This window comes from Musa acuminata, chromosome BXJ1-10, assembly GCF_036884655.1.
Source record: "Musa acuminata AAA Group cultivar baxijiao chromosome BXJ1-10, Cavendish_Baxijiao_AAA, whole genome shotgun sequence".
Classification (NCBI taxonomy): domain Eukaryota; kingdom Viridiplantae; phylum Streptophyta; class Magnoliopsida; order Zingiberales; family Musaceae; genus Musa; species Musa acuminata.
In genome coordinates, this window is record NC_088336.1 from 21,075,257 (window position 1) to 21,639,335 (window position 564,079).

Below are 564,079 nucleotides of genomic sequence, written 5' to 3' on the forward strand. Positions count from 1 at the left end.
CTAGAAAATTCTTAAAATGGTTATTTGGATGTCCTATTTCTAAGCAATTTTATCTCATTGTAATGACTATACATAACCTATGTTTATAAGCTCAAAATGATCATAAAAGCTAACTAAACTATGCTACTAAACCAACTGCAAATCCTCTACATGTTGTCTAAAGTATAAACTAAACTAAAAGATATAAACACACATGAGCTTTATATCAAACAAACTAGTGGTGTGACTCCCATCTTCCTATGAGCATAGCTGAAGTTGGGTGGGAGCATTGCCACCCCATCTCAGATTCCTAAACCTCTTCCGACCCCAAGGTTGGACAAAAGCACCATGCCCACTATGAGCCAACGTTGGCAAGGAGATGAGTTGTTGCTAGTAAAAGTGGATGGGTCACCTCCCCTCTCTGCAAGGAGGGAGTCCTCATGAATGATTGACTCATCCCACCCCAGGAGAGTTAGTAGAAAGAACGTTGTTCGCAATAGCAACAACAAGAACAATAACAAGAGTAACAACAGTCATGATCACAATTCCCGTCGGAGGGATCGACAAGCCCCTCAACACCCCATATCATCCTAGCACCCTCAATCACAACCGCCATCTCCACCGAAGGGAATGTTATTTTGTGGAGACTTATGAGCAGACATGCAAATCATCAATTTTTTTTTTACACATGTTAATTGACATTTTATTCGGATTACAAAATAAACCTTAAATCCTACTTGTGGAATGATAGTATGGAGGATGGCCATACATTTTCTTGTATCAATTAAAATACATACATATATTTAAGAATGCTATTTGGTGTAGAGTTGTGAGTGGATCTTTTTTTAGGCACAAGATAATTAACATTTTATTTTGATTAGAAAAAGACCGTAGGTCATCATAGTATTTATGGAATGATAGAATGACGGATGAAAATATATTTTCTTACATTCATATATTTAAGAAGGCCATGTCGTGGTGATTTGTGAGTAGGTACACAAATCAAAAGTTCTTTTTAAGAACATGTTAATTGACATTTTTATTCAGACTAAAAAAAGACCGTAAGTCCTACTTGTATAATGATAGTATGGAGGGTGACCATAAGTTTTCTTGCATTAATTGACACAAGAACATATATTTAAGAATGCTATTTTGTGGAGACTTCTGTTTGGGTGAGCCAATCAAAGTCTTTTTTTAGGGACATGTAAATTAAAAAAAGATCTGAAGTCCTTAACTCGTACTTGTGGAATGATAGTATTACATTTTCTTGCATTAATTAAAATACATACGTATATTTAAGAATTCTACATTGTGGAGACTTAGTGGGTGCTCGCGCGACCCAAGGATTAATGGACATCTTTATTTTAGGGACATACTAATTGCTATTTCATTCAGATTAAAAAAAGACCTAAAGTCATGAAATTATAATACGGAGGAATCTCAGTTATAGGTGTGTGTTGTACTGCAGCTATCTTTATAAATACTCCCATCGCTTTCCACCGAGGAGGGCGTGCAATCGTAACTTATCTTCTTGGAAAGGAGTGCTTCCATATCGGTGTCTGCAAATGGTGAGAAGCTCAATTCGCCTTCATGCTTGAGTTCTTTCGACTGCATTTATTATACACAGCAGCAATATCATACGATAATGTCAATTATATTCGGTGGTGATGACGCATTAATGCACGCAAGCAGGCTAAAGTTGTCAAGGAGGGGCCGTGGGGTGCGAACGCAGGGAATGCGTTCGATACAGGTCGTGTTGACCGCTTTACCAAGGTCAAGATTTACCATGGAGATGTAATATACGGGTTGGAATTAACCTTCATCGTGGGTGGTAAACCCCAACCCCCCATGCTTATTGGAACCAAAAAGCGCGCATCCCAAGAGGTATACATTTTTTATTAACATCTATGAACTCGCATGTACATGTACAAATTTTCTTGTGTTTCAATGCATGTTAGAACAAAAGCACATCACTCTTCTAGGAAAACCATCTTATATCTAATTGCTATTTTTCTGAGAACAGATAAAGCACTAGAAGAGTTCCAAATTCTTATTCTTTTTCCTCTGGGTTTCATTTCTAACTCAGCCAATGATCGCTTGTAGATCACCCTCGATGAGGACGAACACTTCATTTCCATCTCGGGATACTTCAAACAAATGTTGGGAAACGACATTTTCATAACACAACTTACTCTTACCACCGATGAATCCAGAAACGTAAGTGCTGGCAATGAGACGGGCAATCCTTTCTCCCTCGCTTTAGAGGAGGGAGGTCGCATTGTGGGCTTCTGTGGACTTGTCGGTCAACCGACTGTCGCCGTGGGAGCCATTGCGGTGTACTGCTCCTTGGCTGATTCCTAGATATGGATGCACTAGTCCGTGTAGGGTTGCTGCTACACATATGCTATACTAAATAAGGAGCAGCAGTTGTCGTCATCATCGTTGTCTTTATTGTTGTTGTCCCCATCGTCATCCTTGTTGTTGTTGCCGTCGTCATTATCGTCGTTGATGTTCTTATCCTCAAAGTATTCTTAAATAAATTATAAACCACTTGTCGGTCTACTATGATATGTTTGGACTACAATCATCCAGTGTATTGTTATCCAATTCATCAAGTGAAATGGGAACAAGAAAGAGCAATAAAGAGAAGAAAGAATGTGCAGGTAACTAGAAGGAACATATAAAACTATGTACTCAAATTGTATATAAACCGTTTAAGTGAGATCTTGGTTGTCCAAATTGGGAGCTGATTTGGAATCAACCGAGCTCCCTTTCTAAAGTCAATACCAAGTCAAACTTTACGGACACCAAGTGAATCCACACCTTTTTGGCCAATTGGGCAGGTTGTGGCTCTCTATGAGCTGATCCGGCCTTGTGCGTTGTTGTAGCGCTCCATGAGCCGATTCGGCCTCGTGTGGGTTGTAGCGTTCACAGTGTCGATTCGACCTAGCACCTTGTTGTAACGCTCTTTGGGCCTATTTGGTCTTGTGCATTGCTGTAGCGCTCCATGTTATGGTTCGGCCTTGCATGGGTTGTATGGTCAATTTGGCCTTGTCGGGTGTCCATTGGAATATTGCCGAGAGATCATCGGAAGTTCGTCGGAAGATCGCCGAAAGCTCACTGGAAGAAACTAAACTAACCGGACTTGATTTGCTTAATTATATGTCTTAAGAATCACAGTTAGTATACAATTAAAGTTATATTTGGGAGGTAAACCCATCAATTCTGTTAGGGGCCAATTGGGCCTAAAGTTAGGCTGGTTTGGGTCGGATTCAAGGCCCACCCAGGTTGTTGGACCCAGTCTGGCGATGGCACCGCAGGATTGGGGCATTGGCACCTCCTGGGACACAGTCTCCCAGGAGGATTGGGCGATCGTATCGCCGGCAGTTATTACCTGCCAATGGTGGTATCGACTGTCAGGTGGTGGTAACGCCAGAGCTCGGTCTCCGAGCTTTGTTAGGCAGTAGTATCACCCAATAATGGTGGTGGTACCGTCAGTACCCCAGAAATCTGGGATGAGATAATTTTTTTCTCCGATTTTGAAGCCATTGGGGCCTAAAAATACCCCACCTTTTTTCTGCATGAAAGGGTAACAAAGTGCAATCGAAAGTGTGAAAATTCTAAGTGTTTGGGGTGTTAAAAGTTTTGCAAAAGTGAGAAGAGTCCTCTCCTCCCTCTCTTAGCTTTGTAACCCTCAAAGAAAGAGGAGTGAGGCTTGTAAGAGTTATCTCCTAAATCCGATAAAAGGAAAAAGAGCTGTAAAAGGTGGTTAGTCTTCGCCTATTGAAGGAAGGCCATTAGTGGACGCCGATGATCTTGACGGAAGAGGAATCGGAAGTGAATGTAGATCACAACGACCGAACCACTATAAATTATGATTTGCATTTCTATCTGTGCAATTTACATTACTGCAAACTTCCTTAACTTTCTCTTTACACTCTTACGAACGCTTTCAAGTTTAATATCTTTCCGAAACAGATTTAATCGAAACGAATATTTTTGGAAATCAATGATTTTTTTGCTATACTAATTCACCCCCCCCTTAGTGCCACTCTTAGATCCTAACGGGCCATACATTTTATTGCATTAATTAAAATACATACATATATTTCAAAATGCTATTTTGTGCGGACTTCTGATTGGATCTTTTTTTTATGGACATGATAATTGACATTTTTTTTAATTAGAAAATGACCTTACATTCTGATACAAGATTATGATATAAACAATATGGATTGACAAATATAGAATGATATAGAAGATCATGATTTAGGCAAATATAAAATGATAACTTTGTATTTTTTACATGTTATAATTCTCAATCAATCTATGATTCGAGAATCAAACACAGATTTAACTGTATAATTTGAATGTATGTTTTGAACACATGATTGATGGAAATCTCTCTCTCACTACCTATATAAATACACGTTACCTCAATGAATGAACATATAAAACTATGTACTCAAATACGCCCTATCACATATATTTAAAAATGCTATTTTGTGGAGACTTCTGAGTGGGTACACGAACCAAAAGTTTTATTTTAGGGACATATTAATCGATATTTTATTCATAGTAAAAAAAACCTTTAAGTCTTACTCGTGTAATGATAGTCGGGATGATGCCCATATTGTTTCTTGTATTAATTAAAATTAATACATCTATTTAGGAATGCTATTTTGTGGAGACTTGTCTGTGGCTGTGCGAATCAGTCTTTTTATTTAGGGACAAGTAAGTTAACATTTTATTCGTATTAAAAAAAGACCTTAAGTCCTACTTGTGGAATGATATTATAGAGGATGGCCATACTAAAATACATGCATATATTTAATAATGTTACTTTGTGGAGAAGGTAGTGGGTGCGCGCGTGACCGATTGATATTGGGAATTTTTGTTTTTAGGGACATGCTAATTTATATTATATTCACATTAAGAAAAGACCTATGTTCTACTTACGAAATTATAATACGGACGATGTTCATCATCAATCCCAGGAATAGTTGTGTTGTATTGCAGCGATCGAGGTGTACCCTCCAAGCCAACTTGTCTGTGAGTCTCCAAGCTATCATTATAAATACTCCCATTCCTTCGTTACGGGAGGAGGGCGTGCAATCCTAACATCTCTTCGTGCTTCCATGTCGGTGTCTGCAAATGGTGAGAAGCCCCATTCGAAAGAACTAAACATGAAAGCGAATTGAGCTTCTCACCATTTGCAGACACCGATATGGAAGCAGCAAGATATATATTCTGCTTTACTAAGGTCAAGATTTACCCAGGAGATGTAATCTACGGGTTGGAAATAAGCTTCGTGGTAAAACCCAACCCGCCCCTGATTATTAGAGACAAAAAGCGCACATCCATAGAGGTATATATATATTTTATTGACATATTTGAACTCCGATATACATGTACAAATCTTCTTGTGTTTCTATGCCTGTTAGAATAAACACACACAAACTCTTCTAGGAAAACCATCTTATCACTAATTAATATTTTCTGATCAAGAACAGATAAAGCATTGGAAGAATTTCGAATTCTTATTCTTTTTCCTCTGGGTTTCATTTCTAACTGAAGCAATGATCGTTTGTAGATTACCCTTAGGCCGAACACTTCGCTTCCATCACAGGATACTTCAAAACAATGTTGGGAACCGACATTTTCATACCATTTTTCTTTTGAAGTAGCTGAACTTAATTAACTATATCAGAAGATTAACACTCCTAGCATTGGAATGACTGAGACTCTCTAACTTACCTGATCAATCAATTGACAATCTCGTTTTCCCCAACAGTTCAACAAGACATTTCTAATGGACCTCAATAGATTATACACGTCAAAACAGTTCAACAGTGCTACAATATGAAGAAGAACATGTCTAATGGACACGAGACAGAATAGTTGTGCAACAAGACATTGATGAGTATTTGTGAATCTGATTCCATGTGTACTTGTTGGAATCCCTCCGAGAGAACATCAAAACTGTTATGGCTTCACAGTGCAGCACCTCCCCTTCTCCAAAATCTGTATTCGATAAAAAAAAAAAAATTAGATTAACCATCCTCATTTCGTAAAATAAAACCAGCACCCCCACTATGGTCTCCTCCACTGAACTATCACGATTTGGTTGAACTCCTAAAGAGGATGGGACCATCAATTCTTCTACATATTGCTATCAGATAATTTAACCCTGACATAAGCCAAGACTGATCCCACAATAATGTGAAAATTTTGTTTGAAATAGACAGCTTAGAGTTATTATACAGTACCTAATTATGCGCCCTTCAGATCCAATATAACCCAGGAGCAGTAACGACGACCACCCGTAAGCCCCAGCTCACCCCCCCAACTGTAATAATCCCTCAACAATCCATTCACCTGTACACCATATAGGAGCAGAAAGATCAAGGTACAGTTTTCGATCCAACAGCTACCAAAAGGATATAAAAGAATTGGCAAAAGAAAAAACAATGCTCAAGACCAAAAACTACGCGCCATCATTCCGCTTGGCCAACAAAGCCGCTCAGGTTAAAAAGGAGAAAAACATAGGAAGATTTCATGGATACAACAATCCCATTTAAATCAGGTCTCCAAGACCAAAAATCATCGCATTACGTAGGAAAAAGATCTACTTAGGAAATTCTCGATACTAAATCCTACCCAAAAACCAACCTAGCTTATCAACATCCAAAGTTCCATCCCAAATAAAATTTGTAATCACAAGAAAAGATTTAAATACAGAAATATTAACCAAATAGGCAAACATTTTAACGGGGCACGTAAAATCTAAGGATCATCCATAAGACGAATAGAAGAACAATTACCAATAAATTTCATAAAGACACCACGAAGATACTCATGTAAAAATAATTTCCAACACCAATTAGTATTAGCATGGGAATTAATGTTCCACAGGTCCACCAAACCATATTTAGCCCTAACCACCATAAACTTAAAGGCAGTCACAATCATTCAAGTATAGGAAAATACACTAACCCTACATGGTCAAATTCATCAAAGAAAAGTCCTTAATTCCTTAAACCCCCATCTTGCTTAGGAAGAATCACCTTGTCCCAAGCAATCAAATGAAAACCCTTAGACCTATAAGAGTTAGATCGTAGAAAATTCCTCACAGTTTGAGTGACCCAATTCAAAACTGCACTAGGCATCCACGTAACACTCAAAGAATGAAGCAGGATAGAGTTGACTCCTATGGGCAAAATGATGTTGCTGACATGATGGAGCCACAAGGTCGACTTGATGAAGCCACATGGCCAACACACCGATTCCTCATGGCCAGCACCTTAGTTCCACATGGTCGACACGATGGAGCCACGTGGCTGACCCCCCAACGCGACCTTAATGCCACGTGGCTAGACCCTGGGCCTCACGAAAGCCAACATGTTGGCAGTGAATGACCTCCACATGGTGAGCGTGTTGACACCCTGCAATTCCACATTTCCTGGACAACTGGTTGCCTCCACCATCCAATCTACACGTGTTCGGAAGCTACCCAATCCTAGACTTGGTGTGGGTCAGTGGCATTACACCCGAGATCGACGCCACATGTCTACATGAATAGTGTAACATCCAAGTGTAACGGTTTAGGGCAACCACTATAAAAAGGGCTCCATAGATATGTCGTGTCACGACATGGTAACAGATAATTTATTTGACTTGTTCGACTTATTCACTAACTTAAGCATCAGAAGAGCACTGTCGTGCAAGCCCCAATATAGTTTTGTAGGATATGGATGACCGATAAAGAACTACTTGGGACTAGCTCGAGAAAGAGACTAGATTAGATTCGAATCAGCTTCCACATTGGACAATGTGACCTAACAAGAACAGAGTTAATCAATGTGATGTGAACTGCCGATGACAATAAGGATCCATGCCAATGTCCTAAGTGATCCATAACAGGTTGAACCAACAATTTAAGCTCAGATTTAACAATACGCCTAGGAGAAATCAGAGTGCCCAAATACCTTTATAGGATCTCTTAAAGCAAAAAGGTGAGATATCACCCCTAAAACATTTATCATTAAGAAGAAAGGATAAGATCAACGAAATAAGAATACAAAAATGCAAAGAAATAGGGTCTCCCTACCGAATGCCTCAATTACCCCTAAATAATTGAGAGGGTAGCCCATTCAAGAAGCAAGCAAAGAATAAGGTAGATATACAAGTTTTGATCCAAGAAATAAACTTGCAGGATACTTGGCAAGCTTCATGGTAAGCCTTCTCTATCAATTTTAATCTTCATATATGGATTATGACCATTTGAATTATAAAGTGAATGTGCCACCTCCTAGGCCACTAGAATATTTTCATCAATATATCAACCAACTTAAATGCAAATTGCTCCCAAAAAATAAGGTAATCAAGATGTGGTTTAATCCATTTGGTCAACACTTTGGCGAGAATCCGATAGTTAACATTAAAAAGAGAAATTGACCTAAAATCCTTAATTTCATGGAAGTTTTTAGATTTTAGGATAAAAACCAAAAAGGTCTTGACCCAATCATTGGGAAGAATAGTGGTTTAAATAGGTGCTCCGGTGAGGAGAGGTGAGGCTCAAGTGACTCAAGTTTCAACTAGGAGATGCGCTTTAGTGAAGCGTCGCTTGGGCGCTCGTCTGTCCCCAATTGTCAGACGCCTCAGGTGAGGCCCATTTTAAATGAAGCAATCGAACTAGACATTTAAGTCTGGTTCAATTGAAAAATAACTAGTTAGTTTGATTGAACCAACTAACTACTTTCTATTACTGTACCCTCAAAACCCACCCCTTGCACTCTTGTGCAACCCCGAGCCATAAACCCTAGTGCAGCTTCTGCCTCCACCATCAATGCTTCCTCTACTACTACCTCCATCGCCGACACAAGACCAAGGCTTCCTCTGTCGCCAACGAACGGGTTCGGCGACCTAGCCTTCGTGCACAATTACTTCCGTCGTCTCTGGTCCCATGTGCAACTCCTTCCACTATCGAGGGAGAGTACCATAACTTCCTCCGCCACCGATGGACACCTCTGAAGCTTCCTCCGCCCACGACATCGCTATCCATAACTTCCTCCATTGCCGCTACTACGTCCACAACTTCCTCCGCCACCGCTACTATCATTTGAAGCTTCCTCCGCCACTGCTACTATCGTCTGCAACTTCCTCTATCACCATCATCGTCCGAAAGTTCCTCCATCACCACTGCCCTCTCCTTCCCCCACTTTTCACTATTGGTGACTCTTTTCTCTCTCTCTAACCACTGTTAACGGTTCTTTTTTTTTCCCTCTGACTATTGTTAACAGTAAATAATATATTGTTAATAATAGATTGTTAACAAATGTATAAATCAATCTTTATTTAGATTCATAATATACTATTTAGATTTTAACACTACTAATCTATATTTATTTAAAACTATTATTAGGGATTCAGGATTAATAGCAAATATATAAAGCAATTTAGAAGATTCTTCAAAAAATTCAAGAAATGATCCTGCTTGGAAATATAATTATCTAAGGGATCCTAAAGATTATAATGTAGTTACTTGCATCTTTTATGATAAGACTACTAGAGGTGAGGATTTTCATACAAAGTAGCATCAAGTAAGGAATTTCAAGAATGCATCAATCTGCAAGAAGTGTCCATCTCATGTAAAAGAAGAGTTATTGACATATATAACTGAAAAAAGATACAAAGGAATAAATCTTAAGAGATTTTCCCGGAAGATAATGTTGAACATATTAGAGATGATGATGAAGATTATCCTGAAAGTGTCAATACAAGTGGAAAAAGAGTATATAATAAAAAAGAAAAAAAAAATCATAGTTATTAAGAAAAAGGGACCGATAGACTTATATATGTATCAAGAATCACAGAAGCAACTAGGACAAGCAGGAGAAAAATTAAGACAAACAAATATAAGTGATGTTTGTGATAAGAAAAATAAGGGGGGATGAATAATTCAACACATTGCTCACTTCTTCTATCAGGCTGGCCTTCCTCTTAGTACTTATGGTTTATATAGGTTTAAGGAGATGATTAAAGCTATTAGAATATATGGTGAGGAATTAAAACCTCCAAGTTATCATGAGTTATGAGTTTCATTATTGAAAAGAGAATTGAATTATATAAATGACTTGTTAAATGACCACAAAGAATCATAGGTAAAGCATGATTGCTCTACTATGTCAGATGCTAAGATCGATAAGAGATATAGGAGTATAATTAATTTTATGATCAATTATTCTTTAGCAATCATGCTTATGAAGTCAAAAAATACATCTTTTATGAAACTTGGAGAAAAGATATATGAGTTGCTTGATAAGTTTGTGAAAGAAATTATTGAACGAAAAATCGTTTAAGTTATAACCGATAATGGAAGCAACTGTATGTAGCTGGTTAGATTTATCTTTTAAATTATTTAATTTTTTAATTACTCTATGTCTCCAATTTAAATGAAAGAACTATATGACTCCTAAGTCTTATTAATTCTATTATTATTCGTCGTAGGTGGTAGGGCATATTATGGATCATCCTATGGGGACCTGACCCCCACCACATCAGCCTGAGCATAAGACCACGAGAGGGAGACAGTGCCATGGTAGATGCGCCACCGATTATCCGAGTGACAATGATCATCTCCTCGCGCCATCTAGCGCCTCGCCAACCAGTCCCGCCGAAACAAGGACTGTTCCGGGAAACCCGGGACGACGTCGCATGGTGCCGTCCCACGTATCCCAAACAACAACCCCTAGGAATTACGATAAAAACCCCTCGCCAACATCTGACGAGGGGTATGAGAACATTAGCATACCACAGACTTGAGCTTTGGAGGGGCCCAAGTCAGGATCATACCCTATCCTGACCTAGGCCTGCGCGTAGGAATCCAGGTTCAACAAAGGCGAACGAGTTCGGGAAGAGGCACGTCCTCACCAAGTTCAACCTCGACCCGACCGACTGAGACCTTCGCCCTCAGGACAATCGTGGACGTCGGTAGTCGGACTAAGTCGTGTCAACCACGCAGTCACAGCTCGAGGTTCGCGGAACGAACATTTTGGGCTAGAAGGAGGGTCGTTGTCGTAGGAACATTTTGCAGACGACGAAGAAGCTTGCCTCACTGAAGAACCATCTGCGATCTACAACACCCACGGGCCCAGAGGGCAACCGCCAGCCACTCAGAGGGATGCGGGCGTCGTAACCTAGGCGCTAGATCGCTACTAGTGCCTATTCAACGACCCCCGGCTCTCCCCTCTTGGAGATACTATGGGACCCTTGGTCGTCTCGCCCGAGGCATTCCTCAGTCTCGCAAAACTAAGTGCAAACCTTGGCTAGAATGATGCAGATAATCGCCACACTTATTCCGCAGCTCCTACAGTTAGTGGCTCCTCTCCTGTCCCTACCCACTTTCACCTCACAGCCACCCAATATCCCTCCAACCAACCCGGTGGCACAAAACCCGACCCACAACGAAATTGAGGAGCGAGTCGGGGTGAGAGGCCTGAGAATGCCCCCCGACCGAAGCGCACCTACATCCCACCAAGTACCGCCGCCATATCCCGAGCCCGATACCCTATCATCGGACTCGGTGGATGACTCATTTAGAGTCCAGCTATCTACAATGAACTATCTCCTGGACGAGTTCCAGCGAGAGTTCCTTAAGTCCCGAGGCGAAACCGGAGAAACCAGCACGGGAAGATCCCCTTTCGCTCAAGAAATCCAGGATAAGCCTGTGCCGCTCAACTTCCGACTCCCAACACTGGAGACCTACAACGGTGGTTCCGACCCAACGGAAAACGTTGCCGCGTTCTGAGCTCAGATGGCTCTTTATGGCACCTCTGATGCCCTGATATGCCGGGCATTTCCCACTCCCTTAAGTGGGCCAGCGGGGACATGGTTCAGTCGACTGCAGCCATCCTCGATCTCGACCTTCGACCAGCTCGCAAGAGAATTCGAACAAAACTTCTTTGCCAGCATCCGACCCAAATCCTCCATGACCACGCTCCTCGCGTTGTCCCAAGGCGATGGTGAATCACTCTCTCAATTCATCGCCCGCTTCACCAACGAGATCCGAAGAGTCCCAGACGCTCACCCCTCCTTGGTCATACAGGCGTTTCTTATGGGTCTACGACCCTCAAGATTCTTCTGGTCTCCAATTGAGAGGCCCCCCATGGTACTCCCAAGATGCTCCAGGGCGCCAACCAGTACATTGCGGCAGAGATTTTGCTGGTTGGAAAGAAAGAAGACAACAAAAGGCCGCGAATGGAGCAAGGCCGAGGAACGATCTCGGGCCCACCTACGGTGCAACTTCGAAGGAGAATTGATCACCCCAAGATGCCACACCCGAGGCCCCCTCTTCCACCCTTAAACGCTTCTCACATTGAAATCTTTCTCCAAATAAGGGAGAAGGGACTCCTGCGAGAACCCAACCTAGTGAAAATTGCTTACAAAGATCGATCTAAATATTGTAGGTTTCACCAGACTATGGCCATGACACAGAAGAGTGTCGGAACCTTCGGAACCAGATTGAGGAGCTGATCCAGAGAGGACATCTTGGGCGCTACCTCAGAAAACCGAGAGAAGCATCTCCATGCCCCAGCAGCCCGATCGAGAAGCAGATCAACGTCATTATCGGCAGGCCGGCCTCCGAAGGCAACAGCGCCACAGCACGGAAGGACTATGCACGTAGCACGATGGAAAAACGATTGAGATCGGAGCTCGTGCCCCAGATCACCTTCGGAGCAGAAGAAGCTGAGTTCCCGAACCACGATGACGCCCTAGTGGTCTTGGTCCGTATCACCAACTCACAGGTAAAGAGAGTAATGGTCGACACCGGAAGCTCCACCGATATTCTATTCTTCGAAGTTTTCAAAAGGCTCGGCCTTGCGGAAGGAGATCTCTCCGCACTGGCATCATCGCTCACGAGATTCACATGGGATTCCGTCTCCCCACTCGGGACTACCTTGCTCCCCGTTACCATCGAAGAGGAACCAAGGACAAAGACGATAATGACCACCTTCATAGTGGTCAATTTGTCTTCTGCCTACAACGTCATCCTCGGTCGACCAACCCTCAACAGGCTGACCACCTACCACCACGCCCTGAAGTTCCTGACCTCCTCGTGGATCGAGGTGGTCCGAAGAGACCCGAAAGAATCCCAACAATATTATTTGACGACGGGATTCTTTTGAGGCTGAAAAGGCTACGATCTGCCCAACCTGCCTAGGACCCCCGCAACAACTTCAAAGCGCCAACACACCCGGAGCCAACGGAGCAACTGATCGAGGTACCCCTAAGAGAAGGCTGACCCAACAAGGTCGTTCAAGTTGGGACAACATTGCCAGAGGCAGACCAGATACAGCTTGTTAATTTCTTGAAGGAAAACGCCGACATATTCGCGTGGTGCTCGGAAGACATACCCGGGGTCGACCAGAAAGTCATGCATCACCACCTTAACATCCGCTCCGAGGCCAGTCCTATGAAGCAAAGGCCGAGAAATGGTGAAGGCATGGCGAAATAACGAAGCAAAGGACTAAATAGTGAAGCAAATTTTCTCAGCCTTTTCTTCATAATGATCCAAGGACGATCGTTATTATAAAAGTTAGTTTAGATTTGACAGCTAAATCTTTATTTAAGGTCAAATCTAACCTACTAAACTTTTAGTCTGTTTTTAGAGAGATTTTTATTAAGTAAGAATTTTCTAAACTTACCTAATTACTTGACCTTGACGCATCGCAGCTGATGGAAATTGAGACACACGAATCACCGCTTGTGTCAGCCACTAAGAAGGCTAAAACGATAGAAACAGAGCCCGCTAAGGCGATCATATTGTCTGGCACCACATCGTTGGGAACGCCCGCCCAAGCATCGACGAATGCCCGTGCACTTGCAGACTTACTATGCAGAGAGCAGACTCGTATCGCTTTGGATGTTAACACTATATATCTGAAAAGATAACAGGAACGCCATGAAATTGGATTACGACGTCACGTTGGAGTAAAACGCTTCGAACTTCTCCTTTTGGAGATTGATGTTGGTGTAAAACGCTAGCTTTAGCATTACAAATCAAATACAACACTCAAGCGATTTTGAAGAACACAGAGATTGCAATTGAGACTAGAGAAATTGTTCCCTACATCGTTGATATATGCATGTCAGCTTTATATTCAAAGCTGAGAAATATGCATAAATCATACGTTAAACATGCGTCACGATACAGTGCAGCACCTTGCTATACCAAGGATATTGAGTTGCTACTAACGTTCGCTTTGGCTATTTAAGAGTTTGGATCTTTTGAAACCCACAGCATGATGACAAATTTTGTCGTCGTACCTACGTAACCCAAAGGTAAAGAGAACAAAGGTCGGAGTGAATCTACCTTTCGTATGACCGAGTATCAATCGTATGTGCCCACTCTTAAAGAACTTGGAATACGGTGTAAATCAATAGATCCTCATCAATAAAGTGGTTAATCCTGGTGGACCTACAAATTAAAGAATGAGCATCACACCTCAGACTTAGCCTGTGTTTTTCGTAGCTCCATTCTTCTTCGGGTCCATGACATAGTGCCAGGAATCAACGACAATATGAGCCAGGTGGCATCTCTCTAAAACGGGTGCCGAAGTCGATCGCGTCTTTATGATGCAAGATGATATCTTTGCATTCCAAATTAGTCTCATCTTTAATCACGAGAAAAACGAAATGAAGTACAGCACTGAAATCAGAATAGTGATTTCAAACCTCAAACTAAAGAATGCGCATCACACCTCAAACTTAGCCCATGTTTTCCCACCATCGCACTATTTTAATTTCAGTGTTGTATTCCACAGCATTTTTCTCGTGACTAAAGACGAGACTACTTCGAAATGCAAAGATATCATCTTAGATCCTAAAGATGCGACCGACTTCAGCACCCGACTGAGAGAGATGCCACCTGGCTCACATGTCTGTTCATTCATGGCACTATCTCACGGACCCGAAGAAGAATAGAGCTACTAAAAACACAGGCTATGTTTGAGGTGTGATGCTCATTTTTTAGTTTGTAGGTCCGCCTGGCTGAACCACTCTTTTAACGAGGATCTTTTGATTTACACGGTATTCCAAGTTCTTTCAGAGTGAGCACATACGACTAATACTCGGTCGTACGAAAGGTAAATTCTTTCCAACCTTCGTTCAGTGTACCTTTAGAATACGTAAGTATGACGATAAATTTGTCATCATGCTGTGGGTTTCAAAAGATCCAAACTCTTGAATAGCCAAAATGAACGATAATGGCAGCTCAATATCTTTGGTATAACAAGGTGTTGCACTGTGTCGTGACACATGTTTAACGTATGATTTATGCATACTTCTCAGTTTTGAATAAAAGCTGGCATGCACATATCAACGATGTAGGAAATAATTTCTCTAGTCTCAATTGCAATCTCTGAGTTATTCAAAGTCGCTTGAGTGTTGTATATGATTTGTAATGCTAAAGCTAACACTTCAGTAAGACAGTGGCGAAATTCGCTAACATCAATATCCAAAAGGAGAAGTTCGAAGCGTTTTGCTCCAACATGATGTCATAATCCAATTTCATGGCGTTCATGTAATCTTTTCAGATATAGAGGGTTGACGTCTAAAGTAATACAAGTCTGCTCTCTGTATAATAAGTCTGCAGGTGCATGGGTATTCGTCGATACTTATGCGAGCATTCCCAACGCTGTGGTGTCGGACAATATGATCACCTTGGAAGGCTTCGTTTCTGTCATTTTAGCCTTCTTAGAGGCTGGCACAAGCAATGATTCGTGTGTCTCAGTTTCCCTCAGCTGCGATGCATGAAGGTCAAGAAATCAAGTATAGAAAATTCTTACTTAATAAAAATCTCTTTGAAAATAGATGAAAAGTGTAATAAGTTAGATATGACCTTAAATAAAGATTTAACTGTCAAATATAAACTAACATTTATGATAACGATCGTCCTTGGATTATTATGAAGCAAAGGCCGAGAAAATTTACTTCACCATTTCGTACTTTGTCACCATTTCGCTATGCCTTCACCATTTCTCGGCCATTCATAGGACGAGCCAACGTCGGATGGAGCGCACCCGCGAGAACTCTTAGGCCGCTGACCCATCAAACCAAATCCTTCTCTCAGCCTTGAGAGTTGGCCATCTGGTGCTGTAGGGGGCCCCCAGCTCCTCCTCCGCAAGGTCGGCCATATGGAGGGCTTGAAAAGGCTCCCCTTCGGAGCGAGCCTGGATGCGACACAATTCCCGCATCGACTTCGAGCGAACTGTCATTCTTTCTGAAGGACCTTCACTATGAGAGCTGGCACGCCCCCTCTCCTGTGTGCACACCGAACCCTCACCTTGGAGGCCGCCACCCGACTCACCCATACCCGGGGTCGCAACTCCACGGTTCGTCATGCCTTCCGTTACCTTCCGAGTGCCGACCTTGGCCTTCTTCTTCAGCCGACCTGCCTCCGGTTCCCTAGGCGACTTCGACCCTTACGCTAGTGTGCTCTTTTTCAAAGGAACCCCGGGGCTGGATCCTTCACGCTCCCGAGTCAGCTGCGCCACGACCGAAGGGCGTGGAATCCCCTAAAGAATCTGGAGGTTCACCATTTCTGTGAAATAAAGGTTCGATTAATAAGACATCAAAAGTAAAAAAAGCACTACGGGCATGAATCTGATCGTACACCTAGGGGTTGGGGCTTAGTCCTGCTTGAACCAGCCACTCCTCGGTCATTCCCCTGATGGCCCGAGAGGAGGACAGGATCTCTCTCAATCGCTCCATGCGCTCAGTCTCTTCATGTGAAAGAAATGGGGGAACGTTGTTAATGGCTCGGGAGGTCCATCCGACACAAAACCCCCACCCCCGACTACAACTCACAAAGAGATGACAGGTCTTCCACCCCTTGCACATGGGTGCCCCGCTAATCTTAAACCAACTTCGGGCGGTCAAGTAATACCCGCCTGGCCCCTTGCACAGGCGAAAGAAGGCTAAGAAAAGGGTTCAGGCAGGTTCAATCCTTGCTCACCAACACTCCCCGAGAAAAACCACTAAATAACGCCAGGAGTTCAACGCCATCTGGGATGGTGAGATCCCCCACCAACGGAGGCATTCTTCAATAATCGAGTGCAACGGGAAGCGTAGCCCCGCCTCTAGAGCATCCATGGTCAGCCCGAACCCGTTAAGAAACGAATCATAAGGACGCTGACTAGGACGCGAAGCGCGAAGTCCATAATTCTTTGGGATACTGTAACAATCCCGAATTAGACCTAAAAGGTTCTCGATCACCACCAAATTGAAATAATGCCACGACCTCATCACTTAAAGGGCCGCAAAGGCCTTCGAATCCGCAAGGGGGCGAGCCGCCCGACGAGGATCTGATCACCTCCACCCTAGAACTACCGGAACCCAAGTTACTGATCTCGGAAACCGACGGACCCAAAGAGGAGGAAGACGAGGAAGACAAAGACATCCCGACCACAAAATACAAAGCAAGGATCCGAGGCGTGAGCAGAAAAAACGACGATTGAACAATGCCACTGCATTCCACAAACAGGGGTTTATAAAGAAGAAACACACCACCACAAGCCGATGCTTGGACTCCCCGAGGCAAGAAGTAATGTCAGAGTCTAATTTGGCATAACTCCCCATATCCCCAGATACGTCGAATTCCCACCAAAAATCCATAAGCCGCCAAAAAATTCCCGCCAGAAACATGTAATGAAGCATGAACGAGTTAAGTAGCTTGGCCAACAGGATCGATCTTTGCCCGAGTCACGTAACTTGGCCAGCAGTCGCACGAGTAGTGTCTCATCCAATCAGTCTGTCAAGTGCCCGAGTTAAGTAGCTCGACTGGCAATCGCATGAGCAGCATCTCATCCAATCAATCCATCCAATGCCCGAGTTAAGTAGCTTGGCTAGCAATCGCACAAGCAACGTCTCATCCAATCAGTCCATCTAGTGACCGAGTTAAGTAGCTTGGCTCGCAATCGCACGAGCAACGTCTCATCCAATCAGTCCATCCAATGCTTGGGTCGAGTAGCTCGGTCAGCAGTCGCACGAGCAGTGTATTGTCCAATCAGCCCATCCAGTGCCCGGGTTAAGTAGCTCGACCACAGGATCAGTCTTTGCCCAAGTCACACAAGTCGACCAGTAGTCGCACGGGCAAAGCCTCATCCAACCAATCCCCCTAATGCCCAAGTCGAGTAGCTCGGCCAACAGAATCAACCTTTGCCCGAGTCACGCAACTCAGCTATCAATCGCACGAGTAGCGTCTCGTCCAATCAGTCAATCCAGTACCTGAGTTAAGTAGCTCGGCCAGCAAGAACAGCCTTTGCCCCAGTAACACAACTCGGCCAACAGTCGCACGGGCAACGCCTCATCCAACCAATCCCTCCAATGCCAAAGTCGAGTAGCTCAGCCAACCGAATCAGCCTTTGCCTGAGTCACACAACTCAGCTAGCAATCGCACAAGCAGTGTCTCGTCCAATCAATCCATCCAGTGCCCATGTTAAGTAGCTCGGCCAGCAAGATCAGCCTTTGCCCGAGTCACGCAACTCGGCCAATAGTCGCATGGGCAATGCTTCGTCCAACCAATCCCTCCAGTGCCCGAGTCAAGTAGCTCAACCAGCAGAGTCGGACAGGGAACTCATGAGCAATGCCTCGCCAAGTTGCTACTCGGCCACCGCTTTACTAAACCAACCGTGCCCTCAGCTCCTCAGGAGGACCCAGAGACACGACTTATTGGGGGGGAGAAGTGATAGGACATATTATGGATCATCCTATGGGGACCTGACCCTCGCCACATTAGCCCGAGCACAAGACCTCGGGAGGGAGACAATGCCACGGCAAATGCGTCGCTGGTTATCCGAGCGACAATGGTCATCTGCACGTGTCGTCTAGCATCGCGCCAACCAATCCTGCTGAAACAAGGATTGTTTTGGGAAACCCGGGACGATGCCGCATGGCGCCATCCCATGTATCCTGGATAGCAAACACCCGAAGGTACATTCGCCACTCTAGGGGTCGGTCGTACGACCGACCCTTAGGAGTTATGATAAAAACCCCTTGCCAGCATCTAACAGGGGGTATAAGAACATTAGCAGACCACTATCTCGAGCTTTGGAGAGGCCCAAGTCGGGATCATCGCCCATCCCTACCCAAGCCTGTGTGCAGGAATCCAAGTTCAACAAAGGCGGACGAGTTCGGGAAAAGGCGCGTCCTCACCAAGTTTAACTTCGACCCGACTAACTGAGACCTTCGCCCTTAGGACGATCCTGGACGTCGCCAGTCGAACAAAGCCTTGTCAACCACGCGATCACGACTCGAGGTTCACGGAACGAACAGTAGGTAAATAATTTGAAACAAAAATACAATACTTATATTGGACTCCATGTGTGACACATTACGTTGATTTAATGTTGGAAGATATTAAAAAGACTCCTAAAATCAAGAAGACGTTAGAAAGGACAATCTTTGTTGTTAGATTTCTCTAAAAACATACTAGAACTTTGAATATGATGAGAGAGAACTCACAGGCAATAAGGAATTGGTGAAATAATGATGTCAATCGATTTACTATATCCTTCTTCATATTAGAAAGAGTGCATTGTCAAAAACATAACCTGAGAAACATGATTACCTTGGAGAAATAAGTAACAAGCAAATGGGCAAAAGAAACAAAAAGTAAGAGGGCCGGTTATATCATCTTAATGTCATCGTTTTGGAAACTTGTAATTTACATATTAAAGGTAATGAATACTCTTGTTCGAGTCCTTCGATTGGCAGATAATGAAAAGAAACTTTCAATAAGATACATTCATGAGGTTATAGATAGAGCAAATGAGACAATTCAGAAGTCTTATGATGAAAATGAAAAAAAGTATAAGAAAATATTTATAATTATTGATGAAAGATGGAATTATCAACTTCATCATCCACTACATACAGTGGGATATTATTTAAACCTAAAATTCTTTTACAAAAACACCTCAATTAAGTTTAATACAGAAGTTGTAAATAAGTTATATCAGTACATTACAAGATTGGTTCAAAGCCTTGAGGTACAAGATAAGATCATACATAAATTGTCTTTATATAAAAATATCGATAAGATCATACAGGAATTCCAATGGCAATTCGATTTTGGACAACTACATCCTTAGGTATTAATAAATTTATACAATTAATTTTATACATAATATATTATTGTTAATAATAAAATAAATTTTATAACTGAATGGTGAAGTTTATTTGGAAATTTTACCTTAAACTTACAACAATTGATAATCAAAATTCTTAGTTTAACATATAGTGTTGCAGGTTGTAAACGAAACTAGAGTGCGTTTGAGCATGTAAGGATCATATATTATTTCAATTAATATACTTTTATATAGATATATTAATATAATTTTTAATTATATGACATGATAGATTCCTACAAAGATAAGAAATCAGTTAAAGCATAAACGATTACATGATCTTTTAAATATAAAGTATAATAAAAATTTAAAAGATCATCATGATTTACGAAATAACATTGATGCAATCTTATTAGAAGACATTGATGATTCAAATGAGTACTTTATGACGAAATGGGTGCGAACTTGCATAACACCGAAGACAAGCTTATATTTGAATATCACAGCTAGAAATGGGGAGATATGTTAGGAGACTCAGGTGTTAGTGAATTACAGACATATACAAGATAGATGACGAAGAAAAAAATGAGTATAAAAGCCTCAAGCTCATCTTTTACCATTGTCGAATAAGAGGAAATATATTTTAATAAAAATGGACAAGAGGAAGAGAAGGATGATGATATATTTAAGAATAACGATGTTGATTTTGATGATGATTGAATTTGATGTAAACTTTATTATTTTAAGTCTTTTCATATTTTTGTTATTAAAATATAAATAAGTTAATATCATATTTTTATTTATATAATCATATTTATCAATTAAATTATATATTTTTTATATTTTAAATTTCAGAGCCCCTCGCTTCGTTCAAACAAGCGCTTAGTGCCTCGGGCATTTTGGGACCTTGATGCCTTTGGCGCTTAGCACTTTTTAAATCACTAGGGAAGAAATGCATGATCATGAAAATACTAAAAGGCCTAAATTATAGAAGTAGAAATAATCTACTAGTAAAAATGATGTAACTCAACAATCAAGTTATTAGGCCCCGAACACTTATTTAACCCAAGAGAGACAAGGCCATCCCAAATCTCACTCCTGCTAGAAGGACCCACCAAGTGATTAACATGCATAGAAGATAACCCCATATTGTGGGTAAACAAGTTAATAAATAGGGAGAAATCAATACACCCATTAGCCTTCCAAAGATCATAATAAAGTGACAAATTTAATTCTAATGGTCATCAGATCAGTAATGATAGAGGAAGCAGACTGAATATGATGGATAAAGTTATTTCTTCTTCTAACGGACACAACAGAGTGATAATACTAAGTATTTGGATCACCCTCATTTATACATTTAGTTTTAGCCTGAGACCATCATTTCAAATTGAACTGTCTTAGGAGGGCAACATGATTATAAGGAAGACAGGTCAAGTGGATGCCATTAGGGTCACTCAAATTGCAGGTAACCTCCCTATTCTCTAGAATGGAAATCTCCTGTTGGGTACGCACAAGGGCATCCTCAACGCAAGACAATTCCTATTTCAGAAGGATAAAGGCCCTCTATGTCTACTGAAATTAGAGGAACACTCAATCATAGGGGATCTAGAGCAAGTCTTGGTGGGGATCCAAACATTTTGGATGATATCACTAATCTCTCTACACTCAACCCACAAATGGTGGAATTTGAACATTATCGACGAAAAATTATGTCGCTTAGACACACACAAGAATCGAGCAATGGTCAGAGCAAGCTCTGGGAAGGTGGCAAGCAATTGAGTTACCAAATAGATCCGACCACTGACGGTTAGCAAACGCACGATCAAGATGGACTAAAACACAGCACTGCCTTTACGATCGTTGCACCGTGTGAATTTGGGACCAATGAAACCCAAATCACATAATGCAGCGTACAATAAAAACTGGTTAAACTGCCTCACCGACGCAGAAAACGTAAAAGGGGTACCCCCAGTATGTCTTGAGCACAAGAAATACAATTATAGTCTCCACAAATTATCCATGGAAAATCATTTAGACCAATTGCACCAAGAGAATTCCACAGTAAGTTTCGATTTGTAATAGAAACTCAAGCATAAACACCAGTTAAAATCCACGGATGTGAATTCATAAATCTGACCGCAGCATTGAAGTAATGAGAATGGATCGAAAGCACCTGGGTCTTGACAAATGATGCGTTCCATAGCAGCGCGATGCCACCAGAGGCTCCCGCCGACGGAAACTCGGTAAAGCACCAAGAACGACCCAGTCTCCTTGCAACCCTCCTAATCACTGTCTCGTCCGAATGGGTTTCCTGCAAGAGCACCATGCAAACGCGATTACTACGAATGGAGTATTGAAGAAAATCTAACACAAGTTTTCTCTTATTTCCTCTACAATTCCAGCTGATAATGTTCGTATCGGAAATAGGGAGAGAAGAAACGCTAATGAGCAGAAACACTAATGAGAACCCACCCCATGAGAGGCCTTGGAGCCGCAACCCTGTCCTCTCTTGGGCTTTAGCAGTGAGATCATTGTGCTGACATTGGCCTTGGCCACCTCCTTACTCCCCCTCTTCCCCTGCACAGGAGCAGAAGGGATAGAATATACACCCTCCACCTCAACCGTCGGCGGTGGAGGAGTGAGATCATCAAATCCAATGACGATGCCGAGGCACCACGATGCTAGACGAGCCAACACAGGCGGTCACAACAGCCTGCCTCGGGCTCCCCATCAGCACCTGACGCTTCGCACCAGGCTGGGCTTGACTCAGCAACGGCATCTCCACGGGTTTGGGTACCACTGGAGCACGTAAGCTGAAGCAGACTCCAGTTGACAGCCTCGTGGCCTCCAGTTGACTCGGCATCTGTTCCAACGAGCCAGCTGGATCCGGGTGAAACCCCATCTGCCTTGGGTTCCCCCAATCGCTCCACCTGAGTAAAAAAACATCATTTGTCCTCGAGCCCCCTGCACAGTAATAACATCCAGGTTCCCCAGAAGACCATTACACCACGTGCGCCTCACGTGTGGAAGAAGGAACAGCCTCCGCCGCCACTGCCAATCCCCTTCCCAGCGCCGGCACAAATCTCTTCCTGGAACCACGCCGCTGGACCCTAATCCAAGGTACATAAACTTCACCCTCCACCGTCGGCCGAATATTCCCACTAGTGGATGATGCCAAAGTGGGCACCAGAAGGGTTCCCTCGTTTCCAAGGGCATCCAACCTCTGGACACCAGCACTCTGCCTCTCAACCAGCCTAGTAGAGCAATCCGACAGCTTGTGGCCAACACAACCACAACGAAAGTAGAGAAAGGCAAGTTATTATACGAGCAACCTCGAAATACCCGGTCTGGGCAGCACCGATCCACACTCGTTGATGGAGGGGAGAAGAAAGATCGATCTCCACACAGATTCTAACAGAGTGACCACGTTCCAATTTCAAAGACCGATCATCGATTTTAATTGGGCGACCCAAAGCCTTCGTAATGCCGGACAAACATTCGCGATTCCAATATTCAAGGGGTAAGTCGGGAAGTTGAATCCATACTGGGGAAGATCTCGGCATTTCTGTCATGGGATTGAAATCCGGACGCCAAGGGAAAACATGGAGAAACTGTCCCCGGAAGGACCAAGGTCCGGCGGTAATAACTCTAGGAACATCCACCTCGGAATGAAACCGAAATAGGAAAAAAAAATTCATTAGGCATGTCTAAGATCAACGAAGGAGCAGAAACAGTCCACGATCGATCTCCGAAAAAATCCTTCAAAACCGGAAGAGGAGGCGATCGAGCAAGAAATTTACCAACTAGGCTATAAATCCATGGCTTACGCCATTCAGTAATACTCTCTAAATCAAAAGCAGCAGCAACATCAGAGGATTGTTTAATCCGATATAAAACAAGAACAAGGAAACTCTTCCCTTTCTCGGCCGGCAAACAGATCCACCCAAGACATGATCCGTGGGCCAGAAGAAGTGGCACGGGAATCTTGAGGCCCTCCTTTAGAGCCATCATGCTCTTTCATTGGAGACGACGGACCCGGAACCACCGACCACGCATGATCGCCTACCTCGTTACCATTCGGCAGCATCATCCACCTGAGGAGCCGAAGGCTTCGAAGAGGTGCTCTCGCCTCAGAAACCGGGGCCTTCTCCAGTGATGCATTCCGAGCTTGCGGGGCTTTCAACGCAGAGTTAGTTCACAGAAGAGGGCACTTTCAAACTGGAAGTGGGTTTCAAGGGAAAAGTTGGTCTTGTGGAAGGAGAAGGACTCGAAGAGGAGGGCGGCAGCATTGAAGACGAAGACGAAGGAAACGACGTGGAAGACAGGGGGCACGTGAACTATAGGGAGGACGGTTTAGGGGAGGAAGACGAAGGGTTTCCCCCTACGCCAGAAGGAGAGGGATGCAGAGCGTCTCTCCAGAAAGAGGAGAGGGATACGTTTCATTATTACACAAGTTACTCTTCCGACCGATAAGAACCAAAGTGTACGTGCTGGCAAAGAGAGGGGTTCTCCCTTGCTGTAGAGGGACGTTAGATTGTGGGTTTATGGCTAATTACATATATTTCTGTAATTAATTATTTTTAATATCTTAATTTTTATATTAATTATATTTAAGTTTATTATTTTAATATTTTTTATTTTTTAAATTTTAATACTATAAAATTATTTTTTTTAATCCCATATAAGAATCTTGATTCCAATATAATTTTTTAAAATGTAAGAACTAAATAATAAAATAACTAATTATAAGAGATAATCTATAGTCGATAATCTGATTGTTATTGTTGAAGCCATTACAGTATACTCTCATTTCTAAATACCGATGTACATTAAGGAGCATAAGTTGTCATCCTAACCCTTATTATTGATATTATTGTCATCATCCTTATTATTATCATCATCATTATGATCATTGTTCTTATCCTCTAATATTCTTAAATAAATTATAAACTACTTGTAGATCTATTATAGTATTATAGTATGTTTGGACTAAAATCATCTAATGTATTATTTATCCGATTCAAATTAGTAAGAAAATGGAGAGTGTTTGGTGACTCAAGGAGAACTGGATTAGAGTTTATGTATATAAACAGGAGATTAAGTCATGAGCTTGTTAGGATTGGTAAATAGTTTTATATATTTTTGTAATCTATGGCCATGGAACAATGAATCTTAGCATCCATGGACTTTCTAAAAAAATAAAATATTAAAAACTAAAGGTTAACTATTTTATAAATATCTCATGTACCATTTTGATAAAGAGCAAGATGTAAAAAATTATTTTAGATGTATGGATTTTTCAATAGAAGGTCTCGAGATGATGATAAAAAGAAATTCTTCGAAATATATATGAGAGAATATATAAAGAAATTTGTGATTGATTTAAAGTTATTTATAATTGATTTCACATAGTGAAAGATTTGATTTTGATGGTGTATATAGATAGGAAGTATCAAACTATTTTAAACTTGCATCGACTTTATGGTATGTTGTTTGATTTTTTTTTATTGAAGTCTTCTCTTCCCTTAATAAGATCAACCCCATATTTTGATTGTTGATCTTTGAGATTTTCCTTTGATTTCAAAATCTTATCTTTCAAATAGAACTCACCCTATTATTTACCATCAGATTCTTTAGTTATTAATAATAAAAAAATCATATTTATTTTATTTCACATACATGGATATTATCAATATACATATATATCCTCCATGGTCATCGAGTTCATAAATTTTATTTTTAGTGGTCAATCACCTAATTTATATCTCAGTACACAAGCACTCTATTACAACAAAGATTTACATGCTCGTCAAAACTATATTTTAGTCTTCAAGCATAAACAATCTTCTTGATGAAGAGAAATCACATACATGAAATCTTTATCAATCAACGACCCACAATAAAGGATATATATCATCTACCTAATCTATTTTTTTTTTCTTTTCCTTTTCGTAGGGTGCATTTTCTCTTCTTCTATATTGATCCTTTTCTTGTATGAATTCATTGTCGATTTTTTATCCTCTCCCCGATTTTGTATCGTAGAACTCACAGAGTAACTGATATATAGTGGGTAGATGATATATGTCATAGTTAATACCAAATGCAACATCGAATAGTGGGTCTTAGGTTTGGCATTGACTAAACCTTAATGTCATAATGCCTTCTAAATCTTCCAAGCCACTATTCTACTATTTTAGAAAATGAAAAATGCTTTTCAACATTCAAGAAAAACATTAAGGTTATTTTCTCGAGACATATAGACGGGTATGCATCTATATCACATTAATTGATGTCTTAGTTGAGTATTTCTTAAAAAAGACCAACTAGTTATGAAAATATAAATTATTAAAAGACCAACATGGTGTTTATTTAGATTAAAAGAAATATCATGGGATTCATGAGTAACTAAAAGTTATTTGTCGTAAAAAAAATGCCAAACCAAATGTAATATCGAATACACCGAATAGAGTGGATCGTAAGCTAAGCATTGGCTAAACTTTAGAAATCATAATGTCATAATATGTTCTAAAATTTCTAAGCCACTATTCTATTTTTCTAAAAAGATTGTCTTTTGTACAGATAACTGCCATCTTGTGCACTATAAACTTTTTTCAACATTCTAGAAACACATCAATGTAATATTATCTTACCAAGACACGTGGATGGGTATGTGTCCATATCATGTTAGTTTTAGGTCTTGGTTTGGATTAAATAAAGAAAGACCTAGGGTTTTTCTTAAATACAGGCCAACTTGTTATGAAATTATAGATTGTTACACTAATTGGCATGATATTTTTTTATATTAAAAAAAAACCATGGGATTCATAGGTAACTAAAAGTTATTTGTGTTAGTAAATACCAAATCAAATGGAACATCCAATTTGGCAATTAGTGAATCTTAGGCTAAACATAGGCTAAATTTTAGAGACCATAATGTCACGATGTATTCTAAATCTTCCAAGCTACTATTCTATTTTTTTAAACAATAAAATCACATGTTATCTGTGCCCTATTTACTCGTTTTAGCATTTCAAGAAAACATAAATGTTATCTTATGGAGACATGTGGACGGGTATCACACCTATCTCTTAAAAAATACTCAAAAAAATTGCTTTCTATCTTTCTCATCTTGTTTCTTCCTTTCTTTTTTTTTTTTCTTCTCTATGTTCTTCCTCTTCCTTTTTAAATATTTTTTCTATCAAATTTCTCTAAGATGATATATTCTTTGAGAAAAAAAACACCTTAATAAAACGAATCCTACCAATTTAGTAACATAGCCATGTCATGAAATATTGTACTGAAGCCTTTTAAAATATCAATTAGACATTATAAATCAAAATCATCAACAAGGATGCACAGTGAAGGATATATATATATATATATATATATATATATATATATATATAACCTCCCTAATCTGTGAGGTTAATTTAATTCTATTTTCTAAGCTTGAATTGTCCCTTCTTCTATATCTATCTCTTTGTTGTATGGACTCTCTTTTTCTTCCTCCCTACTCGGTATCATACTATTCATGAGTGACTTCTACGTACAGCATTAGACCAAATACAACAAGTAGTGCCATAATGTTTTTGAAATCCTTCAACCCATCATCCTACGACAATAATTTTTGCTAAGAAGTGTGCCCATGTTATGGCAATTCCACCCAAAAGATAATGGATTAGGTCTACACTAAATAAGTACGAGTAACTTTTAATTTATTTTGAGCTTAAATGATGGATCCGATGATTTTTTTTTCTTTTTCTGATAATCATAGTCAACGAATAGAAATGTTAAATTAAAAATCCATACAAAATCATCAAGTAAGGAAAGAAAATAATATGAGGATAATTGTCATCTTGTACCCTATAAATTATATTTAAGATTAAAAATATGAATGTTATATTGTGGAGATATGCCAACGAGTGTCCGTTTGTCCTATCACATGAATTGACATGCTGTTTTAAAGAAGAAAGACTTCACTTTTCTTAAAGCTTAAAAAAAGACCGACATGTTGGTGTTTAGATTGAAATAAGGCCTCAATGATTGAAGATAAGATTTCCCAACTATACGAGGAAATCTCTCTATTCTGTTGAGGAAAATCCTCTATTCGAGAGGGAACACTCTTGCCTTTCTCCACTCTTGCCTTTGTCCAGCGACCAACGTCACTAAGAAAAGCGAAGCTTCGCCCTTGTCTTCGGCCAGCGACCAACATCGCTGCAATCATAATTTTAAGAGGCTCCACGGCCAATCCTCATCTTCCTCACCGTGGTAGCCTTCGTTGCCTTTGCTGATCTGCCAACAGTCGGTAGAACGAAGGGCGGACTTAAAGAGAATAAAGAGAATGCCTGTGCCCTCACAGCAATAGCAATCGCAACAACAGCAACGATCTGCTCTTGCCCTACTCACGAAGTCTCTCACTTGTAAACCATTCTTTGCATCGATCCAAGATTGGTATCCTTATCAGGAGCACGGGGGCATGATAGAAGATAAGATTTCCCAACTATACGAGGAAATCTCTCTATTCTGTTGAGGAAAATCCTCTATTCGAGAGGGAACATGTTAATGTATTAAAGCATTTTCATTTCTTCAATAAAGCTTCTTTACTTCTTCAATAAAGCTTCTTCAATAATTGTTATTATCTTCTATTCTTTTCATAATGGTATCAGAGCAGTGAGAAAAGTGAAGTTTCGCTCTTGCCTTTGTCCAGCGACCAACGTCACTAAGAAAAGCGAAGCTTCGTCCTTGTCTTTGGCCAGCGACCAACATCGCTGCAATCATAATTTTAAGAGGCTCCACGGCCAATCCTCATCTTCCTCACCGCGGTAGCCTTCGTTGTCTTTGCTGATCTGCCAACAGTCGGTAGAACGAAGGGCAAACTTAAAGAGAACAAAGAGAACGCCTGTGCCCTCACAGCAATAGCAATCGCAACAACAACAAGGAGCACAGGGGCATGATAGAAGATAAAGCTTCTTTACTTCTTTAATAAAGCTTCTTCAATAATTATTCTTATCTTCTATTCTTTTCTCGAGTCATACATATTGAGTGAACATATGCAGATTTTTTATCTTATCTATAGTCTCGAAGATGACATTAAATGTCGCGAGACTATATATATACCACCCTCTTATTTATCTGTACTCTCTCTCTCTCTCTAAGGATCTGTTTCATTATAACATTGATCATATTTCGTGTTCTTCATGGATGAAGGCAAGCACTTAGGGCGATGTGATTAAGGCGGAGCCGTAGGGTAACATTAATGAAGGGATTTGACCGTGGGCCATGAGGATCACTGACTACATTACTCGATTTAAGATTTACTATAGAGATACGATATGCGGCATGGACATAGCCTACCGTATTAATGGAACACGCCAAACCCTAAAAGAGAGAGGCATAGCAGCGAGTCCATTGAAGTATACATGTGCGGGAACTCCAATGTCCAATTATCTCCTACTTAAACTCTCCGGTCTTTCTACATACTGTCAAAGCAAACATGAGGTTATCATTTCATGAAACACAATAATAGCATACGATGAACTCCATATTATCATTTTCCCTATCGTATTTTAGTCAGATCTATGGCTTCTGTTCTAGTTTATTCTTCAGGTTAACGAATACTTCAACTCCATTTCAAGATATTATATCTTTAAGGATGATGTTACTGTCTTAACACAACTTATTCTTGGCACCAACAAAGAGACATATGTAACCGTGGGTAAAAAATGTGACACTTCTTTCTTATTTGAGAATATTAAAATTTTCAGCTTCTTTAGACCTGCGAGTGCAATCGGGGCTTACTATATTGTAGTTTGAATATTTGTAGTAAGTACTGTCTGTGTATTGCTACAAAGATGCTCTAGACATACCCGGGGTCGACCAGAAAGTCATGCATCACCACCTTAACATCCGCTCCGAGGCCAGTCCTATGAAGCAAAGGCCGAGAAATGGTGAAGGCATGGCGAAATAACGAAGCAAAGGACTAAATAGTGAAGCAAATTTTCTCAGCCTTTTCTTCATAATGATCCAAGGACGATCGTTATTATAAAAGTTAGTTTAGATTTGACAGCTAAATCTTTATTTAAGGTCAAATCTAACCTACTAAACTTTTAGTCTGTTTTTAGAGAGATTTTTATTAAGTAAGAATTTTCTAAACTTACCTAATTACTTGACCTTGACGCATCGCAGCTGATGGAAATTGAGACACACGAATCACCGCTTGTGTCAGCCACTAAGAAGGCTAAAACGATAGAAACAGAGCCCGCTAAGGCGATCATATTGTCTGGCACCACATCGTTGGGAACGCCCGCCCAAGCATCGACGAATGCCCGTGCACTTGCAGACTTACTATGCAGAGAGCAGACTCGTATCGCTTTGGATGTTAACACTATATATCTGAAAAGATAACAGGAACGCCATGAAATTGGATTACGACGTCACGTTGGAGTAAAACGCTTCGAACTTCTCCTTTTGGAGATTGATGTTGGTGTAAAACGCTAGCTTTAGCATTACAAATCAAATACAACACTCAAGCGATTTTGAAGAACACAGAGATTGCAATTGAGACTAGAGAAATTGTTCCCTACATCGTTGATATATGCATGTCAGCTTTATATTCAAAGCTGAGAAATATGCATAAATCATACGTTAAACATGCGTCACGATACAGTGCAGCACCTTGCTATACCAAGGATATTGAGTTGCTACTAACGTTCGCTTTGGCTATTTAAGAGTTTGGATCTTTTGAAACCCACAGCATGATGACAAATTTTGTCGTCGTACCTACGTAACCCAAAGGTAAAGAGAACAAAGGTCGGAGTGAATCTACCTTTCGTATGACCGAGTATCAATCGTATGTGCCCACTCTTAAAGAACTTGGAATACGGTGTAAATCAATAGATCCTCATCAATAAAGTGGTTAATCCTGGTGGACCTACAAATTAAAGAATGAGCATCACACCTCAGACTTAGCCTGTGTTTTTCGTAGCTCCATTCTTCTTCGGGTCCATGACATAGTGCCAGGAATCAACGACAATATGAGCCAGGTGGCATCTCTCTAAAACGGGTGCCGAAGTCGATCGCGTCTTTATGATGCAAGATGATATCTTTGCATTCCAAATTAGTCTCATCTTTAATCACGAGAAAAACGAAATGAAGTACAGCACTGAAATCAGAATAGTGATTTCAAACCTCAAACTAAAGAATGCGCATCACACCTCAAACTTAGCCCATGTTTTCCCACCATCGCACTATTTTAATTTCAGTGTTGTATTCCACAGCATTTTTCTCGTGACTAAAGACGAGACTACTTCGAAATGCAAAGATATCATCTTAGATCCTAAAGATGCGACCGACTTCAGCACCCGACTGAGAGAGATGCCACCTGGCTCACATGTCTGTTCATTCATGGCACTATCTCACGGACCCGAAGAAGAATAGAGCTACTAAAAACACAGGCTATGTTTGAGGTGTGATGCTCATTTTTTAGTTTGTAGGTCCGCCTGGCTGAACCACTCTTTTAACGAGGATCTTTTGATTTACACGGTATTCCAAGTTCTTTCAGAGTGAGCACATACGACTAATACTCGGTCGTACGAAAGGTAAATTCTTTCCAACCTTCGTTCAGTGTACCTTTAGAATACGTAAGTATGACGATAAATTTGTCATCATGCTGTGGGTTTCAAAAGATCCAAACTCTTGAATAGCCAAAATGAACGATAATGGCAGCTCAATATCTTTGGTATAACAAGGTGTTGCACTGTGTCGTGACACATGTTTAACGTATGATTTATGCATACTTCTCAGTTTTGAATAAAAGCTGGCATGCACATATCAACGATGTAGGAAATAATTTCTCTAGTCTCAATTGCAATCTCTGAGTTATTCAAAGTCGCTTGAGTGTTGTATATGATTTGTAATGCTAAAGCTAACACTTCAGTAAGACAGTGGCGAAATTCGCTAACATCAATATCCAAAAGGAGAAGTTCGAAGCGTTTTGCTCCAACATGATGTCATAATCCAATTTCATGGCGTTCATGTAATCTTTTCAGATATAGAGGGTTGACGTCTAAAGTAATACAAGTCTGCTCTCTGTATAATAAGTCTGCAGGTGCATGGGTATTCGTCGATACTTATGCGAGCATTCCCAACGCTGTGGTGTCGGACAATATGATCACCTTGGAAGGCTTCGTTTCTGTCATTTTAGCCTTCTTAGAGGCTGGCACAAGCAATGATTCGTGTGTCTCAGTTTCCCTCAGCTGCGATGCATGAAGGTCAAGAAATCAAGTATAGAAAATTCTTACTTAATAAAAATCTCTTTGAAAATAGATGAAAAGTGTAATAAGTTAGATATGACCTTAAATAAAGATTTAACTGTCAAATATAAACTAACATTTATGATAACGATCGTCCTTGGATTATTATGAAGCAAAGGCCGAGAAAATTTACTTCACCATTTTGTACTTTGTCACCATTTCGCTATGCCTTCACCATTTCTCGGCCATTCATAGGACGAGCCAACGTCGGATGGAGCGCACCCGCGAGAACTCTTAGGCCGCTGACCCATCAAACCAAATCCTTCTCTCAGCCTTGAGAGTTGGCCATCTGGTGCTGTAGGGGGCCCCCAGCTCCTCCTCCGCAAGGTCGGCCATATGGAGGGCTTGAAAAGGCTCCCCTTCGGAGCGAGCCTGGATGCGACACAATTCCCGCATCGACTTCGAGCGAACTGTCATTCTTTCTGAAGGACCTTCACTATGAGAGCTGGCACGCCCCCTCTCCTGTGTGCACACCGAACCCTCACCTTGGAGGCCGCCACCCGACTCACCCATACCCGGGGTCGCAACTCCACGGTTCGTCATGCCTTCCGTTACCTTCCGAGTGCCGACCTTGGCCTTCTTCTTCAGCCGACCTGCCTCCGGTTCCCTAGGCGACTTCGACCCTTACGCTAGTGTGCTCTTTTTCAAAGGAACCCCGGGGCTGGATCCTTCACGCTCCCGAGTCAGCTGCGCCACGACCGAAGGGCGTGGAATCCCCTAAAGAATCTGGAGGTTCACCATTTCTGTGAAATAAAGGTTCGATTAATAAGACATCAAAAGTAAAAAAAGCACTACGGGCATGAATCTGATCGTACACCTAGGGGTTGGGGCTTAGTCCTGCTTGAACCAGCCACTCCTCGGTCATTCCCCTGATGGCCCGAGAGGAGGACAGGATCTCTCTCAATCGCTCCATGCGCTCAGTCTCTTCATGTGAAAGAAATGGGGGAACGTTGTTAATGGCTCGGGAGGTCCATCCGACACAAAACCCCCACCCCCGACTACAACTCACAAAGAGATGACAGGTCTTCCACCCCTTGCACATGGGTGCCCCGCTAATCTTAAACCAACTTCGGGCGGTCAAGTAATACCCGCCTGGCCCCTTGCACAGGCGAAAGAAGGCTAAGAAAAGGGTTCAGGCAGGTTCAATCCTTGCTCACCAACACTCCCCGAGAAAAACCACTAAATAACGCCAGGAGTTCAACGCCATCTGGGATGGTGAGATCCCCCACCAACGGAGGCATTCTTCAATAATCGAGTGCAACGGGAAGCGTAGCCCCGCCTCTAGAGCATCCATGGTCAGCCCGAACCCGTTAAGAAACGAATCATAAGGACGCTGACTAGGACGCGAAGCGCGAAGTCCATAATTCTTTGGGATACTGTAACAATCCCGAATTAGACCTAAAAGGTTCTCGATCACCACCAAATTGAAATAATGCCACGACCTCATCACTTAAAGGGCCGCAAAGGCCTTCGAATCCGCAAGGGGGCGAGCCGCCCGACGAGGATCTGATCACCTCCACCCTAGAACTACCGGAACCCAAGTTACTGATCTCGGAAACCGACGGACCCAAAGAGGAGGAAGACGAGGAAGACAAAGACATCCCGACCACAAAATACAAAGCAAGGATCCGAGGCGTGAGCAGAAAAAACGACGATTGAACAATGCCACTGCATTCCACAGACAGGGGTTTATAAAGAAGAAACACACCACCACAAGCCGATGCTTGGACTCCCCGAGGCAAGAAGTAATGTCAGAGTCTAATTTGGCATAACTCCCCATATCCCCAGATACGTCGAATTCCCACCAAAAATCCATAAGCCGCCAAAAAATTCCCGCCAGAAACATGTAATGAAGCATGAACGAGTTAAGTAGCTTGGCCAACAGGATCGATCTTTGCCCGAGTCACGTAACTTGGCCAGCAGTCGCACGAGTAGTGTCTCATCCAATCAGTCTGTCAAGTGCCCGAGTTAAGTAGCTCGACTGGCAATCGCATGAGCAGCATCTCATCCAATCAATCCATCCAATGCCCGAGTTAAGTAGCTTGGCTAGCAATCGCACAAGCAACGTCTCATCCAATCAGTCCATCTAGTGACCGAGTTAAGTAGCTTGGCTCGCAATCGCACGAGCAACGTCTCATCCAATCAGTCCATCCAATGCTTGGGTCGAGTAGCTCGGTCAGCAGTCGCACGAGCAGTGTATTGTCCAATCAGCCCATCCAGTGCCCGGGTTAAGTAGCTCGACCACAGGATCAGTCTTTGCCCAAGTCACACAAGTCGACCAGTAGTCGCACGGGCAAAGCCTCATCCAACCAATCCCCCTAATGCCCAAGTCGAGTAGCTCGGCCAACAGAATCAACCTTTGCCCGAGTCACGCAACTCAGCTATCAATCGCACGAGTAGCGTCTCGTCCAATCAGTCAATCCAGTACCTGAGTTAAGTAGCTCGGCCAGCAAGAACAGCCTTTGCCCCAGTAACACAACTCGGCCAACAGTCGCACGGGCAACGCCTCATCCAACCAATCCCTCCAATGCCAAAGTCGAGTAGCTCAGCCAACCGAATCAGCCTTTGCCTGAGTCACACAACTCAGCTAGCAATCGCACAAGCAGTGTCTCGTCCAATCAATCCATCCAGTGCCCATGTTAAGTAGCTCGGCCAGCAAGATCAGCCTTTGCCCGAGTCACGCAACTCGGCCAATAGTCGCATGGGCAATGCTTCGTCCAACCAATCCCTCCAGTGCCCGAGTCAAGTAGCTCAACCAGCAGAGTCGGACAGGGAACTCATGAGCAATGCCTCGCCAAGTTGCTACTCGGCCACCGCTTTACTAAACCAACCGTGCCCTCAGCTCCTCACGAGGACCCAGAGACACGACTTATTGGGGGGGAGAAGTGATAGGACATATTATGGATCATCCTATGGGGACCTGACCCTCGCCACATTAGCCCGAGCACAAGACCTCGGGAGGGAGACAATGCCACGGCAAATGCGTCGCTGGTTATCCGAGCGACAATGGTCATCTGCACGTGTCGTCTGGCATCGCGCCAACCAATCCTGCTGAAACAAGGATTGTTTTGGGAAACCCGGGACGATGCCGCATGGCGCCATCCCATGTATCCTGGATAGCAAACACCCGAAGGTACATTCGCCACTCTAGGGGTCGGTCGTACGACCGACCCTTAGGAGTTATGATAAAAACCCCTTGCCAGCATCTAACAGGGGGTATAAGAACATTAGCAGACCACTATCTCGAGCTTTGGAGAGGCCCAAGTCGGGATCATCGCCCATCCCTACCCAAGCCTGTGTGCAGGAATCCAAGTTCAACAAAGGCGGACGAGTTCGGGAAAAGGCGCGTCCTCACCAAGTTTAACTTCGACCCGACTAACTGAGACCTTCGCCCTTAGGACGATCCTGGACGTCGCCAGTCGAACAAAGCCTTGTCAACCACGCGATCACGACTCGAGGTTCACGGAACGAACAGTAGGTAAATAATTTGAAACAAAAATACAATACTTATATTGGACTCCATGTGTGACACATTACGTTGATTTAATGTTGGAAGATATTAAAAAGACTCCTAAAATCAAGAAGACGTTAGAAAGGACAATCTTTGTTGTTAGATTTCTCTAAAAACATACTAGAACTTTGAATATGATGAGAGAGAACTCACAGGCAATAAGGAATTGGTGAAATAATGATGTCAATCGATTTACTATATCCTTCTTCATATTAGAAAGAGTGCATTGTCAAAAACATAACCTGAGAAACATGATTACCTTGGAGAAATAAGTAACAAGCAAATGGGCAAAAGAAACAAAAAGTAAGAGGGCCGGTTATATCATCTTAATGTCATCGTTTTGGAAACTTGTAATTTACATATTAAAGGTAATGAATACTCTTGTTCGAGTCCTTCGATTGGCAGATAATGAAAAGAAACTTTCAATAAGATACATTCATGAGGTTATAGATAGAGCAAATGAGACAATTCAGAAGTCTTATGATGAAAATGAAAAAAAGTATAAGAAAATATTTATAATTATTGATGAAAGATGGAATTATCAACTTCATCATCCACTACATACAGTGGGATATTATTTAAACCTAAAATTCTTTTACAAAAACACCTCAATTAAGTTTAATACAGAAGTTGTAAATAAGTTATATCAGTACATTACAAGATTGGTTCAAAGCCTTGAGGTACAAGATAAGATCATACATAAATTGTCTTTATATAAAAATATCGATAAGATCATACAGGAATTCCAATGGCAATTCGATTTTGGACAACTACATCCTTAGGTATTAATAAATTTATACAATTAATTTTATACATAATATATTATTGTTAATAATAAAATAAATTTTATAACTGAATGGTGAAGTTTATTTGGAAATTTTACCTTAAACTTACAACAATTGATAATCAAAATTCTTAGTTTAACATATAGTGTTGCAGGTTGTAAACGAAACTAGAGTGCGTTTGAGCATGTAAGGATCATATATTATTTCAATTAATATACTTTTATATAGATATATTAATATAATTTTTAATTATATGACATGATAGATTCCTACAAAGATAAGAAATCAGTTAAAGCATAAACGATTACATGATCTTTTAAATATAAAGTATAATAAAAATTTAAAAGATCATCATGATTTACGAAATAACATTGATGCAATCTTATTAGAAGACATTGATGATTCAAATGAGTACTTTATGACGAAATGGGTGCGAACTTGCATAACACCGAAGACAAGCTTATATTTGAATATCACAGCTAGAAATGGGGAGATATGTTAGGAGACTCAGGTGTTAGTGAATTACAGACATATACAAGATAGATGACGAAGAAAAAAATGAGTATAAAAGCCTCAAGCTCATCTTTTACCATTGTCGAATAAGAGGAAATATATTTTAATAAAAATGGACAAGAGGAAGAGAAGGATGATGATATATTTAAGAATAACGATGTTGATTTTGATGATGATTGAATTTGATGTAAACTTTATTATTTTAAGTCTTTTCATATTTTTGTTATTAAAATATAAATAAGTTAATATCATATTTTTATTTATATAATCATATTTATCAATTAAATTATATATTTTTTATATTTTAAATTTCAGAGCCCCTCGCTTCGTTCAAACAAGCGCTTAGTGCCTCGGGCATTTTGGGACCTTGATGCCTTTGGCGCTTAGCACTTTTTAAATCACTAGGGAAGAAATGCATGATCATGAAAATACTAAAAGGCCTAAATTATAGAAGTAGAAATAATCTACTAGTAAAAATGATGTAACTCAACAATCAAGTTATTAGGCCCCGAACACTTATTTAACCCAAGAGAGACAAGGCCATCCCAAATCTCACTCCTGCTAGAAGGACCCACCAAGTGATTAACATGCATAGAAGATAACCCCATATTGTGGGTAAACAAGTTAATAAATAGGGAGAAATCAATACACCCATTAGCCTTCCAAAGATCATAATAAAGTGACAAATTTAATTCTAATGGTCATCAGATCAGTAATGATAGAGGAAGCAGACTGAATATGATGGATAAAGTTATTTCTTCTTCTAACGGACACAACAGAGTGATAATACTAAGTATTTGGATCACCCTCATTTATACATTTAGTTTTAGCCTGAGACCATCATTTCAAATTGAACTGTCTTAGGAGGGCAACATGATTATAAGGAAGACAGGTCAAGTGGATGCCATTAGGGTCACTCAAATTGCAGGTAACCTCCCTATTCTCTAGAATGGAAATCTCCTGTTGGGTACGCACAAGGGCATCCTCAACGCAAGACAATTCCTATTTCAGAAGGATAAAGGCCCTCTATGTCTACTGAAATTAGAGGAACACTCAATCATAGGGGATCTAGAGCAAGTCTTGGTGGGGATCCAAACATTTTGGATGATATCACTAATCTCTCTACACTCAACCCACAAATGGTGGAATTTGAACATTATCGACGAAAAATTATGTCGCTTAGACACACACAAGAATCGAGCAATGGTCAGAGCAAGCTCTGGGAAGGTGGCAAGCAATTGAGTTACCAAATAGATCCGACCACTGACGGTTAGCAAACGCACGATCAAGATGGACTAAAACACAGCACTGCCTTTACGATCGTTGCACCGTGTGAATTTGGGACCAATGAAACCCAAATCACATAATGCAGCGTACAATAAAAACTGGTTAAACTGCCTCACCGACGCAGAAAACGTAAAAGGGGTACCCCCAGTATGTCTTGAGCACAAGAAATACAATTATAGTCTCCACAAATTATCCATGGAAAATCATTTAGACCAATTGCACCAAGAGAATTCCACAGTAAGTTTCGATTTGTAATAGAAACTCAAGCATAAACACCAGTTAAAATCCACGGATGTGAATTCATAAATCTGACCGCAGCATTGAAGTAATGAGAATGGATCGAAAGCACCTGGGTCTTGACAAATGATGCGTTCCATAGCAGCGCGATGCCACCAGAGGCTCCCGCCGACGGAAACTCGGTAAAGCACCAAGAACGACCCAGTCTCCTTGCAACCCTCCTAATCACTGTCTCGTCCGAATGGGTTTCCTGCAAGAGCACCATGCAAACGCGATTACTACGAATGGAGTATTGAAGAAAATCTAACACAAGTTTTCTCTTATTTCCTCTACAATTCCAGCTGATAATGTTCGTATCGGAAATAGGGAGAGAAGAAACGCTAATGAGCAGAAACACTAATGAGAACCCACCCCATGAGAGGCCTTGGAGCCGCAACCCTGTCCTCTCTTGGGCTTTAGCAGTGAGATCATTGTGCTGACATTGGCCTTGGCCACCTCCTTACTCCCCCTCTTCCCCTGCACAGGAGCAGAAGGGATAGAATATACACCCTCCACCTCAACCGTCGGCGGTGGAGGAGTGAGATCATCAAATCCAATGACGATGCCGAGGCACCACGATGCTAGACGAGCCAACACAGGCGGTCACAACAGCCTGCCTCGGGCTCCCCATCAGCACCTGACGCTTCGCACCAGGCTGGGCTTGACTCAGCAACGGCATCTCCACGGGTTTGGGTACCACTGGAGCACGTAAGCTGAAGCAGACTCCAGTTGACAGCCTCGTGGCCTCCAGTTGACTCGGCATCTGTTCCAACGAGCCAGCTGGATCCGGGTGAAACCCCATCTGCCTTGGGTTCCCCCAATCGCTCCACCTGAGTAAAAAAACATCATTTGTCCTCGAGCCCCCTGCACAGTAATAACATCCAGGTTCCCCAGAAGACCATTACACCACGTGCGCCTCACGTGTGGAAGAAGGAACAGCCTCCGCCGCCACTGCCAATCCCCTTCCCAGCGCCGGCACAAATCTCTTCCTGGAACCACGCCGCTGGACCCTAATCCAAGGTACATAAACTTCACCCTCCACCGTCGGCCGAATATTCCCACTAGTGGATGATGCCAAAGTGGGCACCAGAAGGGTTCCCTCGTTTCCAAGGGCATCCAACCTCTGGACACCAGCACTCTGCCTCTCAACCAGCCTAGTAGAGCAATCCGACAGCTTGTGGCCAACACAACCACAACGAAAGTAGAGAAAGGCAAGTTATTATACGAGCAACCTCGAAATACCCGGTCTGGGCAGCACCGATCCACACTCGTTGATGGAGGGGAGAAGAAAGATCGATCTCCACACAGATTCTAACAGAGTGACCACGTTCCAATTTCAAAGACCGATCATCGATTTTAATTGGGCGACCCAAAGCCTTCGTAATGCCGGACAAACATTCGCGATTCCAATATTCAAGGGGTAAGTCGGGAAGTTGAATCCATACTGGGGAAGATCTCGGCATTTCTGTCATGGGATTGAAATCCGGACGCCAAGGGAAAACATGGAGAAACTGTCCCCGGAAGGACCAAGGTCCGGCGGTAATAACTCTAGGAACATCCACCTCGGAATGAAACCGAAATAGGAAAAAAAAATTCATTAGGCATGTCTAAGATCAACGAAGGAGCAGAAACAGTCCACGATCGATCTCCGAAAAAATCCTTCAAAACCGGAAGAGGAGGCGATCGAGCAAGAAATTTACCAACTAGGCTATAAATCCATGGCTTACGCCATTCAGTAATACTCTCTAAATCAAAAGCAGCAGCAACATCAGAGGATTGTTTAATCCGATATAAAACAAGAACAAGGAAACTCTTCCCTTTCTCGGCCGGCAAACAGATCCACCCAAGACATGATCCGTGGGCCAGAAGAAGTGGCACGGGAATCTTGAGGCCCTCCTTTAGAGCCATCATGCTCTTTCATTGGAGACGACGGACCCGGAACCACCGACCACGCATGATCGCCTACCTCGTTACCATTCGGCAGCATCATCCACCTGAGGAGCCGAAGGCTTCGAAGAGGTGCTCTCGCCTCAGAAACCGGGGCCTTCTCCAGTGATGCATTCCGAGCTTGCGGGGCTTTCAACGCAGAGTTAGTTCACAGAAGAGGGCACTTTCAAACTGGAAGTGGGTTTCAAGGGAAAAGTTGGTCTTGTGGAAGGAGAAGGACTCGAAGAGGAGGGCGGCAGCATTGAAGACGAAGACGAAGGAAACGACGTGGAAGACAGGGGGCACGTGAACTATAGGGAGGACGGTTTAGGGGAGGAAGACGAAGGGTTTCCCCCTACGCCAGAAGGAGAGGGATGCAGAGCGTCTCTCCAGAAAGAGGAGAGGGATACGTTTCATTATTACACAAGTTACTCTTCCGACCGATAAGAACCAAAGTGTACGTGCTGGCAAAGAGAGGGGTTCTCCCTTGCTGTAGAGGGACGTTAGATTGTGGGTTTATGGCTAATTACATATATTTCTGTAATTAATTATTTTTAATATCTTAATTTTTATATTAATTATATTTAAGTTTATTATTTTAATATTTTTTATTTTTTAAATTTTAATACTATAAAATTATTTTTTTTAATCCCATATAAGAATCTTGATTCCAATATAATTTTTTAAAATGTAAGAACTAAATAATAAAATAACTAATTATAAGAGATAATCTATAGTCGATAATCTGATTGTTATTGTTGAAGCCATTACAGTATACTCTCATTTCTAAATACCGATGTACATTAAGGAGCATAAGTTGTCATCCTAACCCTTATTATTGATATTATTGTCATCATCCTTATTATTATCATCATCATTATGATCATTGTTCTTATCCTCTAATATTCTTAAATAAATTATAAACTACTTGTAGATCTATTATAGTATTATAGTATGTTTGGACTAAAATCATCTAATGTATTATTTATCCGATTCAAATTAGTAAGAAAATGGAGAGTGTTTGGTGACTCAAGGAGAACTGGATTAGAGTTTATGTATATAAACAGGAGATTAAGTCATGAGCTTGTTAGGATTGGTAAATAGTTTTATATATTTTTGTAATCTATGGCCATGGAACAATGAATCTTAGCATCCATGGACTTTCTAAAAAAATAAAATATTAAAAACTAAAGGTTAACTATTTTATAAATATCTCATGTACCATTTTGATAAAGAGCAAGATGTAAAAAATTATTTTAGATGTATGGATTTTTCAATAGAAGGTCTCGAGATGATGATAAAAAGAAATTCTTCGAAATATATATGAGAGAATATATAAAGAAATTTGTGATTGATTTAAAGTTATTTATAATTGATTTCACATAGTGAAAGATTTGATTTTGATGGTGTATATAGATAGGAAGTATCAAACTATTTTAAACTTGCATCGACTTTATGGTATGTTGTTTGATTTTTTTTTATTGAAGTCTTCTCTTCCCTTAATAAGATCAACCCCATATTTTGATTGTTGATCTTTGAGATTTTCCTTTGATTTCAAAATCTTATCTTTCAAATAGAACTCACCCTATTATTTACCATCAGATTCTTTAGTTATTAATAATAAAAAAATCATATTTATTTTATTTCACATACATGGATATTATCAATATACATATATATCCTCCATGGTCATCGAGTTCATAAATTTTATTTTTAGTGGTCAATCACCTAATTTATATCTCAGTACACAAGCACTCTATTACAACAAAGATTTACATGCTCGTCAAAACTATATTTTAGTCTTCAAGCATAAACAATCTTCTTGATGAAGAGAAATCACATACATGAAATCTTTATCAATCAACGACCCACAATAAAGGATATATATCATCTACCTAATCTATTTTTTTTTTCTTTTCCTTTTCGTAGGGTGCATTTTCTCTTCTTCTATATTGATCCTTTTCTTGTATGAATTCATTGTCGATTTTTTATCCTCTCCCCGATTTTGTATCGTAGAACTCACAGAGTAACTGATATATAGTGGGTAGATGATATATGTCATAGTTAATACCAAATGCAACATCGAATAGTGGGTCTTAGGTTTGGCATTGACTAAACCTTAATGTCATAATGCCTTCTAAATCTTCCAAGCCACTATTCTACTGTTTTAGAAAATGAAAAATGCTTTTCAACATTCAAGAAAAACATTAAGGTTATTTTCTCGAGACATATAGACGGGTATGCATCTATATCACATTAATTGATGTCTTAGTTGAGTATTTCTTAAAAAAGACCAACTAGTTATGAAAATATAAATTATTAAAAGACCAACATGGTGTTTATTTAGATTAAAAGAAATATCATGGGATTCATGAGTAACTAAAAGTTATTTGTCGTAAAAAAAATGCCAAACCAAATGTAATATCGAATACACCGAATAGAGTGGATCGTAAGCTAAGCATTGGCTAAACTTTAGAAATCATAATGTCATAATATGTTCTAAAATTTCTAAGCCACTATTCTATTTTTCTAAAAAGATTGTCTTTTGTACAGATAACTGCCATCTTGTGCACTATAAACTTTTTTCAACATTCTAGAAACACATCAATGTAATATTATCTTACCAAGACACGTGGATGGGTATGTGTCCATATCATGTTAGTTTTAGGTCTTGGTTTGGATTAAATAAAGAAAGACCTAGGGTTTTTCTTAAATACAGGCCAACTTGTTATGAAATTATAGATTGTTACACTAATTGGCATGATATTTTTTTATATTAAAAAAAAACCATGGGATTCATAGGTAACTAAAAGTTATTTGTGTTAGTAAATACCAAATCAAATGGAACATCCAATTTGGCAATTAGTGAATCTTAGGCTAAACATAGGCTAAATTTTAGAGACCATAATGTCACGATGTATTCTAAATCTTCCAAGCTACTATTCTATTTTTTTAAACAATAAAATCACATGTTATCTGTGCCCTATTTACTCGTTTTAGCATTTCAAGAAAACATAAATGTTATCTTATGGAGACATGTGGACGGGTATCACACCTATCTCTTAAAAAATACTAAAAAAAATTGCTTTCTATCTTTCTCATCTTGTTTCTTCCTTTCTTTTTTTTTTTTCTTCTCTATGTTCTTCCTCTTCCTTTTTAAATATTTTTTCTATCAAATTTCTCTAAGATGATATATTCTTTGAGAAAAAAAACACCTTAATAAAACGAATCCTACCAATTTAGTAACATAGCCATGTCATGAAATATTGTACTGAAGCCTTTTAAAATATCAATTAGACATTATAAATCAAAATCATCAACAAGGATGCACAGTGAAGGATATATATATATATATATATATATATATATATATATATAACCTCCCTAATCTGTGAGGTTAATTTAATTCTATTTTCTAAGCTTGAATTGTCCCTTCTTCTATATCTATCTCTTTGTTGTATGGACTCTCTTTTTCTTCCTCCCTACTCGGTATCATACTATTCATGAGTGACTTCTACGTACAGCATTAGACCAAATACAACAAGTAGTGCCATAATGTTTTTGAAATCCTTCAACCCATCATCCTACGACAATAATTTTTGCTAAGAAGTGTGCCCATGTTATGGCAATTCCACCCAAAAGATAATGGATTAGGTCTACACTAAATAAGTACGAGTAACTTTTAATTTATTTTGAGCTTAAATGATGGATCCGATGATTTTTTTTTCTTTTTCTGATAATCATAGTCAACGAATAGAAATGTTAAATTAAAAATCCATACAAAATCATCAAGTAAGGAAAGAAAATAATATGAGGATAATTGTCATCTTGTACCCTATAAATTATATTTAAGATTAAAAATATGAATGTTATATTGTGGAGATATGCCAACGAGTGTCCGTTTGTCCTATCACATGAATTGACATGCCGTTTTAAAGAAGAAAGACTTCACTTTTCTTAAAGCTTAAAAAAAGACCGACATGTTGGTGTTTAGATTGAAATAAGGCCTCAATGATTGAAGATAAGATTTCCCAACTATACGAGGAAATCTCTCTATTCTGTTGAGGAAAATCCTCTATTCGAGAGGGAACACTCTTGCCTTTGTCCAGCGACCAACGTCACTAAGAAAAGCGAAGCTTCGCCCTTGTCTTCGGCCAACGACCAACATCGCTGCAATCATAATTTTAAGAGGCTCCACGGCCAATCCTCATCTTCCTCACCGTGGTAGCCTTCGTTGCCTTTGCTGATCTGCCAACAGTCGGTAGAACGAAGGGCGGACTTAAAGAGAATAAAGAGAATGCCTGTGCCCTCACAGCAATAGCAATCGCAACAACAGCAACGATATGCTCTTGCCCTACTCACGAAGTCTCTCACTTGTAAACCATTCTTTGCATCGATCCAAGATTGGTATCCTTATCAGGAGCACGGGGGCATGATAGAAGATAAGATTTCCCAACTATACGAGGAAATCTCTCTATTCTGTTGAGGAAAATCCTCTATTCGAGAGGGAACATGTTAATGTATTAAAGCATTTTCATTTCTTCAATAAAGCTTCTTTACTTCTTCAATAAAGCTTCTTCAATAATTGTTATTATCTTCTATTCTTTTCATAATGGTATCAGAGCAGTGAGAAAAGTGAAGTTTCGCTCTTGCCTTTGTCCAGCGACCAACATCACTAAGAAAAGCGAAGCTTCGTCCTTGTCTTTGGCCAGCGACCAACATCGCTGCAATCATAATTTTAAGAGGCTCCACGGCCAATCCTCATCTTCCTCACCGCGGTAGCCTTCGTTGTCTTTGCTGATCTGCCAACAGTCGGTAGAACGAAGGGCAAACTTAAAGAGAACAAAGAGAACGCCTGTGCCCTCACAGCAATAGCAATCGCAACAACAACAAGGAGCACAGGGGCATGATAGAAGATAAAGCTTCTTTACTTCTTTAATAAAGCTTCTTCAATAATTATTCTTATCTTCTATTCTTTTCTCGAGTCATACATATTGAGTGAACATATGCAGATTTTTTATCTTATCTATAGTCTCGAAGATGACATTAAATGTCGCGAGACTATATATATACCACCCTCTTATTTATCTGTACTCTCTCTCTCTCTCTAAGGATCTGTTTCATTATAACATTGATCATATTTCGTGTTCTTCATGGATGAAGGCAAGCACTTAGGGCGATGTGATTAAGGCGGAGCCGTAGGGTAACATTAATGAAGGGATTTGACCGTGGGCCATGAGGATCACTGACTACATTACTCGATTTAAGATTTACTATAGAGATACGATATGCGGCATGGACATAGCCTACCGTATTAATGGAACACGCCAAACCCTAAAAGAGAGAGGCATAGCAGCGAGTCCATTGAAGTATACATGTGCGGAAACTCCAATGTCCAATTATCTCCTACTTAAACTCTCCGGTCTTTCTACATACTGTCAAAGCAAACATGAGGTTATCATTTCATGAAACACAATAATAGCATACGATGAACTCCATATTATCATTTTCCCTATCGTATTTTAGTCAGATCTATGGCTTCTGTTCTAGTTTATTCTTCAGGTTAACGAATACTTCAACTCCATTTCAAGATATTATATCTTTAAGGATGATGTTACTGTCTTAACACAACTTATTCTTGGCACCAACAAAGAGACATATGTAACCGTGGGTAAAAAATGTGACACTTCTTTCTTATTTGAGAATATTAAAATTTTCAGCTTCTTTAGACCTGCGAGTGCAATCGGGGCTTACTATATTGTAGTTTGAATATTTGTAGTAAGTACTGTCTGTGTATTGCTACAAAGATGCTCTAGACATTATTAAGTAGCAGCAGTTATCGTCATTGTTACCATTTCATCCTTCGTGCATCTATAAATGAATTATGAAATATTTAGATCATATGTGTTGTTGGATGCATTCCTATTCATTCAATCGAGTGAGACGTGGATCATCCTAAGCACGATGCGAAAAGGCTTGTCTTAATAGCATGATGCAACCATGTCACCTGTCCATCTATAGAGATATCGGACATGGATAACTTAGCAACATCGCACTAAGAGCTTATTTCCATCGAGTAAAACATAGTTTATGTACTCATTTTAACTTCTGTGTCGATGTATATAAACTAAAGATCAAGGGGTATACCTTTGCATCATCTCCAGAGAGGTGGGAGTATGATAATTAATGACAATAGGAGTTGCATGCCTCAGTATTCATCTTTAAATATTTTTTTCTAAAAAAAAAAAAAACTTTTATTAGCTTAAAATCTTATTACAACTAACATCGTGCTAGTCGAAAGAGGGTAGAGAGCCTAGGCCATCTTTGCTTCCAAAGACCTGTAACCTTATTATATCTAGCAAAATTAGTCACTCAGTTAGCATACTTAGTTTCTTCTCTTATTATATATGTAGAATAGAATATTTAGATAAATATCGCATTAAGTGTAGAACATCTCTAGTGATGTTGATCAACTTCCTTAGAGGTTTGGTTCTCTCTAATATCTTAACCACCAGTGCGGCATCCATCTCGATTGTCAGTTTAGTTTCATTCCAGTATAATACGTTGGATGTCTTCTTTGACAACCTTTAAGTTCATTGTAGTAACATCCTTCATTCTATACAAAGTTTTATCTTGCCAAGCAGACAAGTAGCCTCAGCATTTCTATGAAGAAACACAAGAGACCTTATTTAGATTCATATAAAATGAGCCATCCGTATTATGTTTAATCCAACTATCATTTGGAGAAGACCAACTTACTATGATTTGATAATTCCTCAAAGAAATCCCCTCTTTCCCAGCACAGGAGCAGAAGGGATAGAAGATTCACCCTCCACTTCAACCGTCGGCGGCGCAGGAGTGAGATCATCAGATCCAATCACGATGCTCCGCAGTACATGTTGCACCGACTCTCACGCTCCCCATCCAGAGGAGGAAAGGCAGCAGCGCCCTGTCGAGGATTAGGGATTTGCGATCCTACACAAGGGGAAATGGCCCATTCTTACGGAGGCACCAGAATGCTAGGCGAGCCAACACATGCGGGCCCAACAGGCCACCTCGGGCTCCCCATCAGCACCTGACGCTTCGCACATGGCTGGGCTTGACTCAGCAACGGCATCTGCACGGGTCTCGGTACCACAGTAGCAGGTAAAGCTGAAGAAGACTCCAGTTGACCGCCTCGTGGCCTCCAACTCAGGCTCGCGGGGGTGGGCCCGACTCGGCAGCTGGTTCAACGAGCCATAATATCATAATATCATATCACTCAATATCGAATTAAGTGTAGAAATTATCCTCGACTTTTAGATCATAGATCATGTCTATAACTACCTATGAATCATTTCTCAAAATGAAATCATTTCTCAAAATGGATACCAGAGGAGTTCCTGTTGGGCTGACAGCCCAAAGTGGGTTCAACCCATGATGGGCTTTATCAGCCCACAACCCACACCCCTTTGATCTAACCCTAGATCAATATAAGGGGGGTGTGGTGGCTGCATTTTATAACTCTAGAATGATATCTTGTGGAGATATGCCAGTGGGTGTGCATCTATCCTATCACATGAATTGACATCCTGTTTTGTATTAAAGAAGAAAGACTTAGACTTTTCTTAAGCTTAAAAAAAGATCGATATGTTGGTGTTTCACTAATGACGTGGTATTTAGATTGAAATAAGGCCTCGAGTCATACATATTGAGTGATCGTATGCAAAGATGACATTAAAGGGTACGAGACTATATATATACCACTCATTCCCCCTCGGAGAAGGGCATGGAATCATAACTAAGGCAAATGCGTGTATACGTATCGGTATTGCAAATGGTGTGAGGCTCATTTAATTTGTCTTTATGTATAATCTCTCTCTCTCTCTCTCTCTCTCTCTCTCTAAGGATCTGTTTCATTATAACGTTGATCATATTTCGTGTTCTTCATGGATGAAGGCAAGCACTTAGGGCGATGTGATTAAGGCGGAGCCGTAGGGTAACATTAATGAAGGGATTTGATCGTGGGCCACGAGGATCACTGACTACATTACTCGATTCAAGATTTACTATAGAGATACGATATGCGGCATGGACATAGCCTACCGTATTAATGGAACACGCCAAACCCTAAAAGAGAGAGGCATAGCAGCCGAGTCCATTGAAGTATACATGTGCGTGAACTCCAATGTCCAATTATCTCCTACTTAAACTCTCCAGTCTTTCTATATACACTGTCAAAGCAAACATGAGGTTATCATTTCATGAAACACAGTAATAGCATACGATGAACTCCATGTTATCATTTTTCCTATCGTATTCTAATCAGATCTATGACTTCTGTTCTAGTTTATTCTTCAGGTTGACGAGTACTTCAACTCTATTTTGTTAGTTTGGCAAGTCCCATAGTCCCACATCGGGAAAATCAGACTTGTTGTCTCGTCTTGGAACTATAAATAAGGGCCTGGGCTTTGAAGTCAGATGCACCACAAGTGGCACCACAAGAGGCACCACAAGAAAAACCTAAGTGTTTGCTTTGGTTTAAGTCCATACTCAGTTAAATAGTTTGGACTTATAGTTTGGTTTTTCTTGTTTAGTATTTTTGGGTGTTTTATGGCCTATGAACATCTTTCTAAGGCATTTGTAATTGTCCCTCTTTTGCAGTAGTAATTTGCTCCTCTTTCGTCCGTGGATGTAGGTCAAAGTCAATTGACCGAACCACGTATATCTGGTGTTCTGGTGTTCTTGTCTTGCTTTTATCCTTTTGTTTTATTGTCTTGTTGGGTTGTCAAAATTACCTTGTGGTAAATTTCCTGGGGTTAGCTCTAACAAACTGGTATCAGAGCCTGGTTCTGGGATCTTTTGGCAACGATGACAATAATAAAGATTGTTGTCGAGAAATTCGATAGAAATGTCAACTTCGGCTTGTGGCAACTCAAGATGGAGGCCATTCTGGTTCAAGACGGAGTTGATTTGGTACTATAGGGAGCCGAGAGCATTCCAGATGATATGTCAAAAGAAGAGCTTGCGGGTATGGATAAGAAGGCCCGATCAAGCATTATTCTAAATCTCTCTGACGAGGTTTTACGGGAGATAGCTACGGAGATTACGACTAAGAGCATGTGGGACAAGCTTAAAGCCTTGTACATGAGGAGGACAGTGGAGAATCGTCTCTACTTGAAGCAGAGTCTATATATGCTTCAGATGACTGAAGGTACATCTATACTCTCACATCTTGATAAGTTTGATTCTTTGGTTATGGATTTGGAGAATATAGATGCAAAAATTGATGATGAGGATAAGGCTTTGTTACTCTTGTGTTCTCTTCCCCAATCTTTTAAGCATTTCCGTGATACTTTGATTTATGGAAAAGAAACAGTTTTGTATCAAGAAATTAAATCTACACTGAAATCTAAGGAGCAGATAGACAGGAATATCACTGGGGAAAGTAGAGAGAATCAGGCTGAGGGTCTGGTTGTTAGGGGGAGAATGGATAAAAGAGAATTTGACAGTAGATCTAAATCTAGATCTAAATCCATACATAGAAATTTGGAATACAGATATTGTCATAAAATGGGGCACATTAAATCTGATTGCTTTAAATTGAAAAATAAATTAAAGCAAAAGGAAAAATTTGTTGAAAAAACTACTGAATCCGTTGAAGTTAGTGTAGCAACTGATGAGATTGTTGGAAATATTTTTTCTGCTATTGATGACAGGACGAGGTCTACAAATGAATAGATTTTAGATTCAGGTTGTTCTTATCACATGTGTCCCAATAGGGATTTGTTTTCTACATATGAATCTTGTAATGGTGGAATTGTTTTGATGGGCAATAATGCCGCATGTGATGTTGTTGGTAGAGGAACAATCCGAATTAAAATGCATGATGGTATTGTGAGGACGCTCACTAATGTTAGACATGTTCCTGATTTAAAAAAGAATCTCATCTCTTTAGGCACCCTAGAGGCCCTTGGGTGTAAATACACAGCTGAAGGTGGAGTTATGAAAGTTTCTAGAAGTTCTCTTATTGTTATGAAAGCTTGTAGGTCTGGTAGCTTGTATATTCTACAGGGAACTACTATCATAGGTTCGGTTGTAGTTTCGTCGTCATCATTGTCTGATTCTGACATCACCAAATTATGGCATATGCGTTTGGGTCATATGAGCGAAAAAGGTTTGAGCATATTGAGCAAAAGGGGTCTACTTTGCGGACAGAGTATTGGGCCACTTGATTTTTGTGAACACTGCATTTTTTGGAAAGCAGAAAAGAGTCAGCTTCACTTCTCCGGCAGTTCACAAAACGAAAGGTACTCTTGACTATATTCATTCAGACCTTTGGGGTCCAGCTCATGTTCAATCTAAGGGTGGTGCCGGGTATAGTTGACTTTCATTGACGATTATTCCAAGAAAGTTTGGGTTTATTTTCTGAAGCATAAAAATGATGTTTTTCTAACATTTAAATAATGGAAGGCTTTGATTGAGAAGCAAACAGGTAAACAGATTAAGCGGCTTCGAACAGATAATGGCATGGAATTTTGTGAAGGTGATTTTGAAGAATTCTGCAAAAATGAAGGAATCGTTCGGCATCGCACTGTTAGGATGATGCCTCAGCAAAATGGTATGGCCGAACGTATGAACAGAACACTCTTGGAGAGAGCGAGGTGTATGATCACAAATGCAGGGTTGACAAAGGACTTTTAGGCAGAGGCGATTAATATGGCCTGTTACGTTGTCAATCGTGCTCCTTCTGCAGCACTTGACTTTAAAACTCCGAAGGAAGTTTGGTCAGGTACTCATGCTGATTATTCTGGTTTAAAAATTTTTGGGTGTCCAGCATACATGCATGTAAATGAAGGAAATTTAGAGCCTCGGGCTAAAAAGTGCATTTTCCTTAGGTATGCTTCTAGGGTGAAAGGATACAGATTATGGTGTTCTGATCCCAAATCCCCAAAATTTATAATCAGTAGAGATGTTACTTTTGATGAATTATTTATGTTATCTTCCAAAGAGGATTCTACTAGTTATATAAATGATAGTGCACAGAAGCAGGTGGAGCTTGAGATTGGTAGTTCTGATTCTTTTAAGTCGAACTCTTCTACTCAAAGAATGCCAGTAGGTGGTCCCGAGTCTACTGACGCAGATGATCCAGAGGAAGAGCAATATTCCATAGCCAAGGATAGACCACGGAGAGAAATTCGACCACCACAAAGATATGCAAATTTGGTTGCATATGCTTTGTCTGTTGCAGAAGAGACAAGTGAAGTTGGTGAGCCTACTTCCTACTCAGATGCAGTTTCTTGTGATAATTCCGCTAAGTGGTTGATTGCAATGAATGAAGAAATTGAGTCTCTCCATCAGAATAGAACTTGGGATCTTGTGAAGCCGCCTTCGAGTAAAAAAATTGTTGGATGCAAATGGGATACCATGGCTGAGGGATAAGTCCTTGTTCAGAAAATTCATACGAAGGACAATCCAGTTGATATGTTTACGAAGCCTCTTCCGGTTTACAAGTTCAAGCAGTGCTTGGACTTGGTTGGTGTTCATTGTTGGTGATTGTCCGTTGGGGCTTTTATGAAGAAGGTGGAGCAAGTTTTGTTGGAACATGCCAAGGTGGAGATTTGTTAGTTTGGCAAGTCCCATAGTCCCACATCGGGAAAATCAGACTTGTTGTCTCGTCTTGGAACTATAAATAAGGGCCTGAGCTTTGAAGTCAGATGCACCACAAGTGGCACCAAAAGAGGCAACACAAGAAAAACCTAAGTGTTTGCTTTGGTTTAAGTCCATACTCAGTTAAATAGTTTGGACTTATAGTTTGATTTTTCTTGTTTAGTATTTTCGGGTGTTTTATGGCCTAGGAACATCTTCCTAAGGCATTTGTAATTGTCCCTCTTTTGCAGTAGTAATTTGCTCCTCTTTCGTCCGTGGATGTAAGTCAAAGTCAATTGACCGAACCACGTATATCTGGTGTTCTGGTGTTCTTGTCTCGCTTTTATCTTTTCGTTTTATTGTCTTGTTGGGTTGTCAAAATTACCTTGTGGTAAATTTCCTAGGGCTAGCTCTAACACATTTCAAGATATTATATCTTTAAGGATGATGTTACTGTCTTAACACAACTTAGTTTTGGCACCAACAACGAGACATGTAACCGTGGGCTAAAAAAGGTGACACTTGTTTCTTATTTGAGAATATTAAGATTTTCGGCTTCGATGGACCTGCGAGTGCAATCGGGGCTTACTATGTTGTAGTTTGAATATTTGTAGTAAGTACTGTCTGTGTATTACTACAAAGATGCTCTAGACATTATTAAGTAGCAGCAGTTGTTGTCATTGTTACCGTTTCATCCTTCATGTATCTATAAATGAATTATGAAATATTTAGATCATATGTGTTGTTGGATGCATTCCTATTCATTCAATCGAGTGAGAGGTAAAAATAAGAGCATGATTGCATTAAGAGCATGACGCCGAAAGGTTTGTCTTAAGAGCATGATGCAACCATGTCGTCTGTCCATTTATAGAGATATCGGACATGGATAACTGAGGAACACCATACTGAGAGCTTACGTAGTTTATGTACTCATTTTAACTTCTGTGTCGATGTATATAAACTAAGATCAAGGGGTATACGCATTATACGAGTTGCATGCCTCAGTATTCATCTTTAAAGATTTTTTTCTAAAAAAAAAAAAAACTTTTATTAGCTTAAAATCTTATTACAACTAACATCGTGCTGGTCGAAAGAGGGTAGAGAGCCTAGGCCATCTTTGCTTCCAAAGACCTGTAACCTTATTATATCTAGCAAAATTAGTCACTCAGTTAGCATACTTAGTTTCTTCTCTTATTATATATGTAGAATAGAATATTTAGATAAATATCGCATTAAGTGTATAACATCTCTAGTGATGTTGATCAACTTCCCTAGAGGTTTGGTTCTCTCTAATATCTTAACCACCAGTGCGGCATCCATCTCGATTGTCAGTTTAGTTTCATTCCAGTATAATACGTTGGATGTCTTCTTTGACAGCCTTTAAGTTCATTATAGTAACATCCTTCATTCTATACAAAGTTATATCTTGCCAAGCAGACAAGTAGCCTCAGCATTTCTATGAAGAAACACAACTCCACCTTCTTTAGATTCATATAAAATGAGCCATCCGTATTATGTTTAATCCATATCATTTGGAGAAGACCAACTTACTATGATTTGATAATTCCTCAAAGAAATCCCCTCTTTCCCAGCACAGGAGCAGAAGGGATAGAAGATTCACCCTCCACTTCAACCGTCGGCGGCGCAGGAGTGAGATCATCAGATCCAATCACGATGCTCCGCAGTACATGTTGCACCGACTCTCACGCTCCCCATCCAGAGGGAGGAAAGGCAGCAGCGCCCTGTCGAGGATTAGGGATTTGCGATCCTACACAAGGGGAAATGGGCCATTCTTACGGAGGCACCAGAATGCTAGGCGAGCCAACACATGCGAGCCCAACAGGCCACCTCGGGCTCCCCATCAGCACCTGACGCTTCGCACATGGCTGGGCTTGACTCAACAACGGCATCTGCACGGGTCTGGGTACCACAGTAGCAGGTAAAGCTGAAGAAGACTCCAGTTGACCGCCTCGTGGCCTCCAACTCAGGCTCGCGGGGGGTGGGCCCGACTCGGCAGCTGCTTCAACGAGCCATAATATCATAATATCATATCACTCAATATCGAATTAAGTGTAGAAATTATCCTCAACTTTTAGATCATAGATCATGTCTATAACTACCTATGAATCATTTCTCAAAATGGATACTAGAGGAGTTCCTGTTGGGCTGGCAGACCAAAGTGGGTTCAACCCATGGTGGGCTTTATCAGCCCACAACCCACACCTTTTGATCTAACCCTAGATCAATATAAGGGGGGTGTGGTGGCTGCGTTTTAGAAGCAGAAAAAGACTATAAAAAGGTAGCAACAAGGTAGATCTTGAGGGCCACAAGATTCCAAAGAGAAGAAGGAGAACAAGGCAGAAAAGGAAGAGAAAGAAAGGGAAGAAGACAAGGACAACGCAGAGAGACTGTTCTCAATCATCTAGCAGTGTTCTCATCTCAGGTTAGATCAAATCTACAGTAGACTCTTGCTGTGATTACTTGGGGAGATTTTAGATATTGTGGGCAGTGACGTGATCCTTGTATCCCAGTTATTCTCTTGTGGTTGTTGCTAGGGTTTTGGGCAAGAGATTGAGATTTGTATATTCATTATTCTCATAGTGGATTATCTCTAGTTTGCCCCGTGGTTTTTACCCTTCACATTGAAGGGGTTTTCCACGTATATCTTGGTGTTCTGTTTGATTGTGTTTCTATTTAATTCCGCTGCGTATTATGGTCTTCTAGTATTTGTTCATATACAAAGGTTATTCCTCTTTATATCCCCATCAACTGGTATCAGAGCGGAGTTTTGGTGATTTAATTTTTGTATTTGAACATGGAGGCCAGTAATATTTCTCGCATGATTAGTTTGAATGGAAATAATTGGATGATATGGAAACGAAGAATGAAAGATCTCTTGTATTGCAAAGATTTGTATGAACCTTTGCAAGGGGATAATGCAAAACCTACAACTATGACAGATGATGAGTGGAAGATGTTAGATCGAAAAACAATTGGGTTTATTAGACAGTGGCTTGATGATAGTGTCTTTCACCATGTTTCTATTGAAATTTCTGCATATTCTCTTTGGAAAAAATTGGAAAGTCTCTATGAAAGAAAAACAGCTGGCAACAAAGCTTTTTTGATCAGAAAACTTGTGAACCTGAAATATAGAGAGGGTGCTTTTATTGCTGAGCATTTGAATGAAATGCAGAGTATTACTAACCAGTTATCCTCTATGAAAATGTCTCTTGATGATGAGTTGCAGGGATTGTTACTTCTCAGTTCATTACCAGAAAGTTAGGAGACACTGGTGGTTTCCCTTAGTAATTCTGCGCCAGATGGTATTATCACTATGAGTCAAGTAACAAGCAGTTTGTTGAATGAGGAGTTGAGAAGAAAGAGTTCGGCAACATCTCAGAATGATTCACAAGCATTTATCTCAGAGAACAGAGGAAGGTCAAAGTCTAGAAGCAGTTCACGTATGGGTAGGAGCAAGTCAAGATCAAGAAAAGATATTGTTTGCTATAACTATAGTGAGAAAGGACATTACAAGAACCAATGTAAGCAACCTAAGAAGAATAAGAAAAAGGGAAAAGAAGTGGAGTCTACAGAGTCAAAGGATAATACTACAGCTATAGTGTAGGGTGGTGATTATTTAATTTTGTCTCCTTCTGATGATATTTTTTCTTGTGTGTGTCAGGATCTTGAGTGGGTGATTGACACAGGTGCTTCTTATCATGCTACACCACGGAGGGAGTTTTTTGCTACATACAGGTCTGGAAACTTTGGTGTTGTCAAGATGGGCAACTATGACACAGCAAACATCATTGGCTGCAAGTTGGTACTTAAGGATGTGAGGCATGTGATTGACTTGAGGTTGAATTTAATTTCAGTTGGAAGATTAGATGATGAAGACTATAAAAGCAGATTTCATAGAGGGCAATGGAAGCTCAGTAAGGGTTCTCTTGTTATAGCTAGTGGAAAGAAATGTCATACTTTGTACAGGTTGCAGGCTAAAGCTTATGGTGAATAGTTAAATGCTACAGAGAAAGACTTCAGTATGGAGTTGTGGCATAGGCGATTGGGACACATGAGCGAGAAGGGGCTGCAAGCTCTTTCCAAGAGAGAGGTATTACCAGATCTCAGAGGTATACATCTGAACCCTTGTATTGATTGTTTGGCTGGTAAACAACATAGAGTTTCATTTGCTAGTGCTACTTTGTCTAGAAAAATGCATGCCTTAGACCGTGTTTATACAAATGTATGTGGTCCTTTTGAGGATAAAAACTCCTAGTGGATCTGTTGATGTTCTTGGTATAAGTGGTGCACTTTATTTTGTCACTTTTATATATGATTTTTCCAGGAAAGTTTGGGCTTATGGTTTGAAGACCAAAGATCAGGTTATTAATGTCTTCAAAGAGTTTCATGCTAGGGTTGAAAGGGAGACAGAAAATAAATTGAAATGCATAAGATCAGATAATGGTGGTGAGTATACGGGATTGTTTAATAACTATTGCAGGTCACATGAGATCCAACATGAGATGACAGTTCCTGGTACACCTCAGCATAATGCAATTGCAGAGAGGATGAACCGCACCATCATGGAAAAGATCAAATGTATGCTTTCACAGGCCAAGCTACCCAAAAGGTTTTGGGATGAGGCTTTGAGGACTGCAGTTGATGTGATCAACTTATCACCATGTATAACCCTAGATGGTGATGTTGCAGAGCATGTATGGTCAGGGACAAATGTTTCCTACAGGCATTTGAGAGTATTTGGTTGTCGCGCATTTGCACATATTCCAGATAATGAGAGGTCCAAGCTGGATGGTAAGTCTAAAGAATGTATTTTTCTTGGTTACTCACATGATCAGTTTGGTTACAGGCTTTAGGATCCAGAAAAGCAGAATGTGTTCTGGAGCAGAGATGTGGTCTTCTTTGAGGATCAAACCTTTGAGGATTTGAAGAAGAAGACACCAGCCAAGACTTCTGCAGAAGGATTAGCAGATTGTGACCCAGTTATTCCTCCAGTATATCAGGGTGATGGGGGAGATGTGCAGGAAAATAGTGTAGAGCCTGATGTTGATTTACCTGCAGGACATGTTGAGCAAGAAGAAGTAGGAGAGCAAGTTCCAACAGAACCTCAGTTGAGAAGATCTTCTAGACAACGTCAGCCTTCCAGAAGATACTCTACAGATGAGTATATGATGCTTACTGATGCAGGTGAACCAGAGAGTTACCAAGAAACAGTTGAAAGTGAGCAGAAAGAGAAGTGGTTAGTTGCTATGCAGGAAGAGATGGATGCTCTTCAGAAGAATCACACTTATGATTTGGTGCTGTTACCAAATGGAATGAAGGCCTTAAAGAACAAGTGGGTTTTTAGGTTGAAGACTCAAGAATATTGTTCTCAACCAAAGTACAAAGCTAGATTGGTTGTGAAAGGCTTTGGTCAAAAGAAAGGTATTGACTTTGAAGAGATATTTTCTCCTGTTGTTAAAATGTCTTCTATTCGTGTTACTCTTGGTATTGCTGCTAGCCAGGACTTGGAGGTTGAGCAGTTAGATGTGAAGATAGCTTTCCTTCATGGTGATTTGGAGGAGAAAATTTATATGGAGCAACCAAGGTTCAAAGGTAAAGATAATTTTGTCTGCAAGTTGAAGAAGAGCTTGTATGGGCTAAAGCAAGCTCCAAGACAGTGGTACAGAAAGTTTGATTCATTTATGATAGAAAATGGATACAAAAGAACGACTTCAGATCATTGTGTATACATCAAATGGCTTGGTGAGGATTTTATTATTCTCTTACTTTATGTTGATGACATACTTATTCTTGGAAAAGATATGTCTAAAATTGACATGTTGAAGAAGGAATTGAGTGAGTCTTTTGCAATGAAGGACATGGGGCCGGCAAAGCAAATACTAGGCATGCATATTTCCCGTGACAGCAAAAACAAGAAGATTTGGTTGTCACAGGAGAAATACATCAAGAAGGTATTGGAAAGATTCAGTATGAGCAACGCAAAACCAGTTGGTTCTCCTCTTGCAAGTCACTTCAAGTTGTGCTCAGAACAGAGTCCGTCAAGTGATGAGGAGAAGGAGAAAATGCAAAAGGTTCCTTATGCTTTAGCAGTTGGAAGTTTAATGTATGCAATGGTATGTACGAGGCCAAACATCGCATATGCAGTGGGTGTTACTAGTAGATTTCTTGCAAATCCAAGCAAAGAGCACTGGGCAGCAGTGAAGTGGATTTTTAGATATCTCAGAGGGAGCTCTAAGGTTTGTTTAAGCTTTGGAGGTGGACCACATGTGTTGACAGGTTACACAGATGCAGATATGGCAAGAGATATAGATACGAGAAAGTCTACTTCAGGTTATGTACTTACTTTTGCAGGGGGAGCTGTGTCATGGCAATCCAGGTTACAAAGGTGTATTGCTCTCTCCACCACAGAAGCAGAATATATTGCTGCTACAGAGGTATGCAAAGAAATGTTATAGATGAAAGAATTCTTACAAGAATTGGGGCTGAAACAGGAAAATTATGTGGTGCATTATGACAGCCAGAGTGCCATCCATTTGTGTAAGAACCCAATGTTTCATTCCAAGTCAAAGCATATAGATGTTAGATACCACTGGATTCGAAATGTATTTGAAGAGAAGCAGTTGCAGCTTCAAAAAATTCATACAGATGACAACGGAGCAGACATGTTGATGAAGACCTTACCAAAAGAAAGATAAGAGATATGCCGACAGTTGGTCGGCATGGCTTCACATTGAGGAGTCATGGGACAGCCTCCCTTATGGGCTGAAAGGGGAGGTTGTTGGGCTGGCAGCCCAAAGTGGGTTCAGCCCATGGTGGGCTTTATCAGCCCACAACCCACACCCCTTTGACCTAACCCTAGATCAATATAAGGGGGGTGTGGTGGCTACGTTTTAGAAGCAGAAAAAGGCTATAAAAAGGCAGCAACGAGGTAGATCTTGAGGGCCACGAGATTCCAAAGAGAAGAAGGAGAACAAGGCAGAAAAGGAAGAGAAAGAAAGGGAAGAAGACAAGGACAACGCAGAGAGACTGTTCTCAATCATCTAATAGTGTTCTCATCTCAGGTTAGATCAAATCTACAGTAGACTCTTGCTGTGATTACTTGGGAAGATTTTAGATATTGTGGGCAGTGACGTGATCCTTGTATCCCAGTTATTCTCTTGTGGTTGTTGCTAGGGTTTTGGGCAAGAGATTGAGATTTGTATATTCATTATTCTCATAGTGGATTATCTCTAGTTTGCCCCATGGTTTTTACCCTTCACAAATTGAAGGGGTTTTTCACATATATCTTGGTGTTCTGTTTGATTGTGTTTCTATTTAATTCCGCTATGTATTATGGTCTTCTAGTATTTGTTCATATACAAAGGTTATTCCTCTTTATATCCCCATCAGTTCCCTCGTTTCAAGGGCATCCAACCTCTGGACACTAGCACTCTGCCTCTCAACTAGCCTAGTAGAGCAATCCGACAGCTTGTGGCCAGCACACCCACAATGAAAGTAGAGAAAGACAAGTGTTTTATACGAGCAACCTAGAAATACCCCATCTGGGTAGCACCGATCCACACTAGCTGATGGAGGGGAGAAGAAAGATCGATCTCCAAACAGATTCTAACAGAGTGACCACGTTCCAATTTCAAAGACCGATCATCGATTTTAATTGGGCGACCCAAAGCCTTCATAATACCGGACAAACATTCGCGATTCCAATATTCAAAGGGTAAGCCTGGAAGTTGGATCCGTACCGAGGAAGATCTCGGCATTTCTATCATGGGATTGAAATTCAGATGCCAAGGGAAACATGGAGAAACTGTCCCTGGAAGGATCAAGCCCGGGCGGCAATAACCTTAAGAACATCCAGCTCGGAATGAAACCGAAATAGGAAAAGAGATGGGCAATCCTTTCTCCCTTGCCTTAGTTGGAAGTTAGATTGTGTGTGGACTTGTAGGTCATCGTATTATTGTCATAGAAGTCGTTGCAATATAATGCTCGTTGTATGATGTCATTGCAATATAATGCGTGGGGAAAACGAGGCGACTGTCGCCTTTCCTTTTTTTTTTTTTGCACGGGAAAACCGAGCGACGTCGTCTTTCCCCCTTTCCCTTTACTTCATTTTTTTTTTCTTTCACGGGAAAACCAAAGTGACTTTGCTTTTCCTTTTTTTTCTTTTTTCCCATGGGTCCACGTCGCCTCTCCCTATCCCTTTTCTTTTATTTGCATGGGAAAACTGAGCGACGTCGCTTCGCCCTTTTTTTTACGCAGGGAAACCTAGGTGACATTTCCTTTCCCTTTTCTTTCTTTTTGAGCGAGGAAATCGAACGATGTCGTCTTTTCATTTTCTCCTTTTTTTTTTTTTACGCGTTGAAATCGAGTGACGTCGTCTTTTTCTTCTTCTTGTTTTTTACCTTTTTTTTTTGCAAGCAAACTGAAGCGACGTCGTCGAGCCCTTTCGTTTTTATTTTCGCGTGCAAACCAAGCGACATTGCCTTTCCCCATATATATATATATATATATATTGCACGAGGAAACCGAGTTACGTTGTCTTTCCCTTTTCTTTTCTTTTTTTTTTCATGGGGAAACCAAGGTAACTTGGCTGAGCCCTTTCTTCTTTTTTTAAGCAGGAAACCGAGGACATCGTTTTTCCTTTTTTTTTTTTTTTTCTATGTGAGAAAAAAGATTTTTTTTCTTTCTCATTTCCCTTTCTCCGTCTCCTCAACCATTTTGATAAACCATTCATCTTAATTCAAACACATATGATAAATAAGTCATTATAATAGGTCAAGCTACCCCTAACACTTGTTTTTTTTTTTTTTTTCAAAGGGTAAGTGATAAAGTCTGGATTTGATCCGATGACCCTACAATAAATTGTCAAGATTTTTATCAACTATGCTAGCTAACACTTTTAAAATATTAGATAAAGTTTTGAACACTAGATTAATATTTTAGGTGTTAGTACTTGTTACTCTATTCTTAATCTTTCCAAGATGATTTAGTTAGATACTACAATTTACCCCCTCATGTGGATGGTGTGCAACCAACATGGATCAGAGGATGGTTGATAGTTCATGTCCAACCAACATGTAATAGGTTTTCCTTGTCTATAATGATGTCATTGGAAAACCTTAACCACGTTCTTCCATTATAAAGACTCCACTTGTTCCTTAATAATACTGGCCCACTTCGATCGGTATTAGTCGGTTATCAATATTGATTTTGGGACAGCCATGACCTATCATTTTCGAGCTTCGGAGCGGCCATCAAATTGAGAGGTACCTAACGTGACCAACAGGACTGTGGATGTTGTGTTGTGGTTGACGGCACATGTCATCATCATCAATTTAAGATTCATGAAAGAACCCAACTCATTTTAAGATTAAACAAAGACCTGAAATCAATTGTAGTGGAGACACGTCAAAGGGAATGTTTGCTATTGACTTTTCTTTAGTAAAGATATAAAGATATCTAATGATTACAGATCAAGCTGTCTCGGCTGGTCGAAGACAAAAGAAGACACTAACCATATCAACCTTAATCGCAGCTAATAATGCATGGTGCCAAGTCACTGGGTGGGTAATTAGCGACCACGAGTCCTTTGCCCCAACTCAGTATGTTTTTTTCGCTATTTTTATTTAATTTAAGAAAGACGTATGTGATGTTATCTTGTGGAGATCGCTAATGCAACCGGTTATGCTGGCTGATGTCTTTTACATACTGAAGAAAGAAAGAGCTCAAGACAACAACAGGGATCTCATGCCATTCTAGCGGCGACGGGTCAATGAATACGTGTCCCAAGCTTCCTGCACATTAAAGAATAACATTAGCATATACTTGGTTGATATCATCATGAATCTCATGTAAGTTCCAACATTGCTCCGAGGTTGCACGGGTTGGACAAAAAGTAATTTTGTCGAATTGATCTTGCCCTGTCCGAGTCCACCTCCATCCTCTATATTAACAAAGAGTTGACGGGCCTCAACTTTGTGCCTCGAAGCAAGATGTCGTAATCTTTTCTCTTTTGTCCATTAGCTGTTGAGGCTAACTCTATTTTTCTTTTACAAACATGGATCTCTAAGGTAACAACCTTCAAGCAAATGCCATAATGAAACACAACATAGTGGTGTCACACCCATCTTCCCGTGCGTGTAAGTCGGGAGGGAGCATTGCAGTCTAGTCTTGGAAAGCCAGATCTCTTCCGGCCAATACGATGGAAACAAGCACCCCGCCCCCTCTGAGTCAATGTCAGCAAGGAGATGAGGTCCCACCACCAGCGGATGGGGCTCCTCCCATCTCGACCAGGAGGGCAGGCATCCTCGAGAAGGATCGACTCTTCCATCTCCAGGGTGAGTCGGCATGAAGAACACCGCTAGCAACAGCAATAACAACAATAGGAGCAACGAGAGTCACGGTCGCAATCCCCGTCGAGGGATCGGAGGCCCCTCGGCACCCCATGTCGCCCCACCACCCTCAGTCACAGTTGCAATCCCCACCAAAGGGAATGCTATTTTGTGGAGACTTGTGAGTGGGTACGCAAATGAAGCGTCTGCTTTTAGGGACATGTTAATCAAAGTTTTATTCTCATTAAAAAAAACCTTTAGTCAAACTTTTGGAATGATAGTATGGAGGATAATCATCCATTTTTTTGCATTAATTAAAATATATACATATATTTAAGAATGCTATTTTGTAAAGATTTGTGAAGGGGTAAGCAAACCAAAAGTTTTTTTTGACATTTTATTCAGATTAAAAAAAAGACCTCAAGTCCTACGTGTGTAATGATAGTACGGAGGATGATGATCACACAATTTCTTACATTAATTAAAACAAATATATATATATATATATATATATATATTTAAGAATGCTAGAGACTTGTGTGTGGGTACGCGAATCAAAATCCCTTTTTAGGGACACCTTAATTAACATTTTATTCCCATTTAAAAAAGACCTTAAGTCCTTCAGCCCTACTTGTGGTGATTGTATAGAGAGAGGATGGCCATATATTTTCTTGCATTAATTAAAATGCATACATATATTAATTTAAGAATGCTACTTTGTGGAGAATTTAGTGAGTGTGCGCTTGACCGATTTGATTAATGGACATCTTTTTCCAAGGGACATGCTAATTGATATATTATTCAGATTAAAAAAAGACCTTAGGTGTGAGTTGTATTGCAGCGATTGACGTGTACTCGACAAGTCAACTTGTCCGTGAGTCTCCAAGCCACCAAGTAACCCAGGGCTGTCATTATAAATACTCCCGTACCTTCCCACGGAGGAGGGCGTGCAATCGTAACACATCTTCTTGGAAAGGAGTGCTTCCATATCGGTGTCTGCAAATGGTGAGAAGCTCAATTCGCCTTCATGCTTGAGTTCTTTCGACTGCATATATTATATATACACAGCAGCAATATCATACGATAATGTCAATTATATTCGGTGGTGTTGACGCATTAATGCACGCAAGCAGGGTAAAGTTGTCAAGGAGGGGCCGTGGGGTGCGAACGCAGGGAATGCGTTCGATACAGGTCGTGTTGACCGCTTTACCAAGGTCAAGATTTACCATGGAGATGTAATATACGGGTTGGAATTAACCTTCGTCGTGGGTGGTAAAACCCAACCCCCCATGCTTATTGGAACCAAAAAGCGCGCATCCCAAGAGGTATACATTTTTTATTAACATCTATGAACTCGCATGTACATGTACAAATTTTCTTGTGTTTCAATGCATGTTAGAACAAAAGCACATCACTCTTCTAGGAAAACCATCTTATATCTAATTGCTATTTTCTGAGAACAGATAAAGCACTAGAAGAGTTCCAAATTCTTATTCTTTTTCCTCTGGGTTTCATTTCTAACTCAGCCAATGATCGCTTGTAGATCACCCTCGATGAGGACGAACACTTCATTTCCATCTCGGGATACTTCAAACCAATGTTGGGAGGCGACATTTTCATAACACAACTTACTCTTACCATCGATGAAAACAGAAACGTAAGTGCTGGCAAAGAGACGGGCAATCCTTTCTCCCTTGCTTTAGAGGAGGGAGGTCACATTGTGGGCTTCTGTGGACTTGTTGGTCAACTGACTGTCGCCGTGGGAGCCATTGCAGTGCACTGCTCCTTGGCTGATTCCTAGATATGGATGCACTTGTCCGTAAAGGGCTGCTGCTACTACACATATGCTATACTAAATAAGGAGCAGCAGTTGTCGTCATCATCGTTATCCTTATTGTTGTTGTCCCCATCGTCATCCTTACTGTTGTTGCCATCGTCACTGTCTGTCGATCGTTGATGTTCTTATCCTCTTAGTGTTCTTAAATAAATTATAAACTACTTGTGGGTTTACTATGATATGTTTGGACTAAAATCATCCAGTGTATTATTATCTGATTCATCAAGTGAAGAGGGAACGAGAAAGAGCAATAAAAAGAAGAAAGAATGTGCAGGTAACTAGACGAAATATATAAAACTATGTACTTAAATTATGTATAAACTGATAAGTCAGATTTTAGTTGTCCGAGCAGGAACTGATCCGACCTATCAGAGATCTCTTCTTCAAAGAAGAAAGAATCTACCAATATATCTTCTTCAAATCAGTCCCAAGTCAAACTTTATGGACGCCGAGTGTATCCAAAACCTTTTCGGTCGATTCGGCCTAGCATGGTGTCGTGGCTCTCTATGGGCTGATTCAGCCTCGTGCGTTGTTGCAGTGCTCCTTGCGCTGGTTCGGCGTTGTGCATTTTGTTGTGCTCTATGCGTCAATTCCGCTTAGCACCGTGTTGTAACGCCGTCCATCCTTTTTTGGTCAAGGCCTTCCCCTACTGCAACTTTTCGCTCACTCAGATGATGCTGAACGCCCTCCGTACATTTTGTTGCATTAATTAAAATTCATACGTATATTCAAGAATGCTAGCTATTATGTGGAGACTTGTAAGTGGATACACAATCAATGTCTTTATTTTTGTGCGGGGAAACCGAGGCGAGCCTTTCCCTTTTCTTTTTTTTCTTTACGCTCGGAAACGAAGGCGACGTCACCTTTCTCTTTCTTTTGTTTTTATTTTTTTGCAGGGGGAAATCGAGCGACGGTGACATCACTTTGTCCTTTCCCTTTCTCCTTCTCACGCACGCAGAGCCGTCGCATCTCCTTTTTCTTTTTCTTTTTTTACGCGGGGAAACCGAGGCGAGCCTTGTCCTTTTTCTTTTTTTCTTTGCGTGGGGAAATCGAGCGACGGTGACATCGCCTTTCCCTTTCTCCTTCTCATGCAGGCAGAGCCGTCGCCATTTTTACGTGGGGCAACCTCGGCGACGTCGTCTTTTTTTTTTTTTTTTTGTATGGAGGTGACATCGTTTTTTTTTTTTTTTCGATCCTACTTGTGGAATGAAAGTATAGTGGATGATCATACAATTCCTTAAATTAATTAAAATGCATGCATGTATTTAAGAATGCTAGTTTGTGGAGACTTGTGAGTGGGTACACGAACCAAAAGTTTTATTTTAGGGACATGTTAATCGATATTTTATTCAGAGTAAAAAATACCTTAAGTCCTACTTGCGTAGTGATAGTCTGGAGGATGCCCATATTGTTTCTTGTATTAATTAAAATTAAAACATATATTTAGGAATGCTATTTTGTGGAGACTTGTCTGTGGCTGTGCGAATCAGTCTTTTTATTTAGGGACAAGTAAGTTAACATTTTATTCGTATTAAAAAAATATCTTTAAGTCCTGGAATGATAGTATAGAGGATGGCCATACTAAAATACATGCATATATTTAATAATGTTACTTTGTGGAGAAGTTAGTGGGTGCGCGCGTGACCGATTGATAATGGGCATTTTTTTATTAGGGACATGCTAATTTATATTATATTCACATAAAGAAAAGACCTATGTTCTACTTATGAAATTATAATACGGACGATGTTCATCATCAATCCCAGGAATAGGTAGGTGTGTGTTGTATTGCAGCGATCGAGGTGTACTCGACAAGCCAACTTGTCTAATGAGTCTCCAAGCTATCATTATAAATACTCCCATTTCTTCCTCACGGGAGGAGGGCGTGCAATCCTAACATCTCTCTTTGCTTCCATGTCGGTGTCTGCAAATGGTGAGAAGCTCAAGTCGAAAGAACTAAACATGAAAGCGAATTGAGCTTCTCATCATTTGCAGACACCGATATGGAAGCAGCAAGATATATATTCTGCTTTACTAAGGTCAAGATTTACCCAGAAGATGTAATCTACGGGTTGGAAATAAGCGTCGTGGTAAAATCCAACCCGCCGCTGATTATTAGAGACAAAAAGCGCACATCCATAGAGGTATATATTTTATTGACATATTTGAACTCCGATATACATGTACAAATTTTCTCGTGTTTCTATGCCTGTTATAATAAACACACATCAACTCTTCTAGGAAAACCATCTTATCACTAATTAATATTTTCTGATCAAGAACAGATAAAGCATTGGAAGAATTTCGAATTCTTATTATTTTTCCACTGGGTTTCATCACTTCGCTTCCATCACAGGATACTTCAAAACAATGTTGGGAACCGACATTTTCATATCTTTTTCTTTTTAAGGAGCTGAAACTTAATTAACTATATCAGAAGATTAACACTCCTAGCATTGGAATGTATCAAAAAGTGCAGTCCAGAGGGTCAATCCCTTCAAAAAACAATATTGACAGACTCTCTAACATACCTGATCAATCAATTGACAATCTCATTTTCCCCAACAGTTCAACAAGACATTTCTAATGGACCTCAATAGATTATATACGTCAAAACAGTTCAACAGTGCTAAAATATGAAGAACAACATTTCTAATGGGCACGAGACAGAATAGTTGTGCCACAAGACTTTGATGAGTATTTGTGAATCTGATTCCATGTGTACTTGTTGGAATCCCCCCGAGAGAACACCAAAACTGTTATGGCTTCACAGTACAACACCTCCCCTTCTCCAAAATCTGTATTCGATAAAAATTGGATTAACCATCCTCATTTCGTAAAATAAAACCAGCACCCCCACTATGGTCTCCTCCACTGAACTATCACGATTTGGTTGAACTCCTAAAGAGGATGGGACCATCAATTCTTCTACATATTGCTATCAGATAATTTAACCCTGACATAAGCCAAGACTGATCCCACAATAATGTGAAAAAATTGTTTGAAATAGACAGCTTAGAGTTATTATACAGTACCTAATTATGCGCCCTTCAGATCCACCATAACCCAGGAGCAATAACGATGACCACACGTAAGCCCAGCTCACCCCCCCAATTGTAATCCCTCAACGATCCAACAGCTACCATAAGGATATAAAAGAATTGGCAAAAGAATAAACAATGCTCAAGACTAAAAACGACGCCATCATTCCGCTTGGCCAACAAAGCCGCTCAGGTTAAAGAGGAGAAAAGCATAGGAAGATTTCATGAATACAATCCCATTTAAATCAGGTCTCCAAGACCAGAAATCATCGCATGACATAGGAAAAAGATCTACTTAGCAAATTCTCGATACTAAATCCTCCCCAAAAACCAACCTAGCTTATCAACATACAAAGTTCCATCCCAAATAAAATTTGTAATCACAAGAGAAGAATTAAATACAGAAATATTAACCAAATAGGCAAACATTTTAATGGGGCACGTGAAATCCAAGGATCATCCATAAGACGAATAGAAGAACAATTACCAACAAATTTCATAAAGACAGCTCGAAGATACTCATGTAAAAATAATTTCCAACACCAATTAGTATTAGCATGGGAATTAATGATCCACAGGTCCACCAAACCATATTTAGCCCTAACCACCATAAACTTAAAGGCTGTCACAATCATTCAAGTATAGGAAAATACACTTACCCTACAAGGTCAAATTCATCAAAGACAAGTCCTTAATTCCTTAAATCCCCATCTTGCTTAGGAAGAATCACCTTGTCCCAAGCAATCAAATGAAAACCCTTAGACCTATAAGAGTTAGATCGTAGAAAATTCCTCACAGTTTGAGTGACCCAATTCAAAACTGCACTAGGCATCCACGTAACACTCAAAGAATGAAGCAGGATAGAGTTGACTCCTATGGGCAAAATGATGTTGCTGACATGATGGAGCCACATGGTCGACTTGATGAAGTCACATGGCCAAAACACCGATTCCTCATGGCCAGCACCTTAGTTCCACGAGGTCGACACGATGGAGCCACGTGGCTGATCCCCCAACGCGACCTCAATGCCACGTGGCTAGAACCTGGGCCTCACGAAAGCCAACATGTTGGCAGTTGGCAAGCGTGTTGACACCCCGCAATTCCACATTTCCTGGATAACTGGTTGCCCCCACCATCCAATCTACACATGTTCGGAAACTACCCAATCCTAGACTTGCTGTGGGTCCGCGACATTACACCCGAGATCGACGCCACATGTCTACATGAATAGTGTAACATCCAAGAGTAACAGTTTAGAGCAACCACTATAAAGAGGGCTCCACAGATATGTCACGACATGGTAACAAATAATTTATTTGACTTGTTCGACTTATTCACTAACTTGCATCAGAGGAGCACTGTCGTGCGAGCCCCAATATAGTTTTATAGGATTTGGATGACCGATAAAGAACTTCTTGGGACTAGCTCGAGAAAGAGACTAGGTTAGATTCGAATCGGCTTCCACGTTGGATAATGTGACCAAACAAGAACAGAGTTAATCAATGAGATGTGACCTGCCGATGACAATAAGGATCCATGCCAGTGTCCTAAGTGATCCATAACAGGTTCAACCAACAATTTAAGCTCATATTTAACAATACGCCAAGGAGAAATCAGAGTGCCCAAATTCCTTTATAGGATCTCTTAAAGCAAAAAGGTGAGATATCACCCCTAAAACATTTATCATTACGAAGAAAGGATAAGATCAACGAAATAAGAATACAAAAATGCAAAGAAATAGGGTCTCCCTACCAAATGCCTCAATTACCCCTAAATAATTGAGAGGGGTGCCCATTCAACAAGCAAGCAAAGAACAAGGTAGATATACATGTTTTGATCCAAGAAATAAACTTGTCAGGATACTTGGCAAGCTTCATGGTAAGCCTTCTCTAAATCAATTTTAATCTTCATATTTGGATTATAACCCTTTGAATTATAAAGTGAATGTGCCACCTCCTAGGCCACTAGAATATTATCATCAATATATCAACCAACTTAAATGCAAATTACTCCCAAAAAATAAGGTAATCAAGATGTGGTTTAATCCTATTGGTCAACACTTTGGTGAGAATCCGATAGTTAACATTAAAAAGAGAAATTGACCTAAAATCCTTAATTTCATGGGAGTTTTTAGATTTTAGGATAAAAACCAAAAAGGTCTTGACCCAATCATTGGGAAGAATAGTGGTTTAAATAGGTGCTCGGGTGAGGCGAGGTGAGGCTCGAGTGACTCAAGTTTCAACTAGGCGATGTGCTTCAATGAAGCGTCGCCTGGGCGCTCGTCTGACCCCAAGTGTCGGACGCCTCGAGTGAGGCCCATTTTAAACGAAGCAACCGAACTAGACATTTAAGTCTGGTTCAATTGAACAATAACTAGTTAGTTTGATTGAACCAACTAACTACTTTCTATTACTGTACCCTCAAAACCCACCCCTTGCACTCTTGTGTGACCCCGAGCCATAAACCCTAGTGCAGCTTCTGCCTCCACCATCAACGTTTCCTCTACTACTACCTTCATCGCCGACATAGGACCAAGGCTTCCTTTGTCACCAACGGACGGGTTCGACGACCTAGCCTTCGTGCACAGTTACTTTCGCTGTCTCTGGTCCCATGTGCAACTCCTTCCACCATCGAGGTTGAGTTCCATAACTTCCTCCGCCACCGATGGACACCTCTGAAGCTTCCTCTGCCCACGACATCGCTATCCACAACTTCCTTCGTTGCCGCTACTACATACACAACTTCCTCTGCCACTGCTGCTACCATTTGAAGCTTCCTCTGCCACTGCTACTATCATATGCAATTTCCTACATCACCATCATCATCCGAAAGTTCCTCCATCACCACTGCCCTCTCCTTCCCTCACTTTTCACTATTGGTGACTCATTTCTCTCTCTAATTACTGTTAATAGTTCTTTTTTTTCCCTTTGACTATTGTTAACAGTAAATAATATATTGTTAACAATAGATTGTTAACAAATGTATAAAGCAATCTTTATTTAGATTGATAATATACTATTTAGATTTTAACACTACTAATCTATATCTATTTAAAACTATTATTAGGGAATCAAGATTAATGGCAAATGTATAGAGCAATTTAGAAGATTCTTCAAATAATTCAAGAAAGGATCTTGCTTGGAAATATAATTATCTAAAAGATCCTAAAGATTATAATGTAGTTACTTGCATCTTTTGTGATAAGACTACTAGAGGTGATGATTTTCATACAAAGTAGCATCAAGTAAGGAATTTCAAGAATGCATCAATCTGTAAGAAGTGTCCATCTCATGTAAAAGAAGAGTTATTGACATATATGACTGAAAAAAGATACAAAGGAATAAATCTTAAGAGATTTTACCAGAAGATAATGTTAAACATATTAGAGATGATGATGAAGATTATTCTGAAAGTGTTAATACAAGTGGAAAAAGAGTATATAATAAAAAAAAATATATAGTTGTTAAGAAGGGTAAAAAGGGATCGATAGACTTATATATGTATCAAGAATCACAGAAGCAACAAGGACAAGCAGGAGCAAAATTAAGACAAACAAATATAAGTGATGTTTGTGATAAAGAAATAAGGGGGATGAATAATTCAACACATTGCTCGCTTCTTCTATCAGGCTGGCCTTCCTCTTAATACTTATCATTTAGATAGTTTTAAGAAGATAATTAAAGCTATTGGAATATATAGTGAGGAATTAAAACCGACAAGTTATCATGAGTTATGAGTTTCATTATTGAAAAGAGAGTTGAATTATAGAAATGACTCATTAAATGACCACAAAGAATTATAAGTAAAGCATGATTGCTCTATTATGTCAGATACTTAGACCGACAAGAGATATAGGAGTATAATTAATTTTATGATCAATTATTCTTTAGCAACCATGTTTATGAAGTCAAAAAATCTTCTGCTCCAGCTGCAATGCGCCTCCTGGCTCCCAGCTGCTCTCCGCTGCTGTTTTTGAGTAGTCGAACCTTTGATCCGCCATGCTGCTTCAACTCGCCAATGACTCTGACTCTGGTGTGGGGTTGGCTGAGTTGTGTTGATCCTTGTTGATTCCTGCGGATCTCCCAGATGAAGGAAAAAGACCATCCTTACTGCGCCAGTCTCTCAGAAATTTCACATGCTGCTTGAACTGGGTAGATGCTTGTTGGAGCTTTAATGAGCATCGTCTCACAAACTTCTGAAGCTTTGGGTCCTTCCTCCACAAAATCTGCTCATTGACTCTTCTTTCAGTTAGTTGTCACATCCAAGTAGGTTCGCATCACTTCCGCTTTCGATTGGCATTTCGTTGGGAAATGAAGCAGACAATCTACTCACAGTAGCACTGATCACCGTTGGTGAGGATTTGACAACTATTGTCTTCCATTATCTTCGAAGGGTCTTTGAACTTGTGCAGAGCTCCTCTGCTGGATAGATAAGAGAACTGGGGTACTCGGTTTCGCCCATTTTCTTAGGAGTTGAGAAGGCAAAGGTTGCTTGACTTCGCCCGCCTCCTCGAGGTTGTACTTCATGCATCGAGCTGTTTACTGGCCTTCGCCTGCTCTTTGCTCACACTTCTGAAGCACTTGAAGTGTTTGCACTCCTTGCGTTGAGTTAGTTACTGTGATTCACCTTCTCAAAGCCATTGAACTTCTGGAATGCAGGAAGTTGTCACCCCAACTTGGAGTAATTCTCTGATAGATGAGGTCGCCTCTGGGATTGTACCGTCTTCTCCATCAACCCTGCCGCCTACTCCACTGAGTAGCAAAAGTACAGCACCGCGTACTGCCTGCTTCGTTCCTTGGTCATGCACTCTTGCATTACCCGAAGTCCTTCACTTACGGCTATCTTGATGAGAAACTTGTTGACACCGGTCTTACGAAGTTTCTTGGCCTCTGCCCTTCAGCCTTGTCTCGGTACTTGGAGATTGCCTCTGCATGCTCCACCTCCTCGGCCCCTTTCACGACCAAGCGCTCTCCCTCCATGAGAGCAAGGGATCAATGACTTTGACGGAAGTCCCGCCTCTACGGTACCATGGCGCTGCCATGCCCATGGCCCTACTATCCGTCGCCTCGCATCTGAATCCCTTTTCTTCACGATCAGTAGAGATGTCTCCGTGGCACTCCTCTGAGTCCACCTCCATTCTAACCGATTGCTTGACTTTGGGTAGCTAAGTCCCTCTGGACTCGTCGTCGCTTCCTCGCCCCTTTCGACCCCCTGCTTCAACACCTCTGTGTTCTCCAAGCAGTCTGTTTGGTCGATGGAAAGACAGACTGCAACTCCCATGCATGGCCTCTGCCATCACATTGTGGGGTTTGCACCGATTCTGTTCTCCTTAGCTTCCTTGGTAGCAATGTTTGCTTACTCGACCTTGTCCTCTGACTTGTCGGGCTCCCTTAAGCGAATATGAGCTCTGGAGCAGTCCAACTCTCCAGCTACTTCGATCATACCTCTGCATGATCAAGTCCCTCCCATAGAACTCACTGGTACTTGCATTCGAACTTTTCCCTTGGTGGAACCCAGCCCCCATATGCTGATGACCAAGGTTTTCATCCGATGCAAAATTCGGTGCACGCCCGGAAGACCCGCCTCTACGGTACCATGGCCTTCACTCCTTGAATCCATAGCCCTTCTTGCCGTCGTGTTGTTCACCAAAGCGGAGCTCCCAGTAGCTCCCGATCATACCTCCATATGATCTCATCCCTCACGGGACAATGTCATGTGTGTCGCATTGCCACGAACTGTTCCACCACGATCCGCTGCACCATGTCGCCTCCTGGTGACATCTCCATTGCATTCTGATCCTTGTGGAATAAACTCGAATTGTGAACCCTCCATGTGTGGCCTCTGCCAATACATCGCAGGATCTCCTCCACCTTCGATTTTGTTCGCTCCTTTAGCAATCGACCTTCATCCACCCACTCTTGGGTCACACATAGATGAAGCACCGCTCTAGGACAGTCCGTCGCCTAGTAGCTCCCGAAGTCCACCGACTTCACTGTAATTTGTGCACCATTGCCTGGATCCTGGGCCTCTGCCCCTACCAGCACAATCTCCGCTGCACACCGCTTCCTTCATAGCAACTCGAATGGCAACACTGTGGCATATTCTTCAAGAGTACCCGCCTCTGCGTCCTCTTGCCCCGTGCTAAGGCCTTCTGAACCCAACTTCGCCTCCGCAAATTGAGTCGCCTTAGTTCCTCCATCAAACGCTTCTCCGAGATAAGGTGCATGTGCCCCGAAGCTCCCTTCGTCTTTGGCACCATGCAAGATGAGTCCGCTCCGTCAGAATGAAGGACCCATGGAACAACATGATCCTACTATTGCCCCTGCAAGAGTTCATGTCCTTGACCTCTGTCTAAGGAAAGCACTGTGCCTCTGCTCCATGTTCCAACTTCTCTGCTGGCTCCCTTCATGCGGCTTGGGAACTTCGCCAAGTTACACCCAAGTTGCTCCGCTCCTCGTTTTCGCATTGAGTCGATGGTGGTCCTCGCTCCCACCATTCCACGGGTCAGCCCTCCCTTGAGTCCGATCTCCACATCGACTCCAAGTGTGCCTTCATTTAAGTTGCTTCAGGTCGCTCCCCCACTTGATCTCGCAATGCATCCACCAATGCATTCCCTCGAGCGAGATCATGCGACGACTCCTCGCCGCTTGCTCAGCCCATCGAGCTTCGTGGAGTTGTTGTTTATTGAGGTACTCCTCCTCAACTTGTGAGGTCCGTCTCACATGATTCTCCCTCTGGAGAGCCGGGACTTACCCCTCCTGGATAACTGTCCCATTTGAGCAACATCTCTCTTCGTTTCGGAGACCACCATCCCCTTGGACTACTCCGATCTGCTGAACAAACTGTGCATTGTTCTGCCTCCTGCAAACGCACTTGCTAGATTGCGACTCCCCGTCAATACAGCCACCGCTGCACCCCTCAAGGCCTTGCAACATGCTGAACTCGTTGCACACTTCAGCCTCCTACGGACGTATCCTTCACATGCCGAAGAGAAAGTTTCAATGCTCCATGGCGCCGAGTCTCGGTCGCCTTGGGATGGCCACGAACATTCCATCATCCGCATACAAGCCCTTGCATGAGTACCAAATTCTTCGAGTTAGCAAATCCCCTCACCTCTGTGAGCTTTGCATAACTCTTTTGGTCATTGAGCAACTCATTCCACCTTGCATGGTCTCATTCTTGCCAAGCGCCTCGCTTGCCTAGAGCACCATCAAGTATAGTTGTCAACGTTGAGCCGTAGCTCAAACTCAGCCATCCCAACCTTTGTGCGCTCCAAATTCTTCCAAGCTTGCCTGTTCTCGTGGTGCCTCTTGCGCGAAGGGTTGGCCATTCCTCTGAATGCCAATCTCAGATGCCCGCTCCTCTGAGCGACTCCTTTTCCCTACATCTCCATGCCCGTTTTCCCCCAAACGGTCGTGCGTGTGCTGACTGCCCTCAACGCAGTCCCGCTAGGTCCCCCACGTTTGCATGCTAAGTGTTTCTACGAGTGCTTGTCCCGCTCTGATACCATATGACACGGACTTAGCTGGTTTTGCCTAAGTCGTGCGGCACCCTTGCATGTCCGTCCGCAAAGGTCAGCCTCCCCGAAGACTCCCATTGTCCCTTAGGACCAACAAAAGAGAGAACGAGCAAGAGAGAACGCCTCAATCGGGATCCACAAGCAAACATCTCCGAAAAACACTTCATAGACAATGCAAATTACAAACAGACTTTACAAGCTCTGAACAGTGGCACAACAAAGGGTAAAATGGTCCATTACAGACCGAAAAGCTCTCGCACGTGTCCACATGACACAACATTTATTTACATGCCTAAAGAGGCCACCAACCCAACTAAAATGGGACTATTAAGCCTTCGGCCGCCCCTTTACATTCTGTACAGGGCATGAACATGCCAACAGACACGGACAGATATAAGCATTACATCAAACACCTTGTTTAGAAGTTTGTCCGTGACAATCTGGCGCCTCGCCAACCAGTCCCGCCGAAACAAGGACTATTCCAAGAAACCCGAGATGGCGTCGCATGGCGCCGTCCCACGTATCCCGAATAACGACCCCCAGGAATTACGATAAAAACCCCTCGCCAACATCTGATGGGGGGTATGAGAACATTAGCATACCACTAACTCGAGCTTTGGAGGGGCCCAAGTCAGGATCATACCCTATCCCGACCCAGACTTGTGTGCAGGAATCCAGGTTCAGCAAAGGCGGACGAGTTCGGGAAGAGGCACGCCCTCACCAAGTTCAACCTCGACTCGACTGACGGAGACCTTCGCCCTCAGGACGATCCTAGACGTCGCCAGTCGGACCAAGTCATGTCAACCACGCGATCACAGCTTGAGGTTCGCGGAACAAACATTTTAGCGCTAGAAGGAGGGCCAATTTCGCAGGAATGTTTTGCTGACGATGAAGCTCGCCTCGCCAAAGAACCACCGGCGATCTACTACGCCCACAAGCCCGGAGGGCAGCCGCCAACCACTCAGTGGGATGCGAGCGTCGTAACCTAAGCGCCAGATCGTTACTGGCGCCTATTCAACGACCCCGGGCTCTCCCCCCTAGAGTTACTACGGGACCCTCGGTCGTCTCGCTCGAGGCATTCCTCGGTCTCACAAAGCAAGTGTAAACCTTGGCCGGAATGATGCAGATAATTGCCCCACTTATTCCGCAGCTCCTGCAGTTAGTGACTCCTCCCCCGTCCCTACCCGCTTTCACCTCGCAACCACCCAATATCCCTCCAACCAACCCGGTGGCACAAAACCCGACCCACAATGAAATCGTGGAGCGGGTCGAGGCAAGAGGTCTAAGAATGCCATCCGACTGAAGCGCGCCTATATCCCACCAAGTACCCCCGCCATATCCCGAGCCCGATACCTTGTCATTGGACTCGGCAAATGGCTCGTTTAGAGTCCAGCTATCTAAAATGAACTATCGCCGGGACGAGTTCCAGTGAGAGTTCCTCAAGTCCCGAGGCGAAATCAGAGAAAGCAACGCGGGAAGATCCCCTTTCGCTCAAGAAATCTAAGATAAGCCCGTGCCGCTCAACTTTCGACTCCTGGCACTGGAGACCTACGACGGTGGTTCCGTCCCAACGTAACACGTTGCCATGTTCCCAGCCCAGATGGCTCTCTATGGCACCTGTGATGCCCTGATGTGCAGGGTATTTCCCACTCACTTAAGTGGGCCAACGCGGACATGGTTCAGTTGACTGAGCCATCCTCGGTCTCGACCTTCGACCAGCTCATAAGAGAATTCGAACAAAACTTCTTTGCCAACATCCGACCCAAATCCTTCATGACCACGTTCCTCGTGTTGTCCCAGGGCGATGTCGAAACACTCTCTCAGTTCATCGCCCACTTCGCCAACGAGATCCGAAGAGTCCCAGACGCTCGCCCCTCCTTGGTCATACATGCGTTTCTAATGGGTCTACAACCCTCAAGATTCTTCTGGTCTCCAATTGAGAGGCCCCCCACAATAGTCCCCGAAATGCTCCAACGCGCCAACAAGTACATTGCGGACGAGACTTTGATGGCCGGAAAGCGGGAAGACAACAAAAGGCTGTGAATGAAGTAAGACTGAGGAACGATCTCGGGCCCACCTACGGTGCAACTTCGAAGGAGAACTGATCGCCCCGAGATGCCACACCTGAGGCCCCCTCTTCCACCCTTAAACGCTTCTCGCACTAAAATCTTTCTCCAGAAAAGGGAGAAGGGACTCTTGGGAGAACCCAACTCAGTGAAAATTACTCACAAAGATCGATCTAAATATTATAGGTTTCACCGAGACTACGGTCATGACAGAGAAGAGTGTTGCGACCTCTGGAACCAGATTGGGGAGCTTATCCAGAGAGGACATCTCGGGCGCTACCTCAAAAAACCGAGAGAAGCATCTCCACGCCCCAGAGGCCTGATCGAGAGCAGATCGACGTCATTATTGACAGGTAGGCCTTCGGAGGCAGCAACGTCACAGCGCGGAAGGCCTATGCACGCAGCACAATGGAAAAATTGTTGAGATCGGAGCCCGAGCCCCAGATCACCTTCGGAGCAGAAGAAGCTAAGTTCCAGAACCACGATGACGCCCTGGTGGTCTCGGTTCGTATCACCAATGCACGGGTAAAGAGGGTAATGGTCGACACCGGAAACTCCACTAATGTGCTTCGAAGGTTTCCAAAGGCCCGGCCTCGCGGAAGGAGATCTCTCCCCACTGGCATCATCGCTCACGAGATTCACGAGGGATTCCGTCTCCCCACTCGGGACTACCTTTCACCCTGTTACCATCGGAGAGGAACCAAGGACCAAGATGATAGTTGATTTGCCTTCTGCCTATAACGTTATCCTCGACCAACCAACCCTCAACGGGATGAAGGCAGTCATCTCCACCTAGCACCGTGCCCTGAAGTTCTCGACCTACTCGGGGGTCGGGGTGGTCCGAAGTGACCCGAAAGAATCCCGACAATGTTATCTGACGGTAGGATTCTTTCGGGGCCGAAAAGGCTGCGATATGCCCAACCTCCCTCGAACCCCCGCAACAACTTCAAAGCGCCAACACACCCGGAGCCAACGGAGCAACTGATCGAGGTACCCCTACGAGGAGGCTAACCCAACAAGGTCGTTCAAGTTGGGACGACATTGCTAGAGGTGGAACAAATACAGCTTGTCAATTTCTTGAATGAAAACGCCGACATATTCGCGTGGTGCCTAGAAGACATACCCGGGGTCAACCCGAAAGTCATGTAGCACCACCTTAACATCCACCCCGAGGCCCGTCCTATGAAGCAAAGGCCGAGAAATGGTGAAGACATGGTGAAATAACGAAGCAAAGAACGAAATGGTGAAGCAAATTTTCTCAGCCTTTGCTTCATAATGATCCAAGGACGATCGTTATCATAAAAGTTAGTTTAGATTTGACAGCTAAATCTTTATTTAAGGTAATATCTAACCTACTACACTTTTCGTCTGTTTTAAGAGAGATTTTCAATAAGTAAGAATTTTCTATACTTGCTTGATTTCTTGACCTTTATACATCGCAGCTGATGGAAACTGAGACATACGAATCACCGCTTGTGCCAGCCTCTAAGAAGGCTAAAACGACATAAACGAAGCCATCTAAGGCGATCGTATTGTCCGGCACCACAGCGTTAGGCACGCCCGCCCAAGCATCGACGAATGCCCATGCACCTGCAGACTTACTATGCAGAGAGCAGACTCGTATCGTTTTGGACGTTAACCCTCTATATTTGAAAAGATTGCAAGAATGCCATGAAATTAGATTTCGACGTCACGTTGGAGCAAAATGCTTCGAACTTCTCCTTTTGGAGATTGATGTTGGCGAATTTCGCTGTTGTCTTACTGAAGCACTAGCTTTAGCATTACAAGTCAGATACAACACTTAAGCGACTTTGAAGAACTCAAAGATTGCAATTAAGACTAGAAAAATTGTTCCCTACACCGTTGATATGTGCATGTCAGCTTTATATTCAAAGCTGAGAAGTATGCATAAATCATACGTTAAACATGCGTCACGATACAGTGCATCACCTTGTTATACCAAGGATATTGAGCTACCAATAATGTTCACTCTATTCAAGAGTTTGGATCTTTTGAAACACACAGCATGATAACAAATTTCGTCGTCGTACCTACGTATCCCAAAGGTATAGAGAACAAAGGTCAGAAGGAATCTACTTTTCGTATGACCGAGTATCAATCGTATGTGCCTACTCTTAAAGAACTTGGAATACGGTATAAATAAATAGATCCTCGTCAAAAGAGCGGTTCAGCCTGATGGACCTATAAACTAAAGAATGAGCATCACACCTCAGACTTAGCCTGTGTTTTCCGTAGCTCCATTCTTCTTCGGGTCCATGACATAGTGCCAGGAATGAACGGACATGCGAGCCAGGTGACATCTCTTTGTGACGGGTGCGGAAGTCGATCACGTCTTTGGGATGCAAGATGATATCTTTGCATTTCGAAGTAATCTCGTCTTTAGTCACGAGAAAAACGTTACAAAGTACAGCACTGAAATCAAAATAGTGATTTCACACCTCAAACTAAAGAATGAGCATCACACCTCAAACTTATACCATGTTTTTCCACCATCGCACTTTTGATTTCAGTGCTATACTTCGCAACGTTTTTCTCGTGACTAAATACGAGACTACTTAAGAATGCAAATATATCATCTTGCATCCCAAAGATGCGACTGACTTTAGCACCCGCCTTAGAGAGATGCCACCTGGCTCACATTTCCGTTCATTCTTGGCACTATGTTATGGACCCGAAGAAGAATGTAGCTATGGAAAACATAGGCTAAGTTTGAGGTGTGATGCTCTTTCTTTAGTTTTTAGGTCAACTAGGCTAAACCGCTCTTTTGACGAGTATCTATCTATTTACACGATATTCCAAGTTCTTTAAGAGTGGGCACATACGATTGATACTCGGTCATACGAATGATAGATTCCTTCTGACCTTTGTTCTCTATACATTTGGGATACGTAGATACGACGACAAAATTTGTTATCATGTTGTGTGTTTCAAAAGATTCAAACTCTTGAATAGAGCGAACATTATTGGCACCTCAATATCCTTGGTATAACAAGGTGCTGCACTGTATCGTGACACATGTTTAACGTATGATTTATGCATACTTCTCAACTTTGAATATAAAGCTAACATGCACATATCAACGGTGTAGGGAACAATTTTTCTTGTCTCAATTACAATCTCTGAGTTCTTCAAAGTCGTTTGAGTGTTGTATCTGACTTGTAATGCTAAAGCTAGCACTTCAGTAAGACAGTGACGAAATTCGCCAACATTAATCTTCAAAAGTAGAAGTTCGAAGCGTTTTGCTCCAACGTGACGTCGAAATCCAATTTCATGGCATTCCTGCAATCTTTTCAAATATAGAGGGTTAACGTCCAAAACGATACGAGTCTGCTCTCTATATAGTAAGTCTGTAGGTGCATGGGCATTCGTCGATGCTTGGGCGGGCGTGCCTAACGCTGTGGTGCCGGACAATACGATCGCCTTGGATGACTTCGTTTATGTCGTTTTAGCCTTCTTAGAGGTTGACACAAGCGGTGATTCGTATGTCTCAGTTTCCATCAGCTGCGATGTATAAAGGTCAAGAAATCAAGCAAGTATAAAAAATTCTTACTTATTGAAAATCTCTCTTAAAACAGACGAAAAGTGTAGTAGGTTAGATATTACTTTAAATAAAGATTTAGCTGTCAAATCTAAACTAACTTTTATGATAACGATCGTCCTTGGATCATTATGAAGCAAAGGCTGAGAAAATTTGCTTCACCATTTCGTTCTTTGCTTCACCATTTCTTGGCCTTTGCTTCATAGGACGGGCCAACGTCGAATGAAGCGCCCACTAGTGGATGATGCCAAAGTGGGCACCAGAAGGGTTCCCTCGTTTCCAAGGGCATCCAACCTCTGGACACCAGCACTCTGCCTCTCAACCAGCCTAGTAGAGCAATCCGACAGCTTGTGGCCAACACAACCACAACGAAAGTAGAGAAAGGAAAGTTATTATACGAGCAACCTAGAAATACCCGGTCTAGGCAGCACCGATCCACACTCGCTGATGGAGGGGAGAAGAAAGATCGATCTCCACACAGATTCTAACAGAGTGACCACGTTCCAATTTCAAAGACCGATCATCGATTTTAATTGGGCGACCCAAAGCCTTCGTAATGCCGGACAAACATTCGCGATTCCAATATTCAAGGGGTAAGTCGGGAAGTTGAATCCATACTGGGGAAGATCTCGGCATTTCTGTCATGGGATTGAAATCCGGACGCCAAGGGAAAACATGGAGAAACTGTCCCCGGAAGGACCAAGGTCCGGCGGTAATAACCCTAGGAACATCCACCTCGGAATGAAACCGAAATAGAAAAAAAAAAATCATTAGGCATGTCTAAGATCAACGAAGGAGCAGAAACAGTCCACGATCGATCTCCGAAAAAATCCTTCAAAACCGGAAGAGGAGGCGATCGAGCAAGAAATTTACCAACTAGGCTATAAATCCATGGCTTACGCCATTCAGTAATACTCTCTAAATCAAAAGCAGCAGCAACATCAGAGGATTGTTTAATCCGATATAAAACAGGAACAAGGAAACTCTTCCCTTTCTCGGCCGGCAAACAGAGCCACCCAAGACATGATCCGTGGGCCAGAAGAAGGGGCACGGGAATCTTGAGGCCCTACTTTAGAGCCATCACGCTCTTTCATTGGAGACGACGGACCCGGAACCTCCGACCACGCATGATCGCCTACCTCGTTACCATTCGGCAAAGCGGCAGCATCATCCACCTGAGGAGCCGAAGGCTTCGAAGAGGTGCTCTCGCCTCAGAAACCGGGGCCTTCTCCAGTGATGCATTCCGAGCTTGCGGGGCTTTCAACGCAGAGTTAGTTCACAGAAGAGGGCAGTTTCAAACTGGGAGTGGGTTTCAAGGGAAAAGTTGGTCTTGTGGAAGGAGAAGGCATCGAAGAGGAGGGCGGCAGCATTGAAGACGAAGACGAAGGAAACGACGTGGAAGACAGGAGGGGGCACGTGAACTATAGGGAGGAGGATTTAGGGGAGGAAGACGAAGGGTTTCCCCCTTCGCCAGAGGGAGAGGGATGCAGAGCGTCTGTCCAGAAAGAGGAGAGGGATACGTTTCATTATTACACAAGTTACTCTTCCGACCGATAAGAACCAAAGTGTACGTGCTGGCAAAGAGAGGGTTTCTCCCTTGCTGTAGAGGGACGTTAGATTGTGGGTTTATGGCTAATTACATATATTTTTTCTGTAATTAATTATTTTTAATATCTTAATTATTATATTAATTATTATTTTAATATTTTTTTTATTTTTAAAATTTTAATACTATAAAAATATTTTTTTAATCCTACATAGGAATCTTGATCCCAATATAATTTTTTTAAATATAGAAACTAAATATTAAAATAACTAATCATAAGAGATAATCTATAATTAACCCATGACTTTATGTGGATTTATAGGTCATCTGATTGTTATGGTTGAAGCCATTACAGTATACTCTTATTTCTAAATACCAATGTACTAGTTCGTAAAGATTCACTGCTATACATTAAGGAGCATAAGTTGTCATCCTAACCCTTATTATTGTTATCATCCTTATTATTATCATCATCATTATGATCATTGTTCTTATCCTCTAATATTCTTAAATAAATTATAAACTACTTATAGATCTATTATAATATTATAGTATGTTTGGACTAAAATCATCTAATGTATTATTTATCCAATTCATCAAATGACAAGAGAAGGAAAAAGAGCATTACAAAAAAGAAAGAAGGTGCACTTTCACTTGAAAAAAAGTTTTAACTTTTTTTATCTAAATCGTTGACAGAGGATTGACCATGATAAATAATTGATTATTGTACTTGATGCAAAAAAAAAAGGAAAGAAAAGTACTTACTATGCTTGTTGGATTTTTCTGTTTTTTCAAAATTGAAGTACTAACCACAACTCTTTTCATGAATCAATAAAGAACGACATAGCCTTATCGCTACCTAGTTCAGAAATAGGATCTCTCTCTCTTTCAAGTGCTTGTCGGTAAAGGATGATATAAAACATTGAGTCACATAATTGAGGTCAAACCTTGGTTTGGTTAAGTGAAGATGAGTCATGCCACCTAATAGAACGACGAGCATCGATGAAGATGTACAAACTACATCGTAACAAGAAAAGATTGGCCAAAAAATAATTTCAATTTAGTAAGAAATTGGAGAGTGTTTGATGACTCGAGGAGAACTGGATTAGAGTTTATGTATATAAACAAGAGATTAAGTCATGAGCTTGTTAGGATTGGTAAATAGTTTTGTATTTTTTTATAATCGATGGCCATGGAACAATGAATCTTAGCATCCATGGACTTTCTAAAAAAATAAAATATTAAAAACTAAAGGTTAACTATTTTATAAATATCTCATGTACCATTTTGATAAAGAGCAAGATGTAAAAAATTATTTTAGATGTATGGATTTTTCAATAGAAGGTCTCGAGATGATGATAAAAAGAAATTCTTCGAAATATATACGAGAGAATATATAAAGAAATTTGTGATTGATTTAAAGTTATTTATAATTGATTTCATATAGTGAAAGATTTGATTTTGATGGTGTATATAGATAGGAAGTATCAAACTATTTTAAACTTGCATCGACTTTATGGCATGTTATTTGATTTTTTTTATTGAAGTCTTCTCTTCCCTTAATAAGATCAGCCCCATATTTTGATTGTTGAACTTTGAGATTTTCCTTTGATTTCAAAATCTTATCTTTCAAATAGAACTCACCCTATTATTTACCATCTGATTCTTTAGTTATTAATAATAAAAAAATTCATATTTATTTTTATTTCACATACATGGATATTATCAATATACATATATATCCTCCATGGTCATTGAGTTCATAAATTTTATTTTTAGTGGTCAATCATCTAATTTATATCTTAGTACACAAGCACTCGTATTACAACAAAGATTTACATGCTCATCAAAACTATATTTTAGACTTCAAGCACAAACGATCTTCTTGATGGAGAGAAATCACATACATGAAATCTTTATCGATCAACGACCCACAATAAAGGATATATATCATCTACCTAATCTATTTATTTTTTTTTTCTTTTCCTTTTCGTAGGATGCATTTTCTCTTCTTCTATATTGATCCCTTTCTTGCATGAATTCATTGTCCATTTTTCATCCTCTCCCCGATTTTGTATCGTAGAACTCACGAATAACTGAAAGTTTATGTCATAGTTAATACCAAATGCAACATCGAATAGTGGGTCTTAGGCTTGGCATTGACTAAACCTTAACGTCATAATGCCTTCTAAATCTTCCAAGCCACTATTCTACTGTTTTAGAAAATGAAAAATGCTTTTCAACATTCAAGAAAAACATTAAGGTTATCTTCTCGAGACATATGGGCGGATATGCATCTATATCACATTAATTGATGTCTTAGTTGAGTATTTCTTAAAAAAGGCCAACTAGTTATGAAAATATAAATTATTACACTAATTGACATGGTATTTATTTAGATTAAAAAAATATCATGGGATTCATGAGTAACTAAAAGTTATTTGTCGTAAAAAATGCCAAACCAAATGTGATATCGAATACACCGAATAGAGTGGATCGTAAGCTAAGCATTGGCTAAACTTTAGAAATCATAATGTCATAATATGTTCTAAAATTTCTAAGCCACTATTCTATTTTTCTAAAAAGATTGTCTTTTGTACAGATAACTGCCATCTTGTGCATTATAAACTTTTTTCAACGTTCTAGAAACACATCAATGTAATGTTATCTTACCAAGACATGTGGATGGGTATGTGTCCATATCATGTTAGTTTTACGTCTTGGTTAGGATTAAATAAAGAAAGACCAACTTGTTATGAAATTATAGATTGTTACACTAATTGGCATGATATTTTTTTATATTAAAAAAAACCATGGGATTCATAGGTAACTAAAAGTTATTTGTGTTAGCAAATACCAAATCAAATGCCACATCCAATTTGGCAAGTAGTGAGTGAATCTTAGGCTAAGCATTGGCTAAATTTTGGAGACCATAATGTCATGCTGTATTCTAAATCTTCCAAGCTACTATTCTATTTTTTTAAACAATAAAATCACATGTTATCTCGTGCCATATTTACTCATTTGAGCATTTCAAAAAAACATCAATGTTATCTTATGGAGACATGTGGACGGGTATCGCCTATATCACATTAATTGAGGTCTTAATTTAGTTTAAATAAAGAAAAATTAATTTATTATGAAAACGTACATTGTTACACTAATTGACATTGTATTTATTTATATTTTAAAAGGCCTCAAGTCATGCTCACTACTTAATGTTATATATGCAAGTCCATTATTTATCAATAGTCTCTAAGAAAAGAAGAAAGGTAAAGAGGATGTCAATGATAATCTCTAAAGAAGGGAGCACATAAAAAAAAATCGATAGAATTCACTATAGGCGCTTCCATGGTGCCCTTACCACTTTGATAACTCATTCATCTTTAACCAAACACATACGATAAATAAGTCATTATAATACACTTATAAGTTCATCCATATAGGTCAAGCTATCCCTTAGCACTTGTTACGTTAAACTATAAAAGTTTTTATCATCAGTTAAGTTAGCTGACAATTGTAAAATATTAAAAAAGATTTTAAATCCTTAACCTTTAGTAAGATAATATGATCAGATACATTGCCACTGGATTAGTATTTGACAAGTGGATGAGTATGCGTCTGTATCACATTAATTAACAGATTCATAAGTAACTAAAAGTTATTTTTCTTAGTAAATATCAAACCAAATTCAACGTCCAATATGCCGGTCACAAATATTGTTCCTCATATCGTCAGAGATTAAAAAGAAGACCTGAAGCCAATTCTTTCGAGGACAGGTCAAAGGGTGCGTGGGTCATTCCTGAGGATGACATGACAGTGAGTGTGAGGACCTTCTTCACCAAATCTATCACCTCTTTTGATTCATCTGTCTTAATCTTACACCTATAAATATTTATTCAGTCAATACTTTTTTTAATTATTGACTGATATAATCAATTTTTTTCCACTTAATCAGATATCATATCAGAAATGGAAGATTAATATGTCTTAATTAAACTGATTAGAATTGATATATATTAGATTATACATAAATTCAACTCAATAGTCTAAGCTAGATATCAGATTAGGGATCAAATCCAATATATGTAATTCAATTCTTTTAATATATGAGTCTTTCTTAGTCCATATCTCTTCATCTCATCATATGAATATTTTTAATATTTATCCTCAGTAAAACATCATCCACGGATCATATTAACTTCTCAGTCACCTCTTCTAAACCAAAAGGCCGAGGTTCCAGCGTGCATCCCTTTCGAGGGAGGAGGGCATGCAGCAGTATCTTCGTCTCCATCAGCTTTCAGCTGTTCACTACGATGTTGATGTGTTACCGATTTTATTGATGATTCCGTCTGCCAACAAAAGGAGAAAGAGAGAGAGAGAGAGAGAGAGAGAGAAAAGAGGCAGCAACATTAGAAGAAGAGTTACGGAGACCATCAAAGATTACCCAAGAAATTACATACAAAAGTCAGTATGCACATCAACACGACGATTTGCATGATGATTGATGATTCCTGAACCCTCTCCTAGCTTATATATACTTATGTTTTGAGATTCAAAATATATGATCAAAAGTGTGGTTGGATTTTCGAAAGGAAAGTTTCCAATGAAATCCAGCGTAAATAGGAGATTTTTAGACTGACTGGATTAATCTAATTTTCTTAGGGGGTTGAAGTACAATTGTAAGATTTCGATTAGCCTTTTGATTTGGGAACTCAAGATAAGTTTCATTTAAGGTGCCAACGGTGATTATTGGATGATTTTGCTATCTCATGATAGTTTATGCAATCACACTATTGCTCTTTGAGCGATAACCTAATTTTCTTACTTTCCATTTCATTTCATTTTGTTAACGTGCGTTCAAAGAGCAATAGCGTTAACGTCGATCGTTTTGTTAACTCATAGATTACCATGATAACCTAATCCCTTTGAACTACATGAGCATAACTTAAGTTCCAACATCGCTCCGAGGATATTAATTGGCAAGTCCCACATAGTCCCACATTAGGAAAATCAAGCTTGATATCTCTTGTTTAAAATATAAATAAGGGTATAGGCTTTGAAGTCAGATGCACCAATTTGCTTCTCCTTCGTAAATTTGGTGTTCTTATCTCTTTTTATATTTCTACTTTATTGTTTTTATTGGGTTACCAAATAAATTCTTGGGGCCACTCTAATAATTTGGTATCAGAGCTTGGTTTCGGGATCTTTTGGCAACGATGACAATAACAAAGATCGTTGTTGAGAAATTCGATAGAAATGTCAAATTCGGCATGTGGCATGGTTTCGGGATCTTTTGGCAACGATGACAATAACAAAGATCGTTGTTGAGAAATTCGATAGAAATGTCAAATTCGGCATGTGGCAGCTCAAGATGGAGGCGTTCAAGATAGAGTTGATTTGGAACTACAGGGAGTTGAGAACATTCCAGATGGTACGACAAAGGAAGATCTTGTGGGTAGGGATAAAAAGGCCCGATCAAGCATTATTCTAAATCTCTTGAGGTTTTACAGGAGGTAGCTACGGAGACTACGACTAAGAGCATGTGGGACAAGCTTAAAGCCTTATATATGAAGACGTCTCTACTTGAAATAGAGTTTGTATATGCTTCGGATGACTGAAGGTACATCTATACTCTCACATATTGATAAATTTGATTCCTTGGTTATGAATTTGGAGAATATAGATGCAAAAATTGATGATGAGGATAAGACCCTGTTACTTTTGTGTTATTTTTCCTAATTTTTTAAGCATTTTCGTGATACTATGATTTATGAAAAAGAAATAATTTCATATCAGGAAATTAAATCTGTACTAAAATCTAAGGAGCAAATAGATAGGGATACCACTAGGGAAAGTAGAGGGAATCAGGCTGAGGGTCTGATTGTCAGGGGTAGAATGGATAAAAGAGAAATTGATAGTAGTAAATCTAAATCTAGACATAGAAATTTGAAATACAGATATTGTCATAAAATGGGGCACATTAAGATTGATTGCTTTAAATTAAAAAAATAAATTAAAGCAAAAGGAAAAAATTGTTGAGAAAACTACTGAGTCCGTTGAAGCTAGTGTAGTAGTTGATGAGAATGTTGGAAATATTTTCTTTGCTATTGATGACAGGACAAAGTCTAAAAATGAATAGATTTTAGATTCGGGTTTCTCTTATCACATATGTCCCAATAGAGATTTGTTTTCCATATATGAATCTTGTAATTGTGGAATTATTTTGATGGGCAATAATGTTGCATGTGATGTTGTTGGTAGAGGCACAATCCGAATTAAAATGCATGATGGTATTGTGAGGATGCTCACTAATGTTAGACATGTTTCTGATTTAAAAAAGAATCTCATCTCTTTAGGCACCCTAGAGGCTCTTGGGTATAAATACACAGTTGAAGGTGGAGTTATGAAAGTTTCTAGAAGTACCCTTGTTGTTATGAAAGCTTATAGGTTTGGTAGTTTATATATTTTGTAGGGAACTACTGTCACAGGCTCGGTTGCAGTCTCGTCATCATCATTGTCTGATTATGACATCACCAAATTATGGCATTTGCGTTTGGGTTATATGAGCGAAAAATGTTTGAGTATATTGAGCAAAAGCTTTGCGGACAGAGTATTGGGCCATTGGATTTCTGTGAACACTGCATTTTTGGAAAGCAGAAAAGAGTCAGCTTCAATTCTCCAGTAGTTCACAAAATGAAAGGTACTCTTGACTATATTCATTCAGACTTTTGGGGTTTAACTCGTGTTCAGTCTAAGGGTGGTGCCAGGTATATGTTGACTTTCATTGATGATTATTTCAGAAAAATTTAGGTTTATTTTTTGAAGCATAAAAATGATATTTTTCTAATCTTTAAACAACTGAAGGCTTTGATTGAGAAGCAAACAAGTAAACAGATTAAGCGGCTTCGAAAAGATAATGGCATGGCATTTTGTAAAGGTGATTTTGATGAATTTTACAAAAATGAAAGAATTATTTGGCATCGCACTGTTAGGATGATGCCTCAGCAAAATGGTGTGGCCGAACGTATAAACAGAACACTCTTAGATAGAGCAAGGTGTATGATCTCAAATGCAGGGTTGATAAAGGACTTTTGGGCAGAGGCGGTTAATATGGCCAGTTACGTTATCAACCGCGCTCCTTCTACAACACTTAATTTTAAAACTCCGGAGGAAGTTTGGTCAAGTACTCCTGCTGATTACTCTGATTTAAAAATTTTTGGGTGTCCAGCATACATGCATGTAAATGAAGGAAAATTAGAGCCTCGAGCTAAAATGTGCATTTTCCTTGGGTATGCTTCTAGGGTGAAAGGATACAGATTATGGTGTTCTGATCCCAAATCCCCAAAATTTGTAATAAGTAGATATGTTACTTTTGATGAATTATCTATGTTATCTTTTAAAAAGGAATCTACTAGTTGTACAAATGATAGTGCGCAGAAGCAGGTGGAGCTTGAGATTGGTAGTTCTAATTCTTTTCAGTCGAACTCTTCTACTCAAAGAATGTCAGTAGATAGTCTTGAGTCTACTGACGAAGTTGATCCAGAGGAAGAGCAATATTCTATGGCCAAGGATAGACCACATAGAGATATTCGACCACCACAAAGATATATAAATTTGGTTGCATATGCTTTGTTTATTGTAGAAGAAACAAGTGAAGTTGGTGAGCCTACTTCCTACTCAGATGCAGTTTCTTGTGATAATTCCGTTAAGTGGTTGATTGCGATAAATGAAGAAATTGAATCTCTCCATCAGAATAGAACTTGGGATCTTGTGAAGCCGCCTTCTGGTAAGAAAATTGTTGGATGGAAATGGGTCTTCAAAAGGAAGGAAAGTATTCCATGAGTTAAAAAATGCAAGGTACAAAGCACAATTGGATGCAAAGGGCTATAGTCAGGTACATGGTGTTGATTTTAATGACGTATTTTCACATGTTGTTAAGCATAGCTCTATTCGTGTTTTACTTGTTTTAGTTGCCATGTATGATTTAGAATTGGAGCAACTTGATGTCAAGACAGCTTTCTTACATGGTGAACTTGAAGAACAAATTTATATGGAGAAACCTCATGGATTTGAAATTGATGGTAAGGAAGACCATGTTTGCTTGTTAAAGAAATCATTGTATGGATTGAATTAGTCTCCAAGACAGTGGTATAAGAGGCTTGATTCTTTTATGTTGAGTCATGGTTACACGAGGAGTATGTATGATAGTTGTGTCTACTTCCGGAAGTTAACTGATGACTCTTTTGTGTATTTGTTGCTTTATGTTGATGACATGCTTATTGCAACTAAGAATTAGTCAGAAATTCACACTTTGAAAATGCAGCTGAGTAGCGAATTTGAAATGAAAGATTTAGGAGCAGCTAAGAAATTCTTGGTATGGAGATCAAAAGAGAACGAGAAGTTGGAAAATTATTTTTGACCTAGAAAAATTACATCGAGAAAGTCTTGGAGAGGTTTGGCATAAAAAATGCTAAGCCAGTGAGTACTCCTCTTGCTAGCCATTTTCGGCTATCTGCTGCTCGGTCACCACAGTCAGTTGAAGAGGAAGAATATATGGTAAAAGTTTCATATTCTAGAGCAATCGGCAATATTATGTATGCAATGGTTTGTACTCGTCCAAATATTTCACAAGCAGTCAGTGTGGTTAGCAGATATATATCTCGCCCAGGTAAAACACATTGGCAGGCTGTGAAGTGGATTCTCAAATACTTGCAAGGGACTTCAGATGCTTGTTTGGAGTTTAGAAAAAATCGTGACACTTTAGTTGGTTTCGTCGACTCTGATTATGCTACGGATCTTGATAAACGAAGATATTTGACAGGCTATGTTTTTTGTATTGACGGTTGTGTAGTTAGTTGGAAAGCTTCCTTACAACCTGTCGTGGCTTTATCTACTACAGAGGCAGAATATATGGCAGTGACAGAGGTGATCAAAGAAGTTTTATGGTTAAGAGATTTGTTCGGTAAATTATGTCTGCATCAAGGTGTTACTACAATTTACTGTGATAGTCAAAGCGCTATTCATTTGACTAAAGACCAGATGTATCATGAGAGGACGAAACACATCGATATGAAGTTTCATTTTATTCGGGATATCATTGCTGAGGGAAAGGTTCTTGTTCAGAAAATTCATACGAAGGACAATCCAGCTGATATGTTTACGAAACCTCTTCCGATTTATAAGTTCAAGCAGTGCTTAGACTTGGTTGGTGTTCATTGTTGGTGATTGCCCATTGGAGCTTTTGTGAAGAAAGTGGAGCAAGTATTGTTAGGACATGCCAAGGTGGAGATTTGTTAGTTTGGCTAGTCCCACATAGTCCCACATCAGGAAAATCAAGCTTGGTATCTCCTGTTTAAACTATAAATAAGGGCCTGAGCTTTGAAGTCAGATGCACCACAAGAAAAACCTAAGTGTTTGCTTTGGGTTTAAGTGTATACTCAGTTAAATAGTTTGAGCTTATAGTTTAAGTTTTTCTTGTTTAGTATTTTCGGGTGTTTTATTGCCTAGGAACATCTTCCTAAGGCATTTATAATTATCCCTCTTTTTATAGGCTCCTCCTTTATCCGTGGATGTAGGTCAATTGATCGAATCACGTAAATTTGATGTTCTTATATCTTTTTATATTTTTGCTTTGGGAAATTCTTGGGGCAAGCTCTAACACTCTGGACTTTAATTTTCTTTAAGATCTCCAAGGTAACATCCTTCAAGCAAATGCGCCGAGATCTCTTCCGGCCAATACGATGGAAACAAGCACCCCGCCCCCTCTGAGTCAACGTCAGCAACGAGATGAGGTCCCACCACCAGCGGATGGGCCTCCTCCCATCTCGACCAGGAGGGCGGGCATCCCCGAGAAGGACCGACTCTTCCATCTCCAGAGTGAGTCGGCATGAAGAACACCGCTAGCAACAGCAATAACAACAATAGGAGCAACAAGAGTCACGGTCGCAATCCCCGTCGAGGGATCGGAGGCCCCTCGGCACCCCATGTCGCCCCACCACCCTCAGTCACAGTTGCAATCCCGGGAATGCTATTTTGTGGAGACTTGTGAGTGGTACGCAAATGAAGCGTCTGCTTTTAGGGACATGTTAATCAAAGTTTTATTCTCATTAAAAAAAACCTTAAGTCAAACTTTTGGAATGATAGTATGGAGGATAATCATCCATTTTCTTGTATTAATTAAAATATATACATATATTTAAGAATGCTATTTTGTAAAGATTTGTGAGGGGGTATGCAAACCAAAAGTTTTTTTTGACATTTTATTCAGATTAAAAAAAAGACCTCAAGTCCTACATGTGTAATGATAGTTCGGAGGATGATCATACGATTTCTTACATTAATTAAAATAAATACATATATTTAAGAATGCCAGAGACTTGTGTGTGGGTACGCGAATCAAAGTCCCTTTTTAGGGACATGTTAATTAACATTTTATTCCCATTTAAAAAGGACCTTAAGTCCTTAAACCCTACTTGTGGTGATTGTATAGAGAGAGGATGGCCATATATTTTTTCTTGCATTAATTAAAATACATACATATATTAATTTAAGAATGCTATTTTGTGGAGAAGTTAGTGGGTGTGCGCTTGACCGATTGATTAATGGACATCTTTTTCCAAGGGACATGCTAATTGATATATTATTCAGATTAAAAAAAGTCGTTAGGTGTGTGTTGTATTGCAGCGATTGACGTGTACTCGACAAGTCAACTTGTCCGTGAGTCTCCAAGCCACCAAGCAACCCAGGGCTATCATTATAAATACACTCGTACCTTCCCACGGAGGAGGGCGTGCAATTGTAACACAGTTATCGACGCAATCGTAACACACTTATTTTCTTCTCTAAATATATATATATATAATAAAATATTCAAATAAATTTTGCATTAAGTGTAAAACATCACTAGATGTTTATCAACTTGCATGGAGGTTTGGTCTTTTTCTCTAAAATCGTAACCATCAGTGCAACATCCATCTTGATTATCAGTTTAGTTTAGTGATTCCCTCTAGTAAAGTACATTGGATGTTTTCTTTTACTATCTTAAATTTATTGTAGCAATATCTTTCATCCTATACCAAGTTATATCCTGCAACAAGCAGACAAGTAGCCTCAGTATTTCTATGAAGAAACCCAACTCTCCCTTTAGATTTATATACAAACGATTCATCAATATTATGTTTAATCCAACTATCATTAGGAGGAAGTCATCTTACTACGATTTCATAATTCCCTAATGAAATCCTCTCTTGCTCTAAGTTGGTGCCATTATTTAAAAACTAAACAATGCCTTTATATACTATTCATAGGAGAAGATTTTTCTTTCTTAAGAACCATAATATTATGGCCTTCCACATCAATAAAAAAGAATACAAATTTAAGGCTCTAAGGATCATAGCATCTTACTTGGTTAGATCATCTCCCTCCCTTAATCATTAACCAATATGTCATTAGTCTTTGTATCTAAATTTTGAAGTACAATTTTCATTAATAAATATCACACATATTACTAAAGATATCTTGGGAATCCCATCGGCAATCCCAAATCGATTAAAACTACGCAGTAGTAGACAGACATAAATTTTGATAGCAGATAAGATTTCCCCAACTATATGAGGAAATCTCTCTACTCTATTGGGGGAAATCCTCCCTCCTAATCTGTATAAATAGGAGAGGAACATATTAATACATTTAAGCTTCATTTTAAGCTTCTTCAATAATTCTTTTTGTCTTCTATTCTTTCCAACATGGTATCAGAGCAGGTGAGACGTGTACAACGCATGATGCCTTTGCTGCTACCCCAGCCGCTGATGTGACCACACCCGGCGTTGCCATTAAGTGGGACTATAACAATGAGGGCTTGTTTTGGTGTGACTAGCTACTCGCCTTCGGCAGTGGATCCCTCTCTAACCTCTGCCCGCTCCTTCCCTCTTCTCCTCCATGTGGCCTTCTTCTTCACTGGCACCGCCTGCACCAACCCTAGGCTCGGGTTATCCGCCACCGTAGCATCGTCTTCATCAGGCTGTGATCTGCATCAATTGCAACTCGCTGCCTCACTGTCAACTGTCGATCCTCAGCTCCTGCTAAGAGCAAATCGCTGCAGGTTTCTCCACCAAATCGTTGTAGCTTTCTCTTCTATCGTAGCTTTCTCTTCTATTGTAGCATTGCTGTAGCTACCTCCTTTGCTATAGCATTACTACTTCTCTGCTACAACTTTCTCCTCTACTGCACCTCTGCTGCAGCTTTCTCCTTTACTGTAATATCACTATAGCTTCTTCCTCTACTGCAGCTTCCACCTTTACTGTAGCTTTCTCCTTTGCTGCACCTCTGCCGTAGCTTTCTCCTCTACTGTAGTTACCTCTTTTGCTGCACCTATACTGTAGCTTTCTCCTCTATTGTAGCATCGCTGCAGCTTCCTCCTCTGCTGTAGCATCACTACAACATCGCTGCAGCTTCCTCCTCTGCTGCAGCTTCCTCTTCTATTGTAGCATTACTACAACATCGTTGCAGCTTCCTCCTCTGCTGTAGCTTCTTCCTCTGCTACAGCATTGCTATAACTTTCTCCATTACTATAGCTTTCTCCTCTGCTGTAGCTGTCGTCGTTGCCGTCATAGCCGTAGCAACAGCAACAACAGCAGCAGCAGCGATATGCTCTTGCCCTACTCACGAAGCCTCTCGCTCGTAAACTGTTTACTTTGCATCAATCCAAGATTGGTATCCTTGACAGGAGCACCATCTTGTGGGGGCATGATAGCAGATAAGATTTTCTCAACTATATGAGGAAATCTCTCTACTCTGTTGAGGAAAATGCTCCCTCATAATCTGTATAAATAGGAGAGGGATATGTTAATACATTTAAGCTTTTCAATAAAACTTCTTCAATAACCAATAGCGAGCTGGGAATATGAATTGATTATTTATTATTGACACCTCTAATATTATTTTGAACATACAACTATAAAGAATTGTTTTTAAATATAATTTTCAGTTATCTAAGGAATATGAATCATATTATTAAATGGCGAGGAGCCTGATCTCCTGACTTAATAATATTTTGGTTCACTCTAATGTGAACTATATCATTTATTTTTATCATCATTACTAAAGTTTAAGTTTTTTTCGAAGAAAAATAATATATAGACTCTAAATTAAAAATCCTAGCAGAAGCAAGTATTTAAATAAAGTATTAGGTGTCGTATCTAGGTAAAGAGAGTTACGCGCTCATGCGTATAAAATCTGGTATATTTTGAAGATGTTAAATGACGAATCGAGTAAATATTTTGACTCTTTATAACAAATATACCAAATCAAATCTCATCGTCGCCACTTACATTTGCAAAGAAAAAGAAAAAACATTGTGAAAATGACTGTATGAATGAGAAAGTATTGGTACAAGAGTTATGGGTTTGTATTTGAATACAAGTTACATTAGCTTGTAGTGGCCCTAGAGAACTCAAAATGAGATCCTTTATGCTCACACTACTCGTTCCCCAACTTTTCTTTTCTATAAAATCATGACATGCATTTTGGCTAATGACACGGTTCATAAACTTGAGAGGTACCTCAATTCAACGGATAAGTTATATATAAATTGAATGGACAAAATCTTGTCAAGGATGGTTCAAACTAAATTGTGATGGTTCGTTTAATGGAATAGACAGCGGTTTAGGATATGTTTTGCATGATTTGCTACCCGTATTATCATTATTGGTGATAGGTAAATATAATAAAAAGGTATTACGTCATATGAAGCATCCTGGTGATCCAGGAGGGTTTGAAAGCGGCTTCACGAAATGATGATATTTGGCGTATCATCATAAAATCGAATTTTGAATTCAACGTACAAATTCAATGCAACTTCATTGTACCATGGACACTTCACAGTCCGGTCACTGACATTAAATATTTGTTACATAATTTTGAGGGTTACAAGTTTATACATGTTCAAAGGAGCATAACCAGGTGGCTATTCGGTTGGCCAATCACTATGGAGTAATAAAATCTTCCTCATTTTAAAAGAAGGGAGTGACCCATGGAATATTTTGTGCTCGTTGATCGGATATCCGAGAATAAATAAGTATTAGACATTCTTAAAAATTATTAGTATTTTTTACTTTGGACAAAGAAAAGACTTACATTACTCACATCAAATCATCAGGCATATCACAAGAACGGCTTCCACGATGATATATTGTTCATATGTACGCGAAATGACATAGGAATGCAACCACCGATTGGATTCAACTATCATCATGTCGTCAATTAGCGTACAATAACCAGTGGACCCGTAACATATTTCTTGTTTTATTCAAAGAAACGCAACGACGAAGACGACGACAATTTCTGCCACTTATTTATCGCCACAACCGAGCAGATACATTGCAGCAGACTAAGACACAGACACCAAGGCGTGACGTGTGTTTAATTAGGTATAGTGCAGTAAACTCCGATTGCCTCGATGGCATCGATGGTAGAACCTTCACGTCCGAAGAAGCCTAGAATCTTACCCTCATCCTCTAGATTTAGGGAGAAATGACTACCGATCGTATTGCCGGCGCTCACAGAATTGCCCTTGTTGGTCTCAAGGGTAAGTTGTGTTATGAAAACGTCTGTCGTCCACATCGTCTTGAAATATCCAGAGATGAAAGTGAAGTATTCGTCCTCCTCTAGAGTAATCTATACAAGCAATCAAAGATGTAGTTAGACATAACCCACCAAAAAATAGTTAGGGAATTCGCTAGTATCCTAGGAATAATTAATTGTAACCTTTGATCAATAAATACTAAACGCATGTTTTCAGCTTTGACAGTACCTCATTGTACTGGGGTGCATCGCCTCCGACGTGGATGGTCTTCTTCTTGCCGTCGACGGTGAAGGTGAAGTCAAACGCGAATACGGCATCGTTGTAATGAATTTTGACGTTGCTAATGTGATCCGCCCGTCCCATATTCCAGGTTTTGCCGCCGTTGCCACCCCATGGTCCTTGCTGGAGCACGCCCGCCTGCAACCGCACCGGCCGCCAGCAACGAAACCACCACCAAATTAATACCATATATAGCGACAAAAGATGTATACACAGGCAGGCATGCAAGCATGGCCTGCCCCAAATTAACACACAAGAAAATCTATGAAGATGATAAGAAATGGAATCAAGCATCGCACCATTATCCGACTTGTATGAACTACTTCTGCGGAAGATATTAGTATGTATTGCAGGTATGGATGCGCTTGAAGACGAAGAGCAACGAGCGGGGGTACTTATAGCCCTGCAGCCCTGAGTTTGGATAAGTATTAGGAGGCAGTGGCCCTTTTGCTTCGATGCCTGCCAACAGATCTCGCGCGTAGGTAAGCAAACAAACGTGAGTTTCGTGCGCGAGAACTGATGGATACACACATTAATGCGCCTTCCCTCCCGCAGTACATCAAGACATATAATCTAAAATGAGATCCTTCCTTCTCCCATGCATGAAACGTGAAACATGTTGTGTAGCAAAGATTACGTCTTCTCCTATATGAAACGTGAAACATGCGGAAACAAGTTACGAGGACTGCGAAGAGAGCCGGTGCATCGTACAGACAACCTTATCTCTTTCCATCGCCTGAGAGGGCGACCTCGAACCTCCACATGCTGCGCATCTCGAGCCTCAAACCTCGACTTCTCCTTGCCGTTTTGCATATGGACATGGCACTTCCGCAAACAATTGAGACTCCGCGTCCCACAGATCGAGACGAGCAGATTATGTCATGCGAGGTAGGATTCGGTAACATGGTTGGATATACTAATTTTACATTACATGAGATATGCATGCATATCCGACCAACTTACTTTCTCACAGTACAGTTTGGATGGGAATTCAACTTCGAAACTTAATCTTCCAAGCTGACCATGTGGCGTCCTTACAATGCGGCGATTAAATATAGACCGAGCAATTTTCTATTTTCTATTTTTTATGAGACTTGTGATATAATAATCTAATGGTTGGTATTGACGGTGTATCCTATAAAAACATAGATGAACCCCTCAAGATATATATAATTTCTTAAAGAATAGATATTATTGTGTTATGTAACCAATAGCGAGCTGGGAAAAGCCTGTGTACGTACACGGGAGGAGCACAAATTCTTCATCTCATTAACGACTCTTTTTCAACATATTCATTTGAAAAATCATCATTTGTGGACACATTATGATCATCCTACTCCTATCCCGAAGAATTACCATATATGATGGGGAAGAAGTAAACTTATATCTGATAGTATATATGAGAGAGGCACACGTGGAATAACATCCTTGCTTCCTTATATCCTCAATCAATCTTTGATTTGAGGATAAATCACGAGTTTGCGTATCTGATTTCGTGATTTGAGCATTTGATCGACGGAAATCTCTTCCTCAATCACCTCAATGAATAAAATTCATCCCTTTCACAATATATTACCCAATTCTACATGGTATCAGAGTACCTGTTGTCTCGAGCAAAACATTGACCTTCCTCATTGTATGGCGACTGTAATCCCTCTTCTCTACTGATTTGCAACTACCGATTTTCTCTTCTGCTCGGCGATGCATCTCCTAAGCCGGATCTCTCACAATCTGTCGATTTCACTATTCTGTTTGCCAATTCTTCTCGGATCGCAAAATCTTGCTCGGTGACGTATTATATTTACTGTCATTGCTGTGACTTCGGTCGCCGAAGGCCACGCTCCCCTTGAACGATCCAACGTCTCCCCTCTATCTCTTCCATTCGACCCGTCGCCAACGACCCTATACTCTTCCTCGGATCTATTTGTAACATCCCATTAGTCCCACATCGGAAGTGGGCAATGTGTATGATTAGCTTATAAGGGCCTGATGAGTGTACTATGTTAACTCCCGCTTAAGCATTTTGGTCCGTGGTTGAAGGACCAAAATGGAGTTATTGGCCAATTAGCTTATCAAACTCGGGTCGTGACATTTGGTATCAGAGTAAGAAAGGGTTACCCGTGGATGGAGTCAGAGAACTCATCACGACGTGGAGCCACCTCACATCGGAAGTGGGCAATGTGTATGATTAGCTTATAAGGGCCTCCTCACATCGGAAGTGGGCAATGTGTATGATTAGCTTATAAGGGCCTGATGAGTGTACTATGTTAACACCCGCTTAAGCATTTTGGTCCGTGGTTGAAGGATCAAAATGGAGTTATTGGCCCGCTTAAGCATTTTGGTCCGTGGTTGAAGGACCAAAATGGAGTTATTGGCCAGTTAGCTTATCAGACTCGGGTCGTGACACTATTGCCGCTACTCATCGTAACTCGTCACTACTGCTGCTCCTCCTCCTTCGGCGACTATAATCCTCTGGTCATGACTAGACCTCCATTGAGTTCTTCAATAACGTCGAGAAGAAGTAGGTTGCACGGTAGGAGGCTGAGCGCTCCAAATTTCTTATTGCTCGTGCTAGTAGGAGAGACACGTTGCCATCACCCAACTCTCCTAGGACGTCAAGTTCACCAACGCTGACGAGAAGAAGCCGGTTTCATAGTAGGAGGTAAGGGCAGATTTGAGTGTTTCCATCATCGTCATATGCTTGGCTTGTCACATCAGCAACGACGAATCCGCAACCATTTGCTCCAATGCCCGCGACCTCCTCGCTCGATATTCGCTAAATTAGTTCATATGCTAAGCATGTCTTTTTCATCTACATCTGACGCTCCAATTATTGTTTCCTCAGGAAACAATAGTTCTCCTCAACATACAATACTTATATTCATCGATGCTGCAACTCTAATCCACTTCAAACTATTCCAAAGCAGCAATTATACATCTTGGCAAGCACAATTCTCTAATATTCTTTTTGGATATGAACTATTAGGCTACATCGACGGCTCTCTCAGTTATTCACCAGAAAAAATCTAAATACCTAGAGAACCCATCCCAATAACAGATCCTGATCAGTGGCTACGAAAAGAATGTCTTATTCTATAAGCAATTAAAGTCTCGATTACTAGCTTCATAGCACCACTAATATCTTTGTACAATACTATAGTAGAAGCATTGTCAAAGTTACAAACCACCCTCGTCAATCGCTCTCGCACTCTAATGCTAACTCTCGTATCGATTATGATGAAAACAACACAAGAGGGAAGTTTTATTATTGATTATATACAAGATAAAAAATTATTATAGATGACTTAGCTTTTATAAGTCATCCTCTAAGTGATGAAGAAGTTACTATTCATATTCTCAATGGCCTAGGAGACGAATATAAGAAACCGACATCAATAATTCATGTATGAGACTCATCGATGTCATTTAAAGAACTGTATGATAAGTTGATTGATCATTAATAATATTTGAAAAGAGAAAAGAGGATGACATGACCAACTATAATAGCTCAATTCAATCAAAAATCTAAAACAAAGAGCAATCAAAGCAATAATGACATCAACAAAGGATCGATCAAGATGTCTTATGGATACATGATAATACGTAGAGCCATCATCTTCTATTACACTATCAATCTTTCAATCATGGTGATAACTCTAATCCAAAAAGCTAAGGAAATAACTTATACTAAAACTATTAGCAACTTTGTCACCTTAACAATCAATCACTAGAAGGTCATCTGCTAGCTCTTTGACAAAATTGGACATACATAGGAAGTGATTATCGTCAAACAAGAGCCGTGGATTCCATCACGAAAGGCACAACAAGTAATGATAAGATATCAAAGTGGATTCGAGAACAATTCATTATTTATTGAAAGCAACACCGAATGACAAGGATAACAACGATGATGGCAAGAACCATAATAGTCATCGTTGCTTATTTATTACATCATTCCATAGATAGGAACAGGAGCCAGTGCCTGTGCAAACACTTAGTTAGGCAATGAGCAGTGAATCCCAATAGCGTCAATGGCTGTACCAGCTCGCCCAAAGAAGCCCAGAATCCTACTCCCCTCTTCTAAAGTAAGGGCGAAAGAAGTGCCAGTCTTGTTACCGACACTTATGGATGCACCCTTGTTAGTATCAAGAGTAAGCAACATCACAATTGCATGTCGCTGATAATTGGATAATGCATGAAAATATCCGGAGATAGAAGTGAAGTACTCGTCCTCCTCAAGGATGATCTGCAAAAAACGATCAAGGATTTAACGAGAAACAAACAATGGGAAAAAGAAAACTAATTGAAACACATCTAATATTGCAATGTATTTTCAAGAGAAATTGGTTTGACTACCAAACGTGTTGCTAGAAAACATTCAGCTGGTTGAACCAGTTTATATGGTTGGACAAAGACACGAAGTTGATGAGTGTGTATTTATATACACATAGATGTATAGATATACCTCCTTGGAAGCGCCGGTGGTGGTTCCACGTTTGTAGGTGTGGGAATTACCGTTAAGAATGTAGGTAATCTCCAACCCCACAATGTTATCTCCGTAATAGATTCGAAGTTTGGTAATGTGGTCGGCTTGTCCCATATCCCACGCATTCCCTCCGTTGCCACCCCATGGCCCCACCTTCACCATTCTCCCCTGCGTGCATCAGAATAAACACCACATGTCATCCATCCATCTATGTTGTAGTATACGAGCAAGTGTAGTTGAAGAAGTGAGAAAAGGGATGGAATTTTGAAGACTAACAACGCCACTCACCATATTAGCAGCAACTGAGAATAATGAATGGACGCGCACACTCCCTTGGCGGCAGAAGATGCTATTGCAGGACTTGGTGCTGGGAAGGGCATTGGATGAGGGTATTTATAGCCCACCAGTCTAGTTTGGATAAGTATGAGCTGATGTATACATACAGCAAGGAAGAATTGCACCCCCCACCACCACCGTCCTAAAATCTCACGGAAACGTGAAACATGCATATACCGTGCTCTTCCTTTTTTTTATTGCTTTCATGCAGTGCAATTAATTGTTTGATAGGAACGAGATGCGAGGACTTCCGACGCAGTCGGTGAGTAAATATGATAAACTTGAACACGGTGGCCGGATGGTTGAGCCCAACAGCACCACTATCTCCTTCCATTGCCTCAGACGACGAGCTCCATCTACATCTTGTCCTTGTGGATAACCTCCAATTATAAGGAAACATGGATTTGGTGGTCGGCCGCCACGTCTCCTTCCTTCAGATGAGAAAGGACGGGCTCCATTTTCCACCGCCTGCCCGCTTAGTGCTTAGAGCCTCTAACTTCTTCGTCTCGTACTTGTCATGACAGAAGCATGCCCATTATTGTCACCAAGGTGAGGTGTGGTTAGGAAAATTATCTATCAAGAAAATAACTTTGATTATTTCTTATTGACACCTCTAATATTATTTTGAACATACAAATCCTAATCGATAAAGAATTGTTTTTAAATATAATTTTCAGTTATCTAAGGAATATGAATTCTATTATTAAATGGCGAGGAGCCTGATCTCCTGACTTAATAATATTTTGGTTCACTCTAATGTGAACTATATCATTTATTTCTATCATCATTACTAAAGTTTAAGTTTTTTTCGAAGAAAAATAATATATAGACTCTAAAATAAAAATCAATCCTAGCAGAAGCAAGTATTGAAATAAAGTATTAGATGTCATAACTAGGTAAAGAGAGTTACGCGCTCATGCGTATAAAATCTGGTATATTTTGAAGATGTTAGATGACGAACCTAGTAAATATTTTGACTCTTTATAGCAAATATACCAAATCAAATCTCATCGTCGCCACTTACATTTGCAAAGAAAAAGAAAAAACATTGTGACAATGACTGTATGAATGAGAAAGTATTGGTACAAGAGTTATGGGTTTGTATTTGAATACAAGTTACATTAGCTTGTAGTGGCCCTAGAGAACTCAAAATGAGATCCTTTATGCTCACACTACTCAGTTCCCCAACTTTTCTTTTCCATAAAATCATGACATGCATTTTGGCTAATGACAGGGTTCATAAACTTGAGAGGTCTATTCAACGGATAAGTTATATATAAATTGAATGGACAAAATCTTGTCAAGGATGGTTCAAACTAAATTGTGATGGTCCGTTTAATGGAATAGATGGCGGTTTAGGATATGTTTTGCATGATTTGCTACCCGTATTATCTTTATTGGTGATAGGTAAATATAATAAAAAGGCATTACGTCATATGAAGCGTCGTGGTGATCCAGGAGGGTTCGAAAGCGGCTTCACGAAATGATGCTATTTGGCGTATCGTCATAAAATCGAATTTTGAATTCATCGTACAAATTCAATGCAACTTCATTGTACCATGGACACTTCACAGTCCGGTCACTGACATTAAATATTTGTTACATAATTTCGAGGACTACAAGTTTATACCCGTACATAAGGAGCATAACCGGGTGGCTATTCGGTTGGCCAATCACTCTGGAGGAATAAAATCTTCCTCATTTTAAAAGAAGGGAGTGACCCATGGAATATTTTATGCTCGTTGATTGGATATCCGAGAATAAATAAGTATTAGACATTCTTAAAAATTATTATTATATTTTACTTTGGACTAAAAAAAGACTTACATTACCCAAATCATATCACAAGAACGGTTTCCACGATGATATATTGTTCATATGTACGCGAAATGTCATAGGAATGCAACCACCGATTGGATTCAACTATCATCATATCGTCAATTAGCGTACAATAACCGGTGGACCCGTAACATATTTCTTGTTTTATTCAAAGAAACACAACGATTGCTGCCACTTATTTATCGCTGCAACCAAGCAGATACATTGCAGCAGACTAAGACACAGACACCAAGGCGTGACGTGTGTTTAATTAGGTATAGTGCAGTAAACTCCGATTGCCTCGATGGCATCGATGGTAGAACCTTCACGTCCGAAGAAGCCTAGAATCTTACCCTCATCCTCCAGATTTAGGGAGAAATGACTACCGATCGTATTGCCGGCGCTCACAGAATTGCCCTTGTTGGTCTCAAGGGTAAGTTGTGTTATGAAAACGTCTGTCGTCCACATCGTCTTGAAATATCCAGAGATGAAAGTGAAGTATTCGTCCTCCTCTAGAGTAATCTATACAAGCAATCAAAGATGTAGTTAGACATAACCCACCAAAAAATAGTTAGGGAATTCGCTAGTATCCTAGGAATAATTAATTGTAACCTTTGATCAATAAATACTAAACGCATGTTTTCAGCTTTGACAGTACCTCATTGTACTGGGGTGCATCGCCTCCGACGTGGATGGTCTTCTTCTTGCCGTCGACGGTGAAGGTGAAGTCAAACGCGAATACGGCATCGTTGTAATGAATTTTGACGTTGCTAATGTGATCCGCCTGTCCCATATTCCAGGTTTTGCCGCCGTTGCCACCCCATGGTCCTTGCTGGAGCACGCCCGCCTGCAACCGCACCGGCCGCCAGCAACGAAACCACCACCAAATTAATACCATATATAGCGACAAAAGATGTATATACAGGCAGGCATGCAAGCATGGCCTGCCCCAAATTAACACACAAGAAAATCTATGAAGATGATAAGAAATGGAATCAAGCATCGCACCATTATCCGACTTGTATGAACTACTTCTGCGGAAGATATTAGTATGTATTGCAGGTATGGATGCGCTTGAAGACGAAGAGCAACGAGCGGGGGTACTTATAGCCCTGCAGCCCTGAGTTTGGATAAGTATTAGGAGGCAGTGGCCCTTTTGCTTCGATGCCTGCCAACAGATCTCGCGCGTAGGTAAGCAAACAAACGTGAGTTTCGTGCGCGAGAACTGATGGATACACACATTAATGCGCCTTCCCTCCCGCAGTACATCAAGACATATAATCTAAAATGAGATCCTTCCTTCTCCCATGCATGAAACGTGAAACATGTTGTGTAGCAAAGATTACGTCTTCTCCTATATGAAACGTGAAACATGCGGAAACAAGTTACGAGGACTGCGAAGAGAGCCGGTGCATCGTACAGACAACCTTATCTCTTTCCATCGCCTGAGAGGGCGACCTCGAACCTCCACATGCTGCGCATCTCGAGCCTCAAACCTCGACTTCTCCTTGCCGTTTTGCATATGGACATGGCACTTCCGCAAACAATTGAGACTCCGCGTCCCACAGATCGAGACGAGCAGATTATGTCATGCGAGGTAGGATTCGGTAACATGGTTGGATATACTAATTTTACATTACATGAGATATGCATGCATATCCGACCAACTTACTTTCTCACAGTACAGTTTGGATGGGAATTCAACTTCGAAACTTAATCTTCCAAGCTGACCATGTGGCGTCCTTACAATGCGGCGATTAAATATAGACCGAGCAATTTTCTATTTTCTATTTTTTATGAGACTTGTGATATAATAATCTAATGGTTGGTATTGACGGTGTATCCTATAAAAACATAGATGAACCCCTCAAGATATATATAATTTCTTAAAGAATAGATATTATTGTGTTATGTAACCAATAGCGAGCTGGGAAAAGCCTGTGTACGTACACGGGAGGAGCACAAATTCTTCATCTCATTAACGACTCTTTTTCAACATATTCATTTGAAAAATCATCATTTGTGGACACATTATGATCATCCTACTCCTATCCCGAAGAATTACCATATATGATGGGGAAGAAGTAAACTTATATCTGATAGTATATATGAGAGAGGCACACGTGGAATAACATCCTTGCTTCCTTATATCCTCAATCAATCTTTGATTTGAGGATAAATCACGAGTTTGCGTATCTGATTTCGTGATTTGAGCATTTGATCGACGGAAATCTCTTCCTCAATCACCTCAATGAATAAAATTCATCCCTTTCACAATATATTACCCAATTCTACATGGTATCAGAGTACCTGTTGTCTCGAGCAAAACATTGACCTTCCTCATTGTATGGCGACTGTAATCCCTCTTCTCTACTGATTTGCAACTACCGATTTTCTCTTCTGCTCGGCGATGCATCTCCTAAGCCGGATCTCTCACAATCTGTCGATTTCACTATTCTGTTTGCCAATTCTTCTCGGATCGCAAAATCTTGCTCGGTGACGTATTATATTTACTGTCATTGCTGTGACTTCGGTCGCCGAAGGCCACGCTCCCCTTGAACGATCCAACGTCTCCCCTCTATCTCTTCCATTCGACCCGTCGCCAACGACCCTATACTCTTCCTCGGATCTATTTGTAACATCCCATTAGTCCCACATCGGAAGTGGGCAATGTGTATGATTAGCTTATAAGGGCCTGATGAGTGTACTATGTTAACTCCCGCTTAAGCATTTTGGTCCGTGGTTGAAGGACCAAAATGGAGTTATTGGCCAATTAGCTTATCAAACTCGGGTCGTGACATTTGGTATCAGAGTAAGAAAGGGTTACCCGTGGATGGAGTCAGAGAACTCATCACGACGTGGAGCCACCTCACATCGGAAGTGGGCAATGTGTATGATTAGCTTATAAGGGCCTCCTCACATCGGAAGTGGGCAATGTGTATGATTAGCTTATAAGGGCCTGATGAGTGTACTATGTTAACACCCGCTTAAGCATTTTGGTCCGTGGTTGAAGGATCAAAATGGAGTTATTGGCCCGCTTAAGCATTTTGGTCCGTGGTTGAAGGACCAAAATGGAGTTATTGGCCAGTTAGCTTATCAGACTCGGGTCGTGACACTATTGCCGCTACTCATCGTAACTCGTCACTACTGCTGCTCCTCCTCCTTCGGCGACTATAATCCTCTGGTCATGACTAGACCTCCATTGAGTTCTTCAATAACGTCGAGAAGAAGTAGGTTGCACGGTAGGAGGCTGAGCGCTCCAAATTTCTTATTGCTCGTGCTAGTAGGAGAGACACGTTGCCATCACCCAACTCTCCTAGGACGTCAAGTTCACCAACGCTGACGAGAAGAAGCCGGTTTCATAGTAGGAGGTAAGGGCAGATTTGAGTGTTTCCATCATCGTCATATGCTTGGCTTGTCACATCAGCAACGACGAATCCGCAACCATTTGCTCCAATGCCCGCGACCTCCTCGCTCGATATTCGCTAAATTAGTTCATATGCTAAGCATGTCTTTTTCATCTACATCTGACGCTCCAATTATTGTTTCCTCAGGAAACAATAGTTCTCCTCAACATACAATACTTATATTCATCGATGCTGCAACTCTAATCCACTTCAAACTATTCCAAAGCAGCAATTATACATCTTGGCAAGCACAATTCTCTAATATTCTTTTTGGATATGAACTATTAGGCTACATCGACGGCTCTCTCAGTTATTCACCAGAAAAAATCTAAATACCTAGAGAACCCATCCCAATAACAGATCCTGATCAGTGGCTACGAAAAGAATGTCTTATTCTATAAGCAATTAAAGTCTCGATTACTAGCTTCATAGCACCACTAATATCTTTGTACAATACTATAGTAGAAGCATTGTCAAAGTTACAAACCACCCTCGTCAATCGCTCTCGCACTCTAATGCTAACTCTCGTATCGATTATGATGAAAACAACACAAGAGGGAAGTTTTATTATTGATTATATACAAGATAAAAAATTATTATAGATGACTTAGCTTTTATAAGTCATCCTCTAAGTGATGAAGAAGTTACTATTCATATTCTCAATGGCCTAGGAGACGAATATAAGAAACCGACATCAATAATTCATGTATGAGACTCATCGATGTCATTTAAAGAACTGTATGATAAGTTGATTGATCATTAATAATATTTGAAAAGAGAAAAGAGGATGACATGACCAACTATAATAGCTCAATTCAATCAAAAATCTAAAACAAAGAGCAATCAAAGCAATAATGACATCAACAAAGGATCGATCAAGATGTCTTATGGATACATGATAATACGTAGAGCCATCATCTTCTATTACACTATCAATCTTTCAATCATGGTGATAACTCTAATCCAAAAAGCTAAGGAAATAACTTATACTAAAACTATTAGCAACTTTGTCACCTTAACAATCAATCACTAGAAGGTCATCTGCTAGCTCTTTGACAAAATTGGACATACATAGGAAGTGATTATCGTCAAACAAGAGCCGTGGATTCCATCACGAAAGGCACAACAAGTAATGATAAGATATCAAAGTGGATTCGAGAACAATTCATTATTTATTGAAAGCAACACCGAATGACAAGGATAACAACGATGATGGCAAGAACCATAATAGTCATCGTTGCTTATTTATTACATCATTCCATAGATAGGAACAGGAGCCAGTGCCTGTGCAAACACTTAGTTAGGCAATGAGCAGTGAATCCCAATAGCGTCAATGGCTGTACCAGCTCGCCCAAAGAAGCCCAGAATCCTACTCCCCTCTTCTAAAGTAAGGGCGAAAGAAGTGCCAGTCTTGTTACCGACACTTATGGATGCACCCTTGTTAGTATCAAGAGTAAGCAACATCACAATTGCATGTCGCTGATAATTGGATAATGCATGAAAATATCCGGAGATAGAAGTGAAGTACTCGTCCTCCTCAAGGATGATCTGCAAAAAACGATCAAGGATTTAACGAGAAACAAACAATGGGAAAAAGAAAACTAATTGAAACACATCTAATATTGCAATGTATTTTCAAGAGAAATTGGTTTGACTACCAAACGTGTTGCTAGAAAACATTCAGCTGGTTGAACCAGTTTATATGGTTGGACAAAGACACGAAGTTGATGAGTGTGTATTTATATACACATAGATGTATAGATATACCTCCTTGGAAGCGCCGGTGGTGGTTCCACGTTTGTAGGTGTGGGAATTACCGTTAAGAATGTAGGTAATCTCCAACCCCACAATGTTATCTCCGTAATAGATTCGAAGTTTGGTAATGTGGTCGGCTTGTCCCATATCCCACGCATTCCCTCCGTTGCCACCCCATGGCCCCACCTTCACCATTCTCCCCTGCGTGCATCAGAATAAACACCACATGTCATCCATCCATCTATGTTGTAGTATACGAGCAAGTGTAGTTGAAGAAGTGAGAAAAGGGATGGAATTTTGAAGACTAACAACGCCACTCACCATATTAGCAGCAACTGAGAATAATGAATGGACGCGCACACTCCCTTGGCGGCAGAAGATGCTATTGCAGGACTTGGTGCTGGGAAGGGCATTGGATGAGGGTATTTATAGCCCACCAGTCTAGTTTGGATAAGTATGAGCTGATGTATACATACAGCAAGGAAGAATTGCACCCCCCACCACCACCGTCCTAAAATCTCACGGAAACGTGAAACATGCATATACCGTGCTCTTCCTTTTTTTTATTGCTTTCATGCAGTGCAATTAATTGTTTGATAGGAACGAGATGCGAGGACTTCCGACGCAGTCGGTGAGTAAATATGATAAACTTGAACACGGTGGCCGGATGGTTGAGCCCAACAGCACCACTATCTCCTTCCATTGCCTCAGACGACGAGCTCCATCTACATCTTGTCCTTGTGGATAACCTCCAATTATAAGGAAACATGGATTTGGTGGTCGGCCGCCACGTCTCCTTCCTTCAGATGAGAAAGGACGGGCTCCATTTTCCACCGCCTGCCCGCTTAGTGCTTAGAGCCTCTAACTTCTTCGTCTCGTACTTGTCATGACAGAAGCATGCCCATTATTGTCACCAAGGTGAGGTGTGGTTAGGAAAATTATCTATCAAGAAAATAACTTTGATTATTTCTTATTGACACCTCTAATATTATTTTGAACATACAAATCCTAATCGATAAAGAATTGTTTTTAAATATAATTTTCAGTTATCTAAGGAATATGAATTCTATTATTAAATGGCGAGGAGCCTGATCTCCTGACTTAATAATATTTTGGTTCACTCTAATGTGAACTATATCATTTATTTCTATCATCATTACTAAAGTTTAAGTTTTTTTCGAAGAAAAATAATATATAGACTCTAAAATAAAAATCAATCCTAGCAGAAGCAAGTATTGAAATAAAGTATTAGATGTCATAACTAGGTAAAGAGAGTTACGCGCTCATGCGTATAAAATCTGGTATATTTTGAAGATGTTAGATGACGAACCTAGTAAATATTTTGACTCTTTATAGCAAATATACCAAATCAAATCTCATCGTCGCCACTTACATTTGCAAAGAAAAAGAAAAAACATTGTGACAATGACTGTATGAATGAGAAAGTATTGGTACAAGAGTTATGGGTTTGTATTTGAATACAAGTTACATTAGCTTGTAGTGGCCCTAGAGAACTCAAAATGAGATCCTTTATGCTCACACTACTCAGTTCCCCAACTTTTCTTTTCCATAAAATCATGACATGCATTTTGGCTAATGACAGGGTTCATAAACTTGAGAGGTCTATTCAACGGATAAGTTATATATAAATTGAATGGACAAAATCTTGTCAAGGATGGTTCAAACTAAATTGTGATGGTCCGTTTAATGGAATAGATGGCGGTTTAGGATATGTTTTGCATGATTTGCTACCCGTATTATCTTTATTGGTGATAGGTAAATATAATAAAAAGGCATTACGTCATATGAAGCGTCGTGGTGATCCAGGAGGGTTCGAAAGCGGCTTCACGAAATGATGCTATTTGGCGTATCGTCATAAAATCGAATTTTGAATTCATCGTACAAATTCAATGCAACTTCATTGTACCATGGACACTTCACAGTCCGGTCACTGACATTAAATATTTGTTACATAATTTCGAGGACTACAAGTTTATACCCGTACATAAGGAGCATAACCGGGTGGCTATTCGGTTGGCCAATCACTCTGGAGGAATAAAATCTTCCTCATTTTAAAAGAAGGGAGTGACCCATGGAATATTTTATGCTCGTTGATTGGATATCCGAGAATAAATAAGTATTAGACATTCTTAAAAATTATTATTATATTTTACTTTGGACTAAAAAAAGACTTACATTACCCAAATCATATCACAAGAACGGTTTCCACGATGATATATTGTTCATATGTACGCGAAATGTCATAGGAATGCAACCACCGATTGGATTCAACTATCATCATATCGTCAATTAGCGTACAATAACCGGTGGACCCGTAACATATTTCTTGTTTTATTCAAAGAAACACAACGATTGCTGCCACTTATTTATCGCTGCAACCAAGCAGATACATTGCAGCAGACTAAGACACAGACACCAAGGCGTGACGTGTGTTTAATTAGGTATAGTGCAGTAAACTCCGATTGCCTCGATGGCATCGATGGTAGAACCTTCACGTCCGAAGAAGCCTAGAATCTTACCCTCATCCTCCAGATTTAGGGAGAAATGACTACCGATCGTATTGCCGGCGCTCACAGAATTGCCCTTGTTGGTCTCAAGGGTAAGTTGTGTTATGAAAACGTCTGTCGTCCACATCGTCTTGAAATATCCAGAGATGAAAGTGAAGTATTCGTCCTCCTCTAGAGTAATCTATACAAGCAATCAAAGATGTAGTTAGACATAACCCACCAAAAAATAGTTAGGGAATTCGCTAGTATCCTAGGAATAATTAATTGTAACCTTTGATCAATAAATACTAAACGCATGTTTTCAGCTTTGACAGTACCTCATTGTACTGGGGTGCATCGCCTCCGACGTGGATGGTCTTCTTCTTGCCGTCGACGGTGAAGGTGAAGTCAAACGCGAATACGGCATCGTTGTAATGAATTTTGACGTTGCTAATGTGATCCGCCTGTCCCATATTCCAGGTTTTGCCGCCGTTGCCACCCCATGGTCCTTGCTGGAGCACGCCCGCCTGCAACCGCACCGGCCGCCAGCAACGAAACCACCACCAAATTAATACCATATATAGCGACAAAAGATGTATATACAGGCAGGCATGCAAGCATGGCCTGCCCCAAATTAACACACAAGAAAATCTATGAAGATGATAAGAAATGGAATCAAGCATCGCACCATTATCCGACTTGTATGAACTACTTCTGCGGAAGATATTAGTATGTATTGCAGGTATGGATGCGCTTGAAGACGAAGAGCAACGAGCGGGGGTACTTATAGCCCTGCAGCCCTGAGTTTGGATAAGTATTAGGAGGCAGTGGCCCTTTTGCTTCGATGCCTGCCAACAGATCTCGCGCGTAGGTAAGCAAACAAACGTGAGTTTCGTGCGCGAGAACTGATGGATACACACATTAATGCGCCTTCCCTCCCGCAGTACATCAAGACATATAATCTAAAATGAGATCCTTCCTTCTCCCATGCATGAAACGTGAAACATGTTGTGTAGCAAAGATTACGTCTTCTCCTATATGAAACGTGAAACATGCGGAAACAAGTTACGAGGACTGCGAAGAGAGCCGGTGCATCGTACAGACAACCTTATCTCTTTCCATCGCCTGAGAGGGCGACCTCGAACCTCCACATGCTGCGCATCTCGAGCCTCAAACCTCGACTTCTCCTTGCCGTTTTGCATATGGACATGGCACTTCCGCAAACAATTGAGACTCCGCGTCCCACAGATCGAGACGAGCAGATTATGTCATGCGAGGTAGGATTCGGTAACATGGTTGGATATACTAATTTTACATTACATGAGATATGCATGCATATCCGACCAACTTACTTTCTCACAGTACAGTTTGGATGGGAATTCAACTTCGAAACTTAATCTTCCAAGCTGACCATGTGGCGTCCTTACAATGCGGCGATTAAATATAGACCGAGCAATTTTCTATTTTCTATTTTTTATGAGACTTGTGATATAATAATCTAATGGTTGGTATTGACGGTGTATCCTATAAAAACATAGATGAACCCCTCAAGATATATATAATTTCTTAAAGAATAGATATTATTGTGTTATGTAACCAATAGCGAGCTGGGAAAAGCCTGTGTACGTACACGGGAGGAGCACAAATTCTTCATCTCATTAACGACTCTTTTTCAACATATTCATTTGAAAAATCATCATTTGTGGACACATTATGATCATCCTACTCCTATCCCGAAGAATTACCATATATGATGGGGAAGAAGTAAACTTATATCTGATAGTATATATGAGAGAGGCACACGTGGAATAACATCCTTGCTTCCTTATATCCTCAATCAATCTTTGATTTGAGGATAAATCACGAGTTTGCGTATCTGATTTCGTGATTTGAGCATTTGATCGACGGAAATCTCTTCCTCAATCACCTCAATGAATAAAATTCATCCCTTTCACAATATATTACCCAATTCTACATGGTATCAGAGTACCTGTTGTCTCGAGCAAAACATTGACCTTCCTCATTGTATGGCGACTGTAATCCCTCTTCTCTACTGATTTGCAACTACCGATTTTCTCTTCTGCTCGGCGATGCATCTCCTAAGCCGGATCTCTCACAATCTGTCGATTTCACTATTCTGTTTGCCAATTCTTCTCGGATCGCAAAATCTTGCTCGGTGACGTATTATATTTACTGTCATTGCTGTGACTTCGGTCGCCGAAGGCCACGCTCCCCTTGAACGATCCAACGTCTCCCCTCTATCTCTTCCATTCGACCCGTCGCCAACGACCCTATACTCTTCCTCGGATCTATTTGTAACATCCCATTAGTCCCACATCGGAAGTGGGCAATGTGTATGATTAGCTTATAAGGGCCTGATGAGTGTACTATGTTAACTCCCGCTTAAGCATTTTGGTCCGTGGTTGAAGGACCAAAATGGAGTTATTGGCCAATTAGCTTATCAAACTCGGGTCGTGACATTTGGTATCAGAGTAAGAAAGGGTTACCCGTGGATGGAGTCAGAGAACTCATCACGACGTGGAGCCACCTCACATCGGAAGTGGGCAATGTGTATGATTAGCTTATAAGGGCCTCCTCACATCGGAAGTGGGCAATGTGTATGATTAGCTTATAAGGGCCTGATGAGTGTACTATGTTAACACCCGCTTAAGCATTTTGGTCCGTGGTTGAAGGATCAAAATGGAGTTATTGGCCCGCTTAAGCATTTTGGTCCGTGGTTGAAGGACCAAAATGGAGTTATTGGCCAGTTAGCTTATCAGACTCGGGTCGTGACACTATTGCCGCTACTCATCGTAACTCGTCACTACTGCTGCTCCTCCTCCTTCGGCGACTATAATCCTCTGGTCATGACTAGACCTCCATTGAGTTCTTCAATAACGTCGAGAAGAAGTAGGTTGCACGGTAGGAGGCTGAGCGCTCCAAATTTCTTATTGCTCGTGCTAGTAGGAGAGACACGTTGCCATCACCCAACTCTCCTAGGACGTCAAGTTCACCAACGCTGACGAGAAGAAGCCGGTTTCATAGTAGGAGGTAAGGGCAGATTTGAGTGTTTCCATCATCGTCATATGCTTGGCTTGTCACATCAGCAACGACGAATCCGCAACCATTTGCTCCAATGCCCGCGACCTCCTCGCTCGATATTCGCTAAATTAGTTCATATGCTAAGCATGTCTTTTTCATCTACATCTGACGCTCCAATTATTGTTTCCTCAGGAAACAATAGTTCTCCTCAACATACAATACTTATATTCATCGATGCTGCAACTCTAATCCACTTCAAACTATTCCAAAGCAGCAATTATACATCTTGGCAAGCACAATTCTCTAATATTCTTTTTGGATATGAACTATTAGGCTACATCGACGGCTCTCTCAGTTATTCACCAGAAAAAATCTAAATACCTAGAGAACCCATCCCAATAACAGATCCTGATCAGTGGCTACGAAAAGAATGTCTTATTCTATAAGCAATTAAAGTCTCGATTACTAGCTTCATAGCACCACTAATATCTTTGTACAATACTATAGTAGAAGCATTGTCAAAGTTACAAACCACCCTCGTCAATCGCTCTCGCACTCTAATGCTAACTCTCGTATCGATTATGATGAAAACAACACAAGAGGGAAGTTTTATTATTGATTATATACAAGATAAAAAATTATTATAGATGACTTAGCTTTTATAAGTCATCCTCTAAGTGATGAAGAAGTTACTATTCATATTCTCAATGGCCTAGGAGACGAATATAAGAAACCGACATCAATAATTCATGTATGAGACTCATCGATGTCATTTAAAGAACTGTATGATAAGTTGATTGATCATTAATAATATTTGAAAAGAGAAAAGAGGATGACATGACCAACTATAATAGCTCAATTCAATCAAAAATCTAAAACAAAGAGCAATCAAAGCAATAATGACATCAACAAAGGATCGATCAAGATGTCTTATGGATACATGATAATACGTAGAGCCATCATCTTCTATTACACTATCAATCTTTCAATCATGGTGATAACTCTAATCCAAAAAGCTAAGGAAATAACTTATACTAAAACTATTAGCAACTTTGTCACCTTAACAATCAATCACTAGAAGGTCATCTGCTAGCTCTTTGACAAAATTGGACATACATAGGAAGTGATTATCGTCAAACAAGAGCCGTGGATTCCATCACGAAAGGCACAACAAGTAATGATAAGATATCAAAGTGGATTCGAGAACAATTCATTATTTATTGAAAGCAACACCGAATGACAAGGATAACAACGATGATGGCAAGAACCATAATAGTCATCGTTGCTTATTTATTACATCATTCCATAGATAGGAACAGGAGCCAGTGCCTGTGCAAACACTTAGTTAGGCAATGAGCAGTGAATCCCAATAGCGTCAATGGCTGTACCAGCTCGCCCAAAGAAGCCCAGAATCCTACTCCCCTCTTCTAAAGTAAGGGCGAAAGAAGTGCCCGTCTTGTTACCGACACTTATGGATGCACCCTTGTTAGTATCAAGAGTAAGCAACATCACAATTGCATGTCGCTGATAATTGGATAATGCATGAAAATATCCGGAGATAGAAGTGAAGTACTCGTCCTCCTCAAGGATGATCTGCAAAAAACGATCAAGGATTTAACGAGAAACAAACAATGGGAAAAAGAAAACTAATTGAAACACATCTAATATTGCAATGTATTTTCAAGAGAAATTGGTTTGACTACCAAACGTGTTGCTAGAAAACATTCAGCTGGTTGAACCAGTTTATATGGTTGGACAAAGACACGAAGTTGATGAGTGTGTATTTATATACACATAGATGTATAGATATACCTCCTTGGAAGCGCCGGTGGTGGTTCCACGTTTGTAGGTGTGGGAATTACCGTTAAGAATGTAGGTAATCTCCAACCCCACAATGTTATCTCCGTAATAGATTCGAAGTTTGGTAATGTGGTCGGCTTGTCCCATATCCCACGCATTCCCTCCGTTGCCACCCCATGGCCCCACCTTCACCATTCTCCCCTGCGTGCATCAGAATAAACACCACATGTCATCCATCCATCTATGTTGTAGTATACGAGCAAGTGTAGTTGAAGAAGTGAGAAAAGGGATGGAATTTTGAAGACTAACAACGCCACTCACCATATTAGCAGCAACTGAGAATAATGAATGGACGCGCACACTCCCTTGGCGGCAGAAGATGCTATTGCAGGACTTGGTGCTGGGAAGGGCATTGGATGAGGGTATTTATAGCCCACCAGTCTAGTTTGGATAAGTATGAGCTGATGTATACATACAGCAAGGAAGAATTGCACCCCCCACCACCACCGTCCTAAAATCTCACGGAAACGTGAAACATGCATATACCGTGCTCTTCCTTTTTTTTATTGCTTTCATGCAGTGCAATTAATTGTTTGATAGGAACGAGATGCGAGGACTTCCGACGCAGTCGGTGAGTAAATATGATAAACTTGAACACGGTGGCCGGATGGTTGAGCCCAACAGCACCACTATCTCCTTCCATTGCCTCAGACGACGAGCTCCATCTACATCTTGTCCTTGTGGATAACCTCCAATTATAAGGAAACATGGATTTGGTGGTCGGCCGCCACGTCTCCTTCCTTCAGATGAGAAAGGACGGGCTCCATTTTCCACCGCCTGCCCGCTTAGTGCTTAGAGCCTCTAACTTCTTCGTCTCGTACTTGTCATGACAGAAGCATGCCCATTATTGTCACCAAGGTGAGGTGTGGTTAGGAAAATTATCTATCAAGAAAATAACTTTGATTATTTCTTATTGACACCTCTAATATTATTTTGAACATACAAATCCTAATCGATAAAGAATTGTTTTTAAATATAATTTTCAGTTATCTAAGGAATATGAATCCTATTATTAAATGGCGAGGAGCCTGATCTCCTGACTTAATAATATTTTGGTTCACTCTAATGTGAACTATATCATTTATTTCTATCATCATTACTAAAGTTTAAGTTTTTTTCGAAGAAAAATAATATATAGACTCTAAAATAAAAATCAATCCTAGCAGAAGCAAGTATTGAAATAAAGTATTAGATGTCATAACTAGGTAAAGAGAGTTACGCGCTCATGCGTATAAAATCTGGTATATTTTGAAGATGTTAGATGACGAACCTAGTAAATATTTTGACTCTTTATAGCAAATATACCAAATCAAATCTCATCGTCGCCACTTACATTTGCAAAGAAAAAGAAAAAACATTGTGACAATGACTGTATGAATGAGAAAGTATTGGTACAAGAGTTATGGGTTTGTATTTGAATACAAGTTACATTAGCTTGTAGTGGCCCTAGAGAACTCAAAATGAGATCCTTTATGCTCACACTACTCAGTTCCCCAACTTTTCTTTTCCATAAAATCATGACATGCATTTTGGCTAATGACAGGGTTCATAAACTTGAGAGGTCTATTCAACGGATAAGTTATATATAAATTGAATGGACAAAATCTTGTCAAGGATGGTTCAAACTAAATTGTGATGGTCCGTTTAATGGAATAGATGGCGGTTTAGGATATGTTTTGCATGATTTGCTACCCGTATTATCTTTATTGGTGATAGGTAAATATAATAAAAAGGCATTACGTCATATGAAGCGTCGTGGTGATCCAGGAGGGTTCGAAAGCGGCTTCACGAAATGATGCTATTTGGCGTATCGTCATAAAATCGAATTTTGAATTCATCGTACAAATTCAATGCAACTTCATTGTACCATGGACACTTCACAGTCCGGTCACTGACATTAAATATTTGTTACATAATTTCGAGGACTACAAGTTTATACCCGTACATAAGGAGCATAACCGGGTGGCTATTCGGTTGGCCAATCACTCTGGAGGAATAAAATCTTCCTCATTTTAAAAGAAGGGAGTGACCCATGGAATATTTTATGCTCGTTGATTGGATATCCGAGAATAAATAAGTATTAGACATTCTTAAAAATTATTATTATATTTTACTTTGGACTAAAAAAAGACTTACATTACCCAAATCATATCACAAGAACGGTTTCCACGATGATATATTGTTCATATGTACGCGAAATGTCATAGGAATGCAACCACCGATTGGATTCAACTATCATCATATCGTCAATTAGCGTACAATAACCGGTGGACCCGTAACATATTTCTTGTTTTATTCAAAGAAACACAACGATTGCTGCCACTTATTTATCGCTGCAACCAAGCAGATACATTGCAGCAGACTAAGACACAGACACCAAGGCGTGACGTGTGTTTAATTAGGTATAGTGCAGTAAACTCCGATTGCCTCGATGGCATCGATGGTAGAACCTTCACGTCCGAAGAAGCCTAGAATCTTACCCTCATCCTCCAGATTTAGGGAGAAATGACTACCGATCGTATTGCCGGCGCTCACAGAATTGCCCTTGTTGGTCTCAAGGGTAAGTTGTGTTATGAAAACGTCTGTCGTCCACATCGTCTTGAAATATCCAGAGATGAAAGTGAAGTATTCGTCCTCCTCTAGAGTAATCTATACAAGCAATCAAAGATGTAGTTAGACATAACCCACCAAAAAATAGTTAGGGAATTCGCTAGTATCCTAGGAATAATTAATTGTAACCTTTGATCAATAAATACTAAACGCATGTTTTCAGCTTTGACAGTACCTCATTGTACTGGGGTGCATCGCCTCCGACGTGGATGGTCTTCTTCTTGCCGTCGACGGTGAAGGTGAAGTCAAACGCGAATACGGCATCGTTGTAATGAATTTTGACGTTGCTAATGTGATCCGCCTGTCCCATATTCCAGGTTTTGCCGCCGTTGCCACCCCATGGTCCTTGCTGGAGCACGCCCGCCTGCAACCGCACCGGCCGCCAGCAACGAAACCACCACCAAATTAATACCATATATAGCGACAAAAGATGTATATACAGGCAGGCATGCAAGCATGGCCTGCCCCAAATTAACACACAAGAAAATCTATGAAGATGATAAGAAATGGAATCAAGCATCGCACCATTATCCGACTTGTATGAACTACTTCTGCGGAAGATATTAGTATGTATTGCAGGTATGGATGCGCTTGAAGACGAAGAGCAACGAGCGGGGGTACTTATAGCCCTGCAGCCCTGAGTTTGGATAAGTATTAGGAGGCAGTGGCCCTTTTGCTTCGATGCCTGCCAACAGATCTCGCGCGTAGGTAAGCAAACAAACGTGAGTTTCGTGCGCGAGAACTGATGGATACACACATTAATGCGCCTTCCCTCCCGCAGTACATCAAGACATATAATCTAAAATGAGATCCTTCCTTCTCCCATGCATGAAACGTGAAACATGTTGTGTAGCAAAGATTACGTCTTCTCCTATATGAAACGTGAAACATGCGGAAACAAGTTACGAGGACTGCGAAGAGAGCCGGTGCATCGTACAGACAACCTTATCTCTTTCCATCGCCTGAGAGGGCGACCTCGAACCTCCACATGCTGCGCATCTCGAGCCTCAAACCTCGACTTCTCCTTGCCGTTTTGCATATGGACATGGCACTTCCGCAAACAATTGAGACTCCGCGTCCCACAGATCGAGACGAGCAGATTATGTCATGCGAGGTAGGATTCGGTAACATGGTTGGATATACTAATTTTACATTACATGAGATATGCATGCATATCCGACCAACTTACTTTCTCACAGTACAGTTTGGATGGGAATTCAACTTCGAAACTTAATCTTCCAAGCTGACCATGTGGCGTCCTTACAATGCGGCGATTAAATATAGACCGAGCAATTTTCTATTTTCTATTTTTTATGAGACTTGTGATATAATAATCTAATGGTTGGTATTGACGGTGTATCCTATAAAAACATAGATGAACCCCTCAAGATATATATAATTTCTTAAAGAATAGATATTATTGTGTTATGTAACCAATAGCGAGCTGGGAAAAGCCTGTGTACGTACACGGGAGGAGCACAAATTCTTCATCTCATTAACGACTCTTTTTCAACATATTCATTTGAAAAATCATCATTTGTGGACACATTATGATCATCCTACTCCTATCCCGAAGAATTACCATATATGATGGGGAAGAAGTAAACTTATATCTGATAGTATATATGAGAGAGGCACACGTGGAATAACATCCTTGCTTCCTTATATCCTCAATCAATCTTTGATTTGAGGATAAATCACGAGTTTGCGTATCTGATTTCGTGATTTGAGCATTTGATCGACGGAAATCTCTTCCTCAATCACCTCAATGAATAAAATTCATCCCTTTCACAATATATTACCCAATTCTACATGGTATCAGAGTACCTGTTGTCTCGAGCAAAACATTGACCTTCCTCATTGTATGGCGACTGTAATCCCTCTTCTCTACTGATTTGCAACTACCGATTTTCTCTTCTGCTCGGCGATGCATCTCCTAAGCCGGATCTCTCACAATCTGTCGATTTCACTATTCTGTTTGCCAATTCTTCTCGGATCGCAAAATCTTGCTCGGTGACGTATTATATTTACTGTCATTGCTGTGACTTCGGTCGCCGAAGGCCACGCTCCCCTTGAACGATCCAACGTCTCCCCTCTATCTCTTCCATTCGACCCGTCGCCAACGACCCTATACTCTTCCTCGGATCTATTTGTAACATCCCATTAGTCCCACATCGGAAGTGGGCAATGTGTATGATTAGCTTATAAGGGCCTGATGAGTGTACTATGTTAACTCCCGCTTAAGCATTTTGGTCCGTGGTTGAAGGACCAAAATGGAGTTATTGGCCAATTAGCTTATCAGACTCGGGTCGTGACATTTGGTATCAGAGTAAGAAAGGGTTACCCGTGGATGGAGTCAGAGAACTCATCACGACGTGGAGCCACCTCACATCGGAAGTGGGCAATGTGTATGATTAGCTTATAAGGGCCTGATGAGTGTACTATGTTAACACCCGCTTAAGCATTTTGGTCCGTGGTTGAAGGACCAAAATGGAGTTATTGGCCCGCTTAAGCATTTTGGTCCGTGGTTGAAGGACCAAAATGGAGTTATTGGCCAGTTAGCTTATCAGACTCGGGTCGTGACACTATTGCCGCTACTCATCGTAACTCGTCACTACTGCTGCTCCTCCTCCTTCGGCGACTATAATCCTCTGGTCATGACTAGACCTCCATTGAGTTCTTCAATAACGTCGAGAAGAAGTAGGTTGCACGGTAGGAGGCTGAGCGCTCCAAATTTCTTATTGCTCGTGCTAGTAGGAGAGACACGTTGCCATCACCCAACTCTCCTAGGACGTCAAGTTCACCAACGCTGACGAGAAGAAGCCGGTTTCATAGTAGGAGGTAAGGGCAGATTTGAGTGTTTCCATCATCGTCATATGCTTGGCTTGTCACATCAGCAACGACGAATCCGCAACCATTTGCTCCAATGCCCGCGACCTCCTCGCTCGATATTCGCTAAATTAGTTCATATGCTAAGCATGTCTTTTTCATCTACATCTGACGCTCCAATTATTGTTTCCTCAGGAAACAATAGTTCTCCTCAACATACAATACTTATATTCATCGATGCTGCAACTCTAATCCACTTCAAACTATTCCAAAGCAGCAATTATACATCTTGGCAAGCACAATTCTCTAATATTCTTTTTGGATATGAACTATTAGGCTACATCGACGGCTCTCTCAGTTATTCACCAGAAAAAATCTAAATACCTAGAGAACCCATCCCAATAACAGATCCTGATCAGTGGCTACGAAAAGAATGTCTTATTCTATAAGCAATTAAAGTCTCGATTACTAGCTTCATAGCACCACTAATATCTTTGTACAATACTACAGTAGAAGCATTGTCAAAGTTACAAACCACCCTCGTCAATCGCTCTCGCACTCTAATGCTAACTCTCGTATCGATTATGATGAAAACAACACAAGAGGGAAGTTTTATTATTGATTATATACAAGATATAAAAATTATTATAGATGACTTAGCTTTTATAAGTCATTCTCTAAGTGATGAAGAAGTTACTATTCATATTCTCAATGGCCTAGGAGACGAATATAAGAAACCGACATCAATAATTCATGTATGAGACTCATCGATGTCATTTAAAGAACTGTATGATAAGTTGATTGATCATTAATAATATTTGAAAAGAGAAAAGAGGATGACATGACCAACTATAATAGCTCAATTCAATCAAAAATCTAAAACAAAGAGCAATCAAAGCAATAATGACATCAACAAAGGATCGAACAAGATGTCTTATGGATACATGATAATACGTAGAGCCATCATCTTCTATTACACTATCAATCTTTCAATCATGGTGATAACTCTAATCCAAAAAGCTAAGGAAATAACTTATACTAAAACTATTAGCAACTTTGTCACCTTAACAATCAATCACTAGAAGGTCATCTGCTAGCTCTTTGACAAAATTGGACATACATAGGAAGTGATTATCGTCAAACAAGAGCCGTGGATTCCATCACGAAAGGCACAACAAGTAATGATAAGATATCAAAGTGGATTCGAGAACAATTCATTATTTATTGAAAGCAACACCGAATGACAAGGATAACAACGATGATGGCAAGAACCATAATAGTCATCGTTGCTTATTTATTACATCATTCCATAGATAGGAACAGGAGCCAGTGCCTGTGCAAACACTTAGTTAGGCAATGAGCAGTGAATCCCAATAGCGTCAATGGCTGTACCAGCTCGCCCAAAGAAGCCCAGAATCCTACTCCCCTCTTCTAAAGTAAGGGCGAAAGAAGTGCCCGTCTTGTTACCGACACTTATGGATGCACCCTTGTTAGTATCAAGAGTAAGCAACATCACAATTGCATGTCGCTGATAATTGGATAATGCATGAAAATATCCGGAGATAGAAGTGAAGTACTCGTCCTCCTCAAGGATGATCTGCAAAAAACGATCAAGGATTTAACGAGAAACAAACAATGGGAAAAAGAAAACTAATTGAAACACATCTAATATTGCAATGTATTTTCAAGAGAAATTGGTTTGACTACCAAACGTGTTGCTAGAAAACATTCAGCTGGTTGAACCAGTTTATATGGTTGGACAAAGACACGAAGTTGATGAGTGTGTATTTATATACACATAGATGTATAGATATACCTCCTTGGAAGCGCCGGTGGTGGTTCCACGTTTGTAGGTGTGGGAATTACCGTTAAGAATGTAGGTAATCTCCAACCCCACAATGTTATCTCCGTAATAGATTCGAAGTTTGGTAATGTGGTCGGCTTGTCCCATATCCCACGCATTCCCTCCGTTGCCACCCCATGGCCCCACCTTCACCATTCTCCCCTGCGTGCATCAGAATAAACACCACATGTCATCCATCCATCTATGTTGTAGTATACGAGCAAGTGTAGTTGAAGAAGTGAGAAAAGGGATGGAATTTTGAAGACTAACAACGCCACTCACCATATTAGCAGCAACTGAGAATAATGAATGGACGCGCACACTCCCTTGGCGGCAGAAGATGCTATTGCAGGACTTGGTGCTGGGAAGGGCATTGGATGAGGGTATTTATAGCCCACCAGTCTAGTTTGGATAAGTATGAGCTGATGTATACATACAGCAAGGAAGAATTGCACCCCCCACCACCACCGTCCTAAAATCTCACGGAAACGTGAAACATGCATATTCCGTGCTCTTCCTTTTTTTTATTGCTTTCATGCAGTGCAATTAATTGTTTGCTAGGAACGAGATGCGAGGACTTCCGACGCAGCCGGTGAGTAAATATGATAAACTTGAACACGGTGGCCGGATGGTTGAGCCCAACAGCACCACTATCTCCTTCCATTGCCTCAGACGACGAGCTCCATCTACATCTTGTCCTTGTGGATAACCTCCAATTATAAGGAAACATGGATTTGGTGGTCGGCCGCCACGTCTCCTTCCTTCAGATGAGAAAGGACGGGCTCCATTTTCCACCGCCTGCCTGCTTAGTGCTTAGAGCCTCTAACTTCTTCGTCTCGTACTTGTCATGACAGAAGCATGCCCATTATTGTCACCAAGGTGAGGTGTGGTTAGGAAAATTATCTATCAAGAAAATAACTTTGATTATTTCTTATTGACACCTCTAATATTATTTTGAACATACAAATCCTAATCGATAAAGAATTGTTTTTAAATATAATTTTCAGTTATCTAAGGAATATGAATCCTATTATTAAATGGCGAGGAGCCAGATCTCCTGACTTAATAATATGTTGGTTCACTCTAATGTGAACTATATCATTTATTTCTATCATCATTACTAAAGTTTAAGTTTTTATCGAAGAAAAATAATATATAGACTCTAAAATAAAAATCAATCCTAGCAGAAGCAAGTATTGAAATAAAGTATTAGATGTCATAACTAGGTAAAGAGAGTTACGCGCTCATGCGTATAAAATCTGGTATATTTTGAAGATGTTAGATGACGAACCTAGTAAATATTTTGACTCTTTATAGCAAATATACCAAATCAAATCTCATCGTCGCCACTTACATTTGCAAAGAAAAAGAAAAAACATTGTGACAATGACTGTATGAATGAGAAAGTATTGGTACAAGAGTTATGGGTTTGTATTTGAATACAAGTTACATTAGCTTGTAGTGGCCCTAGAGAACTCAAAATGAGATCCTTTATGCTCACACTACTCAGTTCCCCAACTTTTCTTTTCCATAAAATCATGACATGCATTTTGGCTAATGACAGGGTTCATAAACTTGAGAGGTCTATTCAACAGATAAGTAATATATAAATTGAATGGACAAAATCTTGTCAAGGATGGTTCAAACTAAATTGTAATGGAATAGATGGCGGTTTAGGATATGTTTTGCATGATTTGCTACCCGTATTATCTTTATTGGTGATAGGTAAATATAATAAAAAGGTATTACGTCATATGAAGCGTCGTGGTGATCCAGGAGGGTTTGAAAGCGACTTCACGAAATGATGCTATTTGGCGTATCGTCATAAAATCAAATTTTGAATTCGTAGTACAAATTCAATGCAACTTCATTGTACCATGGACACTTCACAGTCCGGTCACTGACATTAAATATTTGTTACATAATTTCGAGGACTACAAGTTTTTACATGTACAAAGGAGCAAAACAAGGTGGCTATTCGGTTGGCCAATCACTCTGGAGTAATAAAATCTTCCTCATTTTAAAAGAAAGGAGTGACCCATGGAATATTTTATGCTCGTTGATTGGATATCCGAGAATAAATAAGTATTAGACATTCTTAAAAATTATTATTATATTTTACTTTGGACTAAAAAAAGACTTACATTACCCAAATCATATCACAAGAACGGTTTCCACGATGATATATTGTTCATATGTACGCGAAATGTCATAGGAATGCAACCACCGATTGGATTCAACTATCATCATATCGTCAATTAGCGTACAATAACCGGTGGACCCGTAACATATTTCTTGTTTTATTCAAAGAAACACAACGATTGCTGCCACTTATTTATCGCTGCAACCAAGCAGATACATTGCAGCAGACTAAGACACAGACACCAAGGCGTGACGTGTGTTTAATTAGGTATAGTGCAGTAAACTCCGATTGCCTCGATGGCATCGATGGTAGAACCTTCACGTCCGAAGAAGCCTAGAATCTTACCCTCATCCTCCAGATTTAGGGAGAAATGACTACCGATCGTATTGCCGGCGCTCACAGAATTGCCCTTGTTGGTCTCAAGGGTAAGTTGTGTTATGAAAACGTCTGTCGTCCACATCGTCTTGAAATATCCAGAGATGAAAGTGAAGTATTCGTCCTCCTCTAGAGTAATCTATACAAGCAATCAAAGATGTAGTTAGACATAACCCACCAAAAAATAGTTAGGGAATTCGCTAGTATCCTAGGAATAATTAATTGTAACCTTTGATCAATAAATACTAAACGCATGTTTTCAGCTTTGACAGTACCTCATTGTACTGGGGTGCATCGCCTCCGACGTGGATGGTCTTCTTCTTGCCGTCGACGGTGAAGGTGAAGTCAAACGCGAATACGGCATCGTTGTAATGAATTTTGACGTTGCTAATGTGATCCGCCCGTCCCATATTCCAGGTTTTGCCGCCGTTGCCACCCCATGGTCCTTGCTGGAGCACGCCCGCCTGCAACCGCACCGGCCGCCAGCAACGAAACCACCACCAAATTAATACCATATATAGCGACAAAAGATGTATATACAGGCAGGCATGCAAGCATGGCCTGCCCCAAATTAACACACAAGAAAATCTATGAAGATGATAAGAAATGGAATCAAGCATCGCACCATTATCCGACTTGTATGAACTACTTCTGCGGAAGATATTAGTATGTATTGCAGGTATGGATGCGCTTGAAGAAGAAGAGCAACGAGTGGGGGTACTTATAGCCCTGCAGCCCTGAGTTTGGATAAGTATTAGGAGGCAGTGGCCCTTTTGCTTCGATGCCTGCCAACAGATCTCGCGCGTAGGTAAGCAAACAAACGTGAGTTTCGTGCGCGAGAACTGATGGATACACACATTAATGCGCCTTCCCTCCCGTAGTACATCAAGACACATAATCTAAAATGAGATCCTTCCTTCTCCCATGCATGAAACGTGAAACATGTTGTGTAGCAAAGATTACGTCTTCTCCTATATGAAACGTGAAACATGCGGAAACAAGTTACGAGGACTGCGAAGAGAGCCGGTGCATCGTACAGACAACCTTATCTCTTTCCATCGCCTGAGAGGGCGACCTCGAACCTCCACATGCTGCGCATCTCGAGCCTCAAACCTCGACTTCTCCTTGCCGTTTTGCATATGGACATGGCACCTCCGCAAACAATTGAGACTCCGCGTCCCACGGATCGAGACGAGCAGATTATGTCATGCGAGGTAGGATTCGGTAACATGGTTGGATATACTAATTTTACATTACATGAGATATGCATGCATATCCGACCAACTTACTTTCTCACAGTACAGTTTGGATGGGAATTCAACTTCGAAACTTAATCTTCCAAGCTGACCATGTGGCGTCCTTACAATGCGGCGATGAAATATAGATCGAGCAATTTTCTATTTTCTATTTTTTCTGAGACTTGCGATATAATAATTTAATGGTTGATATTGAAGGTGTATCCTATCAAAACATAGATGAACCCCTAAAGATATATATAATTTATTAAAAAATAGATATTAATGTGTTATGTAACCAATAGCGAGCTGGGAAAAGCCTGTGTACGTACACGGGAGGAGCACAAATTCTTCATCTCATTAACGACTCTTTTTCAACATATTCATTTGAAAAATCATCATTTGTGGACACATTATGATCATCCTACTCCTATCCCCAAGAATTACCATATATGATGGGGAAGAAGTAAACTTATATCTGATAGTATATATGAGAGAGGCACACGTGGAATAACATCCTTGTTTCCTTATATCCTCAATCAATCTTTGATTTGAGGATAAATCATGAATTTGCGTAACTGATCTGATTACGTGATTTGAGCATTTGATCGACGGAAATCTCTTTCTCAATCACCTCAATGAATAAAATTCATCCCTTTCACAATATATTACTCAATTCTACATGGTATCAGAGTACCTGTTGTCTCGAGCAAAACATTGACCTTCCTCATTGTCTGACGACTGTAATCCCTCTTCTCTACTGATTTGCCACTACCGATTTTCTCTTCTGCTCGGCGATCCATCTCCTAAGCCGGATCTCTCACAATCTGTCGATTTCACTATTCTGTTTGACAATTCTTCTCGGATCGCAAAATCTTGCTCGGTGACGTATTATATTTACTGTCATTGCTGCGACTTCGGTCGCCGAAGGCCATGCTCCCCTTGAACGATCCAACGTCTCCCCTCTATCTCTTCCATTCGACCCGTCGCCAGCGACCCTATACTCTTCCTCGGATCTATTTGTAACATCCCATTAGTCGCACATCGGAAGTGGGCAATGTGTATGATTAGCTTATAAGGGCATGATGAGTGTACTACGTTAACTCCCGCTTAAGCATTTTGGTCCGTGGTTGAAGGACCGAAATGGAGTTATTGGCCAGTTAGCTTATCAGACTCGGGTCGTGACATTTGGTATCAGAGTCGACCTAGCATTTGGGTAGGGTGAGAGGGCTCGAGTAGGAAAGGGCTACCCATGGATGGAGTCAGAGAACTCATCACGGTGTGGAGCCACCACTGAGTTAATCCTCATATGCCCTATGCTAGGGTTCGATCTGGGTTATGTCGGGCCTTGACGAGGACGTCAAGCTAATTGAGTTGGGGATATTGTAACATCCCATTAGTCCCACATCGGAAGTGGGCAATGTGTATGATTAGCTTATAAGGGCCTGATGAGTGTACTACGTTAACTCCCGCTTAAGCATTTTGGTCTGTGGTTGAAGGACCAAAATGGAGTTATTGGCCAGTTAGCTTATCAGACTCGGGTCGTGACACTATTGCCGCTACTCATCGTAACTCCTCACTACTGCTCCTCCTCCTCCTTCGGCGACTAAAATCCTCTGGTCATGACTAGACCTCCATTGAGTTCTTCAATAACGTCGAGAAGAAGTAGGTTGCATGGTAGGAGGCTGAGCGCTCCAAATTTCTTATTGCTCGTGCCAGTAGGAGAGACACGTCGCCATCACCCAACTCTCCTAGGACGTCAAGTTCGCCAACGCTGTCGAGAAGAAGCAGGTTGCATAGTAGGAGGTCGAGCGCTCCAAATCCCCCTCGATATTCGCAAAATTAATTCATATGTTAAGCATGTCTTTTTCATCTACATCTGACGCTCCAATTAATGTATCCTCAGGAAACAGTAGTTCTCCTCAACATACAATACTTATATTCATCAATGCTGCAACTCTAATCCACTTCAAGCTATTCAAAAGCTGCAATTATATATCTTGGCAAGCACAATTCTCTATTCTTCTTTTTGGATATGAACTATTAGGCTACATCGATGGCTCTCTCAGTTATTCACCAGAAAAAATCTAAATACCTAGAGAACCCATCCCAATAACAAATCATGATCCGTGGCTACGAAAAGAACGTCTTTTTCTATAAGCAATTCAAGCCTCAATCACTAGCTTCATAGCACCACTAATATCTTTGTACAATACTACAGTAGAAGCATTGTCAAAGTTACAAACCACCCTCGTCAATCGCTCTCGCATGTGCATGCTAACTCTTGTATCGATTATGATGAAAACAACACAAGAAGGAAGTATTATTATTGATTATATACAAGATATAAAAATTATTATAGATGACTTAGCTTTTATAAGTCATCCCCTAAGTGATGAAGAAGTTACTATTCATATTCTCAATGGCCTAGGGGACGAATATAAGAAACTGACATCAATAATTCATGTATCAGACTTACCGATGTCGTTTAAAGAACTGTATGACAAGTTGATTGATCATTAATAATATTTGAAAAGAGAAAAGAGGATGACATGACCAATTATCATAGCTCAATTCAATCAAAAATCTAAATCAAAGAGCAATCAAAGCAATAATGACATCAACAAAGGATCGAACAAGATGTCTTATGGATACATGATAATACGTAGAGCCATCATCTTCTATTACACTATCAATCTTTCAATCATGGTGATAACTCTAATCCAAATAGCTAAGGAAATAACTTATACTAAAACTATTAGCAACTTTGGCACCTTAACAATCAATCAATAGAAGGTCATCTGCTAGCTCTTTGACAAAATTGGACATACATAGGAAGTGATTATCGTCAAACAAGAGCCGTGGATTCCATCACGAAAGGCACAACAAGTAATGATAAGATATCAAAGTGGATTCGAGAACAATTCATTATTTATTGAAAGCAACACCGAATGACAAGGATAACAACGATGATGGCAAGAACCATAATAGTCATCGTTGCTTATTTATTACATCATTCCATAGATAGGAACAGGAGCCAGTGCCTGTGCAAACACTTAGTTAGGCAATGAGCAGTGAATCCCAATAGCGTCAATGGCTGTACCAGCTCGCCCAAAGAAGCCCAGAATCCTACTCCCCTCTTCTAAAGTAAGGGCGAAAGAAGTGCCCGTCTTGTTACCGACACTTATGGATGCACCCTTGTTAGTATCAAGAGTAAGCAACATCACAATTGCATGTCGCTGATAATTGGATAATGCATGAAAATATCCGGAGATAGAAGTGAAGTACTCGTCCTCCTCAAGGATGATCTGCAAAAAACGATCAAGGATTTAACGAGAAACAAACAATGGGAAAAAGAAAACTAATTGAAACGCATCTAATATTGCAATGTATTTTCAAGAGAAATTGGTTTGACTACCAAACGTGTTGCTAGAAAACATTCAGCTGGTTGAACCAGTTTATATGGTTGGACAAAGACACGAAGTTGATGAGTGTGTATTTATATACACATAGATGTATAGATATACCTCCTTGGAAGCGCCGGTGGTGGTTCCACGTTTGTAGGTGTGGGAATTACCGTTAAGAATGTAGGTAATCTCCAACCCCACAATGTTATCTCCGTAATAGATTCGAAGTTTGGTAATGTGGTCGGCTTGTCCCATATCCCACGCATTCCCTCCGTTGCCACCCCATGGCCCCACCTTCACCATTCTCCCCTGCGTGCATCAGAATAAACACCACATGTCATCCATCCATCCATCTATGTTGTAGTATACGAGCAAGTGTAGTTGAAGAACTCAGAAAAGGGATGGAATTTTGAAGACTAACAACGCCACTCACCATATTAGCAGCAACTGAGAATAATGAATGGACGCGCACACTCCCTTGGCGGCAGAAGATGCTATTGCAGGACTTGGTGCTGGGAAGGGCATTGGATGAGGGTATTTATAGCCCACCAGTCTAGTTTGGATAAGTATGAGCTGATGTATACATACAGCAAGGAAGAATTGCACCCCCCACCACCACCGTCCTAAAATCTCACGGAAACGTGAAACATGCATATTCCGTGCTCTTCCTTTTTTTTATTGCTTTCATGCAGTGCAATTAATTGTTTGCTAGGAACGAGATGCGAGGACTTCCGACGCAGCCGGTGAGTAAATATGATAAACTTGAACACGGTGGCCGGATGGTTGAGCCCAACAGCACCACTATCTCCTTCCATTGCCTCAGACGACGAGCTCCATCTACATCTTGTCCTTGTGGATAACCTCCAATTATAAGGAAACATGGATTTGGTGGTCGGCCGCCACGTCTCCTTCCTTCAGATGAGAAAGGACGGGCTCCATTTTCCACCGCCTGCCTGCTTAGTGCTTAGAGCCTCTAACTTCTTCGTCTCGTACTTGTCATGACAGAAGCATGCCCATTATTGTCACCAAGGTGAGGTGTGGTTAGGAAAATTATCTATCAAGAAAATAACTTTGATTATTTCTTATTGACACCTCTAATATTATTTTGAACATACAAATCCTAATCGATAAAGAATTGTTTTTAAATATAATTTTCAGTTATCTAAGGAATATGAATCCTATTATTAAATGGCGAGGAGCCAGATCTCCTGACTTAATAATATGTTGGTTCACTCTAATGTGAACTATATCATTTATTTCTATCATCATTACTAAAGTTTAAGTTTTTATCGAAGAAAAATAATATATAGACTCTAAAATAAAAATCAATCCTAGCAGAAGCAAGTATTGAAATAAAGTATTAGATGTCATAACTAGGTAAAGAGAGTTACGCGCTCATGCGTATAAAATCTGGTATATTTTGAAGATGTTAGATGACGAACCTAGTAAATATTTTGACTCTTTATAGCAAATATACCAAATCAAATCTCATCGTCGCCACTTACATTTGCAAAGAAAAAGAAAAAACATTGTGACAATGACTGTATGAATGAGAAAGTATTGGTACAAGAGTTATGGGTTTGTATTTGAATACAAGTTACATTAGCTTGTAGTGGCCCTAGAGAACTCAAAATGAGATCCTTTATGCTCACACTACTCAGTTCCCCAACTTTTCTTTTCCATAAAATCATGACATGCATTTTGGCTAATGACAGGGTTCATAAACTTGAGAGGTCTATTCAACAGATAAGTAATATATAAATTGAATGGACAAAATCTTGTCAAGGATGGTTCAAACTAAATTGTAATGGAATAGATGGCGGTTTAGGATATGTTTTGCATGATTTGCTACCCGTATTATCTTTATTGGTGATAGGTAAATATAATAAAAAGGTATTACGTCATATGAAGCGTCGTGGTGATCCAGGAGGGTTTGAAAGCGACTTCACGAAATGATGCTATTTGGCGTATCGTCATAAAATCAAATTTTGAATTCGTAGTACAAATTCAATGCAACTTCATTGTACCATGGACACTTCACAGTCCGGTCACTGACATTAAATATTTGTTACATAATTTCGAGGACTACAAGTTTTTACATGTACAAAGGAGCAAAACAAGGTGGCTATTCGGTTGGCCAATCACTCTGGAGTAATAAAATCTTCCTCATTTTAAAAGAAAGGAGTGACCCATGGAATATTTTATGCTCGTTGATTGGATATCCGAGAATAAATAAGTATTAGACATTCTTAAAAAATATTATTATATTTTACTTTGGACTAAAAAAAGACTTACATTACCCAAATCATATCACAAGAACGGCTTCCACGATGATATATTGTTCATATGTACGCGAAATGTCATAGGAATGCAACCACCGATTGGATTCAACTATCATCATATCGTCAATTAGCGTACAATAACCGGTGGACCCGTAACATATTTCTTGTTTTATTCAAAGAAACACAACGATTGCTGCCACTTATTTATCGCTGCAACCAAGCAGATACATTGCAGCAGACTAAGACACAGACACCAAGGCGTGACGTGTGTTTAATTAGGTATAGTGCAGTAAACTCCGAGTGCCTCGATGGCATCGATGGTAGAACCTTCACGTCCGAAGAAGCCTAGAATCTTACCCTCATCCTCTAGATTTAGGGAGAAATGACTATTGGGCTGATGGCCCATATTCAACCCATGTGGGCTTTATCAGCTCACAGCCCACACCCCCTTTTAACCTAACCCTAATTAAGATTAGGGGGGTGTGGTGACTGCGTTTTAGAGGCAGATTAAATATATAAAAAGGCAGCAACGAGGCAGATCTTTGCAGCGACGAGATTCCAAAGAGAAGAAGGAGAACAAGGCAGAAAAGAAAGAGAAAGAAAGGGAAGAAGACAAGGACAACGCAGAGAGACTGTTCAAAATCATCTAGCAGTGTTCTCATCTCAGGTTAGATCAAATCTACAGTAGACTCTTGCTGTGATTACTTGGGGAGGTTTTAGATATTGTGGGCAGTGACGTGATCCTTGTATCCCAGTTATTCTCTTGTGGTTGTTGCTAGGGTTTTGGGCAAGAGATTGAGATTTGTATATTCATTATTCTCATAGTGGATTATCTCTAGTTTGCCCCGTGATTTTTACCCTTCACATTGAAGGGGTTTTCCACGTATATCTTGATGTTCTGTTTGATTGTGTTTCCATTTTATTCCGCTGCGTATTTTGGTCTTCTAGTATTTGTTCTTATACAAAGGTTATTCCTGTTTATATCCTCATCAACTGGTATCAGAGCGGGGTTTTGGTGATTTAATTTTTTTTTTTTGTATTTGAACATGGAGGCCAGTAATATTTCTCGTATGATTAGTTTGAATGGAAATAATTGGATGATATGGAAACCAAGAATGGAAGATCTCTTGTATTGCAAAGATTTGTATGGACCTTTGCAAGGGGATAGTGCAAAACCTACAACTATGACAGATGATGAGTGGAAGAGGTTAGATCGAAAAACGATTGGGTTTATTAGACAGTGGCTTGATGATAGTGTCTTTCACCATGTTTCTACTGAAATTTCTGCATACTCTCTTTGGAAAAAATTGGAAAGTCTCTATGAAAGAAAAACAGCTAGCAACAAAGCTTTTTTGATCAGAAAACTTGTGAACCTAAAATATAGAGAGGGTGCTTCTATTGCTGAGCATTTGAATGAAATGCAGAGTATTACTAACCAGTTATCCTCTATGAAAATATCTCTTGATGATGAGTTGCAGGCATTGTTACTTCTCAGTTCATTACCAGAAAGTTGGGAGACACTGGTGGTTTCCCTTAGTAATTCTGCGCTAGATGGTATTGTCACTATGAGTCAAGTAACAAGTAGTTTGTTGAATGAGGAGTTGAGAAGAAAGAGTTCGGCAACATCTCAGAATGATTCACAGGCACTTATCTCAGAGAACAGAGGAAGGTCAAAGTCTAGAAGCAATTCACGTATGGGTAGGAGCAAGTCAAGATCAAGAAAAGATATTGTTTGCTATAACTGTGGTGAGAAAGGACATTACAAGAACCAATGTAAGCAACCTAAGAAGAACAAGAAAAAGGGAAAAGAAGTGGAGTCTACAGAGTCAAAGGATAATACTACAGCTACAGTGCATGGTGGTGATTATTTGATTTTGTCTCCTTCTGATGATATTTTTTCTTGTGTGTGTCAGGATCTTGAGTGGGTGATTGACACAGGTGCTTCTTATCATGCTACACCTCGGAAAGAGTTTTTTGCTACATACATGTCTGGAAACTTTGGTGTTGTCAAGATGGGCAACTATGGCATAGCAGACATCATTGGCATGGGTGATATCCATTTAAAGACCAACCTTGGCTGCAAGTTGGTACTTAAGGATGTGAGGCATGTGGTTGACTTGAGGCTGAATTTAATTTCAGTTGGAAGACTATATGATGAAGAGTATGAAAGCAGATTTCACAGAGGGCAATGGAAGCTCAGTAAGGGTTCTCTTGTTATAGCTAGTGGAAAGAAATGTCATACTTTGTACAGGTTGCAGGCTAAAGCTTATGGTGAGCAGTTAAATGCTACAGAGAAAGACTTCAGTATGGAGTTGTGGCATAGGCGATTGGGACGCATGAGCGAGAAGGGGCTGCAAGCTCTTTCCAAGAGAGAGGTATTACCAGATCTCAGAGGTATACATCTGAACCCTTGTATTGATTGTTTGGCTGGTAAACAACATAGAGTTTCATTTGCTAGTGCTGCTTTGTCTAGAAAAATGCATGCCTTAGACTGTGTTTATACAGATGTATGTGGTCCTTGTCGGCACTAAGAGGGGGGGGTGAATTAGTGCAGCGGATTAAAACTTCGATTTTAGAAAAATCTTTCGTATGATAAGAACGGAACTTGAAAGACTTAACTTGAAAGCGTATTTTTGAAGTTGCGCAGCAAAGGTAATAAGGAACTAAAGCATGTAAGAAGGTTTGCAGTAATGTAAACAGTAATAATGAAATGCAAACCAGAGATTACGCCGATTTTAGAGTGGTTCGGTCAAATGACCTACATCCACTTGCGAGGCCCCTCTTCGATGAGGCTCCCACCTTCCACTAGCAAATCTCTTGAAATGGAAGGGTAAATACCCCTCTTCCAACCTTTTACAAACAGCTCAACCTCTTACAAATTTTCAATAAGAAAGAAGGAGGAGAACTCTCTAGCAAATTAAAAACAAGACTTGCTAAGACTTTCTAAGACTTTTCTCTCAATCAAAATGTTTCTCAAAAGTTGTAATCTCAGCTGAGATTTGAGGGGTATTTATAGGCCTCAAGAGGATTCAAATTTGGGCTCCAAAATTTGAATTCTCTTTGGGTTCCCGATGCTGGCGGTGCCACCGCCCAGTGTTCGGGTGCTGGGAGGTGCAACCGCCCAGCCCAGGAGGTGTCACCGCCTAGCTCTCGGGTGCTGGGCGGTGCTACCGTCCAGCCAGGCGGTGCCACCGCCTGGCTCTTCGATTTCACTGGTTTGGCTTAATTTTAGCCCAAACCATATCTGACTTTGGGCCCAGTTGGCCCCTAACCAGGATATAGGATTATCTCTTAATCCTAATCCTAATTACAATTGAACTACATAACAAAAACACATCCTAAGCAAGCTTTCAACCGCGAACGTCGAGTCTTGTTTCGGCGAGCTTTCCAACGAACTTCTTCCGACGGACTCCTATCAAGCTCTCGATCTTGTGATGACTTTAACGAGTAGCCGAGCCTTCTTGGTGATCTCCGTGAACCTCCAACGATCTCTTCGGCGAACTTCCAAAAATTCCGATAGGTTCCCGATTTCTTCTCGGTTGGTTCCGGTAGCATCTCCGACGATTCTTCGGACTCTTAAACGTCCATCGATCTTGACTCTGGTATTCTTGCTTTGTGTTTTTTGGTTATCGTAGTTAATCCTACACACTTAACTCAATAATATGGATTAGATCAATTAACCCATCAATTGATTTCATCATCAAAATCCGAGATTCAACAGTCCTTTGAGGATAAAAACTCCTGGTGGATCTGTTGATGTTCTTGGTATAAGTGGTGCACTTTATTTTGTCACTTTTATAGATGATTTTTCCAGGAAAGTTTGGGCTTATGCTTTGAAGACCAAAGATCAGGTTATTAATGTCTTCAAAGAGTTTCATGCCATAGTTGAAAGGGAGACAGAAAGGAAATTGAAATGCATAAGATCAGATAATGGTGGTGAGTATACGGGATTGTTTAATGACTATTGCAGGTCACATGGGATCCAACATGAGATGACAGTTCTTGGTACACCTCAGCATAATGCAATTGCAGAGAGGATGAACCGCACCATCATGGAAAAGATCAGATGTATGCTTTCACAGGCTAAGCTACCCAAAAGGTTTTGGGATGAGGCTTTGAGGACTGCAGTTGATGTGATCAACTTATCACCATGTACAGCCCTAGATGGTGATGTTGCAGAGCATGTATGGTCAGAGAAAGATGTTTCCTATAGGCATTTGAGAGTATTTGGTTGTCGTGCATTTGCACATGTTCCAGATAATGAGAGGTCCAAGCTGGATGGTAAGTCTAAAGAATGTATTTTTCTTTGTTACTCACATGATCAGTTTGGTTACAGGCTTTGGGATCCAGAAAAGCAGAAGGTGTTCAAGAGCAAAGATGTGGTCTTCTTTGAGGATCAAATATTTGAAGATTTGAAGAAGAAGGCACCAGCCAAGACTTCTGTAGAAGGATTAGCAGATTGTGACATAGTTATTCCTCTAGTATATTAGGGTGATGGGGGAGATGTGCAGGAAAATAGTGTAGAGCCCGATGTTGATTTACCTGCAGGACATGTTGAGCAAGAAGAAGTAGGAGAGCAAGTTCCCGCAGAACCTCAGTTGAGAAGATCTTCTAGACAACGTCAACCTTCCAGAAGATACTCTACAGATGAGTATGTGATGCTTACTGATGCAGGTGAACCAGAGAGTTACTAGGAAGCAATTGAGAGTGAGCAGAAAGAGAAGTGGTTAGTTGCTATGCAGGAAGAGATGGATGCTCTTCAGAAGAACCACACTTATGATTTGGTGCTGCTACCAAATGGAATGAAGGCCTTGAAGAACAAGTGGGTTTTTAGGTTGAAGACTCAAGAATATTATTCTCAACTAAAGTACAAAGCTAGATTAGTTGTGAAAGGCTTTGGTCAAAAGAAAGGTATTGACTTTGAAGAGATATTTTCTCCTGTTGTTAAAATGTCTTCTATTCGTGTTGCTCTTGGTATTGCTGCTAGCCAGGACTTGGAGGTTGAGCAGTTAGATGTGAAGACAGCTTTCCTTCATGGTGATTTGGAGGAGGAAATTTATATGGAGCAACCAGAAGGCTTCAAAGTCAAAGGTAAAGATAATTTTGTCTGCAAGTTGAAGAAGAGCTTGTATGGGCTAAAGCAAGCTCCGAGACAGTGGTACAGAAAGTTTGATTCATTTATGACAGAAAATGGATACAAAAGAACGGCTTCAGATCATTGTGTGTAAATCAAATGGTTTGGTGAGGATTTTATTATTCTCTTACTTTATGTTGATGACATGCTTATTCTTGGGAAAGATATGTCTAAAATTTATAGGTTGAAGAAGGAACTGAGTGAGTCTTTTGCAATGAAGGACATGGGGCCAGCAAAGCAAATACTAGGCATGCAGATTTCTCATGACAGGAAAAACAAGAAGATTTGGTTGTCACAGGAGAAATACATCGAGAAGGTATTGGAAAGATTCAGTATGAGCAATGCTAAGCCAGTTGATTCTCCTCTTGCAGGTCACTTCAAGTTGTGCTCAGAACAGAGTCCGTCAAGTGATGAGGAGAAGGAGAAAATGCAAAAGGTTCCTTATGCTTCAGCAGTTGGAAGTTTAATGTATGCAATGGTATGTACGAGGCCGGACATCGCATATGCAGTGGGTGTTACTAGCAGATTTCTTGCAAATCCAGGCAAAGAGCACTGGGCAGCAGTGAAGTGGATTTTTAGATATCTCAGAGGGAGCTCTAAGGTTTGTTTAAGCTTTGGAGGTGGACCACCTGTGTTACCAGGTTACACAGATGCAGATATGGCAAGAGATATAGATACGAGGAAGTCTACTTCAGGTTATGTACTTACTTTTGCAGGGGGAGCTGTGTCATGGCAATCCAGGTTACAAAGGTGTATTGCTCTCTCCACCACAGAAGCAGAATATATTGCTGCTACAGAGGTATGCAAAGAAATGTTATGCATGAAAGAATTCTTACAAGAATTGAGGCTGAAACAGGAAAATTATGTGGTGCATTGTGACAGCCAGAGTGCCATCCATTTGTGTAAGAACCCAATGTTTCATTCCAAGTCAAAGCATATAGATGTCAGATACCACTGGATTTGAAATGTATTTGAAGAGAAGCAGTTGCAGCTTCAGAAAATTCATACAGATGACAACGGAGCAGACATGTTGACGAAGACCTTACCAAAAGAAAGACAGGAGATATGCCGACAGTTGGTCGGTATGGCTTCACATTGAGGAATCATGGGACAGCCTCCCTTATGGGCTGAAGGGGGAGGTTGTTGGGCTGATGGCCCATATTCAGCCCATGTGGGCTTTATCAGCCCACAGCCCACACCCCCTCTTAACCTAACCTTAATTAAGATTAGGGGGGTGTCGTGGTTGCGTTTTAGAGGCAGATTAAAGCTATAAAAAGGCAGCAACGAGGCAGATCTTTGGAGCGACGAGATTCCAAAGAGAAGAAGGAGAACAAGGCAGAAAAGGAAGAGAAAGAAAGGGAAGAAGACAAGGACAACGTAGAGAGACTGTTCACAATCATCTAGCAGTGTTCTCATCTCAGGTTAAGATCAAATCTACATTAGACTCTTGCTGTGATTACTTGGGGAGGTTTTAGATATTGTGGGCAGTGACGTGATCCTTGTATCCCAGTTATTCTCTTGTGGTTGTTGCTAGGGTTTTGGGCAAGAGATTGAGATTTGTATATTCATTATTCTCATAGTGGATTATCTCTAGTTTGCCCCGTGGTTTTTACCCTTCACATTGAAGGGGTTTTCCACGTATATCTTGATGTTCTGTTTGATTATGTTTCCATTTTATTCCGCTGCGTATTTTGGTCTTCTAGTATTTGTTCCTATACAAAAGTTATTCCTGTTTATATCCCCATCAATGACTACCAATCGTATTGTCGGCGCTCACAGAATTGCCCTTGTTGGTCTCAAGGGTAAGTTGTGTTATGAAAACGTCTGTCGTCCACATCGTCTTGAAATATCCAGAGATGAAAGTGAAGTATTCGTCCTCCTCTAGAGTAATCTATACAAGCAATCAAAGATGTAGTTAGACATAACCCACCAAAAAATAGTTAGGGAATTCGCTAGTATCCTAGGAATAATTAATTGTAACCTTTGATCAATAAATACTAAACGCATGTTTTCAGCTTTGACAGTACCTCATTGTACTGGGGTGCATCGCCTCCGACGTGGATGGTCTTCTTCTTGCCGTCGACGGTGAAGGTGAAGTCAAACGCGAATACGGCATCGTTGTAATGAATTTTGACGTTGCTAATGTGATCCGCCCGTCCCATATTCCAGGTTTTGCCGCCGTTGCCACCCCATGGTCCTTGCTGGAGCACGCCCGCCTGCAACCGCACCGGCCGCCAGCAACGAAACCACCACCAAATTAATACCATATATAGCGACAAAAGATGTATATACAGGCAGGCATGCAAGCATGGCCTGCCCCAAATTAACACACAAGAAAATCTATGAAGATGATAAGAAATGGAATCAAGCATCGCACCATTATCCGACTTGTATGAACTACTTCTGCGGAAGATATTAGTATGTATTGCAGGTATGGATGCGCTTGAAGAAGAAGAGCAACGAGTGGGGGTACTTATAGCCCTGCAGCCCTGAGTTTGGATAAGTATTAGGAGGCAGTGGCCCTTTTGCTTCGATGCCTGCCAACAGATCTCGCGCGTAGGTAAGCAAACAAACGTGAGTTTCGTGCGCGAGAACTGATGGATACACACATTAATGCGCCTTCCCTCCCGTAGTACATCAAGACACATAATCTAAAATGAGATCCTTCCTTCTCCCATGCATGAAACGTGAAACATGTTGTGTAGCAAAGATTACGTCTTCTCCTATATGAAACGTGAAACATGCGGAAACAAGTTACGAGGACTGCGAAGAGAGCCGGTGCATCGTACAGACAACCTTATCTCTTTCCATCGCCTGAGAGGGCGACCTCGAACCTCCACATGCTGCGCATCTCGAGCCTCAAACCTCGACTTCTCCTTGCCGTTTTGCATATGGACATGGCACCTCCGCAAACAATTGAGACTCCGCGTCCCACGGATCGAGACGAGCAGATTATGTCATGCGAGGTAGGATTCGGTAACATGGTTGGATATACTAATTTTACATTACATGAGATATGCATGCATATCCGACCAACTTACTTTCTCACAGTACAGTTTGGATGGGAATTCAACTTCGAAACTTAATCTTCCAAGCTGACCATGTGGCGTCCTTACAATGCGGCGATTAAATATAGACCGAGCAATTTTCTATTTTCTATTTTTTATGAGACTTGTGATATAATAATCTAATGGTTGGTATTGACGGTGTATCCTATAAAAACATAGATGAACCCCTCAAGATATATATAATTTCTTAAAGAATAGATATTATTGTGTTATGTAACCAATAGCGAGCTGGGAAAAGCCTGTGTACGTACACGGGAGGAGCACAAATTCTTCATCTCAATAACGACTCTTTTTCAACATATTCATTTGAAAAATCATCATTTGTGGACACATTATGATCATCCTACTCCTATCCCGAAGAATTACCATATATGATGGGGAAGAAGTAAACTTATATCTGATAGTATATATGAGAGAGGCACACGTGGAATAACATCCTTGCTTCCTTATATCCTCAATCAATCTTTGATTTGAGGATAAATCACGAATTTGCGTATCTGATTACGTGATTTGAGCATTTGATCGACGGAAATCTCTTCCTCGATCACCTCAATGAATAAAATTCATCCCTTTCACAATATATTACCCAATTCTACATGGTATTAGAGTACCTGTTGTCTCGAGCAAAACATTGACCTGTCGACTGTAATCCCTCATTGTCTGGCGACTGTAATCCCTCTTCTCTACTGTCTGGCGACTGTAATCCCTCTTCTCTACTGTATTAGAGTACCCAATTCTACATGGTATCACCTCATTGTCTGGCGACTGTAATCCCTTTTCTCTACTGATTTGCCACTATCGATTTTCTCTTCTGCTCGGCGATCCATCTTCTAAGCCGGATCTCTCACAATCTGTCGATTTCACTATTCTGTTTGACAATTCTTCTCGGATTGCAAAATCTTGCTCGGTGACGTATTATATTTACTGTCTGTGTACGTACACGGGAGGATCACAAATTCTTCATCTCAATAACGACTCTTTTTCAACATGTTTATTTGAAACATCATCATTTATGGACACAATATGATCATCCTATTCCTATCCCAAAGAAGTTTCATATATGATAGGCGGAAGAAGTAAACATATATATGATAGAAGAACATGATAGAGACACATATGGAATAATATCCCTTCTTCCTTATATCCTTAATAAATCAATGATTTGCGGATCAATCACGGATTTGGGTAACAGATCTGATTGTGTTATTTGAGCATTTTACTGAAGGAAATCTCTTCCTAAAAACCTATATAAATACTCATCACCTCAATGAAAATAAATCATCCCTTTCACAATATATTACTCAATTCTACATGGTATCAGAGTTCCTGTTGTCTTGAGCAAGACTTTTCCTTTCTTACTATCTGGCATCAGCAATCCCTCTTCTTTGTTGATCTGTCTTAATCGGTTTCCTCCTCTGCTTGGTGATCCATCTCCCAAGCCAAATCTCTCATAAACCTATCGATTTCACTATTCTAATTGGCAATTTTTCTAAGACTATGACATCTTGCTTGGCGACCTATTATCTTCGTTGTCATTGTTATGACTTCAGGCGTCGAAGGCCATGTTGCTTTTAACCGATCCAACGTCTCTGCTCCCTCTCTTCCTTTATGTTAGGAAATCTTAATATAGCATCACATGCATAGTGGAAAAAATAACCAAAACCTAGATTTTTTTTTTAAAAAAAATCTAGTAATTGTGCGAAGATTGATGTTTGAGAAATTGCAAAACCAAAAAATCTACGCGTCATGTGTTAGATATAATACCTAAAGAGATCGTATATCCTAAAAAAATTTAGATTCATAGGAGATTATGAATGAAGTCAATTATCCTCCTCTCTATCGGTGATCCACACGACAGATGGGGTGACGATGCTAGTCATAGGTGCCCTACAAGCCAATCAAATGATGACACGTGTGACATGACATGCACTCTTTTTGCTTATTGTTATTATGGTATTTTCTCACTTTATATTGCTTGATACATAAATATATTTTGATGTACATGGATCTATGCAATGAGAATTGGATCGTGATGAGATCGTGATAATGAGATCGATTCACCTTTAAAAACAGACCCTAAATAATCCTAATCATAGGTTACTCGAGAAGGACATCGAGATAACTTGACATACTGGTGTGTTATATACCCGTCCATATGATGGAGGCTGCTAGTCTCATAGTTGTTCATGTGGGGACACTAGGGCTACAGTACAAGTGCTCATATTTATTACTTGATGCATAAATATATTATGATGTCCATGGATCTATGTAATGGGAATCGGATCGTGATGAGATCACGATAATGAGATCGATTCACCTTTAAACACAAACCCTAAATAAACCTGATCATAGGTTATTCGAGAAGGACATCGAGATAACTTGACAGACTGGGGTATATAACACACCAGGTGCCCTACAAGCCAATCAAATGATGACACATGTGACATGACATGCACTCTTTTTGCTTATTATTATTATGGTATTTTCTCACTTTATATTGCTTGATACATAAATATATTTTGATGTACATGGATCTATGCAATGAGAATTGGATCGTGATGAAATCGTGATAATGAGATCGATTCACCTTTAAAAACAGACCCTAAATAATTCTAATCATAGGTTACTCGAGAAGGACATCGAGATAACTTGACATACTGGTGTGTTATATACCCGTCCATATGATGGAGGCTGCTAGTCTCATAGCTGCTCGTGTGGGGACACTAGGGCTACAGTGCAAGTACTCATATTTATTGCTTGATGCATAAATATATTGTGATGTCCATGGATCTATGTAATGGGAATCGGATCGTGATGAGATCACGATAATGAGATCGATTCACCTTTAAACACTGATCCTAAATAATTCTAATCATAGGTTACTTGAGAAGGACATCAAGAAAACGTAACAGACCAGTGTGTTGTATACTTATTTATATGATGGAGGCGGCTGATGTCATATCTGCTCATGTGGGGACACTAGGGCTATATTGTACGTGCTCATTGGAGAATGGGTTTACTGATTGATCCGCTCACATAATGTTGGATGGTTAATGATACCTTATTGTCAAACAGTGATTTCGTCGTTCTAATGGTGTACTTGGTCCTTAGACTTGAGAAACCAAAGATGTCATATATGAGTACTACACTCTTTGATACCAGACTTATATGTTTGGAAGCTATAAATCTAGCATAACTGGTCATCGGAAGTGGTAGACAATCTTACCAGGGCTATTGATTGTTGAAGGTAAAAAACAAATTTAGATTTCAGTAGAACTAGACACTTTAGGAGATAAATCCTACTCCAACAAGTTCGTCGTCAGTCTCACCCAATAGCAATTCAAATTCATCAACTGTTTCTTCAAATAAAGCCCCTCCAGGAAAATTTAGATTACTAATAGAAATTTATGATTCAACATTTACTTTGTTTATTTCAAATCATATACGTTTTGAGGAAATAGTTGAAAAATAGGAACAACAAAAGGCAATGCAAAAGGAAATCAAGTCAATTGAGAAGAATGAAACATAGGATCTAATGGATCTATTGAAAAGCAAAGAAAACTATTGGATTAAAATAGGTATTCAAAATAAAGTATAATACAAATGGAAGTATTCAAAAACATAAGACTTGGCTTGTAGCAAAAGGATATTCGCAGCAATAAGATATTGATTTTGATGATACTTTTTCTCTTGTTGCTAGATTCAAAACCATGAGAATTTTCTTGACTTTAGTTGCTTACTTGAGTTGGCCTGTTTATCAATTTGATGTGAAATCTATATTTTCAAATGGAGATTTATAAGAAGAAGGTTTTATTACTCAACCCAAAGATTTTTTTAGTTAAAAGACATAAAAAAAAATGTGTATAAGCTAAAAAAAACTCTTTATAGGCTTAAATAAGTTTCAAGAGCATGATATAGTAAAATTAATTATTATTTTTATCAAAATAGATTTAAAAGAAGCAATAATGAACTTATTCTTTATCTAAGTATGTATATTCATCTAACTCTTTTATGGTAGAATTTAAAAAATATATGATGAATAAGTTTGAAATGTCATATCAAAGTCTACTACACTATTTTCTTGGGTTGAAGGTGAAGGATCAGATGAAAATTTTATTTTATAAACAAAGTATACAATGGATTTACTCAAAAAATCTAACATGATTAATTGTAAAGCTGCAGCTACTACATGTTTGGCAAATGTAAGATATTACAAAAGTTTAGTTAGAGGTTTGATCTATCTAACTCATACTCGATCAGATATTACCTTCTATGTTGGTGTAGTATTCATGTTTATGCATAGCTCAAGCAAATATCACCTCGGAGCTATTAAAAAATTTTTGTGTTATATTGATGGAACTACAAATTATGACATTTGGTATTATCATAATTTTAAATATAATTTTTTTGGTTTTATAGTGATTGGATAAGGGCTTTATATGATAGAAAGAGTACTTCAAGTAATATTTTTAATCTCGGATCAGGAGCTATATCTTGGATTTCAAAAAAGTAAGCAACAATTACATTATTGACATCGGAAATAGAATATATAGCTGCAACATTAGCAACTTGTTAAGCAATATGGCTTCAAAGACTTCTTAAATATCTTCATCAAAAATAAAAAGAAATAACTAAAATATTTTATGACAATGAAACCATAATTGTAATGATGAATAATCTAACATTTCATGAAAAAAAGCATATAGAGATACGCTATCATTTCATCTAGGATCTTGTGGCAAGTGGAGCCATAACAATGAAATATTATGGCATAAATAAACAAGTTATAGATATTCTCACCAAGTCACTTCAAATTCAGAAGCATATTTTTTTTATATCCCAAATTGATGTATATAATTCTGAATCAAGGAAGAGTATTAGAAAATGATACATAGATAGTTATCTAGGTAGTTATATCCATATTATACCTAGTGGCCTATGATATAAAAGTTATAGGGTAATTCTTATACCTCACTCAATATTGAGTGATATGATGGAGTGAGATAGTTATCACTGTCCTTTAAATAAGACCATATTTCATTAAGCAAAGTAGTATGCACTTGAAAATATTTATAAATATTCTTAGTACCTCTTGTTTAATACGGGACGACTAAGACACAGTACGTGTGTTTAATTAGGCATCGATGGTAAAACTTTCCCGTCCCAAAAAGCTTAGAGTCTTACTTTCATTCTTTAGACTTAGGGAGAAATGACTACCAATCACATTGTCAACGCTCACAGAATTACCCTTACCAGCACATATGGAGCCTTAAAAACTATGCTGTTCGAGATAAGTAAGCCACCACAAATTGTGTCGAGGTGGAGCAAAGGCTTTTCAAATAGGATTGTCCCTAGAAGACCATGTTTCCCAAGAGAAGATCGCACACAGTTCCTATCAGGATCGAACAGATAGCCATTCGATTTGAATGAATTAGTATACTTTGACTTGACTGTAGATGTGTCAATAATTCGGGTTTGATTTACTTAAATTGTGATAGTATATTGTTTAACGATTTAGAGTGATAGTTCATTCATAACCATTTTGATGAACTATAAATCTATCAAAATTGTTTTGACGACTTATGAAACTGTTTGTTTCGTTCCAATGCCATTTGGTGCAAACTTTTAAGTGCACTGAATAAACTTGAACCTAAAAATATATAGTCTTCCACATTATTCCAACATCTTAATTCCTGATCACTAAAGAAAGAAAACCCAACACACATTGAAGTGATTATTATTAGGAAAATATACTCACTGTGAAACTGGGAAATAGTGCATAAAGCTCTTGTAGGGATACTTATATCGAATTACTTCTCTTGGATATTTATGTGAATTATTATATTTTTATTAAATCTTGATACTTGTTTTCTTAACCTTTGGCATTTAATTTTTTAAAAAAAATATGGTTAATTTGACCTGAAAATATAGCATTGAGTAGGTAATATGGTGGTATTGTGAAAAAAGACCTTAGTAGGTCCTCATATGAAAGCCCAAAAGGATGCAAAATATGGGCTGGACGTGGGCCCAGTAAGCCTGCTAAGTTTTGAAATTTAGGATGTTTCAATCACTTAATTTATATTCTGCAAGTTTTTGGGAGGTAATCACATTATTATTTAATTATCAACTAATTTAGGAAGCTTCCATTTTCTTTTCTTTAATTTGTTTTATCTTTCTTTAAAAGTGTTAGTTAATTTAACTAATAAAAATATTATTACAAAGCCTTGGGCTCAAAGTTCACCTTCGTCACTTATTCTTTACTAAAAATATATAAGTATCGTATCGCCCGCAAACTCTTAAGTGTTGGCTTGGATTCAAGCAAGTGGCATAACTCTAGCTCAGGTTGAGGTGATACCAAAAGTAGGATATTATATGAGTCAAAATCATATAGGAACTATGTCAAAAGTGTATCCGACAAATCTTTTTTAGCTTAAGTTAGCCAAAAAGGATCCTGATAGTAAACCTAGGGGATTTATTTATTGCATAGAATATAATCATTATGAGTGAAGGTCGTAATGTCAAAAAAGATTATATACTCCATCTGACTATAAATAAAATTTTAAAATCATATAATCATTATGGGTGAAGCTCATGATCGATGCTAAGAAAAGTTATATATGCATCATAAATAAAATTATAAAATCGTATATCAAAACTAGGGATATGGAGTAATAGTTTATCAGCTTAGTCTTCTATTATTGCCATGATATATGTTTCATAATTTTGGCTCTACATGTTACATCGATCAAATGGAATTGAAGTATTAACTAATTAAGAACGACATGTTAGTTAAGCATTAATGATTTTGATAGTTGTCTTTTATCAATAATGATTTTGAGCTTTAATTATAGGAGTGATGTCAATTTTTATTCAAAATATTGTAGCTTGATTTTTTGAGTAGTAGGAATTATGATTTCTACGAAGTTTACGGATCGTTGTGCTTAGAAAATGGCTACATCACATCTCATGTGAGCTTCCTACTACATGTCTTTGTACCCCAACTATAATATGTGGCCGGCATACGGATCCCTGCACCATTTAATTGATGGGGAAGTCAAAAGTAATCCAAGTGCTATTAGGATCCTCTCTCATTAACCCTAACAGAGTCTTCTTTTGATCCAACGATGCCGTTCTTAGCATCTCTAATTTAAAATCAATTTTTTATTGATTTAATCCCGTATTAGAAGAATATATCTACTCATTCCCTCTTCAAAACGTCGTCCGTGTGGTTGATCGGAAGCTTTGAGATTCGGGATGGCGGAATTTTCTGGCCTCTGATGCTGTTCTAGAACACGGTGGTGGGGCCCTTTTTTTTGTCCTCTTACATTTCGTTTTCCTCCTGCCTGCCTTCTTTTCCATCGCGGTCGCCGAGTCCACGAAGTACAGCGAAGAAATCACACGTAAAGAGAAGAATAGTCAAACGAAGCAACTCTGCCGATGGTGGCGACTCCAACGACTCCACCACCACCACCACTCCATATGATGCGGCTGGCTATACGAAACTAGTCTACGAAGCAAATGACTCCGGCTTATCGCTACTACCGGTAACGGCGACGGGGAGTAGAAAGGAGAAAACCACCAAGAAGAAGGAGATGAGTACGGGGCGGAGGTGGCGCTCCGACACCTTCCTCTTCGTCGTCTCCGCCGCCCTCCTCCTCGGCTCCACCGCCGCTCTCTTCGCCTGGCTCACCTTCTCCCCCTTCCCCAAACCCCTCCCCCCCTCCTCGCTCGGCTGCCTCCCCGACGGCGAGGGGTCCTGGTCCGTCGGCCTCTTCTACGGCCGCTCCCCCCTCTCCCTCGGACCCATCGAATCCGTAATTACATCATCTCTCTCCTTTGGGTTTGACTCTTCCGTTGGGTTGACTTTTCTGATTCTTGATTGTGGGATGTGTTTGGGGGGCCGCCGGGATCGTGCAGTGGAACGTGTGGAGCAACGACACCGCGGCATGGCCAGTGGCGAATCCGGTGGTCACTTGCGCTTCGGCGTCGGATGCTGGCTTCCCTAGCAACTTCGTCGCTGATCCCTTTCTCTTCATCCAGGTCAGTGAATTAGGGAGAAAGTTGACCGAGAGGATAACCTTATCATGTGTAGTGTATGAGTCTAAGCAATAGAGAGAGTTCAATTTAGCAGTAGCTTACTCTTCTTCTTGAGGTATGGAAGTACTTATCACTTCTAACACAACTATTATGTTCGTTCTTGAGTGGCTGAATTCATTTCCAACATACACGCATGAGGACATTAGATCGTCTAATCGTTAAACCACATCTTTCTGCTCTGTTACTTCTGTTCAGGGTGATGTATTATATTTGTTCTTCGAAACCAAGAACCCTATCACATTGCAAGGAGACATTGGGGTCGCTATCAGCAATGACAAGGGTGCGACATGGCACCACTTGGGCATCGCCCTGGATGAGGAGTGGCACCTCTCTTATCCATATGTTTTCAGCTACCAGGATCAGGTCAGATCGTCCTCTGCCTTTGACTCTTAAAACAAGCAGAGAGCCATTTGATCCTTCGACCTGAAGCTTAATCTTCCTAGTAACATGTCTTGGCTCCGCAGATCTACATGATGCCTGAAGGCAGTAAGAAAGGGGACCTCCGGCTCTACCGGGCAGTGGAATTTCCTCTAAGGTGGCAATTGGAGAAGGTCATTCTTCAGAAGCCCCTCGTAGATTCATTCATCATCAATTACCGAAGTCATTTTTGGCTTTTCGGGTCAGATTTCAGTGCTCCTGGTGCCAAAAAGAATGGAGAGCTCGAAATCTGGCACAGCAGTTCTCCCTTAGGTCCTTGGTCACCGCACAAGCAGAATCCAGTTCACAACATGGACAAGAGCTTAGGTGCTAGAAATGCAGGAAGGCCATTCGCCTACGACGGCGAGCTGTATCGGCCGGGACAAGACTGCGGTGATACATACGGGCGGCGTGTTCGTCTATTCAAAGTCAAGGTTCTCACCAAAGATGAGTACGAGGAAGTCGAAGTTCCACTTGGTATCGACGAGCCCCAGAAAGGCCGTAACGCTTGGAACGGAGCTCGCTACCATCACCTAGACGTGCAACAGCTTACGACGGATCGGTGGGTCGCGGTGATGGATGGCGATCGAGTGCCTTCGGGCGATGCTGTTCGCAGGCTTGTTATAGGCTACACATCGTTCGGAGCTGCTATTGCACTGGTTATGCTATCAGGGGTGCTGCTGAGCGCAATCAAGTGCAATCTGCGCTTGAGCCGCTGTCTTCCGTTGTCAACAAGGCGAAGCGGTCTCACTGGGGCAGCACAAGAACGCCATCTTCAACTCTATTCTAAGCTTAGATGGTTGTTCAGCCATTTGAACAAAATGACATCTCACTTCAGATCAGGAGGAATAAGACCCAACACCTGTATAGGCCGGTCAGTTCTAGCTCTCTTGTTTCTGGCAGTAGTTACACTAACTTGTGTCGGCACCTATTACGTCTACGGGGGCAATGGTGCAGCGGAGGCTTACTCGCTAAAAGGGCACTACTCTCAATTCACACTTCTGACGATGACATATGATGCTCGCCTCTGGAATTTGAAGACGTACGTGAAGCATTACTCAAGATGCTCATCGGTGCGCGAGATCCTGGTGGTGTGGAACCGAGGCCAGTCGCCAAATGTCAGCGAGTTCGACTCCACCGTGCCGGTCAGAATCCGAGTGGAGAAGAGGAACTCTTTGAACAACAGATTCAACGTCGATCCATCGATACAGACACCGGCAGTTCTCGAGCTTGATGATGATATCATCATGCCCTGCGACGACGTGGAGCGTGGATTCAAGGTCTGGCGAGACCACCCTGAGAGAATCGTAGGATTCTACCCGCGGCTCGCGGAAGGGAGGCCATTGAAGTATCGGGACGAGAAGTATGCCCGGAGACGAAGGGGGTACAACATGATACTAACCGGAGCTGCATTTATGGATCATAGGTTGGCATTCGGAAGGTATTGGAGCCAAGAGGCGAAAATAGGAAGGAATATAGTGGATGAGTACTTCAACTGCGAGGATGTGCTTATGAATTTCCTGTATGCAAATGTGAGTTCGTCGAGGAAGACGGTGGAGTATGTGAAGCCTTCGTGGGCGGTAGACACATCAAAGTTCTCAGGAGTAGCCATCAGTAGGAACACACAAGCACACTATGAGGTGAGGAGTGCCTGCCTTGCTAAGTTCACAGAGGTATATGGAGATTTGGCTGCCAATAAATGGAGATTCGGTAGCAGAAAAGATGGTTGGGATGCATAGCAGTAGCAGCTTGGCACCAACTATGTAATTTTGTTCGTGTAACTTCTTACTTTGATTAAAAGTATTCTATCATATCCAACTAAAAAATTCATCGATGCATTTTACAACCCACAAAACAGAGATCAAAATGCCGTAGTCACTATATATGCAACAAAGAGTAGGTAATAAACTGTAGTTCATTCATGTTAACTGCTGATTAGCATAAACATACGTAGTAAACAACTCATGCCAAAAGGTCGGGCTCTTTACTAAGACCAATGCATTCACCTAGTGATGTATTACCAGTTTATGAGGTTTAATATAAAAACTAAGAGAAAGAGACTGCAAGAAAATAAAAGAGATTATTGAGGAAAAATAGTTTACATAAACTACTTCTGCATCACTCTAGATTGTTCAGAATCTTACAAACAAGGAAAACAAACACAGATTAATAGATGACTCAAAACACATGAAAATAAATAGACCAATAGAGATAGATGGCTCGCCACAAATTCAGAAATCCATGTTGCTGGTACGTATGCACATTATTTTAAAAAGAACAAATACCGAAAGCAGGAAACATTAATTGTTAAAAACAACACAAAGTCACTAACCTTTTCCAACTTTGCAATTAAATAGCGGTCACGAACCACCTTATTCCAAGTAAATATTACACAATGTTCCACAGCAAAAGTATCAAAATCAATGAAGACTCCTGTCCCACTAAGCAGTGGTGTTTCTGCTATATCAGATGCCAACAACACCACCAGAGCCTCGGCGACACTCGTTCAGCATATCCAAGTAGAACTGACATTTGCTGATATCACTCCCAAAGTTGTTGATGCACTGTTTCACAGCACATTCCATCAATTAGAACAAGGGATTTACCCTTGACACTCTGTGTAACAGACAATAAACAGCTCTACTATTACTATCCTACATAAAGTAAACATTTGAATTTAACTACTAGAGACATGGCTCATAATAAGTCAAGCCATATTTCATAATATCAAACTTGGTATCCTCAGCGAACATGAAAGAGATTAATGCACTTACATCTTGGAAGGCTTTGGAATGTGTATTGCAAGCATCGGAGCCAATAGAACTGCTCAACGGAGCTGCAGTAGCTGCTGGGGCTGGAGGGGCAACCATCTCATGTTGAATAGTACGAGGGCCAAGCACAGAATCAACTGCCCTGTGTGCAATAGCACTTCCAGTACCAAAAGCAATGCCTACAGACAGGAACAAGAACTAGAACCTAAGTCTATAGAAGCAATAAAGTATGTTTCTTAAACATAAATGCATAAAAAATGATGAAAGGGATATGCCAAATGCCACTAACCATCTGCTATAGTGGCACCAATTCCTCCAAGAGCTGATCCTCCTTGAACAGGTGCTGGTGGTGGTGCAGAGCGAGCTGCAGCAAAAGAAAACATTATTGGCGATACGCAACAAATAGACTTAGGTGCACCACAAAAAACTCCACAAAGTGTGTGTGTGTGTGTGTGTGCAATTAAAAAAAAAATGCTCGAACTTAATTTAACATTGGTAAGAAAAGGTTTCACATTCTAGTTTATAATAGCAAGCAAGGATCATTAAGGAGATTGTAATGAGTAGCAGATACTTGGATATGATGAGCTCCCAAATATGACTGAATGCACTAAGATGGCATATATGTATGTAGTAACCTATGTAAACTAGTAGCCGTACAAGGTGATGATGTGAACACATTGCTACTAATGTATCCAACTTTACCATCATCCAGCTGCATTCACAGCTAAAAGCATAAAATCCAACAAATATGTAAAGAACATATTCAAAACATTAGGTAGATCTCGAGAGGAGAGAGACAGATCAAGTACCTGGCTGCGGCAGGTTCCTTACTGGACGAGGGGCAGTGCGTCCTAAAATTGAGCAGAGAAAGTCAATACTGGAGAACAAATTTAAACATAAAACATAGACACTTTGAATAACTAGAGATGCATCACAAATAATTCACAACTCATTAGACCAACAGATGCATTTCCACCAAAATGAATAAAGAAAAATATTCACAATATAAGCATCCAATCTCCCACATGATCTGCTTTGACAAAAGTCACAAGGCTTATCCAACAAAGACATCCAAGTTCATCTTTATTTTTAGGCATATCAAGCAAGAAAATATTCATTATATACAGATGACTTACTATTATTAATCATCAAGCAAGAAAATAAGCAGGTTTTTGCTTTTGAGAAGCAAAAACCTCAATGACAATCCACTCAGTCGAGTATTCTTATCACTTACGGCAACTACATCATACAAAATCATCAGCAGAGTAGTCAGCTATAGTGACTCAAGAACAATACTGTTAAAGCCAATTAGAATTGTCAGATGGCCCTGTTACGCTTGGCGAACCTTTTTCATGTGCACTTGTTTGATAGGCTTTCTGAATGTTATATTCAACAATTTACACGCTAGATGTAGTAATTATGTTCAAGCAGATTGAAGAACTCAATGTAACTAAGGAACAACAAAAGTGTCAATGAAGACGTGTATAAATAACAGAAGCATTTAACAACATATTATGTGTTTCACAAAGAGAAGTTACAAGCCAAAGCCATAGATTTTAAATTTTCACAAGAAATACTACATCAAATTGGCAATGCTTCCAATTAGAACTTACTCAAGTCTTTCATAACTAGAGTTAAATCTCTTGGATTTCGATCACATGGTGCGAGCCATGAGACAAATCCTAGTAACACTAATTGTCGAGCGATGCTTCTTCATGCTTGTCGTATGCAACCAAAATCAACACTATTAACTCCAATTACTGAGACATCTTTTCTATTGGTATAAAAGAAGAAGATGCCAGAACGAAAATCCAAAAAATCGTACCTTGAAACAAAAACTCAGTGATCCAAAAGAAAAAACGATAAAAAGCAAAATCGAGCGCAAACCTTGAGGAAAAGGTTTAAATGCATTTTTTTAAAAAACTGTTGATCATTCTGCATGACAAGATCAATAACAGAACAACACAAAATGATCACAATGACAGCCAGTTACTTGATCGGATAGACATCCAGAACACCTATTCTCGATGATTTCAAAACCAGCGGCAACAACAATCTGAGAACTTATTGGCAACGACCTACTTGGCGGACCAAAGGGCGTTACCTCCAGAGCTTCGGCGAGGCATCGTCGATCAGGGGAAGAACAAGATTGGGATGTCTACTTTCTCAATGAATGGAAGAAGAATGGGCGGTTATTATATCCACATACATATTATAGGGCGAACGGTATTCCAGAAAGAACAGGGAGTTTCCAGTGGGTCGGTTCTCCATGGAATGCATCCGTCCGTTTAATTTCGATCCGACGAAGGATAGAGAAAATGTCTGTTTCGTGCGCTCCAAGTTTGGTCCATTACGTTGCCTTCCGGACCAGGAAAATGTCGTACTGACGTGGCAAGCAGCGAGAGCCAGCTCCCATTCTGCGTGGATCCCACGCCATAATAAAATTATCAAAAGGTGAAATTGATCAAAAATATTTTTGAGTTAATTATAAGACGAATTCTCGAAAAAAAATTTGACTTTAATTATTTTTAAGATAGCACCTAACTTTAAAAAAAATAATTTTTATATAATAATTTTTTAAAATAATTATTCTATTCTTATCGATTATTGCTTTTTTGTTCAATCCCTAACCATACCTCCATCTCGTTAATAGTCTTTCCACCCGAATAATCATGCATCAATTGTGGCATAAGTGAAGCCGCACTTGAAGGCAATGAATAGCGAATGTCTCCTCCTCACTTAAGCCTAACAACCGTCTCTCTTCTCCTCTACCTCATCAAATTTATCTTTTCACACTCTTACACACCTCGTTTGTAGCCCTCATGCAAGGGAAAAAAGTAATGGTAACTCTTATAGCCCCTCCTTCATGCCAGGATTGTGGGTGAGCAAAGGTGAAATTAATGGAGTTTGTAGAGGCAACGATAACTCTCACGCCCTCCATGAGAACCATTGACAACATATCTGACGAGAAAAAGAGGAGGAGAGACGATTGTAAGGATCCAACGAGAACGTAAAGATTATAGTGGAGGCGATGAATGGCATAAAGGCATTGACGATAGTGGGTCGACGTAGGTAGAGATAAAATAATCTTTTTCATTCGATCAAGATATTTTTTGAGAAAATTTTAAAATTAATTTTTTTTTCAAAAATTCATCCTAAATTATATATGAATAATATTTTTTATTTATGAAAATCCGGTATTTTTATCCACGAAATGTCCACGAATTCAGATGCAGTCCGCTAAATTTACATCATGGTTATATCCTCCTCCAAATCTCACCAGTAATCCTGGCAAGAACAAGAACCATCTTTAAACTCATGAAATCTGATCCGATCTCTCACCACGATCTCCACATCGTACACCCTCGAGATCAGCTTGATCATGGTGTGGCAATCTCTGCAGACCCTCAAGTTCTTCAGCACCCGAATCGGCTCCCCGGGCTTCGCATCGAGCAGGCCGAAGGCGATGGCCAGCCGCTCGCTGTGCAAGCGAAGTGAGTCCCACTTCACACTGTCGAGTTCAGCCACCAAAGGTGCTTGTGATGAGTCCGGCTGGTAGCCGACCATCGCAAGCCTGTGCTCCACTTCATTTAGCTTCTCGTAGATCCTGTTCGATTGCGGATGGCTTGTGTCGCCGGCGACGAACTGATGCACCGCGCCGTCCGTCTCGATCGAGCTGCAGCCGGGCTCCTTCTTCACTCCCTCGTTGCTCATCAGCCGACGAACCGAACCCACGTCGTTCCATCTGTTCGCCGAGGCGTAAACCCTGGAGAGGAGCACGTAGACCCCGCTGGAATCGACGTTGTCGGATTCCAGAGCTTGCCTCGCCACTGATTCACTGACTTCTACTCCTGCATTCTGCTTGCAGCAGGCGTCGAGAAGACTCCTCCAAATCACTGCGTCGGGCTTGCAAGTCATGCTCGAGACGAGGTCCAGAGCCTCGCCTATGCGTCCTGCCCGAGCGATAAGATCAACCATGCAGCCGTAGTGTTCGATCCGAGGCTCGATCCCGAACTCGCGGATCATCGAGTCGAAATACCTCCGCCCATCGTTGACCAGCCCGCCGTGATTGCACGCGCTCAAGACGCCGACGAACGTGATCGAGTTCGGCCTAAATTTCTTCTCGCTGGCCAACCTAGCAAAGGTATCGAAGCACTCCTCGTCGCGTCCATGCATCGCGAAGCCCAAGATCATTGCGTTCCAGGAGGCCAGGTCCCGGGCAGGCATTCGCTCGAACACTTGTCTAGCCATCGCAATCGAGCCGCATTTCGCGTACAAATCGATCAGCGAATTGTTAATCAAGACGTCATCGGCGACCATTCTGTCAAACTTCCTCAGCACCAACGCGTGAGCCCACATCCCCAGCGACAGAGCCGCGACGGCCCCGCAGGCTCCGATCACGCTCTGGATTGTATACTCGTCGGGCGAGAACTCGTGCTGCATGGCCCTGAACAGCGCGAGCGCCGCGTCGTACTCCCCATTTCCGACATGCCCGTCGATGGCCACGTTCCAGGAGACCCGCGACCGAGATGACATCCCGTCGAACAGCTTGCGGGCGAGGGGCATGTGGCCACAGGAGGCGTAAAAGTGGATAAGGCTATTGAGGGCGTAGAGGTTGCCGCCGAAGCCGAGCTTGAGGAGCTGTGCGTGGATCTGGAAACCCTCGGGGAGGGCGGAGAGGAAGGCGCAGGCGGTAAGGACGGCGGGGAATGTGAAGTTGTCCGGGCGAGCGGTGGGGAGCATGCGGCGGTAGAGCACGAGGGCGAGGTGCTTGCGGTCGGGGGATCGGGCGCAGGCGCGAATGAGGGCGTTCCATGAGACGGAGGAGGCGGTGGCGTTAGCGGCAGGAGGACGGAGGTCGGAGAGGGGAGGCAGCGGTAACGGCGGTGGTGGAAGGGCGGAAGAGAGGGAGGAAGGCATGGTCGGGAGGAAGAGCGTGAAGACATAGTGACATAGAGATGCTTGTTTCTGGATTTGGGGATCGAGTCTGTGTGGCCAAGAAGAAGAGTAAGTGAGTTGGTGATATTGCCGCCAAAAAAATTCACTTTTGCATAGATATTTTTTGGGGGGTTTACGTGTGAATGGATCGGAAACATATTTAATATTAGATATTTTAATATAACATATATATATATACTCCTATTTTTCAGTAACATAGAGTCATCAGTTTCTCCTGCTTTTGTCTATAAATGATTTTATGATTTAACATAAATATGAGGAGACATATAGACACTTGCCTTTTATTACTATGTTGAATGTAATGGTTTGATTGGTACAGGGATTCATGTTGAATATAAATTTGTCTCAGGTTTTCCTTCTTATTTATGCTTTATGTGAGTTATTCAAGGAAAGCTTTAAAGATATTGGGATCAAAAGAGACTGTGAGCTTATCATCTTTTAGCTTAATAACTCATCTTCTTTGTTCATTCATCACAGTTCAAAATATTTTGATCGATATATAGTATATTTAACTAAAAGTGTCAACATAATCTCTTAATCCTATATTACTTGTATACCTAATTAATTTTTGTTTTAGAAAAACACATATAATATCCTCATCAATAATCTTCGCTTGACAACAAATGTTGTTGACTCGACTCAAAAAGTCCTTAAGGTGCATATGGATACATATGGAAGACAACAGAGCAGTATCACATCTACTTAAATAGCTAAAGCAAGATACGAAAGAGGATTACAATCTAGCATTATGTTGGCTCAAATTTTCTCGTCCTAGAGAAAATTTTTTGACACTTCCATTGCTTAAAAGAGAAATAAAAATATGAAGCATCCACCGCTACATTCATTTTTTTCTCCCGGACCATGAACACATCAAACTAGAACTTGTTTGTTTACTCGATGAATCACCATCCAGAACTATGGTGCTGATTGTAGGACGAGCTGTATAGGGTCCACATTTGTTGGTCAAATGAAAAGAACACAATGTCTTGGAGATCTACAAGGATCATTCAAGTCCCACAGGAGCATCAGCTATCCGAATTCTATACCAATGAACTGATGATCCAGGGTGATATCTTGTGCTTCCAAGCTCTCATCATCCAACTCTATATTGATGTTGTCAGTATCAATGACCACACTCGCAGGTCCAATGAGCTTATCATCCACAAGAATGGTGCAATTGTAGTATGCACCATCCTTTGGTGGCTGGTTCAACATGCATGACCTGGGAACCAAAATCCGTTTCTGTGAGCAAAACTGTTTATCCAAAGACAGCACGAGCCGGTGCTTTCTACCAAGAAGTTCCGCCACATAATCCACATCGCCCATAGCAAGAGCATGCCGAACACGTGTAGATGATACCTGACCTTTGTCACTTGAATTGATGCTTCTATAAGCACCGTTATAGGATCTTTGGTTCTTGTCCATAACGGGGCTTACAATAAATGCAGCCAAACCATATTCTTTGCAGAGTCTCACCAACTCTGATGCATCACCAGATGCCTTGTATCCAAATCTGTAATTCTGACCTGCAACGATGAACAAAATTATCACTATATCATTCTGTAATTGTGGACAAGCCTTAAATCCAAAAAGTGGTTATGCTATACCTGCAACTACTCCACTTACTTTTAGCTCCTTAGATAACTTTTCAACAAATTGCCGTGGGGTAAGATGCCTGACAATTGAAAATTGAACCTGGTATTCCAAGGGAACTTCATTACCACAGTACGGAGCCCAGGAAGCGAGTACACGCTTCCTGTCACATTGTGCAACTATAGGAGGCCTGTGCAGAAAGTTGAGACAGCTTATAATTCCTAAAGCCAAGACAAAGTAGCTTCAAGCATGCAAGTAACTTATCAATAGAATGCAAACAACTAGCAAGTTCAGATAAAATATCATTTAGAAGCAAATGAATGAAACTGGCATCATTTAGAAGCAAATGAATGAAACCCACTGACAGGAGGCTGGAGAGAAGCCATTGGAATACCTCATGAGCTGCATGATTGTAACTATTATAAGGCTATTCTACACTTCATTTTTTCTGCTTACTTTTCCACTTTTAACAGCGCAGTTATTATTGGGTTCAATTTACTTGTCACACACTTGGATTTTGGGCACACAGAGCATTTAAGATATTATGAGCAAATACATGGTAAGCTTTACACACCAAGAAATGCAGCATAAAGCGGCCAACTGGGATCTTCACGAACCACAACAGTCATTTATGAATGTGTGAACATGACAAGTCATCATCCATCTTAAGCTTAATGTGGACAATAGGTAATAGGTTTCTCAAAGGAAGAGGGAGTGAATGAAAAATCAAGCCCGACACAGAGGCAGGGAAAAAGCAGACGCAAGAAAACTTCAAAACATGTTGCAGACATCTAAAATTAACAGATTTCCGAGCAGACTCATATTTTTTTTTCTTTTTGCTCCTTTTGTAGACATACATATATGTGTGTGCATGTTACAAAACACTCATAGGAGAGATATCCAGATAATGTGTTTTACTAAGGGATCAGACCCCTGATCTATAGGAAAACACCTTTGGATACAGACCATCCAGCTACTCTGATGGTGGTCAAGTTCATTCTTGTGTTGTTTGCCTTACAAGTAACTGCAATGCGACAAATCCTGTTGTGCATCAGCTATGCTGCAGATCCCAATAGCAAGCCAAGACAGAGAACTAAAGTTTAAGCACCAAGTAAATTGGGAACTGAAAATAATACTTGTAGTCAAGGGCAAAAGCTAAGCTCAGTCTAACAAAGGACCAGACCATGCTAACTTTTGGATATCTGAGAACACATAATAAAAGAGATGAAGGAATGAAAACGTTATGTTATCCAATCCCAAGAATAGTTGCTCAACTCATGGTTTTAGTCAATATAGATTTACAACTCAAGCAAGTCCTAAAGGTGATGATATTAACTCCAGCCTTTTTATTAAAAATTAAGATGCCTAGAAGCTCCAGTTCCAACATTCTAGTGTAGTTTTGAGTCAAACATGCATAAAAAGAATGGCATCTCACAGAAAAAAAAATTCATGGACCTAATCCTTGAGGCCCTGAAGTTTGAATTACTGCTAATCATTGACCAGATCACACATGCTACAAAAAGCAATATATGGATTTCTAGATCAGAGTATGTACCCAGGTTTCGAACAATTCTAGGATATATAAGATTGCAACAACTTGTGCTATGAATTATATTTCAGCAGAGTCTCAAACACCAGTCGAATAGGAACATACTGACTGGTATATAGTGGTTTGACCAAGATACAGGTCAGTACAAATAGGTATTTACTTTTTTTCCATATCAGGCAATAAAAGTCAAAATTTACCCGGTGTACCATCTAACCAGTTCCTGAAATTGGTAACAGATACAGATATAGATATAAATCATTGGATTCAATTACCAGGATGCACCAAACTGATAGTTGGTTTTATTATTAGAGTAAAATTTGTTGCAATTCTTTTTTAAAATTATTAATAATATAATCTTCTAGAAAATAAAAATATTAAGAATACAAGTCATTCTGCAGAACAACTTAGGAAATGAAAAGAACACTTTCCAGAGTTCACAGTCATCAAAAAGGACTACAAGTACATAAGCCAAGAGAAGAAAAGCAATGTAATAAACATTTCAAATATTAGCATGCAATGCTGTGCACCTTGATTCCCAACCAAGTACTTCGGCAATTCCAACAAAAGAAAGGAGGAAAGGACTCCCAGCTTTTGATGCTTGTATGACAAGTTCGCGGTGACCAGTATGAAGAGCGTCAAACTTGCCTAAGGCCACTATACCTCCTACAAAACAATACAAAGAAACTAAAAGAAATGTCCAATATATGCTAACTGCACTTCTTGAAGGCAAATAAAGAATATACATCGGCAAGAAAATGGCTAATTTAAAGAATAAAGAAAGAAGAAATTGCACTATTCAGATGCTACAGAATTGAGACTGCATGTTAAACATGGATTTTCAAATATCGGGGTACTGAAGCCCACATAAAGTGCAAATGATGAATGCCATTTGTTGAACAAATACTAATTAAAAAGAATATATCAAAGTTAGATCTAGGATTGCATATAGTGGAGAGCCCAAGAAAGTCACCTAGTGAAGCATATCAGTGGAAAGTTGAAGCCCTTAAAAGAGATTTAAGAATTTCTTAGCAAGTCAAGAAATTCTTAGAGAATCAAGACAAATCTAAATGATATTATGTTTAAAGAAAATTCTTATCTGCACCATAGTAAAGCACCCTGCCTTGCTATGCAAGTCATATGATCCTAGGATATTTTGCCATATCCTGGAATAATTCATTGAAAAAGGCATGTCTCATATGGCAACTGACCGGGCGATGGATTATGAAGTTTACATGCCTTGTTACTTAACAATTCATCACATATTCAAGCTCAGATAATAGAAGCTAAATACCATAATATACATAAATAAATAAGTATAACAGATGTGAAAAATATTACTTCATCATATCATGTAAAGTGAAACATAACATAAGTCTCCAATTAAATAAGGATCACAAAAGAACGGATACAATACTGTGAAGTCTCATATCCTCTCATATATGCACAGATGATAAATTTGTCTAAAATAGTAGACATAAGAAATACGAATGTCGGAATTTACCTACCAAGCACACATTCTTGATCTGATCCACAATCAATAAGAAACTTATCTTTCTTCATTTCTTCACTACCTAAATTTGTTTCCTGTGGTCCACCTGAGCTAAAAACTCTTGCCATAGAATGTTGTACAACCTTATGCACCAGCAAGTACCTCTTTTTATTCAAACAACAACAATACCTGCAAAACAAGGTCATAGAGATTTAAAATACAAATGCAGAAATTCTTAATTTTTTTTGTTTTTGTAGGCATAACTAGAGGCATTAGACCCCACATCGGGAAGATACACTACCACAGAGGACAAGGAGCTGGGTAGACAAGGCACCACAGCGAGGATTCGAAACCCTGATGTAAGGTAAGGAACCTGGGTACACTACCACCACGCTAGCCAGTTGGGTGTATTCCAGTCAACATTTCGTTAACACGTACCAGGCTCTTATTGACATTGAACATCTATAATTTGTTTATTCAGTATTAAGATCAAGCAAGAGAGAGCAGAACCCAATAATAACTGTTTAAATCAACTAGATTCTTTCAACTCAATCTGTACAATGGACCATCTCTGTATCAATTCTAGCCCAGAATAGAAAGGCATGCTCTTGAGAATCTATAACAGGTTGTTTAAGTTACATATATTACCAAAAACCACGCAACAAAATGTCATTTCTTGACATATGAGGAAGATACTTTGCATCTTTTCTCTTGTTTCATTACCAACAGTAAATCAAAACCACCTATGGTGCTTCTAATGATCGTGCTTTATCATCATATCTCATTGGGCCTCATCATCAACAAAAAAAGGTCCAGGGAAGCAGAACCTACCAAAAAGAAATGGCCTTTGGCCAAATCATGAATCTGCGACCACAAAAACAACACTCAAGCCAACTGAAAATAACGAAGAGCGAGCAATTAAATCAAAAGGGACGTCGGAAAATAAGGACCTGGACCGAACGGAGGGATAACCAAGAAGGTATAAATGTGAGTTTTCTCCTCCACCACTTCAATTATGCACGGTAAATGGCAAACCATTCGAACGCTTCTACTTGATCTATGTTTCTTTTATCCTCAACAAAAATAGCCCATGAAAACAGAAGCAACCAAAAGAAACAAACTTTGGGCAAACCACGAATCCGGAAACAAAATCAACTAAAACTCAAGCCAATCGTAAACAAAGAAGAGCAGGAATTCTTCTTCGAAACGAACCTCAACTGTTCGGCGACCCATGGAGTACACCTCCCATGTCGAAGCCTTGCGACGCCGCAACCAGTTGATCGAGGGGGGTTGTGGGAGCGAGGGAAGAGGGGCCAACAGGGGATGGAAGGAGGGCGAGCGGTCTGGGGAGCGGACTGGAGGACGGTGCCGCCCCGTTCCATCGCCGGCGGCCCCCCTCCTCTCTCTCTCTCCGCCCAGTTCCGGAGGCGATTGGTTGAGAGTTCAGCTCACGAGCGACCGACTCGTTAAGTGCACTTCTCGATTGCCCTCAATCGTGCCTTCTTTCTACCCTAAATCTAATCCATTGACGGGTTTTGACTGTTGAATCTAAGTTGAACTCAATGGAAAAGGCCAAAAACGCGTGAAATCAAAATAAATATATTTACATAATATTGAATAGAAACAAAACGTAAATTATTAATGGAAGTACAATCAATTAATTAATTAGTTTTTTGTTTATATTTTTATTAATTAATAATTTAATTATTAGCAAACTTATTAATCAATATAATCATCAAATCAGAATTATTTAAAGTCAACTATATTTTATCAAATCCATAAAAATTATATATTTAATTAAATTTTAATATTTTGAATTTTATTTATAATTTATATTAAAAATTAAAATTTTCTTTCTCTCTCCTCATATACCACTGTTCACTATTAGTATATGATATAAATTAAATCTAGTGAGTTTGTCAGACAAAAGAAATCATTTTAAATGAAATCATTTTTCTTTTTTTTTTTGGTAGATTAAAGATTTTACACTAAACTTTGACACTAACTTGAACCCCAAAAAAAAAAAAGGAACAAAAAAAAAGTTAAAACAACAAGAAAGGTCTTAAAAGAATGATGTTAGCCATCAAGCAAATCAAACAACATTCGACCATCTGATTGAAGGAGGACAAAGAAACATTCATTTCATAAACATGACATTTTAATGATTCAAATTGTACATTTGATGAGCACAGGGAAAGTTATTACAGGGCAAAAGCAGACTAAAGCCACACATTACATGCCACCCTATTAATTGCCTTGGGTGTTCACATCCTTGACAAGAGAGAAAAAAGAAGACAGGATTGTGTACATCCAAATGTAATCTGCAGGAAAGAAAAGATGATAGGTACATCACTGAAATTTTAGCATTCATTCTTTATCCTCCTTGAAGCCAAATCAAAGGTTTCAGACTAATGACCTTCTGTACTTCGACTTTCCCTAACTTAAAATCAAACGAACAACATGACCTTTCTGTAATATGGAAGCATATATGCAGGATAAAATGTTGTTACATGGGCAAATGAACCACACTGGGCAAGGTTTCCAGTATGCTGGACTAGGGCAAGCTAACATGAGATAATACCATTTCAAAGCAGTTTGAAAGCCTTCAGCCTGAGAAATATGCCAAGTATATGAAATCTTTTGAAATCCTAGGAGTGTAGATCAGCTACTAAATGATGTGGTACTTAGACAAAAAGGAAGAGAGCGAGCACTTTGCAGAGGTGTGTGGGAAGTTCCAACACTACATAGAGCTTCCAAGCAGAAAGAAAATTGAGATGCAGTTTAAAGGGCTATGCTTGACTCTTAAGACCCATCTGGAGAGCGAACAATGAAAACGATAATGTACATAAAGCCGGTTGCTAATTAGAGAAGGAACTAGGCTTGCAACAATTGCCTTGCTTGAAAAAAATTCCCGAGTTGCTCGTATAGAAGCTGCTGCTCCTCAATGGTAAGGTTCCTTAATATCTGCACAATGTTCAAAAAGTTTTCAATAGAACACCAGGAAGTAAAACAAGTAAGGGAATGTATGGAACCACGATACCTGGTCCAAGAACATCTCAACTGAGAAACTCGGAGGCATGACAAATGATTGATGATATATGTATGCAAACACAGCCATAACCATCTGCAACACAATGCATCTAGGAAACAAGTTTACAACCAGATATACAAACTGAAATAACAAATCAGTTCTCTACAAGAACGAACTATCAGAACCTATGGTAATTACAAAGATGGGCAACAATTTGATGTGAAAAATCAACCATGATGCCCTTGAAGAACCATCACTTCTAGACCATGGTTGTCATTTTGTTTCAAGTTTCAAAAGGAGACCAAGTAGAAGGCAACATAAAACAAGGAAGGCAAGTTCAAAAGAGGTGAGTTTCTCAAGTATATTTACCTCTTTAATTGCAATTCGGATTTAACAAGATCTTTTCATCATATCATAATACATCTTTTTAATTTACAAACCAAACAAGATATTAGAAAGATTAAACATCTGTTTCAGCAAAATGTTAGTTCTCTCAAATAACTATTAAGAAAAGGATCAGCAAAATCCCATAAGGGCTTTGCCATATCCGAAGCATACCTTCTCCACACTATATGAAAGCCTCAAGATTGGAGGCAGGACATGCTAAACAGGAAGTATAGCATGAGCTTTTTAAGTGTAGCATTTTAAGTATAGCATGAGCTTTTTTAATAGGTCATGCTAACCGTTCAAGCCACAGGTTGTGGCTTCTTACTACATGAGCTTTTTAAGTATATCATTCTTCTTTTTTGCAGCACCTAAAGCATGAAATGAAACTATATGTCATAAAATCCCTGTTCACTACCGCATTTTTCAACTGGCTCAATATTTCATGTTTACTTCCTATAGCAGCAATCAAAAGAATCTTGAGGTTAGAGCATACAGGAGACCTACAACTAATAAAAGCCACTAATACCATCTTAGATGACCAATAAAAACTAAAAAAATATTACAAATGAACAACATTACAAGTTGTTTAAGATTAACACAATTAATACCTCTCCAAGACACTATTGCTGGTCAGGGGGTGGGACATTAAGATGGCGGAAAAGCAAGGATCTCAGATCCTGAAGTCATTTACTTCACATAAACAGAACTAACCCTTATAGCTTGTCTAAATATTTAAATAAAACAAGTAACCAAAAATGTCAGACTAATGGTTCTCAATGTTAAAAAGAATAAACTGGTTTTAGTGATAATGTTGAACAGACCACTTAGATGTTTAGTGTGAAATAAATTGAGTAAAATTACCAGGTGAACCCAGTAGATTACTCAAAAGCTTTAACTATAATATACTCTAATGACTAGATGATGATCATGAAGCAAATGTGCAGAACAATGACAAGTATGACGCATCGGTGGAACCTCAAACAAAATGAAAATTTACTTCAATATTAACAAATAACTTCCACAAAAATCGCTTCTCGCATATTAAGTACTCAGAATTGGGTAAGCTTAGTTGATTCAAGCAGTTGGGGGCTAGATTACGCCTCATGATGTAAGAATTCAGAAGTTTGTATCTGGTGACAGTTATCCTCAAATCAGACTTTCGCAATGCATTATTTAAAAAAAAAAATTGCAATACCACAGTTGTCTAAAAACATGACCATCTAAGCTGATTGGTCAACCTATAAATTAGTTAGACTGGCTTGGATGTAAATATAACACATATGATATGTCTGAGAGGGGGATGTAGTTCTCTTGAAATGCAGCTACCCAACCACTGGTTTACTTGTCGGGGTAAGGCAGAAGAGTTCAATAAATATTTCAAAGACCAGCAACTTACTTGGCAGTCCATTCTGTCAGTAATACCACCATGTCCAGGAATGCTGTCGCCGAAGTCCTAGAAATGTTTGGAAAACATTTATATTGCCTAATGAGTCTGCCAGTTTTTCAACACTTGCTCTAAACTGTGTATCACCTTAAGTTTGAAGGCCCTTTTAAAGCCACTTGCGAAGAATCCTCCAAATGGTGCTATTATCGATGCAAATAGACCAAATGCTAAAGCATGACATTGTACAGGCAAAATTGCCACTTCTTTCCAAGGAAACTACAGGAAGGAAAGAAAAGTTGAATGTAAATTGAGAAATCTCAACAGAAAGTATATATTACTTATAAGAGGAAGAAAGTCATATGAAGATAGAAACCAACAGAGTGCTATCAATTAGGTTGAAATTTGGAACGCATACTGTATCACAACAGTGATTAAACCATGGCATTATGATTCTCTTAGATACTGAAAAGGAATTTCAAAGATGATTAAAAGTCATATGTAATTCCTAAACTTGCTGATTAATTCTTCTTAGCTAGTAAATTAACCAAGTAGTTTAGTTTGGAGAGAACATATAAATCATGCAATTGAATAGTCATCATGAGAGATGTAACTGGGCATATTTTGTTTACAATAATAAGTGAACTTGTTCTTTGTTAGATTTTCATCATCTCATTGAAAAATTTATACCAACATTCATGAACTGTTGAACAAATATGAGTAACTTTAACTTAATACAAGGCAGAGAACTTGCATGGGCCAACAGCAAAGAAAGCAGCAAGATACAAATAGATACGACCATAAAAAGATGATTCTTTTTTCTACATTGAAAACTAAATGAAATGAAATTTGTTAGTTCATAGAAAGACACATATTCTAGTTTGAGTTTTACCCATTGATGCATCAATGCAGGTAGTGAAAAATATTCTGGCTTAAACAATGGGCCAGGATCACAGTGCAGCCATCCGGTTGACAAGTCCTAAAGTTATCCATCATTAGAAAGGAAAGAAAAAGCATCATCCAGCTTGTAGCAAACCGAAAATTATTTAGAGCATCAGTAAGTTACCTTTCTAGGACATGTAAGCCACTGAAAATGACCCATAATATTTGCTAACTGCAAAAGAAAATCAAAAAATAGTAAAATGACCAAAATTCAATAGTAGCTTACTGCAAAGTCTATCTCCATTGATATATCCTCCATATACCCAGTACCCACATACCATTTGTGCCTTGCATACGAAAATTTAAATTTGCAACATTGCAGCAAACAACGAAAAATACAAAAAAGACAAATCCCAAGAAGTGGTCAATCCATGGAACGAAAACTGGACACATGCTTCATTTTCAATTATTTTCTTTCATGTTGTTAATCACATCAATGATCAAAGTACCATTATGAAAAAGAATATGAAGATATCTACAAGTACAACAAGCCCTCAGATTACTATGTAGTTAGTTGTCCAAGATGTCATTAAGCTATTATAAAATTAGCTGATGTTTCCATTAAATTTATGTGACCCTCAAATATTTTAGCATTCAATTAATCTCCAATAACCGGTGGTACAGAATACAAACAAAAGACAGTTTCACCTGTCAATGACCAAGCTGTTTGTGTTTTATAATGATCAGATAATGAAAACCATATGATAGCAGATTAATAATTTCTGGCTTCTGTACTAATGGCCGTGTTGTAGTGAAATAATTCATATAATCTTAAAGCTTGCAAAGATTTGCTTGAATCCGTGTAAGTTGCAAATGAGCTCTGGATGAATAACAGTGAGCAATGATGGCCCATTCCTTGATATTTTCTAATCAAGCAATGAAACTTCATAACCAAAGGAGTAAAACTTCAATCCTCCATTCATCATACTCAAATTAATGTTACAGAAATACTGCTGAGAGTTCATCCTCTATTTCAACAGGATTGGTGACACTTCCTCATAAACAATTAATGACATCTCGCTCGGATCGGTGCCTACCGGTTCGGGCATGAAGCAATATGCAGACCCACCCCCATTTCAGGTAGTCAGGTCTGCCCATATAAATGGGAGACAATGGAGTGATAACACTTATTGCTTCTTGTGCATGTCACAACCTCTTCGCACACAACCATGGTACATCTCTTCTCCACTTCCTCTTCCTCCCCTTCCTCCACCATCTCTTCTCCTTCCTTCTTCCTTCCTCCTCCCTCCTCTTCCTCTACCACCCCTTCCTCTTCTCCTTTTTCTTCCTCTCCAAAACATCAATAATACATATCAGCATACCGATACATGCTACACCTACACTAATTGATATGTACTAGACCGGCCAGATCACCATATTTGCATAAAGGTAATACTTTTCAACCCTGAGAAGAGCCTAAAATAGGTTTTGTGGGCACTGTAAGCAAGTTTAGCATCACAGTGTGACAAGTCGTCCACATGGTTGGCAAGAATAGTATTAACGTAGCTTACTAAGGACAATAGAAACTTTAGGCAATTAACCTATCATGTAGCCTAGATGATAGCCTAGACACCATGGCTGTCGACCAAGTCCATCTTAATGAAATAGCTTATCATTTTAAACTTAGTTATTATAAACATGCCATCCGTGTGTTACTATTATTTTAAAAGTTGGCATTTTAATTTATTTAACATTTACGGTAGTATAACACTGGTTCTCAAATTTCAAAGTACTTGAAAGGGTGAGTTTCAAACAGCAACTAGACTATCAAGACAAAATCATGCACACCATTAGTATCTCAAGTCAAGCTTATAATAATATACATTTAAGTAATGGACATATTCAATCTTTTCATATAAGAACAAAAACTGATTGTATAACTCTACATATGGTGGTCAAAGAAAACATAACGTAGGTGTCTCAAGAATCGCTTGTCACCCAATTGACAAGTAGTACGAGAATGAGTTCTACATCTTAAAATGGTATACTGAATTCTATTTTAAGGTGCTCCTAAAGAAGATCTAGTTGAATGTTGCATAAAACCAATTTGAAGGTCTAGGATATAAAGATCCTAACTAATAAACTCAGCCTAACTCAGAATGTCTACTTCCAAGTCACAATAGATAGTTTCATTTTCAAGTAATGCTACTGGTTCCTTTTATAAGATTGAGGGAAAGTAGGGGAGACTAAAGTTACTTGGAAAAGCAAGGACTATCTCAGTAGCTAATCCTATTCCAAGGACCGAGCTATTAAAATAGTAGGATCTGAGTGTGTCTGATCAAGGAAAGAGCGAGCCTCTTCCTTATAATCTGCCTTCTGGGGCATCTCTTACTCCGGGTCCCCATCCTACTCATTTTAGCTTCTAGGTGGGTAACAAAATCACCCAATTTACTCCGCAAGTTCCAACAGTTCAGCAGCAGCAGCAGCAAACATCATCTTTACCTATTCCTCCAAACTTGCCTCGGTTGCAGCCTCTATCTCACTTCTTCCACATCAACATGGTTGCCATCTGCAATCATTTTCTGCTGGCATTAACCTAATGTTTCAAAAAGGACCACATAGATCTCCATTTAGTTCTGAAAAAAATGGAAACAGATTACTGCATCTTGTATCCGGTTCATTTCTTCACTTAAAAATTTCTTAACGGAATCATTAGTGTATCTTCCAGTTAGACTAAATGCTAAATTTTCTTGTTATTTGTTTAGTGTGTTAAAAGGCCTTTAATCAATCTGAGGAGAACACAAAACTAATCAGCTATTATTTAGGAGCATATAAGCCAACGTTACCCTAATTTGTGAATTTCCCTAGTAAAAGAAAAAGTGCACTAATAAATGTCTGAAGCTTCTCTCTCATGTCCCTCTTTCCTCTCCTCTCATATTTCCACTTTCCCCTTCTTATTGAGGCCAATCCTCTCCCTTTCTTTACTTCTTCTAGAATTATCTTGCAGTCTTCTCTCTTTCGTTTTATTTTCTTCCATCTTTAGTTCTAACATCCTTAAATTTTTATTTTGCATCAGCCAAATGAGAAGTGGAGAAAAGAAAAAAGATCTGGTAAAGAACAGAATCCAGGAAGTTTATGACAAAAAAACCCAAGATGCTGCATATCAAATATTGTAATGCTGTTCTCAACAGTAGCTTAGAAGACATATATGTCCTAAAGTACTAAATGGACTAAAACATGCTTATGCAACAAAAAGAAAAAGAAAGAGAATACAGATGAGATTAGAGAATAATGTGTAATCAACAAACAAGTGTATGATGCTCACCACAAAGGCGGAGAGCAACGTTGTGACTGATGCCCCAATAAATCCCTCCCAAGTTTTCTTTGGAGATAATTTGATCAATGGTGTTCTTCCAAAGAAGAACCCAAAAAAATATGCAGAAATGTCATTGATAATAATAAGTGATGCTGGTAAGAGAAACCTGTAAAAGGGCCACAATCATCTCTCTTAAGATAGTTACAAACATCAAAACTTCAAATCAGAAGAAAATTAAAAGCATGCTGACCATAAAAACATTTGTGTATATTATAGTTCAAATAACAGAGTAACTATTCCCATCCTAAAGCAGTTAAAGATGGTCATCAAGATCTAAACAGAAAATTATGTAGCAAATATTGCTCTTTCGCATCAAAGTATCAAGGAGATAATTCCCATGGAGGAAAGTCCAAAGCAGTTACAGAAAAGATATAAAAATTGACACCTATTAGTGAGACATCCTAAGAAACAAGTCTTGTTACTCACGATGAGGAACACAATTTCTCGAGCTTTGCAAGATTCCCAAATGAAGAAAAGGAAGGAGAATACAATATTGATGTCTCAAGTTGCACTGAATGGACAACTCTGAGTACATCCAAGTACAATGAAGTATGAAGTATGAACTACAACCACGTAGTCCTCATTCCCCAGGCACTCGAGTTAACAGATAGTTATTTATCATGTAGCATGACCAGAGCTTTAACTACAGCCTACAGCCAAAAAAATTGATAATAATGGCAAACGATTTCCTAAATAAGAAAAATGCCATAGCCTTTAAAGTAGTGTACTTAGAAGAGGCTGATAAGACTCAACTTCTAGTAAATGGAAAAATATTAACAGATACATAAAAGTTTACCAAAAGATACCCTCGAATATGTTTGCCACAGTGAAAGCTGACTGTATGAAAACCATTAGAAGAATCATGTGTGTCCATGCAAACTGGCTGAACTGATACCTATACATCTTCTTCTTCAGTGTGAGAATAAACCATACAAAGCCTAAGCCACCATGTAAAAATGTTGATCATCCTTCTATCAACAGTTATGATTTTCAAAACACTTGCATTATAAGAAATAAAATGCAGGACATTCATGGAAGAGAGTTCAGTTAGGTTGCAGATGTGAGCTATTAATTGAAGGTACCACATGGTCTCAGTACCAAAGATTCATAACAACAGAAGAAGAGTCAATGTAAAATCAATTGTCCAACAACAGAGAGCTCCTATGATATGGGAGTTAAAACAGCCTACATAATTGAGACCCAGTAACAAAAAAATCCACAGTTCCACTTATCCCTATGGCTTCCAATTGCAGACAAAAATTAACCATATTGAACTCATACTGTAGAAGTTTCAATTATCTTCACAATTTTGATTAAAGATCAGTTCTCTACGCCTTGAAAAGGTGCTTTGTCTTCTATATAGTCACCTTGCAAATTGGAAACAAAACAAACAAAACATTTTACTGTACTGATTTTGCAAGAGGATTGAATATACAAATTTAACACTCTTTAAGACATACATAATGTTCTTTTTCTGAAGCGTCAAACAAACTTAAGCTTGAAAGATCTGGAATTATCTTCAAAATTGATTTATTGAAAAAGAGAAAAGAGAGAAATTTGAATTGCTGCATCTGCCACATCATCTTGTTTATATTTTCCCCTATTATTGGGTGATCCTGCATGCTTCAAAATAATTCTTGAACAATACTATATTTCTCATGAAATTGTATATTCTGTATGTGGAACAATTTTAATTGTCTGCTTCGTCACAAATTAAGACCTTCTAATGTTTGGTATGAAAAAATCATTAGTAATAGACCGAAAGGTGCAAACAAGTTTTAATATGTTTTGGATAATGGTTCTGATACCAAATTTGACAAGCCATCATACTCTATATGTTACTAAGATATCAAGTGGTATACCAACTTGTACTATCCAACATCACTGAAAATAATAAAAATAAATAAATGGTATACCAATCAGTAACGAGCACATATCAGTCTGATCAGTATCATAAACCATAAGTCTTGACAATAAAGCACATAAAATGGCAAATGAATGTTGTTATCTAAACAAGCGGTTGTTAACATGATATCATACACACTAAAGAATTTAAAATAAAAGTATAACCTGCAATATATAGGAAGTAACAAATAAACATCTGATATTTGATAAGCCCACTGACGAGCTGGCACAGCAATTTATCTGAAGTCACAGTGTTAACGAGCTGCTGGGTAAGAAAATGTCCATAAGTAAACAACATTGCAGTGAAGAAAAAATGCCTGTAAGGTGAAGCACAAAAGATAACATACAGTTAGTCCCAAACTCAAGGTATCAGATTACTCTTGCAGAAAAAATGTTCAGGCAACTAGCGATCTTTTTTAACCAATGAAATTGCAAGAGAAGTGAAAAAGATGCAAGCTATACCAATTCAAAAGTCTAAATCCTGGAAGCTGTCTTTCTTCATTGGATCTTCTGAGAAGGCTAAACAGCTCTCTTGCCATAAAAATTTGGATGACCACTATTAGGGCCCATATATAAAGATGACCCATATAGATTATAAAAGAGAAACCCCCTATCATCCACACTGATGAGTAAGCACGAATAAGCATTGATTTGTATTTATTGTGGTCGTTAACAAGCAAATTTGATCTATTTGCTTTATCTGCATCTGGAGAAACCTGAAAAAAGTCATCTAATGTTCCATTAAGAACCGCAGTAATACAACACTAGGTTATGCCTCCATTGAACAAAGAACAATTTGATTGAGAAAGATACATATTATCAACAATTGTGTCCAATGGTAATTGGCTACGTTTGCATTTCTTCCCAGAAAATAGTTGTCATGGCAAGATGCATATCATTCTACTTACAGTGGACACCATGATCACTCTCTGTTCACAGCATCCCAGAACATAAAACATATGACAGGTTGACTATCTAAGTGCATAAATAAGATCAATCCATCAAAATGATCATCAGTGATATAAATTACCAGACATTTTTCAGAAGTGAAACCTAAAACTTCTTAAATTGTACAACTATAAATATTACAGAATATTATGGAATCCAGGGTGGTTAGACAGAATATAGACAATGTAGCAACCAACCTCACTAGGGTGTTTACGATGCCGAACCCCTCCCAAATAATTTGAAGTGTCACTGTAGCTGCAATCCTTCATGGCAATCAGATGTTTTGTAATCAACCAAGCTGACCAAATTTGACAAAATAGAGGCTATTAAGTAATGAAGAGATATAATCCTATGAAGGTTTTAAATGTGTCATCAGGACTGCTATGGCACCAAGATATCAAGTGGTATGCTGATCTGTACAGCTCAGTATACCAATGTTACAGAGCTGTATGGTTTGACCGATTCTCAGTCAAATCAATAAATAATACATACCGGTCCAACAAATATTTTAAACCATGAATCCTACAGCAATATATTATAAAAGAAACTTAATATGGTGAATCTATCCAAATTCTTAATACTCACAGTTTAATTCAAAACTCACATATAGCAGTAGAACCTGATAAGGACAATATAGTGACAAGAAATATATTTCAAAAGCACATTTGGATAACTCTTGTAGATGATTTTTCATTAAGACAGGCCTCATAACTTACAGTCATATGATTTATGTAACAGAAAACATAGTATGCATCTAACAAATAATTACTACATACCACCAGAGTCCAAAGACCCTAGTATAAACAAAATTTGCTATCAACATGTGATGAAGTAATAATAGCTAACAATTCCTGTGCCTGTCCATGCCAGTCAAATTTTACAATTCTTTCACACACATTCAGCTGTCATAAGTCATGGACACATGCCTACACATGATACGAATACAGGGTAGCATGTCAAGCGGTAAGTAATCCATGCATAACAGACAATGTTAATGGTCGTAAAGGCAAAGCTATAAATAATATGAAATTCTGCACATGCAAAGCAACATATCTTATAAGGACCACTACTACCTGTATTGCCATTCCACAAGCCAACCCAAACTGGACCATCCACTCTACCCCTACATGTATGTTACACAAACATATTCCCTAAAATATACCATTTGTAGAGAAATGGATACTATATGCTTGTTGTTGTCACCTCATCACTTCCATAAAAGCAGCCAAATAAACCGCATATAATCCATTAGTTATAAATTCAACATTACTCTATTTGGTTGTTTGTTTCATCGTCCAATTTTAGGTGAATACAGCCATGACCACATATATAGAAATGTTCAAGGAAGTATAAATGAATAAAGCCAAACGTGTAAGGAAATTATTCTACTTGGATGCTTAGACTGAGTTCTAAATAAGAATAGTTTTTGTTTCTCTCTTCCTAGCTGACTAAATAGGATGTGCAGGGGCGAACTTCAATTTACATGATTGTTTCTCTACATCATCCATCCAAAACTAGTGGGATTCATATTGTGGTTTTGCACCATCAAATTTATTCAAACATATAAATGCAAATAGTCCAAAAAACAAGAAAACTACCGGATCAAGACTCATTGGTGTAATGACCTGCTAACAATTGTATACAACCATAACAGCTTAAGCAATCCAACTATGCAGTATTCAGTGTTTTTTCAAAGGTGCCCAAGCGCTCGGGCAAGGTGAGGCAAGGCCTTAGTGCCTCATGCAAGGTTTGAGTGACGTGCTTCACTGAAGCGCCACATAGGCACTTGCCTGAGCCCAGGCGTCGGGCACCTCGGGCGATCACCCGATTGAATCCAACGAGTCAAACTAGATTTTGGACTCTAGTTTGATTCAACAGTGACTTAATTGGTTCGATTGAACTAACTAAGTCCAATGGTAAACATTGAAACTCACCCCCCTCCCCTCCCCTCCCCCAATTCACTCGGTAAACCCTAGGATCTGTCGTTGCATCCTCTATAGCCGACGGAAAGGTCCAAGCTTCCTCTTCTGCCGCTGAAGTAAAGGTCTGAATCTTCCTCCTTCGTCGTTACTTTTTTTGTGCGTAGCTCCCTTTACCGCCTAATCTTTCGTGTGCAGCGCCTTCGGTCGTCAAGGGACAGGTCCGCAACTTCCTCCGCTGCTACTACCACCGTCTGAAGGTTCCTTCGTCACAGTCGCCTTCTCCTTCCCCACCTCCCATTGTTGGTGACTCCTCTTCTCCCTTCCCTACTATGCACTATTATAACTACTGTTACCATATTTTATATTTTATATATTTTTATTTTTTATATTATATATTTAAGATATATATTATATATTTTAATATTTTATAACATCTCGCTTCGCTCAACTTGTCTAAGCGCCTCAAGCATTTTGAGACCTTGACACCTTTTGTCATCTAGCATTTTTAAAAATACTATACAGTAAATAAAAATAAAAATAAAATCTTTAGACACACTTGCATAGGAGCCTTATGCACTAGTTGATCTTGTAGGTTTTTTAACTAACACTTGTATGGATATAAAAAACCCAAAATGCTAATATAGAAGTCTTAACATACATGTAAGAAAGCTTACTTTCCAAGGTGTATTAGCCAATTTAACAAAGCACGGTGCAGATGAGACTCATCAGAAGAATAATTAAACAATTAATTGCATTCATATCACATGTTGACAGGTAAAGGTACAACTCTGCCTATACTTTCGGACCTTTAGGACCTTTCACCTCCCAAATTATCAGTCCTAAATTGCTCTTATTCTTCCTTTCTTGATAGCACTTAGCAAGCACGTAATCGCTTCTGATCTCCAATGAACACGATTTTATCTTCCAGCTATTCCACAGTTAGGCTTGAACTTCTATACCATGCTCAAATTATAACTCCCGAGTTTCACACACTTGTTCCAAGTCTTTCTCTTGTTACATATGAGCTTCCCATCTTACGTTCATGGGACTCGATCCTCACTTTGCTCTTTACACATGTCAAAAGATGCTTATCCAGTACAACTAAAATTTTCTCCTTAAACAGCATATTCCAACTTTCTCAATTTTGAAACAAGTTAAATTAACCCAAAAAGCGTTACTTTCTATTTCTTCTATCTTACACAGTATGAAATAAAAAACATCCAGATTCCCGCCAGACTCGCGACCCACCAGAGAATTTACAGCAAAGACCGCAACAGCAGCACAAAGAAAAATTTTAAAAGAACGTTTCAAATCTAATCCTCCTCAGAAGAGCTCGTTCTTTGCTGCCCAAGGAGAAAAATCCTAAGAGCAAAAAGAAACCACAACCATCGATGCAGGCAAATGGAGATTGGCCTTTACGGGGAGAACTAGTCAGATGCAACGCACCGTCAACTCTTTCAAAGCGAAAAAAGAATGATGGAAAGTCTGGGGGATTATCTTCACAAAAGAAATCTAAGCAAACAGTCGAAAGAATCGATTTTTACCTCAGCGGGAGCAGGTTGAGTCTTCTAGGGAGCGGAAGAAACGATAATTTTGAGGGGACGAGACGGAGAGCGCGATTTATGTGGGGGATGTGAAGGGCAGTACAACTGCAGGAGGACTTATGTGGCAGTCGCACTTCTCTCTTGTTCGAATGGGGCTCGACTGCATAATATATAGATTTATATTCGGCATAATATCTCCGTTTTCTTTCTTTTTCCCAATAATATGTCAATTTTTCTTGAGGGTGGGTGTAGGAATAAGGAATATGGATTTATTTGCTTGAAGAAAGAATAAAAGTGAGGGAGCAAGGAACTTGTTCTTTCACATTGGATGACAGATCATAATGTTTCAGATTCTTTGAACTCGTTTATATGTATCTTTTTTAAATCGTTGAACAGAAAATTTTCTAATTAGAACAAGAATATTTTTTTAAATTATACATATTTTGATTGACTCACATTATCAGACCATGACATCAACAAACCCTTTTCAAATACGTAAATGGTTATTTGGAATGTGGTGTATACGGAAAAAATGTTTCAGATACTATGTTTCTTTCAAGCATGTGGGGGTATAAATTTAAAAGATATTGTTCCACGTGCTTTTCCCTAAGATTTGTCACATGATTTGATGCCCAAAGATGGTCGAGTCCGTTGTACCGGAGATAAAGCCTTATTGTGTAGTTAAATCAATTTCCTAAGATTTCGTAAATAAAAAGAGTAAATAGTTGCATTATTGTTTATTGACTATAAGCAATGACAATGTGTGGTGGTTGAACTGTAATTTCTTTTTTGGGTTAAATTGTCCTGTTGTATCTACCAAATGTAACTATATCATGTAACTTGTAAGTAGAGTATTTAGTATAAAGTGCATCAGATTCCCACAATTGCAACGTCATAGAATGATGTATAATAATTATTCACTTTTTAGTCGACATTAATTACTTCAAGTTACAGAGAATGAATCTCATTATACAATAGTCTGATGGTTTATCCAAACTGATATTGCACCATTATATGAATCCTTGATAGTTATATGCGAACAACAAACAGTGGAGAAAAGATGGTTTATAGAACAAGAAGCACCAAAGTGAAAAATGAACTGAAAGGGCCTATTACTGTATTACCCCTGGCCATATCAAGACTAGTAGAAAGTGAGACAAGAAAATGCTAAAGCAAGGCACATATATGAGGTTGACAATAAGGCACACATATGGGGTGTATAATGTGTAGCAATATATTTCAATTTCAATTTCTGTTTTCTTTTTTCCTTTTCTTTTGGTGGGGAAGGGATGACTTATCTACCATATATAATTCACATTTAGAAAGATAATCATGACTAAAATGGAAAGATGATTCGCAAGCAAACCCATAGGTAAGCCAGAATTCAGTCGTCATACCTTTTCTTTATGGAGGTAGATGGGGTTATTTTGCTTCTCCACCTGCGAATGGGAGACTATTATTAAAACCAAAAAATATTAGATAACTCATAATATACTATCTCAAGTGAAAGTGAAACAGAATCAAGTTTTGGCCATTAAGCTTCAGTAGAGAGATTAATTTATGCCACTACAATCTCTCCCAATGACCATGGCTAGGATGCAACATGGAGAAAGCACAAGCCCAGCAACTCATGCTGCATTTGTGTCAATAATTACCCAAGAATATTGATTCATGCAGTGAGAAATTGACTAGGTCTGTTGAATTAACATCAGTTAAGCTACAAGACAGGCATCATGCCACTGCCATAGAAGACACTTTTGCTTCAAATATGCAGAGCAGGAATATTACCACAAGCAACAATCCTGATATGACAACCTGTTTCTGAACTTGGCTGCCTCACAGGAAGCTAAAATGCCGAGTAATTTCTGCAAAAGAAGCGCGAGTACATAAATGATTTAGGTACACCCCCATGCATGATCAGCCTCTTATGAATATCATATGTGACATCCTGAATAATAAAAGTTTAAACAGATGTAAATGGGTCTGAAATTTGAAAAAAGGTCCAGCCACTTCACTTTTGACTGGTTGTTTTACAAACAATTACTGGTATGCAACAATACTATCTGCAAATAGAACTGTGAACTTGAATGGCTCATGGGCACCTGGAACAGACAAATCTGAATAGATTTATGGTAAAACAAGTCAAAAGTGCTTATATACAATGGAATACATATGCCACCCCAAAAAGTCTCTTATTATCATAAATCAGTAAATAAAAAAAATGCAGCTTTCCAGGAATACTGATCCAAATTCAGATAGTGCATCTGTACCTGACAGTTGTTATCTACCAATAACTATGAAAAGATGAGTGACAAGTTCTTTAGCTCGAACCTTGGTCTCTCGTGTCGCAAAAGTACAATCTAACCGTTGTACCAAAGCCCATCTTGAAAAAAGTAAATATAGTAACAAATTTCATGGTCCTCAATAATCATATTATGATCCAGAAGAACTGAGACAATAAAAAAAATAAGATGCACATTTCTAAGAAAAACAACTTACTAGATATGAAATCATCAATTGGTCCACCAGTTAGCATATAAGAAAGTTCTATTACCATTACACTAAGATCATATAAAGTGGGAAAAAACTACATGATAGATAAGATATCCTCCAAGACAAACTACTTACAAAAAGTAACGAGAGAGAAAATGTATTTCAAGCAGACCTAACACCTTTTAAGTCCATGTCAGATCTCCAAATGGTTTTATTTAATAAAAATGATGAATTTCGTTGCAACATATAGTATGAGTATAAGAAACAAAAGGAAAAATAAATAAATAAAGATGATATAATTATTACTTAATTATTGATACCAGAAGGTAAATCATCAGAGTGATGACAAATGTTCCCACTTCATGAAAATCTTATTAACTCAAGTTAAAATGAGAGACAAAAAGACCAATAAAGAAAAACTAAGGCCATCTAAGCATAATATAATAACCAACAATGACTTCCAAAAATAGAACAATAATAAGAGAGGGAAGCATAGCCCAGACCAAGAACAAAGGCAAGAGAAACTTGCTCCTGATTCAATCAAAATCAGGGTCAAGATACAAATATCAGACCTGCCTTAAAATAGTGATATATTTCAAAAAAAAACCCAGAGAACTGAAAATAGCAAAAATCAATCAAACAGAGTAAAGATAACAATTTGAAGTGGCTGGGTCAAACTGCCTGATGATGAGTTGGACTTAGTAAACGTCAACATCTTAACTTTAAAGATCATTTAAAAGGAAAAAAAATACAAACTTATGACGTATCACTCTGTAGCACAAAAGCGATATATTTTGTGGCTAAAGGAATCCTGTTTACTGAATCAGTCTGGATCCTTTATTTGCCACACCCCTATCAATTAACTGTCGATCCTTTCTTGATGCTGACTTGTCCAAAAGCAATCAAAGTTCATCTTGTAAAGATCCATAAAGTCAACAGTCAGTAGAATATGACAAACAATATTCATTCCAAGGAATGACAATGAGAAACATGCGAAATTCAGAAATCAATAAGTAGATCTTAACATATTCTGCAGTTGATACTACAAAATCTAATATATGAAGGTTTTCTTCATGTTAAAACTTGCATCGTAAAGACCATTACAAGACAAAGCATGGGTGAAATCCCTTCTTTGCATCAACCAGACAAATACTATAACCAAGAAGAATAAGTTACTTAATCTCCCAATCCTTCAACTTCTTGCTTCCTTTTGGTTTTTCAATTGGTGCATTCATACCTGCCATTTTTGCATTATACTTTGATCGAAGAGGGCCATTCATACTCCACCTGTAATATCACAAAAGATATTAAATCCAAGTACATCTCAAGGGCATGGATATCTATGTTCAACCAAAAGTTCTAAGTTCTAACTTCCTAAAATCATGACTAGATAATTCACAGAATGTCACAAAGCATTAAAAAATGATTTTGTTCTTGGTTTCACCAGCAACTCTTGCGATAAAAAAGGACATGGCTTGTGGCCTAAATTTTCTCAGTTTACATTTTAATTTGACAAGGTCATTTCTTCTTTATGATAGCAAACATGAAAACTAGCATTAGCTGCTATCACCACAATATGCGTGTGTGTGTGTGTGTGTGGTGTGTGTCTACAAATTGCTGATTTACGAGGCTAAAGGTATACTCACGGAGCATTCCAGTCAGTTGTATCCTCATTGACAAGATGAGTCCATTTGGTCCTTCCACTACGTCCAAAGTGCTTGACTTGCATGACCTTAGGCAATATAGTCTTATCCATCCTATCTTCTCCAGTTGGTGCAGAGAAATCACGCCTAAATATATCATCTGTACCCGCTGTCGCTGCATGGTCATCAGAACTAGACTGGAAGAAAGCACCCTTGTGATAGTACTTCTGCATAAACCTCCACTTCTGCTTCGGTGCAGAGAGTGGCTTTGGATTCTTCCGCTCCCATTCCCTCCTTTCCTCCTCTGTCATATTCCTAACCTTCTCAATCTCTTCCTTTTCCTTCAACCTTGCATCCCTGTCGTCTCTTTCTCTCTTAATCCTTGCAATCTCCCTAGTCTTCCAAGCTTCATATTCCTCAGCCTCATTCATATCATCATCTGTGTCCACATCTGATATGTTTGCCTCAGCCTCCAAATTCTTCTGGATCTCCTCATCCTTCCTTATCTCCTCTACCACGATTTGCCTAGTCTCAACTTTTCTCTCATCTAATCTCTTCTTCACTAGCTCCTCAAGGCGTCGTTCCTCCTCCTCAAGCCTCTCACGCTCTGCAATAGTATCTCGCTGTGACTTTGGTATAAAGACTGGCTTCACCATGGCAATACCCATTTGTTCCTCCTCTGAGTCTGTCTCATACTCGGATTCCTCCTCCTCCTCTTCTGCTTCTTCTTCCTCTTCTACAGGGAGAAGAGCAGCCTCCTCCTGTTCTCTCTGAAGCAATTTCTCTCTTATCCTGCGCCTCCTCTCCTCTATCGCGTCCTCATCTTCCTCTTCCAACTCCAAGCCCTCCAACCTATTGTTTTCTTCCTCGGTGGTCAATACTATCTCAGCTTGCCGGATCCGCCGGTGATCGGCCCTCACCTCTTCCTTGTTCTCAGTTCGGCTCTCAGCCAGACGCCTCAGCCTGCGATCATCTTTCTGAGGTACATCAGCATCATCCCGAGTAGGGAAGGCCTTCTCGAGGGCGGCCAGCTTGGAGGCCCTGATGTCTTCATCATCCTCCACCTCGTCTGCCCATTCCGGGGCTTTGCCGGGCCAGTACCTCTTGACCTTGGTCTGGCCGATCTTTCCCCGGAGCTTGTCGCGGATGGTGATCACCGTGTCGCTAACACCGGCCGTGACCGACATGGCTGCGAACAACTGACCGCTGACAGATCTTATCGCCTCTTGGACTTCAAAACACACCAAATTTCATGAGAAAATCCCTGACGTGTATCAAAAAAAGAGGGGATTACTCGCTGATATCAGAAATTTCTCGTGTCAATTAAGCTACTGGATTCCACACACCAAATCTAAAGAGAAGGCACTTAAAGATCAGAATACAAGGGAGGAAAAGCACCAGTACTACCCGAGATTGAGGCAGGTCATCATCAAATTTGGTAGGAAAAAGACTGACCAAAGCGGCCAACACCGATCAGAACGTTCTCCTTTCTCGACAGCGTTAACAAATCGCGGATGCAAGCTATATTTAGAAAGAAGAGAAGAAGAAGAATATCTTACCGTCGTCGTCGTCTCTCCGGCGTTCGCCTCCGCAAGTGGGTGGAAGGGAACGACGCTTGGGAAGGAGCGGCAAATTTAGGGCACGAGACGTAGAAGCCGAAGGAGACTATTTTACCTTTTGTTACCTTGCACCCAAAGTATGTTTATTTTTCGCGTATATATATATACATATATATATATATATATATATATATATATATATATATATATATACATATATATATATATATGTATATATATATATATATATATATGTGTATATATATATATACATATATATATGTATATATATATATACATATATGTATACATATATATATATATGTATATATATATATACATATATATATATGTATATATATATATATACATATATATATATATGTATATATATATATACATATATGTATATATATACATATATATATATGTATATATATATATATACATATACATATATATATATATATGTATATATATATATATGTATATGTATATATATATATATACATATGTATATATATATATATATGTATATATATATATATACATATATATATATATACATATGTATATATATATGTATGTATATATATATATGTATATATATATGTATATATATGTATATATATATATGTATATATTTATATTTATATGTATATGTTTATATTTATATGTATATATATATATTTACATATATATACATATATATACATACATATATACTTATATATATACATATACATATATATATAAATATATATATATACACACACATATATATATATACACACACACATATATATATATACACACATATATATATATATATACACACACACACATATATATATGTATATATATATATATATATACACATTACGGCAGCGAAGACAAACCCACATCCTAATCAAAATAAGAGAAAGCAAATAAATATAAAAACAAGAGCTGAAAGGGTAAAACTTATCGTCGCTAGTCTTCCTTCCGATTGGTGCTTTCGACTGCTTCCTCCCTCCTTTCCATGGCCGGATCCCCTCTTCCCGTCGTCGCCGCCCTTCTCTTCTTCGTTTCCTCCCTGGTCTTTCGCGTATCCCTCGCGACGATGCAGCCTCTCTGCCCTCGCTTGAGCGTCCCCTTCCTCGACGACCTCGGATCTCAATGCCCTCGATGGATTGAGCTTCCCTTGCGCCAGGAGGTACCCTTCTTTCTCAATCAATCGCGTAACCGTGCGTCCTAGTTTATCAAAGGCGAGAATTTTCTCTTGGTGTTTTGCGAATTCTTTTGGGGCTTTGCGATTAATTGTGATGTTTTTTTTTTTCTGGCATTATTATGACTGTTTAGGAATCCTAATGCCTCATGATCATTTATCTTATTTAAAGTTTTGACATTTTTGGTGTCTGGGGGTGTGGTGTCATGGATATTTGCTAGTAGGCGCAAATTGTTTTTTGGTTTTGATCGACGGATGGGTATCTTTATTAACATCTCTCGCTTTATAATTATAATATTGGTATTTCTGGTCGTTTTAGCTTCTTCTGCAATTTCTCCTTTTAAGAAATATATCAAATGTGAACTATTGAAAAGGAAAATTTTTATTATTTATGGTTGGTTAGTAAAAATTGGAGTGTATCCCTTAGTATATACGTGGAAGCAGCCTTTGTATTATCTCTTCATCTATTTTCTTGTGTACTTTATAAACAGAGGCGTTCATTCAGTGTTTCTTGGTAGCTGACAACTTCGTTTGTGGATATCCATGGACCACGTTGATTTATTCGCCAGTTTTATCAATTTCTTCAGTTGATATTAGCTACAGGTCATTCTTCTAGTTTTTCTCTGGAAAACGGATGAATGATTCGTATTGTTAAATAGGACAAATTTTCCCCCTTTTCAACGTTCTATTGATTGCGGGATTTTTCTTTAGAATTTTGAAGTTCGGGAGAGTATTGGGCTTGTGGTTCTTCTTCTTGCTAGAAAGCAATTTGAGATCCACTGTTAATTAAATTTTATAGCCTTTAGTTGGGCATTACAATTTTTTGTCTTTAGCCTGATCTGATATCTAGATTCAAGTATGAATAATTTGTTATAGTCATCATATAGTTAAGTTTCAATATGTCATGATCTAGTAGATTGTTAGTACGGTAGAACATTTAAACATTGTGATTTAATTTATTTAATTATTAATGCATGAATGTTTATATGAAGATCCTATTTGCTTTAGAGAGTGAAAAGGTGGTAAATTATGCCATATTTAACCAATAAATAAACAATAAACATTCTGGATTGTAAACTATGGCTGTTGCCTTAACCAAACACTTGAGTGTGTTTGGTAGCAGCTAGTTGTTTATGGAACCAACCAGTTAGGAGTTTTTTAGTTTTTTGGTGGATGTTACTTGTTGCAATTTATATACATATGTTATGAAAGGAAACTTCAATAGTATATGAAATTATGGACAATGGCAGAGTTTAGAAAACTATTCATAGTGCATATGGCGTATAAGATCCATTTATGGTGGGGGTTGTTTCCCTTCATATTGGACATGGACTTCATTCATATAAAATTTTATACCATCCCCTGAATGAAGAATTGTCTGCAGGGAACATTTGTGGAGGATGATTTATGTAGGACTCCTATCTTAGCCCCATATCAGAAGTGGAAAGAGACTTGAATTGGTTTAAAAGTTTGATGGATGTACTGTGATTAACTTGGGGATAACCATTATGGATACATGGTTCTAGAACTATAAAATTAATTGGTCAGTTATTCCCATTAAATCGGATCATGACATTTTGTGTACTAGAAAATGGAACCAACTAATAAAGAGTTCTTACTTTTTCAGTGGATATACATATAATACAAAAGGAAACATCAAGAGTATCTTAAAATATTGGCAATGCACAGGGTTTAGAAAACTATTCATAGCGCATATGACATATAAGATCCATTAGTGGTGGGGATTGTTTCCCTTCATATTGTGCATGGACTGACTTCATTTAAAATTCTCTATCATCTTGTAAAGAGTTGTACTAGTAGAGTATGCATGGAGCATTTGCTGAGGATGCTTTATGTACTAGAAGATGGGAGTCAAAGTGATGGTAATGATTTGATGAATGCTGATAATACATGCACTCGATTCTAATTCAAACAAACTTTTATCCAGCCACAGACCCAAAGGCAAAGGGCCTAAAATCAGATGATTATCTTCATTCAGCAGCTAGAGTTGACAATTAATTCATATTACTCACATACGGAATGGAGTACTTAAACAAGGCAGTCTGTCGGTGTTACTTTAACCATTGTGATAGACTGTTAAGTTTTTTATTTAAGATTCCCTACTCAACTTGATTGTGGATTACAGATTGCAGATATATCTGATTTTGTCTATACATTTTGAAGGTGAGAGGAGAGACACTCGAGAGATACCTGAATTGTGGTGATCAATATTGTTCTGTTCTTTTTGGTGTGTCATGGTGCCCATTCTCACGGAACATTCAACCTATTTTCGATGCTCTTAGTTCCATGTTTCCTCAAATAAAGCACTTACTAGTTGAAGAATCTTCTATCATGCCAAGGTATGTAGTTCGCAAGTCATACATGCTCTTTTTCTTCATCAATATATTGGTCCATCTTGTATGGATCATGCTATTTAATGCAATAATTTTTCACTTGCTATGCAGTGTCCTATCGAGAAATGGTATTCACAGCTTTCCAGCTATAATGCTGATCAATCAGACATCAAGAATTCGATACCATGGCCCAAAGGATCTCAATTCTCTGGTCCATTTCTACAAGAAAAGTACAGGTTAATTTCTCAAGTTGCATTTTATTTCTTATGACGGTTCTTATTGCTTCTGGGTATTTGCCATCTGATGCTTGTTGTCCTAGTTTTATCAGAAGCATTGTGATTTTTTTTTTCCCCACCCTTTTCCTGCTTTCTACGGGATGGGGGTGGGGTAGGTCTAAGTTTTTCGTATTGCAAACATAGTGCTGTAGCAGATATGGCACCTGATTCTCCTCTTAAAATTGAGTTATTCATTGAGGTCTCTGTCGCCTGCAAGATATTTGGTATTGCATGACCAAGACATTATAAACTGTGAGATGGACAAAGCCATCATAAAAAAAATTAACTATACTTCTAAGTTCTAACTCTTCCCAGTGTCTTAAGTTTGCAGCAAACTTATTCTCAGTTATTCTTATACAGGTCTGAATCCTATCATGTATCTGGCTATTGATCAATCTGGTTCAGGAAATGTGAAGTCCCCTGTACTGGAAGTTGAGTCTGCAAGCGAGTTAATAACCAAGGAACCTTACTTAACCTTTGGCATAATCTACATCGGTCTGAAGATAATTATATGTTCTTTTTCTGCCATCTACTCCTGCTTCAAAGCTTTCTGGGTCTCACATGCTTGTCATCTGAACTTGAGTTTTCTTCGTGAATCAAGTCAGCTGTTGGAGCAAATGCTCCATGTGGTTGAGGTTAACGGGTTGTGGAGCAACATTAGATTCTGCAACAAGACAAGTAACTTTCAGAAAGGGGCAAATAATGCCCGGGCCTGGGCGTCTTCCTTTACTTCAGTCTCCCTGGGCGAGTCATCTTCCTCGAGACTAGCCTCTAGTGACTCATCATAATCTTCTCTTTCGATCATTGTGGTTATAACAAGTATTTGGTGGATCAAATCTTCCCCATACTTTTGTAGGGCAATGTAGTATGTTCGCTAGTTATTTTCTTTTTGTTGTGTATATATATCTCTCTCTCTCAAGATTAGGCATATAGGAATTAGATTACATGTAAAATTTTTAGTACGAGTCTTTCTGTATATTATTTACTACAGCTACATTTTTGGCAAAATTCAGATTTGATATCTTTGTATCATAACTGGGTTTCATGTTGAACTAGTGCTTTTTATTAATGAGCTACTGATAGTGTCATAGTCTTCACCCCAAGCCTATATATATAATCCTCATGACTTTGTGAAATACCTCTCGAAGATGTTGAGAGTCTATCACGAGAGAAATTTGAGTTTGAAACTAGATTTGGCCTACGTAAGAGTTAGTTAGCTATGACAACTTGGAAATTGTCCACATAAGCATTTTGTTTTTATTTAATAAAGCTATAATAAAAATCATATGGTTGCGATTTATACATTGTAGATTCCAGTTGTAGAAATTTTATGTAAGATGACAGACACCACTATGGGTTGTCACTTGATTTTACTTTATTTTGGGTGTATTTGTTTTCATATTTTTATATCCTTCATCATGAGTCTACCAACTGTCCTTGATTTGTTTCGGAGGGTTTTATGATAATTGACCTATTAATTGGATGAGATCGAATCATGAATCCTAAATATTTAAATTCAGGTTAACAATAATAAGAGAGAGAGAGAGAGAGAGAGAGAGAGAGTATGTTCCATTCTTGCGAGAAAGCCAAGGAGATCGAGCGGGACAAGGCGTGCGTGCGTGCGTGCGTGAGATCGAAGCCATGGTGATGGCGGGAGATCAGACGCTTCTCCTGCATAATACACTGCCATGATGGCGCGGGGGCGACTACTACGTGTCTCTGGGTCATCAAGGGCGTGCTCTTGGATGCCGATCTGCGAGCACTGAAGGAGCCGGAGTTGGAGGAGTGGGTGATATATGCCGGTGTAGCCATTATGGACGTTCAAGGCCTGCTCGATAAGATCCTGGACTGGCAGCCGGGGGAAGCAGCGGCGGCATCGAACCTCTTGTCGCGCTGCTTCCTCGGCAACCGAGTGGCCTCTCGCCAAGCAATTCTAGTGGAAGCTGACGGAGATGGCGTGCAAGCTGAATTATTACCTGGTGAGGAGGGCGTCTGCGTTGGGCCTCTGGAAGGATAAGGTGAATTCCATGGATCCACGAGAAGAATAGTTTTCCACCGTCCCAAGTGACGAGGTGGTGGGAAAAGACGAGGATGTAGAAACATGATTCAGCGGCAACAATCTGAAGATGACGATGGCGGAAAAAGACGAGGCTGCTCTCCTCGGTGATCATAAGCAAAAGCACCATTTATATGGAGTTCATCCTTGCTCATACGATTTATCACGACCCTTGGGTGCGCCGGGAGTTCCGAACAACATCGAACCATGATGTGTTTCTTCAAATGTACTCCTTTTGAGTCCATGTGGATCGTAAAAGAACTTGCGAGCTCGATAACCGCGGAGGTGTGTGAAGACATTTGACAGTTTCATGTGAATGAACAATCGTGTTTAAATTATAATTTAATTGAGGATATAAGGAATATAAAAATATCATTTTATGTTTATTTTTATCATGATCTTTTATTGGATGTCATTCCATATTTGCTTCTATTATTCTGTGCTTATTTTTATCATCATCTTTTATCATGTGTCATTGCATGTTTGTTTGTTCCCGCAACAGTGAGCTTTCGTCAAGAATATCAATCTTGAAATAATATAATTGAAATATCCTACGAGCGAATGACTTGTGAGGGAGTATGCTAGCTGATTTGAGGTATGAACGTAAGAAACATGTGATTGATGTTTGACTATTTGATCTCTAATAAAGTTGAAGTCGATGGCAATATGTTTCATGCATGGTGAAATGTTGGATTGACACATAAGTAGGTAATATCGATATTATTACAGTATATTGTAGGAGTGGATTATGAGGTGATGTCAAGTTCATATAGCAGCTTGGTGACCCAATTGAGTTTTGTAATGGTGGTAGCGATAACTCGATATTCAACTTAGTGGTGGATCTTGGGAATATATTCTATTTTTTAGAACTCTAACTAATTAGATTTATTCCAAAAAAGATAATATAAGTTAACATAGATGTTCTATCATCATTATTATTTGCCCAATCAACATCGATGAAGGCATGAAGATGAAATAATGAGTGTTTATGAAGAAAAAGTCTATGATTAAGAGTTCCTTTGAGATATCATAGGACAAGTTTTAGTGCTGATGAATGCGTAGTGGAGGGTCGATGCATAAATTATGATAATTTGTTGACTATAAATGAGATGTCTGGATGTATAAGAGATAAATACTATAAGGAACCAAGTATTTATCTGTAATGTGTGACATCCGTAGCATGTTTGTCATTATATAATTTGAGTGATTCAATAATGGAGAGTGAGTGACAACTTCTTTGGCATTTTATATGACTTGAGATAGGAAAAATCCACTCCCAAAAAATATCTTAAGGTTTCTAGATGTTTAATGGAGAATTGATCTACTAATTATTTAAGGAATTATTTGATCTCCTATATGATTATTGTCTTTGATGATAATATTATTCACATAAACTAGTAGATATAGAGTATTTTACTTTTGTTATTGTAGAAATAAAGAGGTATCAAACTTAGAGTTGACGAAGTCAACTGATGTCAAAAATAAGAAGTTCATTAAGCTTCGTAAATAATTTTTCATAATTTACAAATATGACTTGAATATTGAGTGTGGATGAAGTCAAGAGATTGCTGCAAAAACATATCTTCAGTTAAGGTCCTATGTAAGAATGCATTGTTAACATCTAGTTGGCATATATGTCAACCCAGGAGGTCTTACAATTGGACTAAATGTTTTTATGAAATCAACATCTGATCCTTAGTGAAACTCTTTGACCACTAAATCTGCTTTGTATCTAGTAATGAATCCATCTAGATTCCACTTAATTTGAAATATCCACTTATACCCGATGATATTTTATGTGCGATAAAATGATATAAGGGTCTATGTGGCATTATGGAGTAGGGCATCATATTTTTTATACATGACATTGTATCGGTGTGAAATTTTTTGAACTTGGGTGACAGTCGTGGATTAAGTAGGTTATAGTGAAGAGTTTCTGGTAACATGGAGGTTAAGAATTTGACGTGGTCTAAAAATGTTATTTCTAGAGTGTGTTGTCATATGATGTTCAGGCTCGGTAGTATTCTTGGGTTGTGCTAGAGATATGAGAATTGATGGAGAGTTACTGACACGTACCTCATCAAACTGATGCATTTTTGTGTTACTTAGCTATAGAAGATAAAGACATCATTTGTGGTGCTGAGGGTGTTGCTTCATTGAACATTGTAATGTGAGTTAGTGAAAAAGTAGACGAAGAAGTTACATAGGGGGTAAGGTGTCGCTAAACTGGAGTGATAAGGGAGTGTAAATCTAAAGGAAAAGTGTTGATTGATATGATGATAGGTGTGTTTCAAATGGGTTTGAGATTACTCATATGAATTCAGTGAGGTATAATTGTTGTAGTAGCTTGCATTGCTGAAGGCGCATGATTTTGGAAGGAAAATGTGAACTCAATAAAAATAACATAACATAATATAAAAACCTTTTGAGTCTGAGAATCATACTATTGAATCCTGGATTTTGATGATGAAATCAATTGATGAATTTATGAACTAATATGCTTTTGAGATAAGTGACATAAGAAATACTTCGATCACATACTAGAACTATTAAAGGATAAATTGTCGAAGCAAGAGAATCGGACTTTGTACCAAGAAAAATATCATATCAAAAATTGAACGATTGATCGATGTGTCGTAGATTGAAGCACTTTCTCTTGCTGGTGGGTGGGTCGGGGAGTCTCGTGATGATCACTAAAAACAACTATGGTGTTATGCTACGAGATCCTTACAAGGTATACACCTGAGCAAAATTATGCATGAGATATGCACTAATCTAATCTTGTAGTAAAGTTGTTAATTATTTCGTACACCATTTGGCAATTATAAGAGTACCAATGAGTTTCATTTTTTTGAAACAGAGATCAAAAGTCTCGACTTTTTCTCATGAATAGATTTAGATATATATTGATTCTAAAAATTTAGATAAATCATTGTTTCGTCTTGTGTCTAAAATATAAATACAAATTTTCTACTAGATTAAATTTTTTTTATGTTTTCTAAATCAATTATACGAGTGGAGTTCTTGTGTGCTAGCGAGTTCTTTGACTCGTGCCTTACGAGTTGAGTTCGCTTCGATACAACGAGATAGTCAATGAAAATATCAAAAATTAAAATTATAAATCTATTCTCAATCTCTCTTAGTTTATATTTCTTTTTAATCCATATTTCATCATCACAATAATTTTTGGATCCGTTGATGATATATTTAAAAATTAAATAATTTTTTTTGAATATCATCAAAAGGTACATAATCATAATCTTAATCTATTTTGATTATGATATTAAACTTTTAATAATAGTAATAATAATAATAATAATAATAATATAATTACAAATTTTATATTACATCTGTGACACACTTATTTGATTCCCTCTGTCGGATGACAGTTTCTGAGGACCAACATATGGCTTTCGTTTTTCTCCACTGTTGGTGGCCTACATTGTCACGAGCGTCCATCCACCGTTGGTTGTTTCCACAAGATCACATGGAACACATATGGAGACTTGTCCGACTTGTTAGCTGCTGAAAGCATTCTACCGTATTCAACCAGTGCAGGCGTGGTCAAGAGAAATCTGAGAACTTTCCTCTCATCGAAACAATGCCATGTCTTGAGGGGGATAAGTCCAGATTCAGCTTAGTTGTGGATTGCAATACAACCACTCTCCCCACGGCTTTGTCGACAGGTGTAAAGGAGTCGTCAGTCTTGGAGGAGATGGAGATTGGATCTCCAACCCATACATATCTCAGAAGCAATGTTTGCCACTTACGTACCTAATATAATTTATGAGCCATTAGAATCCAACAACTACCCGACACAGTTGGCCGGTTATCATTCTCGGCATACCTTAAATCTTTGTGAGACCGAGATCTGAGTACTTCCTAAATTCTTCTTCTGTAAATTTAGGAATTTACGAATTTTAAATCTAGCTCATCTTAAAAAACTTCCTACAGATGAATCCGCAATCTCGAAAACTAGTTTACTGCACAAAGCTTCAGATGCTATCAAGTCAGTCACCAGCCTTGTAAATTTGTTAGATTTAAATCTTGAAAGTTGTCACTAACTTGTGAGGTTACCTCAAGACTGACAGACCTGAATGTGTGTATGAATGTTCATTGGACCAAATGCCCCGTGAAGTTGAGCAGATGAGTAACCTTCCGAAGTTGTTTGGATACATTGCAGTTGATAATCTTTGCGCACCAAACAACCAGAGATGTGAGAAACGGATCAAGTAGGGGACTTACTAAACAAATCTAAATTATCTCCTCAAAACTTAAGTTTCAGATGAACTATAACCAAAAGAACATCAGAGCAATAAGCTAATTCCATATGCTAGATTTTATATACCACGCATATGCATCTCAATTTCATGTTATGGAACTCCGAGAAACAACTGGTTTGCAAATATATCAATGGATAGACTCATTTGAGCCCATAAATTTTAAATTAAGTACAAAAGGAAAAATGTTTGAAGTATCACAACTGGAGATGTAGCAAAAGATGGATTTCACTGGCAGCAGAATTTTTGATGGTTTGCTACTCATGTAGAAAGCCTTTCTCTTCCAGGTAACCTACGACTTGCCCAGCCATGGCATTAGGAGACGGGCAAACTCCATTCTCTTGTTTTATCTCTATCTACAGAAAGAAAAAGGAGTGGTTTAATTCAACATAAAGTCTGCATAAAATGTGTATAAGAACGCCACTTCAACAACCATATTAATGATTTCCTCAGCCGTGTCAAACAAAAGGATGACTGTAGCCACAGGCAGGGTGCTCCTCCCATGTTACACGCAAGCAAAAGAGTACAAGAGCCCACAACAAGCACCAAAAGGATATCAAAGGAACATACTGCTGTCTAGATAGTTTTCAGGGTATGGCAGAATATATAATGTATTTTGATACATGGATTCTTGGGTGAGGATGTAATGCTTTCAACAAAACTAAAATTTATCTAGTCCTAATTGCTCTGCAGATATTATTACATTCTTGCAGTAGTCATCAAAGGATGAAATCATCCACCGAGGGACAGGTTTCAGAACAAAATATGCTTGAAAAACTGTGTATCGTCAATCAAAATAATGTTGTTAGTAGCCACTTGCTAATGGCTTCAAGATCTATCTTTGCAACAACCTCCACAAGTTGTTATGATCATACATGGGATTGGGCAAATAGCATACCAACATGAGCTCCATTTAGAAACTATATGATAACTCTGATTGGGACTTTGTATGTAAATGCTCAGCAGTGGGGAATAACAATAATATTAAGCAGTTGAAACTTGAAAATACCTCACAGTTTAGAGGTGGTTCGTATGGATCATCTATCCCAGTAAAACCTGCATGAATAACAAAATTCAAACAGCAAGGATGCAAAAGTGTCAAGTGTGCAGCAAACGATATGGAACTACCAATGACTGAGGGAAAATAAACAATCCTAACAACATCCATTCCCTACAAAATTTGTGAAACAATATTAGCAATATCTATTCTCTACAATACAGCATGACCTGATACAGCCAGGAAAAAGTGAAGCCATTATCAATTTTGGTCACTTGCAGAGATCTGTTCCGCACAAGCAATTTATAGCACTTTGGTTCACAAACATTGATCACAATCTTCTTTGAGAAGATAACAAATACAGAAAACAATGTACTATATTCTAATTCTACTAAGTAGGCCTCATCACAAGGCACAGAAAATGGAAAAAGGGACCTACAACAGAATGTGTTGGAAGAAAATTTAGAAATGTTTTATTCAATTAAGGTGCCAAACCCAAAAAGAAGGCTGGAAGAAGAAATAGTCAAATTTGATCCAATATATACCATCTTCTTAAGAGTTAATTTATCACACCAAAAAGTAATCTTACATTTAGCATAAATATTGCCAAAAGAAGGAAAAATATCGTTTCCCGTGCTCCCAAATTCAGTGACAATGTATTTGTAGGAACATGAGAAAACACATGTTTCACTAGTAATTTTTTGGTACATGAGATTAACTACTATAGATTGTTGAGTAAAGAAGAGACAAAATTGTGCATATACCCTTCTGGAGGCTCTAAAAGAGGAAGAAGGAAAAGCATAAGCAAGATGCAGACATGTAGAAGAGCATAAGTTCTCCTGCAGGTATGTAGTGACACACAACCTTCAAGTAACTTTTAACCTCTCCAAAGTATGCCAAAATGGTTAGTGTCACAATTAAATGACTTCTAATTATCGTACAACAGTCTCTATGAGTCATCTAAATAATAAAAAAATAGCATCTATGTTCTTCAAGAATGTTTCTAGCACCTTATCATCTCCTTTTAATAAAGGTGCTTGTTATGTCTACTGAATCTTTACTTGCCGAGGATACCTATTACACTGATGTAATTTATGTCATTTTTAAGTTTGGTAGTGATAAAGCTCCTAAGCTCTTGAGTTCTCCTTTATGTTTCAGAGGAGCTTCTAATCTTCCACCAATGATGACTTTAATGACTTTTACCAGATTTTCCTTGATGGTTGATAACTAGTATCTTCGCAGATTAGATTAGTGTTTCATTTTCTCATAAAGGTTCTCCAAAGCAGTATGAATGAACATCTTGATTTTCTAGTTATGAATCTTAGGCTTAATTTTATATATACCATCTAGATTCTAGTCTTAGCTTCCTTAACTTATTTTAGTGCATCAGGAGCAAATATTATAATCCTTTCAAGAATGTCATCAGGAATCTGTTGCCAGGGTATATCTATTTAGATGGTGCAATGTATTCATAGAACTAATAAGTTATTAGTGAGAACAAAATGGACATTAAAATTGTATTTTCTTTTCCTATTCAGATTCAGATGTATTTGGATAAGCACAAAATTTTTCAAGGTTGTCATAAGCTCAAACAATTATGATGACATGACTAACTTGATTTACAAGGGTCACATACTGAGCATTAAACTTGAACTCAATGAACGAGGTTGTTGAACAAATTGGGTACCAGTGCCTGAGGATGAGACAACATTGATAGATTCAGAAAAGAAATGTGACTTGTGAAAAATAGATGCCCTGAAACATTATCAGTCATTAAAAAGCAATTAAATTTAAAATTTTCTAGATCATTATCAGTGAACATTAGGTTTCACTAAGAAAATAGCAGTGCCAAGGACAATAGGCTGTCTGATTGCCTTGAGTTGAATAGCTCAGCCAACAATGTAATAGGACAATGTCTGTATCCTACGTTAACACTGATCCAACAAACTTGACTGGGAGAATTTACCTAATAAGAGCTTCTGAATCTTGTCCTAGAAACACTCTCAAAACAGTGACAGGGAAAGGTAACTAACAACTTCTCTCCATTAGTTACGATGTGGTACATTTGAATTCCCAACAATGACAAATCACAAGGTAAGCTTGCTTATTTTAACAAGTTGTTGATAGTTTAGATTAAAACACTGAGCAGGAGATTTGAGGCATTCCTTATGGCTACACTCGATAAAAAATGAAAAACCTGTTTCATCAGAGATTATAGAATTGTATGAAAATGCTAATGGTATGAAAAACTTCATATTTAGAACTACTGTTAATCATTTTTTTGCTAATAAATCCACATGAAATCAGTAAGATATATATTCTATACATGAATGCAGTGTAGAACATGTGCAGTGTACTAGAACACAAAAATTCAAATGAAACAAAAAACAAATGAAGCAAATAGAAAACTACAATATCATCTGCAATGTAGAACATTATCTTAGCCATAGGAAGCGATTTCTCAAACAAATAACCTTAGTTTGCCTTACCAGTCCGTACTAGTGTACCGACCGGCCATCAGTATGGTATGTACCGAATCATACCGACACACAGTATGGTGGAGTCTACTGACAAATCGATATGTACCACCCACATCGGTCCCCTGTTAGACTGGTACGTACCATCCATACCAAACATTATGTCATGGTATGGCTAACTTTGCAAATAACCATAAAATAAACAAGCTAAATCACATATTACCACAGTTCAATCTTTCCCCATTATGATTGTGATCCTAGATCACTTCAATTTACAATAAGCATGATTCTCTAGAACAAGGGATAAAGCTGAGTACAGTTAACCATACGTAGATGGTAAACAAAAATTTGTTCCTTCTTGTATAACCATGTTCTTATGAGAATAATTGTAAATTTACATGCATGATATCAACTTTCTGAAACTTTAAGGAATGATCACTTTAGGGTTTGGCATGTTGTACTGTTCAGAGACTTGCGAAGAAACAAGATAAGTTGAAAACTAAAAAGAGAAGACAACAAAGAAAAGTCCTCCTCCTAGCTTATGTTTAGGTGATCAAGCAAATATAGTACAAGGAGGAATATGACACTATTTTAAGACCATAATGCAATTATGCAAAGACAACAAAAATATCCATTATGTTTAATTAGTTCTGAGCATGAATGTATCTTTCCAGGTCCAGCAGACATGAAAGCTCACCTTTTATCTTTCCTGCTCGAGCAAGTTTGTAAAGGCCTTTTGGATCCCTTGCTTCACACAGCTCTAAAGGCATATTCATGAATACCTACGACACATTAACAATGAACCAAGTCCATAGTTGGAACAAATTTAGTGGCAGATAAACACAATTTAAGGAGAAGGGCTGACTTCAATGAAACTAGATTCTGGAAGAATTCCACGACATGAGTCCCTGTCTTTCCTATATGGAGAGATCAAACTAGCGATACAGATCAAACCCGCATCTGCAAAGAGCTTTGCCACTTCACCTGAAATAATACATGTTTACAATTATTAAGAAAAGGGTGGTAAGTGCATGCGACTCCCGCCAATGGAGCTCTGGGGAGAATTAGTATATATCAAGGTGTAAAATTACAGTTCATTACTGTAGTTGCTGGTCAGACCAGAACCGCACATTACTGCTGCCATACGAAACCATGTGTTGGAATGGTCCAAGACTAGTCAGTACTAATTAGATACCTTGCATGTTTTTTTTTTGCCTCAATAATAAATCAAGATATGTTTTTGAGATCTTTACATACTAAATATGCATGAAGTTAGCACACAATACATGATAGATGTCTAATAAAAACTTCAATAAGTTATTATACATGATGAAAACAAGGATACAGGTTACCTTGTTAATATCAAAATGTAGTGCTTCCAAAGGTGGTTGTATTGGATGTTCAGGTTGAAATTTAATAGAATAAGAAATTTGTTATTAACACATTGTGTCAATTGTATATCAATTGTGGCATAGTCATGCGATTCTACTCATCAAATGCTATACTGGAGCCTACAACTATGTGTATAAGTGGCACTCCAAGACTTGAGTACTGCTGCTATGACCATGAGCCATATGAAGCCTTGACCTAGGAAACTGGAATAAAGTATCAACATCATTTTGTCACCCATCAAATTCATGCTAGTAGAAATGCCATGGCCACGAGCAATTCCTATCTGAACTCATTTTCAATTAAGTTCTCTCTATCTCCTCAAAGTCATCAGTTGCCTTTTCTATCATCATCAACAACCTTTCCTTTTGTCATGCTATGGGATGAATGAAATTGACTCATTATGCCAGAATCCATGGAGGATCAACTACCTATATTCTAGGGGAGTCCAGTCACATCTTAACATCTTATCCTGATCCTCACATGTCGAGAAGCATCGTGGTATTCAGCATCCTCAATTTGTTTCAAAATAATTGTGACAAACTGTTGGATTTCCTACCTCATCAAGGACTAAATCAATATATTGTGTATATTCAGTTTATCAATATATTTGACTTTATCTATTCCCCTTTCTCTGTCCAAATATAGGCAGTGCAATCTCTGAAAAAAAATTAAATCTAGATCCAGTATAGGTTTCGACAACTGATTGGACCAGTACAGTACCAGAACACTGAGTAGCATAGCAACATGCACTGCTCAATATCATTAAAAAATAAAATACAGCCAGATACCACCCTATATGATCTAGTACAAGTCCTTGATTGAACCGATAACAACCAATTCGATACATCAGTCCGACCAAGATTGGATGCAAGTTTAATTAATGTAAATCAGCTTTTCCAAGCATCCATATGATGGACAGTTATTTTGTATATCAAAGTGAAGGTAGACTAATTATGCTCATATATATATATATATATATATATACAGAAAATATATTTAAAAAATAATAAAATTTTAATTTTCTTTATTGGTCTTATGAAGATTTTTTGAGCATTCGAGTCTCATCCATGATTAACTCCAGTGGCAACTTGAAAATCTGTTGATCAAAGATGAACCAACACCACTGGAATTGTCATTGCCACTGTCATGTTCGAACTCGGATGGACCAAGCAGAAGTTTGTCTCATGCTTGCCTCATGTTTGTGATGGTGAGTGCTGATAACAAACTCAAGATCCTCATTAGCATCATTCCTCAACCCTCATACTCATAGATGGGCTACTCAGATGCCCATATATCAAGTTTCTGCCATTGTTGCACAATAAATAAAAAAATGTTTGCTTGAATAACTTGATTTCCATAGATCAATTGATTGCATGTTACTCAAAATTAAACATCATAAAACAACTTACCAACCCTGCGTATATTTTCTGTGCGATCTTCTGTTGAAAATCCAAGATCTTTGTTCAATCCATGCCTAAGGTTGTCACCATCAAGTACATAAGCAAGCTTACTTCTTGAATATAGCTCTTGATCCAATGTACATGCTAAAGTGCTTTTCCCTGGATTAAAATTTACAAATTTTAAAAGAAAATAAAAGAAACAATGATAGGTTATTTTCTACATGAACCCTTATTTGAAGATTTCAGCGCTTAAAAAAGAAGCAATTAACTATAAAGTTCAAACCAATCCTAACTAAAATCATCGGCTTTATGAAATTGCAAAAGACAGTTTTGGTTACATTGCCAAGTTGATCAAATAAATAGTAGATGTGAAATTAAGATCCCTACCTAGAGAGTTTTTCTGAATTAGGGGCAATTAGTGAATGAGGTTCAGGCCAATCTGAGTCTATACAGGGTCTATTTTTCTTTATATATTTTTTCAGAATTTATGTTTTAAATAGGGAAAAACCATAACATGAAAATTACAATAATAATACGAAAAAGTGCAAATAAAAGATCATGATTCCACAAATAACATATCTTCTGGAGATGAAAAACATATAATATCATAGGAGCATTTTTCAAGAATGCCGATGTAACATTTGGAAGTGTGGTAATCATTCGAAGAAAAAAAAAAATCAAGGTCTCTATGCAACAATCTTGCTGCAATATAAAAAAATAAATAATCTCAACTTTTACTATATTATAGTATGCCTTACTGATTCAAATCAGAGCGTAACATTCAGTGATAGCAATGTCAGTCTAGTTCAGATATACTATTAAAAAACTAGTTAACAACAAACCCTAGGTCTTTAAAACAACCTTGGATGATAAAAAAATTTATCTAAGGCGAGCATAACCAAAAAAGAATTCAAGTCCAAGTTTCCTTATATAATTGGCGAGCTCATTCACTTTAGCTTAAATTTTCAATAACAAACAATTGCACGGATATTGTTGCAGAATTAAGAGAAAACAAATGGGTTAACCTGTATTACTCAGGAAATAACTTCCTAGTTTGGACGTGGAATCTGTTGTAGAGGAAGATAGTGAAAATTTTTCACTTTAGCTTAGATTTTCGATGTCAAACAATTGCGCTGATATTGTTGCACAATTAAGATAAAACAAATGGGATAGCCTGTATTACCCAGGAACTAACTTCCTAATTTGGACACGGAATCTGTTGTAGAGGAAGATAGCTAGTAACCACTGAGCTAAAGCTTAACTTGTTATTCTCAGAAGTTTATCAAAAATTGTGAATCTAAAATGTGGTTTCATCACATAATCATAAGAATTGCTATGAGTAACAGTATAAAGATGCATTATGTACACAACCATTCTACTCATAAGAGTAAGAACACTGCATACATTGACCCTTCTCAGAATCTCTAACAGAAGACTTGTGCATCGGGTTCACCTATATTTTGGTAAAAAGATGTGATGGTTCATGTCAATTCATCCTTTTTAAACTGCAAACAAGGTGCATAAAATGCAATAGGGAAATTATAAACTTAATGACATCTAGACATGGTGACTAATGTACCAAAGATAACTTCCACTAGAAGAAGAAAAGGCATGCAATAATCTTGATTAAAATCAGTATATCTGTAGCCCACCGTTCAACAAATGATGCAAATTTGAAATTTTCACAGAGAAGAGTTGAGGTTGCGAATTTAATTATCAGATTGGTTCCTAGACATCCTAGACAATTCCTAATAACCTAATCTTCAGCACAAAGTTATACCAAAAGGGCATGGATTTGCAACAACACTAATATAAGTTTTTATGCCACTCAAGGACTCATCGTTTTTTCGATATTTATTACTGAAAATACAACTTTCCGTTGGATAGCTGACTTCCGTTTCGAGATGTTTCGGATCATGCCCGGCGCTGCACTGATCGTTGAAGAAAAAAAATGACAAAAGAAAAAAAAAACATAAAAATCGCAACAAATCCGAAACCTGAGCCGCTAAGACCGGTGATCCAAACGACGCAGCCCTTCTGTTTCAGCAGCTTCTGCCGATCGAGCTTCCCCACCGAACATTCTTGCCAGAAAATGTTCGTCGACTTGCCGACAGCGGACATCGAGGTAACTCTGCAATCGCGAAGAATGCCGACGCAAAAAAAATATCAGCGGTAACAGAGCCCAACACTCCCTCCCCCCGAACCCCCCAAACCCCGAACAAAAAGGCAACTACCCCACAAGAAATCTCCACCAAGAATCGATCGTAATCCTTCCCCTCAAGAAATATCCCCTCAATCCTCGATACCACCGCCAAGGATCGATCGAAACAGGAGGAAAGGGGAGATCATCTACCTAATCGTCTTGGGATGGGAAGTGATCCGTGCTTCTCCCTCGTTTGATGACTATTATTCGTTCAAACGTACAGCTATATATATATAGAAAAGAAGGGCGAGCAGAAGATCCGATGAATCTGCCGGTGAATCCGTACGACTCGGAATCGGTCGCAAAGCGCCAACGAACTGCTCCCGTTGATTTAACGGGTCTGCACATATCTGCCGTTACAATCTCAGTATACACACTCTTCTAAGTGATGGCCTGATGGGGAATATAACTGTAATACTCACTGTAATACTCTTAATGTATTTAGCTATTACAAATGTATTTTTCAGTGTATATTTGGTGTATTTAAGTGTCACTTAGAAGACAAGTAATAAAAGTATAGAAAGAAATTCTTCGAAATTACGATTTTGATTATTCTGTGATTTTAAGTACTAACAATTATTTATTATTTATTAATATTTTTCTTATTTATCTGATTTGAAATTATCTTTCTCCCATTTTAATTTTTAGAAATCGAAATCGAACCGATTATTCGGTTCCGGTTCAATTTAAAATTATCGAACTATTGATGTGGTTCGATTTGATTTGAATCGAACCACGATGATCCTATTATGAAGCCCTCCTGTTGCGTCCCCATTTCACAGAACCAAGAATCGATTCGCGTGTTGGTCGAACCGATTCTATTCCTCCCCCAGAAACCGAATCAATTTGGGCTACAAAAGTATTCCAATCACGAACGAACGAACCAACAAACAAACAAACCGATCCTTGCCTGCTTCGAGTCCACAATCGCGAGCTCCGTCCCCAACAGTTCGTCGCACCCATCCCACGAATTTGAGGGCGAGAGATGGACGACGCGGCGATTGCCGGTTCCCGCCCTGCTCTGTTGATCACCAACGACGACGGAATCGACGCCCCGGGGCTCCGCTTCCTCGTTGACCTCCTCGTCGCCGCCGATCGGTACCGCGTCCTCGTCTGCGCTCCTGATTCGTGGGTCCAACTCCTTGTCTTCTGTGGCTGATCTTATAATTTTCGTGTTTGTTGCTCTTTCTAACGTTCCTTGTAGTATCCGTCAGAAGGATTCAATGGATGTATGCCTGTCTCTAGTTAGATATAGTTGCGAAATTGTGCAAATCGATATCTTTTTTGGTAGTTATTTTCCTTTTGTCTGCGTTTAAATCGTTGATGCTTTTGATGAGAAGTTAGTGGTGATTGAAAGGGTGACATCGTGCTATTTCTTACACTTCTTTTGTTTTGAAGTATCTCGTCATATCTGTTAGAAGAACGAAATGGATCCACATTTTCGTTTATTTTTTGTTATATATGATGACAAAATGGTGCGAATTGATTATTTTACTAGTTATTTTTGTTTCAATCGCGTTGAATTTGGTGACGTTTTCTGATGCGAACTTGGTGGTGTTTGAAATGGTGGCATTGTGCCATTTCGCACGCAGAGTGAAGAAATAGTGTAGCGAATTCTTGGACTACGTATTTTGGAATATTGGAATTACAATGTAATTGTTCAGTGTCGGACATCTTCGTTTTGTTTCTTTTTGTGTTTTTTAAAGTGGAGGTTAGAAAGTTGAAATTTGCTAAAACAGAGGCTGACTGCTGCAGTTTATGGCGCTGAGTGACTTCCAATGTATCTAACTTCTTCTTTGTGCTTTTTACCAGCCTTGTTGATCACATCTCATATGCTGATGCCAGTGCTACAAACCGATCTTTCATGGCTATTTACAATTGTTGATATGTGCCACATGTCCTGTCTCAATATGAAATGTTCCCTTGTTGCTAGGTTGATTCAGACCAAGCCACTGGTAACCAGCATCACATAGGCCCTTTTGCACCCTTTAGTTAGGTTTGTATCTGGATGTAGTCAAAATATGAAAACCAGGAATCCTGCTTTGTGGTTTAAGCAGGGACGGATTTAGATCTGTTGGTTTCAGATGGTACATTGGTCTGACTATTATCACAGACATCTGATTTGATAGTAGTAGAAATGACTCTACCCTGCGCTTATCATGCTGATATACAATAGTTCTTGTTCAGAATTGTGGTTACCTCTCTGTATTAACTGCAAAATGGTTTGGTGCACAAAATGAGATAATAATCAGAATGCACCCTCCATGAAATGTTAAATCATCTCTTAATAAATTTTCAGGGATAAGTCAGGTGTTGGACATTGCATTACTTGGCATCGTGCTCTTAGTGCCAAACGTGCTGAGATTATGGGTGCTACAGCTTTTGCAGTATCAGGTTCTCCTATCTGTCTCGTTTATATATTGCTTATTGATTCTTTTGTGTATAAGTAAATCTTTTTTTCATCAAAAAATTATCCATTACCATTCTGAATGTTGATGCCACTGTTGATGTTTTATCTTCTTTAAGGCAATTCTAAGAAGCCAAATCTCAATGGTTTTGAAGCCTAAGTATATTTCTGCTACAGTTTGCCTATGGTCATTCTGTGCTCTATAGTTTTTAACGTTAAACAATGTAGCCACTAACATGATTTTGCCACCTGAATTGTAAAATGGACATATCCTATTAGAATATTCAAGAGAAATAGCCACAGAAGAAGGGGAGAGGCTGAATGCCCTATGTGATTAATATATTCAAATTTATAGCAGAGGAGGATATTCTCCATGAGGGTGATGTCTTCTTCAAAGATACTCAAAGAATCTAACCAATCCCTAGTTCAGATTATTATATAGGTTGGCGTACATCTTTGCATTTAAGTTTACTTAAACCATTGTCTAGTAGAGAAAGTTCTATAATTTACTGGATTCTTGCACACTCTTTTAAGCCATTATCTCCTAACGAAGTGTAGGAAACCTTGTTCTGTAAACTATGGACTAGTATACAAAAGTCCTAGAAATCTACTAGATTCCTACATGCTCCTTTAATCCAATTTTTATAGATGACATGTAGGGGGCCTTGCTACGCTTGATTAGAGATTTGTGTCATGTTGATCTATTCTCTAGGTCCCAGATCATGGCAGATGAGAAGAATTAGCTTTCCAGTGCAGTGCTTTCAAAATCTGGTTATGGGTCAACAATTCACTGAACCTCCCACATACATTCTACAATCTTAAGATTCTAGCTTATCATTCTACTGAATCTCTTATCTACATCCCACGGTAACAAGATTTCTAGTTAATCATGTTATTAGTTAAATTTTCACATCTGAATATTATCATATGAGTCTACTAAATAATATCTGTGTATAATTTCCAGGCACTCCTGCAGACTGTGCTTCCTTGGGAATCTCTGGCAAACTTTTTGATGGTGTAATTCCTGATTTGGTAAACTCAAAGCTGAATATTATTGTCCTACATTCTCTAACATACTTTATGTTACCGAAATATTTTTTTCTACTGTTATTCACTTATACAATTTTCTGGAAAATATTACTTAGTTGTAGATCTTGCATATACTTAACTAACTTGAGCTTTTCTATTACTTGAGCACTTACTCATTTTTTCATCATACAGGTGATCAGTGGCATCAATATCGGTTCCAACTGTGGATATCATGTGTTAGTAATGCATTATTCTTGCATTCTATTACATCTGCCTATTTAATTTTAATAGTTATATTCTACAACAAGTGAGACTGTAATCTAAGTATTTAAGTTGTTGTGAAAGGAAAAAAAGAAAATGACAATCTCTGCATCTTGTCTACATAACAAATACTTCAAATAAGTCAGAACATTTTGTTTATTTTAATTACTAATAAATAATATTGGGGTCATTATTGCTTGTTGTTGTTGTTGTTGTTGTTGTTCTAACAAATAATATTGTTATTTTTTTTGTTTAAGAATAGGAAATATTGTATGCTTTCTACAACATTCTTCTACTTGGAAAATCTTGGAATTTGTAGGTTTTTATTAAATTATTCACTGGATTTTGTTATAACATGCTAAGAATTTTAACTCATTCTGTCTATTCAATGTCATCTTCGATAATGAACTGCACTAATATATTTATTTATGCATTTATGAAGAAACCGACATCTCTTGGTACTAAAGCACTATACAGTGAAAAGCAACCTTTATGTAGGATTTTAAGACTAAAAAAGTATACCCCATAACAAGAAATTATGGATTAAAAGTTTAGTCCTAAAATTACACAATGATATCTCTAAATATACATTGTACCATAAAGGAAAATAAGACAACTGTTGTTCCCATGGGTAATTGTTCTTGCTATAACTTCTCGATGTTCAAAAGATGCACTCAGTTTGTTCATTGAAGCTCAACACGAAAGCTATATTCGTATTTCATTGATATGTAGGGTATACTCTGGGACAGTAGCTGGTGCTCGAGAAGCATTTTTATATGGTGTACCTGCATTAGCTATATCACATAACTGGTATGTTGGGTCTTTTATCATTTTGTTATTGATCACTCATTAATTTCTCTTTCTTTTTGTATAGGTTCCTTACTAAGTTAATTAAGATATATATTTTTTCTTACTAAGTAATTGACTATGCATCTAATTAATTTAATGACAATGGTAGCAAAAGACTTGAGAGTAATGACTCTATTTTTGGTATTTAGTACTTCTGTTGTTTTGAGCTTTTCTTGATTTCCTGAATTGGGTCAAGCAATCTAGATCATGGTTCAAGGGGCCTGGGGAGTGATCTCTTCCTTAAACCCAAAAAATTTATCATTGGTTGATACATGAAATTGTCGATTTGTTTAGGTCCAAAAGCATATTATACATGTGATACTTTTACAAGAACATCATTTGTCATACCCTTCTCGATGTAAGATTTTAAGACACAAACTAAAATAACAGAGAAATATTAACTAAATTTCCAAGACAGACTTTGTTTAGCTGCTCTAAATGGTTTCTACTATTCACTCAGTAGTCAGTACACATTCTCTTGTACTAAAATATTATACTTGATGTTTTTATTTGATTCATCATTTATGTCATTTTTTATCTTGTCCTATGATGTTCCAATTCCAACATTAAATGTTATCCTAATGTCTATGAGAATAAGGACATCTTATTTTCATTTAATTTTTGTTCTTGTATACAGTGACTAAAATTTTCAACATTGCAATTCATCTTTTTAATTATCACATTATTTTTCTTTGCCAAGATCTGTTTCTTGTTTTTGTATATTATTATTCATCCATGTGTTTTATTATCTTTACTCTTTATTATACAGATTACAGACAACTAATTTTATTTTCATTGTTCATATTAAATTTTTTATTTAGATTAAATTATTTTGTGATTGTTTCTTACACATATCATAGTGGGCCACCTAAGGATAAATTGTCTCCATTCTGTGGGCATGTACTAGCTTACTATGTCTGGTTTGAAATTTCAATTTTCATGGATAACAGATTTAGCATCTGTTAATTGGAACAATCCATTTAATCAATAGTAGAATGGATCATTAATCAGGAAGAACACAAGTGAACTACTATTAGAACATGTGGGAAGTGTCAGGGGCATACCAGAACATGGGACTGCCACTGTCTCATTTCACATGATTATTTTTGTGATTGTGATGCCCTGGTTGTCGCATATAAGGTGTTGATCATAGTTTTATACTATAGGATAAGTACAATATTACATGGATAAGGTAAACATGTCATGCAAATGTGTTGTTTAGGTATATTATGAACAGGTATCTTGGTGGACTAGATTTGAGGTTATATAATGAATGTTTTTCATAGATGAGAAGCTATTCTATTTGGTTGACTGTTTATTCTTTTCCATATCTCCAGTAGTATATAGTTTCTAGTGGAACTAGGCGATACTTTATTTGTACCACTTTTTCTTTTTCTCAGGAAGGGAAGAAAGAGTGACGTTCATGACCTGAAGCTAGCTGCAGATGTTTGCTTGCCCCTCATAAATGCTGTATTATATGAGCTTAAAGCCAAGGCATATCCTGAAGGTTCATTTTTGAATGTAGATGTGCCTACGGATGTTGCAAATCACAAGGTAATCCATGAGACACAACATCTCTTAAGGCATCACATATTTAACACATACGTATTATAAAGATTCGTATTTTAGAAACTATTTCTTCATTTTTGGTACAATAAGTAATGCTTGAACTGTAGTCCTTGGTATGTGAACCTTTTTGAAGTCATCACTTAAACAAGTTATGATACTCTCGACATTTATGATAATATTAGACAACCTAAAATTTGCTCTTCTGAGTGAAACATGCCAGTACTATTATTTTAATTGTTTAGCACTGCTGGTTGGAATTGGAAATGTAATCATTTGGCTTCTAGACAGCCTCAATATCCTTCTAGATTCTGATCCTAATGATCATAATATTTCCTAATTTCTATAGGAATGACAGTCTAGTATTTTGCCTCAAAAGTCGGGATACACTGAAAAATTACTTTTTTATTCCTTAGTGAAACACATCTGTGACATGTCCCATTCACAGTATCAAAATACCTCTGAAAATCATGTCCTTTGTAAATTTTTCTCTATAGTCTTTTCTCCTATATTATGTTAGTCCAAAATATCACTTAATGGTGTTAATTTACTCTTCCTTAAGAAAAATATTGATATAGCAAAAATAGGGATTTTTTTCTTTTTCTATAGTAATTATTTCTTTTCCTACATGTTTGTTGCAGAATACTTTTGTTATGCTTTTCCTTTTTATCATTTTTTTTATTCTTAACATTCTGTACTATGTTCATTTTATTAACATACTTCAACATAAATTTAGTGTATCATGTGTTGGATCATTTGGCTTCTTATAGATCATCTTCTTTGGTTGTTCGACATATAATATGTTTCGGTACAACTAATGTTATGTGCCAATATTTGTGGCATGTCATGATTGTTCTGCATAGCTTGGTAAGCATTTGCTGTTGCTGTTTGTTTATTTTGTTTGCTGTGATTGCCAACAGGGATTCAAGATAACAAAGCAGGGAAAATTCATGACCAGAATTGGTTGGGAGCAAACATATTCCAGCACACCAGCACTAGAAAGCTATCAGACTGCAAATATGAACATTGACTCTGGATCAGGCCCTGCAAACAATGCTTCATCAGCTCTAGTGGAAGATGAACTTTTGTTTAAAAGAGTGGTATATATTTGCTTCTTTTCAGCCATGTGCTGAGTTTACAATCCTTTCTGCACATAAAATCGTAACATGTTGCTTCTTTATTTTGTCTTGCCGTTAATACTTATTGCATTTAATTTCTCATACCTTTGTACTTTTGAATGTTGTTTGTTCTCTGCTTTTGCATTCCATTATCCAGTAGTGTGTTAATACCAATTTGATTGAATTTATACATATTTTGCAACTATTCCAAACTGCTCATTAGTATGATGACAAGTTATGTCACCGAAAGCGTTTTCTATAAGGTCTATCATTATACTACTCATTTGGGGAATTCACTGTAGTCAAATTTGATGGCCTTTTCTTGAGATTGAGGTATGATTATATTTGTAAAGGTAACATGAAGTGGTTCTGATGTCATGTGTCTTTTTCCTCCTTTGCTTTATCCTGTGATTTAGGTAAAAGCTTTGTTAGTTGGTACATGCTATGTTTGTTAGATTTTCTCTGTCTATGTTTGTTGGTACATGCTACTGCATCTTGATTGTTATAATATGCTTTTATATTTCTTTGCGCCTATCTTGGGTCTATTTTAAACAGAATCCTTTATTAAAGCACTTGTAAAAGAGACATAAAAGTGAATATATAAATGCTAAAGTTTAAGAGCTCCATCTTACCTATCTTTATTGAAAAACTAATCCAGGAAATTTAAATATTTTATATTATTTGTTTTAGAATTTATGAGTTTTAAAATTATTTTACACAATTTTTATAAGACTTTAGACTATCTTTTTGGTATTTTGTCCTAAGATCCACATCTGTTAGATCTTCTAAAGAAAACTTTCAATGGCTAATTCTTATGAGTTACGACTACCTAAGCATTTTGACAACTTTAGATTTAAGTAGATTTCTAATCAAAATGTCTTCAAAATGCCAAATTGAATTTTTAGGTGTGCAGTTTCTAGCTAAGATATATTTATGCTAAACTGAAACTTGCCATAACACCTTAAAGACTTAGTGGATAGGAAATAACATGGCTTTAAATATCATGCAAATAAATGATGCATCTCAGGCCTCAGAAATCAAATTAACATAATGGTCATAATGGACATCTATCAAACTTGTTGTTCCAAGGTAGACTTAAGTGATCTTATACCTTTCTAATATCATTTTGGTGTCTTGACTTAATCTTGGAGGTAGTTATTTTAGAGTTAGTGTGGTTGATTGGGATTCTATTTGAACTAGCAAGAGATTGTAAATAATTCATTTTAAGATTGTGAAATATTTAATTACTATGGTGAATACCAGATACCATTGGTGATTGTTGCGGTGATATGCTCAGGGTCTAAATGGTCATATATGTGAAACCTTTATTCAGCCGTTGCTACAACAAAAGAATGTTCTACATGCGAAGCTCAGGAACAAAATAGCTGGAACTCAGCCTAGGGACATATGGTTCTGGGTTTAAGTTGTAACTGCTGATTCCTAATTACAGTCCATGGTATGGGTTCTAAGGTTGAGTTCAGGTTCCATTCCCTTAAAGCTTTCGTATCCAAGCCAAACATGCTGATCCATTTTACAACTGGTTTTGATGTAAAGATTTTACCTGGTCAGTCTAAGATGCTTGTTTTGTTAGCAGCTAGCAGAATGACACTCAAAATATCTATACAAGCTATTTTAAACTTCTAAATATTCTTAACGTTTAAGCAGGACATGTAAATCCAGTAGTCAAATTAAGATTTTATAAAGATTTTAATGAGACACATTGATATCTCTTTGAGCCTAAGAAGTGAGGAAGAACTTGGCCCAGTGGATTATGATTAGTCCAATCATTATTTTTTAAAGTGGTTTCAAAAGGTGCTCGGGCAAGGTGAGGCGAGGCCGCTCGCAAAACCCCCAAGCACAACGCTTCAAAGAAGCACTACTCGGGCACTCGCCTGAGCCTAAGCGTTAGGTGCCTCGACCAAGCACCCAAACCAAATTTGGTCGAGTTCAAACTTTGGTTTGATTGGACTCATAAGTTGGTTCAACCAACTAACACAGTTACCCTAACACTGTCCAACCCCCTCCCTCTCCTGACCCAATAAAAGAAAACAAAGGTGAAATGAAACCCTACATCTGTCACCTTTGTTCTCTCTGTCAACCGCCATTGGCAACCTCATCCAATCTCGTTCGCTGCTGCAGCTCAGCTGCCGTCACTGCAACTCATCCGTCATTGTAGCTCGTCTGCCACTGCAGCTCATCTATACCCTAAACCTTTTCCACCGCTATAGCTCTATCTACTGCTGTAGTAGCTCTGTCCGCAGCCAACAGCAACCTCTTCCATTGCCTTCGTTCGCTGCCTTTGCACACTCCTCTGACGTTGCAGCTCTGTCCGCCATCATCGACAACATCGTTTGCTGCCTTTGTTTGCCGCTGCAGCTTTGTCCAATCTCATTCGCAGCTGCAGTTTTGTTTGCACCCTCTACTTCCCCCACTTTCCTGTTAATTAAACTGCAAATGGATGAGCAACAACCCGTTGGGAACTGTTTAAATATATTTGTTGTATCTACAACACCATGGGCAATATGCACTTTGATTTATACGTGAAACTCCCTTAGCTTTTACTTGATGATGTCTTAGAGCGGCAAAACATTCTTGGTTAACAAGATGCTTTTGGAGCAGTTTAATTCTAACATAAGCCTTCATAAACATGTTTAGCACATTTCTATTTAGTTGTATGTTATTTTAATTATAATATTCAGGAGCGTCTTACTTCGCTCAGGTAGGTGCCTAGAGTGTTTTTGGACCTTAGCACCTTTTTGCGCTTAGCGCTTTTAAAATCATTGGTTTTTTTCTTCTAGACCAAGTAGGTTATATGCAGAACCTTGTGGGAGGTGGTTGCTTTACCTCACGCAAGAGTTAGGCTATGATTAAGTTCATTATTAGCAGTCTTTTGATACACATAATCAGAATGTTGCCATTGTAAAACAGTATTTCTCTCCATACATGACTCCCTGCAGGTGTTCCAATGAGTCTGCTTGATTTAATTATGTGGTGAAATTATGAGAATTGATGACATATTAAGTTATTAACATCTTTTGATATGTTGTCCAATGTGCTTTTTATACTTTTCCTGACCCTTTTCAGATTACCACAGCACCTGAACTTTAACATCTGCATAAGTAGATCCTGCTGCTAGTTGGATGTGTGATATTGTTCATTGCATTGGCATGATTTATTCAAAGACTTCCTGAGTTTGTTCCAGTTGAATGTGTTTGTCTTCTATTACCTATATGTAATTGTGTAGATCTGTGTATACTTACATGTTCTTGAACAGTTGAACTCATTTAAATTTTATGAACAAAGCCAATGAGCCTGAAAATGCCACCTTGCAATTAAGAAATTGGAATGAAAATGTCTGTTATTTGAAATTATTTCCCATATCAATAGGTTATCACGAAGAATGATGTAGAAGAGGAAGAAGATACAGACCACAGGGCCCTCGAAGAAGGATATGTTAGTTGTTTCCTGCTTTCTTTACTTTTTTACTCTCTAGAAAAAAATCTCTATTAAAAAACTACATACTAATAATGCAGTCATCTTTTTGTTTCCCCAGATTACAATCACCCCTTTAGGTGCCCTCTCCCACACAGAAATGGAAGCTGTGCCCTACTTTAAAGGTTGGTTGATGCGTCTGGCAGAACGTACATCTTCTTCATCCTTGTGAAGTGAGTGCTTTCTGGCCTTCAGTTTTGCAGCATTTTCTTATTCTTGTTATTTATTGATACAGTTTGTGCTGACTGGCAGAGGTTGGTGCAAGCTCTCTGCCAGCCAACACTGAGCTCTGTTCCATCCTGGTGTTAGATATGCACATCCTTAGCACAGCACCATGGACTTATTTGGTATCATGTAATATATTCCAGCATGCTTTGGCATATAAGGCATGTGCCCATGATCATCTAGGACCACGTTTGTTATAATTTACATTGGAGTTTCTATTCTATTGAGAGTTCAAGTGCAAATTGGAGATCAAAATTTGTCTGATCCAGTTTAAAGGCTGCTTTCCCTCTATTTTTGTGGTAAGATCCATGAAGAAAGAGTAGATTTCATCAACTTTATCACGTCCTCTGTCATATTTCAAACTCTCTTCCTCTTACTACTCTCCTCCTGCTCTTCCTCCTACTCTGCTTCCCCTTTCCTGCTCCTCTTCTTCTCCTGCATCTCCTCCTCCTTTTCCTTCTCTCCGCGTCTTCTTACCATTCAATATGTCAGCATTCCATGTGCTGGTTTATGTATACAGGTCTTGTTCTGGTCCAGCTAGTAACTACTAGGGGTTTTGGTATCGAGATCTAAAAACATACTCTTAAAGAATTAATCCATTTTTACCTTAGAATAACTCTAATATAACTTAAATAAAAAGTTCTTATTATTTCTGAGTTGCACACTAATTTAGAATTTTATTTTGTTAGGATTTACGATTTTTTATTATTGTTGTTGTTGTTGTTGTTGTATGCATATCTTGATAGTAAGTAAATCTTTGTACTTGTAAATATTTCATCATTTATTATGGGCTGCATCATGGTTGTTTTATTAAATTTTAAAGGAACTGATGTTTCCATTTCTCCATCTTGTGCAGGATCCAAAACATAAAAGCATCTAAAAATATCTGGAATTCATGCAAAAATGCCTTCTGGAATTTGCTATTGCTCAGCCTTTTTTTTGCCAATCAGTGAGATTCAATGCCCTTATGGAACAAACCTGATCAGCTGCAGCAAGTTTATTTGTCATGTTTTCATTCAAAATCATAAATCGTACCTGAAAGGCATTGCAGTGCAACTGATATAACCGAATCACATCAGCTGTCGTTGACTGCCAATACAAACTCCTGCATTTATTTTTTGTTATTGTAATGATACAGGAAAATGGACCATGAATGACATTAAAAGAAAACTCATGGTAAACTGGCTAATAATATATTTAGAGCACTGCTTGAAGTGGACACATATCTTCATAATTCAAAATTTTAATGTATTTTTCATCTGAAAAAAAAAGTCTGCTTTGTGATTGACTCAATTGATAAGTTTACATAGCTTCTTAGTATTGAGTTTGTTGGGCTAAATAATGTATTCTTCTTTTTAAGGTTGAGGTAGTCAACCACCAAATAACTTTACTCATCAAGCTGGAATCTATTAACTTTCTGTTGAATTATTATTTTGTCCATATATCAATATATATGAAGCAACAACTGTCAACTTCTTTATGCTTCTTCAATATTAGAAGGAAATAATCTTTGTTAAACATGAGGCTATTATGAGATATTTCTTTTCTGTACGTCATTTTCAGATTGTTGTGCAGCTGAAATCTTTGGCTATCCAACCAACCATGGAAAGATTTATCGAAGGCGACATATCAGAAAACCGATTGCACACTGATCAAGAACTACATATCGCATTCATTTCCTTTTGATAGATATTTTCTGATGCTCTCTTCAACTCTCTCTCTCTCTCTCTACTATCTATATTAGTCATCAATCTTTCCCTGGTTTAATCGTGAACACGAGGAGGGGGGATGACAGTTCCCCTTTTGATCCACTGCACATTCGAATAGAGGCTCTTTGCGGAATCTCCACCGACTCCGACTAAGTTGACATCTTGCAGAAGTACATGACGACAGGGTCTGTCATTGCTGCACTGCAGATTTATGGCCACTTCTGAAGCACTCGTTCCCTTGATGTTTTGGTACAACACATCCATCACTTGGACAGCTGAAACCTACATGGTGATTAACTTAAACATTCAGATGGATGCAGATGCAGGGAAGAGAGAGATGGAAAAGGTTCTACCTGTCTTTGACATGGGTTTTGTGAGTCACAGTAGTTCTGATCGATGATGATAGGATTCAGAACATTGTGCATAACGATGTTCTTAAATGTTAAGCCCTTTGCATATCCTTTTCCCCCCTACTCAGGAAGACAAAAAAAAAAGGAGCAATTTGATGGACATCAAATAAATATTCTTTGCATATCCTCTTCATCCCTACTCTTAGAAGCAAATAATATGCTTATACTACAGATATAAGAATGAACAATAATATAAATCCTACCCAAGGGAACAAAAATAAAAATAAAAAATAAATATTAAAATCCTTTATGACTAATATTAGCTAGTTTGAGTTCACAAGTATCTAATATATAATACTTAAGATATTAAACTATGTTTATGTTACTTAGAGACTCAACTAACACACAAATGATAGTCAATTAACGGAGAATATAAGTATTTTATCATCTTTCTAAGTGTAAGATATTGTTAAACACATCAATATTTCTTTTTCATTTTACTTAATATCTCGCGTGGTCTGACCAAATATGCCTATTAATCCAATATTAAGGACTTAAAATTAAATTATTAATAATATATCCATCTAATTGCATCTATCACAATCATCTCCAACTTCTTATTCTAATTAATCAACATATCATAATCAGATGTGAATGATGATGCTATATCATCCCAGATAAATATGATATATTAACTCGTGTCGATCAAAAGGATGCTTGAATCCAAAGCATTAGCTTTAGATCTATTAGAGTTTTACTATATCTTAATCAATGTGAGACTAAATAATCACATACTAGGGTAAAGACTAGTTAGTCATACCTGCCATGTCTTGATCCGGACTCCATTTGCTGTTCCAATAAATCGTGCCGTGTCGACGGTCACATTAGAGACTTGTGCTTCTGAGTTGTGAGCTCCTAAGCTTCCAATGCTATTTTTTTTTTGGGACACCAAAACAAACAGTGAGAGAGAAAAGAGAGAGAGAGAGAGAGAGAGATTTAGATGAAGGTTAATGAATTGTTGTAGTTCTAAAAGAGTTGCACACCTGATTCCATGTCCTGGTCCACAAACAATGTTTGTTGCCATCACATTTTTCGATCCGCTAACAATCGATATGCAATCATCACCTTATTCAAATAAAATTAAAAAAAGAAATAATTATAAAAATACACTGTTGAAAAATATAATAAGTACAAAAAAAGAAATAAATCTTAATATAAACCAGATTGATTTATTCCAACATATTCATCATCACTGGCTCGCTTTGTTTGCTTTCGGATGTTTTCAGCCTGATTTCTTTGTTTTTTATGAACGTTGACTTTTAATGCGTTGACTTTTGACTATGACCAATGGAAAACTAAATGTATTATCATTAGAGACTTAGCCATGTGTCTCTGTCGGATCTATTTGACCAGATCTATCACTTGGTCATTAGCTTGGATCCGTTATCTACTTGGGAGTGGCCCATAAGATAGATTCTTTTCTTTGGGGGTGGACCTCCAAAGACATCAGAATATTCTCTTGAAATCTAGACTCTCCGTCACCTCGTGATTACATATGATGTCATCGATTGCATCATAAACAACGCAGTGAATCTAACAAGAGTCTATGTAGATTGCGTACAAAGATTCAAACCGCACGTAGAACTTACCGGTCCCGATGAAACTGTTGGCGATCTTTACGTTCTTCGAATGAGTGATATGAATCCCATCAGTGTTCGGACTCTCATGCGGAGCAGTGATGGTCAGATGAGATGCATCTACACCAGTACATTTCTCCAAAGATATGTGCATCCGTGGGCTATCCATCACCTTCAGATTCTCCACCCTCAAATTCTTGCAAGAGTTGAAGCTCAGGGCCTTCCTCAAGTACAGAATTCGTCAGACTTAATATAGGGTTCATGCATGAGCATCTCCCTATTCATTTCCTACTAAAAAAGGAGAAGATGAAAGAAGAAAGAAAGAAATCGCACGTACCGTCGGCGGACTGACGCATGACTGACATGAAAATACAAAAAAGATCAGCGTTTCAGGGAAGAAGAAGATTAGTGGAAATATATGGTTCGAGTCTGAGATCTACATGCTCACCATAGATGCATCCATCTTGCAGGAGCCTCTCCACCATATCTTCCCATTGCCATTGATGGTTCCGCCACCTCGAACGGTGAGGTTATCGATATTACTGAAGAGTATCCAGTGCCTGGAAATCCTGCCGTCCCAATCCTTTTGGTTCCTCGACGCTTCGAGTGTCCCCATGATCTGATCAGATAAACAACGAGAACGTTTTATCTTCCTTGCACTACTGCGTGTTAGGGTTTCGACCGTGATGGATAATGCATTAGAACTCACAGTGAATGAAACTCGAGATTTGCAGGGGCCTCTAAAGTTCATAGGCTTGAGGAGATACCGCTTGTTCTTGGGTATTAACAGAATGGTTGGCGTAGAAGATGAGCAAGCTTTCTTCCACGCCTTCTCAAATGCCTGCAAAGCATAACAAGTGCAATGCTCATAACTAAACTGCACAGTTTTAATCGTGCACAACAAGAACCGAAAGTGATTTGAGATGGTGACGAAGGTGGAGTCAACACCATGGAATCAGAATCTGCATCTCCCTTGGCGCCATAGTATTGAACATTTACCACCTTCTGTGTAGAACCAGAGGGGCTTTTCATGATGGTGGGGTTGTTGACTCTCTCTCCACCAAGTGAAGCCATGGTGGGGTTTTCCAAATGGGTGCTCAAACAAGGAAAATTATTTGACACAAGCATGGTAACTAAGAGTAGGAGATATGTCAGTGGCGCCATATCGCTCAGTAAAGTGGATGAGAGGAGAGACAACAAAGTGCAATTTCAAAGGCATGTATGGATGTGGGAATCGAACAAGGTGTGTTGATCCTACATATATATAGGGGAAAAAAGACCTGAGGCTGCTTCAGGAGGTCAAATGCATTACAAAATTGTAAAGCATTAAACATTAGTGTAACTTTTATTTTCCTTGAGTGAGAAAATAAAAAAGATATCTACTATAATTCAAGCACAAAAAACATCACATACTGTCGTTACATCAACTTTTATTTTCCTTGAGTGATAGGGTTATTACCACAAATAATTCAAGTGAATGATGCATCACTAAATCACGGTTGTCACAGTCTTTTTCTTATGTTTTGAATGAGACCAAGCGATAAATATGAATATATTTTCTGATATGTCGCTACTAAATTGGTCCATCAAAGTGTCATTGGACAGAGACAAAGAAGAGTGGATCTTTCTTTGTCTCAAAGAAGTAAGAGCCAAGACTTTGCGTGTTTTGCTTAGTAGTTAACCTCTGATCCCGGAACTGGTCATCTGGAAGAAGTTACTCGTGTTCTTAGTTCTTTTGATGATGCTGACAGAAGATGGGATTTTATGAGTCATTGTTGATGTTCTTGCGTTTTGGATAGGAGGAAGAGGAAGAGTGCATAGGCTTCTAGCGTTGGTAAATATTTTTAGAAATTTTAATTATATTTAAATTAGTTGATAGAGAGTCATAATTAAACTAAAACTGTTTGACCAATTAGGGCTTGTTTTTATAAATATACATTGAGTAATTTTGGTCATAGGGCGAGACAAGACACTTCAGAGAATGATATCTAGAGTTTCTAGTGAGGATCAAGAGAAAAGTTTTTTTATGTTTATATAAAATATGTACAAGAAAATAGTGTTTAAGTGGGGATATCTCAATGTCTTGTAATTGATCTCACATGATGAAAATTTTAGTTTTCTCCATCATGTAGGTAGGATTTGTCAAATCACATTAAATCTTATATCGATTTTCTGATACACTTTTTAGCTGGTTGATCTCTGGGTATTTTTTTATTTTTAAAAAAATTCTCTCGTTCTTTAATAAATGGTATCGAAGCCCAAAAGGTTCGATGGTCAGAGATTTAACAATAATGAGCAACAAGATGGGAAGAAGTATGAAGCAAAAGTATTTTCTATTTAGAAGGTATAAAAATAGATAAAATATCTATCAAAGAAGATATTATTGAGATTAATAAATATTTTAAGGTTCCTAGAGTCAATGCCCCAATGTGATAAAGAAATCCTAATAAAAGGAGAAATTCTCAACAAAAAAAATCTTAATAATTAATATTTGATTCTTTTAATCTCATACATATTTGGGTTTTGATGAGAGAAAAAGTAAGACGTAAAAAATACTTTTGTTGCTTCTGATTTTGTCTTTATGGTATTTAGAGAGTGTGAGAAAATGATATAAATTCTTCAGGATTTATGTGAAAAAATATATGAGAAAAATTGTATTTCATTGGGGATAACTCGTAATTAATCTTATAATTAATCTCACATAATAAAAATTTTAATTTTTTTCATGAATATAGACGAGAGTTATCAAATCATATTAAATCGTATGTCGGTTATGTTGACTCCTTGTTGATCTCTACTAGATTTCTATTTTAATTTTTAACTTTTCTTCTCACCCTTAATAGTAACTTCGAATTCAAAGCTATCATATAAATTCTTAGGATTTATGTGAGAAAACCTATAAGAAAATCTATGTTTCATTCAGGATAATTAATTAATCTCACATAACAGAAATTTTAATTCTTTTCATGAATACAAATGAGAGATTTCCTCGTATAGTATAGTTGGGGAAATCTTATCTTCTATCATTAATTCCTTATGATCATTGTAATATTGTAATATAGTGTCAGAGGATTTATATATTAAAGTTTTTTATGGTACAAGGAAGATCCAAATCGAATATGACTTGATGATTATTATCTTTTTTATGATAGATAAAAATATATATCCTCTCTTTTTTTTATCCTTTATTCAGGACCAACTCCCCTTTGGCCAACTTTGGAAGGTATTATATGCCTTGTTCCTTTTCTTCTTCTCGTTCGTTCTTGGGCTTAACCCTTCTTGTAGTTTACATGGGGGAGAAGAACCGGACCCAGTTCCAAGCTGACGCGACCAATTCGTCCCTCGTTGCTGGCGGCAACCCTGCTGACTCCGACGATGATAAAGGAACATTCCATGGGGTGTCCATTTGCAGGGGCCTTTGAAGGTCACATGCTTGAGGAGATCGCGCTTGTTACTGAGTACCAACAAAACGGATGGAATAGAAGATGAGAAAGCTATCTTCCACGCCTTCTCAAATGCCAACAAAGCATAAGAAGAACAATGATTATTACTGAACTGCACAACAAGAACTGAAGGTAATTTGAGATGGTGATAAAATTAGAGATGACACCATGAGATCAGAAGCTACTGTTGGCTTTCCTTGAGAATTTTAGGGAATAAATAAATAAAAGAAAGTAATAGTACTTCCAAAAACACATTTATATTAGCTAAAAGAAAAAGTACAATTTTTTTTAAATAATAAAAAAATTTATCATATTCTAATAAATCTTATCACTCTCATCTATTTATTTTAATTTAAATTTTAATCTTTTATTTTATCTAATCCCAACTATTTGAATTAATCTTATCGTACTCCCTTAATTCAAAATAGTTATAACTTGAAGTTATCTTTGAAAAAAAAAAAAATCTTTTGCCAAAACTTTTTTAAAAATATTGGCAAGTCAAATGCAATAGTTCATTTGAATTTCTCCATTATCATGAATGAAATGACAGTGAATTTTAATATGTTTGGTGTGCTGATAGAAGATAAGAATCTTCATCATTGTAATATTAGATTTTAGTTTATCTATCTTATTTTTTTCCTCAGAGAGAGCAACACATTCTTACTTTTTTGTTATCCATGATATCACACCTGAGCCCAGGCCGAGCATAAATCCTAAAGTGTTTTTTTTATCATCTGCGCCCAATCACTATCAGTATAAAAATATAACTTAAAATCTTTTATCTACTCATAACAAATACTAGAATTGAGAGTTCCCTTGATGTATCTAAAAACCTTTTTTAATTGCCTTTAGGAACTTATTGATGCTCAATGATTTTTTGTTGCTTCATTTATCATGATTAGTATTTTTTTTCCTTGAATTCATATCATAACCCAACTTAACAAAAATAGGGTCATTTTCCTTTTTTGTAGACAATTGCTTCATAGGCTGCAACTCTTTATCAATTTCTACCGTTCTCACCTTGTCTTTAGTTTCTCTTTCTTAATCTTTTCAAATTTTTCTAAAGTCATCTCATTATCATATCTTTTTTGTTTGAGTCACTAGTTGTAGCTTCCAAGTTATCCTTGATCTCTTCAGGTAATATTGATTTTTTCTATTCTCGTGACTTCTTAGTTGCAAGCATGCTATCATCAGAGTTTAGAGCCTCGTCGTTTGCTTGTGCATGCATCCCGTTAGCTATAGTTTCTTAATTATTAAGACCAGTGCCATGATATTTCATCTTATAGCTACTATATAAGATAGCTTACATAGACCCACAAAATTCAGATGATCATAGCATTTATGTTTATAATATTGATTCATTAGTAGTAGTGTATACATGTAAGGAGAAATCCAAAATTAATAAGGAAAACATTTTATTTTTTTGTCATCCTCACAATTGCTATTAATTTTTTTAATTTTCTTATCATAAATCAAGTGTTTTCATCATTAAAAATAGCATAATATCTTTTTTTCATTAGTTTTCATATACTAATGAGATTTTATTTTAAACTAGAAATAAATATCACATCATCAATAAATTTTTTTACTAGATTTGGTGTTCACAGCAATTGTTTTTTTTCCTTCCACTTCAATATTAGTGTCTTTTCATATCTATACCATAGATATGATTAGATCTGATTAAATCATCAAGTCTTTAAAATAAACTTTTATACCCTATCATATGATTATTGTATCCACTATCTAAAAACCAAATATATCTAGAATATTCTTCATTAGATGCTATAAAGAAAATATTTTCTTCATCCTTTTTTTCACTATTATTTTTTATTATAATTTATTTGATTTTTTTTTCCAACAATCTTTTTCAAGATGGTCATATTTCTTATAGTGAAAGTAGAGAGGAACATTTGAATTTTTATTTTTATACCAATAATTTTTTTCAATGTGTCCAATTTTTTTAATAAAAACTTTGATGAGTTTCTTTGTTATCTTTGTTGGAGTTCCTTTGACTCTCATTTGATTGACCTTATTTTCTGCCTCGAGCACTAGATCATCCATGACCCTTACCATTTTGATCTCTCCATTGAGATTTGATTTCTGAATTTTTCTTTTGATTCTTCTTATAATCTATCTTCATTTGAAGAGTATGTTCTGAAATTTTATTTAAAAATCTATTCACTCTTTATTTATGAACTAAAAGAGAGCCCATTAATTCATCAATAGACAATATACTTGCATCTTTATCTTTTTCTATAATGGTAAAAATCATATCAAATTTTAGAGATAAACTTCATAAAACCTTTTCTACTACAGTTGAATCTTTTAGGTTTTCACTATAAGATCTCATTTGATTCACAATAAAAGAGACTTTTGAGAAAAAAATAGCAATAGATTAATCTTTCATCATAAGAGTTTTGAATTCACGTCGAAAAGTTTAAATCTTTAAAATTTTTACCTTGTCTATACCCTTAAATACACTTTTTAATATTTTTCAAGCTTTTGTTGATATTGATGCTATCATGATTCGAGAAAATAGGGACTTATCTATTGTTTGTTGTAGTATATAGAGGGTTCTTGCATCTTTCTGCATATTCTTATTCATTTATTTTTTTTGATCTTTAATAACATTAGGATCCTATATATCATACTCAATAAAATTATCTTTTATCAAATTTTATAATTCTTATGAAATAAATAGAGATTTCATCTTAATGACACAAAATTGATAATTATCACTTTTGAATATGAGAAGAATTTGATTAGAAACACTTCAATAATTACCATCTTGTTTCTGAACACTTTTGATGCTTGTCATTGATCTTCTTCAAATCATGCTGTGATACCATACTTATTGGCTCTTAAAAGGAACTTTGAGTAATTCCAATCTATAGTATTTTGGATTGATCCAAGAACATATATTTATATTAGCTAAAAGATAAAGTATAATTTTTTTAAATAATAATAAAAATCTATCATATCCTAATAAAATTTCACATTCTCATCTATTTATTTTAATCTAAAACTTTGTCTAATCCTAATTATTTAAATTAATTTTATCAACCACATCTTCGTTGGCACCATAGTCTCGAACATTCACCACCTTAACAAGAGGAGCATTTCATGATGGTGGAGTTATCTTCCAAATTGGTGATTAAACAATGGAACATATTCGACAAAAGTAGGATAACTACGAGGAAGAGAAATGTCTGTAGCGTCCTGTTAACGTTGATGAACGGAGAGACAAAATCTAAAATGTTATTATCAGACATGTCTTGATATGGGAATTAAACAAGGTGTGTTGATCCTACACACCTAATATATATATATATATATATATATATATAGAGAGAGAGAGAGAGAGAAACCTGAGGCTGGTTCGAGTGTTAGTATTCATTACAAAATTATAACTAATTAAACATTAGTTGATTGAGGAATATCGGGATCAATTGTCATCTGACACATAATAATAAATGGTATTTTTTTGCTATTTTCGATGTGAATTCAAAACTCTTATAAATGGTAAAAATTTATAAGAGACTCAACACTCTTATAATAAATAAGAGACTCAACACCACCATCATGAAATGCTCCTCTGATTCAACACAGAAGGTGGTGAATGTTCAAGACTACGGAGCCAAGGGAGATGTAGCTTCTGATTTCATGGTGTTTACTCGACTTTCATCACTATCTCAAATTAGTTCTTGTAGTGCATTTAGTTATAAGCATTGTCATTGTTAAGCTTTGCAGGCATTTGAAAAGGCGTGGAAGAAAACTTGCTCATCATCCACTCGATCCATTCTATTGGTACCCAAGAACAAATGTTATCTCCTTAAGCCTGTTACCTTTTAAAGACCCCTGCAAATCTCAAGTTTCATTCACTGTGAATTCTAATGCGTTATCCATCACAGTTGAAACCCTAACACACAGTACTGCAAGGACGATAAAATGGTCTCATTGCTTATCTGATCAGATCATGGGGACACTCGAAGCGTCGAGGAACCAAAAGGAATGGGGTGGCAGGAACTCCAGGCATTGGATACTCCTTAGTAATACTGAAAACGTCACTGTTCAAGGTGGTGGAACCATCAATGGCAATGGGAAGATATGGTGGAGAGGCTCCTGCAAGGTGGATGAATCTATGGTGAGCACACAAATCAGACTTCAACCTTCTTCCCCGAAACGCTCATCTTTTTCGTGTTTTCATGTCAGCCATGCATCAGTGCGCTGACGGTACGTGTGATTTCTTTCTTTCTTCTTTCATCTTCTCCTTTGTTATTAGGATATGCATGAACCCTATATTAAGTATGATGAATTCTGTTCTTGAGGAAGGCCCTGAGCTTTAACTCTTGCAAGAATTCAAGGGTGGAGAATCTGAAGGTGATGGATAGCCCACGGATGCACATATCTTTGGAGAAACGTACTAGCGCAGATGCATCTCATCCGACCATCACTACTCCGGATGAGATTCTGAACACTGATGGGATTTATGTCACTCATTCGAAGAGAGAAAAAGATCGCCAACAGTTTAAATCTGTGTGCGTAATCTACAAAGACTCTTATTGGACTCATTTTTTGCAGTTTATGATGCAATTGATGAGATCTTGATCTTTGTTTGAAAGAAGAAAGAGTGAAAACTCTGCGTGCTTTGCTTAGTAGTTAACCTAATCATCACTATGAACTTTTGATGTTCTTTCATTTTGGTTCGAGGAAGAGGAAGAGAGATAGGCTTCTAATTCAGAGCATGCGCTATCATTTTCTAATTTTTGATTTGATCTTGCCCTCACATACTCGTACTAACGATAGATGTAATCGGTTCTTCTTTCATAAACCGAATTCGAAGAAGGAAAAGACAGTATTCTATGGAGAATATGATGTATAATTAGAGGTCAAATGCATTTGCCGCTCCAACTATAACTCTTTTTCTTGCTGTATTTGTATTTTATTTTATATTTTATTTCATAATATCATTATTAATGGAGATATGATCAAACACCTAAACACAACAGGCAGCTTTAATTCCCAGTGATTGTTGGAATATCCGTTCTGCCACCGTAAGGTGGCTACCATCGCACACGTGCACTAATGGCTCAGTCCATGAATCCTATAATGGGCTCGAATGGGCCTTTAATTGGGCCGCTGAGGGCCGGAAGTAAGGAGATGAAATGGCGGTTAAAATACCAAACCGCCCCTCGCCGCTCTGAATCAGAAGCTTCCTGTCGAAGCAACCCGGTACCACGACGAGAAAACTCCGGCGATCGGCCGTCTCGTCCGCCGTCCCATCTACGCTATGAATTCGAGATCCTCATCGCGCGCCGCCTCCAACGCCGCCGCCTTCCCCTCCTCCTCCGCTCCCTCTGGTGATTCCTGCAAGAGGAGCAGAAACCCTCCCACCACAAACCCCCAAAGGCCTCTCCGCTCGAAGACCAAGGCCCCTTTCGCCGACTTTCGAAGGTATTCTATACTTTATTCCTCGTCTTATTTTTCTCGTTCTTTCTTGGGCTTAACCCTTCTTGTAGTTACATGGTTGAGAAGAACCGGAAGCTGCGGGCCCAGTTCCAAGCAGACGCGACCACTTCGTCCCTCGGCGCTGGCAGCGGCCATGCTGACTCCGGCGATGATAAGGGAATATTCCATGGGGTTTCCATTTTCGTTGATGGATTTACCATTCCGTCCAGTCAGGTTCTTCTTTTTCTCCAATAAAAATGTTTAAAGTGGGCTATCATTATATTAAGAATTGAATTTAAGTGTTAGCATTTATCAAAACGGAAGGTTTTATGTTCAAATCACCAGCTATTCAGTCTTTTACCTTCCAAATTTATTGGGACACACGTGAAAGGGGATGCAAAAAATTGTAAATCCTGTCGCAGGCTTTAGCTTTCGCTGTAAGATGGTTTGGAAATGACTAAAACTTATCCCCATTTCTCAACTGATGTTAATGTTGTAAGGTGTACTGTTTGGTGATTTGTTGTGATGAGTTGGTGAAATTGCTTATCAGGAACTGAGGGGGTATATGCTGAAGCATGGTGGGCGGTTCGAGAATTACTTCTCGAAGCATACTGTGACTCATATCATTTGTGGCAATCTACCTGATAGTAAAATGAGAAACCTTCGGTGTGAACAAGTCTTTCTAGTCAATTTTGCACCATCTTTTTTAATTTGCTCCCCCCTGAGTATCGTGTTTGGGTTGTTCTGGCTTAGGGCATTCAGCCATGGACTGCCTGTTGTGAGACCTCAGTGGGTGCTGGATTGTCTGGCAGCTAATGGGCTCTTGAGTTGTGAGTTTTCTCCCCATGCATTCTGATTTTATTGTCTTTCAGTCTGCAGTTATTTTCAACTGATTATGTGGGGGATGCCTATGGTACATTTTTAGAGAACAGCAATGGAAAACTGTTGCTGTAGGTGCAAAGGCCTAAATTTACATACATTGTTCTTTAGAGATTTTCTGTCATTTTTCTTATTTTTTAGCTGTATATAGTCTTATAATATATCTCAAGCATAGTTTTCCATCACTATAGGTGTTGTAAAGGTCTTCTTTTGTGGTTTACTCACTTGCATACCTTGGTTTGTTTGCCAACTTTAAGCATGACTTGATTGGGTATATTGAATACTTGAATCATTAAATTCAAGTTATTATTATGTATTGATCGTCCTTTCAACAATCAATATTAGTAAGATTGATTCATTATTGGTGCAAAATTAGAAAATTTCTATATTGGTTTATTTGCTTAATAGACTGCAGGACTCCTGAATTTATCTATTGGTTTAGCTGCACAGTAGGCTATGGAAGTAGTTATCAAAATATCTACTTCTATCTAATTAGAAGGAAGAGAAAATAGGACACTAATAAAAGATGCATTCCATTATTATATACTAAAATGACAAGGTGCTTATTGTTTTAGTTGACAAGTTATTGATTCCGACTTTTTGTGCCTTTTCATTTTTTCTTAAGGTGCTCCTTATCAACTTGGAGGGCTTGTGAATGGAACCTGCAAACAACAGAAACTTTCAACTTACTTTCATAACCAGGGCATCTCAAGTTGTAATGATGCTAGAACTACTGTTAATCAGGATGTGAAAATTGATGTGGATCCTAAGCAATTAGTATTACCTCCAGAGGGCCAATGTTTTAGATGCGATGGGCCCAGTGGCCAAGCCACTGAAGAGTTGGAATGCATGAAAGTTGAAAAATTGTATGGAGAGATAAATGCAAACCCAGAATCAACTGATCTGGAGGTCAAGTTTAGTGTTCCACCTGCATCTGGTGCCATTCCTTCTCCTTTAAGTATGATTAATAAGAGTTACATGGGCCATCAAAAAATACATGAATCTTTGGATTCAAGTGTAAATTGCATAGGAGCTTCCAATCAGGTACACTCAACACTTACAGATCCAAACTTCGTGGAGAACTACTTCAAGGTAATAAAACAAGACTGTTTGCTTGTAATTTTCATTTATTTGTCTCTTCAAAGCTCTATAACCTTTCTTTTCTATATAGCTTTGCTACATGTGCTGTATAAGTGTCACATCATATCTTTGAACATGTTGATATTTTCATTGTGTTCTTCCTGGTTTAGTTTCAAAGTTTGATGATGTTTAATAGACCATTAGTTTTTTTTTTTCAATTTAATCATGTTTCTTCATAATTGAGAACTGAAGAATATTATTGGAAGTCCCAAAGCTCTAGCAGATATTATGCCCATTTAGATGGTACTTGAGTGATATTTAATGGCAGATTCATCCTAAATAAGGAGAAAATGGTTAGATAGCTCTTGAGAGCATAGTTGATTACGGGATATGTGAATCTTTCTCGTCATTGTTAAGTAAATATATATTGTTTTGGTTCTTGTCTTATAGGTGAAATGGAGTTTTTCTTTTAATATTACTATTACTCCTGCTTATTAAGCTTCTCTTGTCATGTACTGAGTTTCTTTAGTCAATTCATCAATAATGGTGCACTCTACGTGCAAGTTTTTCTTATAAAAATCTTAATGTAAGTATGAATTTGGGATTCTATAACTTAATTTGTTAGCTTAATCTGAGACCTTATAGATCACTCCTTGATCCATACAGTTGGCTATTTTGATGCATCAAGGCTTCTTTAGTAGGTATTTTTTATAATTATTTGAATGCTGTATACTTGTTCTTTGCACACCAGATATTTGGGTAATATTTTCATGCTAGTGTTCCAGAAGTCATTTTTTTTTTCTTGTTATATCATCTCAAACGAACTAGTATCTGTTATACTGTCATTTTCTTAAATTATACATCTAGTGTGTGTAAGATATATATGATTGATATATTGATATTCTCCCTGACTCTCTCTTTTTTAATTTGGACAAGAATCCTGTTAGTTTTATTGCCTCTTTCTTCCTTTCACTCACTCACTGGATAAGAATTTTGTTACTCAGTTCAGATCTAACCATTTGGTACTTCAGAGCTCTAGGCTGCATTTCATTGGAACCTGGAGAAATCGATATCGAAAGCGTTTCTCTAACTTGCTCACTGGATATAAGAGCAGCAATGAGAAAACCAATTGTTGTGTGGCCAAGCAGAAAGCTTCAATTATACATGTAGATATGGTAATTTTCATCTTCACCTACTAAGATTTTTTTTTAACATAATAATGATGATAATGTTTGTCTGTGGTCTTTGCTTCAAATGTTTTTGTCCATATTAATGGCGCTCTTGCTGAATCATACTTGCTGTTTCTGCCTGCATGTTTACTTGTGTACTAAAATATTTTATTTTTCCTTTTCAGGACTGCTTTTTTGTATCAGTGATCATAAGAAACTTCCCAGACTTGGTAGATAAGCCTGTAGCAGTGTGCCACTCGAACAATCCTAGAGGAACAGCTGAAATATCCTCTGCAAATTATGTGGCAAGAAATTATGGTGAAGTTTTATAAGAGATACATCTTAGTGTGGCATACTCTTTGTTGTAAAGCACAATTTATGTTTTGGATTTCAGGAGTGAAGGCTGGGACGTTTGTCAGAGATGCCAAGGCTTGCTGCCCTCATCTTGTTATCTTGCCTTATGACTTTGAGGCTTATGAAGAGGTATATGCATTTCTTCACATTGATTCTGTTATCATAAAACTTTACACTAGTCAGTTTTAATGTTTTTGAACCTCCTTCCACATCTTTCTTTAGTGTTCTGCAGGTAGCTGAGCAGTTTTATAGTATATTGCATAAACACTGCAGCAAAGTTCAGGTGCATGTTACCTCTTTCTAGTTAACATATATTAATATGAAAAATGTTAGGGGGTATCTTGCAATGTGACTTTTGAGCAAGGTTCGAAATACCGTACCGTACTGACGTTTCGACGTTCGCTTGGTACGGTACGGAATGGTATACCGAGCGATATACCATTCGGTATATATATTATATTTAACTCGCAGGCGGTGTATATATATATATATATATTATTTATTTAAAAGCCGACGTCGCATCGCCTCGGTGACGTCGCCTCGTTTATTTAAATTATATATATATATATATATATATATATATATATATATATATATATATAAGCACCTCGGCGACGTCGCCGAGCCTTTTTCTAAAATATTTATAAATAAATTATATATATATATATATATAATTTTATTATTATTATTCGTTCCGTCCGGTAGCGGATGGTCCGCGTACCGGTTTATCGTCGGACCAGTACGTACCGCCCGTACCGGGCGGTAGTATTCGGTATTGCTTACCTTGCTTTTGAGTCCCAACTGACAGAAAAATTAATAAAATGATTACAAGAAAGCTAAATGAGGGCAACCATTGGTGCCATAATAACCTTGCATCTTTGAGATTTTGGTGAGTCAATGAAACAACCTCTCTACTTACAGGGTTAAGACTGTATATATTGATTCTCTTTTGACCCTGTATAGAGGAACTTTATGCATTGGGTTGCCTGTTTTAGCAAGAAAGCTAATTGTTTTTTTCAATGATCGTTGTTTTGAGTACTGGACCCATTTCAGTGACTGGTATGTACTGGTGTTTCGGATAGGAAGAAAAAGAGGGAAAATAGGAAGGGGTGGTGGAGGAACAAGGAGGAAGAAGGAAGAAGATGAAGCGGTGGAGGAAGAAGAAGAAGTGGTGGAGGAGGAGGAAGAAGAAAGAAGAGGAGGAGAAGTAGCGGCAGCAGCGATGGCAACAGTGTTGAACGCGAGAAGAGGGCTCGCATTTGCAAGCCCTAATTTCTATTTGAGGATTTTTTTAATGCCGAGTTGGGTGGGCCCATTGCTATTTTTGATTTTTTTTATATTTTATTGAACTGGACTTGACTGTTCAAAACGAGGGTGGTCCATGCACCAGCCCATGGCCGGACTAGTATGTAGTATGTAGCAGGGTCTGCCGTACCGAGCCATACCGCCCGGTACGGGCGGTACGTACCGGTCCGACAAGTTTTCGGTACGCGGACCGACGGTTACCGTTCCGAGGTACTGTAGCACTGTAACAGTCTACTGTAACACTGTAGCGGTGCTACAGTACTCGGTACACCTGGGTGTACCGCTCGGCATACCGTACCGTACCGGTACCGAACCCAGGTCGAAATACCGGTACGGTACGGTATTGCGAACCTTGGTATGTAGTATGTACAACCCGTTTTGTACCATTTCGGGTGGTACAACAATCCTGGAGTTTTTTTCTCTCTCTATCTTTTGCTCTTGTTAATTTTTTATCCTAAAACAATGTTTGATGGGAAAATGCAGGCGTTAAGCTGTGATGAAGCATTTTTGGATGTGACAGGATGTGACGACGATCCTGAAGAAATTGCATCAATGATTAGGAAGGAGATCGAAGATACCACCCGCTGCACAGCCAGTGCAGGTATTGCTGGAAATTTGCTTCTGGCTTATTTGGCTACTAGATCTGCTAAACCAAATGGCCAACGATTCATTCCATCTGAGAAGGTGAGGTGTGACTCTGACACTATAGTGCATGCTAAGTGGTTCTTGTTCAATCTCAAATTTCATGCTGAGGTTTGCATATATGAGTAGCAATTCTAGGATATTATTGTACTTCTCTTTTTTTGCTTTTGCTAGTTCAAAAAAAAAAAAATACAGGTTAGGAGCTAAGTTGCTCAGCTTCTTTTCTACTTTTTGTCGAATCTTAGTTCTTGATTATGCCTTGACCAATCTAGGTTGGTCGCATTCGCTTACCAGTCTACCTCAAATTTGATGCTTCTTTTGCAGGCAGTTGCACTGTGAATTCCCCCTTGAACATTGGGGAGTAGATTGTTGCAATATCATAAAGCCAAATTGTTTTTTTAGGGATGTGAATTTTGCTTTCTTTGTTGAATGTATTTGCTGGATAAATTAGTGTACTGTTCATTCGACCATAACTACTAAAAGGTTTCTGATGGCCATTGTTGCTGCCTAATGCCTGTGATAATGTCAGTATTCCTGCAAAATTTAATACCTTAATAACTCAGAACTTGCTCATCACTGTTGAGCATGGTTTTTAAATCATCCACTTTACGGTTTTCCTTTGACTGTTATCCTTTTGTCTTTATACATTATAGGTATGTATGTTCTGGATTTTCTCTTGGTTTTTTTGCCCATCAAAGAAGGATAAATATTTTATGTGTTGCTATGATTCCATGATAGGTTTTGATTGATTCCTCTTATTCCTGTAATTAGCATTTTGGTTTACTCTTTGAAGTTTGAAGATCCTAAAATTTTCATGTCATTCACTTATTTATGATTCTTGCATATTTTTATTTGTTAAGATGTATGCTTCATCTCTGTTTGAAACTTTATGTTATTAGAAGTTAGTAAATTTGAAGTCCTCTTCCTTTCAGCTATTTATAGGCCCAATTGTAGACCCCTTCACCAGATTCCTTAATATTTTTTTCTCTTCTCTTACTATTCTTCTATTATTTTTGGGTGTTGAAAGGACAATCCATATCTGTGTCAACAGATCATGTTACGGTGAGGAGACTTGAGCTTTTGGTTTATTGTATCTCCGAGCATGAGAGTGCTGTTAGTTTTGCAGAAAGGAGGCAAGCCTATGAACTTGCATTGATTAGATTATAATAATATAGCTTTTCATGTTAGGAACCGTGGATTCACATAAGAATTGACTTCTTACCTTTATATAGGTCAAAGCGTATTATCAAAATAATTTTTTCAAACATAACTTTTAGGAATTTGGACTTTGCTGGCTGTTCTTTTCTATTTATTGCAAAATTCTAAACAATTTTTCAAGTTTTAAAATTTTGAATTTCAGATTATACTTTTTTTTTTATCAGTATATGTTTGTGTTTATGAATGAAATATTATCTTTTTTCCTTTCAAGTGTTTTTTAATAGTTCTAACAAAGTTTTACAGGAAAGGAGGATATTTTCATTTCAAAGTAGGAACATTTGAAGATAGTTGTCGTACTTTGGTTTTATCAGCACTTTGTTTTTTTCCCATAAGCACATAAAAATTTCTTATTTAAGGTTTCTTTTATTACCTGATGAATTGTCTAATTACACATACTATTGGTTCTGTTGGTCCATTTAGAAGATCTTGTAGGCAGTTGTGAACATAAAATGTCACTTTTCACCTTGAATAGCGATTTAGTAAGCTAAATTGGATGTAAACTTCATCCTTTACCTTTTCTAACCATTTTAACACAAACAAGCAGGTGTTTAGTACTATTAGTTGATCAGTGCATGTCTTTAAGACACAACTCTCTTCAACGCAGTTTATGTGGGAGATGCTCTCGAAATATTTGAATATAATGACAGATAGGTGTATGGAAGAGGAAGAGTTTTTAATTATTAACAGAAAGACCAGTCAGATTTATTAGTTTAAGATGTTGCTGTAGAATAAAAAGCATGTTAATGCTGTATTCAGGTAGGACTGTAACATCTCAAGTTATCCCTATAGGACAGGAGTGAAAGGACTTGAAGTGATTTATAAAGGCTTGATATGTGTACTATTGTCAACTTAGACTTAATTTTGGGATAATGATTCAGGTCAATGAAATTAATGGGTCAGTTGTCCTATCAAGTTGGGTTGTGACAAATGGTATCAAAGTTGACGTAGTGTTAGGCATTGTGAGAGGAATGGACATACATGTGATGGGATCAGAGATCACACCATGGTATGGAGCCAATACACCATGTTACGGATTGATGAAGATGTGTTAGGGCCTTGATGAAGATGTGTCAAGACCTTAAATCGAGGAGATTGTAATCAATACAGGCGATATTTACAAATTCGATTGGTTAGCAGTGCACAGACCAGTGTAAACCAGGCAGTATGCCCAGTACAAGACCTGTACTGTACTGCCCAGTACAGGATTGGTATGACCCGATCCAGTGCCTGTACTGCCTGGAACAGTGTTGGTACTGTCATACTGCCCAATACAATCATACATATAATCTGGTTCTGCGGTATGTTCGTTATTCTTCTTTAGAATTTGTGTGCAATGCTAAAAAGTCTGGTTGATGTCTAATTCAGTGTTATATAAATTTGTTTACTTTTGCCTGGTGGTATCTATTATGTACATGAGGATAGTTGGTTTTATAGATTAACCTTTTTCTGAGTGGAATCAAATTGCATGCTTGATAGGTTGAGGACTATTTGAAAGATCTTCCTGTCATGGCACTTCCAGGCATTGGGTATGCTACATATGAGAAGCTGAAGAGCAGACAAATTCAAACTTGTGGTCAGATGTACATGATACCGAAGGTTCTTTCTTCATTTACCTGGATAATAACCCTTGTTTAATCTTTAATTGTTTTTAGTGGTCATAATATGTTTTTATAATCGTAAGTTTATGTTTTGTTTGTAATGCAGTTTAGTTCTTGAGACTGGCTTATTCATATTTTGTCAACATGATGTAAAAAACTAAAGGATATCTGACATTTTAGTTTTTTTTGGTATTTTGCCCATTTTTATCACTCTCCTCATAGAAAAATCGGTTAATTTATAAGATCATTACAATCATGGAACTTGAAGCATTTTATGGATATAGTCTACACTCTAGAGAGTTGAATTAGTTGAAGCACTATAGTAAGCAAGAATTTGAGAGATTGTAAATCCTTTACTGGGTCCTCCATTTCACTTTCTCTAGTGGCTGTTACTTCTTTGGATGTCTTTTTGTCTTTTCTCTTATAGAGGAAGCAGTTAGTTGCTTGCATCTGGACAAGGTTGTTCAGCCAGGTTTCTGAACTAATCTTTAATTGTTTTTAGTGGTCATAATATGTTTTTATAATCGTAAGTTTATGTTTTGTTTGTAATGCAGTTTAGTTCTTGAGACTGGCTTATTCATATTTTGTCAACATGATGTAAAAAACTAAAGGATATCTTACATTTTAGTTTTTTTGGTATTTTGCCCATTTTTATCACTCTCCTCATAGAAAAATCGGTTAATTTATAAGATCATTACAATCATGGAACTTGAAGCATTTTATGGATATAGTCTACACTCTAGAGAGTTGAATTAGTTGAAGCACTATAGTAAGCAAGAATTTGAGAGATTGTAAATCCTTTACTGGGTCCTCCATTTCACTTTCTCTAGTGGCTGTTACTTCTTTGGATGTCTTTTTGTCTTTTCTCGTATAGAGGAAGCAGTTAGTTGCTTGCATCTGGACAAGGTTGTTCAGCCAGGTTTCTGAACTCGAGATACAAATTCTAGCCCTTGATCCCTTTACTTTTTGGATGACTTTTGTGCTTCTCATTAATTCCTGTCTGATGATGCCAGCTTATTAGTTCCCTTCTCATTTTATGCTTCTTAGTTCTTAGTTCTTACAATGGATGTAACCATCATTTGCCAGAACTGGATTCTATTATTACCTGACAATTTTATTGTTTGGTCTGACTCTCAGTTTTGAGTACATGGTTATTACCAAAGTTAAATATCTTTGTAATAACTGCCAGCCAGTAATTGCAAAGTATATGGTTGCTATCAAAGACTGGTTAAAACTAAAATGATCTCTATCTAACTTACTTTCAGGGTGCAACCTACAATGGGGAACCGTCCAACTTACATGTTTGTGTTTTCTTTTCCAGGAAGCTCTACAGAAGGACTTTGGTATAAGAATTGGTGATATGTTGTGGAATTATTGTCGAGGAATTGATAATCGAACAGTTGAAGTTGTTCAGGTTTGACATGCTTTTAAATGTTGTATTCAAGTTAATGGTCTGCAAATAATTTTGTAAAGACAACAAATGAAGTTGTGTCAACTTCGAAAAGAAATTATGTCGAAAGATAACATAATGAATGCTCTATAACCTATTATCTAATTCACATTTTTTATAGTCTCGTAGTCTTTATTTAGAATATTCTTAATTTATAATGCTTAGGTATCATGTTTTCAATTCCAATAAGCTGCTATAGCATAGTGACTTTAAGTTGTTTCCTGGTGATTTCGTTTTGATTCTATTCACACCACTTCACTGTGCTTTTTGCATGTTTTCTTGCTATTTGGAGAAATTCCACAGGAAACTACCTGTTGACAGCGGACAATGGCTGTCATGGTATATGCTGCTCTAAAGAATATATATTTGCCTTCCAACATTGTAGTGCTTAAGGGGAAACATCTAATTGAACGGATAAAGAAAAAGAAAAAGTTTCCAACTTCAGCACAGCAGGCAAGTTTGGAGAGGGGACTATGGTGGACGAGGATGGATACAACGACTTTGTGGGGGAAACCCCAAACCCGTATGAGGAGAGATGCCATGGTTTAGGTTCAATACCTATTTGATCCATTTGCTTGAGAGAAAATTGGGTTAGCTGATTACATCTGCAAGGAATGAGAGTAAAAGTAAAAGAAAGAAAATGTTTGGTCTCAGTCGTTTTGGGGTTCTATTCGGTGAACTCCTTGGTGTCAGTTGTTACCTTATTGGCACAATACGAGGCAATTTGCCCCAGTAGCTGGCTTGTCAAGTTGGTTTTTTTAGTTAAATTCGCTATTTATTTTGACTTTTTAGGTATACATGATAAAACTACAAGAAACAAATTTCATGATCAGGGTTACTCTGACATATAAGATTCAGAAACAGAAACAACAGGTCAAGCTGCTATTAGCCTATACATATAAATTTGATTAAAGAAAACATAAAATGTTGAATGAAAAATCCCAGTTCTTTTTTCTGTTCTTATATTTAAGGAGTAGGAGGAGAAGAGGAGAGGATGAGGAGGGGGAGGGAAAGTGCAGACTCAGAGGGGGAGAGGAAGCACAGGAGAAGTACCAAGCGAGTGGTGGTGTCAACCAAGCAAGTGAGCGGCGGTGGCAAGCAATGGGTGGAACGAGGTGGGTTGGGATTGGGAGAAAGAGATACTGAAAAAGGCAGCAAATATATCAGAACTTTTGAACCTTGCTTATTGGACTGAACTGGCAAAAAGTCTGGTCTTCATGCTGATTTAAGCCTGGACTGGTAGATACTGCCTGATACGCATTGATCCAGGCAAAATCTGATACCATGGCTAGTTGAATCCTTTCAGTTGCTTAACTCCTCTCTCTCTCTCTCTCTTCCCTATGAAGGTTGCAGCCATTCATTTATTACTAGTAGATAAATTATGTTGCTCATATATATATATATATTATTAACTATAGACTAGATTTATGTGATTAATGGATATATTACTAACAGATTAATAATTTAATTTTGCTCTGTGAATAGTTTAATAATAAGTATCTCCTGGTATGTTCTGATAAACAGTAAAGGATAACATATTTTTAGTATTTATTTGGGTATTAATCAATTTATTTAGATAATTAAATATTAGAAATTAGTATTGAATATTTTATTAAGATTCTCTAGTAAACATATAGATGACAATGTACTTTTCTTGTAGTTCAGTAATAAATCAATTCAATGCAACTGCTAAACATATCATTAGTAGTTAAGTAATAGATTAATAAATGTTTAAGAACAATATTTTTGACATATTCTACTTAATATTGAGGGATAATCTATTATGTCATTGATCTAGTAAAAACAAATTTTATAACACTGAAGTAAGTTATTCCATGGATTTAATGCATCTACCTCTTTGTTCTCAATGGTGGTTGTACCTTCATTTTCTTGTGGGACATATCATAGACCAAACATGAAAAGTGTATGAAGCTATAGTTCAAGGGTTCACTTGCAGACAAACAAACAAAATAAAGTGAATGGAATACACTTCTGGCTCAACTTCCACCCAGACGATGAGTAATTAACTTCCACCCCTGTAGTTCTTGGAATTTGACTTCAATTAAGTGAGTTCCTGCACCTTCTATCATTACAGCCAGACACACCTTTAATTAGCAATTGCTTAATTCAAAGAGTGAGTTAAGGAAAGACTACTGATTCCCTTCACAGAGTTAACACATCTGGAACTGCAGATGGCCAATGGTTCAACAATTTGTTGAATTTAAATGATTTTATCATGTGGTTATTTGAATTGTTTTTTAATGCAAGTTGTGTTTTCAGTTTTTCATTTCTTCTTGGTCAGAATTACTCAGATTAGTGTTGAAAATACTAAAAAATAAGTATTTCCCATGGTACAACTTGAACAGAAAGAATCAGAGCAGATCTCTTCAATGATTCTCTGTGGGGGCATGAAGGCTTACCATTAGTGGGCATCTATGAATACTATCATGCTGTGTTCATATTGTGCATTTGCCACTTTCTAGTTTGACAATCAGTTATCTCATGTATTGACTTTCTCGCAATTCACATTTATTTTCAGGAAAGAAAATCCGTCGGAGCTGAAGTTAATTGGGGAATTAGGTTCAATAACCTCACAGATGTGGGTTTTGAGCTAGAAATTAGAGATTATTATTTCTTTAGGTTTTTCCTCCTGCTGCATTATTACCGTTTAGATGATATTGTTACTTTGTGTATTTTCAGTGTCATCATTTCCTTGTGAACCTCTGCAAGGAGGTCTCATTGCGGCTGCAAGGATGTGGATTGCAAGGACGTGCTATTACATTAAAGGTATTCCCCCATGCAAAGATAATTGTAGATGCAAAGGGCTTTAAAGATTTGTTTTTGTAACGTCTTTAGTGTGTCTTTTAGGTAAAAAAAAGAAAGAAAGGAGCAGCAAAGCCATTAAAGTTTATGGGCTGTGGAGACTGTGAAAGTGTGAGCCGGTCCATTACGGTATTTACTAAACATAATGAACACAGTAGTAGGTTGCTACTTTGTTTTGACATGCCTTTGACAATGTGCTATATAATTATACACTCTTGGCGATTCTCACTAGCTTTGGTGTTATGCCTTCTCTTTACATGTCACAACAAACACCCCTGACACTCGACTAACTCATCCTTTTGCAGGTACCTGTTGCCACAGATAATGTAGTTGCACTTCAGAGAATAGCCAAGCAGATTTTTGCTTCTTTTCATGTTGGTAGGTCTTAATTAAGCTTTCTAGATTTGGTAGGTCTTAATTAAGTTTTTCTAGATCAGTGTCTTAATTTGGCTATTGTGTATATCAATGCTCAACCACAACCATTGCGGTCTCTCTTCTTTACGCCGGGTCAAATTGGTACGCGTTTGGGGCCACATATTGCACATATCTGGAGTTTCTCTCAAGAGTCAATAACACATCTTTTACTTATGTCTTCTTTCGATCAATGTATTTTAGGTCATTGGGGTGATGAAAAATGAAGTTGAAGTTCATGTGTTTATGATAGTTTTCTTGATTTGTTATGCACTTTTGTCAAAGAGTGTGACTATGAGTACTCTCATATAGATGTCAAGGAAGTTCGTGGCATTGGCTTGCACATGACAAAGCTTGAGAGCTCGGATATTAGTAGAAAAGGTATATGTGGAATCCTTGATTTAGTTCTGGACATATAAATGCTGTAAACTCCAATGAGAGATACATTTTGTCTATGATATCATATTATTTAGCACCATAGCAATGCAACTAAACGGCGGTGAATTATCGTTTTCCCTTTTCATTTTATTTTCTCTTCCCTCAACAAATTGTACTGCATATGGTTACATGGTTTATGAGAAACATATGGATAAAAGTGATACACTTTTTGTCAAGGATTTTAATTTTGCATGGTTTGATACAGTTCAACTAGCATTTATGTGTCTGACCAGTGACCAGGATGGGGATTGCGTAAAACCAGAAGGTGTGGCCAAGTCCACTTTAAACTGGGCTTTTATTTTTAAGTGCGATGTGCTAGGGCTCACACGAGGGTCTCCTCTCCCCCACCACTACCTGTGCTCTCATTGTCCACCATTGTTTGTGCGCCTCGTTTGCCATTACTTGTGGCTTGCTCCAGTACATATCCTCCTCTTCCTCCATCACTGCCTTGTCCTCCTCTTCTACATTTATCTTCTTTCTGGACTTCTTATTCCTCTTCCTTCTTCCTTATCTTCATTTTTATAATTACAACAGCTTGTTGGATTAGTTTTACATTGATATTTTTGATAGATTGTAGAATGTAGATTATTATGTTACATGTTATTTTAATATCGTCTACTTTTCATTATTTAGAAAAAGGAATTATACACAAACCTTATGTGTAGTTAACTATTTAGGTCTTTGGTGGTTGAATCTTTACTTTGTTTTAATAGTATAAGTTTGTGATTTAATACTGGTGATCCACTTTAGACTCATATGACCTACTGTGGACTATCCGCCATGAAGACCCTCTAGCACTACATTTTTGCTACATTAAGTTCATACTTCATAGTATTGGTTAAATTCAAACCTGTTAGTGTGCTAGGAGCAACAAAATAGGCAAGTGCTTTTCCCATTTGATTTTTTGGATACTTATTCAAATTCATATCCTGTGTTTGTATGCATCACTCAATTGAACATCAATCACGTGATGGAGAAAATCAGTCAAGTCAACTAACAAGACTAGAACAAAGATTTTATTATGGCACCATGTCTTTCAATCTTGAGAAAATTCTGCAATGAGATGATCTGTAGCAAGACCAGGACGATCCCACTTCTCTTACTCATAAATGGTGATTATGTTCTTTATTTATCTACTTGTTTTGGAATGCCTAAATAGCAACCCCAGCACACTTCTATATGACAATAATTTTAAAAAGCGCTCGGGTATTCAAGTGAGGTGGGGTGAGGTGAGGCGAGGCGAGGTGAGGCTCGAGCGCCTCACATAGTCGGGCTACGCGGTTCAGTGAAGTGCCACCTGGGCGCTCGCCTGAACCCAGGCGTCGGGCGTTTCGGGCAAGTGCCCGATTGAAGCAAAGCAATCGTACCATATGATCAACTCTAGTTCAGTTAAACATTAGCTTAGTTGGTTCAATCGAACCAACTAAGCAAAACAGTAAACCGCCACCCCCCCTTCGGGTGACCCGAACCCATAAATGCTTCGTTGCCCTGATTCACCTCTGCTCCTGCCACTGCCTTCGTGCACAACCACTGCCTCCACTGTTGATGCACATGTCTGACGCTTCCTCTATCGTCAACGGACGAGCCCGATGGTCTAGCTTTCGTGCACAGTTCCCTCTGCCACCGTTGCCATTGTCCAAAAATTCCTCCGTCACCATCGCTTCGCCCTCTCCCCATGTTATATTGTCGGTGACTCTTTTCTTCTCCTCTAACTCTTGTTAGCAGTAGATTAAATACTGTTAATAGTATATTATTAATACTTAATTATTATTATTAAGTGTTAACTACTGTTACCATATAATAGTCCCGAGTTAGCATTGTTAATCATATTTATCAACTGTATCATATATTTTTTATATTTTAATATTTCAGAACGCCTCACTTCAGTCGAGCGGGCGCCTTTTGGCGCCTAATGCTTTTTAAAACACTTCTACATGATTTATATTTCAGAAACTTTTTGCTAGATGGTACACATAGGAGTACCTAACTAAGCTGTAAATTCTCTCTGTACAAAATTTAAGATAAAATCATGATTCTGAACCAGATTTAGCTGTATGTCACCCAGCACTTAAGTTACCAGAATTACCTTAGTTTTTTAGAACTAATCAACACAGGGTTCTAAGATTCGGTGCATATATGTGTACTTACTAATGAAATTATTAAAAGTTTTAAAAATTTTGCTTGTCTATGCATGTATCTCATAAATGATGTAGAACTAATCAACACATATGTGAAGTCCTGTTTCATTTTTGTATATTTTATTTGTGATACTTATTGCAATATCTGTTTCTGCTTCTTGGTCATCTTCAAAGGGCATGTGGACAATGCACTAGAATCGTGGCTCAGTTCTTCCACGGTTGACACTGGAAAAAAAAGTGAACAAATTACTTGTGCAGATAAACAGTGTGATAATGGAGGTAAAAGCTTATCACTTTTTTGTGTTTCTTATTCCTGCTCTTTAGAGTACCTCTCCTGCTTTTGTTAATGTTCTTTACCTGATTCTGTTTACAAGTAGCTTCTTCATTGCCACAGGTTTGCCATTGCCTAATGGGGAACCTCAATCAAGATGCATATATGGTTCAAATCAACAAGATTTGGGGAAATCTAAGTCTTTGTGTAATAGTGATACTGGTTATAATTGTCTTCCAGATAAGGATGCCAGGTGTTGCAGATCTTATGAAATGAGAGCCTCAGCATTGCCTCGTCTATGTGATCTAGATATAGATGTAGTTAAGGATCTTCCTAGAGATATAGTATTGGAAATGGATGATATTTATGAGGGGGAACTTTCTGATCTTATCAGGAAGAGTGAAAAGAAGGGTAGCCGCAGCAGCTCATGCTCCTCCAGTGTATCCTTGCCAAATGAGGACACTAATGTTATTGATGGTTACATAGCTAGTGGGCATGTTGATTCTCCAGAACTGGATTTAGGTGCTAAAGATAAAGGGAAGCTGCCTGTTCGTGAGGTGTGTGTCTTCAGACAACAGTATACTGTTACTCATGTTTTTTCCAGCAAAAGGTTCATTTTCTTGTGTTCAATTTATTCTTATGTGTCAGACTAATCAAATCACTGGGGAAATTTAATGGAAAAAACCAATAGTATCTTTAGTGTTTGTGCTGAAGATATATTATTTAAAAAACATTTTTGCTGATTTACTTAATTTTTTGCTTTCTCTTATAATTCTGGGTTTTTCTTGTTTAGTTGCAGACTTTTGCAAGAGATTACTGTTCTTTGAGAAAACTAGATCTTTTAATCTGCTGTTTCATTCTAAGTTCAGATTATGCTGACTGAAACATTTCAGCCATGTTGTATAACAGATGAAATAATTGTCTTGAATGAGTTTCTTTTAGATGTGTCCATAAAAATTTGCTTCACTGTAGAAAATTGAACTGCCAGAATGCTGGTTGTCCTTTTTATTCTTTATTGGTTATTGTGTTTCTTTTCTTGACCATCCCAGACTTTGAATCCAAAAACAGTTGATCCTTGTAGAAGTAAGAATCCAAATAAGAAGGCGCAAGTCTCTGTATTAGAAAATGTGAAGGTGCATATCTTCTGTTTTAGCTATTCCAGGTTGTATTTGCTTGTGGGACTACTAACATTTTGATCCTTCATTTGACTTTTGTTAAGTCTGTGGAGAGAACATGTCTGAAAATTCAATCACACAATTCTTGCTCAAGATTAAACGAGCTGCATATTACCTCAACCATGGGGCCACAACAGTTAATGCCTGCATCGCTTAGCCAAGCAGATGCTTCAGTTCTGGAACAGTTGCCTGAAGATGTAAAGGCTGATATATGTGGCTTCCTTCCAGTTCACAGGAAAATAAAAGTATGTAAGGATGTTCCTTTTGGGTTTGATGTTCCAAACAGTGTTAAACATTCCAGTCCATGGTATACCAAATCATATCTTTGGTTGGGCAGTCCACCATTTTGGGTGGAGAAATTCAAGATAAGCAACAGCTACTTTTTGAATGCAATTGCTATGTTGTATGCCGAATCTGGCAAGGATATTCTTCTCTCTTCTATTCTTCAGTCTATAACTCCATTGCTTTCATCAGTTTCTGAGTCAAGTTGTGAAGAATATGATGAAGCACTTCATAGCTTGCATGAGGTTATTTCGCAGTATATTGTTCTAAAGATTGGATCTGATGTGGAGGAGCTTTACAACTGCTTTTGTTTTCTGAAACGGTATGAGTCTTATTTAACTCCTTATGAAGATTAGTTTTTCTGTTTAACTATATTTTCAGTCCATATTCAAATGCTTATCATGTTTTAGCCATCCTTGTTGTATCTGTGCTGCAAAGCATTCTTGACTTTAACTTAAATGAAAGATTTTGATAAGTGCCTTCATGCTTACATATCCAGTTTATAGAATATGATATACACTTTGATGAGGATAGATGCAAGATTCCTGGTACAATTGCCGTTTAAACATCTATTGCTTTTGTACAATATGGAATTTGATGTGAGACCCAATTTGAAAGAGAGTTTCTTCAATCAAGGTCAGAAGCTTACACATATTCCAATCCACAAGAAGGATCATTTGTATGTAATCCCTTTATTGAATAGGTCATAGCCCAGTGCAGTCTATATTTTGCTATCAAACCAACACATCATAATTTTACTCTGTACTTTTAAGTCTTCACCCTGTATTTTTTCAAAGGCTATGCTGATATGTTCACGTATGACCTTTTACAAAAATCAGTCTGATGCCCTTGGGAGTAGGGACTGTCTTTTCATATCCTTGACAGCCAGAGCCCTAGCCTAGTATGCTAATGTATCAGTGAAGGTAATGATGTCGGAATGGTGGCCTATTATTCCACGCTCATGACAAAGTTTGAGACTAGAACTGTTGTTGCACCATGCATACCGTGTGATGCATACATGTCCAATGTCACAGCATTCCTTGGTATCTTTGGTAGGTTGTGTGGATCTGTGCTGTCTGGCACAGCATTCCTTCTTGTGAGTTGTTAAACTACCTTCTCTTATTATGATTCGATACATCATTAAGTCTTTTAGGTGGCTGCCAAATTTTGCTTTCACTTGTGTTTTGCTTCTAATATTTGATCTATTGACTCCCCATCCTTACATTATTGGTTGTTGCAGGTTTTCTACGGTGTCAAAGTTGTTATTGCGAGTATACAACAGTACACTTCCTCTTTTTCAGGTAAATGCTTTGAAAGTTACATGGTCCCTCAACTGATTCTAGTAACACTATTTGTCTTGTGCTTCGTCTTAAAATATTGGAGTATAATATAAAAGTTTCACTAATTCCTTCTCATGGCTAGTGCTATCTGTTAGAAAGAAAATGTAGGTAGGATGGGACCATGAAAGATTTGGATTTGATTTTGGAATTGAATATAGATGTAATAAGCCACAAGACTATGGTCTGACTTGTGCCAGGATGGGGCTTCATAGTCCTCAGCCTAGTAGATTCAGGCCAACCAGGCAGGTAAGGCATAGAACAAGACTTTTAGAATATAGAGGAAGAACCAAAATGCCATCCCCCAACGATTATTATTGGCTATCTTGGGGGTTGCTAGCTTGGAGGTGGCACCAAATGAATAAGTATCGTGACCTATCTGAATTTAATGAAATTGAACTTTAATTAATAATCTGATAAGATAAGTTGACACTTGGTACCTCTGCTATCAATCACCCAGCTTATAACTTTTGGAAAATTAGCTTATTTCTATTGTATAACGCCATTGTGATGAAGCTGCTGTTTCATACTTATATGTTGAGGTGATCAGCATGTGGAGTACACTGTTAGCATGCGGCTTCTTATTGATTCCAGTGCATTCTGTTAAATTCTTTTGCTCTTTATGTTGTTCAAACTGATTTGTTTGCAAATGTTCTTTTATATCCATCCACATCAATTCATATGATATTGATTTAACTACATTCCATCTTAACCATGAATGTCAGGCTTCCATGAGTGAGATCTACGGAGGAAAATTACGGCTTTCTGTTATTCGTGAAAAGCCTGGTGAAGAATGAAATTGCTGTTTGTTGAACCATTGTGCTTCAGGGTTCATTGCATCTTGACATTGATGCTTGGTCCTTGTGGGGGGTTCACAGATAAAATTTTGGTTTTGTACATAGCAAGCACTTCTTGGTTTTAATAATGTATATATGCCTGGCAGTGAGATACGAATGATCCAAAAAAATATGAAGTAACAAATAAAAGGTATTTTTTTATGCTCTTCTTTCTTCTTTTTGCTTGTTGAGGCTATGTAATTGCTCTTCTAGATTCTCTATTGATGTCACTGGCATGCTTGAGATGCACACTTTAAAGCATTGGCAGTGAAAATGGACCATGAAGTCATAATAAACTCTAATCATTATCCCTTTCTGCAGGAAACAATGGAGGAATTGCGTTGATCTGTCATAGTTGATGCATCAATTATTTGTGGCAGCAACTACAGTGGGTAGCCTGGTTTGTTCTATAAGAAAATAGAAAGATAATTGGCTGATGCCACACCAGTATCCAGTAGCACAGTGAGATCTTGTGGCCCAACAACGTCATGACAGTCCGATAAATGGTACGTTGTGGCTCAACAACGTCATGAATCCGGTTACTCTTTTACATGAAGTTGGCTACATATGATGCATATATTCAAGAACTTACGTTTTTAAACATTTTAGAGGACAGACGCTTACTAACTAATTTGTTGTCTCCAAAGTTTGATACAACTGAGGACAAATGTGTTTTTGTGCTGAACTGTTTATATTATATTATTAATGAGGGAAAAGGATTCATGTAGCGGACCTAAGCTTGGGGCAATGTTGCTTCTTGCTGTTAGCCTTGGCTGTGGTTCCCTGCAAGCGGAAATGCCTGCAAGTTGTAGTTGTAGGCAAAACCAAAAATTACAAAGTAGCAATTGCAAGTATAGTTGTTCGGAAAGCATGTACAGTCATGTAAAGTAAATAAGAGCAGAGGGGACCAACATGAGGCTATAGAGGCAACATATGAAGAAGATATCTGATAAGTCATCATTTGTTTTGGTCGTTGTGAGCCTGTGGACTTGTAAGGAATTACCTGTTTTGCGTTTGATCTCACACCATTTTTTTTTTTTTTGTTGTTGATCTCAAAAGGTGCATTTGAGATAGAGGTGATTCAGGTTTTTAAAGTTTTTTTAAGGGCTTAATTTTCTTACTAAGTTATCGAAATTGAGAAATGAAACTTTAGATTGTGATGAAAACAATGCTTAAACAGCAGAAAAGCATATATCTATATAGCTCTTAGGGAATGGCTTCCAATGGTGTTTGCTTGAGCAGTACATATCATCTATAGGAAGGACTGGTGGGTTGCATGTCTCCATCGAAAGAGCTAATATCTAGCCACACGGTCATAATTGGACAAAAGAATTCCACTCTTCAAAGACATGAGAGAATCACTAGTGTCTACTGTGCCACATCCTTATCAAGTGTTTGAATGGACCTTTCTTAGCTGGAGAATAAGAACGAACCCTTGATTGAGTACGAATAATCACCGATCTGGTAGCACTTGTACTATCTTACTTTTAATAGTCACATGTATACAGGATACAATCTTAATAAATTCTCTCTTTTTTCGTTGTCACAGACACTGACTACTGATCATGTTTCAGATTCTCAGTATCGACGGCTAAAGTTCAAATAGGATCTCCACAAGGTGAGGCTCATCCAGAAAGTGTCTCGACGGAAGGCAGATGAAGAAGACGTTCTTCTGATATCAGGTGCCACTGCCTCGAAAAATCTGAACTCTTTCCACTCTTCTTATCAGATAGCAGTGTGCGACATGTAGAGCCAAGGAAACAGGAATCTAATGCATAGAGTTAGCCATGAGCAAGAAGTACGAAATGGGGCCGTCTTGGATTTGACCCTCGTTCTGACAGGTACATTGCTTTCTGAAATCCCTAAATATCTTCTTGTCACCTTCCTCACATTACATTTCCCTGAGCAGATTATAGCCGACCACATGCCGCAGCTTATTCAATGTCACCTCAAACATCCCCATCCATGGATAGATGACAATTTGGCTTTTCTTGGTGATGGCTTTTCTTTTATTTGAAGGGTTTGGATGGGAAAGTATTCATCCAAATTATTATATTAGATGAAGAGGAAGCAACCAAATAGCGGTAATGATTTGCTTTTATTTATTTATTTATGCTTCTCTTTCATCATTCATCAGAGTAAGAGCCGTCAACCTCTACATCAGCCAGCACCCATCCGCCACGCATATCTCGAGAAAGGTGCGTCCAAGATTCCAGCTTCCGGCCCTACCGTCTCGGAATCCTGCTTCAGGTAGGCGGCCGGGAATCTGACCTCTCTTATCGTCATCGCTATTCCATGAATAGAAGTGTTTGATGAAATGCCTCGCAGAGTTTTTCATTAGGGGTACTACTGTTAACACTGCATGAGTCGAACATCTTCCTTTGTTGCACTTTGAATGGTCCATAAAACGCACACCAACATCTTCCTTTATTCTTTTTATTTCTTTCTTCCTCTGAAACAAAAACTTATCCCTGTTTCAACGAGGGTGAGGTTGTGGTGTGATTTGTTTGGCTGTAAGCTTTCCACCTCTCTCTCGCCCTTTCGGATTGAAGTTTTCTGACACTCGTCCACCCAACCCACTGCCACCATCTTGTCAAAGATAGCCTACAAATAAATGAACAATTTGCTCTCTTTTGGACACAACATTAATACACCCATCTCAAAGTATATATGTACAATATATACATACATAAGTACATACCTTATTCTCTCATGTGGTCAAAATCATTTACACAGCTACTTGCCTTCCTTCTTTGCTTTCTTACCGTATGCAGCTTTCTCACCGTTGCATTCTTGCCATCAGAAAGTTCTATATAACAAGCCATACAACACTGCTACTGCTCCGGAGAGCTTCTTCCTTTTCCTTCTCTTCACCGTCTCTGCCTCTCTCTCTCTCTCTCTCTTTCTCTCTCGTCATGGCTTCGGCTGTCATCCTCCTCCTCCTCCTCTTGGCCTCGGCGGCGGCCGCCTCCGACTTGTACATCGTGACCGGCGGCGAGGGGAACGGAGCGCAGGCGTTCGGGCGGAGCGACGAGGAGGTGCGGTTGTTGTACCAGGAGTGGGTGGCCAAGCACCGGCCGTCCCGCAACGCGCTCGAAAACGGGGAGAGCCGGTTCGAGGTCTTCAAGGACAACCTCCGGTATGTCGACGAGCACAACGCGGCGGCCGACCGCGGGGAGCACGCCTTCCGCCTTGGCCTCAACCGGTTCGCCGACCTTACCAACGAGGAGTACAGGGCCAAGTTCCTTGGCCTCCGGGCCAGCGCCTCGTCGCGCCGCAGGAGGGCCTCGTCCGCCGGGAGCGACCGGTACCGGCTGAGAGCCGGCGATGACCTGCCGGATTCCGTAGACTGGAGGGAGAAGGGCGCTGTCGTCGGCGTTAAAGACCAAGGCAGCTGCGGTAGGTGCTGATAACTACTTTTCTTGCGCTGACTTCCAACTTTTTGTTCTTTGTTCTTTAGGCCTCAAGTCTCATCATGATATGCTTCAAGCATCAACTTAAATCTGACACAAGAAGCATGGATTTTGATCAAATGAATTTAAAGAACACTTTATTTTGTGGTCTAATTATAGTTTATAAAGATTGATCTGTTCATTTCTTTTGTGAAGTTCTCAAAATTTCCCCTTTCCTTGTGTTTAAACTTTTTGTTAGAAAGCATATGATTTTGCTGTTGATGACATAAATTTCTAAAAGCTACCGGACTTATTAGCTGGACTTTTAGATGATCTTCCGCTACATCACCTTCCTTTGTGTCAATTTTGCTAACTCAGGGGATTTATTTGCTGCTAGTGTTACACAAGTCACAAGTGTGTGAAATTAAGTTTGATGATGAGGAAGAAGAGAAGTGAGAAAAGAAACAATCACCGGTTTACATGCTGATGATGTAGTCTGTTCTTCTAATCTGATGGTGTTATAGGGAGTTGCTGGGCATTTTCGACCATTGCTGCTGTGGAAGGCATCAACCAGATCGTGACCGGTGACCTGATATCTCTCTCGGAGCAGGAACTGGTGGACTGTGACACCTCCTACGACCAGGGCTGCAATGGCGGCCTCATGGATTATGCCTTTGAGTTCATCATCAACAACGGTGGTATTGACTCCGAAAAGGACTACCCATACAAGGCCCGAGATGGAAGATGCGATACTTACAGGGTGACTTGTTGATTGTTCATTTGCCACTATTGTCGTCTCTTTGGTTTCCTTTGCTTTTTTGTGGATGGTGTTCTAACCATGGTTGGCGGTGCATGCCTTTGTCATGCAGAAAAATGCACACGTTGTGACAATTGATTCATATGAGGATGTTCCGGTTGATGATGAGAAGTCTCTGCAGAAGGCTGTTGCTAATCAACCAGTTAGTGTTGCTATTGAAGCTGCTGGCAGGGCATTCCAATTTTACGATTCGGTAATGATGCTGCAAGATAATGGAATTCTTTTAAAATTTTGTTGTCATTGCTTGAAGAGTGATCATTTAGTCCAATACCCATAAAAGCATGCAGTTTTATCTTATCATCCTTGATGTATACTTCCACATTATGATGAATTAAAATATAACTAGATCGAAATTTTTTAGCTCTTCCAGTTGAGTAGGTCAAATTTTCTGCATGTGACTCATGATGTGTTTCTTCTCTAGATATCCTTTTAATTGGAAGAATTTTGTGTGCTGCTTGAAATGACAGTTAAAGTGGACTAAAGAAATGATCCTTTTTGAGGATCTATGTTGATAATTTCATCTATAATGATTGATATGGAAGGTACTGCAAATGTTCTTTGTAAAATGCAATTGTTTTCTTTTCCATAAACAACACAAATGCATTCACTGGCATGGCCTGAGAATTACAATTTTATCAATTGTGAATTCGAATCATGGTTCATAGCCTTCTTGAAAATCTATGAGTGATTAAGATGATGCGATCCTTGCAGTGACAAAACAGGTTCCATTTAATGATGGCATGAACTTTCACTGTAGTTGTACAAGATTCTTTAGACTAGAAGTCCCTACTTCAATGCAGATCTTCATTTTGGATAAACCTTGCTCTTCATTTTTCTCAGGGAATATTCACTGGGTCTTGTGGGACTGATCTAGATCACGGTGTAACAGCAGTCGGCTATGGCTCTGAGAATGGCAAGGACTACTGGATTGTAAAGAACTCATGGGGTGAAGATTGGGGAGAGGATGGGTATATAAGGATGGAACGTAATATTGCATCTTCCACTGGCAAGTGTGGTATCGCTATGGAGGCTTCATACCCGATAAAGGAGGGACAGAATCCACCAAACCCAGGGCCATCACCACCTTCCCCTGTCAAGCCACCGACCGTCTGTGATGACTACTACACCTGCGAAGAGAGCACCACATGCTGCTGCGTCTACGAGTATGGAAAGTACTGCTTCGCTTGGGGATGTTGCCCTCTTGAGGATGCAACGTGCTGTGAAGATCACTATAGCTGCTGTCCCCATGACTACCCCATCTGCAATGTTCAGGAGGGCACTTGCCTACAGGTAACACCCTATGCTCAAAATTCACTGCCATAAATTTGCTCTGCAGACATTATGATTCAAGATCAGGGCCTGGAGCTGGTGATTCTTCATGAAACGCAGCATGTTTTGCTTGTCCTGATATTTACTATGAGAACTTAATACTGCCTTAACGCATAAAAACATCAAGGAGCCTGTTTATGTTGCTGTAAAGTGTTTTGGTATTGATGTTTTAGTGTCTAACTTGTCTATTTGATTTTATTAACAGAGCAAGAACAGTCCACTAAGTGTGAAGGCTTCCAAACGCACTCCTGCAAAACCCTACTGGGCTAATTCTGGCTCCGAGGGCAAGAAGAGCAGTGCATAAGGAAACATTGAGAAGGTGAGGAGTGAAAGTACAAGTTGATCACCAATTATGGCTATCCTTGCCTTCAATATGGACTTAAATCTGCAACAAGTTGCTGCAATGCTTATTCAAGATCTGATGCTCATGTTTATGTCTATAATCTCAGATGTTGGACTAAATAGATCATGGACCAACCGAATGATGATTTTACATTGCCTCACTTTCATTATCATGTAAATTATATGAAAAGGATTCCAAGTATCTTGGCTATAAATTTTTCTCCATGGTCTTCATATTTGTAGTGATACTATTAACATATAATGATAGCAAAGTTGTTCTTGTTACTTAAATGATCGAGTTGCATTGTGGCATGGTTTTGACTCTGTTGATGTGTGGTTGATCTGGAGACAATGATAAGCCAAGATTGTTGAATCTGCTAAATTTTATCCTAAGATGCTGACTTTGTTCCCTATAGTTGCTTGCCTGCATAGCTTAATTATCACTTAGGTGCATGCTATAGCCACCAGAATTGTTTAGTTATGGTTCTATATTCTTAAGCTGCACAATTTTAGTACTTCAGGCAACATGGAGATGTCCAAGGATGATAGAAGATGTTCTTCAAGTTATATTGGAGAAATATAGTCATAATGACAACAAAAATATATTCCTTGTCCTTAACCATCTTATCTCGTGGTTCTCAGTAATGCATGTCATATTACAAATCTGCTGCCTATACTGAATCATGAAACCTTTTAATTTAACTCCTTGGGAAGCAACTTTTCTTCTTAATGTTGGATATGGTGCACATTAGCCTTCTTTTGCCTAAGATTATTCATGAATTTCTATCCGATATTGAGTCTGATATTTCAGAGATTGAGTCTGATATTTACATACATCAAGCTTGTTCTGAGATAAATCCACTGCTCATACTGCATCATTAAAACCTTTTGAGCTCCTAGCATTGCAACTTTGCTGTTTAATATAGGATATGGGATGCATAAGCCTTTTTCAGCTACATATTCTTTCATGATATTCCATCTGTTTTGGTTTAGAATCTTCAACCTGAATCTGGCATTTCAACTTTGCATTAGTCAAATACTACAAAGCAGTTTTGGTTCATGAACTGCTTCCTACAAGCATCTTCAAACAACAGCAGAACCTTCACAGATTAAGAATATGCATTTATATTATTTAGTCTCATCACTCTTTCTCCATATGAGCTCCAAAGTGACCATGGAACTGGTGATTTGGTCAAGAGGTAGAATGTCATTCTTTCTCTTCTTGGATAAACTCTTGCATGGATCCTGTTCATATGTTCCATGATACAATCCATCAGGTTGGAATCTTTCAGCTTGACAGGGTATGTGGCAATGCTCTCACTGCAAGTCCAGTGAAGTGGATAATGGCCTTGCCCTCATCAATAATGTTAAGATGGGCATGACTACAGCATGTACATCTCTTTCAACCACTTGTTGGAGAGGAATTGAGATCTCTTTCAACCACAACATTGTGATTCCATATTATTGTACAATTGATGTATCTCAAGTTAGAGTTAATGTGTGTTAACTGTCATATAATATTTAATCCTAAGTTAATAATGCTTTTTCATCTAACTTATATGTACTGTTATAATCATCCTTTGCTTTCATTAACAATACTATGTTATAATCATCCTTTCATTAATTTGACCTAAAATGCTAAGTCCAAGTTTATAAGCTGATATATGCCTTTAGGGGCATATCATTGATAAATTATTGTCATTTGAGATTAATGATTCTTGAGAAGTAATAAGCATTTTAAACTCTACTAAAGATATTTATTAAATCCATCGTTGAATAGAGTAACATAATAAATATATATTTTTCAAATGTCATAAATAATATAATATTTTATTTATGCATCAGAAATAGAGTATATAGGTTTAACAATAGAATCTCTTAACATAAATTTTTAATCTTAAAAACTATTAAAAAAATTAAGAATAAATGCCAAAATGTTAGTGGGATTATATTTTAATGACTCGAATATATATTTGATATAAATTATAATTACTATAAATTCCGCCATGAACGCACAAACCATTAATGTTCTTCGTTACTGGTCGACGCAGCGCGGAAGAAGAAATTGCCTAGCAAATGAACCATCCAATTACCGGCGCCCCTTTCCAGGGGACTTGGGCCCGGTCCGTCGCTGAGGACGCTTCTCCAGACTACAATTCAGACGACGCAGTCGCCCGATTCTCAAGCTGGGCTGATCCCGGTTCGCTCGCCGTTACTAAGGGAATCCTCGTAAGTTTCTTCTCCTCCGCTTATTTATATGCTTAAACTCAGCGGGTAGCCCCACCTGACCTGGGGTCGCGGTCCGTGACATCGACTCACACCATGACTTGGGTCCTCGAGACCTCGCCCGGGTCCCAAAGGCACGACGTACAGCTCGCATAAGGCATCCACCACGCGTCGTGTTCGACAACCCAGCTATTCCATCGAAAACGGTAGATGAGATCAATGGTTTAAGATTGGGCGACACATGATCTAACGATCACAAAATAATAATACTGAAATTTTCTCGGGTCATTTACAAATCAAGTCCGGAGAAGATCCGAAACCAAACCTCAAGATTCAATCGACAGAAGTAGAGCAATACCTTACTCGATCAAATGAACTCCCGAATCTACATGTCTTTTGATTGGTGCTGACAAATATGTCGAATTAGGAAGCTGGTAAGATTCAGGGTATATTGACTGGGAATACGTTCATACCTCGATCGGACAAATCTTACTCGTCGGCGATCGCCAAGGAGCAGCCGTCTTCTTGTCCGGCGTCGGCTGGTCTGGCAACGTCCGCGCCGCATTCCTTCGCTCCGACGATGCTGTCTACGGTGACCTCGACGCTGTCTTTCCTCGTCCTCTCCTTGCTCCTCTCCGCGCCCGTCATCGCCGCCATCAGGGCCGTCTGAGGGCTCGCCAAGGAGCAATAACCGGCCAATCACCTCGCTCTAAAGATTGGTAAAATCATCATCTTTAAGGTTATTGCGGGCTCTGATCCCAAGATCAGGTTTTCTTGTTATTCTTTAATTATATTGCTTCTCTTCCTAATTCTTATTTGCTTTCTCTTTCTTTTTTGGAAGAGTTCCGAATAAGTAATCTGAATTGAGTTCGCCTAGTATTGCAATTTAGAGCTGTCTAATTGGGATGTGAAAGCTTCTGCTGCAATGATTGCATTGTCTCCTGACAAATGATACTTGTTCCATTTTGGGTTGTTGTTTTCTATTTCAGCAGAAAGAAGTGCAGATTATAATGTTAGAATTTCTTCTCTCCAGATTATAATGTTGATTAGAAAGAAGAGTTTATGTAATTTTGTGATGTATGTTCCACAACCTAGATTGAATGCCTAGATCTGCATTGCTATGGTTCTTTTCTTCTTATGCTGTGTGTTTCATTGATACATCTGAAACATGGCTCTGTAATGGATGATGAACAAATAAGTTGTTATACTTGTAATCTTTGTCAAAATCATCATTGGATTATCTAGTTGATGTAGTACATCCAAGAAATTTTAGAGGTCACATTTCTTTTCCCATTTGGGCAGTTCATGAGACTGAGGATTGTGTTGGTCTAATACCCCCTGGGAAGTATGAATGGCACACTGCACGGCCTGCTACAATGTGGAGCCCTGTTGAATGAACCCACAATTTTCCTTTAGAAAGAATGGAATGGATATAATTGATGATTTCAAAGTACTTAATAGCATTATTATTTGACACAAGTTTATCTTTGATTCTTTCGCCCACATAGTTTTTAAAACTGTTCATGTTACATATACTACAGATGATCAAATCATTAGTGGTTTGATTACCAAACATCCGATAGAAAATGAGCTGTGAGTTCATCCTATTTTTGTGGAAAAAATTGGAGTCAAGATGATATTTTGCATATGCAGTAAAATCTGATATTTTTATTATTCATTGGTTTTCTGCAAGAATAAAATGTTGTTTATCCCTCCTAGATTGTAACTTGATGATGCTTTGGGTGCTAATTCCCTCTACTACAAACATAATTATATGCTCTGTAGAAGCTCTATATTCACATGCAATTTTTGTACTTTGTTTATTGTAGACCAAACATGCATTGGCATATTCATTAGAATTCTTTATACTTCTGTGCTTTGCTTAGTTGGGGAAGTTAGGCACAACCCACCAAGGAAGCAAAAAAGGTCAGTCCGGAGACTATAGTTGGGGGATAGGAGATGACTTAGACCACGGAGTCAAATAAGATGGACCAAATCCACTTGATGACTTAGAGATCAGAAGAAGGTGTTTCAGCTTCAGGAAAAAAACAACCTAACTTCATGGGTCTCCATCAGAGCAAAGAAAAGAATGGAAAAGGGAGAAAGGAAGTAAGTTCAACTTTGCTCACTTTACATTCCATCATTCATTTTAATGTAATTAGTTGCAAGAAAAAAAGTTTCTTTATACCTCTGTGCTTTGCTTAGTTGGGGAAGGATTTTTTTCTTATGCAATTGCTCCTGCTTAATTTATGTTCATATTTGTATTGTGTAAAAACTGTGTTCTACTACCAACAATTCTTGGTGTATCTTATGACTTTATGCTAGCAGCAAGATGAACTTGAACTCCATAGAGGCAGATGATCTTGTATCTAACTAAAGACTCTCAAGTAGTAAGCCATGATTGATGAGAGATGGGTCCCAGAAAAGCAAATAAGGTAGTGCAACACTAACTAGATTCTCAAGATTGAGCAAACTGATGAATGGTTTCAATTCAACCAGCTATTTTTCTAACATGGCCTAATGCTTCAGATTCCTGCATTTAAATTCAGATATCAATTCAGCTTTGATTTGAAATAGAGAACTTTCCTTCCCCACCCCACAACCAAAAAGAAATCATTCACCAGATTGCTGAAGTAACTTCGATGTAAAGAATACATTCTGAGGTGATGTGAACCTATGGCTCTCAATCTTAGAAAACTTAAGATAGGGCACACATCAACTTGTTCCTAGTCAGGATTCTCAGGCATTCCCTGCAGAAATCTTTGTCAGATCACAGTTGTATGATGTCTTGCAAGGAATGTAGCAGGTGTGATTTCTGCATCAAAGGTTTGCGGTAACATAAAAAAATTGGTGAGAGACATGGACAAGATACCCTCTTGGATTCAGCCCCTTCTCTCTTGCTTTCAATGAAAGAAAAGGGCATAGTTGACATCAGAATATGGAACTGCTAGCATTGTGAGAACAGTTAATGAATCCTAATCGAGAACTCTTATTTTTCCCATGCTTGGGAGGGGAGGCCAGGGAAGAGGGCTGTAAAGATGCTCCTATTTCCATGGTGTATCAGGCAACATCAGAACTGTCAAAATCCATCATTAAGGTTGTATTACAGAGGGATACCATCCTTCACTCCCTGCTCATAAAGTTCTATTATTATAACATATTATCCTCTGTTATTAGAATGAAGAAAAATGTTATTATAATTATTCATGTTTGATGATAATTAATCAGAATGATAGTTTTTATAACTGTTGATAGTTAATTTATCAAGGATAGCAGAAACATATTATTTTTTTCGATAAATGATGAGGGAAGAAGATTGAGTTTATTTATTGTTTTGTTTGTAATCAGACAGGAAAAATACCTGAGTTGGCACCAATGCACAGCTACTGGTCAAGTGAAAGTTCCATGTCTGATAGAATTCTATCTGAAGCAACTACTGGTCAAACTAAAGAATTATGCATCATAAACCTACTTGAGAGCAGTAAGTCACACCCACATATGAATTATATTATGAGTTATATAATCAGATTATCAGGAAGCCAAGAATAAAATATTCTATTCATGCTGAAGGCATTTCCTACCTAAACAGCACTCTCTTGGTGATATAGCTGACACCTCTATATAGTAATGTCTGTAGTAAACTTGTAGAGTTTCTTGAAACTCACTATCTTATATCTCAATCATTCATTTGTTGATCTAAAGTGGATGAGTTGTGGTTAGGGATGAAATGCCAATTGAGGCATAACATTTGATTGGACATTTACGGATAAAGTATTGTTTTAATGTGGACTGTGAGAGCAATATCAAATCGAGACAAAAATAAATATAGAAAAATAAGTTGCTCAAATTAGATGCTCTCAATTTCCTTAGTATTACATCATAAAATCGTGTGTGTGTATATATATATATATATAGTGGAAACACAAAAATTAAATGGAAAAAAAATAAATGAAGGCTTTTCTACATTTCATTAATTAATCCTTTGTTTTCTTATGGTAGCAATTGAGCTGATGCCACAGCAACAGGAGACAGCAAACTACGAGGTGGGGGAAGCCAAGGAGGCGGTGGCAGTCTGGTTGGCGCAGAACACGTCGGCGGGGCCGCCGCCGATGAGGAAGTGACCAAGGCTGCGGGTGGCCGCCACCAGGTTATCCGGGCAGAGGAACTCGGCGCTGCACAGCTTCTCCACCTTTCGGGTGTAATCGTGCACAAGCACGTCCACGGGCGCCCGGGCGCTGGACCTGGCCATGACGGCGGCCGTGAAGATGGCCGACATCCGCCCAGGCTCCGCCGCGGAAAACCCCTTGGGCCCGTCGACGAGGATGACGTCCCAGGCCACGTCGTAGAGCTGGTTGGGGAGGTCGTTGATGGCGAGGGGGCAGTCGGAGAAGAGCAGGTTCTGCACCGGCCGGCACTGTCCTCGGAGGTGCTGGCGGGCGGCGGCAATGAGCTCCGGCATCTCGCGGACCTTGGTGGTGTAGGACACGTCGTAGGCCTCCAGCCCCGGGTTGCGCCCCTCAACGTGGGCGACGTAGTACTCGTTCTCGTCCACGAACACGGTGCGTCCGCCGTGGTTGAGAGCGCGCCACAGCGGCGTCTCGTGCCCGATCCCGAACACGAGGAGATTGCAGGGCCCCCGTTGCCGGAGCACCGCCGCGATCGCCCGTAGATCGCCCTCTGTCATCTTCCCCGTGGAGTTGGACGACACCGCGTAGTTGACGAGCGCGTCGTAGACGGGAGCCGGCAGCGGCGACGGCCCAGAGGAGACAGAGTTGGAGGATGTCACAGCGGAGGCAGAGGAGGTAGAGGAGGCGAGACCATTCAAACCTCTCCCAGTGGTGGTGTTGAGGAGAGTGAGCAGCGAGGCGAAGGTGAAGAACGCAAGGAAGGCGATGAGCCAAACGCGGTGGTGGTGGGAGACCAAAATTGAGATGGATGTAGTGATGCCATTGCCACTGCCTTGCTTGTTGGTGGATGATGGCTGCAGAAATATCAACTTTGTGCTGCTAAATCCCTTCATCCTGCAACTTCACCTCACTTGGAGAACAAAGAAAACCACTGCTATATCCAACTCTTTCTTTTCTTCCTCCCTCTCTCTATAAAAGAAGAGGGAGAAGTGGGACAGGAGGGGAAGGAGGAGAGAGGATGGTGACTTGCTATTGTTGCCTACTTCTTGTCCTATATATTCATTCCAACTTTGTTATAATTATTATTATTTAATATAAGAAAACCTGCAATTAGAACATCTGATAAATGGGGAGAGATGAGTTGTTGCTGTTGTTGTTGGACTGATGGAGAGTTGGGAGATGTGAACTGTGAGCAGCTGCTGGTTATGGTGGTTCCCTGTGTTATTATATTATATGCTCAGAGAGAGAGAGAGAGAGAGAGAGAGAGAAAAGGCAGAGGAATTGGATAGGAAGTGGCCATCAGCAGATAAAGCACAGGGGAGAAAGGAAATGGATTGTGAGACAAATTAAGATGGGTTGTGGCCATCACTGTGACATTCTTGGTGTCGAAGGAATCTAATTCCAAGGATTAGGAAGGCAAACAAGGAGAGAGGTTTAGGAGGAGGGTTCTTTTCCTTGTTGCTTACTGCAGGCAAATGATTTGAGAGAAAGAAGTTGCTGCTGCTGATACAAGCATTCTACACTGGAACTGATAGAAACCCTCCCTACCATCACATATCTAATCATAGATTGATGTATTTGTCCAGTGCCCATAAACTGCAATACTGGCATCTATGTATTTGTGGTCATTTCCTTTATAGACAGACCTAAACTAAATTTAGGTTTCTTTTTTTCCTCTATAGAATCCAGTGTTGAGTTTCCCATCAATACAAATAAATATTAGGATTTTCTATTCAGCAAAATAGTATATAATTTGCGATGATTATATACTATTTAGATCATGGCTATGTATAAACCATGCATATAATCGTCTTATATTAGTATTAACCATGATATTTCTCTTCACTTTAATTATGTATTATTTTATGAATAATATTTTCATCGATCTTTTCATTTTATAGAGTATAAATCTAGAATAACCAAAACTTTTGCTAAGAGAAATTTATTATTCTTCTTTTAGTTTCTATTAAAATTACATTTCATACATTCATCTTCAGTCCCATTCAATCTAACATCACCATTGCTAGTTAAAATCACTGAACAACTGTGAACTGAAACCATTCCATCAAATGAAGAAGATCCAAACTCATCTAATATCTGCAGTTCATATCATCATGGTTTGGTGATTTTGGTTGTCCAAAAGTCTTCTTTTCTTTGGTATAGTTAGGTGCAACCACAACCCTCCTTTTCCACCATCAAATTGGGTACAACAGACAGCTCTTCCATGCCAACTTTTTCCTGGCATTTCTATGGATCCAAGTCTCAGGTTGCAACACAAAAGGACCTCCTTTTTTAAAGCCTTTTACCTGCAATTATCATCATGAAGAGATTGGGACCTTTTCTTTGACCCTCAAGTGTTCCTGTGTTCTTCTGCAGAGCATCAGTTTGGTGACTTGTTGGAGTTGGATTATGATACAACCTAACTGGTGAGCTATTGTTTGCCTGTTGTAAGATTCCAAACTTAAAGGTTAGGCAAAGACTGTCCCACACACACACTGCAGGTGGTGGCAGACAAATAGAACTCGTTTCTGTGTTTGGGGACTCAATATTTATTCTCATGCAGATCTCATTTCATTGATAGATCACTCTCGAGGAAGAAGATATTATTTTCTGCCCCACAAATTATACACATAATTATTGATGCCTTAGTCGATCTTTGTTAACCTTATTTTATTGGAACTCAATATTTTCGTCGGTATTATTATTTCATTGATAGATCACTCCGAGCAAGAGGACCTTTTATCATCATATATTAATAAAAGATTCATGTGATACGATATAAAATCATATCACCGAATATAATTCAAAATATTTCTTTTGTATACGATACATTCATCATATTTAAAATATCAAATGCAATGGACGAGATTAAAACGTCCCCTCTTGAGTGATGCACCGATACAACATAAGAAAACATCCAAAATACCTAACATAACCAAAATATTTCTTATTCTACTCATGATAGAAAAATATATTCATGATAAAAAAAAATATGTTCAAAAATGTCTGACACATTAAAAGTGTTCATTTCTATTTAATATATTTGTTGAAGACAAAAAAAAAAGGGGCATATGATGCGTCCATTTGAACAAAAGAACATTACAAGCTCTTGAGGGGGCGAGACAATTAAATCATATTATGATGATATTTAAAGAAAATATTTTTTAATTAAGATTTTTAATATTTTATTATCGACGATGGTAACAAAATCAATACTCTATAAAACATCTATCCATGCTTATAAATGTTAACTTGATAATATTTTTATTACTTTGATCGAAGCAGATATATTTTTATTATTTTGAGAAAAATTCTCCCTCGACCAAATCATAACTCTCTGAGAAGTCGAATTGATTTTGTTATATCGGATTAATAACCAAATAATCAAGAAGTAGAGATGCCTCCCTAAACTAATGAAGTATCAAAAGGAGGAGGATGAATTAGAATTACCTATAAATCATCCATTCAGGACTCATACATCTTGACCATTGACTTCTAACATCTTCAAAATCTTTGGCTTACCATTAAAATTGCTACATAGACAGTCCTTTTCAGGTCAATATTCTAAGCAACTGTACCTATCAGCAACAATGTCAATGCGAAGACTGTTGATTAATCCTTAAATCAGGTGGAAAACTGATCAGATAGAGGTTAATTAGTGTGACATGCAGCTGAGTTTTTTACAAGGGTTAAATGATTAGAAAGAACATATTTTTTAATCATACATGCATCCCATAATAAGCACATCATCATGGAATGTATTAGTCAAGCTTGTTTATGCCTGAAACCAGCAAGAAATGGTGTAAGATTCATTTCATTTTGATGATGAAAAATGAACGAAGAACATCTGTATGTGCCAATTGAAACTACACAGAACATTGCAGATGTAGAAGATAAAATCAAGTGGCTATTAGAGACAGATGGATGACATAGAAATAAAGAGTGCACTCATGGAAGAAATAACATTAAGGTTGAATGATCTTGCAACATAAATGTTTCATAATTTCCAGTAACAAAAGAAAAGATAGCATACTTTTCTTTTGACATCACTAATGAGTCTCACTGTACAAAACAGTTCAAGAAAAGGCCCATTAGGCGACAATATTTATCTTTTCTGTTTTCACTTTAAGATGACACTTCAAACTAAAAACAGAACAATGACCAGAAACAAGCATTTCAACATTATGGAAGACATCGATAAGTTTTCTTCTTTTTTTTTCATCACAACACCATGCAATAATCATCACCAAAAGAATTTTGAAAGATCGCAAATTACAATCACCAAACTGACCACTGATACAAGACTGCTTACCTGTTTGACATTTACTGGAGCCTCAATCCAAAAGTTTGGCTTATATGTAGCAGAAGTACAAGGTAAATTGTAGTTGCGTCGCTTACAAGCTTCGTCTCTCAAGCTGTATCTACAATAACCAGTTTCAAGGTTCTCCCCCAACATGGAAGCTGGCTCCTGAGAAATTAACTTTATACAACCTTTGGCATATCCTCTTATGCTGAGGGCTGATATTACATTTAAAGGTACCAACAATGGGCAACTTTTACCTTTGGGCAGCACAAGATGTAGATTCCATATGAAGGTCTATAAGGAATAGCCACAACTAAGATATGAAGGTTGAATCAGTGTCATTGTCTCCTGTGTCAGTCTCCTTCACTTCCTGTATCATCTTGAGAACCTGCCATGTGGTTGGCCTACATTCTGGTGAAGAGTGAATGCAGGCTGCTGCAATGTCGATTATCATCATAAGGCGTTCATCACAGGCTCCATCTTCCCTTACTGATCGAACCCAAACTGGGAGATCGGGTGGTATGAGGACCGGATGCTGCAATGGGGGTTTCCCCGTGAGGAGCTCCAACAGCAGCACTCCAAAAGCATAGATGTCAGAACTTGGGGTCAGCTCTTGAAGGGAATTCCGAGCTTCAGGTGCTCGATATCCCGAGTCATTCTGATTGTCTGATGGCTCCAAGAGAAATGAGAGACAGCTGTCAGTCAGGCAAGCCTCAAAATCAGATCCTAGGAGAATATTGGAAGATTTTATGTTGCCATGGATCAAACAAGAAGATTGATGGATGTGTGCAAGGCCCTGAACCACATCATCTGCTATCTTTAAACATGAAGTCCAGTGAAGGGGTTTGGCCCGTGTGGATCTTGAACCTGTAATAATGATCAAACTTCTCAGTTCAATCATACAGCAAGAAACATGAATCACTTGAACAGTTTTCATACACACACACACACACACACAAGCAATGAATTAATTTGAAGAGTGCAAAAAGATGGACAAAGAAGGGCACAAGGATGCACAATTGACAACAAGAATCCAGCATAAATTTGCCTCATTGGTCGACTATTATGAAACAGATGACTAAGATAAGTGGCATGATTTTTACTACATCAACAGAGTTATTACTTGTATCCTATTATTATCAGTCCTAAATTTTTGCGACTATGAGAGATTTCTATTAACGTGCAGGTTTCAGTTTTCTGGGGTCTTGGTATTTGTTTGTAAGTCTAGAAAAGGAGGAGGTTCTAGTATCTTGAATCTGGACATCAGTAAAGCCCTCAACATTAAATGATGGAGTCCGCAAGATGTTTCCCATGGAAACTTACCATTGATAGAATGTATTTGATTGGCATCATCCTCTTAAAGGATTTGGCTTCGAATTCTTGATCTCAAGTTTGTATATAAAGCAAACCTCTACCATCAACACTAGTTCCTTAATCAGATTAGGTCTAATAGACAGTAGGATTATCGAGCTAATTTCTACCGCAAACGTGTCGTGTTTGGATATATTCCATACCTGCACATCACCTGAGGTTCAACAACCTACACCATTTTCCTGAGAATTGGGATATTCCCCTCCATTTTCTCTGGAGGGATAAATTCTTCATTCTTGGAGTTCATTTCCTAACTTCCTATAGTCCTTGGAATTACAGTACACGACAGCTCTCAACAGAGTTTCCCAACTTCCTGCAATGATTTCTTAATTCAATACATCCTTTTTCTCTGCTCACTCTTATTAGTTCACCAACAGAGTTTCTATATGCTGGCAGATCCCTAATTATATTGTAATAATATCGCTTGCCTTTTTTATGATGATTGTTGTTAACAATAATCTCCAGATTATCCTTTCTTCACCCTGTGCAAATTTCTACCATGCGAATTAGTCACAAAATTTTCTTGCTGTCAAATATGACCAGCATCTTCTCATAGTATGTCTTATCAAAAAACAAATGGCAAAGAACACTTAAGATATCCATCACTAGTTCATCACAGAATCAAAGTTAGCAGTTTATAATCTTTCCCCGACCATGGTTTAACAAACATAGCTTATGACATAAGCCACTCCCTTGCAGAAACCTCTGGTAACTTCATTTGTTTTGTATACTAGCATTACAGGTTCACTATTGCTAGTGCAGATTGTGGCTGTCCGCAGAGTGCCAAATCCAACCAATGAAGTTAGTCTCACTATGCATACTAGGATGGTGATTCGAATCCAACCAATGTTCGTTCCAAGTTAGTCTCACTCCAGGTCACTGTTTGCAGAGTGCTGAATCTACAAAACTAGATCAGGGGCATTCCTAACAAATGCCTCTCCGACGATCAAGTCAGTTCTGAGGTTCGATCCAATCAAACTGGTCAAACCGATCAACCAATACTGAAGTGAAGTAGTGTCGTGGGAACGTACCTTGGGGTCCCTTTTATAGGTGACTCTGAGAACGGTTATGCTTGGAATCGCGGACGACAAGAGAGAAACTTACAACGTTTTTGGGCGAAGACATGGCGAGATGTTCGCCAAACCTGGCGCCCACATAGGCTGGCCAAACCAATCACGAGTTCGGACAATTGGTCGTTCAGCCATGTATCACCCTGTGGTGAGCACGTATCTCACGATCCGACCACCACCTACCAGCCATGTGTGATCCCTGTGTTCTTTGGCGATCGACCCATCGGCTCATCAGCCTACTAGCCACGTGTCACCACGTGGCAGTGTTGTATCCAACATGTCACTCTTCACTAATCGACTATGAAAGAAGGATTGACTATATATAAATCTACAATATGAAGAAAAGAGTAACACCAACCTTATTTCTCTTAATGATTCTAAATTAGTATGCAGCACATCTATGACTTGTAAAAGATGCAACAACAAGAAAAAGAATGCAAATTAGGGATGAAAACAATACAAGTGTTGTGAATCATACCATGTATAAGGGAGTAAAGACTACCATTAGGCTGGAAATCATAAACAAGCAGCCTCTCATCATTCGATCGGAAATAGGCCCGTAAAGGCACCAAATTGGGATGCCGGAGCCGCCCGACCATGTCCATTTGCCGCTCGAAACCCTCCTTTGCCATGGATCCCAGCTTCTTTTTATCCAGCCTTTTCACGGTGACAGCCATTCTGCTATCCAGCACGGCCTTGTACGTTGATCCGAGGCTCCCTCTCCCCAGCATTTCGGCAGAGGCCCTCATCAGATGCTCCAAATTATAGATTGGAGCCTCTCCGGCGCAGAACACTAAGCAGCCATTCATGCTCAGCCTCTTCACTCTTTCCTCTGAGATCGCCATTGCTAATGCGGCCGCCGCCTCCAGCTCGTTGCTCATGCTCTCGATCTCCTCGTTGTAGCTCTCCACATTTATCTCTGAGACACTGGTGGCGCTATCCATAGTGTTCTTCTCCAGCGTGAGTATCTCCCCCTGCTGCTTCGTCCTCTTCTTTCTGATGACAAATGAAGTCGTGAAGATCCCTACCAGTGCAATTGCACCTATCAAGAACCCAATCGCCGTTACAGCACTTTTGTGAGAGACCCGCGACCGCGAAGCCGAGCTGGAAAGAAGCGTCGCCCCGCGAGGCGCTGCCGTGGCGATGGGCGAGGGGGCGGCGGCGGATGCGGCTGGCGAGCGGCCTCCTCCGGGGAAGAAGGAGGCGGACGAGGCGCATTCCTTTCGGGCAAGCGCGCCGCAGAGCCCGGGATTGTCGGCAAAGGCTGAGGGGTCGAACGAGGCGAGCACGACGGTGATGGGCACCGCGCCGGAGAGGAAGTTGCCGGAGACATTGAAACTCTTGAGGGAGGACTGGTTGAAGGCGGGGAGGGAGCCGACGAATCGATTCCCTTCGAGGCGGAGGGCGATGAGGCCGTCCAGGGTGGCGAGCGCCGCGGGGATGGGGCCGGAGAGCCGGTTGTGGGAGAGGTCGAGAGCCCGGATGCCGCGGAGAGAGAGGAGGGAGGCCGGGAAGGGGCCGGCGAAGAGGTTGCGGTCCAAGAAGAGTGCCTTGAGGCTGCGGAGGCCGGAAAGGTCACCCGGCAGAGGACCAACGAGGGCATTGTCCTGGAGGCTGAGGAAGTGGAGTTGGTCGAGGCGGCCGAGGGTGCCGTTGGGGAACGTACCGGTGAGGCCGGCGGACTCGAGGAGGAGGCGGTACACCTTGCCGTCGGCGGAGCAGGAGACGCCGGGCCAACGACAGTGGTCGGACGTGGGGGAGAACGTCAGGCGGTCGAGCGGGTCGGCAGCAGCCTTGAACGCAAGAAGCGCCTGCGCGTCGGCCTCCGGCGAGGCCCTCTCGGACGTCAACCCATCAGCAACACAATGGGAAACGAACAAAGAGTGTAATAATAGTAATAACGACAGTAGTTGTTGAGGGAATCCGAGAATGCAATGCACGCGCCGCTGCTGCATTGCCATGCGTTAGGAGGACTAGAACGGATCGCTTTCTTTCTTCCTCCTTTCTCCCTTCCTCTTTCTTCCCTTCTTTTTGTTGGATGGAGAGAGAGGAGGCGACATGTTTCTGCGGGAGAGAGAGAGAGAGCAGAAGGGGACAAAACAAAGAGGAGAGAGTGGGTAGGATGCGAAGAGGGGACATGTTGTCACGTGAACGTAAGAAATATAAAGCAAAGGGAGAAAGCAACGTAGTGAGAGAGAGATGAATCGGGCAATGAGAGGAGCGCAGTGAAAAGATAAACGTCGTGTAACACGACAGCGAATCCAACAATTACTACGAACAGACTTCACGTAGGAGTCATAGATCCTATGCTCTCTCTCTCTCTCTCTCTCTCTCTCCTACGGTGGAGCAGCAAATCTATGCACGGGTACCAGTGTATCTCATCCTCTCTACGGCCCAGAGAAAGAGAGAGAATGGAAGAGCTGGCACTCGGTGGAAGGTAGTCCGTAGGTCGAGGGACCAAGGGAGAGCAAAAGCTGCGGTGGTGACAGTGCAGGTGCCTGCCAAGGAGGAATGGGGATCGGATGTGACGGGAGAAGCAGGAGACTCCTGGCTTCCGTATGGCATAGGCACAGGTGGATTGCTTGTCGGGAGGAGAAGTTTGGTGTCGGTTCACAGTGGGGCCGGAATTGGAATCGGTTCCATGCCATGAGAACGATGCTGAAGCGTGGACCTGCTCGACATGTGATCCATAATGATTGTAGCATCAACTTGGAAGCTCACTCCAACCCATGTGAATGGGACTAACGAAAGTTTAGGACGATCGATACTTCAAAGTACTCACTAATTGGTCTTAAAATACATACTCAAATCATGTCAAACATCGTTAGTATCATAATTGAACCGAGCATCGGTCCAATCAAATCTCTAGTCATCTAGTTTAATCACATTTTTAATTTATAAACAATAAAAATGAATTATATATATATATATATATATATATATATATATATATTAATAATATTCTAAACTATGACAGATAAATTTTGTTTTGATATTTATAGCTTCCTCGATGGATACAATAACAAAGTAAATAGTTTACTGAGATAGAATAAGAGTATGTGTAAGCATCAGACAGATTGTTGCCTTTGGGGAAGGTAATGGGTAGAACACAAACACATGATGCCTGGCTGCAGAGACAAAGAATGGGATGGGCACTTGACATGATTGCTTGGATCGAACCTAATGCTTGCAATATAGTTGTCTCATCCAAAACCATGTGATGTGCATATGGATGGGTACATTGATTGTATCTGTCCCTTTTGACTGTCTTACCATGTGCCTACAAACCACATTTGTTTGTATTCATGTGGATCCAGCTTGACCTAGATGAAAAACATTTGCAAATCACAAAACAAGTCAAAAATGATTCATATGTTCATCTTTGGTGAAAACAGTATGACAACAAACACCAGGACACTATAGACAATCCCCCGGAAGAACAAGAGCTAGATAGTTCTAACCACATTGATTCGCTCTAGTTATGCTTGAGCAGTGCCTGTAAGTTGATGTTGCTGATAATAGTAGATTCAACAGCTAATTTGTGCTAGAAAGTCACAAATTCATCAACAATGCAATCAGATCTTCCGAGTGCAAAACTTGAATCTAGATGAAGCATAAACTTACATGAATAAAAAGGGACGCAGAATCTTCAAATGCTTTTCCAAATTTAAATGGAAACTATGTCCTCTTTTCACGTTTTCGGAGACCCATTCGTGATTTTGCATACCTAGGTTTTTTCTGTTAAGAAAAAGAATGTCCTGCTCGTGTCAAATATATAACAACAAGAATTTAGGCAGAACTTGTATGAAGGATACTCCAAGCGCATGCCCTCCCCAACTGATGAATACAAGATGGTTCCCTGCAAATGATTTAGGGCTCCAGTGGAACTATTGACATCCTGTAAAAAGCATATTCTAATTCAAATTTAATGGAACAAAGCAAGATCGTGCTCATAACAAAAAAAAAAGCACAATAGTATAATAATTTAAAGCTAAGTCTGCTCACAAAGCACAGTTATGTTTATCAACAATAGTGTAAGAATAAAAATTAAAAAACACAAATTAGAAAATGATCCAAACACTTGTACATCAGATACCTCCATATTGTAAGAATACAAATTTAAGTAATATCACATGTACCTGGAAATCAACAAATGCAACAGGAAGTCCGTTCTTGTTTTGCATTTTCAGTTTTATAAACCCAGGACATCTGAACATTACACCAGAGTTGTTATAAACAATAGCCAAAAAAAAGAAGCAACTGAAAAGTAAACATAACTAACATTGATAGCTTATAACCTTGAAAAAACTTGAGCCAACTCTTGCTCAGAACAGTTGGGACCCAGATTTGCCACAAAAAGCGTTGGACATGGGGGGTTACTTAGAGGAGCATAAGTTGATGAATTATTCTGTGCAATCATGAAAGTGTTTTGTTAGACGCAAGAAATCAAATAACAACTTCTCAATGAATTTGCACTTCATAAGTGCAATTAATGAAATTGTCCAAGAGACCCAAAAGAAAGATGAAGGAATCTTTCATACAGTCAAAATCTACAGGAGCAAAGCATCAAAACAAGGGAATCATAAGATAAGCAAACAATAAATTCAGCAACTAATAAACAGTTTCCAGCATGGAGGCAGCTTATTGAGGTTCTATTTCATACCAAAGTATATATCTTTCAGATTCAGTATACCAGTTACCAGGTAGTAATCTTGAGTTCGTATCAACGCCAACACAACCTACCAATATGATACCATAGGCAAGGCATTTCAGAAAGATGACAATGACTAAGCAACCAGATATACTTATTTGCTATAGCTTGCTGATTAAAAAGAATTCCCAGTAAAACAAGTATACCATGAGTTTATCTCAAACCACCACCAACCACATTCAAGTTGTGCACCCTGATTTGTAGAATTCTTTCCTCCTGAATAACAGTATGTGATACGCACGGATTGCTAATGTGGTTGATCCATGTCTACCATGAAGAAGAAGAAAAGGAAGAGGCAGGCAGTTGATTCCACTTTGCAGCTAGGAAGGCAGGAGGCGGAGGGGAGGGGAAGACAGACAAAAAAGGGAAGACGAGAAAACGACACTGATGAATCCACCATCAGCTGTTCTATGTGAACTATTCATTTTGGCATGTGCAGTCTATGGCGGTGAGCAATATGCTGTCATTGCTCGTAAAAGAAGGTAGCTTTCAAACAGCTTTGCCTTGTTTTTTTCCTTGAGAAGTTCAACATGAGTGTGTGTGTGTGTGTGTGTGAGAGAGAGAGAGAGAGAGAGAGAGACAGAGAGAGAGAGATTTGAGTTCTGTGACTTGAGTTTTTACTTTTTCGATCCTATAAATAAAATTAGAAGAGAAGAAAAAAAAGAGATAGAGACAAAAGAAGAAGAAAACACAAATTATGTTCAACAGTTTTTGAAGTGTCATACATACATATATATATATATATATATATATATATATATATATATATATGACTCGGCCGAACCTGACCTGAAGCAATGACCAGCTAAGACTTCCTCCTTCGTATTTCAAACCAGATAACATATCATGCTGCAACCTCATATCTATGCTACCATGTCAGATTACTATTTAGGCACATACACCCACTTCAGAAAACTACAAAGAGGAAAGAAAGCTCAGCCATTATATGGTTCAACAGTTTCAGAGAGCTGCCAACAATAGGTTTGAAAATTTCCAGAAGAAAAGAAGCCCTTACTATTTCTTATTCAATATATCTATTGACTGTGGAGATTGTACTGCAAAATGTGGTTTATCAAGGAAACATGGGAACAAGGGAGATCAAACTCCTGACAGCCCTTAAAGCCTCATAAAGTCAAAGCATCGATCCAAACCTTTGGTCAGGAGGAAGCTATTGGTGGTTAGATGTAATTGATTTCAAGTTTAATCAGCAGAAACAGAAGCATACTGATGCAACCCAGTTCAGATTACATTTAACAACTGGGTTAAGGTCTATCTGATATAATCTTTGTCGAAAGTGATTTTGGTTCATGTTGAGTTCTATTGGTTGACTTGATAAGTTAATTTTCGATATGTTTTATGGGACAATTGGGTTTGTTTCAGTCAAGTGACAAGTATTCTTTTATTAGTCAGTATAAATAAGTAGAGCTTTAACTAGAGTCATGTTCATGAACAGAATTGTCAGCTGAATTAGTTTGTGTAGCCAAATGTTGTTTTCCTTTTGCTAGCTGCAAGTCTCAGACTCTCAAAAGTGAAAACAAGTCAAGCCAGCAATAAACATTTTAACAGTGGGGGTTCAGTCAATAGAAGTTGGTTCCTTATGGTACTTATGCACATATAAAAAAGATTCCCTCCTAGATGCAGACATTTTGCTCGCTGTCCTCTGCTACTCTACTTCCTTCCTCTAATCTGCCTCATTTCTTTCTTGGCACCACAATTTTACTCAACCTTACTGTGAAAACAAATCTATTGTTGCTTATCCTTTATTATCAATCTAATAAGGTTAGGACTTTATCTAAAACTTATATGCTCCAGAATACCAAGACTATGCCAAATTATAATTATGTAATTTATGAAAACCAGGAAACCTAATTACATACAACCACATAGGTAATTAGTAGATCTGATATTTTACTAAGGACCCTAGACGCAAGCTTCATACATAGCAAAAATTAAAGCAGTAACTATTGATCAAAGGATTTCTAGACAAGAACCAAAAAATGTATAAAATAAATTACTAGAGGCAGGGTAATTAATAGTCTTAAAAGCTCCTAGCAAGTCATCCTCTATGCTTCTGACCTAGAACTTTAATAATGATAACTTGGTCTAGAAATTGAGTTAAAGGTCAAATAGAATATTTCAGCACTAATATGAAGAAGACAAACAAGAAATACATTTGAAACAGAAAATAAGAAAGCAAATTTCCAATAAGGGTTCTATAATGAACATCTGGAAAAAAAATGTAGAAGATGTTTTATGTGCTATACAAAAACTTTAAAATAAAAAGATATTCAGTCTTATTCTGAAATAGTAAACTTGTTTTAGATTCTTTATGATCCATATGTGGAATCCATAACAAAAGAAATATAGTAGACTGTCAGAAGTAGTAGAAATCATTGATGAATAAAAAAGGAACACTTGAGTACAATAATTTGATGATTGAAACACAACTAGAAAAAGTAAAACTCACCAACTTATTATGGTCTGCTTCATAACCAAAATTTGTCTGGCTGCGATTGTGGGCATAACAAGTAATTTCTTAATCAGACACCCCAAGTAAAGCTATAAAACTGTAAGTTACATTTAGATACTCTTTTCAATCTTTTATACACTAGACTAGATGAAGGAATATATAGTATTAACAATGTATCTAGCATGTTCATAGATATAAGTAGCAAATCTGTGCTTAAAGTCATGTGCCATAACCTTTGTGTAGAGGGATAACCACTCAAGCTGTAAGCAGAATTAACCATTCCAGACATGTGAATGTTGCTTCCAGAACCTGCTAGTGTGAAGAATGTGCCAAACATGTGCAAAGTGAGCTTTGGAGGAAGGTGCTTCCATGTGAGTAATTATTGCAAGCTATCAAGATAAAATAGCTAAACAAAAATCAGAAAGGTCAGTGACCTAAAAAAGAATCCACTGAAGTAGGCCAATCTCACCAGTCCTGAATTCTGCTTTAATAGGTATTGTTTCAAAATACAGGTAGTCTGCTGCCTACTAGAAGATATGGATAAATTGATATGGTAAACATAATAACTACTTTTAGTTACCAGTACCAGGTGCTTTAACATGCAAGGAATGGGTGGTATTACCAGAATCAGGAAAGCCTCTTAAATATGCACCAGGTCCTCTAACTCGTTTATCAGAAGAATAAGGTACACCATCATCTGCTTATCAAAAATATAATAAGTCCAAGTTTGAAAAGAAAGAAAGTTCTGTAATAGGAAGTCAGGAACTCAAGTCATCATGAAAGTTATTAATTAATATGCTAAGTTACACAAAAGAAAGATAACAGACGGTAAAACAAAATTGTGCACCTGTTCTTGAACGTTTTGACCTGGAGTTAGACTTTGCAAGGTCAATGTATAGAGTTGATTCCCTCTCAAGGTCAAACATCAGTCCCTACCAGCAGCATTTGATTTCATGATATGTGAGAGAGGTTACTCAAACATGGTAATAAATAGACCCAAAGATTTTATATTTGAGATAATATGGTGATTCTGATCTATGAAAATGTTTACCAGTTTGCAGCATTTAGAAATTATTTCTTAAGGTTCAAACTTCACTGAGCATACAAATCTCAAAGCATCAAACTGCATAATGCATGTTAGACCAAGTAGATCATACCAATGTTCCAAAAATTGGCAGCAGCATGTGAGTCAACAGGAAGTCTACACAATTAAAGAACTAATGGGTATTTAAGAATTGAAGGCATTTAAGAAGCTATTTAAGTGAAAACTTATAAGAACTACATCGAGTCAACATGATTAAAGATCATGGACAATGCTTTGTAATATTGTAATATAATACAAGTAGAAACAATAATCATCAAGGATAAAAACCAAACCACATAAGACTATTTTTTATGGTTATGTTGACCATGCAAGTATATGCCAATATCATGTGTGATGACATTCCATGCTCATGTGTATTGTAAATATTTCCACATGTGGATATTTCACACTTTTGAGGCCCATAGGCCTTATGAGAAACAGTCATATTATCACATCAACACATGTGACTGCATATGCAGCCACATAAACCTTTTCTAGAATATTTAACTATAACATAATAGGTTCTTATGTTTCAATGTGATTAACATACAAAATATTCAAGTTTTGCAAGATGTACTTGCAATCAGAAATGACATCACCATTAACAATCTAACGCATTCACCTTCTTTTGGTTACCTACAAAAGGCTGTCAAACAATTCCAGCAATATACTTGCTCCTACAAAGCACAACCATGGATGTCATCTATAGGCATCTGGCTCAAAAAATAACTTGCAGAATAATATGACATGGATTAGCCTACATGTATGCTCCAGATTATACATGCAAGGAATGGTAAACTAAAGAAGATCTTGGTGGTAGAGAAGTAACTGTCCTGTGACAAACAAAAGCTGGTTTCTTAATTGCAAGCTTCATATATGCTAGACCTAGAGGATTTCCATAACCAGTTCTTCATGAGAAGATTAACTGAATCAAAGTGGAGAAAATCTTGCAAAATATTGGGTTGATGTGTAAGAAGTGCAGCAAAGTCAACATTATTATCTCCACAAAATCTATTATATATCTAATTTGTTATAAGTTCTCAAAGTTGACATTATTATCAAAATCAACATTATTATATATTACATATCATTCAACAATTTTTATAAGTTCTCAGCACCAATTTAGAATCCTTATTTAGGATTGGTGACTATTAAAAGCAACTCAGATAAAAATAATAACTGCAAATCAGAATTTTAATTTCGTACATTTAGAGCATGCATTGCAGCAAGAGCTGATTGTTGATCAGTAAAGACAGCAAATGCATATGCCTGCAGCGTAGAAAACACAAATTAGTATCCATTAACAATCACATACAATAATATTAAGTGCAATATAAAAACATCAAAAGGGACCCATTACAGAATGCCATTTTACTCACATCATGGAGAAAAAATGGAATGACCAACCACCAAATTTAGCTTCACTTGTTAATGTTCTTATACCACTCATAGCAAACATATATGAGAGTTTTGGCTGTCTACTATGAGCTGCATGGCTTTTATAATAAAAAATGTAAGATCCAAATGTGTCTTAAAGATTCTGAGATTCTGAATTTGGCAATGATCTACTCTATATAGGATATCTAATAATATTGATACACAATAACACCTAGCATAGTAATGCATAACTTCCATTATTGTTCTTAAAGAACACCTGTCTACGGACTGGCCTACACTAAAGTAGGCTGCACACCATTTAGCTTAATAAACCGACCATGGCATAGAACATACATGTTTAAATTTGATGTCACGTATAGAAGAGTGTGCTTACGATAAATGTTTGAGTCACATAAAGAGCAAGCCTTTGGGGAATTGGTAATGTTGCTCCTAAAAACTAGGTTACCAAGGTTCATTGCAGAAATAGTCTCTTTACCTATAAGGGTAAGACTGGATATATATTGACCCTCCTGGACTCCATATTGGTCGGATTCTTGTGTACTACGTCGCTCTGTTGATAGTATAACAACTTATTTCAATGACAATCACTCATTTAAAATTAATTCTGATCCTGTATATATATATATTGTTGTCATAAATTATCACCAAGCTTAATATTATGTACTCATCATCAATACATTTCCACTTCAAAGCAAAGTTCTGAATATCATACCATATTGGTGTATCGATCAGCTATTAATATGATACGTATCGAGTTGTACCGAACTATACCGAGTATACCGATACACGGTACACTAAGGAGTACCGATATACTGCCCGTACCAGTCCTCTATTAGACTGGTGCATACCGCCATACCGAACAGCACAGTTTGGTATTGCAAACCATGCTTCAAAGTACGATGAAAATTTTGCACTATCAATGAAATAGTCTCTTTAGGTTGCCTATACAGATCTTCTTATAGACTCCATATTGGTGTGAGACTAGTGACCTGTGCTGCCCGTCTTACAAAATAACAGCTTATTGCAATCATAATCACTCTTATTTAAAAAATGATGTGTATGTTTCCACTCAAAGAACCACGCATTTTCACTGCGTTGTTATGAATCAAGGAAATAATCCGTATTATTCTCCATCGATTTACATTAGTACTCCAAAAGAAGTTCCATAAGATAGCTTTCACATACATTGAGCTGAATTGAACACTGTCACTTACAGGCGGTCTCCAAGCAAAAAGATCAACTGCCAGATTCTCAAAACCAAAAGCAAAATAATCTAAAGAATCAAATTTTCTCTTATATTTTGAATAATTCCAAGAAAGAAGACCTAATACCACTTCAAAACCCTAACTTTAGGAGTTTCCAAAACCTAACCAGGTCATACGAAAACTAAGCAAGAAGAAGGATGTAGGACAGTAATCTAAAGGAAAAAGGAGGAAGAATAAGAATAATCGCACCTGAGAGGACTGACCGGAGCTCCTGAGCTGGGCGGACTGGTACCCAGGAAACTCGCGAAAGAGGTTATAGATCTCGCGGGGCTTCACGTCGTCGGGGAACCCGGCGATGAATAAGGTCCGGACCTCGTCGCGCGAGTACTGGTCGGTGGGCGTGTCGTAGGTGGTGCCGTAAAGTGGCGGCTGGTGGGCGGGGTACGGTGGGTGAAAGTGGTGCTGGTGCGGCAGCATCGGGTGATTGTGCGGCGGCGGAGGAGCTCCGGGAGGCCCCGCCGCGTGGATCGGCGGCGGAGGGTGGTAGGGGTTGTGGGCGGCGTCCGGGGGTGAGTGGTAGTAACCGGTGGCCATGTCGTCCATCGATACCGCCCGTCGAAACGTTTGCGGTGGTGACGATTAGCAACCGTGCTCAATATGAGCATATGTTTAAACGGGTCGGATTTATTCTCATCCAAATCCGATAACCAACTTGCACATCTTACCCAAACCCGTGAAAAGTTTCCTGTCAGTAGAAACCGATCACAAAATAACAATGTTTCTTTTATATATATATATATATATATATATATATATATATATATATATATATATATATATATATATATATATATATATATATATATATATATATATATATATATATATATATATATATATATATATATATATACTGACAAATAAAAAGACGATGATGGATCCCACAAAAGAAAAAGGGAGGGACGATATACAAGAACGATGCAAGAAGGTGAGAGCGATAATACGAGCAAAAGCGATAACCGATCTAATAGAGACAAAGGTAAAAAAAAAAATAGAGTTTTCACGCGTTGCGTTCTCTAGCAATTTACCAAATTTAGAGATTTTTTTGAGAATATATATATAGTACCTTTTAATATTTTGCTCATCATAACAATTAAATAACGAGCTTTATAGCATTTAAAGATCAATGTTAAGTGACGAAACTAACAACCAAATGTACATGCAATTTTTGAGGGATTTGATCAAATTGGTATATAGGTGTTTGCAGGTTCAATTATCTACATATGCCCTGTCTTTTATTTGTCTTGAAAAATACACCAGCTTTAGCCAATTATTTTATGAAAATGACAAGAACAAGCTAATCTTTCAACTTGAATTCTGCTTGTGTTTCTTAAGATCTAAATCAAAAACTGTAACCATATAATGTTAAGACATGATCATAAAAATACAAGAACAATATGGCACAGGACTTGCTAGTTTAACATCATTCCACAAGTAATCACAGCCCAGTTCTTCATGCAGCAAATTGAACACAAACACTTCCCAAAGATACAGAAAAGGCCTCCATCGATTACCTTTGGAGGTCAAACCTTTGTTCTATGATGAACTATTGAGTGTGTCTGTGCAGGCTCATGCTAAGGTTGGGCTCGACTGTCTGACACTAGTAGAGAGCTGACCACCCAAAAGAGCATCAGTTAATCATGGCACTTCATCTGCTATATTCTATGCTCATCTTCAAAGACATCATAGTACAGCAAATGCTTGATGCATCTTATCCAAGAATAGAGATATAGTTCGCACATTCCACAAGGAAAAGTTGTCTTGTGGAGGATTGTTAGGCTAAGAGATGCAGAGGAAGGTGAAGAAGAAGACCAAGGATTTGGGAAACAAGAGATTAGTTTGTTGGAGATTGGAGATCATCTTTCTGGATGTTGCCTGTGACCAGCATTGCAGTTTCTGGTGTCGTATATCATGAGAACATTGCGTTCAGAAACAAAGCATGACAAGAGGAAAAAGGGAAAGCAGAAAAGAAAAGAAGAGAAAGACCAGCACGGAAAGCACAGCTCGAGCAGTCTCCTCCACCTGCTACTGCATGTTGACAAAGGAAAAGAATGCACTGCAACAAAAGAAGCTCCACTTTCCTATGGGCTTCAAAAGAAGCTGTGAGAAAAAAGGAAGTCAAGAAACATGGCTCAACATGAGGGCAAAGTGAGACAGCCAAGCTAACGATCAAAGAAGAAAGAAAGAACGGTGGTCTTAATTCTCTGTAGATGCTATTCAATCTGCATGCTTCCATTCTGGGCGCAGTGGGAAGAGCTCCAAGGTCTGATCACCTGGTCCACTCCCTTCCACGTCCAGCTCATGGCGGCCCCAGCTCCTGCACTTGCGCTTGCAGCTGCCGTCATGGCACTCCCTCATTTCTTCTTCCTGTAATTCACCACCATGCATGACCATCACCGAAGTAACACGATCGCACGAAGTGATCAGGAGAGAACTTAATGGTTCGTACTTTGAGACTGGAGAGATCAGAAGCAGTGTTGGTGGCAAGGGCGAGGAGCGAGCTGCGCTTTAGCTTCTGCCGATCGCGTGCCTTGTGGTTCTGAAACCAGTAGAACACGTTCTTGCCCTCGATCCTACCGTACTTGCCAAGCTCTGCGGCGATCCGCTCGATCTGGGGCGGGTTCGGCGTTCGCATGCCACCCTGGTACAGCGCCTCCAGTACCTCTATCTGCTCCGGCGTCGGGTTCCACCGCGTACCCCCTGACTGCATCTGCAACTGCAACTGCACCCAGTAACACGTCCCTCATCAGGTTTCGGCGACTAGTAGTAATTGACACCAGTAGAACTGGTAAGGCAACAACCGCAGGCATGAAGACCTACTAGTGAGACATTAAGGTTTCCGGAGGTGCTCTTGGAGGTCACCGGGCAATCGAAGCTTTTCAAGAGAGGAGAGTTCCTGGTGTCGGCGGTCGAAGCAGCAGCAGTGGAGGTGAGCTTCGGTGCAAGTGGACGGAGGCGCTTAGACTTATCGGTCGTCAAAGAGGAGATGGAGGAGGAAGAAGAAGACGAAGAGGAAGAAGGGAGTTGCTCCCAGAAGCCTGACATCAGCTGCTGAACCTTCATGGCTTCCTTCAAGAATTTAGATGGACATGATATGGAGCTTGGAATTTATAGTGAGTTGCTGATGTTAGTATGACAAGGGTGTGTGGGTGTGTATATATATATATATATATGGTGGAAGTAATGATGTTTAGAACTATAGTGACAATTTATGTCTTGGAGCAGCTCCATATATGATCATTTGAGTTCATGGCTACATATTTATGCTAGCTAACACATTTATCTTCTTGTCCAGGGAAAAGACCAACAGATCTTGGTTAAGTGCATCAGCATATGATTGAGCTTTACAGGTGGGTACATACAACACTTTTTTTCTACTTTGTGCCAGTTGAGATTATTTTATTTGTAAGAAAAAAAAATCACTGTTAACTGCTCTTTAAAGAGAAAAAATAGTCTGTCACAAATTATTTGTAATCTCTGCTCTCCAGGAATAAATAACAATTTAAGTTTTTAGATTGCAGGTCAGACTTAATATATCTTTAATTATCTTTACCTCCATCACATACACAAATATTTTGCAACCAGAGAGATTTACTGCATCACACTAATGTCCAAGTACCAGATGGATCTAATGAAAATGTAATGGTGCTTAGTAGGAACAGTGAATCAAAGGTTCTGCCATGAGGCAGACTTGGTGAGGTTTTTTGTGCAGATGGGGTCACAGTGCGTGGAGGACATGGCTGGGACCGGAAAGCATGCAAGAGAAGGGAAGACCAAATGATGGGGAGAGTTTGACTTTGGGGTGGAGTGGAAGAAAGAAAAGGTGGCGTGGGATGGGCTGGTGTTGTTGGCTTCGAAGTAGAGAATGACAGGAGTCAAATCGGTCGGTTCTTCCTGCTTTAATGATGAGTTGCCTCCATGCTTTTGGGTGGAGATGCAATGAACAAGATTCCTCCAATCCCCGGAATGGAGAACAAAAGGGTAAAAGAGAAGTCAAAAGAAGTTGGAGTTGGAAGAAGAACTGATACACGTATTAGTGTGTGGAGGTGCTGATGATGGAAGTCAATGTTGGGAGACAAATGTAAGTTAATGTTGGATGACCAGAATGAAAACCTAGAAACATTTTACCAATCCATCAAAGCTTCTTGTTATAGTTATTACAAATCTCAGTGGGTTTGACCTAAATTAGGTAGGATTTCCTTTCTTTTTTCTTAGGAAAAGAAGGAAACAAGCTGAATCTTTCTACTACAAGTCAAAACACCCCAAAACAGAATATTAATAGATAGTATGAGTGTCCAAACATACATTTGGATAAGAGTTGTTTTTCCTTATTTCGATAGTAATTCCACTAGAGAATTAAATCTATGAAATCTAGTTTAATCCAACACTTCATATGTCTACAATGAGTATGGTAAGTTCAGACCTATTAGATTAAGAAATCTGTTACCTCAAATGGTTTCAAAGAAGATCTAACATTGGATATGATGAGAATAGGCCCACCACTGGCATATTGAAAGCACAAGGAGGACAATTGGTACAACTGTAGGTTATTACCTTCAACACAACTTAAAGATCATATATACCCATAACCAAGTTTGTGAACACTGTCATGTTCTAATCTCAGATTCTCTGACACCTGAAGGACCTAATATACACACACAGGAAGACGCATTAAGATTACATACAGGAAGTTTACATCTTCTTACGTTCTTTTAGATGCGCTCACAATCTAAAACTCACCAAGAAACATGTAAACATATGCATGTCTGCTACCTGGAACCCATAGGAAGTGCAAGCTTCTTACTGCTCTCCTGTTTTCTTTGCAGCAAGAGGTTTCTGAGAGAGTTGACCCCATTTTGTCTCTTGGGTGCAACCGTAAGCATTCCTGCATCAGCTCCTCCTTTCTGCTTGTAAGAATCATCCAATTTCTTTGGTGATAGCTGAGTGATAGAGTTTGCCAAGTTTCCGTAACCATGGTTCATGTGGATGTTCCGTCCATATAGCAGACCTGACCTGGGACTCTCAGAAGCTGCGGCTGTCAGATTCCGCACTTCGGTGCATATGATTTCCTTTGTGTTAGGAGGTTTGAATTCTCCAGTTGTTGTATGATCGTCTGTTCTCATATGATCAAATAATCTGGGCTGACATTTAGATTTTGTAGTAGCAGGACTAGATATCAACTTCTCTGATAGAGATGCATCACTTGGTTTTTCTGAAGCAGCAACTATATCACAATCCTGCAAGATCATACAATTAATTTTGTTTAAGGTCTCAATACTAAGGTAATTTCATAGTCATTATATCGTATTCGTCCATCTGAAACAAGAAATTTGAATTAAAGACACAACTGCTTGAGAATCAGAAGTACACAGCTAAAGTTGCAACTTCAATTAAAGGATACCGAAATCAGTAGATGTCTTGAACAAGCATTTGGTCAGACCTGCTCACAATTCCTCCTGATACTTGTGGTGTGTTTAGCATTCATAAACCCATATTTACTGAAATAATAGTAGAACCAACAAGATCTACCAGGCATGTATCATCGATTAGCCTATAACCTCAGAACAATAGTTAGCTTCATATTTCTCATATATAGTGTGCCAATAGCTCCAGAGAAAATTTAATTTACATTTAACAATTATATCACTGAAGATAATAGGACTTACTGCCTGGATTTGCTTTTCGTCTTGGGTCATGATATACTTTGGAGTTTCCTTAGATGAAGCACTGTGCCAGAGAGAGTTAAAGATTTCAGATGATATTTATAAGATTTTCGGTAAAAGAAAAGCACACAAAAGAAATAATTCATACATTTCTAACTGAAGCTGTAGTTCTAGACATGCTTCCTCTAGTTCTTCACAGCAATTGCTTTTGTGCCCCAGTTCAACCTCAAGGGATGAGAGTTTTTGATAAGCCTCATTCAGTTCAGCCTTTGCAACTGTTAGCTGCACTCCAAGATCTTCATTAATTAACTTTTGGCTTAGAACCTGGTTTTCAATCTGCCCGTTGGATTCCTTAAGTGTTGCTAGCTCTATTTGTAAATTGGAAATGTCTTCTTCTGATTCATGGAGTTGAGCTATCAATGTCTTATTCTTAGTACTAGATGCTTGTAGCATTTCCTCCAAATCTTTCTTTCTGGACTCCATACACATGATCTCCGATTTTAGATGCTCATTTTCACATTTCAGATTGGATTCAATATCCTCCATGGTAAACAAGATACACAAACCATTTGATGCAGAGACTAAAGGTATTTTTCTTTCTTTATCAATACTGGGTTCTTCATGTCCATCTAACTTATCGTTATCTTTAGTTGTGTATATTACAGCCTTAAGTTCATTATCACTGTATGATTTATCTGCATCCAAGTATTTCCTAAACATCTCCTTCATGTCTGAAACTTCTTGAAGGGCGAAAGAGTGGTTTGCAATCCAGTCCACAATTGAAGTTACTTCAGCAGCAAACTGTTGAAGATCAACCTTCCCATTCAACAGATCATTACATACAGCAACAAATTTCTGTAGAACAGCAGTGAATTCAGAACTTTCCCATAGTAATGCATGAGCAACATGCCCATTTGCTGATGCAGATTTCTGGTGTAAATAAGTGCCTTCATCATCACCAGATAACATGTGCTGACCACTTTTACTTCTTATATTTCTCTGAATGATTCCCTCAACCAATTTGACAAGCTTACGAACTGGCTTCTCAAAGTTTGATCGGGTACTATGTTCGCTGTCCAGTATGCCTGCATTGATTGCTCCATCAATTGAATCTGATGAAGTGTGTTTCAGTAGCTGAAGTACTTTGTCGCTGCAATATAGGCTATCTGAACATCTTGCCTTTATAGAATAATCCCAGTCACTCAGAGCTACCCTAACATCTTCAAGAATGGCATTTAAACTTTTTTCTAAGATATGATGCTTTTGTACAATGATCGTCAGAATATCCTGAAGCCAGCTAGGGTATTTTTCAAATGACATGTTCGTGACTTGAACTTCATTATTTTCTTCAATGAAATCAGAGAAATCCTTGATTGTAACAAGCTCCTTATTTGTTGCTTCTAATAGACCAAGACCTGTCAAAGGTTCTTTATTGGTCACACATGCATTATTATCACCACACATACCGAGTGAACTTCCAAAATGTTTATCTGCAGAAACTACTGCTAGTTTCTCCATCTCAACAAAATCATCCATTAAACTAAAACCTGAAATTCCATAAATTTTACATGGTTGCACAGCTGGTTTTCCACTTTTGAAGTGCTTCAGTTCAGAGATTAAACTAGTAGTCCACGATTCAGCACAGCTAATGTTATCTTCATTGCTATCATTCTCTGATATTGATGAAAGTGGCAGGTCATATGACACTGGGCTGCTGCTTGCTGGCTCGAAGCAAGCTTGTCCTTTTGGTAATTCTTTAAGTTGTGTCTCTACCTTTGACAGTTTGGACTCTGTATGTGCAAGCATGATACTCAATGCCTGAAGTTCACTGTTTTTCTTAGTCAGTGATTCTTTGAGAATCTGGTTTTCATCTTCAATGGCATGTAATCTCTCAACACGAGAAGTAGCACCCTTGCTTGATCCATCATAACATTCTTCTAGCTTAATATCCTTTGTATTGAAGGCTTCACTTGTGGAATTTGACTTTTTCTTCCTCGTTTCAACAGAATAACTACTCAGTCTTTCAACCTCATTTCTTATTTTAGCTAAAGCAGCAGGCCCTGGTAGTCGCTTCCTGGCAATGACACGCAATTTTTGGCACTCTGATTCTAGCTTAGCAATCTTATTAATGCTCTCCAGGTGTTGCCTATGAGCAGCATCAGCAGATCTGCGATTGAGTTCGGTCTCTTTATTTTGAATCTCAAGCTCCTTTTGAAGCATGCACACCTCATACTTTAGAGAAGCATTGAGTTTCTCTGCGGAATCAAGACTGGCCATTGCTTCCATGAATTTTGCTTCTGAATTGGATTTGGACACACTCAATTCCTTCACCAACTGTTCTTTGGCCTCTAGAACTCTATTCAGGTTGCTATTTTGAATTAGTAATTCAGTGAGCCTCTTATTTGTCTCAATCATCCCCTGTTCCAAAGTTCGCATGTTCTCCTGTTCTCTTGATATCTTCAAAGAAGCATTGTTAATAATGAGCTGCTGGTCTTTCTTAATAACTCGTAGCTGTTGCATGCATTCTTTTAATGCAATATCTGTGTTAACTAATCTTTCTTCAGCAGTTCTTTTCTGAAGTAAAGCATCGTCTAGTTTTTGTTTTAAAGAAAGGGCTTCAGCTTCTGCTTTTTCCCATCCTAACAAGTTCAACATGATTGAATTTTAAGATAAAACAGACTCTCAGGAGAGCCATCATGTTTATGTGAATCTAATGCAAGATACAAAACTTCAGAAAAAAAAAAAATTAACCTGACATTGCTTCTTTGGCCACTTTTCCTTGCTTTGTCAAAAGATCATCCTTAACACTGGACTCAGTAAGAACAGATGACAGTTGTTCGTTCAAGTCTTCTAAGGATCTCTCTAACTCAAGGATCTTCTCTTTCTGAATAAAATCATGAAAAGTTTAAGAATGACGCTAAGCATAAGAAGGAAATGTATATTTCTCTTTATAGGAAGCAGAAAAGAGTTTGACATAGGACACAGAAAATAGTTTGACATCCCTTAGGAAGTGATAGTCTATGTTAAGTCTTAAACATCCAATAGTGACGCAAATCATAGAACATTTGAATAGAAGCATTTCCCCCACTTGATCTGACTATTTATTTCATCCTTCTTTATAATCAATCAGAACAAATGATCTATTATTTAACAATGCAGAAGAAAGCCTGGTAAAGAGGATTTATAGAAGATTGGTTGCCACCAATTTTTTATTAGATGTCGATAGCAAAATCCTCGTTTCATGAAGCAGGGAAAAGTATAAAAGGATCTAGAGATCAGTTCTCAGAAACTAATTCATTTTTAAGAAATCCAATTTGTAAAGGTTGCTGATTATGAGACATTTGTTATATTAGAAGAGGAAAGAAGAACAAAAAAGCATTGATCAATCAAGCTGAAGATCTTGTTATTGCTTACCTTGATCATGTTCTTCTCTGAACACTTTCTCTTCCAAAGCCTTGTTTTGTTCTCCATGATCCTGACAAATTTCTACAAAGTGCACAGCCACTAATAAGGAATCCTATTCGGCTATTCAGAATTTATATGTCACAGAACTTCTCAAATAGATGCATCACTAATATCCTTTAAATCATGACAAGTATGATGGTAGGGTGGAAAATAATTAATAGAACAGTGCTGGAAAAAGTGCAAAAGGAGGTGGCAATTGAAAAAGAAGAACAGATTTTGCACAATTTCAGTAAAGATTGCATATATTTGAAATTTGTATGTCAATCGACATTCTTGGGAATGTGATCCTTTATCAAGGTCCTTATTGCATGACTTAAAAGTATCCCTCATCATGAGCTTCTGATATACAGAAGCTCATTTTGAATGTTCTCCATGAATCTTGAATAAATTAAGTAGGAAAAATTCTTCAATTAAAAAATTTGGTTACGAGGATTCCGTTGAACAAAATTGTTGATTTCCATGTCCATTCTGGGATTCATTAATTGTGTAAAATATCTTCATATTGGATCATTCTAGTTTTCCCATCTGGAGTTTTGTATATCTGTTCTTGTGTATCATATATATACATATATTTATATACTTGTACACATTATATGTGGTCCTTTATGATAAATTTTAACTGCTACATAATAAAGTATCTCCATATTCCATCTCAGCTATTATAACAACCTGTAGAGCTAAATAAAGTTAGACTGGAATATCTCAATAAAATATTAGTGAGTATGGCATCTCATTTATATCAAAGTTCAACTTTCCTTGAGGGAAAAGAAATTTGCCTTCATCTTGTTGCAAGTAAATGTTGTACTTTCTTTTCATTGCATTTCATTACCAGTTGAAAATAATCTTTTGCAACTATAGATACACAAGAATATTTATATGGATTTATTACATGTTTCTCGAAGTAGAAGCATTCACATTTTCCACACACAATCTCATCATCCCCTGTTCAACCAAATTCCCCAACTTTATGTCCATCAATTTTTGAATAAAAACCCATACTAGAAATTGGTTTCCTGAGTACCATGACCACTTAATCAACCTAAGCTCCAAACTGATTTCAGCAAGACCAGCTCAGAAAAGCTATGCTTCACAGAAATATGAGCATTATACTCTTGATGTTACAAAATCAGCCAATTTTTCATATAGAAGACAGTCATCCCCTTCAAACTCCAATGCAAACCCTTCTGGAGTTTAGCTAATGTTCAAGTTTTAACCCACCAGTGCAAGATCTTAGTCAATACCAAATTTACAAGAAAGTTGATAGAAAGGAAGAAAGAAACAGGTCAAAATCCAAGTGGCTAATGTGCAAAACTATCCAAAATTTCAGCAAGTGTCATGCTCATATTAGGACGAAAGGAAAACAATAAATCAAAAGGAGTCTTAGGGAATGCATCATGCATGTGGTAAAACTGTGTCTGCAACTCTAATGAGGCTAGAGGTAGAGGAAGATGTGGAGTAGTTAAGTTGGACTGACCTCACTTCAACCCAGGAGCTCCATTCTCAGCATCAGAGCATAGAAGCAAGGGCAACAACAACATGCACAGTGGGGGGGAGGGGAGAGAGAGAGAGAGAACCAAAGCTACTTTTTTTTTATCTCCCAGAGTGTGCCTTTTTCCTTGTGTTTTTGTCTCATCAAGGAGTAGACATGAATAGGTTGGTAGGACAAAGGTAGGGAGTAAGAGGAGTCACAATAGAAACAAGTAGGGTCACTAAAGCTTTACATTAGAGGCTTATATAGTTATTATCAACAAGGGATGTGTCTATGTTTAACATCTCTGTTGCAACCTTTATGACATATCTCAAGCTCCTTCTTCACAGAAGCAAGGACAATAAGGGTTCACTTGATCTCCACTCAAACTAAGACTCCTCAACACTTCAGTCAGTCTCAGGGAGGGCTCAAATAAACCTCCCAGAGCTTCATGCATCTTCTTCTGAACAGTTGTAGCAAGCAGCTACCACTTATCAGGTTACCACTGTTCTTATCCAATGAAAAGGAAAACTAAGCTATCATATTTTAGGATGAAAGAATTAATTTGGGGACCAAGAATTTTTGGATAGAAGCATTGTCCTAAGTTGTAAATCATTGGAAGAGAGAGAGCACTTAGCTGTCAGTATGTGTTGACCATTGTTAACTCTGGCTCTCACAGTAAAGTGTGAAGAACCCATGAAAACTTCCTGACAGATAATGGAACAGAAACATTGGATTCCAGGGCAACATTGGCTCCCACCAAACTCTGGTGGTACCTTTCTAGCTTCTACTCTTACTGTTTCACAATAATGCTATCCAGCTTGTAGAACCTATGCAGTGCATGTTGTTATCTGCACATGTTAAATTCTCTAGCTTTAATATACATCTTTTATATATACATATATATACATATGTATATTTATATATATATATATGTATATATACACACACATACATTTACCAAAAACAAGTTATATACTTTTAACTGTAGCCAAAAAGTTCTTGAAATTTGTTCTTTCTTAATGTGCAAAGCACTCCAAGCAGCTATTTCCCCAATGCCTTTCAGTGGTTTACTTCAGGAGTCCAGAGCATGTCACAAGAACAAAGCCTACCATAAACATGTAGAAGTGCAATCCTTATTCTGGTAACAACAATGACTTCCAGAACATTGATAAAAGACAAACTCGAGTGGTCATCCTTTTTCAGTTCTTGCAACTTTTTCAGCACAACTTCAAATCCTTTTTCACTCATCATGGCATCATCACCTGTTTCAGAAAGATGGCAAATTTGAAGCATGATCAGGAAAAGTGGTGCTGAAAATGGATATTGTTATAAGATGTGCTAATTCAGCAGTAGAAATGTACAAAGATGATAATGCATTACTTCTTCCATAAATTGAGCAGATCTAACATTCTCTCATCACTCGATCAATTCAAGATTTGCACGCAGATCCAACACCATCCACTAGTATTTGTAGGTATGGAAGTTTTAGGAGATTATTGTAAGAGATAAGTGGAATACTAACTATCAAGCAACCAAACTGTGAGCTTGGATCAATGCTATGAAGTGAGATGTAGTGCAGAGTACAATGTACACCAGCTTGTCCAATCCACCTTCAGCATTGTCATTGACTTCCATGTTCACCCCAACTACAAACTAAAGACTTGAAAGCAAAACACAAGCAAGTGAAGGAGAGAAGCGTGACAGGTATGTCTCAAAGAGAAACATTCCTTCTGCAGCTGAAGATTGTGTGTCAAATACAAGCTCTACTGGAGAACGGTGGACAAGATTCTTAGTGTGTGAATTGATGGCAGCAGCATTACTAGGAGAAGAATTAGTCTTTCCTTAAGAAACAGTTACACCAAGGAGTATGAATGCTTTTGGACATGATGACACTAAAGAAATGGAAGTCTAAGCAAGTGTTGCATTCGATATCTAATCAAGATGATTCTGCTCTCACAGAATATGCAAGAAGTAGCTAAACAAGTTGGACAAACATCTCATTACTAACATGCAGTGGAGGATCCCTAAAGAACTTTTAGTCTAAAAAGATCTATTCTTCTATTGATTCTTTGTTCTCACATTAGTAGCAGCTGATTTCACAATCCACAAGTAAGAAGATATTTCAATGCCAAAGAAATGTCAAAAATACATCCCGTAAATCTCATCAAAAGATGGCACAGTGCCAATGTATCTGGTTTCCTTGGCATCATGGCCTAATCAGTGCACTTTAGGAATCTTGAAATGGTTCCTTCAAATCAGAACTTGGAAAACTTACGCTCTGCAAGCTGGCCAGTATCATACAAATCAAAGAACAGTCATGAGATCAACATCAGTAATGCAAAACAGACAAAGAAATTACCCATGCAAGTGCTGAATGAAATTTTCCTCATCGGATAGCAATTGTTGTGACCTTCCTTCTATTCCCAATATGCATTCTTCCAAGTAGTCGATACCAATTGCAGATGATGCTTGCCCACCTGATCGTTTAGAATCATCAACAGCTATGAAAATTCTCATAGTTTCTTTCGAGAAATGCAATGAGATGAGAATTCGTCACAAACATGCAGCAGCCACCAAATGTGGTGCTTGGAGGAACTATGATAGTTTACCTGTGAGGTCCCTTGTGTAATCCGCTGCATATAACTGGGTCAACAAGTCACTTGTTAACATTTCCTATGAGAATAGAAGAAAAATGGTTTACATTAAAACTCCGCACCCAGGATTTTACAAGTTGATCTATCTGCATGCATAATTCTTCTATGATGTCTGTATTCAGAATTGATTCTTCTATAATACCATGCTGCAGGAGTAATGGTATGTAGGTAAAGAAAAAGATTACCTCACAGGATACAGGAACTTGGACTGATCCACGTTGAGATTCTACTGGATTCACTAATGGAGTCTCAAGATTAGTCACATTGATGAGACTGGGCTCGATTGTTGTGCACTGATTTGACAGATCAAATGAGCTCCGAACAGGTGAATCTTGGTTCAGGGGAAGCATTCCTGTTCGGTTGTTCATTGCTATGTTGCCATTCAGACCGAAACCTATACATGTCTGTGAAGTTCGGAAAGGCTGAAGTCCTCCAGACAAATACATGGAGTGGAGATTAAGACCATTCTTCATTGAAAGAATCTGCAACGAAAACAGAAACAAAAGACAATTTATCATAAGCATAAAATACAGAAAGAAGGAACTCGTTCAAGCTAACCTGATTTTAAGCTAGTAGAAAAAAAGGGTGTCTTTTATTATGGTAAGGAGTGAGTTTGAAATTTGTCATTGTATACCACAATTTACAAATAATGATTCCCATAATGTGGTCAGCCTTTTGAGTTATTTGATAACCAAAAAGAAGCTTAAGGTTCATTCCGAAGCTTTTTCACGTGGTCTGCAGATAAACTCCCTTCAGAGGCAAGGAAGAACAAATAATGGAACAAATAAGAAATTGGATGATCAGAGGGGCCACTCAAAACCAGAGTCCAAATCTTTAGATTCTGAAATAACTTATCTTCTGGATTTGAAATTGAATGGAGCTCTTAAATTCCATATGTTCTTTGTTTCTGTTGATTCCTTACTCCTAGAACTTTGGCTCTCCGAGGAAACTTGGTTTTATGATAATAACTTCATGAATTCGATGTTGACTAAGGGCAAACCTAAATTTACAACTGTTATTCTTGGATCCCAACCCAACTTAAAATCTTGAGGCACACTAGCTTGGCATCAAGTGATTATGTAAGTATCATCTTAAGGAGGCATGCCTATGTGGGAGAGCAAAGGAATATACCTGACAATTTATAAGTAAATTTCACATATTTCTCATTAATCTATATGTCTCGAGATGTGGAAAAGGATCTACAAGATTTGGGACTAATCCATCCTTGAAAATTTTTTATGGTGTTGGAGGGGCAAGTTTGTTTAGGACTCGGAGTCATCAGAATCTATGAACAAAGACAAAATATGTCCCAAGCAGAACAGTGAACGCGATACCAAAGTGCATATTTGAAGCTCAAAGACAAGATTATTTGTGTGCACTAACCAAACCACAGAACAACAAGACTCACTGCATGCAACCTCAATTTTTTTTTCCCTTACTTCAAAACTGTCTTATAAATGCTCATCTATCCGCAAGTTAAATTTCTCATTTCATGTGCTTGGATAAGAGTAAGAATTCTCAAAACCTAATTCGAATCATTCACTGTAAACTCATAAGAGTTAAGAGGTTTTCACTCAGAGCATCAAGGGAACAACAACAACAGTGTCCATGCTGCATCCATGATTTGCTAGTTGTAAGTTGCAGAACTATTATGTTTGTTGATTCTTATCTTAAATTTCAGATAATTTTTTCCAAGGATAAAGAGAAACTGTGAGCAGAAGCTAATGTCAAATAAATTTCACATGCACTTGTACAAGATATCACAACATAGGAGGAAAGAACTTACACATAGATTGGTAAAGATCATCTAACATTTACAGATAGAAGAACCTGACAGCATTTACTGACCTGCACTTGGAGCTGTAATTGTTTGAGATACTCAATAGCCTCATCAAGCATGGAAGCCTTATCTGTCTGCTCAAAAGCACAACATGTCCAAAGTAAAGAAGACAAGAAAAGAACACAATGAGCCAGAAAATTCAGTAAAGCCAATAAACTTTTGTTCGGTGGCACCTTATTTGAGTTGGGAATCAGATTTTGCAGTGCCCTCATCTTCTCATTGATTCTACTCCTCCTCCTCTGCTTCCAAAAGATCGCACCACAGAACCATAAATCTGACAGTGAGTGTCCAACAAAACCAATCGAACACATAGAAGATGATGAAAGGGTTAAAAAGAAGACCTTTTCAGACATGTTGTGAACCTCTGCAGCCCTGCTCCTCTTGGAGCCGGAGCTCCGTGCCGGAACCGGCTTTGTGTGCTCCTCCGGCACCTCCACACTCTCCTGCAAACCACCACTACAAGCCATCAATTGACCCACAGCCCAGTGAATCAAGTGAAACCAGCTCAGAACATGAATCAGGCAACCACCTCACTCTCACATTCAAAAGAGTCAAAATCATGATCCAGTGACTTGCTTCCACCACCACTACCACCACCACCACCACCAGAAATGGGGTAGCAAGAAGAAGTCAACATCTGCTCAGCCTTCCAAGACGAAGCTCCAACTGCACAACTAGAAGAAAAACAGGAGATTCTCCCTTGACCACCTTGGCAAGAAAAAGAGCTGCTGCTGTCAAAGCACACTGCCACGATCATCCGTCACTGATCACATCCGCCTGAAGAGAAAAGAAGTGCAGCATAAGTCTACCCTCTCCGTCGACTGATTCCTCTAAGCTTCAGCGGGTCAGTGCACTCATCACCCTAACACCACAGGTTTAAGGCTGCAGGCCTTTAGGTGTTGCTTGTATGGGTTTGCGTGCATGTATTCTCTGCATCTTCGGTCTAGAAGGGTGAAGGTACACAGTCATGTATTCTCTGCACCATGACTGTGTTCTCTCAAGAACTCGAGAGAGATAGACTGACGCGATGGGTCTTGTATGTTTCCAACAATCCACGGAACTGCTACTGATGTGAGAGATGGCATCATCACCATCACTTCTTCCCTGTCTCTCTATTTTGTCGAGGAGAGCGACGGAACAGACCAACCCATCGTGTCATTTAATGTCTCCTGCTTTAATTGTTTCTTGAGCTAAATCAGACAGAAGAAGCAATCAATGTTTGGATCCGACTGATAACTCTACCTTAATCTTCTTTTAGATTTATAGACTTGCTGCTAAAAATCACTATAAGAGTGCAAAGATTTCTTAGATTTATTTTCCTGTTGGCATATTAAATGTAATCTCTCATCAAACGTTGCCTTAGTTTTTCTTAGTAGTGCAAGTGTCTCCATTGTTCTTGCTCACCTACATCACCATCACTCCATCTTTGCTTTTCTCTTTCCCGACTCCTGGTTTACTGGATGCTTCTGAATCCTCTCGTCTGTTTCAAGGTGGTGACCTTTCTCACAGCGTATAGTTGCTCGTTCGGATGGAGCTGTAAAAGCATCCACGTTCCCTTCTTACACTCTGAATCATCATTCTACCTTTCCACAGGACAAAACCCTTATGATTTCCCACACTGTTCATCCCCAGTCGCAGAGACGATTGATGATTCTCAATATTGACTTCAAAAGTAAATTAGATGATTCTCAATATTGACAATATTACTCTCTCGTAAAAGGGAGATAAATTTGTTCATGTGCATCTCCTTTAGTATTTTCATCTACTTTTAAGATCTCTAAATCAAAGAGAAAATAACATTAATACATAGCTTTTAAAATTTTATTAAAAATCATCAAAATTGTATTCGAAAACCTAAGGTTCCAAGTCTTGAGGTAAAAGATAAACGTCTTGATTATGAACCATGGATACGGGTTTAGAAATGATCTAATAGATGTAGACATAAGCAGGTCGTTCCATCGCACTCGACTCAAAACCTAATCATTCTCATTTAATGCAAGTGAGCTTGATTCAACTTACTCTTACTCGACCTCCCCTTATTATATGTCTAAAGAAAACCTCAATTGAGAGTTTAGATATTAAACTCATATTTGGATCCACTATCCCTTTCCATATCTATCACTCTCTTTGTCCTAGGTTCTAATTTGGAAGTGGAGCAGTACAAGACTAACATTAACCTGCCATCCTCTAGTTCTATTATTGCTAACACATCTCAAGACAATAGGTTGAAGACTTTAGAGGTTTTGCACGATAATGAGAAAAGAAATTGTCTCTACTTGGCCCACTCTTTTTACCTTTACTCCAACCATTCTCTCCCCCGTCCTTAGAATGGCTTGGCAGCAAAAGGGGGTTTGGTTGACAATGGTTTATTACCACCCATCCCTAATACCATTGGACTCACTTTTCACAATGAGGACTCAAGCCTAAGCAAAGGTATTTTCTTGTACAATTTGAGAAACCTTCTCTCCTCTTCTTAGTATTCTCGATCCAATCTATTATCCTCCTTAAGTTCAAAATCCTTAGAGACAGGCAAGTCTTCACTCAAACCAATGGATAAGGAGTTTTGTCTCCTCCTCCAAAGCTCCCACTTAGAGTAAGGTATCCTCTTCATTTGAAGCCCTCGTAGAGAATATGTTTACGGCTTTACAACATATAGTAATAGAAAACAACACTAAAGAAGAGAGAGAAATACTTCATGAAAATTTTGATCGTAAATGGAATCTCCTGCTCTGCAATGACATACTCAAAGCATGAAAGAGACTTTCTCGAGAGAATCTTTTACCTCATCTCTTTACTATAAAACATAAACATAAGAAAAAATATATTATGTGATCAACCTTTTACTCGAACCTAGGGAGTAATAATAACCGTTGAACTATTATTAAGATATGTCTTTAAATTTTATCCTAGAACTATAGAGGTGCAATCAAAAGAGAAGTCAAAGAAATATTTTTGTTAGTCCAATTAAAACATGTAATATAAATCTATTTATTCTTTTGAAAACTCATATTTATGAGTAACATTTCTCTTTTTGCTTGCATGAGTACGAGGAGAGCTTGGTCTAGTACTTTTGTAAAAATTGATAGAGGGGGCATCCTAGTGGTATGGAAGACTTATAACATTCAAGCTATCCTCATTCATAAAAACAAGCAAACAATTAACTTAACAATAAAAAAGAAAGATATGACTTCTCTTAGCAATCTATGCAAGCATAAAGTCTTCGGTTTGTAACTTTCTCTCAAATTTATTTTAGCTTTAGAAATGTTATCAATTATGTGACTTTTGTATAGTGACATGAATACCATTTTATCTACTCAAGAAAAATTTGGAAGTCATCCTTTTTATATTTTCTCAATCGATTTTATAGTGTCAATGTTTTATTTTCAATTATAATCTTTTGGATGCTAGTCTTACTAATCCAAAGTTTACCTAATGAAACAATCATTTTAGCCCTTACCGCGTTTATGCTAGGCTTGATCGAGTACTGGTTAATTTTAATTAAGTTTTGACTTATGATAATATTTTGATTTTTCATCTTCCTAGAGCAGGCTTTAATCACTTCCCCTTATTAGCACAATTATCTTATATTTTTAAGTCATCTAGGAACTATGATAATATTAAATTTGAATTTTACTAGCTTTTTAATAAAGATTTCAACTCCTTTGTCTTAGGCTAAGATTCAATGTGAGAGTCTCAATAATAACCTCCTTTATAAGAACCTCCTTGACATATTTTCTAAAATCTTTCTTTGGATCAAATCTAATGGTCAGTTTGGAGAACGAAATTAAAACCATCATACTTGACCTCATTACTTTAGAAAAGGACACTTTTGGCATCCTCTCCAGCTTAGATTTCATCAACATCTAGTATCTTTCTAACAAGTTGATTGTCCTCAATAGACAATTCTATCTAAAATGATAGTCTAGATCCAAAGCCTAATATATTAGAGAGAGACAAAAATACTAAATAATTTCAATGACTATGCACCATCAGAAAACTAAAAAAATAAACTCACTATCATAGTATTCAAATTCCCTAAATAGTCAGGATACTACTTTCCTCCTCCTATTATTCTCTAACTAGTATTCAAACTTTTAGACTTCCATGACTAAAATCATTGCCCAACCCTCCCTACTCTTTCCAACATAGTTCATTGCACCCTTACCCAACCTTTTTTCCTATCAAAAATTAGGTTAGCTTTTTTTGTAAATAATTTCTAATCAAAGCCCGGATGGTCAGAATATAAAATTTTATAAAGGAAGACTTAAAAGATGGATCTACTATCATCCTTCACCCAATTTCACTTTCATTTCTCTATTCCAAATAGTTGAGGTAATACTCTTATAGTCTTCATTCATAAATCTTCAAATGCATCCTATATCTAGGACTTTAGACTATAATGCTTTATAATATCATTTATAAAATTCTTACTAATTTTTTTTTATTTATATTGATAGTTATCTTCACCAACTTATAGGTTAAAAAAATTGATCTTTATAAAACGACGTAGCATATAGGGTAATATCTTTAATGCTACTAAGTTAGTCCACTCTAAATTATTGTCCAAGTGTAAAATCTCACATATTCTTCTAAAATTAAACCTAGAAGGTATTTGATTCTATTTTTTGGGAGATCGTTAGGAATACTCTTCCTTTAAAGAACTTTCCTTCTAAATTCATTGATTAAAATATTATTTATATATTCTTCCCTACTTTTATCTTTTTAATCTATGACAAGAGATTCTAAAAGTGTAAGAATCAACTTGGAATTAGATAAGGGGACCCCTCTCTCCTTATCTCTTTATCATTATTCAATTGCTCTCTTTTCTTTAATCTCTAAAGTTATCCATAATAAGCAAATCTCTCTATTTAACTCTCTATTTAATATCTTAGGAACCAAAGTTTCTTATCTTATGTTTACTAATGATATGATTCCTTCCTTTAAAACCAACTCTAAATCATACTACTAAGTTCTCAAGATCTTGAAAACTTATGAAAGACTCACCTTTCTTAATGTTAATATTGTTAAAACAAATGCTTACTTCTCTCCTTATAAGCTCATGATCACATATGGGCATCAAAGAAGGTAGCTAATTTTACAAATACCTTGGGACATTCTTGTCCAATGATAGACTCCATAATAGATTCTGAAACTCTACAAGACGCTTAGAAAGATTCAAGCTGGCATAAGAGTCTTCTTTCTCAAGATTGAAAATTTGTCCTCGTAAACTCTATAATTAGTTCTCTTTTAACTTATATATTACTTAGTTTTTGGATTTCAAACAAGTTGAATACTAAAATTTTAAAATTTTCTCAAGATTTTTTTTAGAATGATAGGCATAGACATAACAAAATATACTTGATTAGTTGATTTAACATGACTTTTTCAAATGAGTTAAGGGATTTGAGAATTAGAAATTTTGTAATGATAAAAAATATCTCTCCTATGTTCAAATCTATCTTAAATATGATTATTAATATTAATAATGATTTTAGAAAACTCGTAGTAATGGTCAATCCACTAAGGTTTAGGAAGATCCAAAAAATGACCCTTATAAATAATAGTCCAAATTTATAGGGGTGAATGAAATAAGGAGATATTCTTTTGTGTCTGATATTATCTCAAATGACTAATGAAATTTTAGTGCTTGAATCTTTATTTCACCCCTCATGAAACATATTTAAGCGATACATCCTTCTTTTCACTCTCATGATGATTTATGAGTTTGGAATTATACCCTTTCGGATAGAATAATTATTATCGATGCTTATAAACACTTGAATAGATTCTACAGTAACAATGTTCCTAAAAAAGAAAGATAAAAAAGTGATATAGATACTTAAAGGTTGCTCCCAAGATAAAATTATTTTTTTGAAAGTTTTCCTCGATTCGATTTCCTACCATAAATTATATTTTTAATATTCTATACTATTAATAAAATTATATTTGTTATTTGCATCTAGATTCTTCCACTCATATTCTCTTTGAATACACTCTTGCCTAACCCTTTTGGGAATCTTTCCAGCATCTCATCAACTTTTAATTCTAATTCTTCCTAAGTTGGCTTCGAGGGGAATAGATCGAACAAGGTGCATCACTAGATAAACCATCACATGATGACAAGCTTCCTTCCTAACATGATGTGATTGTCATAGTTCGTCACATCCTTAGATCTTCTAACATTAAAAGGTAAGTACTACTAAGAACGTTATGATAAACTATCAAGATCTTTATCGATTAAATTAGTTGATACATTCAATAATCTTTAAGTTTTATTTTCAAAGCATCATTTTTTTTTCATAAATCAAGAATAAAATCATGAATTGAGTAAAAACTTTTATTTTGATATAACACATATATTCCTTTAAAAATGAATTAACACTCCTATTAACTATTAGTTATGGCTATGAATAACAATAAATATTGTAGTAGAAGAGTATTTAAATTTTTATTTTTTTTAATCTTCATTCTCTATCTCTTATTTTACCATTAACATTTTCCTAACTTTCTCAATATTCTCATCATAAAATATAAGTATCTTAATTTAATAATTAAAATATTATAATTTTGTTAGATTTTGAATAAAAAATATTTTTTAAAGAGATTATATTTTAGGTATTTAAAAAAAAATCAGGGGCTTTCCTAGAAAATCACCCTTTTAAATTATCAAAAATAATTTTTATTTCGAGTGATCTTCCAATTTTGTCACTACCTTTGATCATCGATCCTTCGCCAGTCTTTTTATTTTTTTTTTCTTTTTTTGAATTAAAAAAAGCAAGGAAAGTTAATACGAGTCTAAAAAAAAAATCTTCTTAATCCTTGCCCGGACCCACACGTGTTGGGCCCATGGGACCACGTCACCCTGGCTAATTTTTTCGAGCCGATTCGGCCATTCTCTGCATCGTCATAAACGTCGGGCTTCGTTTTCCCACGTGCTAGTCCGAAGGGCTTCGAGACCTTCCGATCGCAAGCTCACGTTAATCGACGGTCTAGATAAGGCTAGATAATTTCGATTAAAATCGCAATTGGAGCGGATCCCTTCCCGTTTCCTTGACGTCTCTTCTCGTTCTCTCCATCCCCAATCTAGTCTATCGCGTCTTCCCCTTTCATCGATTCAATTGCAACGATCGTGAAGGAGGAGGAGGAATAGATTAGAGAGAGATCGGAGATGGAGGAGGTGAGGCTGTGGCGGGACAAGCGGGAGAGGGAGATGTACGACAACTTCGCCGACCTCTACGCCATCGTCAAGACCACGGACAAGCTGGAGAAGGCGTACGTCCGCGACCTCGTCTCCTCCGCTGAGTACGAGGCGGAGTGCCTCAAACTAATCGCCCAGTTTCGGACCCTCCATTCCGCCCTCCACGGCGCCGTCCCCTCCCTCGATCGCTTCGCCGAGGTCTACCGCCTCGACGCCCCTGCTGCCCTCAACCGCCTCCTTGTTTCCGGCGTCCCCGCAACCGTCGAGCACCGCGCCGCTACTTCCTCTTCCTCGTCCGCCTCTGCCGCCGCCGTTGCCGAATGCGTGCAGAACTTCATTACCGCCATGGACTCCGTCAAGCTCAACATGGTGGCCGTCGACCAGGTGCACCCCCTCCTCTCCGACCTATCCACGTCCCTAGTCAAGCTTGGGACCGGTCTCCTTCCCCCGGACTTTGAGGGCCGCGTCAAGGTTCGTGATTGGCTCTCTCGCCTCGCTAAGATGGGCGCCGCCGACGAGCTCACCGAGCAGCAGGCCCGCCAGTTCCACTTCGACCTCGAGTCCTCTTACAACGCCTTCATGGCCGCTCTCCCCAACGCCGACTCTTGATTCTCCCTCCGTATATCCTCTTCTCTTCAGGTTCATCATCATCATTGAGTGTTCTCACCATACATGCGATTCTTTCATGCAAAGCTATAATTTCTTGAATTTTGGGAACCTGCTTGAGCTTTTCTTGTCTGCAATATCAGAGTACTTTTGAAGCTTTGGCACACACGAAATGGTTCATAATCCAAAAGATCAGTATGTTCTTCTTTGTTTTTCCTTAGACTTCTCCCTTACCGTGCATTTCTTTAGGTGATTTTTCATGCTTTATGGATGCAGTTATGATTTGAAAGCCTCATCCCTTGTCCTATAAATTTACTATAATTGTAAAAGGGTATGAGAACTCTGGCTTATCGTGTACATACTTTCAGGTTATTTTAATAATGGAGTGGTTTCTACTTAAGAAAAACTAGTCTTTTTTGTTTATTTAACTTTTTTTTGTGTTGTATTTTCATAAAATTGCTTAATTGGAAATTAAAAAAAGAAAAAAATTTCAAGTGCTTGTCAACTAAAATTAAATAGTTATTTATTCATTTTCTGTTGAATAGGACTTGGTTTCCTCATGCAAAATTTATAATTTTTTCTGGACAACCTGTAGCCATCATGTAAGCAGATGTCATATGTAATAGCACTGGCTGACATCTACCGGTGAAAGATCTTAGCTAACTAAACAAGCTTAATTTTTTCACTACTTGTGTAATAGTCACAAAGTCGCTGCTTATCCTAGTTCAATCCATGGAGCTGCAAGAAGATTGATGTACACGAAGCCCTAGATAAAGAGCAGATCACTTGAATATTTTATGTGGTCAATTATTTTAAGAAGCTTGGTAGATAATCTTGAATTGTGATCTATTGGCGGACAATTTGTGTGATTAATAAATTTTGTTATTAACTTGTGTGAAACAGTCAACTTAAAGATATGGTTTAGAGAATGACATGTGCTTGAACTAAATGCAAAGATAAATGAGTTTCTTTGCTTTTCCTTCTATAAGCCTTCAACATTATGCTGCTTTTGCTTTACTCGAGACTGTTTTTGGATTCCAGGAAGATGCTTGAGCTTCCTATTTGAGTCTATGCATAGATCTAAGGGAAGATGCTTGTGATCTAAATACATTTTGAACAAGGTATATGCATGTGCTTAATCATATATTCGAACTAAGACGATAATACTTATTCATGGAGGTAACGCTATTGCTTTCGTGGAGATGAACCTTCATCGTAGGCTTAGAACAATCCGGAATATGATTTATGTTTATCCAGTCCCTTCTGGTCATGGATGTCCAATTTTTAACAGGACATGCAATGATTACCAGATTATAGTATCACATATTTTTCCTTCATTATTCGACTGTCAATTGCTGTGGATGTGTTTAGAGGACACAAAAAAGTTAATCAAGTTATAATTTATTACTATTTGAAGCATCTAGTAGTTGGAAATCATGTTGTGTATATCTTGAGCAGCCACTAAGGGCAATAGTAATACGGAAGTCTGACAGGTTGCAGCATTATCATGCAATTCTATGGGAAGTTTTTGGAGGCAGGTCTCCCTTGAGAATTACATGGAGGTGGAATACAGTAGTCATTGGACAACTAGTCTTTTTTAAATATAAAGAAGATTTAGATGACTATTCAACTTTTCCTTGTAGGAACTTAGAGGAGGATGCAAGCATACGTTTGATACTAAATCATAACTTCTCTTCCAATCCTTTGAGTTTATGGTATTTTTTAATTTGTTTTGCATGTTGATGAGGTGGACCAACACAAACAGATTTTGACTTGGGTATATACTGACGAGTAACCCTAGCAGTATTATTTTCTAATAGCAGCTTTTGTTTGAGACATGATTAACGAAGGACTGCAGTTGAGTTACATCCTTTCAAAATTTTGAGTTTCTTTTTCCTTTTCTTTTCTTTTGGTTCAAAGTGAGAAGTGTGCTATAACTTTTTAGTTACTCACAACGTGGAACATTCTGAGTCGCAATATGAGTGCTATCTTGCAGTTGTCATGCATAACTTAGCATGGTTCGTGCTATGTGGGTTAGGGTTTGTTGGTTCATTATTTTGGGTCATGGCATATTGAATTACTTAGGTAATTAACTAGTATATAGTTGGGTTGATAAGAATTTTGGGAGGACACAAAGCTATAACTTATTGACTTTTTGCGATTCGGTCCTTCTGCTGTTTTGGGTTTTTCTTGGAAGGGATGCTAGTATACACTTTATTCTTGAAGAATTTTGGAGTCAGAATCCTTATGGATATTTGTTTTGATTTTTTTCTCTAAAACTGAATGACATTATGAGGCTGGATTCTTAATTTTAAACTTGTGGATGATGTACCATAATTGACTCAGGATTATGAAGTATCACCATTCTGGAGGGTGGAGGAACCCCGATAACTGTCGGTAAAACAAGCTGCAATATGTTCATGTGTAACTGATCAAGTAAGGGTTGTGCAAACCATTCAGCATCATGATGGTCACCGTGACTGTCAGGTAGCTGATTAATAAAGAGGGACCTTCTCGAAAGTTTGATCAGATGAAAAAACAGGAACTTTTGTGTGGCTCCTTAAGTTTCGTAAAATCGAGTACAGGAACTTCCACACGAGATGAATTTGTATAAAGATCGATTCATGGCTACTTTGTAGAAAACGGCTTTTCCTTGGTAGCTTGGGCTTCTAGCAGAAAGATACTTGTCATCTCGCAGTCGAGATGTCCATCACTATGAAAATTTGTATTTTTTTTTTTTGTATTAGGCAATGCTTTGTGAATTTATGCAGTAGTTATAGCCAAAATACTTGATGGAGGTTCATTTGTTTGATTTGAAATTTTGGTAGTGTATGAGATGATAATATTGTTTCATGAATCTGTGTGACAAGCTATTCCTGCTGAAATCTCAAACAGATTAGAAGACTATCCACTATTTTAAATGCTTGGAAAAGATGAAAGAAAGAAAAAAAAAAAATCTTTGAAACATGGTTTGAGCCTCAGTACATTGTTTGCTGAACAGAACCATCATGGTACTTTGGTGGCCTCTAAGCAGTGCCTGTGTTCCTTTTGATTGTTCTGAGGAATGCCTGTCTGTTGCCTGCTGCTTGGAAGGATCTTACCATCATTCATCTACATCATGTGATGGTTCTCATGGAGGGCCAATTTGCAACTTATTGAGGATAATTTTACCTTTCAGTTTAGTGGATGGTTATCCATTCCATTGTGTATGTAGTATCATACTATTTCTTATTGTTCAGGCATTATAAATAAATATTTTAAAAAGTTATTCTTTTTAAAATATTGTTTCCTCATTTTACCCTTATATATACCTTTCACCTTTTTCTCTAAATTTGTTGTTACATTCAAACTGAAGTTTATGATGTTGAAATATATTGATGAATTTGGAAAACATCAACCATTTTATATACCTTCACGATAACTTGCACCATTTTGTGAATGAATCATAAAGCCACACCTTTTTATTTGTGTCATATTATCACATACAAAGGTATCAAATGAAATGAACTCCTTTGAGATGTTTCATCACCTTATTACATCTCTTCGGACAAACTGCCATCAACCTATATTTGTTTATATATATATACATATATATATATAACCGTTCATGAATTGACAACCAAATAAAATCAAAATAAAACATAATTGTATTGGAATATTAAAGCATTAAAATTGGCTGACAAAACCGCAATGTCAAAACATTGAACAAGGAAAATAGATTCCAATGCTTCAATCACTAGTAGTAAGATTGCAGAAATAATACATTTTGTGGTTACAACACATTGGCTAAAAAGAGTGTTTTACCTTGGAGTCCAATGCAGGAAATTTTACGCACATGGAATCAACTTAAATTTACATGATCAGCAACTAATATAATCAGAAGTACATTTTTCAAATTTTCCCAATCACTACGCAAGCTATTGTCGATTTGTCCTATTTTTCATCATCTGGTTATGTGGATTTCAACAATAGACGAATAACCAAATGGTATATTTCTGTATATCCTAACAATACATCAAACTGTCAGATGTTCTTAACAACAATACATAACAGATGTCTCTCTTTCCTTCTACTTGTATGAAAGCGGACCAGATCTTGACACTGCAAATCTCAGCAATGGGCTCGGGCCCTGACCACCAGAACTGGAACCCTCGGCAAATTTCACTTTTCGGCTTGAACTATACTCCAGTGGTCCTGAGTTTCTTGTGTTACGCTGCTGTTTATCGCTAGTTTTTAGCCGCAAGCTATCACCTTCGTGAGCATCGTCATGCCTATGGATAGAGGAACTCAAGTAACCTGGATCATATGACATGGGAGTGGAATCACCTCGGTGTGGCCTCACAGCAGGAGATGCATGTGTTAGAGAAATAAGGGGTGACTGTCTCGGCGATGGTGCGAGCAATTCTGTAATCATAGTTGCTGAATTTCCATAGTGCTGCCTATATATTGAGCGCAGAATTGTGTAAGGTATGTGAATTTCAAGGGTGCTTCTAGGAAGGTATCTTGAGAGCTCGCAAAGCTGGTCCAAGAATATCAGTTTTGGTACAATATATGTCCTACAAAGCATATGAAAAAGGGAGCTTATCACTTAAGGATGAAAGTAGTACATCTCAAATAAACAAAGTCCCATGATTAATCACTGGCATGCCATTATTAGTTCATAGGATATGATTTTCATAATCCTCGCATAGTAGACCATAGTAGCAAAAGTACCATTTCAGACATAGAGATAGGAATTGACTGGAAGAGCCTGTAGCAATTGCAACATGCACATCACCAGTGAGATTTGTACCAAGAATTGATCTGTTATCCTCTCTCCATTTCATGAAGTGATGATGTGAATCGGCAAGTTCAACCAATTTGTCAATGTGCTGAGTTATATTATCTTAAAACAGGTGGTGTTGGGCCATCAACACCCTTGTTTGTGGTTATGTACTCAGAAAGCATCACTAATAATTCAAATTCACACAAAGGAACCTAAATGTATTTGAATTAGAAACTTGTTCCCAAATCCATGCAAAATAAAGTTGGGCACACATTTAGCAGGTTCAGTATAAAGAAAACAAAGGAACCATGCATCAAATACATTGGAATGTCCTACATATGAGTCCTGAAACTTGTGCATACAGTGTATACAGGCCAGCTCAATGCTACAAGGCATAACCTATTATGAAGCTTGAACCTAGAGCTCAACAAATTAAATCTCAAAGGTGAAGCAGATATTTATCTATCAGACTCCTCTTCAAAGACTATTAACTATATAGTAAGGATGTTGGACCAGCAATTCAGAGTAGAACATAACCTTTGTTCTCCTCGACTTATTTAAGAAAGAAAATTGCCTATACTTCTGATATATGCATCTAATGAAATTGGTTCATGGAGCGCCCTCATATGGTAGGCAGTTTCTAGAGCTCAAACAAAGAAAGGTTTGGTTAGGATCATTAGAATTGACAGAATACCAACCAGAAGCAGGCTCAAAAAGTTTATTTATTGCAACAAGATCGTGACGAGTAGCCAGGCAAGTTTTTTCAGAAATGTCGTTGAAGGCACATGAAAATGACACACAAATAGCATGACTTTTAGTTGAAATTCTCTAGGAATAAGGATATGTGAAAGATTGTGAAACAGAGTCATTGAAGGTAAGCAATGTTCAAAACGGGTAGCAGAAACAACAAACAAGTTCCTACAAGGATAAAATGTTTGGATGACAAAATTTTCAATCATGAAAGAACCTAAAATGTCCAATAATGAGTTAAAAAAAGACAGAATTTCGAACCAGTGTAACTTTTTTGTGAAGCTGAACAAGGGCAAAGGAGAGAGGCATCATATCCTACTAAAAATTTACCAGATGGAAATAGCTGGAGAGATTAAAAACACTACCAAGAGTTTCTAAAAGCAATAACAGACATGATACCTGCTATTTTCACTCCATGAATCCAGTACAATCCCTGCAGAACACTTAACAAAGATTTGCAATGCAGACTTTATATTTGCCTCAACCGACATGCGGTTTAGTGTTTCTGGCTCTGATATTTCTCCAGCATGCCCATTGGAAAGAGACCTTGGCTGTTGTACTCTTTCCATCCTAACATACTCACTTCCTGCAATCACAGCATTGATGCACCTGCAGATCACCCATATTTAATTATGGATAAGGAACTGCATAAAAAAATAAACCCAATATATGACCCCCACAGTTATACATATTAAGCCACACAGCTCCTAACGAACATTGGTTAGGATACTCGAAGAAGCTTCACTATCGAAATTTTCTGGTAACAAGCAACTGTAGATACTAAAATACTCGGAGGTAGTTCTCGAGGTTGTTCTATTAAAATTTGATGAAAAGAGGTGCTTGCTAATGATTTTAAGAAGTGTTTTTACAATGTGTATAAACATTTATGATAAGGCACTACTCATGTTATACAAAAATATATAAACCATATGTGATATGTCAAGTAAAGAGCATGTGTAAGGCTTATAGCATCTATGCATTCTAACATCACCTTGCTAGACTGTGAACATTGTTGTTGAATCCCCCAGTATTAACATTATATGTTGTCATGCTCCAGATGTTAGATGCCATAAATGCAGAACAAAGATAGGGAAGAAAGCTCCAAGAACTATCATTGGCAACACCCACTTCGGCCATGATTGCATGGATCCACTCAGTATCATGATCCTCATCTGCACCTACCATATTTGCCAACCTTCTCAACCTCGTAATATCATCCTTCTCAGGTATATCAACAGGTAACTGCTTAGCTACCCCACGTAACAGAGAAAAAATAAGAGGTGCATTTTCTTCTAGAACTGCTCCAGCAGCCTCAACAAGCAACTTATGGAACGCTACTGCCTGCCCAGCCTGAATACAGAATCCAACTAGTGTGTCTAAATCAAGTAATTGCTTTATGTTTGCTTCTCTTTCAATCCGGTCACCATAATTTACACTTCCAGCAAGACCCTCTAGGGCTTCACGGTTTGATCGCAAAGCGGTGTCGATGCAGTTCAATAATGCAGCTGTGTGTTCTTTTAACAACCTGTCAATTCTGTCAAATCCATAACCACCAAAAATACGAATGAGGGCTTTAAGTTCACGTACATCAGTATATGACTCTGCTGTGCATGCACCTATTACTTGTGAGCTCTTGAAGCAGTGACGGATTGGAATAAACAAAACTCCAGCACCAGAGATATCCTTAACAATGTTCTCAAGATACCAGTTGCCAACCAATTCTATGGCAGATCCAGTCTGCATCTCTGTAGGTTTTTCAAATTTCTGTAAATAAGAAACAGGTCCAGTGAAGCTCTCTGTCAACAGCACCTCACGAATGCCTTCAGTAATGTCCATGCTAATATGCTGCTCTGCCATGTGGATGATGCCAATGTGTCTTTGTAAGAGAGACTCAATAATTGATGGACGCTGTAGGAAATTATCAGTTATCATAACTGCAAGTAGCCTTCTCCTGAAGTTTCCAAGGATACACTCTCTCATGTACTTCAACAAAGATAGCACACAAAATTGAAGAATCAATAAACTTGCATTGACTTTCTCCATAATAGTATTAGTGCTTGTTGAAGTATGAAAGAAAAAAGATATTGACACAAGAATATGAGATGATGAATTAAGACAAATCATGGTAAACCAGACATTAAGGAATTCGCGGAGCTGTTAATTTTCAGGACAAAACCACTATTGTAGTCACGAAAGTAACTGTTAGTCTTAACTATTCCTTTTCTTAGAAAAATCAAGAGAATCAAGCATTAAGAAAGGTCTACAAGAAACCAATAAACATATAATTTTCAAGACAAACTTAGAAAGGAAGAATTGCTGCAGTCTAATATTTCTACTATAAAATAAATGAAAAAAGAGCACTTACAAAAATAAAGAGTGAACAAATGGACCAACTAAAAGACTCAACTATTGAATAGTTCAAATTTTATGCTAAAAAAGAAAAGGTATTTGCATATATGTACAAGACATTTCATGTAGTCTGAGTTACAATACAGAATATCTAGTTTCACTATTAAGCTTTAAAAATGGAAATTTTCCAATGAAGCACACCTATGTAGAGTGTTCTTTCAAAAAGTTTGTCTAAATATAAAGATAAGTTTCCTCCCATGTCTTCTCCCTTTCTTCTCCATGGTAGTCGCTTATTTCAATTTTGGGTTTCTATTTTTGTCACTAAATTTGGGGTCTAATATTTCCCCCTCCTCTTATAACTTTGACGCGATATTAGATCTTTATATCCAGTTAAAGAAAAAGAAGAAACTATCTATGACAGCAGTCAGCAATAGAAATAAATTATTTACTATACATGCAAGCCAATGAAACATACCAGCATGGATCAATTTAGCCCTGGATAAGCCTTTGACACATGCTAGCATGGACACAGTATGATAAAGCATATGCTGCCAGAACTATATATGTGCACTGAGCCAATAGGTCAGGTTATATACCTCACGCAGAACAAAAACATGATTGAGTACACATACAGGTTCCATGTCATTTAAGACAGAACAAAGATTTGTTAACCTCTGCATGGCAGCTTCCAACCTGTTTAAGACAATTATTATGATTTTAGAAATTCTCAATTTAAACATGTCCAATTGCTCCAAAAGGGTATGTCACTTACATTTTCACAGAACTGGTGTTTTCTGGATAACTCTCAGATCCTGGTTTTTGCATAGACCATCCTTTAGGTGATTTAAAGGAGGCGGTTGAACCTTTTAGTACATTGTTCAAACAAAATGCTGCTTGCTCAGGAACAAGCTGAAATATAAACTATATGAGTCTTAAGACAGAAAAATGTGATAACTCAAAAGTTATCATCCAAAGATAATTGAATTACCTGCATTTCTAATGAGCCAAATCCACCTTCTGAATCCAGAATATTGATGAGACCTTCCAGTCCACCCATGATGGATTCAATAAGGGACTCAACATATAATATGGAATCTCTCCCCACTTTATTCAACTAAAATTACAGATAGACGAAACAACTAATTAAGAACCTTCATGTGAAGATGAGAACAACAATATTATTAAAATAAATCAATGATGGTTGAGTTGAATAAAGTTGAGAAAATGGTGCCTAATTGTGGCTCATTGCATGAGGCTTCTGCCAATGCAAGGCTTAAGAGGGTAATATGCAGCCTGACTCTTCAAGAAAGTTGTTCCTATGACTTGAGTTCTGGTCAAAGGAACAACCTAATCATGATGCCTAGGTTCACTCTCTTTACACTGCACAAAAGCAGATATAAAAAAATCGATATACTTTTGTAGTCCCTATACCTTTGCAGAGTTGAACAAATGTAACTTCTGGAAATATGACTGGAAATCTAAAGGGTTCATTCAAAGTCCATCAACCAGTCTTAAAAGATCTGTACACAAAAAAAAAGTATTGATACTATTTTAGTGAGTATTATAATAGATAAAACCGATGCCTTCATGGAATTTAGGAAATCATTTCTTTGATGCAAATTCCGGTAATTATATAATATTCCTTTCCTTTCTTTTTCTTTTTGTGCGGTTCTGCTTTCTTTTATTTTAACATGTTAACTTAAAATTCACATATAAGATCTCATTCAACTTTGACATTTATGTAAGGAAATATGCATTTCTTTCTCATTTCTGTACTTAAAGCTTATGTCTATGCCAAGAAATGCATTGCTTCTGTTATCACAAATAGCAACAATTGGATCATAGTAATTTAGTAACAAATACATGCCACAAACCTACATTTTAATTGGATAGAAATTCAGGTCTCCCTTTGTGTGTTTAATTAAAGTATCTCCCATTTTAATTTTATGTTTGTGGTGAAAATTTAGATGTAAAACACGAAAAAGGGCAGTTTTCAAATGATTTGGTTTGTCCATGGTGAAGAAAATCCCATGATTAAAGGATACTCAATCTCATAATTGAGGGATTTTATAATACCATAATTAAGAAAATGAATTAATATCAAATCAGCATCGAATCAATTAGTATCATAATTAAGGGATTCTCAATCAGTATCAAATCAGCCCATATTATAGGAAATGAATTAGAATGAAATATTGTAAAGAATCAAGTTCCTTAGTTGTACAGGTTGTAATCAGCCTATATATGTCTTTCTTTGTATACAGAAAAGATCAATGAATAAGAAAAATTATATTCTCTTGTGTTCTTGATATCATAGCCTAGTTCCTATAGGAATCGTTTTTCTTCTTTCTTTCAGTCTTAATTGCTGAAAGTCTTTTCCCCTATTCTGCCACTTTCAGGATCAGCCCCAACTATTTCTTCTTCCTTGTTTGCTTGTGAGGAACCTATGCTACTAGATCTGGAGGAGAGAAGATGAAACTAATACTTCCATTTCCAACAAACAGCCTAGGTGATAATCCATCCTTACCAATTACAACGCATAAACTCAACAGACAGAACTTTCTTCGTTAGTCTCAATCCGTAAAGTTGTATATTCAAGGAAGAGGAAAGATCGAATATTTGACTGGATCAACAACGGCACCTGCAGAGGATGATCCGAAGTTCAAAGTATGGGATTCTGAAAATTCCATGATCATATCATGGTTGATAAACCCTATGGAATCATAAATTGGTCAAACATACATGTTTTTTCCAACAACAAAGAAGTTATATGTTGTTGTGGTCAAGACATATTAAAAGATGGGGAATTCAGCCCAAGTATTTGAGATTACAAACAAGATCAAAGAGCTTAAACAAAATAATACTGGTGTTACAAAATACTTTATTACCTTGAAGACACTCTGGCAAAAGCTTGATATTTTTTATGATTTTGAGTGGTCATGTGCAGCTGATAAAAAATGCTTGAGGTATTGTAGAACGAAAAAATAGACACCTATTTCAAGTAGCACATTCTCTTTTTTATTTTCCATTATGTTCCTAAATATCTTTAGGGGGATGTCATTCTTACTGCTTCATATTTGGTTAATTGAATTCCTATCAGAATATTTAATTTTTTAGAAGCAGTGTTGAAGCAGAGTTCAGAGACGTAACACAAGGTATTTGTGAACTCCTATGGCTGAAAATGCTTTTGAAAGAATTACGAATACCCACTGAAACTCCTATAAGACTATATATACGGTGACAATAAGGTTGCTATCAACATTGCTCATAATCCAGTGCACCATGATAGAACAAAGCATGTTGAAGTAGAACGACATTTCATAAAGGAGAAAATTAAAGAAGGAATTGTCTGCATGTCGTACATTCCAACAGAGAAACAACTAGCAGATATTCTACCAAAGAGCTTCAAATATCTTCTTGTGAGGATCTAACTAGCAAGCTGGCAATGATTGACATCTTCAAGCCAACTTGAGAGTGTGTGTAGAAAATCCCATGATTTAAGGATTCTAAATCCCATAATTAAGGAAATAAATTAGTATAAAATTAGCATCAAATCAGTTAGTATCAAAATAAGAAAATGAATTAGTATCATAATTAAGGGATTCTCAATCAGTATCAAATCAGCCCATGTTATAGGAAATGAATCAGAATGAAATATTGTATAGAATCAATTTCCTTAGTTGTACAGGTTATAATCAGCCAATATATGTCTTTATTTGTATACAGAAAAGATCAATGAATAAGAAAAATTATATTCTCTTGTGTTCACATAGGAGTGTGAAACTAAAATTTTATTCATATAATGTTTTGCATCATCCCAATGAATGGTAAGTAATAGAAAATGCAATGTGCTTGCTACTAGCTATGAAGCATGGACATAGGAACACAACACAAGAACAAACCGTTATATGTCTAGAAAGTAAATCTTATAAAAGTAGGATGCCACATGATATAAACACGACAAAATAATATATGTATATAATATAGAAAATCCATATAAAAACAAGCTGTAATGTGCCAAATATGTAAATGTCAGCTACATAGATATTATTCGACAATTGAGCACTTTGCAATGCAATATCTCTGGTTAAGAGACTAGTTCCAATACACATTGGACTATCGCATACCAATAAAACTGGTTGAACTACTACATGTCGCTCTATATGTGCCTGACGGACCAGGAACTGACAACAAACCACACACTAAGTTTGGTGCCTCTAGGATTTTAATTTTATTAACTTTTTAATGATATCAAGCAATATAGGTCAGTTGACCATCTGGTGGACTAGTATTAGGTTCGATTGAGAATTGATATTAGTACTGAAACGTGATTTTAAAAACATGATCAAGAGCATTCAAATTTCTTTTTATTGTTTCTAGTAAAGTCTTCTAAGTCTCCCCCTATCTCTTCAACGGCCACTAAATTTAATCGTCTTCACATTTTCAAACCCCAATATTTATCCCTTTGTATCATCCTATATTATTTTTCTGCATTTTACCCTTTATTGGAACAATATTATCCCACAGGGGTCAGTGCACCCTGTGCTGACCGGCACAAGCCTGAAATTGGCCTAATCATGCATCAAAATGCAAGAAAACACAGGTCTATGATGACTAAAAATGCAATCCTTGACAGAATTCTACTGCATATAGAGATTCCTTAGCTGCAGATTGCTTAATGCAACACCAGGAATCATCACCAAAGAAATTTTCCAAGTGATTTTCTGACTAATCTGGAAAACCAAGGGATCTATTTTAAATATGTGCCAACGCTGTTGGTGATTGGCTTTTGTCATGAATTGTCAGAAAAGAATCAAGACAAGTATCTGCTTCATTTGGACAAACGAGGATATCAAGTTTGATACAGCAAAAAGAATTTGATATAGGATCATAACAAGTTGAATATAACTAAAATTGTATCCAGATAGATGTCCATATCAGAAAGATGAGCTATGGCTAATTCAGGTTGCATTTTTCTTTTCCTTAGTAGTTTTTGGATGAATGATAGTAACTTAATTCCTTTTCTTCAGTAGCTACTTTAGAAAATAATTATAAATTTATATTCTTACAAGTCTTGTTCTAGTTTTTATAGAACTAATGGAAGCCTACAAAAAATATATATTCCTCATTTTGTTGATGAACATAAAGACTTACCCTCTTGATGAATAAAAATTAGTTTAAAATAGCAAAACCAAAGTAGTTTAAAATTTATGGAGAGTTTAATGAAATGAAATTTTCTTCTTTTAATATAGTGTGAGGCAATTGATTTCCTACGTACTCATGGTGCATCAATGCGAACTGAGTCCACAACTAAATTAGTCATTCTTCTTTATCCTATATTCGATCTTAATTCTTCTAAAAGTTTCATCAGTGTAAGAACTTGTTTAAAATTTCAATAAGCTATAAGATTTAAAATTTCAACCAGAAAGTCTCAAACTCTTCTAGATGGTGCCAGAATTTCTAGCCCCTTGTGCTTGCTTTTTAAGACCTAGAAGCAGCTCGAGTCCCTTCTAGAAGCCTTCCACACATATTGTCTTAGATCAAAAAGAACTTTCCTTTTGTCTTCTAGGTAGGAAATTATTTTTGTCATGTAACCATCCTGGTCTTAGCATTCCAACTTCGATACACAGGGACAAATAGGAAAACAAATAGTACCTCGTCAGGAACTATCGCGGATGCACATTCTGGAAAACTGCTAGCAACTCCAAGCCATGCACAACAATGCTGTGGACGTCCTTCAGGCCCAAACATTGTGTTCCTAAACACCTGTTAATTTTTCATGCCAAAATGAAGGTAGGAAGTCTACTAAAAATGCCAACAAGTCTCAGAACTCTTTTAGATTAAATATACAAAATTGGTGGATCACCCTTGGTAAAAGGTTGACTACTTACAGCTGTAAGATGGTGGTGATAGAAGTACAACTTCTTAAGGCTTCCATGTCTGGAGAGTTGGCTTTCAAGTTCATCAACACATCTGACAGATACAAAAAGACTTCCATGATGCACCAATTCTTAAGATGCTGACCCAAAATGTTTTAGATGTCAATCAAGTAATCAAGTTAATCAAGGACCCATACTGAAAACACATTAATTGGGTCAGTCTTATTGTTAGTCTCTTGATGAAAATTTAGGTTTTCACCTAAGATTGTTAAGAATATCTGATCAAAGCTGAACATCCCAGACAAAATCCTCTGTGGTGAATTTCATTCTTAATCTTGGCCTTTTAAGTAAAAGAACTAGAAATATAGAACACATAAACATGTTTTTTTTTTCAAATACATCAAGATTGTCACAGAAGGTACTAATTAATTGTGAAAATTAGGCTCATAATGATGCAATCCAGCACAAAATAAAGCACCTGGACCAGTTATATGCAGCATTTCCTTCTGATAATAACCCTTCCTTCCCCGTGGATACTGTGGCCTTCTCCAGGTGTCTAATGTTTATAGATGATCGTGAAGATGTAACTATCATCAAAATTGATAACCAGTACTTGCGCAAATCCTGCGACCATATTAAGTAATGTAGTTAATGAATAACTAGAAAATATATCACACCATGGATAACCTTTTGTTGATATCACTAAAATGTATATATTTTTAACAAAACATGAATTTATATAAATGAACATTAATACACACTAGATACAGTGTTAAAGGGGGGATAAAGTTGTTCCTTTGCGACTAGAGAGACCAGGGCTTGAATCACGAAAACTGTCTTTTTAAATATTTAAAGGTAAAGACTGCATACATTGACCCTCCCTAGACTCTATATTGGCAGGAGCCTCATGCACTGCATATGCCGTGTTTTTTTTTTATCTTTTGATTGCATATCATCATGTTAATGGTATCCACATGATACACATTGTAGCAAGCTTCTTAAACTCAGATTAGAATAATGTTTAGGTAACTAATATTTCTACCCTCAACTAGTAGCACCACTAAATTGAGTTTAAATCGCATAGCATGATGTCATGAAGATTGCTGCAATCACAAGCAAGACAGAGCAACTGTCTCAGAGAAAAACAATATCATTAAATGATTTTATTGTCAAACAGGAAAAACTCTTTCCAAGATCTACATGGGCTTGAAAATTCTGATTGCATGTTTGTCTAGTTTAACATACTTCAAAATTCAACTATTTCATTTTAATGCATGCATCAACTTTCTACAAGCCTTCATTAGATAAACAAAAAACTGCTCTCTATTCTGAATTTCTAGATATTGAGAATTTCTGTAATTGGATATATTTATTAGCTGTTATTTACCTAGCCAAAATGGTATAGCATGTCATAACCAAAAATTCCTAGGTGTTCTATATTTGGAGAGATTTATAAATTATAACTATAATTTACCTAGCCAAAATGGCATAGTGTGTCATAACCAAGAAATCATTAATGGTTAGGGAAAACATACTTGAGAAAAAATAGAAAGGCTAAGCAAATGGCAGAAAGAAAGCTTCAAAGCATAATCCAAACAGCTAATGAGGCACAAATAGTTAAAATAATAACTGTTTAAACATGTAACTAACATATTCATATACTACCACACTCACTAACAAATCCCTGATAGCCTTTTAAGAATATTTTTTCCAAAATTTGAGCCATATAAATGGTTCCTATATAAACCATCCTTCAGATCCAGCAGAAGCTCTTGTAAGATTGTGCAGGAAATATGCAAAGTGTACTATACAGTTTCTTAACTACTAAAATACAAAAGGTAGGCTTTCATCAACTTGTAAACCAAGAAATACATGTAGGGAACAAGAATATATGTGTATAATTCTTACAGATAAATCACACGTAATGGATGAGACTGTTTCTCCTTGAGGCTTTGGTATATTTTCAAGGCAATGAACAACTTGCTGAAAGAGGTTCTTCAATGTGGAATCTATGTCAAGTGCCACCATACCAGGAGTGCCAAGTAAAAACCGGATTCTTCCAGCAGAAGATGATAAATATGATAATGCATAACCTTTTATCGCTGCAGATAAACATGTAAGATTGGATTTAGATGTTGGAAGAAATGCATATTCAATTTATTACACACAGGTAACAAACACTAAACAATTATCCCAACAAAAAATATTTCCTCTTTTCTTGATTCGTGTAAGTACAGCAGTCTAAATGTTGTCAACAACTGACCAGCCATATACTTGCGAACCAAATGGCAAAGCTTGTCCATTCCATCTAGCAGGAAACCAATAGTTGGATCTGCTGCATCCTGCAATCAGTAAAAGAAAATAATTCACCATGATCAAAGAATAAAAGAAGGAAAAAAAAAAGATGGTAGATTGATAATTCATATGCAGAAGACCTGAACTATATAAACTTACAATCTCAATTGGTATTGCCCGTACTGATTTGAACTTTGAGGATGGAATTCCAACATGCTGGAAGTACCAAATTACCTCAGACTGAGCTAAAGCAAGAGCAGAGAAGACCATCTGTCCATCACATAAAATTGATCACGTTCAATCAGAAAAACCCCTCAAATAGAAAAAATCCAAAGAGATTCGATGCAAACAGACATGAAAATGAATGGTGCATGCAGTGTGTGCAATAATGAGAAGGAATGGTGTCATTTAACTAAATCTTCAAATCCAAGTATCTTCCGCGGTAAAAGAAATAATGTGCCTAACTTATTTTTTCTCTGCTGCATATGGCTGCTATGAAACACATTAAGTATATTTTATGTGCCTATGGCCACCATTAAATGAATAAACTATAATTTGTGGTGTTTGTGCTACCACTGAAGAAATAAATTTATGGTAAGATATCTTTGAAAACTTATAAAATTGAAAGAGCATGCATGGTACAACTAGTCGTAAAGTTCAAAAAGAATAAACTAATGAACAACTACAAAGATTGGGAAAGCATATTTGACTCTACACTTCTACAGTCTATCTTGAAGTTAGGAACACCAAGAGGAATGAATCAAAAGTTAAGCAATGCCAAAAACTAGGTGTGCCTGTAGCTGCGACCAGAATTTAAAATAAGTATCAATATGAAGTAGAAGTAATGATTGTTGTACCACCCAAAATGGTATGAAATGGACGATACATACTGGTCCGGACATGGGCCGGTAAGCAAACCACCCCATTTCGGGTGGCCCGGTCCACATCTATAAAAATAATAAAAACCAAAATAGCAGTGGGGCCCATCCAACTCAGCATTAAAAAAATAAAATGGAAATTAGGGCAATCAAACATGAGCCATCTTCTCGCATTCAAGGCTTCGTTGTCACCGCTTCTGCTTTGTCGTTGCCACTATCGCTGCCAACATCATTGTTATCACGTTATTGCTTCTTCCCAAGTAAGCTCCCACCTCTGCCCTCTTCTTCCTCCTTCCTTCTCGTTCACCATTTATTCTTCTTATTCCTCTTCTTCCTTCTTCCTTCTCCTCTGTTCCTCCACCACCACGTCCTCTTCTCCCTCTTTTCTTCCTCTCCAAAACATCGGTATATACCGGCATACCAACACAAGGTGGTCCAATAGATCACCGAAACGGGTCAGATACCCAAAACAGCAATCCTTGAGTAGAAGTTTGTGGAACCACAAGAATTGAGAGTGCACATTTGATTCTGATCTATTTTGAAGTTAGTAACAAATAAAAGAATGAGAAACACTTGTGGTTGTGAGCAGTTTTGAAGTTACAAAAATCAATTGGGAAAAAAAAGAGTAACCTCAAGAAATGAAAGCATGCGTGTTGCTGCAATTACTTTTAATGACATCAAAATCTTCATTGACCCATTTTTTATCTAAACAAAATAGATTGATCAATCCTATTCAAGTCACACAGACACAAAGCCTAATGAATAAAGAGATAGAGAGAATGATATGATATGTACCTTAGCACATGATAAAAGTTACCTGAATATTAGGGGCTAACAAACTTGGTTGATCAGAGAAAAAAAGAACCATTCTTCCAATCTCCTGTTTCAGTAGAATTCTCCGTTCTCGGTGTATGGCATTACACGATGTGAGTGCTTGTTCATGTACTTCACTAGAAACATGGAATCATTTACCAATAAATGCTATCAATTTATATGCTAAAAATGAACATAGACTACAAAATTAAACATCTTCTTGGAAACAGAAAAGAATACATGCCATATCCTGTGACTAGAAAGCAGCTCCAGTGGAGCATGAAAGATAAGAAGAAGAAAAGTCCACATGGTCTCAGATCATCTAACAGTTTCACATAAATGTAAGAGGCTTCATTGGCTGCTAGAGGCATGATTTCATATGTACATTACTCAATAGAACGAAGGAACTACTGGAAGAAACTTCAGATCTCATAGCATATGCATACAGCAGATCAGAGTAACAACTACTTGGAATTTATCTAAATCTTGTTGATATCTTTGTTTAAGGCAGTTCAACTGGTGCACTTAAGATTGTGCACATCTTAATGTCAGTTCACACTAAGCTACTCATACAACAAAAACTTGTCAGTTACTGGAATTAAATGATGCAAGCTCTAGAAATTGACTACAGAAATTATGAACTCTGGTTACTTATGAACTCAATATTTTCTTAACTTCATTAACTGCAGGCAGAGAACAAATATTCAAGATTCATTCATTTAGATGCCACCATTGGTTGACACACTACACCAAACTGTTCTCGAGGTTCTGTTTATGGCAACATGTAGTCGTGTACCATGCCTGACATGAAGTTGGTTTATTGTTTATTGGTCCCACAAGGCCACAACCACCTCAGATGCAGACCGGTGATTTCACCCAGTTCAGTCCAGTATGAGCTGTGACACCTGATAAGGACAGTAAGTCCACCGCTCAGTACTCAATATTTTAAAAACAATGACAGCCGTGTGCAAGAGATACTCGTCTGATGCCAACCAATATCAATATGGGACCAAGATTTAATTCTTGTCAGAGATTGGACTGTCATGCATATGGCAATAATGCTCACAGTATGAAAGAGACAATCAAGAGCTAAGAAGCTCTCCAATAATAAGTTATACTAGGGATGCTTCCTCAAAGTTGCAGTATTTTTTTGGACGAAGTGGTCTTCTCTACATGTCTTGGAGCTAGAGCATGACAGCACATGTTTGGGAGGTGATACCTAGTACTAAACATGCCACATGCTGAATAGGACAAGATCAGCACACAATGTACAATCATAAACCACACTCACCTTCTTCAAGGTTCCAAACTAGAACCTACAGAGCTGTTAATCAATTCCCCATTATAAACATTCCCTAAGCTGCCACCATGGACATTGCCGGAAAAGATGCACAATACATTCTACATAATTGCCCATAAAATTGCAAAATAGTGGAATTGTTTTGCCAAGCATGCTCAATCAAGTGATGAGACAAATTTGGAAGTCCACAAAGTTCACCTTGAAGCATGTCGCATTACATCATTCACATTAAACGAGAAACTTCAGAAAAATTGAGACATCTCAGTAAACCAGAACTGTAAAAAAATGCATGGCATCTACACATTATCCATTGGCATGGTCATCTCATTTGGCACGAGCAATGCTTTAGATGCCACAAAAATAACAAGTATATGTGTTCCCTTAAATAAAGTAAAAAAGAGACTCCCCTTGGAAGAGGACACATACACAGAAATCAAACACTTCAAGCATGAAATTTATTGGGTAATTTTTCAAATATTTAATTCTCAAGGAGACTACAAGCAAAAAAAACCTTGAAATTCTAGTGAAATAATAATCTACAATTTGGTTACACTATTAAGCAGGCCTTGATCCTCAAAGCCTTCCACAACCATGTGAATTGAGTTTAAACTTGTCATGGTCTTGTCAAGCAATATCAACCTATAAAACACCAAAATAACAATATCATGTAGTTAATATGTTCAAGCTGAGAAAGAAATTTACAATGCTTATCGTTGAGTATTTAGTTGACTTGATTGCTCTATTTTGATAGTTGGCAACAGGATTGTGAGCCTGATTCTTTTTTAATCTTTTATTTAAAGAAACTTTGAACTTCAGTATACTTCTTCCTTATATAACACGCCAGCTCAACTTGCAAGTTAATTCAACTAATCAAAAACTTCCATGGCTAGTTTACATGATATTTATTTCTGACTGAAAATTCTTCAACCAGAATAGTTCAATTGCTACATCAGCTAGATCAGTCATCTTGTATTGTCTGATTCTTTGTAGTGCCTAAGGTAGCAAATAATGACCAGAGAATAAACTAACAATTAACAGCAACTGGTGGCAAACAATCAACACCAGCAGATATCTTAATAAGAAATGGCAAAGAAAGCAATGCGATGGTCTAGGTCTATTGGTGATCTAATAAGATATACTGACAGCAACAAGCTGTAAAATCTCAACCATACAGGGTTTGCAAGATATGATGAAAGAAATTTAATCCTAGTCGTCGAAAAAATGAGCATACCAACAAGCTGAAAAAAACTTCATGTATCTCAATGAGATTCCCTATTCAAGAATAATCTCATATTCATGATCCATTTAATATCTTTAGGCTTCGATAGAGAGTAGCTCCCCTGGCACGTCAACCACATAATCGGTAGAATACGAGCCGATAATTCGATCATTGATTGCAGAATTATACACCAGATACCCCATGCCTGTTATGTAATGATGCTTTTGCTACATAACTTTCACCTTCAGATATCATCTCTCATATATATCATACTGGTCCATACTGCTCAATGCAAACATTACATGCTGCTCTGATAAATTACCAAGATGTGGAATGTGATGTACCAAGTGGCATACTAAATCAAAACCAACCACCATATATATCTTGTCAATATAGTCCAGCATAGTTTCATACTCTGCTCAAGCCAAATCTGTACATACCTACTCCAACACCAAACCCATTAAGTTATGTAAAATTTTTTACTTCTGAAAACTTCTTGCTAATCAATTTTAAGCACATAATTGATTCTTCTCATGTCACCATCTGGAAACTTCTAGCTTATCTATTTTAACATTTGATTCTTTTCTTATTACAGCTGAAGTTGCACTTCACATATGCGATCTTGTTCCTGATTAATCTACACACCTTAGTTTTAAAGTTTGTCTTCATACCTCATGTAGAATTACTTCCAACAAGATTCTTGTCAATCAAAACAATATCATCAGAAAGAAAATGCACGACATCAGTTTGTTTAAAATATGCCTAGTAAGTTAACACTCATTACCAGTGTAAAATTGCCATTTTCCAGAAACATCAATAATAAAATTGAGTGAGCTGCAACAAAAAAATTAAATGACACTTTTGAACATTGATTTGGCAATTGTTTATAGCAAGATTCGCAATACCGTACCATACCGGTATTTCGACCTGGGCTCGGTACCGGTATGGTACGGTATACCGAGCGGTACACCCAGGTGTACCGAGTACTGTAGCACTGCTACAGTGCTACAGCACCTCGGAACGATAACAGTCAGTCCGCGTACCGAAAACCTGTCGGACCGGTACGTACCGCCCATACCGGGCGGTACAGCTCGGTACGGCAAACCCTGGTTTATAGTGAAATGAAAGGCACCAACAAGAATTTTAGGACTTCAAAATTTGTACATACTTAGATCTCAATGAGTAAAATGAGAATTAGAAGGAATATAGGATAAGTTTTTAGGGTATACATATAGAGTAAGAAAATGCAGTATATCTAACGCACAAACCTTATCATCTTCTCAACTTGCTTTGCAACATTATACTCCAGATCTGCCTCCTTTTGTTTTGCGCGTCCAGATTTGGCCAATTTCTTGGATTCTAAAATCCTTGGCAGAACATAACACTGATAATCTTCATGTAATAGTTCATACTGTATGACCAGGGTTCAGATATGATCGTTAAATAGGAAAATAAAACATAACTATCATACAAACCATATTTAGTTACCTCATCTCTAAACAATGTAAGAACTAAATGCTCCTTCAATACAACCTGAAACAAAAATGGCTGATAACTAAGGTATTTAGTTGGGAAAAGAAAAGACAGTGGAAGTTGGAAACACTAATAAAGAATAAAATTGATGACGAAGAGAGGAAAACATAATCCTATCTTTATGAAAAAAAGATATAATACAAATATTTTGTATAACATATATAAAAAGAATGATCCAGTCACATTGCCTAACATCAGAACTAGCAAGGAAAAGAATACTAAAAAAAAGTTATATATGAAATGACAACAAATTCTCGAGCAATTATAGAGCTCATATAAGATGACTTTCTAGAGAAATTAATTTATTTGACTTAAGCAATATCAATGCTGGCTTTTTAACAACGATTTCAACTACAGTGCTGCCAGCAAGAACTTATAAGCTAGCAATTGAAATGTTAAAGTGCTACAAGTTCAATATCATAAAGATCTTCATTGCCACACACAAAGAAAAAGTTTTAAGCATTCGTATGGAATAACAATCCCACTTCTATTTCCATTAATCAAAAAAAAAAAAAAAAACAAGACATATACCATAGCAATGTCAATGCTAGTAACACGAAGAAGTTCATCAGGACAGACGAGATAACCAAACAAGACCCATTCTCTGTATGAAGTAACATTTGCCAAGTCTTGAGCTCTCTGAAAGACAGGAAGAGAAGAATAAAGTTGTATTAACTAAATTACCTCATAGTGAAAGTAAAATAACCCTAGCAAGAGAATATCTCAATTTTGTTATTGAGAAATACACTAACCATCGGGTGAGCAGAATTGGTTAGTATGTCAGGATAACGAGGGTGAAAGGGACTTAGAAATCCCTCATTTCTCATTTTTTTGGTATCAGTAGAAAGAAATATAATGGGACCCACAGCCTCCAAAACCTGCAAGATGCGAATTTATGACAAATTTCAGGTTCAAAAGTTTTCTTGAGAAATTAACAATTAAACAGACTACTTAGACAGGCAAGTATCAATGTAAATTTAATACACATGTTCTCATGCCATACTATCATCTGTGACAATTGCCATATTATTAATGGGGAAGCGAAAGTTCACAAAGATCCTCTACACATATCTAGACCAATAAATTTCAGTTTGCTATGATGGCAACCTAAACTCCACTCCTTCAGATCAGTTCATGCAAGTGGATTTGACATGAAAAAAAAAAACCATAAAATTCTAGGGTTATCAAACATTCTGTGCCTATCATCTCTGATCCATCAGTAACTTGTCAAAGGTAAACCTAATTACGGTATCATATATGAATTGCAGGCATTGCCTGAGAACTATAAAAATTTCATATGAATTATTTAGAAACTTGCAAATCATTTTTTTCCTATTGGTATGTAAAATATTGAGTCCCCTCATCCATCTAATACTTGCCAGCATCAACAATAACTATATTTATTAGCTAAAATTATACAACACCAATATAACAACATTTGAGAGAGAAGCCTTGAATAAGGATAAAAGTATTGGCCCAACAGTGATAGATTTCATGCCATTCACATAATGGATGACACGAGATCCATAGTGAAGAATATGTGTGGAGATACATGTTGTATGAGACGACACAGAGCAAGCAAAGGCAAGTTTTAGAATATAAAATTCAGCAAGAATGAGGCTTTTGCACATGAAGTGATAAAATACAGACAGATGCATGGAATGCATAAAAGAAATACTATCATAATAAATAGTTAGTTAGGATTCAGGATGGTAATTCACAAAATAAATTATTTTCTTTATTTTTTTGTCCATTGAGCCATTCAATAAGAAAAAGGTAAAACATCAATTTAGGCATAAAGCATCCCAACCCAATCATGCTAGTGAGGCCAAAAATGAATATTCGATCCTATCCCCTGAACTCAAAATAGTGCAAGATATAGGTGCAAAACAAGGGTTCCAAGACTTTCACCGACCAAAGACATATATATTAAATTAGCATGTTCTTCTTTTCTTTTGTAGAGGCAGAAGACATGAAAGGAACCTATATAACCTTATCTAATCAAAAAAATGTAAGAGAGAATGAAGAAGAGACCGAAAAAAGCCAAAAATACAATTATTTACTGTCAAAAATTAGCATTTGTCTTTCATGTCAAGGCAAGCCAGTTCTTGGACACTACTTGACCTCATTTTGGACACATGTATAATTAAGCTAGTTCTTATAGAATTGTGTAAGCCAATCCATACTTTTCAAGTATGCTATTATACAATAGACCAAGTTGTTGTTGTGCCAATACTAGCAAGGTATGGTAGGGTAGGGGACGAGTACAATAAAGTTGGTAAATAGATAAATATGGCACAAACCACTCTCTATCATAATATAACAGATATAAGGTTCTTAATCTCGTACCGTATCGATGTACCGAGCTTTGCTCGGTATGATATGGTACGATGTACCGAGTGGTACGCCTAAAATAGGCATAAAACCCTTCGAAAATATCTATAAAAAAAAAAGAACGTTAGAATAGGGTTTTTAAGTAAGAAATAAATATACATTTAGTATAGTTTTAATAAACTAATGTAAATTAAGTAAAAATAGTGTCACATATATTTTTCAAGCTTTGAGGAGTAGCCTTGTGCAAGGTTCGCCATTTCGATCCATTCCAGATCGTTCTTCCTCTTAATTCACCCAAATTAACCTTCTAAATTTGATTCAATCCATAAATCGTTGCTTTGTTGAGTTTAGGAGAGTGAAAATGCGAGAATAAGAGAGAGAATGTGAGAAAAAATGAGTTTGAAAAAGTTTAAGAGAGTGTGAGAGTGAAATTGATTGAAATAGGAGTGAAAGAAAGGGTTTTAAAACCCTTGAGGAGGCCTCCAATGGTCAAATTGAAGCACCATTACCATTCAGTAACGAACGAAATCGATCGGTACCAACCAATACAGGGCGGTAGCGATCAAAATTTCGACCGTTACCGCTCGGTACAGTCCCATATCGCCCGATACGGGGTCAGATGCCTGATACCGCCCAGTAGCTGCTGGCGGACTAGTGCATACCGTTCGTACCGGCAGTATGGTACGGTATTGCAAACCCTAAGACATACTATATCCGCCCACTACTTAACAGTATGCAGTGCACTTACCAGGCTGATACTTCAGATTTTTTTTTTTGTTGACCAAAGTACAATTTAAGTACTGAACAGTACTAAGTACACTACCAATAGAAAGGGCATTGGTATAAAGTTGGTATTTAAAGTTTACTTCCTCTGTCTTCTCAAGAAACAACTAGAAAGCAATGTCTGAATTAAATTGAAAGCAAAATTTTAGACAGCCAAAGATTGCATAGGCCAAAAACATTCAATTGAAAAAGAATATGGATAATTTAAAAGAAGCTCTAGTTAATGTACAAATGGTTCTTCCAGAGAACAAATTACGATAGCCAAGGGTCAAGACTATGACTTCTCCAATACGGGGGCTGACAAAATTTAGGTCTTCTTGCAATCCTTTCGCTGGTGGATCGTAAGAGTCCACAAACTGAACCAATCTGTCAAAGCCAGAAAAATGAATGGAGATCACATAGCTGATCCGACATAGAAATATTTTGTACCAAAACGAAAAGCTGATAACAAAGAAATATCATGAAGCACTACACTTGAATAAGTTAAAATATACAAAATCAGAAAGATTTATCATGGCAATTATTCATCATTAGTGCACATTTTATTGTTGCCACATGTTAAAACTTCAAACAATTGAGAAGAAGTTCCTTGATTGCAAATTCATATGTCCTTACATAAATCTCCTTACTCAACAAGACAAGAATAGCCCGCATTTCTTTGGGCAATTCCAAGATGTAAAAAATATGTCAGAACATATAATACTTCTACCAAACTGCTGTTTTTTTGTTACTTCTGCCACTTGTCTCAAAGAACTCCTTTTTCCAAGGTCCATCATGCATGTACCATCATTTTATCTCTGCTGTAGCTTTAGCAGAACATGACACTAATATAAATACAACACCAGAATTTGATAGGCATTTATTTATAGATAAACTTGAACAAGAAAGAAACTAAGATAACACAAAAATGTTGCAAACATACAGAAGTGAACCAAGAAAAGGCAAGTCTCGGCATACACAAATTCTCTAATTTTCACCAAGTGCATCATTAAACTTCCCTACAGACAATGACAATCTAGTATATCCAACAAAGAAGTAAAGATGATCAAGTACTTCATGGAAGGCCCCATGCAATAGCTACCAAACTCATAGGTGCCTTTTTGCAAAGATCATAAATTCATCCAAATGCTTCCATAGATCATAGGTTCATTGGTTTCTCCATCAAAAGTGAAGGTTTAATATGTTTTCATAAGATAAACATGTGAGGAACCTAAGAACATGCAACTATCTTTGATTACGGTACAACACTACAACATGGTGTAGCATAATGAAGATTGCTACATATTATCAGAAATAGTAAAAGAAATATCAAAATAATGGCATACCAAAGTCAACAAATCCTTGAACAGCAAGTTATATGAAATGTTAGTTTTTTTACTATTTGTCCTCTTTGGAAAAGTTCCAAGTATCTTACCGATGGTAGAATTCACAATCACGACCACCTTTTAATATCGTGTGCAACATGTTGTACAGCTGGAGCATCATTTTTCTAGGTATCTGAAAAAAAATTTACTTTACATGAGAAAGTAGACAGACAAAAAAAAGTAGCTCAAACAGTAGCATATTATAATGATGCAAAGTTGATGAAACCAAAAACAATGATGTGAAAGAAAACAATAATAACAGGGGAACAAGATACCTTATCAGAGAAAAGATTTACACGGACAAATGAACAAAAGAGATCCATAAATGCATGCAAAATCAGAGAGTTCTGATGGGGCTGCCGTAAGAACAAGAATACATATTAGAAAAAAAATTAACAGTGATATATGGCAAACCACTAGTAATTCATGTACAGTGACAACAAGTAATTAATCAAGGGCAGACAAATTCATACCAACAATGTGATAACTGTACTGCTCAAATCCAAAATAACACGCAGAGCTTGTTCCCGAAATGCCATCAGGTCAAGAAGCAGCTAAGGAGAAGAAAGAAATAAAAGAATGTTATCAGCACACTTCATATTTAAAATCTCAAGTACATGGTTTACTTGGCACCTGTCTTTTTGTAGTACAAGTAAACAAAATGATGTTGTTTGTATTACCGTGTCTAGTAAGAAATGGTGAAGTTTGTTTATAGCATAAGTTAACAAGTCTATTTTTCTGTCCCTATTAAGAAACAACAATTTAAATTTCATGGCATTATATAATGTGCCAACACCATGTATGCTGATCAGCATGGATCTAAACAAGACCCATGCTGACCAACAACCATAAGAAATGAAGGTCAACCCAATGCATGAGGCTCCCACAATGTGGGATCTAGGGAAGGTCAACTACACAACCTTTCCCCTACAAATAAGGAGGTTGTTACTGTCATTCAAATCTTATAAACAAAAACAAAAAAACTAAGACAAAGTTAAAATTCAGGCAGGAAGGAGGGCTTTCGCTGATAGCCAAAATGAGAAAACATGCCAACAAAATTGGTTTCATAAGCACCAAAGAATAACTGCACAAAAAAGGAAATAGAAATCAAAACCCTGCAAATTCTACTCTCCTCTTTTTCAACAGCCCATAAACTGCATCTCTCCACTGGCTTCCAATCGAGCATTCTCAAACATATGGTGAAGATGAGCTAGCAATGAGCCATGACACAGATATTGAATGGGGCTGTAATATCCAAGTATCTTAATCGGGTTATAGATCAAAGTTGAACTGAACCAACTGACCTCAATTAGCTAAAGCTCAGTCCAGTTAAATTAAACCACTAGAAACCACTGATTTAAAACTTGTTTCATGTATTATAATGCTCGGTTCACATTGTTTGGTCTCAGTTAAATTTAAGCCTCAATACCCTAAATTACATGAATCATCAATCCCCCTGATGGAATCAGCAGTTTCACCAACATGATAGATATCTTGAAAATCAGCAAAACACCTGGTATCGTGCACTAAAACATATGATATGATGAACCAAGCTGACCACCTTTCATGTGGTTTAGAGGAAAAGCTAGATTTTTTTGGGTCAAAGTAAAATAAAGCAATTACAAGAGACTACAATTTGATATCATGGAGTTATTTTATTTGTATTATTTGATAAAGCAAAGGAGGGAATGCATATTATGCAAGTTATAAAATTTCTCAAGCATATTTAGGTTAAGCAAAATTGAGAAACATTTGGAGAAAATTTTCCCACAGAATGAGCACAATGTAAAAATTTCACAAAATGTAAAAGTTTCACCAAATACCATGACCCAAGGTTCTAGCTTCTGAAAATAATCTTGTGCATTTTCAGTCAGAGTATCCATTGCAAGTTTATCAACCTGCAACATGAAACAGATGTTAAAAGGTACCCAACTAAAAAAAAAGGACGAAGGGCCTTGTTAGAAAGTGTGACCAGCAAAGGCTTACTCGTTCTAGCTGTAATTTGTTAGGATGTTCAGGGAACTTCTTTGACACAAGCATGCAGATTCTTGGAAAATTGGGAAATATTCCAGCTTTCCAAAAAGCATCGGAAAATGTGTGTGACCCCAGATCTGGTTTGTCCAAGATATGGTTTAGTCTATGCATTTTAGCTAATAAACCTTCTGCAACCTTCGAAAGTTGGACCACCCATTCCATGTGTAGAACCTTTGGGACAGTTCCAGAGTTGGGTGGCGCATCGGAACCTAAACTTCTCCCGTTCATAGGTGTCGAAGAAGGGAATTCTTCGAGACTAATGTACTCTGACCATCTAGACATGCTATCCCACTCCCTACTTTTGAAGGATCTTGGAGACGCGTCGTGAGTGGAAAAAAGTTGTCTCTGCTTCGCCATATCGTCGATCCTACAAAGACAATTAAGCGAAGAACTCAAGCACTTGCTCGTCATCTTAAAGCTCCCCACATTCCATAGAAGAAGAGCACGTGAAATTGACCAAATCTCGGTCTAATTGTACTTCAATGTAGAAGAATGTGTGGCAAGCGTCAGCAGACTCCATCGACGATGTGCACGACAGAACTTCCCAGCTTACCATGAACGAGGTGCGTACCTGAGGGGCGTTGAGGGAGGCGGCGGGGGCGGTGGAGATCTGCGGATCGGAGGCGGCAGGATGAACGTACGTTAGGGCTTCGACACCGAAAGGGCGAATGAGAAAGTGGAAGGGGGGAGTGGGGGGCGGTACCCTCCTTGGATTGAGATCTGAGACGGGAGAGAGGGCGGGTCGAAGAGGGAGGGTTTTGGGGGTGCCCGTTCGATGCTGGCAGCGGCGTCTGCTTTAGCTGAGGTTGGTGGTGGTGGTTTTGGTGTCCGCTGGGAGTAGAAGGCACGCGAGTCCGACGCACGTCGCTGGCCTGTGACGACGGGACCTGTTGCGGGGGGCCCAGCTCGGCTGTCCGCAACGGCCCGCTTTGATGACGTGGCAAGAGACTGTTGGTGCAGGAGGCGGGGCCCAGTGAACGCATGGGTGGTCCAATTGGGAAGAGGAAAGAGGCTCCGATGCCAACTAAGAACTACGTAAAGACCTTCACTGTTTCGAGCGAGTACTTCATTGAATTGTAACCCCTCCTCCCTCTATATGGGCGATTAGAGTTGTCGAGTTGGAAGAAGAGGCTCGAGCGAGTACATTGACTATTATACCCCCCCCCCTAATTAAAGTATAATATAATATAATATATATATATATAGGCGATTGTCCGAAAAAGATTTTTTTTATTTTTCTCGTATGATATCCTTTTCAAAATTTTCAAACCATTACTTCCAATTTCAAAAGTATCAAAAATACCTCCCAAAAAAATTATTTACAGTGTTCTCCTGCCCAAATCAAAGAGGTTTTTTTCTATCATCTATTTACAATATTTTGTGGGTTGTATTCTATCTACATATTATATTTTTTAAAATATATATATATTATATAATATTTTTTGTTTCAAAAATAATGTATAATGTTTTTAAAGCATTATATAGTATTTTTGTGGTTAAAAATCAACCTACAAAATGCTATAAAGTTGAAAAAAAAAATAGATTTGGATCAGAAAAAATGAGAGGTTTTTTAAGAGGTATTTTTGGAATATTTGAAACAGGAGATGATGGTTTAGAAATTTTGAAAATGAGATACCATTCAAGAAAAAAAAAAATTGTCTTCCCCCCTCCTTCCCTCTCCACCAACGACAAAGCCTCATGATATGAACAAAGGATGACGACGTTAAGTGAATGACATACAAAACACAATAGATGAGGAGAGGTATTTTAAGTATGTTTTGAATTAGTGATAGTATTTTCTAAAATATAATGAAAAGCTTGGAAAGAGTTTATTTTCATTGTAAAAAATCACACACACTTGTGAATGGTAAGTTAATTAATTCATTATTTCCAAAGAGGAAATTTATTCAATATAAGACAATCCTCAAATGCCCCAAAAACAGTGTGCATGATCACATCATTCAAAATAGTAGAATGCATTTTATTCAAATCCTGCAAGGAGTATCTGATTCCTGCAGTTATTCTGAAAGTATCCAAGGAAGTGCTTGTGCTTGTTCTTAAGCTAGTTCAAGCTTCTCTGCAAAGAGATCCCCTCAACAGAGACTCATCATGTGGCACAAATCATTGGCTTCCATCTCCGCAAGCTTTGACATCATCCTTGAACCATATTTGGCCACTGTTACCTTACACTGTGAAGGAAGAAAAACATCAATATAGTTTAGTTTAGGATCATCAACTCTAACAAAGACCAATTGCGTGTACTATCACAAGCTGTTCACCTGCTTTTCACTCTGCCTATGATGTTCTTCGCACTGTTCAACCAGCAATTGCCTCATCTTTTTCTGAAGAGAAGTGCAAAAAAGAATGATCCATACATAATTAACCGAGAGATGCAAGAAAGATAAAGCTTTTCATTTTTTTATCTCATAAGTTTCATCTGTTCTCGATTTCATTACCCTCACTTTACTCGATTGTGTGCCTTCGATGATGTTCCTGATGGCTCTACTGCATTCATAGCAGGTGGTCTCCCCAGTCTGTCATCTCATGCACATAGAACTTAGCTTTTCATAGTTCAGTTAAAGGATAAACTCAATCAAACTTTGATGATAGAAAAATTGATGCCAATGGCTATTATATGTAATCCTTATTGTTATTTAGCAAAGATTAAGAGTCTTTTTTTGCTTACATACCTCGGTAGATTCATTGATCAGTGAAGTAAGAATATTGTCATCTGGGGAAAAGGATTCATCAAGGCATAATCCTGTGTTGTTGCAAAGACTACCTTCATGGAAGAGGTGTTGGAGAAAGAACTGAGCCTGATCTATATATGCTTGTGACTTGTCCAAACACTGACACAAGAAAAATGTACAGAATTCAGCATGAGATTATCGAAATACAAGAGAGATAACAATAAATACCTGATTCTTAAGTTGAGAAGGCAAAATATGGCAAGCTTCAGATGAGAGTGATCTGATGTCACTGAACAAGATTAGGTCATCCAGAGATTTCTGAGCATGTCTTGAAGCCTCCAAGCATGAGCTGCAAGGGTTTGATTTGCCATTCATGTTATAGGCCATGTTTCCTGAAATGTAATCTGTTTAAGTTAATTTGATGATATTGGACTAGAACAAAATTGCTACAAATCTGGTTAAAAAACTCAGCTTGTTCCTCGCATTTAATAATCTAACATTCTTCTACTTTTGAAGTAGCAGCAAAATGTAGATTCGATAAAAATAAAATAAAAGAATCGTTTAAGCTAAATATAGTCCCAGAAACCTATAAATGTAGCCAACTTAAGATATTATGACTTATTGTTGTTGTTATTATGTAGTAAGACAATTGATTCGAGAAATCCCAGCATAAGTTTCTTTATATTCCACTAAGGACCAGACAAGAACAGCAGCAAAACTGAAAAGAAAAGAGAGGAATAATTGGTGCATGGTGTTGAGATATTTTACTCACCTTGATCCATCAAGCTATCAACCTCGAGTATGGCACTTGCATCAGCTAATATGATCAATAGAGTGGCAAAGATTGATAGAGTTCTGGCTTCCATTCTTCTGTCACCTTCAAAAACCAAAATGAAAGGATTAAGCAATCATAATTTGCAGTTAAATGTAATTCATGAGTAAACATGCTGATTCATAGAAAAGTTTTCTGTACTGATATGAACAAATATACTCTCATTCACCACAAGGACATGATATGAAAACTATGCTAATTTCACTCTGCTCAAACTAAATCATACAGTTGAATACATGCTGATGCATAAAAAATTTCTTAATCTCAAGCTGCTCAAACTAAACCATACAGTTAATTGAAACCAAAAAGATATCAATCTATAATCACTCTGTTTGAGCCTGAGACAGGAATGGGGAATTGGATGGAGACATTTATACACATCCAAGGTGAACTGGAACACCTCATTCTCCTCTCAGTTTGCTCACTTCCATGTTGAATCTTTCTGAGTTCATACGGAAACTATGCAGTTACTTCACAAAGAACACATGTACAGGCAAATCACTGGGAGCCTGGACAAGTTACATGATTGTCCCAATAATAGAGTGAAAGAGAAATGCTTGAAATGTGGGAGTAATGAAGAGAGAAAGACCTGATGCTGTGTACTCAACCATGATGAGGAGGAAGCTTCACATGGTCTGATGAGTCTTTTCCATCTCTTTGGGAGGGAGTGTGGAGGCCATTGCAAGAGACTTTGTGTTAGTCTGGGCTGTCTTCAGGACTGTGAAGTATGAGAAAGATCAATGTACATTTATTTTAGTAAAATGAACATTGTTCACCATGTTACAAGGAAGTAGCCTTGTCATTGTACCAAAATCCACTCCTCTTTTTTTTTGTATTAATTACGTACAACTTATAAGCAACAAAATAGTATGTGCATTTCATGTTATAAGATTCACAATAGCTAGTTGTGCCCTATGACTTATTTAGAGATGACTCTGAGAGGTATGTCATCCATTATATTGAGGCATCTTTCAACACCAAGTTTCTTGGGATACCTCTTCCATATAACCCAGGAACTAAAATATGGATAGTCTTCTATTAGCAATTATTAAGAACTGAATGAATTGTACAGGAAAAATGCAAAAACAATTTTCTTATCTTCCTGCCAAAATTCAAGCAGAGTGCAAAATGAGGCTTATTAATAGGAAGTCAAATGTTGGACACAGATTAGTACATCTCTACTGCATCTTCCATATGTCAACATGATTCAAAACTTCAGTAATTTATTTGGAGGAAGACAAACAAATATCCCTGTGTTTATTTCATTGAAATATATATCCCTACAAAATCTAAAAAATTATATACATGTCATTCTGGTTGAGCTCTGTCAGATTGATAAATGGAGTCAAATTGATAAATGTTAAAGCTTCATTGAAACTTGTCCTGAAGTTTATAGTTTGCAAGCCTAAAGCCTAAGGCTTCATAGAATGTCGTGTGAAACATTGCTGCAAGTGACATCACAGGATTTGCAAGCCCAAAGCCTTGCATGTTTGGCCGGATACTACAACTACAAGAGTTTGAGCAACCAATCTATACCTTTCCAGTATCAGTGTCAAAGTTCAAAGAACTCACAAGTACAGCCTGCTTGAGCAAGAAATACACGGGAAGGGACATCATTGCTTCATGAATTTGCATAAAACACAATATTACAAGAACTAAAAGAGAAGTCAATATCAATCTTCTCTTTTAGCAAATGATGTGCTTTAAAGCACTAGAAGATCTCTTTATATATCTCAAAAACACACTTCATTTTGGCTGTGCTTAACAAGAAGCAACTTAACACCAAGTAGTACTGACATCTTCACTGTAATCGGTCCCGGGAGATCTTTAGATAATGAAGTTGTTTAAGCTTCTATATATGCACCTGAAACTTCCTACTTGCATTCTCCTACTCTGCTTCCGCTAACCTTCGTCGAATCTCTTCTGGATTTGATGACCCAGTGACACTGCAAAAAACATAAATGCTTATATCGAATCAACATAGGTTTTAAAGAACTATATGGCTTAATTGTGCATCACATTGTCACATGCATTAGTAATGAAGTTGTTCAAATGTCAACTTCACAATAAAATCTTCTCCTAGGTGATGAGTTGCAGGATCAAATGTATACTTCACGTTAAACTTGTTGGCTTCCATGTGAGTTTCATGACTTCATTAGAAGGCATGTTATGCATCAACTGTACTATTGACTTGCAAATAGAAAAAAGAAGACCAAGGCAGGCAAATTTCAATCTAAAAATGAGGTATTGGATACCATTTAGCACATACAGAATCCATAAATCATGTTAAGTAAATCTTAAACCTAGTAATTCTCCAACTATTGTCTCCTGCCCTATGGAGACAGTTTACAAGGCTAGGGTGACCTATCAATCGATGCAGTCCCCATAGTCATGCTAAGCATTATGATAATAGGAAGCACAATTCAGAACTAGCAAGAACAGATTTAGGTTCATTTCTGTTAAAGCTTACCAACAGAGAATGTCACCGCTGTAGGCAATCTTTTCAGAGATCCAATCTGGAACCAATTCTAACAAGAGTTTCAGCTGTTCTTCCACTTCACCTGCAGAAACAAGCCCCGGGATTTTAGCTCTGGAAAATTCAATATGACCCAGAAACATCAACAATTTCAAATTAATGGCAGAGTGCATACCTCTATCGACTATTTTACAATTACTTGATAGTAGCTTGTAAATTAGCTCATTCTTTGTCATGACAGACCTCTTCCACGACTGAAATATGAGTAGAATCATGTCAAAAATACAAGGCAATGAGGCTATCAACTTTTGCCTTCTAATTGCATTGGAAACACCAGCCTCCTCCTCCTGTGCTGTTTTCCTCTCCTTCTCCTTAATCTGAAAAGGTCTAGAGCAATTAGACCTTCACTTACTTTCCAAATGATATTTTATATGTATAGAGTTAGAAGAAAATTCACATAGAAGAGGACAATCTTTCTAAGAAATGGCAGGAAATATCTCATCAAACTGTAGGCATTTCCCATAATAGTCATAAAAACAACATACAGCATGTTAAGCTGTCTAAAACATGAAACCAAGATGAGTAATTTATTAATAAACATGTTTCACATAGCATGTTAGTCATATTGAACAGCAGTAATTAACCTGTAACAACATTATGCCAACCCAAACAAGTGCATGCAGTGATTAGCTTGTAGCATAATGCCTACACTTTTAGGCAGACAAATGCATGAGGTCAACAATGACCTAAACGAACAAATGAAAGAAAAATCGAGACAATAACCATTGAAATAAATAAAGTGTGAGATTCTCAGAAGTACAGACAAGAATAATACCAATCTATCATGGCTTTTTTGTACATTGTTGTGAAATGGGTGTACAAAAAACATTTGAAGAAACTACTTTAGAAGCTTTAAAGAGAAAAGAACCATAACACAAGGATGTCCAAGGATGTACCGACTGCAAGAGAGATTCTGGTATAATATTGAGGACATCATCATCGGCAGACAGACTCCTATCTTCATACTCTTCATCCCCTGCTTTTGCACTCTTTGTTGGAGTCATAAACAATTTTGTACGCGTTGATCGCTTCACAGATTTATTCGATAGTGGAGAATCACAGGTTGGGGTTGTCCTACATCTTTTTGGTGTTGGCATATCTGGTGTATTAGACATTAACCTTAAGGGAGTGGAAACTAGTTTTGCAGGAGTTCCCTCTTTGACATTTTGTTCATTATGAGGAAAGTTGTCAGTTCTTATGAACTTTTGGGTCTCCTCTTCACTAGTGCCACATTTGCTTGATATGGTCGATGAAATGGGAGAACCAAGCATCGAATTCCTAAATATCGGTGGTTTCAAATTGCATTTGCTAGGAGATGAAGCAAGAGGCACAGAAAGATCATCTTTAGGACAAGCTTTGCCAAAGGACATAAGAGGGTTTTGCTCTGAACCATGGGTGGGGAATTTCCGAGAAAACCGCCTCTGGAAAGATTGGGACAAGTGAGATGGCACTGAAAATTGTTGATGGCTAGTAGTACTTGATGAAGGCTTGGTGCAAGTCAGTTTAGCATTGGCGTTAGAGACAATTGGAAGAACACTTGGCTTCGTTAGATTGAAAGGATGAGGCAATTGCTCCTCAGGAACGTTATCTCCCTGAAATACAAAACCAGCAATTAATATGGATCTAATCCAGTCAGTCTATTGATAATAATGCATCAAAACTGCTTACAACCTAGATTTAACGAAAAAAAAACAACCAAAAGACAAGGCATTTAATGGAAAAAGGAAAGAACATGCGACAACTAAAAGAGTAAGAACTTCCAAAGCAACCTGGTTAGTAAATAAGCATAATCATAAGAGATGCCTATATATCAAGGAAAGCATTTATGTTTAAACTGATTAAAAGTGGTAACCAGAGGAGATTTCGAGTACCTCTGGATGTTCTTTATTGAAGCCAACAATCCTTTCCCTGAAGACTTTCCTCAAGATCGAATACCCACTCTCAGTTTTTCCATTGATGTTCTTGGCTACTGCATCAACTTGAAGAGTGACCTGAAGCTCTGGCTTCATACAACAAGTGGCCTCATCATGCAAAATCACCTTCTTAATGATTATAGCTTCAGGCATTATGTACTTCAACTGCGCTAGATGCGCATAAGTGAACCTCCTAAACGCAGAAAATAATACAATTTTCAATTCGTCATATAAACAAATACGAGGAAGAAAGGCAAGTTAATGCAACCTCTTAGGGTAAAATTGGCACCTTTCTGTCAAATGCTGAATGCTGGAGAGGATGTTCGCGAAGGTGCACATAGATCCTTTCAGCCGAAGCAAGCGAATTGAACTCTCCATGCAGTTGAAGAATTCACACAGTATCTCATATCTGATCAAGAGGGGCTTATTCTAGTTAGAAAGAAACCATAAAAAATCAATTTAGTGCACATCGTATGCATAACTAATCATATATTTCAATGGAGTAGCCATGATAAAAGCCCAAGAAATTCTCGACTGTTAGAATTAGATGACATAAGGAAAAGAAACAGATGAATATTTATATAAACCTACAAGAGAACCTAAAGAACATACTTTTCAGGAAGCTTGATGACACCTCTAGCCTTGGACGACTTAGGACTGGAACCGGTCACCGAGCTGGCTCCGAGCTGCTGCTCGACCGACTGGAGATCGTCGTCATTGCCGGATCGAGAGTGATCGGGCCGATCTGCAGCCGTCTGAAGCCCGAGCGCGACCTTCCGCACCTCCTTCACTGAGAACGCGATGCTCCGGTTCCCGGATCGCCGCGGGAGCCGCGCCGGCTTCTCCGGAGTCCAGATCTGGTCGGCCATCGAGGTGCCCTTGGCTGGTGACTCCAAGAGACGTTCGGGCCTCTTCCCAGCGGAGATGGGAGGCCTGGGTCGAGCGTCGGAATCCATCTCGGCGTGTAGAGGCGGCTGAGAAAACGGAGAAGGAAGTGATCAAACGAGTGGGTGTTAAAGAAAGGTAAACCCTAGAATTGGCGGGAAACAGGGGTTGGCGGGAACGCCATCCGCGACGCCGCGTGGCGTTCGGTTCCCGCCAGACAGCCCGCAGACCCGACCCGTTATCCAGCCCACAAGTCCGAACCGCTTTTGGTAGCCATGTATTATTACTTTTTGTTTATGTAATAAAAATGGAAACTACAATTTTGGTACGCATTTCCACTATGTTGGATATCTCAATCATCCGTATTTTTGGATACCCACTTGCAATACATTTATAATATTGAATTAGTTATTCACGTCATAGCGTCTCGATTACTTGAAATAAATTATATAGGTTTTTTATTATTATTATTTAACTATGTAAATAATTTGATTTCACTTTAGCTCCTATTTGGGTATACACTTTGGTATAAGACTTAGCGGAGAATCCAAGCGAGGATACTTTGAAACCAGTTCTTACTAAAGGATGAAGGAGAGAGCAGCAATGAGCTGCCTCTCGCCTTCATTCCTTTTCCTCGAAGAACAGTACAAAGAGGACCTCTATATTTGGATCAAATTCGTTTCACACTCTCGATTAACCAGAAACATCAGCTTAAAATAGCAGAGAGTAAGATTAGGTCAAGGACTAGATGAACATGAGCTGCCAGAGCAAGCATAAAATTCACGTAAAGCTTCATTGTGGGACACAGTGATTGTCACATGATGATTATTCACCTGGAAAAGGGGATTATGTTGAAGAACTCTGATCTTGTGTGAACGATTGGACAACTTTTCCTTTTCGAAAGCAGATGTGACAGTCACTAACCCCCCCATTCTTTCCTTTTGAACAAAGCGAAGGAAAGCAAATACATATCAATCATTTAGACAGGATTGTAGAAGGAATGACAAGCATGAGAAGGTAATACTACTTCCCAGATAAAAGAAGTGTACAAGTAAATGTATTACGTGGAACTTTTCTTGGAGGAATGTTCTTCGTATTCACTTTTGACTGCTTGTAAAGAACTGTTTACCTATTCGATCCAATCCAAATGTGATCATATCTTTTGACAACCAAACTTGTTGCTTAGTAGTTGTTTTGATCTTACAAGCTGCTCTTGTCATCTAAATGCTTTTATCATATCAATTCTCATGCTGTCAAGCCTATCTATCTGAGGTGGGAATGGGATGTTTGACGAATGAACACATGCATGCATGCTTGCTTTTGTTAGTGCAGGTCACGAAGAGATGAGATGAGGTGAGAAGATATGAGATCAGCAGTGCCTTATGCCAACCGAAGCAAGTTGAGGAGGGAATCATTTGCATTCTCTTGTTTGCTCCCCATCTTTCGTTGATTCCTCTCCTTTTTTCCTCCATGCTTGTAGATGGGACTCCATCCATAGTGGAGGAACCGCAAAGGTTAATGTCAATAGCCCTTCTGATGCTGAAAGGTTAGGAGCAATCTTTTCTTCACCTGAAAAAAATCCTCTTATATAGTTTACTGAAGAGCACTTTTAAGCACGATTATATCTTCATTAAGTTGCACAAAGTGGATAATCATGTTCTTCATGTCTAAAAAGCTAAACATCTTCTAATTTATGAGCTCCCTCTCGACCTTCTTTATCCATCCAAACAAGAAGCATCTCAACCCAAAAAGCCACTTTCTTCTTAATAGATTAGTGCTGCACACTTTCTTCCCCGTCTCCTACTCATCTTTGCCTAATATGTTTCAGATATGGATTCAATCACCAGTGTATATATATGGAGTGTGAGGAACTGCTTTGACATTAGAACTCAATTTTTTATAGGCATTCGAGCAATGAAAACCATAAGAAAACTAGTTTTGAAGAAGAAGAAGAAAGTGTTTCATGTCAAGCAATATATCCACAGGACGCGTTTACTTCTTCTTAGTAGGGAAACAAGGAGAATGGGGAGAACAGGAAACCAGAAAACAAATGCATGAAGTAAGCATCATATGCATTCATGCTCATTACATGTCGATCCTCTGCGACTTCATTGTGTCCGCGATCATTTGGGTGGAGCTGGAAGAATTCGTGAGGTACGAGGAGGAGTACGTGATGGATGAAGCCTGGGTGAAGCTGGAGACGTCAACAGGCGGCGCACAGTACATAGGCACCGGCATCGTTGGGGGTAGCATCGGCAGTGGCGTCTCCAGGTTGAGCGCATTGATGGCTTGTCTGATCGAGGGCCGCAGGCTACAGTCGGGATGAGCACACCACAACCCCACCACCATCAGGCACTCCATCCGCTTCCCGTCGAAGTCGCCATGTAGCTTCTCGTCGGCTGCTTCGAGAATTGATCGCCGTCCGTAGAGCTCCCACACCCATTCGACCAGCCTCACCTTGCTCTTCTGCTCCTTCGGTTCCACCGGCCTTCTTCCGCACGCGATCTCCAGCGCGACGATGCCGAAGCTGTAGACGTCGGACTCTTTGCTGGCCTTGCCGGTGGTGATGCACTCGGGGGCCAAGTATCCCATGGTGCCGGCCAAAACCGTCGTCTGCTAGTGGCTGTCATGGTCGACGAGCCGAGCTAATCCGAAGTCCCCGAGCTTGGCGTTGAACGTGGAATCCAGCATGACGTTGCTGGGCTTCACGTCTCGGTGCACGACGCACTGCTCCCACTCCTCGTGAAGATAGAGCAGGGCAGCGGCCAAGCCCAGCGCGATCTTGTGCCTCTCCGGCCACTGGAGATTCTTCTTCGTGGAGTAGAGATAGGAGTCGAGGCTTCCATTGGGCATGAACTCGTAGACGAGCAGGAATTCCCGGCGGTCATGGCACCAACCCACCAGCTGCACCAGGTTCCGATGCCGCAGCCGGCTTATGATCTTGACCTCGGAGACGTACTCCTTTCTCCCCTGTTTCGAGCACCGAGAGACCCTTTTAATGGCGACGTCAAGTTTCAGATCTTTCAGGTAGCCTTTATAGACCGATCCGAATCCTCCCTCCCCGAGCTTCCCCTCCTTGGAGAAATTCCTCGTCGCAGAGGCCAACTCCTCGTAGGGAAACCTCTGCGGCCCCCTCTCCCTCTCAAACTCATCGTCGATGGCCTCGTCGCATTCAATGTCGTCTATTTCTTTCAGATCCCTACTGGAGGCCTTCTTGGAGAACACGAACCATACCAACCCCGACACGAGCATCAAGACGCCTACTCCAATGGCCAAACCGATCTCGAGGCAGACCTTGTTCTTCTTCCTCCTCGGTTGCAGGGTCGAGTCGAAAGACCATGACAGCAGGCTGTGCGTCTCCGTCGCGTTGCCCGTCGACGCCGAGAAGCCGATCGCGACCATCTCCGGCAGCACATCTCGCAGATCAACGACGAAGTGAAGGCTGGAATCGCCGGCGCGAAAAGCCGGGTTCGTTTCATAGGTCAAGAAGACGCTGAGGTTGTAAGTGCTGGCGTTGTAGCTCACCCAAACATTCGCCCGCCGGCCGTTCCTGAGGCTGCTGCTCCACTCCACCACGGCGCTCGAGTTGATCGAGTCGACATCGATCCCGACGTGGTCGGCGGGCGGATCCCACGCATTCGGAAAGGTGTCGAACTCGACCGCCACCGTGCTGGCGGTGGAACCATCGAGAGAGCTGTTGCCGAAGAGGCCGAGGAAGGCTCCTCTGGAGTAGGCAGGAATGGAGGTCGGATACGAGGAGAGGAAGAAAGCGAGGCCGTCGCCATGCGTGGACGCGGGTTCGAAGGAGTCGATGACGAAGGAGAACTGCGTGGTGAAATCAGCCAGCTCCCCGGTGGCGGCATCCCAGAGGCGCAGCGGCTCCCGGTACACGGCTCTGCCGACGCTGTACAGCATGGGGTAGCTCGTGAGGTTGACCTCCTTGTTCTGCAACGACGCGTCCCCTTGGAACTCGAGCTTCGATGACACGCCCTGGTCGAAGCTGGAGAAGTTGAAGGAGAGGGAGAACGCACCGGGGATCATCACAGTCCACATGCAGCAGAGAACAGCTAAAACACTCGATCTCTTCATCATCATCGTCATGGCTTGAAGAACAACAGTTCAGGAGTAGGATCGAAGAGATCAATCTCTGCAACAGCTGGTAATGAAGCCTCCACCTACATAATAATAATGCCCACCAAAGTATCAGCAAAATCAACAACAACCATAATAAAACACTTGTAAAAGATTCGATGGTGACTTCGACTCACTCATCTGTGCCAATCTTCTTTTTTGATGCTTCATCGTAATGGCATTCCATGTCGCAAAAGTATTCTTCCTGTTCATCTTTTCTGCAATGTCAGAACCACTCCTTTTGCTACATCTTAACCATTATTTATTTCCTCGGCACGAGTTACTTATGCATGCGTTAAATATGTTACATCTGCATAGTATTCGATCTTGTTTGACTTGAATATGCTTATCATATTATTAGGAATCCATTGATATGCGAGCACCGTGCCGGCCATATATATAAGTTTTTAGGACATATATTTATTAGTTCGAAAAGACTAACACACCCTATGCAAATAGAACGATGGTAGTCATAAAAACCCATAAGCCATCAGACTGTGGAATAATAAATCTAAAGATGGATGGTGATGAGATCTATGGACTCCCTTACACATCACAGGTCTCCCAAGTCAACTTTGTTCGAGTCAATGTCACTTCATCGAACCTGCAAACCATCTTCTCTATGGTCTAAAATAAAACGTTGCTTGCTCAACAATCTAAAATAAAACAATTATCCTTAGTAGAGTTTGCTTTTCAAAAATTTTACTTGTCAAATGGCGAGAAAAAGATAATGACAAAAAAAAATGATACTGCTAGCAGTAAACAGGAGTTATTTTTTATATAAATAAAAAAAGATCAAGTGTTCTTAGTATGACAAGTTAGGTTATCTAAGAAAAAAATTATCATGTAAATAAAGAAGGTTGTTCCAATGCTACTAATAAAGATTGGGATAAATATTTTATAGTTAAAATTATTAAGTGGATTGTACCAAATTCATTCATCATTCTCATTAATGATACAATTATCACGGTAGACACCAAGTGAATATCAAATAAAGATAACGATTATATTATATTAAAAAGTGTGTACCATGTTCCAAGCATAAAGAAAGTTTTTTTTTATGCAAATACAATTGATGGTAGAAATTATATATATTTTTTATCCTAATAAAGTTAAAAAAAATTCACAACATAAAAGAATTAAATATAGATATAGTGCATATTAGTAAAAGGTTTAAAAATTTATATATTTTGTCAGCATTTAACTCTTATGTTGATGGAATGAATGAGGGTGCATCAATTTGACATATTAGACTTTGTTATATAATTTTTTAAATTAAATATTATGATACAGAAAAATATAGTCAATGGTCTTTCCGATCTTAATATTTTTAGTAGTAATAAAGTTTATGAATATTGTCAATATGATAAAGTACACCAACAACATTTTGATAAATCTCTTCTAAGGTATAAATTTTTGTTAGAGTTTAAACGATCTAATGGGTCTTACTCAAACTCTATCTTATTCAGATTATCATTATATGCTTCTCTTTATTAATAATTTTACAAAGTTCACTCGAGCCTACATTATGAATGAAAAATTAATTTTTTTTTAAATAAAAGCTTAAGTTAACAATTGAAAGTATTCTTAAAAGAAAAAAATAAAAATATTATGCATCAATAATGATGGGAAGTTTACTCCTAACATGTGCAAATGTACTATAACAAAATGACATAACAAAAGAAAATATTTTATATTTTACGAAAACTTATAAGTGTTGACTTTATATTTGAAACATTACGAGCAGAAAATATGACATGTGCAATTTATATTATTAATTAAACTCTTTTTAGTCTAATCAATTTGAAACATTTGTATGAGATATTATTCGGTGAAAAATCAAATGTTAAATATTTCAAATTATTTGGTTCATCATGCTATATCCAACTAAAAGAGAAACAAACTTGATGGTAAGATAAGAAATATATTTTTATTAGCTACAATGAAAATAAGAAATGTTATAAATACATAGATCCATAAATATATAAATATGTGGTATCTCGAGATATTATGCTTGATTAAATTTTTTTATTATCCTTCATAAGTAGTTTTTTTTTAATATACTTAAAATAATATAAAATATAATATTCTAAAATCTTCCAAAAAAATTTAAATAGATGTAGAACTCAACTGTATAATAATGCATCGATAATGATGCAGTGCATGTGCAAATGTACAAATGTACTATAACAAAATGATATGACAAAATGAAAGATTATACGTCTCATGGAGACTTGTAAGCAATGACTTTATATAAAAGAATTATCCAAAACATTATGAGCGAAAGTATGATATGCACAACTTATATTATTAAGCAAACTCCTTTTAATCTAATCAATTTGAAACCTACATATAAGATATTGTTGGGTGAAAAATAAAAATATTAAATATTTAAAATTATTTGATTTTTTATGCTATATCAAACTCAAAAGAAACAAACTTGATGCTAAGATCAAGAAATATATTTTTATTAACTACAATGAAAAGAAGAAATGTTAGAAATACATAGATTCATAAATATATGAATATGTGGTATCTCCAGATATTATGCTTGATTATTAATTTTTTATTATCCCCCATAAGTATTTTTTAAAAATATACTTTAAATATTATAAAAGATAATATTCTAAAATATTCAAAAAAAACTTTAAATAGATGTAGAACTCAACTCTATTAAATATATTCTTTTCGAATATCATGAATAGTATAATATTTTATTTATGTATGAAAATAGGCTCATCTTCATCTAAAATGATATTTCTGAAAATAAATTTTTATTTTTTAAAAAATACTGAAAATTTGAGAAATTACTTTAGATAGTATTTGCTAAATCATTCTCTAAATAGTGAAGTCAAATCATATTCATTTTGTTCAGCAATACATGAGGAGTAATCTAAATAAATATATATTTTAACATAAATTTAACTTTTACATTTAATATTCTCTCTCTCTCTTCATGACATTTTTTATCTGTAAAGTTTAGTACTATTCTTACATTACAACCAATTATATTCCATAGATGTTTCCTCATCAGATAAGTCCAAATAAGTCTTGAACTTAGTCCTTGAAGAAATGTCCACTGATCCTAGATGTAAAGGTTTAATCAAGTTATTCTAACTTAGATATTATTTTGATTGATGAGTGTACCATTGGATTAGTGAGAGATCTAATGTTTGAGTTAAGGCGTGAGTATGATATATAATATAATAAAAATTAAAAAATATTGCCAGTATAATTTGAGTGTTTTAGGGTGCATAAGTTAAAGTCTACCAAATTGATTCACCCCATCATGGATAATTATATCAAACTCATAAAAAAGATATATGGTGAAATCAAATTCCAAAGGTTTAATTTAAGAATGCTTGGCTGATAAAAATTATGCTATAATTGTCCAATCAATTTTTATTAGCATCATTTATTGTAATGGCAACATGAATTAGTGTTTATGAAGTCAATAATAATAATAATAATAATAATAATAATAATAATAATAATAATAATAATAATAATAATAAAACTGAAGAATTAGTTGGTGCAGTTAATTTGAAGTTTAGGAAGCAAAGGCTAATTAATATATGTGTTATTTGTTTAGAGGTAAGGGTTTGGGAGGGAAAGGTCGGTGGTGGAGTAGGGCAAGCCATTTCATGGTTCCATCGATCGATTGAGAGAGGGAGAGGGAAGGATGCCAATCGCCCGGCCGGAGCCGCAGAACGCGCGCGTGATCGCCCACGTCGACATGGATTGCTTCTACGTCCAAGGTCTTTCTCCGCTCTCTCGCTCTTCTCCACCGTCATACTTGATCGAGGCCAAATGTGGACATTTTTCTTTCCCTTTTTCTCAAAACCTTGGTTTCATCTGGGAATCAGATTCTGCAAGTTGCATCTCCATAATAAATAATTTGCCATGTGGCCGCAATCTTGTGAAAAATTATATGTTAGTTGAGAATCGAATTGTGTTGTCGATTCTTGAACCCCTAACTTTCACTTTAGCGGTGTAACTTATTTAATTTCGTTCCGTTTAATTCATTAATTTGTTGTTATACGAGTCAAGTGGGGTTTATATTTGTTATTTGGGTTACCGATTTACATCTCTGTTCCAGTTGCATCTCCTGTTTCCGTAAATCCAGGTTCTTGAAGGATACTTCTGTCAATTTCGATTATTTATGTTTTACCATATTATGTGGGCGTCATTTTAGCCATAACTAAATTCTAAATGGTTTAATTTAGATGGAGGATTCTTTGTTTGATAGTCATGGTCGAACTCCTGATTTTTTTTTTCCCTTACAGTTTGGTAAACAACAAAAAAGAATGTTTGTTATGTTAAAACCAAGTTTGCCAAATTTGTCATCATTGCACCCAGTTTTCTGCTGTTTTCTACGAGGTGTTAAATGCTTTTGGTTGTGCTGATTTAGGTTACAAGCTGGAGCTGATTTAGGCTCCCTTTCTTTATATATATTTTTAAAACTCCCTTAAAGTGGCATATCACACAATGAAACATTTTACTAAATAGCCTCTTGATATAATTTTCCTTTAAAAAAAATATATATTATTTTGTTACTGCAAGCTTCCTATAAGATGTAGAATTTACTGGAAAAGACAAACATACTAACCACTAAGTGATATACACTATGTTGGGTTGCATTCACGACCAAGAAGCTACTTGTTTTGAGAAGCTATTTTTACACTGCTCTTGGCTCTTGTTGCTTATGATTAGAGCAAAGTTTTTTTGCTTTCTTAATTTGAGGTTATGGTGGACAGCGTGTATGAAATAGAAGTTACCACTGTGTGGCCAATATTTACAGTGTGCATAATAGATCAATACATCATCCTACTTTTTATATAAATAATTTGACTGTTCAGGACCTAGGTTAGTCATATATAAAAGCATTATGTTTGTCATTGATCAGAAAATAAGATATGTAGCAAATGTGTACAGGTATATATATATATATATATACATATATATATATATATATATATATATACATATATATATATATATATATATATATATATACATATATATAATTATATAATATCATTAAGATGATAAATTTTACTTACTAAAAAGAAGATGACAAGATTTCGTACATTTTTTTTTAGTGGAACAACGCAAGAATCCAGATTTGAGGGGTTTGCCAACTGCTGTGGTACAATATAACTCATGGAAAGGTGGGGGCCTGATTGCAGTTGGTTATGAAGCTCGAAAATTTGGTGTGAAACGGTTAGTTTATTATTTATTTCAATTGTAATAATATATCACTTTCATTCTTTATTTTTCACTTAAAAGTTATAATTAATCAAGATCTTCAGTTCTATGCGAGGAGATGAGGCCAAAAGAATTTGTCCAAATATTCAATTAATTCAAGTTCCTGTTGCCCGTGGTAAAGCTGATTTAAATTTATACCGAAATGCTGGCTCTGAGGTTTGTTCAAAGAGTAATATGCTTAGTCTGACATGACTATCATTTCGATTAGCAAGATGTTTTTTGTGCTTATTGTTAAATCATCCAACGTTAAGTCTTTGGTGGATTCTGAGTGTATAGGTTGTTTCCATACTTGCAACTAAAGGACGATGTGAGCGAGCATCAATTGATGAAGTTTATCTTGACCTCACCGATGCTGCTGAGATGATGCTCTCAGAAACTCCACCTGAGGTGCTAGAAGAAATTGATGAAGAGGTTCTGAAGTCACATGTTTTAGGTCTTCATGTTGTAAGATACTGCTGACTAGTTCATCTTCATTCTCTCTTTTGCTACATGGATATGAATTCTTTTCACTATATGATGTATTAGATAAAATATTAGTTTCTTAGTGAGCGGGTGTCACATGCCAACTTACATGGGTTCTGTGCTAAACGTGAGTATTGGCATGCACTTAACACTTGATTCTAAAAAAAGAAATGGTGAAACTAGTGTACGGTGCCCATCCTATTGATACTTTGCTGGCATGTGCTTACGGGCATATTGGCACTTCAATTCCTTAAATATTTCATTAATTAAACTTTATTTTTATTGTTCTCTAGTTTCTTTCGTTTTAGTTTCGTAAGATTACACTTCATGTTTCAGTTCTCTTCCATCTTGAAGTTGATCTCTCACCCTGAGTATGATCTTGGGCTTTGGTCTTCTTCAGGAAGGTAATGAAAGAGAAGAGAATGTCAGAGAATGGCTCCGTCGAAGTGATGCTGATCATCAGGACAAGTTATTAGCTTGTGGAGCTATTATTGTGGCACAACTTCGCATGAAAGTTCTATATGAAACAAAATTCACTTGTTCTGCTGGCATTGCTCATAACAAGGTAGCCAACAAAAGCATAAGGGGAGAAAGTTGCTGCTTCCTTATCTTCCTTCACCTATTCCTCAGAATGCAATAACAGGAATGAAATTATGAATTGACTTATCAATAATTTAAAGCTTCCAGTTTTCTTCTAGTATTAAGCTAGATCTCAGTGCTTTCAATTAAGTTAGAAGCTCACTAACGTTTCACATGCGTCACCATTTGCTCTTGAACTTATGTCTAGTACTCATGGCAGATGTTAGCCAAACTCGCAAGTGCTATGCATAAGCCTGCGCAACAAACTGTTGTTCCATTCTCATCAGTTAAAGATCTGCTAGCATCGTTGCCCGTGAAGAAAATGTAATAGTTTGCTGTAGTTTCTCTGCATGATTTATTTTGGTTGTCCTTTGCCAGACTTCTTTTCATTTTTAAATAGCATCATTTTAATTATTAATATTCAGAAATGTGTGACAGTTTTCTCATTTTATTTTTATGATGTAATATTTACAGTTTTTTGTATTTTGGTAATGTTCAAGTTGCCATCGCTGAAATGGCACAATCTTGCAGGAAACAACTTGGCGGGAAGCTTGGAAGCTCCCTACAAACTGATCTTGGAGTGAATAATGTTGGTGATTTGCTACAATTCAGTCAAGAGAAGTTGCAAGAACATTATGGTGTTAATACAGGGTAAAGTCACACTTTTTGTTTTACTTTTCAAATATATTAACCTTGTTTTGGTTAGCTATTAATTTTGCTTTCTGATTAGGGAATTTTGGTAACTTGTATTCTCTCATGATTGCTTTTAACAGTTAAAATCTATCATCCTTAAAATAAAAAAAATTAATCTGTACAATTATATTGAGTTTATGATGCAATTGTTAAATTCTAAAATTTAAAGCAAATGCAGTTATCTATCTTTAAAATTACATAAGCTTGCTGAAAATAGAATACAGATCTTTAGCTGTGTTAATGTCACAAGCAAAAACCGGCCAACAAGAACAATACAATGGATGCACTGACCTGAATCTCCAGTTCACTCACTCTTTCAACTAATACCTCAAGATATAATTCTTATAAGATTCATACTAATCTGTTTGATCTTGAAAGTTTTGGAAGTGATAATGATTTTAGTTATCATGACACATGTGCAATGTTCATATATAACATAGACTGATTATTCATTTTTTATCGTCATTGATTGCTTAATTTGATCTTTTCATATGTTGCACTTGCACATCCATTTATCATTATGCAGCAGGTCAGCAGCCATAGTTCTCTTTTATTGACTGCTTCAGCGTAAAGACACTGACCAGGGTTAGCACGGAAAAATTGTGCTATACAATGGCAGCATTTGGATTTTTTTTCTAGCTTAATTTTGTTGAAAAACGCAACCATTTGCTATGGAAACGACAAGTAACTTAAACCAATTTGATAATATCTTGACAAGATATAATGCATTATTAGTGTTTTCACAGACTATCTTGCATGAATTTTACTGTCACACACATTTTTTATCAAATATCTATGGTAACTGATCTTCCTACTGGTGGGCTTTTGTTCACTACTTTTTTATATGCGAAATACATACATGAAGCAAAATCTCATACCAAATATTATTTATCAAGTATCAGCTCAAAAAAGCTAATGAATCAAAATGTTGTTCTTAAGGCCTAACCATATTAAAAAAAATCCTTTTTGGTTCGTTCTTTTTATTATGAAGTCTTTCTTGTTCACATTCTGGGGGATTGCTTCCATAAACTTGACATAACATATCTCTCCCTACTTAGTCGTAACATCCTTAATTAGACTCTTCAACTACTATAATCTAACTCTTATGAGCCCCCCAAACCATGACCAGAATATTGGATCTGAAAATTTTGAACAATAGTGGTAACTAGCAAATATGGATGTGGACTACAATTGAAATATTTTTTTGTAATGATGTGGATCTTTTTTAAAAGAACTAGCCTGAAGATGTTGTTTAGGTTATTTGTTTTTATATGACTACCCAAGATCATAAGGCCCACGTAAGATGTGCATGAAAGAAATCCTAGATACTCCATATACGGGCAAGTAATATTTGCTTAGTCCTTTTTGTAGGTCTTTGATTGTTATAAATGACGTCTGAATGTGCTTTGCATTTATGTATGGCTATTTCTATCTAGCCAATCTATGTTAGATTCTAGGTTATTATGATGAGTTCTCTGAAACAACAAATGACATGTTTTAGATACACATATTGTCGCATTATATGAAACACATATTCTGCTAATATGAATGTAGTATTATGACATATGCATCTAATATCCTATTCCTTAAGGCTAGGTGGAGAACGTAATAACATTTGGACTTAACTACATGCATTTTCCTCGGGCCACTTATGGTCCTGGTTTTTGAAATCTAGGAATTAAATGTTGAACTGGTGCTGGTTACCGTAATCAGCCATACTAGTGCAATAGTGGTGTGTCAGACGGTATACGGATCCACAGAGAAAAACAATAAAAAAATAAATACCAGCCAGTACCGACCTATATGGTCTGATTGATAAATACTGATCAATGCATATTGTACCAGCTGGTATTTGATTCCTTGCTTGAAAGTAGTCTAAAGTCTGGACAATTTTTCATGTACTTCTGTGATATACTTTTCTACTTCATGTCTGGGTTAGAAGTACGAGGACATAGTGACATACATTAAATATAATGACAACTGAACCTTGAGCAAAAAATGCTTTGATGTGGCAACAAATACATATGATATTATGATATTGTAACTTGCAAATGATTTTATACTGATAGATTCGACTGTTCAGATTGTTGTATATAAGAAAAAGTTATTTTTGTTATTAATCCCTTTAAGAGTCATATCCACCTTTATGTTAGTTTAATTTTGCTATCGCTGCATCTTAACTTTTTCTTCTTCCAATTCTAGCACATGGTTGTGGAATATTTCAAGAGGTATTAGTGGGGATGCAGTTGTGGACCGTCTTCTACCAAAAAGCCATGGTTGTGGAAAGACATTTCCGGGACCACAAGCATTGAAAACCATTGCCTCTGTATGTATTCTCTTGATCATCCAAAATGAAATACTTAATGCCTGCATCTATTTAGTTGTAAAAGCATGTCTTTGTTTGGCCTATAGTGACTTGCAACTTGCATTTTTTACTTATATAGGAGCCTTCTTCACTTTTTGAATTCCTCCTATGTTGCTTTAAACATGAATTTGTGGTTTATGTGCTTCCTTTTATTATGGGGAATTAGAGTCCTCCAGAAAGTTCTCTGCAGTTACAATTCCAGTTTGATTTATTTGATATCACGTAGCAGACAGGATAATTTATAGATGCTTTGGTTTTCTTGACAGGGTTTTAGTTTCTTCATACATTAAGTTCTAACACGATGCAAATTACTTTTCCCTTCCTTCTATTGATTTCATTCTTTCAGTACATATGTATTCTAAGATACCCACCCATTCAGCTTCCTGTTGGGAAGTTTCCTTTCCATGTAAGATCATGAGTATATTCAGCTGATTGACCAATTGTCAAGATCTTGTCTTGCCATACACAGTTTGTAGTTTGTGCCATGGTCTTATTTCATACATCTCTTAAGATGTCTATGATTTCCCTAAAAAAAGCTCAGTGATACAGAAAAATCCATGTGGCCAACACCAAGGAGTCGAGATCTACTGCTTCTATCTAATATTTGATTAGTAATCGTGCAACCATAGGTATTATGCATGTATGCCATTCTTTCTTGATTACTTTTTCTTTTGTGAATAATAATTATGAAAATGCACTCTTTTGAGTGGAAGTGTTTGTTTAGGAGCCTAACACAAGGAGCTTACTATTTAGAGCTCCCTTACTATTCACAATCCCTTAAAAAATTAATAAAATAATATTTTACTATTTACAACCCCTATAATTCTATTTTTATCCTTCTCTTTTTTTTTTTCTTTCCCCATAGCTCTCGCCTGTGTACACTACTGCAACCGGCTCTCCCCACCGCGTGCGCATCCTACTGGGCAATTTGCAAAGGCTTGGAACATGATATCTTCTGGGTTAATGCAACTGACCTAGAAGATGGTGCCTTCTGAGCTATTACAGAATGTACATAACCCTAAAAACGTTAAATCATTGTAATAAATATCAAAAATTATTTCTCACCTCCTCTTCGATCTTCAGTTCATCCCATTTCAGTATCTGTCTTTTTTTTGTCATTTTACATCACCTCTAGCGATCAAGAGGAGGAGGAGAAGAAGAAGAAGAAGAAAGAAAAAAAGGTGAAGAAAAGGGGTTGTAGGTAAGGAGTGAAAAGATTTTATTGGAATTAAGTTATAAATTGAGGGCATGCATATCTATGTACAAAGGGATAACTTAGGAATATTCAAAGTTCCTAATGTAGGGTTGTAAAAAACAAAAAAAGTACTGCAAATAGAAATCTCTCTAACACAATCATTTCATTAAATATGACAAAGATAACCCTGTGGTAGTAACTCATCCACCCTGGCTACATAGAGTTGTGTGTTTCATGTCACTGTAATATGACAGTGTTATGTATGTTCTGTGGTTAAAATAATCTCGTGCCATATCAATAGAGCTGATGTTTAATTGACATTACTATTATCTAATCGGTCCTTTATGTTGACTGGTTTACCAAGATGTCCAGGTGTTGTGACACAGAAAATTGTTCACTTTTCATAACTCTTCTGTTTCTTTTCCTTCTTATCCTGGAGTGATGGTGACACAAAAAATTGTTCGCTTTTCATAACTGTTCTGTTTCTTTTCCTTCTTATCCTGGAGTTGACATAGGTTGAAAACTGGGTCAATCAATTGTGTGATGAACTAAGCGAACGTATTCAGTCTGACTTGGATCAGAACAGGCGCATTGCACATACGCTGACATTACATGCTAGGGCATTCAAGGTACCTTATTGAAGCATTTACTTGGTTGTCCTTGTAGATTGTGCTTTCTGCATAAATGTGCATGCATGCATACTTCTCTAGAGACAATTAATTAGTCATTTATTTTTGTGTGTGTTCTTTAGGAAAATGATATGGAACCCCAAAGGAAATTTCCATCAAAATCCTGTCCCTTACGCTATGGAACTACAAAAATCCAAGAAGATGCAGTGAAATTATTTGATTCTGGTCTTCGTGATTTTTTGGGTTCCCAACACGTTGGTTGGGGAATAACATCTCTTTCCATTGCAGCAAGTAAAATATCAGATTTACCACAAGTAAGCCTGTAGCATCTATATTCTAACATTTCATATTGTCAGTTTGTCATTCTTGCATGATGTGATATTGTGATCACAATATAACTTACTATTGTCTTTTTGCTTAGTTGAGACTGCTACTTCTGGGGCCAGAATATTCATGTAATTGCTCATCATATTGAAAGTGCTTCATCGACCTAGATTGTGTTTTATGTTGATTCCAGTCTCAAGGTCATATTAAAGATTAATGATGCAGCTCGATGGTTGATAATTGATAATTGATAAACACATTGTTATGTTCTGAAGATCAAGATCTGGGATCATTTCATTCCAATATGTCATGTCGATATGATTTTTCACAAGAAAATAGCATTCGTGCTTTCTGACCTAAAAGCTTGATGTCATGTCTAATTAACCCCATTTGTTTTTATATCTTTTATTACCTTTAGCTGAGCTATTTATTTATTTATTTTTTAATTGTTTTGTAAGGGGGTTTGAGCAGTTCAATTTTGTGACTGTTTTGAATTGGATTTATTGTATCCCATTACAATCAGTTTGTTGGATGTGCATCAAGTTTGGGAAAGGACAGGCTAAGTATGACTCAGCTTGGAATCCACAGGGTTTTGTTAGCCATGTGTAGTGTGTATTTGTCCTTATCTCAGACGGAGTCCTTCGATGGCTAAAGACATAGTATAAGGATGAATACTTTGTCCGTTGCCTCTTTCCAATAGAGTCATTACGAGGATTTGATTCCTAACAAAAATGCTAGTGGCAGGTTAGGTTTCTTCCAAATTTGTTATAGAAGTCCTGTAGTAGCTTGGAAAACAACTATGCTTCTATAAGGGATTAGCAGGAAATGCTTAGTTTTGTGATTGAACTTTATCAGTGAATTGGAACGCCTTTTATGGCTAGTAGGCTCTTATTTTTGCTCCTCATATTATCATTTGTACGTATGTATCTCACACACATTATCCTATTTAAGTCTTTTGTTTTTGTATCTTGCTCTTTCTGCATGCATAAACTGAAAGTTAAATAAAGGAACTTCTAAAGCCTACCACCCATTCTGACTGCACCAGCTCCTACTGATTATGACGTTCTATCTTCAAAAGGCTTAACCAAGTATGAATTAAAAAAGGGAGTTCCTCTTTTGCCAAGGACATCACCAAGTTTGTGAGACATGGTTGCAAGGCAGAAACAATCATGTATTCTCCAATGTTCTAGAGATTTCTGGGATTGACTTTTAGGAGTGGTTTATTTAGGTGTTGTCTGCAGATTTTACACCTCCACCTGGTATATAAAAAATTTATCCTCGACTGGGCATCTGCAGTCAATCCATCTTCTTGAAAGATGTTACTTTGACAATTGCAAATTATTGTTTTGAGATGCTATAGAAACAATGTGTAGCTTATCAATTTTTTGGTACATCTGCTTAACAACACTGTAGAGGTGGTTTCCTGTATCATCTTTGTGTATGTTCTGTTCATTGGTTCAATAACTTGTTCTTTTGTTACTGTTCATTATGCATCAGATTTAGTATGTAGATTCTATGGATGATGTTAATTGGAGATATTTTATCCAGCATTCTCTTATGGAACTACTTGAATAATTGAAGTACTTGGTGTTTGGTATTAGCATGGCTAATTCACTGAAAAGAACATTAAATTAAAAATTAAATGTTGTGCATCAGGATTTGGCTGTTTATTTTTCCATTTTTCCTTTGATAGGGAACATGTTCAATTCTAAAATTTCTCCAAGGCAAAATTCCTTCTTCCACTTCATTAAGTGATGCTGGTGAATTTCACAAAGAAAGTCTTCCCTTGTCTTCTACAGGTCATACTCAATCCCACATATCCTTCTTTTCAGTTGTCTTTCTTTTTCTTTAATCTGCTGTTGATATGTCACAGATGATGTACAAAGCAAAGGTTGTACAGTGATGGATGAAGAAGTTAAACATAAGGAACTTGCTTCTGAAGCAGCTAGCAATGATATTGACACAATATTTCAAGCCAAACCTCTAAAGAGAATAGGCTCATCGGTTGGAAAGACAAAAGATGTGGTATGTTGACATATCCAATTGTGTTTAACAAGACTATCTAATTTTTATATAAAAAGTGGTATTTTACATGGTTGGTGAATCACGAAGATCTTTTACGGTTGATGTGGAACTTTGATAGCCATGCCCTTATCATTTGAACAGATTCAAAGGGCATGACTGTTATTATTATATGCCAACAATGCAGCATTGTGTTTTGACTCATCATGCTAAATAGTATAAGTTTGTATTCTTCTTTGTCCTGTTGGTCAGAAGGAAATTCTTGAAAGATATCTGCAGAAAAAGATCTGGCAATCAAAATTTTGTTTTATGTTTTAATATGGTAGAAAGAGTCTGTCTAAATTTTTCCTGTCCAAACTCGAAAGTGTTGTGGACTTTAGTAGCCATAGTCATCCAGATTTTGAGACAGAAGCTAGGTTATTCCCATGTAAATTAAAAGTTCCTCTAAGCTCTAAGTTTGATGTTTCAAACTGGAACATTGGAAACTCAAAAATGGTTGCAAGTGTCTTTTCTGCACCACTGGGCATTGGTCCAATCATAGTTGTCAAGAATCCGAGGTGGGTTGACCTTCAATATCATAAAGCCCAGGCAACACCCAGGCACCTAGGTGAGGCCCTAGGTCAATTTCAAGATAAAAAGTAGGTTTTCTGATCCTTTTTGGTAACTAATTTGTAGATGCAATAAGTGCTCCCTTCTGATTTTTATATTCTCTATTTTAGTGTATTATTACTTTCTATAGGAATATTGATATCTGAAGCAATTTGGAAGAGGCATTATAGTTCATAAAAGTATATACACTCAAAAAGCATGATTAATCATGCACCATATATATATCTCAAAACAAGCTATCTATATATTTTGTTGCATGCATGAATTTATTTAATATTTTCATATTTAATTATATGCATTCACATTTACATGTACTAGTGATACATAATGGTTCTTTGCATGATTTTATATTTGTATATTGGTCCATGCAATTACATGGTAATGTCAGAAGCCTGTTTGTTGATTAGGCACTAGCATAAGCAGCCTGGTAAATTGCTGTTGGTAACCATGAACACAAGAAAACAATTAGATGTAGCAGCTAGTTGATCTATACAACAACAAGAGCTTATTCTTTGTTTGAAGCAGCATATCTACCTAGAACCATGTCTTGGACTTAAAATATATGCATATCACTTGAAGAATTTTGGGACATCAGAAATTGTTGGTTGGCTGCAACAAAAATCTGAACAACAGATTTTTTCTTGGGCACCCCACAATAACCCTTTTAAAAGCTTTGTTTCTGATTTTTATTAGCTATCTAAAATTTTTGGTTCTTATGCTGACTCCAAATCATCCTAATGATTTGCAAATCTGCACATTATTGACTACGGAGTCCCTGTGTACTTACTTTTGCAATATGAAGGTCCTGTGACTGATAATGGAGGAGCTATTTTAGATGAAGCTTCCAGACCTGTTGAGCATGAGCTAGGATTTTTTTTTTCATTTTTAAGGATATATATTATAGAACATGTAGTACAACTAGAAACTTGGTGACATAGTGTCCTTTAATACAGCATATCGTTATCTTCAAACTTCTATGCTTATCTTTTGTTTCTTTTCTGAATGTGAGTTGCAACACAATATTTGCATAGTTTCTTATAAACCAAATTTACATCATAGAATGAATTACATGAAATTTCTGGAAGTAGGTAATCTAAGATGCATTGTTTGTATGGTCCTTGGCTGCATCTGATGTCCTGTTTCTGGAATTGCCAGCGGAAATCTTCTATCTTAAAGTTCTTTCAAAGCAGTAATTCTTCTTTTCATACCATGAACCAAGCTTGTGAAAGATCTTCTCTGGATCAGGCATCCTCGTCATCATTTCCTGGTAATGGGACACCATTTTCAAACCTGTTATCTGTTGTTTTGTGATTCTTGCATAATTATAAGCTGTTATCTTCCTCATGTAGAATGTGAGGAACATTCAGATCTTGAACAAATAGATGAACAAGTAGGATTTTCAGAGGATCGCATTGACAGTGATGGTCATCACAACCAGACTCGGAATGGATATACATGGGGAATCAACATGGAAAATATTGATCCATCTGTTCTAGATGAGTTACCTATGGAAATACAAAGAGAAATCCGAGAATGGTTTCATCCACCTAAACGTGCAAATACATCTAGAAAAGGTTCCAGTATCGTTCACTATTTCTCACCGGTAAAGAAGGGATAAGGAGGCTTGTTGCTTTAGACAAATCAGAACTGGGAAGCAGGAAAATGACATTCTATTAGACAACCAGATGTAACCTTCCGATCCAGTTGGACATAAAATCAACTGCCAAATAGCTATTCACCAACTGGGTTCAAGAAAGATACATCAAATACTACAGCATCACAGCAGCTATCAAGTTCTCTTTTTGTGGATTCAGTAACTGTGAGAATCCAAAGATCAATTCCTTGCGTATGAAAGCATCATTTACTGGTATCACAACTTAGATTAGTATTTCATAGATTAAGCTAATGCTTGAGTGAGTCATGTTTATGCTTGGAAATTGAACTGAACAGTTCCAGGTCAGCTACCAGCCTTGTGGCCTGTGTATTCATCATGTTTGAGTCTATGTTTGTAGTGTGTAATTTTTTTCTTTTGTAAAAATTCTTTTGAGTTCTTATGCTATTGGTATGGTTCTTTTGTTTTTAATGACTCCCTATAATGGAAATTGTTCTTTGATGTGTCTGTAATAACCTTGCCCCCTTGATGACTATGATTTCCAAATGAGCTTGTCCTGTTTTCTGTATATCAAAGTGATGATCTTTGCTGCATGCTTTTTGTGGGTTTAGATGTAAGAGAAAGGATCAGGGAAATGATAGAGATCATACAAGTGAAGCCTCAACAGGTAATAACTTTGCTTTGTGATACATGAGGGAGAAGTTGTTTCTCAACAGCTTTCAATCAAGGTGAGTTTAGAAACACAAACTATATTGCATCTGAAGAGGAGCATGCAGCACTAGATATGTCTTAATAGAAAAAAATAATGGTGACACATGTGAAAAATAATTAAAATCTACTCCTCAGGATGAATGCAAAAATATGTAACTACTATATCTTTTCCAACCCCTCCAATGAGATAAAAGTTGAAGGAAAAGGGATCTGGTTTAGATTTTTCTTCTCTAAAAGAAATAACACCCACTTATTTATCATTATTTTTTGAATAAAAAACCTTACATTCATTCACCCCTGATTAGCTATTACATCAGCAAAATCCATGGGGTCAGATTCCCCAACTCTCTAGAGAACCCTCTAGTTCTTCCAAACTCAGAAAGATTATGAGATACACAGTTGTGATGACTTTGGCACTTGTACTCATTCCAAAGACCTGAGTATATAATGTCCATTGTTTCGGCTGAAGTAACTTGTCATCATATGCATGGGTTTCCTTCTTGTAGAAATGGCATGCATGATGGCCTAGATTGTATCAATTATAATGTCCATTGTTGTTGAAGTAAATTAAGGTTATGGAAGAGGAGGATGATGTTCTCAAGCATGTCGAGTAATTCCCCAGGCCCCCCTCCCAGTGCCTAAATGTTTTGTGTGTATTGGATATTGGGTCTGTGCATCTCATAAAAATGTTGGAGAGCATTTAAGCCTACATAGATAGTTCAATCATTTCAGAAACACATGGTTCTTCTTCCAAAATGGTGTGCCAAAGACATAGAGGTGGAATATGAACTTGGCTCACTGATATGAATCAATCTCACTCATTTTGAGTGACCACAAGAGTAACAACAATAGGCAAAGATGTTGACCTTACCCACCCATGCAAGTTTGGTTGTTCTCAAGATTCCTACTTATTGTCTTATCCTCCATTGTTTTTATTCTTCCTTCTTTGTTGTTGTATCCCTCATGCTTCCATCAGAAAGAGATGTTAGTAGTGGCAGGGTCCAGTTTCCTCTTTTTCTTTCAAATCTAGTCTATGATCTACATATCTTTTGTGAGAAAGAAGGAAAATAATGATAATAATCTAGTGGAGGTGCATAATGCATTATAAAAAATACTACTGTTTATTCATGGAATATTCTTCCTTCTTTGTTTATTTTGCAGGACTGCTTAAGAAGCTTTATTTCCCACTACTGATCTGTGCTGTAAAATAGTCTTCATACCTATTCCTGATGATGCAGCAACAGTAGCAGCAGCTTCATCTCTGGTACAGCCCAAAACAACAGAGTGTGGTGCTCTCTGGATTCTCGGCTTCATCTCAGATTGGAAGGTCATCTTCAAGGAATCTGTCATGCTCAAATCCCAACAGTCTGCAAACAGGAGGACTTTTGGATTGCTGCATGATTTAAAAGTCTGGGAAAAATCTGATGAGCCTGTAGTCCACTCTGAAGAATCATATGATTCCTGAATTATATGGTTGTGCTGATAAGGATGAGATTATCCCAAGTTGTTGTTCTCTGCTACCAAGAACAAGGAATGCAGACAAAGAATGATAAATTGTCCCAAGTTGGACAATCAAATGTTTCAGGTTGGCTGATGCTGCTTTTGATGCCAAGCACATGCTCTGAAATTGTTGTTTTGGTAGTGATCAATCTTTCTAGGAAACTGATATCAATCACTTTAGTTCCTATCAGAAGAGTGAGCTTATTGTAATAATTCAGCATGCTTAGTTTGATCTCCATCTTCCACAGAAAGTTTTCAGTGTGAATCTGGAAGAGCCCCATCAGTGACAGATGCTGTTTAACATCAGATGCATAACTTAGCTTGGAAGGTCATCATTGATAACCATGTTCTTGGCCTGGTCTATATAAAACCCATGGAAAGCTATGATTAGCTGATGAGTAGTAGGGAAATCATGCCACAATGAATGCTAACCTTCCTTGGATTCCATTTCTTGGTTCCCATAGAAACATTGTTGGTCCTTTTGCCTTGCCACTTTCATCAACTATCAGCCACCCTATTTGAACCTTTGGAAAACCAGTTTGTGACTACAAAGAAACATGGAGGCACAAGCATGTGTTGCCAATCTCATGGGTGAGTGTTGCAGAGCCACTGGCTGATCACTGTCTCTCAGTAGCATTTTGAAAAGGACTGCAGAGCCTTGCAGAAGGGATGTAGGGAATAAAGTTAAAGGCAATGAGGAGGAAACCCAAGACATGGGAGGCAGCCATTTTGAATTCATTCCCCTGCCAGTGGAACATATAGGCTGTCTCCCTTTTGTCTCTAGCTCAAAAGAACCTACCCTTCTGTCTCTCTCTCTTATATTAATAGCATTTGAGACACCAGATCCAACAACCATCTCCTTGGTTCTCTCTTTCACTCATTGCATCTCCTTCATCTGTCATCATTCTTGTGATCATAGGTGTGTCATGGGTCCAAGAAGCAGAGGAAGGAACCATGTGTGTTCTGTGCAGCCACTGGGGCCTCTAATGGAAGGCCCTGACCCTGAAGCACATGGAGAAGGAGCCAAGAAGGAGAGATACTGGGAAGTGATCAGAACATGGCTGCGGTTGCACATGGACAAAGCCATGTCGGGGGCTCATTCCTCGACCCCTTTCCATGCCCGCAGCGCATCGAAGAGGACGGATCTGAGGCTAATTCTTGGAGTGCTGGGGTGTCCATTGGCTCCCATTCCGGTGACCATTGATGCACCAACCCACATCTTCTGTATCAAAGATAGTCCCATGGTAATGTTCTGTTCTCCATCTCTCTACTTCAACGTGAGGTCTGTCATCACCAGAGTTTGCTGACGAATTCTTCTCTTCCATGGCAGGAAACGTGCTCTGCTCGTTACATCATTCAGCAATACTTGGCCGCAACAGGATGCCTGAAACAGTGCATGAAGAGCATGTACGCAGCTGGGACCGTGAAGATGGTCTGCCATGAGCCACCGAGAACGGGGGGAGAGCGTGGGTGCTTCGTGCTGTGGCAGAAGTCGCCGGGGATGTGGTCGGTGGAGCTTGTGGTGGCCGGCCACAAGGTGGTTTCCGGTAGCAACGGCAAGGTGGTGTGGAGGAGCGTGCCATGGCTTGGAACACACGCAGACAGGGGCCCGCAGCGCCCGCTGCGGCGACTCGTTCAGGTGAGGAGAAGCCTCACTGCGTCTTTGCTTCCTTCTCTGCTTTAATGCTACTAACATTTGCGGCCAACTCTCTGTTCACGTCATGCTTCTTGCACTGATCACAGGGGTTGGACCCGAAGAGCACGGCGAGAATGTTCGCCAAAGCCCGGTGCGTCGGTGAGAAGCGCATCAGGGGCGACAACTGCTTCGTGCTAAAAGTATCAGCAGATCGAGCTGCGGTCGCCGAGAGATGCGACGGACCGGCTGAGGTAATCAGGCACGTTCTCCATGGATACTTCAGCCAGAGGAGCGGTCTGCTCACCTACATCGAGGACTCCCACCTCGCCAGAGTCGAAGCCCCGGGCTCCGACGCCATGTACTGGGAGACCACCATCGGAAGCGTTATCGAGGACTACAGAGAGGTTGACGGAGTGCTCGTGGCTCACCAAGGGAGGTCCGCCGCCACGGTTCTCCGCTTCGGCGACGCATCTGCGCGGCGCAGCAGGATCAGGATGGAGGAGGCTTGGAGGATCGAAGACGTGGTGTTCGATGTTGCAGGGCTTTCGGTGGACTGCTTCATCCCCCCAAAGGAGATCATGGCTGGCTTCCGAGGGAAGTGATCACCTGCAAATGTTCATCCCTACCATCTGTTTGTGAAAATGCGTGCCTTGTATGACATCTAATAAACGTCCATTGCCATGTACGGGGAAGACGCATAGTTCGCAGATGAAATGCCTCTGCCCTCTACATTACTTTAAAATTTCTTTTCTTTCGATAAAACATGTAATTAAATTATATTAGTTACAATTATAATATGTAATAACAAAAGTAGAAATCCTAATAAATCTCAACTGGCCAATAAATCTATTATTTGGTAAGAAAATATTATATCTCTTATAGATATCCAATTAATAAATAATAATAATCATATAAAAATATAAAATAAAATTTTGATTAATGGTCACAGTCAAACTTTGGAGGGATACATATGTAATTTTACCAAATGGATTATAACGTTGAGCGGGTTCAAGTCCACCGTCCCGCCAAATGCCAAACCTGGAACTCCATCGTTTAGCCCACGTCCCTCTCTCCCATGTCTTCCACCGGCCTTCCGCCGCTGCCGCCGCATCTGCCTCCGCTTCCGCTATCCGAACCGCCTCGTCCCCACGCGAAGCTCTCCTTCTCTTCAAGTTCCGTGTCCGACGCCGGCAAGGGCTTCACGACGACCCCTTCGAGACTCACGCCGCCGTCTTCGCGTTGAAGTCCTGCTTCCACGCTCCCCTCGCCGCCCTCCTCCCTCACCTCCACGCCTACCTCATCAAGACCAACCTCTGTTCGCATGTATACGTCGCATCCGCCCTCCTCCACGCCTATGCCCTCTCCTCCCCCGTCGGCGCCCGTGCCCTGTTCGACGAAATCCCCCACCGAAACGTCGTCACCGAGAACACCATGCTCGCCTGCCTCGCCCGCGGCGACGACCTCTCCGCCGCCCGCACCCTCTTCAACGCCATGCCCGAGAAGGACATCGCCACCTGGTCCACCATGATCGGTGCCTACATGGAGAGAGGCCAACGCGCCATCGGCCTCGCCCTCTTCCGTGACATGATGAGCGACGGGGACCTGAAGCCCGACCCGCTAATGCTCGTGACATTGCTCTCCGGCGGCTCCAGCACTGGTTCGCTGCGGCTGATGGGGAGGTCCATCCACGCGTACGCCGAGAAGCATGGGCTGGAAATCAACGTGCAACTCGGGACGTCGCTCATTGCTGTGTACGCCAAGTCGGGTTGCTTAAAGAGCGCGTTTCACGTGTTCGAGAGAATACCCGAAAGGAACGTCATGCACTGGACTGCGATGATTTGCGGATTGGCTACGCACGGTCACGGCAACGACGCGGTTGCATTCTTCGATAAAATGCGGGAAGCCGGTGTGCGGCCCAATGAGATCACCTTTACGGGGGTCCTCAATGCGTGTTGCCATGCCGGACTGATAGAGGAGGGTCGAAGATATTATGTGAGCATGGTGGAGGAGTTCGGATACGAGCCTGGGATTCATCACTACGGATGCATGGTTGATCTTTTCGCCAAGGCCGGGAGGTTAGAGGATGCGTATAAGATCATCGAGAACATGAGAGCCGAACCCAACATCGTCATCTGGACTTGCTTCTTGGCGGCCTGCAGGAAGCACAAGAACTTTGAGATTGCTAAGAAGGGGTTAGAGAAGGTTTTGAGCATGGCCGTGCCTGATGAAGATGGTGGAGTGTATACTCTCATATCTGATTTGTATGCTCTGGGAGGCAAGTGGAACGATGTGGAGCGAGTGAGAAGATTGATGGATGAAAATTTTGTGAAGAAGAAAAGAGGGTCTAGTTTCATCGAGGTCAAGGAACGAAGAACCCTAGTTGCAACGATGAAATGATTGTTTATTCCTAGATGATGGGTAAGAAGAGCATTAATGGCTGCAGAAGTAGATGATGATGATGGCTATAAATGCCAGAAAATTGTCTCACAATTATGCTCTTAATTTACAGCAACAGATGGCTTGAAAGGTTTCAGTTGGAATTGTTTTTTCTTTTTATTCTTCTTCCTCTATCAATTGAAAGAGTGATGAGCGAAATAATAAGGGGTCATGAAAAAGAAAAAGAAAATAAAATCGGTAATATTAGGATAGTAAATAATAAATAATATTTTTATTATTATTTTTAAGGATTGTCATGTCAATACGTGAGCTTTAAAATAATATAATATTTGGTCCAAATATCGGTGAAATGACGTTATGGTTTCGGTTCGGGTCCGTCTACGTGCTCGAATCCGTTACGAGGAGCCCCAAAGATACCCTACAAGAGGGGACGACTCGAACTCGATCATCGAGTCTAACGTCCAAAGGCGACGAGAACGAGAAATGCCGGCGACAGCGACGATGGGGGGAGACCTGCTAGGTTTGTTGGCACGCAGATGTACTCCAACGCCCTCCGGAAGCTCCACTACATGCGACGTACGCCGTCTTCTTCTTCGCCTCCAACTCTAGTCCTCCTCCTCTTGTCGGTCGGGATTTTCTACCGTTTGATCTTAGCGAGTGAAATCGGTCTCTATCTGCTGTAGATCCGTGGGAACACGTCCTGGGGATGGGGTTGGGGGCCGTCTTCGTCAATCAGCTCGTGAAGTGGGGACGAGAAGCTCAAGGGGGACCTCGACAAGATGCTGGACAAGGCCAAGGCCGCCAATGAACGCAGATACTTCGGTTCGTCCCATTCCTCGCTGCTCCCTCTACTGCATTATCTCGAATTTGGCCGTTTGTGTTTGCCACAACGGAATCCGAAAGCCTAATTTACTGGTAATTCTTGTTAATGGCACTGGATTTAGGAGAACGAGGGTACGATGGTAGGCGAGGATTTGTGAGGAAACAAAGGGTTTTTTGTGGGAGATGGAGCGGAAGATGTTGATCATCTGACGCGAGGTGGAATTGGTGGAAGCCATCGGAAGATTAGAGATCGTAAAATGGCATACAATGGAAGATCATCAATTATATCCACTTGTTGAAAGCCAAAGGATGTGAAAGCTTATTCACCAATTGGCCATCTGCATATTTAGCATGATAGGATAATCTCGACATAGTGAAGGCACTATTGAACTCTCGATAGCACCACTCGACGCAAGAGAATGTTGATCTTTTTGTGAACCCTCACTTTGAGGGTATTTAGTATAGAAAGTTTGTGCAAGATGGATTGGGAATACTGATAATCTGAAACGAGGTGGTGTTAGCGGAGGCTAGTGGAATACTATGATGGCAACACAACACGCTATGGAAGAAGAGTGAGTGTGTACGTGTGTTGAAAGCGAAGATTGTGAATTGCATGAATAATGCACTTGCAGAAGTGAATATTATCGAGAAACAAACTAAGGAAAATAAGTGCAAGGAAATATGGCATATGAATTGGAGAACATTAGAATAACCTCTGGAATTTACTCAAATTATTTGTTATGGATATGCTTGTTGCTCAGCCCAATAGAACTTATAAATGATTGAGGATGTCATTCATTCTATCTGTAATGCCTGTTAGATTCTTACTTTTAAAATGAATGGATTGCATAAATAGACTGGTATGCTTATGCTTCAATCTTTTATGGCAGATGCTGATAATTTGTTTTGCCAATCAAGTTCTTGTTTTATGTTTTTACAAAAGTTTCTTACCATCCAAGATTTTTCGCCTTATTTCTACTCAATTATGAATCTCTGGGTCATTTTTGTGTGAAAGGTTGTTGATGCTTATTTCTTTCTTAAATTCATCAAATCAATCAGCCATGCTCATTAAAATCACATATTTTGCAACTTGACACAGAATTAATGCAGATTCAGCATATTGATCGGGAGGATCTTAGTTCATAGTTCTTGCAATTCCCTAGTTCACATAGGGAAATGCTCATGAAGCATATTTATAAGCTGTTGTTTTGCTATTCCATTGAGCCTATCATTTGATAAATTAGTCTGATACTATCTTTTTCCTCTTAATATGACTAATTAGTAGGTCCTTCTCAGGTTATCGATAAGAACATATGGCTTCAACATAATTTGGTTTTAGTCATCTAACATGCACTCTAATTTAATCATCTCTAAATGTATGACTATCAATCGAATTAAGAAAATATTCTAGGGATAAAATTAGTGAACAAAGGATCATTATGATTGCTCTTAAACCCTCTTTAGATACTCTTTTGGGACAAAGATCTAATTTGCCCAAAAAATTTTGGTTGGTTTAGGGGTAGCAGAAAATCTGAGACCAATCCAAAGAATATATATATAGATACAACACTTTGGTGTATAATATAATGCATCATATTAAGTCACGTATAATGCTCATATTTCATAATAGAGTAAAGAGGGTTGCTGGCTTCAAAAGCGAACCTGATGGTACATGCGATCCGAACCTGTACAGCTTGTATGCTAACTCATCCTCGGGTCAGTAAATACATGTCTGTACCTACCAATATGGTCGGTCGGTTTATAAACTATGATTATGGGAATCATCAGTAAATACATGTTATTTGCTTTTATTCATTTGAACTTTTTTATTTCTTTTGCAGATGATGATGATGATTATGCAAAATTCAAGTATTTTATGGAGCTATTAAGTTCCCTCAAATTCATGATCATGGGACTGCTCCAACGGCCTGTGCTTTTTGCATCCAGACTTGGAAGTTGTTTGTGATAATACGATTCAGTATTGCAGCATTAGGTGGCATTGATGTTTCTCCCAATAAAATTCACTTGCTGAATGCTGAAGCCATGTTGCTTTCCACCAACTAATCGTGTGCTCTCTTGTCCACAGTGAGAGGATTCACTTCTGGTCTTACCATCATGGCTGTCGCCCTTTTGTCTCTGGAGCTGTCTTTGGTTCGCGATGCTGCTCACCACTCATGGAGATACGGTGGGTTGACATACATGTCAAAGGTATCCAGTAACTTATTTAGTAAAAGCTTTTAATAGTTTATGATAAAGATTCTGAGCTTGATTGAACACCAGCAAACTGAGTTGAAAGAACAGAACACCATGTAGTCAGGCACACGAGTGTGAGACGACACTGACACGAAGTGAAGCTGTCGCACTGATGGTCTTCACACCAACTCCTACAGATCTCATCAGCTTCATTCGTTCATGGAGTTTTGGGCAGGGCTCTGAGATGAATGCCCACAGCAGTGAGGGAAGAGGGTTGAGCTCGCCCAAAAAACCCACAAATTTTGTTGCCCATCACCTTCCATTGGAAGTCAGCTTCTCTGTCATCATCCCAGTATCCAAAGGGCCCAAAACTTCTTTTGTTGCTGAAGAACACGAGGGAAGTAAAAAATCCATGGAATCTCCGAGTCTGACCGCGTAGGCCTGTCAGATACTCCGAAGGGTATTCCAGTTCAATCTGCACAGACCAAATTTGACCAAAATTATCCCTGCATGTTAAAATTGAGATAAAATAGCATTTAATTACACCAAAATCACAAATATATTTATAATGTTAAACAGGTAAAAGTAATGACAACAACAAAGTAACTCTCTCTCTCTCTCTCTCTCTCTCTCTCTCTCTCTTCTATTATTACAAATAATAATTGTTTGGCGTTTTTTATTACGATATGTATAGTAAGTTCTCTTAACACATTTCCATGACATCAACTATTTTGAGCAGAAAGGATTCCTTCCTAATATTCCTCATGTTAGTACTGACTGTCTTTACTAGAAAAGTGGTTACCAAGAATTATAGTCCCATTTAATTCAATTTTTCGTCCTCAAAGATATGATGTAACAATAAGAAGTCCAATTTGACGCATAAAGTAACTTTGGGTAAAATGTTTCCGGTAACACAGCATTGACTAGTGAATCAGCAATGAAAGATAAAAGTGATCCACAAAACCTTATAATATTTTCAAAAAATTCATCATTTTGATCTTCTTTTTGTTTTTCTTCGTTCTGCGGTCGGTGCCCACATTTTTCTCATTTACAATATTTTTGAATAGGGAAGGAGTATTTTTAGCATATCTATAAATGCATTGTGACTAACTCAAAATCCAATAAGTACATACAAAAATATATATATATTTTTATATCGCTTAAAACATTTTTGTTTTTTAATAGGGTTACAATGTGTTTTTAGAAACGTAAAACCAATCGGGAAAAAAAAAATCTAAAATAAGGAGCTTTTCGGAGAATTCATCCAGAAATCTTTTAACTAACTAGAAATAATCTTTTACTCACATAATACTTCAGACATGATAAAAAAAAAAATATAATAATAATAATAAGGATGAGATTTATTTAGATGTCTTACCGTGTCAAAATTAACTCCATCTTCAGCTCCATGCCTGTCCGACAACACCGGTTGTCCAGCAGAATCATACACAAACTGAAGTGAACATGCTGTTGAGTCATGCCATATGAAGATCTCTCTTACTCCATCAAGGCACCCATCATCCCATTCATCGCCGTTCGCAATTCCGTGAGGTCCAATCTTGATGAAGACTTCCCCTGTTTGGGATTCATTCTTCGAAACCATAGAAAGAATGCAGGTAAGCACTATTTGTCACCTCAAATCAAAGAAAAACCCATTCCAAGCACAAGTAAAGATTGAATAGTCACCATTTTTGCTCGATCAAGATTCACTGGATGAGGTTTTCCAGCTTCCGGATCAACTGCAGCCACACAGAGAGTTGCATGTTACAGACTTTTTTTTTTTGTGTGCTTGAATTCCAGTTTCAGATGAATAATTCAAATGGTATTATTTCTTGGTTTGTGTGGCTTTGATCTTTGTGGCTTTTCCTTCAGAAAGAAAGAGAACAGGGCATGCTGTGTCACTTCTCAACAATAGATGATGAGTACATTGTCATGAGTTAGATACATTTATGACTATTCCATGTCCTAAAAATACCACAAATTTAGGCCAAAACATGTACTTTTGACTGGTGGAAATATATATCCTCCAATGAATCATATGGCATGAGAACCAATGCACTATGGTGTAACAAAGTCTGATTTTAGCTGAAATGAAATTGCTGAGAGATCTGAAGGGTTGCATACATTCACAAACTATACAGCACCTATAAAAACAGATCAGTAGTGATTTCATATAAATCCTCAAAACCCACCTACATAGGCTCCTGAAAGCAATATATAAAAGGAATAAAAAAGCTTCAGTAAATGAAAAATCATAATCCGAAACCTTCTGACATGCATAATATTTGAGATATGTAATATTTGATCTTCTTTTAGTTTCATGTATGTAAATTCTACTGAACTTCTATTGCCTGATTGCTACTCCAGAACTTTTATTACATAGATATATGTATTGCTGCATATACCTATCTGTCCAGTAAAGTCTATATGAAAGCTTGGCTGACTGGTGGATTAAGTTGGAGGCAATTGTATACTGAGCTCAAAATCACCCAATCATAGTGCACTCCAGCATTTCTACTTCCAGACATGAGCAGGGTTTCTGCCATGGTTTGAGAATTCATGAACATTGGAATCTCTCTGTGTTTCTTGCTCATCAGCTTGAGCTCATCTTCTACAATACAAGTTTTGGCAGGAAACCTAGGGTATTATTAGTAAAGCTAATGCAAGGATAGCCAGCATCAATCACAGAGACAAAATGACATACACCTGAAGGGCACAACATTGTGTTCCTAAGCATACTCCACACACACACACACACACTAAAGAAAAGGGAGATGTAATCAAGTCTGTGCCAGCAATCTCAGAGTACTGACCTAAATAAAGTTCAGAACAAGCAAGATGAATCCAACTAGTTTGGTGCTCAGTTGCATTGTGTGAGAGCTACGTGATGAAAACAGAAGCTTAGAGTGACAACAAGCGTACTCAATGATAAGATAGCATGGAGAAGAAGAACTGCTTACCTCTGCATCGACAATGCCAAGGATTAGGGAAGAAAGATGAGGGTTAAAAGGAAAGGGAAAGTGATCAGATTACCAACTTGCCTGTTGCGTATCACTTTACACGTTGCAATTAAGCTAAAGTCATTTGATTCCTATCTTCTCTCTTTCTCCTTCTTTTTCTTTTTCTTTTGAGGCTTTATATATCCATCCTTGAGGATATATATATATATATATATATATATATATCCTTCCATGGATTTAGATTTTACCCATATATATATATACTTCTAAACATTTAAATTTCTTGCAAATAGCTTTACTATTACAAATCATGACTTCGATTGAATTTAAAAATAAAATAAAATTTTAAATACCTAAAATACTTTTAGAAAACTAGAAAAATAATTTTTACTATTTTGGAAGGTGCAATGGTGTACCAAATCATGTCTTTAATATTATATTTTTATTTTTTTAAAAGTATTATTATTGTCAATTTGAATTTAAACTCATTATGTGTATTATCAATTAATAGACATATTTTGATATGTGTGTTTAGTTGGTAAAGACTACGATAGTTTATCGTAAAACTCTATCCCGTATTCATCATCATTTACCTTTGAAAATAAAATAATAAAAAATATTAAAAAATTAAAATGATTACTATACGGGCAATACATCTTCGTAGATGACAAAAATGCAATTCAGTACATGAATCATATACATGCAACAATCAATACGATGCCTTCTCATAAATGACAAAAATAAAGAAAAAAGGAAAGAAATTATAGTGCCCGAAATGCCGGTGGCCGAATGGAATGGCTCACATCTGTTTGACTGGGTCCATCCGGATATTGAGTGGGTCCTCCCGATACGGGGCCCCGCGAAGCCACGTCAACTCTTCGCTGCCCTTATAATCTCCCCGGGCTCGTCTCCTTCGTCGGTCATAACTGACACCCCTCCCTCGCTTCCTCTTTCCATCTTGTCTTTCTTCCTCTTCTCATCCTTGTTCTTGGAAGAGAGAAGATCGACAACCAGAGAGAGAGAGAGAGAGAATGGAGAATCTGTTGGGGCTGCTCAAGGTGAAGGTATTGAGGGGTGTTAACTTGGCCTACCGTGACGCCACGGGCAGCGACCCCTACGTCGTCATCCGCATGGGCCATCAGGTCATATCGCATCTCCTCTCATCCTTTTCGTCTCAGAGATCCTTATATTCTGGATTTCTCCTTGCGCGTTCAGAGTCTTGATTGGTTTTCGCATCACATTATCATGATTCATCCAACGTATTTAATTACCTCCTGCTTTTGAACGAGTTTAATGGGAGCGATTTCCAGATCTGTATTTTCCAGACACAGATTTTTCTTCTTTTCTTCCACTTTTGAGGCAGATTGGGGATTATTTTCCCACAACAGCAATCGCAATGCTTTTGTTGTGATTTGTTTAGATTTTTCTTCTGGATATAGATTACGCATGGATCTGATAAAAACAATGGCTATCTTGGTTCTATTTGATGCTGAGATGATCGAAATGATTTTGTTGTGATTTGTTCTATTGGTTCTTCATCTCATATATTGTATATTATGGAAGATGTCTGAGATGATCGAAACCTGCTTGATATATTGTTTCTCAACGGGTTTTTTCAGTGGCAGTTCTACTCAGCAATTCTACATATTAATCTTGTTTTAGCTGCATAAACATTTCATTTAGTAGAGATGATGATTCATCTGTTTCTTACCTATCCTTTTGTTGGTCAGAAACTGAAGACGAGCGTTAAGAAGCACAATGTCAATCCAGTTTGGAATGAAGACCTGACTCTTTCTGTCTCAGAACCCATTCAACCAATTACGATTGTATGTATCTATCTGTTTCTGCTTACAATCTTACTATCCTTCTACGTAAATTCATCAGAAGATTTGGATAATTTCCTCTTTCATGTTCTCTCTACGAATTGTTTCGGACTACCGTAGTGCAGAAGGTACCGATGAGAAGATGAATTCTCCGGTCTTCCATTGCACGAAACAAAGTCGAACTGAGAGAACGAAACTTGAGAGGACTTATGTGGTGTTTCTGATTGATTTCCACGAACCTTTTGCAGAAGGTTTACGACAAGGACACGTTCACCCCCGACGACAAGATGGGCGACGCCGAGATCGATATCCAGGCGTTTGTGGAGGCAGTGAAGATGAACCTGTCCGACCTCCCCGATGGCACCATCATCACCAACGTGAAGCCCAACAGGAAGAACTGCTTTGCTGATGAGAGTCCCATTGCCTGGAAAGATGGCAGGGTTGTGCAGGACGTCATCCTCAGGCTCAGAAATGTGGAGAGTGGCGAGTTGGAGCTGCAGTTGCTCTGGACCTCCATCCCCGGTGCTCCTGGCTTTTAGATATGTTAATAATAAAAGGACGGTCGGACCGTGCTGTCCTGCTACAGTGGCAAGCCGCCACGTTTCAGATAGCTTTTCTTTATATGCTGGACCGTCTCCTGAACCCACCACTCGCCTTCGACCATCCACTGGGCCCTCCGCACTAGTTACGAATAAAGATATTCTTACGCGACCAAACCAAACCCGCAAACGTACCCCCACTGTTTTCTCCGTCGGGATATGGGCCCCGCATTAAGCTGCGGCCCCGATGCCGCCGGCCCCTTCACGTGCGCGACACTTCCGCTGACACATTCCTGCGTGACGACAAATCGCTTCAGCATACCAACCGTTCCTCCGGATGGACGGTCAAAGGCCCACTAATCACACGTAGCACTCTGCTTAAAGCAACGAAGCGAAGGAACCGAGCATGACACGGACGTGCCGGCTAACGCACGGGCAAACGCGTTTCATTGACGACAGGAAACACCAATTATATTAGAGATTTGTGTCCTGATCTCGGAGATGGACGGCTCCTTGTTTTTCTTAGCGGTGGAAGAAAACAAGTTAATTATTTACAAAAAGGGAAATGGGAGTTTGTTGAGATCACAAGACTGGATGAGCCCCTGCAACGATCCCCTGCGACGATCGAGCGGTCGCAGTCGTGGGGGTTATGCTGTGTCCAGGGGCGGAGGAAGGTTGAGATCCAGATGGAGAGCAAACGACTTAGGCGACGCCGACGGTGACGGAGGAGAACGATGGTCCGGGTGGTGATCTACGACGGAGGAAGAGTCGGAGTCGCTCTGCGTGGCGGTGACGGCGGCGACGGTGACGTCGGGCGGCGGATGCCAGCAAGCGATGATCGTAGGCTGACAAAGCGGCAGTTGCCGGTGATACGCCGTCATCGAAGCGTCGGAGGTAGGAAAATTTTCGGATCTGGCGACCGTGTTGAGGAAGAAGAATGGTTGCGCCGCCTGTATGACCGGAGAGTACGGCTGGAAGGTGAAGCGGGCCCCGCTCTGGCCCCTGTAGACGAGGTTGATATCGGGCGAGGGAGGGAGCGGAGCGGGAAGCGAGGGCATCGCTGCCGCTGCCTCCTCCGGCCCGGAGTTCTCCACGGTGCTGTTCTGGCTACTCGAGCTGCCGGTGCCCACTCCTCCGTCGGCGCCGCGCGGGCCGTTGCAGGCGTCAGCGTGGGGGAAGTTGGTCTTGGCCTTGGGTCCACGGAACTCGCGGGCGGCGGCGTCGTAGGCCCTCGCGGCCTCTTCTGCGGTGCCGAAGGTCCCGAGCCAGATGCGGCTCTTCTTGTTGGGGTCGCGTATCTCCGCCGCGTACCGTCCCCACGGCCTCTTCCTCACACCCCGGAAATGCGCCTCCTTCCCTTCTCCATCGCCAACGGTGGTGGCCTTCCCTCTCGGCGCCATGGGGACGAACCCCAAGTCTGGCTTTATTACGGCTCTTCGCGTCTCCTCGCGCCCTCGTACGTTTTCCGTTTCTTCTGTACCTCCGCTTAGCGTTGCGGGCGTTATATACGAGACGTGGTGACGAATGGACGGCAGGGATCGCAAACTAAAGTGTGATTGGGTCCAGTCCACGAGCGCTTTGACTGTCTGACCTCGCCGCCCGCGTCCCGATCGGGATCAGCCTACGTCCTCTCACATCTTTTTCCCACCCCCGACGTTCACCCTGTGATACTACTTCCAAGGGTCCCACACATCGTAGTCTGCAGGTCATTTTGTTTGCTGCGCCTTTACAGGCCGAAATCACAACCAATTCATGAGCTGTGTACGTGGCACGCGGCAGTCTGGACACCCCCATCGCGGCAGCTTCTGCTATTTCCGCTATAACGGCGCTAACCTGGAAGGGCGTTAAGATACGTGAAACGTGGACACCAGCACACCCATTTGGGTCACTAACCAGTGCGGTCCGGCTCGATTCATAGCACGTAAGAGACACGGGTAAGACTTGGACGTGGGGTAGCATATCTTTCTGAAACGGTGTGGGTCGGGGGATGTGCGGTTGATGTCGCAGGGCCCACCGTTGTGTCGGCATCGACCGGGTCCGCGGCGAGAAATCCGGATCATGGAGTTTGGCTGCGTCGAGGGGTTCGCCCGGTGCGAACCGCCGCTGAACCGGTCAATTCGACCAACAGTCGTCCGGAATCATACAGACGCACTAAAAACGTGACGCATGTCAGCTACGTGACCCCGGTCTTCGGTGTCACGGGCGGATGTCTCCTGCGTCGAGGCGTGGCGCAATTACTGCCGTAGATTTGGTTACGTGGAGGCGGGAACGTAAGTGCACGGGGCTGATGTCGACCGTCAGTAAAACGGACGGCCAACGGATTCCGCACCCGTACGACACCACGCAGGATCATACAATATGTAATGCACGTATGTATGTATCTCCATGTACGTATGTCCACTTTGCACTGAAAAATTGAACGGTTCTGATTGGCCCACCCGCTTGCATCCTAACCATCCAGGTTTTGCAACACAAGCATAGATTACATGTCCTGTGATCAACATGTAATACAAACCATTTTTCTAAAATTTTTACTTATATAACTTAAAAAATATATATTTTCTAAAAAATATTCAAATTTAACATAAACTATTACATATATAAAAATTTAAAAAATGTATCAACATAAATTTACAAATTTATAATAATTTTTTTATAATTTATTATTTTAAAATTTATAAATCTTAATCTCACTCTCATTTTTTTATCTTATATTATAATAATTGACTTTTATTTATATTATTCAGTTTAGTCTATTGGATCGGTTCTTATCCCATTGAATCGGCGCAAGAAAGAATTGGTGGTAAAGAGAGGGAAGGAAAAACAAAAAAAGGGAAATATATTATTGAGATTTGTAAAATAGGAGCATTTAAGGAAAATACCAATGCGACTAATTGATCAGCCAATTATGTATTCGTTTTGGCATTAATCTATTTTTTTAAAAAAGAAAAAAAAAATAAAAAATGGTATGTGGAAATAAAAAGCAAAAACCTGTTTTTTTTTAGAATTCGCACATATGTGGAAAACACTTTTCCACATCACATCATCCATTCACATTACCCTCCGAGCTTTATGTAATATTCTAATTTCCAGTTGCAACTTATATCTCATCAATAGAAAAAAGATGACAACTTCACCATTGATGTTGCCTTCTATATCGAAAATGCCATCGATCTTTACGACGATCACAACTGTCCACTATGAATCGGACCGTTTTGGGTAACCGACTGAGTCCCCCGCACCCCTCATAGGCCACTTTGGGTTCCCTTTTTATCCCTCTCTCTCTCTCTCGGCTTGGCGTTCGATCTCCCTTAGCAGTTCCGCCCGATGAAGGACGCCGCCGCCGTCGGACCGAGGCTTTCCAAGAAGAACTCCGACGATGAGGTCTTCTTTCCCCATTTCATCCCGCCATCAATTTCTAATTTCTTGTTCCAATTTGTTTACTCCTCTCTCTCGTTCTGGGGTTCGATTTCGTGACTAACCGATGTAATTGATCAGGAGAGGAGAAAGAAGAAGAAGAAGAAGATGAAATCCAACAAGCGCCGTCGCCTCCGCCACTCCTCCTGCTCGTCTTCCGATTCCGACGACGGCAGCCCTCGCTCCCGAAGGAAACGAGCGAAGAGGCTTGAGAAGAGGAAAAGGGAGCCCAAGAACGACGACAGGAAGAAGAGGAAGAAGAAGAGTAAGAAGAAGGAGAAGGAAAAGGAGAGGTCGCGCAAGTCGCGCAACCGCAGCGTCAGCGCGTCGAGCGGCTCGTCGGGCCGGAGTTGCTCCACCTGCCGCGGCCGGAGCAGCTCCTCCGGCAGTAGCGTCTCGAGGAGCCCGCCTCCGAGAGCGAAGCAGAGGGCGAGAAGTCGGTCTAGAGGGAGAGGGAGGGATGGGGATGCGGAGAGGGGGAGAGGTCGGCGGAGGAGGACGACAAGCTTCGATCGGCGTGGGAGTAGGTATCGGTCTCGGAGTTGCTCTACTTGTGGAGGGAGTCGGAGTAGCGGCCGGACCGGTGGAAGCGCTTGCCGAAGCCGAAGTTGTAGCGAGGAGAAGTATCGGGAGATTGAACAGCCGAGGCGGCAGCTCAGATCGATACTGGCTATGGCAGAGGACAGAGAGGTGGTCGAAGGAGGATTTCATGGAAAGGATGAGCAGGGAGACAGAATTATCCAAAGTTACGATGATTTCGATAGGTATGATGGGGGCAGGAAGTCGGACACACATCAAGATTCTCCTCAGAGGAATGCAAAGAATGATGAGGCTTTAGCAAAGAATGGGAATGCAAAGGACAGTGAAATGGTGCTGAGTATAAGTGGTGAGCAAACAATTGAGAATGCTGATGGTGGTGGTGATGATTTTACTAGGAAGAAGAAAGACAACTCTGGGGGTCCGGAGGCTGTCGAGTTAGAATCACAATTAAGACAAAGGGCATTGGATAATTTTGCAAAGTTCCGACGAAGCCTTTCTGCAAACACGAGGTCTACTGGTTGTCAGGAAGATGACTCCAGCCAACCTCATTGTGGCAAGGACCCCATTAAAGTTGCTGAGGCACAAGATGCCTTCAAATCTTCAGATGGAAAGTTCGCTGTTTCCCATGAATGCCAAGGAGGTGTTCAAGGTGAAGTCCGGCGAGCTGAACCCAGAGTTAGATCTGTTGTGAATATTCCCGCTGAGAAAGATACTTCAAGCCATGTGATTAGACGTCAAAGTTCCAGTGGAAGCTCTAGAAAAGAAAATGAACAAGACCCAGATAACTCCAACAAAGGCCAAAGTGATCCAAACCAATTAAACTGGATAGAAGAGCCGTCTAACAAAATGTCTTTGCAGCATTCCTCACTAATAAAAGACAGGCAAGAGAAGAGTGCAGCTGCTGAACCTGAAAGTAGCACTGTATGTGATGCTGCAGTAAATCAGTCTGTTGGACAACCAACTTCAGCATTACCTGCCGATCAAAGAATTGAAAGTGAAAATGAAAACAAGGATGAAGATAAAGGGTCTCAGTTTCAACAAAAGACATTCTCTAGGATGCATGATGGAGAACTAGTGCAGGTAGGTTATGAGCTTCTTGTATTCGGTCTTAATTCCTTAAGTGCAAAAAGAAGTGTAAAACACCTTTACATCTGAATTGCATACACCTGTTTTCTTTAATAGGTAAGTTACAAGGTTTACATACCAAAGAAAAGTCCTGCCTTGGCAAGAAGGCAACCACAACGGTGAAAAGTGTATAGTGAGTTCTTGTTCTTTGTGACTTGTTTATGTTCTGCAGCACTCGGTTGAAAATTGATTTGTTCTCCCCATGGTAGGATTATTGCTAAGTGGTTGTTGAATTTACTGCTAGTGTATGTGTCTGTTGCATTGGACCATCCTTTTTTTATGTTCCTGTTGTAATCTTATGTTCAAGCATTCTGCACTAGCATAATTCTATTTGGCGCTTTGTTCATCAGTCAGAGAATCGTCATGCAATGTATTCCTTCTAGTTTATTAAAATTTTCACCTATTGATAAAGAAGATCATTGGTTGTCTTGTTCCTTAGAAGGATGGAAAAAATGGATTGGTTTGCCCATATATCACAGAGTTATAGATTGTTCTATAACTTTCTTAGCACTGTTCTTATTGAAAAAACATGATGTTCTCTTTTTCAGGGTTGAGTCTCCTTCCTCCTATTTCCATTTTCAATATTGGCACTGGTGTCTTCACGAGGATCAAGATATTTCACTACTGCATAATTGACTAAGATTCAGGTTATTATTATTGTAAAAATTTATGTTGATAAACTATTATAGGTTTTCACATGGCACCTTTAGGATAATAAAATGAGTTGGTAACTTGGGAATTCTCTTTCGTTGTCTCAATACTTCAATAACTGTTTTGGAAAATGATTGATCTGACTCTGCTAGGTGTTTCAGTGCACAAAGTTTCTGTAAATGTAGGGTCTGGGAAGGGTTAATATAGGCTGCCTTCCCGTTGGAAGCAGAGTAGCTGTTTCCATTATTCCAACACAGTCAGGGTAGGTTATCACGCTGGCTGCAAAGAAAACATTACACTGGTTGCTGTCCTTTTATTGCTCAATATTTGTCTTTCTGACATCTTAAGATCTTGGCTCCTTCCATTTGCTGCATGATGTTTGCTGTTGCTTGTTGATTGTGTATATTGTATAATGAAATTGTGAAACTGATAGTTCACTGTTTCTGTGTTAAGTTCACTCCTCTTTGTATTCTTGTATTGTCAGTTCAAGTCCCATGAGTACTAATCTATTGTCTTTAGGTAATCTATTGCATGTAAAGTAAGTTAGATTGAAAAGCATTAACTTTGAGGCAAATACATGTTTTTTCAATGAGTAACTATGAAACCAGGAAGACTACAGACGACTTCGGTGGTGTTTTGCTTGTGTATTTATCTTATTCTGGTGATGCATGATTCTGTCTCTTAGCCATCCAACTCTTGTCTGAAAATATAAGAAAATGACCTTGGCTTTGTTTCTTAATCTCAAACTATTGATTTTGAATCAGACAGCAGATGAGAACAACCCACTGGTCAAGCTTCCTGCCACTCTGTGCTTGGAAAGGATCGCACATATCTTTGCTTACATGACATCTATTTTTTCAGGACTTCAATACGAAGCATTATTTTGGATCAAATATAGATTGGGTCTCAGATTGATAATCATGGACAAACTTTAATTGCGTAGCATAATGATATAAGAACTAATAAACCTTGCCAAACCTCATGTTAGTATGTGCATAAACACGTAGAAGTCACTTTGCTTAGTATATAGGCCTCATAAAAAGGGCATCTTAAGATCTTTGTTTGAGTCAGTTGTAAGATAATTTCATCGATAGTGTGTTCATCTTTGTTCAAACTTACATCTGACAGTCAGTATGTTTAACCGTATGCTTTCTTTCTTCATTATAATTTGTTTTCCTTTTTAATATTTGTATTCCTCGCTGATCATTATTTAGGATATGAGTTGCTTCTTTTTATCTCTTTTAGAGATACTGATGTTAATAAATCATCGATTTTCTCATCGACTGTCGTTCTCCTCCAATAAATCTGAACAGCAATTACCTTGGTTCTTCTAAACAATTGTGCCTCTTCAGGAAGATTGAAGCATCGGATTATTAGACGGAGTGCAGGTGGAGAGTAGATAATAGATATCAATCAAATTGGATGTAATTGGTTATATCATTATCCAACAATTGTTCATCTCTGATCCTATCCAATATGCATCTCTGGGTGATCTTTCTGAGCCCACAAAGCAGATGTATGGAATTCAATTACTACGATATAACTCTGGACTGTGTCTAAGCTTCATAAAACTATTTGACACAAGGTGAGTCATGTCTGATGCCGAATTTAGAATTTTCATTGTCATACTGTTGTAGCAATGTCTGCCTATTTGAAATGATTTCTCTGGAATTACTTCCAGCTGATACAGTTTCAAACTCATATCTGAGAATGCCTATTGTCCTTTACCAAAGTATAGGGGAATGAAGGAAATGGAAAGATGGTTTTTGATTGCCTAAATACCTACTTCCTTTTCCCTCCACTCATGCTATGCATTGAGAGTACAACAACTCTAACCTCAATTCAAGCTTCATAAGAGCCCAATTTGAAGCTTGGGGTTATTTACTTCCTCAAATCTAAAATAAAAGCGTCATTCTAGTCGCAACTAATCAGGAAATTAGTGGTTATGGTTTCTGTTCTATCGTTTTTTGTGGTTAGTTTTTTATTTATATGTTTTGGGGGTTTTTGTGGTTGATGTTATGATCATTGCTCTTAATTAGTCCAAATGGTTGCAAGGTTAGGATCTCTATGTAAAGAGGTCCGATATACTTTTCAAGAAAAACATAATCCGGATTCACTTAATTTCCTTCACATGAAATCTATCTATGCTAAGTGAGATTTAAGCCTTAAGAAGGTGTCTCACTGGTTGTGGAATGTAAGTTGAGAGCCTTAGGAGCCCAATGACAAGCTTTAAGTCTCTGCTTCCTCAAGTCTAAATTGATGTTGTCATTCTACTCGCAACTACTCAAGTCATAATATCTATCTTCAATTTATTCATGAAGTGTGTCTTATCTATGATTTTTTTCATCTACATATATGGTAGAGGAAGATTTAGAAATATCTTAACGGAAATTATAAATAATAGTTTAAATATTTTTAATTTAACTAGACATATAACTTTTTACACATCTTGATGATAAAAGATTTATGTCATCGTCTCTAAATAATTGAGATTTGTGATTTTATTATTGTTGTACTAATTTTATTAAAATTAAATGAGTTAATTATAGATTATCTTTTGTAATTAGTTATCTTTAATATTTTGATTTTTATATTTTCAAAAGTTATATTTGGATTCCTATATTTATGAATGTGAAATATTTAATCTCGTTTTTTCTTATGCCGATGATTCTATGTGTTCGCTGATTTTATCTTACTTTGATTTATCATTGAGCATGTGTGATATTTTCGCTAGCATAGTTAAAAATTTCACTTTCATAAATATAGGAATCATAATATAACTTTTAAAAATATAAGATTCAAAATATTAAAATTAATTAATTATAAGAGGTAATATGTAATTAGCTCAAACCAACAACAAAGCAAAGCATCGTGAGTTACTCAATTGCCAATCTGAGTAGGAAGACACCAATGCATACATATTATGCAACCCGGAACTTAGAAGACAAAAAGCAGCATTCTCCATCATTCCAGTAGTGTTTCGAGACATAAGCAAGAACAGCAATTTAAGATACAACTATTTGAGCAATAAAAGGAAGTAGAATTTGCTTTCACACTGCCCATAACCAACACAGTTTTTCACAGAGGATGTATCAAAACAGAATACAATCTTATTGAGACTGCACCCCATAATTTATACCAACATATTTCATTTCACAACCCATATTGTGATGTGCAGTTGTGGTAGATAGTTCTGAAACATCTCAGCTAGTTAAACTTAACTACAATACAAGAGATGTCATCTTTGCTCTTCCTCGCAACAGCCGCCTCTGTCAGTAGCCTGGCTGCAGCTTGAGGATCCTTGACATCTTTGATGAAATCCACTGCCTCTTGGTTTGACATCACCTGGATGGATGGACACACAAAAGGAAGATATTATCGGATGAAGGAAACAAAAAGAAAAAAGAAAGATACGATAGCTAAGACCTGAAGACAGTAATTTTCTCATCTATTTCTCGCTGTGATTGTGAAGGGTATATAATGTACTTGGTTACAAGTCACGAGTAACATTATCCAGCTACAATACAAGAATCTGAAGCAAATTCCCACTTTTCTTTTACTGAACTTACCACGTTTATTCACCTTTGCTTTGTCGATGATAGGTTTGTTTGCTAGTCGTATCATTCTCTCCTGATGCATTTGATTTAAAGGTTCAAGGCATGTTGGGGCATACACTTATGTTGGCAAAGGACTTTTATGCATCAAATACATAAATGTACCTCTTCTGAAGTAGGGACCAGATCTAAACCCACAAATCAGACATTATGCATTTCGCAGGAGTCGTAGAAGAGAGACTTAATTGTGGGTAGTCTCAGAATATTTAACTACGAATCAGATTATCGAATGAATTAGTGCTTGTCCTAGTTTAATGAGCTTACCTTCCATAATCCGTCGCTTGCGAGGATTAGAAACTCTGCGTATTCATCAATGATTTCATCAGCCACATCCGGATCAGAACTGAGGTGTTCCTTCAAGCTCCGATCTCCAAAGGCTCTTGCCACAGCCAGCCTTCCATCCACACGTGGCACGTCTCCTGAAATAATTCGGAATACGATATTTCACACACTTTGTAGGGCTCATACACAGTGTTCAACAATCGATTTCCAAAATTGCAAATCATAGTCTTAGGTGGCACATAGAATTACTTATCATGACTTGCATTACAAACAACTTGACACAATTCTCTTTATGATATGATTGATAGACAACCCTAACTGCATCAGCCAGACATAAACCCAGTCATATCTCTAGTAAACACTGCCAGTTTAAGGTGGATTACACTAATTTTGATGGCACACAAATATGATTGGAAGACAAGGAAACAGTCAAGGCTAAGGTATTAGCTAAATATCAAACATGTGAAAAAGGGATAAACACCACCTATTTTGGAGTACTTAATCACCTTCTACATGACAAACATTTGTTCTTCCTCCTAATCCCTAGCTATAACAAGGACCGTACGATGGTATCCTTTTCTCGACTAGGAGTGATTAGTTTGACTTGTTCGACTATATAGAATATTTCTTATTTTGAGAATGCATGATTCTATGAAGTCCTACTTTAGACAAAGTTTTTTCTTTTTCAGAGAAAGTTGATAAGCAATCAGGAAGAATTGGAGAATTTTGGAGGCTTCATTTTAGATGGGAATTTGTTAGAATACATTTTTTCTGTAAAAAGAAAGAAAAGGTCTTGCCCAGCAAATTATTTAGCTAGACTTGGGCCTTGATAGTCCATGAATAAAAGGCCATTGCTAGTAATCGATCTTACTTTGATGAGTAAAATATAGAGTTTAATCTGTCAATTTTCTTGGTATGGATCCTTTCTGGACTTTCACTTTGTTTCTACACTCCTAATTTTTGACATATCACATATAGTCATATACACTATATGCTATACTGGAATGACCATAAGATGCTCAAGTTGATAATGTGCATGTGCAAGAAGCCACATAGAAAAACTATAACACCCTTTTAAGCCCTGTTTTTTTTCTCTTTTAAGACTACAGAAACAATATAAATCATTAAGAAGTTCTGTTTACCCCTTCATTTCAATCTTCATTTCAATAAAGTTCAATGGGACTCGAAAAAACAATAAATGACCTGTTTTGAAGTTTCTCATAAAGATGTTCTTAGAATGAAACAAGAGCTTGAATAAAAGAATCCTAGAAAGGGTGGAGACCAATTGTTAGTCAAATGGATGATACAGAAGACTCTTATCACCCCTTCATTCCCTTAATGCGGAAAGTTTTTGCACACAGAAAATTATGCTGTTACGGTGAAACTGATAACTGGAGCATAACACTGTGTCAAGCAGCAAGGTTTAAAGCACCATGTTGCAAGTGCATAGAAACTCAATTATGCAAATTTACTCTGATCATTTTGAAGAAAACCATAAGAAAATGGCTAAACTGGAGTTGTGCATGAGCATAAATTTTGTCGGCTAAGCATAGTGGTTTTCCATGACATGGACCATTGAGTAACATGTAGCTGCAGTTGCCTAATATAGAGAAATAGACCAGACCACCAAAAGCTTGATATTGCAGTGGTGATGCATAAGAAACAGATAAGAATGCCCATGGTTCCCCCAAGTCAGGATGAAATATAAAAGAAGAGGTTGCGTGACTTTTAGAGTAGAATTCATCAATTAATAAGATTAGCAATGTGCTTATCACATAAACTCAATTGAAGTCTAAGATATTGTAGGCCATAGACCAATTAAAACATCAATCCTGTTGTTGGATACTCTCCTTTTATGATCAATTGGTCAATCAACAAACCATCCTCTCCAAAGTATATTAAGAAAGAAATCTCATGCATGTAGTTTTTAAATCTACAGATAATCGACCGACTATTCTTCTCTACTTGAGTTTATTTCAAGATCAATTGACAGCCAATAAAACTCTTCAATTACAAAATGAAAAAAGGAAAAGTCACCCAACTGAACCATAGTCGCAATGAAACTGTTCAAAACACAAGTTTCGCTTCTCTCTCACCTACATGGATCAAGTACTGGTCATTTCAGTGGATGCCGACCGACATTTATCGGTCCGACCAAGGACTGATACCGCATGTTGGTGTTATCTTTTTGTTATGTTTTTGGTTGATATGGTATACTGTCCAATGTATTGGTACCTTGTCCTGTAGATTTCCAAAACTGGTAACATATCAAGCTGTATCCTTGATCTAGACATTCCCAATCATGCAAATAGTCACTGTTCTTTCCATGAAAAACTTTTGTTATGACCTTAAAATTTCATCATTACTTGACCACACATGAAATTTAATTGCTTAAACTATTGCCATGCATTGATATCTGAAATTGTGAAACATGATCAGATGACCACAGGGGGGATTGATGCATACCATATAAGTTTCCTAAAAGTTTGATATAACTTGTTTTCTGTTCTTCAGATACAAAGTATAGACTAAACTTCAACAACTCGGGGTTTTCGGTATAACAAATTCAGATATATTTTCTGAAACTGAATGTAAATTTAGGTGAAACTTGCCATCATTATTGCTTAGATGTTAAAATTGTGAATTCGAACAACATAAAGTAGCAAAATAGAAGTCATAGATTACCAGGAATGTTTGACACAAAACCACCCTTTTCCTCGATCAAATATCGCTCCCTGCTTGGCTCATGATCAACAGAAAGTTGTATGGCTACACCATCTTTGGAAATAACAGCTCGTGAATCTCCAATATTAGCCACCACAAGCTTCACACCATCTATTAGTATAGCTGTAACTGCAGTAGAACCTCCTCTTCCTAACTCAGCTTGTTTTTCCAGTATTTTACTGTCAGTGCTTTCATATGCTTTCCTGATGGCACTTTCTATGTCACTCCAAAATTCCGGCTGCATGTCAGATTAAGGTTAGCAAAATTTACATGTTCAAACCTGCAATTCTTATCTGGAAATATGAATAGTTTGAATACATGATCAATATAATGTAAAAATACCTCTAAAGTAAATATGCAATCTACATAATGGAATGGAAGAGCACAAATAAAACGCTTACTTCTTTCAATATGTTCTCAAAAAGATGAGATCGCAGATAGTCAGCAACATCATGACCCAAGTGGCCATCAAAAATTGCAAACAAGCCCAATTCATAATCATTAACTTTCTTAAATTCTGCCACCAGATAGTCCTCCATTGGATGACTTGATTTCCCTTTCACCAAGTGATAGCCATGTCGAATACTCCTACCAGCAATCTTGGTCTTCCCCTTTCCAGTTTCTGATGAGGAACCAAACCCTGCTTTGACCTGCACAGACAACATCATGATATCTAAGCAAATCATACTCGGAAACAACATCCTAAACAAAGGACTCAAATGCTAACATGAAAGAACAACATGTAATCAAAAAGAAAATTTAGAAAACAAACTATGAATTCTAATAATCAAACCGAAGGAATGCATATACCACACAGGAAAAATCTCCGATAAACTGTAACACCAGTGTTCACCTCCGTTTTAGAATCGCAAGATCTCGAGCTTTTGGCTTGGACAAAGAAAATTTTACTGTTGACAGTAGTAGATGACCCTCACAATTGTCGAACAGCAAGTTTGCAATCCTAATCTGATGAGAAGATGCTCTCTTTGGACTTATTACAAGCAACTAAAGAGTATCGTATAATATAGATTAACACCTAACGGAAGATTGAAACACCGCTCGAAGGACTTCAAATTCCCATCACTTAGCTTCAGCTCAATATAGGTTTTGGCGTATTATTATCGATTTCAGAATCAAGTTCAACATAAAGCAACCACAATCTTAAATCAGAACAAGAACATCACTCGAGATCCATAAAAGGAAGCGCGATCACAGAACACATCATAAGGAAGAGGAAAACCGAGGATCCTTTTAATGAATTGAGACTCCTCCCACCACCACATTCTAAAATGGGCAGAATAGAACAGATTCCGGTTCGGAGTCGAGAAACAAGCAATTCAGGTAAGCTGTGATGGAGGTCAACGTACTTTTATCTTGTGCAAGATCTCCCTCCCCGCCATCCTCGTGATCCGCTCGTACCCTGTGCTCGAAACCGACGACTTTGATGGAAGAGGAGGATGAGAGGAAGAAGAGAACTGATCTCGTAAGGGGGAAGAGACGGATCGAAGAAGCCCCCGTTTACTTCCCACGGGACCCGACGGGAGAATCTCCACCGTGCGGGTCACTGGTGGTTGCTGGGTCGGTGGCCGCGTTTCCCCTCACTCGCAACTTTGGTTCCGTTCGATGGCTACGTCTCGGATCTCGCGTACACCCAATTCAGGGTTCGGGTCATTTCCCGAACCAGGATCGTCATTACGGATGGGCCCCGATGATTCCACCAACAACAGGCTTCCTTCCGGCGTTTGGTCCCTCGGCCGCTGGCGCGTAAAGCCTCTACCCGAAAGCGCGATGAGTTGTTTTGTGACCGTCGTCTCCGCGGGCGGCGCCAAAAACCCCCCCACACGCCGCGTGTGGGGCCCAGGAGTCGGGGCCCGCGACTGCTCGAGCCATGCCTGGGCTGAAATCGCGGGGCCCATCTTGCGTCCTCGTTGACAAGAATATCTACCCTGGCCACGGATCCGAACCGGCCATCACGAGATGGCTCGGGGTTTGCCCGAGCCGAGGATGACCGGCGGTTCTCTGGTAGACTTCTCCTTCGTGGTCGACGTGCATCAAAATCCGTGCGTTTACACGTCGTTAGAAGCCCATGGAGAGCGACGCTTATCTACCATGGCAGTGTATATTGTGAGAGAGAGAGAGAGAGAGAGAGAGAGAGAGAAGACTTCATGTTTTATATATGTGAAAGCATGCGCATTCAAGCTCTGCAAACACAAAAAGAAGTCGATAGATCAAACGAGGCTGCGGGATGGGAACGGTGAAGTGTTTCGGTGTGACACAGACAGGAAGGCAATTCTTTGATGAGAGACTCGCATGGAAGGAACACGGAATTCAGGAACAACTCACATCAAAGAAGACTTGTGCTCTCAATCTACTGAACATATATACTGTTTGGACTAGATAATAGAGGCATTGAATTCAAATTTGATTAGTTATTGAAAAAATAATAAGAAGTGGGATCGTATCGTAACGCGAGAAGTTAACGAATGGAAAAAGAACTGACTTAGAAAACAAAAGAGAGACAAAAAGATGAAAGAAAAATATTAAGATTTTGAAATGTTTTTTAGACGATCAAGCGGTTAAACTTTGTCGGTTTTGATCTAAAATTTTATATGAAAAATTTTTACTATAAATTTTACAATCCTAATGATGTCGATCTGTGATTTGTCCTTTCTAAGGTGTTTTTTTTATATGCCAATTTAGTAAGACCTAAACCTTTTCTTTGATGAAATCCATGATGATTATATATTATTGTTGAACTAAGATACGTGTTCTTAATGTTATCGTGATCCTTTAGTTATTTTGAAGAAAACTTATTGTATACCTACTATCATTATTGGTGATAGTAGAGGTTTAAGGTAGGCTACGGTCTCATAATTTTTCTCACATTGGATTTTTTACGTAAAAATTTGATGTCTCATTTTATGATTGATTCATTATTCTATAGCTTATACTGCTCTGGTTAATATTTGTTTTTGATAATAAATTAATATTTTGATGAGAAATTTATTTTGATAAACAAAGAAAAAAAAATTATTTTGCTTAGATGATGTCATTTCCAGGTTTATACAACTGTCATTTTCTGCAATGTTAAGACCATGACCTATCAAGTAGGCAGGTGGATAGATGATTTGCCGGATACAATGGCATTGCCATAGATATGATTAGAACTAGATTTATATGGACTAAGCATTCTCTCCTTCATAATAGCTTTGTATTAATGCATAAAAATTGGATGTATATGCTACAAATGATAGATGTTCTTTTGATTCAGTTGGTCAACTGACTCAGTTATGAGTTAGAATAAAACCTCATCATCATCATCACTTTCTGATTTCCCATAGCAACAACTGCCAAACTGTTGATCCAAAATGTCTTGCATCTTCTTCAGCTGATCTCTCATCCTTCTTCTGTTTTCTGCAAGTATGGCTCCATCAAGTTCTACTAATAGAGAAATGGCTTTCCATGTTTCTGGTTATGCTATTATTGTAGATGGCATAGAGATGCAGTCAACTCTTTCAACAGAAGTTCTCTGCATTTACTGATAAGAGACACATCTAAATTTCTGGAGAATTACCTCTCTCACATTTTTAACAGTCATTGTTCCTATGACCACAGGTGCCTGATGTACTCATTCCACCCAGCATCCTATCAGACAATCAACAAAACATTTGATTCCAGTGCCTTTGTGGTTTCTGATATCACACATCAAAGAGAATTGATTGATAACGTTACTTGGAAATATATGAAAATGTATAATTCACTATGGTATTCAAGGAATGCAACTCCAATAAATGATATGGGAAGACTCCCACTAAAACTGGCATCTAATGTCGACACAGTCTACTAAAAGCATCTGAAAAATCATGTTCTTCATGATATAGAACATTGTTTTATTTAGGATTTCAAAATAATCAACATCAATTTTAAGGCTACAGTTGATCTTCTTTTTGGCTCAACCAGCAGATCAAATGTCCTTGAATAGCTTTACATGATGTACATATGATCAAAGGAAGCATCATTCAATTTTGGATAATCCATGTGAGACTGTGTACAAGTGATGAGGTTCCACATTCTTACCAAACATAAAGAAAGTGTGATGACCTGTTCACATATTTCACAAGAAACCAGAGCTTTAGATTACTCATAGTTAAGCATATCAAATTTGTGATAGTTCCAACTTTTTCTTGACTTCTTCACATGATTAGATCACTGCAAAAGCAATGACTTTTGCCTATGTTGAGATGGCAATGCCTTATATCTTGAAGAGCATGGCTGAGAAGAATCTTAATTTATGGTCCAAACAATATCAACATATAAAATATATATTTATATTTCTTCTATTAAGTTCCATGAATCTTTTTGTTGTTTTATCCTAAGATATAAAATTGTTAATCACAAAAGGAATAAATAAGCTTAAAAGAAAGAAAAAAAAAAGTCCCCTTTGCTTTTCATTTTCTCCTTTCTCTACAAACATAACATCTCACACCTTATACAGCTTACATGATTTTTCCCTCATCATATTTAGATTAAAGAATGGAAAGACATCCTTTTTACTTTTATAATGCAATTTGAACATAACACATTCAAGTAGCTCTTAGAACATTAGTCCGTACCAACAATGTAGGTTGATTAGAGCATACAATACCTAAGAAGGATGTCCTGTCACCATGTTGATAGCTGCAACCAGATCATCCAACAGCAGAGTTACATTGCACTAAAAGGAGTGGTCAATGAGAAGAGGAATGCATTGCTCCAGTCAAAACCAATCTGATGGGTTCAATTGCTACGTTACAAGGAGAAAAAGGTGCATCCATTACCCTAAGAAAAAGAGCTTCTCCTTGAAGTATAAATGGACACGCAAAGAAAAAGGAGCTCTGGACAAAAGTGGATGCACAAGACTGCCAAATTGATGAGTCTCTTCATGTACGAAACACAAGCTTGGCCTGCCCAATGCAGTTCCATTGGCAAGGATTCAACTGACACAATCATGAAAGGCAGGGAAAGATACACCAGAGGTAAGCACAAACCCTAACCAGATTAATGCTGCAGATAAAGACAGTCATTGCACTTCTGAACATCATCATCAGTGGTCCAGGAAAGAGAAGCATGAGAAAAGGGTTAAACACTTGTTGCAATGAAAGAAAGACCAAGAACTCACTCACAGAATCTTTTCTGCCAACACATGAAAGAAGAAGAAGAAGAAGAAGAAGAAGAAGAAGAAGAAGACTCGTCTGAGAATATGTCATGTCTGCTATATACACGCATGCAAAACCAACTCACTCCAGTTCCACCACTCTTCTTCCTCTTCCTTTCCAATCCATGCTGAAACTAAACATCATTATCCAGATGTAATCTAGTTTTAATCCACCAATCCTTACTACCAATGACCGTTTAAGAAGAATAGAAAATTAAGAAGAAGAAGAAGAACAAGTAGCAGAAACCATGAATGGTGATTGAAGGTGAGAGAGAATACTAATTATCTGCACATTTGATTCAGATTAGATCAGAGGCGTGAGCGACGACCCGAGGTTCGTGTTCTCCGGCCAACTTGAACCGCCGCTGATGGCTGAATTCCAGTACATAGCTGCAGCTGGACCAAAATTATCCAAAGAAATCTCTGTTGGATTTGGAATCTGCCAATCTATGTAGCTGCTAATGTTGCTGTTGATCATGTCGTTGGTCTGCCCTTCCAGTTTGACTGATTTCATCATCCTATCCATCCTCCAATTCCTCCCAGAGGCTTGCAATTCATTAAAGGAACACAAGGCTTGGTAGTCTTCGGTTCGCTTGGGGTGTTTAGTGCTTGGTGCTACAAGTGGCGGAGATTGCAAAGATGATCCGGAGAGTGGGTGGTCATTCAGGAGCGGCATCGCAGTCGAGCTCAAGGACGGCAATGGCTGGAGCTCGCCGAGATGGTACTCGTAGTCGCGTTGTGGCTTGGATGACAGGTCGAGTCCAAGAGAGCCGAGATGAGACTGCAGATCGAAGGCAGTACTAGTGAAAGATGGGATTTGGATGCTGCTCATATCCGACGACGACGACGCCGCCGCCGTCTGCAGGGCATAGAGCGAGGCCGCGGCGCCGAGGTAGGAAGAGGAAGATATCTGCACTGAGATGGAAGGGATCGGATCCGGCGGAGCAAGAAGGTGGGGTTGCGGACGGTTCGGGGGCCCCGTGGAGGCGGCCACCGGCATCTTCGCCCGCTTGTTCTTGCGGCACCCCCCGCCGACGGGGACGTTCCGGAGCGCGCCGCCGTGCGTCCAGTAGCGCTTGCACGCCTTGCAGAAGTGCCGCGGCTGCGACAAGCTGTAGTTGTTGAAGTAGCAGAACTTGGTGTTGGAGGAGTCGCAGCGGGGGCATGTCAGGGCGGCCTGTGCATGCTCTGAGGCCGATAGTGGCTTGTTCATAACCCCAGAAACATCGAGAGTCGCAGAACCGGCATGAATCGTATTGTTCTTGTTGGTGTTAGTACCATTACTGCCACTGTTGTATTTTTCAGTGACCAGAAGCCTATCATCCATCATCTGCAGAGGAAACGGAACACAAGCGTTCCCAGATGAGAGAGAAAAGCTAGGGTTAGAGGCGTGAACAATGGAACCCAGAGGAAGGCTCCCTGACAAGAGCTAGCCAACAAAAACAAGCATGCAGTAGTAATATTGACAGAATTATAGGGACGGAGATAGATACACAAATAGATAGACAGAAAGATAGAGAGAGAGAGAGAGAGAGAGATGCCTGTGGCCATTCTTTGCCTGAGGTGCTGCCCATCTTTCCTCCACTGCAGTGAGTTCTTCTTCTGCTACTACCGAGTGCACGTCCTGGAAATCTAGAGTGGTGGAGATGATCAGAGACTGGCTTGGGTTGCGGCTACCAGAACAGAGTTCACAGTGCTCGGTGTACAGCAGGAACAAGGTTACTTATGGAGTATACAGGTACGAGGGAGGAGGAGGAGGAGGAAGAAATGACAGAATCCCGAGGAAGAGGACTGAAGCGAGAGAAACGAGGCAATGGAGAGGATACAAAACCGTCCCCTTCTTTACTTTCCCCTTCAATCTCAACCATCCGTGCTTTGGAATGTAAATAGATCAAAATGATTGATTCAGATCAACGACTGAGATTATTTAGCATTGGCAAATGTAGAACCTGCGACTGACACAGTATTCTTTTCCTTTCTCTATCTTTGCTTCCTTGTGCTTCTTCCAACTGTTCGAACCTGCCTCTCCTCCTCCACCTTACAAGAAAGGAATTCCCACACGAAAGCGACGACAGGCGCCATGTGAGGTTGTGTGTGTAAGAGATAGAAAGAGAGAGAGAGTCTTCTGGATCTCATTGCTTCTCTTCCCTGCTTTGTGCCACTGCTTTACCAGGACAGCAAGTTGCCTCACTCACATGGGCAACTCACATCTTCCTGCTACATCCTCTCTCTCTCTCTCTCTCTCTCTCTCTCTCTCTCTCTCTCTCTCTCTTAGATTTGACGGAAGGGAAGAAACCACACAAGGGATATTGTAGGCTTCCGAGGGATCTTCTCTACGCCCAATTACTCCTCTCTCAAACTAAAGAATGACTTCAGTTTGGCATCCTTCAAATCTAAGTTCGAATGAAGCAGAAGCAACAGTACTCGTTCTTCTCATGTCTAATCTTCTAAAGAACTTGTTGTTATGGATATGAATCAAGAAACGTACATGTCAAGAACTCAAAGCCGGTGTTCAAGATTTGGGACATCTTGCAGTGAAGGTGAGCGTGTGCACGGACGGACAAAGACATGGAGGCTGAGGGAAGGCTAATAAAAATAGCAAGAGTAGAATAATAGTATGTCTGACCATAATACTCCACAAGGACAAAGATCTCAGTTCCTGTTATTCTATTCTGTAACATTCTTTTATCTGAACTCAGGATATATGTGTGAGACAAGGGTACTTCATGCATGGAAAGCTTGTGGATTTGGACTCTGAACAGTATGTGTGGATGACTGACTTCTTACTTGGATGCACATGAGGATAGACTACAGTCTGAATTGTAGAGCACAGACTACAAAGTGCTCATCTAAGATCAAGAATGTTTGTAATGTGAGCATAAGGTAATGTCACTGACTATATACATTATTCTCTCTAACATTGCATATGATTTTTCAGCCAATGGCTGAATCCTTAATTAAGAGCTGAATGAGATAGTAACTAGGATTTAAGAGTGCTTGCAAATTTAATATGATGGAACAGTCAGTAGATGTGTTATTGAACAATGATGAATAGAAAACAATTGACAAAGGTTGCTCCTGTGGTTGATCTTTGTCACACAATAATCATTACAAAAGAAACTAATAAGTCAGTGTGGTCATAAGTTTTGATCTTTGTTAGTGTACTTAATGTACATGTGAAATGAGAATCTACCATAATTACTACAATATTAAATATGATGTTGTAATAATGATTATTGTTTTGAAACAGTAATGCTTGTTCTTCCCATTGCAAATATAATTCTCTTTTCTTATCTAATCATGCCAAATATGGATGCAGATTTACATTAACAAATATCAGTTGATTTAGGTGTGTAAAATTATATTCCAGGAAACTATAGTGATATTTTGTAGTGGATGATTCATATTACTAAAATTATAATGATTTACATGTGTAATACCAATACACTGATAATTCCAGCATAAACATCTGCTTGCATTTTGTCTTCTTATGGTCTTATTGAGCTTTTGTAACTGTTCAGACAATGATTGCAGAATTATTGGACTCCATAAGTTTATGCTTCAACAGCAATAACTCTGAATACAGTCCAATGAATGGCCATTATAGGCAAAGCACAGCCTTATCATATCAATCAATCCCACTGTCACTCTTCCAATCAAATAAATGATGCCCGACAAAAGCCAAAAAGACAACTGTTTCAAGAGCTGTTGAGAACCTGTTCTGTGCTCAGTGTGTCACACTTGCAAGGCACTTGTGTTCTTGCTAGGCGTTATATCAATTATTTGGCTCCCTTGACACTCACTGATTGCCCCCTCAATGATGATGGATTGAGTCATCCTTATCTCTTGATTTAACATTAACTAGGGATAATGTTCTATATGATTTATATAGAGAGATATCTTTTGCATGTTGCTGTTGTCATTGTATTATTATCCCTAAACAATTGTAGCTTGCTTGATGGAATTTAAGATCTTGCTGGACAATTGAGGAAAAATTTTCTTTTCCACATGTACAAATAAGATATTGTACTCAATCATTTTATTACGTACTTTTTTATCATCACAATTCTAACTTATCATGGTATCAGAGCTACTAAGACTGTCTTAGAGTAATGTTTATCCTTTCTTCCTTATGACTTCCAACACCATAGCTCAATTCTCCAATGAGCAACAACGTCATCCCTCTCGTCAATCAAAAAGACGTCGTTAAACTTACAACAGAACCTTAGAAGTCTGAATGATGTTCTTGCTATCAGAGGAGCTCTCTAGTGACACCTTCATTTGGTGCCTTCATGCAGCCTTTGAGGAGAATGGTGGCAAGCGCGACCTGCACACAACCCAATTGATCTTTGTTCCAGGGAGTGGATCCCTGACGCTCGAGTTTCAGCTTACAAAAACTCAACCTATAGCTTCAAATTATCCTTGACAAACGACTAACCTTATTATCTTCACTAGAGGTGGAAACCATATGGCTGTGAGTTGCCTCGATTCAACGCAAACAAGTTATTGAATTATATAAGGAATACATCCTTGGATTTGTGGGTGAGTTATTGTCTTACCTTCTATTCGAGTTATTCTTATAATAGCTACTGATAAGTATTTCCTTATGCAATTAAGGAAATCTTTTATCTACTATCATTCAAAGTGTGACAATGGTAATGCCACTACTATCTTTATGCCAATTTTTAATCTTATGGTATGTATGTAAAAAATTACTTCTACACACATGAGATATTGGGGTTAAGTTTTAGTCAAGTTCTAACACCTTTAACATATATTGGTTTATGCATTTGGAATAAAAAAATACTAATAATTGAAATTGAAAAAATATGAAATTAAGAAACATGATAATTAGTCCATTATTTTGTTTATGGATACTCTAAAATAACTGATGAATTGAATATATAAATTAAATAAATGGTTATTCACTTAAAAGTATGAGGTTATTATCTCGATTGAGCTAATTATAAATTATCTCTTATAATTAGTTATGTAATTCTTATATTTTTAAAAATTATATTTAGATCTCTATATTTATAAAATAAAAAGATTTAATCTATTTTTTTTTTACGTTATCAATTCTGTTAACAGAAATACCGTATATGTTCAGTGATAAATCAAAATAGGTAAAGCCAATAAACCTTATTATATTTTTAGCAAAGAAGAAACGAGATTAAATATTTCACTAAATATCAATATAATTTTTAAAATTATAAAAATCGAGATATTAAAGGTCACTAATTAATTAGCCCCCATATGATCAATCTGGTGTTTAGAGAAAAAAATTGTAAAAGGCATGATTAATTCACTTAACTATTACACTTATCCTTCCTAATGGTTATATTTCGAGAGCACGCATCGATCTATTTTCGAATCTTAAAGCACGCATCGATGGACTTGGTTTTTTTTATCTATATCTCCATATATAAATAGAAATACAAATTAAATAAGAGCGTCCGGCCGCGGCTGTTCGATCGAACACCTTCCGGAGGACGAAAGGATCGATTGTTTGTTGGGCGATCGGTATGGTTTCATTCGTCTTTATCTTGCTGTCTATTTGTCCGGTTTGTCTGATCGATGTGGTGGTTGCATTCCGTTCGGGCATCGCAGGACGAACCCCTGGCCACCGATGGCGAAGAGCTCCTTCAAACTCGAGCATCCCCTCGGTTCGTGCTATCGGTCACTCCCTTTTCGTAGCGGAAATCGCTAGTTTTGGTTCTTTCGTGATCCTTTTTGCGAGATCCCCTTGCGATTCTCGAGGAAATCGCTACGTTTGTTTCTAGGGTTTTGTTCTTGTGATTAATCTCGTTCAGTTGATTGCATTCTTTAGGGCTTGTTTGCTACGCAATATGGGTTTGTTTCTTCGGCCTCTCCCGGAAATCGCCAATATTGGCTCTTGGGTATTTCGTGATCGTTTTCCTTTTTTCTTCATCACATGTTCGTTCTTTATGGATCCTATTGGTATATGTACGAGTTTTTAATGGGTTGTCCAGTGGGTTTCTAGGATTTTGATCTTGAACATTGTCATTCTATACACATGTACCTCATCCTGTGGTGTTATCCCCTTACTCTTCGTAGAGGAAAGCGTTTCTTGTCAGATCTTTGTTCTTCAGGGCTTCTTTGGTATATATATTATTTCTTTGGTATATATAATCTTTGTTGTTGGTTGTATGCTTTTATTTATGGACTTGCTGTTTATTTTTCTTGTAAATCATGTATTATACATCTCGTAGACCTGTTTACAGTAGAACAGCCTTTCATATGGTTCCTTTTCTTCCATCTCGCTCTATTGAAATCATCTAACGTGTCTTAACTTATAAGCTTTTATGGACTATTTCATCAAACATTTTATTCTTGTATCTGGAGCTTTTCTTTTTCTTTTTTCTTGGAAAAGAATGATGCTATTGGCAGTCTTTTATTCGTCAAACTGACAAAAGTTGCTGTTAGATAATGTTTTGATTTGACTAGTATCCTTATGACCATGTTATGTATTTAAATTTTATCAACTATTGTCATGCAATTTATAAACTTATATATTTTTATTATAATTATTAATCTTTTTTGTATGTAGAAATGCACTAATGCTAATTTTTAAATTTACTTTTTGACTATTTGTTGAGTTGCTTTCAGTGTGGCTTGCATGATAGTAAGTGGAATAACTTATTTCATGTAGCACTGGAGCATGTTCCGTCCGGTACCGGACGGTCCGTGTACCGGTATGCCATCGGACCGGTACGTACTGCTCGTACCGGGCAGTACCATTCGGTACTGCATACCATGGTTTATTCCTTTACTATCCATAGTATTGAAGTTTCATAAGTTCATATGTTGAAATAATTTTTGCACCCAATTCCAGAAAGGAGGCAAGCAGAGGCTGCTCGCATCCGAGAGAAGTATCCTGACAGAATTCCTGTAAGACTCTTCTTATATGTTGCCTTCAGATCTTGCATGTGCAATTGATCACATAACTAAAGGTGGCTACTACTGAATTCAGGTGATTGTTGAGAAGGCTGAAAGGACTGATATACCAGACATTGATAAGAAGAAGTTAGTTAGCCTCTTTCTAATTTAATTATTTTTATAAGCTCTTGTTGTTTAACCAATTCTCTAAATAATTAAATAGACATTTCATATTTGATCTTTCATTCTTTGAATTAGTGTCTTCACTTTTTTTCTTCTGGTCATGTTTGAAAGCAAGTATTGATAGATGCGATTAATTTAACCATCTGCAATGAATGTTCATAAACTTGATGCTGAAGTAACCTATTTGGCTTTTTTGATATACTAATCTCATACTACTCCCTTATCACAAAAGCCAAACCTTGGTCAATTTTTTAATTATGTATTCAGCAGCTCCTTATATTGACATATACTCTGAGGAAGAGGAAGTAAAAAATTAAATGGAATGCTAAGCACCCACACTATAGGCACTAATCAACATAGGAAAATTCAAACAGAGGACATCCATATCCTAACTCTGCACTAGGAAGCTAATAATAGTGTTGCTGCAACTAGAAGAGCGTGTGACTTGTATTCTTTCTGTAAGGTAAACATTAATAATACTACAAATATTTCCTTGTGACTTCATATTTTGCTGTTAAGTAAGAATTAGTCTCATGGGTCTGTAGGTACCTGGTCCCTGCAGATTTGACAGTTGGACAGTTTGTTTATGTTGTTCGGAAGAGGATTAAGCTTAGTGCCGAAAAGGCCATCTTCATTTTTGTCAAGAACACATTGCCACCAACAGGTCAGAGACAACCCTGTGATTGCTTGTGTTGTTATGCTTGCTATCATTATTCATACGATGTTTGTAACTGCAGCTGCAATGATGTCTGCCATCTACGAAGAATACAAAGATGAAGATGGTTTTCTTTACATGACATACAGCAGCGAGAACACATTTGGTTCTCTTTAAGGCAATGGGAATATGGGAAATATTTGTAGATAAAAACTTGACATATAAATCCATCTGCTGTTTTATGTTCTGAAACTTATGAGGCTATGCTATTAATTAAAATCATAACATGACTTTGATAATTATGATCGCAGCATCCATTGTGTTTTATTTTGATTGGCATGCTACTTTTACTGTCTTTTTTGTTTTCGATGCTGGTATATACATGGTACTACTAAAATGTGCAAGAGAGAAACGTGGAGAAAGATATAGCATATGAGATGAATTCCATTTTGTAAATTGTCTGACCTAAATCTGTGCAGCATGTATATGGAGAGCTTCTATTTGTCATGAATTATACATCTATAAACTTGGATGTCACCTGATGTTGACAGTTTGGGAAGAGAACAAATTTGTGACTTGGGTTGGAGTAAAGACTGGGTGAGAAGGTTGACCTTCGTTCTTTTAGTCCACTAGCATTATTAGATCAGGAATAATAAATTAATGGATACGATAATCCTTGGGCTAGTTTGATGATAGAAAATGATTTTATGTAATTCGGCCGACCAAGCAGTTAGAATAAAAGCTTAAAAGACTGATGGATGAGTAGGATTTTTTTTTTGTTCTGAAATAAAAATTTCATGAAGAAGTTTCATGGGTCCCCTCATTTCTGTACATTAGCAATTTCTTGCTTTAAAAACTCTTTATTCTCAAAATTCTGTTTCACCCCTTGTAGAATAATGGAAAATGGTCCAACCCTACTTGAAATTTCCATCCAACAAAAAGGAAGTTTTCATTAGAGTAGCTTCTACAAGATATCCAACCAATCCTGTCAAATTGAAGACCATTTACCAGTCAGAGTAGAGACAACAAGTGTATAGAAATTGAGCTTAGAAACCAGACAGGTAGGATGTAACACTCAGAACCAATGACTTTTAATATTGTGCTGATCTATTTGATGTAAATTGAAGAAAGAAAAATTGTGCCAACCATGACAGAATGATTTTTGTAACAAAAGCTTTGGCCTGATGTAGTCTTGCATGCCTGAACATATGCCCACGGCAGCATAATTTGGGTATTAATTGAGAGCCTGTTCTCCCATTGACAACCACACCAACACAGAGATGGCTTCCCAAACTCATTTCTGCCATGTCTTTCTCCTCTCTTTCTTAACTCTTCAGTTCTATCAGTTCTCCACTGAAGCTGAAGCCGGTGCCAAGGTAAGTTTTTTCTCTTTCTCTTGTTAATTTTGGCTCTCATTCTTGTTATACTTGTGGTGGCTTTTTAGCTGTACATCGTGTACTTGGGAGAGAGGAAACATGAGAACCCAGACCATGTCACTGCTTCACACCATGACATGCTGACTTCCCTCCTTGGAAGGTACTTCTGCTCCGCTTGTATTCATAAGGTTTAATGTTTTCATCTGTTTGATGATCCCTTCTCCTTATCTGCACTACTTGAGGATTTCTGTAATTATGCTTGTTGTTATTGACGATCACACTGTTTAGGTTGATTGACTCGTGCAAATTTCCCTGAAATCGAAGGTCACTCTTGGTGTAGTTTGCAGCATAATTTATTGCCCATATGTGATGTGCATTAATATCATAACTTATATTCCTACAAAACTCAAGTTCTTACTCAGGAAGAAGAACGCCACTCAAGTCCACAAGAAAAGTCCATGAAGGTTTCACGATGATTGTTGTTAGTCTAATACTTTGTCCATGGAAATGTTTGTTGTATGTAGCAAAGAGGAGGCTGTGTCATCAATCGTTTACAGCTACAAGCATGGCTTCTCAGGCTTTGCAGCCATGCTAACGGAAGCACAAGCAGAGGAATTAGCAGGTTGAGCGGCTCTCTCAACCACATCATTCTGCCGAACTTTTTACGCAAACCACTAACCCGAGGAGCAACTGCAGAGTCTCCTGACGTTATCAGCGTACGACCAAGTCGAAACTACGAGCTGCAGACCACACGAAGCTGGGACTTCCTGGGACTGAACTATATGCATCCGACTGGGCTGCTAAAGAAGAGCAATTATGGAGATGGCATCATCATCGGAATGGTCGATACAGGTCCGTCGCACTCTTGCTTCTATGGAGCTAAGAGCTTCTTAAGCCGGTTTATGTTCAACCAAACCTCGTCTCCTTTCTTGTCATGGCATCAACTCCGCATTTATTAGCAGTATTTGCTGGTGTCAGCCGTCTCTTTAAGGTCTTCTTAGTCTCGTCATTTATTGAACACTTGGTATTTACTACAGAAAAACGAAAACAAAGATCACGTATATGTTTCTCTGTTAGGTATATGGCCGGAATCCAGAAGCTTTAACGACGACGGGTACAGCCCCGTGCCGAGCCGATGGAGAGGCGTGTGCCAGGTCGGAGATGCCTTTGGAGCCAACAACTGTAGCAGGAAAGTCATCGGGGCTCGATACTACACCGCCGGGATCGACGACAGCAACCTCAGAATCGACTACCTGTCTCCCCGCGACTACAACGGCCACGGCACGTTCACCGCCTCCGTGGCCGCCGGTTCCCTCGTGCGCGGCGCCAGCTTCCACGGTCTTGCCGCCGGGGACGCGAGGGGCGGCGCCCCCCGCGCCCGGCTCGCGGTGTACAAGGCGGTGTGGGGCAGCGGTAGAGGTTCCGGCGCCGGCAACACCGCCACGGTGCTGGCGGCCATCGACGACGCCATCCACGACGGGGTCGACATCCTGTCGCTGTCGCTGGTGGTGCTCGAGGAGGACTCCTTTGGTTCCTTGCACGCCGTGGCTAAAGGGATCACCGTCGTGTACGCCGCAGGCAACCAAGGCCCCATTCCACAGCTCCTGTTCAACACGGCTCCTTGGGTCATCACAGTGGCTGCAAGCACCATCGATCGGTCTTTTCCTACCAGAATCACCCTCGGAAACAATCAAAGTCTTGTGGTATGCAAGTCAATACCTACTTCTCCGTCACTGTCGTCACCACTGCATTCATCTTTCACAGCACCAAGTCTTCCACAAATAAAAATCTATAATGAACAACTCGCAGTACCCATCTTCATCAAGTGAGCATAGAGTCTTTGTTGAGCAAGACTCTACGAAAATAATAGAGAAGCATTATGATGCTGCCTTCTTTATTTGATGAGATCATATGGACTGCAAACCACAGTGGACCTTCTTAGATCTGGGTAGATGTGGGTCATCACCTTGAACTAGATTATCAGTTGGTGCAGGAAGAATCTAATTCTTCAGAAATGCCTAAATTTGAAGTGTTCTTAGCTGCAAGTGAACCATCATTATTCTTCGTTACACTACTGACCGAAATCCATCATCCATGTCTTTTACTTGCAGGGCCAGTCAATCTTCTATAACTCGACGAGTGAATCAAAGAATAAATACATGCCTCTGGTCCTTGGCGGAAGGTACGAGTTATAACAACTGAATAGCTTAATGGAACCAAAATAGCTCGAAACCGACACGTTCAATGCTCTGCAGCTGCTCGCCGGAATCTCTCAATGGCACTGATATAAGCGGATCGATCGTGCTGTGTCTGGCTTATTCGCTCGTACCTGGTTTCCCCACCGCGCTGTCTACTGTCCTGAATGCTGGGGGGAAGGGTCTTATCGTTGCACAGTTCACCATCAATGTTCTTGAGATCACCAATGAATGCGTAGGCATCATCTGTGTTCTTGTAGACTTCGATATTGGATACCAGATCGAAAAGTACATTGCTACTGAAAGGCAAGTCTTCTCCGATCATTCACAAAACCAGAACTCATTTTTGAGATACATACTGTTCTAAAATGATCTGATCCAACCGAACAGATCACCTCAGGTGGCAGTGGAGCTGACTCACAATGCTATAGGGAAAGAAGTGTTGGCTCCAAAAGTAGCATGGTTCTCTTCAAGAGGACCAGCCATACCATTCCCTGGCGTGCTGAAGGTACTAAACTACTACACACCACAGAAGCAAACTAGCTTTTGCTTCTTAATTGAGGTTCTATAGACATGAGGCATCATCACCATGGTTTGACACAAGATCATCTGAATGCTGTGTGCTTTAAAGATTGCTTTCTGAAAGCTCACCAAATGAACACGGATTCTTAAAACAGCCTGATGTTGCTGCACCTGGTGTCAGCATATTGGCAGCAAAGAGGGACGGCTACACTTTCGGCTCAGGAACCTCGGCGGCCTGCCCACATGTATCAGGAGTAGTTGCTTTGCTGAAATCCCTGCATCCAGACTGGTCTCATGCTGCCATCAAATCAGCACTCGTCACAACAGGTGAGTGTTTAAGATCCTTTTCTGCGAAATAATCACTCATTTATCTATAGCTAAGTGCTTCTGATTGTGCTCGGTACCACGCGAAGCTTCTATCACCAATGGCTATGGCATGCCAATACAAGCAGAAGGAAATCCAAGAAAGATTGCTGACCCTTTTGACTTTGGAGGGGGTCAAATAGATCCCGACAGGGCTGCAGATCCAGGCCTTGTATATGACATCGATCCGAAGGAGTATTACAAGTTCTTCAATTGTACAACAGGACAATTTGATATCTGCGCCGAAGTGCTCCAGCCCGTGTATTACCTGAACCTTCCTTCCATCTCCATTCCTGATCTGAAGACTACCACTGCAGTTTGGAGAACAGTTACCAATGTTGGAGAAGAAGTAAATGCAGTGTACAAAGCATCTTTCGAGCCCCCACCGGGCGTTCAGATGGTGGTGGAGCCACCGACGCTTGTGTTCAATGCCACTGCCAAGCTGCATAGTTTCAAGGTGACCTTCACGGCCATTCACAAGGTGCAAGGAGACTACATGTTCGGAAGCCTGACTTGGCTTGATGGTGGAGCTCATGCTGTTCGGATGCCGATTGCCGTCCGTGTAGTGATTCGGGACTTCTACGCAGATGTTGCATGAATCATTTGGACAATAGTAATCTTGTTAAGGTGTTATGAACACAGATCATGTAAGCTTGGCTCAGATCAAAATAATAACTGAATAAATAAGGATAATTACATATTATCCTTATAATTAATTATGATTAGTTTTTAGATTCTTATACTTTAAAAATTAACATTAAGATATCTACACTTACAAAGTTGAAACATTTAAACCTAATTCTCCTTACGTCATTAATTTCGTCGACGGAAAAAATTACACGTGTTGTCATGTGTAAAAAAAATTATAAATATAAAAGATAAAAAATATAATTTTATTATCTTTTAAATTATTAATTTTATATAAACATTATCAATTTTCTCTTCTCCTCTTTCCAAATTGCTCGCCCACATCTTATCGTAATTTCCTGCTTGCCCATTGCACCCACTCACTCGTCACTCGCCCGTAACAACGGGTGAGCAGGTGTGGCGAGCAAGAGGTGGGCGATCGAGAGGTGAGCAGGTGCGGTGGGTGAGCAACGAGCGAGCAAGTGCAGCGGGGGTGAACAATTTGGAAATATAATGAAATTACGTTTTTATCATTTTCATTCAATTTTTTTTTATACGTGTGATTTTTTCAGTTGACGAAGTTAACAATATAAGAAAATTGAGATTAAATGTTTTACCTTTGTAGGTATAGAGACCTCAATAGTACTTTTTAAAATATATGGATCAAAATACTAATCATAATTAACTATAGAGAGTAATATGTAATTACCCAAATATGCTACTATTGTTGTGTCTACTATGGAAATATAAAATAATTCAATTGTTTATGTTATGAAAACATAACTAAGACTTGGCTTGGCTTGATGGTGGAGCTCATGTTGTTCGGATGCCAATTGTCGTTCGTGTGATGATTCGAGACTTATATTATATGAACCTTTGGACAATATTAATCTTGTTAAGATGTTACGAAAACATTTTATGTAAGTTTGGCTCAGATCAAAATAATAACTGAATAAATAGGGATTATTATATATTATCTATATAGTTAACTATGATTAGTATCTCAATCCTTATATTTTAAAAAGTAGTATTGAGATTCCTACACTTACGAAGGTAAAACATTTAAACTTAATTCTCCTTACGTCGTTAACTTTATTGATGAAAAAAATTATGTGTTATCACGTATAAAATATAATTTTATTATTTTTTAAATTATTAAATTTATATAAACTAGAAGGAAAGATAATGAAATTACATTTTTATCTTTTCCATTTGTATATTTTTTATATGTGCGATATTTTTTATTGACGAAGTTATGTTTAGCGATCCTAATGTTACTTTTTAAAATATAAGAATCAGAATACTAATCATAATTAATTATAAAAAATAATATATAATTACCTCGAATAAATATGCCACTATTGTTATGTCTACTATGGAAATGCAAAATAATTCAATTGTTTATGTCATGAAAACTGATCATGTAAGTTTGGCTCAGATCGAAATAATAGCTGAATAATAAATATGCCACCATTGTTATGTGTAACATGGAAATGTAAAATAATTCGATTGCTTATGCCAAATTGGCAAATGTCAAATACATGCAAGTTTTGACAAACACAATTCATGAACATACTTGCTCTGATACTTACTGCCATCTAACTGTAATCTTCCAGAAGAATTTTCTGAACCATATCCACATCAAATCTACAAATTTAGGGGTCTGAAGGATTACATTAATATGGGAGCAGACAAAATCTTATCCGATATCCAACGTGGAAGCAAACGTCAGCATGTGCTTTCGAGCCAACTACCCCTTCGTTCTCCACCAACCTATCAAACCTCATCCCTTTTCCTTTCGAGAGCAACTACCGGTCTTTCCTTGCCATTCTCACCATCCATTCTTCTTCTCTCCCACCTTCCTCCTTATATAATCCTGCTCGTGAGTCTACTCGCCTCCATGAATCCCTCCCAACACAACCCAACTCTCTCCACCGATCCTCGAGAGGAGGGTAAAAGACACAGTTCTTGGGGTTACTCACTGTCGGAATCTCCTGCATTTATTGGAGTATGGAAGATTTGGACCGATCGTCGGATGATGTTGATTCTAAAGGTGAACACATGCAATCAATGCTTGTTTCTCTAATTGAATGACCGACCATCTCTGGTTGGCTAACATCTTTGTGTGTTTCCTTCAGATGGGAACAGTCAAGATTCCAAGATGGATTTCTCGGAGGATGAAGAGAAGCTCATTACCAGGATGTATAATCTGGTCGGAGAGAGGTCGGTGAGCTTTCACTTTTGTTTCGAGTAGCACCTGGAGCCAGTTTCTTGCTTTTCTTTACTGTTTCCTGTTGTTCTGAAGAGCAGGTGGTCACTGATTGCTGGAAGGATCCCTGGAAGAACAGCTGAAGAGATTGAGAGGTACTGGACTTCAAGATACTCGACAAGTGAATGAGTGGCTGCTTATCCTGTGCTGTGCAATGACGAGCAATTTTGGTGGGATTTTACTTAGCTTGTATTATAGGTTTCCAGCTGTTTAGCTTGTCTCTCTGGAAATGGCTGCTGGGTGTGGCAGTTCTTAGGTTGGTTCTCTTTATATCGGAAGGGGAAATCAAATGTCTATGCAACTCCTTTTGCACTACAACTTCCATAGTGTTCTTTGTGATAATGTAAATCTGCAAGCTTATTGTGCTTTTTTCTGGTGTCTGTTTTGCAATGATGCTTCAAATCTGCAAGCTCATTGTGCTTTTGTTTTTGCTTTCAAGTATAAGGATCTTCTTTCTACTATGTAGATTGTTCTCAAAGCTCTCTCTCAGTCTCTCTCTCTCTCTCTTTCTGTCAAAATTGGGGCTCAAAGTAGAGCAATGCTACTGCTACAAGCAGTTCAAACTTGGAAAAAGAGAACTCAGGAACAATGGAAGGAACAAGTCTTTTCACAGAGGGCTTCTGCTATCTGATTCCAAAAAAAAAATCCTCATTTTGTCTGCAAAAGCATTTTGCAAGGATTGAATAAAGAGATTGACCAGCTTAGTCTGTGTGGTTCTAATTTTAAGAATCTCAAGCATATTGAGCTCCTTCTCCATCACCTCAATCTTTGGTAACTTCATGCATGATCTTTCCTTCTAGTTAAAATAGTCACCTTGAGGAAGGCATGTGCCATATATTTAATGTCTTAGGGAGATCATGTGAAGTATGCAATGGTAGATGCAAGATACAAAGGAAAAAACACTGAACAAGAAAATAGAGAAATGAACTCTTGAAGTCTGAGAAAAACTATGATCTTATACTTTAGCACAAAGAGACTGATTGGTTGGGATGCCATCAGACTCAACTCAATCCAAGGTAGAGAGACACAAATGAAGCTGATACTTCTTATCAAAATAAATAAGAAGCCGTTTCCATCTCATTCCAAAACCTTCATCAAGAACATCAGCCAAATCATTTAGATAATAGTCTACTACATCACACAAGGCAATAAAACAAAGCAAAATTTAGGTCATGTTAATCCTCAGGTCTTGTGTGTTCAAGCAAGCAGACATTGAAGCTCATGATCCACAGAATAATGAAGTAGTGACTATGAGCATCATTTAAATTGGAGAATGCAATGTACAACCAAAGCTCTGTCATGGCTGATCAGTTCATCTCTGGTAATAAACCTGTCATTGAAGGTGACAATAGGAAATGTCAAATGAACCACATACAAGAAAATTCTGTCCTCCTTTAGCACCGAAACAGTGAAAAGATCATCTAGATTGAATCAGTGTGAGGATTCCAGAGTTCTACAAGCAAGTAGCACTTGCCCACTGTTATCTTTATTGTAGTATTGAGATGTAATATGGTCATTACTCCCATTTCCATCCACAGCAGCCTGAAAAGAGAAATTGGGGTTGAACACAAGAAATAAGTACTAAAGTTTATTCCAGACCATCTCATCTTACAGCATGCATGACTTGCTTTATTTCATCCTCTCAGAGATTTTAGCCAAGACAAGTATCCATTACTGGAAAACATCCTCTTGAGCCCTACAACAAGGATGCAAATGTATGCTTAGTCCTATAACATGGTGTAATCTGAAACTATTGCTGGCAACTTCTTGTTGTTTCTTCTGATATCTTTCTTACCAATGAATCACTAGCATATGCATTTGTCTGATCTGAATATTCCCTACCAAAACTATTGCTGAGTTTTCTCTGACTCAGTATCCTCCTCATTCGTTAGGTTCCTTTCTTTCTCTTGGAATGTCTTGGAGACCTTTACAACCCAAAGGATGTCTCCAATTCTCCATTGCATTAATCACCTCCAAATCATCAAATGAGGCTGGCTCTTCATAGTGACAAAATAAAGTTGCATATGAACAGTTCTGATCGATGGCTGAACTAAGATGAAGAATTCTGAAGAATCTCTTCTTTTTCTTTCATATGCATTGCGTCCACACACATCCAAATTAATCTGTTTTGATGTTGCTCCCATAGAGATTCAAATTGGAGCAGTACATCCTTCAACTTGTTCAACTTGTACCACATAAGTGTAAGCACATCAAAGTCAAAGTACAGAGGGGGTTAAGACTCGGAAAAGCTGTTCTACGGCTAAGTGCTTACTTAGAATCTACTACAGCTGGAATGGAAGAGAGAGTTGACTCTGAAAAGTTGCTGCACAGCTGAGTGCTGACTTGAATCTGCTCCAGCAGGGATTAAGAAATTGATGTGACGGTGCTCATTTGTAGATTCTGACCAATAAATCAGGCAAAACTACACATGATGATCTTCATATTTTCTCTATAAATTTAGATTTAGCATATATATTCTTGCAAGAGTAAAAAACTTAGAGATATGTCACTGTAGTTGATACTGGTCAGTTAGTCAATAGTATAACAACACTGAAATTACATGAAAGATGAGAATAATTATTGGACTGACAGCCCACAGATTCAGTCTATAGTGGGTTTGGGGTTGCCCAAACCCACACCCCCTCTTAATTCCGTTGCATATTATGGTCTTCTAGTATTTGTTCATATACAAAGGTTATTCCTGTTTATATCTTGGTGTTCTATTTGACTGTTGTTCTATTTAATTCCGCTGCTCTTCTAGTATTTGTTCATATACAAATGTTATTCATGTTTATATCTTGGTATTCTATTTGATTATGATTCTATTTAATTCCGCTGTATATTATGGTCTTCTAGTATTTATTCATATACAAAGATTATTCATTTTATATCCCTATCAATAATAAAGATAATTAAACTCAAATTAGTTAATCTTGATGTCATCCTGTATATTACTAGATTGACAATCCAAACAATTCAACAAATAAATTATATGTCAATATTAATATTTTTTTTTTACTGTATATCCTTCTCAATATTAAACAATCCAGACACTGCTATTCTGAAATATTTTAATTTTCCTTCTTAAGTAAAGAAGTATCAGGATAATTTCAATCTGGATAAATTGTTCATGTGATGGATGCATCCATCACAGCCATGCAGGACCATGAAAAAGATTCAAATGCTGGCAAGTTCTTCTCTACTGGATCTGGTAAAAGAAAATTGTGATACATATGTTAACATGGATAAGATAACCATTGACAACTTGGACACACAGCTTTACAGGTTGCCAACATGGACATGGAAGAAGACCTCTTGGACTTGAGATATAGCCAACTCTGGTGAGCTTTTTTTGGCTCTATTAGAACTTAAATGGATTAGGTGAGTATGGTGGATGATATCTTTATCACTTACACTATGACAAAATGAGTGACAGATTCTTAGGAACAAAAAAGTTCCCACACTTGTTGAGATGATCAGATTCCTTCCTGAGCTCTTTCCACACTAAACACATTCCTATATATATATATATATATTCCTAACCTCTACCTTCATCACTGAATTTGACATATAGTGATATAGACACCAGAGTTACAGTAAGCTTCAGTTTACCTAAGTGCCTTCTATTAAGTTCAGCTATTAGGTCTACCAAGTCTCAAAACAATAGATCTCAGTGACAAAACTAAGAAAAGAAGTCTACTAGAAGCATGATGATATCTATCAGGGAATCATGTATCAGAGCTGGAAGTCCAGGAATTCATTTAGGTGAACAAGGATGGAAGAAACAGGTTTAATCATTCACCATTATGTGAAATTGGAATGTGTGTATTTGTCATAGATGACTCTTTCCAACACCTTGGGTGATGCAGACTGCTGAGCCACTTTTGCATGGCAACTACTGCCAGTTTCCTGCTTGCAGCTTGTCATGTATATTTTCTGGAGGATGAGGCCGTCAAAGGAAGTGATTGATTTGGAAAAGATCTGTGACAAGAGTACTTGTGCCAGAAGGAACCAACTCAGTCAGAGATTCTAAAGACATGCCATGTTCATACTCATCTGCCTGAATGAAGGAAGAGATACCATTCATGTTCTTTTACACACTAGGCTGAATTAGATCAACAACCTTTAGCCAAAAGCAGATGCAGATCCATGCATGTAGCAAAGAAGACTAACCTTTTTCTTGGCTCTTTAATCTTTTACACTTACCATATTTCAAGGTGTTGTCATCCACATATTGGCTGACATTGTTGATAGCAATCCTGATCAAGAGACAAATTCTTCTGATTGGTTATCTTGCAAAGAGCATTCAAAACAATTAACCAAGTAAGTGCAAGGAAGCTTCATATGCCATCATGGATTCCTTGACCACTTGTTCATGTTAAATCTCCAACTTCAAACTGTATTCTCTTTCCAGGTGCCTCTAGATGACATGGTCGGAAATTTCCAGAAACCATGCCTTTGTGCAAATTAAGGCCATTCAGAAGAGATCAAACTGTTTTACCAATGACAGATTCAATGCAGAGATTCATGGACAACCTCCTTGAATCAATGCCACAAGCAAAAGATCTAAGAAAGAGAGATGGTTCCAGCTTGCTCAACAAATCTTCTCAAAGGATGGGAAAAGATAAAAAGAGTTAAAGCAACCTCTGTTTCTAGGTAACCATTTTCCACGGATTCAATGATACACACTTCAAGACCGCTGACAAATCCTCTTGCAGGGAAACCATTCCCTTTTAATGCTAGTTATTACTAAATGAAAGAAGTTGACTTCCTAGGAAAAGTAGATGTGCCATATCTGAGAGGTATAGCCTCATCTGGATCTAAAAATGAACAGAGGAGAACCAAAAACCAAAGATGATTTTTTGCATCACTGAAATGCTGTTATCAGGAAAACAAAGAAGCCCCAACCCTTGATCAGGATTTGTTCTTCACCAAGAAAGACTCTCTTCAGCTACTGCTCCCTGCTGTAAGGAATTCATTGGTGAGGATTGGATTCAATCTGTTGTTTGTTTGTGTTCTTGTTTCAAAGGCTCCTAAATAATGGCGGAGTTGGCAAACTGTACATCGTGTTCCCTTCCTAATCCACACCCTGTAGGCATCCGATGCTGGCTCATGACTTCACCTAAACGCAAAGAGAAGAGAGCCGTGGGAGGTGGTGGGAAGCAACTGATAGGGGCGAGGTTAGATTTGTCATAAAGATCGTGTTCCAGACAAGACCACGTTTACACGGGGAAATCCAACTACTAGATTCCCCTCGCGATCCACGTTCACACGTTGTCGGCGCCGACCCGCCATGGACCCCCGCTGCTGACCTGTCTTGCCCTGACGTCGCCACGAGGGACTTCGACGAACCGTCGTCTGAGCTAGCGGCCTCCTCCGCGTCCCCCCCTCTTCCTTCCACCTCTTCCCCTTCTCTTCTCCATAAATAGCAGCCTCCTCCATCGTTGCTGCCTCCTCGATCTCATTCCATAACACATTCTAACATCAAGACACAAAGAAAAGCACGATAACAGAAGGAAGGAAGAGAGTAAAGGAGGAGGAAGAGGGGATGGGGAACTGTCTCGACCTGCAGAAGCCGGTGACATGGGTTGACGACGAGGACGACGACTGGGGATCCATGGAAAGCAGGAGCCCCAAGCATTACAAGAGGCAGCGCAAGGCCGGAGCGGAGGCCGCCAAGGAGAAGGCCAGCTCCGGCTCGACCGAGATCAAGATCAAGATCAGCAAGAAGCAGCTGGAGAAGCTTCTGCGGCAAGCCGACGACGGCGAGAAACTGCCGCTGCGACGATTTATCGCGGATCTGGTGAGCATGGGCGAGTCGTGGGAGCTCCACCATGATCAAGGGAGGCATTGGAGGCCGGAGCTACAGAGCATACCGGAGGTACCCGAATGATGATGATCATGATGGTGATGATGGCGATGATGCAGAGTATATATTTTGCATGTATGTATATTACTATAGATTTGGTGTAAATTAGGTAGTAGAAGACATTTTTTTTATCTTTCCTTTCTTTGAGTTTTGCTGTATACATATTATCGAATTGGTGTATACAAGTATTATTCCTGTCAATTTGGTGTACATTACAATCAGATTGGTGTAAATTTAAATTACATTATATATATATATATATATATATATATATAGAGAGAGAGAGAGAGAGAGAGAGAGAGAGAGAGAGAGAGAGAGAATAAGATATACAAACTAAGAAAAAGTCTCAGGAAGAAGCAAGAAAATGTTGTCATGTTGATTAAGGATGCAGTCTTAAACATAGAAAAACAATGCAATTTTGCAAGCAAAGACTGGATTTTGCTTGCTGTGGATTTTTTAGTTCTGGTTAGAAAAATTGAAGCTTTTGCTTTAAGGATCAGTCTACTTAGGTAGTTGTTGCTGCTGTTGGAATTCTTCTCTGGTCTTCTAATATAAACATTGAGATAAAGTAGAGACATAGATGAAATGAGTCACTATAGACTGGTACTCCAAATATGCCCTCTGTTTAAGACCAAGTCTCAAGTTAGAAGGTGTCCATCTTCTGACCTTATCTTGAATCTGATGAAATGTGTTTGACTTGCAGAAGCAGACAATTTCAACTTGTGTGGCTCTCAATAGAAACCATGCAAAAGAAATAATGTTAACTTCAGTGGACTATTAATTAGTGTACTACTCTGTTTCAGCACCAATAAAAAGTGATATTATTCATCATTGCTGATGTGCATGTACAGAATATACTCTCCTCTTTTTCGCAACCAAATAATTGAAGCTTGTAATACAAAACATATTACTATATTATGATTTATAATTTGTGAGTCAGAGTCTGATGGTCACTTTTGTTTACTGTATCTATGAGTATAGATTGCATGAGATCATCAGTCAGAAAAATGGTTCAAAATATCGATTATAACGGTGTTTGCGTTTAAGAATGGCAACTCTGATACTTTGCATCCAAACTCAGCCGGTTTTGCTGTAAAGAATCATAATATGAACTCTGGTGATCATGTTACAGTCATATATTTAGTGTTAAGGAGTCAAAAGAGTTTCTTGCTGCATGCATCATTGCTGAACAAAACATGGCAGAAGTCCCAGAGAGGATAGATGAGTAAACTTGGGCATATAACATCATCAGAAGCTTACAAGTGACAATATCTCAAACAAATGTATCCATGTCCTGTAAAAGAAGTATGGATTATTGCTAATAGCTTCCAATGTATCCAAGTCCCAAATTGCCTTACCATCCTACCATCTGTCAGAAAGGAAGAAGCTGAGAAGATAGCAGATGTATTGACTGAAGGAGATAAGAAACCTGTCTATATAACATGGTTGAAATATATAAACCTTAAATGTACCTCATAAATATAGGTACAGGCAGGTCCCTGTTACATGCTGATTGGAACTTGATATGAAGTAGACAAACTGATCTTGTTCCTGATCAGCATAAGAGGAATTGGGACAAAGTACTTGATCTACAGCATGCACCAATGGAGGTTTCGATAAAAACTCGAGTTATGGAAATAATATCTTTGCTTGAACCTCCGACTGCGTACAACAAGGCAGTTCTTTCTTTCTTATGCGGATTTTCTCATGACGGAATTAAACCTATACACTGTCCTTAAATTGTCCAAGCTTGAATGATCTAACTAAGTAAATTGTTCTGATCTAAAAGTTTGAGCTGATACAGTTAAGGTTGACAATGTTGATCAGCAAAGAACTTCACAAGTATCACACAAGGTCAACATGCTTAGTAGGACTAGGAAATATTGCTCGCTGTGCTGTAATGTGCAGGTCAAGTTGACAGCTTTCATCAACTGGACATGTCATGAAAGATTAATATATCTTTGAAGTTGCAATAATGCTGCTTATTATATACTACACCTCTTTGTTCATCCAGGATTGATGATTTTGAGATCTATTGCAACTGCATAACCAAGTTTGCTCTGCCACTTCCATCTTCATACTTGCAGGCCTCCATCCTTTAAATATCTATCCACTTCAAGAAATCTTCAGCTTCAACCAAAGTGAAGTTTTGAAATCCTTTTGCGATGATGGCTGCCGTTTGCTTTATATAGATAAAGAACATCTGGTTTCAGGTTTTCGGCATGACTCTAATGGCATCATAAGATTATGCTCCTGAATTTTACATGATCTTATTAGCTTCACTTGTTTACCTACAGAAGTTGCCAATAAGGATAGATAGAACCTCTTCAGATAAATAAAGTTGCCAATACATGAGCTGCTCATTGAATCACATGTAGCACATCAAACCTCTTCAGATAAAGATAGAATGAATGAAGAGAAGCAAACCATCAAAACAAACAAATTAGCTTATCAAATACAACTTCAAACCCCACAACTTCCAAGAGATAAATTTTGATAAGATAAATCAGCCTTCTCCATCAAAATCCTAATCAGCGATTTGCTGAAGAAATGAATTCTGTGCCACTGAACATTCAACATATTTTGGTGTTGTTGTGTCCATGCCTAGAAGGTGGTCATGCCAGTTTGAAGATTGCTAGTGTAGCAGTGAACTGTCTCCTGACAAAGTCATGGACAGTTCCAGATAGATGTGATTAGGTTGTGAAGAACAAGGCGACCCACCTCCAAATGAAGGCATGTTTCAAAGAGTGCTGCCCAGAAACTATTCATCACTTGGTGGACTTCTTGTGAATTTGTTGGCACATGATTGCATGTCTTCATCACATCTGTTTTCTTTTGGACTATTACATGTTATTACTCAGGAACAAAAATTATATATATAAAAACAATTTTAGATCTGACAAGAGGTAAATCATCATCATCATCAAAGCTTACATTTTCCAGCTCCTGAGATGAAGATTATGTGCAGAACACAGGAAGCTCCCCCGAGCCTTCACAATTTCCATTCCTGATAACATAAACTATTGAAGACAGCTCGATGAGATTTATGCTTCTCTGTATATATAAGTCCACAACCCTGTTCACAATTCTAAGACTCAAATGGGGTTCCTGAGGTCACATTGCTCTTACTCAAGGGTTGACAAGGAAGACCCAGAAGAAAGGCAACACCTGAAAGCAAGGTTCCTCATATACAGAACACTGGAAGAAGCTGACACTCGACAGAGGAGATCATCTTCAAGGCTTAGAGCGTGCAGATCGAAGAGAAAGATCGGCCTCAAGCTGAAAAGACTGAGAGTTGCTATCTCCAGAGCTAGAAGATGCGTCTACCGGCAGGTCATAAAGCGATTTAGGCATCTGAATCTTTTTCTCGTCACTCGGTGGGCATTTTAGATAGCTGCTACTTCTTTTGAACTTGTTGTGTAGAGATCCAAGAGATGAAATAACAAAGAGAATTCTCTTAGAATGAGAGATAACCGCAACTTCAAAGAAGATTGTAAGCTCCTTAAATCCATTTTGTCATGAAAATTGAAGTCATCAGTGACATTGTCATTGGATGTTTAATAGATCTTTGTTCCAGTGGAAAGCTTTGTGAGTTCAGTTTCTGTTTCCTCCTCCCTTACTCTCTCTTCTCTGTTCTTCTTTGGTTCTTTCTTTCTCCTTTCTTTGTTTGGGCTCAGTATCTATCATACCTTCAGCAAATCTGACATACTTATTGACATAAATATTTCATAATTAATTATTTTTACATGTGATTGCTCGTTTACGGCATCGACTTGAGCTCGATCAGATTTCTCCCTTTGTTCTACAATAGATAAGCAATTGAACTTAGTTTTTCTTTCACGTAGACAGAAATATATGATCGACGAAATAACACAGGTGAAATCAAATTAAATTGCAGAGGAAAAGTATTTGGAGGGCCCATTAGCATCAATTTTCGTGCTACTGAAGGCCCGGCCCATCTCAGGGGCCGGTGGCGCACGCTTCTAATGTGCGGACGCTCACACGATCAGTCCGCCGTGCGGCCACACCCCGCCAATAATATCCTCGCGGCTCTCACCCTTTCGTCCTCGAAACTACTTCCCTTTGCGGAGTTCGTTGACCCGACAAATATACCCTTGTTGTTAATCTGGGTCCCGCGAAGAACCATCTCTACCGGCATGAACCAGGTACGAAAGTGGGTAACCAATTACGAGGAGGAAAACTAGCGCCTGTCGGTTATATATGATTGGTCTTCCGTCGCGTCCTTTCTCTTCTGGTCCTCTCTATTTTTAGGGTTAGGGTTTCTCCGACCCATCCCTCGTCTTGCGCCTCCGAATCTTTTAGGGCCAAGATTTATCCGAATCCCAAATCTCTAGTGCTTCGATCGTAGCCGATCGCCATCTACCCTTCTTTCGTCCGATTTCAGTGCTTAGGTTTCGTGATCTGTCATCTTCTTTGATTTCAGAATGATGCAGCCTCCTCCGATGGCGCCGCCGCCGATGGAGCAGCAGCCGCAGCAGTGGAACATGATGCCGCCGCAGCCGCAGTACTACCAGGCCCCCCCTGCGCCGCCTATGTGGAACCAGCAACCCTCCCAGGTTCCGCCGCCTGTCCCCCAGCTCGTGCCGCAGCCCCAGCCGCAGTACCAGGCCCCGGCTCCGGTGCCGCCGCCCCAGATGCAGTACCAGGTTCCGCCGCCCGCCCCGGCTCCGCCCATGGCGCCACAGCCGGCGTCGTCTGATGAGATCCGTACGCTTTGGGTTGGCGATCTGCAGTACTGGATGGACGAGAACTATCTGTACAACTGCTTTGTGCATACTGGGGAGGTCCTCCCTCCCCCTTTGCATAAGTTTATATATATCTTGATTTCTCTGGCTTTATAGTATTTTTTTCGTTGTGTTCTGCTTTCTTGTTGATTTCTTTGATGTTTATAGAATCTTTAATATCAAATTAAGCGAACCATATGTTTAGAAGCATGCCAAATACCTATCCTCTGATATTTCGTGTTTTGACAACATCAGAGTTTAAGTTTATGTCTAGTTATCATGCTTTTTCCTCCTGTGAGTCTTTAACATTCTTTCTGTTTAGTTTATGAACTGGACATGCGTCCTAATCTAGTTCTTATGTGTCTGTAGCAATATAATGTGGTGTTTTTAATGGTGCAGGTAGTTTCAGTTAAGGTTATCCGCAACAAGCAGACCGGGCAATCAGAGGGTTATGGTTTTATTGAGTTTGTATCACGTGTGGCTGCTGATCGAATTCTTCAAACATATAATGGTCAAATTATGCCTAACTCTGAACAAGCTTTCAGAATGAACTGGGCAACATGTGGGGCAGGTGAGAAACATGGTGATGGTGCTGATTATACGATTTTTGTTGGAGACTTGGCAGCAGATGTTACTGATTATTTGTTGCAAGAGACATTCAAGAGCCATTACACCTCAGTTAAGGGTGCTAAAGTTGTCACTGATAGACTGACTGGGCGCTCCAAAGGCTATGGATTTGTCAAATTTGGAGATTTAAATGAACAAACAAGAGCAATGACCGAGATGAATGGAGTTTACTGTTCAACAAGACCCATGCGGATTGGTGCAGCTGCTAATAAGAAGAGCTTGGGTACCCAACAACAATATTCCGCAAATGGTATATGACTGTGTTATGTTCCTGTGACTTTTATATTATATGTTTTTTCTGTGCACTGCTCATACTGGAGAATTCTGCAGAGGATCATGTAGCTTAAGTTGCCTCTTCATTAATTAGTTGCATATGTAGATTTTTTTTATTTAGATCAGCTGAATGCTTAGTGTGGCAGATGAGGAATCAGCTAAATGTTATCCTTAGTAATTTCATTTCCCCGTCTTACTCTTGAAGATAAGCGGCATTGCTTCGATTGATGTGCAACCTCATTTCCTTCCAGCACTTTCCTTTGTGAAATTGGGCTCATTTAAACATAGTTTCTAGCGAAAAACACTTATAGAAACTCATGTTGTCTCGAAGCAGGATGCCATGCTATCTTCATTTAGGGCTTGGACTTGACTTCAGCTGAGATGCATATCTCCTGTAGTGGTGGCCCCGGTTAGGTCAGTGTTTTGATTGCATAATAATTTGGTTCTTAGTCCTTGTTTGTGGCATTCTTTGCTACATTTTACCTTATAATTCCTTGGTTGCTTGCTTTTTTCAGTATAATTCCTTGAGCTTCTTGCATTTCGCACCCGTAGGTTGATTTATAGTACCATTGTTTTCAATTTTCTTTCGGTTCTTTCATTGGAAACTTTAAAGAATTGCTGCTATAAGCATCTGTTAGATCAATATTTTTTGTTTCATTCTTTATTCTTTCTGCAAAATCATACACCAATGGATTCACTGTCTTCAGCTTTTTAGTTGGTATTCACCTTCCATTCTAATTTGTTGTGGAAGTTATTAGCAGTTCTCTTTGATTAATTGCATTCTTCAAGGTGCTGAAATATATGATTCTGGTCAGTATCTTATTGCTGGATGTGGTATCCTTTGTTCTATCTGGGTTGGGTAACAAGTTTCTTTATCGTTACATTATTTCTTTTTTTGGGAATTGTCATATGATCCTGATGTTGAGAAAATATCAGCAATATTGAACCAAGGCCATCCATAAAGCTTAACATCAGGATCATATGACAATTCCATAAAGCTATGTTGAGTTTTAATTTATATATTGAAGTTTGAAGAGTTATTGAGTAGCTGCATTTGAGTTGGATTCTTGACTTACCATCAAAGATTGAAGAGTTACTGAGCAGCTGCCTTTCAGTTGATAGTAGTTATTGGGAACTGAAATTGCCACTTCTAGTGAGAAATATTTACTACCATTAACTGTTCTATATATTTGCTATTTTACTTCTATTCTTTGCTTAAATATGTGATTCATATTTTTCTTATACTATATTATTCAATATGAACATAACTGGTCCTTTTTGATTGAGGCATCAATCCAATTCATGCAGCATAATTTTCTTGGTTTTACTCATTTGACAACACATCTAGTGAACTGTCACAGCAATCAATGTCTAAAGTGATTATTATGTTTTCAGCATGGCATTGTAAACATTTTACTTGTGGGTAGTTTACAACAGTCTCAGCACATTTATTCTCTTCTATTAAGACCTTTCTACATATTATAATAAGTTGCAAAAGGTATGCTTATTAGTCTGACCATTGCTTAGGCTACTTTTGCAAATATGTAAATTTGTAAATTGCAAAAATAAAGCTTTTGGAATATATTTTATTTTTCTTTAATATTTATATATGAATATTCATTCTTTATCAATAGAGGGCTCTACGACTGATATCAATTTGATGATGTTGCCTGGGTTGTTTGTTTGCAGCTTCCTTTCAGACTGGACAGGGTGACGAGTCTGAGTCTGATCCAAATAATACGACGGTGGGTACTTCGTTTAGCTTCCTACTTGTGAGCAGTGTAAAAATATGTTTCTGAAATATAGAATCTGGCTTCCAGATATTTGTGGGTGGACTGGATCCAAATATTACGGATGATCATTTGCGCCAAGTGTTTAGCGCATATGGGGAAATAGTCTATGTAAAGATACCTGTAGGCAAGCGTTGTGGATTTGTTCAGTTCGCTAACAGGTTAGCTCATGTTTGAAAATTACTCGATCAAACGGGTAGAGTACAGTGAGTTTTGATGAATTTTCTTTTACACATCTTTTTAATGATTTTTCTCAGGGCCAGTGCTGAGGAGGCTTTAAGGATGTTAAATGGGACCTTGTTGGGTGGTCAAAGCATCCGGCTTTCATGGGGTCGCAGTCCTGCAAACAAACAGGTTGAATATGTCGTTCACCTTCCTAGCCAGAGCTTGTTTCTTCTGTTCTTTTATGGCCAGGGAATCATCAACATATCCTTTTTTTTGTGTTCTTAATCAGCCACAACAAGATCCCAACCAGTGGAATGGTAGCTTCTATGGTTACACCCAAAGTTATGATACCTATGGATATGCTCCGCCTCAGGATCCTAATATGTATGCATATGCAACATATCCAGGATATGGGAACTATCAGCAGCCGCAGCAGCAGGCACAACCACCACCTCAGGTAAGGCTTGTTGGTGATGCGTATTTTAATTTGGACAATAGTGTCGGAGGCATCAGCACAGTTAATATTTCTCGTAAAATAGTTGAGGTTGGAAGTTGTACTTAAAATGTTGTATGTCATTGCAGTAATTTTGCACTCCTGACGAGGTGTGGTGAATGCTACTATATCCACATACAAATACCAATAGTTGCTGGGAGGATATAATAATGCTTTGGTTGTTGTACATCTGTTGGAAAGGGGGCAGCCTTCACCTGGATGTCATAATACCAATAGGCTCGCTCTTGGTTTCTCTTTGGTTACATGTATGTGAACCCCTTAGGAACTGCACTTTTGCACGCTATGATGATGTGTTTGGGTTGAGATTGTGTTTTGCTATTATTATGCACGATTTGTGTTCAACTGTTTTCACTCTCTTAGTTTTGCCTGTTTTATGAACTTTTTGCTTTCGTTTGGATGCTTCAGTGTTTTATGAGCATAATATAATTTTCCACGCTTTAGTGTTGCTTGGCCTGTCCGATCTGAAATAAATTGTGATTTAGAACCACCTAAATGGTGGCATTCAATCAAAAATGCTGCTTTCAGAGATATGATGTGTCGATATTGTAGTGCGATCCACAGATTTTGATGATGTACAGATTTTGTAGTGCGATCTACAGATTTGGGTCAATTAAATTGGTTGAAACCCCCAAAACTTTCAAACGGTAAATTGGCACCCCCATCATTCAGGAACGAAAACTGACGACATATGCGCCGCTATTATTTTAGTGTTACAAAGAGCATACATCTGAAACACGGGACAATTCACACGACAGCTAATCACGTTTGACCACACGAGAGACTCGAAACCATTGTTTTGTCCCACAAAAGGGGGCATTATGATAGGGGCGGGTTACATTTCTTGATCCTCAACTCTGGGATATAAGCCAATACGAGGGCCACCCACAGAACACCAACATCCTACTCGTGGGCGCGGGCGAGCAACCTTAGGGTGGGTAGTAGATTGTCCAAAAGCTATAGAGCCTTCAAAACGCACGCAAATGTTTTACGTGCCACATTTTATTTTATTAGAGCCCTCACATGCCCTCTTTCTCGCACAAGTCTAGCAGCTGCAAGGTCTGATGAGCACATGAAGCAGAAAAACAACATCATCAGTGATCACATAACATAATTTGCAATGCTGCACAAGAAAGAACATCACAAGAACAGGAAATGAACCTTCTTCAACATCATCTTTCTATGAGTAATTTATCCTTTTGACTGTTAGATTCAGCTCAAACATATATGGAACAATTTCAACTATGCAAGTGCAAATGGTACCCCAAGAGCACAGAAGCAAAGAAAACAGAATGGGTGGGTCACTATGTACTCTCTCTATACATTCCTGTGCAAATTGTGTTCGATGAACTAGTCGAGAGTTTTGTACTCTATATGTTCCTATGCACATTATGTCTGTGAATAAATCAATTGTGGAAATCTCTGTTTTGACTTTGTTTAATGAGTTGTAAACTTCAACAAACTGTTTACATGCGAGTTTCTATGAGCCAGGGTCCCAACGTATCCCTATTCGCATATAATGAGTTGTGAACTTCAACAAATTGTTAATACGAGAGTTTCTGTGAGCCAGGGTCCCAACTAAACCCTTGTTTGAAATATGTTTTCCCACAACTAAGCCCTGCTAGCAAGAATATACTTGAAAGACAAACAGAGGGGGCTTCTTATGTGAACAAGTAAAAATCTTCTTTTCTACGTCGACAAAATTTAAGGTCGGAAGCATAATGTATAAAGAGCCACAAAGAAAAGATGAAGCAAATATACCTCTGATATGGAGAGTTCAAGACGAAATTTTGGACCATCATAATGATGCAAAACTGGCCTAAATGCATCTTCTTCAAGAGGCTTACAAAGCTTTCTAACACGGATCCTCACCTAATATTTTTCACCAAATATAAAGAAAAAATTAGGAAGGAGTGATGGAGCTCTAATGATGTAAGTTCAAACCCCAATTTTATTACCTGTGCAGGAAACCTGGACTCGCCTTTGCACTTCTTATCTTCCCAGGCTGTTGGGTCAATGTTAGAACCACCAAAGCTAGCAGCCTAAGAAAAAGTAGTTAGATAAGAGGAACAAAAGAAACAACAAGATCACATGAATTTCAACATTGTACGCAGAGCATAAGGTGCAAGCATACATGATATGATCACACTTATATCTAGTAAAATACATTCAACTCAACCTCAAAATGCTCTTTAAATAAATGGCATTAGTATGTGGGCAGGTCTCAATAACTCAAAAACATGAACTAGTTTTGAACTGGAAAAATATCCATATCAACTCATTTAAACAGAAATGTAGTGGAAGATTTACATAGCATTTCAAACCATGTTATCAAGTCCAAGCATCTCACAGGAGGTTGCCGATGTTGTATCAAGGAATCAGGATTTATAAATCCTACAACATGAATCTCACACAAATGTTAACTAATAATTCTCTACTAAAACCTACATGTTGTAAGTTCATACATCAATATCAACCATTGGAATTTAACATGCTGATTTTGGAAATGGATAGGTCTTAAAGAAAAAGAAAAGCAAACATACATTCTCAATTTACAGTATGGAATCAAGTAATTTGAGAAATATGCAAACCTCAAATATCCCATGCAGCTGATGAGTTGTGTAGTTGTACAGGAAGAGGGGTAAACCTGGAGTAATGGCACGGACAGAATCACGATACCTGGGAGGCAAACCTGCAGATGAGATTGTAAGCAGCTACATAAGTTTAGCAACTTCCATGACAATTAATTGATAGATAATATACTAATCATACAAAATGCTGACATGAAAAGAGCTAAACACGAATAACAAGCATAAAAAAGGAACATTCTCTCAGCATCCAGCATACAATAATATTCATGACAGTGGAAGCAACATAACAGATGGTAAGCACTTCCAAAACTACCAACTCACCAACATATGAAGGTTCTCAAAGTACATGTAGAAATATCCATAACGCTTAAAAGCCTTCAACAGATATGAGATTTTTTAACTGGAATTAAACCCTTTGAAAGCAAATTATTGAAAATATAGTCATGTAACTTCTATTGACTACTACTTATCAAGAAGTGTTCTATCAAGACTGACTATGAAAGCTTAGGAGTATGCATAGACTCCATCAATTTAGTATGTAACTTATGAAAGATAGAAATGTTGTACATGAATGGTAGGGACAATAAAATGATGAGTTAAAGCAGCGATTTCAATAGGCGCTCGGGCGAGGCGAGGCGAGGCCCGAGCACCTCGCTTCATTTCCAGGCGGTGCACTTCAAAGAGGTGTCGCTTGAGTGCTCGGGCGAGCGCCTAGGTTAAACCAAGCAACCGAAACCTCCAAGTTACTATAAGATGTGAGTTCCATTGTTGCAAAAGAATCGAATTATACGAATGACTTACTAAAGAGTCATAAAGAATCATGGGCAACACATGGTTGCTCTGTCATGTTAGATGCTTGAACTGACAGGAGACGCATGGGTATAATTAGTTTTATGGTTAACTGTTCTTTAGGAACTATGTTTGTGAAGTCAATAAATGCTTCATGTTTTGTAAAATCTGGAGACAAGATATATGATTTACTTGATAAGTTCGTGGAAGAAATTGAAGAACAAAATGTCGTTCAAATCATAACCAACAATGGAAGCAACTATCTATTAGCTAGTAATATTCATTTTTTAATTTTTTTGTAATTATTTTATCTTCAATTAAATATGTTAAACTCTTAAGTCTTATCATTTTTGTTATCCTTTGTCTCAGGTAAATTGCTTGAAACAAAAAGACAACACTTATATTGGACTCCATATGCGGCACATTGTTTTGATTTAATGTTGGAAGATATTTAAAAGATCTCAAACATCAAGAAAACCTTAGAAAAGGTAATTTTTGTTATTGGATTTTTTTATAATCATATTGGAGCTTTGGATATGATGAGAGAATTCACAAGCAACAAAGAATTAGTGAGACATGGTGTCACTCGATTTGCTACGTCATTCTTTACATTACAGAGTGCATCGTCAAAAACATAATTTGAAAAACATGTTTACCTTTGAGAAATGGGTGACAAGCAAATGGACAAAAGAAACAAAAGGCAAGAGGGCTACTGATATCATCTTAATGTCATCCTTTTGGAATCATGTAGTTTATATATTAAAGGTAATAAGCCCTCTTGTTCGAGTCTTTCGATTGGTGGATAATAAAAATAAGTTTGCAATGGGATACATTTATGAGGTTATGGATAAAATAAAGGAGACGATTAAAATGTCTTTCAATGAAAATAAAAAAAATATGAGAAAATTTTTACAATCATTGACGAAAGATGGAATTGTCAACTTCATCGTCCCTTACATGCAACAGGATATTATTTGAACATTGAATTCTTTTATAAGATTAAATCTACTGGGTTTGATACAGAAGTTTTGAATGGGTTATATCAGTGCGTTGCAAGATTAGTTCTAAACCTTGAGGTGCAAGATAAGATTCTTCGTGAATTATCTCTATATAAAAATGCCGAAAGTCTTTTTGGAATTCCAACGGCAGTTTAATTCAGGACAACTACGTCTTCAGGTATTAATAATTTGATATAATTAATTTCATATATAGTATGTTACTATGTTATTGCTAATAATAATATAAATTTTACAGCTGAAATGAGTTTTTTTTGGAAATTCCATCTCGAACTTACAGCAATTTACTATCAAAGTATTTAGTTTGACGTGTAGTGCTTCGGGTTGTGAGCGAAACCGGAGTGTCTTTGGGCATGTAAGGATCACAAAATATTTTCATTTCAATTAATTTATTTATTTAGATAAATATATTAATATATTTTTAAATTATATAACATAACAAATTTACTCAAAGAAAAGAAATCGGTTGGGACATCAACGATTACACGATCTTGTTTACATAAAGTATAATCAAGCTTTGAAGGCTCGTAATTATTTGCAAAATAGAATTGATTCTATCTCATTACAAGATATTGATGATTCAAATGAGTGGTTGGTGGGAGAAATAGGTGCCAACTTGCAAGATGCTATAGACGAGCTTGTATTTGAAGATGATAGATTGACATGGGAAGATGTGACAAGAACATCAGGTGCTAAAGAATTATAAACATATAAAAGATAGATGACAAAGAAAAAAATGAGTGCAAAAACATCAAGCTCGACTCCTACTATTGTTGAAGACAGAGAATGAAACATATTTTGATGAAGAGAAAAGACAAGAGGAAGAAGATGAATTCAATGAAGATGATTTGTGTGAAAATGACGATAATATTGATTATGATGAATGACTTTGATGTAAAATTTTATTGTTTTAAATTTTGAGACTGTTTATTAATGTGACATTGTGATTTTATACTTTAGATTTTCTTAATTTAATAACATATTTTTATTTAAAGAATTATATTTATTAATTATATTATATATTTTTTATATTTTAGTGTCTCGTTTCGCTCGGGCGAGCACCTAACGCCTCATGCGTTTTTGAACCTTGGCGCCTTTTAACGCCTAACGCTTTTTAAATCACTGAGTTAAAGAAGAAAGATGAATGATAAATAGAAAATATAAAAGGGAGAAGAGATTAAATGAGGTACAAGCCTCTCTTCTAGTGAAAATAACCGACCTTTTATTGCTAAGCATGTCCTCAAATTATCAAGCGGTCCTTTATGTTAGGTGAACACACTCCTTGTCCAACTATCCAACTACACCATTAGATCTATAATCCTTTAAACTCGAGCTAAAAAATATCCTAATACTCTATATATATATATCTGATAATTAAAACAAGAAGAGCAAGATCGCCTATTATGTCACCAGTCTAACCGTTGTCATAATAAAAGTGAGCCAAAAGCCTACTAACCGAACCGCGAAACTTTGTTCATAAGTAAATGCACAAAAAGTAAAGACTAGAGTCTAGACCAAACCAAACCAGAATATCAGCATACTAATCTGCAAAATACTAACCAAAAAGCAGGATATATATATATATATATATATATATATATATATATATATATATATATATATATATATATATATAAATAATGTTTTGGCATAATGGTTACTCTAACACCAAATATATATACTAACCAAAGCAAGCTAGAGTAATCATTTAGCATAATGGTATATACTAATCTTCCATCAAAAAATTTTAGCCACTTATAACTGATGGTATTAAACTAAAACTAAATTTATCGAAGATATCAATAATTAATAGAGACACATACAATAAAATTTTAGAGACCAAATCGAAAACGAAACAAAGACGCATGTGAGAAAGACAATGAGCACGAGAGAAGTAATACAAAGTACAACATGTTTTTAATTAAAGCATATCAACAAACAAAGAAAGGGAAAACAAGCAGGCTGTTGATTCCCTCTCTTAGTAAGAATAAATGATTATCTAAGTTAAGCACATGCTTAATTTTCACCTATGCAATCATTTAATATCAGCTGGATGTGCTCTTTGTACAGAATTTTAGCTATCCCATCAGGTGATCCTTACTTGAGCAAAACAGGACCCATGCCTCTAAATACCAAGTAATTAACTATGTGACAAATCCTGCTAACTAGACCACAAAGCTTTTACTCATGCAAAGGAAGTAAATGAGTAAAACCAGAGTAGAACATCAGCATCCTTGATCATGCAACATCCTGACTCTCAAAAATAGGAAGTTGGACAACATATTTGGATTTAGTGGTTCTCAATGGCTAATATAGAATCACATGATTACTCTGGCCCTCCATCAAAATTATAACTTCAACCAAAAACTCCATCCCAGTTGGACGTTACACTGAGAATTGGTTACACAAAATAGGCTATTTTCCATAAATCATTCATGCAAAAAAAAATCAGTTGAGCCGTATGCCAGATTGTCAGGTGGATGCATTATCATGAAAACTGTTCCTCGTATCAAATAACAATAAAAAACAAAATTTATATATAGTTATGTACAAAGATCATACCAAATAGTTGTCGCTTGAGATCTTCCTGCATGGTGTCATTGTTACAAACAAATATATAACCACCAAGAATCTCATTTCTTGGGAGCATCTCAGTTGACGGCAATGTCTTAAACCTCTTGTCAACAACATTGTTGTTGTTATTATTGTTATTACCGTTGCTGCTGTTGTTATTGTTATTGCTGTTTCCATCATTCTTATTGTAATTGTTGACATCTTTGTTGCTAGAGTTCTTAGCATACTTGTTGATTGCAGTGCCCAACTTGAAACTGTTGACATCATTAGAGTTGATTTTCTGATAAGCATTGCTCATGCTAAAAGCACCATGGAAGAGACTCTTGACCGAAGCATCATTCATCTTGACATCCAGGTTCATAAGACCAAGATTGAGATTCTCAAATTTGTTATCTTCCTGAAACCCAACCTTGTCATATGGTTTAGCTTCAATGATGTTCCTTGGATAATCCAGGTTATTCCTACGGTCAACTTTCGACCTTGTCAGCTCAGCCAGTTTGAATGTCATAACAGACCACTGATGGTCCTCTGAGATCTTTGTTTGACCTCGGAATTCGTCCCCCAATTTCCAAAGGCCATCCATCTTTCCAAAAACGTAACTGTTTACAGCAAAAAGAATAATTAAAACTAAAAAAGGATGAGTAATTTAATCTCCTATACATTCAAAACTATAAAGAAATGGAATTTTATTAAATTATGTAAACCAGCTTGTTACCCCTATGCATGCTAGCATTAGTCCTTAATTGACCATCATTTTTTAACAAGATTCTCCACAAAAAAGGAAATTTTACGGAAAGCTCAAAGTTATTTTCAGCCCATAGATCTAAGCACTGAAAAAACTACTCACAAAAGATTAGAGGAACTTTTGAGCTTAAACATAACCTATTATTAACAAGATCTGACTTTTAACCACCCAGAGCCTTCTACACATTGCTTTAGCTTGAGCACCCAAAAGATTAATGAATAATTCACAGATAAAGGGATATTTTTTCAATGCAGAAACATAGACAAAATGGCCAACTTTTTGCTTAGGCAAGAGGACAACGATATTTAGATCAGAAATACTTCACCAAGAAGTGCATGTGTAATCACCGACATACTAACTTCCTCAACAGCAAAACTCGAAAACAAGAAACAAAGAAGAAGAAACAGAAGGCCCCCATCCACAATGATTTATCTCGACTGCAAAGAAAGGATTTGGCAAGAGACGGGAGAAAATTCCAACCAAGAAAGACTAAATCTTCGACCGAATTCGAGATCAAGAAATCCAGCATCATACGAGTCACATAAGGAAATGGCAGGTAGAGAAACAAAATTCGTTCTCGAACTCACCTCAACCTCACGCATCCCAACCAAGAATGACCGACCAAATCGAAGCTCGAAAATCCAACATCATAACGAGTTACCGGAGGAAATGACATATAAAGCAACAAAATCCGTGCTCGAATTCGCCTCAACCAGACGCATTCCAACCAAGAAACACAAAATCTCGACCAAATTCAAGCTCGAGAAACCCAACATCATAACGAGTTACGGAAGGAAATGGCAGCTATAGAAACAACATCCATGCTCAAAGTCGCCTCAACCCGACGCATTCAATCAAGAAAGACCAAATCCAAGCTCCAGAGACCCAACATCATAACGAGTTACGGAAGGAAACGGCAGCTAACGAAACAAAATCCGTCCTCAAAGTCGCCTCAACCCGACGCATTCCAACCAAGAAAGACCAAATCTCAACTCAATCCAAGCCCCAAAAACCCAACATCATAACGAGTTACGGAAGGAAATGACAGCTAAAGAAACAAAATCCGTGCTCAAAGTCGCCTCAACCCGACGCATTCCATCCAAGAAAGACCAAATCTCGACTCCATCCAAGCCCCAGAAACCCAACATCATACCGAGATACGGAAGGAACTGACAGCTAAAGAAACAAAATCCGCGCTCAAAGTCGCCTCAACCCGACGCATTCCAACCAAGAAAGACCAAATCTCGACTAGATTCGAGCTCGAGAAACCAACATCACCTTCATTTACAGAAGGAAATGGCAGCTAGGGCAACAAAATTCGTGCTCAAACTCACCTAAACCCGACGCGACCAGCGAGATCTGGGTTTGGGCGCTCTACCGTAATCGATCCGTAATAATTTGGGAACCCTAACCTTTCTTGTGGGATCGACTGCGGAAGGGCAAAGGGCGAGGCTGCCAACCAACACCCGCTTCTTTAAAGGCAAATGATGATGCTCGTCTCGCAGAAAGAATGTCTTGACCTGGATGTCCTTCAACATGTTCAATATTACTCTATTACCCTCGATATATATATATATATATAATAATAATAATACTAATAATACTAATTATTATTATTATTATTATTTATATATAAATAGTTTGGGAAAGTAACCTTCATATATTAATCCCCTTCTAATAAATTAAATTAAATCATCCTTTTTGACTTTATATTTTTTTAATTTATGATCTATATTTTTATGTTGATCGTCTCCAAATCTCATATCTCGCACCGATCAAAAATATTATGATCCATATTTCTCAACATATTGACCAAGTATTGATGCATTGTTCAATTTGTGACACAAGTAGCTTTTTTTATCTCATAGCTATCTATGTATTATTTTTATTTGTATGCTTCAATTCATATTTTAGCTTCTCTCTGGAAAGCAAGCAAACAGAAATGATGGTAATTAATTAAAGGAATCACAAATACATTGACTCATTTACACCAAGTAAATCCTTGTAATGACAAACCTTACATGGTGTATAGATAGACACATCCCAATGTATTCAAATGGAACTTTTCACACAAGTCCAAATGCAGTACATACATCATGTGTAGAACATGATTTAGTCAAGTCTGCAATCACTTCTCTTGGCCTCAGACCAACTGCAAAACCTTGGTCAAAAGAAAATAATAGTTGACTTTGTTTTCCAATCTAAACCAGAGTACCCCAATGAAAACTAGTAGTGTACATAAAGGGTACAAATGTATATCTAAGTAGGAGCCACATATATCACAAAGCACTGGTGGCCAATGATAGGTACAGAGATGTGCAAAACACATTCACATGTAACAACAGTGAGAACCACAGAATCAACAAAAAAAACTTGCAACATATTGTTGGAGGTCTGATATTGATGAATCCAAAGTTCTAGAAAAACATGGATCCCAAATCACATGTCAATGGATCCAAATTACAGAGAACCAGAGGATGTCACCTTCACCAGTGTGATTGATAACAGAACCTGAGCACACAACACTCTTTTTCTAAGTTGAAGAAATTCTCTGGAGAATTTTCTAGAAAAAATGTTTCTTGTCCATATGTGAGCATCTAGCAATGGAAATTCAGTAGGTAGCAGTATGATCAACCAAGATGAGCAAAACTGCCTACATATTGGTTATTCACTTTCACATCAAGTAATACTCTGCTTGGGCACATCAACTTTCAGAACATCTAGAACAATATCATACATAAGGAAATTAAAGCTTAAAAGTATAAATTCAATAAAATAAACTAGTAGCCTTTAATATAGGAGAGACAAGATCACAAGAATTATTAATCGAATGGCATAGGAGTTGTCAACATGGAGGTCAAACAATAGTAATATGACAATTTCATCAGACTATATCAGCTCTGTCCACAGAGAATCTGAAATTGCAACTTGATTGTTGGCTACAACTGAATGAAATGTATGCCTGAATGGCATTCAAACTTAGGCTTAACAAGTCAGGGTTTGTGTTCAGAGGAACCACCAAGTCATACCTAGGCTTTGTTCAGGCCTTCATATGATGAATGGATGACTGCATAAACTTTGCTGGCCTTAAACAGAAGAATTTCCCCTGCCTAAACTGGAAAAAGAAAGAATGAAAGACAAGTAACACATGTCCAAATTCATTAGGTACATTACCATCATCCAAGCCATGAGAATGTGCAAAATTTTCTATTCCTATATTTTGCTGGCCTTAAATCTCATACAGCACAAATCCTCACATCACAGTGTTTAAGACTGAGACCTGCCCGAGAAATACTTGTATTGTGTTCCAAATGATAGAGAAAATATATATCAAAAGAAGCCATCATTTAATTAGTAACATCAGCACCATGAATGAATGAATTTAGGACATCATAGCTCTAGAGGGGAAACAAAAAGTTGGCATTTGAAATAGTGGTTTAAACTTGCCTGATTACCAGTTAAAGCATAAACAAAATGTTATCCTACAGCATAACCTAAAACGGTTGCCAACCAGAACACATACATACACACCAATCTTAGTGAATTTCAAGCTCCCCATAGTCAATTATCTCAATTACCTAAAAGAAGAGTACCGGATGTAGCTGCTCTTCAGAAGCAATACTGTGCAGGAGGAAAAAAGACACCAATTAAATATTTAGAGGTCAACAGTACACATAGCATGAGTTTAGATGGTGCCAAGTTAACATTGAACTTGTGGCATGGTTAGTTAGATGCTAAGAGGAAAAAGAAGTAATTGCATTTAGTTTATTAAGCTACAATAGGTGTGGCTTGGAGCCGGAACTGAACCAGCCAATTATTTGAAACAGCAAAGCAAGAAGGATCAGCATACATCAATATTTGTATCTATTAAAAGATCTCTCTAATGGTACACCTTCAAATATTCAAAAATCAATTGAACAATCAAAGAATAACATAATCCAAACCAAGTGATCTCTCTTAGTCAGTGGTCCTTTTTTGACAAGTACTTGATCCTAGAGTTCAAGCACCTCTTGATACATCACCAAAAAATCCAAAAGATCATTCAACCTTCCATTTCTTCCACTTTTTCCTCAGTTCCAATAAAAAATAAAAGAACCAAGTGCAACCATCATATACATTTATTTAAGACACATCTTTCGGAACTTTTCATCCTTATAGAACCTTTGGTCCCCGATCATGGACCCAAAAACATCCAAAAGATTGTCCAACCCCTCCATGTCACCCCCCAATTCCTTCAGGGCACAAACAATGCTCTCGATGGTAGATAAGCAACCTGCCTTAGGTTGATGCCTCACCTCACCATATAAGCTATCCTCTCCTAGATCCAGCTTCAGATGAGGTAAAAGCTGTAACCAGGGATTCTCATGGTAAATCCTCTTTGCCTTTGGCCATGTACCATCTAAAACCACCAAATGCTTCACCTCAAATTCCACAGCTTTCGTACAGATAGCTTTATCACTAGGAAAAAGAAGTGCCGTTCCTTGGGGCACCAGGATCTCAAATTCTATAAAATCTTGAAATTCTTTGGTGGGTTGCAGTTCCTTCCTCTGCATCTTCTTAACCACAAACCCATTTGAAATCGCTGCTCTCCCAATCGGAGTCTGTAAAATCCAATCGATCTTGGGTTTGGCAGAACGCTCAACTATCATTTTTATATCACTACCAGAGCATGTTACTGTACATTTAGCCGATGTTATTGTGACCACATCATCTGCATCTATTGGATAGTCTCCATGACGATCAAAATCGAGTCTTTCAGACCCGGACAACGAGGAAAAAGAATTCTGCTTATGGAACGTAAGAGGAGGATACGCATCGGGAATTTTTGATGGATTATGAAGGTTACTTGAATGAGCAGCACTGCAACCGCAGTTAACATTGGTGTCATGATATGCAACTCCTTGACCTAAATCACTCATAGGGGCAACTGAAAAATCCGAACTTTCCTCTGCTTCCGGCTCCTCCCGGCAGTCCAGACCGCGTTCAAGAGGGCGAACAAAGAGCTGAGCATGAAAATTAACATCAGTAACGGGGACAACATCCAGGTTCCTGAGCCCCAGTTTAGCGACTCGCGTCGAATTGAGCGGGTGCTTCTTCTCCAAGCTGTGCTGAAGGATCGTGACGCCGATCGAGTTGTCGAGCGGCGGCGACTGAAACCGAGAACAGAGGCAGGTGCGGGCGGGCTTGTCGCAATGTAGGCAAAACGGCCGCCTCGAAGGCCCCTCGCTCCCCATCGCTAGGGTTAGGGTCTGGGAAAGATCGGATCTTTGGGGTACCAAGAAGTAGTAGTTGGTCGCGCGGAGTGATTGATGGAAAAGCAATACAAGAGGGTTGCGGCGGAAGAGTTCCGCAATCGGGGGTTTCATGGCGAGCGAAACCCTAATTTGGAGGCAGAGCTCTTCGGCCAATGCATGGTTTAAGCTGGGTTTGGTTTAGTTGGGCCGGGCCATTTGGGCTTAGAGGCTGAGCATAACCTATTATTATTATTATTATTATTATTATTATATGGGATTAAGTTTATTATCTGTTAAATTCTTTACTAACTAAGATATCCAATGCCTTAAAAAATATATATATGAGATGAATTACTATGTAGTTGGAAAAACATTCTAAATATAACAATGTTAAATTGGTTTTGTAATTTTCGTTTCATGAAATCCATTTAATTCGACAAAAGGAGGACACTAAATTATAATTAATATTTTCTTGTTACATACTTTAGTTAAGAGTGACATTATGCAAGCAAAAAAGAACATGTAATTGTTCCACAAGTAATTATGTCAACATTTGTGTGAGGAAAATTTGATTCAACCCTAATGGTCTAATAACCTCTTTACCACTAATTGGGTTATTAATTGAGTTATTCAATACTAATAGCTTCTTTATCAACTCAGAACTATAACTTTTTACCACCCAATTGATTTGTAAATTTGAATATATTTTACTAATAAAAAATACTAATCATTTTGAAGCCAATCGAAAAATCTAGATTACGATGTGTTACAACGAATCTAGATTCAATAATAAAATTATTTTTTTATGATATTGAGAGATAAAATAATAAAATAATCTATCGACCAACATAAATAAAATTTTATAATCTTATAATGAGAAAATAAATATTAATAATTTAATAAAAAAATATTAATAAAAAAATACTAATCATTTTGAAGCCAATCGAAAAATCTAGATTACATGACTTAGGGATTTAAGTTGATATGTTACGACGAATCTAGATTCAATAATAATTTTTTTAGATATTCAGAGATAAAATAATAAAATAATCTATCGACCAAAATAAATAAAATTTTATAATCTTATATTGATAAAATAAATATTAATACTTTAATATCATGGATTATCTTCAATTGTTTCCTAATGAAGAGGCTAACATGTTTTTATGTCAATTGAGACCACCCTATAATTGCCAGAAGCCATTGATCCACCTCATGAATTAAGTCATCCAACTCCTCCAAATTTAATGTTTGTCCTCTATAGGTGAGAAGGACAGTGAGATACTAAATCCATGTCTTGCTACTTTTCATGCATCATTGATTTCAATAACTTCCATGGAAAAGATTCAAGTAGATATCATCAAAATTTGGTGTCCCACAGAATAAATAGGAGCCATGTGATGTCCTCCACACAAGACACAACAACTTTATGAACAAGTCCAGGTTGCCTGTCCCATCATCTTGAATGCAATTGTCTTCTTGATAGATAGAACAATGATGGAAGGGAGAGACCTCCACAACAGTAGGATTGGGAAAGCTTTGTGGTGAAAGCAAACACATATTGCATCATTCATCATGCTCTGTTTGAGGTTTTTACTTCCTCATTGAGTCACCATGATTTTTTTTTTTGTTGGTTTCCAATAATAAAAATAAGTCAACAGTATTATATTTTCTTGCTTGATATTAGAATAATTTTACATCTTATCCCAATTTAATCTCATATCTAAGGTAAGTTAAGATAAAATTTACTTATAAGAATATGATATATATATATTTAAGTTTAATAAAATTAAAAGATCAAATTGTAATAATATATTTAAGAATATTGAAAATTTTACTACCAAACTGAAATCCAATTAATTGATATCACAATTTGGCTTTATCATGGATGAGGTATTAAAATTTCAAATTTGTTTATACCCTACTAAACTGAATAACTATCCAAATGCCTAAAATTATTTCAAATTTTATTTTGGTACTATTTTTATGCAAAAAAATAAAAACTGAACAATTGCAATCACTTTTATTAGTATTTTTTTGTTTTTAACCTATAATTGTTGAAGGTTTCTTTATTTTATTTTCTCTTTATTAAAGAAGGAAAAGAAAACTTAGAAGGGAGAGTAACATGGTAATTTTAACCTAACATTTTTACTATATAGTAGTAGTAGTACATGGTGATTGCATGGATATGTAGCTCAGTACATAAATTGTATGTGTCTTTAGTCTTTGGAAAGTAATCTAATATATCTCCAAAATATATAATTAATTTAGAGATAATTTATTATTGTTGTTGTTTATAATCTTAGCTCCAATATCAAATTGGTATCCTTGCTTTTATGCTATATGATTCTGTAAACTTTTCTGATCCTACACATATAACTCCGAGGATTCGAAATCTAATCCGATATATTTTGATAAAAAAAAATATATAAATATTATAAATACACATGATCTAATTTTATCCTTTAAAAAAGATATTAAATTTACATAGACAAAAATCTCTTATGATGGGGATTTGATGTAAAAAATGCATTTGGACTAGTGACTAGAAAATGACATGCAAAGGATTCTAGTCATGCAAAACAACAAGAAAAAGTTTAAATTGATTGGGACCATATAAATAAATACTATAACATGAAAAGACAAAATTTACATGAAAAATATCACATGAAATTCTTCTTTTTTTTTTCCTTCGGAAACAAATATTTTCTTTGATTTGATGAACACTGATTTTTCCCTTTTCCTTTTCTTTTAAAGTGATCCGAGTTGTAGTGATTAATTATTTATATGGAGAATACATAATAATAACATATTTATATTAATCACTTCAAATTATAATTGATATTAATTAGTTTAAGTTAAATGATATAATTGATATTTAACAAGTTTTAAGAAGTAATTTATGTTAATTAGGGTTTCAGCGAACAGTCCAATTTGGGGACTTTGGGAAATTGACCGGAAAGGCATATCTGTAAATTCGTAGATGACCTGTATAGGACTATACGATATATTTGCCCACAACGTATACGTATCGTACATATGTACAGGTAGATGACCTGTATATACGCGTGCAGACATAGATACACACGTCGATAAAACGCCCCCTCCCTTTCCATGTCTTTCGTGACGATCTGTTCATCCTCCGTCTTTGGCTTCCTTTCTCTCCTGAGAAACCATGAAGCGGATGGCTGCTCTCAAGCTCCTCGCTTTCCCCCTCGTACTCCTGATCGCCTCCCTTCTTCTCTTCTGCTCGCCCTCTCTTCTCGGGGACTGGGACGATGCGGGCTCTTGGAAGGCCCCCTTCCGTCCCGTGGATCTGCTCCCTCTCCTCCCCCACAGGGCGGCGTGGCCCGTCCTCCGCTCCCTCCGCAGCGCCGTTGACCTCCTCCCCACCTTCGTGGGTGCGGCCTCCTCCGCCGAGGACGACCTCGAGTGGAAAGGCGCGTGCTTTTACAAGACCACCGCGTGGATGGAGTTCCACAACAAGAGCCAGTCCCAATTCGGTGGCGGCACGCTCCATATCAAGGTTTGTGGAGGAATTTTCTTTTGGGCCTTGAAAAATCACTTCTTATTTGGGTTTCTTTTTCTTTTCTCGAGAATTGGGTGCAACGCAGAGTGTTGTTTTGGTTGAGGATTGGGGTATCGGTAGAGGTTGCTGTACGTTTCATCTACAACTGGGGTGAAATTGGTTAGAAAATCGAGATCGAGTTCCTCAATAACTGCTATAACAAGTTCGGATTGCAGCTTCTCATCTCCTAATTTAGGAGAGAAGAAGCGCCGCCCTTTTAATTGAACGAAGATCCTTTCTCTTTTGCTGGGAGGTTAGGGCTGTTTCGATGAACTTGGGTTTATTGGAACGACGCAGTTACTATCCTTCGTTTTGATGGTTAGGTGAAAGTCCACAGGCAATAGGACCTCCGTTTTTAATGTTGGAACTGTCCAAATCGATTTCTAGGTAAAAGAAAATACATGTGGAAATTCATTTATCTACATTTGGGTCTTTTATTTGTGGTGGAACTTATCTTTGTTCCTACTTTGGTGGAAATATTTCTTGCTCACATTAAGCAGGTTGTGATTTGCAGTGAAATTTGATAAGAATGACCTTTAAGTCGTGGATAGTACTCTCCAAGTCTCCATTAATGTGGTTATGGGTAGATGGTCTCTTGCCTGAAGAAAAAACAAATCCTTTCTATTTTTCCTTTTCTGATGATCTAGTGGAAGACAGATTCTATGGTTATGCTGGATAATGGATGATAATGCTTCTTGCAGCATTGTCCATGTCAAGGTGGACAAAGAAGACAATGTTCTTGATCTTGGGTTGCATTTTTTGTTGTGTTTTTAAGTAAATTTGTTCCTCAGGATTCAAAAGTTGTGCTTAATAGAAAGTTGGTTCATTGCAGTCAGGTGGGATATCTTTAAGTAATTTAATATACATCTCAACCACTTGGTTGTACTGGGTTCTCTAAGTACTTACTTCTATGAGATACTTCAACTTTTTTTTTTTAATGAAGGATTTAAGGTTTTTTTTTCTTGAGTAAAGGATTTTATCCTAGATTTTTCTCAAACTAAAGAGGGTTAAAGTTATCATTGAATATTTAATGTACATCACCAAAGAACCACACTTTTCATCTGATAAAATAGGCTACAAGAACTAAGGTTTCAAATCTTAATCCTGGACTTCGCACTGGTCCTTTCTCTGGAGTCTGGACCTGTAAGAACCCCACCATACTGACAGGTAAATTGGCCAGTGCCGAAACAAAAAAAAGAAGGCAAAGAATGGAGGAAGATAGACCTTTATTCTTCTCTCCGCCTCTTCTCGTGCCAGCAAAGGTCGATATTCTAACTGACTCCTCATTTCTCCCTTTTCTTCTTCTCTCGCTTCCATCTTGGTTGGGATCGTACAGGAAGGGGGGAATTTCAAGAGAGGATTGTGAATTTGCAATCATGAAGAGGTGCTGAGGCTATCTTTTTGAAATTTGCACCATTTTTATCAAAAGATATTTTGATCATTGAAATATATGAAATCTTGACTGTTCTAAGGCCATACGATGTAGTTTAAGACAAATTAAGGCATTCTGATCAGTGCTGATTGGTCCATAATTCTATCCATGCTTTGATTGGAAGTTTTGTGCAGACTGCACCTATCTGATATTTGATCTTGAACCATGACCATTATAAAGTTTTAATGCAATTCTGCGAGTCTGCTTACCCAACTACCATAAATCAAAGGCATTCTGTGCAACTCTTTGTTGATCCTCCTCTTGGATCTCTTAAAAGTAACATGGATGCTTTATTTCTGTCATTTGAGGTTCTAGTTTACCTTTTATATGAAAGTATAAAAGCTAATGTATTGTTTTCTTTTTGTCCAGACTAACAATGCCCATAGTTGGACATGCATGGATCTTTATGTCTTTGCCACTCCCTACCGCGTGACATGGGATTACTACTTATTGTCACGGGAACATACTCTTGATTTTCATGAGTGGGAGGGAGAAGCTGAATATGAATATGTAAGTTGTTTCCATATCTTTTTACATTGGATGGAAAGATTTATATGTTGTAAAAGGCTATAACTCCTGACTTCCAGTAAATTGTTTTTGGTAATACTTTTGCGATATCAGGTAAAACATAATGGTGTGTCAATTTTTCTTATGGAATCTGGGATGATTGGAACTCTTCGGGCCATGTGGGATGTTTTTCCTTTATTTACAAATACTGGATGGGGTGAAAGCTCAAATCTTGCTTTCCTGAAAAAGCATATGGGGGCTACATTTGAGGAACGACCCCAACCATGGATTTCAAGTATCAATATCGATGATATTCACTCAGGGGACTTCTTGGCTATATCAAAGATCCGTGGCCGTTGGGGTGGCTTTGAGACTTTAGAAAAGTGGGTCACTGGGGCCTATGCTGGTCATACTGCAGTTTGCCTAAGGGATTCTGAAGGAAAACTTTGGGTTGGCGAGTCAGGCAATGAGAATGACAAGGTTAGATTTAATTTATTTCTACAACAGTTCTACATTTTATCCGTATGAATGTTTTGTGTCATATTTTTATATATTTATCTGTGTTGCTTATCATCGATCCTTCATGTCATACATGTAGTGTTGTAATGTTACAAAAAGATTTAAACAATGCCATCCTGTGGTTGCATGTTCTATAACAAGCATTTCAGATAGGTTTGTTGTCTCTTTGTTCAAGATGTTTACCGAACAAATCTACTATTGATTTTTGAACTTAAAGTTAAGTTTACCTCAGAATAATTGAGCTTCTCTCATGAGTTACATTCACCAAGTTTGACTGTGATCATTTGCCATGTCAATCAGATGATAAGATGTGCCTACGTAGAGGAGTTTATGAACTTCTTTACACATACTTGAATCTTGTTACACCACTTAAACAGTTAAACCTATGTTTTCTGTTCTAAGTTGAGAAAAATTGCTTGTTAATGGAAATAAAAAGTGTACTTTGCATGGTTGTGTACAGAGCTACAGGCTGAAGGTCTTCAGGGCCTTTTTGATAGATAATAAAATTTTACTATTTAAGCCTACTTGTTCTCGTGTACATTGTTTTAGTTGAGAATTACATTTTTTAAAGAAGAATTAATGAAAAACTCACACATCTGTCATTACTTGGATTCTGGACAATCTTAAATCTCAAATCATATGCACATGTGCCCTGAGTTTCTTTTTTAAATATGTGCTGGATAAACTATAAAAAATTTTGAGAAGCAAAAATTTGCAATAGAACTTTCTAACAGTGACATATATATTAATGTTTTTCAGTTTACGTAGTAGTAGTACTTGGTCTATTTAATTTGTTTGAGCTATCTAAACGCAAAGTTCTTAAGGTCAAAGATTTTCTGCTGACTGGTATGATATTGCTGTTATTTAGGGGCATACAAGCACTCAAATTTGTTATATATAGTTTCTTTACTATGACATCAGTTGTAGAATAGCAGTTTTTCTTCTTTATCTAATTATCGTGGACCCAATTACTTCTTTATAGGGAGAAGATGTAATAGCTATTCTACCATGGGAGGAATGGTGGGAGTTTGAGCTTACCAAAGATGATTCAAATCCACATATTTCATTGCTTCCTCTTCATCCAGATGTGAGAGCAAAATTTAATAATACTGCAGCTTGGGAGTATGGAAAAAGCATGTTAGATAAGCCTTATGGTTATCATAATATGATCTTCAGTTGGATAGATACTATAAGCGATAACTATCCACCGCCCCTAGATTCACATGTGGTATGTTATTTGCTAATTCCATACTTTGAAGCCTATGTCCTTAATTTGAGCCCTTTTGTGCTTACTTTTATCAAATACAACTTTATTAGGTTAATTGTGGTTGCTGCACCTGGTTGTCATTGATAATTGATAATTTTGTCATTCTTATGAAGTTTGTGCATCTGGCCATAGCTAATTTTTTTAGTCTGTGTAAGAACGTTGGTATGGACTCATTCTTTAATGCATTAATTCACTGAAAATGATATATCATTGATTATAGTGGATTCAATCATGTGTTTTCTTTAAGCAATATCTTGATTTATAAAGCGGAATATGAGAAGTTTTGTTCTTTCTTGAAAGGTCTGGGGTACTCGTTTCTTCTAGACTTTCTTGGCTTCTATTGGATTTTGGATGTTTGCATATATTGTCCTTGAAAGGATTGCTAGCACACTGACCTTGTAGCTGTCTAGGCAAGTCCATCTCAGTATTTATAATATTTGAATTGGATTTGGCATCCTTGATCCAAATATTTTGTAGATTATAGTTGAATTAAACAAACAATCAGCCTTGTTGGCCACCATTTGTTGACGATAGAAGGGATCAATATTGGTTATTTAAAGAATTGGGATTGTCATCTGGTGAAATTGAGCTCTTTGAATTGGCAGATTGGGAATAGAGCCAAAAATGGTTTAAAAGTAGGGGTGAAAATATATCAGATAGAGTTACAATATTGAGAGGACAATATCTATGTCTACTTTTAGCTAGTGGATACAAGCTACAGCCGAAGCAAGAAGAAAAGAAACAAACTACAGCCGAAGCAAGAAGGAAAGAAACAAACCACAGCTGAAGCAATAAGGGAAGGAACAAACTACAGCTGAAAAGCCATAGCACACTATATAATTATACAGACTGATTTATCTTTCAATAGTATGTGCGTTGGATTCTCAATCTTATTATGATTATTCTATTCATGGTTTACTTGCTTTTTCTTTGCGTATGAACTGAAATTTGTTCCCACCATAAGGCTTGTGTATCTACTCATGTCATATGCATATGTATTGAATATTTATTGTTGGTCGCAAACTGTGATGCTATCAGTTATATTCTTCATAAGGATTCCTTGACAGTCATGATTGATCTATATTATTCTTATGTAAATTTTTTCTATTGAAGTGTAGTAGACTTTATGCTAATGGTTCTTCACTTTAAAATTACTTTCTAATGCTAATGTTGATGCTATAGGTGGCTTCTGTGATGACAATGTGGAATAAGATCCAGCCAGCTTATGCTGCAAATATGTGGAATGAAGCCCTGAACAAGCGACTTGGAACCCAGGTTTGTTGTTTGCATCATGTTGGAACATAGTTTTCCTTTCTGCACTATTAGTGTCATTTTCCTGTTCAACAGATCTATGTATTGAACTGAGAGGAGTTTTTTTTCTTTATATCACAATTTCTCTTCTTTAGGCCAAAAGTATGTTAAATAGCCCAGTCCTTCAGAATATGACCTAGATTTTTCACTTCCAAGAATGTCTACTAAATGTTGATGAAAAACACGTTGTTCACCTATGTTTAATGAGAATAAAAAGGCATGTGGTAAAAAATCTTCATAGTTGTTCTTAATATTTTGACATGCTTAAAGGAGAATGTCAACATTAAATTTTGTTGAAGTTTTGGTGAGAAAACCCTTGGTTAATATTTCTACATACTCATTTGACGCTACATACCTTTTTCTGGAACATTTTAAACAACAAAAGAAAAAATAGCAAGAATGTTTAACAATGTAACAGATAAGGTTACAAGGTGCAGTTATACCGCAAAAAGTCGAGTATCTGAAGAAGTAACTATGTAGGATAGCTTCCCCACCCTCCTTTTCTCTAGGCATATCATCTAACATTTATAGTCTTGGGAAAGTAAAAGCGAACTATTTCTTTTAGATTGACATTTTCTTCTGTAGAACTTATATTGGAATATACTTTTTGTGGCATGGTTCTAAATACTGTCCGAACCAGTCCATACCGGATGGCATTTATCCGTCTGACGACAAATTGACAACCCCTTTTGGGCCTTCCAATCCAGTTCTTTTTTTTTTGTTCGACCAGTGATCAATACAGGTACAGTGCTCGAGGTTTTAAAGCCATGCTTTGTAGAACTAAAAGAAATTTCTAATTACGTGGATTTAACCCAAATATGCTGATTCCAGCATCAAGGATTAAGCTTCAACGAGAGCACTAAGTTCTGATGTTGGTTCCATCTATGCTTGTCATTCCTTCCTTCCCTCCTGACATTTTGCTAGAATTCTACAGTTTGTGATATAATTATCAATCTTTGCACTTAACCTTAGAGGGATTGGTTGAATCATTGCACAACTTTAAGGTACTAGGAATAGCATGCAACAGGACATCTCTTCTATTTCTTTATGTTAATTACATTCAGATCTGAGCTCTTCTAGGTTCAAAATCTGCCCTTTCTCCTTACAATTTCATATTTCAAAATCTGCCCTTTATATCTTGTCTAGACACACTTGTAAATTAGTGAACGTTGAGTTTTTCTTTGTGTATTCATCAACTTTGGTAAAATTGATATGCAGGGTCTCGAGCTGCCTGAAATTATTGTTGAAGCAGAAAAGAATGGAACATCCTTTGATAACTTGTTGACAATTCCTGAACAAGACGATTGGGTCTACACGGATGGGAAATCAACCTCATGTGTAGCTTTCATTCTTGAAATGTACAAGGCAGCAGGATTGTTTGGTTCAAATGCCAGCTCCATTCAAGTTACCGAGTTTACCGTAAGTCCACTTGACTTGTTGGAGCAACTGTCATTATGTGTTGTTTGTCATCTCCAAAAAAAACCCATTATATGACAACCTGTTTTTCTTGGTGTAAATTAAACTGCACGTAGTTTGTACTTATAATCTATAGCTAATCTGCAGTGATATTTCAAAATGTCACTCTGTGCTTTCTAGTTCCAGCTAATTCTCCATGCCATGCAGATCAAAGATGCCTACACCCTCAACTTTTTCGAGAGCAACTCGAGCCGTCTGCCAAAGTGGTGTAACAAAGATGACAATGTGAAGCTTCCTTACTGTCAAATCAAGGGTAGATATCGAATGGAGTTACCGGGTTACAATACCATGCAGCCATACCCACACATGAACGAAAACTGCGCCTCCCTGCCACCATATTATTCCAGGACCAAGGACTGCTGAAACTGCTTCTCATCTCACCACACGTCGACGGGCCTATGCTACCTTCTCTGCTGTTATTTCATGTTCTTCCTACTTGTATATATAGGAGTAACATGCAGGTCAATTGATGTAAGTACTGGAAAAGACTGTATAGTAAAGCCTGATTGCTCCTGTTGGAAATTGTTGTTTAGTGGTAAAGTCGGCGAGTAATTATGGCGGTGTATAAATTGATAAAAGCTATGGTTAAATGCAGATCGAATCTAAGAACATATATTGTTGTTGTGCAGTGTATAATGGATATCTTGTTTCTGTTCTAGTGTTGGATATGTGTCCATCTTGAGCTAACAGTTTCATACATCTGCCAGATAATAAGATTGAAAGCCAAAAGAATGCCATGAGTAGTTTATAATGTTTGTTGAGGAACTGAGGTAAATAATGATTTGAATACTTTTCACGAGTGAAAAAAATCAAAAGACATTGAGTAAGATACACTCAGCAAAGCTTTGAGGAGAATTCTGTTTTCATATATTATTTAGATGGTATGTATTTGATGAGTAAAACCATATTTGTTTTTTTTACACCAAATCCCTTTTTGTTTAAAATAATTTAAGAAACTTAGTATAATAATCAAAGATAAAAACAAAATGGTAATATATCAGCATCAAGCTAAATAATTGACTGTCAATACTTGATTGAGTCGATAGGTAAATCCCGATCCGTATATATCAATCCAATCAGTATCTAAAACCAGTGGAAAAGCTTTTATAATTACCCATCTACTTCACTGCTTAGTATTCCATTTGCAGAATTTAGACTCAGATATGCTTCTTCCTACAAACTTGCAAAGCATCATCATCACAAACTGGATTACAATCATAAATATGTCATCACAAACAAATCACTGTCATAACAGCACAATGAGATCCACATCTCAACAAACCGAAATATCCAACAAACCAAAATATCCCAACTACTTGAGATCGGCTATATGAATTTTTTTTTCCACCATTGAGCTCCTCAAGTAAAAATATTCTAAGAAATTAAATCAAATAATTTTTTCCTGCAATGTTCACTACTAACAACTCCACACCTCTCCTGCTGTGAAAATATCTCATTGGGAAGCTTGCACAAAGAGACTATCAACCAAATAGCTTTGATCCAGCCTCTCATTTTAAGTCTGTTACTGCTTCCAAATACCGCAACCTTCAAATAAAATCCAAGTTTAGTAGCCCCAGCGACGAGCTCGTGGCGGCATTTTGTTCCTGCTACCGGATGGGGTGGTATTGAGCTGATACTCGCTTGGGAGGAAGCTTCCGAAGTATGTAAAGAACAAGTGCCGAGGGGAGTATTTCGGTCAGCTGTCGAAACAACAATCATGTTCTTATATGGTTATAACAAATAATATAACCATCTTTATGAAACTTTAGATTTAACATACCATGTAATATATGAGGTCTAATATGGGATGATCCAGAACCACGAGAGATGCCTCTGCATCAAATGCAGATAACCCGACCTACAATCAAGGAGCAAAATCATGTAGACAAGCATGATTATATGAATTGTAGTTCTCAAAGCAACAGTGTGGAGACTATTTGATAGCAGCTCTAAGAATCAGCTTCCAAAGATATGGGCACAATATACTAAACATGACCAAACTATGAACAGGACGAAGTAACCTTACTGCAAAATTATCTAGAAAGCCACAGATGAATAATAAATGAAAACAATAATAAGGCTTCCTATTGAGGCAATAACAGAAAACCTTAGTTTTCAGATGTAGGAGACTTGCATATGTTCATTTTCTTTATGGCTCTACGAATGTCTAGTCCACCAGTAATCCAGTGGCATCACTTCTCTATGGATATTTATTTGAACTTGTACATGCATTTCACCTTGGTTTGATTCAAACTCAAAATAATTTACTTGATACTGCTATTGCTGAAGCATATTAACTACAAATTGACAAGTTCCGAAAACAGAACTATAGCATAACTTGAATACCATTTGAATGAAAATAATTAGACTGGAGTGCAATTTTAGATCAGAAATCACAATTTCTAATAGCAGTCATTCACAATAAACAAGAAAATTGCCATTATTTAGAGACTTTTCATTCAGAAGCACAAATAAACAGATATATGCAAATTATCTTGCCATTGTATATCTGAGGTGTCAGAAATACACATTTCAAAAACTTTATGAGCAGCAATTTGCAGGTATTGTTCGAGATATTTACTTACCATAAAGCATCGTATAAGAAAGCAGGTGAAACATATAGCTGTGACAGATCCAACCTGCGTCACATTCCACATTCCTAATTAGTGTATGATATAAAGAGAAAATAACAACAAGAAAGTAGGTTCCATAGTCTCAGTGGAAGCAACAAGCTGCTTTTATTCTGTCAAGTGGCAGAAATCAATGCTGTAGACTGCCCAAACAATGAATTTTTGACTGGAAATATAGGTAACGACTTTGTTGTCAGCCACATAGGGCTTCAAGAGAGCTTTTCGGAGTGGGTCATAATAGTGATACTAAATTCGTCCGAGAAGGTCATGATGATTTCAGTGTGACGGCTCAAATTGGCCCCTTGCAACCCAATGCCCTCCATCTGGAGTGATTCAGATGGTCAAATTGGCCCCTCGCTACCCAATGCCCCTCCATCTGGGCCGATTGGGATGGTCAAAGTCAGAGGTACATGTTATGGGATCCGGAGAAGCGACCCACAATACAAAGCCACTTATATGGTTGTTTTTGAGTCAAAGTAATTGTTCAAAAGAAGTACCTCATGAAGTTTCTTTCTCCTTCCTTTTGATTCAATCGGGAACCTCCTTAGCATGAGAAAGAGCCTAAGCAGAAAAAAGAAAGAAAACAAGACCGTGAAGAATGCTAAGTAAATGATAAAGAAATCTTTGCAAACAGATGTTTGCTTCACATTGTTACCTGCCTCCATATACCAAGAATCCAAGTGCAGCTATAAATGATACCGCTGAAATTATAGATGTGTAAGCATTATCATAGTAATGAGAAGACAAAAAAAATCAAGTAGTGAAATGTGAAGATTAGGTTACCTGCTATAAAGATTTTTCCGACTAACTCGATTATGCTGTTGTCATTTATCCAGAGGTATATCCATAAACAAACCTGATATAGATTTTCATAAGTACTGAAATAAAGTGAAAGAAGATGCAATAAATTGTGGTAACTTTGAACTCATATGTGATCTGAGTATCTTTAAGCACTTTCTTTTCTTAAGATGGTAACAAAAGAATATTTCTTAAGGTGATAATGTCTAAACTTTAAAGATATAACTTATAAAACATTGTTAACATTTGCCAAAATGCGGGAAACCAAAGTGAAGAATACTATATCGAAAGCTAAATAAATTGATTGTGAGTCAATATACCCATCGTCAAAATAAGATTCTTTCACATGTGATTAATTTATATAAGAACAGAGGGGTTCCACACAGGTACAAGAACATTTATCAGATTAACCACAGAAACAAATTATATGAAAGAAAAAGAAGTATCAAGCAACAGCATCAGAGTATGCACAAACCTGAATAACATATATCACAATATTAACGCAGATGTATGCAATCCTCAGCTTGTTTGTTGGAAGACTTCTCGCCTGAGAATTAAAGAAAATATCTTGTTAAGATGCTGAGTGAATCCTATGAACACAACACCTATTCAGGCATATGAAAAAGAAATACTTATCAAACTTGCCTGATGGTAGATCTCTGCCCAGAACAGGACAAGCAGCGTATACGTAGAGAAGAATAACAAACCAGGAAGATCTAACAGTGTGAGAGTAAATACCTGGTAGAATAACAAAAGGTCCAGATCAGTTGTTGAATGTTAGTAACAAATTCCAATTGAAGTTTTTTCTTTCAATCGAGACATAGGAAGCATGATTGATGCAGTACAGGAATAGATCAGAGTTTGATCTCAAATTGACCCAGACTGGATTAATAAAATTTAGAAAAATTTGTCATAACTTTGCCTAGAAGGCTGCAAACTGCATACATTTAATGTGTTGGAAACTTGGATTGGGGTTTCTCTAATGAACATTAAAATACATTTTAGATAAATGCATAGAAAAGAGAGGTCTCAAGTTCAAGTCACCAAGTTTCAAGACATCAAGTTCGAAGCTACCAAAATCCAAGCTATCAATTTTCAAGCTAATAAGTTTCATGGCAGAAAGAACTAATGATGTCATGTAATTTGTCTTTGCAAATTGAGTCAATTAATTATGTTTGTGATGGCTAAGGTCATTAATGTAAACATTTATAGAAGGAGAGAGGACAGGGATTGTGAGCCAATCTAGGATTGTCTCATATGAATTTATGAATTTCTATTGAGATCTTAGTTATCCAAAGAAAAAAGATATCTGGTATCCCAAATTCTCTCTCAGTCTCTTCTTGTTCCACATCAATAATCTTGTTGGCAAAGAAAACAATTACCAAATACTCATCACCTGACAAAGTTTAACAGAATGCTAAACACAAGCAGCTAGGAACAAGAAGTATGATAATATATGCAAAAGTTTAAAATTTCCTTATGATAATATATAAAACAGTATAATTTTGTGCTGATTAAAAGTCCTACTTTGAGTTGAATCACTATAGGTATGACGAAAGGCCGTCGAAACCAAGGATATATTTTGAGGGGGGTATTAATCTTCTGAAGAGCATTAGAAAATTTTGGTGAAAATATCGCTGCATAAATAACAACCTGAGTCATAGATCTACTACAGCAATAATATATAGATAATGTAACAAAAAATGCTAAAACTCGACCGGTAGTTTTTGTTCTATAACTTGCTACAACAAATTTGTGAAAACAAGAGTTCTTGATGAAGTCGTTGGAAAATATAAATTCCTCTGTTCACACAAGTGCATGACAAGATATTCCATGAATTCATGTTGCGTAGACATGCATATTAGTTACCAATATGCATTACTCAGCATAAAATCATGGTTTTAAAATTTGGTTGGTAAGGTAAATACCGATTGCTATTTACCAGTTTGTGCAAGGACAAGTATCAGACATACGATCTGGTACCTCTTGGAGGAGGCCTTTGCCTGAACCAGAGAATCCTACTGAGCCATATATAATATTGAAGATTTGAGTTATAACTCCCCTTAACGATATGATTGTGACAAAAATCTCTTGAGTAACATACTTGGTTCCTACTATAGAGATGTTCTTATCATAAAAGGAAAATTTGAAAAGCTTTATAGTATCATGAATCAGGTAATGTATGTGCTCTGCTAACATTTTGTTTTCTCTTGATTTCTCATAGCAATATATTTTCCTTTAGCCCTAATATCAGTTCATTTACATGATCCTTTATCAACTTAGAAATCCAAATGCCCCATAAAACATGTAGTTGACTGCTCATAGCAACAAATCAATCTTGGAATGCATTTACCCTAGGCCGGAAAAGAAATACTTGAGCATGAAATCCAAACTCCACAGCACGTACTGCAACAATGACATAAGCATCAGTAATTGTTAAATGGAAATGAAATTAGAAGTTACAGTGATCAAGTAGTTCCATTCACCTCCATTTACAATAAAATTCATGAAATGGAAAACCTTCTGCGTTGTCCAACCATATTCAGGCACTCGTAGCTGGATCCGTATCAATTGAACCTGAAAAAATTATAGAGGTTATGAGCTCTGAAATCCAACCAAAATATTCTGCTGAAATGCTGATGGAACTTCTTGAGATTAGCAACAAAAATTGAAAGAAAATAAATATTTCAGATCATTTTTTTATTTTGAGGCAAAAATGGATTATATTGTCCGACTAATAATTTGTCAAAAGAACACGACCAAAGAATGGCCCCATCACCTGTTACCAACAGTAATAGGACTGCAGACAACTCACCCTACAAAAGCACAAAACAACAAGCAGGAAACAGTGAATACACCACCCAATCCTCAAACAACCGGCAATTATCCTCTCACAAGTTGTTTGATAGCACTTGATTCATTATCACAAGCCTCGACTTTCTTGGGGGGATTTATCCAATTTTTCAGAAAACAAACAATCTTATACCAATCATTGCTGCGTCTAAAGTCTCACCATCTGCTTGTCCAGATTTAAAAAAACCTTGAAAATTGTATTATTCGTCTGGTTCCTGTACCTTCTAAAATCTAACCAACTAGCAGAACAGAAAACTACCAGTCATATATCCTTTGAATAAAAAAAAAGAGATGATATTCTAGAATCCATGGAACCGGATAGAGGAAATTTATACAGATAACTAATCAGGTGTTTTAAGGTCAAACAAATTTCAAATTGCATCAGAAAATAAACTTCTGGAGACTAAACTTTAGGAAAAGAAGTCACAAATTTTATGAGCTAAACATAATTTCGAAAACGAAAGCAGCTCACATCCCTCCGTAGCAACAACAAAATCCCAAATTGAAACAGGCAAATCACATAAACAGATGATAAAAAGATAGGGGAAAGGAGGTTGTGACCAGAGCGACGCAGGAGACAAGTGCGTAGGCAGAGCAGAGGAAGTAGAACACGCCGTCCTGCCACCGGTCCGACTCGTTGATCTCATCCCACCAGCTCGAGAGCCTCCCAGCCGCCAAGCTCAATTCCTCCATCATCGAGATCGATACAATCTCTCTCCTCCCTCAAAATCCAACAGATCAAATGAACCAAAATCAATTTTTTGCGAGGCCAGGAGAGAAACCCTCGACTGCCCGATTCAATTACGCGGCAGTAATTGAATCGCCTTAGATGCCAAAGGATGGCGAAAGGGGGTTGGTCGGCAGTAAGATGAGACCTGAGGCCACAAACGTTGTATTGACCCTTATGGACTATGCTACTCACGTTATTACCATACGTTCAAGTGACATTTTGTGAAGGACAAGGGTATTTTAGTCATTTGAATGTATAGGAGAAGACTGCAATCAGCGTCGGAGAGCATCTTTTACAGTTCCGCGCGGGAATAGTGGGATCCGATGACGTGATTTACCAAAAAGCCCTCAGGCTTTACGTGTACTGTTCTGCTGTCCGTGTGACGACAGCGTTCAGCTTGTCAGCAGGAATATTAAGAAATTGATCTATTTTTCTTTTTCTAATTAAAATTCAGTAGGCACAAAAGAAATATATTTGGTGATACAGCAGACAGGATTAATGTGAAGTTAAATAATGTCAATATCAAAATTCAAATAATAATCAATCGGATTCATATTTGCCAAGGTAAAAGTATATTAATTAGATGCCAAATTCAATTCTAAAATTTATAGGTTATCCATCAAACCTAATATATCTAATCTAATTTTTGAATATATGAATATTTATTTAATATAGTACTTGAATAGAAGAAACAAATTATATATCAACGAGTGAAGTTTGATTATTTACATATAAATAGAACATCAAATTGATATATATATATATATATATATATATATATATATATATATTTGTATTCATCACCTCTCATTTCAATGAATTTTGTGTTTGTTCATCTATATTTAAGTTTAGCACATATAAAATTAGAACTCTAATTAACATTAGTATCTTTTGAAATCTTTGTATAATGATAAAAAAAAGAATTAATTATTAATTATCCTCTATACTTGGATCCTATTACAATCATGGTTTTTGAAGTATAAAAATCAAACAAGTAACCTCAATTGTCCTAACATTATTAGTTGCATTGACAAAAGAACATAACATATGACATCTTGGATTGATGTAAAAATGATAGAAAAAAATAATTTTAATATTTCTTTAATTTCTAATAATTTTATCGAAAAAGAATAATTTTAATATTCTAAAAAATATAAAAAAATATTAATTATTTTCGTATCAATCCAACCAGTAATGCACCTGACTATTTTAGGACAAAGGAGGTTATTTGTTTCATTTTTGAAATTAGAATGCGTGACTTAAATCGTTTCATGATAAGAACCACCTTACGGATTTAAAATGAGTCCTTCAATTAATCCCATGAATAACACATGAGTTTTATGATAATCGATGCGATCTTGCAATAGCCCAATCATGACTCGATGGGTCCATTTAATATGGTAGCTTTTATCATTCACATCACCTTTATATCATGTCACGGTTGATTACGATGATAAATATTATCTATATACGCTCTAAATACGATTTAAGTCACGAAATGGAGACGCGTATCGTTCCCGCCAATTAGATTAAAATATAATGGCGAAATAATATAATAATTCGGGCTAATGTTCCATGTGGGCCCCTGGAGAAAAACGAGTGAAGAAGGAAGAAAGCACGTTCGGTTGACTCCGTCAACCACTAACCCGTGAGCAAACGCCGGTCAACGAGATGGTAGATGAGTGGAAGTCGCTCCCTTCATACCTGAAAGGACGAAAAGGCCCTCCCAGGAATCTCGCCTGGCACTTCGACGCCCGTTCTGCCGGGGTCAATGGAGTCAAATGAAGTCGGTGAGGGCCCACCGATGCTTTCCGTGTCGTTCACGGATTACGCGTCTCGTCTACCTGCTCTGTGATTGGAAGTCAGACTGGACCCGCTTTAGTGGGTTGAGATGGTGTAGAGGCAAACGTGCCAGTCGAATCCGAAACGGTTGCTGAGATGGATAACGGAACGGAAAGGAAACGCCACCCCTCCACTCCCTCTCCGTATACATAGTCGAGTCGTTCTGTTCTCATCCCCCCACCATTGTCGTAATCTTTCGAGGGGGAAGACGACCGAAAACGCCTCAACAACTCTATTTTAACACATCACATCAGCCACGACAAGCCCCCTTCTTCTTCTTCGTCGATCCCTAACCCTCGGGCTCGGCTCTGAGTCGTCATGGGGGAAAGGAAGAGGCACAACGGCAGCTTCCTCTGTTTCGCTGTTGTGGTTCCTGAGGACGAGGTGGAGCCGCGCTGCGGTGATGTTGAACCGAATAAGGGAAGCTACCCCCGGCGGCGCTGGAGGAGTCGGATTCTTGCCAGGATTTTTCGGTCATCGGCTTCGGTTGCCTCTCTGGTGCGGGATCCTTTCTTGAATTTGATGCGACAACCGGCGCAAATTGGTCTTTTTTGTTCCTTTGTTGATTTCTTGTGGATGAATTGATTTCAGAATCGTGGAGAGAAAGAGGAAAAGGAGCCGAAATTGGATTCATCAGATCGGAAATTGGCGGATGACGACGACGAGAGGGCAGCATCTATCTTTTCCTCTTCCTCATATTCCGCCTCGTCGTTGTCTTCTTCTTCTTCCTCCTCCTCCTCCACTTCCTCTCGCTTGTCGCTGGCGAGCTTGGTGGCGCTCCGGGAGTCCACGGTGCCGAGGGCACGGCAGAAGATGACACCACCTCCCAGAAAGGCCCCGCTGGGGCCAGCGAGAAATAGAGGTGGGGCCACCGGGATCTTTCTGCTCGTAGCGAGCCTCTCGGTGATGGTCTTTTGGGGCCGGCTTTGCTCGATCCTGTGCACGTCGTCGTGGCTCTTCTTCGTCGCGTGCCAGTTCTCCAGCGGCAGACCAGCAACGACCGCAAAGGAGGTGAAGGATTGGACGCCATCGGCGGAGCTCCACCGGAGGAGGATTCTGGTGGAGCAGGCGATGGAGAAGAAGCGGGTCGTCTTGGAGGGCCTCTTGCAAAGAAACCAAAAATTAACAAATAAATATTAAATTTAGAAATATTCAAACTGGTTATTAAAGACTCACAAAAATAGTCTTTTTTTTTTGTGTGCAAATGCACTGATTGCACATCGAGACGATGGTGTCTTTATATTTTCTTTTTCTTTTATATTTTTCATCCTAATATAGTGTCAATATTGTATTTTATTGAGTAACAGCATTTCAGAGAACACTGAAAAATTTGATGATCAATAAAAAATATTAAATAATGATAAATTGGATGATATTATCTTTGTTGTGATAAGATCGTCCGACATTGATTTAGGAGTATTAGAACAAAAGACTTATTTATTCTCATATGATGTTGCCATTTGGGACCCACCATATCAACCTATATATATTAGTTAAGTGTAATATATATATATATATATATATATATATATATATATATATATATATATATATATATATATATCAATTTTGTCATATATCAATTTAAAAGGATGTATATGTAAGTTTGCTTTTATATATGCACCCTCACGATTTATTTATATATCCGATTTAGTGGAGTTACGTTTTCCCCAATCGAAGAGTATGAGGTGTTGTTGTTCGGTAGCTGCGGTCCGCACTAACCATCTCTTCACGTTTTCCCTTTCCATCTCCTCCACTCGACGCCTCCTCTCCAAATCCCCCGCCGCCGCTGCCGCCTCTTACTCCTCGAATGCAATCCTAACCCTAGCCGTCGATCCCCACCGACCCTTATCTTTCCTGTACGGTCCGTCCCTTCGCGGCGGCCGCGTCCCGGAACCACAGTCGTCGCCGCCGGATTCCGAGGCGGACGATGACGGCGGCGGAGGCAGCTCTTTCGACAGGGCGAGCTTCTCCCGCGTTTATGATGTCGCCGCCCTTAGGGTCCCCGCAGAGGAGTGCTCCGCCCTCGAGCGCCGCCTCCGCGGCCACCTCCTCAACTGGCCCCGTGTCCGCAACGTCGCTAGGGTTCCTGGCGATGAAGTGGACCCCGAGATCAGGAGGATGCTTCGAGATGCCGAAGGGGACGGCGGGTCTCGGCTTAATTCGCTGGCAGCGAGGGCGGACGGGAGACCGGACGACGGGAAGATGGCACTGAGTCCGGTGCTGTACAGGGAGAAGCTCGTGAAGGAGTTCAATTTCCGTGGGTTCTTGAAGTTCAGGAATCTGGCGAAGATGTCGCGGCCAAAGAAGAAGAAATTGAAGAGTAAGGATGGGGTTGATGGAGTGAGGAAGAGTATTGGAAAGAATGATTTTGCTGTTATTGAAGTGATTGGAGAAGGAGATGAAGAGGAGGGAGAGGATTTGAGTGGTTTGCTTGGAGATGACTTCAAAGGATTGAGGTGGAGAGGTCCTACTAGGCTGCTGCTCTTGGATCAGCGACATGCCAAGAAACCTGTGGCTGAGCTCCCAGAAGCCGTCAAGGTGCCTACGATTGGTTTGTGAGTCCTGTTTTAGTTTGATGATAGTGACTGTGATTCCTTTGTTAGTCCTTCTGTTTTATTTTAATGGTACATTACATATTTTAGTTTCATTCTGATTTATACTAGTTGTATCACCAAGGAAAAACTTGTTTGATTAGCTTGAACAGAACTTGACAGTGCATTGCAAGCACCCTAAAGTAAAAAAAGTTGTTTGATTATCCCTTTAATTGCATTAGTTTGCATTACATTCAACTCTCTGTTAAAGAATGGAGTATCTGCTCCATTAGCTAAAAAAAATGAAATGTGACAGTTACATTCCTTCCTGCAGTTGCCATTTAGGAGATGTTTTCAGTGCACCATGGAGTCACATTAGCATTCTAGGCTAGGATAGTCTAGTGGGTTCCAGGATTGTGGTCTGGGCAGTATCAGTGCGCAAGTAGCAATGGTCAACTTAGTTGCTTTTAGTACATCTCAGTATAATTTACTAGTTTCTGTGTCATTTTTAGGGAAAAAAGGTATATATTACTGAGTTGAGTATTAAAGTTCCACTTGGTCATCTTTTTGTGAAATATCTGGTTCCTAGAAAAGAGGATTTCTTGCTGCCCTCATTGATATAGATTCATTGAGGATTTCTGAGAAGAATAGAGTCGTGTTCTGAGATTACTATGAGACTGTAGAACTTTCAAGATGCTACAAGTACAGACTCTGTTGCAACTGTTGTGCTGTTGCTTCATAGGACCATTTGGCATCACTAGAAAAAATCAATGATTATTTGCAGAAGAGTTATAAGTACTTCACTTATCTTTCCATGTCACAATTGAGAAGTTGGTTTGGAGTTTCAGTATTTTAAGTACACATGGTAACATGGTATGCCATTGGAGAAAGTGTTTGATGCATGATGAGTGATCCTCAGAACATAGAGTGACACCGCAGGCAAAAGAAATTAAAAGAAAAGAAAAGAAAATCATGCTTAGCAAATATACAGAGTGCAAGTTTGTGTATGTGTGCTGCTGCCATTGCACTACGGAGCTATCTCCGGGAGACATCCCTGTGGTGCTCGCCATATGTGTCGAAACTCCAGAAATTTGCTTGAGTAATTCATTTAGCTCCATTTTGCTTGTGGCTTTGTATATTTTAGAACACTGTTTCCTATCAAATTTTTAAATAGATATTTTATTGACTTTGAACCTGAAAATTGTTTTCATGCTAAGCTGAATAGATGTTGTCCTAAGCATGTAGTGAATTATTTTATCTTTCCAGGCTGCCTTAAAGTATGATCCACACCAGAGCAAGCCTTTAGCATTTGAGCTTGTGCAATGCCAGCTGACCTTATCTTATGACTATTGGCAGATGAGTGAGGTATATTTAAGTCTTTTGTACATATTCAAGATTCTGTTTTTGATAGATTGCTTATCCTTTATAATCCCCTCATTTTTCTTTTTGTGATATCCTTTGCTCTTCAACATATTGAAGGTCTAAGCTGCCTTTTGCAGCTTCTTGAAGCCTTGCTACCTGACGGTATGACTATTCCCACTGGATTTGAAACGGTTGGGCATATTGCACACTTGAATTTACGAGATGAGCACCAATCTTACAAGAAGCTTATTGCACAGGTCTCAAGAAATTTTCCACAGATTTCATATTTAGCAATCAAATAATAAGGATTGTCCAGAATTTTGATGAGTTTCTCTTGTCCAGGTCGTCTTGGATAAGAACAAGCCAAAGATACAGACAGTAGTGAACAAAACTGATGCTATACAAAATGATTACAGAACCATGCAGCTTGAAGTATTGGCTGGCAATCATTCTCTTGTAACGACGGTTGTGGAGAATGGTATTCGTTTCCAAGTTGATCTAGGAACAGTGTATGATTCTCATTTTCATATTCATCTTGATTTGTATTAGAAGTATGCAATTTTTTTTGTAATTATTTGAAAATTGCCTCACTGATATACATGGGCTGAACACTAGACTCGTGTAAATCTTATGCAGGATTCAATTTCAATCAGTCAGTTAATTCAAGCATTAGAAAAAGCTACTTGCAAGTTTACATGCTTATATTTCAGGTTCTCTTTTCGTTGTCAAAAGACCACACCAAATTCAGTAATGTAAAGCGTGAATGAAGTACATAAGACTGTCCTGTGAAGATCATTTTAGTGCAGCATGTTCTTTTGACTAATTGTTCCCTGTCAGGGGTTTCATGCAACAGCTTATAGAAAGAAGATGACTAAATAAGATACAAAGACTGAAGAATTTAAGTTATATAGTTGAATAATGTAGTGTAATCCAGTTTACAATTAACTATCAAAATTTAATGTTTCTGAGTAAATTTTTTTCATCAATCTTCATAATTCACCTTATTCTTTTCTTTAATACTGAGTTTCTTAATTTTCTTTAGTATTTAAGAAGTCATAGTCACTTCATTATGCCTTGTGATTAATTACAAAGATTAGGATCATCAATTTAACTATGTTTCTTCTTCCCGCTGCAGTTATTGGAACTCTAAGTTGGCAACTGAGAGGCAACGACTTATCGATAGTTTTGCAAGCTCTGATATAGTCTGTAAGTATCTCTTGGTTGTTTTGAGTTACTGGTGCTGTAATTGACTAAGTGCAAGTTGTTAAGGATACTCTTTAGATTTAATAATATGCTAATGCTCTGATATGCTATTTAGTTTTTTCCAACTGGTAATAAGTAAGATATGCAGCTTCTTGCTCGTTGCTTAAATATTTTAAATTAAAACTGTGCATGTGAATGTACCATCATAAAGATTGCTGTTCTTCTTTCATGTGTTTATATATAGATGTGTGCGTGTGTGTGTCACTGTTGTGTGGAAACATTAAAACACATATGAAGACTAAAAAAAGCTGGTCGAACATGTTATTTAATTAATTTGGTGAATTAAGTTATGCAATTAAATTCTTGCATCAAAGTTTAGCCATAATATCATCTATTTTTTGTTATGTCCTAATAGCCCCTTATTCAGTGATTATTGAGCGATTCAAGATCAATTACATGCATGTAGTTGTTGCATTTTGTGGATTTTGATCTCCATTGGTACATATTTGGTATGATTCACATCTCTTAACTCATCTGATAGGTAAGGGTATCTGGTTGATACATGAGAATTTTTAGTTATATTTGGTTGATATATTGGATATGCAGTCATTAGATGATATTTCTTCATAGTTCCATATCATTTTAAACCAGCATGCAAGTTTGCCAACATCTGTTTTTGTGTTTGTGAAATTTCTTGTTGTTAAGTAGGTTCTATTTCGATGAACTTGTAGGAGCTAGACATGATAACACAATATATTTGGTTGATGAAAGATCTTAATTGTCAACAGTTCATTATTTCATTAGAATAGAAATTATAAATGCACGTATGACATGTTTATACATCAATGGACAGGTGATGTATTCTCTGGTGTTGGCCCAATAGCTATTTCTGCAGCAAAGAAAGTAAAGTATGTATTTGCCAATGATCTAAACCCCAATGCTGTGGAGTATCTTGAAAGAAACATTGTCCTCAACAGGCTTGAGAGAAAAGTGGAGGTATGATGAGCTATCATTTTCAAAGATTTGTAGTGATTGTTTTAATCCTCAAAATAGTATGATCATGATTCAAATATTTGTAGCCTTTATATATATATATATATACATATATATATATATATACATATATATATATATATATATACATATATATATATATACATATATATATATATATACATACATATATATATATACATACATATATATATATACATACATATATATATATATATACATATATATATATATAATATTTTGCCATTTTTAGCTACTATGTTGCTACAATACTGATGTGTAGTGCTATCGAGTAACAGCAGTTATTTTTTGCACTATTGGCCTCTGTGAATGATGTATTTATAGACAAACACAACAATTTTGGGGTGGTCGGAGTAATGCATTTATTGAACATTCATAAATTAGAACTGATAACGAGTCATGTGAAATCATTTAATTTGTTAACCTTAGAGTTTAAAATGGTATTTCAAATTTCAATGTTTGACTAAATGGTTTAAGTGATATTTCAGCTTTTGCTAGTTGCGCCGTTAATCCAATTTTATGTTCTTATCAATTTAAAATGGTTTATTTGTGGCTAATTTGGAGCAACTTATTGTCTTTTGAGAACAATGTTCTACTGCCTGTTGAAAGAAACGAGATGGCTTTGACATTTATGTCATGCCTGTATGTATGGGACTGCCACTAGCAGCAGTTGTATATATTCACATTTGTAAAGCATGTTTAATGACTTCGTAGTTCTTATTTATTGCCTTTTTGTTCTTTGCTTTCTGCATGTTACCATAATTTGGAGATAATTAATCAATTTTCTTAATGCTGCAAACTGGCATTTACAGGATACATAAACATCTCTAATTTATGTACTGCTCAGGTTTTCAACATGGATGGCAGGAGGTTCATCATTGCAATGTTTGCCAATCAACATCCTTATTCTATTACGCAAGTGGTTATGAATTTGCCAAATGATGCCGTGGAATTCTTAGGTATGTTTGTAATTAGCTTATTGTGTTGAGATTTTAAACATATCTGGCAATGCAATTTTTCTTATACATCCTATTAAAAAAGGTTAGCTAAATAGGACTCTCATATGTTACTGTTGCTCAAAACATTGTACTCACACTTGACTAACATCATGGTGGTATATAATTGCCTCTTCAATTAGATTTCTTGTATATTGTTTGGTGGATCGATTTTTACCAGAAGCCAGAGCTGAACGATATACATCTGTCAAGATATCATCATGACTTGCTTCTGCTCAATTCTTGAATTTCTTATGTTAACAGATGCATTTAGAGGAATAGTCAGGAAGAAACCAAGGCCGGGTTGCTCTCCGCCGAAGATTCATGTATATGGATTTTCGAAGGCGCAGAATCCTGAGTATGATTTTCACGAGGTCAGGTTACGCTTATCCTGACCAGTACCTCCTTTCTCGACATCATTCTTGTGCTAATTCAAGTTAACTGGTTTTTGTACGCAGAGGATTAACATGGCACTGTGTGAGGAAGTCGTTGACCTAGAAATGCACAAGGTCCGCCTCGTTGCACCTGGAAAATGGATGCTCTGTGCATCATTTGTCTTACCGCAGGTTGCTGCTTCGGAGGCACAAACTGTTAGCACTAATAGATAGTCCATCCATTTTGTAGCTTGCATGTTGCATTCGCAGGATCTCAGTGCCTAAAGATGCCGGATCTATTGGCAGATGTATATAGATCGAGTCGATCTTTGAGTTGCGGCCAAGTCTTCAGGCCTATGGCTCTCACCTAATGTATGTAGACTTATGGTTCACACCTAATTGAGAAGGCACAAGACTTCCTAAGACAGAAGTCCCAAGAAAACAATTTGATCGCAGAATAGTGGAGGGTAAATCATCACATAACAGTCTTTTTATTTTTATTTTCATGATTGTAATCATCCTTAATTCCATGATCAATTAAATGCAAAATTTTAGTTCCTGACAGCAAAGAGTTTTGCAGTCTGTCAGCTGATATGGTATTTACATCACAAATTGATGTATATTTGGCATCTGTCTTCTCGTTTGATTCAATCTAAGTAATATATTGATGTCATATAATGATAATATCATCTTCTCAACATCATAACATAAATTATGACAATATAATATACGATTTTCCTATATTTTTAACTGAACATATTACTACTATTTGTAATTTTGGCTAAATAACTTTATATAAAAATATCAGATCCGACCCGACCTTGTGCACGACCAGCGACGTCGCGATGCAACTGCCACCGCATGGTTTAAGATTCGTGGAGAGGGTCGGATTCCCTTCTAAGCCCCCCTCCAAAACCCTATCCGCCCCCCGTCGGCAAACTAGGCTTGAAGGATGAGTTTAAGCTTTCGAGTTCGCCTTTTCGTCCGCCGCTTCTCCTCCACCGCTACCACGGTGGTGGGACCTAGCCCGGACCCTAACCCCCGTTCGTACACGGAGACGCTCGCCGTTACCATCAACAAACTCTCCAAGGAGCGCGACCCCGACAAGCTCGCCGCCGGCTTCATCGCCGCCTCCGCCTCCTACCGCTTCCGCTGCCGCCACCGCATCTATGAGATCGCCGTCCGCCGCCTCGAAAAGGCTGGCCGCCTTGACGCTGTCGAGGCCATCCTCGAGGCCCAGAAGCGGTTCCCCTCCGACCTCGCCCGCGAGGGCTTCGCCGTCCGTCTCATTTCCCTCTACGGCAAGGCCTCCATGGCCACCCACGCCGCCACTACCTTTCGCCAGCTTCCCGCCCTCGGAACCCCGCGCTCCGTCATGTCCTTCAATGCCCTCCTCACCGCATTCGCTGACTCCGGCGATGTCGAGGGCCTGGTCGCCGCTTTCCGCGATATCCCTGCCGCCGACACCACCATCGTCCCGAATCTCATCTCCTACAACGTCCTCATCTGCGCCCTCTGCGAAAAAGGCGATCTTGATGCGGCCCTGGGTACGGTAGACCTCATGGAGAGGAATGGGATATCTCCTGATGTGATCACCTGCAACACCCTCCTGCATTGGTCCTACGAGAAGAAGGAATCTTCGGAAGCCGAAAAGATTTGGGCTTTGATGTGGAAGAAGAACATCGAACCCAACACAAAAAGCTTCAACACGAAATTGAGGTGGCTGGTTTCAGAAGGGAGGACTGCGGAAGCAGCTAAGCTCGTCGACCAGTTGAACCACGTCGGGCTGCAGCCGGACGCTTTCTCCTTCAATGCGCTTATTAAAGGGTATTTCCAAGAAGGGAACTTGGAGGAGGCCAAGAGGCTGTTTTCAGATTTTGCGAAGAACCAATGCGCACCAAACAAGGGGACCTTTGCGATTATTATCCCTTACCTTTGTGAGGCCGGTGAGCTCGACTTGGCTCTAAAATGCTGCTATGATAGCATGAATACCCGGTGTTTTGTGGAAGCGGCAGTATTCCAGAGGGTGGTGAACGGATTGGCAAAGAGTTCGAGGATGGACGAGGCTACAAAGCTTGTGGATGTTGGAAGGAAGAATAATTATTCTAGGAAGAGCCTTCGGATTCCTTCATCCAATTTGAGCTTGGCCGTATAGGGTAAGCCGGTTTTGTGCTTGTTTCGTTATAATTCATTTGCATGTTCTGCAACAATGCTTTAGATAGTCATATTCTTAATCATGAATTGATAACTCTGATTGTAATTCTTCTTCAGATAATAGTGATAAATTGATACCTCTGATACTTAAAAGGAATGCTTTGTTCCTTGTTGCTATTGGTGCTGGTAATTTCTAGGGTTTCTTTGTTGATGTTGCTGAGTAGGCTCTTGAGCTTTAATTGTTGAGAGATGAGGGCATGAGCCAGCGTCCTTGATCTTGATTTACTTGATAAGCAATAGTTTATGGTACAAAACACTTTCATCTTCTCTTCCTATGATAATCGAGGTTGCATCTGACTGAAACATAAATCAGATCAACCACTAAAACAGTAAAAGTTTCTTAGAATACTCTGTTATTGGCAAACCCTGAAAGTTACTTGAAGTATGACCAGTTATATGCTATGATGAACACGACTATTTCCATTATATAGTCTTTAAACATGATGTGTAATGCATATATGTGATTACTGTTGTAGAAATCCATACATGAGCATACATGCAATGGCTCCACATGTTACATAATGAGAAATTCTTGCATGATTAAGTAGAACTGTGGTTGTCGATACACTAATCTTGAATGCTTTCTAAAATGAATCTGAGGCAACTTGAGTTAAGTAAAAACTGGCACAATCACTGCTTCTGGTGAATGATTTTTAGAACCTCAAGAGTAGATTCACATCACAAAGACTGTTCATCCCTGCAGGGTTTACCAGTTAAAGATGCTTCTTCAATCTGGCAGCCTATCATACTATTTAATCTACTTCCTCATAACTTGCTTAGACTTAGAGAAGAAGAAACTTAAAGGATGCTAGACAAACTTTATTCAGATAAAGGAGCAGGTTGATGGCACTATTCTTCTTATTCTTATTATTGTCATATGAGGCATTGGAAGAAACACTATTCTTGAGGTTGAAAGAAATCCTTTTAACATGATCAACATTCTTAATTGTTTACATTCTTGACAACTTTGCAATAATGTGAGTGTTCAAAATTACAAGCTCTTTGGCAAATTTTTGTGCTCACAAATTGCTTCTTATATCACATGAGAATTGAAAACAAGATAGATCCAAAATGATGGTTAAGCATTTCTCTCAACTTGTTGAGGTCAAGTCCAGTAAACGAAATTAATGAAGTATTCTATGAAGTTTCAGAGTTTTAGTCAACCATTCTTGAAACCTGATGGTCAAACATCTCTCTCATAGTCAAATTTGCTTCAAAAAGTGGCATTTTCTTCATTTCATACTCAAATGCGCTTTCTGTTGATGAACATTTTAAGAAGGCATTTCATCTCAGCAACTCGAGGATACTTCTGTAGAATGTGAGCATAAGGTGACAGAAAGCAGCAAGGCAGAAATCCAAGACAAACCATGGGCCAAGAAAAGCAAACAGAATCTAGTAAAGGCTCAATGGGAAAACACAGATCCAGGAAAAGCAAAACCAGCATCAGTTCACAGCTGACTGAACTGTCCTCTCCACTAGCTGAAGCAGTACAACTCATATTCTCTTCTTTTCAGCATGCTATAATAATTCAATCCTCAAGAGTGACTGCTGCACTTTCTAATCCTAAGCAAAATTTGCTCCTACTGCATCTCTTGTGGGTGTCATCGTCAGAAACAGATATCTCAATCAGCTCTTACAGCACTACATGCATCATCAAGAAGTTTAAGGAAGCCTCTGCATTTGAAGCAGTACAATGCATGTGAAGTGGTCTGCTTCGCTGCATCCTGCTGGCCAAGTTGGTGAGGCCAGAGATCCCAAGGTTGCAGACTGCTTCGTCTCAGAAATGGAGGGGGATAAGGTGTGCTCGAGAGCTGGAAATATTCCCTGAAGCAACACGAGGAATCCTCATCTCTGCCTTTGCAAAAGTCAGCGGCTTGAGCTTTATAAAAGGTGAGTTCTACGGGAGCATCCCCCTTCGACGCTTCCTTTCCGAATGCCGCCCCCGAGGGTGATCGAGGTCCGATCAGGCGATCAGAGCTCGCACTCGCAGAAATGGCGAGTCGCCCTCACGGAAGACACGTTCGATCGCTTTGTTGCTTGCGGCGGGGACACTGCTAGAAAGGTGTTTGGTGAAGGGTCGCTCTTCAACCCGCTACTGTTCGGGAAGTTCTTCGACCCTGCCGATACATTCCCGTTGTGGGAGTTCGAGGTGGAGACATTGCTCTCTGGCCCTGGGAACACCTCCAAAACTGCCGTTGATTGGTCTGAAACAGACTCAGAGTATGCTCTGAGAGCGGAGTTACCAGGTACTGGTGTGTCCTACAGGAAACAGATCTATCTAATGTCCATATATCATCGATAGAATCTCAACACCATGCTTCTCAGTTGGTGAAAGGAAATGTGATGCAGAAATATGTGGCGTGAAGGAGAAGGTGGTGGAGATCAGTGGCTTGTGGGATCAGTGGCTTGTGGGGTGGGTGAGAAGCTGAAGCAAGGGAGTGGAAGACCAGCCGCTGGTGGGAGCATGGCTTCGTCAGGCGACTTGAGCTGCCACTGGATGCAAACTGGAAGAAGACTGAAGCGTACATCAACGATGACATCTTTCTGGAGATCAAAATCCCAAAGACTGCTTCTGGCAGCAATCTCTGATGTCCATTTGTTCCTGCAGGAAGAGAGTAGGAGATGGTGTATATGATAGCCGAGGAATGCTTTCTCTCTCCCACACACAAGGCATGATGCTTGTCGAGAATAAATTAGATTAATTGCACTGATATGAACTGATGTCTATGCTTCAGTGTTCACATAAACATTGGTCGATCTATAGCTTCTTCATTGGACTGTTCTCATCAAACACTGGTCCTCCGTCCTCACCATCTGCAGGATCTCAATTGAAGGATGAAGTCAGGATGCGCAGTGCTGCATCCACAACATCGGCAAAGGCACCACCAACACTCATATCAGTTTCTGGATCAAATGGGTATGGCTTCATAGTCTCGGTAGCTTCCAAGATTTCATCCATCGGTATCTCTGGCTTCGATCTCTCTACAGGTTTAATGGGTTTGAAATACTTCCATGGATCTGCACAGTACTCCTGCAGTAAAACAACACCATTGAACTGCATCAACTCCATTATTCCCAAGCTTGAAGGTTCAGAGGTAGTACAAAGAAGAAACCTCACCTGGTCTGCATGCATCTTTCTCACAAACAATCTAAATACGTTGAAGTTAATTCTCTTCAGTAACTCATCTGATAGTCTGAGATATGTCATTGCTAGAACTCTCAGCTTTGGCCTGCCATTTCTGCTGACTCCATTTGGCCTAGCATTCTTCAAGATCTGGTTATACCCCCTTCTGTCATATCTGCTAAGAGCATTTTCGCATGCCACTTCGATCCCCTCTCTCCATGCTGCACTGAACACCTGACATCAATTCCCAAGCACCTGGTAACTCATGTCTTGTGCTCTGTAATCTGATGGTGGTGGTGCCTTTTACCTGTCGAACGAGTTCTTCAGGCCCACTCTTGGCTCTTCTGATTTGTTCCCAGTTTCTCATCTCCACACAGGTGAAGTTGAGGATAGCATCATGTCTTGCCATCATTCTTGCGATGGTTCTGTAGCCGTCGCGATCGTTCAGGTTGTAGTAGCTTGCAGTTAGCTCTGTTGCATGGTTGTCGTCTTTGTACCACCAGTGGATGCCGGAGACCTGCGATGCAAGTGGTGGGATTACAGTGAAGGCAACACAGAGAGGGCTTCCTAATTGCGTCGAGAGAGTGCAATAGGACACTTGCTTTGGCTGCAAGCTTGAGTTTGCATCCTAGGAAGGCCTCATTAGCTGCATCAAGAATCTGGTCTCCATGCATTAGTAGCTTGTTCGAGTACCAAGTCAGGAAGAAGCTTCCTCTTTCCGTGAGATATGTCCCATTCTTCGCCGCGAAGAACTTCGTCTTCGTCGGCTTGTCGTTGTATTCTCCTGCATCATCTGGCAAATCCCATTCAGGGTGTCCTGCCATTGTTGCGTCCTCTTTGAACTCTCCCTTCATGTACTTGTCATAACACTACAAAACATGCTTCAGTCATCCTCTTCTCCAGTTTCTGGAAGAGGTTTATTAGCTAACCAAAACTGAAGACACTGTACAAGTAGCGATCACAGTGAGCTCTTACCTGAAACTCTCCAATGCCTGGAAAAACCCATCCCTGTGCTTCAGGGTAGGAGGGGTACCTCAATTCTCCGGCAGGGCCAAGACCCACCTCTATGTCTGTGATAATACCAGCATCCAAGAAATCTGCCATGTTTGCTCTGAAGCTCTTCATGAAGTCACTGTAAAGCTGCAAACAAGAAACAAGATAGTCCCTGCATCCACAACTTCTTCAAGCGGACTAAAGGTCACGAAGAATGATGGTTTGCAGCTCTAACCTCAACAGCAGTGCGGCCATCAAATATGGGCTGGTCGTCTACCCCAACGGTGAGGTACTCTCGATTCCTCGTGCCACTTCTGTTGGTGTAGTAGATATCTGGGTCCGACTCGCCGACATCGCGAACCCACCGCGGCAACGGGATGTCGACGGCGTCGCCGATGTTTCCGCCGCACTGATGGAACGACACGATGGCCTGCAACTTTAGCCCTTCTTCCTCCACCATGTGGAACAGCTCCCTGTATGCGCTCCAGTCGTAGCATTTCGCGCCCTCGGCTTCGACGATTCCCCACCAAACGTCCACCATGACGCCGTCGACATCGGCGGCACGCAACTGTCGCAGCTGCCGCCGCAGTTCTTCCTGCTTCTCCAACACGTTGCTGACGGAGATGACATCCAACTGTTGGGCAGTCTCAGATCAAAGACCGTAACGTCACTGCTGCTGGGCCAATTAACGAAGAACAACTTACTGGGAGCATCACGAACACCGGCACGTAGTTTGCCAGCATCTTCTCCTTGTCTGTGCGACAGTCTGCTCTCTGCATGGAGTTCAGTGTGGCGGAAGCGCCTCAGATCCATCCTTAGCTTGGCTTGAGTACAAAGACATGAACAGAGTATATATCGAGCAGAACATCTACTTCGATCTACTGCAATGACATGAATGGACGAGTTCTTACTGTCATGACAGTAGCACTAAACCGTACCTCAAGATCAGAAACCATGGTTGGAGCAGCAGAGGTCACGGTTTGAGGTGCAGTAACTCTCTTAAAAGGTCCATCTGAGGAGAATCTCCCACCAAATTCTATCTTCTCCATCTTTCTCGATCCGCCCACAGGAGCCAGTTCATGCCCTCCGTGCCGCCGGCGGAGCTCTGTCCTCGCCGGCGATGACCTCTCTAGATGAGGTAGGCTTGCATAGGAGATGCTTGTCATCAGGAATAGCTCGCTCTTGCAGCACGGAGAACTCAATGCAATTGCTCTGTTCTCAACATGGACTCTTACCAACACCCAACAGAGAATGGGTGGTGTGGATGATCTCAACTTGGATTTGTCTCTCTTTCTTTCTCTAAAAGAAATGAAAATTTATCGTTCACATATTATTGTTCGAACAAGAAAATTTTCCGAGCTCATATATTCCTTTCCTCCAAATTCGAGAAGGGCTCAAACTATCACTAAATGATGCACGAACGATATGAACAACCAATGATTTGATTTGATGAAACAACTAATGCATTCAACATATTAAGTCCGAATAATTGGACTTAATACAACAAAAAACCTTTATTAGTAATTAAATAAACTTAAAAATACTGCATTACGACAAATATGAGACAGTTTTACGTCATGAAACCCATAATAATTGCAATTACATCACCTTTTTGTTACTACATCGACAAGAGACCGATCACTACAGTTCGCAGGCTCGAACGACAGCTTTCCACCGGCGAGGTCATAGACGAGATGCATGTTCTGCTGCTGGAAGTTGCCCAAGATGGAGAGGTTGAACGGAGACCCGAAGATTGCCAAGCACAACAATCCAGCACTGGAATTCACAACGAAGTAGTTCGCCGCCGGGAAGTCCATATCAGCGCCATCGAAATGGAAAACCAAGATCGGCACTGCCACCCCACTTGCATCCGGTGGCAAGGAGAAGCAGAGATCATACCCGGCCACGGTCGCCACCGGTAGATCGATCTGAGACACAAGCGCTTGCTTCAACATCGCGTGAGCGGGATCCGTCAACAGGGTAAAGGTGGTGCCGGAATCAATGACCAAGCCGCCGGTCCCGTTCGATTGGAGCGCAAGGGTTGTGTTCGGTATCGGTAAGAGGGTTGCACCAACCGAGATCCCTTGCAAGGAGAGGTAGTATAGGGGAGAAGGGACGTTGACGAACGGCGTGGAAGAAGCCTGTGGGCTCGGATTTGCCGAAGAGCCAAAGAGCAGAGCGGTGGTTGTGTCGTCAGAAGCGAAGCAATAGGAGAATCTTTCTTCACCGAGCTGGGACACCAGTGACAATGGCCCCCTCGCCATTCCCAGGATCCCGGCAGAGTTAGAGAAGAAGGGTGAGTTCTCCGCTCCAACCTCGCTCACGGTGCTGCACCCGAAGGCGATGCCGGTGACCGCCACCGGATCGGCTGCGCCGAAGGTGAAGGTCTCGGTGCCGAGAACACCTTTGGTGTACGAAGTATCGCCGTAGGAGTAGCTGTAGTGGCAATCAGGAGAGCAGGAGAAGCGAGGGAGAGTCTGGCACTGGGGACTGGTGCAGGGGAGAGCGGCGTAGGTGAGAGACTCGGAGGGCTGAGAGAAGCACTGGGTCCAAACCAGGTCGCTACCGGTGTCGAGCATGGCCGAGAAGACGAGGGGCGGGGTGCCGATGGCGAGGTCCACGAGGTAGCCGGCGCTGCTCCAACGGACAGGGAGCTGGACACCGGTCTGCGTGGCCTGCAGGCTCGCCTTGCGAAGCATTGCCGCTCGACGGAGGAACTCCAACCTGGAGAAGTTCCCTTCGTGGGAGTCGATGCAGGGGAACTGCGCCGTGCCCGGCGCGAAAGACGGGAGCACGGCCACGAAAAGCAGCAGCAGGAGCAGCGGCGGCGGTGGCATCCTCGTCGACGACTGTAGCCTTTCTTCTGCTATTCTCTCAATATAAGGAGAGATTCTACCTCTATTTATAGCGTCAAACTCCTAAGACGTTTCAATAGTTCCCAATTCGATTTCCTAGTTTATTTAGGAGTCAATCTTATGGTTTCCTACTAACCTAATTAGTATTACATCTCTACGGAGTAATCATGTTTTCCTAACCCGACTCATCAATTACAATGCTAAATCTAATTGCATTATTGCAGACACTAAAGATTCACAGGTAATCGCCGTTTATTTAGGAAACATGCAATGTTACAGACACAGACTCGTCGAAATGAGATATAGCAGTGAGAAAACAGGACGATTCACAAGCCGTTTGAGTTGTCCGCTCCAACCTTGTTCCTGGTGCCACACTCGAAGGCGACGCCGGTGACGGCCACCGGATCGCTGCCTGCTCCGAGTGTGAAGTCCTCGGTGCCGAGAACACCATCGGTGTACGTAGTGTCGGCGTAGGAGTAGTAGTTGTAATGGCAATTAGCTGGGGAGCATGAAAAGACGGGGAGAGCCTGGCACTGCGGGCCGGTGCAGGGGAGTGTGGTGTAGGTGCGAGACTTGGAGGGGTCGTAGATGGGCATGGGCTGAGAGAAGCACTGGGTGCAAGGATCGCACGCTGCCGGTGTCGAGCACGGCTGAGAAGGCCAGTGGCAGAGTGCCGATGGCGAGGTACGTTGCGCCGCTCGCTGGAGGAGATCCAGCTTGGAGAAGTTCCCCTTTTCGGAGTCGACGTAGCGGAGCTGAACCGGACGTTGGCCAGCAAGAGAGCCGGGAGCGAGGCCACGAACAGCAGAAGCAGCGGCAGCAAGAGCTGCGGAGATGGCGGCATCCTTTCCATCGAAGCGGGGAGGGGGGAAGGTCAACCCTTTATGACATCTCGACGTTGACCCTGCCATGAGAAGACTAACAGGGATGAGTGCATGACTTCTTTGTACCACGATGACCAAGTCATCAATTCCAAACGAATCCATTCAAAGGTTCACGTCATAAATCAAACACATCCAGCCAAATTAATTGACCAAAAATATTATGTACTCACATTGGATGTACATAATCGAATTGGATGATTCGTAATTCCACAAGTAGCTTAAGCTGTTACAAAGTGATCCAATATGTTTAGCATTCGGAAGAACTCGATTATGGATTACAACAAATCACACGATTTCCATCACGGATTTCAACACAACAACTCTCATTTGCATGACAAGTAGCCGAACGCCATGAGCACAGAGAGACAGCAAAATGGGCGTAACAGATGGGAAGAAGCAGGACACGATTCACAGCTTATCGCATTGTGCCGGCGTGAAGGACAGCGTCTTCCCGGCGACGTCGTAGAGTATGTGCATGTTCTGCTGCTGGAAGTTGCCAAAGATCGACACGGGATCACTGCTGGGATTCATTGCCAAGCACATCACTCCCGCCTCCATGTCCACGACCATGTAGTTGCGCATCGGCAAAACCATGTCGGCGCCACTGAAGTGGAATGTCATGTTCGGCAGCTGGGGAACCTCACCAGATTTCAACTGGAAGCAGGTGTCAAACCATGGGATATCGTTCGCGGGTGGCAGATCCACCACAGACCGGAGTTCTTGTTGGACGAGCTCGAGAGCAGCTCGTGGCAGAGTTGTGAAAGTAGTGCCGGAGTCGATGAAGATATTATTAGCGAAAGTATCGGATGGAATCGGCAGCAGGGTTGCACCGATTGATATCCCTCGCAGATCCAGGAAGTAGTAGGAATCAGCAACCAGTGGCGTCGATCGAATCGCGGATGCCGGTTCTTTCAAGTCTGCGAAAGATCCGAGCAGTAGAGTGCCGGTAGAAGACAGGTCATCGATCGAGGTGAGGCAATAGGAGAACTTCCCGAAGCCGAGCTGCGACACCAGAGACAGCGACCCCGGGCCGAGTCCGACGAGGCCGGAGCTGTAGAAGGGGGTATTGAAAGAGTTGTTGTACCCACAACCAAACGTGATATCGGGGATGGGATCGCCGGAGCCGAAGGTGAAGGTCTCGGTGGAGAGCACTCCCTCGGTCCAGGAGGAGTCCATATAGTCGTAGTGGTATATACACGCGGTCGTGCATGTGGAAGGAAGGGCCGTGCAGTAGGAATCGGTGCACGGCGACGCTGAGTACGTAGAAGAATTGGAGGGATTGTACTGAAGAGCCGAATGGGGGAGGCATTCGACGCATGGTTGGCACTGAGCCCAGACGAGGTCGCTGCCGGTGTCCATGATAGCCGAGAAGGGCAGAGCCGGCGTGCCGACGGCGAGGTCCATCATGTACTCGCCCAAACCGTCGTGCACCGTGGCTCGGGCGTCGATGCCGGAGACCGTAAGCATTTCTCCGATGGCATCCATTCTGTGCTGGCTACGTCGCATGGCGCGCCGGTAGCGTTCCGACGCGGTGAAGTCGCCATTGGAGTCGACGTGGGTGAGGGTGGCGCGGATGCCGCTCGGCGCAGGACAGGCCAACGGGACATGCAAGAGGAAGAAAACTAGAAGACACGGCAGTAATTCCATCGTGTTGAAGATGATGATGGTGTATCGAACGAGGTATCAATGCGCATATATATATACTGCTCCATATCGTGCGTTTTTCTTGTCGTGTCTTGGAACATGCCAAGCAACGAGAGCTGGAAATCGCACCTTCTTCGCCTCACCATTGAACCATGCCAAAAGACCTACGACTCACCTGTTAACTAATATCAGAGACGTTAATTGATTTTATACGTCATTATATGTAATAATTGATTTTGTAAATTTATTGAGTTGGATTAAAATGTTTAAACTCATTAATATACAATTTATAAAGATTTGTCTACTTTGGTCGGTCACGATCGTTGCACGTGCAATGAGGACGGCGATAGGATAAATTGAAATTTAGGGGCTTTTTTGACATTTTATGGGGTTTCCAAGAATCCGAGGACTTGCGATTAAAAATGTGGAAATTTGCAGAAACACCCTTCTTCTTCGGCCGTTGAACCGTTCGATTTTGGCTTCGATCCCTAACTCACTTCGCCATACCGCTTCCGCGCTACGCCGCCCGATCTAATCACGTCGTGGCCGTCTGTCGCCGTTTCGATCCCATCTCCGCTTCGACTCTCGGAGCTGATCCCGAACTTTATCCTTCTTTTGTTACTTGTTCGGTGGGGAATTTGTGTACGGAAAGATGAGATGCAGATCATTTAGGCAATGGGAGCTCGGGTTCCTTCTTCTCTATGCCGCTGCCTTTTATGCCATAGTCATTGACCGATCTTTGCATCTGTCCAACAGTAATTACGTCTCCTTTCTGTTCTGTTAGTTCACATAATATGCTTCGTTTTGTTTTGAGCTAAGAATTGTCTGCTTATCACTGCAATCTTTAATAGATCACTACGAGAAACTTAGAGGTTTACGCCCTGGTTGGATATCTGGTCGTTTAAATGTAAGTCCTTTACGTACTTTTTTTTTTATTTTTTTTTATTTTTTTTTTCTTTAGTTGTAACTCGCTTCTTCATATTATTCTTTTCTATAAGGGGCCTTTTCTAATTTCTAGAGGTAATTGATCAAACAGAATGTGACAATAAGTGTCACTTGGAATTCATGGTAAACCTAGTGTGAGACTAGATGACCTACCTTAGGTTTTCCGAAACCCTGTTAACTGTCGCACCAGAATTGGATTGCAATTTCTGGTTTTGTGCTTTTTTTTTTTTCTGGAAGTCACTTATATCAGACATTCATTGTTTAATTTGTTGTACCATTCAAGGCTTAACTTCTCTGGAATGGTCAAGAAAATTGAGAATCTCTTCGGAACAATTTTGATTAGGTTTCTTACTCCTGTCCTAAAGTGAACTGCTGAATAAGAGTGGTAATGGATCATTTTTAGTTTTAGATTTTGAGGGATTCATTAGAGAGATGATTGGAGCAAGGGGTAATTACTCTATGTTCTATTCGATCTTTATTGCTAATTTAATTGGACTAAATGCTTTATAGTTCAGACAAGGTTCATAGTGTTTTAAGTGCTGGGTGAGCCATTCAGGTTGTTTATGCTCATGCTTGCATCTCAAGTATTTACAGATGTGAATATAATGACATTCTTGAATTGCAATTCAAACAGTGGAAAACATTAGCTATTGGTATTATGCTTGGTTCCTTTCCCATTGTCACCATGGTTATAATTTTTTTTCTTCTCTTTTTTATGTCTAATTATAATTTGGTAACTTGATTATGCTTTTGCTGACCTTTAGATCAAAACCTTTAGAATTGTTTGTGTTCTTGGATCTTCCTTCAGGATATCTCTGACGCACAATGGAGAAATTTTCGTGAAAACTTGCCTATTCTTACTGTTGTTTTGGGGTTCTTTACAATTGTGGCAAACATCTTAAGGTATTGGTACAACTTCAAAGGGAGAGGGATGTCTTTTATATGGATCTTGACATCATTGAGTTATTTATTATATTTACATGGAGCATGGTATGCCTCCTGATCACAAGAACTTTCTATTTATCCATTATGCGCCAGTTTGTGTGGCTTCTTAGATGACTAATTACTTATTTATGCAGTGTTGGGTATATTATTTCAATTGCTTCACTGAACTTTTTCATGGCGAAGGTTTGTGCATTTGCTCAATGCTACATATTTCTGGCTCTGTTTAATATTTTTTTAGTACTGAAACTATATAGTTTTTGATATACAAGCCTTTGTGTTTCCATAGTTCAAGAATGAGTCAATCACGATATATCGAAATCACATGCTGAATGATTCTTTATGTTCTTTTATTTATCAAATTATTGGTGAACTTTAGATTGTTCATTTTATATTATATTTATATCCTCAAAACAATACAATATTTATATAGTACGTCATGATAAATCTTATGAAAGTATCCACTATGTTTGACCATTCAACATGTTGACATTGTGCAGCTAAATGCAATGTGCAACTACTAAAGAATGTCCTATAATTTGGTTGTGAAGTGGTTGACATTGCTTTTGCTAGATGTTTGTTTCTTTTCTTGTTTCTGATGCTGATATCTAACATTTAGTTGTTCCCCTTATTTATATGCTTCAGGCATCTTAACTTCTTCCTGACTATTTATTCTCTAATTATTTGTTGAGATGTTGGAGGGTGTTTCTGTTTCTTATTGCTTGAAATTTTTGACTAGCTGAATAATTCAATAACTTACTATGAACAATAAAGGGAGGGAAAGAAGTAGGGGGAGAGCAGAGAGAGAAACATGAGCAGATACCAACATCAAAGGCACAATAACTGGCATAAACTATGCAGTTACATAAATATTTTATTCCTTATCAATCATCTTTTTTAATATAAAGTCCTTGAGGCCTATACTACTTTGTCATTTTTGGCATCCAGTGCTGGAGTTTGTTTTTTCACTTAATATCAAGGTTTCAATTTTTGGTTTGAGACCGATACTGGCACAAAACTTCACGGTATGTCAGTATACCAGTTGACACTGGAGTTTGTCTAGTCCCTGGTTGAAGGATGATCTGTATACATATGAATTGTTTTTGATTGTTAAGGTGGGGCTTGGGGTAGATTATGGAGTCAATTTCACATAGGTATTCTGTCCTGTTCCAGTAGTGTTTGTCTTGGATGGTTGTATTTAGTAAGTTGTTTAATTGTTTATAAAAAGTGATTTACATGCTGCTAAAGAAACAATTTATGCAGTTATAGTTCTATTCTGTTGCATATATATGTGAATTCGTCTCTAAAATGCGCACATTTATCCACTCTGTGTGTTTTCCTTCTCGATATGTTTGTAATTGTGTTTAATGAACAAATGGTACACTACTGATACTAACAAATAGTTTGCTTAAACAAAGCGCTTTTATAATCTTCCAAGTCAGATTTCAGACATTTCACTTCTAAGCAGAACTTTCATTTCTTTTTGCAGGTCTTTGCTCGTTCCAAGTATTATTTAGGCATGCTTTGGGTATTTAATTTAGCTGTCCTCATAGTCAATCGTATCTTTGAAGGCTACTCATTTTCCTTGTTTGGGTTAGTCGCAGAGTTGCCTACTTACCAAAAGGTTTTTTTAATATTGAAATCTCTCTTTATCATGTTACTTTGAAGTTTTAACATTTTGGATCTGGTTGACATGATCAGGCAACAGTTAGCATTTCTGGACAACTACAGAGGTACATTTAGGTGGCATATATGTTTCAATCTAGGTAAGTTGGAAAAAAGACTTTCTTATTAGATTTTTTTTTACAATCCTCTTGCAGTGATGACCTTAAATATGCTTTTTGGTTGTTTACAGTGTCCATTATTATTGTGATTAAGAATTTTGATAGAGCTTTAAATGAGAGCTAACGGTGTTATAAAGATGCTTAGAAAGAAACCACTATTGAAATATCATGTTTTATAGAATCGAGTTGTTGGGCTAGCCATGCTTTATAGATTCAATCATTCACATGTTGGGCTATCTAAAATATATTCCATAAGTTTGTGTAGTTGAGATAAGAATGTTGAGATGAATGTGTGGAGCTGTTAGAAATGATAGAATATGAAACATATTATTAATCTTGTGACAGACTAAGTGAGTCACTTAATATTAGTGATACAAGTAGAGGTAGAGAAACACCTAAGGATTCTTTACTAGAAACAATAAAAAAAGATTTGAATGCTTTTGATTTTGCTAAAGATATTGCCTTGTACAAAGCTTAATTGAGGACGATCCATGTAGCCAACCCCAAGGGAAAAGATCCATAGTTCCATCTGTCAACGGTCAACCCCAATAGTTGGGACTTTTACACTTACTGCACTTCCAGAGAGTTGTTGTACTTGTTATCATTGAAATTGAACCAGCCAATTGATTTTGCTTGCCAGCACAACTGCAACAGCCGCTTGACATAGCATGTATCACCTGATTTCTCAACCAATTATATGCTTAGTTATCAGCAGTGTGCCACTCTAATGGATAATATCTTTGTCAAATCATGTTTCATGCTGTTCTCAGTCATTTCTGATGCTAGTGGCAATGGAATAAATTTCTCTTTTAGGTCCCTGAATAGAACTACAATCTTACTTCAAGGCAAATGATCTTTTTGTTGGGTTTTTTTTTATCAAACAGTTATACTACGCATGATCAGCTATGGATGTGACTATCATTGGTCATACAAAAAGCCCCTTTTTGATCAAAAGGTAGATGTATTTAGTATTTACTATTTAGACTCCATTGTAGAAAGCTTTCTCTCTTTTCTAAAATCTGCCATTTTTATTGTCCGCAAACTACTTGTTGATTTAAGCAGGCTTCTGTTTTATTGTGTCAATCTACATGGTCATGTCTCATGCCTTTTCTCTCTTTTTAGCTTGAACCATGAGGATTATTAATGGAGCTCATTGTTGGTAGGAAAATGACAAAATACTTTCAGATATGAATTTTGGGTTTAGCTCTGAATAAAAAGAATGGAACACATGATCAACTTCTGATCTTTTGGGTGATCTTTAGCATATAAGTTTTATTGGTCTTAGCAAACAACTTGCACCCAAAGAATGAGGTGAAAAGTAAATAGCTACATATAAAATGTGTAGAAATCACATTTGGCTGATCAACTTCTGTCTCTATGATACATGAACTCATTCCACATTTAACAATACAGGAAACTTCATTAATTTCAGGTAAATGTGTGAATTTGAGTGTTAATGGTTTAATAATGAGGCATTTTTCTGATGCCAGAGTCCATAATGTGCATAAAGAAGTGGTCACAAGGTTCTCAGTTCACGAAAAAAGTATTTTTTGCAAATTATTCTTTTTGGCCATTAGTGTCATTTCTTCTGTTGTTTCTAACAATTGATACTGTGTTACCTGTGGTATCTGGCTTGTTTTTGCCTCATTCAGAATATACAATCAAAGGAAGTTTACTTATTGACTGCAAATGTTTGGATGTGTTTATACATTGGAAATTATAACATGCTAATTTCTTTATCCATTTATATTTAGTTATCATGTATGGGAAAGAAATGGGGGTTGGAGTGACAGAAAAAAATGCCTTTTTTCTTTCTCTTTGCCGGTGTTTCATTTCTTTTCTAACTTATTTAATTTTTTTATTTTGTATTTTTTGTTTTGGGGGATGATTGGAGGAAAAGGCTTCGTGCCTCTAGACTAGAGGGAATTAATAGTGAGGTAAGAAATTAGCATATGTACTTCTTACCTTCTTTTGCTCTTTCTTTTCTGGCCAAGTATGGATCTCAATTGATATAGCAAGATTTGGAGTTTGGTTTTGAAAAAGTAGTCGTAGTCATTTTTTTTTATACATGAATCTAGCATGTGTATGATACCTTACTAGTGTAGTACACCCACAGTGTATCTCCTATTACCTAGTTTTCAAGTTTTTTTGCTTGGCCTTCTTATGTAACCAGTGTGTAGTTACATAAAATGTTGCTGCAGCAGCTCTGTCTCCTTTTTTCATATCTTGAATACTGGGGAAAGTCATTATAGAGAAGCTAGCCCTCTATTTAGTTGTAATTTCCTAAGATTTATCATATGTCAATAATTCATGCTTTCCGGTGTGACAGATGTTGATATATCTCTGTAGTCAAACTATTTGTTGATGTATATATAGCTTTAAATTTATGTTGTTAAATGACTAATCTGAAATCTTCTCAGTGTCTTCTGGTTACAGAAACATATGCAACGTTGTAATATATGCTCTTCTGGCAAGACATGTTACTTTTCTCTACAGGTATACATGTTACCAGTGCATCAAGCCTATTAATAGCATATGACATTTCAAGTTATGATGCATAGAGCTTTAGTTTTATAAGCAGAAGAAAATTTTCTTTGGAAGTTCCATTATGAAAAGTTATAAATGCCTTAGAAAAATAGAACCAAAGACCATCTAATCTACATAATTATGATTGATGGCTAGAGAGGAAACAAAAGCATAGAAATCAAATAGAAGTATGAAACAACGATCTTCCTGGTGATTAAAGTTTGTACTAAATTTCACCGGACACTTCTAATTAAATTTTGTTCTGATTTTTTCTGGACACAACTGAAGAAAAATATTTTGACATTGTCCTAGCAATAATAAAACTCTCTCTCAAAGAATTGTATAATCTAGAAATGTTTTGTTAAGTTAGGATGTAAAGAAAAGGTCGGCCCGATGCACCAAGCTCCTGCTAATGTAGTGTATGGGAAGATCAATATACTCAGCTTTACCCTTGCAAGATGAGAGATTGTTTCAATAACTCGAATTTTGATCACCCACGTTGCAAAGGATCACTGATGTATAAAGGAAGGTATGTTATCTTTTATCAAATTAGGATTTGTATATAAAAAAGAAGAATATACAAGTTTGATATATCATATTAATATGCGTAATATAAATGTTCCACATAATGAGTATAGTATGCAATTGCTTCAATAACTATGAATAAGTAATCTAGATGAACTAAAAGAAATTAAGAGTTAGTATAGTTGTTAATAGCCTAACATAGTATATTTTGGTTGCAATTAGCACATCTTGGATGAAATGATAGAATAATAATTATGACCATAAAGCTTTGACATGTTAAATGTAAATCTCTGTTATCGTATTAATAAATGCTTAATATTGTTAAGAAGTGCTGCCTATGTATTCAGCTCATGTTGAAATTTGAAACTGCCTAATGTTGAGTATTTGCGAATAATTGTTAGGTATAGTGCTAAGGCTCTTATCTGCCAAAATTGTTGTGTGCGAATATGTTAATTACTAGTATGAGGTGTGTCTCTTGCATCAGCAATCATGATAACCATATTGACAAAGTATGAAGTCTTGTTATGTGCCGGTAGTCCTAGGATTCATGTTCTAACAACATTGGGGTGCCACAATGTGCACCTTTAACTCAAATTCACCAACATGGACAAATTGAACCCCATATTTAAATTACTTAGGTCTGTCCATCTCTGTATCTTGACCAACCACAATAATGGGGCTTACGACCCTGAAAGAGGGCTGCACACAATGGCCAACCACCCCTATGGCTGGATTGGCATATGTGATGTATGTTTCCACCCAGAATTGGCCAGAACATTTTATGTCTGATTTTGGATAGGCATTGGAACCAATGTGTGATAAAATAGAATTTCCAGTCAAGGTGGAAAGAAAGAGGAAAGGAGATTTGCTAATCTGGAGTAGCATGTTTGCAGCTGTGAGCACTGAGCAGGCTTATTATGTCAATCCTAAAGCCCCCAGGAAAGGAATAAGACATCTGCATTAGCCTCAGATGATCGACTACTTGATTGAGGCATTGATGATCAAGGGAGCAGATCTAGGAAGGGAAATGGGGTTGCTTCAAGGGGCCAACCAGCCCCTATCGTGGACAAAGTAGTGCTAGCCAGCTTTGGGAAGGGTATGCCGATCTCTGTGGGCCCAAGAGGTCTTTGAAAAGAGGGATTAAGAGAGAGTTGGCAGCAAGAATCTAAGGACTTCGGATACTTGTAGTGCTACTATGTCCTGCTTTGATCATATCAAAAGTCCTTAGGGTTAACTAAGTCACATTCTGTTGGTTTCAGTTTCATGAAATTGCAATATCTACCAATTTTACTTGGTTCTTTTAGTTGGGTTCAAATGCCATTTTAAATCAGTTCTTTCAAGCAATACAATGTTTTCCTTTCATTTTTAATTATATGTCTCTTATACTTTTCAAGAGGTTTCTATTTTTCACAAAATTCTTTGTATACACCTTCCATGTATCAAATGATTGTATGCTATCAGTGAATAACACTGTTTCCAATTGATCGACCATGTGGATTTTGCTTATGATAATGCATTTGCCCAAGTTTTTTCTAAATGTTTTTCAGGTAATTTTTCACTTTATTTTATAGTTATATAAATCTGATGTACTCAGTTTAACAGTCTCTCTCTTGTCTTCTTGGCTTATGGTTGGCGCTAACAGTCTTTGTTTTGGCAGGAGAGAAGCATTCATGGAGACAAGTACTCATTTAGTATGTACTTGTGTTATTTGATATATGCACCACTTTATATTGCTGGACCAATTGTAAGCTTCAATGCATTTGCTACACAGGTCAGTCCTTCCTTTTTTTTAACAAGATATCTTTCTTTTGAGGGACTGAAATTGGAATTATTGTTTTAATTCTTCATGCTCCAAGTCAGCTAGAAGTTGGAGCTATATACCAAAGTTTCAAGACAATTGTACTTAAAGATCCAAACCATAGTTTGAATACTGGCCAAGCAACTATCAGGATTGGCATCAGCCATAACCAAGTGAAATGCACAAAAATTAAGGACATGATTTTTGCTATTGGATAGCTTCCTAGTAAAGGACATCCGATCCAGGCTGACACAAAGAAGAGCAGGAAGAGAGGACCAGTAACAGAAGAGTGGAGGGCATGCGAATGAAGAATTTTGCTGATGATTCCTGTTGCCAGGCAACCCATCTTCTTCACCATTGACAACCTTAGGTTTCACAGTCGTGTCTTCATTGTACCAGAAAGAATTGGGTTCTACCTATCACTTTTATGAAGTGGGCAATGCAGCCTCCTTACTGACATAAAGAAAGGCTTCTTTGCAAGGGTGAGCTTTGGTTCTATAGTAAGGTTGCTCCGATATGAACTGGGAGATTGAGATTTAGTCAAGTAAACAATTTGTTTACTTGTAGGTAAATAGTTGCATACTTGACGCACTGAATACCTCTCATTGGTGGAAGTCTCATGCATTTGACCATCATTTTAGAAAATATAAATGAATATACAATGGTATACCATATATACAATAATATATAGTAACTATTTGCATAAATAGTAGGCAACAAATTTGTATAAATAAAGTTGTATGATTAGTGTATAATATATAGCAATAATATAAACATACATGATAAATAACATATTTTTTAATAGAAAACATATAAAGCATAGTTAAAAATTTAAAGCAATAAGATAACAGGAAGGGAATTTTCATAATCTTGTATGTTTCCTTAGTCCTGTCCATGTTAGATAATACCCTAATATTTTTCATTAATTATCAGAGCTTGAAAGGAAGTTGGAGAACGGTAATCAAATCTGAAACAAAGTTTAATGGGCTATTGAATTGGATAGAAATCCTATCTTATGAAAGATTATGGGCCACCTATACATAATACTTTATAGGCCTAAGGTTACGATATGACAAACTCTTTATGCTCATCCCTTTCCTGCTTGAAGCTGAATGCGTGGGGCTTCTTTATAAAAATCAGGCTCAAGGATGCACCTATCTATGCTTTTTATTTGGTATCACTTGTTTGCACTTTTCACCATTCAATTCATCTAGTTGTTAAGTCTGAACTCAATTCAGTTGTTACCTTTGAGCATGTAGAAGCTGACACCAAACTAGACTTTCTTGATTTATGTCTGTTTGACACCCATAAATAGGTGCAACAAGTCTTTTTTCAAGGTTAGATTGATTATGTGTGGTCTGATTATTCCTTTTCCAACTTGGCATTTTGCAATATGTGCAGAAGATTGCATCAGTTGTACAATTTCTTTTCAATGGAAGTTCTCGTGTCTTACTGATGAGAAATGAGAATCTTCTAAACAGCACCCTCACTGTAGTTATTTGATGTTGATGTATCGGATTTAAATATACTACATATATGGATACAAGAGAGATTTATTTAAAGTGAAGGTTATTCTCTGGACGGTACTTGGTGTCTGGATGTCAATGTCATTTAGCTTCTTCAGGTTGTAGCTGCTACTTCTGAAGGTCCATTATGTACTGATTTGTAATGTTTTGCCATAAACATATCAACTCTCATCATACAGGTTTATTTTGATAGGTTGCATTATTATGCCTCAACTGTTAATACTTGTGCACAAATCAAAGAAAAGTTTTTTGGCATTTAAAATAATTCATCCTTGATAGTTGATCACTGCCCGAAAGCTGGTATCTTTCAGATCTTAAAGCAAGATTATGGCATGTCATCTGACATTTTCAAGTAGGCTTGTTTAATTGAGAAATTGAAGTTGCGAGAAGCAATAATTTGTTCACAACAGGGTTCTTTCCATTTTATCTCCATTATTTTTTATCTGTTGAAGAGTCATCTGATTTGTATGTGCATGGGTCTTATGTACTGCTTGCTCACAAATATAAAATTCGAGTTCTTATAATTTATTACATTTAAAATGATAAAATTATACTGGCCTTGTATTCATTTTTCCAAAATGAAAGGATATATTACTGTAAAGACCTAGTACAAGCTACTCATGCTCCTTGGAGCACAAAAAATTACCCAACTCCTCTTGGCTGAGCACAAAAGAGAAAAAAAAAATGCCCAACTCCTCGGCCAAGAGCTCCTCCAAGTAGAAGAGGATCCAAAGTACTGAACAAAATGTGCCAACCAATTAGCACTAAAGTTACCCTCTCGGAACAAATGAGAGACTACACAATCCTGGCCTTGTTGTATATTAACTGGTGCCTAGTTCAACCTAACCTGCGTGCGATGTGCATCTGTAACAGAAGATCCTGAACCAATTTGTATCATTTGGTGTTCTTTGTTGCATTCCACTAAAAGTCTGCATGGTTATTTTCATTTATCCAGTTTCTCTTACTATATTGCTCTTGTAGATGGACATGCCTCAGAAAAACTATTCACTCGGACAAATAATTCGATATGGACTGAAATGGATTCTTAATCTTCTTCTTATGGAAGCAATGACACATTTCTTCTACTACAATGCTTTTGCAGTTAGGTAAGCAAATTATGTAACTGTAATAATGATGAATCTCTTATTTGCAGACAACTTTATTTATTTATGTTTTCTGATAATTGTTTATGCAGTGGATCATGGAGGCACTTATCCCCATTGGAGATTCTCATCATAGGTTATGGGGTATGATATCTTCACTGTACTCACTTTTTTGCTAGATCTATTACATCCTGTACATGCATACCATAAAAAATGTTTTTTGTACTTTGTACTTAAACAGCAATTATTATGATCCAGAGCTAGATCTTAAAGGTAAAACATTAGAGGAGGGTCTAAATAGGCAATTGATATTGTTTAAAGTGGTTCTGCTGCTGGAAAATGTAAGTATATATTTGAAGCATCTGTTTCAATCCAAAGCTCAATCTGAACTGACTCCCTCTCTCTCATCTTTTCTTAATCTTCTCTCTGATCCATATTTCATATGCTTAATGATATAAGTTGACAGGCCTTACCCATCTTTGCTACAAAAAAGGGAGGATCAAACTGAATGCTTAAGTTCCCATAATGATGGTTTCAGTCATAATAACTTTGAAGACTTAAAAAAAATATAAGGGGAAAAAGAGAAAAGGACAAAAATCCATACCTTACAGGTGTTTTAAAAAATAGCACTAGATATATGAAAATTATTTATGATATGAAATTATAAAGGAATAAAGAACCTGAAAATATGAAGCAAGCAAAACCTAAGTAAACTCAGTGGTAAAGAATGACAACTTGCAAGTGGCAAGTACCTCAAACTTAATAATTACTAGGAATTTTGAGAATCATATTGGTATCCGCTACCACATCATTGTCATGACATGGCTGCTACTGTATAACAATGCTGCTTGATCACGTGGGGTAGGTGTGCCATATACTTCATCCTTTCATTGTACCCAAAAAACAAAATCCTTAAATGAAACAGGTGGGTTGAGCTGCAAATATCACTGCATTAAACTGAGCCATAGGTTTTGTTTGTAGGTATCAAAGCCAAAAGTCTGGCTTAAATGAGAGTATCCAATATCAATTTTGGTCAGCAAGCCAATTTTGCTATTTTACATGATTTTCAGCTAAGATCATGCTGAATCTTGAGACTATCTGAGGTATTTATCATTTAAAACAGGGAAGATATTGTTCTCTTGGTACAATGTCAAATTTTTCTCATGATTTATGAGTACTTGAAATAATTGAAATTAGGTTTATATAGATGAAGATCAATGTTTCAACTGTGTCAAGGACTTATTTTGAAATTAATACAGGACTAACATATTCCACAAGCTTACTTTTATCACTCTCTTTATCCAATACTTGCAGACTTGCTTGGTTAATGTCCTTCAAGCCTATAGTTGATTGTCTTGGCTGGTTTTCTTGCCTAGTAAGTTTCTGTTGCAAGTACTTGGATTTGGTTCAAACATTCTCATAAGTTTACAGCAAACAACCATTTCCATCATGGTATTACAGTTGGGTTCTCATTGGTCGGCATTGGTTCTGCATCATTTTCAGTATTATTTTTATAATTAACATTCTACGTGGACTTTGTTGAAAAATATATAAATGAATGTATCTTTTGTTTTATTTGTTTTTTCTTCTGGGTGACAGGTGTTAAACTTTATGTGGTTGAAATTCTTTCTGATTTGGCGTTATTTTACATTCTGGTCACTGGTAATCTTCTGAACTCCAGAATACTTTTCTGATCTATAATCTCATCCCTTCCTCAAATAATTTCTGTATGATCTCCTGCATCTCCTATTTGTATATTGAATCTTAAATTATGACTACCTGATGCTTCCGATATTCATGCTAGCCAATACTCCAAGTTTGGTGTAATTGAAACTTGAAAGAGTCGTGTATGTATGTATGTATCTGCAGTTTGTCATTTACATTTTTTTATGCTTCTTTAAGTGTATTAGGAAAAATAGTGTGATTGATTGCGCAACATTATGATGATTTTTAGAAATCCTTGATGGCCTTTCTAGGTTTCAACATTCAAGTAAGCCTTTTCCTTTTCAAGACTCACCTATACAAGAAAATTGTTCTTATTCATAGGCTATATATGATGTTCTCCTACACTTTGTAAAGGAGTATTTAGGTTTTTGCTTCAAGGCAAGCCTCTTTTGCCTTGGAAGTTATTTATACTAAGAACATGCAATCTTCAGAGGGAAATTTGAGATTATGATAATTAAAAGTTTCAAGAAAGCTAAAGGAAGATTCAAAGCAAATAGGAAGAAGTAATGCTATAATCTTTACTGTCTAACTAATTATAACACAGATAAATATCAGGAAATTAGCACATGTTCCAATTGGTTAGGAATGTATTTTCGTCTTGTACAATTTATGGACTATTGGGAATAACCTACCTATGGAATAATGGAACTGACAATTCTTATGGTCTCTCTGTCAAACATAAATAGACTATCCTGTAGATTTGTGTTTTTGTGATCTGAATATATAATTATAATCTACAAAGTCTTTTCTGTGTTGCACTGTTATATGAAGTTGAATCTGATGGTTTTTGAGATATAATTGTTAGATTTATTGTTATTTAGCAAATTGTATTGAGAATTTCAAAATTCCAACATTATCACCATGACGCTTCAACTGCAGATGACAGGCATTGAGACTCCGGAAAATATGCCTAGGTGTATCAACAATTGTTATGATTTGGAGACCTTCTGGAAAAGCTGGCATGCATCATTCAACAAATGGCTTGTCAGGTTTGTTTCAATCTTCCTTTACTACTTTGCTCAATTACTCACTGAATAATAAATTCTGTTGCTAAATTACAGGTACATGTATATTCCGCTCGGTGGTTCTCAGAGAAAGCTACTCAATGTGTGGGTTATTTTTACATTTGTAGCAGTCTGGCATGACCTGGAGTGGTAATTCTATTCTGTACCTGCCTGAAAATTGCAATTTCTTCAAACAAGCAATTTTCAGCTTTTAAGTTAAACAATGGTCCATCTGATGTTTTTGTCCAATAGGAAACTTCTTTCTTGGGCATGGTTAACATGTATATTTTTTGCTCCTGAGATATTGATCAAATCATGCAGCAACGCTGTTCAGGTATTGCTATTTTCCAGTTACAAATTGTCTGTCTTGGGAACCGTCATATTATAAGCTATCAGAACCATGATGGCCATATTAAATAATAATGGCATACATGATCTGTTGTTTTGATAATAATGACATCCACATGGTCATGTGTTGTTATTCATTTGCTCACAAGATGTGAATTCATATGATTTTATTAACCTGTTCCATATACAAGTTAACAAAGTGCACCCATCTTTAACACAATTCTAAATCAAGTATCTGACAAGATTATCATCGATCAAAAATTGAAAATCTCAATAGTGATAAGTATTGAGAAGAATATTAACCTTAAAAGTTTCCATCATTGGCTGTTCTTGAGCATGGGGGCTATTATGCTAGGAAGATATTCAAGATCGTAGTGTGTGTGCCTTTGGTTGGTCTGACATCACCAGCTTTGAACCTTATGTGCCAAGGTTAACTGGCATGGGCTGAGATGAGGTTGTTTATTTTTTACATGGCCCATCATGATAGTGAATAGAGTTGATGTTGTAGCATTCTGTGCCAATTTTGGCATACAGAACGCCAATAATTAGTATACAAATAGCATATTTTCTTTCTTGTAATTATATCTCATCTTTGTGGAGAATAGACCTGTCTTTTTGGACAATTCATCAGGATGTTCCTAGTTAAACAAGGTTTGCCGGATGAGGACAATCTTTGGATTTTGGATTGGGATTGAATCAGATCTGCTTTATTAGATTTTTAGGCATCAACCTGAATTGGCAAGAACTGGTTACAGTGGCTGAATATGTGAATAACTGACTGGAATCAGCTTTGACCTTGTGCAACTTGGTTGCACCCAATTCATTTGCGTGGTTCTGTAATTTTTTAGTTCCTGCTCAGTTTGAGCTCCTCCTGATCTGGCTCTGTTATCAGCAGATCCTGCATACCGTGCATGTTAAATCCCAACTGAGTGTTACCAGGCCTGCGTGATCACAATAAGAATTGACCTTGTATAATGGTAATGAATTTGTCAGTTTTTAGCATATGTCTCATAGATGTTTGATTAAATTCTGAGTGGCACTCAACCTGTCCTTCTATTGGTCACAACATATTTATTTTAGAACCAAGATACTGTTCTGTTTTGTATGATTTTGGTTGGCTAATTATTATTACATGTTCATAATTTATGCATGCTATCAGGTAAGAAGTGCTTTTGGGATGTGCATACAACGTGAACTAAGTGCTATTGCAGGTGCTGTGACAATATCATGCCTTATGGTATGTTTCATATTTATCTTAAGGTTTTCATTGTTATGAAAGCTCATAAATGATCATGCTACAATAACAGTTTGAATTAAGATTCATTGTAGCTTCTCTTTAGATCCTACACTGAGCACCTGAAGAAGTCATTCTGCACAATTCGTGGAATTTTACAAATTATATGCTTGATGTGTGAATACTGAAAAGTTACTTTAATTTATATCTTTGTCTATACATGAATATCTGCTGAAGTTGCATAATAATAACCTGCAGAAATAGTTGTGGTCCTATCGTTCTTGTGTCCATGTACTAATCTGCATCCTCTATTAAAAAACTAATCAGTACTCATACTCAAGGAGCTGCTAAAACCTAGGTTTCTTTCCAAGTTCACTGAGTTTATTCTTTTCTCCATAATGTGTAACTATATTACTGTAAATGTATCAGATGAATAAATAATATGGAAAAGGCTTGTATATTTTTTAAGCAGATGACTGCACTGTCATGAACTTCTGTTTCTGGTTTATTCTGGTTTACAGGTAGCAAATCTTGCTGGCTTTGTTATGGGACCATCAGGAATAAAATGGCTGATTTCTCGGTTGCTTCACAGAGATGGTAACTTCAAGACCAATTTCTTTCTATGTTTCTTAATCGACTCATAATATTCCTTTCTGCGTTGCACAGGTTTACCTATTCTAGCGGGCACATTCACAACATTTTATGTAGGAACTAAGGTAATTGTTGATCGTTACGGAGTTTGTATTGATCACACTGGTATTCCACCTATAACTGGCTATTTTCAAATTCGCAGCTAATGTTTCATATCCGTGATGCCAAAAAATGCAACCAGCTGAAGGATCACTGAGACTTGAGCTTTTCCACCGGTTGAGGAAACTACGAAACCTCACTCGGTTCATCCTTTTTTTAATTTTCCTAACATCTCATCGGCAAAGACTAGAGGCAAATGGAGATGTTAAAGTAGGCATTATCAAGGCAAGTAATTTCAGGAACAAGATCTCATAAGCCTGACACTAAGCTTACAAACTTTGCAGAGTCTACTGCTGGGGACTAAACAAGACGCGACAACAAGTCTACTCTGTAAATTTTTATACTCCAACTGCGTTCAGATTCCTTTATGTAATTTTTGTTAAAAATATTCATCAAGAGTGATAAAAAGAGAAGATAATCTCGTGTCATCAGGGATTGAAAGAGTCGAATTATATAACCTAAAAGTTAAGCTTTTTCTTGTTGAATTGGTGTATCTATCTATGTATTTAATTCAAATTCATCATTAATATTTTTTTTTGATAAGTTTATATTATTAAAAAGTCAGTGTACAATCTACTTTCTCTCGGTATCAATCCACCCACCCGAGACAAATTCTGAGGCCAAATCCTTGTGCCGATCCAAGGGTAGTGGGAGATCGATTGTGGTCGCGGAGGAGAGCTCGTGCAGAAATCGAGAATAGAAAACGAGGGAAATTGTAGTCTTCCGGGTTGGTTCATGTATGGTCCATGGCCCAATCAGCAGCTATGACTAAGTCGGATCTAATTTTAATTGAATCCGGTAAAACTTGTCTCATCTCGCCAACATAATTAAACCCGGCCCGTAAGTTAACGGATCTGATACAGATGGACAAATTTGAACCGCGAATTGGATCGGGTTTGATAAGGTATCTCGATTCCGTCTGATTCCGACCCGAGCAACAGTGGCACGCTGACAAGCCCACAATTCCCTGCCTCAACGGGCAAACACAGAATTGCTTAAACCAGCTTTAAAATAGTTGCAGTATTCCTACCCTCGATTCAACGTAACACTAGCAATCACTCACCTGACAACCACGTCACCACTCTCCGCTTCTACCCACGCCGAGCCCGGGCGGTCCCGCGTCCCACTTTAAAAGCCCCCGACCGGTCTTCTCCATCTTGATCTCGTCGTGTCTCACCCGCTGCAGCGGCATGAGTGGGTTCACAGAGCTCGGCTTCGCTCTCATCATATTCTTGTCCCTCTCCCTTCTAGGGTTAGCCGCCGAGCTCATCTACCTCCTCCACCGCCGGCGGCGGAGGTGGCTCCTTCAGCAATCCACTGCCGATCCCGAGCTCGGCGGCGGGCCGTCCTCCGGGGATCTCCTCCTCCACGTCCTCTGCTTCGAGCCCCGCTCCCGGGTCGAGCCCGCCTGCGCTGCCCCGTCCTTCGCTCATCCCTCCGCCGCCGCCAATCCTGCTTCGCCGAAGCCCCCGGTAGATCCCGCGGAGGCGGAGTCGGATTCCGACCCAGAGGAGGAGTGCGACTTCGACCGGTGGCGGGCCACGTACTTGGGGCCCTCCCGAGCCCTGTACACCATCAACGAGGAGGGGGAAGACGACGACGAACATTGGGAGGAGGCAGAGGAGGAGGAAACGCCATTCGCGACGCCGTGCTCGTCGCCCGGGTTCTACACTCCGTCGCCATCTCCGCCCCGCACGAGGGAGTAGGCCAGCGACGACGCCGGGAAACTCTCCCTGGCCGTCCATCGGAGGTGAGGATTTAGGGCGCGCTTTGCACGGGGCCGGGACTGTACGGTCGTCCGTACGAAACTATGAGGTACCATTGGAGTCTCACTCGGTATTTTAATTTGTTTTTTCTGTTTTCCCAGTAAATTATTTCGCTTTCAGCCACGATAGAAAGAATACATTTATAGGCCACTAAATGCTGATAGGCGTAGTTTCCTATATATATATATATATATATATATATTGTTGTATATGAGTGAAGCTTTTGGGACTTTTGAGGCAGGACAAAATAATGGAAGTAGCAGTAATGAGTGTGATGAGAGAGAGGTGTGGTTGGTCGTATGCTGAGTAATTGCACTGCTTTCAACTGCTAGGATTGTTATGATGGACGTAGTTTTTGGGATCCAAGTGGCAACCAGGTTCTCACATCATGGCCGGGATGGATGATGGATGATGGATGATGGATGATGGATGACTTTAGATGCGGATGAGCATTCAACATGCAAACAGCACCGAAACATTTATTAGCTTTGACGGAAGCCAACACTCAAAATCTTTGAACCTCCTGAAAAGTAGGCATCGGTCATCTGCATCCTCCTTTGGGGTGACACCCATCATTATCAAACTGTTCTGTGCCTTTAGCTTTGCAGGTTTGTTTTACTAGTTTGCCCGTCTGCTTTCTTCACCTTTTTGCTTTAGTTTTGTATCGGTTCCCTCTAAAATTTCCACTCTCCTATTTGTTCCCACCCACCGTATGAGAGATGTTTGAATTATGATCTTGAAGTATGCTTCAACTTTGAGGTCGAATCTTGACTCACTGATCCACAGCATTATATTAGTCAGATCATATCATGTGTTTGAAATCTGTACTTGTCTCTCTTTCATCTATTGAACTTTGGATTCAACTTTGGGTGTCGACTCTAATCTGAGTTGAATCACTCGATCAAATTATTTTTATCAGTAACACTGATGTAGTCACAGCTTGTCCCACCAGACACTTCCCACATGCTACACCAACTACTATCATTAATGTTGGATGTTGTTATCTAGTACGAATCGAATAGGGTGGGGTGGGAGTTCATTCTCGAAGACAAAGCTTGTAGGTGCCAACCAAGGATGCTGTGTACACAGTGAATCCAAGAAGCTCTTCTCCCGAATCAAGTTTGCTTAGGCTTTGAGAGGTCAGGCACTAGGAATTATTCTTGGTGAATTCCTCCATAACCCTTACTACTGAGATCTATAAATGTTTGTGTCCTGCATGCAACAATAATATTGTGTTGTGTGCAACACATGCTTCCCCCACCAAGAATAAGTAGGTAGCAGATACATACATGGAGTATGATGTTCTTAATACTCCACTGGAAAGTAATTATTTAGGTAGCAGATACATAATTATTTTGCTGTACAAACCAGCCTGTTCATGCTTATGAATTGGTGTGTGTGCAAAATTGCAGTGGCCATGGCCACTTCCAGTCACCCATTTAATGAATGTGCACCCACCGGTTTCCCAGCCTTCTCAGAAAGTAAGATTCTTCTGCCAGGGTTTTGTACTGTACCAATCCCAATTTAACATATAATTTCCATTGTAGCTATAACATACTCCTGAATGACTCAAGTGTGCGCAGGATCACTATGAACAAATGATGAGTACCATGCTTGCTGTAGTCACAAGTCACAGGGATGCAGCTAATTTCCTGTGATCAATGTTGTTGTTGTGTGAAATAAATGCTCCCCTTCTTCATTTATTCCTTGCTGGTAATCTTGGGACTACCACGAGTACTAAGATTTCATGTTTCTTATTGACAAACTGATGTTTCTGAACATCATGTAAAGAAGAAATAAAAATACTAAAGGATAATAAGCACATCACAAAAATGAATGGCATGAAAGCAGAGTACAAAGCTTTACCATGTTCAAGTTATAACATGACCTGACCAAGTAAATTGTTATACAAGTAGTGGCCAAAATGTTGTGTGTGTGCACCAATATTTCCCTCTCCATGAGAGTCAGTTCCTCACTGTAAAGTGATTCATTATTTATTTTTCCTTTTTCTTTTGAGGGAGGAGGCTTGTATAGATTTCACTTACAATTGTGCTTGCCTTTTTGCGTTCAGGTAGGACACTTATTTGTGCATCCCTCTGTTCAGTCTTAGGCAACATCAAGACAAGAGCTTGTCAGTGATTTTGTACTGATCTATGTTTTTGGCTCATCTAGGGAACATAAAAAGAGAATCTAGATGTTGATGAAGCAAATGAGATAAGGAGCAACTGATTGGGTGTTTGTGGTTACTGATTGATTAGGTGTACTTTCATGCACCAAGACACACAAACTGCTTTATCTTTATGTTTGAGACTTATAGGATGCTAATTGGTGTGATCAGAAGAATGAGAAGCTGAAATAACTTGTAGAAGCTGATGAAAGCTTGTCTGTCACCTTACAGATCTTTGTCCCTCTTTGTTCAGCATGCTTTTATTGCCACAAAGCAGTCACCTACTTTTCATGTTCTTGCTCTTTTTCTCTTCTACAGAGTAATCCAATCAGCTGTGACCTCTGTAAGATGCCAAAGCAGAGAAGAACATCACATGTTATTAACACAATGTCTCCTGTTACCAATTTCATGTCAGCAACTCCAGTGAAGATAGAAGCTGCAAAGATAAAAGTCACCACTGCAGAAATTGCAATCTTCCACACAAAGCAAGCCAATTCAATGCATGCCTGTCCAATTCTGACATGGGCTGCTTCATTATTTTCCTAAGTTGCATTGAGATGAAATTTATGAGAAGAACCCCACACACACACACACACCGCCCCACAACATTGTATTGTCTCAGACATCAAAAAGTCCAAGGAACTCCTCTTGACCAATGTCCTTTGAGCATGGCCAACTTGCTCTGCTCCAGGAGTGGCAGCATTCAATGCTCCCCACCTCTCTTCCCATGTCGCCATCACTATAAAGGTTCAATTGTGCAGATAAAGCAGCAGGAGGCAGAGAAGGTACAGAGTCTGCCACCACTATGGACAATGAAGCACAAAGAAGAACATGGACCTCACCATGTCAATTCCATGATAATTATCCTTGGCGCAGGATACGCAGCCACATTATTCTTTATTTATATGTACACACATCAGCACAAAAGCAACCAAGGATAGAAAGAAGACAGGAGGAAATTAAATCTGATCTCCTCCTCCTCCACCCCCACCACAACCACCATTTTGTTCTCAGAAATGACAAAAGCCCTCCGCCATGCTGGTTCACCATCCTTCTCTTCTTGTATTTATTCCACGAGACAGGAAGAGAACAAAACAAGTGGCCTTTAGGGTTCATCTCCTCTCAATAAGTCCAGTCCTGAGGCAGACCCGTCTCTGCAGGAGGAGGAGGAGGAGGATGCTGAAATGGCATGCCTTGCTCCCACACTCCTCCATTTCTTGTCGCCTGCTGCTGCTGCTGCTGCGCTCCTCTGCCTTTCACATCTGCAGAGCAAAACAATGCTACTGTCATCAAGAAAGAATCCGCAGTACTACGGCATTATCTACCACTGAGAAGAAAGAAACATCATGAAAACATTTCTCGAGAAAGATGAAACACATGCATGCAAGTATACATGATGTGTGTCCAAAATACTACAAGATATGTTAGCGTTTGAAGCTTACAGGGTTTCTTCTTGTCTTCGTCTTTGAAGACCCGTGGGAGGAACACGCCCGTCCCCCCGCCCTCCCTCGCCGAACCAGGAGATGGTAATGGAATGAACCGGTCCGGAACCGGTTGGACCGGAGCCTGCACCACCCCGCCTCTGGCCGCTCCAAAGGTTGCCTATCATTCATGATTCACCCAACCAGCCCTTGTCATTATGACGGAGAAGGAAGAAGAAGAAGAAGAAGAAGAAGAAACCGGATCGACTCCGGTCCAAACTCACCTGTGTCTGAACCGGTCTCGACATGGAGCAAAACCGGAGCATGCCGGGGCTCGAACCGGGAACACCCCGCCCGCCATCGCCGGTCATGAACCCGGCGTGAACCACGCCGAGTCCGACGAGATTTTCCGCCCCTGCCAGCCGGGGCGCCGGCCTACTCTGCTTGAAGCCGAACACCTGTCGCCAGAAGACGTAAACCGTGAGCGAAGATGACCCGAAGAGAGGAGACGGGAAGGGATGGGGAAGCGAAGCGAGACCCGAGGGCGGGGCGGGGCATGACGCGGCGGTCCGAACGCGGGGAGGAGGCCGGCCCGGTCGAGCATGCAAAGTGCGTCGAGCTGGCGAGCGATGCCTTCGAGGTAGGCTAGGTGGGCGGAGCAACCGGGGGAGGCGGCGACGGCGGAGGAGGAGGAGGAGGACGAGGAGAAGGGGCGGCGAACGCCGACGTCGCGGATGATGTCGGAGGGCAGCCAGAGCTCGCCGTCCTCCAAATCGGGTGGGAAATCCGCCATCGGACCCCACTGTAGAACCCCAAGCGCACAGCGAGCAGGCGGGCGAGGGAGGGAGAGAGAGAGAGAGAGAGAGGGTGAAGATAGATATAGCGGCGAGGAAACTGGTCAAGGGGCATCATGGTAATTTCGTGTGGGCAGGAGACGAGAGTAGCGGAGAGCGGATATTTGTGGCTGTTCGTGATAGCGGCGCCCAAAACGAGGCCGAAGAGGGGAGTGGGGCGTAGGACTTCTGCTACGGGGACTCACGTTTCGACGCGAACCCGCGAATCTGCGTTTCGTGGAATGCAGTGATGTGTGGAGGGACGGGTGGGTGTAAGCCTGAGCGGGTGGGAGAGGCGTGGGTAATTTAATTTGGGAGACAGATATGGCAACGGCGCCAGCTTCGGAAGGATCCCGCGAAGCGGCGCACGTGGAGGAATGCGAATTTGGGCCGTTCGATTTAGGACACGTGGAGGAATCGCGGATCCAGAGCGAATGTAACGGCACTTTTTGGCGCCAACAGGGAACCGTCGCCTTCGGGTCGAAGGGGAAACGGTAAGCGTGAGGCATGCGGGGCAACCAAAGTTACGTGACGAGAGTGGGCCCGCGGCCCCCGCCACGTTCTCCGGGCCCCTTCCCCCCCCCCCACCCCTATTAATGGCGGTTGTGCGGGCGCCTCGTGGCTCGTCTTGAAATGACCCAAATGCCCTCGTCTCGCCGAAACGACGTCTCGTGTCGTGAGTTAAGCGGTAACCGGAGCATGAATTTACCCACGGCGTCTATGTTTCTCTCTCTCTCTCTCCATGGACATTAGCACATGTGGCAATTGAAGGACATTTAGTGTTGACTCGCTTCGACGACCTTAAATGGTCCGCAAACATGTTTTGTTTGATAATTGACACACAATTTCAACCGTGCGTAATGTTTGACGGGACGGCGTGGGCCGGCATGAGATCGATCGATAGATCCTCGCTTATCTAAGCGCAGAAATAATCCCTGTCGTTCGTTGACTTTTCGTAAGAAGCTCGTAGTTGACATCATTTTCTGAGAGCACATTCGTAGTGTAAAAAAGGCACAGCAGCATCGTATAGCCGCTGACGCACATTCCTTAAATACAACATCGGATATAGCTGAAAACTAATGATGATATAAATCACTAATCCACACAACAAGGTTTGTCATTTTCCTGATCAATGAATGAGAAGCAAAACGAATCATGATGCGTCATAACAATTAAATATTGCGCTTGGGAGTTTCTTAACCTGATCTTGTGACTAACACCATCTTGTCAATCAATCAGGTATGCATGGCTGCTGCAAAAACTGGACGCCAATGGCTGAGGAAAAGCACACAATGGCTGAGGAAAAGCACACTGCACTAGTGTCACGACCTTAGCTGATTTTACCTAAGGCGTGCGGCACCCTCGCGCGTCCGTCCGCAAAGATCAGCCTCCCCGAAGCTCCCCATTGTCCCCCGAAGCCCCCCATTATCCCTTAGGACCAACAAAAGAGAGAACGGGTTAAAGAGAACGCCTCAATCGGGATCCACAAGCAAACATGTCCGAAAAATACTTAATAGACAATGCAAATTACAAACAGACTTTACAAGCTCTGAACAGTGGCACAACAAAGGGTAAAATGGTCCATTACAGACCGAAAAGCTCTCGCACGTGTCCACATGACACAACATTTATTTACAAGCCTAAAGAGACCACCAACCCAACTAACATGGGACTATTTAGCCTTCGGCCGCCCCTCTACCTACTGTACAAGGCATGAATATGCCAAAAGACAACGGACAGACATAAGCATTACATCCAACATCTTGTTTAGAAGTTTGTCCGTTACATTCTCCCCCACTTATCCCTTCGACGTCCTCGTCGAAGCCTTTGTGAACACTGCAACTCTTCGCCTTTGCCGAGTCTTCAATCTTTCGCTCCAGCTGCAATGCGCCTCTTGGCTCCCAGCTGCTCTCCGCTGCTGTTTTTGAGTAGTCGAACCTTTGATCCGCCATGCTGCTTCAATTCACCAATGACTCTGACTTTGGTGTGGGGTTGGCTGAGTTGTGTTGATCCTTGTTGATTCCTGCGGATCCGCCAAATGAAGGAAAAGACCATCCTTATTGCGCTAGTCTCTTAAAAAATCCTCATGCTGCTTGAACTGGGTGGATGCTTGTTGGAGCTTTAACGAGCATCGTCTCGCAAACTTCTGAAGCTTTGGGTCCTTCCTCCACAAAATCTGCTCATTGACTCTTCTTTTAGTTAGTTGTCACATCCAAGTAGGTTCGCATCACTTCCGCTTTCGATTGGCATTTCGTTGGGAAATGAAGCGAACAAACTACTCTCAGTAGCACTGATCACCGTTGGTGAGGATTTGACAACTATTGTCTTCCATTGTCTTCGAAGGGTCTTTGAACTTATGTAGAGCTCCTCTGCTGGATAGATAAGAGAACTGGGGTACTCGGTTTCGCCCATTCTCTTAAGAATTGAGAAGGCAAAGGTTACTTGACTTCGCCCGCCTCCTCGAGGTTGTACTTCATGCATCAAGCTGGTTACTAGCCTTCGCTTGCTCTTTGCTCACACTTCTGAAGCACTTGAAGTGTTTGCACTCCTTGCATTGAGTTAGCTACTGTGATTCACCTTCTCAATGCCATTGAACTTCTGAAATGCAGGAAGTTTTCACCCCAACTTGGAGTAATTCTCTGATAGATGAGGTCGCCTCTGGGATTGTACCGTCTTCTCCATCAACCCTGCCACCTACTCCACTGAGTAGCAAAGGTACAGCACCGCGTACTGCCTGCTTCGTTCCTTGGTCGTGCACTCTTGCATGACCCGAAGTCCTTCACTTATGGCTATCTTGATGAGAAACTTGTTGACACTGGTCTTACAAAGTTTCTTGGCCTCTGCCCTTCAGCCTTGTCTCGGTACTTGGAGATTGCCTCTGCATGCTCTACCTCCTCGGCCCCTTTCACGACCAAGTGCTCTCCCTCCGTGAGAGCAAGGGATCAATGACTTGCACGAAAGTCCCGCCTCTGCGGTACCATGGCACTGCCATGCCCATGGCCCTACTATCCATCGCCTCGCATCTGTATCCCTTTTCTGCATGATCAGTAGAAATGTCTCTGTGGCACTCCTCTGAGTCCACCTCCATTCTAACCGATGCTTGATTTTGGGTAGCTAAGTCCCTCTGGACTCATCGTCGCTTCCTCGCCCCTTTCGACCCCCTGCTTCAACACCTCTGTGTACTCCAAGCAGTCCGTTTGGTCGATGGAAAGACAGACTGCAACTCCCATGCATGGCCTCTGCCATCACGTTGTAGAGTTTGCACCGATTCTGTTCTCCTTAGCTTCCTTGGTAGCAACGTTCGCTTACTCGACTTTGTCCTCTGACTTGTCGGGCTCCCTTAAGCGAATATGAGCTCTGGAGAAGTCCAACTCTCCAGCTGCTTCGATCATACCTCTGCATGACCAAGTCCCTCCCATGGAACTCACTGGTACTTGCATTCGAACTTTTCCCTTGGTGGAACCTAGCCCCCATATGCTAATGACCAAGGTTTCCATCCGATGCAAAATTCGGTGCACGCCCGGAAGACCCGCCTCTGCGGTACCATGGCCTTCAGTCCTTGAATCCATAGCCCTTCTTGCCGTCGTGTTGTTCACCAAAGCTGAGCTCCCAGTAGCTCCCGATCATACCTCCATATGATCTCATCCCTCACGGGACAGATTGTGTGTATCGCATTGCCACGAACTGTTCCACCACGATCCGCTACACCATGTCGCCTCCTGGTGACATCTCCATTGCATTCTGATCCTTGTGGAATAAACTCGAATTGTGAACCCTCCATGTGTGGCCTTTGCCAATACATCGCAGGGTCCCTTCCACCTTCGATTTTGTTCGCTCCTCTAGCAATCGACCTTCATCCACCCACTCCTGGGTCACACCTAGATGAAGCACCGCTCTAGGACAGTCCGTCGCCTAGTAGCTCTCGAAGTCCACCGACTTCACTGTAATCTGTGCACCATTGTCTGGATCCTGGGCCTCTGCCCCTACCAGCACAATCTCCGCTACGCACTGCTTCCTTTATAGCAACTCAAATGGAAACACTGTGGCATATTCTTCAAGAGTACCCGCCTCTGCGTCCTCTTGCCCCGTGCTAAGGCCCTTCTGAACCCAACTTCGCCTCCATAAATTGAGTCGCCTTAGTTCCTCCATCAAATGCTTCTCCGAGTTAAGGTGCATGTGCCGCGAAGCTCCCTTCGTCTTTGGCACCATGCAAGATGAGTCTGCTCCGTCAGAAAGAAGGACCCATGGAACAACATGATCATACTCTTGCCTCTGCAAGAGTTCATGTCCTTGACCTCTGTCTAAGGAAAGCACTGTGCCTCTGCTCCATGTTCCAACTTCTATGCTGGCTCCCTTCATGCGGCTTGGGTACTTCGCTAAGTTACACCCAAGTTGCTCCGCTCCTCGTTTTTGCATTGAGTCGATGGTGACCCTCGCGCCCACCATTCCACGGGTCAACCCTCCCTTGAGTTCGATCTCCACATCGACTCCAAGTGTGCCTTCATTTAAGTTGTTTTAGGTCGCTCCCCCCGCTTGATCTCATAATGCATCCACCAATGCATTCTCTCGACGAGATCATGCGACAACTTCTCGCCGCTTGCTCAGTCCACCGAGCTTCGTGGAGTAATTGTTTGTTGAGGTACTCCTTCTCAACATGTGAGGTCCGTCTCACATGATTCTCCCTCTGGAGAGCCGGGACTTATCCCTCCTGGATAACTACCCCGTTGGAGCAACATCTCTCTTCATTTCGGAGACCACCATCCCCTTGGACTACTCCGATCTGCTGAACAAACTGTGCATTGTTCTGCCTCCTGCAAACACACTTGCTAGATTGCGACTCCACGTCCATACAGCCCCCGCTGCACCCCTCAAGGCCTAGCAATATGCTGAACTCATTGCACACTTCAGCCTCCTACGGACGTATCCTTCACATGCCGAAGAGAAAGTTTCAATGCTCCATGGCGCCGAGTCTCGGTCGCCTTGGGATGGCCACGAATATTCCATCGTCCGCATACAAGCCAATGCATGAGTACCAAATTCTTCAAGTTAGCAATTCCCCTCACCTCTGTGAGCTTTGCATAACTCTTTTGGTCGTTAAGCAACTCATTCCACCTTGGATGGTCTCATTCTTGCCAAGTGCCTCGCTTGCCTAGAGCACCATCAAGTATAGTTGTCAACGTTGAGCCGTAGCTCAAACTCAGCCATCCCAACCTTTGTGCGCTCCAAATTCTTCCAAGCTTGCCTGTTCTCGTGGTGCCTCTTGCGCGAAGGGTTGGCCATTCCTCTGAATGCCAATCTCAGATGCTCGCTCCTCTGAGCGACTCTTTTCCCTACATCTCCATGCCCGTTTTCCCTCAAACGGTCGCGCGTGTGCTGACTGCCCTCAACGCAGCCCCGCTAGGTCCCCCACGTTTGCATGTCAAGTGTTTCTATGAGTGCTTGTCCTGCTCTGATACCATAATGTCACGACCTTAGCTGGTTTTGCCTAAGGCGTGCGACACCCTCGCGCGTCCGTCCGCAAAGGTCAGCCTCCCCGAAGCCCCCCATTGTCCTTTAGGACCAACAAAAGAGAGAACGGGTTAAAGAGAACGCCTCAATCGGGATCCACAAGCAAACATGTCCGAAAAACACTTCATAGACAATGCAAATTACAAATAGACTTTACAAGCTCTGAACAGTGGCACAACAAAGGGTAAAATGGTCCATTACAGACCGAAAAGCTCTCGCACGTGTCCACATGACACAACCTTTATTTACAAGCCTAAAGAGACCACCAACCCAACTAACATGGGACTATTTAGCCTTCGGTCGCCCCTCTACCTGCTGTACAAGGCATGAATATGCCAAAAGACAACGGACAGACATAAGCATTACATCCAACATCTTGTTTAGAAGTTTGTCCGTTACACTAGGACAAAAACTCTTCCTGCAGAAGACAAGAAAGACAAATAGCCCACCGCAACATTATTTCAAGATAGGATAGGTTTAGTGAGCTAAAAAACTATCAACAAAGATACATAGAAATGCTGCAAACTTAAAAGGCTGTATGGAATCAAAACTTCAGTAGATATCGCTGGAAGACGAGTTAGTATTGAAAAGAGGTTTTGCGCAACAGTATTTGCAATAGTTTGCTGTTGTCTTCGACTAGATATTAAAGCAATTAAGTTCAAGTTTGGACAATATGACTCTTAAAATTAAACCCTCCAAACTGTAAGTTTGGACATTTGCTTTCTAATTCCTGCACTTGGTTGTCCGAACGTGACACAATTACCATCGAACCTTTGTCCGGCAAAGAACTTGCTATCATTATTCTATGTTATGTGTTATTGTTATAACATCAAGCTATAAAAGAGATAAATTTTACTTGATCTCTAACGAAATAGAAGTCGATGATAATGTGCTTCATGCGTGCGTGAGCGAAATATTAGATTGGTGCATAAGTATGTGGCATATATATTATTACAGCATATTATATGAGTGGATTTGAAGGTGACGTCAAGTTCCTGTAGTAAATTAGTGACCTAGTTGAGTTTTGTAATAATGGTGGTGATAACTCGGTATTCAACTTCAATGGTGGATTTTGTTATTATTTTCTATTTCATAGAACTCCTACTGATTGGATTTGCTCTAAGGAAGATAATATAGACTGATGTAGACATTCTATTATTGATGTTGCTTGCCCGATCAATGATGTTGCTTGCCTAAGATATTATCGACGAAGACATAGAGATTAAGAGTGTTTACTAAGAAAAAGTATATAATTGAAAGTTCCTTTTGGATATCATAGAACTCGTTTTACTGCAAACCAATGCGTAGTGGAGGGTCGATGCATAAATTATAATAATTTATTGACTGCAAATGAGATGTCTAGATGTGTGAGAGATAAGTACTATAAGAAGCTAATAACTTATCGATATTGTGTGGGATTCGTAGTAGGATTACCATCATATAATTTGAGTGATTCAGTAGTAGTAGAGAGGGGTATAATAACTTCTTTTGCATTCTGCATATTCGTCTTTGATTGTAGATCTTGAATATACTCTTTTTTAGATAGGAAATATCTTTTTAGATATGAACGTTACTTTCACTCCCAAAAAATAACTTAAAGTTTCCAGATCTTTGATAGAGAATTGATCTACCAACTACTTTAGAAATTCCTTAATCTTAATAGGATTATTACCTATAATGATAATGTCATCTATATACATCAATACATATATAGTACTTTTCTTTTGTTGTCGTAGAAATAATAATGTGTTAGACTTGGAGTTGATGAAACCGATTGACGTAAAAAAATGAGCCAAGTTTCGTATACTAGGTTCTTAGAGCTTAGCAAAGTTCATAAATAGCTTTTCGTAGTTTAAAAATATTATTTGGATATTGAGGGTGGATAAAATTAGAAGGTTGCTGTATAAAGATATATTTAGTTAGGGTCCTTTATAAGAAAGCATTGTTAACATCTAGTTGGCATGTGTGCTAGTCTTGAGTAATAATCAAACTCAAGATAAGTCTGATTGTTATCAATTTAACAATTGAACTAAATATTTCTATGAAGCCAACACTTGATCGTTGATGAAATCCTTTTATTACTAGATGTGCCTTGTATCTAACAACAAATCCATCTAGGTTCTACTTAATTCGAAAGATCCACTTACACCTAATGATATTTTGTGTAATGAAATGGTATAATAGTTCATGTGGCATTATAGAGTATGAGATCATATTCTTCACACATTTTATGCTAGTGTGAAGATTTTTGGGTTTGGGCGATGGTTGTAGGTTCAATAAGTCTAGGTGGAGAGCTTGTGGAAGCATAAAGGTCAAGGATTTGACGTAGCTTGAAGATGCTAATTTTAGAGTATGTTATCATATGATGTTTAGGTGTGATAGTATTATTGAATTGTGTTGGAGGTACGAGAATTAGTGAAGAGTCATTAACACGTACCTGATCAGATTGATACACTTCCATGTCTCTTGACAAAGACATCAATTGTAGAGCCAAGGATATTGCTACATTTAACATTGCAATTGGTAGAGAAGTAAAGAAATTACACAGAGGGATAAGGGACTACTGAACTAGAGTGATAATAGAGTGTATATAAAACTATTAGTTAGCCTGATGAGAGACGTGTTTGAGGGATCTAAGATAAACGAGCATGTTTAATACAAAAATATATTTAATAAAAAATCCATTAGGAAGATAAAAAAAATAAATTAATTTGTAATAAAACTTTTAAAATTCTTAGGCCAATTAATTGATAATTTTTTGTCGATATCTTTACGCTAAATTAAAATTTTCTAAAAACCTTTATAAAAACTAGAATTTGCAGGCCAAATAAGTTTGTATGCTCAAACATTGAGAAATGCATTAATCCAACACTTTCATTCTCAAACAGTTTGTGAGCACTAAAAAGACTAGATGATTAAACATAACAAAACCTTGGAACTTGTGACTCGAGGAATACCATCGACACCAACAGAATGCAAACGCCATTATCGCTCAGCAAAGAACTCTCTTGTCGCGCCGGCCCTGCACTTCAAATTTGGCACACTAGAGAACAAGAAAGGGTAGTGACGTGGGTAATAACGACGATAAGACTCGGATTGACATCAGCTGCCCCAGATGACGCCTCGGTTGACCTGACACCATCTGGTCAAACGGATCATAACGTCGACCGAGGCACATTAAACATCTTGCTCAGGCTCGGTCCTTCACGCCACGCCAACACCAGTGTCAGACGCTACCAGGAGTACGAGCCTGCCTCCTGCAAGCGGGCACATAAGGAAATAGTAAGCTTCCATATAAATACCCTCGCATTCTAAACGGGAAAAGAGAAGGGGGAGGACACCAACATAGATAACAAACCCCTACGATTATTCACTAACTTGATCGTCGGAGGGGTCGGGCCGAGCTCCCCCGACCCGACCTTTGTGCAGGTGCGAAGCCGAAGGTCCCCACTGGACGTGCATGCGAGGAGTTCTTGCCCGGAGAGGATAGCGACCCCATCCCAATCGAAACACCGGGACCGGCCACCTCAGTAGTCTCGAGGCACATCCCAGGGAGATCCCCGTCATCCGGACCCGAACCAAGCCACGGCTTAAGGTTGTTTACACTAACATTTTTTGCGCTAGAAGGAGGGCCGGAATGTTGAGTGATCACCCGATTGGCCCGGAGGAACCTGCGGCTGAGAGGTCACATCCGATTGGAGCTTCAGGGGAACATCCCCCACATGGAGATCTTCGTGACGAACACCCCGCCACGACCTCGGAGCGCTATTGGTGGATATTCAATGACCCGGGCTTGTCGCCACCCGACGGCACCCCTGCCGACCCGTCGTCCGTGTCGTCTGAAGCCTTTCTAGGCCTCGCCCATCAAGTCCGAGCTCTGACGGGTATGGTGCAAACCATTATCCTGCTCGTTTCTCATCCGGCGCACCCACCTGCGATCCAACCACTACGACAACAGGAGCCGCTCGTTCGGGCCCACACGCCACTTCCGGAGTTCCCTACTTCGCCTCGGGTCCCATCGGCCCCACTAGGGGATCGAGTGACGGCAAATTCGAGAGGCCACTCGGGACCCGAGGCATTATCTTCGGATTCAACGGACTCCCTACGAGCCCAACTACGCTCTGTTAATCAGCGGCTCGACGAAGTACAGAAGGAGGTTCGCAGGTCAAAGGGAGAACTCGGGGTGGACACACACCAGGGGTCTCCGTTCGCACCCGAGATACAAGATCAAACAGTTCCCCCGAACTTCCGGCTCCCCTCTTTGGACACATATGACGGCTCCACCGACCCAACGGACCACGTAGCCACTTTCCGTGCCCAAATGGCGCTATACGGAACCTCCGACGCTTGATGTGCAGGACGTTTCCCACGACTCTGAGGGGGCCAGCCCGCACATGGTACAACGGTCTGAAGACCGGGACGATCGCCTCCTTTAATCAGCTCATCAAAGACTTCGAGCTTAACTTCTTGGCCTACGCCCGGCCGAAGCCGTCCGTTGCACTACTCCTCGGACTCAACCAAGGGGAGGACGAGCCCCTCTCCCATTTTGTGAATCACTTTACAATACAAATCCGGGGGTTGTCGGACGCTCATCCCTCTCTGTTAGTGCAGGCGTTTATGATAGGCCTGCGACCTTCCAGATTCTTCTGGTCCCTCGTGGAGCAACCCCCCATAACAGTACCAGATATGCTCCAATGGGCTAACTAGTACATTGCGGTGGAGGCCTGGGTGGCCATAAGTAGGAGGAGCGACTTTTGGCAACGGGCTCCATAGAAGAAGTCAAGCACCTGCGGTGGTTATCTGATGTAGTCATCGTAAAAGGAATCTAGGCCCTGCCTTAGTCTCTTTCGAGCGAAGGCTCTGTATCTACCTAACTACCTCCCGGCTCTCGGTTAGCTCTGGCCTAACCCCCTTTTGTATCTACACGGCTCGACCATAGACTACCCGAGTCTACCTCAGCGCGGCCTTCCCGCTTGAGTCGTGCTTCTCGGCTCCATGCTCCCCAAGACCATAGCCTCTACTCGGCCAGCTCGATTGAGCTGTGCTCCTCGGCTGCACACTACTCGGGGTCACAGCTGCACATCGAACCCTTCTTAGTTGCTAAACTCCACGATTCCCACACCCCTTGGCAACGGACCGGCAAACGCCCGGTTGTGACAGTTTCTCAAAGCCGAAGCCATGCCTCGGACCCCCCTTTACAGCAACCGACGCATAGCTTCCTTCGGGGGGGGGGGATACGATGAGGGTAATAATGGCGATAAGACTCGGGTTGACGTTAGCTGCCCCAGATGACGCCTCGGTTGACTTGACACCACCTGGTCAAACAGATCGGAACGCTGACCGAGGCACATTAAACATCCTGCTCAGGCTCGGTCCTTCACGCCACGCCAACACCAATGTCAGACGCTACCAGGAGTACGAGCCTACCCCCTGCAAGCGGGCACATCAGGAAACAGTAAGTTTCCCTATAAATACCCTCGTATTCTAAACGGGAAAAGGGAAGGGGGAGGACACCAACATAGATAACTAACTTGATCGTCGGAGGGGTCGGGCCGAGCTCTCCCGACCCGACCTTTGTGCAAGTGCGAAGCCGAAGGTCCCACTGGATGCGCAGGCGAGGAGTTCTTGCCCGGAGAGGATAGCGACCCCATCCCAATCGGAACACCGGGACCGGCCACCTCAGCATTCTCGAGGCACGTCCCAGAGAGATCCCCATCATCCATACCCGAACCAAGCCGCGTCGGTCCCGAAGCCACGGCTTAAGGTTGTTTTGTTAGTAGTTGATACAAGTGGTTAAACATCCTTAAGATTTCGTCTAATAAACACCATAACACAAGCAGCTACTTCTACAGAACAAATAGCAAATAGTGGATACTCTCAACACAACAGAAATCAATGTCTGTTCTCATGGCAGAGAACCAATGGTTCTTCCAACGCACTGCACACAGCACATGCCTCCTCCAATTCCCTGCTATCTAATCTCGCTTGCTCGTCTTCTCACTCCGATTCCGCACTATGTTCACGATTTGATCGACGACAAGCCTTGCAACGACCTGAGGCGAGAATCTCTCGACCATGTCGCTCCTCGCTTTCCTCCCTCTCCTACGAGCTTCCTCAGGGTTGTCCACCACATGCCTCATCAAAACCTTCAGCTGATCGCTCGCCGGCTCCGCCCAGAAATGACCCTTGAATGGCCCCTCCGCTAGCTCGCTCATCCGAGCCACAGACAACGGGTAGGCGTTATCCTCCGTCAAGTACTCGGTCGGTCCCGACCAGTTGGTGGCTATCACCGGTACCGACATGGCCATGGCCTCGACGATGGGCCTCCCCCATCCTTCGCCCCTCGAGGGCAGCACAAACGTGTCGGCCGCCTTGTAGATTCTTGGCAGATCGGACTGCGGTATGTGGGCGTCGAGTAGATAGATCGGCGCCCAGCCATCAGTTGGTTCCTTCATCCCTGACCTTTCGACGAACACCTTGATCTTAGACGAGAAATCCTTGTCAGAGTGGTAAGCGCTCGTAAGGAGGTACAATGCAACCCCATCAGCCTTTGAGAATTCCTCTAAGTAAGCCTTGAGCAGCACATCCCATCCCTTCCTCTGCTCCCACTTGAACACACTGAGGAAAACGAATTCCCTTCCTGTCGAAGCCCGGCTGTTGGAGCCCAAAACTGGAGCTTTCGAAGGAAGAACAAGGGCTTCATGCTTCGCCGGATCGAAGAACTCCACATCGACCGGTTGGACCAGTTTGACGACCTTAGCAGGATCCACGCCGCTTCGGCGAAACGAGGATACATGGAATTCCGTGGGCACCCATACGGCGTCCATCCGATTGCACCGCGCGACGTGCTCGGGGTTGAGCCGATCCGTCTCGAACATGGTGCGGCCGACGACAAACAAGGGATCCTTGTACCCGGTGGGGGGGCACAGCGAGGTCTCGAACAGGGGCGGGTACCACGCGCCGGGTTCGCTGTGGCAGACCACGATGGTCTCGTCGATGCGACACTCGGTGGCATGGAGTTCGTGCGCCAAGCGCCTCGACTCCTCAGGCAAGCCGAGCCAGAACTCGATGGACTGCAAGTCACCATGGTGATCTATCTGGAGCCTGAGCTGAGAATCTCCGGCGTGAGCGCGGAGAGCCGTGATGTAAGACCAAGCCTCGGAGCTGTAGCCACCGCTGGAAAGAAAGGGGGCCATCCATAGAACACATGGTGGGCGTTCGGAGATATGTTGGGCACCAGGCTGCCGTCGGGTGATCGAGATGAGACCTTGGAGTTTATGCAGGAGACCGGGTCGGAGAGCGGGGTGGAGACCGAGGTTCGGGAGAACGAAGCGATGTAGGGGGGTGCTGATCTTGAGAGAAACGGCAACGAAGACGGCTAACAGAGCAGCGGCATAGAATAGCGATGACCTCCATCCGAAACCGAATCGGCGCGGCTGGGGGAGGGTGGGAGGCGACGACGGGGTCGAGGTGTTTGTGTTATTGACCGAGCCGCTCATGGTTGCCAAAGAGTAATTGTCCGGGGATGGGATCTCAAGTAGTAGTCTGTTCCTTCACCAAGGAATGAAGGGAACGCTACAGGGCGGGCGCCCTCTTATAGAAGACGTTACAGGTTTCATGGGCTTGGCTTAGGTTTATCATCAGACCATTGCTTTGACTATTGGCAGTCAGTTCACCAGCCCAACCATCGTGCTGAGGGTGTCAACATATCAAATCCAGGATCGATCCTACTGAGTCATTCAATCGGATCACTGTTGCTGGTATGCAATGGTGATTTGATCTGGATCAGGTTAGATCCAACCCATTGACAGCCCAATATGCCACTGCCCTTCAGCACACAAGCATGCATCTCAGATATCAGATGGTACTTGGACAATGGCTGCTACACCAACCAGAGTGCAATCTCACAATCCTTGCTCAACATTTCGGGTAATTGACACTGTTATAAGCTGTGCCAAACAGCACACCAGTAGCACCAACTTTAGTCTTCGACTGTGCCTACCAAATTCAACAGGGAGAGGATTAACAGCCAGATATTTTAATCTGGATTTTGAAAGCCAATTCTAGCAAGTAATTGTGTCTAGGAATTTCCAACCCAAGGAGAAAGAGGAGTATGGCTTTATCGGTGTCTCAGACTATGCTTCAAAGGAACTTGGCTACCACCAAGAGTGAGCTTTTCCAAATCCAACATCTGCCAATTTAATGTTGAAGGATCTGCAACATAAGTGCCCTTGTCAAAACATTAAGCTATGCTTTTGCTTCTCCGGTGGCGCCTAAGCATCATTTTTAACCTCTCTGCTTCGTTCTTCCGAGACTGGCCCTCACCTGTTGAATTCAGCAAGCAAGAACTAGGTCAAATAAAAGAATGGAAACTACAAGCGGATTAGCAGGTATACTACCACAAATATCCCTGTCTTTACTTCTAATGTAGATGAAACTGTCCAGTATACTTTTGGACAGGTAACTAGGCGGATCTGCGAGATGTCTAGTAATATTATGCTGACAAAACCTAACAAACATATACAGAAGATACGTAGGTGGATGCCGTAGTTGAGTAGGATGTCAAGATTGCTCTATTGACCAGCCCTTGTATGTACCACAAAAGCAGAGAATGAGAAGCATCTAATTAGCTGATCACGACATGGATAATAATAGATAGCACGGCTTGACGACTCATTCATGTCCTCTATAGGAGACCGAAATGGACAAGACAACCGTCCATCCAATTATATATAGATGATAGACCCACTGTAGGTTTCCCTAAGATTGCAACTTGTCGGAATGGCAACAGCAGTTTACCTTCCATGAATCCATGGATTTAGAAGCATAACCAGAAAACTGATTTGAGCTGGAACCAGTTCAATTTCAACAGATAGAAAATGATTTTCACTCTTGTTACACGATAAGTTACTCCATCTTTTTCAAAGATATCCACACAATGACAAAGAAGAGATTCACATACCATCCTTGATAATTTTCTCTTGCCGAAGACTGGCTATCTGCTGTCTTAGATTCTTGTTTCCTACAGATAAAGCAAGATGGTATTGAAACAAAGAAGCAACTCTAGCAGCCAAATCTGTTCCAAGTGTCTACACAAAAGCCAAACAAGTGCTATCTCCATTAGAAAAATCCACAGAGAGAGATCCAAAGCAAGAAAAAGAACCACATGTTACCTGAAGTATGTCAATAGTTATCTCAAGTTGAACAATATGCTAAAGTTTTTGAACCCTAGACTGTTGGCCTGAGCGTCTGCAAACAAAACATTTATCAGTTCACAAATGCAACAACATGCAGGGGGAAAATTCAGGAAAGGTAATTCACAAGATGATGCGATAACATAAATAAAGGCAACATCTCATAAGCTTATGCAATGACGATCATAGAAGTCACATAAATTGTTAATATTTGCCACATGCAGCATAAATTATGAATGTAAAAAGAAATAAAAGTCAAAGCTACAACAAAAAGGATTATAGTACAACCATCAGATCTTTTAAGATAACTGTTAATTGGCTTAATTGGAGACAGATGATCCTGATTTAGATTTGCTATATCAGATAGGAACAGGATGTTTTTTCTAAGCAAGTCAACCTTAAATGTTCATTGAAATAAGAATAATTGCGAGCTCCTAGTGGAATTGTACATTTTCACCAAACATATATGGACCCAAAATGTTGGTCAGTAATTCTCTTGATTAAATGACTGGTTTAAGAGTCAATTCTCTTGATTGATAAATGGAATTACGGTTTAAAGAATCCATAAATGTAAGAGTTTCATGCGCAAGCAGTTTTCCCCTTGTAAAAGTAAATACTGGATATGATTGCTGGGTCAAATGTTAAAGTTAATGCAATTGTCTTGTGGCAAAATAAACAGTGGAATTCAGAACTCCTCAAAATAAACAGTCGAAGTTCCTCAAGTCAATACTGTCTCAACTTTGCCCTTAAGGAACTAAAGATATGTATACGCAAAATGCATAAAGGAGGTCCAAAAGCTGATATCCTAACGTACAGATGCCTATGGTGAACTTGGTAGATTATCTCCTAGTTGTTAAATTGCAAGATAAAAGATGAAGATCAGCACAAGAATTTTGCCCAAACTAAAATCTAGAACATTTCTGCAACTAGTTAGGTTTGTCATGCTCTAAAAGCTTATTCATCTTACAATTACTATCCTTCCAGTGACTAACAGCTCAGGTAATTGGTCGTGAATTAAGCTTTTTGCCAGTGACCAACAACTCAATTGATCTTAAAATCAAGGAATAAAATATTTTCACAAAACAAAAAAATTTTATCTGATATGACTGATATATGAGCAAATATTTGTCGGTGATTTCTGTATCAGAGATGTCTGAAGAAAGATAATCTGCAAAGTTTGAGTGAACAAAGCAGAAACTAGGTTACCTTTTTGATATCTTTTCAGAATCCAGATAGCCTGAAGGAACACAATCAACTTCTTTTCCATTTGGCTCATTCACGACATATGTGCTTGGATAATCCATGGTTAAATACTGCTGCGGGTTACTTGGAACATTTTCCAGCAAAGACGACACCGTCCAACTCTCTGAGTCCGTCAATTTACTCCTTTGCCTTGGCGAGTTAGGCCCATAGACACAGTTCCCAGCCTCAAACCCAGAACCAACTTCACTGGTTCCCTCAGACTCCAGGGATTCATGGAGGACACCATCTGATAGAGCATCTTCTTCTTTGACCGGAGACAAACCATGGAGACTTGAAGCCACCTCCAGGAATGCTAGTGGATCACTTGCAGATCTCCTCAGAGAGACCCCCCCGGAATAATTTCTGGTTCAGTCAACAGGTCATCCAGCAACAGCGGCTGTTCATCTAAGAGGGCAACATCAGAAGAAAACCCAGGGTATTGTACACACAAATTATCATCATTCTGTGTGGTTTGAGGTGTAGAATCTGATGCTCGGCAAATCAAACCCCTGTTCTGAGAGGGGCAAAGAGGCGGGAAGGGAGCTGACCGAAACAGGACAAACTATAATATTGGTATTATAGGAATCTTAACATCTGATACCTACGTATCATCCATGCAAATCGCTTCCTTTCGGTTCTGTAAAGAAAATCCAAAGCCATGAATATTCATATCTACAGTGAAGGCAAACCAAATCAAAACAAAAAAGGGTCCAAAATGAACACAACGAACAAAACTTCAAGAATGGGAAGTTAAACAGAGCAATGTACTTGGTACTGTAAAACCTAAAAAATATCAATTAAACGAAGCAAAGAGAAAGCCAAAACAATAAAAAATTCCTTTCATCAGAAAGATCATTTTTTGGGGCTAAACCCAATTTTATCATTGCTTTCAACGTTTTCATTTACCCATTAGCCGCGATCTTTATTTCGTGCACAAAGAGGGGCAGCATTACAGACGTCCATAACCCGCCTGATTACGTTGGAGCTGCATTACAGCTATTCTGTTAGATCAAAACCCTATCGATCTCCGAGAAAACGCGCTGTAGAACCCGAAGATGAAACAAGCAAAACACCAAGGACAAAAGCCCTAGCAAACAAGACGTCGACGACGACGAGGGCAAAAGAGAGGGGAGCAATGAAACAGTAGCCCTAAACCCTCCAACATACTCGAGCAAAACAATGTAAAGACTAAAACGGAAAAAGCATCAGCGAAAAGACGGCAAAAAGGAAAAGCACGGACCAAGAGGCAATGAACTTGGGGTGAAGGAAACCGAGATAAACTGAGGGCCATGCAAAGAAACAGATTCAAGCTTAGAACCGACAGATTCGCACTGGATTGCTGAAGATAAAGCATCGAAGAACAAAGAGGGGAGAAACCAAGCAAGATACCACTTTTAGTTTTATTTTCTGGGGGGATTCTTGGTTGGCTTTGGTAGGCATACCTGGTTGTTCGACTACTTCCGAGAGAAAGAGAGAGAGAGAGAGAGAGGCAATGGAGTTAATGCGAGGCGAGAGAGGAGAGGGAGGAGAGCACGGCAAGGGAGAGACGACCGGCGTACGCCACGAAGTAGGGGAGCGACACCAAACCACTTGGGACCAAACTCAAAGCAAAAGCAACACAATGATAGATTTTTACCCCCCAAAAAATGTATATATTGTGTATATATTTTTAAAAAAATTAAACATTTATGATATAGAATGTAATTTTTATATTTAATTAAAAATTTGAAATTCGATTAAATTGCTAAATATGATTTATCTACGTATATTTATCCCTTGGAAGTAAATGATCTAAATTTGAGTTTGACATGTATATCAAAGTTAAAACTTTTAATTAATATAATTTTTTTATTAAAAAAATAAAAATATATATAATATTAAAAATAGTAAAATTATTTTAGGTATTTTAAAGTTTGCATATTTTTGCTCAAGCTTAGTATGTTTAATTATGGTTAGTGATAGTCAATAATATTTTGAATGAGCTAAGCATCAAATGCATATCCAATTTTTGAGATTAAATTTTAGACTATTATTTTCGACTCGTTGAAACTCTGTTCAGTCAATTTAATATGCCAAAGAGTCTACAAAAGTGATTCCATCGATCTTGAAGTTGAGGTAACATCAAATTAGATATGTCATGCCAATATCATTGTATGAATAAGAAATTTATTGGAGATAGATAGAGAGAGTCATTATAATGAGCGAGAGACTTAATATTAAGGAGGGATTTATTCTTCGAGTTACGGTCCTGCAGACTGCTTCATTCATCCGTTCCCGGTCGGAGGATCTTCTTCGTCCCTCTGCATCAAATGCACCACCTTGAACTGTACGAAGGAAAGAGTGATCAGTGCTGAGTGAGGGTGACAAAACTGAAGCAGTGAAGCAAGACTTGAATGTTATGATAGCAAGATCGGTGCTTTCTTCCCATTACAAGTGTCACACCTCTGTCCAAACTGCGCTGAGGTAGAAGTCAGCGTGTGAAGACAACCGATGCTTTCGTTTTGCTTCTAATTGTTTGAGGCTGCACTGCAGCTGCTCAGGTGATAGGCTTTGGACGGCACACGATCACTTGGGTCCCCAGAGATCTGACTTGAGGCCGGAGTCAGAGATTCCCATGGACTCCGATGATGTGGAAACAACATCCACATGAGGGGCAAACCACAAGAAGACGAAGCGCTTGGAAGCCGACGACGACGACGACGACGACGACTCTTCCCTGATGGAAGTCCGCTGGAATCACAAAGCAGGGATGAGACGCTTCCAGAGTCGGATCAACGTGGAGGTTGGAAGCTCCCTGCGGAGAAACAACTGGGTGGACGTTGGCCTTCACTGCGGAAGATGGCGAGAGACTGGTCAGAATGTAAATATGTGGAATATAATTAGAAAGCATTGTGAGGTGGGTTTTGGGTTTGGTTATTTTCGTAGCGGAAGGTGTGACGAAAATAGTGTCCCCGGGTCGCCTAGAATATACTCTTTTACGCTGTATAATTCCTGCCCTCAAAAAGACACCGAAGAAACCTCAACAGCCAACCACATCCGGCCACCTCACCGCTCTTCTTCCGCATAATTCCCGTGAGATGTCCACCTTCGGTGGGCCCCTTCACCCTTCTCTCACCTCTCCTCCCTCGCTCCTCCAGCTTTAACCTCATGTCTCTCGTCGCCTCGCCTCTCGCCACGCACCGCCATCCACCCAATTGAAGAGAGAGAGAGAGAGAGAGAGAGAGAGAGAGTCAAAAGACGGTGGAAGAAGGAAACCCTAGAATTCTTCGTCATACATGATCGACGTCGGAGCGGAGAGCGCGGCGCCGGGCGCCGGGACGGCGGAGAAGGCCCTGTCCTTCATCTCCCGGGGATGGCGCGAGGTGCGTGACTCTGCCGGCGCAGACCTCCGCCTCATGCGCGCCCGCGCCAGCTCCTTCAAGTCCCTCGCCGACCGGGAGTTCGAGAACCTGCTCAGCTCCTCCGCCGCCGTCCTGTCTACGCCGCCCCGTCCTTCCCCGCCGGAGGTCGAATTCGTCAAGCGCATCCAGCCCAAGCTGTCTGAGATCCGTCGGGCCTACTCGTCGCCGGACTTCAGCCGGAGGGTGCTCGAGAAGTGGAGTCCCAAGGCCACCATCCGCATCGATCTGTCCGCCATCCGAAACGCTATCGTCTCAGAGGTGGACGAAGTCGGGGCGGTCCTCGATGTCGGCAAGGTCAAGGGCCAGAGCTGGAGGATGGTGCGGTGGAAGGGGGTGGAGGAGGAGGAGCAAAGGAGGGAGTGGGAGCCCATTCGGATCCTCAAGACAGGGCTGAAGGAGTTGGAACGGAAGAGCCAGTCCACGAGCAACGAGCTCGTCGAAAAACTGAAATCGAGCCTGGTGAGTTCACTTGTCTTCCCTAATAGTGCATTAATCCCAGGAGAAAAAAAATATTAAAAACCCTAAGCATTCCATAAATCAAGAAGATTTGTCGAATGCTTAGGCTTTTTAATTTTCTTTTATTTTTCTGCAAATTATGCTCAAAGCATGAGAATTTAAGATTTGGGGGGTTATCAAGATGTGACGAACTTGGTAATTTTGGTTAACTGCTAAGATGCTAGCTTGAGCTTAAGAAAACCATGGATTCTCTCCTGTATAACTGCAAAATCTGAGGGCACTATACTGGAACTTCAATATGTGGAGAAGGCAACTGAGACATCTGATGGAATCATAATATTCCCTTGATTTCTCACTATCAATTGTGATGTGTTCAAGTTCTTTATGAATATGAATTCTTCGATTCCTTCTCTTTGTGGGGCTTCTTTTTTGCTATTTTTGCAGCATGTTATATATTTTGCTAATAATTGATGCTTCACCATATCCAAATTCATTAGATACTTGATTTGCTGATAATAGTTGATAGAGGCAAAAAATTACTTTAATTTAAGCATTTTGAATGATGTGGGTGGCGGGCTGCAGCAGTTGAGTGACAAAGAGAGGAGTGAAGAGGGAGATGGAGAGTGGAGTAGAGAGGACAACAGAGAGCAGAGAGAGAGAGAGAGAGAGATGTTGCTTGTGATCCCTAAAAATCCACTATTCTACCTTAAAAAACAATAAAATTGTCGCTTAAATAATGGAAAAAAGGAGATGCTGGTGGCCCAATTTACACCTGGACTGGTGGAATACTGTTGGTATTATTCAGTCTGGACGAAATTGAGTTCCTTTTTAGACTTTACGTATTGAGTTACTATGAATAAACTTTTTCCAAATCAATTTTTTTTTTGTGATTTTCTGTATGTTGATTAATCTCACATACATTCTATCTGAAAGTATCATTTTTTATTTGCTGTTATCTTTGTGTTGCAGGGATCATTTGTGAAGGAGCCCCAAGAGTCGAAGGTTGGTTGTAGGTTGTCTTTTTATTTCTGTTATTTTATTGTTAAATGTCATATAGAATATTGTCCATTCAATATTGTACCTAATGCAAATGTGATACCTGAGCTTAATTCATTATATTATATGTTCAAAATTAGAGAAGAGGGAAGGAAGAAGTAGACTAGCAGTAGAAAATGGAAGATATCTAACTGCACAAGGGCTCTTCTCTCCTTGTTGATATCTAAATGAGACTTGAGCTGAAGAATTCAACTTAAAACATAACTTAGATAAGCTCTAAAATAGGAGCTAAAAAATATGGACCAAAATTCATAAAAAAAATTCATATTAAAAGATCTTAAGCTATACCTAAAATGACAATTCAATCTAAGTAGGAGCCAACCAGACATATCTAAAACTTGACTAATGTAACATGATTATGACTCACCTATGGAGATGACTAAACAGCTCCTGCATCATTATTTGCATTGAGTTTAAAAAGAAACTTATTCATGAGAATTATAGTGCACACAGAAATTGTCTATTATTGTTAAATACTAATGTTTTTCTGATATACGAGACATGTCATTGATGTGCTAAAGAGTCTGGTTATCTATTGCAGGAAGTTCCACCATTGGATCTACCTGAACTTTTGGCACATTTTGTTAAGCAATCTGGGCCATTTTTCAATCAGCTTGGAATACAGCAAGGTACACAAATTGTTTATTGAACCCCCACAAATTTAGATATCTGTTTAATTTATTTACCATTCATGTACATGCTTTTAACATATCTTGTTCTGTAATTTGGGCCTGCCTTGGCATAACCATCTTGTGAAATCATTTCAAATGGGTAGCCGATAATGCTGCCTTTGGATTTCAGATCTTTAACCAAGCACATATTGCTTGTTTCTGATTTCAGCATCTACTTAAGCTCCAATTGATTCTTAACTAGTCTACCTCTCCCTGATAAAATTTGTTTGAGCACAACTTTATGTAAAAAATTCGTAAATTATCATTTATATTCCAATTTCTTTGTTCTCGTTTGCATGGGATTTATTTCTTATCCAAAGGGCACACTGCATAATTTCTTCTTCTATTTATTCTTGTAGACTTGCACAGTAATTTTACTCAATGTGTTAACACAATATTGATGGAAACAAACTCTAGTTTGTGTACAAATTGCCACTTGGAACTTTCTGCCTCTGTTGGAATAATATTGGACATGGTCTAAAGTTTCTTTAATCTGTGATGAAAAAAAGGCTTAGACAACATATATTTACTTGTTTGTAGCTATTAGTCCCCATTATGGAACAATGCAAATTTTTTCTCCTTTTTTTCTTTTTCTTTTAATGTTTAATGTGGCTGAAGTAGCAAATGCTGAAACTGAGCTAGAACTGCTGCCTTAATGGTCTACTTCAGACAAAAGACCAAAACTGAAACCAATATTAAAACTTCAAACCATGATTTCAGACATATTTCCTAATATCTGTTTTTAATCTGTTGGATATTACACAAGCTAACTTTGATCATGATCGATGTCTTCATAATTCTTATTCTCTCAGTTTTTAGATAACAGTTTCCACACCTCTGAGGATCAATATAATCTTTTATGATGGTGATAAGTTATTTGAAACACTGCATATATTTGGGCTGTCCCGTTTGTTTAGATTACTACCTTGACAAGGCAGTATGGATTTCCAACATGTATCACATGAGTATTTTAATTAGAATTAAGATGGCACTTTAAAAGTTTTGTTTTTGTTGAATCTGAATGCACTTTAAAACATACAGAATGTATATTGTACACAACTTACTAAAAACAACTCAACTATCTTATTTGGATAGCCTCATGATATATGTCTCTGTATGTTTGAGCACAATGCCTTCTTTAATTGCTACTTGAGCTCCAGATGACACTGAACAAGAAAAGTATATTCTATAATTAGAAGCTTATGATTGCTTGTCTATGTTCCAGACTTGAATACTTTCAGCTTTAGCGTGTTGATTCTGCTTGTGTTTATTCAACGATTAGAACTGTATACTTCTGGATATTCTATGTTCCAAGTGGATTATTGATGAGATTTTCTAATCTTTTACTGAAATTATATTTATTAATGTATTCATTTCTATTACTTTTCGGTGGTTGGTTAAATAGCATCTCTTGTTATGGTTTACTGGATGCAGATATATGCGACAAAATTGTGGAAGCTTTATGCAGTAGGCGCAAAGATCAATTCATGTATCATTCTCTTCCTGCAAAGGACACATCCTTACCTGGAAATGAGAACAGTGATGAACTTGATTTGAGAATAGCCAGTGTGCTCGAAAGTACAGGGCATCACTATGAAGGAGGCTTTTGGACTGACCTTGTAAAGCATGAGACAACAGACCAGAAGCGCCATGTTGCAATTGTAACTACTGCCAGTCTCCCATGGATGACTGGAACTGCTGTAAACCCATTATTCCGAGCTGCATATTTGGCTAAGTCTGCAAAACAAGATGTAACATTGGTGGTCCCCTGGCTTTGCAAATCAGATCAGGAGCTGGTTTATCCTAATAATTTAAGTTTTTGTTCTCCTGAAGAGCAGGAAGCCTACATAAGGAACTGGCTAGAGGAACGGATTGGCTTCAAGGCAGACTTTAAAATCTCATTTTATCCGGGAAAGGTAACCATGTAATGCATCCTGTGCCACGTTTGGATTCCATAATGACATAGATTTTACTTGTTTATTTTGGTTTTAGTTCTCAAAAGAAAGGCGCAGCATAGTACCTGCTGGGGACACCACGCAATTCATTCCTTCCAAAGAGGCTGATATTGCTATACTGGAAGAGCCAGAGCACCTAAACTGGTATCATCATGGGAAGCGTTGGACAGATAAGTTCAATTATGTTGTTGGTGTAGTTCACACAAATTACTTGGAGTACATCAAGAGGGAGAAAAATGGAGCTATCCAAGCATTCTTCGTCAAACATATCAACAATTGGGTCACCAGAGCATACTGCCATAAGGCATGAAATTTGGATTTTTGATACTGTGATCATGTGTTTATTCTATGTAATTAGTAATAAGAGTCCAATCTTCTTGACTTAGGTCTGTTTGGCATGTATTAGTCACATTGCCAACATTGTTAACTATACTGTATGGTGCTTGATTTGGTCTGTTTGGCATGTATTAGTCACATACCAACATTGTTAACTATACTATATGGTGCAACAAAGGTTTAGTATCTTGTCTAATCATCGGTGGTTGTTCTGCAGGTTTTGCGGCTTTCTGGAGCAACTCAGGAGTTGCCCAAGTCTGTCATTTGCAATGTTCATGGCGTTAATCCCAAGTTTCTTAAGGTTGGAGAAAAAATAGCTGCTGAGAGGGAGCAAGGGCATCAAGCATTTTCCAAAGGAGCATATTTCCTGGGGAAGATGGTTTGGGCAAAAGGTTACCGAGAATTGATAGATTTGCTAGCAAAGCACAAGAATGACTTGGAAGGGTTTAACTTAGATGTATATGGAAATGGTGAGGATTCACGTGAAGTCCAATCTGCTGCAAGGAAGTTGGACCTGAATCTGACCTTCTTTAAAGGAAGGGATCATGCAGATGATTCACTTCATGGGTAAGAACCTTTTAAATATTAAACTGGATTTATGTTGTTTGGTGCGTGTTCTTTGTGCAGTATGTATATACTAACATACTTTTTTCTTTCTGATGCATTTGTAGGTACAAAGTTTTCATAAATCCTAGCGTCAGTGATGTCCTGTGCACAGCAACAGCAGAGGCCCTTGCCATGGGGAAGTTTGTGATTTGTGCGGATCACCCATCAAATGATTTCTTCAGGGCATTTCCTAACTGCTTGACTTATAAAACCTCCGAGGATTTTGTGGCGAAGGTAAAAGAGGCGATGGCAAATGAACCCCAACCACTCACTCCCGAGCAAAGATATAATTTGTCATGGGAGGCCGCAACACAGAGATTTATGGAGTATTCAGAGCTTGACAAAGTTCTAAACAAACAAGAATCTACAAGTGTCAATGCAGATAACTTGAAGATTAGCAAGTCAATTTCCATGCCTACTCTATCATCTGCTGTGGATGGGGGGTTAGCCTTTGCTCACTATTGTCTTACTGGTAACGAAATCCTGAGGTTGTCTACCGGTGCAATACCAGGAACAAGAAATTATAGTAAGCAGCATTGCATGGATTTGCACCTCCTGCCACCTCAGGTGCAAAACCCTGTATATGGCTGGTAAGATATAAAACCTTATCATGTACCAATATCCCATTGTATGATATTTCGCAAGTAGGTTGATATTTTTCAAAGGCTCTATGTTAACTAGCTGTTGCTACCAGTATAAGGATATATAGGTAGAACAAATTGGTTCTTCCTTTTATTTTGTCCATCTACTGTACAATTTAAGATACCCAGTGGAATGCACTATGTGATGTTTGTGGCTGGTCCTTTGAAACCTGGTCTGTTGTTGATTTAGCTGATGATTTCTTATACTAAAACTCCAGCTTGTGCAGGTTTTGACATTCTACTTCCCAATAATTATGTTTGCATCAACATAGTGCATTCCACTGGGTACATAAGACTACTTGTCAGGAATCTACTTCGAGGATAATAGCATATCCAGATTCCAAGCTCCCACAAGACGACCGGCACCTGGTTAATTTTCGAGCAGGTAAAGGAGCTTTAGCTTTAAATGACAGGAGAATTGTACTGTTGTGCCATTTCCAAGGAGCTGGGCCATCCCTCCACTTCCCTGCTCGTCTTCTATATTGGCCCAGGCAGGTGCTCAGAGCCGCCCTGTGCAAAGCGTGTGAGCTCCCTTACCCAAGAGTTATCTTTTCCAGCTCTGCTTGTTTGCCTTTTGTCAAGTTAGGATTTATCGAATGGTTTTACCTCCATGCTGCAGGATCCAAGGGACCATGGCTGGAGCGATGATGGTCCAAGGGGGACCATTCCCTGGCTGCTGATGCCCATCAGCATCCGAGTGTAATCCATTCAGATCCATACCAGATTTCCCAACAACGTGATGCGTGAATCGATCTCCAACCTGTGGCAAACACTATTGAGTGTGTGTGTGTGGAAGAATGACTCATCCGCCACTATACCGATGTTTCCTCTGCATCCCAAGTCTCTGAGGTTGATTGAGTCCTTGAATTCAGGTATTCTCTATACCTTTTGGCAGTGTCAACTGTGGAACCTGACATTATTCTTATGGCTGTGCACTGTCCTAAGACCCATGTCTGTGTGGTTAATGAGCTTTGAGAACTGCGTGTATTGCCTCGTAGGTACAGTTGCCCTGCGACTATAAACAACACCTTGACTTCTTTCGAGGAACAAGGACAAGAGAGTACAAAAGAAAAACAAAGATGGGGAGAAGGCTATGAATAACAGGTACTTTGTTTTGATATAAAATTAAAACAAAAAATAATAAAAATATTAAAATGACATGTTTAGATATCAATATTTGTTTGATCCATAAATACTGCGCTGCTTCTTTCTCTCATGTTATATTTATCAGTCTTTTTTGTGCAATGGTGTGCTGAGATAAAACAAGAGCACACCATAATGGCCATCATTATGGCACATGTACTTTTGGGTGAGGCCTGGTTGATTCATCTGATGAAAAGAGTGGGACCTGCAAATCCATCAAACATCATCTCCCCCGGTCACCAGTGGGCCTCAGATTTAGCAGCAAACAACAGGAAGACTAGCTTCAAATCAAAACTTTTGCCCTTGTGGGGGAGGTTTATAATTGTACATTCCAAGGTCAAGATTCTCACACAGATATGTCTTTTAGTGCCCTCTTTTCTATTCATTTCACCCTTCACATCTCCCCACAAATGCTGGATCATTCATGAGTGAGAAAACCCAGCTGAGTGCCATCTATCTACCCTCCTCAAATGATTGTTTGATATGGTTTGATCTATGTATCAGATGGTATCTCAAGTCTTCACCTTTTAAAACATGCCAAGATTTGGAGACATGCTGATTTTTCTCATGTTTGTGGCATGTGATTGTGTTATCATCCCCTCCCACTCTTTGATCTTCTGGTTGTTCAGCTACTGCAGAAGTCCCCTTTCAGCTTTTCCAATAGGATTTGTATGCTCCACACCTTGCATTTAAAGCTCAGGAAAAATAAACAGCACAGGGAATGAGACATCAGAGAAAAAGAGAACCTACATGGATCATCCACAACACAGGTCACTGTTGTGTCTGGAATTAGCTCTCTCTCACTTGGTCTATCTACACCCACTGTTGACAGCAACACCACTTGCTATGGATGACAAGAAGCATCCAACAACCATGAATCTAGTCAAGATTACAGTCTCTTTGGACTCCTCCCATTTTCCATCGAAACAGGATCATGCTCTAACTGTGGCATTCCTGCACTCCGCTGATCCTGATGTGACTCCCCAGGGGTTGATCCTCCCATCTCACAGAGATGGGATTCATATATCATTCACTTTCATGCTTTCATATCTTAGGTGGGGGGGCAACTTTTCATGATATAAATAAATGGCATCCATATTTTAAGTCATTAAATAATGGAAAAAAAGCCCCCCCTTTTTACAACCACAAAACTCAGCCACAACAAAGACCAGTGGGAAGAAGCAAAAGAACAAATGCATCACAACCAACCTTCGTCGTCAAAAGGAGAAAGGCTAAAGTATTCGGTAGATTAAACAAAAGGTCGACAGCAGCCACTCGGGTGTCAGACCTCTTTGCCCTCCTTCCAACGCCCCACTCACCGCCATTTACTTAGAAAAATTGATCCCATCCTTCCTCCCCCCACCATTAAAAGACTACATGATTACTTATTATACATACATAAAAAAGGCTTGCTTTTCGAAAGCCCCCTCAGTGGCTCCCCTCGTAAATTAGTTCAAACTTAGAGGTTCAAAACAAATCCCCTGAAAGCTATTCACGATCTAAATGCGGATCAATATTACTGTCGCGCGTGTAAGATTTCTGTGCGGGAGCTATCCCGCCGTCCGTGTGCTGCGAAACCAATCTCAAGGATTGCGTGCCAAGATCGCTGGTTATCTACGAAGAGATCGATGTAGAAGTCGTTGCTTTGTTTACCCGATACGCATACTCGTGTTTTTATTGGACAAGAATGTTTGTCTCTGTGGGACCCACGAAAGGGGTGCAATTTTTGGGACCTTAAGTTCCGGTTTTGCCCCCGAATGATGACGATGGAGCTCTTTAAAGAAAACTGTTTCTTAGCGAGGCTGCTGCTTCTGTTCACTCTTCTCTCCTGTCGTTTGGAGGAGGCGTTCCAAGAACTCCCTTGAGTGCTCGAGCTCGTCGATGGGTGGCCGGAGACCGGCGGCTGAGGAGGAGGGGAGGGCGGCGAGGGGGAGGAAGAGGGGCGGCGGGCTGCGGACCATGCAGGCGGGACGGGGCTCTTGCCGCGGCAGCTAGGCTCTCTCGGATTGCCGAAGCCGGCGGCATCCACCTTTTCTCTCTCTAAGCTCCTCCTCCTCCTCCTCCTCCTCTTCTTTCTCTTGGTTTTGGCTTCAAGTCGCCTTCTTGCTTTGGGTTTGGCGGCAAAAGTTGGGTTCTTTATTTTTGGTTGGGCCGAGCGAGTGCGGTCGTTGGGTCTCTCCTCGCGGATCGATGGGAGTGCCGCTGAGAGAGGCTCTGAGGCGACTGTGCCTTGAGTTCGGGTGGTCGTACGCGGTTTTCTGGAGGGTCACCGGCTTCGGGAGTCCAATGTAAGTTCGAAAGATCGATCGCGATCATGTCTTTTATTGCGTGGTAGTGTTAAAAGTCGCCTTTGCGGAACTTGATGAATTAGGAAAGGTTTCTACTTTATGATAGTCTATTGAGTAATTGATGGATAGTTATTGCTTAAATATTCATGACTCAGATAAGATTATTCTGTGCTTATTTGGCTATCTTTGAAATAAAAGGACGATTTTTATGTTTTTATTCTGTTTTTTCACTTACCTTTCTCTTCGATTGACGTATGGAGATATAAAGTGATTTCAAGATTTCCATGACAGAAGCTGGTAAAAAGTTTTGATCTTGGAGTTAGGTCTTGCTTGATGATATTATGACAGCTTTGGTCTATTGTGAGATTTCTGTAATGTTGCCGTTTGGCTGTGATCTTAGTATGAGTGAAAGCATGCAATCCTGATTTATTTTTCTTCCCTAAGCTTTTGAATTAGATGTTCTGATTCTTGTTTTATGGAACCTTTTGTGAAACTTGGCAGGCATTTGATCTGGGAAGATGGGTATTGTGACCAGAACCCGGGCATGCCTAGGTCTAAAGTTTCAGAGTTGCTACTTAAGGAACAGGGAGTGATTAAAAGCACTGACTCGTTCTTGGAGTTAGGCTGTCAAGCAGATGATGGACTAGGTGTTCTGGTTCACAAGATTATGGCATCCCAGGTCCATGTTGTTGGAGATGGGTGTGTGGATTTGCATCTTGTCATTCTTGGTTTTGGCTTCTTTTTTTCCTTAAACTTTGTCTTCTTCTAAGTTGCAATGGGCTTCTCTGTCTTTTTTGAGGGTTACTTAATGGACTTCTTTATTTCAGGTTAGTAGGACATGCAGCTTCAATGGGAAAACATCAGTGGATCAATCAGAATAACCTTGATAAATTTGGCTTCGTATCCAAGGTATCCCTCTTGATGTTTTCATTATCCAGTTAGAGGTTCAACAAAGGATCATAAGTTTCTTGTGTTTGTTTAGGCGGGCAGTGAAATCTGCAACACATTGTAGTTACCACTTGTGTGCATTAATCATCTAGTCAGTTCTGCAACACATTGGATAGTTCAGAGGTGTTGTGTTTCTGTTCATGGTTCTTGATAACGATATATATGCTATAGTATTATCTTGTTGCACTCTCTTGTGGTTCTTAAAAGGTGTAGATCTATTAAGATAATACGTATATATTACCACTTGACTAAATGGTTTTTTTTTACTATGTTTGGTCTGAACCAGATTCTGGTTTGGTGGAATCAATTGTTACTGCAAACTCAAAAAAGAAATAAAAATGATTTCACTGAGTGCTAAAGAATTGAGGTTGGATCTTAGCAGAAATCTACAAATTCTAGAATGCATTTTGTAACCGAGTATAGAGCACATTATTCTTGAATTAGGTTACGCAACGTCTGTACCATAACTAAGAGAACTATTAATATTAACAAATCTTAACCCTTGGTCTAAGGCACAAAGCTACTTTTTCCCCTTAATTTTCGATATATTTTTTGTGGTTGGGCCTATACCTCTTGCCGAGGTTTGCAATTTCAGTCCATACCAACGTACCGAGCCTTGCTCGGTACGGTATATACCGAGGCATACCGACGGTATGCCATAGCGTACTGAGCGGTACACTTAAAATAGCTGAAAACACTAATATTGTATTAGTGTTTTCAGCTATTTTAGCTAAAATAGCTAAAAAGTCAGTAACAGTCGAAATCGATTATTACCGCTTGGTACAGGTCGGTAACAATAAAAATCAACTGGTCCTACCCAATACAAGTCGGTAACGATCGAAATTTCGACCATTACCGCCCGATAAAGGGTGGTCTACATGCCAAGAGGCTCTTGGACTAGTACATACCGCCTGTACCGAGCAGTAGACATCGAAATTAGAAACCATGGCTCTTGCGATGACCCTTGGTCAATTTTGATTTCCCTTGTTTATATCTTGTAACCATATAGATTGAAACAGTCATTCATTGAATCCACAATTAGGAATAGTTCCATTATGTTGCTCAGTGATACTTGAAAATCTGGTTATATATGTATGCCTATCATCTAGTAACTAGTATTCCAGTCAGCTTTTGTGTTGGGTCTCTCACATTTATTCCACATCTGGATTCCTTTATTGAACATCTGGTATTGCTATCTTGATCAAGCCCTTGTTCAAAATAATCTAATACCTCCTGATTTTCTGTAAAAACTTTAATTATAGTGCTTGATGACATTCTTAGCTGATGTAATCATATTATTTTTCAGGGTTTTGCTGATATGAACTGCCAAGTTTTAGCAGGCATTCAGGTCAGAGTTTTCTCTAGACATTTCTTGTTATTCTCACTTTATTTCTTCTTCTGTGATCATGGTTATACTGTGCTATTTGCTGTTATTCTTAACTGATGTGCTGATGAGTTGCATGTTTGCAGACAGTCGTAGTTGTTCCTGTGCTTCCCTTTGGAGTCATACAACTTGGTTCTACCCAAATGGTACATCGACTTCCAATCCATTTCAGTTATAATAACAAGTTGCAAGTAGATCCTGACTAAGATCTTTCATAAACAACTACAATGGAGGAAAAAACATAACGTGCAATGTTCAGCAGTTTTATATTTTTGGTTATGATTGTGTGTTGCTGGCATGCCTGCTCCTCTGTTCAGACAAATTTTCACATGAGAATTACACTACTGAATTCAGATGAATATTCTTATAGTCAAAAGTCAGAAGCTTTTTCTTGTCATAGTCGGTGTCTTCTGATCTGCGTGTGTAAATCTGGAACTTAATTTTACCCTTGACTGCAGGTTCTGGAAAACATCGAGTTTGTTGATCATGTGAAAAGTTTGTTAATAAAGCTAAAGTGTGGACCAAGGGCTCTTTCGTCTGATATCACTCAGAAAGCTTTGCAGGAAAAAAGTCAAATATATTCTTCACCTGGCAAGCTGATTTCTGGTTGCCAATCTACAGATGTTTGCACTAGGGTAGACAACATATGGCCTATCACTGCTGGTGGATGCTGCTCTGGGCTCACCAGTCCTCCTGCTCCAAAATCTTTTACTGAATCCTTATCTTCAGTATCATCACAATTAAATAAAAAACATCAGTCCGCTGTTCGTGAAGTGATGTCAAGCAAACAGACACTGAAAACCACAGATACTTTAGGTAAATCCCCTGTGCAAAGTACTCAGGACAGATTTTGCAAACTAGATATGGACCGTGTCCGGCAGGTACCACCAGCTGATATGGGCTCTGAATGTCAAAATGAGTCTTCTACTTTGAACTCAGTTCTCTTATCTGATAGCTTGAAAGCCCTGGAAGAAGAACTCATGTTAACATCAGCTCTGGGAGCAATAGAAACTACCAACAATTTACCTACTTCACTGGAAGAGGCCAAGAATTCTCCATTAAATCTTAAAAGTGTATCATCCAACAATTCGGATAAATTTGGTAGTGTTGGTTTTCTTTCCTTTGGAGTTAATGGATGCTCAAATTCATGTGCTAATGTATCTGCACATGGGATACCTCCGGTTCTACTCCAAACAAGCTATTCACTCAGAAATCCAGGTATTTCAGAAGTTTCTGAGACTGACCAGCCTTTCCCCATCAACAAAGTTTCTCATGGTGTGTCAAATGCAGGAACACTAAAAGAAAACAATGATTTAGTTGAAGCTTCTTGTATCCTATCATCTGGATCTGATACACGGGCTTCTTGCTCAGACTTGCTTCCTGAAATTTTTCAAAGCAATCTAGATCTTGTTTGGCGAGATCAAAGATGCAAAAATGTTTGTCATGAGCCAAATGTTACTTGTCCAGTTGATAACTGTAGTAATGTGCAATATTTGACTGAATACAAGCCTCTACATACACCAAAGAATGATACTTTACTGTTGCCTCTGGAATTTGCTTCAAGCTGTGATCTATTTTCTATGTTGGGTTTTGGCCAGAGGACACATTGCTCAAATGGCAGTTTGGATGATGTTTTAGAGCATAAGGACAGTGCAAGTTCTTGCAAACTGGGTACACATATGCCTAAGCTCCCAACAGATTCAGATGCTTGTCCTGTCGTTGGTTCGAGTGATCAGATCTCTTGTTCTGGGCTATTTTCCGCAGCTGACAGTGATCAACTACTGGATGCCATAGTCCCAAAGGTCAACCCAAAAGCCAAGCAGGAGACAGATGATGACCTTTCTTTTAAGGCTTCCTTATCCAAAAATCATAGTTCTCATTATGCTGGATCTCCTGATCATGGCCAAGTACACTTGTCAAAGCAAAGCAAAGATGGACTTGTTGGTTTTCTTCCCGTACCAGTGAAAACTGAGCCTGCAAGCTCAAGTTATGGCAAATCTTCATGTAGCTTTGAGGAAGTTGGAGAATACCCTCAAAATTCTGGGCTTCATAGATCTCAGATCAGCGCAAGGGTTGAAAATATTCAGAATGTTAAATATGAGTTTGTGTCAGATTCAGATAGCAAAAAAGTTGCTGACTTAGGAAAGTTGAATCGTAAGAGGCCTAGACCTGGAGAGAGTCCTAGACCAAGACCCAAAGATCGACAGATGATACAAGACCGTATCAAGGAGCTTCGAGAAATAGTGCCAAACGGCTCAAAGGTGAACTTGTGTCTGTTTAAACTTGAAGCATGCATAAATTTCTGAATTGTGCTTTTTGGTGGTGCTTTAGTCCAATACTGACATTTTATTTTCTTCCCTTATTGATGATGGAGCAGTGTAGCATTGATGCTTTACTGGAAAAGACCATCAAGCATATGCTCTTCTTGCAGAGTGTAACAAAGCATGGTGACAAACTGAAGGTCACTGGCGAACCCAAGGTATCTGACACTGCAGTCAATTCGTTATTTGTCTATATTGTTTGATTCATTTAAAGCTTCTTAAATATTACTAGCTAATCTTTTGACAACCTACTAGCGCATAAACAATGTGTTAGACAATTGAGATTTCTATGAGAGAAACCTTTTGATTGCTGTTGGATGTTTCTTCTGACTTAAATTCTGTTGAAAACTGGATAGTGTATGAATCAGAAAAATTAATTATGGAGTTCTTTGTGATTCTGTTCTATATTTAAGTGGGCTAAGTCAGCAAATGTTATCTGTGTGGGTTATTTATCTCTTGTGGTAAGCATGTGGCATGGTAACAGTTCTGTCTTTGGTCACATGGTCTTATTAAAGCTGCCATATCTTTTGTGATTTCCCTTCTGTCATATTCTGGGATCAGATGTCATAAGACCATTTATTTATCGTACTTGAGGCAACTATTCTTAGTGTCATTGTTTACTTGTTCCACATACAGATCAGCAATAAGGAAGGTGGTTTGCTCTTGAAAGACAACTTTGACGGAGGTGCAACATGGGCATTTGAGGTTGGAACTCAACCTACAATCTGTCCCATTGTGGTGGAGGATCTGAACCCACCTCGTCAAATGCTTGTAGAGGTAAATGATTTCTCCTTTTGCTTGCTTTTCATCAACTTTTAGCAAGTGAAGAGAATGATTTAAAATGTTCTTCACAGATGCTCTGTGAGGATCGGGGTTTCTTTCTGGAGATTGCTGACTTCATCAGGGGATTGGGACTGACCATCTTAAAAGGGGTGATGGAAGCACGGAAAAATAAAGTATGGGCACGTTTCGCCGTGGAGGTACCACCAAGAGTCTGGCTTACAAGCATTTTGCCATTAATATGTGCCACCAAGAAAACAAATGCACTAATGCTACTCCCACACATGTGAATTTGTTTTCTTACTCTTTCCTGTGGTTCCACAACCAGCATCCCATGGATGGCTACCTCACCTGCGATGCCAAATGCATAAAATGTGGTGTTGGTGTAGCATTTTCTCCACAGATATACTGATGATTCCTAATTTGTGGTTACATCCAGCTATTTTGCATGTAATTAGTGTCTTACAAGCTGCATACTTTGTGCACAGGCAAACAGGGATATGACACGGATGGAGATATTCCTTTCACTAGTTCAACTGTTAGAACCTGCATCTGAAAGTGTCGCGGCACCATCATCAGCTGCTGCTAACATCAACACAGCACCTACTGTGTTCCACCAAACTTCAGTGCCTGCAAGGGTCGTCTGATCATCGTCAGCGAGAGTAATCAGCACCGTCATTCCATTCGGAAAAAAGGCTAAGAGCGGGGTCAGCTTCTCCTGCCATGACTAGCTTTCCAAAATCCACTGGTCAGGAAAGACATTCTTGTTCAGGGCTATTCCAGCTCCATTGTTGGCAAGCCGAAGCCCTTTGGTCAGCTTTTGTGGATGCTCATTTCTCCTATCTTCATGTTCACTTCCTCAAAGAAAGTAACCTTCTTGGCATCTCTTGTTTGGAAAGCCAGAGAAGTGAATACTCTTTTGCTTCTTGTGGTAACTTGGTGAACTTGTTTGGGAAGGAAAAGAAGTTAAGAGAACATCAGCATCCATGAATGAGAATTGGGATAAGCTATTTTTATGCTGTCAATCTGTCCATATTCCCCTTTTTCTTTTTTGTTGCAAAAGTAGAGAGTGGAATTCCTCCTCACCTCCATATTCTTGACTGCAGTCAGTGAGTATAACACCCTTCTCAGTGTGGTGTAGGCATGTAGCCCAAACAATGATCTTCCCAACCCCTATATTCTACCATGCTTTATTCCTGTGATGAATCCATTCTTCTAGTCGACAAGTGTCTGAAGTCTTCTTCTGCGTGTATGACTTCGATCATAGTCTCCAGGCTTCTTTGCTCGCATCGATTATCCATAGTCGTAAATTTAAGATCTATCACCTATGCAACAATATAAATAAATCGAGTGCATGTGAGATGAGAGAACCCTACAAAATCTGATCATGAATGGACTGACAGCACCACTGCCGGAATCTCCAAATCCACCAACTTCGATCATCATCAACACACAGAAACATGGCAAGAAAAAGCTTCCAGCGTTGCATGGCGCAGATGTAACATACTGTTTGCATGCAGACAAACCAAGTACGTGGAGGGGTGCAACTGCAACATGTAGATTCACAGATACAACATGTATTTGTATTAAAATCTTCCATATGGATGATTGTTATCTAAAGTCTCAAATGAGTAATACATTATCATTCCTAAACTTCATGCACTAATTAAGCTCCAGCATACCCCAATCTTATGATTCTATGTAGTATATAAGACCCTGTAATCTGATACTTCTCTTCTATACTCTACCACTTCACTCCTATAAGCACTCCCATTTGAGTTGTAGAGATGATGGCATGAAGAGAGCTACATCTCTCTTCCCCCATAACTCGCTAACCACTACTTTACAGGCAACATATTACAACATCCAAATCCACTATAGAGAGAGAGAGAGAGAGAGAGAGAGAGATGCACTAATCAGCCTATGAGTTCTGGTAGTAGTTGAGCAGAAAACCTCTCTCTGCCCTGAACGCTGCTGCATTGGAAGAATGCGCCACCGCTGCATTGTTGTTGAGGCTGCAGTAGTCACCAGCTTCGGTGTTCATCTCCACCCTCCTCCCCATCTGCATGCTCTCGCTGGATAGAAACGATGGTTGTGCTCCTGATAGGGGAAGACTCGCGCTGTGTTGAAGCCCAAGAGTGAGGGAGACGCCGTTGCCGGAGAACCTCGGAGCGAATTGCTCTGCGTCGAACCTTCCGAGCTCCCCTCCGATCGGATACGCCCCATAGCTGCCGCCATGGCTGGTGTTGCCTGGTATCAGCGGGTACCCTTGTTCCCCTCCCCTGTGTCTTCCGTCGATGAGTTTCATCAAGATGTCTTGGTTGTTCGTCTCGTCCGGCTTCACTTCGATCCCGATGGAGTGTGCCACGGAATTCACGTGCCTCTTGGCCTTCTTGATCGACGGTTGTTCGATCGCGTCCTTGTCGTGGAACGCTGGGCTTTGGCCGTGCGCGAAGGATGACGGCTGCACCGCTGCCAAGGTTTGATTCGGATCAATCTTGAGGCTCTCGGATGGCGCCGTCCCTGTCGGGCTGCCTTCTTGTTGAGCGTTGGACTTGGATGTGGAGCTGCCATTGGCGTCGCTCTTGCTTGCGTTCTCTTCGGAATTGTTCTGTTCTTGGTCTTTGAGCTCTTCCAAGTACATCTCCTCCACCATCGGCTTCCAGAGCCTCACTCTCGCGTTTATGAACCAATTGGAGACCTACAGCGAAGAAGAAGAACACCAAATTCCTTACCATAACCTTCAACATCATTACAGGAAAAAGATGACTTCCACAAAGTTACCTGGCTCCTCGTGAGCCCTGTTTGCTTAGCAAGCATGAGCTTGTCTGAATCCTTCGGATATCTGCAAATCATCCAGAAAGTCAGATTCACGAACATGTTAATGTCAGTGATAACATCGGAAGAGTTTGATCTGAGCACTTACGGGTGGAGGAAGTGTTCGAAGAGCCAAGCTCGGAGAATAGAAACAGAGCGCTCCGGCAGTCCTCTCTGAGGCCTCCAAGCATTCTGCTGGATCATTCCGAGCTGTTGGAGTGCCCGCTGCTGTCTCAGATGATGATCGATGAACCGAAGCCTGGAGCCTCCCGACTTGGAGTCTTCCTCTCCCAGACTCTTGCTGGTTTCTCGAATTTGGGCGGTGATAGCGTCCCGGAGACACCGGAATTGCTTTGATATCGTCCGAAGGGCCAGCGCGGTGTATGTTCTTGCTGATCCGTAGCCCGCAACAGCTTCGAATGAAGAGACCACGATTTGCATTTGGTGGTGGTACTGTCTGTACCTCTGTTCCACCTTCAGATTGCCCCAAAGGAAAGCCGAACAAGTAAATTGGCAGATCAAAGGCACAAACAACGAGGAAGAACGTCCTAATGTTTGATTCCATTACCTCCTCAAGCATGTTGATGAGCTTGGCCTTCTTCATCTGAAGTTCCTGCCTCTCTGCCGTCGTTAGATCTGCACCTCGCTTTGCGCTCGTGTTGCCCTCGGATGTTCCGGCGCCGGGATCTTTCAACTCTACGTTGCTGCTGTCGGCAGGATTCTTCAAAGGAGCTCCCTTGGCAGCCTCATCTTTAACCCCCTTCCCCACGTTCACCACCTCATCGAGCAGTTGCTGTGCTGCCTTCAGGTACTTGGTTCCCATCAGAAAGCTCTGCAGGCCCGAGCCGCCATTAGCAGCACCGGACGCCACGGACGCCGACGCCGCGATCTTCACCTCGTTGGCGGCGCTGGCCGGAGTTATCTCCTGCGCTGGAGCCACCATCTCGTGCGGAGAGAGGCTGAGGGACAGCCCTTGCTGCGCCGACGGCGCGGTGGAGGTGCGCCAGGGACCGAATTGCGACGCCATGTCCACCGGGTTGCTCGATGTCGCCGTCGTCCAAAGGTTGTAATGGGAGCGGGGGAGCAGGCCTTGTACGGCCGGCACATCATGGGAAGCATGGATCGGCTGCGAGCGGTGGGAGTCATGCGGCTGAGCCGCCGATTGGAGCGGGATTCCGACGAAATGCTGCTGCTGGCCAGTTTGTGCGAGGTTGATCGAGTTCACCGAGTTCATGGTCGAGTTCAGAAAGACCATGTTGGCCGGAGCGGCGGCGTCCGTGTAGCCGACGTAGCTGGGGTTCATGAGGTAGAGCGTCTGCAGCCCATCAGGCTGGATCTCCGGGGCACCATGGAAGTAGGTCGCCATCGACTACTGAATCTTTTTGGGGGAATTATTCCAACAATTTCTCTTGAAGTAGCGATCAAGATCAAGGCGTTCTAATCACACACACAGTGGACGCAGAAGAAGCCTCTACTTGAAGCCAGAAATCTATCACGCTTAGCCTAATCTTTGCTCGGTCAACGGCGATGCACCAGAACAAGCAACAGCAGCTCCACAGTGCTGCTTCCTCCTCCCTGTACTATTCGCCTGAAGAAAAAGCAATCAATCAACGAGGGTAGAGATCATGAACATGGATGATTGGATGAACGAAAACAATCAAAATTCATGTCACAAAAATGCCTCAACAGTAAAGGAATCCAACCACACCAAGGCAATACCGTTGACTTGCTAATCTTTCTACTAGCAAAGCTTTGATGGGGAAACCCCTCAAAGCAGGTAAGAGAAGAGCGTCTTGGTCGGATGAACCGACAAAATCGATGAGAAAGAAACAGCAGCCGTGATGGTAGAGTCGGACTCAGGCCATCGGTGGGGGAAGAACCCATTCTACAAAGAACTCGCTAGGACAAGAGGAGGAGGGGAAGAAGAGCAGAAGAGGAGATGGAGATCAGGTAGTAAAGAGAAAGGCAGGCAGCCATCTTTATCAGCTGAGATAACTGAATATTTCTTATGGGCAATACCTGAGAGAGATGAATTGCCATGAGCACGTGGGATGATGATATAAGAATGGAACTTTCGAAAGGTCTCTCTTCTTTCTTTGCCTCCCCCCTCTCTTTCTTAGGAGCTGCTACATGTTCTCCATCATGGATCTCCTTCTCAGAAGAAGTAAGCTGAGAGGTACAACAGATTTGAGTATAATAATCAAAGGAAAGGGAGGTTATTTCAAGCTCCAACTTCAGACTCTTATTCCACCTGCTCCATCTCCTCTCTCTCTCTCTCTGGAAAAGGAAAAGAAATAAAGAGACCATTTATAAGCCCTCAGGGAAAAGTGATGACATCTTTCACTAGCTAGCATTATCCATCACTAACCCTCGAATTGCTTTTCCTTTCCCATTGTACCTTCTTTCCTCTTTACTGAAAAATGGTAAAAGCTTTTGGAATGGGGATATGGGCAGAGTTTAAGCTATCATGCACCTAACAAAGAAGGCTGGGATGGGCGCAGAGGAGAGGAGAGGAGAGGAGAGTAGCTTGGGGGTGTGGTACCTGCGAGTGGAACAAAAGAAGGCAAGGTCCAGTCCGGTTGATTTGACGCACTCTTCTCCTCATCATTAGATGCAGGAGCATTTGATGGTGGGAAGAAAGATCCATATGCATGACAGATAGCCATAGATACGTTATTCTACAGAGACATGAGTAGTGTAATTCTGGAACGGGGGAGGAGAGAGAGAGAGAGGGCGAAGCTGTTAAAGAACTGACACCATTGTCAGAGGGAACAAACAGCTGCAAAACGAGGAAACGTCGACTTCCAAAGGTGACACTGTATGAAGGTTGTGGGAAGGATGGCAAGGGGGGATTCCCTCCTCCTCCTCTTCTTCTTCGTCTTCTTCTTATTCTTCTTCTTCTTCTTCTTCTTCTTCTCTGTCACTGGAATTCTTTTTCCCTCATCGCTACCTAATCCTTATATTCTTTACTTGTGGTTGGATGCCGGGGTTGGAAGATAAAGCAATTGAAAGCCAAGCAACCCAACCAACGACCGCCATTACGCCAGCAAAGCAAGAATATTATTTCTTTTCTTCTGGGAGAGACCGGACTTGGTACAGTGGATGTCTACCCAACAATGTGTAGTTTCTGATAGGGAAGGTGGTGTGGCCGAGGCTTCTACATTTCGACCTTATGCTCTTGTAAGGATGCCATGCCATGGAAATAGACACCAACATGCAACACAAAGGATCTCTCACTCTATGTGATGGATGGTGTTCATCTCATATCTCTCTCTACCTTTGAGTCAAGCACTTTTGTCTAAGCTTGGACAGCTTCGATAGTAATAACATTGGCACTTGTATCATCCCATTCTTTACTGCAGTTCCTCGTATTGGAATGCCACTTTTCTTTTGGGAAAGAGACCAGAGACTAAGATGGCATGCCCAATCTATGAGTTCTGTAACCCTATATAATATTTCAGGAACAAGACATCATGTGAGCTCATTTCCCTATCTCGAGATCATCAGAACTTGACAGCCATATATAAATATCATAACATTTTCTTGCAGTAAATTTAACTAATCCACGTGCAAAAAATCCATAGAGAGACAGAGAGAGAAAAAGAATAAAAACATAGAGCCTTATATTCCTCCCAATCTAAATGGTTTATACTGGCAATTTGGCAGCTTGTAGTAAATTATCTCCTGAATAGTGTTTTCTTTTGGAAATATAATGATCCATTTATTATGTGGATATACGTCCCATCATATATATTGTACAGAAACTATTAGTCTTCTGGTTTGCTTACCTATTACTTATAATAGGCAATGTTAGTGGGTAAAAGAAATGCTTCTTCTTCTTCTTCTTGTTCAAACTATGGAAATTAGATATGCGGCAAATGTTAATCGTATTAAACTCTTTTTATTTGAGGATTATTTCTCATAAAGATCAAATCATCGATACATAAACACACCAAAGACGATCGATATACGCTCTCAACCAGATCACAAAGAGATAATATTATCGTCCTATGGACAAGACTTTCAATACGACAATGGAGATGCAAAGGAAGATGAGGGACCATAGATAAGACCTTGGCAATATTAAATTGATCGGCTACCAGCTAATGATCTAGTGATTAAGTGCCTTCATAGTTTTATGTGCAGTGATTTAGATCTCATTTTTAGGTGGTGGGTTTCCTCCAACAACCATTGATAACTCACCAGCTACTTATTCTGGTAGGAACGGGAAGATTGAGCTCTTCAAAGAGGAGAAGTAATTCCAAGAAAGAAAGAGGCTGGATTCTCTGTCTTCGAAATCGTGGGAACAAATGTGGGGCCTCTCTTCATTAGCAACAAGCTGTGGGTTTCCGTGTTATGTCCTTTTGTGATCCCTTTTTTCTTTTGAGTAGTCATCCTGAAGACGCAACTCCGAGTCTCGTGATATTTTTTCCTCTATAGAGCTTCCACAGCCACAAAGCATATCTTGCAGCGTTGCACTACTCCTTGTTTATCTTTCTTTGGTGCCAATTACGCCGAGGGAAATTTATGATCTGACTGAGCTTTTTTGTGTGTACAATGTTCCCAGCTGCGACACTTTTTCTCCCTCACTAGCCACAATCTTCTTTAATGGATGCAAATAGCACATGTTTTCATCGAAGTATGAGGCCGCTGTGGAGTTGCATGCCAAGTCAAAAGGCTCCACAAAAGGATGAAGTAGATGATGAGGACGGGGTATCAACTCGGACCCATCTCCAAGTTCCGGATGATCATGGCAAATGAAACGAGACTCGATCTGCCGTGGGATGCATGTACAGACTTTTACACCCTTTTTATTACAGACCATTCTCATGTAAATGACGGAGACCATGTCGTGGGCTGCTATCTGAATCCTTTCCCCTCCTTCGGCTGTGGTGGGGGCAACATGCTCTTACACAAGGCGTCATGGCTGCAGTTCTCTGTCGTCCCTGTAAATGTAGACTTGAAAGAAAGCCAAATGTGCAGTAGGGAGGGAGAGAAGATAAGAGGGGGAACTGTAGCACTGCAGTGCGATACTGTGTTCGGATGAGAGTATGCCGGTGCTGTCTCTAAATTAAGGAGCCACGCACAGCGCTATCTCGATTAGCTTCAGTCGATCCGATTCGTGTGTACCCAATCATGGAGAGGAGAGACATGATACTTAAACTTGCTCCTCAGGATCGACCGATCTGCACCCACGTGAACGGGACTCGGTGGCTCCCCGTGGTTGGTTCCCTTATCGATCTCACAGGACAACCCTTCCGAGCTTTTCGCTGATCTCATGCATGTAGTAAAAAGGCTGAAGCTTTTCTTTTATTTTCCTTGAAGAAGCTTTCTGTGCGTGTATTGATTCATTTAGTGACAGCCCCGCTGCTATTAAATTCTGTGTGTCAGAAAGGTCGTCGATCAAACCAAACCTTGAATGCTCTTCGTCTGAGATGGCAGCCCATCGGCAGACATTGCAGCCTGCGCACCTCGAACCATCTCTCTCCCCACACTGTTCCGGGAGATCTATTGGTCAACCGCTGGGGACAGCGCGAATGCATCAATGCTACTTTCTCTTCGTACTCACACGAAGCATGTCTGGCTCCGAGGAGAAGAGAGAGAGAGAGAGAGAGAGAGAGAGAGAGAGAGAGAGAGAGAGATGACTACGCTCTTGCCGCCTCGTACGGAGGGGTGGGTGGGAGCGCCGGCGAGCACCGCGACGAAATCTATCCGCAAGCGCGCGAAGGGTGGTGGTGGTCACACGTCGCCCCGGGGCCCCAACTAATTGTCCGCGGGGCCCACCGCGTCGACGGGAGAGGGCTGGGGGACACGTAACGCTGTCGGGTCCCACAACGACGCGTACGGTTCCCGCGCCCTCCTCGAGACGTCGGACCGCTACGGGTGTAGCGGGCGCTGCAGGGGATCCGGCCGAGCCGACGCGACGCGGGACGGTAGGACCGAGGAGGATTCGGTGGGTGCAGGGCCCTCGGCGGTGACGTGCGGGTCCCGCCGCGGCCAGAAGTCAAGCCCGCGACCAATGGGAGAGCAGCGGCCGCGCGTGGCCGTCTCCACTTCGACCCGCCGTCGTTGTCGGTGGCCGCCCCCATCTCCATCTTTTTTTTATTCCCATTATTATTTCCAGAATTCAATAATCAGATCTCACCTTATCTCGTATCTTTTGGATCGTTTCCATGACGATTTTCGACACGAGGAATGCACAGGTTTCCCTCAGCTTCCATGCAATCCAAACACCTACCCACATAGACAAGTCGGAGGGGATTTGCTATGTGGAGTCCAGTGGCAATGAACACGCAAATGGATCAGGACAACACATGCTCTTCCATCGTGTTGTGTTTGCTTGGGACTTAAAGCATTAATCATGATGCCATCTCTTTTGGTCTCTGCCACAATTTCCTTTGCTCTCAAACACACAACATGGATGAGATCATGACAGGGCTGCCGATTGGATCGATGAATCGATCCCAAGATGAATTTGATGCTACTTGCTCTTTCCAAATTGTTATCGAGCGTTAATAAAATATTTCTCTCTAAATCGCTTATAAATCTCAGAAAGGATAAGAGATATATAATTCTTATAAGCGAGATGTTAATAAGAAGGGTAAAAAAAATTATATTATGTATATAGTTTCTCATGTGTTATGAAGGGAAGTAAGTACGATATGGGTATAGAGATCCAATTGCATTCAATGTGAATCACAAAGTACATCACTTTTTATGGGTGGGTGTCATTGGCATTGAATATAGGACCCAAAAAAATGGTGTGGATTTTGGTACAAGACTTGCATAGGCAAGTTTAGCACGTGTGTACACATGATTCATAGTTCGTGTTTGATAGCTTACGTTCATGCATGCTTGTGTTGTAATATGTACGACATGTCTATCTTAGGTTGAATAATACATTTTGGATCTTGAGATAAAGAAATGTAATAATAGATGTATGCTTGTGTAAGAATTGAAAGTACCTTCTATGGAAAAGAGTGGATGATAGATAGATCCATAGATAAGTGCTATATGTACTACACACACAGAGCTACGTGCAAGTCGTCAAGTTCTTGATTTACTATTGCAATGATGCAAGTTCAGACCCTCTCGATGATGCTAGCGTTAGGTGGAGAAGAAGATAAGAATGAAGATTTTGTAGGTATTCATAAGATCAGCATGTGATTCTTCTCGAGAAAATAGTACTGCTCCAGATGATGACACACGAAGACCATCATCAAGAGGAAGAAGAGAGGTCTTGTCTTGAAGGTTAGGAGGGGGGAGGGGAATCTAATCTAAACAACATTTGAATCCTTCCTTGGGGACATGTGTTCTCAAAGGAATTGACACTAGGATTAAACTATTGTCTCTCTCAACCATCTTGTTCCCATGAGTTTGAATTGTATTTTGAGCACTCACACACACACACACACAGATTACAAAGTAGCTAATGCACTCGCTGTTCGTGACTCATAGAACCTATAGGACAAGGTTGTAATCCATGGGAGGAGGAAAAGAATTAAAGGACGGGTTTGAGTAGTTATAATCATCTACTCTCATTAATAACCTTTGTTCTCATCCGAAAGAAAAGTAAAGCTCAAATGAAGTCTTCACTAATTAAGAGTCTCTTCTGTTGCAGAAAGTGATGTTTAGGGTTTGGACAAAGACAAACCCTATACCGTGTTTCGTGGGGCTTTGTCTCGGGTGGGTGGGTGGCCAAATCACTACTTCTCTTTTGCTTCTCAGCCTTTCTTTCAGTATCCATTCTCCACATTACATTATTAGCTCAATATTCCAAAATTTTATCCTAAAATTTTCCCTCTCTCTCTCTCTCTCTCTCTCTCTCTCTCTCTTTGCTTGAGTAATATATCATAGTACTTGAGATCATTCAAAAGATGCTCATCCAAAAGACACCAAAAAAAAAGCTAACACACCTCACCTTCCTGCTCTTTGGACCAAGATCAACATCGCAATATACGTCACTCGATGCATCATCATCGATCATCATCTCTCCTATTTTGTTGGATTATGATAGTAGTGATCGTAGTGGCAGTAGCTCCAAAGTTTGTCGAATCTAAGCTTAGTGGATGTTTATTAGTAATTCTAGATTTTTTTTTTCAAAGGATAAGAAGTGAAAATGAAATTCAATCCCATAAACTTACTATTAACATAGAATTTAAACATATATATCACTCTGTTACCCTAAAATTTAAAGGATTTCACGATATATATCACTCTATACATCATTATCGATGAATCGATTTTGTGTTTAACGAAATAATTATTGATAATATTTCACAATTCAAATATATGTGACTTTGTTAAGAAAAAAAAATCCGATGAATCGTTTGTACTCTCGAGATGAAATGGCTACTTACTATGTGGGGATATAACAACAACTCAATCATTTGTGATGCTAACATGGCTTTCTTCTTGGTGGCTCAAAAGCATGTAAGTGCAAAGCAAAAGGTGACACGTCTCGTAGTGCTGAATTATTGGATACAGCTCGTTAATGAGTGTCAAAAGGAAAAGGTTGTGCCCTTGGAGTCTTCCCCACACCCACAATAGTCCAATGCCTGTGAGCACGTACAATTTCCTAGGGTTTTGAGCTCTCATGTCCATGTGCCATCATCTCGTGATGTTGAAGTGTTAGTGACCTAATCAAAGTTTGGGACAATCCCTGAGTTGAGGGAGGGAAAGGTGTAGAATTGGATTCAGCGGTCAATTTCTTGTGGAGTTGGTCTCCTCCTTTCGTATGCCACTTATTGAGAACGATGTGCATGCGAATTATTCTATCGTTGAAGGTGGTCCGATGACAATTATTTTGATGCATGGGCGTACAAATTCAAGTTAGCTCTATCTTAATTATTGGACTCTACATCAAGCTAATCCTTGTAATATATTTTGCACTGAGTAATATTCGTTTGGGTTGATCTTTGTTTGATCACATGAAGGATAGTGGATATTTTACGTGAGAGACGGCATCGCTTTGGAGACTTTAACGTGGAGTTGGTAGGCTAACCCAAGTTGAGGTCTATTTAAGCCTTTGGAGGAGCCCAAGCTTACCATTATGACAGCATCCACCATCACAGTTGGAGAAACCCTAATTCCATTGCAGCCAAGTCATGCAAGATTTATAATACTGATACAACTGTTAATGTTGACCAATGTCACATAATGGTTGTCACCTCTTAAGAACTGGATCACTAATAAGATGCTAATCTTTGTTTAGTTGCATGAATCATTGGGCTACTACTATTAAGTTGATCTCTAGTGAGACACCTAAGTTTGTCCGATCAAGAAGATGATGATGATGATGATAAGCATGTTCAGTTGGAATGGAATGACGTTTGAAGGGATTACTTTGATCTTTAGGTACGAACTTACCTTTAAACTCTTTGGATTTAACTCACTTAAGTTATTAAGCTATGTCATTTTGTAAGAGTCGACTTAAGAATTCGATACTATAATCATATGGATATGTCAGATTATGTGATGACAAAGACAAACGCATGTTTGTAAGAGTCGACTTAGGAATTCGATATATGTTATTTTGTAAGAGTCTACCTAGGAATTCAATATCGTAATAATATTTGAAAAACGAATATGTCAAATTATGTGATAACAAACACAAAAACATATTTTTACTAGTATCAATCGATCGAGCGGATTGAGTCGACTTAGGAATTCGATATCGTAATAATATTTGAAAAACGAATATGTCAAATTATGTGATAACAAATATAAAAACATATTTTTACTAGTATCGATCGATCGAGGGGATTTGGTCGACTAAGTACATATCAAGTGCGTGAGAGACACGACATCGCTTTGGAGACTTCGACATAGGGTTGGTAGGATAACCCAAGTCGAGATCTATTCAAACATTTGCTTATAAATACTATTATTACAATGTCCAACATTATAATTGGATAAGCTGCTCATGAATTTAAAAAAATTAAAAAAACAACTAATTTATTTATTTATTTTACCAATTCTTCATTAATAATAGAATTATATATGTGTGAATGAACCACAAATGTTTAGGTAATATACAATTGCTAGGTCATGTACAGAAGAAACAAAAGAATTATCTGAGGAAGAAAATAAAATATAGACCTTTCTCCACCTTCTCGCGATCTAGATCGCTCTCCACCTTCTTGCCACCGTCTTCTCCATCTCCTCTTTTTCTCATCCTTCTCCTCCTTCTCGTCCCTCTCCAAATTGTATTATTATAGATAATTTGACATACCAAAATGCGACATACTAGAATGATGAACCGCACACGAATTGGTCCAACCATAGACCGAGTTCAATACTTGAAAAGTGAATCTCTAGAGAAAACATAAATTGTTCAACATAATATTAAGAGAGGTTTTAACATTTGCTAATAACTAGTCCAAGATGTCCATTTCTCTACCCTAATAACTAAGCTCTCATAGGAGCTAAATGTGGGGATCTCAACACGGCACATTTTAAAGGCACCGATAACTCGCGGCTTTACCATTTTGTTCACCAAGGTCATGCTTTCGAGCACACTGGCTATTCTCAAATCAAGTTCATCACTGTTCTCATTTCCAGGTAAGGATGTGTCCTTTGCAGAAAGAGAATGATACATGAGTTGATCTTTGCGCCTACTGCATAAAGCTTCCACAATTTTGTCACATATATCTGCATCCAGTAAACCATAACATGAGATGCTATATAACCAACCACTGAAAAGTAATGGAAATGAATACATTAATAAATATAATTTCAGTAAAAGATTAGAAAATCTCATCAATAATCCACTTGGAACACATAATATCCAGAAGTATACAGTTCTAATTGTTGAATAAACACGAGCAGAATCAACACGCTAAAGCTGAAAGTATTCAAGTCTGGAACATAGACAAGCAATCATAAGCTTCTCATTATAGAATATACTTTTCTTGTTCAGTGTCATCTGGAGCTCAAGTAGCTATTAAAGAAGGCATTGTGCTCAAACATACAGAATGTATATAGTACACAACTTATTTAAAAACAACTCAACTATCTTATTTGGATAGCCTCATGATATATGTCTAAGTACATTCAGATTCAACAAAAACAAAACTTTTAAAGTGCCATCTTAATTCTAATTAAAATACTCATGTGATACATGTTGGAAATCCATACTGCCTTGTCAAGGTAGTAATCTAAACAAACGGGACAGCCCAAATCTATGCAGTGTTTCAAACAACTTATTACCATCATAAAAGATTATATTGATCCTCAGAGGTGTGGAAACTGTCATCTAAAAACTGAGAGAATAAGAATTATGAAGACATCGATCATGATCAAAGTTAGCTTGTGCAATATCCAACAGATTAAAAACAGATATTAGGAAATATGTCTGAAATCATGGTTTGAAGTTTTAATATTGGTTTCAGCTTTGGTCTTTTGTCTGAAGTAGACCATTAAGGCAGCAGTTCTAGCTCAGTTTCAGCATTTGCTACTTCAGCCACATCAAACATTAAAAAAAAAAAAGGAGATAAAATTTGCATTGTTCCATAATGGGGACTAATAGCTACAAACAAGTAAATAAATGTTGTCTAAGCCTTTTTTTCATCACAGATTAAAGAAACTTTAGACCATGTCTAATATTATTCCAACAGAAGCAGAAAGTTCCAAATGGCAATTTGTACACAAACTAGAGTTTGTTTCCATCAAGATTGTGTTAACACATTGAGTAAAATTAATGTGCAAGTCTACAAGAATAAATAGAAGAAGAAATTATGCAGTGTGCCCTTTGGATAAGAAATAAATCCCATGCAAACGAGAACAAAGAAATTGTAATATAAATGATAATTTACGAAATTTTTACGTAAAGTTGTGCTCAAACAAATTTTATCAGGGAGAGGCAGACTAGTTAAGAATCAATTGGAGCTTAAGTAGATGATGAAATCAGAAACAAGCAATATGTGCTTGCTTAAAGATCTGAAATCCAAAGGCAGCATTATCGGCTACCCATTTGAAATGATTTCACAAGATGGTTACGCCAAGGCTGGCCCAAATTACAGAACAAGATATGTTAAAAGCATGTACATGAATGGTAAATAAATTAAACAGAAATCTAGGGGTTCAATAAACAATTTGTGTACCTTGCCGTATTCCAAGCTGATTGAAAAATGGCCCAGATTGCTTAACAAAATATGCCAAAAGTTCAGGTAGATCCAATGGTGGAACTTCCTGCAATAGATAACCAGATTCTTTAGCACATCAATGACATGTCTCATATATCAGAAAAACATTAGTATTTAACAATAATAGACAAATGCTGTGTGCACTATAATTCTCATGAATAAGTTTCTTTTTAAACTTGATGCAAATAATGATGCAGGAGCTGTTTAGTCTTCTCCATAGGTGAGTCATAATCATGTTACATTATAGTCAAGTTTTAGATATGTCTGGTTGGCTCCTACTTAGATTGAATTGTCATTTTAGGCAAGGTCTTCAATTTTGAAAAATACCGACCGGTACGGGTGATACGTACCGATCCATCAATAGACCGGTACATGGATTGCCGGTTACAAGACGATATATATATATATGTGATGTTGTCAAGGCGACGTCGCCCCGCCTAGGGAGAAGAGAGAGGCGACGTTGCTTGTCGCCGAATTTTTATTTTATTATATATATATATATATATATACCGAACGATATACCGCTAGGTATATAGTATCGTATCGTACCAAGTGAATGTCGAAACTCCGATACGGTACGATATTTCAATCCTTGATTTTAGGTATAGCTTAAGATTTTTTTACATGAATTTTTTTATGAATTTGGGTCCATATTTTTTAGCTCCTATTTTAGAGCTTATCTAAGCCATGTTTTAAGTTGAATTTTTCAGCTTAAGTCTCATTTAGATATCAACAGGGAGAGAAGAGCCCTTGTGCAGTTAGATATCTTCCATTTTCTATCGCTAGTCTACTTCTTCCTTCCCTGTTCTCTAATTTCGAACATATAATATAATGAATTAAGCTCAGGTATCACATTTGCATTAGGTACTATATTGAATGGACAATATTCTATATGACATTAAACAATAAAATAACAGAAATAAAAAGACAACCTACAACCAACCTTCGACTCTTGGCGCTCCTTCACAAATGATCCCTGCAACACAAAGATAACAGCAAATAAAAAATGATACTTTCAGATGGAATGTATGCCAGATTAATCAACATACAGCAAATCACAAAAAAAATTCTGATTTGGAAAAGGTTTATTCATAGTAACTCAATACGTAAAGTCTAAAAAGGAACTCAATTTCATCCAGACTGAATAATACCAACAGTATTCCACCAGTCCATGTGTAAATTGGGCCACCCGCATCTTCTTTTTTCCATTATTTAAGCGACAATTTTATTGTTTTTTAAGGTAGAATCGTGGACTTTTAGGGATCACAAGCAACATCTCTCTCTCTCTCTCTCTCTCTTTCTGCTCTCTGTTGTCCTCTCTACTCCACTCTTCATCTCCCTCTTCACTCCTCTCTTTGTCACTCAACTGCTGCGGCCCCGCCACCCACATCATTCAAAATGCTTAAATTAAAGTAATTTTTTGCCTCTATCAACTATAATCAGCAAATCAAGTATCTAATGAATTTGGATATGGTGAAGCATCAATTATTAGCAAAAGATATAACATGCTGCAAAAATAGCAAAAAAGAAGCCCCACAAAGAGAAGGAATCGGAAGAATTCATTTTCATAAAGAAGTTGAACACATCGCAATTGATAGTGAGAAATCAAGGGAATATTATGATTCCATCAGTTGTCTCAGTTGCCTTCTCCACATATTGTAGTTCCAGTATAGTGCCCTCAGATTTTGCAGTTATACAGGAGAGAATCCATGGTTTTCTTAAGCTCAATCTAGCATCTTGGCAGTTCAACCAAAATTACCAAGTTTGTCACATCTTGATAACCTCCCAAATCTTAAATTCTCATGCTTTGAGCATAATTTGCAGAAAAATAAAAGAAAAATAAAAAACCTAAGCATTCGACAAATCTTCTTGATTTATTGAATGCTTAGGGTTTTTAATCTTTTTTTCTCCTGGGATTAATGCACTATTACGGAAGACAAGTGAACTCACCAGGCTCGATTTCAGTTTTTCGACGAGCTCGTTGCTCGTGGACTGGCTCTTCCGTTCCAACTCCTTCAGCCCTGTCTTGAGGATCCGAATGGGCTCCCACTCCCTCCCTTGCTCCTCCTCCTCCACCCCCTTCCACCGCACCATCCTCCAGCTGTGGCCCTTGACCTTGCCGACATCGAGGACCGCCCCGACCTCGTCCACCTCTGAGACGATAGCGTTTCGGATGGCGGACAGATCGATGCGGATGGTGGCCTTGGGACTCCACTTCTCGAGCACCCTCCTGCTGAAGTCCGGCGACGAGCAGGCCCGACGGATCTCAGACAGCTTGGGCTGGATGCGCTTGACGAACTCGAGCTCCGGCGGGGAAGGCCGGGGCGGCGTGGACAGGACGGCGGCGGAGGATAAGTATTTATTAGATTAAGACGACTCTGATGAAAGTCCAACTTAACACTTAGTAAATTTTATTTTATTATATTATTATCGTGATTAGATCATAAGTATTCGAACTCGTTTTAGATCCATTTTATTCTCTCATCTCAAATCTGACTCGAATATCCAGTGAAAAGTGAGCTCATCAAATTTCCAGAGTCACGAAATCTAATCAAAACATGCCCGATCTACTTGATGATGACAAGGATGACATCTGAAAGCCAATATTTCCCTCTCTCGGTGTGTATTTACCTCTAAACTCTTCGTTTCTAGCTTAAGCATCCAAAGGTTATTATCGAGCATGTTTATAATGTTGTTTTGTAAGAGTCAAAGGGTATCTGATAGAGAACGGGTCATGTCAGATGATCCGACGACACCAAACGACGGTATTGATGACTTCCTCCGCATATGTTAAATGAGCAGCTCGACGCACGTTGTTCGTCCAACTCCATCTTGGTCTTCCTGTTTTGCCTTTGCATGCGGCAACGCTGTCCATCCAGCGAGCCATTCCGTGTTTTGTGCGGATTCTTCCTCGCCTCCTCACTCTTCAGCCTTGCTCGAGAAGACCATGGATCCCTCGGAATCCCGGCCATCGCCGCGCCGGCAGGTCCAAGGCCCCAGGCCCACCCCACTCAAGGTCTTCAAAGACTCCTACAAGATCAAGAAGCCCCCGGTGGCACCGCCGCCACGCGTTCCCCTCGTCATCTACGCCGTCTCCCCCAAGATCATCCACGCCCTGCCCGGCGAGTTCATGACTCTGGTCCAGCGGCTCACGGGCCCGAGTTCCTCCGCCGACCCTTCGCCCACCGGCGAGCTCTCCCCCGCCTCCCGCATCGCCGCGTTCGAGCGGGCGACGCCGACGCACGCGGGGGACCGAGCGGGAACCGACGGCGTGGACCAGCTGGGGATCGAGCGGTGGCCGACGCTGGACCGGCCCGCCTCGTTCCCGGGGATCCTGTCGCCGTTGCCGTGGGCGCTGCCGCCGATATCTCCGAAGCTGTTCTCGCCATCGTTCGACCCCAGCGTGTTCAGCATCTTGCAGGAATTGAGCCCAGTTTTCGGCAGCAGCAGCAGCAGTGGAGGAAAAGCCTTCCTAACAAGTCCTAGTAATAGTTTCTTGTCGACTCCAATTGTTCCTTCTCCGGGAGCTTGCTGGGATCTGCTAAGTCAATTCCCAGATTTGTAGAGAAGACGAAGAAAATATAACGAAAGAATGGAGAAACGTTCAATCACCGTATAAGTCATGACATATGGACTACAACCTCCGTCTTTCACTAGTGATCATACGAACAACTTTTCTACGTGGACTTCCCATATAGGCATTAGATTTCCTGACCATAGCAGGAAAGATAAGATACTGGCGAGCATGACAAGAAAAAAGCATTCTATTAATTTGATGTTTATGTCAAAATTATGAGCTTGGCCCCTGCAGAAAATGAAAGCGATGGAAAGCATAGGAGATCAAGTTCATCTCTCCAAGAAGCCATGAGTGACTTCATAATTTAAGGATTATGCTGTCAGTGTTTCATGCTATGCTACCCTAATTATTTGGGATCGACTACATAAATCTTTTATCATCATTGAGATTTATTAAAAACCATATATTTAAACCATTAATGAAACAGAATCTGCCTAAAGATACCTATAACAATTATTTCAGATGTAAAACCAAATCTGGACAATTTCTAAAAACCCATGATTAGAAATGGAATTGCAGGTGATGCTTTCACATCAAGAAGTTGGCTCACCCAGAAACACACACAAGTTTGTCAGAATATAGTGATACCTTGCAGAAATCCATTACAGTCACCTGAAACACTAACATATTGTATCTCCTATTGAGAAATTTAAGGATCAAGTGCTGTTCAAAAGCATTTCATGATGAGTATGAACATCTTGTTTCATATCCAGATTCCAGTAGAATGATACCCCACTCCATATTAGTATGAAAAATGGCTAAACAGATCGATCATGTTTACCACTATTTTTTTTTGGGTAATTTGTGAGCCATAAACCAGAAAGTTTCTGAAACCTAACATTTTGCTGACAATAGTAATTCAAGCACTAAAATCACTGAAGGGGTCTCTCTGAACACTAAAAAAACATCTTATAAACCTTGTTGAGACTCGAAACATCTAACTGAAAGATAATTGAAGGTTCCCGATTTCAGCAATGATTAAACAATTACAAATTATCCACTATTAGAATAATTGGTTTCAAGTCATCAAAAGTGTACTTATTCATAGAGTCAACAGATGCCTAGGTCTAGATTTTTCTTGAACTGTCAAAATCAGGGATATGAGATTTCTACGGCACAAAAAACTTATGCAACCAATTTAAACATCTTCTGATATAACCAGCCACTGAATGCTACTCATTCTCATCATGAACATTAAACTGAGAAATATAAGGAAATAGTACAAGTAGCAACATCCAAAGAAATCATGCCAAGCAAGAATGTGCTAACTGTAAGCTTCTTACCCAAAATCCATATAGCAACCAGTAGGACTTGCGAACTTGAAAGCTGACATTTTACATCTATCTCTATGTAGCCATAACATGCAGTTAAACTAACAAGAAAGGAAAGAGATGGTGATCAAGAGGCTGAAAGTTCAATCGGCAAATCTTATCTCAGTATATACTGAAAGAATAAGTTTTTATAACAAGCATCAATTCATGCTAAACTTAGCTCAGGATTTATAATCTTTATGAATGATAGCATAAGAGGAGAACAAACAGTTCACGCTGCAGACTTTCTGTTAATGTCAGAATTCTGGATTATTCATGATGGACTACAAAAGGATATACAGTTGAGTATCACAATATTTTCGTGTGTTTGTTGATGATATAGTTCCTATCCCAAACAAAGAACAATCCTTGGTGTGTGAATGTAAATGTGATAAAGTGGAGCCATATAACTAGGGAGAACAACAATGAAGTACATAAGCTTGCAAATTTTCTAGATTAACTTCTGCATCAAAGTTTTGGAGCCTTTACAATTCTTTTGATGTGCCAGATGAACTTGTACTTTTGTCTAATGATATTGAATGAATGATTGTGCTAAAAAAATCTGTTGAGATTTATTAAACAGCTGAAAAGGCTCAAAAGAAATCAACTTTTCTACAAAGTCATGTGTAAATCATACAGTTCGAATTTCATAGTATAAGACACAATCCAAACTAGTCAGTTGCCTCCACATGCGCAAGCAAAGAAGAAACTCAAATGCTCTCAAGGAACCACCAGTACAAACTCTCAGCGAAAGGCAATGGGCATGATGAATGGGAGTGATCAAGTGATTGGACAAAACGTAATTCCAAATAAAACACATTTCAAACATCTCCCACATAGAGCTTCAACAAGCAAATCTAGTCCCTACTTCCACACTAATGGTGATTCAGTTGTCATTTCACAAGAATCTAAGAGCATGGCTTGAATGTCTGACATATATCTAAAAGCACAACCAGCAGAACGAGAAATCAGTGGAATGACAATTCTTCGATGGTCATTTATTCTAAGACTAGGAAAAACCTAACTCTTTCATTTCTCGTGGTAGATAAAATGACTCTTCCACTTCTCATGGTAGCTGACTACACTACAAGCGCACAGTGGAACACTACCACACACCCCATGGAACAGACAAACATGAAGGCCTCATCACAGAGCATCATGAATCAGTGTATACTATCTTCTTCTTAGGGCAGCTGCAAAAGTTGAGACTGTCTTTGCAACAGTGGAGAAAGAATGGATGAAGTCATCTAGAAAGGGCTGGTTGCAGTGATGGCTGAATACTTTTAGATGTGCAACCATGAAAAGCCAGATGATTAGGAGGGAGATAGCCAGTGCATTGATGAGGGTAGAAGAGAGTCTCTGTTGACTCATAGCACTCCACCAAGAATCACACATGTTTTTTACGAAGTACACTATGTATGCAGCAAGAAAGACGTGGCTGATCACATCTCAAAAATTATATGCATGCCAGTTAAGAGCTTATAAAGAAGGAAAATAAGGGTAAAGTTTTAGCAAGTAATCTACACCATTTTGGCAAAAAATAAAAATAAATCCCATAATTTACATATTGGATGATATGATAAAGTCATTTCTTAACAATGTTTCCATGAAGTCGTCTAACAAAATTTTCTTCTAATGCAAGTTAGGATCCTACTCTAGATTAATGGTTAGGGCAAACAGGAAGACGGATCCTTCCAAAGACATAACAACCATTTGCCAAGAACACAGGTCAAGAACACAACAGTTTCTGTGATTCAAGGACTGATGAAATTAATTTGATCAAACTTTGTCAAAAGCCCCATTTTTGAGGCAGTTTGAATAATGTATTTTTATAATATCAAAATTCAACAGCTTATTGAAAATCTACCTTCAGCACCACACCATCTTTGTGGTACTTGTACTAATGGCTGTAAGGACGTAGGTATTCATGCATGAATTCCCTTTCTGATGGATAAACAAAATTGTGCAGGAAAAATATTTTTGGTGCAATAACTATGAATTAGTTGGTTTAGTAAAGATTAAGATGGCCATGTTAGAAAGCATGAAAAGATTCACTAGACAGGCGGATACATGGATCATGCAGTGTGGTAGGATTGAATAGAAAAACCATTTGAGCCAATAGTTGCTACAGTGGCAAAATCCCATACCACATTTTAAATTATTCATAGAAAATGAACCTCCAATGGACATGGTCATCGACTTTGAATCACATAATCTTAGCCCTTAGCTTCCAATAACTAGCCTCTTCCTCACAAACTTTATGGGGTTTATTTGGATGATCACATCAACTTTGGTGGAATTTGCATAATAGATCTCCACACAAAATAGAGAATTCAAGGGCAATATGATGTTAGCTTTTCTCTACCTTCAGATAAATAATGTTGTTGCTTGTTCCATTTTCCGAGATCCATATGCAAAACCTTTGGGTCAACAGAGTAGCAACAATAATGAATGGATGGATGGTGTGAACTCTAAAGCCTGTAAAAATACCCAAATATCCGACACTAGCAATCAGTCATTCTCTGTAGGTTTTCTAGCCTGCATGATTTGGTGAGGGTGTGGAGATGGACAGGTGGATGGTTGGATGGTGTTGATGGTAGTGCAATGGTTGAGGTGTCGGCCATAGGAAGTTGACACAAAATGCGAATAGTCATATCTACAGGGATATACACCTTAAAGTACGTTTTGCAAATATAACAAAGGATGTCTACAGTTGGTGGAATCCAAGTCAAAGGATGTCTACAGTTGTGAATAGTCATATCAGTACTACTTTACTTTTAAAACATTTGGTGGAATCCAAGTCAAACTGTTAGACTTTTACAGTTGTTTTCTGGCCCACTTTTGAAATGGTCAAGGACTTTGACTCCCATGTCATCCGCTCGTCTTAAATGAAAGCCAACTGACATCTGAAGTTTGATCTGAGACGTGGGCTATCCTTCAACCAAGCACCAAAAATTTCATTGACTTGGGCCTTTGACTTGTCAAATGGGAAAACGTTTGAAGTGTGCCATCAGTGATGGGAAAACGTTGAAGTTCACAGTGAGTGAGCTTGAGCAAGGCTGTCATCTTAGAAACCTTGAACCAAACTCGTTGGTGGGGACTACTACACTAAGTGATCTTGAAATTTTCATTTAAAGCTTCCCAACAAGAAAGCTGAAACACTTGGAATACCACCTAAATATTTTGACCCCAATAAGTAGAAAAGAATGACTAAGTTACAGTTGTACTTAATAACATTTTAATTCATAGTCAATTAAGGACTGCTACTCATGATTTATATTGGGACATGCGTCGAACAATGATGTTGAGAATACTCTGCTGACATTAGGTACTGATTTGAGACGATCTCATACATCAAACCTCACTGAAATTGTAGTTAGGTATGTGATAGAGCTTATGTATGAAATCATACAGTTGCACGTTGATGTTTACAAGGAAAAAATCTATAGTTCAACTTTTGAGGGTAAAAGACATGCAAAAAAAGAGAGCAAAACAAAAACTAATGGTTTGAGACGAGATGACCAGATGATTAAGGCTTAAGCAAGTATTGAAGATGAAATGAACAAATCTAGCTCAACAAAAAAAGGTCCACTGGTTTTGAACATATGTTGGGGAAGGGCTGGAACTTGACTTTAATTTTTGGATTTCTACGTGATCCTAAATGGATGGTTTGCATTGATTGGATTAAAAACAACAGCTGACAAGAATAGACAGAATATATGACATATTAGGGGACGAGAACCAGAGGATTTATACTAGAGGTCAGGTGAAGCCTATTGACACTGTGCAAATTAAGGATGATTTGGAATCCACATATGGGCATAGGACTTCATTTTAAATTATATTGTTTAATTTACAATTCTAGCTCTTGTGAGATGGAATACAATTAAGCTTCATAATATTGTGTTCAGCAAAATAATAAAACGAACACAGAAATCATTTCTAAGCTCGACTCTAGCTGTAACGTGAACATCAATCCAAATTTTTCATGGAAAACTACAATCATGTTCAATTGTCAAATCACAAGCTGCAACCTAGTCAAACTTCACCTACTTCTCCTTAAGATTTTCCATTCTTTTTTTTCTGTATTCGGTTCTAGATTGTAAAAATAAGTTCTTTTGACTCCCAAAAGAACAAGACTCAAAGGAGAGATTGACCAAGATAAAAAAAAACCAGCAAGCTTCACGCCAAATCCCAAGCTAAGCTCCTATTAAAAACCAAGAAAAATCCATGATGAAGGACAAGTTGCAATTATATACTAAAACAAAAAAAAAAACTAATTTTTAAAGTTGAATTATCACCCCCAAACAGAAATCTTGAACTTTCATTATGACTGCAACAGGAATGATATCAGATAAGCTTAAAACTGTTCGATAAGAACGCGGAAACCAAACGAGTCAAAGGAAAGCAACCACTAACCAGTACTCGAGAACCCAAAGTCGCGTGCGTGCACCTTCTTCTGCACAGGTGGGGCCCGTCTCCTACGTGGTTGTTGTCCGCGTTGGCTTGTTTCCAAGTCTCCCATATTTATTGCGCTTGGGAAGACCAGCAAAACGCCATCGACCAATATAAAGCTTAAGCGCCTACGACAAATCCACGAAAAAAATGTCACCCTGTCCCTCTCCTACATTTATTACTGTTGTTTCGCCCACCCCGAGCCAACATTTTCCTCACCTTTGTTCCGATCATCCACATTTGACCAAAGACCAAACCAGCTTGCCCGTTCAACGCATCTTTTGGAATAATAGTAGTATATGTAGTAGAGAAGGCATTCTCTACCTTTCCTACCTTTACCTCCTCCAACATCATATATGCTTCCAGAACTGTTCTCCTGCAATCTCTTCGAACACCTGTAAGCAAAGAGACAAGAAGCGAAGGTTTGAGGGAAATATTATGATGAGGAGGAAGCAAGAGAGACTGGAGCAGGGATTGCAGGTGAAGGTACCGAGCCCGTTCCGGTGCCCCATATCGCTGGACGTGATGCGGTCACCCGTAAGCCTGTGTACCGGCGTAACTTACGACCGCGCCTCGATCCAACGGTGGCTTGAATCCGGAAACACCACGTGTCCGGCCACAATGCTCCCTCTCCCCTCCACCGACCTCGTCCCCAATCTCACCCTGCAACGCCTCATCCACGTCTGGTCCTCCTCCGCTGCCTCCGCCGCCGCTTCCCCCACCCCTCTCGTTTCCCGCCGCATCGCCGGAGGCATCATTCGCGAGCTCCGCTCCGCCTCTTCCTCCACCAGTGACGACGATCTCGTGCCCCAGCTCCGCAAGCTCGCCGACTTCTTCTCCGCTGACAACGTCGACGATACCGACAAGAACGACCTCGTCAATGCGGGCGGCTGCGCCTCCGTTCTCGTGTCTCTTCTCCTCGGAAGAGATTTCAAGTTGGAGAGCTTGGTGGAGGTGGCTAGGATTCTCGCCTTCATCCTGACCTCCGATTTCGTCGAAGAGAGCAACAAGAAGATCGCGGTCTCCCATCTTTGCACCGATCTCGATCGATCGGTTTCAGCTTTGATTCGAGTTTTGAGGGATGGCAACGGCTTGGAGTCGCGAATTGACGCGGCGATTGTTCTTGACGCGATCATCGCCGCGTCTGATGCGGGAACGAAGGTCCTGATCGCCGAGGAGGTACTTATCAGAGAGCTGGTCCGGCTGATCGAGCCATCCGATGAGAAGGGAGCTGCGATGGATCGCCGGGCAGTCGAGGCGGGCCTGGGATGCCTGGCGAGGATCTCGGCGGCGAAGCGGGCCCGCCCGCGGGTGGTCCGCGCGGGGGTGGTCCCAGCGCTGGCGCGGGTGCTGATGGCAAACGCAGCGGTCGCGCCGGCTGCCACGGCGGAGAAGGCGCTGCGGGTGATGGAGGCGGCCGCGGGGTGCGCGGAGGGCCGGGCGGCGATCTGCGAGGACGGGGCGGCGGCGGCCACTGCGGTGGTGGCGAGGATGGTGAAGGCCGGGAGGGAGGGAGCCGAGTCGGCGGTGGCGGTGCTGTGGAGCGTGTGCCAAGCGTTCCGGGACCGGCGGGCGGTGGAGGCGGTGGCCGCGGCGGAGGGAGGGGCGACGAAGATGCTGCTGCTGATGCAGAGCGGGTGCTCCCCGGCGGCGAGGCAGATGGCGGCCGACCTGCTCAAGATCTACCGCGTGAACTCCAAGAGCCGCCTCGCGGGGTACGATACCAAGACGACCCACATCACCCCCTTCTGATCCCAACAAACCACAGACAAAAATAGAATAAAACAAAAAAGAATTTGTAAATTGACAGAAAAATTTTTATAGATGAAAAGTGACACAAAAATGATGAATCTAACTTTTACTTGTTGATGATGTTCATATAAGACATAATGAGCAAATAATAGTGATGCGAATGGCCATTCCACCATAACATCATGCATAACGTTAGCGGTGGTTCAGTGCTTCTTTACCGAGAGACTTCGCGTGATGATGTATGGGGTGAAGGAACGGTTAGTATTTGTGCTCTCGACATGCATCCTTAATGGATGGGTTCACAAACAAGCCATCTTATTCATACACACATAATTATGTGTGGCACAAACACAAAACTACGTCGGTTTTATTCATTTTTAAGCTAAAAGTCATCTTCTTTTTCTTCTTTCATTAGGAAGCTCGATATGGCCGACTTATTGTCATGGTTTATAGGGTTGGTGGATATCAATAACCCAAGTGGTTCTTTTAGACTTAACATTGACTTTAGGGGGACAAGCATTAGTCAATTAGTGGGCTTAAGTAAGAACCCATATCCTTGACTTTGTGCCAAAAATAAAAAATTCTTTTTAATTCTGAACTGAAGCCCAAAAAAAATTTTGATGCCAAAAACTTTGGCCAACTTTTAATGTTTATCCTTTCATGATAAGTGATTTCTGGATTTTACCTCTAAATTCAAGTTTAAGATATGTGCTATTACAAAATCTTAAAAATATAAATATATAATTATATAACATATTATATTATTCAAATTTATATTTGTTAGTTTGGCAAGTCCCATAGTCTCACATAGGGAAAATCAGACTTGTTGTCTCGTATTGGAACTATAAATGAGGGTCTGGGTTTTGAAGTCAGATGTACCACAAGCAGCACAAGAGGCAATACAAGAAAACCTACTTACGGTTTGGGTTTTTCTTGTTTAGTAAGCTGAAAGTGTTTTATGTCCTAGGAACATCTTCCTAAGGCATTTGTAAGTGTCCCTCTTTTATAGTAGTAATTTGCTCTTCATTCGTCCGTGGATGTAGGTCAATTGACCGAACCACGTATATCTGGTGTTCTAGTGTTCTTGTCGCTTTTATTCTTTCCGCTTTATTGTCTTTGTTGGGTTGCCAAAATTACCTTATGGTAAATTTTCTACGGCTAGCTCTAACAAACTAGTATCAAAGCCTGGTTCTGGGATCTTTTAGTAACGATGACAATAACAAAGATTGTTGTCGAGAAATTCGATAGAAATGTCAACTTCGGCATGTAGCAACTCAAGATGGAGGCCATTCTGGTTCAAGACGGAATTGATTTGGCACTTCAGGGTGTTGAGAACATTCCAAATGGTACATCAAAGGAAGATCTTGCGGGTATGGATAAGAAGGCCCGATCCAGCATCATTCTAAATCTCTCTAACGAGGTTTTACGGGGGGTAACTACAAAGACTACGACTAAGAGCATATGAGACAAGCTTAAAGCCTTGTACATGAAGAGGACAGTGGAGAATCGTCTTTACTTGAAGCAGAGTCTATATATGCTTCGGATGACTGAAGGTACATCTATACTCTCACATCTTGATAAGTTTGATTCTTTGGTTATAGATTTGGAGAATATATATGCAAAAATTGATGATGAGGATAAGGCTTTGTTACTCTTGTGTTCTCTTCCCCAATCTTTTAAGCATTTCCGTGATACTTTGATTTATGGAAAAGAAATAGTTTTGTATCAAGAAATTAAATCTGCATTGAAATCTAAGGAGCAGATAGACAGGAATATCACTGGGGAAAGTAGAGAGAATCAGGCTGAGGGTCTGGTTGTTAGGGGGAGAATGGATAAAAGAGAATTTGACAGTAGTAGATCTAAATCTAGATCTAAATCCAGACATAGAAATTTGGAATGCAGATATTGTCATAAAATGAGGCACATTAAATCTGATTGCTTTAAATTAAAAAATAAATTAAAGCAAAAGGAAAAAATTGTTGAGAAAACTATTGAATCCGCTGAAGTTAGTGTAACAACTGATGAGAATGTTGGAAATATTTTTCTGCTATTGATGACAGGACGATATCTAAAAATGAATGGATTTTAGATTCGGATTGTTCTTATTACATGTGTCCCAATAGGGATTTGTTTTCCACATATGAATCTTGTAACGGTGGAATTGTTTTGATGGGCAATAATGCCGCATGTGATGTTGTTGGTAGAGGCACAATACAAATTAAAATGCATGATGGTATTGTGAGGACGCTCACTAATGTTAGACATGTTCCTGATTTAAAAAAGAATCTATCTCTTTAGGCACCCTAGAGGCCCTTGGGTGTAAATACACAACTAAAGGTGGAGTTATGAAAGTTTCTAGAAGTGTCCTTATTGTTATGAAAGCTTGTAGGTCTGGTAGCTTGTATATTCTGCAGGGAACTACTGTCACAGGTTCGGTTGCAGTTTCGTCATCATCATTGTCTGATTCAGACATCACCAAATTATGACATATGCGTTTGGGTCATATGAGCGAAAAAGGTTTGAGCATATTGAGCAAAAGGGGTCTACTTTGCGGACAGAGTACTGGGCCACTTGATTTTTGTGAACACTGCATTTTTGAAAAGCAAAAAAAAGTCAACTTCACTTCTTCGGCAGTTCACAAAACAAAAAGTACTCTTGACTATATTCATTCAGACCTTTGGGGTCCAGCTCATGTTCAATCTAAGGGTGGTGCCAAGTATATGTTGACTTTCATTGATGATTATTCCAGAAAAGTTTGGGTTTATTTTCTGAAGCATAAAAATGATGTTTTTCTAACCTTTAAACAATGGAAGGCTTTGATTGAGAAGCAAACAGGTAAACAGATTAAGCGGCTTCGAACATATAATGACATGGAATTTTGTGAAGGTGACTTTAATGAATTCTGCAAAAATGAAGGAATTGCTCGGCATCGCACTATTAGGAAGACACTTCAACAAAATGGTGTGGCCGAACGTATGAACAAAACACTCTTGGAGAGAGCAAGGTGTATGATCTCAAATGCAGGGTTGACAAAAGACTTTTAGGCAGAGGCGATTAATATGGCCTGTTACGTTATCAACCGTGCTCCTTCTGCAGCACTTGACTTTTAAACTCCAGAGGAAGTTTGGTCAGGTACTCCTGCTGATTATTCTGATTTTAAAATTTTTGGGTGTCCAACATACATGCATGTAAATGAAGGAAAATTAGAGTCTTAGGCTAAAAAGTGCATTTTTCTTGGATATGCTTCTGGGGTGAAAGGATACAGATTATGGTGTTCTGATCCCAAATCCCCAAAATTTATAATCAATAGAGATGTTACTTTTGATGAATTATCTATGTTATCTTCCAAAGAAGAATCTACGAGTTGTACAAATGATAGTGCGCAGAAGCAAGTGAAGCTTGAGATTGGGAGTTCAGATTCCTTTAAGTCGAACTCTTCTACTCAAAGAATACCAGTAAGTGGTCCCGAGTCTACTGATGCAAATGATCCAGAGGAAGAGCAATATTCCATAGCCAAGGATAGACTATGGAGAAATATTCGACCACCACAAAGATATACAAATTTGGTTGCATATGCTTTGTCTGTTGCAAAAGAGACAAATGAAGTTGGTGAGCCTACTTCCTACTCAGATGCAGTTTCTTGTGATAATTCCGATAAGTGGTTGATTGCGATGAATGAAGAAATAGAATATCTTCATCGGAATAGAACTTGGGATCTTGTGAAGCTGTCTTTGGGTAAGAAAATTGTTGGATGCAAATGAGATACTAGTGTTGAGGGAAAAGTCCTTGTTCAGAAAATTCATACGAAGGACAATCCAGCTGATCTGTTTACGAAGCCTCTTCTGGTTTACAAGTTCAAGCAGTGCTTGGACTTGGTTGGTGTTCATTGTTGGTGATTACCCGTTGGGGCTGCTATGAAGAAAGTGGAGCAAGTTTTGTTGAGACATGCCAAGGTGAAGATTTGTTAGTTTGGTAAGTCCCATAGTCCAACATCGGGAAAATCAGACTTGTTGTCTCGTATTAGAACTATAAATAAGGGTCTAAGTTTTGAAGTCAGGTGTAGCACAGGCAACACAAGAGGCACCACAAGAAAACCTGCTTACGGTTTGGGTTTTTCTTGTTTAGTAAGCTGAAGGTGTTTTGTGACCTAGGAACATCTTCCTAAGGCATTTGTAAGTGTCCCTCTTTTATAGTAGTAATTTGCTCCTCTTTCATCTGTTCCCTCTTTTATAGTAGTAATTTGCTCCTCTTTCGTCCGTGTATGTAGGTCAATTGACCGAACCACGTATATCTGGTGTTTTGGTGTTCTTGTCATTTTTATTCTTTCTGCTTTATTGTCTTTGTTGGGTTGCCAAAATTACCTTGTAGTAAATTTCCTGGGGCTAGCTCTAACAATATTCGCCGACATCAGTTCAAAATAATCTATCTCCCTATATTTAAATATAAAATTATATATATTGACCCTCATTAGACTCTAAATTATTAATCTATCATTAGCGAAACTCTAAATAGCATTCGTATCGTTTGCAAACCGATTTGTTATGACTATTTTATTTTCTAAATTTTTAAATAATGTTTATGAAATCTGTTTAGTTCAATTAGAATCAGATAAAAATTTATTTATTATTAAGAGTCCAAGTCCTAGTAAATTTTGGATGAAACTTTATAAATAAAATGTAACTATTTGTTTTCGACAGATAATAAAATATTATTTAGTCTTTTGATTATCTTTCAAGTAATCAACCATTTTCTCTTTCTTTCTTCTACGATAAAACCGTTATAGTTATAAGTTTTAATGTATTATCCTCTCGCTTAGGAGGCAAAGGTTCCTATCACTTTTACATTACACAATTATCCTCTCGCTTACAGTATCGTTTGCGCTGTATCTGTTTCCGCATGCGCTCAGACCTGCCATTCTTAGTGCTCTCATGGAAGCTTGACTCTCCTCGGGTATGGACTTTCTCCCCACAGCCATGGCTGACAACTTCGACCTCTCCTCGGGAAACCACGATATAAAGGGAACGAAGGGCTGCTTTGGAGAGCACGCACCCCCCGCCTCCTGCAACGCGTCCACGATTCATGGCTTGCAGAGAGACCATGCGGTTGAGGGCGGCCGTCACCCTCCTCGTGGCTCTCATGGCGACGCTCGCATCACAATGCAGAGCCTCGTTTCCGTCACCACTTTCTCCTCCACTCCAATTCCACCACCGTGGAAACCAACTCCCCGCGACGCCCGTGCGCCATGCAGGAGCTCAGCCTCCATTCTATTACCACCCATCGCCAACCCCAACTGGTGTCGACCAGCCGCCGCCGTCGCCAACTCACGAACGCCGCCCTCGAGACTACTGGTCGCGGTCGGTTTTCCGTCCCGGCCGTCCTCGTCACCAGCCGTACAGTTTCCGGTTCCCACCACCGACGCTGTAGACGTACCCGGCCCTCCAACCGATGACCTCCAGACTCCACCGCCACCAACACCATCAAATAAGCGTCCGCTGCCACTTACCTTCTGCCCAATATAGGGTGGGTAAGTATTTTTACGAGTAATATAGCTTGAGTCTTAAAATTTTAGAGAGAGAAAAATAAGACATGCTCAATCAATCTTCTTTCTAGTTTCTGAAAAGAACTGAGAGTGAAGTGATTCAGGTTGATGTGAGAATGTAAGAAGTATATAATGAGTTATATTGAGTGGAGATAACTCAAATGTCTTCTAATTAATTTTATATGTTAAAAATTTAATTTTATCAATAGATATAGGTCGAGACTTATCGAATAATATTAAATTTTACGTTGACTTTTGATATGTTTTTATCTTTCTCCTCTCCCTCTCCAACTAGTGATATTAGAGCCTAAAAGATGATTAAAAATAAGCTATGAAGATTAGAAGGAGCGTGAATCATAAGTATTTTCTTTTCCAGATATATTACAGTAAATGAAATACTCACTGAGAGAGTGATTATTGAGATTGATAAGTATTTTGATATTCTTGAAGCTAGTATCTAAATGAGATAGAAAATCCGAGAAAGAGTCTTAGTGAAAACAAAAAATTCTTGACATAAGGTTTGATTCTTCATATATATCTAGTGGGGAGAGCAAATTATAAAGAATACTTATGGTACTCTTGAGTTTCTCTCTAGAATTTTTAAAGAGGGTGAGAAAATAATATAAATTATTTATAATTTATAAGAAAAATTGTGATTAGATGGGAATAACTCGATGTCTTATAATTGATTTTATATAATGAAGAATTGATTTTCTCCATACAAGTAGGCGAAATTTATCGAACCATATTAATCTTGTTGATCTCTAAGTTTTTTTTTTTTTTTACTTTTGAAATTTTTTTCTCTCTCCAAAACGAGCTTTGATATCATTTCGTTGAAAAGAGAGAGAAAATCAGATTCTTCAATATATAAAAGGATCTTGAGTTATCTCCACTTAAATATAATTTTTATTATACATCTTTTACATAAACATAAGAAACCAGTCTCTCAAGTCTCTTTAGAAACCTTTATCTTAAGAGTAACCAAAATGCCTTAACTCTCTCTCTCACTAAAATTTTAAGACTTAAGTATATTTATAGGAACAAACCCTAATTCATTAAGAAGTTTTAATTTAATTAGGACTCTACCAATTAATTTAAATATAATTAAAACTCATAAAAATACTTAACAACCCTAATAATCTCCACCTTGATAGAGTATTTTTTTTTTTACTTTGTATCTCCTACATAAATTGAATCAGTAGTTTGAAGAATTCATTATAGCTATACAAATCGAATTAGTTCATGGTCCAACACTTGATTCCAATAAGCCCGTCAATATATCCTTTATAGCTAAAATTGAATTAGTGACACTAGTTGATTCCTTAATTCCTTATAGAGATCTATATCTCACAATTTTACCACTAGTAGGATTTTTTTTCTCTTGCAACCACTAGTAGCCATACGTACTAACTATCATCTGAACATGCAACCTATTTTCATTAGGATCATACAACCCTAAGTAATTTTTAGAATCTTAGCTTTTAGTTATAATTTTGAAAATCTACAAGACTAAATGAAATTAGATTCCTTTACATCTTTGAAACATAAATCATATCTTCTAAAGTATACATCGCTTTATATCGTTGAAACTTATTTGAACATAAATAATTCTTTAGCCATTTTGATCTTCATTTCATCGACACTTATGACTCTATTATAGAGTCATCGTACAAACTCAACTTACTAATCATTTTATCATTTAGTGAATCAAAATAAATCTTTCTAAGAGTAAATATGAGTAAGACAAGCAAAATCTAAAAACCAACTCTTTGAAAATATACATTGTTATTGTTAGAAATTATAAAAATATCTTCATTATAAGAGAGTAATCACAGGTCTTTTCTTTTTATTTCTTTTTCTTCAGATAATTTCGCTTGATATGTTTATACTATTTATATCTATAATATTTAATATTATAAAAAAAATTGATTCTTGATCTCAACCCATCGTGTTGAGATCCACCCCAATCAGAAAATCCTCCTCATCTATCTTCATCTTAAGTAGCTAATGTCTCTCCATCAATATTCTCATATTTATCTTTTTTCTTTATAACATAACACACTATAACTTCTTCAATTTGCTCTCGAGTGTTATCTCTACAAAATTATCGTAGAAGTTGGTAAGAGATTTGAGAAGCAACAGTGACTTATTTTTTTTTATCAATTTTGATATCAACTTTCTTATTGATCTAATATTCATTTGAATATGTTCAGATACTCTACAAATCTATACATTCCTTCATCGGTTTATATAACTTTCATTTCATATACAACTTGTCATTTTATCTTAAGCTCGTTTCATTTTTTGTTGCTCATTTTTTTTGTTTGTCTTTTCATTTCTCCAACATTCTTGTTAAGTTGAACAAGAAAATCTTTCACATTCCTCTATCCTAAGATGAAATTATTTCTTTAATCAAATTTTTACACACTAAAACTAACAAAAATTAACTCACAACATCTTTATTGAATTGCCACCTACAAATCAATTCTGCACACATTATTCCGGTTCAGACCGACCCACAAAACTTGAACTGACCGGTTCAATCTCCAGATTTCGTTCGGCTCACATGTCAAGGCCAAAACCAGCCACCATAATCTACAACAATACGTGTCAAGATACGGTTGGGCCTGCACGGAAGGGTCTCACGCGGGTACAGGGGATCGGCAGTGTCGATTGGGATCCACGTAATGTGTCCTCGGTGGCACCATATCGTGATAAAATGTAGGGTTAATCTCGTGACCGTCAACATCTCACGTTCTTTTGGCGAGTTAATCGGCCTACAACTGTCGCTGTCGACTCCTCCATCAAACAGCGTGGATGAGTCGATCGTGCTTGCGACAGCAATCAATTCACCCTATGATTCGTCGAAGCTCTCACCGTAACATATTTATATACGTAGATGGCGCGTAGCTCATTGTGGATGGAATCAATGATCTGTGTGTGACGTCGCCCAATAGTATCAACGTGCCACGCAAGCCAAAAATCATTATTACGTTCCTGAATAACCATGCTGGAAAAGAAAAGAAAAAGAAAAATACTTTTTCCCAAAAAGATATTGCAGATTGACTCCACCTAATAATAATTCAGACCCCACGGAATCAGGTCAATTTTAATATCTCATGCGTGTTCATCATGCGAATTAAATAAAGGAAATGTCTCCGTCTCCACCATGTGGGTAACTTTTGTATTCGCCCTTTGGATTATTTATTTATTTGATCCTTTTATTTGTTTATGGGCGTGGATTGGGGCCTATCCTTATCCGACGTGGCTCAAGTAAGCTGATGTGTAGTATCACTATCATAGGTTGGAATTGACGCGTGATGCCTACTTGAATTACACGTGGCGGGCCAAGCCAGGATGGGTACGGAAATAAATGGCATCGTGGTCCACATCCATGTCGCCATGATTGAGGTAACTATCGATGAGATGACGTGGCCTCGATGGCTCGTGGATGGCCACATCAGCCGTTGCCTTCGTCCTCAGGAATGCTGCACGTGCTGCGACACGTGGACACGAGAGCGGAGCGAACCCATGCCGACGACGTGACCGTTTCCGTTCTAATTGGACGGCACTCCCTATTTTAGTCTACCCGCGGCGCGGCGACGTGGGACCGTCGTGTTATCCAATCAGAAGGCAGGTGGACGTGAACGGCGTGGTTCGGAAGGTATCACCGACCTTGTCCTACAATTATGGAGTCTCGACTGTTCACACCTGTCCCGAGAAGACGACGGTAAATTACAACGCAGACGTCGAAATATCTGTCCGTTTATCCCTATAAATACTCGCTCCTCCTCCTCCTCCTCCTCTCCCTCCGCCGCCGCAGCTCCCTCTCTCTGTCCCTTCTCAGTTCTGCGCCTTCTCTGTTACTAACTGTGCGTTTTTTGAGGGGTAGACATGGTGGGAAGCATGGGCAACAGTTTCATGGACTCGCGGGAGGAGGAGGAGGAGAAGACGGAGCTGCTGTGGCCGGAGGAGCTCGAGCTCGCCAATGGCAAGGCGTCGGAGTCGAACGGGGCCGGCGAGGACAGGGCGATCGTGCTGGGGAGGAACATGCACACCGTGTCCTTCGCCATCAAGGAGCCGGAGTCGGACGACGAGCTCACCGGGGAGCGAGAAGGCTACATGGCCAGCGTGCTCGCCAAGTACCGCAAATCCCTCGTCGAAAGGACCAAGCATCACTTGGGTTGTTCTCCTTTTCGGCTTCAACCTCCATGCTATCATCCCATGAGATCTCCTCTTAACTCCCTCTGTTTTCTGGTCCTCCGCAGGCTACCCATACAATCTGGACTTGGACTACGGGGCACTGAGCCAGCTACAGCACTTCTCCATCAACAACCTCGGCGATCCCTTCATCGAGAGCAACTACGGCGTGCACTCCAGGCAGTTCGAAGTGGGCGTGTTGGACTGGTTCGCTCGCCTCTGGGAGCTGGAGAAGCACGAATACTGGGGCTACATCACCAACTGCGGCACCGAAGGAAACCTTCACGGCATTCTTGTGGGGTTCGTGCCCATCTCCCATACCACCATCTCTCCACAACACAACCCCATCGTCTTCTTCCAAATGGTGTTGCAGGAGGGAGATTTTTCCGGATGGGATTCTCTACGCGTCGAGGGAGTCTCACTACTCGGTGTTCAAAGCAGCAAGGATGTACAGGATGCAGTGCGTGAAGGTGGACACTCTGACATCCGGCGAGATCGACTGCATGGACTTTCGAGCGAAGCTGCTGGATCACAAGGACAAACCGGCCATCTTAAATGTCAACATCGGTGAGTGAGTCCTCCATGTTTTCCTCCATTGTTCCACCTTCTTAATCTCATCTCTTGGTGCTCTGTAGGAACGACTGTGAAGGGAGCAGTCGATGATCTCGATGTGCTCATACAGACTCTCGAGGAGAGTGGGTTTAAGGACAGATTCTACATTCATTGTGATGGTGCTCTGTTTGGGCTCATGTTGCCCTTCGTCACGCGTGTATGTGCCTATCAGACGTAGTTAGTATGTCACAGGTTCCAACATCACTCTGATACCGGTAATTGGACAGGCACCCAAGGTGACGTTTAAGAAGCCGATAGGGAGCGTGAGCGTGTCGGGTCACAAGTTCGTGGGATGCCCCATGCCCTGCGGCGTCCAGATAACGAGGTTGAAGCACATCAATGCCCTGGCGAGCAACGTCGAATACCTGGCGTCCAGGGACGCCACCATCATGGGCAGCCGCAATGGCCACGCCCCGCTCTTCCTCTGGTACACCCTCAACCGGAAGGGGTACCGGGGATTCCGGAAGGAGGTCCAGAAGTGCCTGCGCAACGCGCATTACCTGAGGGACCGGCTCATGGCGGCGGGGGTAGGCGCCATGCTCAACCCGCTCAGCAGCACCGTGGTGTTCGAGCGGCCCAAGGACGAAGGGTTCGTCCGCCGCTGGCAGCTCGCCTGCGAGGGCAACATCGCCCACGTGGTCGTGATGCCCAGCGTCACCATCGAGAAGCTCGACGACTTCTTGGACGAGCTGGTCGCCGGGAGATCCGCCTGGTACCGAGACAGGAGCTGCCCCTCTCCTTGTATCGCTGCAGAGATCGGGCAGGAGAACTGTCTCTGCAGTATGCATAAGAAGTAATGTTTCGTGATTTGATCAAGAAGAATAAAACATCCAACATTTGTTTTCTTCTGAAAGAAAACATTGCAGCAATTTCGATAAAGTGTTTTCAATTGCAGAAAAACACCTGATGAAGGCAGATTGAAATCATTCCATTAACCAACAACAGTGTTACACATTCCAATGGAGAAACAAATAAATAAGAGATCATCATGTGGATATGAATCTCCCTATCAGCTCTATACAGAATAATAGCGACCAGCATACTGTTCATATCAATATTTTGCTTGACGGTACAAAGAACAACAATTCCCTAAAGGAAGTACTACGAGATACATTCAGCATAAATAACCTTTAATTTATCTTACTTGAGATCCATCTATGTCATGAAGTTTGCTCTCACATGAAGTCCATGGGATCACCTGGGGAATGGACATTAAGTGACTGACCATTGGAAGACATTTGAGATGGATGCAGATGCTGAACTTGACGCCCACTTGGGGGACGCAACTGCTGTGGCTGAGAGTAGTAGTTTGGTACAGATTGCTGAATCCCTCCGTTAAAACGATTTCCATTCGTATTTGGAAGCTGACCAGTTGCTATTTTAAGCCGTTGCACTTCTTCCCTCAAAGCCTCGTTCAAAGCTGCATCACGAAAGAAAAGATTATGATCGGTAACATAATGCACCACGACTCAACCTTCACAATCAGAACCTCCAGGTAGCAGATGGCATTTTGCGCTCAGGTTCAGGAGTCCTGAGCAACAAGATTCGGCAGGAAACTTCACATCTTAGGGAAAAAAAAAAACAAAAAAATAACTTAAAAAGGAAACTGGCATATCATTTCCTACTCGCACACCGGTGATACCATGGCACCAATTTTAGAACAAAAGAAACTATTACAATCCTTAAAAAGCTTTTCTACAGATGATTTATAAAACTAGTATAAATCGCAAACACAATCAGGACAGTTAGAGCAAATGGCAGCAGCAACCTCCACAGTATAATCCACAGCAAATGGTGGGTTCTTGAGCTTGGACCATCAGACAATTCACACTTCTCGGTGCGTTGGACTTAGTTTCAGTTTCCCTCTACAAGATGATTAATCAGAAAACTTGTTTGACTAGTACAAAATATTTGACTTTCTATTTGCTTATTTATCTGATATATGTATGCAGCTTTGTGTTTGTTAGATGACCCAAATTGTTCAGGCATGACCTGGCATACTAGGAATTTAAGTATCTTTCTTTTACTGCACTTATAAACAAACTACATTTGTGTGTCCAAAGCCCAACGCTGGAAGCAATAAGAACAAGTAGAAGATTAAATCATGGTAATCTAATTTTTTCCAGAGTCTAAAATGCAGAGCATGACATGTCATGTTAGGAAAGTGTTTTTTGTCCACTCTCGTTGAGAGTTGAATTTTCTAACAAAATGACATTTATGTGCCCAAAGACCAATGCTGGAAGCCTAAGAAAAGGTAGACCAATTCACAGTCATCTAGTTTTTCCAAAGTCTATAAGCTACACAGCATTCATGAGCCATGTTAGGAAAATGTCTTTCTTTCACTCTGCTTAGAGTCAAATTATCTAACAAAATAACATTTATGTGCCCAAAGACCAATGTATGGGAACAAGTGGAAGATTAATCATGGTCATCTAGGTTTTTTCCTAAATCTAAGCTGCACTGTACCGTGGTTTCCATACCAAATTTTACTTCCAAACATAATAAGCAGTAAACTACAACAACAGACCAAATCTAAACTGTTACAGGGACATGTTTGTATCTTTTGCCAAGAAATCATCTGATGCATGATTTCATTTTATGATTTTTATAAATAGTTAAAGGTCATCTGACAGATATCACTGCAGTTAATTACAATTACTTAACACGATATACAATTTTCTTCTACCCATTCAGCAGTATAACTAGAAGGGAATACTTGCTTGGTTTAGTTGGTGAACATCTTAAGCTTCAAATGCACTAAGAAAGCTCAAGATTAACTGAGCTTAGATTAGCAAACATCAAGAACACATACCATCACGAAGTTGAGCTTGTTGCTCCATGGCCTGCAAGCGCAACTTGAGTTCCCTGTTCTCAGAAGTCAAATCAGTAGTATCTCTCTGCATTACCAAAGAATCAAACATTAAGCCACTGTGTTTTTGTTTTCTGAAAAATAATAACAGTAATATATAAAAAAAATTCAATTGTTAAAAAGTAAGCCCATTAATTTGATCTTGTGGAATGTAAGACATGATGATTGTGGAAGACAAGAGATAAACAAATAATATATATATATATATTTAAATTCCTGTGAGGATGTAGAAGGCAAATACATAATCATCTTAACAATTGAAGAGGATGGGAATTAAGACTGGATTTATCTCAATGCAGAACCTTAACTGTTTCTAGAAACAAATGTTTCACATTTCCTGCTTAATCATGCAACACTTCCTGATTTAATCGCTAGGCTATTAATTATATAAAGTTTCATGATTGTGAACAAGGAACTGAAATCATATTTGTTCAAACCTCAGTTGTTACACTTCATTATGCTACTAGATAAGTTTCTTCGTTTATCGAGAAGAAGAACTAAGACAAATGCAAGGTTTTAATAGTAGTAGTGACTGTTAAAAATACAAGAGCATTTATCTTATACATCCATGCTATAAAATTCAGTCATGATATACTATTAAATAGAAAAGGACGTGTGCAGTGAAAATATAGATGTTCCATGGTACGCACCGAGACAAGGGTTGTAAAACTCATAATTTGAATAAACAACTGTATCCAAGTATTTGATTGTTAGAAATCACATATCCTAGAGGAAAGAGAAACCTCCGAAGAGAGAACATGAAAAAAGAAGATAAATAAACTTTGTTTACTATTAGCATGAAAGATAAGGTTTTCACAACTAGAATAGTAGCAAGCTGGAAGTTAAATATTTATGCTCAACAAGTAAACAGTAAACAAAGTAACAAACTGTAAGTTCAATTTTTATGCTAAAAGCACAAAATAATTTGCAATATGCATACACTTGCAATATAATGATCACTAGCAACATCACATCAAAAGGACATCAATTAGATTCAACCACTGAGAAAAAGGAATGCAATCCGGCTTGACTAAAACCAAAGAAATCCCGAGAGGAACACAAAAATTTTGCCAATATCTAAATATCAAAAGACAGTGGAAGCCCATCAGTGGTTCATACCTGTAAAAGCGTGAGCTGTGCAGAAAGAGTGGTTGCTTCAGTCTGAAGTGTTTGCACCTTCCGTTCAAGTTCACTGGTGTAACGGACCTTCCTTTCCTTCGATCGTGCGGCGGATTGCCTGTTCGCAAGAATCCTATAGCAAGAAATAGGAAAAAAATTCTCAAAATTATAGATAAGTAAACATCTTTTGCCATAACTTGGTACGTAGAATGAAGCCAAATTGAGTGGCACTTGACACATTAATCTAACAAAAAAAGGATTGAAAAAGGAGCAAATATCAGATTTTTCTACATGAAGTGAATATAACGAATTAGGAGTATGCAGGAAAGGGAAAAAACACAAATTAATTCAGAGTAAACAGGAGAAATGGATCTTACTGCCATCAAATTACAATAAGCCAAAAACAAGAAGGCCTCAAGTCCAA

At 39.2% G+C, this 564,079-nt stretch overlaps 62 protein-coding genes, 10 long non-coding RNA genes and 3 pseudogenes across 114 annotated transcripts in view; 30 read left to right on the plus strand and 45 right to left on the minus strand.

The window, feature by feature from the left end:
- The first annotated feature begins 1,480 nt into the window (after positions 1-1,480).
- LOC135594964 (uncharacterized) lies at positions 1,481-2,541 on the plus strand. Its single transcript, XR_010480242.1, has 3 exons — positions 1,481-1,547; positions 1,672-1,863; positions 2,083-2,541. It is a non-coding gene; the product is annotated as an uncharacterized LOC135594964 (long non-coding RNA).
- Positions 2,542-5,632: 3,091 nt separating this feature from the next.
- Positions 5,633-25,068, minus strand: LOC135595448 (uncharacterized). Its single transcript, XM_065086355.1, has 4 exons — positions 22,584-25,068; positions 22,285-22,422; positions 6,249-6,357; positions 5,633-6,003 (listed from the first exon to the last, which is right to left on the minus strand). Exons 1-3 carry the CDS (start codon positions 22,641-22,643, stop codon positions 6,253-6,255), a joined length of 303 nt encoding a protein of 100 aa, XP_064942427.1. The 5' UTR covers positions 22,644-25,068; the 3' UTR covers positions 5,633-6,003; positions 6,249-6,252.
- Positions 25,069-63,636: 38,568 nt separating this feature from the next.
- Positions 63,637-64,715, plus strand: LOC135594965 (uncharacterized). The gene is made up of 3 exons (XR_010480243.1): positions 63,637-63,702; positions 63,831-64,022; positions 64,241-64,715. It is a non-coding gene; the product is annotated as an uncharacterized LOC135594965 (long non-coding RNA).
- Positions 64,716-96,465: 31,750 nt separating this feature from the next.
- On the minus strand, positions 96,466-97,261 carry LOC135594966 (uncharacterized). The gene is made up of 2 exons (XR_010480244.1): positions 97,078-97,261; positions 96,466-96,941 (listed from the first exon to the last, which is right to left on the minus strand). It is a non-coding gene; the product is annotated as an uncharacterized LOC135594966 (long non-coding RNA).
- Positions 97,262-101,122: 3,861 nt separating this feature from the next.
- On the minus strand, positions 101,123-101,776 carry LOC135586336 (jacalin-related lectin 19-like). The gene is made up of 2 exons (XM_065085268.1): positions 101,594-101,776; positions 101,123-101,374 (listed from the first exon to the last, which is right to left on the minus strand). The coding sequence occupies exons 1-2, from the start codon at positions 101,774-101,776 to the stop codon at positions 101,123-101,125; spliced, it is 435 nt and encodes a 144-aa protein (XP_064941340.1).
- A 2,066-nt stretch (positions 101,777-103,842) lies between these two features.
- LOC135594967 (uncharacterized) lies at positions 103,843-104,995 on the minus strand. The gene is made up of 2 exons (XR_010480245.1): positions 104,427-104,995; positions 103,843-104,290 (listed from the first exon to the last, which is right to left on the minus strand). It is a non-coding gene; the product is annotated as an uncharacterized LOC135594967 (long non-coding RNA).
- A 3,476-nt stretch (positions 104,996-108,471) lies between these two features.
- Positions 108,472-109,125, minus strand: LOC135594758 (jacalin-related lectin 19-like). Its single transcript, XM_065085269.1, has 2 exons — positions 108,943-109,125; positions 108,472-108,723 (listed from the first exon to the last, which is right to left on the minus strand). The coding sequence occupies exons 1-2, from the start codon at positions 109,123-109,125 to the stop codon at positions 108,472-108,474; spliced, it is 435 nt and encodes a 144-aa protein (XP_064941341.1).
- Positions 109,126-111,191: 2,066 nt separating this feature from the next.
- Positions 111,192-112,344, minus strand: LOC135594968 (uncharacterized). Its single transcript, XR_010480246.1, has 2 exons — positions 111,776-112,344; positions 111,192-111,639 (listed from the first exon to the last, which is right to left on the minus strand). It is a non-coding gene; the product is annotated as an uncharacterized LOC135594968 (long non-coding RNA).
- Positions 112,345-115,673: 3,329 nt separating this feature from the next.
- LOC135594969 (uncharacterized) lies at positions 115,674-116,446 on the minus strand. Its single transcript, XR_010480247.1, has 2 exons — positions 116,292-116,446; positions 115,674-116,072 (listed from the first exon to the last, which is right to left on the minus strand). It is a non-coding gene; the product is annotated as an uncharacterized LOC135594969 (long non-coding RNA).
- A 2,094-nt stretch (positions 116,447-118,540) lies between these two features.
- On the minus strand, positions 118,541-119,693 carry LOC135594970 (uncharacterized). Its single transcript, XR_010480248.1, has 2 exons — positions 119,125-119,693; positions 118,541-118,988 (listed from the first exon to the last, which is right to left on the minus strand). It is a non-coding gene; the product is annotated as an uncharacterized LOC135594970 (long non-coding RNA).
- A 3,283-nt stretch (positions 119,694-122,976) lies between these two features.
- Positions 122,977-123,749, minus strand: LOC135594971 (uncharacterized). The gene is made up of 2 exons (XR_010480249.1): positions 123,595-123,749; positions 122,977-123,375 (listed from the first exon to the last, which is right to left on the minus strand). It is a non-coding gene; the product is annotated as an uncharacterized LOC135594971 (long non-coding RNA).
- Positions 123,750-125,830: 2,081 nt separating this feature from the next.
- On the minus strand, positions 125,831-126,993 carry LOC135594973 (uncharacterized). The gene is made up of 2 exons (XR_010480250.1): positions 126,415-126,993; positions 125,831-126,278 (listed from the first exon to the last, which is right to left on the minus strand). It is a non-coding gene; the product is annotated as an uncharacterized LOC135594973 (long non-coding RNA).
- A 3,290-nt stretch (positions 126,994-130,283) lies between these two features.
- LOC104000361 (uncharacterized) lies at positions 130,284-131,056 on the minus strand. The gene is made up of 2 exons (XR_010480251.1): positions 130,902-131,056; positions 130,284-130,682 (listed from the first exon to the last, which is right to left on the minus strand). It is a non-coding gene; the product is annotated as an uncharacterized LOC104000361 (long non-coding RNA).
- Positions 131,057-148,711: 17,655 nt separating this feature from the next.
- LOC135595449 (glucosamine inositolphosphorylceramide transferase 1-like) lies at positions 148,712-151,590 on the plus strand. Its single transcript, XM_065086356.1, has 4 exons — positions 148,712-149,079; positions 149,183-149,305; positions 149,558-149,725; positions 149,827-151,590. The coding sequence occupies exons 1-4, from the start codon at positions 148,858-148,860 to the stop codon at positions 151,516-151,518; spliced, it is 2,205 nt and encodes a 734-aa protein (XP_064942428.1). The 5' UTR covers positions 148,712-148,857; the 3' UTR covers positions 151,519-151,590.
- Positions 151,591-151,999: 409 nt separating this feature from the next.
- On the minus strand, positions 152,000-154,771 carry LOC104000358 (uncharacterized protein C6C3.02c). The gene is made up of 5 exons (XM_009422384.3): positions 154,655-154,771; positions 153,360-153,401; positions 152,840-152,914; positions 152,554-152,729; positions 152,000-152,343 (listed from the first exon to the last, which is right to left on the minus strand). The coding sequence occupies exons 1-5, from the start codon at positions 154,674-154,676 to the stop codon at positions 152,245-152,247; spliced, it is 414 nt and encodes a 137-aa protein (XP_009420659.1). The 5' UTR covers positions 154,677-154,771; the 3' UTR covers positions 152,000-152,244.
- A 939-nt stretch (positions 154,772-155,710) lies between these two features.
- LOC135595450 (pentatricopeptide repeat-containing protein At1g59720, chloroplastic/mitochondrial-like) lies at positions 155,711-157,549 on the minus strand. The gene has a single exon (XM_065086357.1). The coding sequence runs from the start codon at positions 157,468-157,470 to the stop codon at positions 155,827-155,829; it is 1,644 nt and encodes a 547-aa protein (XP_064942429.1). The 5' UTR covers positions 157,471-157,549; the 3' UTR covers positions 155,711-155,826.
- A 634-nt stretch (positions 157,550-158,183) lies between these two features.
- Positions 158,184-163,641, minus strand: LOC104000356 (FAD synthetase, chloroplastic). The gene is made up of 5 exons (XM_009422382.3): positions 163,353-163,641; positions 162,157-162,329; positions 161,179-161,314; positions 159,117-159,292; positions 158,184-159,035 (listed from the first exon to the last, which is right to left on the minus strand). The coding sequence occupies exons 1-5, from the start codon at positions 163,520-163,522 to the stop codon at positions 158,539-158,541; spliced, it is 1,152 nt and encodes a 383-aa protein (XP_009420657.2). The 5' UTR covers positions 163,523-163,641; the 3' UTR covers positions 158,184-158,538.
- A 614-nt stretch (positions 163,642-164,255) lies between these two features.
- LOC135586613 (phosphatidate cytidylyltransferase 1-like) lies at positions 164,256-180,859 on the minus strand. Of its 6 annotated transcripts, XM_065086362.1 has the most exons (13): positions 179,305-180,859; positions 178,914-178,955; positions 174,248-174,348; positions 173,565-173,818; positions 173,268-173,419; positions 171,994-172,135; positions 171,147-171,303; positions 168,006-168,053; positions 167,832-167,918; positions 167,090-167,218; positions 166,955-167,011; positions 165,181-165,264; positions 164,256-165,104 (listed from the first exon to the last, which is right to left on the minus strand). In XM_065086362.1, the coding sequence occupies exons 3-13, from the start codon at positions 174,317-174,319 to the stop codon at positions 165,015-165,017; spliced, it is 1,272 nt and encodes a 423-aa protein (XP_064942434.1). In that variant the 5' UTR covers positions 174,320-174,348; positions 178,914-178,955; positions 179,305-180,859; the 3' UTR covers positions 164,256-165,014. The 6 variants fall into 6 exon arrangements, with proteins under 6 accessions (XP_064942434.1, XP_064942435.1, XP_064942433.1 ...); XM_065086363.1 differs by lacking the exons at positions 178,914-178,955; positions 179,305-180,859 and adding an exon at positions 177,517-177,712 and having other exon boundaries at positions 165,181-165,280; XM_065086361.1 differs by lacking the exons at positions 178,914-178,955; positions 179,305-180,859 and adding an exon at positions 177,517-177,695.
- Positions 180,860-181,007: 148 nt separating this feature from the next.
- On the minus strand, positions 181,008-183,343 carry LOC135582493 (uncharacterized). Of its 3 annotated transcripts, none has more exons than XM_065086360.1 (3): positions 183,212-183,343; positions 181,656-182,883; positions 181,008-181,296 (listed from the first exon to the last, which is right to left on the minus strand). In XM_065086360.1, exons 2-3 carry the CDS (start codon positions 182,837-182,839, stop codon positions 181,182-181,184), a joined length of 1,299 nt encoding a protein of 432 aa, XP_064942432.1. In that variant the 5' UTR covers positions 182,840-182,883; positions 183,212-183,343; the 3' UTR covers positions 181,008-181,181. The 3 variants fall into 3 exon arrangements, with proteins under 3 accessions (XP_064942432.1, XP_064942430.1, XP_064942431.1); XM_065086358.1 differs by having other exon boundaries at positions 181,656-182,916; XM_065086359.1 differs by lacking the exon at positions 183,212-183,343 and adding an exon at positions 183,060-183,181 and having other exon boundaries at positions 181,656-182,916.
- A 781-nt stretch (positions 183,344-184,124) lies between these two features.
- Positions 184,125-188,082, plus strand: LOC135595451 (5'-adenylylsulfate reductase-like 5). The gene is made up of 4 exons (XM_065086367.1): positions 184,125-184,406; positions 186,603-186,778; positions 186,884-187,008; positions 187,408-188,082. Exons 1-4 carry the CDS (start codon positions 184,233-184,235, stop codon positions 187,833-187,835), a joined length of 903 nt encoding a protein of 300 aa, XP_064942439.1. The 5' UTR covers positions 184,125-184,232; the 3' UTR covers positions 187,836-188,082.
- A 5,337-nt stretch (positions 188,083-193,419) lies between these two features.
- On the minus strand, positions 193,420-202,141 carry LOC135582495 (adenylyl-sulfate kinase 3-like). 2 transcript variants are annotated; one of them, XM_065086368.1, is made up of 7 exons: positions 202,003-202,141; positions 201,647-201,780; positions 199,659-199,808; positions 197,723-197,841; positions 197,555-197,639; positions 194,393-194,439; positions 193,420-193,739 (listed from the first exon to the last, which is right to left on the minus strand). In XM_065086368.1, exons 2-7 carry the CDS (start codon positions 201,768-201,770, stop codon positions 193,641-193,643), a joined length of 624 nt encoding a protein of 207 aa, XP_064942440.1. In that variant the 5' UTR covers positions 201,771-201,780; positions 202,003-202,141; the 3' UTR covers positions 193,420-193,640. The 2 variants fall into 2 exon arrangements, with proteins under 2 accessions (XP_064942440.1, XP_064942441.1); XM_065086369.1 differs by having other exon boundaries at positions 201,884-202,007.
- Positions 202,142-202,705: 564 nt separating this feature from the next.
- LOC135595452 (uncharacterized) lies at positions 202,706-214,013 on the plus strand. 2 transcript variants are annotated; one of them, XM_065086371.1, is made up of 10 exons: positions 202,706-202,980; positions 204,152-204,246; positions 205,224-205,291; positions 205,481-205,524; positions 206,282-206,359; positions 207,799-207,952; positions 208,885-209,064; positions 212,470-212,535; positions 212,636-212,699; positions 213,656-214,013. In XM_065086371.1, the coding sequence occupies exons 1-10, from the start codon at positions 202,838-202,840 to the stop codon at positions 213,667-213,669; spliced, it is 906 nt and encodes a 301-aa protein (XP_064942443.1). In that variant the 5' UTR covers positions 202,706-202,837; the 3' UTR covers positions 213,670-214,013. The 2 variants fall into 2 exon arrangements, with proteins under 2 accessions (XP_064942443.1, XP_064942442.1); XM_065086370.1 differs by having other exon boundaries at positions 202,712-202,980; positions 212,636-212,747.
- A 549-nt stretch (positions 214,014-214,562) lies between these two features.
- On the minus strand, positions 214,563-217,569 carry LOC104000550 (polygalacturonase-like). Its single transcript, XM_009422633.2, has 9 exons — positions 217,444-217,569; positions 217,205-217,336; positions 216,944-217,114; positions 216,833-216,853; positions 216,508-216,715; positions 215,902-215,983; positions 215,679-215,787; positions 214,862-214,978; positions 214,563-214,790 (listed from the first exon to the last, which is right to left on the minus strand). The coding sequence occupies exons 1-9, from the start codon at positions 217,567-217,569 to the stop codon at positions 214,563-214,565; spliced, it is 1,194 nt and encodes a 397-aa protein (XP_009420908.2).
- A 7,583-nt stretch (positions 217,570-225,152) lies between these two features.
- Positions 225,153-245,540, plus strand: LOC104000350 (DNA repair protein REV1). 2 transcript variants are annotated; one of them, XM_009422369.3, is made up of 24 exons: positions 225,153-225,392; positions 225,458-225,620; positions 225,937-226,052; positions 226,140-226,216; positions 226,891-227,357; positions 228,377-228,520; positions 228,700-228,832; positions 228,909-228,997; positions 229,101-229,151; positions 230,657-230,857; positions 233,510-233,629; positions 234,953-235,045; positions 237,621-237,680; positions 237,782-237,868; positions 237,950-238,033; positions 238,210-238,282; positions 238,628-238,696; positions 241,066-241,170; positions 241,286-241,719; positions 242,212-242,295; positions 242,382-242,941; positions 243,860-243,920; positions 244,682-244,943; positions 245,114-245,540. In XM_009422369.3, the coding sequence occupies exons 1-23, from the start codon at positions 225,229-225,231 to the stop codon at positions 244,751-244,753; spliced, it is 3,507 nt and encodes a 1,168-aa protein (XP_009420644.2). In that variant the 5' UTR covers positions 225,153-225,228; the 3' UTR covers positions 244,754-244,943; positions 245,114-245,540. The 2 variants fall into 2 exon arrangements, with proteins under 2 accessions (XP_009420644.2, XP_009420645.2); XM_009422370.3 differs by lacking the exon at positions 242,212-242,295.
- Positions 245,541-246,836: 1,296 nt separating this feature from the next.
- LOC135595453 (oryzain alpha chain-like) lies at positions 246,837-250,963 on the plus strand. Of its 2 annotated transcripts, XM_065086373.1 has the most exons (7): positions 246,837-246,876; positions 246,957-247,042; positions 247,567-248,191; positions 248,709-248,944; positions 249,054-249,194; positions 249,842-250,291; positions 250,536-250,963. In XM_065086373.1, the coding sequence occupies exons 1-7, from the start codon at positions 246,852-246,854 to the stop codon at positions 250,632-250,634; spliced, it is 1,662 nt and encodes a 553-aa protein (XP_064942445.1). In that variant the 5' UTR covers positions 246,837-246,851; the 3' UTR covers positions 250,635-250,963. The 2 variants fall into 2 exon arrangements, with proteins under 2 accessions (XP_064942445.1, XP_064942444.1); XM_065086372.1 differs by having other exon boundaries at positions 246,837-247,042; positions 247,596-248,191.
- Positions 250,964-256,843: 5,880 nt separating this feature from the next.
- Positions 256,844-258,046, minus strand: LOC135595454 (protein IRX15-LIKE-like). The gene has a single exon (XM_065086374.1). It carries the CDS (start codon positions 257,916-257,918, stop codon positions 256,935-256,937), a length of 984 nt encoding a protein of 327 aa, XP_064942446.1. The 5' UTR covers positions 257,919-258,046; the 3' UTR covers positions 256,844-256,934.
- A 3,219-nt stretch (positions 258,047-261,265) lies between these two features.
- Positions 261,266-265,874, minus strand: LOC135595455 (probable inactive receptor kinase At5g67200). The gene is made up of 2 exons (XM_065086375.1): positions 264,248-265,874; positions 261,266-262,195 (listed from the first exon to the last, which is right to left on the minus strand). The coding sequence occupies exons 1-2, from the start codon at positions 265,728-265,730 to the stop codon at positions 261,642-261,644; spliced, it is 2,037 nt and encodes a 678-aa protein (XP_064942447.1). The 5' UTR covers positions 265,731-265,874; the 3' UTR covers positions 261,266-261,641.
- Positions 265,875-266,740: 866 nt separating this feature from the next.
- On the minus strand, positions 266,741-275,282 carry LOC104000345 (uncharacterized). Of its 6 annotated transcripts, none has more exons than XR_672850.3 (11): positions 274,887-275,281; positions 273,241-273,303; positions 271,798-271,882; positions 271,573-271,647; positions 271,184-271,262; positions 270,948-270,987; positions 268,068-268,177; positions 267,909-267,978; positions 267,585-267,667; positions 267,394-267,496; positions 266,741-267,092 (listed from the first exon to the last, which is right to left on the minus strand). XR_672850.3 is itself a non-coding variant. In XM_009422365.3 (10 exons), exons 1-10 carry the CDS (start codon positions 275,238-275,240, stop codon positions 267,448-267,450), a joined length of 1,005 nt encoding a protein of 334 aa, XP_009420640.1. In that variant the 5' UTR covers positions 275,241-275,281; the 3' UTR covers positions 267,115-267,447. The 6 variants fall into 6 exon arrangements, 2 of the variants coding, with proteins under 2 accessions (XP_009420640.1, XP_009420639.1); XR_001975717.2 differs by lacking the exon at positions 266,741-267,092 and adding an exon at positions 267,115-267,265; XR_672848.3 differs by lacking the exon at positions 266,741-267,092 and adding an exon at positions 267,115-267,313.
- Positions 275,283-276,386: 1,104 nt separating this feature from the next.
- Positions 276,387-277,804, minus strand: LOC135594974 (WUSCHEL-related homeobox 4-like). The gene is made up of 3 exons (XM_065085470.1): positions 277,518-277,804; positions 277,147-277,419; positions 276,387-277,064 (listed from the first exon to the last, which is right to left on the minus strand). Exons 1-3 carry the CDS (start codon positions 277,758-277,760, stop codon positions 276,915-276,917), a joined length of 666 nt encoding a protein of 221 aa, XP_064941542.1. The 5' UTR covers positions 277,761-277,804; the 3' UTR covers positions 276,387-276,914.
- Positions 277,805-279,330: 1,526 nt separating this feature from the next.
- LOC104000344 (filament-like plant protein 7) lies at positions 279,331-285,420 on the minus strand. Its single transcript, XM_009422362.3, has 6 exons — positions 285,300-285,420; positions 283,775-283,846; positions 283,112-283,244; positions 280,509-282,999; positions 280,364-280,424; positions 279,331-279,934 (listed from the first exon to the last, which is right to left on the minus strand). Exons 2-6 carry the CDS (start codon positions 283,829-283,831, stop codon positions 279,467-279,469), a joined length of 3,210 nt encoding a protein of 1,069 aa, XP_009420637.2. The 5' UTR covers positions 283,832-283,846; positions 285,300-285,420; the 3' UTR covers positions 279,331-279,466.
- Positions 285,421-286,420: 1,000 nt separating this feature from the next.
- On the minus strand, positions 286,421-290,769 carry LOC135582519 (transcription factor SPATULA-like). Of its 2 annotated transcripts, none has more exons than XM_065085473.1 (8): positions 290,320-290,685; positions 290,132-290,233; positions 289,964-290,029; positions 289,799-289,864; positions 288,136-288,432; positions 287,906-287,969; positions 287,656-287,773; positions 286,421-286,558 (listed from the first exon to the last, which is right to left on the minus strand). In XM_065085473.1, the coding sequence occupies exons 1-8, from the start codon at positions 290,545-290,547 to the stop codon at positions 286,555-286,557; spliced, it is 945 nt and encodes a 314-aa protein (XP_064941545.1). In that variant the 5' UTR covers positions 290,548-290,685; the 3' UTR covers positions 286,421-286,554. The 2 variants fall into 2 exon arrangements, with proteins under 2 accessions (XP_064941545.1, XP_064941543.1); XM_065085471.1 differs by lacking the exon at positions 286,421-286,558 and adding an exon at positions 287,377-287,581 and having other exon boundaries at positions 290,320-290,769.
- A 6,100-nt stretch (positions 290,770-296,869) lies between these two features.
- LOC135582524 (vacuolar protein sorting-associated protein 28 homolog 1-like) lies at positions 296,870-300,451 on the plus strand. Of its 2 annotated transcripts, none has more exons than XM_065086378.1 (2): positions 296,870-297,607; positions 299,941-300,451. In XM_065086378.1, exon 1 carries the CDS (start codon positions 296,959-296,961, stop codon positions 297,595-297,597), a length of 639 nt encoding a protein of 212 aa, XP_064942450.1. In that variant the 5' UTR covers positions 296,870-296,958; the 3' UTR covers positions 297,598-297,607; positions 299,941-300,451. The 2 variants fall into 2 exon arrangements, with proteins under 2 accessions (XP_064942450.1, XP_064942449.1); XM_065086377.1 differs by having other exon boundaries at positions 296,874-297,627.
- A 981-nt stretch (positions 300,452-301,432) lies between these two features.
- On the minus strand, positions 301,433-326,887 carry LOC135595456 (probable protein NAP1). The gene is made up of 24 exons (XM_065086379.1): positions 326,462-326,887; positions 325,843-326,257; positions 325,680-325,754; positions 324,330-324,410; positions 324,132-324,212; positions 323,907-323,989; positions 322,774-322,858; positions 320,128-320,253; positions 319,907-320,014; positions 319,331-319,375; positions 319,111-319,253; positions 315,328-315,460; positions 313,792-313,902; positions 313,601-313,679; positions 313,246-313,439; positions 311,816-311,961; positions 311,350-311,431; positions 311,114-311,224; positions 306,447-306,572; positions 306,231-306,367; positions 306,055-306,151; positions 304,101-305,092; positions 303,509-303,718; positions 301,433-302,150 (listed from the first exon to the last, which is right to left on the minus strand). The coding sequence occupies exons 2-24, from the start codon at positions 326,245-326,247 to the stop codon at positions 301,664-301,666; spliced, it is 4,137 nt and encodes a 1,378-aa protein (XP_064942451.1). The 5' UTR covers positions 326,248-326,257; positions 326,462-326,887; the 3' UTR covers positions 301,433-301,663.
- Positions 326,888-327,857: 970 nt separating this feature from the next.
- Positions 327,858-329,833, minus strand: LOC135594975 (uncharacterized). Its single transcript, XM_065085474.1, has 7 exons — positions 329,702-329,833; positions 329,353-329,457; positions 328,809-328,972; positions 328,581-328,739; positions 328,347-328,424; positions 328,170-328,232; positions 327,858-328,079 (listed from the first exon to the last, which is right to left on the minus strand). The coding sequence occupies exons 2-7, from the start codon at positions 329,444-329,446 to the stop codon at positions 327,984-327,986; spliced, it is 654 nt and encodes a 217-aa protein (XP_064941546.1). The 5' UTR covers positions 329,447-329,457; positions 329,702-329,833; the 3' UTR covers positions 327,858-327,983.
- A 1,155-nt stretch (positions 329,834-330,988) lies between these two features.
- On the minus strand, positions 330,989-334,832 carry LOC135594976 (CDT1-like protein a, chloroplastic). Its single transcript, XM_065085475.1, has 7 exons — positions 334,474-334,832; positions 334,151-334,270; positions 333,820-334,054; positions 332,845-333,540; positions 332,064-332,265; positions 331,883-331,973; positions 330,989-331,358 (listed from the first exon to the last, which is right to left on the minus strand). The coding sequence occupies exons 1-7, from the start codon at positions 334,815-334,817 to the stop codon at positions 331,301-331,303; spliced, it is 1,746 nt and encodes a 581-aa protein (XP_064941547.1). The 5' UTR covers positions 334,818-334,832; the 3' UTR covers positions 330,989-331,300.
- Positions 334,833-336,712: 1,880 nt separating this feature from the next.
- LOC135595458 (L-type lectin-domain containing receptor kinase IX.1-like) lies at positions 336,713-337,338 on the minus strand. Its single transcript, XM_065086381.1, has one exon. The coding sequence runs from the start codon at positions 337,336-337,338 to the stop codon at positions 336,832-336,834; it is 507 nt and encodes a 168-aa protein (XP_064942453.1). The 3' UTR covers positions 336,713-336,831.
- On the minus strand, positions 336,713-339,131 carry LOC135595457 (L-type lectin-domain containing receptor kinase IX.1-like). The gene is made up of 2 exons (XM_065086380.1): positions 339,015-339,131; positions 336,713-338,921 (listed from the first exon to the last, which is right to left on the minus strand). Exon 2 carries the CDS (start codon positions 338,845-338,847, stop codon positions 337,363-337,365), a length of 1,485 nt encoding a protein of 494 aa, XP_064942452.1. The 5' UTR covers positions 338,848-338,921; positions 339,015-339,131; the 3' UTR covers positions 336,713-337,362.
- Positions 339,132-342,469: 3,338 nt separating this feature from the next.
- Positions 342,470-355,150, plus strand: LOC135582535 (DNA polymerase eta-like). Of its 5 annotated transcripts, none has more exons than XM_065086383.1 (14): positions 342,470-342,635; positions 343,980-344,100; positions 344,190-344,301; positions 344,422-344,556; positions 345,008-345,172; positions 345,407-345,510; positions 345,718-345,837; positions 348,082-348,205; positions 349,955-350,068; positions 350,191-350,382; positions 352,086-352,191; positions 352,266-352,417; positions 354,179-354,290; positions 354,373-355,150. In XM_065086383.1, exons 1-14 carry the CDS (start codon positions 342,560-342,562, stop codon positions 354,639-354,641), a joined length of 1,902 nt encoding a protein of 633 aa, XP_064942455.1. In that variant the 5' UTR covers positions 342,470-342,559; the 3' UTR covers positions 354,642-355,150. The 5 variants fall into 5 exon arrangements, with proteins under 5 accessions (XP_064942455.1, XP_064942454.1, XP_064942458.1 ...); XM_065086382.1 differs by having other exon boundaries at positions 342,471-342,635; positions 344,422-344,589; XM_065086386.1 differs by lacking the exon at positions 342,470-342,635 and having other exon boundaries at positions 344,182-344,314; positions 344,422-344,589.
- A 2,213-nt stretch (positions 355,151-357,363) lies between these two features.
- On the plus strand, positions 357,364-359,167 carry LOC135595459 (uncharacterized). Its single transcript, XM_065086387.1, has 3 exons — positions 357,364-358,090; positions 358,177-358,485; positions 358,590-359,167. The coding sequence occupies exons 1-3, from the start codon at positions 357,560-357,562 to the stop codon at positions 359,082-359,084; spliced, it is 1,335 nt and encodes a 444-aa protein (XP_064942459.1). The 5' UTR covers positions 357,364-357,559; the 3' UTR covers positions 359,085-359,167.
- A 278-nt stretch (positions 359,168-359,445) lies between these two features.
- On the plus strand, positions 359,446-361,022 carry LOC135594977 (pentatricopeptide repeat-containing protein ELI1, chloroplastic-like). Its single transcript, XM_065085476.1, has one exon. It carries the CDS (start codon positions 359,512-359,514, stop codon positions 360,877-360,879), a length of 1,368 nt encoding a protein of 455 aa, XP_064941548.1. The 5' UTR covers positions 359,446-359,511; the 3' UTR covers positions 360,880-361,022.
- Positions 361,023-361,362: 340 nt separating this feature from the next.
- On the plus strand, positions 361,363-363,667 carry LOC135594759 (uncharacterized; annotated as a pseudogene).
- A 278-nt stretch (positions 363,668-363,945) lies between these two features.
- On the minus strand, positions 363,946-366,914 carry LOC135582543 (jacalin-related lectin 19-like). The gene is made up of 5 exons (XM_065086388.1): positions 366,855-366,914; positions 366,708-366,774; positions 365,581-365,633; positions 365,273-365,485; positions 363,946-364,369 (listed from the first exon to the last, which is right to left on the minus strand). The coding sequence occupies exons 3-5, from the start codon at positions 365,581-365,583 to the stop codon at positions 364,112-364,114; spliced, it is 474 nt and encodes a 157-aa protein (XP_064942460.1). The 5' UTR covers positions 365,584-365,633; positions 366,708-366,774; positions 366,855-366,914; the 3' UTR covers positions 363,946-364,111.
- An 844-nt stretch (positions 366,915-367,758) lies between these two features.
- On the plus strand, positions 367,759-369,300 carry LOC104000332 (protein C2-DOMAIN ABA-RELATED 5). Of its 2 annotated transcripts, none has more exons than XM_009422344.3 (3): positions 367,759-367,996; positions 368,585-368,680; positions 368,926-369,300. In XM_009422344.3, exons 1-3 carry the CDS (start codon positions 367,886-367,888, stop codon positions 369,214-369,216), a joined length of 498 nt encoding a protein of 165 aa, XP_009420619.2. In that variant the 5' UTR covers positions 367,759-367,885; the 3' UTR covers positions 369,217-369,300. The 2 variants fall into 2 exon arrangements, with proteins under 2 accessions (XP_009420619.2, XP_064942462.1); XM_065086390.1 differs by lacking the exon at positions 367,759-367,996 and adding an exon at positions 368,086-368,168.
- A 406-nt stretch (positions 369,301-369,706) lies between these two features.
- LOC135595460 (ethylene-responsive transcription factor 4-like) lies at positions 369,707-370,701 on the minus strand. The gene has a single exon (XM_065086389.1). It carries the CDS (start codon positions 370,614-370,616, stop codon positions 369,864-369,866), a length of 753 nt encoding a protein of 250 aa, XP_064942461.1. The 5' UTR covers positions 370,617-370,701; the 3' UTR covers positions 369,707-369,863.
- Positions 370,702-372,442: 1,741 nt separating this feature from the next.
- On the plus strand, positions 372,443-376,575 carry LOC135595461 (uncharacterized). Of its 5 annotated transcripts, XR_010480379.1 has the most exons (5): positions 372,443-372,600; positions 372,715-374,253; positions 374,356-374,431; positions 374,847-374,945; positions 376,302-376,575. XR_010480379.1 is itself a non-coding variant. In XM_065086395.1 (4 exons), exons 1-3 carry the CDS (start codon positions 372,544-372,546, stop codon positions 374,419-374,421), a joined length of 1,662 nt encoding a protein of 553 aa, XP_064942467.1. In that variant the 5' UTR covers positions 372,443-372,543; the 3' UTR covers positions 374,422-374,431; positions 376,263-376,575. The 5 variants fall into 5 exon arrangements, 4 of the variants coding, with proteins under 4 accessions (XP_064942467.1, XP_064942465.1, XP_064942466.1 ...); XM_065086395.1 differs by lacking the exon at positions 374,847-374,945 and having other exon boundaries at positions 376,263-376,575; XM_065086393.1 differs by lacking the exon at positions 374,847-374,945.
- A 1,393-nt stretch (positions 376,576-377,968) lies between these two features.
- Positions 377,969-383,159, minus strand: LOC135595462 (probable protein phosphatase 2C 62). Its single transcript, XM_065086396.1, has 5 exons — positions 382,937-383,159; positions 381,971-382,219; positions 381,531-381,807; positions 378,828-378,982; positions 377,969-378,294 (listed from the first exon to the last, which is right to left on the minus strand). The coding sequence occupies exons 1-5, from the start codon at positions 382,967-382,969 to the stop codon at positions 378,157-378,159; spliced, it is 852 nt and encodes a 283-aa protein (XP_064942468.1). The 5' UTR covers positions 382,970-383,159; the 3' UTR covers positions 377,969-378,156.
- A 1,624-nt stretch (positions 383,160-384,783) lies between these two features.
- LOC135595463 (dof zinc finger protein DOF1.4-like) lies at positions 384,784-389,159 on the minus strand. Of its 2 annotated transcripts, XR_010480380.1 has the most exons (4): positions 388,305-389,159; positions 386,215-388,093; positions 385,144-385,261; positions 384,784-384,983 (listed from the first exon to the last, which is right to left on the minus strand). XR_010480380.1 is itself a non-coding variant. In XM_065086397.1 (2 exons), the coding sequence occupies exons 1-2, from the start codon at positions 388,335-388,337 to the stop codon at positions 387,068-387,070; spliced, it is 1,059 nt and encodes a 352-aa protein (XP_064942469.1). In that variant the 5' UTR covers positions 388,338-389,159; the 3' UTR covers positions 385,385-387,067. The 2 variants fall into 2 exon arrangements, 1 of the variants encoding a protein (XP_064942469.1); XM_065086397.1 differs by lacking the exons at positions 384,784-384,983; positions 385,144-385,261 and having other exon boundaries at positions 385,385-388,093.
- A 3,026-nt stretch (positions 389,160-392,185) lies between these two features.
- LOC104000327 (autophagy-related protein 8C-like) lies at positions 392,186-394,828 on the plus strand. The gene is made up of 6 exons (XM_009422338.3): positions 392,186-392,286; positions 392,374-392,429; positions 393,620-393,675; positions 393,758-393,810; positions 394,392-394,510; positions 394,584-394,828. The coding sequence occupies exons 2-6, from the start codon at positions 392,393-392,395 to the stop codon at positions 394,676-394,678; spliced, it is 360 nt and encodes a 119-aa protein (XP_009420613.1). The 5' UTR covers positions 392,186-392,286; positions 392,374-392,392; the 3' UTR covers positions 394,679-394,828.
- A 156-nt stretch (positions 394,829-394,984) lies between these two features.
- LOC104000326 (subtilisin-like protease SBT3.5) lies at positions 394,985-399,676 on the plus strand. Its single transcript, XM_009422337.3, has 10 exons — positions 394,985-395,877; positions 395,946-396,037; positions 396,402-396,499; positions 396,574-396,729; positions 396,955-397,580; positions 397,989-398,059; positions 398,133-398,378; positions 398,463-398,580; positions 398,750-398,921; positions 399,008-399,676. The coding sequence occupies exons 1-10, from the start codon at positions 395,782-395,784 to the stop codon at positions 399,553-399,555; spliced, it is 2,223 nt and encodes a 740-aa protein (XP_009420612.2). The 5' UTR covers positions 394,985-395,781; the 3' UTR covers positions 399,556-399,676.
- Positions 399,677-407,301: 7,625 nt separating this feature from the next.
- LOC104000324 (uncharacterized) lies at positions 407,302-407,923 on the plus strand. The gene has a single exon (XM_009422335.3). The coding sequence runs from the start codon at positions 407,402-407,404 to the stop codon at positions 407,744-407,746; it is 345 nt and encodes a 114-aa protein (XP_009420610.1). The 5' UTR covers positions 407,302-407,401; the 3' UTR covers positions 407,747-407,923.
- A 4,048-nt stretch (positions 407,924-411,971) lies between these two features.
- Positions 411,972-416,214, plus strand: LOC135595465 (polyadenylate-binding protein RBP45-like). Its single transcript, XM_065086398.1, has 7 exons — positions 411,972-412,527; positions 412,867-413,344; positions 415,057-415,112; positions 415,188-415,318; positions 415,415-415,511; positions 415,612-415,779; positions 415,905-416,214. The coding sequence occupies exons 1-7, from the start codon at positions 412,168-412,170 to the stop codon at positions 415,905-415,907; spliced, it is 1,293 nt and encodes a 430-aa protein (XP_064942470.1). The 5' UTR covers positions 411,972-412,167; the 3' UTR covers positions 415,908-416,214.
- A 286-nt stretch (positions 416,215-416,500) lies between these two features.
- LOC135595466 (B2 protein-like) lies at positions 416,501-425,040 on the minus strand. Its single transcript, XM_065086399.1, has 6 exons — positions 424,883-425,040; positions 422,792-423,402; positions 418,425-418,525; positions 417,792-417,875; positions 417,595-417,705; positions 416,501-416,894 (listed from the first exon to the last, which is right to left on the minus strand). The coding sequence occupies exons 2-6, from the start codon at positions 423,384-423,386 to the stop codon at positions 416,853-416,855; spliced, it is 933 nt and encodes a 310-aa protein (XP_064942471.1). The 5' UTR covers positions 423,387-423,402; positions 424,883-425,040; the 3' UTR covers positions 416,501-416,852.
- A 2,355-nt stretch (positions 425,041-427,395) lies between these two features.
- LOC135595467 (uncharacterized) lies at positions 427,396-428,923 on the minus strand. Its single transcript, XM_065086400.1, has one exon. It carries the CDS (start codon positions 428,912-428,914, stop codon positions 427,667-427,669), a length of 1,248 nt encoding a protein of 415 aa, XP_064942472.1. The 5' UTR covers positions 428,915-428,923; the 3' UTR covers positions 427,396-427,666.
- Positions 428,924-431,891: 2,968 nt separating this feature from the next.
- LOC135595468 (uncharacterized) lies at positions 431,892-439,520 on the plus strand. The gene is made up of 7 exons (XM_065086402.1): positions 431,892-432,308; positions 434,152-434,292; positions 434,404-434,769; positions 435,791-436,036; positions 437,258-437,350; positions 438,605-438,805; positions 439,010-439,520. The coding sequence occupies exons 1-7, from the start codon at positions 431,958-431,960 to the stop codon at positions 439,223-439,225; spliced, it is 1,614 nt and encodes a 537-aa protein (XP_064942474.1). The 5' UTR covers positions 431,892-431,957; the 3' UTR covers positions 439,226-439,520.
- Positions 439,521-440,043: 523 nt separating this feature from the next.
- On the minus strand, positions 440,044-446,012 carry LOC135595469 (tobamovirus multiplication protein 1-like). Its single transcript, XM_065086403.1, has 11 exons — positions 445,705-446,012; positions 444,777-444,867; positions 444,644-444,696; positions 442,936-443,028; positions 442,766-442,837; positions 442,276-442,348; positions 442,148-442,193; positions 441,990-442,053; positions 441,448-441,501; positions 440,643-440,720; positions 440,044-440,562 (listed from the first exon to the last, which is right to left on the minus strand). The coding sequence occupies exons 1-11, from the start codon at positions 445,837-445,839 to the stop codon at positions 440,470-440,472; spliced, it is 852 nt and encodes a 283-aa protein (XP_064942475.1). The 5' UTR covers positions 445,840-446,012; the 3' UTR covers positions 440,044-440,469.
- Positions 446,013-447,900: 1,888 nt separating this feature from the next.
- LOC135595470 (uncharacterized) lies at positions 447,901-449,080 on the plus strand. The gene is made up of 2 exons (XM_065086404.1): positions 447,901-448,213; positions 448,307-449,080. The coding sequence occupies exons 1-2, from the start codon at positions 448,034-448,036 to the stop codon at positions 448,853-448,855; spliced, it is 729 nt and encodes a 242-aa protein (XP_064942476.1). The 5' UTR covers positions 447,901-448,033; the 3' UTR covers positions 448,856-449,080.
- Positions 449,081-449,366: 286 nt separating this feature from the next.
- On the plus strand, positions 449,367-455,787 carry LOC104000316 (tRNA (guanine(37)-N1)-methyltransferase 1). The gene is made up of 9 exons (XM_009422326.3): positions 449,367-450,256; positions 451,516-451,614; positions 451,749-451,868; positions 451,954-452,120; positions 452,747-452,817; positions 453,668-453,810; positions 454,697-454,808; positions 455,109-455,218; positions 455,303-455,787. The coding sequence occupies exons 1-9, from the start codon at positions 449,399-449,401 to the stop codon at positions 455,450-455,452; spliced, it is 1,830 nt and encodes a 609-aa protein (XP_009420601.2). The 5' UTR covers positions 449,367-449,398; the 3' UTR covers positions 455,453-455,787.
- Positions 455,788-456,122: 335 nt separating this feature from the next.
- Positions 456,123-460,204, plus strand: LOC104000315 (small ribosomal subunit protein mS78 (rPPR3a)-like). Of its 6 annotated transcripts, XR_010480381.1 has the most exons (3): positions 456,123-457,374; positions 458,136-458,919; positions 459,044-460,204. XR_010480381.1 is itself a non-coding variant. In XM_065086406.1 (2 exons), the coding sequence occupies exon 1, from the start codon at positions 456,171-456,173 to the stop codon at positions 457,371-457,373; it is 1,203 nt and encodes a 400-aa protein (XP_064942478.1). In that variant the 5' UTR covers positions 456,123-456,170; the 3' UTR covers position 457,374; positions 458,136-460,204. The 6 variants fall into 6 exon arrangements, 5 of the variants coding, with proteins under 5 accessions (XP_064942478.1, XP_064942479.1, XP_064942480.1 ...); XM_065086406.1 differs by having other exon boundaries at positions 458,136-460,204; XM_065086407.1 differs by having other exon boundaries at positions 458,709-460,204.
- On the plus strand, positions 459,366-460,204 carry LOC104000314 (22.3 kDa class VI heat shock protein-like; annotated as a pseudogene).
- On the minus strand, positions 460,112-462,804 carry LOC104000313 (beta-amylase-like). Of its 2 annotated transcripts, none has more exons than XM_018819045.2 (8): positions 462,488-462,804; positions 462,254-462,322; positions 461,785-462,183; positions 461,532-461,696; positions 461,159-461,425; positions 460,864-461,073; positions 460,551-460,790; positions 460,112-460,463 (listed from the first exon to the last, which is right to left on the minus strand). In XM_018819045.2, the coding sequence occupies exons 1-8, from the start codon at positions 462,713-462,715 to the stop codon at positions 460,257-460,259; spliced, it is 1,785 nt and encodes a 594-aa protein (XP_018674590.2). In that variant the 5' UTR covers positions 462,716-462,804; the 3' UTR covers positions 460,112-460,256. The 2 variants fall into 2 exon arrangements, with proteins under 2 accessions (XP_018674590.2, XP_064942477.1); XM_065086405.1 differs by having other exon boundaries at positions 462,254-462,373.
- A 349-nt stretch (positions 462,805-463,153) lies between these two features.
- On the minus strand, positions 463,154-464,386 carry LOC104000544 (aspartic proteinase nepenthesin-1-like). The gene has a single exon (XM_009422629.3). The coding sequence runs from the start codon at positions 464,384-464,386 to the stop codon at positions 463,154-463,156; it is 1,233 nt and encodes a 410-aa protein (XP_009420904.2).
- Positions 464,387-464,730: 344 nt separating this feature from the next.
- On the minus strand, positions 464,731-465,390 carry LOC135594761 (aspartic proteinase nepenthesin-1-like). Its single transcript, XM_065085270.1, has one exon. It carries the CDS (start codon positions 465,388-465,390, stop codon positions 464,731-464,733), a length of 660 nt encoding a protein of 219 aa, XP_064941342.1.
- Positions 465,391-465,696: 306 nt separating this feature from the next.
- On the minus strand, positions 465,697-466,935 carry LOC104000543 (aspartic proteinase nepenthesin-1-like). Its single transcript, XM_009422628.2, has one exon. It carries the CDS (start codon positions 466,933-466,935, stop codon positions 465,697-465,699), a length of 1,239 nt encoding a protein of 412 aa, XP_009420903.2.
- A 470-nt stretch (positions 466,936-467,405) lies between these two features.
- LOC135595472 (membrane-bound O-acyltransferase gup1-like) lies at positions 467,406-483,660 on the plus strand. 5 transcript variants are annotated; one of them, XR_010480382.1, is made up of 20 exons: positions 467,408-467,687; positions 467,784-467,839; positions 468,686-468,867; positions 468,957-469,005; positions 470,309-470,412; positions 470,521-470,585; positions 471,488-471,558; positions 473,040-473,099; positions 475,312-475,425; positions 477,960-478,084; positions 478,174-478,225; positions 479,681-479,743; positions 480,686-480,795; positions 480,868-480,960; positions 481,063-481,144; positions 482,318-482,395; positions 482,914-482,989; positions 483,059-483,108; positions 483,186-483,352; positions 483,427-483,660. XR_010480382.1 is itself a non-coding variant. In XM_065086412.1 (19 exons), the coding sequence occupies exons 1-19, from the start codon at positions 467,585-467,587 to the stop codon at positions 483,237-483,239; spliced, it is 1,587 nt and encodes a 528-aa protein (XP_064942484.1). In that variant the 5' UTR covers positions 467,408-467,584; the 3' UTR covers positions 483,240-483,660. The 5 variants fall into 5 exon arrangements, 2 of the variants coding, with proteins under 2 accessions (XP_064942485.1, XP_064942484.1); XM_065086412.1 differs by having other exon boundaries at positions 483,186-483,660; XR_010480383.1 differs by lacking the exons at positions 483,059-483,108; positions 483,186-483,352; positions 483,427-483,660 and adding an exon at positions 482,051-482,135 and having other exon boundaries at positions 467,406-467,687; positions 482,914-482,964.
- A 496-nt stretch (positions 483,661-484,156) lies between these two features.
- Positions 484,157-485,784, plus strand: LOC108951533 (uncharacterized). Its single transcript, XM_018819532.2, has 2 exons — positions 484,157-484,957; positions 485,241-485,784. Exon 1 carries the CDS (start codon positions 484,333-484,335, stop codon positions 484,846-484,848), a length of 516 nt encoding a protein of 171 aa, XP_018675077.2. The 5' UTR covers positions 484,157-484,332; the 3' UTR covers positions 484,849-484,957; positions 485,241-485,784.
- Positions 485,785-487,856: 2,072 nt separating this feature from the next.
- Positions 487,857-489,339, minus strand: LOC104000541 (uncharacterized). The gene is made up of 4 exons (XM_018819530.2): positions 489,035-489,339; positions 488,781-488,954; positions 488,518-488,677; positions 487,857-488,337 (listed from the first exon to the last, which is right to left on the minus strand). The coding sequence occupies exons 1-4, from the start codon at positions 489,287-489,289 to the stop codon at positions 488,198-488,200; spliced, it is 729 nt and encodes a 242-aa protein (XP_018675075.2). The 5' UTR covers positions 489,290-489,339; the 3' UTR covers positions 487,857-488,197.
- Positions 489,340-500,627: 11,288 nt separating this feature from the next.
- LOC135595473 (uncharacterized) lies at positions 500,628-502,188 on the minus strand (annotated as a pseudogene).
- Positions 502,189-508,407: 6,219 nt separating this feature from the next.
- LOC108951534 (digalactosyldiacylglycerol synthase 1, chloroplastic-like) lies at positions 508,408-516,091 on the plus strand. Of its 3 annotated transcripts, none has more exons than XM_065086417.1 (11): positions 508,408-509,133; positions 510,100-510,132; positions 510,728-510,815; positions 512,292-512,773; positions 512,850-513,116; positions 513,366-513,715; positions 513,820-514,344; positions 514,614-514,918; positions 515,015-515,267; positions 515,394-515,499; positions 515,653-516,091. In XM_065086417.1, exons 1-8 carry the CDS (start codon positions 508,549-508,551, stop codon positions 514,627-514,629), a joined length of 2,346 nt encoding a protein of 781 aa, XP_064942489.1. In that variant the 5' UTR covers positions 508,408-508,548; the 3' UTR covers positions 514,630-514,918; positions 515,015-515,267; positions 515,394-515,499; positions 515,653-516,091. The 3 variants fall into 3 exon arrangements, with proteins under 3 accessions (XP_064942489.1, XP_064942490.1, XP_064942491.1); XM_065086418.1 differs by having other exon boundaries at positions 515,400-515,499; XM_065086419.1 differs by having other exon boundaries at positions 514,623-514,918.
- Positions 516,092-517,363: 1,272 nt separating this feature from the next.
- Positions 517,364-524,284, plus strand: LOC104000539 (transcription factor LHW). 2 transcript variants are annotated; one of them, XM_065086414.1, is made up of 10 exons: positions 517,364-517,826; positions 518,328-518,525; positions 518,654-518,735; positions 520,081-520,122; positions 520,245-520,304; positions 520,617-522,419; positions 522,536-522,637; positions 523,116-523,256; positions 523,334-523,459; positions 523,748-524,284. In XM_065086414.1, the coding sequence occupies exons 1-10, from the start codon at positions 517,729-517,731 to the stop codon at positions 523,904-523,906; spliced, it is 2,811 nt and encodes a 936-aa protein (XP_064942486.1). In that variant the 5' UTR covers positions 517,364-517,728; the 3' UTR covers positions 523,907-524,284. The 2 variants fall into 2 exon arrangements, with proteins under 2 accessions (XP_064942486.1, XP_064942487.1); XM_065086415.1 differs by lacking the exon at positions 517,364-517,826 and having other exon boundaries at positions 518,377-518,525; positions 518,659-518,735.
- Positions 524,285-524,820: 536 nt separating this feature from the next.
- Positions 524,821-528,353, minus strand: LOC135595474 (BEL1-like homeodomain protein 1). Its single transcript, XM_065086420.1, is given in 6 exon segments — positions 524,821-525,234; positions 525,237-525,960; positions 526,044-526,104; positions 526,186-526,550; positions 526,645-527,664; positions 528,096-528,353. Coding segments are annotated over 5 exon segments (2,007 nt in total). The 5' UTR covers positions 527,443-527,664; positions 528,096-528,353; the 3' UTR covers positions 524,821-525,175.
- A 7,993-nt stretch (positions 528,354-536,346) lies between these two features.
- LOC135595475 (digalactosyldiacylglycerol synthase 1, chloroplastic-like) lies at positions 536,347-540,965 on the minus strand. 2 transcript variants are annotated; one of them, XM_065086421.1, is made up of 4 exons: positions 540,173-540,965; positions 539,166-539,198; positions 538,181-538,268; positions 536,394-536,729 (listed from the first exon to the last, which is right to left on the minus strand). In XM_065086421.1, exons 1-4 carry the CDS (start codon positions 540,314-540,316, stop codon positions 536,446-536,448), a joined length of 549 nt encoding a protein of 182 aa, XP_064942493.1. In that variant the 5' UTR covers positions 540,317-540,965; the 3' UTR covers positions 536,394-536,445. The 2 variants fall into 2 exon arrangements, with proteins under 2 accessions (XP_064942494.1, XP_064942493.1); XM_065086422.1 differs by lacking the exon at positions 539,166-539,198 and having other exon boundaries at positions 536,347-536,729.
- A 51-nt stretch (positions 540,966-541,016) lies between these two features.
- LOC104000538 (protein MKS1) lies at positions 541,017-541,841 on the plus strand. The gene has a single exon (XM_009422622.3). It carries the CDS (start codon positions 541,017-541,019, stop codon positions 541,785-541,787), a length of 771 nt encoding a protein of 256 aa, XP_009420897.3. The 3' UTR covers positions 541,788-541,841.
- A 5,859-nt stretch (positions 541,842-547,700) lies between these two features.
- On the plus strand, positions 547,701-549,419 carry LOC104000307 (U-box domain-containing protein 27-like). The gene has a single exon (XM_009422318.3). The coding sequence runs from the start codon at positions 547,715-547,717 to the stop codon at positions 549,314-549,316; it is 1,602 nt and encodes a 533-aa protein (XP_009420593.2). The 5' UTR covers positions 547,701-547,714; the 3' UTR covers positions 549,317-549,419.
- A 9,255-nt stretch (positions 549,420-558,674) lies between these two features.
- On the plus strand, positions 558,675-560,535 carry LOC135595476 (serine decarboxylase 1-like). The gene is made up of 5 exons (XM_065086424.1): positions 558,675-559,038; positions 559,124-559,355; positions 559,429-559,622; positions 559,691-559,824; positions 559,895-560,535. The coding sequence occupies exons 1-5, from the start codon at positions 558,750-558,752 to the stop codon at positions 560,462-560,464; spliced, it is 1,419 nt and encodes a 472-aa protein (XP_064942496.1). The 5' UTR covers positions 558,675-558,749; the 3' UTR covers positions 560,465-560,535.
- A 39-nt stretch (positions 560,536-560,574) lies between these two features.
- Positions 560,575-564,079, minus strand: part of LOC135595477 (transcription factor VIP1-like) — a 4,366-nt gene continuing 861 nt past the window's right edge. The window contains exons 2-4 of the mRNA XM_065086425.1: positions 563,656-563,788; positions 562,480-562,564; positions 560,575-561,087 (exon numbers count right to left, since the gene is read on the minus strand). Coding sequence (XP_064942497.1) covers positions 560,843-561,087; positions 562,480-562,564; positions 563,656-563,788 — 463 coding nt within the window. The 3' untranslated portion in view covers positions 560,575-560,842. The remainder of the gene's footprint in view (positions 561,088-562,479; positions 562,565-563,655; positions 563,789-564,079) is intronic.

Excerpts from the sequence above, each read along its gene's own strand:
- LOC135595448 (XM_065086355.1), bottom strand. The coding sequence starts at position 22,643 with ATGATCTCACTGCTAAAGCCCAAGAGAGGACAGGGTTGCGGCTCCAAG. Across the intron at positions 22,423-22,583 it reads GCTCCAAGGCCTCTCATGGG|GAAACCCATTCGGACGAGAC; the intron begins GTGGGTTCTCAT and ends GTGCTCTTGCAG. Across the intron at positions 6,358-22,284 it reads CATCATTTGTCAAGACCCAG|GTGAATGGATTGTTGAGGGA; the intron begins GTGCTTTCGATC and ends TATGGTGTACAG.
- LOC135586336 (XM_065085268.1), bottom strand. The coding sequence starts at position 101,776 with ATGGTGAAGGTGGGGCCATGGGGTGGCAACGGAGGGAATGCGTGGGAT. Across the intron at positions 101,375-101,593 it reads CCACCGGCGCTTCCAAGGAG|ATCATCCTTGAGGAGGACGA; the intron begins GTATATCTATAC and ends CGTTTTTTGCAG.
- LOC135594758 (XM_065085269.1), bottom strand. The coding sequence starts at position 109,125 with ATGGTGAAGGTGGGGCCATGGGGTGGCAACGGAGGGAATGCGTGGGAT. Across the intron at positions 108,724-108,942 it reads CCACCGGCGCTTCCAAGGAG|ATCATCCTTGAGGAGGACGA; the intron begins GTATATCTATAC and ends CGTTTTTTGCAG.
- LOC135595449 (XM_065086356.1), top strand. The coding sequence starts at position 148,858 with ATGAGTACGGGGCGGAGGTGGCGCTCCGACACCTTCCTCTTCGTCGTC. Across the intron at positions 149,080-149,182 it reads CCCTCGGACCCATCGAATCC|TGGAACGTGTGGAGCAACGA; the intron begins GTAATTACATCA and ends GGGATCGTGCAG. Across the intron at positions 149,306-149,557 it reads ATCCCTTTCTCTTCATCCAG|GGTGATGTATTATATTTGTT; the intron begins GTCAGTGAATTA and ends ACTTCTGTTCAG.
- LOC104000358 (XM_009422384.3), bottom strand. The coding sequence starts at position 154,676 with ATGCCTCGCCGAAGCTCTGGAG. Across the intron at positions 153,402-154,654 it reads GCCTCGCCGAAGCTCTGGAG|GACGCACTGCCCCTCGTCCA; the intron begins GTAACGCCCTTT and ends GCTCAATTTTAG. Across the intron at positions 152,915-153,359 it reads AAGGAACCTGCCGCAGCCAG|CTCGCTCTGCACCACCACCA; the intron begins GTACTTGATCTG and ends CTTTTGCTGCAG.
- LOC135595450 (XM_065086357.1), bottom strand. The coding sequence starts at position 157,470 with ATGCCTTCCTCCCTCTCTTCCGCCCTTCCACCACCGCCGTTACCGCTG.
- LOC104000356 (XM_009422382.3), bottom strand. The coding sequence starts at position 163,522 with ATGGAACGGGGCGGCACCGTCCTCCAGTCCGCTCCCCAGACCGCTCGC. Across the intron at positions 161,315-162,156 it reads AGATCAAGAATGTGTGCTTG|GAGGTATAGTGGCCTTAGGC; the intron begins GTAGGTAAATTC and ends ATTGTTTTGTAG. Across the intron at positions 159,036-159,116 it reads AGTAAGTGGAGTAGTTGCAG|GTCAGAATTACAGATTTGGA; the intron begins GTATAGCATAAC and ends TCATCGTTGCAG.
- LOC135586613 (XM_065086362.1), bottom strand. The coding sequence starts at position 174,319 with ATGAAGGATTGCAGCTACAGTGACACTTCAAATTATTTGGGAGGGGTT. Across the intron at positions 167,919-168,005 it reads GGCTTACATGTCCTAGAAAG|GACTTGTCAACCGGATGGCT; the intron begins GTAACTTACTGA and ends GGATAACTTTAG. Across the intron at positions 165,105-165,180 it reads TTGAGATGTTCTTGGACCAG|ATATTAAGGAACCTTACCAT; the intron begins GTATCGTGGTTC and ends AACATTGTGCAG.
- LOC135582493 (XM_065086360.1), bottom strand. The coding sequence starts at position 182,839 with ATGTCGGTCACGGCCGGTGTTAGCGACACGGTGATCACCATCCGCGAC. Across the intron at positions 181,297-181,655 it reads ACAACTGACTGGAATGCTCC|GTGGAGTATGAATGGCCCTC; the intron begins GTGAGTATACCT and ends GTGATATTACAG.
- LOC135595451 (XM_065086367.1), top strand. The coding sequence starts at position 184,233 with ATGGCCGGATCCCCTCTTCCCGTCGTCGCCGCCCTTCTCTTCTTCGTT. Across the intron at positions 184,407-186,602 it reads AGCTTCCCTTGCGCCAGGAG|GTGAGAGGAGAGACACTCGA; the intron begins GTACCCTTCTTT and ends TACATTTTGAAG. Across the intron at positions 186,779-186,883 it reads GAATCTTCTATCATGCCAAG|TGTCCTATCGAGAAATGGTA; the intron begins GTATGTAGTTCG and ends CTTGCTATGCAG.
- LOC135582495 (XM_065086368.1), bottom strand. The coding sequence starts at position 201,770 with ATGTCCGCTGTCGGCAAGTCGACGAACATTTTCTGGCAAGAATGTTCG. Across the intron at positions 197,842-199,658 it reads AGAAAATATACGCAGGGTTG|GTGAAGTGGCAAAGCTCTTT; the intron begins GTAAGTTGTTTT and ends GTATTATTTCAG. Across the intron at positions 197,640-197,722 it reads CAGAATCTAGTTTCATTGAA|GTATTCATGAATATGCCTTT; the intron begins GTCAGCCCTTCT and ends AATGTGTCGTAG.
- LOC135595452 (XM_065086370.1), top strand. The coding sequence starts at position 202,838 with ATGGACGACGCGGCGATTGCCGGTTCCCGCCCTGCTCTGTTGATCACC. Across the intron at positions 206,360-207,798 it reads TTAGCTATATCACATAACTG|GAAGGGAAGAAAGAGTGACG; the intron begins GTATGTTGGGTC and ends TCTTTTTCTCAG. Across the intron at positions 209,065-212,469 it reads AACTTTTGTTTAAAAGAGTG|GTTATCACGAAGAATGATGT; the intron begins GTATATATTTGC and ends CCATATCAATAG.
- LOC104000550 (XM_009422633.2), bottom strand. The coding sequence starts at position 217,569 with ATGGCTTCACTTGGTGGAGAGAGAGTCAACAACCCCACCATCATGAAA. Across the intron at positions 216,854-216,943 it reads GCAAGATGGATGCATCTATG|TCATGCGTCAGTCCGCCGAC; the intron begins GTGAGCATGTAG and ends TTTTCATGTCAG. Across the intron at positions 215,984-216,507 it reads CAACAGTTTCATCGGGACCG|GTGATGATTGCATATCGATT; the intron begins GTAAGTTCTACG and ends TATTTGAATAAG.
- LOC104000350 (XM_009422369.3), top strand. The coding sequence starts at position 225,229 with ATGAATTCGAGATCCTCATCGCGCGCCGCCTCCAACGCCGCCGCCTTC. Across the intron at positions 226,217-226,890 it reads AGCTAATGGGCTCTTGAGTT|GTGCTCCTTATCAACTTGGA; the intron begins GTGAGTTTTCTC and ends TTTTTTCTTAAG. Across the intron at positions 238,034-238,209 it reads GTGTGAGCCGGTCCATTACG|GTACCTGTTGCCACAGATAA; the intron begins GTATTTACTAAA and ends ATCCTTTTGCAG.
- LOC135595453 (XM_065086372.1), top strand. The coding sequence starts at position 246,852 with ATGAAGAGGAAGCAACCAAATAGCGGTAATGATTTGCTTTTATTTATT. Across the intron at positions 247,043-247,595 it reads GTCTCGGAATCCTGCTTCAG|AAAGTTCTATATAACAAGCC; the intron begins GTAGGCGGCCGG and ends TCTTGCCATCAG. Across the intron at positions 249,195-249,841 it reads CATTCCAATTTTACGATTCG|GGAATATTCACTGGGTCTTG; the intron begins GTAATGATGCTG and ends CATTTTTCTCAG.
- LOC135595454 (XM_065086374.1), bottom strand. The coding sequence starts at position 257,918 with ATGAAGGGATTTAGCAGCACAAAGTTGATATTTCTGCAGCCATCATCC.
- LOC135595455 (XM_065086375.1), bottom strand. The coding sequence starts at position 265,730 with ATGGCAATGCAGCAGCGGCGCGTGCATTGCATTCTCGGATTCCCTCAA. Across the intron at positions 262,196-264,247 it reads TCTTTACTCCCTTATACATG|GTTCAAGATCCACACGGGCC; the intron begins GTATGATTCACA and ends TCATTATTACAG.
- LOC104000345 (XM_009422364.3), bottom strand. The coding sequence starts at position 275,240 with ATGGACGACATGGCCACCGGTTACTACCACTCACCCCCGGACGCCGCC. Across the intron at positions 270,988-271,183 it reads GGTTATCCCTCTACACAAAG|CCAGACAAATTTTGGTTATG; the intron begins GTTATGGCACAT and ends CCACAATCGCAG. Across the intron at positions 267,979-268,067 it reads TTGGCTCAAGTTTTTTCAAG|ATGTCCTGGGTTTATAAAAC; the intron begins GTTATAAGCTAT and ends TGTAATGTTCAG.
- LOC135594974 (XM_065085470.1), bottom strand. The coding sequence starts at position 277,760 with ATGAAGGTTCAGCAGCTGATGTCAGGCTTCTGGGAGCAACTCCCTTCT. Across the intron at positions 277,420-277,517 it reads GAAACCTTAATGTCTCACTA|TTGCAGTTGCAGATGCAGTC; the intron begins GTAGGTCTTCAT and ends TACTGGGTGCAG. Across the intron at positions 277,065-277,146 it reads CTGATCTCTCCAGTCTCAAA|GAAGAAGAAATGAGGGAGTG; the intron begins GTACGAACCATT and ends GGTGAATTACAG.
- LOC104000344 (XM_009422362.3), bottom strand. The coding sequence starts at position 283,831 with ATGGAGAACAAAACAAGGCTTTGGAAGAGAAAGTGTTCAGAGAAGAAC. Across the intron at positions 280,425-280,508 it reads CTACAGCTTCAGTTAGAAAT|TGCTTCATCTAAGGAAACTC; the intron begins GTATGAATTATT and ends TCTCTGGCACAG. Across the intron at positions 279,935-280,363 it reads ACGAAAAGCAAATCCAGGCA|GATTGTGATATAGTTGCTGC; the intron begins GTAAGTCCTATT and ends ATGATCTTGCAG.
- LOC135582519 (XM_065085471.1), bottom strand. The coding sequence starts at position 290,547 with ATGATCGTGGCAGTGTGCTTTGACAGCAGCAGCTCTTTTTCTTGCCAA. Across the intron at positions 290,234-290,319 it reads CTTTTGAATGTGAGAGTGAG|GAGAGTGTGGAGGTGCCGGA; the intron begins GTGGTTGCCTGA and ends GGTGGTTTGCAG. Across the intron at positions 288,433-289,798 it reads AATTACAGCTCCAAGTGCAG|ATTCTTTCAATGAAGAATGG; the intron begins GTCAGTAAATGC and ends TTTTCGTTGCAG.
- LOC135582524 (XM_065086378.1), top strand. The coding sequence starts at position 296,959 with ATGGAGGAGGTGAGGCTGTGGCGGGACAAGCGGGAGAGGGAGATGTAC.
- LOC135595456 (XM_065086379.1), bottom strand. The coding sequence starts at position 326,247 with ATGGCGAAGCAGAGACAACTTTTTTCCACTCACGACGCGTCTCCAAGA. Across the intron at positions 324,411-325,679 it reads AGCTAGAACCTTGGGTCATG|CTGCTTCTTGACCTGATGGC; the intron begins GTATTTGGTGAA and ends TCTTCTCCTTAG. Across the intron at positions 320,254-322,773 it reads TCAGCCCCCGTATTGGAGAA|GTTTTGGAGGCTGTGGGTCC; the intron begins GTCATAGTCTTG and ends CGCATCTTGCAG.
- LOC135594975 (XM_065085474.1), bottom strand. The coding sequence starts at position 329,446 with ATGGAAGCCAGAACTCTATCAATCTTTGCCACTCTATTGATCATATTA. Across the intron at positions 328,233-328,346 it reads CACAATCGAGTAAAGTGAGG|AAAAAGATGAGGCAATTGCT; the intron begins GTAATGAAATCG and ends ACTTCTCTTCAG. Across the intron at positions 328,080-328,169 it reads ATAGGCAGAGTGAAAAGCAG|TGTAAGGTAACAGTGGCCAA; the intron begins GTGAACAGCTTG and ends CTTCCTTCACAG.
- LOC135594976 (XM_065085475.1), bottom strand. The coding sequence starts at position 334,817 with ATGGATTCCGACGCTCGACCCAGGCCTCCCATCTCCGCTGGGAAGAGG. Across the intron at positions 331,974-332,063 it reads TTGTAAAATAGTCGATAGAG|GTGAAGTGGAAGAACAGCTG; the intron begins GTATGCACTCTG and ends TTGTTTCTGCAG. Across the intron at positions 331,359-331,882 it reads AGCGGTGACATTCTCTGTTG|TGTCACTGGGTCATCAAATC; the intron begins GTAAGCTTTAAC and ends TGTTTTTTGCAG.
- LOC135595458 (XM_065086381.1), bottom strand. The coding sequence starts at position 337,338 with ATGGGATACTTGGCCCCCGAGTGCATCACCACCGGCAAGGCCAGCAAA.
- LOC135595457 (XM_065086380.1), bottom strand. The coding sequence starts at position 338,847 with ATGACGATGATGATGAAGAGATCGAGTGTTTTAGCTGTTCTCTGCTGC.
- LOC135582535 (XM_065086382.1), top strand. The coding sequence starts at position 342,560 with ATGCCAATCGCCCGGCCGGAGCCGCAGAACGCGCGCGTGATCGCCCAC. Across the intron at positions 345,173-345,406 it reads CTGGCATTGCTCATAACAAG|ATGTTAGCCAAACTCGCAAG; the intron begins GTAGCCAACAAA and ends TACTCATGGCAG. Across the intron at positions 352,418-354,178 it reads TTGGAAAGACAAAAGATGTG|CGGAAATCTTCTATCTTAAA; the intron begins GTATGTTGACAT and ends TGGAATTGCCAG.
- LOC135595459 (XM_065086387.1), top strand. The coding sequence starts at position 357,560 with ATGGGAGGCAGCCATTTTGAATTCATTCCCCTGCCAGTGGAACATATA. Across the intron at positions 358,091-358,176 it reads GTATCAAAGATAGTCCCATG|GAAACGTGCTCTGCTCGTTA; the intron begins GTAATGTTCTGT and ends CTTCCATGGCAG. Across the intron at positions 358,486-358,589 it reads CGCTGCGGCGACTCGTTCAG|GGGTTGGACCCGAAGAGCAC; the intron begins GTGAGGAGAAGC and ends CACTGATCACAG.
- LOC135594977 (XM_065085476.1), top strand. The coding sequence starts at position 359,512 with ATGCCAAACCTGGAACTCCATCGTTTAGCCCACGTCCCTCTCTCCCAT.
- LOC135582543 (XM_065086388.1), bottom strand. Across the intron at positions 364,370-365,272 it reads ATGGAGTTAATTTTGACACG|ATTGAACTGGAATACCCTTC; the intron begins GTAAGACATCTA and ends TGGTCTGTGCAG.
- LOC104000332 (XM_009422344.3), top strand. The coding sequence starts at position 367,886 with ATGGAGAATCTGTTGGGGCTGCTCAAGGTGAAGGTATTGAGGGGTGTT. Across the intron at positions 367,997-368,584 it reads TCATCCGCATGGGCCATCAG|AAACTGAAGACGAGCGTTAA; the intron begins GTCATATCGCAT and ends TTTGTTGGTCAG. Across the intron at positions 368,681-368,925 it reads CCATTCAACCAATTACGATT|AAGGTTTACGACAAGGACAC; the intron begins GTATGTATCTAT and ends AACCTTTTGCAG.
- LOC135595460 (XM_065086389.1), bottom strand. The coding sequence starts at position 370,616 with ATGGCGCCGAGAGGGAAGGCCACCACCGTTGGCGATGGAGAAGGGAAG.
- LOC135595461 (XM_065086395.1), top strand. The coding sequence starts at position 372,544 with ATGAAGGACGCCGCCGCCGTCGGACCGAGGCTTTCCAAGAAGAACTCC. Across the intron at positions 372,601-372,714 it reads AGAAGAACTCCGACGATGAG|GAGAGGAGAAAGAAGAAGAA; the intron begins GTCTTCTTTCCC and ends GTAATTGATCAG. Across the intron at positions 374,254-374,355 it reads ATGATGGAGAACTAGTGCAG|GTAAGTTACAAGGTTTACAT; the intron begins GTAGGTTATGAG and ends TTTCTTTAATAG.
- LOC135595462 (XM_065086396.1), bottom strand. The coding sequence starts at position 382,969 with ATGGCGGGGAGGGAGATCTTGCACAAGATAAAA. Across the intron at positions 381,808-381,970 it reads TTGAGAACATATTGAAAGAA|CCGGAATTTTGGAGTGACAT; the intron begins GTAAGCGTTTTA and ends TCTGACATGCAG. Across the intron at positions 378,983-381,530 it reads TTTTGTGTCAAACATTCCTG|GAGACGTGCCACGTGTGGAT; the intron begins GTAATCTATGAC and ends GAATTATTTCAG.
- LOC135595463 (XM_065086397.1), bottom strand. The coding sequence starts at position 388,337 with ATGGGCAGCACCTCAGGCAAAGAATGGCCACAG. Across the intron at positions 388,094-388,304 it reads CAGGCAAAGAATGGCCACAG|ATGATGGATGATAGGCTTCT; the intron begins GCATCTCTCTCT and ends TTTCCTCTGCAG.
- LOC104000327 (XM_009422338.3), top strand. The coding sequence starts at position 392,393 with ATGGCGAAGAGCTCCTTCAAACTCGAGCATCCCCTCG. Across the intron at positions 392,430-393,619 it reads CAAACTCGAGCATCCCCTCG|AAAGGAGGCAAGCAGAGGCT; the intron begins GTTCGTGCTATC and ends ACCCAATTCCAG. Across the intron at positions 393,676-393,757 it reads AGTATCCTGACAGAATTCCT|GTGATTGTTGAGAAGGCTGA; the intron begins GTAAGACTCTTC and ends TACTGAATTCAG.
- LOC104000326 (XM_009422337.3), top strand. The coding sequence starts at position 395,782 with ATGGCTTCCCAAACTCATTTCTGCCATGTCTTTCTCCTCTCTTTCTTA. Across the intron at positions 398,060-398,132 it reads CCTCTGGTCCTTGGCGGAAG|CTGCTCGCCGGAATCTCTCA; the intron begins GTACGAGTTATA and ends AATGCTCTGCAG. Across the intron at positions 398,581-398,749 it reads CATTCCCTGGCGTGCTGAAG|CCTGATGTTGCTGCACCTGG; the intron begins GTACTAAACTAC and ends TTCTTAAAACAG.
- LOC104000324 (XM_009422335.3), top strand. The coding sequence starts at position 407,402 with ATGGGGAACTGTCTCGACCTGCAGAAGCCGGTGACATGGGTTGACGAC.
- LOC135595465 (XM_065086398.1), top strand. The coding sequence starts at position 412,168 with ATGATGCAGCCTCCTCCGATGGCGCCGCCGCCGATGGAGCAGCAGCCG. Across the intron at positions 413,345-415,056 it reads ACAACAATATTCCGCAAATG|CTTCCTTTCAGACTGGACAG; the intron begins GTATATGACTGT and ends GTTTGTTTGCAG. Across the intron at positions 415,512-415,611 it reads GCAGTCCTGCAAACAAACAG|CCACAACAAGATCCCAACCA; the intron begins GTTGAATATGTC and ends GTTCTTAATCAG.
- LOC135595466 (XM_065086399.1), bottom strand. The coding sequence starts at position 423,386 with ATGGATGGCCTTTGGAAATTGGGGGACGAATTCCGAGGTCAAACAAAG. Across the intron at positions 417,876-418,424 it reads AGCTGCATGGGATATTTGAG|GCTGCTAGCTTTGGTGGTTC; the intron begins GTTTGCATATTT and ends ACTTTTTCTTAG. Across the intron at positions 417,706-417,791 it reads AGTCCAGGTTTCCTGCACAG|GTGAGGATCCGTGTTAGAAA; the intron begins GTAATAAAATTG and ends GAAAAATATTAG.
- LOC135595467 (XM_065086400.1), bottom strand. The coding sequence starts at position 428,914 with ATGAAACCCCCGATTGCGGAACTCTTCCGCCGCAACCCTCTTGTATTG.
- LOC135595468 (XM_065086402.1), top strand. The coding sequence starts at position 431,958 with ATGAAGCGGATGGCTGCTCTCAAGCTCCTCGCTTTCCCCCTCGTACTC. Across the intron at positions 437,351-438,604 it reads ACAAGCGACTTGGAACCCAG|GGTCTCGAGCTGCCTGAAAT; the intron begins GTTTGTTGTTTG and ends ATTGATATGCAG. Across the intron at positions 438,806-439,009 it reads TTCAAGTTACCGAGTTTACC|ATCAAAGATGCCTACACCCT; the intron begins GTAAGTCCACTT and ends CATGCCATGCAG.
- LOC135595469 (XM_065086403.1), bottom strand. The coding sequence starts at position 445,839 with ATGATGGAGGAATTGAGCTTGGCGGCTGGGAGGCTCTCGAGCTGGTGG. Across the intron at positions 443,029-444,643 it reads TATTTCTTTTCCGGCCTAGG|GTATTTACTCTCACACTGTT; the intron begins GTAAATGCATTC and ends TTATTCTACCAG. Across the intron at positions 440,721-441,447 it reads TTCTTATACGATGCTTTATG|GTCGGGTTATCTGCATTTGA; the intron begins GTAAGTAAATAT and ends CCTTGATTGTAG.
- LOC135595470 (XM_065086404.1), top strand. The coding sequence starts at position 448,034 with ATGGGGGAAAGGAAGAGGCACAACGGCAGCTTCCTCTGTTTCGCTGTT. Across the intron at positions 448,214-448,306 it reads CGGCTTCGGTTGCCTCTCTG|AATCGTGGAGAGAAAGAGGA; the intron begins GTGCGGGATCCT and ends AATTGATTTCAG.
- LOC104000316 (XM_009422326.3), top strand. The coding sequence starts at position 449,399 with ATGAGGTGTTGTTGTTCGGTAGCTGCGGTCCGCACTAACCATCTCTTC. Across the intron at positions 450,257-451,515 it reads AGCTCCCAGAAGCCGTCAAG|GCTGCCTTAAAGTATGATCC; the intron begins GTGCCTACGATT and ends TTATCTTTCCAG. Across the intron at positions 452,818-453,667 it reads TGCAAGCTCTGATATAGTCT|GTGATGTATTCTCTGGTGTT; the intron begins GTAAGTATCTCT and ends ATCAATGGACAG.
- LOC104000315 (XM_065086406.1), top strand. The coding sequence starts at position 456,171 with ATGAGTTTAAGCTTTCGAGTTCGCCTTTTCGTCCGCCGCTTCTCCTCC.
- LOC104000313 (XM_018819045.2), bottom strand. The coding sequence starts at position 462,715 with ATGACAAGCATCTCCTATGCAAGCCTACCTCATCTAGAGAGGTCATCG. Across the intron at positions 461,426-461,531 it reads CAGGCATTGGAGAGTTTCAG|TGTTATGACAAGTACATGAA; the intron begins GTAAGAGCTCAC and ends CATGTTTTGTAG. Across the intron at positions 460,791-460,863 it reads CTGAAGAACTCGTTCGACAG|GTGTTCAGTGCAGCATGGAG; the intron begins GTAAAAGGCACC and ends AATTGATGTCAG.
- LOC104000544 (XM_009422629.3), bottom strand. The coding sequence starts at position 464,386 with ATGCCACCGCCGCCGCTGCTCCTGCTGCTGCTTTTCGTGGCCGTGCTC.
- LOC135594761 (XM_065085270.1), bottom strand. The coding sequence starts at position 465,390 with ATGGATTCGTTTGGAATTGATGACTTGGTCATCGTGGTACAAAGAAGT.
- LOC104000543 (XM_009422628.2), bottom strand. The coding sequence starts at position 466,935 with ATGGAATTACTGCCGTGTCTTCTAGTTTTCTTCCTCTTGCATGTCCCG.
- LOC135595472 (XM_065086412.1), top strand. The coding sequence starts at position 467,585 with ATGAGATGCAGATCATTTAGGCAATGGGAGCTCGGGTTCCTTCTTCTC. Across the intron at positions 481,145-482,317 it reads CATGCAGCAACGCTGTTCAG|GTAAGAAGTGCTTTTGGGAT; the intron begins GTATTGCTATTT and ends GCATGCTATCAG. Across the intron at positions 482,396-482,913 it reads TGACAATATCATGCCTTATG|GTAGCAAATCTTGCTGGCTT; the intron begins GTATGTTTCATA and ends TCTGGTTTACAG.
- LOC108951533 (XM_018819532.2), top strand. The coding sequence starts at position 484,333 with ATGAGTGGGTTCACAGAGCTCGGCTTCGCTCTCATCATATTCTTGTCC.
- LOC104000541 (XM_018819530.2), bottom strand. The coding sequence starts at position 489,289 with ATGGCGGATTTCCCACCCGATTTGGAGGACGGCGAGCTCTGGCTGCCC. Across the intron at positions 488,955-489,034 it reads ATGCCCCGCCCCGCCCTCGG|GTGTTCGGCTTCAAGCAGAG; the intron begins GTCTCGCTTCGC and ends TTCTGGCGACAG. Across the intron at positions 488,678-488,780 it reads CGAGACCGGTTCAGACACAG|GCAACCTTTGGAGCGGCCAG; the intron begins GTGAGTTTGGAC and ends CATGAATGATAG.
- LOC108951534 (XM_065086417.1), top strand. The coding sequence starts at position 508,549 with ATGATCGACGTCGGAGCGGAGAGCGCGGCGCCGGGCGCCGGGACGGCG. Across the intron at positions 513,117-513,365 it reads CCAGAGCATACTGCCATAAG|GTTTTGCGGCTTTCTGGAGC; the intron begins GCATGAAATTTG and ends GTTGTTCTGCAG. Across the intron at positions 513,716-513,819 it reads GCAGATGATTCACTTCATGG|GTACAAAGTTTTCATAAATC; the intron begins GTAAGAACCTTT and ends ATGCATTTGTAG.
- LOC104000539 (XM_065086414.1), top strand. The coding sequence starts at position 517,729 with ATGGGAGTGCCGCTGAGAGAGGCTCTGAGGCGACTGTGCCTTGAGTTC. Across the intron at positions 520,305-520,616 it reads AACTTGGTTCTACCCAAATG|GTTCTGGAAAACATCGAGTT; the intron begins GTACATCGACTT and ends CCTTGACTGCAG. Across the intron at positions 523,460-523,747 it reads GGGCACGTTTCGCCGTGGAG|GCAAACAGGGATATGACACG; the intron begins GTACCACCAAGA and ends CTTTGTGCACAG.
- LOC135595475 (XM_065086421.1), bottom strand. The coding sequence starts at position 540,316 with ATGGTGCGGTGGAAGGGGGTGGAGGAGGAGGAGCAAGGGAGGGAGTGG. Across the intron at positions 538,269-539,165 it reads AGGAGCGCCAAGAGTCGAAG|GAAGTTCCACCATTGGATCT; the intron begins GTTGGTTGTAGG and ends TATCTATTGCAG. Across the intron at positions 536,730-538,180 it reads TCAGCTTGGAATACGGCAAG|ATATATGTGACAAAATTGTG; the intron begins GTACACAAATTG and ends TACTGGATGCAG.
- LOC104000538 (XM_009422622.3), top strand. The coding sequence starts at position 541,017 with ATGAGCAGCTCGACGCACGTTGTTCGTCCAACTCCATCTTGGTCTTCC.
- LOC104000307 (XM_009422318.3), top strand. The coding sequence starts at position 547,715 with ATGTCACCCTGTCCCTCTCCTACATTTATTACTGTTGTTTCGCCCACC.
- LOC135595476 (XM_065086424.1), top strand. The coding sequence starts at position 558,750 with ATGGTGGGAAGCATGGGCAACAGTTTCATGGACTCGCGGGAGGAGGAG. Across the intron at positions 559,039-559,123 it reads AAGGACCAAGCATCACTTGG|GCTACCCATACAATCTGGAC; the intron begins GTTGTTCTCCTT and ends GGTCCTCCGCAG. Across the intron at positions 559,825-559,894 it reads TGTTGCCCTTCGTCACGCGT|GCACCCAAGGTGACGTTTAA; the intron begins GTATGTGCCTAT and ends GTAATTGGACAG.